Source organism: Anolis sagrei, chromosome 3, assembly GCF_037176765.1.
Source record: "Anolis sagrei isolate rAnoSag1 chromosome 3, rAnoSag1.mat, whole genome shotgun sequence".
In the NCBI taxonomy this organism is placed as follows: domain Eukaryota; kingdom Metazoa; phylum Chordata; class Lepidosauria; order Squamata; family Dactyloidae; genus Anolis; species Anolis sagrei.
Window position 1 is genome coordinate 61,862,711 of NC_090023.1, and position 576,716 is coordinate 62,439,426.

Genomic DNA, 576,716 nt, shown 5'->3' on the forward strand with positions numbered 1-576,716 from the left:
TAGATATTTATTTATGCATATATTGTATGTACTTTACCAGCACTGAAATGTAAGAAAAATCAGGCTCTCTCTGTTTCAGAAACCCAAGCTGACAGGACAAGCCAAGCTGCATCCAGGCACAGCAAGAGGGAGGTGAACATTCCAAGAAGGGGGCATGTTATCTATACAGACTGGTACAAAATAGCCTAGGCCATAGCTAAGTAAGGAGCCTATCTACTCTCCCTCCTGACAAGTCAAAGTAGGCCCCTTGATTGATGAATGTAAGCTGTAAGCTGTAAGCTGCTCTTTAGAAAGAAATACAGAGACATGCCTTTTGTATTTTGGAAGATAGAATTTGATATTCCTATGATGCTAAAGAATCAAGAGGAATGCCACTACAAACAGGAAATTTGTAGTGCCTGGAACCGATTACCAGACACTTTTAGCAACCTGAAAAATAGAGTAATGGCTTTACTCACAAATCTTTCCCTCTATGTACTTTTGTGAGACCTTATTCTCAGTGTTAGCCAATATCAAAATCAACAAAAGAAACAGATTGACAGATGAAGTTAGTAGCACTTGCTTGGGCTTGAAGTGTACAAAATACCAACTGTGCTGTCACACGCTGGGCCTGAAATAATGTCTGTTTACAGGACGTGCTCTCTGTATGCCCAACGGGACGCCGGGGTGCCTCAGCTGAAGGGCCCTTTAGATTTCCCAACACAAAGTTCTATTGAGGCTCAAGATAAGTTCAACAAAGTTCTTTATTTGGGCTAAGATCTTCAAACAAATGAATTAAACACTTTATAACCTTGGAAACCCGGTAGCTTCCTCATTCTGCAACAAGGGACAGGCAACTGGTGGTAAACTGTTCCTTTCTTCCTTAGGGAAATCCTTTGACCCGTCCCTGGGCAATCTCTCTTTACCTTGCTGGCGCGAGGCCCCTACTCCAGGCTCCAAGCTGCTTTATGGATAGCCTGAGTGGTCCCTTACCAGGCAAGGTTCCTGTAGAGCTGCCAAGCTGAAAGATGTCCTTTAGTTTCTCCATGAAGGCTGTAGGAACTATTTCTTTACTCCCCAGCAGAGCTGTGGATCTATTTCTTTAACCCCCAGCAAAAGCTGGCTGTATTCCCCCAGCAAAGCTGTGGAAATTCCTTTACTCCTCCAGCAGAGCTGTGAAAAGTGAAGCTTTTGTGTAGGTGGGAAAGTGAGACAGTGAGACTGAACAAAGGTTCTACTTTGCCTCCAAAACCCTGGGAAAAGGGGTGGGTCTAAAGATTCTAACATGATTGGCAAGTTGTTGGCCCTATAACTGCAACCTGAGGGAAGCTACCTTATTGCAAAATCCATGGCTTAAATAGATTCATGCAAACTAGCAGTGCAAGAAAAGGAATTCAAATCTCCTGGCACTGCCGTGCCAGCACACCAACCTTAAATTTGAGATTTAGTCAATGAAATACAGCAACAAAAAAGTCACTAATTGTCAGGTTAGTTCACTTATCATAGTTCATGGCACCCCACACAAGTTAAATAATATCAAGACCAACAAAAGAAACCAACTGATGAACTAAAAAGTCACTAAGCAGGTAAGTTAAATAATTAGTTTTTAGTTTATTAAATACAGTTATATATTACAATTATGCATTTTTGTTATTTAAACTATAAATATTGCAAAATTATGGGATTTTTTAAGTGACACCCCACCCAAGTTATGCTCGGATTTTTGGCAAATTTTGATACACCAAGCTCAAAAGGTTGCCCATCACTGCTCTGGGTAGTTTTATACATAAGATTCATAACAATTTGGTGTGTGACACAAAGTTTGCAAAATGGAAAATAGACCCACCATAAAGCAAAGATGTCACTAATCCCAGCCAAACTATTTTGGACCATCTTGGAGAATTTTGGAATTCCAGATAAGGGGTGCTGAATTTATTTTAACTTATTACATACATAATGAGACAGCTTTGAGTTGGAAGCCAAGTCTAAATATAAAATTTATTGACGTTTCATATAAAACTTGTATGTTTGCACATTATTATTATTATTATTATTATTATTATTATTATTTCAAACACAACAAGTTTGGTACACAGCAAACAACATCACTCTGCTGGCTGTTGTATTGGATTACACGTCGGACACTTCCCAAGTGTCTTGGACTGTGTGATGTATCAGCGAATAATGTGTGCAGATCTGAGTAGGGTAGCCTTTTACAGCTGACAGATGGTAATCTGGGATAAACCTGGGATCAGATCCTGGGATATAGGGCCTGTCTGCAAGGGCCCTGAGTTCACACTCCCATATATCCCAATTCAAAGCAGATAATGTGGGATTATATTCAGATGTGGAAGGGACCATAGTCAAAATCCAAAGTGCTATCAATGAATTACAGTCATTTGAAAATTCAAAAATGCATGCATATTGACACTTCTACTTGCACAACACAGTGTGGTTTGAGATGTAGCTATGAATGTAAACAATAGGAGTGTTTCGTAGGTTGCAGTGAGTTTTCCGGGCTGTATGGCCATGTTCCAGAAGCATTCTCTCCTGACGTTTCGCCTGCATCTATGGCAGGCATCCTCATAGGTTGAGGGGTCTGTTGGAAACTTAGTAAGTGAGGCTTATATATCTGTGGAATGGGTTGCTGTAAGTTTTTTTGGGCTGTATGCTCATGTTCCAGAAGCATTCTGTCCTGACATTTCACTTGCATCTATGGCAAGCATCCTCAGAGGTTGTGAGGCGTTGGAAACTAGGAAAATTGGGTTTATATATCTGTGGAATGTCCAGGGTGGGACACAGGTGGACACCTGCCGTAGATGCAGGTGAAACATCAGAAGAGAATGCTTCTGGAACATGGCCATACAGCCCGAAAAACTTACAGCAACACAGTGATTCCGGCCATGAAAGTTGTGGACAATACATATCTGTGGAATGTCCAGGGTGGAAGAAAGAACTCTTGTCTGCTTGAGGTGAGTGTGAATGTTGCAATTGGCCACCTTGATTAGCATTGAGGGGTTTTGTAGCTTCAAAGCCTGGCTGATTGCTTCCTGGGGGGATCCTTTGTTAGGATGTGTTAGCTGGCCCTGATTGATTCATGTCTGGAATCCCTCTCCTTTTTGTGTGTTGCTCTTTATTTACTGTTCTGATTTTAGAGGGTTTTTTTAATCCCATGGTTTGCCGCTTCTGAGCTCCCCTACAGACACATACTTCTCCATTTACTTATCTCACCCACGGTTTTATCCATCTTATTCTGTGCATTTGGCCCGCCCACTGTGCTTTTATTTTATTTCTTCATAACATTATTTTGCATCTGTTTATTTCATTTTCTGTTATTTTCTGTATTTTATTTTGATGCCATTATTTGCTGTTTGTATTTTATTTTATTTTGTTGTACTATAATTCTGGGCTTGGTGTCATGTTAGCCACCCCGAGTCACCTTTGGGGAGATGGTGTCGGGGTATAAATAAAGATTATTATTATTATTATTATTATTATTATTATTATTAGGCGCCCCTGGTGGCACAGTGGGTCAAACCACTGAACTGCTAAACTTTTTGACCCAAAGGTCGGTTTGAAGGTTCAAATCCAGGGAGCGGCGTGAGTTTCTGCTGTCAGTACCAGCTTCTGCCAACCTAGCAATTCGAAAACATGTAAATGTGAGTAGATCAATAGGTACCACTCTGGCAGGAAGGTAACGGTGCTCCATGCAGTCCTGCTGGCCACATAACCTTGGAGGTGTCTATGGACAATTCAGGGCTTAGAAATGGAGACAGAATCATAGAATCATAGAGTTGGGAGAGACCTCATGGGCTATCCAGTCCAACCCCCTGCTAAGAAGCAGGAAAATTGCATTCAAAGCACACCTGACAGATGGCCATCCAGCCTCTGTTTAAAAGCTTCCAAAGAAGGAGCCTCCACCACACTCCGGGGCAGAGAGTTCCACTGCTGAACAGCTCTCACAGTCAGGAAGTTCTTCCTAATGTTCAGATGGAATCTCCTTTCTTGTAGTTTGAATGAACAACAACCCCCAGAGTTGGACACAACTGGACTTAATGTCATGAGAAAACCTTTACCTTTTTATTATTATTATTATTATTATTATTATTATTATTATTATTATTATTTGAAAGACAAGATGAGTCCACAGCAGACACTCTGCTGGCTGTTGTATTGGACCACAAGTTGGATACTTCCCAAGTGTCTAGGACTGTATTATTATTATTATTGACACAAAAGTATAGTATGTCACAGCAAAGGAGATCTATTTGCTGGATTTCGTATCACAAAATCACAAGTCGAACACTCCCCAAGCGTCTAGGACTGTGTGATGTATTTTCGAATGATGCGCGCAGATCCAAGTAAGTTGGCCTTTTGCAGTTGACAGATCGTGATTTTGTCGATGTTTATTGTTTCCAAATGCCGGCTGAGATCTTTTGGCACGGCACCCAGTGCACCAATGACCACTGGGACCACCTGTACTGGTTTATGCCAGAGCCTTTGCAGTTCGATTTTGAGGTCTTGATAGCAGCTGAGTTTTTCCTGTTGTTTTTCCTCAATGCGACTGTCACCCAGTATGGCAATATCAATAATCCAAACGTTTTTTCTTTTCCACAATAGTGATGTCTGGTGTATTGTGTTCCAAAACTTTGTCAGTCTGGATTCGAAAGTCCCACAGTATTTTTGCATGCTAATTTTCCACGGCCGTTGCGGGTTTGTGATCCCACCAATTCTTTATTGCTGGCAGGTGGTACCAGTGAATCATCTGAGCCACAGAGTTGTGTCTTTTTGTAGTCCGGCTGTGCGATTTTCTTGCAACAGCTGAGGATATGATCCATGGTTTCATTAGCTTCCTTGTACAGTCTGCATTTTGGGTCATCAGCTGATTTTTCAATCCTGGCCTTATTATTATTATTATTATTATTATTAGAAACACAACAAGTTGAGTCCACAGCAGACACTCTGCTGGCTACTTCGGACACTTCCCAAGTGTCTAGGACTGTGTAATGTATCGGTGAATAATGCATGCAGATCCCAGTAAGGTGGCCTTTTGCAGCTGGCAGATGGTAATCTTGTCAGCACCGATTGTGTTTAAGTGCAGGACAAGGTCTTTAGGCACTGCACCCAGTGTGCCGATCACCACTGGGACCACCTTGACTGGCTTGTGCCAGAGTCTTTGCAATTCGAACTTTAAATCCACATATCGTGTCAGCTTTTCCAGTTCTTTCTCTTCAATCCTGCTGACATATGGGATTGCAACATCGACAATCCATATTTTGTTTTTTAACACAATCATGAGGTCAGGAGTATTGTATTGCAAAACTCTGTCTGAATTCAGAAGTCCCAGAGTAGCTTGACATGTGCGTTTTCTATAACTTTTTCTGGCTTGTGATCCCATCAGTTCTTTGTCGCAGGCAGATGGTATTTGTGGCACAAGTTCCAATGAATCATTTGAGTAACAGTGTTACGCCTCTGCTTGTAGTCTGTCTGTGCGTTCTTCTTGCAGCAGCTGAGGACGTGATCTATTGTTTCATCTGCTTCCTTGCAGAGTCTACATTTGGGATCTGTCGTCGACTTTTCAATTCTGGCTTTGATGGCATTGGTTCTAATGACTTGTTCTTGGGCTGCCAGAATCAAAATAATAACAATATTCTGCCATAATAATAATAATCATCAGTATGGAGTTTGGTATAATCAGTATGAAGTACATCGGTATGGAGTTTAGCCTAGACAAATGTGTCACAGTGGCATTAAAGAAAGGGAAAATTACTCACAGCAAGGGCACTGAGATGCCAAATGGACAAAGCATAAAATGTAATCAGCCTGAAGCCTATAAATATCTGGGCATACTACAGTTGGACAATATTAAGCATGGGCATGTGAAAAATGTGGTCAGCAAAGAATATGTCCAAAGAGTCAGAAAGGTTTTGAAGAGCAAATTAAATGGCAGAAATACTATCAAGGCTATCAACACCTGGGCCATCCCCGTCATTAGATACACTGCTGGGATTGTGAACTGGACGTAAGAAGAGCTGGATGATCTGGACAGAATTTTTTTTTAATTACCATCTACTACTTATTATACCCGCGTAGTGATGTCGACAGACTTTACCTGCCCAGAAAATCAGGAGGCTGAGGGCTTCTGCAAGTGAAACAAATGGTAGAAGAAGAGAAACATACATGGCCAAATTATGTGAAGGGCAGTCAAGAACCAACATTGAGCGAAGTCAATAGTAGTAAACTGCTTAAAGTGCAAAAGACAAAGAGTCAATACCGTAAAAACACAATCCAGAGCAGAAGACAAAACTGGCCAAAGAAGGCTCTCCATGGGCAGTTCATGGCAAAAATTGAGAGCCAAATTGACAAAGAAAAAACATGGCTGTGGCTCACAAATGGGACTTTGAAAAAGGAGACGGAGGGCCTGATTCTGGCAGCCCAAGAACAAGCCATTAGAACCAATGCCATCAAAGCCAGAATTGAAAAGTCAACGACAGATCCCAAATGTAGACTCTGCAAGGAAGCAGATGAAACAATAGATCACGTCCTGAGCTGCTGCAAGAAGATTGCGCAGACAGACTACAAGCAGAGGCATAACACCATTGCTCAGATGATTCATTGGAACTTGTGCCACAAATACCATCTGCCTGCAACAAAGAACTGGTGGGATCACAAGCTGGAAAAAGTTACAGAAAATGAAAACGTCAAGCTACTTTGGGACTTCTGGATTCAGACAGAGTTTTGGAGCACAATACTCCTGACCTCACGATCGTGTTAAAAAAACAAAGTATGGATTGTTGATGTTGCAATCAGAGGCGGCCCTAGGTAATTTTCAACGGTAAGCAAATAGTATTTTGCCCCCCCCCCCCACCAATCACTGATATATGTTTTCTGTTTGTCGTGGGAGTTCTGTGGTTCAATATTTGGTTCAATTCCAACATTGGTGGAGTTCAGAATGCTCTTTGATTGTAGGTGAACTATACATCCCAGTAACTATAACTTGCATATGTCAACATCTATTTTCCCCCAAGAGTGCCTCTGGGCAAAATCAACTATACTGCAAATGCTTACTTTGCGTAATGGGTTGAGCAGCCCCTGGTTGCAATCCGAGGTGACAGCATGATTGAAGAGAAACAACAGGAAAAGCTGACACAATATGAGGATTTAAAGATCGAACTGCAAAGACTCTGGCACAAGCAGTCAAGGTGGTCCCAGTGGTGATCGGCACATTGGGTGCAGTGCCTAAAGACCTTGGCCTGCACTTAAACACAATTGGTGCTGACAAAATTACGACCTGCCAGCTGCAAAAGGCCACCTTACTGGGATCTGCATGCATTATTCGCAGATACATCACACAGTCCTAGACACTTGGGAAGTTTTCGACGTGTGATCCAATACAACAGCCAGCAGAGTGTCTGCTGTGAACTCATCTTGTGGTGTTTCTAATAATAATAATAATAATAATAATAATAATAATACAGTCCTTGACACGTGTGATCCAATACAACAGCCAGCAGAGTGTCTGCTCTGGACTTTATTATAACTTTATTTGTACCCTGCTAGCATCTCTCGAAGGACTCGATGCGATTTACATAGGCCAAGGCCTCAAAACACAATACAACAATACAATACCTAAAGCAAATTAAAAACAGTTAAGCAGTATAACAACAAACATAAACAATACATCAAGACACTATAAAACTGGGCCGGGCCAGAGTAATGGGAACAAGATTAAAAGTGCTGATGTGGCAGGAGGTATGTAGGATTATAAAGTAAGTGCAATGTGCGGTGTGCAGCAATCTTAGTTCTACTAAAGTGCTTCCAGGACTTGGTATTGGAGATTCCTAATCTGAGAAGGCACATCGGAACAGCCAAGTCTTCAAGTTCTTTCTGAAGACTGCCAGTGTAGGGGCCTGTCTAAGATCTTTTGGGAGGGCGTTCCAGAGTCGGGGGGGGGGGGGCACCACAGAAAAGGCCCTGTCTCGAGTTATCTTGTGGTGTTTCAAATAATAATAATTATTTAAATACTGGTAGGCAGACAGGTTTTTGTCTTTGTCACTTCTGGAAACCTATGCCAATAGTCGTCGGGAACTGTCTGTAATTGGGGATCCCGGGGAAGAATAAGGAAGGGCTGGCCTCGTCCTGGGAGCGAAAGGGTGTGTTGTGTTCCTGTTTGGGGGCGGAAGACGGGGAGGGAGAGGAGGGGGAGACACCCTTTCATCCAGGCGCCGCCAGGAAAAGGAAACCGAAGCGGAGGAAGAAGGAGGAGGAGGGATTGAGGGAGGGATGGGAGGAGCCCGAGCAAGATGCCAGCACCGGGCAGGTTTGGTTGAGGCGGGCGCTGCCGCCGCCGCCGCCTTCACCCGCCACTAAGCGAGCGCCCTCTGCCTCCTCCTCGTCCTCCTCCTCCCGCCACGGCTGCGCTTGGCTCCCGCAGCAGAGGCCTCGGCCGCCTCCTCGGGCTCCCGCTCTTCCCCCTTTCGCCCAGCGCCGTCTCCAGCCATGACGGTGGAGCAGAACGTGCTGCAGCAGCAGAGCAACGCCCAGAAGGTGAGCGAGCGGAACCCAGGCAGGCGCCGGGTCTGAAAGAGAGAGGGAGGGAGGGAGGGAAGGAGGGAAGAGGGAGGGAGGAAGGTTCAAAGCGGAGAGAGGCCTGGCAGGGAAGAGAGAGGCCTGCCGCTCTGGGGCGCGTCCTCCCGCCTCGGCTTCCTTGTGACCTTTGATTCAGAGGGAGGGAGAGAGACAAAACACACACAACACAAGCGGCGTGTGTGTGCTGGAATCACAGCGCCTTGCATTTGGTCGCCTTTCTCTCAGGGTGCAACTACGCCAAGCGTGGGCCAACTTGGGCCCTCCCTCCAGGTGTTTTGGACTTCAACTCCCACCATTCCGAACAGCCTCAGGCCCCTTCCTTTCCCCCCTCAGCCGCTTAAGCGGCTGAGGGGGGAAAGGAAAGGGCCTGAGGCTGTTTGGAATGGTGGGAGTTGAAGTCCAAAATATCTGGAGGGAGGGCCCAAGTTGGCCCATTAGGAGTGGTGGGAGTTGCAGTCCAAAACACCTGGAGGGAAGGCCCAAGTTGGCCCATTAGGAATGGTGGGAGTTGAAGTCCAAAACACCTGGAGGGAAGGCCCAAGTTTGCCCATTAGGAATGGTGGGAGTTGAAGTCCAAAATACCCAGAGGGAGGGCTCAAGTTTGCCCATTAGGAATAGTGGGAGCTGAAGTCCAAAACATCAGGAGGGAGGACTCAGGTTTGCCCATTAGGAATGGTGGGAGTTGCAGTCCAAAACATCTGGAGGGAGGGCCCAAGTTTGCCCATTAGGAATGGTGGGAGCTGAAGTCCAAAATACCCAGAGGGAGGGCTCAAGTTTGTCAAGTAGGAATGGTGGGAGTTGTAGTCCAAAACACCTGGAAATAATGCAGTGGCACAATAAATATAAACATGCAAACACAATATGCATTATACATTAAAATCAATAAAAACCATAATGTATCAATACATTAAATGAACTCAAAACCATAACACAAAAGACCCAGAACATAATCCATAGCTGCCTATTGCACTTCCTAGCTGCCTATTGCACTGTACTACTCTCCAAATGCTTGATCCTATAGCCAGGACAGGCTGGAGGGAGCTAATCTAATTTCACTGGGGAGGGAGTTCCACAGGACCACCACTGACAAGGCCCTGTCTCTCGCCCTCACCAGCCACACCTGCAAAGGAGTTGGGACCGAGAGCTGGGCTTCCCCAGAAGATCTTAGCATCCGGGTTGGTTCATAGGGTGAGATATGTTCGGATAGGTAAGCTGGGCCAGAACTGTTTAGGGCAGTGGTGCTTAACTTGTGAGTCCCCAGATGTTTTGGCCTTCAATTCCCAGAAATCCTAAATGCTAAAGCCAGCACTTTGAATTGTGGTTGGTTGCAAATTGGCAAATGTCTCAGGGTGTTTTGTGTGTCAAGTCTGTGGAGGCTGCTTCACAGAATATTCTTCTCTATTGTTTTCATTCCTCTCCCCAATTTTTAAACACCTTCATTCCCCCCCCCCCCCCCCCCGGTCCTTGTGTCCTGAGATGCACCTTGCTTCTCCTGGTCATATTAGCTCTACAACCAGTTTTGTGATACTTTGGCAAACTAAATTTAAAGACTGGGTTGCTGTGAGTTTTACAGGCTGTATGGCCATTTCCAGAGCCATTCTCTCCTGGCATTTCACCTGCATCTATGTCAGGCATCCTCAGAGGTTGTGAGGTCTGTTGGAAACTAGGAAAGTGGGGTTTATATATCTGTGGAATATCCAGGGTGAGAGAAAGAACTCTTGCTTGTTTGAGGCAGGTGTTTAAAGAGTTCAGAGCTAGTTTAAAGGGTTGGAAGAAGCCAAAAATTTGTGTTTTGGTTCCGAAACGGAAACATGTTACAGCTTTTCCTCTTATACTCTGAAGTAATAGATGTAGTTGTGAAGTAAAAGTAGCATGGGTTCTCTTTAACGAGAATTTGCCAGGAAATGATCGCCTAAGATGCATTCTTGCTCATTGCCAACTTTATGTATCTAGCTAACCTTGCCCCTTCAAAACTGGAATCCGACTCTTGAATATTTGGGGCCTGTGTTAATCAAATTTAAATGTATGTATATCTTTTTGGGGTGTTGTGTGGCTGGCATCTTAAGATATATATCTTTTTCTTTTGGAGTATGACAGCCTGACACCTGGTGGAAATTTTGTCATGAAGTTAGATCTGTACAGGAAAAAAGTATTTAACTGACTCTGGAACAACCTTGTCAGATGAACTTAGTCTGTGTGCAAGGGCTATTTATGTTGCCAACACCGAGAGCCTTGTGGTATCAAGAGAAAGTAAAGTTGTTACCATTGAATGCTTGTGAAAATCATTCTCAAGTTTGTAAAACATATTTAATGCCCTTTCTTCAAAGAAGACATCACAGTTTATTTTTATCCTTCTTTTATGAAATCTATATGAATAAACTGAAAGTTACTGATATTATCAATTTACCAGTTTGAAAGTGTGGTCTTTGTTCAAAATATAATGTTTTTAGTGTCTCTGTATGGTATAAAGTGAATTATTCTTGTAGACAGAAATTGGTGTGTGGATTAATGTTTCTAGAAGTCTGTCATATGCTCTGGACTTGTTACATGAATACATTGTTGGTGAGTCAGTAATGATCATCTGGAAATGGTATGGAATCTCTACAACTTGTCATTCATTTGAGTCATATCTGTGTGCAGCCACTAAAATTGGGTGCTGGGTGGTTTTTGATTAATCTGAGTTGAATGGGGATGTTCAGGTTCTAGTTACTCTTATAAAGTTACTATTCACTCCTCTGCATCATAATAAAATTAGATTTCCATTTTTTGTAACACCTGTATTTGGATACATATGGTGAATGAAGTTTGGGGGAAGCAGGGTTATAACATTTCTAGTGCTCACTGAGACTCACTTCAAGGAGCCCCCACTCCACCACTGTCAGAAAGTGGACAGGGGAAAGAGAAGAGTGGGGTGGATAGGGGGAAATGCTGCTTTCATGAGGTTCCTTCAAAAAGCAGATGTCCCAGACGCTTTTCCAGCTGTCAGCACACTTTAACAAAGTAACAAGAAGAGAAAATCCTAAGCCCATTGAATCTCGTTCAGTTTTTCTGGGCTGGAGACAGGCAAAATCTATTAAGGCTGCAATCTACAATCACCTTCACGGACTGGTTCTAAAGTGCCTGCCCTGCTTTGCACCACCAATAGCCAAGTAGAAGGTAAACAAAGCGTCTGGGCTGTTGGCTTTTGTGCAAATTGAGTCTTTTAACCTCTTCTCATTCCCCTTCAAGGAAAAAAACTCAGTGGGGTTTGGATATGTGACTAGCACCCTATTTTCAAAAGAGGAAATTGGCAGTTGTGGTATTCAGTATTTGGAGAATTTTCAATTTCCTGATAAGGGAGACTCAACCTATAATTTAAGTAACTGTCCTGTTTGCTCTTCCAGCGTGTGCTTCATGTCCACTCTCCTGTTTCTTTTTCTTGTAGAGCCCATCTAGTATCAACTTCAGCAACAGGGTACATCAACAGGGTAACAACAACAACAGCAACAACAATTTTTTCTTATACCCCACCACCATCTTCCTGAAGGGACTTGGGGTGGCTTACATATGGGACAGAATGTCCAACAGACAAAAACCAAAGCAATCCATTAAAACAAGAACACCTCTAAAATAGGGACATTGTAAAATACAACCAGATAAAACACAATTAAATAAAAAACAGCAGCATTGAAGCTCCATCAGACAATGTTCAACAAAAACCAATGACCAGAATTACTAAAGTGGGCATGACCGGGCTATAAAAGGGTCGGGCATGGGATAGTTCAAAATTGTATTCCCTAGGGCTGGGGAATTGGATGAGGTCCAGAGAACAGAGTACTATCTGGTGACCTATAGACTGGGCATTTGTAATAGGGAGTAGTCTTTCTCAAATGCTTGCTGGAACATCCAAGTTTTCAGATCGCTGTGAAAAGAGGGCAGTGTGGTGACTTGCCTTATCTCCCTGGGGAAGGTGTTTCCTATTCGAGGGGCCACCACTGAGAAGGATCTCTCCCTTGACCCCACCAGCCATGCCTGTGGTGGAAGTGAGAGGAGGGCCTCTTTAGCAGATCTTAAAGCCTGTGCGCTCCCCTAATTGCTTCCAGTTAGAATCATGGCTGCCAACCTTTGCACCAGTTGTAGTTTCTGGGCCATCTTCAAAGTCAGCCCCCATGTGGAGGGTGTTACAATAATCAAAACTGGATGTTAGCAAGGAATGGACCACCATTGCCAAGTCAGGCTGCTCAAGGTACAGTTGCAGCTGGTGCAGAAGCTTTTAACTATGCAAAGCCCTTCCTGGCCACAGCCAACACGTGAGTATCAAGCGTCAGTGCTGAGTACAGGAAGACCCCCCAACTGCGGTCCTGTGTCCTCAGGGGGAGTGTAACTCCGTCGAGCACAGGTTGCCCCCCTGTACCCCAATCGAACTCACAACTGACCAGGAGGACCCCTGTCTTGTCTGGATTTCTGTATTTTGTACCCACATTTCTGCACTGCAGTGATTTTAGATTTCTGTTCATATTTTTCCTGTCATGGTAAAAAAGAAAGTGAGGCTGTTGTTATATTCTATATTCCCTGCGTTCTGCAAGGCAGTGTTACTCCTACTGTGTGGTCCATGGGCTGGGGCTTGGCACCACATTAAGAGAAACATTTGTCAGTGGGCAGTGCCAGTCTCATTTTCCCACATTAAATAACTCGAAGCAATAGTGAAAGGAACTATGGTAGATGCCCTCTCTAAAAAGTTTATCCTGCCACTTGGAAGCCAGTCAGATTAGATATCATCATTTTATTCTTTGGGGCAGCCTAAACTGTCTCTTGGCTGTAGTTTATAAGGATTTTCTAAACAGGTGTGATTATTTAACACCTACTGTGTTTAGAAGTTGGGACTGCACAGACAAGCTTCTTATTTCCAGAGAAGAAGTACTCACAGAAATACTTTGGTTTTCAGCAGTTACGTTCTCAGTTTGACACTTGCATTGTAGCATGATAGTTTCGTTTTTTTAAGGCATAATATATACCATACTTTGTAATACTTCCTGATCAGTATGTTTACCTTGTTGTAGCTTACATTCTGGTCTTTCTCTGGTGTAAAATAAGAGGACATTGTTTTGTGGAATTATTCCACCGAGTAAGTTTTATGAAATCTGGTCCTTGAACTGCTGCTTAGAATCTTTAAATGCACACAAATGTATGTGTATTCAAAGGAGAAAGATAAGATTACCAGCTGAAATTACTAAAGTGTTGAGGAAACTTGTTGTGTTTTGTTGCATTTGTGTGAAACGGTGTAATTCCCAACATAAAAGTAGAGTAGGTTAAATTCCAATAGTTGCCACTCTTCTTATGCTTTCAGTGTCTGCCCTCAGTTTAAATACATAAACATATGCTGCTTGGAATCCAGGACCTTTTGGTCTGACTAAATTCTTTCCCATAGTGACTTCCTACAAAAGAATGTTGTCAGAAATGTATTGCTACCAGTAATTGTTAATGTATATTTTTAATGTAAATTGCAAGCAACAGTAGATTTTATGAAAGAGTAATTGATCAGATGAAGGGGTTATTGCCATGACAACTGTCATTTAATATGGTAGGCCTTCCATTCTTATTACACACAAAGCTTTAATTTACAAGTATGTAGTATTGAATCACTTCAAAAACTGGTGATAAAGTAAATTTTGTTTTAGTTTTACATTTTGGGGAAGATGCAGAAAAATACCATATAAACATAATCCTGTATATACACTCATCTTAGCATATAAAGCATTCCATATAAAATTATTCCATGTATTATATTTGTTTCACACATGCCCTCATTATACTGAGATATTTAAATGCAGCTTTGAGACTTGACCAGCTTTTTTTAGGTATGAGCATGAAGTAATATGCAAAAATCACGCTTGAAATATGCCATTTCTTGCTGTGTGTGCACATTCTTTCCTGTATTTTGTGCTAGTGGCTAGAATTCTAGTAAGAGAGTATGCTTCCTGTAATAGTGCACATGTACATATAAGAGCCAGGTCTCTTATTTCTCTGTTGCCTTTATATCCCTTCTTTCTTGAATGAGCTTATAAGGGCTCATTTAATTTTTTGCTCTTATTTTTGTTCTAACAATAACTTCAATGTAGGTGCTGAAAGAGTGAATACCTCAAGGTCTATCAGTGAGTTTCATGGCTGAATTGACACTTAAACCAGAACTTCCCAAATCCCAGTTCCTTATTGTCACCCGGAATCAGAGGTCACTGATGGATGTAATGCTCAGGAATATAAGTCCTTGGAACAAAATGAGAAAAACATTAATTTGATGTAGCTGGTAAATGTAAAGGTTTCCCTTCAACATTAAGTCTTGTCGAATCCAAGTCTGCATGGTGGTGCTCATCTTCATTTCTAAGCCGAAGAGCCGGCATTGTCCGTAGAAACCTCCCGGGTCATGTGGCCAGCATGACTGCATGGAGCACCGCTACCTTCCTGCTGAAGTGATACCTATTGATCTGCTCACATTTGCATCTTTTCGAACTGCTAGCTTGGTAGAAGCTGGGGCTAACAGCGGGAGCTCCCCCCATCCCATGGATTTGAACCACCGACCTTCCGGTCAGCAAGTTCTGCAGCTTAGTGGTTTAATCTGCTGCGCCACTGCAACCTCCATGTAGCTGGTACTATCAATAAATTTACATTGGTTTTTAAATGTCCCCTGCCACATTCAAGTCTTATCAAATGTTACAGAAGATGTTTGAAATATTAAAAGTTAGACTTTAATTCCAGAATTAGCCTGGACAGCCAGTGATCTTACAATTGCCAGCTACCCCAGTGAACACTTTGGGATTCTTGGCTACTTTAATAGTGGCTGTCACCACCAGTTCATTTCCTCTGCCCAGATATGTGTTTCCAATGTCTGGCAGTACTTTTAAATAAGAACCATTCCCAACAGAAGAACCAAATGTTAATGATTTGACACCTAATTTTATTTACGTAGTTTTTGCATGTTACTGGTCTCTCATTGAGAAATGCCATTGACAGCTGTGGAAATCCATCCAGAGTGAGGAGGAGGAGGAGAGCGACCGGTGCTGGTAATCTACAGCTTGCAAGGTGACAGACGTTGCAGTGTTACCAACTTGTTGTCTTGGTGGGAGCAGGTGTGGACAGGACTATATTAGAGAAAAGAGTGATGTGTACAGGTTCATATTCACAGATATTACTAGCTTCATTTGTGCTGCAAGTGTGTAACTGACTTCTGGGCAGTATAGAACGGAGAGGCAGACTCATAAGTGCCTCTTGGGTGTATTTGATGCATTTTCTCCATTGCACATGGATGTTTTGTGCATTTTCCCACTTATGGGCTAGACATATATGCAAATTATGTGATACACTTTGGTTTATACAGAATAATATGTCAGAAATACTTGGGGCTAGAAGTGCTTTGTATTTGTACATACATAATGGGATACTTTGAGATGCAAAATTCATATATGTTTTATATGCATCTTATACACAAAAGCTGAAGGTAAATTTTATACAATATATAGTCATATTTTTGTGTATAATACTAAGTTTGTATAAATGGAACCATCAGAATTTAAAGATGTCACAATCTCTACCTGTGTGGACAGTTTTGGATTTTGGAATATTTTGGATTCCTGGATAAGCTCCACATGGTTTGATAGTTATCTAATTATTTGCCCTTTTAAAAGTGCATGCCAGTGTGTGTAGTAAACTCAGTGGAAGTGATGTACACTCTGTTCTGTAAAAATGTTTATCAAATAAGTCAAATATTTGAGATCTGAAGGATTTGAAAATTACATTATATAACATTTAAAACTGCTCTGTCAGTTTTATAATGTTGTCTTGATTGATTCATATCAGCTGCACTTTATTATATCTGAATGGATTTCATGTGATAACACAGCGATTTTCCTTATGGCTGTCATCTGTCCCTCATTATAAGAGACAAAAACACAAATTTAACTCCTTGCATTACAATTGTGTTTCAGTATAATAAGAAACAAAAAACAAGAGTTAACTTTTATATGGGTACTTTTTCCATATTTAAAAGGCTAAAGTCCTATTTCAATTTCTGATGTGGAGAAGTACAAAAAAATAGTAAACTACTACATTTGTAAATTTGTGACTCAAGTGGACTATAATGATTATAATCTACTCTTCAAACTGTACTATTTCAAAATTAGGGAGGCAAGATCGTAGTGTATAAGTTCATTTTTAAAAAATCTACAAACAGAAGTTGAAAGCAGATTTAAAATGGCATTGTCCAGCTAGGAAAACCTGTTGCTGTCTTCTTCTTTAAGTTATTTACAGTTCATGAGTTGCAAAGTAGAAAACATTCCATGATTGTTAATGGGAGCCTACCCTTCCTGTTTCCTGCCATCATTCTTGTATCTTTTAAATTCTTGTTTAAATGTTCCAGCTTTAATGTCCTGTTCCGGTTACAGGAATGTGTGTGTGGGGTTGTGGTGGTATGAATGGACAGATTTTTCAGCAGATTCATTTATTTTCAGGTCTGTTAACAAGGGCAGACCCCCCGTCATTGCGCGTCGTTATGACCATTACTACTACACTGTGCTTGTTTGTGTGAGTGAATCAGAAGAATCCCTATTTGGCTCAGTTCATGCAGCCTACTAAGCTAGAATTTACTGAAGTCTTGGTTTATTATTCACAAGCAGTTACGCTGGGGCACACTGCTGCTTGGCTCTGTCTGCAAGTGGGAGGGTGCCTGGATGAACCAGTAACTCATCAAGTGGAAATGCATAGTGTTGCTTCCAGACTGGTTTTTCTAGATTGTTTCCTCTAGCAAACTAGAGCTTCAAGTTAGAGTTCAAAGTTGGCTTCTGAATTGAGATTTGTACCAGAAGCAACAATCTATAATCCAGGTTGAAATTAATCTCCCTTTCTTTCATTCTTCTAAATTCGTAGCTAGTTTACCTATTTAAAGGTAAGCGATAATGATGAGACAGTGTTTCATAGTCAGTGTTTTCATCCAAACTGCCCAGTTCTTAAGATTTCAATATTCTTATCCAGTTGCTGTATTGCAAACAACTTTTGGACCAACTTGACATGAACTGAAAGAAATAACAGAAGTCTGCAGACCCATACAATAGAAAATGTCTCTTTCTGCATTCATGATTTCCTAGTATTACTTCTCCAACTATGCTTTGAAAACTGGTCCTGAGAAGAAGGGAAATATGAAGATACATTATATCTGATTCTATGGACAGCGGGATGGATATTTAAAGGTTTTTAAAGATCGTGAAAATAGTTGTAATTTTCATGTATACAGTTGTTCACATCATGTTTGGGATTCAGGAAATTTGCCAGTAATACTCAATACAGGAAGCTTTAGTCCATGCATGGGCAAACCCAGGCTCTCAGGCTGGATTCAGCCCCTTGAGGATGTTCTTCTGGTCCCCAGAGCCAGCCATGTGTGACAAGCTCTTCTTGGCAGGAGGACACAGTGGCCTGTCGTATCAGGGCCATAGGTACGATTCCAAAGGGCCGCATCTGCCAGTGCCAGTGGCAGCAAGGAAAGGCAGGCAGGGAAAGCAGCCCACATGGCTCGGCATTCAGTCCCCTCTCTGAAAAGTTTGCCCATGCCTTCTGTAGACTGTAGTCACATTGGATTTTTTGAAGTCCTAATTTTGTTATTGATAATACATAAATCCTTAATGATTTTATGCAGTAAGTACTGAATTTGTCTGTAAAGGTGAAGGGATCAAATTTGCAGGATACATAAGATTCATCATGGTTGCAGATGGATTGCTTACTTTTTAAAAGTCTGATTTTTAAAAATGAAAGAAAAGAGGAAAATAAAGGAAAGACTATTCACACTATTTGTCTATTTACTATATTTCTCCTCCTTATATTAGCTGGTTTGGAGGAATTGTATGTGGAAAGCAGGGCGTGGTTACTTCTTTTTCAAAAGTATTATGCAAAATATGTACTGTAATTGTAGTTCTACCTCCCTTTTCCCTTTTTAGAAGTTCATTGTGGTTATAATTAGTTTAAGAAGGACTTTTCATATTCCCAATATAAAATAACTATCTTAAAACATCTGAATACTTAAAGCTGCAAGACTGTGGTCCTGATCACTGTTGTGTACTGCTGCCTGCTGCTTAAATAAATTGTATAAATAATAGATGTATTCTTAAGGCTGTCACTTTTTTACCCACTTGTAAGTAGTGGCTTGGTTGTTGCTGTAACTGGCCTTATGGTCACTGTTTATGTAACTGGATAGGCTACAAAATAGTCAGTCTGGCTTTCCACTACTCCAGGTAACTTTGCTAGTGAATGATGCTGGTTTAGAGGCCTCAGTCATACAAAGTTAAAACAGCTTGATTTGTTCCCCCCCCCCCCCCCCATAGAAACAATGTCACAACAAAATCTAAGCACAAATTTTGTTTAGGTAGTGCAGTTATTTGTTATGAGGAAGCATCGTATCTTGGTACTAGTAGAAATGGTAGTCTAAAAGTAGTCTTGCATTCAGATACAGTGAGGTACTTACTGTATGGAAGTAATGTGTTTTAAGATGAGGTTGTGGGATCCTAAAGACAAGAGGCATTTTTAGCTGATGTATTGAAGCCTGTGATGGTGGGGCTCCCTTGATCAGGTTGACAGATCCCAAAGAATATGTGAGAAGGTCAAGCTTGATTGTGATGAACTAGAGTTTTGGTTAGTAATCTTCATTTTATTGACAAGTTAGAGATTAAATATACAGACAATCCCTGACTTACAAACATTTGACTTACATATGACTCCTAGTTACAAATGGGGGTGAGACAATAGGAAGTGAGAGGAAATCTATCCCTGGAAAGGGAAATTCACTCCTGTAAGAGTTATCATGGAAAAAAAAAGGTATCACAACTGAAGCTTTATCACCAATCCGTGTATCTCAAATGACTCAAAATTTTAATCTAATTGTCACAAAGGCACAGACAGAAAAACAAACATTACAGGGTGTTGTCCTTTTTGGTCTGGAGTTAATACTTGAAAAATGTACGTGTTCTGACTTTTATACAAATTCAAGTTAAAGAACCTATTGCGTACATAAACTGGGGACTGCTTTTATTTGGATTGCTCTTATGAATACATCATGCTTTGAATACAGCTATAACCACAGTGCCAAAAATACAATTTTGTACTATTGAAGTAAACCTTTACTCATGTACTTCAGAGATTAATCTTTACTCTTGTGAAAGTAGCACCTGCTATTGGCAGGAAATGCAGTGCAAATGTTGAAAGTTGTGTTTATTGTAATTAGCCTGAGGTGGTTGAAGCCTTTTATTACTTCCTAAATCTGAACAGGGCTGATTATGATGAGGGTGACTGGGAGGTCTCTCATTCATGGGGTCACCATAAATCAAGATCTTTTGAAGTTACAACAACAAAGCAAAGCAGTGCAGCCTTTAGTCTCTGTGTACTATACATGCTGTTATACAAAGATGACCTTAATCCCAACACATCAGATGAAAAAGTATAGATTTGAAGGTTTTAGTAAATTTTATGGTTTACTGTAACCAAAATGCATCAAGGTGAACATATGTAATATAATTTAAGTGGATATATTGAAAAATGCATATTTTTGCCCTTGTATAACAATGTCTATATTTCATTACTGTATATACCAGGCATGGGCAAACTTCGTCCCTCTAGGATTTTTGGATTTCAACACCTACAGTTCCTAACAGCCCACTCTTATAAATAAATAGAAATTTTCGTCAAGAATTGACCAAAAATGTTGGTTGATTTATCCACAAGCCAGTGTAAGCATGGTATCTTAAATCTCACTGGAAAAAGAATCATCCCAGAGAAGAGTGGCAAAAGCTTAATCCACCCTGGGAGAACTGAAAAGCAGACTCGCCCCTTCCATTCTCTGCCACAGCAGAACGTTTATCCTTTTTATCAACTCTTTAAAAAATTATTTTAACGTATCCATGGATCATATCAAAATGCATATTTTTGGCCCAGAAACCTACCCTTACTTATTCATAAAGTTGACATATATAAAATGCATATATGCACACTATAGTCATAGGACAGAAAACGTAACTATGATTGGAGCTGAGAATATTGCACTAGAGTAATTTAGTGAAAATATAATCTTGATGTATGTTCTCAGTTCTCTATGATGATAAATTATGCAGGACCTGGAAGTTATTAATGATAAACAGCTAGCTACTGACAATCACCTTTGCAAGATACAACTTTACAAGGAATTGTGACATCTATGGGTAAAGGGACTGATCTAAATAAATGTAGAGGAAGAGTATTGCACGAAAGAAATATCTGCAAAATCTGATGGTGTTCCTGTCTCAATCATGTTAAAGACTAATAGAAAAGCCTGTCATGGTACATTGCCACCTAAACTTCAGTGTGCAGCCTTGTACTTGTGAGCATTTTACAGATTGCTAAACTGCTTTGGAGCTTCCAAATGTGAAAGAAATGCTGTAACTTCAACTACAGGTACAAGTTTCATTATGCAATAACATATGAATGAGACTTATCTTTCCACCGTGAAATGTAGGCTAACTCATATAAATATTTGCAGAGTTGTCAACCACAAATTGGTTTGAATAGTGACACTGTGAGAAACAGATGGAGAGAATATTAACAAAATATTTGAGGAAAACAAAATATTGCATACTGAAAAGCATTTTGAAGTATCATTAGAGTATTATGAACATACAAGCTTTCATTAAAATCTTTGTGGCTTTGAGGATGGCTGTCTATAATTTTTGTAGATGCTTCTACTTGGAATCACAATCCTTTTCTGAATTTTCTTAGATCTCCCTTCTGCTGCAGGCTGTCCTCAGGAAAGTTTTCAGGGGATAGAGCAGGCAAAGAAACCCTTTTGGATGTTGACCATTATGTTGAATGTAGGTGTTAATACTTATGAATAGCAGCAAAACTTCTAGGTGGTGATGGTCTATTGTATTGGCATTGAGTCATACCCTGCTTTCATCACTAGTTATCTGGCTCACCATATCTATTCAACAGAGTTTAAATAATTCATCACAAGGTTAATGTGCATAATGATATACATGGTTTTTCTTCTTAGCTAAGAACATATTGCGTAATAAGATCAACCGACATAGTATTTTATGTAACAAAAACACCATTTTATTAAATATCAGTAGATTCTGGCTTAGATTATCTCATCCAGTACCCCCTTTTCCACATTATGTGCTTATGGTAAAACCATAGACGTTGATGTAATTCACAGTTGTTGTTCCCTATTAATAATGATTGAGATTATATGCATCTGTGCTCAGTCATTAAAGATATATTTTCCATCTCCTTTTCTGAACCCTTTCTGTCATGCTGTTGTGAAATGGAGACTGTTAGCATCCAGTGACTTTCTTTTGGCAACTTATATGGGAATGTTTGGTGTTCTTCCAGCTCTGAAGGGATAAATGTTCACATCCCACAGCTACAGTCAAGGTTTTATTGGCAGGAAAGAGTGCATGAGCTGAAATGGACCTGGAGAATAAAAATCCATGGAGTGCCTTCCTGATGTGCTGACATTTTACCTGGCTACTGCTTAACTAGTTTGTTGATTAATTTATCCTTAACATCATCTTTTGGTTTTTTTAAAATAACTCTAATTAATTAAAGAAATAGATCAGGTTATAGTTGCATGCCAAAGGTAGATGGAAATGAGAGAAAACATCAATTTTTAAAACATGAAAATGAGGAAGCTCAAGAGTTAATGTTAGGCAGTGCATAACATTGTTTGTACAAAACTAGATGCCGGGAAATTCTTCACTAGCAATTAGTTCTTGAGAAAAAAATAATGTAAACAAAGCACAGAGAGGAGTTTCATACATGGAAGACAGACGTAAATCTGAAAGAAAAGCACACAAATAATAAATCAGAAGGTTACCTTTGCATATGGTTTTATTTCTTGTTCGGTCATCCCCAAGTACCCCAAATGGATGGCTCCTCCTGGAAAACTGATGTTAATTTCCAAAGTTAAGGTCACTGAAAAAGTTTCAGCTGTTCTTACTAAAATCTTGTAAAATGTATAACTTTGGGAGGGGGGTTTAAATTAGAAATATATTGTATATATGGGCCAATTTGGTGCCAAAATTATGGATTTTGATATGACACATGATTCCACAGAGAGGGAAAAGGGCCAGAACAGCCTCAGGGGATCAGCTAACCCTATCTGTAGTGGCCACCATTTTCACACTCAAGCATTCAAAAACGCCTTTTTGCTACTATAAACAGATGGGGGTGGTTCCTTTTTATTTGGGATAAAAGTCACAAATTACTTTAAATTAGTTATTTTGTTTGAAAAAGTAATCACCCTCTTCTCTGAGTAGAATGGTGAAACATCTAGAGTGCCTTTCAGGGTAGTGTCCACTATTTTCCTGTCCAGGCATTCAAAAAGGCCAGAAGCAGTGTCATGACAGAGAGAGTAGAGGGGAATTAGAGCTTTTTAAAGGTTCTGCAGGGATGTACTCTTGCTTTTTGCCCCATAGGCAGAGATGGTTCCCTTTTTGGCAAGAGTTAAGATAGAGCAGTGGTTCTCAACCTGGGGTCCCCAGATGTTTTTGGCCTACAACTCCCAGAAATCCTAGCCAGTTTACCAGCTGTTAGGATTTCTGGGAGTTGGAGGCCAAAAACATCTGGGGACCCCAGGTTGAGAACCACTGAGATAGAGCATGCATGACATTGACCCAGGTTTTTGAGGCTGCTCTTTTGGCCAAGAAGGTTTTTTTTGGTATCCCTATCCCCACATTCCACTTTCTATAACACTATAAGGATGACTATAAGGCACTTTGTATTTACCGGAGCAGGTTTCACGATTTAATGTGGTTTAGATATGGGGCTCTCTGATGTTCATTAAGGGGTTTGGTTCAGACTTTCCTGCCACTTGGCTTAATGTACTTTACTAGCCTTAATCTGTGCTGCAGCACATTTGAGTGGTGTGTATTTTGTAGCTGCAGCTTCAAACCGCATTATATTGTCAGTGTTGATATGCCGTTGGAAGATAAGCCATACTATTACATGAATGAACTTGAAGGTGGCATTTTAATTTTTTTATTTTGATTGTTTAAGCCAGTGGTTCCCAACCTGTGGGTCCCCAGGTGTTTTGGCCTACAACCCCAGACATCTCGGCCAGTTTACCAGCTGTTAGGATTTCTGGGAGTTGAAGGCCAAAATATCTGGGGACCCACAAGTTGAGAACCACTGGTTTAAGCAGCATTTATTTATTTATTTCATATACTTGTACCCCATCCTTCTCACCCCCAAGGGGGGAGTCAGGGCGGCCTCACAGCAAACACCATTTGGTGCCATCATAATGATAAAAACTATCAACAAATTCATTAAAACAAAACATTAAATAAACAGTTGTTAAAACACTCCACTCTAAAAAAGGATCACTGCCTTATTTCTCATGCCAGTAAGGTAATGCTCAAGATCCTGCAAGGAAGACTTCAGCAATACATGGAGAGAGAGTTGCCAGATGTACAAGCGGGGTTTAGAAAAGGCAGAGGAACGAGAGACCAAATTGCCAATATCCGCTGGATAATGGAGAAAGGCAGGGAGTTTCAGAAAAACATCTATTTCTGTTTTATTGACTATTCTAAAGACTTTGACTGTGTGGATCATAATAAATTGTGGCAAGTTCTTGGTGGTATGGGCATACCAAATCACCTTATCTCTCTCCTGAGGAATCTGTATAAGGACCAAGTAGCAACAGTAAGAACTGACCATGGAACAACAGACTAGTTCAAGATTGGGAAAGGCGTACTGCAGGGTTGTATACTCTCACCCAACCTATTCAGCTTGTATGCAGAGCACATCATGCGGTGTGCGGGGCTTGAGGAATACAAGGCTGGGGTGAAAATTGCTGGAAGAAACATTAGCAACCTTAGATATGCAGATGACACCACTTTGATGGCCGAAAGCAAGGAGGAGCTGAGGAGCCTTCTAATCAAGGTGAAAGGAAAGCACATAAGCTGGGTTGCAGTTAAACATAAAAAAAAAACAAGATTATGGCAACAAGAATGATTGACAACTGGGAAATAGAGGGAGAAAACCTGGAGGCCGTGACAGACTTTGTATTTCTAGGTGCAAAGATTACTGCAGACGCAGACTGCAGCCAGTTAATAAGGAGACACTTACTTCTTGGGAGGACAGCAATGACCAATCTTGATAAAATAGTGAAGAGTAGAGACATCACACTGGCAACAAAGATCCACATAGTTAAAGCAATGGTATTCTTCATAGTCACCTACGGATGTGAGAGCTGGACCATAGGGAAGGCTGAGCAAAGGAAGATAGATGCTTTTGAACTGTGGTGCTGGAGGAAAGTTCCGAGAGTGCCTTGGACTGCAAGAAGATCCAACCAGTCCATACTTCAGAAAATAAAACCTGACTGCTCATTGAAGGGAAGGATAGTAGAGACCAAGTTGAAGTAGTTTGGCCACATCATGAGAAGAAAGGAAATCTTAGAGAAGAGTATGATGCTGGGGAAAATGGAAGGAAAAAGGAAGAGGGGCCAACCAAGGGCAAGATGGATGGATGGTATCCTTGAAGTGAGTGGATTGACCTTGAAGGAGCTGGTGGTGGAGACGACCGACAGGGAGCTCTGGCGTGGGCTGGTCCATGAAGTCACAAAGAGTCAGAAACGACTGAACGAATGAACAACAACAACAAAACACCCAATTAAAATCCGGGTCCAGGTCAATTCATTGTCACTTCGAAATTGCTTATATCTTCTTCATACAGTAGTAGTTGTGTGTTCTTTTGAGTAATATTAGTTGAATATTCCATAAAATTCCTTAAATATATTTGCTTTTCATGAAAAAATGACATTTTTCACGTAGAATAACAGTAAATTTGATAGTTAACATCAAGGTTTTTGATCAAAAATTGAAGTTAGCCAGTACATGAAAGTGTCTTGCTAAGAATTAGACATTTTATTATACTCTGTAAAGCGGTAGGCACTTATAACAATAGGATGACTAAAATCTATTTTAAGTACTCATCTATATCAGCCATTTCCTTTTCTATTTTATGCTATATATTCATGCATTTCTAATACTATGCAATAAGCTCATATGATACCAGGACCTGAGTGCTGGGCTAGGATTCCAGAACATCAGAGTTTGAATCCACATCCAACCACAGAAACCCTTGGATGAGTCACACTTTCTCAACCTCAAAGGAAGGCAATGACAAACTGACAAAATTTTCCAAGAAAGTACCATGATAGATTCGACAAAGGGTTGCCAAAAAATGGAAACAACTTGAAGTAACATTATGCAGTTTTGGGAACATGCATTTCAGAAGTCTTACACTGTTCAATACTTGAGGAGGGAACATTATGTAGATACTTTATAACCATCTATTTGCAATTTTCTTTTACTTGTTGCTGTAATACACACTATTACATAACCACTTTATTTGCTGTTACATGGCTGAATGTGAACCAGAATGAATAAGCCTATGTTGTGAAATATGGTATTAAACTGGTAGTGAAGAAAGTGGTTTTGCTGTGCAGATGATCACATAGGAAATCGTGGAACCAGTTTGAGGTTTGTATGGTTATTCCACAGCTACGGAGTAATTATGTGCATTAAGGGATTTCTTTTGCATGCTTTTGTGGACATTTGTTATTTTGTTGGTGCAGTTTAATGCTGTTCAATGAGAGCTTTGAACTGCATTGAATGGTTATTGTAGGTGGCACTAGCAAAAGCTGGAAGTAAGGTAGACATTGTTGTTTCATCTCTCCTTCTGACCTACCTTCCAGCCATGGTAGCTTTAGTTGTTCAGCTGTATCTCTTTTTGCTGAAAGGTACTGCATCTTACTGCCACATCAGTCAACTGAAATACAGGGTTAGTCAAAATAAATAGGCCAATTCGGCTACAATTAATGTTCTTATTGGCCTATTCATTTTGACTAACCCTGTACATTGGCCATCTCTACATGGACTTCAGGGTTTTTTTTTTTAATTTTTTTGTACTTGGTTTTAAAAATTAGTTTTGAGAGTCAGTTTATGAATCACCCAAACAAATAATTGCTTTCAATGCTATGTTATATTCTCTAGCTACTGGACAATATAGGTTCATTTTTAGATTGATTTTAGGAAGTTGAGGTTTGTGCTCAGCAATGCATAGAAAACAAGTTTCTGTGTCATAGTGTTCAAAATATTGAACTTCAGTGGTAGAAATGATCAGTAACACTATGTAATATGTTTTTTGTTATGGGGTTATAAATGCCATTTCCTAATCGGTTTTATTATAAAAAATGGGGAAAAGTTTATTAATCTGCAAAAATGTTTTTGCAGGACATCCTGCAACACATTTCGCAATAGTTTTTCAATGAATATCTCATAGAGTCTCAACCAATTTGCTGTAGTTCATGGCAGCCACAAAAATGAAGTTTCTGGAGTATAATAACTACTTTCAAAGTAAGAACCGCACAATTAAACAGAAAATAACACTTTCAAACCAGGAACAGAAAATTTTTCGAATGTTGTTACATAGTGTAATATGGGCTATGGTAGGCATGGGCAAATTTTGGCCCTTCAGGTGTTTTGGACTCCAGCTTCCATTATTCCTAACAGTTGGTAGGCTGTTAGGAATTTTGGGAATTGAAGTATAAAACAGCTGGAGGGCTAAAGTTTGCCAATCCCAGGGCTATAGCCATAATTTCAATCACAGTATTGGTGAGATCCAATCACATGGTGAAATCCAGAACACAAGAGTAGACTTACCTAACCCTTTCCCATTATAGTAAACAATTCCTGGCCAACTATTTCTTGCTTAAGAGAATCTACTTTTTGACTTTCACTTATCCCCCTGCAACTATTTCACTTAACATATTTTAGGAATTTGAAATGAATAAATTCTTTTTCTGCTTCATGATTTGCCTGATCTGGCGTCAATGCTGACTAACTCTTTAATTCTTCAGCACCAGCAAACACTTCTGAATCAGCTGAGAGAGATCACTGGCATCAATGACACCCAAGTACTACAGCAAGCCTTGAAGGTATGGTGGTTTTCAATACTGGTTCATGTATGTCTTCATTTTTGTCTGATTTCTTTGGATGGACAAAACTAAGCATAACTGATTTAAGTTCATATATATTATATACCTTAGAAACAGGTTAACATTTAAGAACCTCTTGATAGTTAGTATCAATAATGTGCCCACAATGATGTATTTATACACCTAAATTGCTTACATCAAGAAGTACTACCTGCACGTAGGGAACCTAGGTGAAACTCATACATACTTCAAGTAGTACAGCAAATGCTCAGACAAAATGTAACACATAAGGCAACCTGTTATAGAGTGTAGAACGTTGAAAACTTTAAATATGGCACAGTTCTTGGTAATGTTCTCAATTTTAGTCTCAACTGGAAATTAGATAATATATACACATTGCCTTGGATTTTTGTTACATAGGCAAGAGATTTTGTAGTGCCATCCCTATTTCTTCTGTCCAGTATTAGTTGTATTGCTATTTATTGGGTACTTATCTGAGATTACAATCATTTCCAAATAACTGAGACTTTGATTTTTCTCTTCATGTGGCCTGCTAGCCAAGGAGACTCACAAACAAGAAAAGAGTCTTTGTTGACGAGATTAGTTTACGGGTGGCCCCTTTCTCTTGCTACCCATCCCTTAAGCTTCTGCATCTTACCACCACCTAGTCTTCCTTCTCACCTTTGCGACCCTATTTATGACATGAACTTCCTGTAGCTGTTGTTTCCACTTTTATAGCATACAGAAACATTGATCTCGAGCATGATTTTTATTACAAAATCAGTTTTCTCAAGGCTTATCATATCATTCGTACTTTTTTTTTTGGCAGTAATTACTTTTTTATTTAGACAGATTAAAATAAAATCTACATATAAACATACAGAAAAACAAACAACATAAACAACAGCAAAAGATCACAAATACTTTTTCTAGAATAATATGACTACATTCTAAACATTAAAAAAACAGTAACAGTGAACTACCAATGATCTATGTTATCTAATCTAAGGGTTTCACATTCTCTGTCTGGTGGTTATATTCTCTCAGTTTTCTACACCCATTTAGTGAAACGGAACTATTGATACATTTTTTCTCTTTATAGTAACACACTTCTAGTATATCATTTGTGCTCTTCACCTGTTTTGCATGTCAGCATGTAAACACAACTAATTAAAATAAATCAATCCTTACTTGTAAAATTATATTTTAAGTCTGTGAATGCAAAGTGGAAGAATGAAGCTTCCCTAGTCTTGATGTTGGAGGCAGATCATATGCAAGCTAGTTCATTATGTAATTGTATACTGATACATTTCTTCTTGTGCATTTAAAGGATAGCAATGGGAGTTTGGAATTAGCTGTAGCTTTCCTCACTGCAAAGAATGCTAAGATACCTCAACAAGAAGAGACAACGTACTATCAGACAGCACTTCCTGGCAATGACAGATACATCAGTGTAGGAAGCCAGGCAGATACAAGTAAGTGTCCTTTTTCTTTATAACTGAAAGATCAACCCTTGTAAAACAATGAGAAATAAATTTGCTTCCACTCCAATGTAATATATTACATTATGTCTTTTGTAATACTTATAGATTCAGTATTGTGATTGATAATATATTTTTATTAGACTTTTTAAAATCTTAAATATTCTTTCAGTTTGAAAGTATTTGTATCAGTGCCTCAGAAAACATACCAATCATTTCTTAGTTTCTGAACCTACTTCAGGATGCTAGTGGTGCGCTATACATTTCTTCATATATACTACTTTCCCCATATTATCTCTATTGTGAGCAGATGCTCTTCTTGGCCTATCAGAAGTTGCAAGAATACTAATTTAAAACCCATAGCTCCATGACTCAGAAGTGTGTTCCACTATAAAGCCCATAATTCCCTATTGTTTAATGGTGTTCTATAATTAAGAGGAGCCATAAGAATACACTTTAAGTAATGAAGATAATTACTTGCATTCGGCCCTTGAGATTAATACTAAATTCTAGGTGTTAGGATTTCGTTATCCCAGAGAATAAATTATCTACCATCTTTATAGCCCCACCTGCAATCATTATTAACTGCTTCCAAATAGATAATTATTTTAAAGCATTAAGCAACTATGCAGGATTATTGAATCTTTTTTGTTTAGGTGCATTTCTTGTGTTACGTTCTTATCGCTTGTTTCCAGTGCTGTCATTTGTGCTGGGATGAGGTATGCTGTAGTTGTGAATAAATCTTTACGATTGTTGCACAAAGACTAGCAGCACACTGGAAGAGGAGAAGGAGCAGGTCCCATGTGTTGCCACTACTTCATTTACCCTGCAGAGTCTAGCTGCTCCGCTTCCTAGCATTCTATGTGTGTCTGCTTCAACTGGGACTTCCTTTCCTTTGCGTAGTCAAAACTGACACAGGTGGTGTAAAAGAAGATGAAAAGGAACTGGGGTTCCTGGAGCAGGTGAAGTGACATATGGGGGCTCCTCCTCCTCCTCCTCCTCTGTGTCACTTATACCTGTTAAACCTAGACAAAGGAAGGGAGGTACCAGGCAAAACAGACACACGTGTCACACTTAGCTCCTGAAGATGGGGCTGGCCTGTGAAAGTTCACATGGCAGCCCAGTCCAAAGTGGTTTGTGAGAGGTGAGACCTCACTGCAACTGCCTTCCAAAAAAAGGCCATGCTTCCTTCCTGAGGATGGGACTGCTGTGTGAATGTTTCCAGAGCAAGTGCACCTTCTGGAACTGGACATGGCATGGACAGTGATCTTTTGCCTCCCCTCACTTCCTGAGGACAAGTCTGCTGTATAAATGTATATATGGCTGGGCTGCTGTATAGATGCTTTATATATTCATATGGCAGCCAAAACATTGGGACATGGGTGTAGGGGACGATCTCAAAAATAATCAAAATTGTGAGTGTGAAACCTATGAATGTGAAGGCCCGACTGTATGGGCTTTGCTACACACACACAGAATATTGGTGAAGCAACATTTTGGAAGAAAACATGTTGTTCAGGAACAAGGAAAAGGAGAATGTATTTATCCATTCTGAAAGCCAGTAAAATTTGACCTTGTCACATTTTGGCAGGTTCTGTAGGTCTAACAATGGAAAACATTGTCTATAGTGATAGAATTCTTGCTGAAGTAAAGGAAAAAAGAGAATAATTCTTTGGAACGCACCTGGGATAGACAGGCACTGATCTGTGTGTTGACAGCTGCTTAAAGAGATACTGTTTTCTGGAAACAAATGAATGAAATGCTCTAATAATGTGAAAAGCTTTCTTTCCATACAGGCACTGATTGTTTAAAGGCTCTGATTTGGGCAGTCGTAAGAGTCTGATGCTGTTCAAACCATAATGCATGCTCAGCTTTTCTGTATTAGTCTTTCTGTTGGATTGTAGAATCCACTATTGAATGATGCTCCAAACATACATATACGTAAGCTCCCCCCGCCCCGCAACCACATTATACCACATCTTCCCCCAAAACTATATTTGAAGACGGTTTATAGAATTAAAACTATTTGAAACAGATGCATTAAAAAGATGCCGGGGAGTAGGGGGAGAATAGATCTAGTTTAAATCTAAAGTATTGCTTTGGAAATATTTTGGAGATCTTTTTTTTTCTTTTAGGATGCATAGCCCCTCTGCTAATGTACATTCTTCACCATAGTTGTTTTCAGTTACCTTTACCGGTTTGTTACCTTGTGACCAACCTTGTGATGAGCTTTTCTGGTCATAGCTAGGCTAGACATTAGGTAAGAAACATACAGTCTACTGCTAGGCTCATATTCAAACATTTTTTGTCTTGGTAGAGACAGCCAAAGTTTGCTATCATCATCGCCGTCATCATCATTGTTTGTTTTTAATTGACATCAAGTGGGAGTTCCCTGGTTTGGTTAGGTCTGATATTATTGGCAGTAGTCTATCTTTCCAAATTAACACATGACAAGGGAGGAGCAAGATATGATATTGCATATATATAAAACTATGGTTTATGATGCCATACATGAGCAAACCTAGTTAATGTATCAAGTTATGAGAAAGAATAGTAGGACAGCACTGGAGCATGTGATGTGTTGAGTGAATGAAGAAGCTGAGAGATAATGATGTAAACTAGCTCGTCTTCTAAAAGGAATCTTACTTTTTTGTTCATATTTAATTTTAAGAGATACAGTTTTACTTTTCAGATGTGATTGATCTCACAGGGGATGATAAAGATGATCTTCAGAGGGCAATTGCCCTCAGTTTGGAAGAATCAAACAGGGCTTTCAGGGAGACGGGGATAACAGATGAAGAACAAGCCATTAGCAGGTAAACAAATAAGACTATTGTTATTTCTTCTTCTGCTGCTGCTGCCGCCTCCTCCTCCACCACCACCACCACCTCCACCTCCTCCTCCTCCTCCTCTTCTTCTTCTTCTTATTTGTACTCCACTTTATCTCCCCAAAGGGGACTCAAAGCGGTTCTTATGGTGTCTTGAAATTTTGTTTTTATATGTTCCATTTACTGAAATCATACTTCTTATTTATTTATTTATTTACCACACTTACATCCCGCTCTTCTCAACCCCTTAGGGGACTCAGGGCAGCCTTACAAGGCAACAGTTTGATGCTGCGTGCACACATATTGATAAATAAAAACATTAAAACCAACCAGTTAAAACATTACATTAAAACAACAATTTTAAATCACATAATCCAGGTCATAATCCAAAGCCAGTCCAAGTCATCAGTGTTAATTTATAGTCTCTTATTGCACTGCTCCCATTACTGACCAAAGGCCTGATTCCAAAGCCATGTTTTTTTTTCCTGAAGGTGGAGGAAGGGGGGTGATCTAATTTCACTGAGGGAGTTCCATAGACAGCGAACCACCACTGAGAAGGCCCTGTCTCTCATCCCTACCAATTGCGCTTGTGAGGGGATGGGACTGAGAGCAGGGCCTCTCCCGAAGATCTTAGCCTCGGAGGTGGACAATAATAATAATAAATTATAATAAACTTTATTTATACCCTGCCCCCATCTCCCCAAAGGGGACTGGATCATAGAGGGAGATACATTCGGACATGAAAGCTAATTAATTAAAATTAAAATCTAAATTCAATGACTGTAGCTAACTAAAGTAGACCCATTAAATGAATGGATTTACTTAGCATTCACCACTTGCTTCAATAGACTTAAACGTTGATTCTGTATATGATTGTTCATTGCTGTAGTTCAGGAAAGAATTCATGGTTAAATTTGTATAATTGAGATTCCAGAATATTTCCGGATAAAATTAGTGTGGCTCTATACATCAAATGATTGGCTGTCCAAGAGACGTAGGCTTCTTGTGAAATGATCACACCTTCCTACATTATTATCATGTACGTAGGCTTGAGATGCTGTTAATGCCCTTTGGCTTCATTCCTTACTTTACATGTTTATTTTGTTCTCTTCATCCTCCATTGTATGCATCTCTATTGTTACTGTTTTTCCAGCTTTTGTTGTTCCCAGCTTCTCCCACAGCTCACATAGCATAGATCACTTTAGATTGGGTTTAGGAAATGTTTTAGTTTAGTTCAGACCAATATTCCAGCAGTGGGTAGCATAGCAGCTGACACATGGCCCGTTTCTCATGTTTATACAAATATACTTTCCCTTTCTCAATGAGTGTGAAATAACTTTTTCCTTGCCTAGAACAAAAATAAATTCTCGAGGGAAAATACTTTTTTCTGATATTTCCTTTATCAGACAGAGCCTTGTATCCATCTTTTAGAGATGGCTCAGTGTAGAAATGTCTTTTATTTCCTTTTTTAATCATGCAGTCATATATTCAAATTTTGTAATAATGTTTTAATGCTCTTCTTAAAGAACACAGTTTCTGCAGCATTCACATTATTGGCTTAAGATCCATTAGAATGCCATTTAGTGTTTTCACTGATGTGTGCAAGTCAAGTTGCTTTGCTTCTGCAATGATAGTGTTGTCTTTTTTGTTTCTGAATTATTTATTCATTTGATTTAAGTCATTTTGTCTACATCAGCTGGAGCCATTATGACCCTTGAGACAATATACAATTAGAAAGAAATATTTAAAATATTAAATCCATAAATTAAATTACTTATAAACAGACTTATAATTCTTCTGTGAAAATGTTTAAAGCCCAAGACACTTAAAAGCAGCTGTAGTAGCCACACCTAAATCTAAGAATTAAAGCCTGTTCCTAGTTGACTATCCAATATCTAATAGACATGGAACCCACCTGCTCTCTCTTGGAAGGGAACTTTTCAGTCACTGGGGTTGTTACAGAGCAAGCCTTGTTACATGTATTCACTATCTCAGGGTGGATGGATATACAATAGGGCCCCTATTGAGAATTTGGAATTCAGAAAGATCCATATGGGAGAATTAGGGTTTTTAGGTATTTTGGCCCAAAGCCATTTATATGTCAAAGTTCTCTGAATAAAGACCTTTGGAAAAGAATTCTAAAAACCTGTAAATTGCTTTTATGTTCGGTTAAGAGATTACATCTCACATACCATCCCTGATTAAAAAAAATAAGACATGCCATGGACTTAGTACACATTGTTTATTGCATCAGCACTTCATGTGTGAACTTGCTGCTTTTGCATTGTCTGCATACCTGTTTCGAAGTTGCTGGCAGATACTAATATAGTTATTTGTGCTATTGCAAATAAATTCTTTAAAATTCACTCAAAAATATTGGATGAATTTTTGACAGTGACATGATTTGTTCAAAGTAGGAATATTTCCTATACCCTCCACAGTTTATTATTTCTTTGATTCTTTTTTTTTTCTTCCAAAAAACAAGTCTTAAATTTTGTATGTAGATACCTGGATATATGTATTGGTGCTAAATCATAGAGATTGCTTGTGCTTTCTCTTAGTATGATGTTGGCTGAATTCAGTATTTTTTTATTGTTGTATAGAAAATCTGTCTTCCCATGACTTGCTTTATGGAATTGTGTTTCCTATTCTAGCATAAGTTTTAATGCCGTTACTGTTCACTTGCCTCATTATTTTGTTTGCTTTCTAAGAGTTTTAGAAGCCAGCATAGCAGAAAACAAGGCAAGCCTGAAAAGGACCCATCCAGAAGTATGGAGTGATTCTCCAAATCCGTATGATAGAAAACGTCAAGATAATTGCCCAGTGGGATTAAAAAATGTTGGCAACACATGCTGGTTTAGTGCAGTTATACAGGTAATAGATCCATGCATTATATGTATTTTCTTTTTTAAAAAAATGTTGGACCACTTTTTTTACAAATCAGCTAACATACTGGAAATAATGAGCAAAAATATGTTTCTCTACTAAAATGGTGAAAAAGCTGAATATTTGTAGTATTTTTACTGCCTATTGATACTGATGTAATAGAGGAATGGAATCACTGGAGGAGAGCTCACTGAAACATTGAACAGAAACTACACTGTCTACTGTGGATGAAAAAAGTGAAGCTGCCTTGAAAACAACTACATCACATAGCAAAATAATTATCACACACATAAAGAATGTTACCCTGATTCCAGTATGACAATAAAAACATTATTTACACCCATGTTTGTCTGTTGCATCAACAGGAACCATTTAAAGAAAGGAAACCAAGGTGTGCAAGTTAGCAAGTTAGCCCATAATCTGCAAAGCAAGATTGTCTCTGAACCTACACAACAACACTGAAAAGCATGTCTCTTCAGTTCGTGCTCTCCTGCTTTACCAAGAAACTAGTCTATAGCATCATAAATACATTTACTTATTGAAGCATCCCTATCAAAACTAGTGTACATAAAATTGGCAAGCAGAGTAGTACACAATACATTATATCTAGGTTTACTTGCATGCCCAGCAAGCTCAAACTGCCAAAACAAAATACATCTCAGCTGCTGCTGCTGTATCTGTTCTCAGGCACATAACACCTAGCTTAAAAACCAAGCAATTATATTTGGTCCTAAAGGGGCAGGGCGGGGAGACAAATTGACTGTAATTGGCAATGAAGAGCTCCTTTTTCCTACTCCATTCCATTCCATTCGGGGGGGGGGGGGGGAAGGGGGAAGGGAATTTATTTCCATTATGGCTATTGAGAGTCTGTTTTCCACCTTATGCTCCCTGTCTCTCTTATACTCACATACCTGATAGAGTTTGCACTGCAAAAACAAACCAAATATAGAGCCCAAAACACCCACAAGATGAACACAGGGTAGCTAGTTTCCCACTTATTCAGTAAGTGATTTGATTTGTTCTTAGTACTGTTTGCTGCTCCTTGCAGGGACTGTCCCCATTGTACTTAAGTGTTCAGGATTCCTCTAGCTCAGGCATGGGCAAAATTCATCCAACCAGGTGTTTTGGACTTCAACTCCCATAATTCCTACCAGTTGAAGTCCAAAACACCTGGAGGGACGAAGTTTGCCCATGCCTGTTCTAGCTGATAGACCTGCCCGGTGTGTGTACTTTCAAGGCTCCTGCTGAGAAAGTTTTGACTACTAGAAACAGAATCATGCTTCAGTAATGAATGGATTCACTGTTACACGGTAGGCCCTTCCTAACAGCTGGTAGGCTGTTAGGAATTGTGGGAGTTGAAGTCCAAAACACCTAGAGGGCCAAAGTTTGCCCATGCCTTGTTTGCCCATGCCTTGTCACTGTTATTTAAAAATAGGCATAAGGTATTCATATGTCACAAGCATAAAAATAAATATTCAAGTTGTGGTTCTCTGCTTTTGTTAAAGCATATTATGTACTACTTTCATTTTCAGTTATGCTGTTTTAAAAGTGGAAATAACTTCCCCAAAACTCACTTTGATTTTAAAATCACTTTAACATCTTGCAAGTGTTTCTGTTCCAGGGATTATTTATGGAACTGTCCAGAAGGGATTTTTTAGAAAGGTCATATCCTACTTTTTGTCTGCGTTTTTGACTTTTGGCATTTAGAGTACTATTGCTTTTATTTTAAAATAGTGTTTTATGTTTCTGTATTTTATTATGGCTGTTATTATTGATCCAGAATGTCTGTTAAAGTAGCAGATACATTTAAAAACATCTTCCACACTCTACTGTATCATACTGTACTATAATTGTTACATGCCATCATAGTGAAATTTTTTCCACTTATGGCATACTTTTGTAATTTCTGTGAAATACACGTGGGCTCCTATATGAAAGTGAGAAGGGCCCACCATGTAACAGTTCTTCCAAAACATTTCTATGGCTCAGTAGCATTCCTTTGTATGTTTGGTGCTATGGCTGAACTATGTCCTTAGGTGTAGCAGATTGTACAATTTTTTTTCCTCATATGGAGTTTATTCTCTAGTCCCATTTTCCATTAAAAAGGAATGCTAATTTTTCAGCCATACCCTCAATATGTTACAATTTGTCCCTCTACGAAGTGAAGACTGAATCTTCTCCATAGACTCAAAAATACATTTCAGTTTTACAGAAACATTAAGTACAGCCAAATTGTAGAGGCATTATGAGACTTGCTGTCCATTACATACTGAGTGAAAATCTGAAACAGAATCATTATCTGAAAATCTGCTAATATTTTGTTTAAAATTTTAGTATCGTATAGCAGTTTTGTGGTAGCAATAGTACAGATTCTTGTGCCTGTTTGTTTAATAAACTGGGGGGGGGGGGGTTGTTACATTTTAGCTAACTCTCACAAGTATATTTCATGTGGGATAAATTTGGACATTACCTACTACAGTATTTATTTAACCTCAGGATTGATAGGCTCCTTAGGTTGCATCAACTGTGTGACAATATTTCATGCTTCCCCCAGGGGTCTTTGAAACCTGAAACATTTTAATAGAGGTCAACAGTGTGTAATGTTGCCTTCATTAATCAGTGACGTGCTGTGTGGAATAGTACTAAGATCAAACGAAAACAAACCTAACACAAGTGTTACCATTTTCCCTTTGGAAGTTTGTCTTACTGGAACTTAATTTTATTGGTATCTGCTTTGTGAATCATTTTCTTAGTTTTTCATCACTTACAGCATAAGCCAAAAGTTCATGGAGATAGATAGATAGATAGATAGATAGATAGATAGATAGATAGATAGAGATAGATAGCTTCCTGGCATGCTGGTTTTATGGCTGTGTAGTTTGAAATCTAGTTTTTAATATATGATCCATCATCCAATTTAGTAATGAACCTAATAATGTCCAATAATTAATAATGTCTACATTATTGTAACAATTATAACATTGTAAAAAAATTCCTCATTCCTCAACAATCTTCACCCTCGTAGTTTTCTCCTTGTGACATACCAGATGTTTATAAAGATGTAACTAACCAATAATTAATCTATTATCCCCAAAATTCTTATTTTCCTTCTCTTGCCCCCCCCCCCATCCCCTACTTTCCTAGTAAATATTTAATAAAAAATATTTGGAAAACAATCTTCTAACCATTTATAGGATTCAACATAACCTTCTATGATTTATTATTGATTGTTTTCCCTGTTGGCCAATAGCAGTAACTTATACTTTTGTTGACAACACATAACATCTGGCACAAATCTATTGATGTGCTTACTTTTAAAAAAACGTTTTGCTCCTTTCTCCTAAGTCATGCAGTCTCTAAGGAAGCTACTTCAGTCATTCCAGCTGTAGGATACTGGGGAATATAGATATGTGTGTGTTTCTCTTTCTGATCTATCATTAGTTGATTCTGCTGTGATGAGAATTCTGAGTTATAAAGACCTTGCCTTTTTCCCAGTGAACTAATGTGAATAGAAGGAAATTAAAATATTGTTTTGCAGCTCATGATACCTCTGTATAATCATGCAATTATTTCCCTGTCTCCCCACCCAAATCATGTGAATATGTTAGTGCAGGGGTGGGCAGTCCTCAAGGGAGATGGGAGCACAGCTACATTCACACTTTTTAAAAACAAAACAGTGGCCTCAGAAATGGGCACTACTAGCTTTTGAAGCCTCTTGGTGGTCTGATTTGATTTTACCTTATGGGCCTGATTCTGATCTATGGAAGTTTTTCCCCTAAACACTGAAAGTCACCTTCTGTCTTTGAAAAGGCCTCCACAATCCAGAGCCATGTAAAACTTTATAGGTCATAACCTGTATTTTGAATTTTTCCTGGAAATAAACTGGGAGCCAGTGGGGGTGTTTTAATAGGGTAGTAGTATGGGCCTGTAACCTTCCCCATTTAGCAATCTGGCTGCCATTCTTTGAACTAAGTGAACTTTCTGAATACTACTCAGAAGCATCCTTGTGTACTTCCATGGTCAGATCTCACATCTCAAGGAGTAGGCACATTTGGCATACAACCTTTAAATCTGCAAAAACAATGATGGACACCATAGAAATGTAGAGTGCATCCCAACTGCATTTTTTATCCTCATTGAAAGCTTAACTGAAATCCTATTCCCTGATCTTTGACTGACCAAGAGCACCTCTGTCCTGTATGAATTAAGTTTCAATTTGTTTTCCCGCATCCAGTCCATTACCAGTGACAAGCAGGGTAAAACACAGTCCTGGCCAACATGATCAACTATTAATTCATAATCTCTTTTCTGTCTTTCCTATACTCTGAGAATGGCAATTTTTAAGCTTTTTTCCATCTTGATATTCAGGAACCATGTAGGTCTCAAATGTCGTAAGTTCAGGTTTATTTATTTATTTATTTCGGTAATTTGTACCCCGCCTTTTTCACCCCCTAGGGGGGACTCAAGGCGGCTTACATCTGGCACAATTCGATGCCCACAATTACAATAAAATGCAATAACAATAACACAGTAGATTAAAAACAGACAATTAATACAGTACAATATAACACAATACAATATAAACTAAAACCGCTCTAAAGCCTGCATTCATCATGTTCTAAAATCCGTCAATCCGTTTAGCATTGCCATAGTCCTTTCCAACTCTAGTCATCTCTAGTCATCATTACCTTGTTACCCTGCCAGACTACCCAAATGACTGGTCCCATATCCATGTCTTCAGCTTTCTCCTGAAGGAGAGGAGGGATGTTGACAACCTAATTTCCCCAGGGAGTGAATTCCACAGGCAAGGGGCCACCACTGAGAAGGCCCTGTCTCTCGTCCCCACCAGCCTCACTTGTGATAAAGGTGGGGCCAAGAGCAGGGCCTCCCCAGAAGATCTTAAACTCCGTGGTGGGACATAGAAGGAGATACGTTCGGATAAGTACACTGGGCCGGAGCCGTAGAGGGTTTTAAAGGTCAAAACCAGCACTTAGAATTGTGCTCGGAACTGGATCGGCAGCGAGTGGAGCTGACGTAGCAGAGGAGTGGTGTGCTCCCTGTATGATGCTCCGGTGATTAATCTGGCTGCCGCCCGTTGGACTAGTTGAAGTTTCCGAACAGTCTTCAAAGGCAACCCCACGTAGAGTGCATTGCAGTAATCTATTCGGGATGTAACAAGGGCGTGGACCACTGTGGCCAGATCAGACTTCCCAAGGAATGGGCGCAGCAGGTTCAAGTCTCAGTGTCAGGATGACACTGCAGGTTCAAGTCTCAGTGTCAGGATGAAAGCAAAAGGTGAGAAATCATAATTATGAGCCTTGATAATATTTGAAGTTTCTCCTGATGCCACAGAACTAGTTAATTCATATTTCTCAAATGTTGTAAACCTTTCATACAATAACTTGAAAGTATCAATGAATTTAGCAGGGCTTACTCGTAGTTAACACGCAGAGTTGGGTTGTTTTAACTCTCATATTCCCAAAATAAACGATCCTTTTTCAGCTCACTGTGCTAGAACTACTGTGTTGCTAGGAAGCTGCTATTCCACAACTTTTTAATGTATGGATTGTTGCTATGGCACCGGATGTCACCGTAGACGTAGTTTGCAGGGTGCAGCAATATCTAAATCAGGCAAATGAAACAATTTGTAATTAATTTTCTATTGAGCAGAGGCACTGGTCTGAAATGTTAAGCGGGGGATAAAAAGAGTACTAGAATTATAGAGAGCCACACAGCCACACCCCCTGCCATACAGAAATACACATTCAAAACCCTCTCAACAGATGGCTATCTAGGCTCTGTTTAAAAACATCAAGAGAAGGGGACTGCACCATACTCCGATTTAGCATATTTCACTGTCAAACACCTCATATCACTGGGGCATGATATCTCTTTTCCTGCGTCTTCAATCTATTGCTCTGTGTCCTAGTCTCTAGAGCAGCAAGGAAAAAGCCTGCTTCATCTGCTTAATGAATGAATGAAACTTTATTTATAGCTCGCCCCAGCTCCACGAAGGCGGCTCACAACAAAATACAAAATGTCAAACATTCAATGCTGACAGTGATAAGTAACAAATCAAGAAACAAATCAAGAAACAACTCAGTAAACTACAAATGGACATGCATAAACAAGACATAAAATAATCCACATAATTACTAACATTGAATCCTTAAAATATTATTTAAAATCTCTAAAATTAGGCTAAAATTGTTGAGAGGGGGAGATGGAAAGCAGCAATTTAATTGGGTGGATGCTAGCAGCTAGGTAAGGTGCAAATAGATGTGCTTAATCCTCCTCCTCTCTGTAAGCTAAATTGCATATGTATGTTTAATAACTTTTTGAAGGATAGGAGAGAGAAGGCTGTTTTTAACTCTTCAGGGAGGAAGTTGCAGAGGTGGGGAGTGATCACAGAGAAGGCCCTTTCTCTTGTTCCCACCAGCCGCGTTTGAGACGGGGGTGGGACCGAGAAGAAAGCCTCCTCCACTGAACGCAGTGCTTGTGTTGGTTTATATACAGAGATGTAGTCTTTCAGATAGTCTGGGCCTGAGCCATTTAGGGCTTTATAGATAATAACCAGCACTTTATAATTAGCTTGGAAGCAGATCAACAGCCAGTGGAGCTGCCGCAATGTAGGAATTTTCCGCTCCCTGTACAAGTGCTTCAGTTAGTAACCTGGCTGCCGATCTCTGAACCAGTTGTTGCTTCCGAGCTGACTTCAAAGGCAGTCCCACATAGAGAGTGTTGCAGTAGTCCAGATTTTCATATGTTGAATATCACTTGTAATAGGTTATATCTGTAATGCTTTGTATATAACAGGTTAGCAGAGATTTTTTGTGCTGTTTAAGCTCATTTTCAGATGCTGCCTGCTAATTAAAATTAGTGTTCTGTTCATTACAGTCATAGTGTTCAGATAACTACAAACAGTTGTTGTATGTTGGATGTTACCCACAGGCATCTGAAAACATACATTGCCAATCTGCTTGTCATACAATTGAATCATAGAATCATAGAGTTGGAAGAGACCTCATGGGCCATCCAGTCTAACCCCCTGCCAAGAAGCAGGAATATTGCATTCAAATCACCCCTGACAGATGGCCATCCAGCCTCTGTTTAAAAGCTTCCAAAGAAGGAGCCTCTACCACACTCCGGGAGGGTAGAGAGTTCCACTGCTGAATGGCTCTCAGAGTCAGGAAGTTCTTTCTAGTGTTCAGATGGAATCTCTTTTCTTGTAGTTTGAAGCCATTGTTCTGCATCCTAGTCTCCAAATCTGGAATCCAGCATTATGTGGACCTACAGTTTTTTTCTATCTGCTGTTTATGAAGCATTCCTCAAATCTAATGTGGAAGGCTGGATCCTTCACCCTTCACCCCAAAAAAGCAATTTTGGTGCCACAGAGATGGGAGAAGAAAGACCCAGAAATCTCACTACCATTTCAAGCATTATGCTTGATTTAGCTCCATGATATATTATTTTCTGAACATGAATTCATGCTTTCAGGATTTTTGTGAGGATATATATTTTAACCAACTAAAATTGCATTTTCATGTAACTTTGCAGTCTGTAAAATGTTTTTTACAGTTGCTTCGTAAAATTTTGTTCAAAACATTTTTATGCTAAATTAAAAACAAGTAAGCCATTTGCAATTTTAAAACCTACATAAAAACCAAATAAAAAAACAATAATGTGTTTCTGTCTGACAATACAGGGCTTACAAAATCAGCACTTAGGTTCAGCAAATTCCTGTAGAAAGATAAGCATCTTAAATAATTGTTGGAAACACATTACTTTTAATGCCTCCAAGCAAAGTGTAGGCGTCATCACAAAGACAGACTTCTGTATTGTCACCGAATCAGATTACATAAGTTGTAGCATTTTCATACTTACTCTGAAGATCCTTAAAATTCGAATGCATCCATGTAAGTCTAATGGATTTATACAGGGGAAGCAGTTTTATAAGTCACCTAGACCTGAGTTGTTCAGGAGTTATGTTAATGTTAATATATAGACCATGAACATTGCTTAGTAAGAGATAATACGTTCTTTCAGGATGGACGTACTGTCCCTGTGGTCAGGAATCCGAAGTACTCTGATGATGGTAGCCAGTATCAGCTGAAACTTCCAACTTACCTCTTTGTGCAACTTTTCTTTGCAGCACAGTAGATTACTTAAAATTCACTTTGGTCTTACTACCCACTTTGGAAAGTTTTAATAGTGTTCCCTATCTTACATATATCTGGTTCCAATAAAATAACCATTGATAAGATCGGTGTTGGGTTTCTAGTTTAAATGTGGACAGTGGTCCTTTTTAACTCAGCACTGGGGGGCCTCCTGGAGGCCCAGGTATCGGCAGTGGCTGGGAGGGCCTTTGCACAATTAAAACTTGTGCAGCAACTGCACCTTTTCTTTGAGAAGTGAGATTTGACCAGGGTAGTACATACCTTAGTTACATCCTGTCTGGATTACTATAACACTCTACATGGGTCTGCCCCTGAAGGGTTCTTGGAATCTTCAGCTGGTCCAAAGAGCCACAGCCAGGTTGCAGCTGGGGCTAGCTACAGGGAGCAGACAACCCCCTGTTGAAGCAGCTCCACTGGCTGTCAGTCTGTTACTGGGCACAATTCAAAGTGCTGGTTATGACCTTTAAAGCCCTAGACCAGAGGTCCTCAAACTAAGGCCCGGGGGCTGGATGCGGCCCTCCAAGGTCATTTACCCGGCCCTCGCTTAGGGTCTACCTAAGTCTGTAATGACTCAAAAGCATGCAACAACAACAATCCTATCTCACCTGCCAAAAGCAGGCCCACACTTCCCTCTGAAATACTAATATATTTATATTTGTTAACATTGTTCTTCATTTTAATTATTGTATTGTTTTTTAAGTGGCTTTTGCACTACAAATAAGATATGTGTAATGTGCATAGGAATTCGTTCATCTTTTTTTTTCAAATTATAATCCGGCCCTCCGACAGTTTGAGGCACTGTGACCTGGCCCTCTGTTTAAAAAGTTTGAGGACCTCTGCCCTAGACAGTTCAGGTCCAGACTATTTGGCTAACCACATCCCCTTGTACAAACTTGCTTGGACCCTGAAAAGTTATTCATGACAGCTCCCCCCCCTCCCCCCAATTCTGGAACTCCCTGCCCAGGGAAGCCAGAATGGCCACCTGCCTGCTGGCCTTCCAGCAGCAGGCTAAAACCTTTCTTTTCAGGCAGGGTTTACAAGATGAAGGTGTTTGAGACCATCAACGAATACTGTGATTTTGAAATGTGAGTTTTTGTATGGAGAGAAAAATCAGTATATATTAATAATAATAATAATAAATAATCTCCCATGAAAATAGAAGCACTGAAGGATAAATCCTGTATGACATCAGTGAGAAGAGTAAAAAAGATGGTGTTACATTGATGTTTGCAGATTCCGCTAGCATAGTGGTTCTCAACCTCTGGATCCCCAGATGTTTTGGCCTTCAACTCCCAGAAATCCCAACAACTGGTAGGCCAAAACACCTGGGGGCCCATAGGTTGAGAACCACTGCCTAGCAGGACAGTTATTATAATAAAATTATAAAGAATCATGAAAATAGTGTAGTGTTTCACACAAATACAAAGAACTGGATATACGAATTAACTATTCTAGAGACGATAGAAACTGGGTGCTAAAAGAATGACACTGCTACAAGACTTTTTATTAATGCAGTTATATGTATAATATTTGTTCAAATTATGATTCCATTCCTTGTTGTCTGATTTAATAACTTTTAAATGTAAAGTACTTTTTCCTGTATGTCTATACATATGTGATTCATACCTTGCATATAGTTAATTCATTGTACAATTCAGAGTATGAGACATTTTCAAAATAAAAGAGAAACATAAAAAGCACATTTCATGAGTTATTACATATAAACAACTTACATATGTCATTGTATTTTTCTGATATATCATAGAGTAAATATCCAACACAATGTTTAACTTTTTGAAATTTTAACGTAAAATTCCTATTTTCCTTTTTCAGTCGTTATTTAATCTTCTAGAATTCCGAAGGCTAGTTTTGAATTATAGTCCACCTGCAAGTGCTCAAGATCTTCCCCGAAACCAAAAGGTAAAGCTAAAAATACATATTGCTTACTGGGTAACACAGTTCTTCTCATGCTTAATAACCCCCTTAGATTTATCATATGTTTATTACAGGTGTAGAACATCCATGTATGTTTAAAATGAGTGATTTCATGGATCTTGCCAGATTTATGAAACAAGTTAAGATCCCAACCTGATGATTCATTCTCCCATAACTATTGTGTTATTAATGATATTGTCTCATAACCCTAATAGGGTTAGCATTAAAAAAAATTGGTGTCAGCAACATAAAGTGTACCCTAAAGGGCCCTGCTCATGCTTTGGAAGACCAGATAGCAGTGGAGACCTATACTAACTAGGAGATTTGATACATGCAAAATGCAAATCCCCTTACATTCGTGTCAGGCTTTCTCTGTCTCATTTCATATAAGATGCCACAAGTGGTGTTTCATCATAAACATCTGTGTCATAACAACTGTAATAAGCAGTATAATTACCCTTAAAGAATTTTGTTGGTAGTGATCATTGCTATGTGATACTGTGGAAGTGATAAATGACCTTTTCAAGAGGTACAAGATGTTAAATAACTGTGAAACTTGTCACTGTATAGTAATCTCAAGATTACTATACAGTTCCCCCTATTATTGAGTATGTTTTAGAATTTAGAAGTTGTTACTATGGCTGTTTCTCAGTGTTATTCAGGCCATTGATGTTATTCCTATCCTTTGCATAGAATGAAAGTAAAGTACTACAGATTTAGAGGATTACGAATTATTTTCTGACCCCCCCCCCCCCCGGATAATGCAGTTGTGCTACATTTGGGGCTCTTATCATTTCTCCATCCATGTACTTTAGAGCATTGCTTATTAACTGTGGATCCGACCTCAGATAGGGTCCCTTTAGCCCAGTGATGGGGTCCCAAAACACTAAATGTCACCTAGTCCCTGTTTTTGACATTTGTAAGAATATCTTGCGCAGTGTTTACAGTGGACTCTGCTAAAGATGCTTCAGCTGTACTTCATAAGAAGTAAAATCAGCCTGTTTATAAAGTGTTGCAAATGCTGATTTGTTTTCAGTAAATGCTTGATTTTATGACCTGAATATACCGTTATATTAAGGTCACATAAATATTTCTAGGGCCAAAAGGGGCCATGAGTGAAAAAGTTTAAAAACCCTGCTTTAGAAAGCTTTCTTTGGTTGGTTGGTTTGTAATGGTTTAATAAAACAATATTCAGGTAGCTTCACTATTCAGAATTCGTTCAGAATATTTAATTTAGTAGCAATAAAAAGTGAAATTAATAAAGTAACATAATATATTACTTAAACTTATTCCAAATACAGGAACATAGAAATTTGCCTTTTATGCGTGAATTAAGATATCTATTTGCACTTCTTGCTGGCTCAAAAAGAAAATACGTTGATCCATCAAGGGCTGTTGAAATCCTTAAAGATGCATTCAAATCGAATGATTCCCAACAGGTAATGTTAATGTATTCTATTTTACTTTGAATAGAAATAAGAGTAAGAATTATAGTTGAATAAACAATGAAAACAAGAGGTTACAATAATACATTTTATTAGTCTATACAAATATGTGCTTAATGTTATCTAATTTCATGCACTTCTGTAAATCTTACACACTGAGATAAATCTTCTTGTTCAAGCCTTTATCCCATTATCCAAAAAAGCAGTAAGAAGCTTAACTGTTTTAGGAAGCTGTCGGCATAATAAAAGATTTTTATAATCTGTTTATGTTACCCATTGAAGGTGCTGTTGTTATTAACCCATTATAGATAGAAAAAGTACTATATAAGTCAGATTTTTGGGCCAAACACAAATAAGTCATAAATTGTATAAAGCATGATAGCATTTGAATGTGTTTTTTAAACAAAACAAAACAAAAACCATTCATGATACCAACAACATAAGAATTAAAAGAGTAGTTATGCTGTAATTGGAATAAAATCACAATCATCACTGACTTTTATTCATTTTAGAAAATGGAAACCCTCAAGCTAAGATTTTCAATACCATATTAAATTATTATGATAGACCCAGGATATGCATCTTCAGTTCTACGACCTAATTTTGCATGAGATGCTCCAAAATTGATTTGATATTTGTCTTTCCCCTCACTGAGCAAAGGATAATCTTTGTCATTTCTTTAGTACATTATTAACCAGTTGTCAGGACTTTCTTAAAACCCAAAGTGCTGCTATTCACATGTGTTGAAGAAGCAATGTATGGATAGATCACTGCAGCAAACAGACAGAAACAGTGTGAAATTTCTGGTTATTTTTTCTTCTACTTTAGTGTAACTACCTTTTTCTTAGCTAATTACTCAACTAATGACATGGTGCAAGTTATCAATTTAATGCTCTTGGTTCAGAATCCTGTAAAAGTGCTCACTGCTCAAAAAATTTCTTTCTTAAATTTTGAGTTGCTATGGCTAATTTTCCAATGAATGATACCCATTTTTCATCTGCATTTTCATATGACACACAGCATTGCCAGAGTGTCAAATGATCCCAAAAGACAACGTTAGCATTGTTCATTATGAATTCACTAATATTCTTTGTTTTGCGTGTATATGAACGAGAGAGAGAGAAGTAGAGAGATTTAATGTAATAAACAACATAATATTTTGGTTTGGTTTTTTAAAATCGGCATTTTGCCTTCTCACAAGAAGGCATTCCCAAGAATGTTTTCTGAGGTTCTGTAAGCATGAAATGTAGCTTAAAAATAGGGGATAATGGGTGCTCTTTGATGCTTAAGTTGTGACTATATTGAACTTGTTTAACACTGATGTGGCATTAGGGTTCATGCAGTAGAGATTAGAATGTGGTTGTGTGAATGTTTTGTTTTGTAATTCTACCTATATATTATTGGGGATGGCATTTAATTTTGTTGTACGATGTACAATGGGAATAAAGTTATTCTATTCTTAGCGTCTTATGGGCATTATATTTCGGTTTTTCTAGTGACATCAGTGGGGGTAGAATTGACCCTAAAGTTATAATAATAAACTTGGCAACTTGTATTGATGAGAAGAGGAAGGTCTCTAGAACATCATATCACAATGCAAGTCTCATTATGGTTGAGGAATATGTACAGATCTGTAGAAAGATGATGTCTTCTAGCAATATCATTTTATATCCATGATTAGTGGAAAAACAATGCGCACATAAACTCCTTTTTCTCTCTGGAAAAAAGTCAAACAGGTCTTGTAGTGATCCATTATTTCTGCCTCAATCTAATGTTGCCGGTAAAGTTTCTGTTTGTTGTATTGTACTGCAACACCAGCAATATCAATGTCTGTAATATCAGTATCTTATGATAAAATATTTTGTATAAGATTCCATCTGCTTTGAAATTGGTTTGTCATGACAGCAGTGATCCGCCGGGCCTGGCTGGACACGACATTTTATTTGCTTCTTATGCCAGTAGGAAGCCAGAGGTGGTGTTATGTTACCACTGCTGTTATGTTCCTGCCCGTGCAAATATTTGTGAGAGTAGCACAATACAGGATTATATTGGTATACCGTACTCTTAGCCAGAGTTAGATTTCTGTATAATTCATTGGAATAAAAATACTATATTCATGTTCACCTTGAAATTTTTAGTGTCCTTTTGCTTGGTTAGCATTATATGCTTCCAGATCACATCGTGATCTTTCCTAGGGAGATATCACTTGCCTTTTTGGATATGTGTTAGATATAGCAGAACTAACATCTACAATTATTAAAGCTGTAGAGTGTACAGAATCTATTGCAGTTGTAGATATAACTGTATATTTGTTTACTATCTCTCAACAGCAAGATGTCAGTGAGTTCACACATAAGTTATTAGACTGGTTAGAAGATGCCTTCCAAATAAAAGCTGAAGAGGAACAGTAAGTAACAGCAAGTAGTATATCCTGGGTTTCTGCATGACAGGAGCTTGTTTGGGGTTGAGAAGGGCTTCATTTCATCATCCCCACAATGGTTCTGTTTTCAGGAATTTAATGTGCTACTCATCTATAGCAATGAAAATGTTTCAGTGTATCCAATATAGAATGATATTTTAAGGATTGGTGTTAGTTCTGAGTTTTAGACTAAGTTTTAAGGAATCAGATCATTCTTTTAACTCCAGATATTTTTGATTTATATTCTTAAAACATTTGTTGTCTCTTTAGAGATGGAGAGAAGCCAAAGAACCCGATGGTAGAATTGTTTTATGGGCGGTTTCTAGCAGTTGGAGTTCTTGAAGGTACTGCTCTTGAGTGGAAACATTCTTGTCACCACACTTCTTCCATCAGAATTTTAATGATGAACAAAAATAGTGCATACAAGTTATTTCAAAAAGTTTGTTTAGAGAAAAAGTAAACTGAAAATCTGAGAAAAATGTTTGGCATCCTCCAGATAACTGCAAATGGAATAAGCCGTTGCTTAACAGTATGTGTTAAACTGCAGGCTTAAAATTCCACTGACATTTGCAAAGTTGTCTGCAAACATTTCATAACAGATTATGGAAAGTACTCTTTATGATCTGTTTATCTACCATGGAGCCCGATTTCAGGATAAGATAGCTTATACGTTGTCATTATGCCCCCAGATCTGCCAGTCCTACTTGATATCAATGAAGAATTACTCCTATGTATGGGGATTTGGGGCCAGGGGATTTTAGTACAGGTATACATATGTTGCTGTACTAGGATTAATTTGTCTTGTGCTGACATCAGTGTCCTTTCCTGGCAGCAGCACTGTAAAATCTTAGAAAAGTATGCTTCTTGGTCCTGGTGGGAATCCCTTTAACTAGAGATAGTAAAGATAGAAAACAAAATCTGCATACAATATTGACCCTGTCTGATTCTTAATCCTTTCTCTTGAGGCTATTTTAAACACTATTTTGTAACTGAGACTATCCTTTACTATACAAATACAGTAGTTTCCATTGTCTAAACATCATGCATTTTGTTGATAATTCTATTTATGTATCTCTAAAGCTTGTTGTTTTTCCTTTGTATCTTCAGAAATCTCTCTTGTAAGTTTTTAAGTGGCATTGGCAGAAAAAATATTAAAAAGAATAAGGGTCTACCATAGTTTTAGACTATTTTAACTTACTATATTTTAATCTATTAACATGATTTCATCATTTAATTTGTTTTACTATTGTATGCCACCACAGGGTGGTGTGATATAGGGCAGGATAGGCCTATTTTAATGAATAAATCATGGATAGATATTTTACTATTGAAATCTTAACACATCCCTCTTTTGATAAGGGAAGAAATTTGAAAATGCAGAAATGTTTGGTCAGTACCCACTTCAAGTGAATGGCTTCAAAGATCTGCATGAGTGCCTAGAAGCTGCCATGGTCGAAGGGGAAATTGAATCCTTACACTCAGAAAATTCTGGGAAGTCTGGCCAGGAGGTGAGTGATATGCTTAGGCTTCTGGAGACATTTGTAACCCTTCCCGTGATGCTGACTGGGTTTTAAATATGGATGACACAAATGCAAAATATTTTGGCAGCCTGTTTATTTACTCTGATAAGATGCGTCTTCTGTTTCAGCCCGAAGTAAAAGTTCCACATATTGCATGTTAATTTGGATTAGTGAGATGCAGAATGCTTTTTCCGTTATTTCCTTTATTAAAGTTATATTTGAAAGAGACAACTTGCATAATTTTATGGGCTGTTTATTTATTGCCATGCTTCAAGCAGTAATGAAATAGAATATTCCCTAGAAAACATTTGAGACAAGCATTAGACAAGGCTTATATCTACCCCTAAAGCCACCTTTTTATTTTCCTTTAATTTGATTATTTAACATTAACTGATTCAACTGATTTTGAAAATGACATCAACATGTTTAATATACATTTTGTGTTGAACCATTGATATTGAAAATAGTATTGTCATGGTTCATATGTTACTATGTTGATTCATTTGTTTTTGTGGACAATCTCATTTTAACCTGAGAAGTGGTCAGATGTAACCATCTTGATTGCTCTCAGAAATGTGCTTCAATTCACAGTTGTGTGGCATGTTTGCAATTCTTCAATAACCCTTTTCAGTAATCTCTTCATATTTACAATGATAATGAAGGAATGATCAGAGATGGATAAAAAGTTTAAAGGGTTAAATATATCATTCCAAGTAATATAAATTATGCACAATATATCTTCAACTAAGTAGAAAACATGCTCTTGTTATTGGCGCACCTACAAAAATGCCAGGTTGCCCAACTTGGAACGGGTTATGAGAGTGGATAATATTACTGCTTGCCAAGTAAGAACTTCAACTTATCATGTCCATCTATACTATAAATACGTATCAACCACTTTCTTTTAGCATTCAGAGATTTTTAAATATTTATCTTTTGCAAAGTGTAGTCATGGCCTTCTCTGAATATGAATGAATTCAGTGTACTGTGAGTCTCAGTACCAGAACCTTACAATATAGATTTTTATCTTTTCAAATTGACAAGACTTTGAAGAAAGCTTTCTTGCCTACTTATGTATTCTGACAAAGAAACACCTCCTGCATCTGTAACTTCCAGAGCTCAAATTCAGAAAGGTTTCATTCACTGCCATGAAGCTATCACACGGAATGTTAAAATGTACAAGTGCCTGTTAATAACCAAAGATCAATGTGTTTTGATGGTGTCTTTCATACACACACACATGCACACCATCTGTTTGTGCAAAACAAAATAAAACAGCAGTTTGCTACTTAACTGAAGATACCAAAATTCCCTTCTGAATCAGTTTGTTTCTCCATAAAACCTCAGGTTTTTTCCACAATTATTGGTTTTCTCTGTGGATAATACCTTTTTCATTTTTGTTTGTTCTGATCTTCTCTAAGGTTCTAGGATCACATCTTTCGTAAAGAGTTTCTCAGTTCATACTTACTGCATCCAAAGTTCAGCCTAGTGGGAATAAAGAGAACAGATCAATTCATTTTCTAGAAAAACAGACACTACAAAATTGAAATTACATGCATCTGACAAATTTTGATTATTATATGCTAAGGTCAGTAATTTGGATTAAATATATAATTAAAGCAAACAAAAAATGTGAGATTCCCTTCCCTCTCAAAAAAATAAAATATGGAAATATCAAGCTGTTTTAGCATTTCAATCTTATCTAAGAACAAAAAGTCAGTATGCATTACATTAAGTTCACAAAATTATCCACAGTAGTGAATTAATGAAGGAGATCATTAACTGTGAAGTAGAAATTTGTTGCTATGAAACTGTCAGTTACCACAAGAGACACGGTGCCATTTGATTTTACATCAACAGATTGATTTTGATGAAATAAGAAGGTTAATATAATTGCAGTGACACTATTGCTGTTCTTATAGAATGACATGCGAAACAAATACTGATCTTGAAGCCACACAGGAGTTTCTCTTGTCACAGTTAGAGGTACAAGGGGTAGAAGATTCTTATATTGAGTCTTCATATAATAAATTGCGTGTGTTTTCAAATTCTAGATCTGTCCATATATGTTGAGCAACATTAATTTCAGAATATGTTGGGTTTTTAGCTTTTGCTGACAATTTTTTACAGTAGATATGATTTAGTTTTTGAAAACAAATGCAACATTGTATAGCTGTAAAATGATGCTTTATGAAAAAATTACTGTTATAATATTCTCCCAAACATGTTTTTGTTCAGATGAGTTGAATGGATATGTTATTTAAAGAGAATGTATCTAAATTGCAGTTATCTAAAATACAGTTTTGTTTTTTGCAGCACTGGTTTACTGAACTTCCTCCTGTCTTAACCTTTGAGCTCTCAAGATTTGAATTCAATCAGGCTTTGGGGAGGCCAGAAAAGATACACAACAAGTTAGAATTCCCTCAGATTTTATACCTGGACAGGTACAAGTATACTGTCTGATTCTTTGTCTCCACTATATAACCTACACTGCAATATGCAAAAAACACTAACCAATCTATCAACAACTAAAAATCAAAATGGTCATGTTTCTAAATGTAAAAGAAGGCCCTAAGTAAAGGATATGTTCCTAAAAGGTGATCATGGGTTCTGGGGCATGGAGGGCTAAATCCAATTGCTAATTCCAGCTTGAGTAGAGAAAAATAAGAATTTTTATTTTAAAAAAATATCTCTCTACAGTTCATTCAGTAGGCACACACTGGTTTGAACTAGTAATTGTGTTTACCTGTATTTAGTGGTTTCCCAAAGTTAAGTTATTATTCTTTTTTTTCTGAATTCATTGAAGTTCTGTACTTTAAGATCTTCTTGAACACAGAAATTGAACCAACAGGAACAGAATGTATTAACTATAGCAATTATAAACTTAGTTATAATTTTTTTTAAAACTAAATATATGAATAAAACTGAAATCCCTGACTCCTTACCAAACAGCCTTTTCACTATTCTGAAAATGATACATACCGGTAGTTGTGGTATGTGAGAAAAAAATAACCTCTCTCCCATAATTAGGTGAAAGTGTGTTGTCTGAGTAAAACATTGTTGTCTGTCAATTCTGGATCCATACTACTCTTTTGTAACAAGCTGTTGGTTCTTTAATGACAGCAATTCATATTTTTAAAACTTAAAAATAGTTCATGTAGATATGTTGACAGTGATCTTTGTTTATCCTGTCTTTATAAATTAAAATTTAGACAGATCATCAGGAAATTTTCAGATGACTTAAATCCAATCTGTGTTTCCCAGGGAAACAAATTTAATCAATTTAGTTTAAGTGAGTAGAAGATCAAAATATTGCTGGGCTATATTTGTCATTAGTCCTAGTTAGAAATTATGGTCTCTAATTTTGTGGTAAGTGGAACTGACTTTGAATTTAACTTGTTATTGGTAAAATAGGTCATTTGTTTACTACTTTTACTTTTAACAGATATATGCACAAAAACAGAGAAATAACACGAATAAAGAGGGATGAAATCAAAAGACTCAAAGAATACCTCACAGTATTACAGCAGAGATTAGAACGGTAATATAGATCATTAATCTGATATGATGTATAAATAATGTGGAAATTTTAGATATAATGTTTACATATCACTTTTCTTGAAAGTTTCTTTGATATTGTTTTTAATTCTAGTTTTAAAATGCATTAGCACTGTAAAAAAGTAGAATTTCATTTGAGGAAATTTTTGTTGCTCTGAGAGTAAACTTAGGAGTAAGGAGTGTAATAGGACTTTTCTGTAGAATTAGAAACATTCAGTGTCAGTTTAACTCAGAAGTACTTACGTTAACTGTCAGCACATTTCAGTTGGGATTTCTCCTTCTCCACCTACAGATATTAAGGTTTGAATTAAGCATTATTAACATGTAAGGCACCTGCATTGCCGAGCTGTTTTGTTTCTTTGTGATAGAATGAGGTACTCATAAAATGTAAACCTGTTTTTGTACTTTTTATAAGTTATATTCAGTACAGTGTTAACTTTCTCTATTGGATGTTATTTGTGGTCACTGGTTCCCCAAAATTAGGCAAAGTCAAATGCAACAAATGTTTGTGATTTTTAGAACCATCCAGGACTGTATGAGAGCTGCAATTTCAAACACTAGGTGGACAATCACCCATCTGTCTTGTGTTCTCTACCACAAACATATTGCCATTGTCTCATAGTTCATGAGACAGATTTTTTTTTCAATAATTCAGAAACAGTTTATGAAATGTAATTAAAGCATGTGTTTGGAAGGTGTTTCTTATGTAACAATAGTATTTATTTTTACAGGTATTTAAGCTATGGTTCTGGTCCTAAACGGTTCCCTTTGGTAGATGTCTTACAGTATGCACTGGAATTCGCATCAAGTAAGCCAGTGTGTAAGTCTCCTATTGAGGATCTTAATACTAGTGCTCTTCCTAGTGGTGCTTTGTCAACACAGACAATGCCAAGGTAAAAAGCCTTCATGACTACTCAATATTTTGATTATGATTTGCTTAAATACAGGAAATTGGTAACTTACTGAATGACCAAGTGGGATGTTTGTGTGGTTTGCCCAGCTGTCAGTAACTCCCTCTTCCCAGCAGTAACTCCCTCTCCCCCACTAGTTCATTCAGCTTCTACTCTGTTTATGTGGAAAACTCAAGGTAAACTACAATAGACCTGTGAACAGATACATATAGGCCTTAAAGCTAACACAGATAGGAATATTATTATATGATATAATTAGTATTTGATAAACAAGAGATAAACTTTCACCAATTCCAAAAATATAGCTCAATATGCCCCATCTCATTTGAGATACGTTGACTTATTCTTCAAGAAAGGTTTGTGTTGTACAAATGTCTTTTTAAACTTTGTTTCAAATTTTCTTTATTGTTAATTTCTCCTCAAAAGCGTTACTACTGAATATTCTAGAAAAATACTTCATTAAGGAGACATGAGGGATTTGTATAATAGATAATCCATGGGAACTTGTATACTGCTTTGAAATGCTAAGTTCCAGAAAGCTAGAGGGATGTATGCAGGATTGTATAGGCATAGATTTTCAGGTATCCCAGCCATTTCATTTGAGCTTCAATTAACTCTACATTTACCTTTAAATTGTAAGAGTAAAACTTGAATTGAAATGGGGTAGACCTGAACACCACACGACAATTGAAGCCTCATTGTGGCTGAGAAGTACCGGCTTATGGCATTTCAGATGTCTGGCACATACCACATTTACTTGAGTCTAATGCTCACCTTTTTTGGCTAAATTACAGTACCAAACTTGAGGTGCACATTAGATTTGATGGCGTGTCAGAGTCACACACATAAACCCACCTGTGAAAAGGCCAAAGGAAACCAAAACCCGAAAATTGGAAATGGAGGTTTGAGGGTGTGAGGAGGCTGTTTTTGGTGGTGGTGGCGGCGGCAGAGCCTCAGGGGTCTATGGCACCAAAAGAAGGATGAGAAGTACTTGGGTGGGGATCCAGACAGTCCTGCCGCTTAGCCATGGATCCTGACTCCTAGGCTGCCCCCGGGGTCTCTCGCTCACCTACCCCCTAGGCTCAGTCCCATGTGATTCCAAACGGTCTCATTCATGAGGCCTTAAAACCACTCCCACCCCCCATAATCAGTTTTCTAGGCCTTGTTAATGGAGCCAATTGAGACTTGTGTGCATGGCTTCCTAAATGGCCTCACTCATGCTGCCCGCCTCCCTGGCACGCTATGCTGCGCTGTTAAGCACAACTCATTCAAGGACAAATCCATTTATTGTAACATGCAGCTTCAAGATTAAGGTACACATTACATTCGATGGCACATTATACTCGAGTAAATGAGGATATTTGCTGGATCCTACCCATCCACTCCCTACTCCTACCTTGGACTGTCTGGATGCATTTAATCATGACTGTCAAGAGAGGGTTGAAGAGGTTTTGCAATTTCAAGGATGAAGAATCTTCCTTTTTTTTTACCAATATGGAGTATCTTTTGCAATGATACCTTGAGTTGGTTTATTTACACTGAATGTTTCACCATTTTTAATAAATGTAGCACAACAGAACAACAGGGGCCTTCTACGGAAATACAAAGCACATCACCTGCACAACGATCAGTAATTCACAAGCCCTTCACGCAGTCTCGGATTCCTCCAGACCTGCCAATGCATCCAGCTCCAAGACACATAACAGAAGAAGAGCTTTCAGTGCTGGAGGGCTGTTTGCATCGTTGGAGGACAGAAGTAGAAAACGACACTAGAGGTATAATTTGGGAAATTGGGCTATGGATTCACAGATGTGTTTATTGCTAGCGCACATAATTTTTAATTCAAACTTCTGGATGGGAAGTCCAGAATATAAAGCAAGGAAGCCCTCAGGGAAATCTCACTGGTCTTTCAAGAGTTATTGGTATGGTGTTAGAACACCACAGCCTTGTAATATAGGGCTCAGATGAAACTTACAGCCATAACCTTTGGCCTTATACTCAGCTTGTAAAGCCCAGACTGTCAGTTCTTTTTTTTTAAATTGTACTGTCTGTAATGGCAGCTATGGTAAAGAAATCTCCTGTGCGGTAAATGTACAGGCAGTTTGAAAACATAACACGAATGCGTCCTATATGCACAAATAAAAGTGGAGCAAAATGGGCCACTACGGCCTGCCCTTCAATGCATTTAGACCAGTGATTCTCAACCTGTACGTCCCAAGATGTTTTGGCCTTCAGCTCCCAGAAATCCTAACAGGTGGTCAACTGACTGGTATTTCTGGGAGTTGTAGGCCAAAACACCTGGGGATCCACAGGTTGAGAACCACTGATTTAGACTAAAGGTCGTGTAATCTGTAACTATTGGCTATACTGGTCAGAGCTGATGATCACAAAAAAAATGGGAAGGCCGTATTTGCCAATCTCTGGAGTATGCAAATCACTGTATAAATATGAAGGAATTATATGAACATCCAAATGTTACTGCTGTTTATATAGGTGTGAAATAATACCAACAGAAAATGTTAATTCTGTGTGCATCTGAGAAGCTTGAAACAGAGAAAGCCTTGGAAACAGAGAAAAATAGCTACCCTGCACAAGAAGGTATAACATACCTAAGGGAAGTGCATGGAGGGACTAGTAAAAATTATATTGCCAGTTAGAAGATGTTCTAAAAATGGTACCTGAATTAATTCAAAATACTTTTAAATGCAGGGTAAAAAATAATCCGTTTTTCAGTATTTAAACTAACCAGTAGTCATTGTGTTTATGTTTTGTGTAAAAAAAATCTTTTTATTTTTCTCTCACATTAGACTTGCAAGAAAGCATAGCAAGAATACAGCGTACAATTGAACTAATGTATTCTGACAAATCAATGGTGCAGGTTAGTATAATTTCTATAAGAAATATAACATGTATTTTTATAGAGATTTTTATATTAGTCGAGATTCATATAGACAGTATAACCTATGTATTTTAAGTGAGATTAATCAAGATTCTTAGAAATCTGCCAACCACTATGCAGTGCCCCATCCTTAATTTAAACTTTATTAACTTTTTTTAGACCGAAATATGAACATATCTACACAAGTATTCCCCTTCCTAGACACCATTGTTCATTTATTTACCTCAGAAGGAACCAGACTTGGTCCTCACAAGCTAAGTTTTTATGTATTTGTTAAATTTTTATCCCATTCAACCCTTCTACCAAATGATACAATCTGGGCCTGACTTCAAGATATACTCTTGCATGTATTGGCTACATGATAGTGGTCCTGCTGGTGAAAATGTGTTGACCATATACCATATCATGCAGTATTTCATTTTTACAAAATAACAACAACAACAATTGGTAATGTTATAATCTCATTCCTTTCAAAGACTGTCATTCCTGTGATTTAATTTAAATTTTCTCTTACATTTAGCTATTTTGGACATGTGTATAATAAAAAGTACCTAAATCCCAAAAAACAACAACAAAACCTACTTACTACTATTTTTTATTATTTAATTATATCCTTCCTTTTTCCTCATTTTTTCCCTAAAACACAGCACAGTTCATGAAGCACACAGCCACATGATAGTACTATAGCTGTAGCTCGGGTTCACTTGAAAAACATACTTTTTCACCTGCAAACTTCTTAATTATGGTTGCCTGAGTCATTTGCTCCAGTCTTAAACCAACTGAATTTATTCTAAGTAGAACTTGTATAAGATAATGTTGTGAATATAGAAGTATTAAATATGCTCATAAAGTTGTAACGGGTCTTGAGTGACATTGGAAAAGGTTGGTTTATTTTGTTTTTGTTGGGGGTTTTTTTTTTGGGGGGGGGGTGGAACTGAACCTAGTTAAGTGAGCAGCAAAAGGTGCTTCTACAGTATGTGAAGGAACATTTCATAACACCCCCCTGAATTTGAATAATTCAAACAGAGGGAAAGAGGCAGATTTCCAGGAGTCTATATTTTCTCATAATGATAGTTATCTCCAAATCCAAGGAGCCGAGGAGGCTAAGTCAAAGGGGGGTCCTACTCCATGCCAGAAGGCTGCACATGCTGAAGACCCATTACCATCATTCATTGAGTGATAAAGGGCCAATGAGAGATTATGCTGCTCTCTGGTTATTAAGTAGGAGATGCTGTCATAATTTGACACCTCATGTTTAGGGGCAGTTGTCTATAAATCATACATCTACTCCCTGGCAGCTTTGATGTTTTCAACCTGGCAGCTTTGGTGTTTTTAACTATTTGAATGTAATTTTCCTGCTTCTTGCCAAGGGGTTGGAATGGATGGCCCACAAGGTCTCTTCCAATTCTATGATTCTAACCTCTTTCTTGACAACTAACAGTACTCTTCCAAGTTGGTGCTTTCCTGACCTTGGACGTGATACCATTTAAGACCTTGTTTTACTACTTGCTGACTTTTTTGTTTAGACTATTAGCAAAAGAAAAAAAGAAAAAAAACTGAAACCACTGACAATCAGCTTCCTGCTTCTGCCTTCATTCTTTGACTGACCTGGAGCAAATTAACTACTTAATAGCTCTTGTATTCTAACATCCTAATTCCTGGAACATTTGCTGACTGCAGCATAGAACAGAATAGATAGAATGAGAGTATAACTAAGTTTTTACTGTGATCTTTGATTTTTAACCTGATAGATCTGCTTCCTCTTTCATTTTTTCCTATTTTCCTTTTGTTTATTATGACCAAAATTGTTAAGTATTATCTCTTGATGATATGTTACTTAGGTTCCTTATCGGTTACATGCTGTATTAGTTCACGAAGGCCAGGCGAATGCAGGACATTATTGGGCATATATTTATGACAGCTACCAAAGGAGGTGGATGAAATACAATGATATATCTGTGACCAAGTCTACCTGGGAAGAGCTTGAACGGGACTCTTTTGGTGGTTACCGGAATGCAAGTGCTTACTGTTTAATGTATATCAATGATAAGGAACCTTTTTTGATACAAGGTAAATAATGTGCAGAATGCAGAGATTCAGTTTTACTTGCTTTGTTTCATATGATAAAGACATAAATGATAGACTCTGTAACCCTTAATCTCTTCTTGACATCAGAAAGACCAGAGTACTGCTAGTTTATAATTTTGCTTCTTGAGTATTAAAGTGTATCTATTTGAAACAAATGGCTAAAGGGTTGCTGGTAATGGGCAAGAAATTGGGAGGATGGCTACTTCTATGGCCCACACAATAAACATAGATATACAACAATGTAGATAGAAGAGCCTTGCTTATTTAGGGTTCATTATAAAAATGTATATCATTAATGTATACATTAGAGTGGAAAACAAGCTGTTTTTTTTTTATTTCATTATATTTCCATAGCTATGCCCTGTGTGTTACTGATTTAGACATCTGGGTTTAAAATATTTTATAAAAACCTGTGTGCATGTTGCTTTTCATATTCTTTAATGGATAGAACCTATATGTTGCATGTTGTTACAGAAGAATTCAGCAAGGAAACAGGTCAAATGGTTGTTGGAATCGATACGTTGCCTCCTGATTTAAGAGATTATGTCAGAGAAGACAATAAACGTTTTGAAAAAGAGTTAGAAGAATGGGATGCCCAGATTGCACTGAAAGCACAAGAAGAAAAAGCATTAATATCCCAAGCAGCCAGGGTGCCTGTGCCTTTCACTGCTCGAGGTTAGTAAGGAAAATAACCGACTCATCCGTTTTCTCTTCCTTTTTTCATCAATACTCCAACCTGTTATTTTGTAAAATCAGAGCAACAAGAGCATTCAGAAGTGAATGCCCAATGCAAGATTACTTTGATGGTACACTGGTTTAGTTACCAGTCCTCTCTCCCCAGTAGCTGCTTACATTTCCATTAGGACATGTAAATATGTAAATAAAATGCAAAACAATAAATAATGTTTTCCTTTGATTGAGAAGTAATCGTACTGCAAATTTGCGGGGGGGGGGGGGGGCGGTCTAAGTTTATATTTTAGGCCATATACTTGCAGTTAGGTATCATCAGAAATATTGGTCTGGGTCAGATGTCACAATAAGCCAGAGTTCTAAAGAATTACATTTTGTTGGAAATGAATAAAATGTATTCATGTCCACAAGAAAGCAGTGTTGCTCCTGCTTGACTGCCCCTCTTAATGAGACAGTCCAGACATCCTACAGACCCTCTATTCACAATTTGTTTGTGATATTCAAACCAGAGGCTGTAGCTTGTGCCTGACTCTTTGTATACGGTTTAACCCACTGCCTCTTAAACTGTGGGTACCAACAGTTGGGGTCCCAGTATTTTTCTGAAGTTCATCTAGTGACTCTTTCATACATCTGCACAAATCTGTTGTGCAGTGTTTACAGTCTACTCTCTAGAAGATGCTTCAGCTGTACATCATAAAAAGGAAAATCAGCCAGTTTAATGAGGCAATTTTTTAATTTTATACCTATATTAAATACCTATATGCCCAAAGTTATGTAAAAATTTCTGGGGCCAAAAGGAGTTCCGAGTGGAAAAGTTTAAGAAGAAGCCCTGGTTTAACCTACCTTGCATATTTGTGACTCTTACACTATATGATTGTTCAGATGAAAAAAATGCTGCCTCTGGTAAAATACCTTGGTATGCTAATGTTCTTATTTTAGTAGTATAATGAGACAAATTAAAACCCCAGTACTTCAGCGTGTGAAGCCAAAGTTTTGTTTGTTGTTTTCACTTAGCAATTCCCAGTCTTAATTTGAATGGGAATATGTTTCAGGAACTTGTAGAGCAAGTTCATGGGAATTGTGTGAACTTGTTTGATCCCTACTGGGCTTCATGTTTTAACAGTAGACTCATTGGTCTGTGTCCTAATAAACATACTATTTTTGTCCTTAAGAATATAGAATGTTTACTGTTTACCCTTTCCCACCATTCAAGGAGAAGAGCCAGAATACTTGGAGCAACCTTCAAGGACTGATGTTTCAAAGCAGCTGAAAGAAGATTCTATACGAGCCATCACAAAAGCATTTACTGAACAAGAAGATAAAAATCCTGAAACAGTTATGAATGTGGTAAGACATGAAAAATATGGATGTCATCTAAATGTGTTTACTGTGCTAATGAGTTACACTCAACTGTAATTTAGAGCAGGGGTGGGAATTATGAAAAGGGAGCCCTTTTGATTCAAAAGTCCTGAGATCATTTAAAAAAATTCCAACAGAATTTAACAACAGAAAATCATCTCTTTCCCAATGTACATATACAGCCCATCATCTGGAAATGTTTCCTAGAATGTTACTTTTGATTTTGGTTGGCAGGAACCCAAACTCTCATGCCTGATTTGAAGCAATATGCTGGGTGAGCTGCCTGCTTCTCTATTTCCTCTCATTTGTGTTTGGAAGCTGCTGCTTCTGCTTTCAGTTAACCATGGCTTATCAAGATCTCTACTTGGAAAGCCGTATTCAAATTAAACATATGGAAGGGTACCCATGTGAGATCAATAATCTGAATAAAAGCTATCACAGTATTGTAATACAGAATCACCCCCTGATAGGGTTAGTAGATTAAAACTGGCCCTTTGAATTGAGCTCCAAAACAAGCCAGCAGAGAGAGGAGCTATTGTAGCAATGGAGGAGTATAGTCTCTGTAAGCCAGGGGTCCTCAAACTAAGGCCTGGGGGCTGGATGCGGCTCTCCAAGATCATTTACCCAGCCCTCACTCAGGGTCAACCTCAGTCTGAAATGCCTTGAAAGCACACAACAACAACAATCCTATCTCATGAGCCAAAAGCAGGCCCACACTTCCCATTGAAATACTAATAAATTTATATATTTAAAAAATTGTTCTTCATTTTAATTATTGTATTGTTTTAAAATGGTTTTTGCACTACAAATAAGATATGTGCAGTGTACATAGGAATTCATTCATGTATTATTCAAATTATAATCCGGCCCTCCAACAGTTTGAGGGACTGTGACCTGGCCCTCTGTTTAAAAAGTTTGAGGACCCCTGCTGTAAGCAATCCCACTAAACAATTTGGCTGCAGTTCTTTGTACCAGTTGAAGTGTTCAAATACTCTTCAAAAGCAGCTTTATGTAGATCATCTTAAAGTTATAAGTCGAATATAGCCAAGACATGTGTTTCCAGGGGCCGAAATTTCTAGAAACAGGCTGAAATAGAGCTTTTGTTTTTTGCTTTTAGTTAGTCATGACTTGCCATGTTAAGCACCTAATCAAGCCTGTTCAAGTTGAATTTACCAGGGTATCTAAGTAAAATCAGAAATGGGAATTAAGTTCATTGCAATATTTTTGAATTGTCTCAAATAATCAAAAACTACTTTGCAATTCTTCACAATATTAGATGACAGTGTAACCTGTAATATATTCCCAATTATGTAAATAAACACAGTAATTATTTTGCTGTTTGTTTCTCTTTGTTTGTTTGCTTTTTGTTGTTGTTACTTATTTCAGTGGTATCATTTGCTTAAAAATGCAAGAATCTGAGGAACTATTGGTATTTTTCTTTATTAAACTATTTACAACCCACCATTATTGAAAGGGATCAGAAATCTTCAAGGCTATTATCTGAGAGGCTTTTATAAAGTTGAGAAGCACTACCTTTTCCCTAATTGTATTTCACTCTAGAAAGAGCCTTTAGTCCTTTAGAACAAATGTTCAGGGTGTAAGCCAATGACCACTCTCTCAACCTCAGAAAAAGGAAAAGGCAAATTCTCCTCTGAATAAATCCTGCTCTGAGAACCCCATGATAGGTTCATCTTGCCATGAGTCAGAAACAACTCAAAGATAAACAAGAGCTGCAGTAGGATAGAAATGAAAAGGATAGAATCCCTTCTTTTTTCCTGCTTTGGCAGAATGAGATTCTTTGATATCATAATTTAGACCAGGGTATGAAGCCATTGGACCTCCATGTGTTGATCACCTGTTATTTCCACCCAGTTCCCCATTCACTAAACTGGTTAGGACTGATGGTAATTGGAATTCAACAACATGGCCACAGGAATCCCAGCTGTGTTCAAAACCTAGATTTTAGGACCTTGTCACATATGCGACTGGAACCAGCCAGTCTTGCTTCGTTTCAGCATTGCCTGCCCAAGGGGGCATGGAGTTCTGTCACCCTATGCCCTGTTCTGTCCTGGATTCCCCTCATCACATGGGGAAGGAAGGAGAGCCAGGAAGGTCCCTTGCTATGGCTTGTCTCCAGAGCCCTGTGCAAATGGTGGACCCTTGCCCCAGTGAGAGAGGGTCCCTCCCACCACACACACACATGTGCCGTGGCTCCTTTCTTCCTACCTCCATGGTGCTGACCCTCCTGTGTCTCCTGCTTTCCCACAGCATCAGATTTTCCAAACCCCTCCACCTCCACTTCATGCTCAACTCCCTGGAGGAAGAGAGGTCTGCTAGCTTCATTTGCCAGCCAAGCCTCCCCTCAGCGTAACCTAGCAACTGTGGCCAGCACAAGAAGGGCACTTCTCCAAGATTCCCAGAGGCCACATGTGGGCTCAGCTGCCATTCCCGGTCTTCCTGGAGGGGAATGTGGCAGATAGATGGCCCTCTCATCTCTGGCCCCAGGGCCCCCACATGAAGGGAAGCTGTCCCCCGCCACCATGGGGCCACCCCCCACCTTCATCCTGTTTTGAAGGGAGAGGATTGGGAGGGAATGGCGGTGGAGAGAGTGGGAATTTCTCTTTGGAATGGCTGTAGTGAGGAGATGAGACAGGAAGACGCCCTGTGTGCTAGGAGCAATGGTGAGCTGCCACTTCACACTCCTGGTACACAAGACTTCCTCCTATCTCTCCTCCACTCGCTGCTACTAAATCCACTCCAAAATGATAGCCCCATAAGTCCACCCATGGGGCATGGGGAGCTCTCAACCCACGTAGTCCCACCTTCCCCATCATACAGTAAAAAGCCTAAATAAGCCGCCTCAACCTGCTTTCCCTTATGAAAAGACGGGAAGCCTCCATTGTGCGCCGCTGGCTTTTTTTCGCTGCAGCAGGGGTGTTTTTCTAGTCAGCCATGGAGCTGCCCTGAAAATACTTGTTATGGGTATGATGGGACCCATCAGGCTCTGGCCAAACTTGAAAAACTACATAGCTGCCACTGAAAAGAAGCTCATGTGAAGAGGTCCATAGATGAGAAAAATTGATCAGTGTTCTGATATCACTTCTTCCTCTGTGTAGACATTGATTGTGCTTAAAGTTTCCATTTAAGGATTGGTATGTTGTCATTTTTAGTGACCGCTACTTGCTCTGTTAACTAAGTAGTGTTCACAAACACAGTTCTTTTTTAAATGTCAAGCTTTTTACACATGACAATCTTTGAACAGAAGGTTTTGTTTTCTTCTTGAATTTGAAGGAAAAGGGACTACATGAGGTTTAACTTGGCATTCGTGCATTCCCCTCACTGCAACAAAGTGCGGTTTTGTTGTAATGTCAAAGTTGTTGGTATTGCTCCAAAAGCATAGGAGAGACTAAAACACAAGAAGTTATTGATAACTCTTATTAACTAAATGTTTTCTAGTAAAGATTGGATATTGTGCTCCTCTCTCCATGTGGATCACTATTTTGAGTGTGCCTTCATTTTTAATTTTAAACCATTTGCTTTCATTTTTAAAACGTTGTGAGTAGAATATAAAGAATAAGATTGATAATCAAAGCAATTTATCCTGTTAGTTGGGTAAGTTTGCCATCCTTTTTTCTTTCATGTTTTCCCTTACCTGATTTTTCCCCCTACAGAAATCTGATAGCACCCAAGTTCCAACTGCTCCTAACCAGAAAGTTGTAGAGGTGGCGATTCCTGATGTAGGGACTTATGTGATTCAGTCAGAGCAGGGAGGTTATGATGATGAGGTACCACCATAGTCACAGATTTCTGTATCATTCATGCACTGCCTGATAAGAGATCTTTGGCATGCTTGCACATGGTGACAGTTAACTATCCTCTGTCTTTCTAAATGCTTACTTCAGTCTGTACCAACTTACTGCAATTCGCAAAATGATGAATTGATCATTGTTGCTTATCTTTTCCAGTGGCATATGCATGGTGTGGAACTAAAGTGAAGTGAACTTGCCCACAGATAAAAAAAATAAAAAGACCATTGGCACATCATTTTTGACAAGATTTCATAATTCTGTTTTTGAGGCCCAATGCACATGTTTTAAAGTTATAGCTTGAATTGAATTTACTATTTTCTCCACTTCAACTCTAAAAAAATATAAACTCAACATTGAGAGGACTTTTATCAGGACCAATCCAATATGTATGCATGGTGGGCGAGTATTTGAAATCTTTAGATTGCTGTATCAGAAAACATATGACTAGAAATCTAAATGGGCACACAGTTATGTTCTAATGAGGTAGAAATGAGGTATGTTATCCCGTGGGATGTTATTGGGCTTCAGTTCTCTGCTTCAGCCACTAAGGCTAGTGGTCAAGGATGGTGGAGGTTAACAGCCAGCAGGGCCAGGATTTCACAGTTTGTGAAATATATTATTTATCTTTGTATGTTTGACTCTCTCTCTACCCCCCCCCCCCCCCCAAATTGACCAGCATACCCCTTTTTAATTAATTCGGTAGATTTTATTGGTAGCACTTTTCAAAAACATAATCTAATACAAAAACCATTGGATATATTAGACTGTGAAGAGTCAACTGAAGTTCCCCATTACCTTACTAGGAGATCTTAGGAAATAAAACAAGGGAACGCAAAATAGATTTGCCCGAAGGCCTAGGTGACATTGAAAGGTATTCAATGACATTAGAAATTTGGTACAGAAAAACATTTATTCCTGTGCCAAAAATAAATTTAGTTTGGAGTACAATGAATTCCAAGTATAATTTTAAATTCCAACTCTTGCAGTAATTTGCAAACAGTTTATTTTTGTCTAGAAAACACCAAAAGAATCCATTTCAGTGCTAATCCATTGTGTATTATTACATGCACAAAATGGAATTTATGATTCAAGCCAAATGCAGGGCTGTTTTTCCAGGTGCTACTTCTATTGTCAAGACTTTTTATGAGAAATTACTTTTTACTATACTCATACTATACTTCTCCTTGGTGCCTACCGACACCTAAAGAAGTTGATATACTGTGTACAAATATCCTCAAAGAAAGTAGACTAACAGGCAGGTTATCTACTTCAAACACCTTTGACTGATTTGTGAAAGAAAATCCTGGGTGTTTAAAGTGGGGACAAAAGACTGCACACCTGAATTTAGTAGGTATCATTTCACCTCCAGTTGACCATGGGAGTTAAGAACTACCATGTGGTTCCATTCAGTTCGTGACTCAAAAGAGACAAGAATTATTGATGGACAATACATCCACTAAGCAGGCTCTTTAGCCTTAATACCCCCCCCCCCCCCCATGGTTGTCTATGGGAAATACACTGGCTGAGCTGATAGCTTAGCTTTAGCTAATAGGATCCCAATGAATGCTCTTGCCAGGCAATACCACACGCTCAGTATCTAACATACTGTAAGAAGTTGAAAATGATTGTTGCGTTTGCATCCTAATTCTGAACATCCTAGATATTTGTTGCTTCCCATTGTTGGAATTGAGCGTTTGGAAGACCTAATTCTATTTCTTTTTACATCTTTATTAAATCATTTTATAAACATATTGAAACAGTGTTCAGTTGCTTACCTCAGAAGCTGTTCAGTGCTCTGTTTCAGGCAGAACATTTTAATAAGATTAGAGCAAAACACATTGACAGTGTGATAATACAGTGAGTCACATTAAATACGTACAAATTATCTGCAATTGTATATGTTCTGAAATTAAATTCGTTCTGCAAGCAGTTGATTTCTTGTTTAGAAAGTGAGGAATTGTTACAAGTGTGGCAAACTAATTCAGCTTGCTAACAGCTCATCTTCAAGTTTTGCATGTGTGCAAAGCTATCTCCTCTTAAGTGCTATTATTTTCCTCTTATAATTTTAGCAGAAATCTTAAGTTACATAATTACTGTGCTGGAGATGTGTAGGAATGCAATGATTTCAAGTCCACTGATATGCTGAAATGCTTGCCACTGCAGTATATGCATGCAGGTGTATATGGCATGAATATAGTATAAAGGCACACAGTGACTTGAATTTACATTTCTCATCATTCAAAATGTCTATCTATATATCTATATATATTAAATCTCCTGTGACAGGTCATGCTGACCCCGAACATGCAAGGTGTTATCATGGCTATAGGTAAAGCCACGAATGTGTATGACAAATGTGGGCCCGAAGCAGGGTTCTTTCAGGTACAACCACCATTTTCAACTTTTTTCCCCTCTGATTGTTTCTGTACATTAATAATAAAAAACATGACTATTCTTGCAGTTTTCCTTTTATCAAACAATTAAATGCTTTGATTTGTTTTTCCTGGAAAGATAAACATATTAGCAGCTTCTAGTATTTTTAGACACTGTTGTAAATGTAATCAGTTCTTGTGTGTTCTCACACAAAGATAAGAAAAATTAAACAATTCAATGTCCAAATTTATGGAGCAAATATTGACAATTTTTATTTGAATTACAGAAGTGTGATCAAGTGTTTACAGAATTAAAGAAATGTGATCAAAACTGCCTAATTAACACACTTGTCTACTAGCCTAGGAGTAGTAGATCTTAGATGATTACATAGCAAACTTTCACTGTTGAATTTTGAAACAATTACTGTATATACTCAAGTATAAGTCAAGTTTTTCAGCCCTTTTTTTAGGCTGAAAAGGGCCCCCTCGGCTTATACTCGAGTCAAGGTTATTTATTATTTGACTCTGTTGTTATTGTGGTGGTGGTGGTGGTGGTGGTTGTTGTTGTTATTACATTTACATTATTTACTTTGTTATTATTATTACATTTATTATTTTACTCTATTACCACATTTACATTATTTTACTTTAATGTTACATTTATTATTTTACTCTATTATTATTATTGGAAGGATACATAAGGACATTTACATTGAAGAAGGTTAGAATAATGGTTTAATCAGAGTTGGACAGCCTTATCTTAAATTACAGTTTTATGTAAATATTCAAAAACATTTAACCTACTGATGCCCCAGTTAATGTCATTTTACTGTTTCAAAATTTATTTTGAAATTTACCAGTAGTTGCTGCATTTCCTACCCTTGGCTTACACTTGAGTAAATATGTTTTCCCAGTTTTTTGTGGTAAAATTAGGTGCCTCGGCTTCTATTCAGGTTGGATTATACTCGAGTATATATGGGCAAGTCTAGAGCAGTGTTTCTCAACCTGTGAGTCCCCAGGTGTTTTGGCCTACAACTCCCAGAAATCCCAGCTGTTAGAATTTCTGGGAGTTGAAGACCAAAATATCTGGGGACCCACAGGTTGAGAATCACTGGTCTAGAGGGTTGTGCTACTCAGACCTAGATTGGACAGTAAGTCATGTTTGGTGTTTTTTATCATTTCTATGACTATACTTCCTCTCCTTCAAAGAAGACATACCATAATTCTAAGCTCCAGCACTTACACGCTCCCTTCCCCATATTTACTTTTCTAGACAATATCATGCTACACATACAGACTAAAGTTTCAATAGAGATCCAAACTTTACTTCTTAGGGCCAGGTTGCGATATATTAGCATTTTTCAGTATGTGTAAATGATCGTTGATTTGTACCCTTTCTCCCCTGACACCCTCAATTAAAAACTTAATAATTTCTTTCTAATGATATGTCTTGGCTAAGTAACAGAAGTGTTATTGTGTTTACAAAGCCAGCTTTTATCCTATAGGCATAAAATACAAAGTAAGATTTAACCAAAAATCTATTAGGTAGAATGTGTTCAGAATTACAGACTTGCAAATATTTCATCCAAAGACAATGGTAATTTGCATAGTTTGGAAGCAGTGTTAATTAAATAGACATATGTGAATCAGTTCTGTAAATTTGGACATGACTTTTTGGGACAAGCAAACAAGAATCTTATTAATAATTAATTATTGGGAACATTGGCTATAATGCTTTCTTTTATGTCATTCTTTATAATGGTCTAAATCAGTGGTTCTCAACCTGTGGTCCCAAGACATTTTAGCCTTCAACTCCCAGAAATTGTAACAGCTGGTAAACGGGCTGGGATTTCTGGGAGTTATAGGCCAAAACACCTGGGGACCCACAGGTTGAGATCCACTGGTGTAAATGGTTATGAAGTTGTTAACAATACAATTAACTAATTAATCATATTGTTCTCTGATCAAATACCATGGATAATCATAATTACCAGAAGGCTTAACAGTTTGCCTGCTTCTCCCTTTGTGAAAGAGAGGACTAAAGGAGCAGTCTGTGCAGTCAGAAGACTTACTCATTCCTCATATTATTATTAATAGTATTATTAATTATTTCTCATACCTCTGGTTGCCAAGTCATGATATCATAAATGCAGTGGTTCTTTCCAAGGCCTGCAGGGTTCCTTTCACTAATTTTTTTTCAGTAAGATATTGCCAATCCTACTTAGATTCCCTTTTTCAGATAACTTCCAGTGATAAATAGGATCTTGGAAAACTGGCACACATAATGCAAATGTCACTTATCTGGTGGAGGGAATAAAGTTGCATGTGCTTATTTCATTTTATTGGTTTGCTAAGTAAGTCTCTCTCTCTCTCTCTCATTTCAATTATGCACATCTGTACTGTAATAATACATGTGTAACTTATATTACTGAGGTGGGGAAACATTGGAGCTCCTGAGTAGTAGGATGAAGAAGGTATATATATTGGAGATAGGCCCGATGCAAATTTCATTTAGGCTTCATATATAGTGCATATAGACCAGAGGTAATTTTATACAATATTATTAATAATTTTGTGTATGTTTGTGTACATCAAACTATCACTATATTAGCTACCCATGTAGACAATATCAGATTTTGGAATGTCTTGGAATTCAAGGAAAGGATGCTCAACCTGTATATTTTTCTTTTTAAAAATGCTAATTTGGTCTTGTATGCTTTTAGCCCACACAGTGCCATTTGTTTTCGCAATTTTCCAAATGAATACTGAAAATGAAATGTTTTGTTACATTCTCTGTAAATCCAGCTATAACTTAGTATAGTACTCACTTTTTAAATGCAGTATTTGTAAGTTTAGATAACTAATTGAGCTCATAATTACATCTTGTTAGTTTACAATTTAAAATCAATTTCCCATTTTCCTTAGAAACTAAGTACGATGGAAACCGATTTTTCAACTTCATTTTATTTAACTTCATTTTTCCCTGCTAAATGAAAGTCTGTTGAGTAATAGGGTGAAATGTTGGTAGTAAATACACATTTCTAGAACCCAGATAGTTGTCCCAAGTTTTTTTTAAAGTTTATTTTCAGTGATACCAATAGATCAAAGCCTATAAAATTTTAATGCTGAACACTTTCACTATAAAAATTGAAGTGTTGCAAATTAAATGACTGCATGTTAATTATTTTGTGTTTAGGCAATAAAATCAGAATATGCACGGTTACTCAAATTGGCTCAAGAAGACACGCCACCAGAGTGTGATTACCGCTTGCATCATGCAATTGTGTACTTCATTCAAAATCAAGCCCCAAAGAAAATAATTGAGAGAACACTGTTGGAGCAATTTGCAGATCATAATTTAAGTTTTGATGAAAGGTAATTATGAAATATACTTTGAAAAAAAGACATTTTCTAAGCAGATTGTTTAGAAAAGTTGTTTCTTCTTTGCACATTGTTGGCATAAATTGATCACTCCACTTTGTGTCTTACTCTAATTCTTCCTTTTTAACTAAATTATTCTATGGCTTGAACAAGGAAAAACAATGTCCAGATATGCAGGATTATATTCATGTTATTTATCTGCGTTGGGTATGTTTGTGAATAGAAATAAGTTGGTATGGCTCCTCCTGGTGGCACTTCCTTTAACTACGAACAAAAGAGGTAGAGGGAAAAACTCATATGAAATGATAAACATTTCATCAGAAGTACAGTGTATCACTAAATAGGAACAAGTATGTGATCATAAACATTGTTTCTAAAATCTGCTGTAAAGCTATTGAGTCAGTAAGCAGTACTGGAAGTTGGTTTTTGGAATGAAATAAAAACTAAAGAAATAAGAGTATATGAGACAAGCAAAATAGAAACAGGTAGTAGCAGTGCAATAAATGGAGTAAACTCGGAACAGCTTGGAGGAGGAAGTATACACAGCTTAAAATCTTATGCAACCTGAGAAACTTTATTTGGTGACAAGGCATGAATGGTTGTCCATGCCATACATTTCTGTTAAGCATGTCAGTTTGCATAGAGTTGAAATATCATTGGAGACTGCATATTTTAAAAATAAGTGCTCTTGGCCCTTTCGAACAGGAAATACAGCATTCCAACTCCATTCCCACTGCTATGTAAGAATGGCACCTAAACACTATCCACATTATGGTATTATTTTCAGCCAGTGTATGTGACTGGTTGCAAAGGTCTTAATTTAAAGATGCCTATTGAGCCTTAATTTTGAGGTGTGTGATTATACAGGGCAATCACTTGCTGCTGAACCATCAAAGATACTTCTAACCTGGGAAAGGTCTAGATTCAAAATTCACACACACACACCCCACCCCATTCCCCCATAAAGCCATAGAACTAATGGGCACACCAGTTTTATTTCAACAGCTATTTTCCTCATGCTCCCTTCCTGTATAAATCCCAGAAGGCTTGTGTTTGAGTGGTGTGTTTTCTTTAAGAAAATATTTCACAGGAATGGGTCTTGTTTGTTTGGAACAGGTGCTGCATGTAAGAATATGGTTACGGAGGGTAATCTTTCATTATTTAATGCCTTTCCCCCTATTGTTTCTTAAGGTGTCGCAATATAATGAAAGTGGCTCAAGCCAAAATTGGAATGATAAAACCAGGTGAAGTCAACATGGAGGATTATGAGGTATGTATTATACTTGAAATACTTTCTCTTATATATTGCAAACCAAAATAATGTTTTTAAATCCTTCAGTGAAAGTGAGCCTCAAAGAGTTATAGCAAATACTTATCCTCTTGTCAGGTGTAGTGAATGTTTATCTGAATCTCCAGCAGTTAACTTTTTCTCTTGCCAGCAGTGTGTTATACTTAAAGTGGTAGATAACACAGAATTAAAATATTTTTTCATCACTGTGTCCATCTAAAGGAGACATTCTCAAAAATATTGGAAACAGCAGTAGAAAGGAGTAAAGTTTGAAACTTATAATATTTCAAATAATCTTTTTAAAATGTTTTATATGCAGTGGTGGCACCAAGAGTACAAAAATTTCAGAGAGACGACGGTATATCTCATGCTGGGATTGGAACTCTTTCAAAAGAAGAAGTAAGAGAATCCAAAACTGCTTCCTTAAATCTTGAAAATAAATACTGTACAAAAATTACTGTGTGCATAGCCATATTTATTGTGTGTGTGTGTGTGTCGGTCTGTAAACCTGTTTATTTATCAAGGGAGAGTCACATTGATTTTTTTAGGTCAAGTGGATAACTTCAGTCACTTTATTAAATGTTTAATTATACATTTATGAAAGTTCTTAATCTGAATAGGGATATCTTATATGGGTCAGTGGTTCCCAACCTGTGGTCCACTGACCACCAACGGTCCTCAGGGTCTAACATATGGTCCATGGCCTCACTGTTACTGAACTGTTGCAATGAGAGCGACTGGTCTCACGAAAACTTCTTTTAGACTTATTAAATATGGTTTTCTGTGGGCGAGCAGATGGCGACTACTGGGTGGCATATGTTCTGTATCAGAAACTAGAGCTGATGGACTGGATGGCCCATGAGGTCTCTTCCAACTCTTTGATTCTATGATTCTATGTTGTCTATCCAATGAGTTTTCTGAATCAGCACCCCAAATAACCAAACCAAATCTAAAGTTGAACAAAAACTTATTCATAATCCTTTTGGTACTCGTTTCGGAGAGTGGTCCCTGGTCAAAAAAAGGTTGGGAACCACTGGGTAAAGGGCTCCTTTTCTTGGTCACGTGCTGTTGGAGTCCCAGGCCTTACATTCCCGTGAATGTGAAAAACAATCTGCAGACAAAGCCAGAACTGCACACAAAACATGCAATTCAGCACTGAACTAACTTCATGTGTGTTGGCAGCTATAGCTCCAGTTCTTCTCTGTGTCACCCCACTCTCCCTTGTAAAATGTTGGCTATTCTCACAGTTATGGTAAGTCTTAAAATCATCATTAGTGGAATGTTCTGCTTGGAGATAGTTCCACAAGAGGACTGAATTGTGATTTCACTGTTCTGGTATGCTTCAGGCAAAAATGCTAGACAAAAGCATAGGATTGGGCTGTTCCCTGGAAATATTTTTGACTGTTGGTATAAATGTGTGGGTTAAAGATGTACACATTGAGACAGACAGTATGCCATATGAGTTCTTGTGGGTTTTTTCGGGCTATATGTATGCCATATGGTTTTAAGGTTAGACCATAAGACATCAATGATAGCTATTCTACATTCTAATGTTCTGCAAAAATATTTTGCATTTTTGTTTGTGTGCTAGTTTTCAAGAAGCTTTGCTGTACCTCATCTTTGCTTATCATAAAAACAAAGAGCTGTCATCAAGAGGCTTGTATAGAGGACATGATGATGAACTGATATCCCATTACAGAAGGGAGTGCTTACTAGTAAGTGGAATGGAAATGTCAACTTTTAAACTCTGTAACCATTTATTTGTCATGGTTCATATAATGTGCAATATAACAGTTTCCAAGTGACATGATAATTTATTAATTGGATGTATGGATGAGTAAATAAAATAAATAGAATAAATAGATACATGCATACATATGCTAATATTCTTTCCCATCCCAGTAAGCCAAAGTTTTGAGGAATATTGGTTTGTTATATGCAATCCAACTCAATGATCATAATACGACTGAGGTGTACACACATACATATGTTTATACACACATACTCCTATATAATTATTGAACAGGTTTGCATATAACATACCAATATTCTTTGAAATTTTGGCTTATCGAGAACAGGCAAACATATTGGCATACACTATCAACTGGTAAAGTAGCATAAACTGCAAAACTTCATGGTTTGCTGTGCTATATCCAAGTCAAATTCTCCTTACCAGCTGGAATCTGAAGTAAAGAGGAAGCATAGCTATATAGTAGCATCACACTAATTATTCTAACATTTTAATCTAAGGTCTCTTAAACGCTTCTGCTCTTTTTATGCATTGTACTTCATCACATTTTGAGTATGCATCCTGTATTGCTTATTTAATAAATAGGAGTTTCATGTGCTCTTTGTAAATAAACAGCATAGGATACATTTGGGTTTCAATTATAATGGTGAGCAGCCTTAAGCTATATATGCTAACCAAATCATCAAAAATTCATGCTGTAAGAAACGGAATATTTAAAAATATTATTAGCAGAAGACAAACATGGTAAGAAATAGATTTCTAAAATGTAAGAGCTCTGTGAAGGTTATGTGAGAAGATTGAGATCAAGTATTGCATAATTACTTGAAAAAAATAGATTTTTCTGAATGAAGGTGTACTGAATGAGTATTTTTAGCTTGCTTTTGAGACATTTCTGTCCATGTGCTGTTTCATCCAAGCTAGTTTTCCTTCAGGCAGAGTGGGCAGATACTAAAGGCAAGACACTTTAACCTTTAATAGTTGAGTCAAAGAGGAATATGGTAGGTATTGTTTATTATCATTTGGTATATTTACTAAGATTTTTCTTTCAGCTTCTCCTCTTATTGGATCTTTCATCTTATTTGGTATACTAAGCTGACAGGGAATAAGCAATCACATGATTATGAAAGAGACCCTGTTTCACAGCAATTTGTTCATAGGTTGCACTTTTAGAATCCATTTGGGAAATGGGTTCAGTGTGGACACTGTAAATACTAACAATATTTTATTTTCTCTTGACATTGCATGAAGAAGTTAAATGAGTGTGCTGCCGCACAGTTTGAATCTGGAGACGACGATGAAGTAAATAAGGGTCTAGAAATTATGAATGAACTTATTGTCCCATGTCTGCCTTTATTGTTGGTGGATGAAACAGAGGAAAAGGATGTTGTTGCTGTTGAAGATATGAGAAATCGATGGTGCTCATATCTTGGACAAGAAATGGAGCGTAAGTCACTTGGTTGCTTATGTACATACAGTAATAATATGATAAAAAACTAGAAATCTTAATTTTGTTGCATCATCTCTATTTTATCTATACACACAATAAAAGTGAAAATATGTATGTCTGTGTGTGACTGGGTGTCCACTTACACAGACAAACTCCTGCCTCCACAAACACAGCTATAGCTCCCACTACTCAGGAGATACCAAAGGCCCTTTTCCATCCAATGACATTGCAGGTAATAGTGAGCTCCATGAACATGTATAAGAGCTCTGCCAATGTCTTCCACAAACACAACACTGCCCACCACCCAAGTGAAGGCTTTCATATGGGAACAATTTCATCCTAGATTTTATGCGTTTCCTCCAACACAGACATCCCAGTGTTTCTTACTCTCTCAATAGATGTGGATTTTGCATGACCCCACCCACTGCTTCACCCTTAACCCTTTCCTATAACTTTCTATGGCACACAACAGGAATTTATCAGCAGCTGAACATACTAGAGAGGTTTGGAGGGAATTCATCATGATTTGTGGGAGTTGACAGTACTGGGATGTATAGTTCACCTGCAGTCTATGAGCACTCCGAATTCCGCCAATGATGGACTCAGAACTAACTTGGCACACAAAATGGAGATCTTTAGAGGAATTTATAGGAGTTGTAGTTCACCTGCATCCAGAGAGCACCATGAACCCAAACAATGATGGGTCTGGACCAAACTTGGCATGCATACCCAATATGGCCAAATTTGAATACAGGTGGGTTTTGAGCGGAATTGGCCAACACTTTTTGGAGTTGTAGGTACAGGATTTATAGTTCACCTGCAAGCAGTGAGAATTCTTCACCAAAGATGAAATTGGACCAAACTTGGCACACAGAGCCCTGCTTACCTCTCCGAACACATCTCCTCCTATGAACCGACTAGGACACTAAGATCATCTGGGGAGGCCCTGCTCCCTGTCCCGCCTGCATCACAGGCGCGCTTGGCGGGGACGAGAGACAGGGCCTTTTCAGTGGTGGCCCCTCGGCTGTGGAACGCCCTGCTGCAGATATCAGATCGGCCCCCTCCCTGCTGGCGTTTCGGAGGAAAGTGAAGACCTGGCTGTTCGAACAAGCATTTGATTAAACAATGTAATTGAACATAGGAATACGGAATAATGGATGATAAGACTGGATTCTGATTTTACTGTTGAGGCGCTAATGATTGATATACGGATGTTTAATGATTTATGTTACAATTGTTGTTAATTGCCCTATACTTGTTTCGTGATGTTTTGTATTGATGTTGTTCACCGCTTTGAGTCGCCTGAGGGCTGAGAAAAGCAGTATATAAATAAAGTAAATAAATAAATAAATAAACAGCAAAAAATTCTGGAGATCTTTGGGGAAAATTCCTCTTGATTTCAGGGAGTTGTAGTTCACCTACATCCATAGAGCACTGTGAACCCAAACACCGATGGATCTGGACCAAACTTAGCAGACATACCTGATACACCGAATTTGATTGCTGGAAGGGTTTGGGGGGAACTGGCCTTCCTTTCTGGGAGTTATAGTTAATCCACAATCAGAGAAACTATGACCTCCACTGATGATGGACCTAGACCAAACTTGGCACACAGAACCCCCATGACCAACTAAACGTATTGTAGGGATTTGAGGGGGACTGACTCACCATAGTGGGAGTTGCAGTTTTCCTTACAGCCAGAGAGCACACTGAATCCCATTAGTGATGCATCTAGAGCAAACTGGCCTAACGTAACAAACTTGTAAGTACTGGTGAAGTTTCTTGGGGTTAACCTGGCATGATGTGAGTTGTAGTTCACCCACAACCTTATGCATTTTGTACAGTTTAAAAATGACTTTTTCAAACAACCTGGGTAATGCCAGGTTCCCAAGCTAGTAATAAATAAAATGGAAAGTTGATACAACACTGGAAAGTTAAGACTGGTACAACACTGCTCAGAAAAGGATATCTCTGTAGTGATACATATAGTAAGGGGATTGAAGTTGAGCTTGAAATCGTCTTACTGTTAAAATCACATTTTTTTCAGATACAGAATGTAAAGTTTGATGAGCTGATTATTATTCATGATAATAAAAGTAATGCCTGTTCTTTTTGGTTTTTATGCAATTGCCATTGTGTTCTTTGTAAGACAGCAGTTACACATAGTCACCATGCTTCTTCTTTTGGATATAAGTGCAGTGACAGTTTATGAGTCTGTTCTTTGAATATCGCTTTCAGTGCTCTGTCCAAAAACTCATATTAATTTATTCATCTGGGTTACCTTTATGAATTTCTGATTAGACTCTGCCATTAATTTAGCATATGTCACCTAGGAATTGGGTGTGACTTATGCAAACATATGCATGGAGCCAAACATGTTTTTTTCCCTACATTCTCAGTATCCTTTTTTCCAGAGCAATTCTGATTATTGTTGGAAATTAAAATATTTTCGCACTCTAGCTCCTTTTATTTACAACAGCAATTCCAACCATTATCATAGACTAGCAGCTCTGCTACAGTTACATCCTAAGTTCAGTTGTAATAGCTTTCAACTGCAGTTATATATAGCAATAGCCAGTCAAAAGTAACTTCCATGGGAGAAACAGGTATTTTGTGGACATAGGGATTAGTAAAACTTATTTTTCATTGGTTGACAAGAAAAGCAGTTAATTATCACTCTGAAGGCCGAGATAAGACCAAGGAAGGCTAGGGAGACATAAGAACACACACCAGCACCCTTTAAAAGATATGTATGGTTTCAACTAGAAAATTGTGATTACAGAGAATCACAGACTACAAAAGGGACCACAGCAGCCACCTGATATGATCCCTTGCCATAAGGAATCCATAACTGACACACACTGGATAAATCCTTCCAACTTCCAAAGGGAAAGTTCACTTAAGTAGACTTATTTCTTTGTTGAACAGCTGTTACAATCAGGAACATAATTTTTTGACGGAATCAATTTTCTTATCATTTGAATACATCTGTTCGCATCCTAGTTTGGGAACAACAGAAAATGAGCTTGATCCATTTTCTGCATCAGAATTACTCAAAGTGGTGGTCTGTGCAGGCTGTTGGTTCCCAGTCCACACCAATTTTCCAAAGAAAGAATGAAGGTGGTAGCCAGTGAGCACAAATATGCGGCTGGTTGCTGCCCTATTGGGAGACAACACCTGTAAGTCCACCACATAAGATCGTTTAAGAAAAACTGTACCAAATGACCTGCCTTCTCACGCTGTTCAGTGATATTCAAATATACTGAGCTAATAGTAAATAATTATTTGTTTCATTTTATTTTCACAGCTAACTTGCAAGAAAAGCTGACAGACTTCCTGCCAAAATTGTTAGATTGTTCAACAGAAATTAAAGGTTTCCACGACCCACCAAAGTTACCTTCTTATTCCACCCATGAACTGTGCGAGCGATTTGCCCGAATCATGTTATCACTCAGTCGAACTCCAGCTGATGGAAGATAAACTCTAAAGACCTTCCTTAAGCACACTGTATAAACTTTTTTTTAGTTCTTTAACCCTCGCCTTCCTGTCACAGGGTTTGCTTGTTGCTGCTATAGTTTTTAACTCTCATTTTAATAACTGCAAGAGAAGAAAAGGGGACTTTTACTGACACTAGCCAGACTGCAGGCAATAAAGCTGAGAATCGCATGGCACTCAGTTTTCGTTATCAGCCACAACTCATGCACCATTACACGTCTGATTTTATTATGGCAAACCTGCTTTTTTGCCACTTACATGTTACAGTATTACTTTGCTTTTATCTTAAAATCCTTTTACTTCATCATCAACCACTTTTTCTTCAGTCTGGGACATTCTGTGACTGCATCAATTTTAAAGTGACCAGTGTAAAATACATGGTACCTGGTAGCTTGTAAATTACATCAAAGAATAAAAAAGTTTTATTTATGGCTACTTTCATTGTAAATTAACTGTTTTTGTGAATAATAGATTATATTTTAAATATGGCACTACTTCATGGCAATACACATCGGGGAGGGAAACGATGGACTACAAGCATGGTCTTTCAAGAATTAAAGTATATTTTAATAGCTTGGGTACTTGGGAGTTTACTGGCATGTAGAAACCTTCCCTTAGCTCCATTGTAGCATTTCCTTGTTTGGAGATTCTTACATTTATTTCACAATAATTGTAACACTTTAACATATTTAATTGCAGAGTACCACTTTCCTGCTCTGTCTAGATCAGTGGTTCCCAATCTATGGTCTGTAGACCTCCAGTGGTCTGCAAGAACTAAAGTATGGTCCACGGCCTCACCATTACTACACCATTGCAATGAAAGCGACTAGTCTTGCGAAACCTAAAGCTTATTAAATATGGTTTTTCTGTGAGCAAGCAGATGGCAACTACTGGATGACATATGTTCTGTATCATAAACCAGAGTTGGTGTGGTCTATCCAGTGCAGTTTTCTGAATCGGCACCCCAATTAACCAAACCGAATCAAAAGTTGACCAAACCCCTAATCCTTTTGGTACTAATGTTGGGGAATGGTCACTGGTCAAAAAAAGATTGGGAACCACTGGTCTAGAATCACTGTGCTGGCATAGCCCTTGTAATGTGGTGGCATTGGGTAAACTGGCATCTTGGAACCAGCAGATTATGTCTGGCTTCCCTCATCGCTGCTATGTGACCCCAGCAAAACAGAAACCACTAGCATAGTTCCACCAACAAGATTCTGGCCCTAGAATTTGTTATAAATTGTAATATCCAAGTAGACAACACTACAATTACGCAGAATCATGGCAATGCTCATTAGGCCTGTCAATGTCCTCACTTCTAGTGAACAGTTCAGCTACAGAGTGGGCTATGCATGGAGATAGGGATAGAGGATTTAAACTCTATGACCTCTATGCCTCAGTGTTGCAGAATACCCATTACACAATGGATTGATATTGGAAACTCTAATTACTCAAACAAAAAGGTAGGTTCTAGTCCACTAGAGATTATTTCAGTTCCAGACTATGTGAACTGTTCTGCTATCCACACAGAAATATGGAGAAGCCAAAGAGAGAAGAGAAATGTTCTAAGATATATTTCCCCTTTGAAGTTACAAAACATTTTCAAAGTATATTTCAGATGTCATCTCATTGGTTGCATACTCAGTTGAGTTGTAAGAGATCGTTGAAAAAATATATAAATTCATGAGTTATATAGGGATTTTGTAAGTATGTAATTTTACAAATTCCAGAAATACTACTCTTAAGTCATTTCAAACTTGTGAATTACATATCATTCAGTATTACCATTCTGAATAGTGATTTATGTATAGTTCATTTTAACAGTTGAAATACACATCTTTTTTAAAAGCCTATTTGTGAGAGATATAAGTTTAAAATACGCTGGATGGAATTTACTTGATGTTTTCCATTAAAACCATCTGGCCTTTTAGTTTAGAATTAATATTATCATTGGGAAGTAACAGATTAGAAATGTTGGTATAATGTTTGACATCACAAACATTCTACCAAGTGCATGAAATTATGACAAGTAGAAATGCTTTAAACAATATATATAAACGTCTAACCATACCATTGATGATTTACAAAGTCCCATCTTCTAAGAAATGGAGCCGTGGTGGCACAATGGGTTAAACTCTTGTGCCAGCTGGACATCTGACCTGAAGGTCGGCTGTTTGAATCCTCAAGACTGGGTAAGCTCCCATCTGTCAGCTCCAGCTTCCCTTGCGGGGACATGAAGAAGCCTCCCACATGATGATAAAACATCCGGGCATCCCCTGGGCAATGCCCTTGCAAACCTTTGAGATTGAAAAGTCAGGTGTATGTCACAGAAAAAAAAATCTGATTTCAGGAAAATAAGGCCCTATTTATTTACATATCTTGGGGACCATTTTCAAGTCATCCAGATATCTGAAGCCTGTACATTTTGCTGCTACTGTGTATTTTAAAGATATTTTAAAGTTAAAATAGGCACAATTATGTAAAATTAAGTACAGCTTTCTATTAACTATTGTAAAAGTCATGAAAAGTCATTCACTTATTAGCAAATAAAAATCATTATTGAAAAATCATCACATAATTAGAGCCTTAAATATACTTTAATTGACTTTATATTGATTGCTTTCTGTTAATATACGAAGTTGTTCTGATGAGGATCTACAGTAGTTATGCACCTTCAAGTTTTCATTTAAAAGTTATATCTCTACCGTGTTAAGTTTAAAGCCTACAGTGTCAAGCAAGAAAGCTGTTAATGTTTTGAATGGGATACAGCATCTGTCCCTTTAATGTAAGTACAGGGTGTTTCAAAAAGATGGAACACAATTTCACAATTTTATAGGGCTTGACAGTCTCTTATCTCTAGGTGTACATAGGGTTGTATCCATTTCATAAACAAGACTCTTCACTTTGCACTTTCTTAAGGCAAGTAAAAGGGCTTGTTTAGTGATGGAAAGACTGACTGTAGTTAAACAACGGATTGGAAACTGTCTTATATTGGGCAGGAGCACAATGATAGTTTTGTATCTGTTTTAGGATATATAGGTTATATAGCTACCGTGTTCCTATTGCAGGTAAGTTGAAATGGAGCTGCTCGTTCCGTACATTCCATATCTTCACCTAGATATGAAGACAACTCCATAAATGCAGCAACAAATAAAAAAATAAAGAATAATGACTAAGAAAAGAACAGTTGTAAAACAAGTGGTTAATATCCACTGGGGAGGAGGGACAAATATCCTGGATATTACCAGCTCAACATGGACGATGTCTCAGACTGCTCAAGCTAGACTGGTGATTGTCTAAATCGGATGTAGTGAAACTTGCTGGATAAACCCATAGTTTTCTTTTTTCCAAATAATTTTTATTAAGTTCTTGCGGGTTTTTTCGGGCTATAGAGCCATGTTCTAGAGGCATTTCTCCTGACGTTTCGCCTGCATCTATGGCAAGCTTCCTCAGAGGTTGTGAGGTCTGTTGGAAGTAGGAAAAATGGGTTTATATAATTTTTATTAAACTTCTGATCCCAGGTTTTCTGCTTTAAACAGGATTATATGAGTCCCCACTGCCAGATAATCTGGGATAAATGGAGAGTCTTCATCTGTATTGCTTTACCACACATTTCATAACATATTAAAGATTCAAACAATTTTAAATTTAAGTCTATTGGTTGTATCTTCTTGTCTTCTCACATTGCTTGTTGGTCATCATATATTCATCATTGGTTCTATGGCTGGGATTACTAGGCAATGTAGTTCAAAATCTGGAGAACCACACATTTCCTACCCCAGGTCCAATTTTCTCTTGGCTTGAATAAAGTAAACTTCAAGATATTTTATGTGAAAGAAGAGTGACATCCAGTGGTCACTAAAATAGCTTCTAAAACTAGATGGAATAACTATTGATTATTAAGCAACATACAAAATTTCATTGGGGGTGTTGATTAAGAAAGGAGGAGGTGCAACAAAAATTACACTAGCCTTTGAAGTTCATTTGATTCTTCATCAGGTAAAGATGGTTAAAGAGCAATCATACTGTAGGAATAAAAGGGATGCTGTGAGAAATCGCATGGATATCTGTTTTGGATGTCACAAACAGAATGGTTTCATGTATTCAAAAATCTGAGTCCCCTCCCTTCTATGACAGGTTGAAGAACAAAAAGCACAGGAATTTTGACCTTCCTTATTGTAGGAATGTACTAGGGCTGTGTGATCAATGAAAAAAAATGTTTCAAAATTCATTACTAAATTAGGGGGTACTGGTGTTTTGTTTCTAAAGAGTTTGTAAAGTATCTTTAGTGAAAATTTTGTTACTATAACAAGCATAATGCAATGTTGTTAGTTTTTCATTATAGTAATTGAACAAATGGGGAATTGAAAGGCTATGGGGTAAAACTTGTTACAGTGGCAGAACACATTTACCACTGTTAGCCCATCAAGTTTCAGAATGTTTCACTTATCCATGGAATTTGGGGGTATTTTCAAAGTTTTTATAAGTAACATTCTTTTTTAAAAAAACTACAAGTTATCTTCTTGAATTTTCTATACAATGACACAAGATAACGGTATAGTTCTCCCCAACTTTCAGAAATATTCATACATCTACTAGGTTTAGGGATTTTTAAAAAAGTTCTGACAGAAACCTTTTTAAAAAGCTACAACAGCAATTTCATTGAATGTCTCCCAAATTAACCAATAGAACTTCCAGTTAGGGATTTCTTCCCAGCCCAGCACAGAGATTTGCTTACTAGAAGTATCAGTCAGTCCTCCTCTTTGCAGAGTCAACAATTTATTGGAACTGTGGTTGGCTTCTACTAGAGAGGGACAAATCTCCCCCCTATCCCGATTGGGGCTTTTTGATGCTGAGCAGAATTCTGGGAAATCTAGTTTCAGGCAGGGCCTTTTGGATTCTCTGTCATAGGGCTCCTCGCCTTCACATATTACATTTCCTAGAATTCTGTGCTTTCACAGTCTTTTCCCCACAAACTCTGCTTTCTACCTACTGCTTCTCCTAATGGCAAGACACCATTCAAAAGGCAGCCTTTTTGGCTTTGTTTTGTTTTCTTGCACTGAAAATGAATCTGACTTTGGGAGGCTTCTGAGATTTACAAAATGCAAAAGTATTGGGTAAGTCTTGACCCCTAGCACACCCCTAGCATGTAAATATGACCACAGTGGGAGGCCCTCAACAGAATCTACTTCTAGTTCAAGTTTTATTTGCTGCATTGTCTACTGCAGGTGTTGTACTATAACATGATATCAAGTCTGTATTTCTTCAGCTCTTCTCCACCATTCTACTAATGCTCTTTTCAAAATCTAGCTAAACAGAAGAAGAAAGGGATGACATAAAAGGTCTTTGTTAAAAGGAGTTTCACTGCCAGAGGCTTTGTTATCTGGGGCATTCCAAATTTTGAAAAAAAAAAAGGCACTCAGCACCCTCCATTATATTTTTGGATGCAAGCAATTATTTGTAAGACTTTGTAGACAAAGGATGGTGTATCTCAAATCTTCTGCTACTTCACCACAGTGGAGAATTAATCCACTTTAAATCCAGTTTCTGCCTCCTGCAGAATTCTGGGGTTTGTAGTTTAGTGAGGCTGCGAAAGATTCTTCCCTAAACTACAAACCCCAGAATTCTGCAGGAGGCAGCAACCGGATTTAAAGTGGATTCATTCTCGAGTGTGATGAGATCATAAGTGTGTCAGGAATTGCTTCAAGATAACATATGCCAGTATTTTGATTCCACCTTTTTACCTTTGGCCTCAATCATGACTGGAATGCCTCTCTTCAGAACTTTACTGAGATTGAATTTGACCCAAGAGTTGAAAAAGCTTCCTTCTTTCGAGGAATAAGAAATGGACCAAGAGAATGGTTTATTGAATTAATTATGTGAGGCCAACGATTTGTCCATTGCAAACACATTCTTCCTGATACCAAAGAGATGACTGTAAACATCGCTGGATTACCAATATAGAAATCAAGTGCAATCTTAATTGGAAACATGACTATTTATAAGGTTGGAAACTTGAAAAAAAAGTCACCATATATCACAGAGCTCACTTTTTCACTGAGACTAATAGGATATATATCAATGATTTGACACAATGTTCTTAGTGCTTGAAAGAGCTGGTTAGGTGGTCTGTCCTTAATGATAATTAGTAATTAGGCTTTCATTGATTTTAATATGGTTAAAACTATGGGTTTTCCTTACTATTGGACCAAAACTGGCATCTAGCCCACTTATGGGTCATTTACTTCTTTAGGTGTGGTTCACACAAAACAACTCATTGTCTGAACTTTAAGAGAAATATGGACTCTTTCACTGCTACAGTATTTCATGCCTATTATTTGTAAAGTGATGGCTCTTCAGTAAAAGAGAAAATCAATGACATGATATATATGAGAGAAGGCAAAAAGCTTTAGAAGACTGTCAATATGTTTTAGGCATAACCACTTCGCTGTGGTTTGCAGTGTCAGTGTGGTGCATTGTAAGGATTTTGTTGCACTGTGAGCTTCTGTCTCAGATGGTTGACGTCGTTTAATATAATCCTGAAGGTGGAAAAACACCAAGGAGATGTAGAAAGAGCTCCTCATGATATCAGGTTTGTTTGCTCTTTTATTATTTCAGTCTTTGAATTCTAATGGGAAATGAGAAATTATATTTAAAGTATCAGACATGTCAATTGCTTAGCCAGTAGTGAAATTGCCTGGTATTGTTTGTGTGTAATATAGAAAATTAGAATATTGGTTGACCACAGTGGGTTGTTATTGTTGTATGAAAACATTAATCCCAAAGTTCACTAATTTTAGTCAGCTTGTCAGTGTCTTTCATACCCAATATATTTTGTGTATATTTGCTTTCATAGTAAGTTGTTCACACTAAATGCTGCCAATGTCTAATATGTGGATAAGACCCTCTAATTTGAATGGAATGAGTTCATATCAGTTCAAGCTTTCATTGTAGAGACAGTGTTGGCAAGAAGATTAAACCATGAGGTGCAAAGATGCAAGGCAAGGTTCCAAAGCACGGCTTGATTTGGTGGTTTCTTTCTGCCAATTTGTGAAGCATATTTTGTAATTACTACAGAGCCTTTCCAAATTATCACAAAACAATATGCACAATTTGAATAAAGACTGTTTATCATGAAGTTGTAATTAAATCACATATTTTTGCTAGCTGAGATTCTCTTAACATATTGAGGAAAATTGGAGAATGAATGGGGCTTTAAACATTATCCTAGGCATATAGTAGCACTACTACCTCTACACAGTTGAAGTAGCATTCAGATTACCAAACTGTTTGTGTAGGAGGTGATTTATTTTATGCTTCTTTATTTCATGATGAAGCCCCTGGTGGCTCAATGGGTTAAACCCTTGTGCTGGCAGGACTGCTGACTAATAGGTCAGCAGTTTGAATCCAGGGAGAGCAAGTTGAGCTCCTTCTGTCAGCTCCAGCTCCCTATATGGGGACATGAGAGAAGGCACCCACAAGGATGGTAAAACACCAAAAAACATCCAGGTGTCCCCTGGGCAACATCCTTGCAGACTGCCAATTTTCTCTCACCAGAAGCTACTTGCAGTTTCTCAAGGTGCTCCTGACATCAAAAAAAAAATCGTGATGATACCAACCCAGGCGTGGGCCATTTGTTATGCTGTTCTATAGTCCAAACTAAAAGTGCATTAGTGCATCTATACTGTAGAATTAATGAAATTTGACACCACTTTAACTGCTATGGCTCAATGCTATGGAATCCTGAAATTTGTAGTTTGGTTAAGCACCAACATACACTGTATGCATGGCTTCTATGTAACTATGTTTAATGTTTAAAAATGCTAATGTGCTTAGGATTCAAACCAAGCCAAACTAATAAGTAAATGTCTAGTTGGGATGAATTGTGAAACCTGCAAAGTAGTTTGAGGAGATAGTTCCTTTTGTTACTATTGACTCTTGTATGCAGTGTGGAAACTATCACAGATAGGGCCAGCTCCAGATTAAGCCTCCCTCCAACTGTCCCCTGCAACGTACTACCATGTCTGCTGATAATCTGAAGTTTTGTGATATGGATGTGCCAAAGCATTTCAATCAAGAAGTGCTACTTTCCCCCAGAAGTTAAATGCATACTTCAAATCATCTCTCTGTCCTCTACAACTAAGCAGGAATTTAAAGATATGATTTAATTTTCAAGAACCACTGCTACAAGCCATCTTATTCCTTCTGCTGAGAAGGAAGTATCTCTGTGAATAGGCCCTGCATCACTAGATATTCAGGTACCTTTTGAAGGCCCATGGATGCTGAGACCCAGGCATGTAGCGGGGGGGGGGGGAGCTTGGGGGGCTTCAGCCCCCCCCCCTGAAATTCTCATGGTGGTTCGCTAAAAGGCCTTACTGGTGCATTTTTTAAACTGTTATGTTTATTCATATCATGATCTGATCACCATACTCAATATATCCCATATGCATGGGGGTATTGGGGTAACGATACAAAAGGTTTGCTAGGGTTGACCCTCTTTCATTCAGACTCACCCCCCCCCCAAAACAAACTCAGCCCCCCCCCCCCGAATCGAAATTGTGGCTACAGGCCTGCTGAGACCTATGTCACATGGTGTCACCCTCTTCAACCAACTATGGTTTTCATATCACACAGCAGATAACATCCACCATGTTTTAATTTCCTGGAGGCTTCTGGTGAGGAAGAGTTATAGTGAAGTCTCTGCTCTCTCCTTCCCAAAATCAAATTATTTCATTTTTTGTTTCATGTTTATATCAACTACAATTTAACATTATAATTTTAGGCTAACGTCCCCTCTCAAGTAGCCGAACTAAACCAGCCCCTTGGTTTACTGAGGAGCTGGCGGTGTTGAAGCGAAAGAAGAGGGAACTAGAGAGCGTGTGGCGTTCGGATCCGAGCGAGCCAAACCGAACACGGTTTGTGTCCTTTTTAAGGTCATATGCCGCGGCAATAAGAGCCGCAAAGAAAACTTTCTTTGCGGCCACTATTGCGTCTGCAAAGAACCGTCCGGCTGAACTGTTCCGAGTTGTCAGAGGCCTTTTAAAACCCACCATTCAGGATGGGTGCCCTGATGACTCGGCAGCTCGCTGTGAAGCTTTTGCTCGGTTCTTTACAGACAAAGTCGCTTTGATCCGCTCTGGACTGGACACCGTATTAACGGCAGTCTCTGAGGATGTAACACGAGACATCTGCTTGTCCGATTTCAATGGATTCATTTCAATTGGTTCAAACCGAGGATGTGGACAAGGTGCTTGGAGGAATGAGAGCTACCACATGCATCCTAGACCCCTGCCCATCCTGGCTTCTAAAGGAGGCCAGAGGGGGATTGGCCGAGTGGGTTAAGGTGGTGGTTAATGCCTCCCTTCGGGAAGGCATTTTTCCAGCCAGCTTAAAGCAAGCTGTGATAAAACCGCTGTTGAAGAAACCATCACTGGACCCCACTCAATTGGTAAACTATCGGCCTGTTTCCAATCTTCCCTTTTTGGGCAAAGTCATGGAACGTGTGGTGGCCTCACAACTCCAGGCATTCTTGGTAGACACGGATTATCTAGACCCGGCACAGTCTGGCTTTAGGCCGGGACATGGTACCGAGACAGCCTTGGTCGCCTTAGTGGATGATCTCCGTCGGGAGCTCGACAGGGGGAGTGTGTCCCTGTTGGTGCTACTCGACCTCTCAGCGGCCTTCGATACCGTCGACCACGGTATCCTTTTGGGACGCCTCGCGGTAATGGGTCTCGGAGGTACTGCTCTGCAGTGGCTCCGGTCATTCCTCGAGGGTCGGTCTCAGAAGGTGTCACTGGGGGACTCCTGTTCTACCCCACAACCTTTGTTTTGTGGGGTTCCTCAGGGTTCAATACTGTCCCCCATGTTGTTTAACATCTACATGAAGCCGCTGGGCGAGATCATCCGGAGTTTCGGGGTGCGGTGTCATCTGTACGCAGATGATGTCCAGCTCTGTCACTCCTTCCCACCCGCTACTAAGGAGGCTGTCGAGGTCCTGAACCGGTGCTTGGCCGCTGTGACGGTCTGGATGGGGGCGAACAAATTGAAATTGAATCCAGACAAGACAGAGATACTCCTGGTCAGTCGCAGGGCCGAACAGGGTATAGGGTTACAGCCTGTGTTAGACGGGGTCGCACTCCCCCTGAAGACACAGGTTCGCAGTTTGGGTGTGATCCTGGACTCATCGCTGAGCCTGGATCCCCAGGTTTCAGCGGTGACCAGGGGAGCATTCGCACAGTTAAGACTCGTGCGCCAACTGCGACCGTACCTTGGGAAGTCTGACTTGGCCACGGTAGTCCACGCTCTGGTTACATCCCGCCTTGACTACTGCAACGCTCTCTACGTGGGGTTGCCTTTGAAGACGGCCCGGAAGCTCCAATTAGTCCAACGGGCGGCAGCCATGGTATTAACAGGAGCAGGGCGCAGGGAGCATACAACTCCTCTGCTGTACCAGTTCCACTGGCTACCGATTAGCTACCGAGCCCAATTCAAAGTGCTGGCTTTGACCTTTAAAGCCCTAAACGGTTCTGGCCCTACATACCTATCCGAACGTATCTCGGCCTATCAGCCCACCAGGACCCTAAGATCTTCGGGAGAAGCCCTTCTCTCCATCCCGCCTGCTTCACAAGTGCGGCTTGCGGGAACGAGAGATAGGGCCTTTTATGTGGTGGCCCCCCGGCTTTCGAACGCCCTCCCTACTGAAATAAGATCAGCCACCTCGCTAATGGCATTTCGGAAAAAACTGAAAACTTGGATGTTCGAGCAAGTTTTCAACTAATTCCGATGTGATGATGTTTTGATCATGGACTAGCAATCAAGGATAACGAATTGGAGTATGACTTTAACTATGAGATGTCCGGTCTGTATTGGTGGCCCAATACTATGTATGTATATGTATGTATTTTTATATTTTATTTTATATTTTTAAAGTGAATATTGTATTTTAAATATGTTGTAAACCGCAATGAGTTGCCGCATAGGCTGAGATATTAGCGGTATACAAGTGTACCAAATAAATAAATAAATTATTGTTTTTGAAAACTACCACAAAATCAACTTTGTGGCAACACTATTAATGTGAGGTATGGAAAATCTTGAACTATTTTAATGTCTTCATTTGTATACTTTAAAGTTATGGAAATGATCTGTGGCCAATTTCCTTAATGAACCTGCTTTTGCACTTCCTTCCAAATCTTTGCTATTTCCTGCTAATAGTATGCTGTCTATTACATACCTTGAACTCCTGATATTCTTTCCTCTAATCTTCATGTTGTGTTCCTCTGAGTCTAACCCTGCTTTATTCATTTGTTCAACCTAGAAGGGAAACAAAATGGTGATAAAATGCACCCTCTTTGCTAATTGGAAAATATTGTATTCCTCCTTATTGTGTCCTGATGGTAGCCTCTTGTCCAGAGCATAGGTGACACATCAGGACAATCAAATGTCATGTAACACTCATTTTTTTAAAAGGTGTGCACAATCTGTGGTCTCCAGGAGGACCTTCAACTCCCAGAAGCCCTAGCCAGCTTGTCAAATGGTCAGGAATTCTGGGAGGTAAAGTCCAAAACAACTGGAAGGTTACAGGCTCTGCAGGCCTAATCTAAATAATCCAAGAAGTTGCTATAATACATAAAGCACAGAATGATTTTCTCCTGAAATCCCTTGTGTGCTGCATTATTCAACATATATTTGCAATATAATCCCTACTGCCTCTTTCTTTCCCGAACCCAACTTGGACAGCTGGCATTTATCACCCCATATATTGGGGAAAGTTTTTGTTGGGTCATTTTGAGTATTTTTTGTTTGTATGGGAGATTAATGCAATGGTCCTGTATTTATTGTGATTCCTTGTATCCCTTTTCTTGGGAATTAGAATGTACGTTGAGTGTTTCCAATCTGTGGGCCATTGTTTTGTTTTCCATATTTGTTGCAGATTTCAGTTAGTACTAGAATATATTCTGCCTCTGTATCTTGAAGCAGCTCTATTGGTATGCCATCTGTTTCTGGTGATTTATTACTCCCAAGAGCTCTGAGTGCAGTTCTACTTGGCTTTCTAAAATGGTTTGCTCATCTTCAAAAGATTCTTCCTTGAATGAATCTGAATAACAGGCATTACCATGGTTATATTGGACGCAAAAGGATGTGGTGTGCAGTGTACTAGTTATGAAGTAGAACGTGAAGCAATACTTGGTTTTCTATTCTCCACTCAGCCATGCAATTCATTGATTGACCTTGAATCTGTCACTCTAAACCTGAACTACCTCACATAGTTATTGTGAGGATAAAGTGGATAGGAATCATGTATGCTATCTTGGGATCGCTGGAAGACAAGTGGGTTATGGTTGTCACTAAATAATAAAGTATTTATATTCGTTGTTTTGTACTTTTTACCCCACCATAAGACATTTTTTCTTGCTGTTCAAAGATTTCTTAATTTTGCTGGCATGTTTGGAATCTTCGTAAATCTAAGCTAGAGTACTACAACAGCTAGAGAAGCATCTGACAAGTATTAAATTATGTTTGTACAAACGTAGAAGCAAGTGATTTATGATAACATATTTTAATTCAAAAATATCTTTATTACATCAGTCTACCCACATTTTAATGGATCTGCCATTTTAATAACTGTTTGCAGATCTCACTGCCAATGTTTTATTGCTCTGCAATATATTTAAATATTGATTTTTCTTAACAAATGGGCACTTACGAAACTGGAGGTGAGGCTTCAGATGTCTTGTTAAATATTAACATTTTAAAGTCTACCTAAATGTGCCTTTAAGATCCCATGGACTTTTCTAAAGTTTGCTATGAAAAGTTCTTACTATGCGTACATAGCCTCTTATCAGTTTATAATTTTGTCCATTTTTGCTTTTAAGAGATATTCTTGAATTCAGAATGTTACAATCTGAAACACTGGCAAAGAACCAAGCCCTATCTAGAATCTATGCCTTTTTGCTATATTTATCTCTAGGGTCAAATGTATGAACTTGCGTGATTTTAAATGAATGTCTTAATAATTAATATTTTAATTAACTGTTTTAATTGCCATTGTTATTTATAAATGTGTTTGATATTATCGAATGGTTGCCTGTAGTTAAGCCTCCTTGAGACCCCCTCGGGGATGAGAAGGATGGGATACAAATATGTGAAATAAATAAAATAAAGTAAAATAAATGCAATTCTTCCTAAACTCTAGCATGAAGTTGATTTCTCTTTCTTTAATACCGACTCACACAGCTTTAGAAATTAAATAGAACATACATGGAGTCTATGCACGACACGTATAAAATCCCAGCTAATAAAATTGTAAAAATTATAAAATTTCCTAGAACCTGCAAATAAAGCTGGCTATCTGCAATAACAAATCAAAGTGCAGAGTGACACCAGGCCCGTAGCCAGGATTTCGTTTCAGGGGGGGGGGCTGAATTTTTTTCAGGGGGGGTTTCAGGGGGGCTAAGTTTCGGGGGGGGGGGCTGAGTCTGAGTGAAAGAGAGTCTAGCCTAGCAAACCTTTTGTATCATTACCCCAATACCCCCATGCATATGGGATATATTGAGCATGGTGATCAGATCATGATAGGAATAAACATAACAGTTTAAATAATGCACCAGTAAGGCCTTTTCGTGAACCACCATGAAAGTTTTTTGGGGGGGGCTGAAGCCCCCCGAGCGCCCCCCCCCCCCCCGGCTACATGCCTGAGTGACACTATCAGTGGAGCATTGAGCTGGGCATAGATTACACAGGGTCAAAGGCCTATCTGAAGAGCCATGTTTTTAAACTTGCCCAAAAGGCTCGAAGAGTGGGAGCTAAACTAATTTATTTAGGGAGGTGGGAAGCCACCACCAAGAAGGCCCTCTCTCTTGTCCCCACCAAATGTATTTGAGATGGTGGTGGGACCGAGGGAAGGGTCTTCCCAGCAGATCTCAATGCTCGCACCGGTTCATAGAAAAAGATGCAATCCTGAAAGATAGGTTGGACCCAAAGCGTATACTTTGAATATGAGGATTGAGTTTTCCCCAGATGAGCCCTTTCAAGGCCTTCCAGGAATTCTGCCTCAGGGACATAGACTACCCTAAACCAGACAATCTCCTGTGTGAGAGTGAATGCTGGAATGAACATAACTTCAGGAGGCAGAAAATGGATTTTAAGTGGATTTTTTCTCTAGTGTGATGAAGTGTAGAGTTATGGCAGTTAAAGCAGGATCAACCTGCAGTTAAACAGTGTGGTTACACCCCATACATGTAGTATTTCCTCCAGTCTGTGGCAATTGTAGTTTAATGTTATCTTCTTTTGAAAGTAATTTTAATTTGTAGCTTTTCCAAAAATACATACAAGAGAAAAACATAATAAACCAGTGTTCAAATTTTGCTTTTATAGTTTGTCTTATACTATATCTTCTGAATGACATAGTCTGTTTTCCAAACAACTGGTGGAAACATTGTATCTCCATTTCCTTCTAAATATAAGGGCTTTACCCTTTGGCAAGTCACACTCTTTGAGCCTCATAGAAAGGCAATGGCAAGAATTCTGAACAATTCTTGCCAGGAAAACCATAAGCCATAGGTCAGAGACAACTTGAAAATACACAACCACAAATGGACAAAGAACTGCACTCTGTCTTCAAGCAGAAAGTGTTTCCTACTAGGTTCTTGTGGGTTTTTTCGGGCTATAGAGCCATGTTCTAGAACATGGCTCTATAGCCCGAAAAAACCCACAAGAACCTAGTGATTCCAGCCATGAAAGCCTTCGACAATACAGTGTTTCCTACTATTTGGGGGCTTGTATACTACTTTAACAGTCATGGCTCTTCCTGTGGATTCCTGGGATCGCCAGTTTGGTAAGAGATATAACATTTTCTGCTACAGATCATTGGCTCAGCACCAACATCTATCCACATTTTATATAGCACAAAAGCAAATCAAATATTTCCAATTAGGAGTGAATTCTTTCTCTACGGAAATATCTATTAAGATAAATGTTACAATTATGATACAAAAGGACTGTACACAAAATGAAAAGTTCTCTCTTGTTTTCTTATGGTTATAACATATACTATTTCTCTCTCTCTCTCCCTCTCCCTCTGTCATTGAAGAAAAGGAACAAATAACTAAGCTGTTTCCATGAAATAGAACAATATGGTTTTCACTTTCAACTATCCTAAAAGAAATGGATGGGAACAATTTGTATACGAAAAGCTGTTCTGCAATTCAGGAGAATTAGCAAGGTTGTGCTCTCTCTGTTATTTCTAGACACAGAAGGTTGGCCAGGGCTTCTTAGATGGGCTCTGACCCAAACCCCAACCTGAACTCTGATGGGTTTTGTTCTTGCCTTGGATTTATTCCCATTGACTTAAAAAGTCTACTAATTTAGTCTGCCGGAGACCAAAGTCAAATGCTGGACCTTTCAGTCTGAATGAGCTTTAACTTCATTATTGGAGTCTGGAGTAATTAGTTGAAAACTGGAATTCAATTTCACCTAAAGGATGGCTATTATAATGCTTTACCTCACCTATAGCTTTCCAAGGCTTTTAGCCTCTTGACAAGCAATCTGTCAAAGCAGGAATGTTGAGTGCATTCATTTTTGACTCCCATTCTTCTCTTACAGCAGCTCAAGTGACTCCAGTCGAACTCTGGCATTTATCACAGACAAAATTAGGTCAGTAGAGAACATAGAAGTACAGAGCTAAAAGGGGGGAATAACTTTTTCTTATAAAGAGATCTACAGAGTGGTACTCAGGTTGTTGTTTAGTTCAGCAGCTGCTCTCAAGGTAAGGGTACTCTGAGACTATTTGCAGGTGGGATTTATAGTATGTTCTCTTGAAGGGTGGTTTTACAAGTTCTGTGAAGAGATATTGGCAAGTTTTTTTAAAAAAAAAATCAAACTTTGTATTCTGAGATGTCTCCAACACAGTTATAAATATCTCTAATGCTGTGGGAATGTAAGATATCTTTTGTAGGTGTTTAATCCTATTACTGTGTTTAAATGGAAAGTACTAATAAAGTTGATGAGCATAGCAGATTTGATATATTGCAGTTATAGCTCACCTTTGTAGTTAGAATCGTATCTATCAGATATGATTTAAAATCAAATATCACTTGAAATGCCTGGACCTGGAGCTTATTTTTGTGTTTCAGTCTCTGAGGATCCTATATGTTCTATAGAGTAGGACTACTATGTGATTTATGGAATCAACGGTAGAAAAATTAATAATGATCGATTTAGCAACAAGATCTGTGTGTATTTACAAATATATTTCAAATGTAATTATATTGTTCATAGCAATTTTTTGAATAGTAGAACTGGAATGGAGTTTGCAGTATGTTCATTAAAAAACCCAATCCTGGTAAAAGTAACTTGCCATTTCAACAGCATAAGTTAGGGTGGTTAAGTCACAACATTGTTTCCATTTATAACCAATTTATTTTTATTGTTAAAGTCAGAAATATTGGCAATCACTTTGAAATCTACAATAAGATCCATGGTAGCCGAAGTACATATTACTGAATTCAGATTTTCATTACTTGCCTTCTGGGAAGGTGGAAATATTAATTTGCTTCCATGACTGTCTAGAAATTGGTGGGTTTGTCATCTGAATTACATTTAACCCATTAATCGCCTCCCTCAAAAAGAAGAGATGAACCGGTAAAGATCCTTATGCATTCATTGTGTCACCAATTTCATAAACATCTTAACTGTTCTGGGAATTTCTTTAGATGACTAACCTAAGATGTTGTGTTAATTTGAAATACCCCCAAAATCCCAATTTGTAGGAGTCTTTTTACAGGGTTCCCTAAAAAAAGGGGACATTAGAATTATTTTTAGAATGAATAGGCCTGTATTCTTTTCCCCCACACCATCCCATGCTCCTAGAATGATGGCAATTTGGACACAGGTTGTAGCTGCATTATTTCAAAATGGCTTTAGAAGGGACTGGAACAGTAATGATAATTCATACAACTAGAAATCCCAGTTGAATATTATCAGGTCACAATGTAGTGTTCCTCTGGAAATATGCTGAAGCAAGGCAGGAGGAGAGAGAGAATAATAGTGTACTCTTCCCAGATGATTACTAGTGTTTCTGTCGTCTCCTGCTCCTTTGTCCTCAAAAAAAGGAGAAGGATCTATCTTGAAAAGCATGGGAAGTTGAGCTCTGAAAAGCCCATGAAAGATTTGATGCAGTACTAAGGTGGATATGCACTGTTAAGGTGTATGGTCCTTATCACACCATACTGTTACAGTACTATATTCCACTTCAAATGCCATGATAATATCTTGTAAGATTTGAGAGGTTTGTAGATCAGTGACAGCCAAGAGCTCTCTGACAGAGAGAAGTCTAAATACCTTCCTTAAATGTCAAATCCCGTGATTCCATAGGATACTACCATGGTAGTTAAAGTGTACTTTTACTCTAAATCCAGTAATCCATGGGGATATGCCCTTGTACTTCATGTAAATACACAAAACCATGAAGAATTGTGGACCTGATTGAAATGATAGACTTCTGGTCCAAGAATATCACAGTCACAAAGTAAGATCTAGAATATGCTTAGAAAGATTTTTTTGTAGGATGTAGATATATGAAACCATGGATATTGATCCCATAGATATAGGAGTCCTACTACAGTGTGATAAGGCTCTTCAGGTATCAGTGTTTTGAAAATTTCCTGAAAATCAACCAAGAACCGATTATAGGAGTGAGTTTAAAAAGAGATGATGTATGAATCTTAAACAGCTTCTATATATATGCAAAACACACACACATATATTCTCAAACACAATTGTTTAATTTATTTATTTATTTATTTATCGTGTCAGGCAATCGAACAGTTGTATTACATTTTTGACAGAACATGAAATCGGTAATTTCATATAGAATACACAGGCAGTCCCAAGGTTCGGAGGTTCGAATCCAGGGAGAGCATGGATGAGCTCCCTCTCTCAGCTCCAGCTCCCCATGTGAGAACATGAGACAAGCCACCCACAAGGATGGTAAAACATCAAAACATTCAGATGTCCCCTGGGCAATGTCCTGGCACACGGTCAATTCTCTCACACTAGCAACTGCTGAACTTGCTGATCTAAAGGTTACAGGTGCAAATCTGAGGAGCAGCGTGAACTCCCTCTGTTAGCCCCAGTTTCTGCCAACCTAGCAGTTCAAAAACATGTAAATGTAAGTAGATCAGTAGGTACTACTTCTGGGAGAAGGTAATGGTGCTCCATGCAGTCATGGTGGCCACTTGAACTTGGAGGTGTCTACAAACAGTGCTGTCTCTTCGGCTTAGAAATGGAAATGAGCACCACCACCCCAGGAGTCAGACATGATTAGACTTAATGTCAGATGAAACCTTTACCTTTACCTTTAGACTTCTATCTAAGAACATAGAAAAATATGATTTGGTACTAGTATTAACATTATTTTTTTAAAAAAAAAAATCCTTTCTCCAAACTCAACATGAAGATTAACATGGTTCTGCTAACCCAAATAATTTGAAGAACCTCTTTACAATCATGGTTTTCCTTTAAACCAATGTGAGCTTATGGCTTCCATGTCAGTGGGTTGGAGAAGCCAGTTGCAGATTTATTCAAGACTTTAAAGAATCTCTTTAAGATGCTGAATCATATGCCTGAAATAAAAAAGCTTCTTTTTTTCAGCACCTTCGAGAGCTTTGTTAAAGCTATCCAAAACTTGGAATGGTTTCATAAATCTCAGCTGGATTTACTGCCCTATATCTCAGGATCTGATCCCAGATTATATGCTTTGAACTGGATTATATGAGTCTACACTGCTAGATAATCTGGGATAAGCAGACAATCTGGGATCAGATCCTTGGCTATAGGGCAGCGTGGATCTAGCCCTAGAATCACCAGCTGTAACTACTTCGGACATAGTGTGTGTGAAAGGGAATCCCAATTGCAATACCATGTTTGAAGATCCTGAACCTGCTAATTTAGTTGCGTATATTATATGATCAAAAGTTGTCTCCCAATGTACAATACTCACAAGGGCCCTTTCCTTCTTTCCTTTCCTTTCCTTTCCTTTCCTTTCCTTTCCTTTCCTTTCCTTTCCTTTCCTTTCCTCCCTCCCCCTTCCTTCCTTCCTTCCTTCCTTCCTTCCTTCCTTCCTTCCTTCCTTCCTTCCTTCTTTCCTTCTCACATATTTGTAGAAATAGCATCATATGTGAAGTGGATGTACCTTGTGCAGTGCTTATCAGTGACAAGCCATTATTGCTCATCAGTTCACTGTCTTCTATTATTTAGTGCTCCCCTCCTGACCTTATCAAGCAGCACTGAGCAACTTCAGTCTATGGCCTCTTCTTGAACTCTGTAAAATTGTGACTTTTCTTTGAACTCTGTTTTCAGTTGCTCTGACCTTGTTGCTCGTTTATAACTCATGTGCCATTTATCACTCCCAGACTTACAAATATTGGTTGGGGGGCGGGGGGTGGAGAGACCTGCGTGCCATCATTCATACTATAGCCTCTTTGTATTTGAGCTTCATGGCTACCATATCGTGTAACCAATAGGGAGAGATTAGTTAGAAAGCTGTAATTCTTTTGAGGGATTGTGATGATACTGTACCATAAACTGTGAAATGATGCTCAAGAGGTTTGAGATCATCAAAGCTGTGAGATTATATTACAGCGTCTACAATCCATCTCTGTCAATATCCATTTTATAATAGTTTTTCTGTAACCTGGGTGTGAAATATTGGTTATTCTATAGGCTATGAAACTCCCAGTTGTATCAAACCTTTCATTGCCATGCTTGTCACCCAGGTATGATGGAAAGCAGATGTGACATAAATGGGGATGAATGTGTCCACAGCTAGTGCTGTATGGAAATGTTCAATTCTTTCAAGCACACCAAGGCACATTGTCATAGTTTGCTTCTGCAATGGCTCTTCATAAAACATTAGGACCAATTAGAACACCAGAGTTTCCAGTGAGGCTCACATGCCAGTAATGTACAAGAGTCAGGCTAATATGAGAACAAACATTATCCTTTTCAGCCATTAAAGCTGAACATGCGGAAGATAATAGCAAAAACAGACAAGTTAGGTCCCATATTTAATATCTCCATGGTTTCATCTCTGGATGGTCAATGATTGGGCTGGGTATCAGTGGTAAAGATGGTCCTGTATTAGATAGTCCTTCTTAGTGCATGATGGTATCTTATGCCGCTAAAACTGATCAGTGTAAATTGCTACTTTGTAACCAATGTCTTAAATAATTCTGTTACTTCTGCTTTGGCTTTTGTTCAGAAGCCCTTCATAACCATTCATCTACAGTGCAAAAAAACAGAAATGATATCATTTACAAGATTACCATATTTATTAAGGAAGCCTATCCTTTTTATTGTACGTTGCTGCTTTGAATAATTTAATTTCTTCTCATCAACATCTGAGGCCATCTAGAAGAATGGAACATGATATTTCATTAGAACTGATTTAGCTTGGAATCGCCATACTGCTTAGAAATGGAGCAGGTGGAGAAAATACCTGAAATGTGATGTGTCTGAACAGACAGCATGTTCTTACAAAACCTAATGCTTTAATTGAGTTCCAGGTTTCAATGGATGGGTTGTCTTGTTAGTATAACGTATTTCAGAAAATGCAGAAAAGGTAATTATAGAAACTTCTGTTCCATGAAGAGTTAAGGCTCAGAGTTAAAAATTGATTCAGCAATGAAAACCGAAAATATATAATACAGAGTCAGATCTTGGTGACTAAAAAAAACAGCTTTTCTGCTGCTGCAAAATGAGGTAGTAAACAGTGGGCACATTTAAGTAGATATAATAAAGATCACATTGAACTTCATTCTGTGAGAAAGTAAGGATCTAAATTAAATAAATAAATAGAACTAATAGAGGAAGAAGAAAAATAATTTCACATTAAGCCTATCTTACAATAAATTTATCTGATCATGTAACTGTTATTTATTTATTTATTTATTTGCTACAATTATATACCACCTTTCTCACCCCGAAGGTGACTCAGAGTGGCTTACAAATAGACAAGAATTCAATGCCACATAAAACAGATATACAAATAAAACAAATGTATGCATTAAAACCATAAAACTAAAAACATCTAAACATTAAAAACCAATTACTAGAACCACAGAATCCAAAATTATAACCCATGAGCCACTTATTGCGTATCACTTATTGTACTGAGTTTATTGTCCAGAGGCCTGGTCCCACAGCCATGTTTTTAGTTTATTCCTAAAGGTCAGGAGGGAGGGAGCTGGTCTGATTTTGCTGGGGAGGGAGTTCCACAGCCGAGGGGTCATCACTGAGAAGGCCCTGTCTCTCAACCCCACCAGTCACACCTGTGAAGGAGGTGAGACCAAGTGTAGGGCCTCCCCAGAAGATCATAACCTCCAAGGTGGCTCATAGAAGGAGATACGCTCAGACAGGTAAGCTGGGCCAGAACCATTTAGGGCTACATAAATGTGTGTATCTCTTTTTCACTTTCACGTTGGGTCCCCCCTTTTCAAATTATACATGTGTATTAGGGCTGGGCGGTTTCGTTTTGTTAATTTGTAATTCGTTAATAATTTGTTAATTTTTTTAATTACAAAACGATAACGAACCATTCTGGAGCAATTTTTTTAAAAAACGAATTTTTAAATATTTTTGTAAATGCTTCATATTTCGTTATTGTATTCGTTTCGTTATTGTTTTGAGGTCGTTTCGTTATTATTTCCGCATGTCTGGGGCAAGTTTTATGGTTGTTTTTTGTTTAATTAGTGAAAAAAAATTATAATATCACACCAACAGTCAACAACAGAGGGAGAGGGAAGCTTCAGAAGTTTTTGGAGGTTTTTTAGCGTATTTCGCGGTCGCGTCCGCCATTAACGAATCAATTCGTTATTGTTTCGGAAATCGATTCGTTAATGTTTTGTAAATTTTTTCACATTTACGAAATTTCGTAAATATCGAACTTTTTAAAAGGAAAATTTTGTAATTATTTTAAATAACGAAACGCAAAAAACCCCCAAAAACGAATCGATTTTAGAAACAAATTTTTCCGTTGTTACTCAGGCCTGTGTATACCTCAAAATGTGTGGCCAAACACATTTCAGTCAATCACAAAAATGGGTACAAAATGTATGCATTAAGAAAAAATGTGTTTAAAAAGTTTATATGTAAGATAATGTAGCCAGCAATTCACACACACTATTTAGCAAGCAATTGTATAAATTAATAGATAACCTGATATAAAATGAAGGAAGAAAATGCATCTAGGCAAGTGAAATGCAACAAAATTGGAACTGTGAAATTTCCATGTCCCTAAACCCACTTTGGATTATCAAAATGAGTCCAATGGTAGAAGACTGATGTTATTTCATGTTGGAGCTGTGGTCCACATAACTGGTCCACATAATTTTGTAGAGACTGCCCTAATTAGTCATAATCCTTCCTAAGCTCCTCTCATACTCTCATGGATACATGGAGATACCATCCATCACACAAATGCCTTCATCCTATATTTAGACAACAGATTGATGGTTGTAATTGCTCTTCCAGTTGAGAACAAAGAGAATGGTTGCCAGATTGAATCTAAGACAATGTCCTGTAATTTTAATGCTTAACAGATATTGAAGCAGGATGACATCATAATGGCCCACATGTGTGATTAGCAAGAAAAAAAGGGGTTGCTATACTCCCCCTTGCTGGTCAAGTGGGTGCCATATTATGACATCAGCAGACATTATCACAAGGGCTCATGGGAGCTATGAAGCCAGTGGGGAGTGGCAGCCCCAACAGGATGACAAGCAGACAGCCTGGCAGGTCCAATGCAGTCTTGGTTTGGCTGGACTTTCTGTATGCCAAGAGTAACATAACAGGTCCAGCCCAGTCCTGGACTTTTGAGGGGGCAGTCCAGACAGTAGTCCCATGGTTTTCTGGGCTAAATTACTCTGGAAAATGGTGAGGACACCAATAGCTCTTGCCCCTCCCCCTTCCTGGCATGCCATTCCTACACACCACAAGAGCCCCGGCACCATGCTAATGAAAACTGGGTAAGTTATTTTCAAAAGGGGTTTGGGGAGGGTTGGGAGAAGGGTTAGAGTATCTGGGCATTCTCCCAGAAGGTTCTGGGAGCGCATTTGGAAACTAAGCTGCAAAAGTGCAAGCTTTTGTGGCTGGTGTGGACTACAGTTCACCCCAACCCAAGTTTTTAAAATCCCGGTCAAAGCAAACTTTACCACTTTGTGAAACCGCCCTGAGAGAAACTCCCATCTGAAGCTCTGGAGAGCCTCTCCCAGGGACCTTTCAGACAGGTCCTATATCCCAGGACCTGATCCCAGGTTTTCTACTTTAAACTGGATTATATGAGTCCACACTGCCAAATAATCTGGGATAAACAGAAAACCTGGGATTTGATCCTGGGATATAGTGCCTGTCTGTAAGTGCCCCCACTTAGGAGTCAACAACAATGGGTAGGATGGGTCATTGATCTGACTATAACACAGCCTTTTAAACTATGGTTCCTGACCCCGGTGGTGCAGTGGATTAAACCCTTGTCCTGGCAGGACTGAAGACCGACAGGTTCCAGGTTCGAATCCAGGTAGAGCACAGATGAGCTCCCTCTGTCAGCTCTGGCTCCCTATGTGGGGACATGAGAGAAGCCTCCCACAAGGATGATAAAACATCAAAAAAAATCCGGACATCCCCTGGGCAATGTCCTTCCAGACAGCTAATTCTCTCACACCAGAAGTGACTTGCAGTTTTTCAAGTCACTCCTGACATGGAAAAAAACCCCCAAATTTTGTTCCATTAATTCAATGTAGGGGTTACTAAAACTTTGGCAAAAGTAAAAGGTTTCTGAATACAACATAGATATCTATACAAATTTCTTGGCAATAATGTGCAGTGTTTACTGTGCAGAAATTGCTTCAGCTGAGCTTCATAAAAAGAAAAATCAGCCTGTTTAGCAAGCCTCACAAATGCTGATTTATTACCAGTAAATGTTTAATCTTTATACCTATTTTATGTACCTATATACCTGGGGTTGCATAAAAAAGTTCTTCAGTTTGATATCAGTGTTGTAACAGTATTAAGATATTGAAAGTACATAGTGCAGTTTAATGTCCATCTTTTTTAATTAGTCATTTTGCATATTAATTCTTAAAAGGGCAAAGTGGTTATTTAATATCAATACATTTTAAAAGAGCTTAATGTAGTTTTGCATGGATTTCCTTTAAAAAAAAAACCAAACTTTTCTGTTACATGTCCATAAATGGGCCAGTAGAGGGCAGAGTAGCATCAGTGCATGAACATAATTATGACCTGTTCGGGGAAACCTGCAAGATTTTCCATTAGAGCTGCATGCAGAACATCTGAGCCTTTTCTTAAAAACACAGCCAGGCCATTGTATAATTCTTGTCTCTGTCAGGTTTTATCAGCTACTTTGCAAAGTCCGATGACAGAACTGTCAGGTTTCTTACTTGAGAAACTGTGTGATGTCTGCAAAAAAGGGGAAAGGGTGACCCTGAAGAAAATAGCGGTGTCATGGATCGGTATGTCTCTTGTATAGTTCTATATGTCAGTGTGGCATATTTGTGTCTCTACCAGTCAAGGATTTTGGAAAGCTTATTTGGATTTTTGTGCGCTTATGTTTTTACTAGGACTTATGGATGTTAGGAAGCACGTAGGTCCGAACAGTTGAGGGACATTTTAGGAGGCTATAAATGTGATGCGCATATTCGTGAAAATATGGACACAAGTCAGCCAAATTTTTATCAGTTTTAACCCTTTGTGATTTTTGCACGAAAAGTACAAAAATCTCCCTCTGAATAAGTGATCACCATGTTTTATGTATGTGTTACTTAGATATAGATCCTACTGAGTTTGCTGCATGAAAAGAATACGTAGGATTCAAGATGTAAAAGCAATTGCCTTTTGTCAACGAAACCTCTTAGAGGTGATTTTTCAGGGATGCACACACTGCTAGGGGGACAAAAAGTTTCTTACACTTTCAAAGCTGTTTCCCTTGCTCCCCATGGTATTTTCCATCTCTTTGTGCACATATATTTTTAAATATTTTTATGCAATGAGATAAACACCCCATCATACAAACAATGATGTATGCAATGAAACAATTTATGCCAAACACAAACGAAGCATTTTAAATATAAAATACTAACCAGCAACAGCTGACAAAACTACTAAGTCAAAGCTATGCACAAAACATACAAAAACTAATGAACAAATGTAAAACGTATCTACTAATCAAATCTACAGACCTGTCAGTTCTCTGTTTGATGGGATTTTTTAGTTCTGTCTAGTCTACTCCCTTTAAGAGATATTATATTATCACACTATCTTTAATGACATATTCCTATCTCATAAATCCCACAATTTGTGCACAGATTTTGTATGCCACGTAGACTATTTTGAAGAATCAAACTGGCTTCTGGGTTCAGGTGAAGTGCTGCTGAGGCTGGGTTCAGGTTTGCTTAACGTGTGTACATGGAATAGAATGGGTGCCATGCCTCAGGCAGCACAAGTATAAAATCAACTTTGTGATTTTATATTTGAAGACTGTTGAGAATATATACTTTCTGTATGCCCAGAAGCAACTACTATTTCTACCAAGTCATATTTTTTTAGTTTCCTCTGGATGCTCACCATTTTGCCATTTCACAGAAGTCCAGAAAGGGAAAGTAGATTATAAATGATGTCACTGTGTGCATGTCACTCTGTTCATAACAAATGTGTTGTATTACTATGCACAGCTGTTTCCAAATTAATATCTCATTTAGGCCATGCCTAATGTAGGTGTTAAATTGCTTGCTGTTGCAGGACAGCCATTAAATGCTGTGCCATGTATAATTAGAGTGTATCATTTTATTTTCTTATGTATGCATTGTCAAGAAAAATCTAGATTGAAATATGTAGAATCACACTAGGGATACAAATGGTGTTCATTTTTGAGGTGAGTGATCTTTTTTCAAAATGGGTTACAAATCTAGTGAAGAGATCAACCAAGGACCTTATCACATTAAGTGAGGGATTTGTTACACATTGTGGCAAATCTGTGGGATCCCAGGAGGGGGCACGGAGAACCTGTTGCCCCATGCCCCACATCACCCAACTTAATGCTGGCTGCATCCTATTGGGCGATGCATCCACCATCCGTCTTCCCCTCATTGTAGCAAAAGCAACATGGGAAGCCTCCTGTGTTGCCGAGACAATGGCATATGCCATTTGCTCTCCCCTTTTACCACGGAGCCCGGCTGGAAGTAGTGAAAGGGGAGAGCAAGTGGCGTATGATGAGCAAATTGCTCCATCTGATGAGGTCATATGCCTGGATCCTTCAGAGAATATTAGGATGTTAGTGTTTTGAAATATCCACATTACACAGTTATATCCATTTCATACATTTTAATACTTACAGGTCTAACCCACAAAATCCTGAGATTTGTATTGTGATTTAGTATTTTGAATATTCTACTAAAGAGTCCTAGTTCTGTCAATCAGAGGAGGGCTCTAGAACATTCTACAAAATATGTGTGCAAGGTTTCCATGGAACAGTTGGGCTATTACAGTGGTTCTTAACCTGTGAGCCATGGACCACAGTGGGCTGCGAGGATGAAAATCTGGTCTGCAAGTCTCCTTCCTCTTTATTTATTTATTTATTTGTTTGTTTGTTTTGTTTTATTTATTTATTTATTTTATTTCCTCTCCTTTTGTGCCACCTGCCACTTCTTCCCTGTCACTGACCATGGCACATGTTCTGTATCAGAGACTAGAGCTGATATGGTCTATCCAATGCAATTTTCTGAATCCGCACCCCAAATCAAATCTGAAGTTGTCCAAAAACTTATTTGTAACCCTTTTGGTACTAATGTTGGAGAGTGGACCCTAGTCAAAATGATCCCTGGTCAAAGTGGTCGCTGGTTGAAGTGGTTTGTGGTTGAAGGGGTCACTGGTCAAAAAATGTTGGGAACCACTGGACTATTAGGAAACTACTAGAATCATGTAATATTGGTTGTACTTTTGGCTTCTTCTGCTACAATCTTCTGCTTAGGTAATGTTATCTTTAATTGATGATCCAATTGACCCTCTTCCCATTTAGATAAACAATCAAACAGAGCTCTTTGCTTATACCACTTGCCTTCTCTGAGTTCATTTTTATATTCATGGATACATCTTGTATTTCTGGTACCTTGGAATGTAGAAGTAAGTCCAGCAGCATCCCAATGTACAGCAAGCAGGCAGAGTAAAAGAAATGTGTTTTCTGTTGCTCTGCTCCCCAGTGTCATCAGTTATGGTAGCCTACATATGTTTGTAAGTAGGTTCTAATGCAGGAGTTGTACTGGAAGATGGCACAGAAACTGTCACACATTGATTATTGGTGCTCTGTCACAGAGTTGCTAGATGATATTTCTCAGCATTCCATTATTAGTTTTTCTGGCTAGAGGTGTTGGGAGTTGAAGCTTAGCAACATATGGAGGGCCAGAAAAGTAGAGATATTCTTGATCTGTCGTCTCCATTGATACCTTTGGATCAAAGATATCAATGGAAGCAGCACATAGAGAATCATGAAGTGAAAAATGCTGCTTTTGCACATACAACATAGTGTTGCTAATTACATGTGCCTTATCTTCTTCTCTGTTGAAACACGAATCTATTGCTCCCTCCTGTAGGTAAACTCTTTGGAGTTGAGATCCTGGCTTGTTCTTGATATTTCAAATACTTCTGCTTTTTTTGAGATTGACCTCAACTCTTGCCAATTGATTGATTTGCTCTGAGCCTCCTAGGTTTGGTTTCTCACGCTAGTTGCTTGGTGACCCACATCTCTAGATGCTGTTGACATTTCACTTTACCTGAAATGACAGTTAAAGTGCCACTTCGTTATGCCTGTGATCAGGATCCTTATCATATAAAAGGCCAAATATCTTTCCTATTCATTGGATACTATAGAGCCCTGCTTAGATATTCTGAGTACAAGAGCAGGGAGTTAAATGCTTTAGACTACCCTTTTGACGCCTGGACCTATGGAGATGAAAGTAAAAAAAGTAGTTGGATTGCATTAGGCTTTACAGTTATACAATCTTGATAAATAAGTGATTCAGTAGCATAGTTTTCTAAGCACATTCTTCTGAATATGTACCACGTTTGAATCTTCTCCATCAACAAGGAGATAGCTGTCTCTGTTTGCATTTAATAATGAATCCCTGAAGTTATTTTTGCTAGTTTGTTCCTTTGTTTACTTAGAATCTTTACAATTGGGTCTAATTGTTTGCTCAAACCTGGATAGTATTCAGCTACATGTATCATATTACCTGTAACTAGCTAGTTACTCCCCAGGTTACTTTATTGGGATAATGAGTAGCAGTTTCTAGTTACTTTCAAAAATTACTGTAAAAGGCATTTTAGACATTTTGACAGGATTTTATTTTTTGACATGAGTTCTTTGCCATTCTATTGTCAATTGTAAAGTAATAGAAAGGAACAAAAGACCATTCAGCAGTACAACAGGCAACAGAATGTGTTATTTTTTCAGCATTGTAAAGAATGGTGAGAATGAGTTACTTCTCAAACACTGTACCAATGGGAGTGAACTATTTTCAAAAAGTTACTACAGATTTTAGACTTATAGTTTAATTTATTTAGGAATTTTTCAATGTTATAACATTGTTCTCTTATCGCTGTCTAGAACCAATTTTGATAATATTTAACTTAGGCCTTATTCAGAATTAGCCCAGTAACTTGGTTTAGGGATTTAGTGGGGACTATGTGATTACATAAAATGTCTCATATGAACCTTTTCATGTGTGAAAACTACACAGACATACATACATATGCCATTGCTACTTGCCATTAGATGTGACTGACTATTGTGAACCTGGTCCTGTTTCTTCAACTAGTTTTCCTTGGCTCTCTCTTCAAGTCTCTCCGAAAACCAGTGTTAAACTCATGCTTATATTCTAACTTACTTTTGATTTGGACAGGCAAAATTCATGTAAAATGGAAACTAGGGGAAATGGGGAAATTCATACATGAAACCAAATAGAGTTCCAAAGAAAAATATATCTTAGTTCTTAGACATAGGGCATGTGTCGAGTGTGATACAGATCTCCATGCTTCAAAATACTTATTTTGTTCACAAAGATTTGTGTATCCAAGTTTCCATTTTCAGTTTCAATTGGTTGTCCATGTTATAATTTATAACAGATTTTTAATTCCTCTCAGTAATTGCTGAGACTAAGATTTGTCTGATTTGTATTTTGTTCCCAGAGTGCATCATTAAGTGTAGCTGTATCATGGATTTGTTGTGGATGGAAAGGAGAGAAACAAGTATGTTCAAACAATGCATCTTTACAATTTAGTACAGCACTATTATATATGGATTGTTGTGAGCCCATCCTAAAAATTGAAGAATCTAGACTTGAGCTTCATAGCAGATCAGTGGTTCTCAACCTTTTAATGCTGTGACCCCTTAATACAGTTTCTCATAAAAATTATTTTCGTTGCTACTTCATAGAATCATAGAGTTGGAAGAGACCTCATGGCCATCCAGTCCAACCCCCTGCCAAGAAGCAGGAATATTGCATTCAAAGCACCCCTGACAGATGGCCATCTGGCCTCTGTTTAAAAATCTCCAAATAAGGAGCCTCCACCATACTCCAGGGCAGAGAGTTCCACTGCTGAATGGCTCTCACAGTCAGGAAGTTCTTCCTCATGTTCAGATGGAATCGCCTTTCTTGTAGTTTGAAGCCATTGTTCCGTGTCCTAGTCTCCAGAGAAGAAGAAAACAAGCTTGCTCCCTCCTCCCTGTGACTTCCTCTCACATATTTATACATGGCTATCATATCTCCTCTCAGCCTTCTCTTCTTCAGGCTAAACATGCCCAGTTCCTTAAGCCGCTCCTCATAGGGCTTGTTCTTCCAGACCCTTGATCATTTAAGTCGCCCTCCTCTAACCAAGGCGGAATAGAGGGGTAGCATTACTTCCCTACTAGATCTAGACACTACGCTCCTATTGATGCAGGCCAAAATCCCATTGGCTTTTTTTGCCGCCACATCACATTGTTGGTACATGTTTAACTTGTTGTCCATGAAGACTCCAAGATCTTTTTCATACATACTGCTCTCGAGCCACGCATCCCCCATTCTGTATCTTTGCATTTCGTTTCTTCTGCCTAAGTGGAGTATCTTGCATTTGTCCCTGTTGAACTTCATTTTGTTAGTTTTGGCCCATCTCTCTAATCTGCCAAGATAGATAGATACGTTTTATTGATTGGCCTACTGGCCGTATCGAAACATTTAACACATAACACATTTAACACATAACACATTTAACACATAGTCATACAACATACAACGCTCGGTTGTTATACATAGTCATACAACATACAACGTCGGAGAGGTTAAAATAAAAGAGGTTAAAATAAACAAACTGTTGGCAGATCCCGTTCAGGTCAAATATCTGTGTCACCTCCACAGTTTACCCCATTTAATTCTAAATGTGCAATTCTCAGCTGTGTTGCTTTGAATAGAAAAAGGGCTGTTTTGTGTGTTATTTTAGGATTCTGGCCAGCCAACATAAATGAAGTTCTAATATGTGGATCCCAGTGTGTTTTGTGAATAATTTATGGTCCAAGGCAATGGTCTCTCTCTTTCTTATACAGCTCACAGTTGAACGGAACATGTGTGATATCCTCCACCTCTGATGCTCCGCAAATACAAACTCGTTCGTTGTATGGGACCTGATTAAACCTTCCGTGCTTGACCATTGAATCCACTGCTCAAAACGAGCTCTGGTAAATACCCTCTTAAGGTGTTTTGCCATATCTGTTTTTAGATATCGAGCTGTTTGGAAGGTGTGTTTAAAGCGGCTTAACCATTTCAATGAGCCAGCTTTACTGAGAGTAGCAATGTGATGTCATGGCCTATGGCTAGTGCAATAAACTTTATTCATTCATTCGAGAGTAGCAATGTCTTTTTGGCCTTCTATATCCAATACTCGTTGAGCAACTATTTTTGGGTCTAGCTCTTCTAAGACGTTCAGATACCGAGTCGGGAGTCCACAGCTCCTAATATATTTTGTCAGGAGAACTAGCCAAGAGGACTGATGTTGATTTTCTTTCTGCTCCAACAGGCACAATTTTGGAAGTCTATCATTTGCCATGGCAATCAGTTTTGCCCAGTAGTTGTAGGCCCTGATTTTAGATAAGCCATCCACTGTATATACTCCCAGTTCCGCTCTTACTGCGGCAGCTGGGGTCATCCTGTCCATTCCTAGAAAACTTCTAATCTGCCAAGATTGTTTTGAATTCGACTTCTGTCCTCTGGAGTATTGGCTATCCCTCCTAATTTGGTGTCATCTGCAAACTTGATGATCATGCCTTCTAACCCTTCATCTAAGTCATTAATAAAGATGTTGAACAGGACCGGGCCCAGGACAGAACCCTGCGGCACTCCGTTCATCACTTCTTTCCAGGATGAAGAGGAATCATTGGTGAGCACCCTCTGGGTTTCTCCATTTAGCCAATTACAGATCCACCTCACCGTAGCTTTGCCTAGCCCACATTGGACTTGTTTGTTTGCCAGAAGGTCATGAGGGACCTTGTCGAAGGCCTTACTGAAATCCAGGAACGCTACATCCATGGCATTCCCCACATCTACCCAGCTTGCAACTCTATCAAAAAAAGAGATCAGATTAGTCTGGCATGACTTGTTTTTGATAAATCCATGTTGACTATTAGCGATGACCCCATTTGTTTGCAGACCACTTCCTTAACAATTTTTTCCAGAATCTTGCCTGCTATCGATGTGAGGCTGACCGGGCGGTAATTGTTTGGGTCATCCTTTTTTCCCATCTTGAAGACTGGGACCACATTGGTCCTCCTCCAGTCTGCTGGAACTTCTCCCGTTCTCCAAGAACTCTCAAAGATGATTGCCAATGGTTCCGAGATGACTTCCGCTAGTTCCTTCAATACTCTTGGGTGTAGTTGATCTGGCCCTGGGGATTTGAACTCATTTAGAGCGGCCAGGTATTCCTGGATGACTTGTTTCCCAATTTGGGGTTGGATGTCCTCTAATTCTTCATCCACTCCATCTTGCTGAGGTTGAAGATGACTTTCTTTTTGTGAGAAGACTAAGGCAAAGAAGGCATTAAATAGTTCTGCCTTTTCCCTATCCCTTGTCAGCATTGCCCCATCTTCTTCTCGAAGAGGCCCTATCGCCTCCTTGTTCTTCCTTTTTCTACTGACATAAGAATAGAAGCCCTTTTTATTGTTTTTAATGTCCATGGCAAGCCTGAGCTCGTTTTATGATTTAGCCCTGCAGACCTTTTCCCTACAGGAGTTGGCTATTTGTTTGAATTCTGCTTTGGTGATTTCTCCCTTTTTCCACTTCTTGTGCATGTCTCTTTTGTGTCTTAGCACAGTTAAAAGTTCTTTGGGCATCCATTCTGGCTTCTTTGCACTTGTCCTATTTTTTCTCTTTGTTGGCACTGTTTGCAATTGTGCCTTGAGTATGTCACTCTTGAGAAACTCCCATCCATCTGTAACTCCCTTGTCTTTTAGTATCAGTGTCCATGGAATGCTGCTCAGTGTTTCCTTCATTTTTTGGAAATCAGCTCTCCTAAAGTCCAAAATGCAGGTTTGACTTGTCTTAGTTTTGACCTTTCTTTGTAACTCAAATTGCAGGATCACATGGTCACTTGCCCCTAAGGATCCGACCACTTCAACCGCATCAATCAGGTCCTCCGCATTTGTTTGGATGAGATCAAGAGTAGCCTACCCCCTTGTTGCCTCTTCTACCTTCTGGATGAAAAATTGTCTGCAAGGCAAGTGAGGAATTTGTTGGACTTTGTACTCTTGGCCGAGTTTGTTTTGCAGCAAATATCAGGATAGTTGAAATCGCCCATGACTATTATTTATTTATTTATTTATTTATTATTTGCACTTATTAACCGCCACTCTCAGCCCAAGGGCGACTCGTGGCGGTGTACAAAACATAGAAAAAACAACAATTTACAATAGATCAAGACCATTACACAACATCTTACTAACACAACAACTCATTAAACTAAAAATCCGCTTCGTCTTGTTTTGGGGTCATAATCAATCTCATAGTCGTAGTCCATTCCGGTGGTCATTCCAAAAACATAGCACTTAGTTGAAGGCCTTCTCGAAGAGCCAGGTTTTCAGGCCCTTACGGAAGGCCATGAGGGAAGGCGCCTGTCTGATTTCAGCAGGGAGGGAGTTCCATAGCCGGGGGGCCACCACCGAGAAGGCCCGCTCTCTTGTCCCCGCCAGGCGTGCCTGTGAGGCAGGCGGGACCGAGAGAAGGGCCTCCCCAGATGATCTCAAGGTCCTCGTGGACTCGTAGGCCGAGATGCGGTTCGCAAGGTATTTTGGGCCGGAACCTTTTAGGGCTTTGTAGGATAACACCAGCACCTTAAATTGGGCCCGGTAGCAAACCGGCAGGCAGTGGAGCTGGGACAGCAAGGGCGTTGTGTGCTCCCTGCGTCCCGCTCCGGTTAACAACATGGCTGCCGCGCGCTGGACTAGCTGGAGCTTCCGGGCCGTCTTCAAGGGCAGCCCCACGTAGAGAGCGTTGCAGTAGTCGAGGCGGGATGTGACCAAAGCGTGTACCACCGTGGCCAAGTCAGACTTCCCAAGATACGGGCGCAGCTGGCGCACGAGCCGAAGCTGTGCAAATGCTCCCCTGGTCACCGCTGAAACCTGGGGATCCAGGCTCAGCGATGAGTCCAGGGTCACACCCAAGCTGCGAACCTGCGCCTTCAAGGGGAGTGCGACCCCGTCCAGCACAGGCTGTAACCCTATACCCTGTTCGGCCTTGCGACTGACCAGGAGTACCTCTGTCTTGTCTGGATTTAATTTCAGTTTGTTCGCCCTCATCCAGACCGTTACAGCGGCCAGGCACCGGTTCAGGACTTCGACAGCCTCCTTAGTAGCAGGTGGGAAGGAGTGACAGAGTTGGACGTAATCTGCGTACAGGTGACACCGCACCCCGAAACTCCGGATGATCTCACCCAGCGGCTTCATGTAGATGTTAAACAGCATGGGGGACAGTATGGAGCCCTGAGGAACACCACAGGTCAAAGGCTGTGGCGTTGAACAGGAGTCCCCCAATAACACCTTCTGGGTACGGCCCTCCAGAAATGACTGGAGCCACCGCAAAGCGGTGCCCCCAAGGCCCATCTCTGCAAGGCGTCCCAGAAGAATACCGTGGTCGACGGTATCGAAGGCCGCTGAGAGGTCCAGCAGCACCAACAGGGACACACTCCCCCTGTCTAGCTCCCGGCGGAGATCATCCACTAAGGCGACCAAGACCGTCTCGGTACCATGTCCCGGTCTGAAACCAGACTGTGCCGGATCCAGAGTTGTGAGGCCACCACGCTTTCCATGACTTTGCCCAAGAAGGGAAGATTGGAAACAGGCCGAAAGTTGTCAAATTTGGTGGGGTCCAATGATGGTTTCTTCAACAGCGGCTTTATAATAGCCTGTTTTAGGCTCGCTGGAATCTTGCCTTCCCGAAGGGAGGCATTAACCACCACCGTTACCCACTCAGCCAATCCCCCTCTGGCCTCTTTCAGAAGCCAGGATGGGCAGGGGTCTAGGATGGACGTGGTAGGCCTCATTCCTCCAAGTATCTTGTCCACATCCTCGGGCTTCACAAACTGAAAAGAATCCATCAAAATAGGACAAGCAGGTGCTTGTGTCACATCCACGGAGACTGCATTTAATGTGGCGTCCAGCCCAGAACGGATCAAAGCGACTTTGTCTGCAAAGAACCGAGCAAATGCTTCACAGCGCGTGGCCGAGTTGTCAGGGCTCCCGCCTGAGGTAGGGGGAGTTAAAAGACCTCTGACAATCCGAAACAACTCCGCCGGACGGTTTTTTGCAGACGCAATAGTGGCTGCAAAGAAAGTTTTCTTTGCGGCTTTTATTGCCGCGGCATATGCCCTTAGAAAGGACACAAACCGTGCTCGATTTGGCTCGCTTGGGTCCGAGCGCCACACGCTCTCTAGTTCCCTCTTCCTTCGCTTCATCGCTGCCAGCTCCTCAGTGAACCAAGGAGCTGGTTTAGCTCGGTTACTTGAGAGGGGACGTTCCGGAGCGATCCTGTCAATTGCCCTGGTCATCTCCCCATTCCAGAGAGCGACCAAGGCCTCGACATGGTCACCTACTGAGGTAGCGGGAAAATCCCCAAGAGCCGTCAGGAATCCGTCCGGATCCATAAGCCTCCTGGGGCGGACCATCTTAATAGGTCCTCCACCTTTGCGGAGGTTAGGGGGCGCAGTGAGCCTAAATGTGATCAGGAAGTGGTTGGTCCATGGCAACGGAGAGATAGACAACTCCTCCACACCGCCACCCTGCTCCCATCCCTGGCAGAAAACCAAGTCCAATGTGTGTCCAGCACAGTGGGTGGGGCCAGTTATTTGTTGGGACAGCCCCATGGTTGCCATGGCAGACATGAAGTCCTGAGCCGCTCCTGTGAGGGTCGCCTCGGCATGGATGTTGAAGTCCCCCAGCACAAGAAGCCGTTGGGACTCCACCACCAGGCTCGAGACCACCCCCGCTAGCTCAGGCAGGGAGACTGTAGTGCAGCGAGGTGGACGGTACACTACAAGAATCCCTATTCTGTCCCGGTCACCCACCCTCAGGTGGACGCATTCGAAATTTGTGGTCTGCAGGATGGGACTCCTGGTCAGATGGATGGAATCTCTATAGACCACTGCGACCCCGCCTCCCCGTCCTCTGGCTCTTGGTTGGTGTTGCACGGAGAAGCCTGGAGGACAAAGCTGGGAGAGATTTACGCCCCCCGCTTCATCCAGCCAGGTCTCCGTGATGCACGCCAGATCTGCCCGCTCCTCCAGGATTAAGTCCTGAATCCAGGTCGTTTTTCCGTTGACAGATCTGGCGTTCAACAACACCACCTTCAAACCAGAGGGCCCGCTCACCTGGTTACACCAATTTACCTTAGGAGACCGGTTGGGGGTTGTTAATATGGACTACTACATCTCTTCTCTGTGCCTATTTGTTCAACTGTTGGCAGAAGACTTTATCAAGTTCAAGTTCTTCTCCTGGCTTGGAGGTCTGTAGTAGACGCCTGCAACAATATCTTTTTGAGTCCCAGTTCCCTTGATTCTTATCCAGATACATTCAAGCTGGTTTCCTGGTTTGCTGTCTTGCATCTCTTCTGCAGCATAATAGTTTTTGACATATAAGGCTAGTCCACCTCCTTTCCCCTTTTTTCGGTTTCTGTGAAAGAGGTTATAGCCCTCCATGTCTACATTCCAGCCATAGGAGTCATCCCACCAGGTTTCAATGGTGCCTATGACATCATATTTGTGGTGTTGTGCTAAAAGTTGGAGTTCATCTTGTTTATTTCCCATGCTCTGTGCATTAATGTAAAGACATCTGAGCCCCTGAGATCTTCCCCTGAGCTGGTTATTTGGGATTATTGTGCTTTCAGTACTTGGCCTTTGTGTTTGTGCAGTCCTCTGTTTAGCCTTGTGGGTAAAGTACTGTTCGCAAGACTGTTGTCCCCCTCCCCCAGTGGACCTAGTTTAACGTGCACCTAATGAGGTTTGCGAGTCTGGGAGAAAAAAGTTGCACCTCATCCCTTGCCAGTTGGCCATCTTCCTGGAAAAGCAGGCCATGGTCGAGGAAGCCAAAGTGTTCCTCCTGACACCATTTTCTAAACCAGTTATTGACCTGTACGATTTTTCTGGCCCTTGTAGGACCATGTCTTACAATTGGGAGGAAGGATGGAAAGACCACCAGTACATTACATTGTTTAAGCTTTGTTCCGAGAGCTCGAAAATCATTCATGATCTTTTGAAAAGTATGCCTGGCAGTATCTGTCAGAACCCAGATGCCTTAAAGAGCCAGACTCAGGAGTATGTCCAAAAGAATAGTTTATTAAAACAAAGTAAACAAGACTTAGATTTATAGTTAATCTACAATCAAAGAGCATTCTGAACTCCACCTATGAAGGAATTGAACCAAACTTGGCACACAGAACTCCCATGACCAACAAAAAATACTAGAAGGGTTTGGTGGACATTGACCTTGAGTTTTGGAGTTGTAGTTCAACTACATGCAGAGAGCACTGTGGACTCAAGCAATGATGGATCTGGACGAAACTTGGCATGGATTGTCGCACCTCAGAGTAGAATCGCCTTGCTTAGAACACCAAAGAACACACCAGCAGTAGTCTTTTATGGTTTATTAAAGGAAAAGATAAAAAAAGTTCAAAAAGGCAAATGTATATTCCAAAAGATCATTTCAAGGTAACATAGGCAAACAAGATCCATGAAGATACAGGCAAGGCAAAGTCCCAGGAGAACATGACAAAGTCCTAAAACATGAACATGAAAGCTGCAAGATAAATCCAAAGTCTCTTGATTGAAGCGGGAAGTTGCTCTGACACTGAGGCACATTCAAACAGCCTGTTTAATATTCTTTGGACAACGTGAAGGTGTTCCTATGGCCCCGAGCCTCCCTCTCTCGCCTGCTAGTGATCCCGACACCCCTTCAAACCTTAAATTCCAACCAATCAGCTCTATCTAAACCTCCGGCTTCATCAAGGTCAATTCCCTCGTTAATGCTTTTTCCCTCATTATCTGACTGAGAACTATCTGGCTGAGAACCGTTCTCCCTTTCTGCTGAATCATGCACCTGGCTCTCCGTGGTTTCGCTTTCAACAGCGTCATCCCTTACTGTGGGAAACAACTGAACTTCTGCCCCCTGTTCCTGGTCTTCTTCATCTAACACAAGGACATCATTGCTTTGCACCTGACTGTGAATCTGAATCCCATCATCCCCATCAGAATAATTGACACGATCACTCTGAGATTCCAGTTGAGTCACAACATGGATACTCAACATGCTGAAATGTGAACATTGGTGGAGTTTGGGGAAAAATAGAGCTTGACATTTGGGAGTTGTAGTTGTTGGGATTTATAGTTCACCTCCAATCAAAGAGCATTCTGAACCCCACCAACGAGAGAATTGGGCCAAATTTGCCACACAGAACCCCTATGACAAAAAATATATTGTGTTTTCTGATGAGCTTTGGCAATCCCTCTGACACCCTCTCGTGACTCTCCCCAGGGGTCCCGACTCCCAGGTTGAGAAACACTGTAATAGATAATGTATAGCCTGCATATCTCTCTAAATATAAGTCTCAGAATTACACAGGAGAAAGCCATGAAGTTAAGGTGTTATCCAATAAGAATAACTGTATTAGAGATACACTCTAAGAAAGCTCTTTGGAGCAGACCAGAAGTTTTCTGGCAACTGTAGACAATACAGGGAACATATTATCAAGAATAAGTACAGAGCTTCCCCTATCAAATTGGTGTAAACAAAGCTGTGGCTTCTCATTTCTGTACGTTTATAGTGTCTTGCTGATAAAAAGAAACTCTGTCTTTAGCTCTTGATATGATGGGGCTATTCAAACACTTAATCTAAAGATGAACCAGGTTTCACTTGGTGTCATGAGTGACCAATGCTGATATGTAGCAAATGGAACCTTAAAGCCAAGAAGCCTCCATTGCAATGTCAAAGTCAGCTGGTCTATGTTACTTTCACTTATGTAAGAGAAAAACCATTCCAGCTATTAAAACTGTTTTGTGGTGTTTATGAGAAATATAATCCTAATTGCCGCCATGGAATAACATCTGATTGTATTTCAAGAGATGAGGCATTTGCTCTTTCATTTCTAAAGCCAATGCTGACTTTATTGCATCTTTGTTTGCTATGCAAAATCTCTCCATAGTACAGTATTAATAGATATTAAGCTCGAATCATTAACACGGTAGTAGCAATGCAATCCACATTCAAGAGGATCCAAGAAAGCTTCCTCATGGGATCTCCAGCAACATACAATTCAGAAAATACTTCTAAAATGTATTCACAGGCAATTTTGACAATATGATCTCACTTCTTCCTCTCAGTCAGTCTTCCATTCAAAATTCGTCAATGAAAAATTAAACTTTTTTAAACAAGACTTTTGACCTTGATATCCATGTGGGTTTATACACAATTGCCTCTTATGATGCTGTGGAAGAAAGCCGCTGACCAATTTCTGAAGTTTAATTATGTAGTTATCACCATTATTTTTCACTGGAGCTTTTAAAAAAATGCCTAAATTTTCTAGATTTTGCTTAATAACTGCAGTTTCTATGGTATAACATAGTACCTGCTAAATTATTATGCAGAAACATTGGCCAAGTAGAATTACTTGCTTATATAACAGAGATTGTGAGAATGAATGTTGTGTCCTGGGCAGGGACTCTTTTATAACTTCTCAGGAACTATAGAGTAAAGGAAGCTGCATAACAAAACATACATACAGAAAACAGCAAGCAACAGGATCATAGATAAGCATTACTAGAGAAGGCTTGAAGAAGGTTATTTCCAACAGTTACTATCTCAGTCACCCATGTGGAAATTTTCGGATTCTGAAGCATTTAAAAACTCTAGATAAGGGATACCCAACCAATACAATTTTAGAGTATTTACAGATATCTTAAAAGTGAGTAAAAAAATTATTCCCCTATTTCTTTATAGACCCTGCATTTTCCTGGGGTGGGATCCTGTACGTTCTTTATAAAATCCAGTTTAGAAGTAATGAATATCAGTGGTTTCGCCCTTAGAATGTTTCCAGTAAGCCCCAGGGCCATGAAATTCTTCTTCCTTCCTTTCTCCTCCTATTTTGTGTGCTACAAAAAGGAAACCAGTATAAAAGCAGAACTTTGTGGAGTAGTGGTTTTATACATTTCACTTTGATAGCATACCAAAATCTGGAACCATAGAATGATTCCTGTCTGTTCACAGTAGCCATAGTTTCTGCAGTTTGGATTTCATGGAAAATCACGTCTAGTTCAAAAGACAAAGTTTAATCTCCCAATCTCCCCTGATGCATGATAAAGGCCATGCTAGGAAACATGAAAAAAAAAACCAGAGAAGAGTTGCCTGGTAAGAAACCATGTTTCTCGATATGTTTGGCCTCGGATTAAAGTGTGTATATTGTTATAAAAACTTATTTCTAGTTTTATAATATTGTTATTATTTAAAAGATAAGGAACTGAAATACAACAAAATAAAGAATACAGAACAAAAAGAAAAATAAGTGACTTCCAATTCTCCTTTTAGCAGTTATATATACGTAAAGCTATGCATGCCTCTGACCCACATTTCAATGTATTTCTTCTTTCAATTCCTTTTCTTTCTAATCATCAAAATGAAAAGTTACCAGTTCATTTTCCTTTTTTCTTTCATAAAGTTTATAAGGGGTTTCAAATCTTTGAGAAATGTCTCCACTAACCTTTCTCTTATCAAACTAAACATGTAAAAACATATGCCAAATTGAGCTGTTCCTGGCACTTTATCATTGAAGCTCTATTACAAACTTTTTCTGCTTAAATCAGTCTCTCCTCTACCATATGTTGTTCCTAATTTAACTTAGGTCTGGGCTGACCTCTCTCCCCCACGTTAGGATATTGGGAGTAGGACTATGATATGAGAGGATGGGACAGTGATGTTGTCCAACTTATCCTTTGTTTCCACATTCACTGTAGGCAGGGAGAATGTCAAGATAGCTCTCTAACCTTGTCTTCTAATTTAGAAAGCTGCATTGTGTTCAGTTATCAAAAAGTTACAGAAAACATTTCTGTAATCTCTCACATTATTGAAATACCATACAGAAGGAAGCTGAATCAGTACACATAGTTTCACCATATCAAGTCTTGGTGGTTTGATCATGTTAAATCTCATGGAATGGTTAGAAAATGTCTTGAATTGATGAGGAGTAGCAACTAGGGATGTTCTTAATTAAATTACTTGTTTCCTGTAAGAAAGAACACATTTTAGTCAATGTTCTCCCTGCTGTAGGTAGATCAGTAAACACTCAAGACATTCTGACAAGGGAGAAATTGTAGGGAAGAGGATGGGAAGTACACAACAGCAATGACATCATCTTCCAGGATTTATGGATGGCTCTGGGATATTCTAGAGGATCCACGCATCATTTTGCAGCAGATATGAGTACATAGCTCCTGATGATCCTCAGTTGTTGCTTGCTTTTCAAATATGACCTTGTAGTGCTAGATGACAGGGAAAGGGGCAGCTCAAACTTATTGCTGAATGTGTTTGGGTACCCAGTGCACCAACCCATGGTGGATCCCTGTCACACATTTGTGGGAGGGCAGAGGGCAGCCGAGGATTATCACTCACTATGTTCTCAAACTGGTGCCTATTCTTCAAATGTACTCAGTGACTTGGTGCAGGGATGGGGTAGGGGGTATTCAAAAACAAGAAGGATGAATCAGAATGATTCTCCTCCTTGGGGTTTTCTGACACTGAAAACTTTCCCTGCCGTTGACTATTCTTTCAATCCCTAGTTATGAATGATGTGGTATCTTTTGATCAGAACCAGCACCCTAGTGCATTGCAGAGTATAAAGATATTCCAAAGAATGTTTGTGCGTGGGTTCCAGTGAAATATGTTCCAGAAAAACATATTTCACAGGAATAACAATAAAATTATAAAATAAGGGGTAAATATAATAAATACAATTTATACTTGCTTGGTTGTAGCATCCAAGGGCCTACAACTGCCTATGCTGGTTGAGTGATTCTAAGAGATACAGTCCAATTTTTACAGGCTCTAAATAGAGCATTCAACCCCCTAGCTATTAACCCTCTAGGAATCTTAGAAACCAGAGTCTAATTATCCTGTTAAATTAAATTAATTCCTTAAATATACCAGTACTATTTATGCCTTAATGTTGTTGAAGTGTCAGGTAAGGACTTTTGCATCTGTTGCTAGACATGAGATAAATTTCTAAGGTGATAGAGTAGGGGAGGAGAGCCAGCATGGTGTAGTAGTTTGAGCTTTGAACTATTACTCTGGAGACCAGGATTCGATTTCCACTTGGCCATGGAAAAACCCACTGGGTCACCTTGGGCAAGTCACACATCCTTAGTCTGAGAAGATTATGTGACAGGATTCACCTTAGAGTCACCAAAAGTTAGAAATGGCTTGAAGGTGCACAACAGCAAATAATACATAGGAGAGGCCCCCTTCAAAATGTCATTCTCCACTCCTTTTACCTCCATCCCTGTGAAGTCCCTTCCACACAAGCCCAAAATCCGTGATGGTTTGCAAATTAGCCTGATGCATCTGAATGAGGCCTGAGGTTAATCAGGATTAATCCAGAGTAAACTGGGATTTCCCAGTTTACTCTGGGTAAAAAAAAAAACCCTGAAAAGATCCGGATCTTACTGTAAGGTCCAGATCTTTCCAGGTGTTGAGCCTGTAGGAATTGACTTTTAGGACCACCTTCTGTGATCCCAAGTGCCAATCCCCATTATCATCCCAGTTCTAAGAAAGCTCCTAATGTGTGACATTTAAGTTTAGAGGGAAAGCGGGGGACTGGGGGCCTCAATCCTGAGAGGAACTGGGTTTTTAAATCCTAGTTCCTCTTGGGATATGGGCCTGTCTGGAAGAGTCCTGAGTAGCTTCATCTACTCCCATCATCCATAGCCACTGCCAGGATGGAGTCCAATGCCTTTGGATGGCAACAGTTTTAAGAAGGTCACCACTCCCTGCAGTTCTCAATTTTCAAGTAGTGACATGAAAGTGGCACTTCCTAGGAAATGGCAAGTTATAGAGAGAGACTTACTGTGACAGTCAGCTTGTGCCTTTGTCCTGGGGACTTCAACCAACATGCTTTTCTTTCAACTTCTTATTAACCTTACATGTGCCCTGGGTGGAGGCATAGGTAGAATATCAAATATGTTGTGTCTTAGCATGAATAGTAAGGAGTACATTGCCAAGCAACTAAATCTTTTAACATCGCCTGCTGATTCCTATGGGTCTCACACAGCTAAATCCTTCCATGTTATTTTTAAAATATATTCATCAGGATTCTCTTCTCTTCTCTTGTGCCTTTCTACAGCTGCTAGTATAAGCAATCTGATCAAAAAGAAGTAAGAAGACCCTCAAACACAAAGTCATCATTATACAACCAGGCCACCTTAAGTGACTTTCAAGTTTCCAGTTAATGAGGTAGTACTAGGCTATAATGCTACTAATTTAGCTGATAAGGTAGCAATATCATACATTAAGTGCTGCTGTTCTGTAAGCAAAACCAGACATGTTAAAGTTGTCTTGGGAAATATCTCTTTGGTAATCCTTGGATTTATTCTCCCAAGCAAACTTTATCTTAACATTTACTTTTTTACATTATGTCACTCTGGCTTATCTAAGTGGTGCATTTTCACAGGCTGGCAGCATTTTAGGTCAAGTCATGTTACAGGGATTTGGAATTCTTATCTAAAGCTGATCAACCATTTCCTGTTCTTTTTCATCCCTGTGTGCTCTTCTCCCATTGCTGTTTGCAGAGGGAAGTGTGACTTCCAACATTTTTGCATGGATAATTGGAATTGTAAATTATTGTATTGCAGAAGGTTTTCATGGCCAGAATCACTAGATTGCTGTAGGTTTTTCGGGTTGTATGGCCATGTTCTAGAAGCATTCTCTCCTGACATTTCGCCTGCATCTGTGGCAAGCATCCTTAGAGGTTGTGAGGTGTAAATTATTGCCTTACTGTTCAAAAAGAAGCCCAATAACCTTCTCTGGTTCTAAGATGCAATAGATGCTATGACTAAGAAAATATGACATTTTAACTACAAAAGTTATTGCATTTGAATACATTTATTTATTCATTCATACATGCTAAAGATCTTGTCTGTTGGCAAGAGAGAGCAGAGTGAAGGCTAATGGGACCTTCCATGGAGGAGCCTTCCATGACTTGGGTCAGGCACCGAGAAAGTTTTCTTCTGTGTCCCCAGTGGACAATGTTTCTACATCATTATCATTATCACCTGTTGCTGCCTTAATTACTGAATGCTTTCAAAGTTCTCTACACATATTGAAAAATACATTGATCTCCAATGATGAACCTTAATCAAATATACAGTGTGCATGGAGAAAAAGGGATTTAATTATGAAAAGCAAAAATGTCTTGTTTATGAACTAGCTATTCTGAAATTCGCAAGGTGACCTTGAGCACATCATGCTCTCAGTCTCAGAGGAATAAATTCTGCCAAGAAAACCCTGTGATAGGTTTAGAAATGACTAAATGACTGAAAGCAAGGAATAAATTTGGAAAAAAGAAAAACATTAGAATACACTAGAATCATAGAATCAAAGAGTTGGAAGAGACCTCATGGGCCATCCAGTCCAACCCCCTGCCAAGAAGCAGGAATGTTGCATTCAAATCACCCCTGACAGATGGCCATCCAGCCTCTGTTTAAAAGCTTCCAAAGAAGGAGCCTCCACCACACTCCAGGGCAGAGAGTTCCACTGCTGAACGGCTCTCACAGTCAGGAAGTTCTTCCTCGTGTTCAGATGGAATCTCCTCTCTTGTAGTTTGAAGCCATTGCTCCGCGTCCTAGTCTCCAAGGAAGCAGAAAACAAGCTTGCTCCCTCCTCCCTGTGGCTTCCTCTTACATATTTATACATGGCTATCATATCTCCTCTCAGCCTTCTCTTCTTCAGGCTAAACATGCCCAGCTCCTTAAGCCGCTCCTCATACGGCTTGTTCTCCAGACCCTTGATCATTTTAGTCGCCCTCCTCTGGACACATTCCAGCTTGTCAATATCTCTCTTGAATTGTGGTGCCCAGAATTGGACACAATATTCCAGGTGTGGTCTAACCAAAGCAGAATAGAAGGGTAGCATTACTTCCCTAGATCTAGACACTATGCTCCTATTAATGCAGGCCGAAATCCCATTGGCTTTTTTTGCCACCACATCACATTGTTGGCTCATGTTTAACTTGTTGTCCATGAGGACTCCAAGATCGTTTTCACAAGTACTGCTCTCGAGCCAGGCATCCCCCATTTTGTATCTTTGCATTTTGTTTTTCCTGCCAAAGTGGAGTATCTTGCATTTGCCACTGTTGAACTTCATTTTGTTAGTTTCGGCCCATCTCTCTAATCTGTCAAGATCGTTTTGAATCCTGCTCCTGTCCTCTGGACTATTGGCTATCCCTCCCAATTTGGTGTCGTCTGCTAACTTGATGATCATGCCTTCTAACCCTTCATCTAAGTCATTAATGAAGATGTTGAACAGGACCGGGCCCAGGACGGAACCCTGCAGCACTCCACTCGTCACTTCTTTCCAAGATGAAGAGGAACCATTGGTGAGCACCCTCTGGGTTCGTCCATTTAACCAATTACAGATCCACCTCACCGTAGTTTTGCCTAGCCCACATTGGACTAGTTTGTTTGCCAGAAGGTCATGGGGGTCCTTGTCGAAGGCCTTACTGAAATCCAGGTACACCACATCCATGGCATTCCCCGCATCTATCCAGCTTGTAACGCTATCTAAAAAAGAGATCAGATTTGTTTGGCATGACTTTTTTTTGATAAATCCACTATATCAGTCTAAATCCCTTTACTAATCCCAATTACAGTATATTTAGTGAATCAATTGCTCAGTGGCAAGCTGACACTTATATCAAACCACTGGTACAGTGAGTTGGCTTATCAATCAGATTGAGGCCATAGTGACACCTCATGATATATCAATGGCATCTACATTATTTTTAAAGGCATTTGACCCATTCACATTCTTTACTTTCTATGATGATCAAATAGGCTCAATAATATATGTTTTCCCCTGCAGAACCTTTCCTGATCAGGGTATATGTATTTATGCCACTGTTCAATCTGTTGTCTAATAAAGCAGTAAAAATTTCAGATGTTTTGTAAGTCAGAAGGAAACTAATTACATTTGTTCATCTGAAGCAATATTGGATGTGTTTGTATGGCCCACACCAAAAACTTTAGAATCAAAACTTACCCAATACGTTTTCGTTTCTATTTTGTAAATCTCTGAAGGCTCCCTCCCAAAGTCAGCTTGATCTTTATTTCCATGGCAAGCAAAGCAATGCGCAGCAAAGCAAAGCACAAAGCAAAGCAAAGCGCAAAGCAAAGCAAAGCGCAAAGCAAAACGCAAAGCAAAGCAAAGCAAAGAGCTCTCATTCCTCACCATTAGGAGTGGGAAAGGAGTGAGCAGAGTTTTCTGGGAAAAGTACAGAACTCTGGGAAATGTAGTTTGGGAAGGGAGGAGTGAAAGAGGGTCTACCCTAGCAAACCTTTTGTATCATTACCCCAATACCCCCATGCATATGGGATATATTGAGCATGGTGATCAGATCATGATATGAATAAACATAACAGTTTAAATAATGTACCAGTAAGGCCTTCTCGCGGACCACCATGAGAATTTGGGGGGGGGGTGAAGCCCCCCCAGCCCCCCCAGCCCCCCCCCCGGCTACATGCCTGACTACACTTATACAATTTGGACCTCACATTTGGACCAGGGATTTATTCTGTTTAAGATTCCCCCTCCCCTGGCTTTCAGCTTTTAATTTTTTTGTTGCTGAAGATTTTGATGGTTTCCTATCTTCTGTCAGTAATCTTGATTACCAACTTTAGAATAGTGATTCCTTATTAATGGACAAAATTAAATTACTGGACTATTACTTTTAAAGTAGCATTGGAAAAGTTATATATGTTCTTGAAAGAGTCCTATATTAACTTTGGGAAGTTCCTGTGTGACCTTGAATAATGCCAGTGGACTTCTTTTATTTACTTTGTAAGTAGTGACCAAGGGTTTACTGACTTCATTGTTCTTGTCTTTAAAATTAATCCTCATCCAAGTGAAAGAAATTTAATAATGGGGATTATTTAATAGTGATGTAAGTCTCTGCGAATTTTGTTTTAGTGGATGGAACAAAATATTTACTGATTGTTTCTTTCAATGTAAGAACATCTTCAAAAACTGTGGTTTTCAAATATGTTCTCACAATTCAGGGTTTATTTCAAAAACTACAATCCACAAACGCAAAACTCCTCATCTAAGTTTTAAAAGAGCTTTCTTGAAATACGTTAAGATAAGATCAACAAAACTGTTCATGAAATAATAATTGTGTTATTCTCTATCTTCAACTCATTGTAAAATCATCTGGGATTTTACTTTCCTTCATCTGGAATCTATTGACACCCACATTATGGTCAACCACCTAACCAGCCCCCCCCCCCCCAAGCTCACAAAAAAGCATGTGGACTACTGGGGTGGAAAATGGTGCCCCCACTATTCTGCACTAGCTTGTAACCAAGCAAACCTTGCTGGACAGTGACAACCACTTTACATTGTGGTGAATCTGGCAATCACTGTCAGGGTGTGTGGGGAACTGGTGCCCCATGCCCCACATTGCCTGCCTTACCAGGAAACTGATCCCATGGGGGGAAGTGTAGACTACATGGCTTCCCTCATAGCTCCCATATGCAGAGCTAGGTGACCCATGGAGCCCCACCAGACGTTCCTCTGCATCATGAGATGGGAGCTGGCAGGCTCCATGGGCCAACAAGGGCTGAATGGGCATATGCCGCCAAAGTAAGCCCCATATGATGAGGTCGTAAGTCAGGACAGGGGGCTTCTCAGCAGGTTTAGAAGTTTGAAAAGGATTCCCCAATAGTTTTAAATATAATTCTATCTCTAACTATCAGTCATTGGCATTGTCGCCGCAAGGGTTTTAAACAAACATTTTTAAGAATCTGCTCTGTCCTTCACATAAGGAATTTTTAATAAACAGAAAAGTGCTAGGATGAAAATTGTTCCAACATATGTATTGAATTTTGCTAAAGGGGTACATTTTTATCCCATATGATATAGTGTATTAGGACCAAAGAAGTTATATTCTAGTTAAAGTATGATGCAGAGATGATAAAATACCATCTCTCCTGCTCAGAGGATGTGTACTCATTTGATCTTGACAAGGAAAGGACCAAGGAGATATACTGGTGTCATGAGAGACAGGTGTTGACATTAACAAGCAATTTATTGTACATTTGCTAGAGACATCATTTGAAAGTGGCCATGGCAAAATACAAGCAAAGAAATCAGGCTAGAAACTTTGAACTGCTCCTTCCAGAAAGCATTCTTTACTACATAATCCATGTAGATAGATATAGAGTGTCTATAGATTATGGAAGAAGAATCCTGTCAAAGTATGGAAGCTTCTTGACATTATTGATATGACACGAAATCCATTTTTAAATATTTGAAGGGGTGTCATGTAGCAGATGGAGCAAGCTTGTGTTTCTTGTGATACAAATCACAAGAAAGAAGATTCCACATAAATATTAGGAAGAGCTTACTTGAGAGTTGTTAGACAGTAAAAATGATTGCTTCAGAGGTTAAAGGAATCTCCTTCCTTGGAGGGCTTTAAACAGAGGTTGGATGGGCATTTTTTTTGTATATTCCTACCTGAAAAGGGTTAACCAAATAGCCATTGTGGTCCCTTCCAACTTCATGATTCTATGATTGGATTCAATGTAAGTGCATGTTTTCCTATCATTCCAATAATAAGAAACACTGAAGGTGGCTAGCAGTGTTGCCAAATATATCAAATGATAAAACCATTAACATAAATGATCAGTAAACGGCAAAACAGATTAAAAGACCAGATTGAAGAGGAATGAGAGTGGGAACTGATTTTACCTCTGAAGGGTGTATATGGCACGGTTTTGGAGTAAGCCCTCTTCTGTAAACTCATTAAGTGGCCCTTTGCAGGTAATTATGCCCTTAAGAGGTTATCTGCCAAACATCTTAACATACATATATTTTGTCAGAGGCAACAGGGTTTTTTTAAAAAAAAACACAAAAAAAACCAGAGGCATATGTGTGGTTTTATAGAGGAGCAGGTGAAGCATCAAAGATAAAACATCAAAGAAAGAAATATGAACCTAACAAGTGTATTCTAGAATCGGCCTGACTCTTTGAATGATAGCGAGGAATGCTATAGCACCTTTAACTATCTTGGTCTTCAGTGAAGTTTGGTATTAGACCCAATTATCAGAATCTATATAGCCATCTCAACTAATTAATTACTTCATTTTACTCAGATATCTTATCATCTAAATCCATAAATAATAATTTCTTGCAGTCTTTTAATTCGTGAAATCAAAACATGAGAGATAAGCCAAGCATGTGGAGACCAAACTTACTTATTGGGTGGCATCCTCCAGTACTTTAAGTCTATATTGACTTTGAAATATATTCAGCAAAATAGTCCTTAAAGAAGCTTTAGCCCTTAAGTTGGACAGAATAATTATGACACACCCAACCTATTTCCGCAATACATAAAGATCTTCTGCAGTGTTTCTCCTATACTATATGTTTATAATAAGACAAGCAGCCCCCTCTGCCTGAAAAATTCTTCTGCTTGTAATTCATTTTGAGATAATTTGTTTCTTTAAATAAACAGCTGCCTTTTTGTTTTCTTTAATTTTCATCTCAATTTTTAATTTCCCATGTTCTTTATACAGCTTTGAAAGAAGGATACCTTCTTATGATACATTCTGGTATCTATCTAATTTGCATGTTCAAACCCAGAGCAGATTTTCTATGAATTATCCCTTCGTTTTAAAAAAAAAATACCACCAAGTTGCTTAAAATTTACAATAGTATTTTACTTGTTCTAGACGCTGTTCTCTAGGTGAGTGTACTATAATTCATCTGTTTCCTGTACAGAAGGGAAGGACCATCATCTCTTGATTTTGGCAGCAAACATTGAGTAGGTAACTGCTGAGGTCTCACCCCTTCCAAAGTCTCCATATGTGTAACAGCCAGCCAAAACAGACAGAATAAACACTACAAAATGTCAACAGCTGGATATCCAAAGGGCTCCTAAGCTTGTAAGAAGTTGTACCTGCACTCCACAGTGGTGACAGGAATTTGGCTGATTTCCTTAGCTAGGGAACTGGCCCACCAAAGTTATGAAGTTAGAAGCAACACAACCCTTTCACCCTGGTGATCAAATATGACAAACTAGATCCAGCTCATGAAGAAAATTCAAAGCACAAACAATATGCAACTTTCTGGACAAAACTTGCTTTTAGCAATGAATATGCAGAGGGGATTGAACTTCGGTTTACAATTGGAAATTTAACAGGTTCTAATGTCAGAGTTTCTAGATAACATGTACACTTTCCCGGTTCTTGTGCAGCTGGAACTGGTTACAAATGATGGTGGGCATACCAGGCCAAGCATATTGCATTGGGGACTGATACAATACAGCCAGTTAGCTCCAGCTCCCAGAATCCTTGATTATTGGATATACTTACTTTGGGTAATGGGTATTATAGTCCAAAACATCATAAGGTTCTTTGACTGCTTGCCCCAGCAGTATTGGTTTGGGGAAACAAAAACCTTGGGGAACAAATACCCATGGGCCTTGGATCTATATCAGTAGCTGTGAAATTGAGCTCCTGACATGTTCTACATATACAGTCGGACATGGAACTTGAATCCAAAGTTGGAAAAAATCTTAGATTTTCCTAAACTGGAAAATAATATAAAACATTATTTAAATTACAGTACTGAACTTCCTATAACCTGCTAGATCAGAATAAGAAATCTACAAAACTGCTAGTGAGGGCATATCTGTCACTTTTGCCTTCTCATGTACTTGAAAATTTTAAATCACAAGTTCTTTCCATCAATTGTAGATGAGTGCACTGGAATAGGAAATGTAATATGGAGACTACGTGGCTGTGGAGAAGAAACTGTAGAAGGAATGAGCTAGAGATAAGTATGGTACAGTCATACTTGACTGTACATTAGCAGGAGCACTTGATATACCTTTGAAATCCTTAGATGTATATGAATGGGCGTGCATATTCACACACATGGTGAGAGATGGAAAACTTGAAATGTCTGAAAAGCTCTTCCAAAACAATGAAAAAATGAAAACAAGGGCAGGGACTTAACATGGTATAATAAGAATAATTGGGATGACTCGAAGGTCATTTTGAATTCTGAATCTCTCCTCTGGAGTATTAGCTACCCCTCCTAATTTGGTGTCAATTGCAAACTTGATAAACATGCCCTCTAAACCTTCATCCAAGTCATTAATAAAGATATTGAATAGAACTGGTTCCTGGAACATAACCTGCTGGACTCCACTAGTCACTTCTTTCCAGGATGAAGTGGAACCATTGATGAACACCCTGTGAGTTTGGCCACTTAACCAATTACAGAGTCACCTAATAGTAGCATTTGGCTAGTTTGCTTGAAGGAAGGTATTGGGGGACTTTGTCAAAGGCCTTACTGAAATCAAGATATGTTACATCCAAAACTTGCAACACTCTCAAAAAAAGAGATAAGAATAGTCTGGCATGACTTGTTTTTGAGAAATCCATGTTGACTTTTAGTAATCACAGCATTCCTTTCTAAATGATTGCTTCCTTGATGATATGCTTTAAAGATGGCCCTTGTTAAGGCACCTTTTAAGAGGGTGTCCACGCTCTGGTTACATCCCGTTTAGACTACTGCAACGCTCTTTACGTGGGGTTGCCTTTGAAGACGGCTCGGAAGCTCCAATTAATCCAACGGTCGGCAGCCATGATACTAACTGGAGCGGAGCGCAGGGAGCACACAACTCCCCTGCTGCACCAGCTCCACTGGCTGCCGATTTGCTACCGGGCTCAATTCAAAGTGCTGGTGTTGGCCTTTAAAGCCCTAAACGGTTCTGGCCCAACCTACCTATCCGAACGTATCTCGGCCTATCAGCCCACCAGGACCCTAAGATCTTCTGGGGAGGCCTTGCTCTCTATCCCGCCTGCTTCACAGGTGCGGCTGGCAGGGATGAGAGACAGGGCCTTTTCTGTGGTGGCCCCTCGGCTCTGGAACGCCCTTCCCATGGAGGTAAGATCAGCCTCCTCGCTGATGGTATTCCGAAGAAGACTAAAAACTTGGATGTTCAAGCAGGCATTTGGTTAATTCGGTGCAATGAATGTGTTGATTACGGATTGGTAATATGGATGATGAAATTGGACCAGGATTTTAGTTAGGAGATGTATTGGATTGTGATTTACGTGTAATATTGTGTATTATGTTTTTATGGTTTTAATTGTATACTGTGCACTGTATATTTTGTTGTAAACCGCGTTGAGTCGCCAGTTAGGCTGAGAAACGGCGGTATACAAGGACAGTAAATAAATAAATAAATAACACTGCAAGCCTTAACTACGCCAATATGTTCCTTCATCCTGATTGTAATAGATCAGTCATTTAATTAAATTAATTATTGATTAATTAACTTAGAGGCTGACTCCAAACTCAAACAATTTTCTGGCAGTCCCAATGCTGCTCACCAAAAGATTATGATTTCAAATGACTTAAATGTTTGGAGGCTGTAGAGACTTTGCCACCAATACACTGTATTCTGAGGAAATTTACTGTGAAAACTGGCTTCTGCCAACTTTAGTAGGAATGTTCAGTTCTTGTTTGACCAGAAATCTTAAATAAGCTGGAATGGGCTGGATTCGCACTCAAGGCTCAGTACTCTGAGGTAAAAACCACTGAGATTCTCCTAATATACGCTGCTACCAATCTGGGAACTCTGTTCCCCTAAACTGCTATGGAACTTCTTCACACAGAGGCACTCTTGAGACAGTTGTTGATTAACAAAGAACAGAGTTGTTTATTTGTGTGGATTTCAAAAATAATACAGGCACTTAAGCGTAACGGTTGCAAGAATGAGATGAAGCTTATGGTTACTTTACAAACAGTTCAATATTTAGTTCCAAAAACAACTCTAAAACTAAAACTCCAGACAGCCCTTTCCCTTGGATCTGTCTATACTCTATACCAGCTATTCTTCCTAATAGCTATCAGTCTTCTCTAACTAACCACTTTGGCTTCTCTAACTTCTCCTCTCCTAACTCTCCCAAAACCTAACTCTCTTCTTCAACACACAGTCAACATGGATTTCTCAAAAACTGTCAGATTTTAAAACGCACCCTTTCAGGCAATTTCTTTTCCTGCACTCTAGCTAAGCTCCACCCACTTTCTCCCAGCCAATCACAAAGGTTCTCCACATTTCCCTCCAGGCTGTTCCTAAGCTCCACCTCCTCTAGGAAATGACTACTCTAATATGACTGCCTCCATGCACTATCTCACAAAATGGCTGCCGACATACTTGGGCCTACTTCCTGAGCTTTTCCCTGGCCTAAAAGGTAGGCAATTCATTACACTGGTCCTATCATGTATATATATTTTTTCTTTCAATTTAACCATCATGCCCCACCTTGTTTTATTACCGCTTTAAGTCACCTGAGGACTGAGAAAAGCGGTATATAAATAAAGTAAATAAATAAATAAATATTAACTGAATGTTATTTCTAGCCTCTGAACACAGGGATCCAGTAAACTCATTATTTTAGACAGTCGTTTCCAATCCATTGACTTTGTCTAAGTGTGAAGCAACACTACTAAGTTGTATGACTCATTGCATTCTTTTGTTTCCTTATTGTAAAGAAATAAAGCAATTAAATACTATTTCCCTTGTTAGTCTTTAATTCAGTATGTTTACAGGCTGCCAAGTAAAATCTTTCAATCATTGAACTCATAGCTATAAGAAGTCAGTAAGATATTCATAAGACTCTAAAGAACCAGTTTAACCCACCCTGGTGGTGCAGTGGGTGAAACGGCTGAGCTGTTGAACTTGCTTATTGAAAGGTCGCAGGTTCAAATTCAGGGAGCAGCATGAGTACCTACTGTTAGCCCCAGCATCTACCAACCTAGCAGTTCGAAAACATGCAAATGTGAGTAGATCAATACCTTCAGTGGGAAGGTAACAGTGCTCCATGCAGTCATGCTGGCCACATGACCTTGGAGGTGTATATGGACAATGGCTTAGAAATGGAGATGAGCATCCACCCCCAGATTCAGACACAACTGGACTTACTGTCAGGGGAAAACCTTTACCTTAGTTTGTTTCCAAAGTTGTTTATGACCTAAAAATCCTAAACAGCTTTGGGACAGGATATGACTGCAGACTGCATCCCTTTTTTTCAGAATGCCCAATATCTAAAATCTTCATCAGAGGTCCACTTTTACAAGGGTTGGAACTTTAATAGTGGTAACACTGCTGTAAAGACGCCAAACAACGAAACCAAATAATGTTGTGTATACCACGCGTTAGTTACATACCTACCTTACCTCTGAACAAAAAGACTCGCAGATCGCCCTTCCTAAGTCAAGCGCATGTGGAGTGAGCCTCGTATTAGCTTGTGGTCTAAAGTAAGTGTTGTCACAATGTTTTTGAAACAAGGACAATGGAGTTGGATAAAGATTGAATGCGCTGTATAGCATGACAGTGTCATCAAGATCTTCAAGAGGCTTGCGGGGAATCTGCATTGCCTTACAGTACAGTGGCAAGGTGGGTAAAAGCCTTCAATGAAGGACGCCAAAATGTGGCAGACATGCATCGGCCAGGTCATTCTAGTATGCCCTTCTGTCCCTAAATGTCATGTGAGCAGTGCGTTTTTCTTCTAAGTAGTGCCTTGATTGTGGAAGTCTTTCTCTCAAGGGAATTCAAACCAGCTCCATCCTTATTAACCTTCAGCCAAGCAGCCAAAGCAATATTATTCCCAAATGCCTCAGCCTGCAATCTAGTTTTCAAATTAACTTTCATTGCTGCTCTGTTTTTCAAGATTTTTAAATTACTTTAGCCTACATCAGTTTGGGCAGAAGATCAACAAATAAATACTTTAACAATACATGTTGAGTGGTATCCTGTTAGTCAGTTGTTATGTTTCAAATTATTTTTATGACATCATACCTGCTTCATGTTCTCAGTTTGCACCTTGTTACAATGGAAATAATATTGAAACCCATCTTAAAAACCAGCTGCTCAACTGAAGTGAAAAAGGACTACTCTACTGGATAGCAAAGCACTGCAGAATGGCGAGACTAGGTTTCTTTCAGCAACAAATGAGATTGCCTCCAGAACATGGCCATATAGCCTGGAAAAACCTACAACAACCCAACAAATGAGATTGCAGTAAACAGAACCAAAAAGAGTTGAATCAGCGAACTGTTTTAAATTGAAAGTTTTATAATTGTGTTTAATTGTATCTGTGATTCCTAATGTACTGTGTCAGCACCTGATGGTTGCCTATTGTAAGCCGTCCTGAGTCCCTCCTCGGAGGTGAAAAGGACAGGATATAAATGCTCAAAATAAATAAATAAACAAACCCCCACAAGGACCTGCCACAACTTTTCATTGCTCAATGATGTGTGTGTTAGTGCTAATGTCATTTTGCCTCCATCACTCTGAACTGGTTTTTAAAGGAGAACTAAAACATAGCTATGACATGATAGCTATATCTATGAAACAGAATCTTGATGTAAAATCAAAAGCTAATATTCTTATTGTCTAAAGCAATAAGCTTTACTTAAAAATAGGAATGAATGGTTGTATCAAGGAAGATTTCACCGAGCTTCTCATTTTTAAAAAATGCTGCATTCATTCCATCTAGTGAGTTTGTATTTCTTTTAGTCTGTATAAAAAGCTATACAAAAATTAATGTATATATTTTAAATTATTTCCCCAAACATACAGTACACAACGTTGCATGCACTGCTGAAATGGATGTACTTCAGTGAATTTTCCCCAATTTATGCAAATTTTGATTTTTCTGTCCCCTTTTTTCTGAACTATTCATTCCAAGTTTAGAAAATAGATGGCTTCAACATCTGTTTTCCAAATGTTTCAGACATGAAGCATTTCAAGTTCCAGATTGAAACATGAACCAAATGAATTGTTCTCCCTTCAGTGCTGAAAATAAAACTTCTATCATATTCAATTAAATACATTCCCAGATAGCAGGATAGGAATCATATAAATGTCCAAATGTTGGTGCACTGCAACTCCCAAGATTGGCTACGATAGCTACGTTTGAGAGAAGTTGTAGTTCAGCAACAACTGGAGAGCCACATATGTGGCTCTCCAGTTTGCATCCCTCATGTTATAATTATGCACATATAATTATGTGCATAATTATAACATGAGGGATGCAACCAATATGTTAACATGACTATATCTATATCTTAGCAGAGCTACATTTTTCTATTAGAATTCCATGCCTATAGCATTTTGACATATGCATTTCTCCACCAAAAAATGTTTAATTACACCAGCAGGGCTATAAACTAAATTTCCATCTGACTATGTCTATATATTTGTATAGTTCTACTCCTCAACTGGGGAGCCCTGGGTGACCCAGTGGGTTAAACCACTGAGCTGCTGAATCTGCTGACCAAAATATTGCCAGTTCAATTCCAGGGAGCGGGGTGAGCTCCCAGCTTCTGTCAACCTAGCAGTTTGAAAACATGCAAATATGAGTAGATCAATAGGTACTGCTCTGGCGAGAAGGTAACAGCACTCCATGCAGTCATGCCAGCCCCATGACCTTGAAGGTGTCTACAGACAATGCTGCTCTTTGGCTTAGAAATGGAGATGAACATCAACTCCCAGAGTCAGACACGACTGGACTTAATGTCAGGGAAAAACCTTTACCTTTGCCTATTATTTAATTAGAATTCCATGTCCATAAAGTTTTGATCTATCAAATACTTTCCAGAAGATATGTTAGGTTTTGATTGTTCCATGTGACTCAGCAGAGTAATTTCTTGCAATACAGCAAGTGAGATTTTCTCTAATGCACAGTGTTGCCAAGTCTGTAAGAGGCCTTTAATCATTCCAACTTTTAGTGCTACATTTTATGTGGCAGTAAAATAAAACATCAGATCAACATTCTGCACATCATGTGCTAGATATTTCTGGGCCAAAACAATGCTGGCTCCAGCTCTCTATGTTTCAAGGCATCAGGAACTGCTTGGGATCCATCCAGCTGTTCTCCATTTCTCATGGGGTTGTGGTCAACTGCTGATCTGATCTTGTTCTATATGGCTAAACTCAGCTCACACCTGGTAGTTCTGGGTAACCTTTGTGTGTTTGTGGGGGGGGGGGCAGGAACACCTTTCCTTGGAGCTAGAAATCTTTGCAGCTGGCATGGATTCTGGCACAGATATCCTCATTTATTACTTTTCTAGGTGTTTTGTTTTAAAGAATTTGCCATCATAATTTTATTGACTTATACATTCTTTGGTTCTTGAATCCCCCTTTTTTTTTAAAAAAAAATTCAACCTAATTAGAGTGACTAGTTCTTCAAATAATTTATTTTTAAAGTGGCTGTTTTAGAAATGCAAAGCTGGCAGCTTGAATTTATATGCTATACTCCAGACTTATACCCTTGCAATTGACTTTTTTTTTTGCTAATTATAGGAATTGGAACTTTGTTTTGACCAAACAGTGAACAATTCCTCTCTTAGTCAACAGTGTACACATAGCTCCTTCCCAATACGACCAATTCCATGTTTTTAGAGATCAAGGAATCAGCAAATAACCCAGTTATTTTCCTGTAGCCGGAAATGCTGCAGGAATGTTCTCAACAGGGACCTCCTGAGCACCCTACAGATGCCTGTCACAGGATGTCCAACAACAGGAACTATAGGATTTGTCTCTGGTGATCCCCCCATCCAACACCATAAACATGATCTTGAGGTTTCGCTGTATTGCTTACAAGGTGGGCTTTGAGTAACATCTCCAAATAAAGGATTTCAGTTTAAGTCAATTTTGACTACATTAAGTCTACAGATAGTCTAGACAAATACATAAAGACTCTAAATAAATGTCCAAAGAGATTGATATCACCAAGAATACATCCACCAACATGGAAAAAGGATATATTTATAAGAGAGAAAAACATACCACTGAACAAGTAATCTTTGATTAATGTCAGATGCAAAACAGGAATGGCTGAACATTTTTCATGTGAACTTTAACAGGCTTAGTATTATCTCTGTTTTGTTTTAATGATCCATAAAAATGTTTGCCTTCAAATTACTTTTCTCTAGCTATTTTCTAACACCTACCTATTTTGGCTTCTCAGATAGTTAAATTTGAGAGAGCGTAATTAAGACATTCTACACTAAGACATATAAGATTCCTGATTGGTACCCATCACCAATGTGACCGAGTTCCACTGTAATGCTTGCTATTCAATTACTGTCATTTGCTGTGTGACTTCTTTGTGTATAAAATCATCTAATTTGTTTCATAACATTGTCATTATATTCCATTTACAGTCTGATCACAAAAGACCACCCATGTGTCATGTGCATTAAGAAATATAAGTCTTTTTTAAGTGGTAAAAATGATGCCAAAGCCACAAAGAAATAGTAATCCCAAACAGAAAAGTCATATCATGTGCTTATAGGAAACACTTCTAGCCATTCTGAAATGGAGACTAAGAAACTCATCACATTAGACAATTTTAGTGCTCTACTATGCTTGGAGGAGGCTGGATGGATGGAGCCTGACTGATTCCATACAGTGACTTCTGGCATGGCTTGGTCCCTCAAGCATTCTCCAAGCATCCTAGGATGCTATCTAGAGAATACAGGAGGCTTCCCGTGTTCCCATTGACAAGAACGGAGGTAAGCTGGGTCACGACACTTGCCTCCCGTTGGATAGAGAAAGTGCCAATATAGGTGATGTAGGGTTTGGGATGACAGTTTTCCCCACTGCCCATCAGATTTGCCACACAGATGGCGAATCCTCTATCACCTGCAAATTGGACCTGAATGCAATTAGGTCCTATATGGACCAGGAAATATGCCTGGACACAAGCAAGCACACATTAAAGCACAACAAGTACTGGCATGATTACTTCAGTATGTTCCAGCTACCCAAAAGACAAACATCATAGGCAGTAATGCTCAACATTCACTAGAGCAAAATTCTCAAAATGTGCTGCCCAGAGCCCTTAGGCTCTGTGCTTCTCTCTCCCCGCCTCCTAGTGCATAACGTAGGAAAGGAGGCACCAGTTGGCTGGTTGCTCCCCCAGTGCTGAAGCACCGGAAGTGCACTTCACTGGAAGCATCCCCTGCCTAAGCAGCTTCCGCTAAAGAGCCAACTGCCAAGGGGTGAACCACCAAAGTACTGCTGCCAGATGTGCTGCTGCCAGAAGTGCTCTACCAGAAGTGCTGCTGCTGGAAGCAGGGTGGTGGAGAAGGGTGAGGGTCCTATTGATGATGACAGCAGAAGGGTTTAATTCAAAAATTGTTGCCATTGCTTTGAAATGATCATTATGTTGGTCTCATTGGGCTTTCAGAGGGAAGGATTTCCACAGGTACAGTGCCATAGCAGGGAAGATTCTTGTCATCTTACAGTGAATTTTCTCTACTGGTGAGACACAGAGGAAGGTCCTTTCAATAGATCTCAATTCTGATGCATTCATAGAGAGAAGTGCTTCTTCAAGTATGTAGGTCCCAAGCCATTAAAGACTTCAAAGATTATCACCAGTGTCTTGAACTCAGACTGGAAGTGTAGTGGCAGTGAATACATTTCCTCCAGAACTGGCATTATATGGTATCACCAATTATGAAGATGTTGCACTGGGGACCAATATGCTAAAATATTATTTAAAATTGCTGAAAAACAATAGTTTTTTTGAATTCCAAGAAACCTTCATGAGAATGGTTCTGGATTGATGAAAATCTTTAATGCTTTGAACTTAGTCTGCATAAAATTCACTAATGGTTGCTTTGTACAAGAAACAGCATTTTCAATAATATACAAAAATACTACTTCCTGTTCCAAAGAAGCTGTGGCCTACTTAGAAAAAGCTGCAATTGGGGATTTATTCTGCAGACATTTACATATAGTTCTTAGACGCCAGGATTGTGGCGCAGCTGGCTGAGTGTCAGCTGCATTAAGATCACTCTGACCAAAGGTCATGAGTTCAAAGCCAGCCCGAGTTGGAGTGGGTTTCCAACCAATTGTGTAGCCCGTTGTCGACTTTTGCAACCCAAAAGACAGTTGCATCTGTGAAGACGTGGCTGTGGAGTCAGGCTTTCGATGAATGTGACAACACCCTAGGATTCTGGATGGAAGATGATGTAGATCTGATTTTAATACGACGACTGACCACCGTAGTTTTATATATAGTGTTATTTTAAATCTGTTACTGTAATTGTGATATATGATATTTTAATGAGTGTATGTGTTTTTATGGTTGGAAACCGGGCTGAGTCCCTCAATGAGGTTGAGAAGTTCGGTATAGAAAACTTTGAAATAAATAAATAAATAAATAAATAAGTAGGAAAATTAGGTACTACCTTAAAGTGTGGGGAGGCTAAATTAACTAATTTATGAGGCCATAAAAGAGACTCCAGCAAAGCACTCCAGCAAAAAAAAAAAAAAAAAAGCATGCGGGGAATGCAGAAGTAGATGTTGCAGTGTTGCAGATGAATGATGAAAGCAACAGCTCCCCTGGTGGCCAGAAAAAGTTAAATAGCCTCTGTGTATGTCTGTATATGTTGTATGTCAAAATTGGCATTGAATGTTTGCCATATATGTGTACACTGTAATCCGCCCTGAGTCCCCTGAAGGGTGAGAAGGGCGGAATATAAATGCTGCAAATAAATAAATAAAATATAATTTAATAGAAAACGGCAATTTTTGCATATGAAAAAGCATTTTCTGAACAGATAATAATATATCTACATAGAAAATGCTGTTTCCTGCATAAAAATGTTATCTTTTGTACAAAATTTCACATTTGTACAAAAAGTGAAATTTTGTACAACATAAGTCTCAAATTGTAAATAGACTGCTGTTGCCTTCTCACAGCTGGAAAAATGACTAAAATAACTCTTTGCTTCCTTTGAAAAGAAACATGTGAAGAATTATATTCCTACAAAGAATATCACTCACTGTTTCTTGGATTATATCCAGGATGCAAATACAGACTAGATATATAATACCTTCCTTAAACTGGAAATGGTAGAATATGAAAGCTTGATTTTATTCCATACATAGAGGTTTTTTTTAAAGCTTCAAATTCTTTTTGTTCTGAAAATGATCACATTTATAATTATTGGTAAAATCTTTAAAAATGAACTTCATTGATATTCCCTTCCATTTTGATATTTAAAGGTACAATTTTTCCAAGCATGGAGATGGGTATCCTAATCCTATATCAGGATCAACATTGCTGATTATATATCAAATTAAACCCACAATTTCAGATGTCAAGAATTTAAACCAGGCATTTGCAGATATATACAGCACACAGTCTTCAGTATATTTGTGATTATCCATATGCTGGAATTAACCCAATACCTTTGTCAGTTTATAAGTCATTTCTAAAAATGGTTTTTGATACAAACCCCCACCCCGTTTATCTGTTCTTAACATTATCAGTATTCCTAGTGAAAAATATCCTAATAATTTAGATTGGAACAAATCGAAAATTACCTAAATGTGAAGAAAGTGGGTTCAAGTGATCACTTTTGAGACAATGTGATTAATGATAAAAATGTATTTATGACTATTGCCAATAAATTCACCCAGGTTTAAAAACCAAGCTAATTTTGATATTGGAAATAAAAGAAAGAGGACTTCCTCTCTTTCATTGCCAATATCAAATTTTCCTTGGACCATCTTTTCTTGCTGCCATATTTTACATGATTTTCCTCTCAAATCCAGTGTGTCTTTTTGTGCAAATCATCTCTATCTCAAAGAATCATGACCCCTCTTTTCATTCTGCTCTGTCAGTATTCAAAATAGCTATTTTCTTCATGAATATGTAAATCCCACAAATAAGTAAGGGCACACTATGTAAAATATATGAAAATTAGCATGACAGCTTTCTCTCTACAAACTGCCCCCCTTTGATGCAACAAATTATCATAAGCTTATATACATTAAAAGCGATGATTTTTTTTTTGCCAGATCAGTGATTTAAATTATTGCTATAGTGGAGGCATACATTATCAGATTGTTAAAACATATAAAATGACAATGCACATGCATGTTTCTAAGAACTATCACATTTTTGTGGGTTTTTGATGCTGAATGTATTAATATAACACTTGGTGTCCAGTTCACGGACAGGTGAGGATGGAAAGACTTTGGGCCTGCCCTATTGGCCCACCCTTTTGTTAGCTTCTATTTTCTCAGTGCTTGCAATTCAAAATGGGGAAGGCATGGGAAAAAAGAAGTGAAAAAAGGATGGTGAAATATACAAATAAATAAAGAGCTTTGGCAAAGAGATCCAGTATATTCCTAATGCATTCTTAATTCATTTAGAAAAGGATTGTAACATAGAAGGTGCATCAATGGAGCAATGTAGGTATATATGCGTGTATTTGTGAGAGATTGCTCCAGCAATGGAAGCACTTTATTATTTACATAAGCAGGCATGCCCACGCCCATTTATGTGACGCAACATCAATGCGTCCTTTCTCAACAGTGTTATTGCAGCTCACACAGAGTAATTAGACTAATATAATTATTACAGTAAAAACAAGGCTCTGTGTGTGCATTTCTGGAGAGAAGGAATGCCAGTGCTCATGGGCTTTTTGTATTGAAATATGAATGGCGGACACGTATTCCAGCATACGGTAAATGAAGCTGAACTGCTGTCAGGAGGACAGTGTGACCAGTTGCACCTATTGTGTCACTGTTATGGAAAGGAGCTTACTGATTGGCCACTGTCTTCAGCACACAATACTGACTGGTTATAAAAGACTTGTCTAGGGGAAAGCCTGTAGGTATTCCATTGTCTTGCAAAGTTGATATCACTGCATTCCTTTCCCCCCACCCCTTTTTCTTCCCAGACAGCTGAGCTGTAAAAGCTGCACAGGTTTTTTTCCCCTCTCCTTTTTCCTGCCATACAGATTTTTCTTTAAGGGGAAGGGAGACATCATAATCATAGCCCTGCTTTAGTTTGCATACTTCCAAAGAATACTAATTAAGATCCCTTGTCTTAAATAAATAAAAATCCATAGATGTAAATAGAAGGAAAGAAGGAGGGGGGGGGGGGAATAACCTGCACTTGACACTTTTGGGGGCAAAATCATACATAAAAATAATAATGATGATGATTAAAAGAATTGGGTTGTTGCCAACAAAGCAGTCACAGTCATAAGAGCGAAATGAAAAAATATATAATCAAGATAAACAAAGAAGCAGCTCGCTCCCTTGCTTCTTTTTTCTTCTAGCCTTTCTTTCTCAGCAAGCCAATGTTATTCTCCTTTACTGTAGGTCATTTCTTGTATTTGTGAAAGTTTGCAAGGACTATAATTTCAAAATACACAAACCATCTGCAACCGGGGAGGGAGGGGAGGAAGAGAGGTTTATTCATTTTTTAAAGAAAGTAATTTGATGAAAGAAGTGCAATTTTTTAAAAAAAACCTAAAATGTCTTTTCTGCATTATAGACGGATGTAACAACGTAGTCTGGGCTCAGTGCCAAAGGCTGGTATTTCACAGCAGCGACCGCCTTACAGATGAGCTGTGGGAAGCAGGAGGGAGACTCTCTTAGGGTGCCACTACTATGGAGACACAGCTGAGCTGAACAAGATTTGCTTCATACGACAACAAGAGAGGCATAAAAAGTGTCTGGTTCAAGCGTTGCCCAAGCAGGCAGTCACCAGAAGAGCTAGCAGCCAATCCGGCCATGCTGCACTGTTCGAAACCAGCTCCACATCTCAGCCAATCAGTGACATCATTGGTGAGAAACTCATTTACATCATGCAGTAATGAACTTTATTTAATGTATCCTTTTTTCCCCTTCCCCCTCCCTGAGATTAGGTCGCTCAATTAATTATTCTACCAGCATAATTTGAATCACTATGCAAAATGGTGGCTTCATTCTCCCAGATGCTGTGGGCTTTTCTTTTCTTTCTAAACAATTCTGTTGTCTCAAGAGGAGGGAGGTGTTGATAACGTTGGGTGCTATTTCATTTTTTTCCCTCTGCCTTAGGATGATTTTAATGTCGCTTTTCTTCGCATCTAATTAAATAAGCATATATATATATATATATATATATATATATATATATTGCTTCCTCTTGTTTGCATGCCCCCCTCATCCCAATCCTTGCTCAGCTGCCTGCATTGTAATGCTCCAACAAGGCTATGGGAGGTAATGTAAGGTAAAGAGCATGCAGCAGCATAAGATCTCGGCATCTCCAGAGCCCCGCATGTCCAGCATTTCTTTGAATGCTCCTCGACTTTACCATGCTGCAAAACCTCTTTAATGTGCTCGGCTTTCTCTTATGAGCATCTGTCACATCTGAACCAAGTTCGGTGCGTTGTTTCATTTTCTGCCACTTTTCAGCCAAGATGTCATTTTATTAATGAATAGGATTGAGGTCATTTCTGAGTAAATTTCATTCCCCACTCCGCCTACTCTCTGCACAATGCACCTGATTAGCATCCCTTTTGCCGGAATAACTGAATACAAGAGCCTGCATGAAAAGAAGTTAAGATGAGAGAGAGAAAGAGCTGGCTGGAGGCTATTTTGAGCAAAGCTATATATAGAGTCTGTAGAGTTAGTTATAGTTTTGTAGCTGTGTGTGTGTGTTTAACACTTGCTTATTAATCCTTCAGATTTCCTGGATGAGGCTTGGATTTATTTATTTATTAGCAAGTGAACAATGATCCTAAATGGTTCATTTCTTTCTCTCCCCCACCTTTCATTTTTAATGCATTGTTTTGTGAACAGTGCTTCTTTATAGAAAGAAAATGCTTGGCAAGCCAACAATGTGACAAACATGCGGGCTTAGTTCGTTGTGGGTAAAGTAATTTGTTGTATAACTGACTTTAAAACAGCCCAGAATACTGTGGAATGCAGAGATTTCAGACCACAAAATTGTCTGAAGCAAGTTTTTTTTCTTCAGCACTATCCTCATAACTGAAACAGGATCAGACAGAAGGCAAATCCAATATTGTCATACTAAATTATAACCCATGGACTTCAAGTGCTCAGTGAGTGGTATAAGCTTTATTTCAAAATGTTAAAAAAGATTTCAGGGATCAGATTTGGATATACTGCTGGGTTTTTATAAATCTGCAAATAGCCGTGATGAGTTTACAATGTTCATTGGTCATAATTGCCCAGATAGTCAGGTTGAAAAGAACACAGAGGATTTAAATGCTAAAAGGGTGCCTCTTTCAATGCATGATGGATTCCATCATGCCATCATCAGTATTCTGTGTGTGCCTGTCCTTATTCAGCCGCTCGCTCCCCTGCTGCAGATCCTGTAATTTGAATCATGTGTAATAATATATTATCCTACTGGGGGCCTTCTTTCAGTAGGAGAGTAGTTTTATATATTCAGCTATGAGAGAACGCTTGGCACCATGCCAGCTCTGAGCCATTCTTCACACAGGCAATCAAGACCGTCTTCCTTAAGGAATAACATCTGCACAGCTGCATGTGCCAGAAATCTGCAACCTCCTTCATGTTATAAATTAGGCTTTCTTGGAACCTTGAATACTTGCAAATATGAAAAGGATAAAGAATTCGTCAAAAGTGGATTGGGCGCGCCACGTGATGAAAGCCAGGAAACAGAGTGGATAATGGTGGCCAAGGGACTGGCATTAAGGAAGAGGAAAAAAGACCAGAGCGTTGTTCCTTGGCTCACTCTTAACATTTCATGTGCATATGCCAAGTGTGTGTGTGTGTGTGTGTGTGTGTATAAGTGTTTTCTGCTGACAGAGAGATTTTCCAGATAATATGACTCTAGAATATTGGCCATTGGGAATTGTGGACATATTTCAGAAGTTTGAAAGCATCAACCCAGGGCATTCAGCTTAATTGTCCTTAAAATGAAGTGGGAGGGGAAAATGAAGGAAACAAAGACAGAATGAACTAAAAAGCTCAACTGAGAGGGGAATATTACATTGAACTGAGATTTTTAACTATTTAAGTCGCGTAAAGAGGTTTTTAAATGACTTTGAAGTCCTTAGTAAGGCCATTCGGACTCTATATTCATTTCAGTTTTTCAGTAACAACAACATCCTTACTGATCTGCTCTATTTGAAAAATAGTTCTGGAGAAGGTGATGATTAGATATTAAAACAGCTCACAAAAAAATCTGGCCTACTTTTCTGCTTCTGTTCCATCCCATGATTGTTAAATACAGAATGGAAAAAAATCCCTTTTATTATTATTGTTTCCATAGTTTTTATGATCCAGGACTTTGAATTCCTGTGCAATTATTAAATATCAGTGTTTTTTTGTTCAGGGATGATAAAATGCTGATTGTAAATATATTAGTATATAAGCAATATTTAGTCTGTAGCACTTAAACAGACATAAAGTGGCTATCTCGTTTAGATGTATTATTTTCCTTATAGTTTCTTAGTGACTTTGCTATCTATTTATTTATCAGTCTATCTATGTTGCTCCTAATGCTTGATGATTTAGCATTATGTGACAAGAAATCAACAAACACCTCCAACTTTCTCATATTTCTGAAGCAGAATTAGGGAGAGAAAGCAGAATTTGTGGTATTTTTTTCCTGAACATACAGTGTATTCTGTTTTTCTGAATGGATGTGAAATATAACTTTATTAGGTGTTAGAGCAAGTATTGGTGCTGTGGTTTGAGCACTAGACTGTAAGAATTCAAATCCCTGCTCAATTATGGAAGTCTACTGGTTGACCTTGGAGAAGTCACATTCCATCCTCAGAGGAAATCCATGGCTTCTTTTGAACAAATCTTTCTAAGGGGAGCCCTGTGATAAATTCTATTTAGGGTCACTATAGACCAGAAATAACTTGAAAACATGCAACAACTGATGTTTCAACTTTACATATTTCTATAACTTCTATCCTGGTGATGAGATGAAATTGCCCAGTCGCCCTGATGAATAGGACCCTGAAAGAATGACATGGGGTGTACAACTCAGCTAATATTCCTAGATATCTCCCAAGCCTTTCATATTAGAGTTGTGCAACTCAGGTAAACCACAATTCAGTGTCCTGGATTTCAGTGGGGGCCCTAATGTGTTTTTTGGGAGCCACTTGAATTTGGGAGGACAGAAATCCATTTTCGATCTGGGAAGCCAAAAGGCAGCACTTGGGAGAGGGGAAAACTTCCCAGGCACCCCTTTCCATTATTTTAGGCATTGTTTTTCCTTATATCCTTAATTAAGAACTGGATTAAAAGCACCAAAGTTAAGTTACCACTCTTTCTGGAATCATTTGTGCTTATATCTTTCATTAAGACTTGGATTAAAAGTGTCTTTCTAGGATCCTTTCCCTTCTGTTTTTAGAGGAGACCTGGGTTTAAGCCAAGGAGTTAAGAACCCCCACTTCCTGGGGTCCTTTCCCTTCTGTCTTTAGTGGAGACCTGGGTTTAAGGTGAGGGCTTAAGAAACCCCACTTCCCTTTCCCTTCTAGGGGCTGCCTCCATCTCCGCACTCCACATGTAACTGAAAGAAACTGAAAACAGCAGTTTTTTCGACAACCACTGTTCTGTTGCTGCTGAGAAAAAAAATGACAGCAGAGCCCATGCCGTTATGGGTGTCCGAACCAGCTGACTCAGATAAAGACCATTTTTTGAAAATGGATCCATGCACAAGCCTACTTCATACCATCTAGTAATAGCATTCTTTTAAATCATTTTGCCAGAAAGATGCTTGGTGCCATGCTTAGTGACAGATTACAGTGTGCGTGTGTGGAGGGGGAATGGGGGTGTTCAAGGGTGGCATTGCTGGACTGTTGTACTATCCTGTGGCCTTTGGTGGGGGGTGCCTTGGGATTTCAACCTACTTCACATAGCTAATAATAATTACATAAAACTATCAGCAGAGATCAATTGGGAGTTTTGGCTGAGGTGTCACTTGCATGCTAGTGAGGAGCACTCTATGTCTTGCGTCTATCTACTAAATCTTTGTCAACAATAAACATACAAACAGGTTTCAGAATAAATTGTGACAAAGAAAGTGAAACTTAATTTAAAAAACACCTTTAAAACAGTCCTTCTATTTTGTTAGAATGCTAATCTAGATGTTTGGATAGACTTATATTCCTCCTCAAGAATTAAGTATGAGAAGTGTACAGGTAGCCTTGGATTCTGTGTTGCTTGTGAAGGTGTCACCAGTGAGTAGAAATGCTTTTTTTCCATTTTAGGGTGGAATTAAAAGACCGAGGGCATATCTACACTGACCACTTAAGTCAGTTTTAAACCAATATTGAAAATGATTTTGCTATGTAGATAATTACATAGGAAATCCTGGAACCATTTTGAATCTTGAATGGTTATACATACCAGAGACCACTAGTGCACACTAAGGCTTTGCTTTCATCTACTTTTGTGGCCATTCGTTGTTTAGCTATCACAGTTTGAAACAATCTTCAAACTGCATTAAATGGTCAGTGTAGATTGAGACCTAGCCACGTCAGTCTAGTATATCAGTATGCAAAAGGGTTGTGTAGCATCTTAGAGACTGACTGAGAGAATGAAATTGGTAGCATAAGGTTTTTTTTAGACTGAGGAATATACACGGTCTACAAAAGTTTGTGCTACCAACTTGGTTCTCCTAAGTACTACGAGATCATTTGCATCTTAGGGTGGTTTGTTAATTGTGACCATTAGGGCTGGGCGGTTTCGTTTTGTAAATTCGTAATTCGTTAAAAATTCATTATTTTTTTTATAACGAAGCGATAACGAACCATTCTGGAGCAACTTAAAAACGAAACGAATTTTTTAATTCGTTTCGTAATTGTTTCGGATTCGTTATGTATTCGTTTCGTTGTCGTTTTGAGGTCATTTCGTTATTATTTCCGCATGTCTGGGGCAAGTTTTAAAGTTGTTGTTTGTTTAATTAGTGAAAAAAATTATAACATCACACCAACAGTCAACAACAGAGGGAGAGGGAAGCTTCAGAAGTTCCCCCTGTCCCATTTGGAGGTTTTTTAGCATATTGCGCGGTCGCGTCCGCCATTAACGAATCGATTCGTTATTGTTTCGAAATTGTTTCGTTATTGTTTCGTAATTTTTTTTAACATTTACGAAATTTCATAAATATCGAACTTTTTAAAAGAAAAATTTCGGAATTCTTTTAAAAATCGAAACGCAAAAAACCCCTAAAGACGAATCGATTTTAGAAACAAATTTTTCCGTGGTTGCCCAGGCCTAGTGACCATGTCTGGGTCAGAAACCTGCATTCTCTCTCTCTCTTTCCAAGCACACATACATAAAGCAGACCTAATCTCAATTATATACAGCCCTGGTTACATCCAAAGTTGTCATTGTTATGTGTCTACAAATTGATTCTGAGTCATGGTGACTCTATCCAGGAGTTTCTTGGAAATATGTATTCAGTGAATGTTTGCCATTACCTTCTTCTGAGCATAAGAAAGTGTGACTTAACTTTAGTCACTCTATGACCTTCTCTGATTGTGTGGCAATTCAAATTCCTTGTGCCCTAGTGAAACACATACATAGTCTACATAGCACTAACATTGAAAACAGCCTGGAAATACAAAATTAGAGTTTTAGAGGGGTGAAGGAGGGCTACCAATTTTTTTCATACCACAGCTTTATCTCAATTGTATTGTTTGCCCATATGTTTTTTAGTTTAGTTTAAAGTGCTAATACTAATAGTTGAAGCCCCGAATACTAGAGGAACATGTTATCTAAATAAGATCATGACCTAACACTGGTCTCTGAAGCTTACCATTAAGAATTATCATATTTAGATTATCTGGGAAAGCATTTTTATTTGGTAGCCTCATACTTGTGGAGCTCACTCTTTGAAGATCTCTATTTGGTTCCCTCAGTAAGAAGAGCTATTTCCTCTCTTCTTCAAATAAATTATTTCCCTGTTCATTTATTCTTTCCCCCTCTTTTGCCAATCTTCAAACATGAATCTATCTGATGTGGTGTATCATAGACTAGGATCAAACTAAATACATAAACTTCAGCAGCTTCCATTTTTTCTGTAGCCCTTTGTGCATACTAAAAACTTGATCTTGGGTTTCCCAGGTTGCTCAGTGACATGGGGAGGGGGTACAGAAAGGGGGTGGAGGAGAACTTATTATGCCCAAAGCAATATGATCCAGTGGGTACACCGTTGGTTCCTGGCTTATGTCATTTGTCAGTTGTGTTAAGAACCATTTCTTTTTTTCTGAAAACTCAACTTGAAAATGAGTGAAAATTAAATAAATAGAACTATAACTTAGACAAATACATTCTTAGTGAAAATATGAGAGATATGGCAGGCCTACTATCCTGCATCTGCAATAGCTCATGGAACAAATCATGTAAGATCCTTTCACACTGCCTAGTTACAGCATCAATATTCAACTTCAACTTTCATGCCAACATCATATGAGGAGGGATATTTGGAATTCCCAGCCAAAAAGTGCTAATGCTTCACCAAACTACAAATCTCAAGTTTCTATTGGATATTGTCATTGCTGCTGTCATGATGTAATTGTGTAAAAGATGGGTGAATGGACAGCTTTCAGTACAAATCTACCTCGAAGGTCAGGATTAGGCAAAGCTTTTTCTCCCAAGGAAAAGAAATCCCATGCTACCAGTAGCTGAGCTCTTTTGCTGGCAGAACACTCTTCTGTTGGGTAATCTCAGAAACCTGCTGAAAGAGCAGCCTGTGGGTAAGACTGGTCTGCTGGCTGATATCTGTTGACAGAGGAGCCAAAATGGTAGCACATAAGGTAAAGTGAAGATGAATTGAAGTTGACGAGATTCAATTCTCTTCTAGTCCAGAGACACAGTCCAGGGTAAAGATTGTCCTTAGAAATGTCCAACTCCCTCACAAGGGGAGGTTAGATTTAGCTCAACTTCAGATGGTCTGATGTTGCTTGGACATCTCTTGATCAAACAGAATGGTGCTCTTTGACTTACTGTTCCAATTGATCTGAAACTCAGTTAGTTATAGATGAAATATCAACAAAGTTAGTGACTGAGAAAAAAAGATACTGCCATTGTCATACTTCTTGCTAGTGAGTTATTGTTGACAGATGACAATCTGATATGACTGGTGATCCTATATGTAGTTCATGAACTTGAATCTGTTTTTTACTTTTTTTAATTTTGGGGTTAGAATTAGATTTTTTTTGTTACTAATTGTTTCCCTAATTTTATTAGGCATAACTCATTGCAATTAGTTTAATTTGACCTGTTTTATTAATCAGAACTAAACAGTGCAATCTGAACTCCATAGTATGCCTGCTGTATGGTGTTAGGAAGGGTGTAAGCCTTTTTTTGCCAACATAACTTGTTATATGCAGCCTAGCTACTTAAAAGGCTACCTTTAGTTGCATTTTTCTATGATGTGGCTACACAATTGACTTTTCTTTTCTTTTTCTTTTTTAAATAATTTTTATTGCTTTTTTCACCAAAAATTTACAATAAAACAATCATATAAAAACTTTCCACCAAAGTACTTCCACACAAATGAAAAGAAAAAAGAAAAATCACCCACCACCCGACAATATCACCAATACAAAAACGATATCACAAAATGACATTAAAAAAATCCCAAACACACCTACACCCTAGTGTGACTTCCGTTCTTACTTAACCATAGTCCATATTTCCTCCTTTTCTTTTCCTCTTTTCTCTGTCATCCATCATAGTTTAATTACATGTTGAGAAAAAGTACTCTATAAATTATCTCTAACTCTCTTGTTTGTGTTAACTTAATCAGTTATTTCTTTCTATATATTCTTGTAAAACTTTCCAATCTGTTGGTTTCATACCTCTTCCATTGTTTTGCCTTAACCAATATGTTAATTCATCCATATCCTTAATATCAATAATTTTCTCAATCCAATCCATTTTAGAAGGTATTTTATCCTGTTTCCACAGTTTTGCAAATACCATTCTTGCGGCTGTGGCAAAGAAGGTAAATTGTCTTTCCTTATTCTTATCTTTGAATATGTCTGAATCAAACATACCCAATAAATACATTTCTGGCATAAATGGGAATTCTGTATTTAGTATTTTTTTTACATTCTGTGTGTATTGTTTTCCAATATTTATTTGTTTTTTCACACGACCACCACATATGATAAAAAGTTCCTTCTTGCCTCTTACATTTCCAACATTCCTTATTGACCTGTTTATACATAATACCTAATTTTTGTGGTGTCATATACCATCTATGTAGCATTTTAAGCCAATTTTCTTGTAAGTCTGATGCATACGTGTATTTCAATATTTTAGTCCATATTTCTTCCCATTCTCCAATTTGGATTGTTCTTCCAATGTTTTTTGCCCAGCGAATCATCGAGTCTTTTATCACTTCCCTCTCCGTCGCCCATCCTAATAATTTGTTATAAATTTTTGTAATTATCTTTTTCTCCCCACTTTGTATTTTGTCCCAAAAATCTTCTTTGTCTCCAAAACCGTCCTTTTTGTCTGAGTCAAATACATCCTTCACTTGGCTGTACTGAAACCAGGATACATTTTTAAATTGTCTCGCAATATCCGCCTGTGTTTTCAGTTCATACATCTCTCCTTTTTTATATATCATGTCTCTTTGTATGTCGGCCAACATGTCCAACCCAAAAGTCTTCTTTGGTTTGCTTCTAAGGGTGAGATCCATTGGGGGGTTTTCCCAAATAAATGCTTTTTATACTGTTCCCATACTTTTATTAGCGACAACCTAATAAAATGATTTCTGATTTATTTTTTCTTTTTGTGTCCCTTCATACCACATGTATGAATGCCATCCTTTTCTCAGGTCGAAGCCCTCTAAAGTCAAAATTTTAATTTTAGCTAATTTGCTCCAGTCTCTAACCCACGTCAGTGCTGCTGCCTCATAATATAGTTTCAAGTCCAGTAGGCCAAAACCTCCTTTGTCTTTGGGAGTGATCATCACTGTTGCATTAATTCTTGGTTTTATGTTTTTCCAAATGAACTTCATAATATCCTTGTTCCAATCTTTAAAGCATTTATTATTTCTTATTATAGGGGTTTTTTGAAAAAGGTAAAGCATTCTTGGTAGAATGTTCATTTTAACTGCAGCAATTCTCCTCAACATTGACAGATTTAGTTTCCCCCAACACTCCAATTCTTTTTTAATCTCTTTCAATTTATTTAAATATTTTCCAGTAGTTGTAGGTTTCTTGCTGTGAGCCAAATACCCAGATATTTAATTCTGGGTGCTACTTTAATTCCCGCTATTTCTTGTAATCTCTTTTGGTTTTTGGATTTAATGTTCTTAGTCAGCAACATTGTTTTTGTTTTATTTATTTTGAGGCCTGCTACCTCTCCATATTCTTCTAATTTGCTTATCCATTTTTCTAAATTTTCTCTCAGGTTTTCAATTATCCCTATTAGGTCGTTGGCGAAGGCTCTAATTTTATATTCTTGTTTATCGATTTTAATGCCTTTTAGAGAGTCATCTTCTCTAATATCTTTTAATAAAATTTCCAAAGCGAATATAAAAATTAAAGGTGATAACGGGCTCCCCTGCCTTGTGCCTTTTTCTATCCTAATCTCCTCTGATGTGTTTCCATTGATTAACAGTTTAGCTTTCTGATCCTCATAAATCGCTTCAATTGCATTTTTGAAGTGGAAACCAATGTCTATCTCTTGAAACAACAGCTTAAAAAATCCCAATTCATGTTGTTGAACGCCTTTTCCGTGTCGACAGCAAGTAATGCCATTTCCTTTTGGTGGTGTGTTTCGAAATACTCCAGAGCGTCTATAATGATTCTTACATTGTCTTTTATGTTCCTATTCGGTAGGAAGCCATTTTGGTAATCCCCAATCCAGTCTTTTAGAAAATCTTTGAATCTATTGGCTAATATACTCGAAAATATTTTATAGTCCAAATTTAGCAATTATATGGGGCGGTAATTCTTCATTTCTTCTATGTCTGTTCCCTCTTTATGAATTAGAATAATATCTGCTATTTTCCATGAGTCTGGTATTTTCCGATTTGTAAGCACTCTGTACATGATCTTTTGTGGAATTGGTAGGATTTCCTCTTGGATTGATTTATAAAAACCGGCTGACTAACCATCTGGTCCCGGTGCTTTGTTATTTTTTAAGTTTTGTATTGCCTTTTTAATTTCCTCAAGTGTAATTGGTCTATTTAGCTTTTCCCTTTGCTCTTCCGAGATTTTCTCTAATTTCCGTTTGTTCAGATAACTCATAATTTTCTCTTTATCTATCTCTCCTTTAGTATACAATTGTTGGTAATACTTTTGGAATTCTCTCATAATTTCTTCGTCTTTAGATATTACCATCTCCCCTATTCTGATTTTATTTATGTTCTGCGCTTGTTTCTTTTTTCTTAGTTTCCTTGCTAACCACCTTCCAATCTTGTTTGCATTTTCAAAAGATGTTTGTATAATATATTTTAGTTGTTTCGCCATTTCTTCCATCTCCATATTATGTTTCTCTTTTTAAAGTATTATTAGCTCTTTATTAATTTCGCTGTTTTCTGGGTCGCTTTTTAAATCCTGTTCCTTTTTTTGTATTTTCCCCTGTATTTCCTTGGTTTTTAAGCTTTTTAGTTTATTTCTTATTGTGTTTTGCTGAATCAGGTGTTCTCGCATGACAGCTTTGTATGCATCCCACACCGTTTGAATTTTTACCTCCTCCTTGTTATTTCTTTCAAAGTATTCTCTTGATTTCATCGTATATTTATCTATGTCATCTTGTGTTTTTAACAAGTTTTCATTCAGCCGCCATCTCCTTATCAGTTTTTTATAATTTATACACATTATTATCAGGCTATGGTCTGATATGTCTCTCGGTAGAATTTTTATCTCATCTACCTTTGTTGTTAATGTCCTCATTGTCCAAATCATATCTATCCTGGACCACACCGCATGACTGCTGGAATAATATGTGAAATCTCTCTCCTCAAAGTTGTGAAGCCTCCATGTATCATCCAAATCAAATTCTTCCTTTAGTGAGAAAAAGTTTTTAGGTAGGCTGCCTTGATTCCCTTTATTCTGTTTTTCCCCGTGTTTTCTTCTGTCTATCTGCGTATCCATTATGCCATTGAAGTCCCCCATCAAAATCGTATGTTGGTTTAGCAAATTTTCCTTAAGTGTTTTGATAAATTTTGATTTTGGGCCGTTTGGCGCATATATATTACATATTAAGATAGATTCCGTACCTAATGTTATTTTTGCCGCCACCATTCTGCCTTCCTGGTCTCTAAAAGCCAATTCTGATGGAATATGTTCGTCAATATATAATACTACTCCTTTTTTCTTTTCCGCTACTGATGAATAATAAAATTTTCCTATTTGTTTTTGTTCTAAGTGGGATATGTGTTTTTGTGAGATGTGTGTTTCTTGTAATGCAATAGCATTGTATTTTCCACTCTTTAGTTGCTTGAATAGTTTTTCCTTTTATTAGGCGGATTTAATCCATTTACATTGTTTGAGTAACAATTTATTTGATGTGTAAACTCTGCCATTTTATTCTTCTACTGGTACTTCCTCTGATTCCTCTCCCTCCTTTTCATCATCTCTGTCCTCATTAGTGGATTGCATGCTTGCCGTGGCACCTTGTAGTTCAGGGGATCTAGATCTTTTTCTTTTTGATTTTTTCCCCTTCTCTGCTGATTTTGGTGTTGTTTTTATCAATTTCTCTTTTTCCAATCTTTTGTAAAACTCCTCAGCCTTCTCCTCCGACGTAATCCAAAATTTTACTCCCTTGTACATGGTCATTATTCCTTCATACTTTTACCATCTGAATCTAAAATTTAGTCGCTTAAGCTCATCTGTCAAGAAAAAATACTTTCTTCATTTATTCAATATTGTAAGTGGGTATTCTTTCAGTATCGTTACTTTGGTATCCTTGAAAAATATTGGTTCTAAACTACTTTGTTTCAAAATGTCATCTCGGGTTTTTTTCCTCACGAATTTTACGATAGTGTCCTTTGGAACTTTGTTTTTCTTTGCGTAGCTTGTCTGGATTCTGAAGACCCTATCAATTCCATTGTCCATATCTTGTTCTGCACAATCCAATATCTTTGCTGTTATTTTTATCATTATTTCTCTTATATTTTCATTTTTTGTTTCAGTAACATTTTGAAATCTTAATTGGTACTCCATTTCGCTTTGACCTCATTTTTCCTGAAGTTTTTCTAGTTTTGTGTTTTTACTGTCTAAGCTTTCTACCTTTTTTGTATTTTATTTTGAGTTTTCTCTATCTTAATTTTCTCCTTTTTTAAATCATTGATGTTCTTACTCATTTTTCCTAATTCTTACCTTAGATCTTTTTTAATTTCTGCCATCTCTTCCCGGATCAGTTTCTGTTGCTCTTCATGTTTTGTTGCTCTTATTTCAAAATCTTTTTGTAATTCATCTTGTTTTTCTGATAATTTTTGTATTTGTTTTAAAATGTCTTTCCATCCCGTTTCTCCTGTTGTGCCTGTTGTTCCTGCTGTTCCTGATGTTGCATTTTCTTCTTGTCCTGAGCCTCTTCTGGTTTAATCTCTTTAATCTCTTTCTCTGCCTTGTATTTTGAAGTAGTCATTGTGTCTCTTTATCACTTAGTGGGGAATATGGGAAATATAAGTATTGATTAAACTGGGAATAACCAGTTTAATCAATACTTATATTTCAGGATGAATCGATGTGCCCGGATTTGTTGATTCTCTTTTGTTTGATTATTTAATTAATTAATTTATGCCTTTTATACCTCAGAAGTTTATTTCTTTTAGTTAATTAATTTCCTAGTTTGAGTTCATTAATTATTCTCTTTGTGTATAATAAATTGTTTTAAGATATATGTTCTTCCTTTTATTTTATTTTTATTTTATTTTGTTTATTTTATTGCTTGATGGGGGGGGGGGTAAGCAAAGAGAGTATAATGTCCCAGTTGTCTTCTTTGTATATTAATATAATTTAATTTATTGTTTCATTTATTATTTGTTTTGTTATATTTAGTTGAGTTATTGGTGTTATTAATTAATATTTAATTATTATTATTATTATTATTATTATTGATATATTTCTTTTCTGTAGTCCTTTATTTCCCTTCTGAATTAATTATTTGTAGCCTTTAGTTGGTCTGTAATTTGTAATCCTTGATTGATTTGTAGTCCCTTATAGCTTGCTATCCTTAATTGATTTGTATTCCTTGGTTTGGGTTTCGTCTGCTTCTCTTCCTGGTCTGGCGCGCATCTGCTTCTCCTCCTGGTCCGCTGCCCGTCTTCTTCTCTTCCTAGTCCGTCGCTCTTTATTTCTTTGTCTCATCTCTTTACTGTTGCTAGCTCTATATTCTCTGTTGTGTCTTTCCTCTTACACTTCTGTTTCCGTTCCTGCTTCTCTCGATTCACACATGCATCTACCTCTATACCTTTAGTCACTCTATGTTTTGTTCTTTCTTATATTTCCGTTCCCGCCTCTTCCGCTTCTCCTCTGGGCTTCTGCTCTCCTTTGTTTACAAGAAGAGTCCGGCGTAGACTAAATAAAGTGCTCTTCGAAGCTCTTCAAGGTCAGTACCGGCTACTTTGTTTATCCTTCTCTGCCGCCATTAACCTCTTTTCCTTTTCCCATTTATTTTCTCAATCCCCTTTTTTGAATTGGTCAGGCCTAAGTTCAGGGTGGGGGGGGGGGGGTTCACGTTTCACGTTTCTGTATCTATTTTTATTCACCTCTCGAGTTGAGCGACCTGCAATAATCAGCGATAGTCTTCCCTTCCAATCTTTTGCCGTCTTTTGTAGTCTTTGCTCCTCTCCACTCCACCCCCCAGTCCTTTTTCCTACTGTTTTAAGGGGTTCAAATGGTTCCCAAATTCTTTCTTCTTTTGCATTAAGTTGACTTTCCTTCCCTATATCGGGTCCTTTGCAATTTCTCCTTTTAATTTTCAATTATTATTTCTGCCACCCCTCCGGGGTTCAGAAAGTAATTCTTGCCGTCAGTAAGATAACTTCATTTATTTCAGAACTTACGTGTCCTACCTGCCAGCTTTCTGGCACTCTTTTAGATGAGTCTTCTTGTGATTTTAAAAACGGGCGTGAAGGCAGTTGATGCAGGAGTTTCTCACTTCTCCGCTTCCCGGTTTTTTATCCGCTTGCCTGACCGCGCTGCTCCTGACCCTCTTGTCTCCCCCTCCTTGAGGATGGGGGCAGCTTTGGGGCCAAAGAGGGGGTCCACTGGCTCTGCGACTCTACCCGCTTTGATCCACGGGTTGAGGAGAGGTTTCTTCCTCTCAATCTGAAAAAAGTCCGGGTGGTCTGAGGAGAGCTCTCATCAAGCTATGCCTGCCTCCATTTTCCGCCCACCGGAAGTCTGACTTTTCTTTTTTCTTTTTGTAGGCAGTTTAAATGATCTGCCAGTCATAAATCTGCAATCAGAACTACTCTGTTTTGCTCTGCCTTCTGGCAAAACACCAACAACAAATAACAGCAACAAATGAGGAAGGGAGCAGAGAGAAAGGGTGCATGAGGAAGGAGGAGCTTCTAAGGGTCAAAATTTCTCAAGCCCAGAAGCACAACTATTATGTTATCCAAAAATTCCATCAGAATATGGGATATGTTTCCCAACCATCCTGGATTAGGAAAGGTTTGGATTAATCACAGCTTTTGTTGGCTTCGTGTTGATGCTTGAACTTGTTGAAAAGCACTGTATGCTAAACTTCTAGCTTATTTCAGAATCTTATAAAAATGAAGTTGAAAAATGCTTAGCTTTCATAAAACAACATGTCCAAAGCCATGAGCAAACTCTTCATTCATCTGGATTTGGGAGGTTCTGGGTACCGACTGAAAGGAAAAGAGGACTTGTGCAATCACACTCAAGGAAAATACAAGTAAAAGTGACATTTTAGTTAGTTGAGATGCATTTGAAAAGTTAAGGAAAATAGCGTGATGATTAAAAATAACACTCCACCTAAATAAGTACATATATGCTTGAAAGAATGGGCAGATATCGATATAGATATAGGCTTAGGGTTTGTGTTCTGTCGCGCTCTGGGCCTGTAACAGCTGTACTTTTCTATAGGACGCAGAAAGCCAGGGGGCCTCAAAGAGAGGTTCTCAGGGATTTTTCGGAAGTGATGGTCTTTAGAGTCTTTAATGATACAACAAAGTATTATGGAACAAACAACAAATCTTCAATGGTTCAAACAGGCTTTCTTAGTCTAGTCCTCAATGGACTGGCACCTGACTTTGATTAACTAAACTTTCTCTGTAGGAAAAACCTTTCTTAACCTCTCCCGGGCTGCTTTCTAATTATGCCTCATCGGTGTGGGTGCTACTACCGATTCCAAATGCGTCTGGGTATCAAGTAGACCTACCAGCCGAGGCTTGAAGATATTTCAGCTGGAGTTCAGTGGATCTGTAATGCTGTCCTCCCTCCGAGAATTCTTAGAAAACTTCAGGGCTGTTCCCTCTGATGCTGAGAGGCTGTGAGCTCTCAGCCAGAGCCTTTGGGACCTTTCTCCTGGAATTTCTGTTTCTGTATCCCCGGATGTTACTTTTTCCCTTGATGGTTATTGAGAAAGGAAGCTTTTCTCTGGGACGTGCTGGTCTACGTCCTATAGTTTAGCTACCTTGTGTGAGACTGACCAAAAAATGGCTCCTTTCCCTCCCAGAGCCCAGAACAAGGGGCAGAACCAAAGCATAATTATGATGGACAGGAGGCCTGCCCTATGACTGCAAAACAGAAAGAAAATAAAGTTGGAGCTCTTGGTACTGCCGTACCAGTACAGATAGCCATAGACATATAAAAGTTTTGTCCCCTGCTGCATGATGATTATATTAATTTCTGTACATCTTTAATGATTTTCTCCATTTTCTGGTAAGAAAAATTCACAGAAATCTGTTAATAAACACACTAAGATTGGCATCCTACTAGTTAATCCCACTTTGAGTTGACCCATTCAATCAATTGTTTTACAATGTGTCAACACAAAAATGAATCTAATGGCTTCTATGAATATCAATCTACTATTGCCAGAACTAAAAGAAAATTTAGGCCAATTTATTGGCAAGATTCTGTAGAGAAAAGTGAGCTCAGTCGCCCACAATCCCTTTAATTTCTATTGTTCTGGAAATGGCCCCATCTACCAAAATTAAAATTTCAAAATAGTATTTTGATTACTTTTTGTTTTGGAGGATATGCTGGGCTTTGCTTTCTACAGGTAATAAACTCTGTTTCCTACCTTTTTGATCTTGCTAATTTGTGGGCAATTTCCTCAATTTCCTCCAGTCATGGCCCTTAAGAGTTGCCCAGCTGTAGCCTTCCCTTTTAAGCTTTTCCACAAAAGGCCTTGGACATGTTCAGGTTAAGAGCACTTGAGAAGCCCTTATGTGCCCATGTTTCCTTTATAGCATTATATAATAGCAATGCTTGAACCTATTGGCCTAGCTTCCATACATCCTCTTATATAATTTCTGTTCCTTAGTAGATCAGTCATGCACACTCAAATGTCAGTTTGATTTCAAAATTTTCCTGTCATTTTTCTGTACTGGCCTTCATGCTGCTGAACGTTGTGTCATTACATTCTTAATGTATTGTTGAAGGCTTTCATGGCCAGAATAACTGGGTTGTTGTAGGGTTTTTCGGGCTATATGGCCATGTTCTAGAGGCATTCTCTCCTGACATTTCGCCTGCATCTATGGCAAGCATGAAACTGAATCCAGATTGAATCCAATCAGAGGTGCTTACCATCAAGAATGTGCATCTAGGGATAGAGGTTTGTCAACCTCTATCCCTAGACAGTCAAGAGTACTCACTATAAGCTGTGGCTGATACACCAGAGATCTATGGAAGTAATGCTACCCCTCTATTCTGCTTTGGTTAGACCACACCTGGAATATTGTGTCCAATTCTGGGCACCACAATTCAAGAGAGATATTGACAAGCTGGAATGTGTCCAGAGGAGGGCGACTAAAATGATAAAGGGTCTGGAGAACAAGCCCTATGAGGAGTGGCTTAAGGAGCTGGGCATGTTTAGCCTGAAGAAGAGAAGGCTGAGAGGAGGTATGATAGCCACGTATAAATATGTGAGAGGAAGCCACAGGGAGGAGGGAGCAAGCTTGTTTTCTGCTTTCCTGGAGACTAGGATGCAAAACAATGGCTTCAAACTACAAGAGAGGAGATTCCATCTGAACATGAGGAAGAAATTCCTGACTGTGAGAGCTGTTCTGCCCCGAAGTGTGGTGGAGGCTCCTTCTTTGGAAGCTTTTAAACAGAGGCTGGATGGCCATCTGTCAGGGGTGATTTGAATGCAGTATTCTTGCTTCTTGGCAGGGGGTTGAACTGGATGGCCCATGAGGTCTCTTCCAACTCTTTGATGCTATGATCTCTCCCCCCCCCCTTAAAACAGGATTTAAGGGAGCTATTTCATTTGAACAAGTTTACCCTCCACTACAGGAACTCATGTCCATGAATTTCATCATTCTCAGACTTGTCTACACAAGCCTTAAAACACAAAGTGAACTAAAAGTTGCTCCTGGATGAGTAAAGGACATCCTTCTAGTCCTTAACATGAATAAAGGGGTGAACTGGTCTTGTCCTGCATGAAGGAAAGTCAAGGAATGTTCTGGAGTTTTGTTAAAACTCTGGAGCAGCCCCAGACTTTGGCCAAAATATTTTCAACTGACTGTCTCTAATGTGAACTTGTCCATGTAGGCCACTATCGCCTTTTCACCTTGCTCACCAGAGTAGGTGCCCCCGGTGGCACAATGGGTTAAAACCTTATGCCAGTAGGACTGAAGGCCGACAGGTCAGAGGTTCGAACCCAGGGAGAGTGCAGATGAGCTCCCTCTGTCAGCACTAGCTCCCCATGTGGGCACATGAGAGAAGCCTCCCTCAAGGATGGTAAACATCATTCTCCCATGCAGAAAGCAGTATTTTAAGTGCAAAACATGTTTCATGCACCAAACCAACTATTCTCATAAAGCAGCAGCTGCTCTGCAGAAATGATATTTCTGCGCAAATTTTTTTGGTTTTGTACAGCAACTTTTTTCTTTCATTTTTTTTCTCTGCAACAACAACAATAAACTGTGGGTGGTTTTCCATAGAATAAATCCAAAGCTGCAAATAGACTTAGAAAACTGAAGTTTTTTTTTTAAAAAAAACAACAGAGTAAAATAAAACAAAACCCAAATCTAATACATGATGTGGAATTTCTAGCAAACAAACAGAAGGAGGTTGGTTGAAGATTACAACATGGAAACACTTCTCTATTCAAAATTCTCTGTTTATAAAGATATATATTAAATCTTATTTTCTTTCCTGGAAACACATCTGGAAAAAGGGGCATAACACATAACACACAACACAATAAAGATGCCCTTAAATATGCTGCTCTGTTTCCTTTTTAAAAGGAGAACATTCAGAAGGGAAAGCATCAAATGGTACTACACAAATTAGCTGTTTGGAAGAGACTCCAGTCTTACATGCTTGTAAAATTAGTAATTTTTAATGAATTAATTGATAGGGAATTTTAAATTTTATTTGCTTTCTGTCTAATGCTGAAAATGAATTGCCTACATTCGTTTGGAATGTTCTGTGTAGCTGCTGTATATCCCCATGGTAGTGTGTTAAGCTGTAAATTTAACATTTATGTTGTCAATGGCACCTATGACCGTGTTAATGTTAGAAGCAAAAATGCATGACTTTGACAATCTGTTGCTGTTTAGTAACATAATTTATTTCCATATGGAGAATCACATGGTCTATCAATCATTTCTATGTTTTTCCATAAAGCATTATTTTTAAATGTGTGATGCTATCAATTGATATCAGGCATTGTCTTTCACACCATTCTTATTTGGGTGTTATATTAAAAGTGGACCTACACTAAGATAATTGCTCTACAATCAAAATGATATGTAAACAAATAGATTAAGAATGCAGCCTGTTTCCAATTGAGATAGTCTGAAATGTGTAAGTATCTTTTTTTGGTAACCAAATATTTTCTATAGCAAAATTAAAGTCATTGTTTTGGCTATAATTGTACATTTAATTATATGAATAAAGGATCAGACTAACAGAGTACACATGACCAGAAGCAGGAAAAGCATTTTTCAAAAACATGTTAAGAGCTCAGAAGTATGCATACCTTGAAGGTATGATGCCACCTTGGTTATTAGCTATAGGATCTTTTGTTCTGAACATGGATAAAGCTGTGAGCAAGTGTTTAATTAAGATAAGGGGGCTTTTGTATCAGTTGTGAATTGGTTCCAGCCCCAACGAATACCAAAACCCACGGATGCTCAAGTATTATAATATAAAATGGCGTAGGGAAATAATATACAATGGTGTAGTAAAATAATGTTCCTTACATAAAATGGCTGAATCAAGGTTTGCTTTTTGGAATTTTTAAAAATGTATTTTTAAGCCATTGATAGTTGAATCTGTGGATCTAGAATCCCTGGATACAGAGGCTGACTGCATGTTTAACAGAGAGCCAAAGAAAAGAAAGGCAGATGACACATATTCACTCATAACTTTCAATACCATTTGGATCTGTTCATTCATTTACATATCATTTTTTGGCTGCTGCTGCTGAAGTATCATAGAGTGCTAAATACTGTACATGAACTGTCATCCCAAAACACTCAGAGAGAGCATGCACTATTTGCAATTGAGGGGTGGAGTGAGTCCAAATCCAGTTCCACAATGGCAGCAATGAACTGTTTAGCTTTTCCAATTGAGTGTGTATCTTTGCATTGTCTTCTGCCTATATCATCACTTCAGAGGCCCCTCCCCCTTCTGGCACCAACGACTGCTCTGGCCAGAGAGAAGACAGAGGGGAGCAGAAGACACTGCCATCTTGTCTTCTGCCTATATCATCACTTCAGAGGCCCCTCCCCCTTCTGGCACCAACGACTGCTCTGGCCAGAGAGAAGACAGAGGGGAGCAGAAGACACTGCCATCTTGTCTTCTGCCTATATCATCACTTCAGAGGCCCCTCCCCCTTCTGGCACCAACGACTGCTCTGGCCAGAGAGAAGACAGAGGGGAGCAGAAGACACTGCCATCTTGTCTTCTGCCTATATCATCACTTCAGAGGCCCCTCCCCCTTCTGGCACCAACGACTGCTCTGGCCAGAGAGAAGACAGAGGGGAGCAGAAGACACTGCCATCTTGTCTTCTGCCTATATCATCACTTCAGAGGCCCCTCCCCCTTCTGGCACCAACGACTGCTCTGGCCAGAGAGAAGACAGAGGGGAGCAGAAGACACTGCCATCTTGTCTTCTGCCTATATCATCACTTCAGAGGCCCCTCCCCCTTCTGGCACCAACGACTGCTCTGGCCAGAGAGAAGACAGAGGGGAGCAGAAGACACTGCCATCTTGTCTTCTGCCTATATCATCACTTCAGAGGCCCCTCCCCCTTCTGGCACCAATGACTGCTCTGGCCAGAGGGAAGACAGAGGGGAGCAGAAGACACTGCCATCTTATCTTTACTAATAATATAATATAGTATATTGTATATACGTATAATATTTATAATATTATAATGTAATACAATATAATACTAGTAATAATAATTCAATATTATAATTATAATTATATATTTAATTACATGTAATATTACTAATAATATTACAATATAATGGTATAGTGCAATATAGTAATATATACTGATATTGTACTTTGCTAATAATATAATATATTGTATGAAAATATATATTGTAAGCCGCTCTGAGTCCCCTTCGGGGTGAGAAGGGCGGCATATAAGCTCCGTAAATAAATAAATAATAAACAGGAGGGAATAAGTGGATTGTATATGAACTGTGTCTACTGTACAAGTTCTCCAACCAAACACTCAGTGTTGAAATACAATCCATCATTCATACCAATTGGAGATAATGGGGATTGTATTCCAACACAGGCTTGTGGTATTTATTAATGGAGAATGGATATGGGAAGGCACGACAGACAAAAATCACATCTAAGGATATTCATGTCTGTTCACTTACAATATTGCCATGGTATCTCATACTCTCTTTATAATTTGGGTGTCCAGCAGGGGAAAATAAGGATGGATGGGCGAAAGAAGGAGAAGAGGAAAAGCCGGCTGCCTGATAGTTACATACATCAGTAATTTAAAGATAAATGGAAAAAGATACAGACTTGTGGGGGAGGGGTTGTTTCTTCTCTTATGTCTCGACAGAATGTGATGAAATTGGCCATGTTGTTTACTGCTTGGCAGATATTACACAGCCTGCTTTCTGTCTTAAAGTTCATATGAAGGGCAGAACAAAAATGCTATGTCCTGGAACTGTATAATCAAAATTGTCAGTATTTTTGCCACAGAAACCAAAAGGGTGAGGCTATGGCTGAGGGTGTGGAGCACAGATTGTTAAGTACACCCAAGACACCACAGTATTGAGTTTCTACAACCTTTATTCTCCATTTTGTTAGTTTTATCTCTCTTTCTTTAAGTTACACTGAGAAAATGTGTGTCTTTTCTGCATCTAATGGCTAGAATGCTGAAGGTGCAGTAGAGTTTCATTTCTAAGATGTTTTGCAAAGACTTGGCTGACAGCTTCCAATAAATTAATAATTATAAGTATGGCAACCATGCTGGATTTCATTATAGTTGAACTGGCAAAGCAATTTTCTTCTTTTATCTGTCACCAAATGGGCTTCTTAAATTATATGTGATTTTCTTTTATGCCTATGGAAGCATACTGACATGTCACTTGCCTATGGGAATTCACATTCAGAATGTGATGTTATATCCTCACTGCTGGTCAAACACTCTCCCCTCTTTTTCATAAGTAAATGGTAAGTTGAGGCAATGCAGCTTCAGTTTGGCACCTGGAAAGGTTTATGTTTCACTGATTATTTTACAGTCTCCCTTATTTTATAGTCTTCCTTTTAAAAGACTAGGGTTGGTGAAAGAAGTAAAATTCCATATTATGCATTACATTAAATTTCCATTTTCAAGTGGCTTAAACCATATTAATGAATTATTGCTAGAGGTTATACATGTATAGCAGACATCTGCGCATATGAAGACAAGTTTTTTAAAAATGAACAGATTTAATGTGTTGCAGGCCATAACTCTAACATTGATGTAAATCAAGTAGGTGTGTGACAGTGTGAGAGTTTATATAAGGGTCTCTGTATAAATCATTTACATCAAAGAAATAACAATTGAGAACCTAAAATATTTCTTTTCAGAAGAAGCTAGTTACTTTATTCTTTATACTATCCATAAAACAAGTCATTATGTGCTATTTTTACTACAAGCCAAAAAGTTCACTTGTCATGTTGATCATTGTTAACAAATTATCATTATTGTTGCTCTTCTGTAGGAATGAAAATGTTTGTAAATGTCATTCACATAGTCAAGAACCAATACCTTTTTTCAGGAAAGGATCCTTGAAAACTATGCAGTTTTTGAAGATTAATCATGGGTTCAGAGAAAACAGACACAATCAACCCCCATTTATTTTCAGTGAAAGTTGTGTTTTCTGTGCTAGAATATTGTTTTCTGAAGAGGAAATGCTCTTTTACATGGAGAAAAATCCATATATCTTTTCTCACATAGCAAAATGCAAATCTGCAAAGCTTCCTTTGAGGGAGAATGTTCATCCATTGGCTGAATATGCTTTCTTTACCTAATTGTGTCATTGAAAAAATATAGGACAATACTCTTTGGTTTCTCCAATTAAAATGGGGCATGATAGACATTCTGACAAAAATGCACTAGATATTGCAATGCCATCTTTGCAGTCGAGCACATGACAGCTATCCATTTGATCCTTCCTCCTCACCTTCCTGTTGGCCATGCTGAATCAGTACACAGAGTAGGTAATGAGTATCAGATAATTGTTTTACCCCTTCCCACCATGCCTGGATGGGGAGCTCCATTTGCCTACCCTAATGAATAGAGACTAAGAAGTAATAGTCCCTGCTGGGATTAAGTTTTGGAGGCAGAGCCCCTTGCAACTCCAGCATTTGAGCAGCAAATGTTGGCCCAACCTCCCACAGCAGTGTACTAAGGGGTTGCTTTGGGGCCGGGTACAACCCCCCCATAGGGTTTTTCCACCTACCCTACACTGTTGAGGCAAATGGGTAATTGGCATTACGTGGAGTCATTAAATAGGCTGTCAGGTGGAATATGGGGAGACAATTTTACATCTCAGTGTGCACCTAAGGCACCCATTTTGGTGAAGGCCAGTAACGGGAACCCCACACCAGCAAGTTCACACAACCAAGGTGGGGATGAACAGAAATGGCCTTGAAGCTGTGGGGAATTTCTAATCCCTGAAGTATCTTAACTTGAAGTTTGAATACTCTATGCAGCTTCCCTAAGCAGATTTCCTAGTTACAACTCATGGTGAGTTATCTGAGGAACTCACCAAAGTCAGCTGAGGAGTAGGTCTGGGATGGCCATTGTTTAACTAGGTAACAATTTAATAAAAGTTGCCCATATTTATCCCAAGACAGTTGTCTAGTCTCCTTCTTTCATTGATGGGTTGACAAATAGACAATTACCATTTCATTGAAATTATGGCCATGGTCAGGAGTGGAAATAAGAATGATTCTATATGGAGACTAGCCTAATATTACAAATTGATCTGAGATTACTGCCGTAGCACATGAAGAGCTTTCTAATTGTCTGAACCTTGACCAAGATAAGCTGTAATAAAACTCTTATTTATTCATATGACAAAAGTTTCATTTTTAAAAAATCTGTTCAAAAGTTTAACAATAACAAACACAGATATACAAGACGTTTTCATTTCTTTTTATACTGTTTATTTAAGGCTTTTCTTTCTCTGTCACTCAGCCAGAATAGTGTGCATAGATACAAATTAAAATAGGACTGGACATTATTTTTAAAAAGTAAGAAAAAGGAAACAGAGAAGGAGAAGGAAACATAAATAAAGCAAACTTAGTTTTTGAGAGTGATTATTTCATTTTCACTTACATTTTTTTCACTTACATTAGAAAATTTGCCCCTGAACAAAGTGAGAATTACTTGGGTTTTAAAATCATGAAAATTGAACTATGTACAGGCTTTCTATAAAAAGCAGCAATGTCATCATTTGATTTATGCTGTAAGTTTGGGATATGTTTCAGTCACAAAGCATAAGACAGACTTTTTGTGAAATAGTTTGCAAAGTAGCATTGTCATCTTGCATTGACATAACCACAATATCAAAATTCTGGCGAGAGAAAACAAATTGTGTTCTTCACACTAAAGAGAACAACTTAAGGTCAGAAGGCAAGGCCAACTTCATAGGACCAGCACTAACAAGCTTTCCCCCTAAACATGACTTTTCACATGTGATGGGTGTTGGAACAAGAGAAATTGATTGCCAACAGAAACTCATTTGAAATCTTTTGTTTTAACTTCATGTAAAATATTGTTTGGAGGATAAAAAGGCTGAGACACAGCTGAGAGGGAGTGACTTTCATAAGCTCAAAAACAAACAGAGAATTCTAAAAGAATGTGATCTGAGGACAAAATTTATTTCACTAATTATTATTCTGTCAGATTTGCACCAAAAAAAATTAGAAACCATTAGCAGATCTGAAAGAGTCACTGCAAGATTGTTTTTGCTTTATAAATCCATAAAATTTCATTTAATACTATTATTCTGTTATCTTTATGAACAGAACAACCAGCAGGAGCCAGGAATAATATATACACACAACCCAATATTTATGAGGATGTTCCATTAATGGATTTCTTCTAAAGATAGATGGCAACCTAGGGCACTGAAGGACTAAGGTTTGATTATGATGGCCAAATCAGCCTTTCATTGGTGTGGTATTTTCAAATTTAGTTTTGAGCTGCCTTGGTAATGCTATGGATAGAAAGCTTGAAGAAGTTACTTTCTTGGACTATCAATCCCAGAATACACCAGTTACCATGTTCTTAGGCAGCATAGCCACATTTTTCAAGCTCTGAAAAATTTGTTTCTAAAAGCAAGTATTTGAAGAAGAGATCTCATCCTGGGAATCATCTATTTCTTATTAGGAATGACATTCATATGGTCACATGCATTTGTTATATAATTATTCCTTACTTAACATGGGAAATGTCTTCCTAGTGGAAATTATGTGTTTAGTTGAAAATTTGGTGCCAGAGGCAGAAATAATATTGAAAGAATGGGAATATTTTCCTACATCACAAAAAAAAACCAAAAAAACAAACAAACAAACAAACAAAAACAAAAAAACCAGCTCAACATGTTTCAGCAAATTTTTATTTTAAAACTACATAATAATATACACATGTATAACGAAACAACCAAGTTAGGTAAACAAAAATACTGGACATTGTGACAGACACTCACACATACACACACACAGAGTGTAGTTGCATTTCAGAAGATGTGCTACCTAGCCAGTATCTAGCACCACCACTGCCAATTAATGTTATAACAAGTAGCCGATTGCTTTCTAAAGGTACCTTTTGCTGAACTCTTCTGATGCAGTCTTGAATATGTGGCAAACGTGAAAGAGGGCAATGGACCATTGGGAAAACAGAAAGAGGAGACATTTGTAGTAGGCGGATTTCCTTTTTCTATCTTCAATCTGATGCTTTCCTTGAGAAGGATGTGATTGCAAATCATTTTCAGAAGCCTGGAAAGTTAGTTTTAGTTACACAATACGAAGCCCTGATGTTAGTTTCAAAATATGTGAATCAGCTCAGAAAAATCTATCAATCACATTAATGCAACTAAATGAGAAGAATCATGTTTCACAAATTGAATACATTAATTTAAAAAGTCAGGCTCAGACTTCCAGCACAAGTGCTCCAATGTCTCTAATGTTACTTCACATCAATAGTATAGAATGACTGTCTGTGTCAACATTTATGGTATATGGATTGTCATGTAATATTGTACAGTTTGGTGAAACGTTATGAGTCACTGTGAAAGGAAAGAGAAATGATTCAAATCAACATTTAGAAGAATGGTCTAAAAATGGAGGTGCAATGTTCTTATGTGAAAATATCATTATCTCCTGAAGGTTCAGATCCCAGTATGTTAACAATATTATTACTTCAGGTCTATACAATGTTTTGGTCCATTATGATGACCCATTGCAGCCATCCCTTGTCTCCTCAGCACTGATCTTGGCAGGATGATTACTTATATAGTTTATACTTTAGCCTGGATGCGACATTAGCAGCAGTCACCACATCATTGGTTGCCTGACACACCAGGGACATTTGGGCCCCTTCCACAATGCCCCTATATCTCAGGATCTAATCCCAGATTATTTTATTATCCCAGATTATTTGGCAGTAGAGAATATATAATCCAGTTTAAAGCAGATAATTTGGGATCAGATCCTGGGCTATAGGGCAGTGTAGAAGGGGCCTTGGAATAAAGTTCTGTGTGAAGGATGTGGCTTGCGGAGCTAAAGTGCTACTGATCCAGTAGAAGGGATGGAAAACTGGATGTCTTTCATGCAATATATTTATAGTATTATGATTCCATCATCCCTGCTTTGGCTGTGTCTGGGGTTACAAGTTTGGTCAAAGACATTATTGCTCTGAGACAGAACATTCTAAGTGTATCACACTCACTACACATCCCAGGTCAGGTTTAAGGCTTGAATAAGATGTGGGTTAGACTTGGCTATGGGCACAATGATGATTTCTTTCATAAGATCCAAAAGGAACAAGGACTCCTTCAAGTTACAAGAGTATCCCAGCAGATATTTCTTCACCATGGTCTCCACCCTATGTAAAGTTAACAGTTACTGCTTGGAAGTTTTTTGACCTTAGTGTCTGCAATTTTGGTACACCGTGAAGCCCTGATATGCTCCTTCCAATGAAAGTTTTCACTTGTGTCCTTTCCATATCAAACAGAGTGCTACCTATTTCAACTTGCCAAGTGGACAAGTTTATACAAGTTCATATTTATAAAGCTGACAATCTTCATGTGCAATAAGTCGAGCAATTCCACTATATACAAAGACCCTCAGAGGGAAACCACAGCTGTGCATACAGTGACTGGAATTCTGTTAAGGATATCTGTAATAGATTTCCCTTATGTACACAGATGTCCTTTTATGGTTTGGAGGATTGGTTTTCCCTTCATTCCAACTCAACATCTAAGCTTAGTCCCTGATGCTGTCTTGTATGGCCATTGCATACTGTGCAAAAAAGCATCCGCTGCTCCCCCATAGACAGATTCAAAATGATGACGTAAACAATAAGATCTTCTTGAGCCCTGCTATGACCCTTGTATATCTGGCTATTGGGATGTAGCAAGATACTGCTCTGAGTCTACCTATGTGGTGAAAGCACTGAATTGCTATATTGGACCATTTCAGGGGCTTATCACTAAGTCAAGGGCAGGGTAGGTGACCTCAGCCCCATCAAATTAAGGCTTTAATGTGGACAGCCCAGTATTCTGAAGTGAAAAGAATTCTGGGAAATGTAGTTTAGGAAGGCAAGGATCCCTATGACAGAGAATTCAAAGCCCCAACCCTAAACTACATTTCCCAGAATTCTACTCACTTCAGAATATTGGGGCTGCCTGCTTTAAAGCCTCAATGTGATAAGGCAGTAATAAGTGTAGCAAAGTTCCACATACGGATATTTACACTATACTGAGGGGATGTGCATTGAGGCTAATGTTATAGATTTTAGATGCTTCAAAATGATTACTACTCAAGATTAACCGTTGTAATGCATTTCAGATATAATTTCTGTTGAAGAATCTTTGGAAGCTACACTTATTAATCCATTTGTTATTACAGAAGAGTCAATATACATTGCCTTTGATACCAGTTGCATTATTTTCCTTCTTGCTTTTGGCCATACTTTATGACGCTGATGACAATATGCAACTTAGCCCCATCATACTCCAATTTGCCATGAAATAAAGTAGCAAAAGGGCTCCAGTTTCAATTGAGCTACCCAAAGAGATGCACTACTACATCCTTGTACATTTTAGGAAGGTTGTGCTGATTCAGTTATTTAAGGAAGCTGACCTTTATTCTGAGTAGATTTTGATGCTGACTTTTATTTTATCTGAAAAGTATTCCTTCTGAGCCTGAAAACTGGTGCCAGAAATGAATATATTTGAATGCATATGCATAAATGTCTCTCACACTCCCCAAGCTGTATTCTTTGATTGCTTTCTGCCAGTTCTTTTGTTCGTAGCATGCCTGCAGGCAGACATATCTTTTCATTTAGTGGAATAGCCTCATGCCTGTCCTGTGGAATCCATTTAGACCAAAACTGAGTGGCTGAAAGCTTTTGTTGCTAAGAGTGGCTATTTAGAATCTTGATGGACTGGTAATCAGAGCTGGACAGGTACATTTCCACTTATACTCAATGCGAGTTAGGCCTCTCTGATGCGTCCTTGTGTTTTAGTACACAGTGTAGATTTCTTCGAATACCACCAGTTCTTTTCAGTGCTTTTACTTTCATTCAAAAGACATTTTAATTGAGGCTCCCTTTTTCATAGCTGGCTTGATTCTCCTCAATGCCAGCTTTTAAAAAAATAAATAAATAAGAGCTTTAAATGTTTGGAACAGGCAATGCTGTCATTCATATGGCAGCACCATTATGAATTGCAACTGTGGTGGAAAGAATATTGAAAGAGCTTGTTGCTCAGATTTGACGATGATATAAACAACATCTATTTGAATTCATATTATGGAGGTCTGAACGTCTTTTCAAACCTTATTTTAATTAGCACATTGTTTGCAACATCTGGCCCTGTATAAAATTTCTTGGACTAGACAGAATACACTGATCCAACAAGGTTTCTTTTCAATAACAAGAAACAAGCAAGCCAAGATTTAACTCAAAGCAAAGTGAACAGAAATTGTATTGAAGAGTATTGTCATGGCTAATCCTGTGCATAGTCAAAACCATGTATCTATCTATATCTATATCTATATCCATATATCTAATAAACTGCTCTGAGTGGCTTTGTGACTAAAGAGCAGAGTAAACATTCTCTAAATAAATAAATAAAAATACTTATCATAGAATCACAGAAACATAGAGTTGGAAGAGAACACATGGGCCGGCTAGTCCAACCCCCTGTCATGCAAGAAAAGCACAATCAACAGATGGCCATCCAATCTCTGTTTAAAAGCCTCCAAAGAAGGAGCTTCCACCACACTCTGAGGCAGGGCATTCCACTGCTGAATAGTTCTTATCATAAGGAAGTTCTTCCTAATGTTCAGATGGAATCTTCTTTAATGTACTTTGAACCCATTGCTCCAAGTCCTATTCTCCAGGGCAGCAGAAAACAAGCCTGCTCCCTCTTCCTTATGATATCCTTTCAGGCTTTATCATGTTGAGCTAGTTATCCAATGATATGATATTCTTTTTCATCACCATCATGATCACCATCACTTATATCTTAATTTCTAATTGTTCAAAATGCTTCTTGTAAAATGTTTAGCCCTTAACCACTGCAAAGAAGAAAAGGCTTGTTAGACTCATGTTACAGAGATTCAGCTGAGCAAATAATATCTATTAGGCTTGTGCATTTCGGTTGGACCTCGATCCTTTTCTACTACTCAAATTCTGGCTGGAGGAGGGAGGTCTGTTTTCACATGCCTCCCAAAAATGAGTGAATAGTCCAATAGCTGTTTTTGGTCCACCTCAAAAATGTGGCTAGATTTGGCCCATTGGAGACAATTGGGGGGGGGGGGGGTTCACAGGTTTCCCTCCCATCATTTTCAGGGCTTTCAGGATGAAAATGGTCACATTTGGATGACACATCTACCACTACTGGCCTACCAAGTTTCAAAAAGTCTGAGTTATCCTCCTGATTTTTACAATTTTTCTTTCTTTCTAAAAATAAAATTTCCTTCAAACATTTCCAAAAAAGGATCCCCCACTGACACTTCCCTGTAACATCTCCTGGAGCAGTGGTAGGGCACCATTCCTTCCTGTCAAATGTCAAAGATGCACTTCTACAACAGTCAAATGATTGGATTGGTCTAAGGCAGGTAGAACTTTGTTTGTTTGTTGTTGTACAATCCTTTGGAAAAGTATTATATTAACAACAATAACCTTTTATGTCTTGATGTGGGTTGTTTAGAGAGGGACAATGGGTTCTGTTCACTTGTCAAAGATTCCACAGAAGCCCAACAGTTTTGTTGTTGTTGTTGTTATTATTATTATTATTATTATTATTATTATTATTAGTAGTAGTAGTAGTAGTGGTGGTGGTAGTAGCTAGCAGCAGTCCAATGGTGGTGGTGGTGATGATGATGATGATGATGATGATGATGATGAATTATTACTTGAAATTAAGAAGGCAGAGAGATTGCAAATGATAGGTTTGGTCTAAGGCAGGTAGAACTTTATTTTTGTTTCTTACTGGTACAATCCTTTGGAAGACTATTATATTAACAATACTAACCTTTTATGACTTTGGTTGTTATTAACTGAAATTAAGAAGGCTGAGAGTACAAAAAGAAATATAAACAAAATGAACTTGTTTGCAAAGGAAAGAAAATGTTTTATTGGTGAGTTTAGGGAGGTAGGAAGGTAGTAGTTTTCTGAGAATGATGCTTTGCTGCTTGCTAGAATTATTATTATTATTATCAATAATAATTATATTTAAGTGATTTCTAAAGGAGGAGAGAGAGGAGAAAAAATATAGGGAGAGGAAAGAAGGGAAGAAGCTAAAAGGTGAGTCAAGGTCACCCTAAAGAAAAACACACCCACCCAAGAGATGTTTTCTCTCCCAAGTCCCCAAATGTGCACACCCACCCACCTGCACTTTTCAGTGCCCAGTCCTACTAAATAAAAAGAATCAAGAAAATAAAGGAAAATAAAAAAGATTCAATTATTGAATCAAAGCCAACCCAAAAGCTAAAGCAGCAGAGTTGCAAGTGAGTGGCAAAGCAAGGCAGCACCTCTCAGAATCCACAGCGTTCTTTTATTCTGATTGGCCCAAAAGGCAGGGCTCTCAGAAAAACCACATGCAAGCATGTGGCAGCCTCTCCATGCACCACAGAAGGGAAGAAGCCATGCATGGCAGCCATGTGGGGCGTTCTGGGCAAAAAAACATGGTGGCTGGACCTTTGCCGTTATGGCCAGCCAGAGAAGCCTAAGTAGCCAAAGAAAACAGCTAAAACAGATCAGTGCACAAGCCTAACTAGAGAACAGAACATTTTTATGAACCATTAATAAAAGAGAAGGACTTCCCTACTTAAACATTTATTCAAACATAAATGTATTGATGTCTTTTTCTTATCTATGAGGAGGTGGTAGTAGGTATAAAATTATAGATCCATAGTGGGATTTGTGTTTCTCATTTTCCACTTTAGTTTATTTTTATTAATTTGTGAAAACTTTGGTTAGCTTAAGTAGTTAAACACATATATGCACATGCAGTAGGCGAACAGAGGGAGGCTTTGGGGCAATTGCAGCAGTTCTTGTGAATTTTAGGCTGAGAATGTCTCTGGGGAGTCGTGCTTTCTGTCATTTAAAAAGCTTTTATAATCACTTAGTCTAAAACAGTGATGTAGGCCAGACTTGAATCCTTAGCATATTGCTTATAATACTGCATTAGCTTAATCCTTCATTTTCTTGTCAATTAAAGACTTATCTTTATTCACAGATTTGCTTATCTCGTGTTCTTAGTGTATTTTAATGCTTGTAGTTAAAATCCCTTTGTTTATGGCAATAAGGCACTATTCAGTTTGTGAACTTTATAAAACCAACCTCTGCCAATTTCACTGTTTGAGAAGAGCTGTAAAGAAGTGTTCCCACAGTAATTACTTATTCCAGAGATGTTCACAAAAGAATGAAGTAAGCGGAAAGTGTATAAAACAATTGTACGCTAACTGAGGCAACCTTTGCAGAGCACCTTCCCAGCATTTATTTTAAGGGGAAGGGGTAGCCTTGGAAAACACCGCACAGAAACCTGTTGTCCTTTAATGCAGTTCCATATAGTGACATTACAAATATTGGCAATTGTAGAATGTATTCACATTTAAATGAGAACTTATCCAAAAGTTTGAGAAACAGCAAGGAGAACTTTATAGTATGGGTCTTAACTGTCCATCATTACCTGCTGTGAATAGTACAGGTCATGGCTAGTGCCACTCATTTCATATGCCCACTTAGCCAGTTTGAAAAAGGCACCAGGATGATGATAGAATGAAGGAGGGAAATTTAGAAAGTGAACATTTGCTAGCATCCAGGCTGGCTGCCACTATATTGTATATGTGAAACTTCATTTGTAGCATCATTGCCCACGTTTATTTTAGCAAGACTGAAAGCTTGGTATAGGAAACGAGTGTTTGGAGATGGGAATATTTCCTAATACATTTATCTAGTTAAAGAACAGGATTATTATTTTCTATATGTGCTGTAATGGCACCCACAGCCCAATACAATTGTTCTGGTTTCATTGACCAGAGTGTTTTATAAGAGTTGCAATAGGATCCTTTCTGTAAGGCTCTTGACCATAGTCAGGACTGACTCTACTATTGAGCAGAGCCGGGTGTTCACCATAGGGACATGCTGGCAATAATAAGCTATTGAAGAGATCTGTATGCTAAGCAACGTTCCCTATGCTCCCTAAACTGGACTTGTCTTCAGGTGCACTGCCACTAAAACTGGCAAATTTCCTTGCTTGGTCAATCAATTGCACCATAATTTCCTATATTTCCAGTCTGATGGAATGGCCAACCTGTTGCACACAGCAAGTGAATCTGCCTGTCTTAGTGACAACACAGCTTTTCGTTCAGTTGGCTTTTTGTACAGGGAATAGCAAAATATGACATTTGTTTTCTCTCTCTCTCTCTCTCTCATCAAAGTACAATATAGTCAGCCCTCCATATTTAGGAGTTTGACTTTTCCAGATTTTATTATCACTAAGAATCTGTAGGTCTTCCAGCATGACTCGGTGATCCACTTCCACCAAAGGTTGCATTGGAGGACTAACCACGTTATCATATTAAGAAATTTCCCATTTATAGGAAGTTCAGCCTCTTTTCAAGCATGGAGAGGCACTGAGCTCATTACTTCTGGCCATCATACATAGCCCTCCATGGTTGAAAAGATTCAGAGGTGTCATGAAAGGAGGAAACTTTGGCAGTTGACCTTATGACATTGAGAAATGTCCCTCTAGTAGGACATTCAGCCTCTTTTCAAGCATGGAGCTCATCACGTGTTCCAAGGTTGAAAAGAGGTAGAAATGTTCTGAAAGGAGGGAACATGGTCCAGCAATCCTGTTCAGAGCTCCTACCTCTTATCACACTTTACTCCCATGGTTCCAATTGAAAAACAGGTGGGATGGGAATCATCAAAGTTTTCTGTCCTGTTTCATTGCCCAACCATCAGCAGTCTCTTATATCCTATGGAGTTTGATGCAGAACAATATCATCTCATTGAAAGAAATGGTTTTATCCTGGATCACTGTCTCTTGTGTCCTATGGGGTTTGGAGCAGAACAATTTTATCCCATGGAAAGAAGTGGTTTTAAACTGATGTCAGCCTCCTTTAATGTAAGGGGCTTTGTGCAGGGCAAGGGACCTCTTGGTTTTCTGATATTGTTGTTTCTCTTGATTAAAAAAAAGTTATACTGACATTGTGATGATCTTTTTTTTTGTCGTGTCAGGAGAATTGTGAGAGAATTGGCCGTCTGCAAGGACGTTGCCCAGAGGATGCCCGGATGATTTTTGATGTTTTATCATCCTTGTGGGAGGCTTCTCTCATGTCCCCGCATGAGGAGCTGGAGCTGATAGAGGGAGCTCATCTGCCTCTCCCCAGATTCGAACCTGTGACCTGTTGGTCTTCAGTCCTGCTGGCACAGTGCTTTAATCCACTGCGCCACCGGGGGCTCCACTGTGATGAATGAATTGCCAGCTCTTAAGTTTCAATATGTGAGTGTGAAGGGGAGGCAGAACTTGAAACGGGAGTGCTGATGAAGTAAGAGGGGCAATTCGCTATGCAAAAAGGATGGTCAACCATGCTTTCCCCTCTCAATATGATGATTTGTCTAGACAGAAGACATCTCTAGACATTTATAGACCTTCCAGCAGGATTCTGTGGTCAACCTGGAGGGCCTAGTCGTTCCTCCAGAAAGTGAGGTTGAGTGGTCAACTGTGAAATTCACACCTGTGGTATTTTCTGTATCCATGCTGCTGATTTGGATCCTTATTGAAAAGCTTTTGCCAAATCAGGGACTCCTACCCATCCACTCCAGTAATAAAGCCAGGCAGCGGGGCTTTAGGCCTTAGTTCCGTATTGCGAAAGACAGTCGGAGATAGAAGGCACGACGGAGTGCGGGGAGGATGGGAGGGTTGTGTGAATTTCACAGTTGACCACTCGAAGAAACATGGTTACAGGTAAGCAACCTTACTTTCTTCAGCTTGGTCACTGTGAAATCCACACCTGTGGTAGACTAGCGAGCAGTCCCATGGATGGTGGGCGTCATGCTAGTGCAGAAAAAAGAAGTGCTCTCCCAAAAGCCACATGTTTTTTGGCGGCCAAGTCCAGTTTGTAATGGGAGACAAATGTGTGCGATGTCGACCAAATGGCTACCCAACAAATGTCATCCAGTGGCACATCGTGCAAAAATGCCATAGAGGCTGCCACTGCTTGAGTGGAATGAGCATGGATCTGAACAGGTAAGTCCAGTCCTGCCATCTGATATGCTAGCCAGATAGCTGGAACTATCCAGATTGCCAATCTCTGGGTTGAAACCGGAAGGCTTACAGAGTTCTTACGGTACTTGACAAAAAGTCTTAGTGACTTCTGTAATGGAGCTGTGCGGTGGACATAGAAAGCAAGGGCTCTCAGCACATCAAGAAGGTGTAAAGACTGCTCCAGGGTAGTAGAGGGGTTTGGAAATAAGGTTGGAAGGACAATGTTCTGAGACATTTGAAACTGTGATGCTGCCTTAAGTAAGAAGGAAATGTCTGTGCGGAGCACGACCTTATCCTTATGAAATTTCAGGTAAGGACTATCGACTCGAAGAGCCATAAGCTTGCTAGCACAACAAGCAGAAGTAATAGCCACTAAAAATGCTAAAAATGACAGATGGTGCATGTAATTAGTGGCAATGGGCTCAAATGGTGGTTTTGTAAGAGCGGAAAGAACAACTTCCAACCTCCAAAAGGGGGGCACAGGCCGTACTTGTGACTGGAAGTTTCTAAAGCCTTGCAGAAACCTCTTTACAAGAGGATCAGCAAAAGGGGAGGGAAGAGAATGCTCTCTTCTAAATGAAGCTATAGTTGCCAGATAGACCTTCAAGGATGATAATGAGGGCCCTGAATCTGACAGAGAAATCAAAAAATCAAGGAGGAGGGAAGTGGGAGCAGACAGAGGCTGAACCCCATGCTTTTGTGAAAAAATGCAAAAACGACACCACTTACAAATGTAAGAACGTTTGGTGGCAGGTCTCAGAGCAAGGTCCAAAATGTCCTTTACTGGTTGAAAGAGGGCTGAGGCCAGATCCACCACAACTAAGTGATCTGGGAATACGGGACTGGGCTGTTGCCTACAGTCTGAGTGGCAACTGAATGTAATTGTTGCCTGTGAGTTGGAGAAGAGTGGCAAACCATGGCTGGCAGGGCCACCATGGTGTGACGAAAATACATTTGATCTTTTCTGCTTGAAGATGAGAGATCACCCTGGACAGCAGTGGCAGTGGTGGAAAAATGTACAGGAGGGCGGATGTCCAATCCAAGAGGAAGGCATCTCCCAAACAGCCTGTGTGATGGTGGTGAGGAGGACGTGCTCCAAAGAACTGGCACTTCGTGTTGGTGGGAGAGGCAAACAAGTCCACAAGGGGAGTTTGCCATCTGACAAAGAGTTCCCAGGCTGGGGAGGATGAAGGGACCATTTGTGGTCGGTATAAACTGTCAGACTGAGGGAGTGGGCAAGGGAGTTCTCTATGAATGGCACTGATGGTTATGGCTTTGGCTATATGCCAGTCCCAGATTCTGATGATGAGGGCAAGCAAAATGCAAAAGTGCATCTTGCCCTATTAGTTGATATAGAATATCACAATCATGTTGTTGTTGGACAATACTGTCCATGAGCAAATGACAGAAAAAGTGCCGTGCCCTTTCTACTGTGAGTAACTCCAAATAGTTGATGTGCTCCGTGTCCTCTATGGCCACCCAATGGGTGGTGTGACAGAAGGAAGTGTCTGTTGCTAACATTATTGAGGGTCTCGGAGGATGTAAAAATACGCCCACACACAGATGGAGCGATGAGTCCACTAGTTGAGAGACCTGTGGATGGCTAAAGGGACGTTTGTTGGGCTCATCCTGCATGGGATGGAATGCCCGAAGACAGGTCGAAGGTACTAACAGGAGAAAGGAGTGGCAGCTGTGGTAAATGCCATGTGTCCCAAAAGCCACTGGACATCCCTGGCATGGATGTATGGCTTCTGCCAGACTCAAAGAGCTAATGCATGCAGATACTGAAACCTACTAGCAAGTAGGCCCTTGCATGTGAGGAGTTCAATACAGCCCCAATGAACTGGGTTGTTTGGATAGTCTGAAGAAGAGATTTTTCCTTGTTGATAATAAGACCAAGCTTCTGCTATAAAGACAGAGTAAACTGAATGTTCCTCTGTAGATACTCACAGGACTGTGCCACCAACAACCAGCCATCAATATGGGTGTAAACTACTACCCCGAGCAAAAGATGAGCCGACACCACAGCCATCCCCTTAGTAACACCCATAGAGCTGTGGAAATACCAAAAGGAAGAACTTGAAATGAAAAGGCCTGATTGTTAGTAAAAAGTGACAAAAATCTACCGTCTCGTGGTCTAATCGCCACATGAAAATAGGCATCCTTCAAATCAATGCTACTGAACCATGTGTCACTGGATAACAGAGGTAGAATAGTTGGTAATGACAACATCTGAAATTTCCGATATACAATATATTCATAAGGTCCAAAACTGCCAAAGCCCACTGCTTTTCTTGGAAACCAAAAAGTATTTGGGGAAAAAGAAAAAAGAAGGAAATGTAGAAGGATTTATTTATTTATTTATTTATTTATTTCAAAGTTTTCTATACTGACCTTCTCACCTCTTTGAGGGACTCAGCCCGGTTTCCAACCATAAAAACACATACAATCAGTAAAAATATCATAGTTCACAATTACAGTAACACATTAAAATAACAAATATATTTAAAACTACGGTGGTCAGTCGTCATACTAAAATTGAATCGAATATACATCATCTTCCATCCAAATCTTAGGGTGTTATCTCATTCATCGAAAGCCTGTCTCCATAACCACGTCTTCACCTGTTTCCTGAATGTCAGGGTAGACGGGGCGGTTCTGACCTCTGGTGGGAGAGAGTTCCAGAGTTGCGGGGCCATCACCGAGAAGGCCCTGTCCCTCATCCCCACTTACATCCTGGCTTTGGCCAGGATGTAAAGAAGCTACTGCTCCTTCCTGAAGCAAAGTAAGTACCTCCTGCCATAACACAGGAGAAGGAAGAGTGGCCCATAGAGTCCCTACTGGGGGCAGTTCGAGGAATTCAATAGCATAAACATGTTCTGTAATTTTCAACACTCATAAGTCAGAAGTGATCTGACACCACGTGTCTAAAAATGATGTAGTTGAACTCCAAAAATAAGAGCAGAAGGGTTGGATGCTATTAAAGAAAAGAAAAATGCATGTTAAAAACACTGTTGGCCCTGATCTTGTTTTCTCCCTTTAGTTTGTTGTCGCCCCTGGTGGAAAAATTAAGTCTCGCAGGTACAGAGGAGCTGGAGTTCTGGCCCTGCTGAGGCCTGAAGAAAACAGGTTATGAAGCTTGATGAGAATTAAGCTGAGGAGCTGGCCACCAACATCTAGGCTAGAAAAAGATTGTGGTGAAAGGGGAAACTTAGAAGCAGTCTGTCAAATATTTTGCATACTTTTGAACTGAGGGTTTGTATCAGGATGAAACAGACTATGCTCTGCCATGGACAGGTCTTCTGCCATTGCTCTGCCTTCTTTGAAGAGGGTAAGGGATCTCAGCCAAGCATGATGGTGCCATTGCAGCAGCAAACACCGTTAGTACTGTATCGGTGCTGTGCTTAGCCATATTTTTCTAATTTATTTATTTATTTCATCTACTTATACCCCGCCCTTCTCACCCCGGGGGGGACTCAGGGCGGCTTACAAAGGAGGCACAATTAGATGCCCAAATCATACAACAAACAATACAAAATATAACAGTTCAACAATTAAAATGAAACATCAATACCTATTAAAATCATAAAAACTATCTCATGTCAGAGTCCATATATCAGAGTCCATATATCCATTCCATTCCATTGTCCTTGTCTATCGATAGGTCCTTTAATCAGTTGTCAGCATGGCCAAAAGCTTGGTCCCACATCCAGGTCTTTAGTTTTTTCCTAAACGCTAGAAGGGAAGTCGTCGATCTGATCTCCCCGGGGAGTGAGTTCCACAGGTGGGGGGCCACCACTGAGAAGGCCCTGCTCCTCGTCCCCGCCAGTCTCACTTGTGCCACTGGTGGGGTCGAGAGCAGGGCCTCCCCAGAAGATCTTAAACTTCGAGGTGGGATGTAGAGGGTGATCCGTTCGGACAGATACACTGGGCCGGAACTGTATAGGGTTTTGTAGGTCAAAACCAGCACTTTGAATTGTGCTCGGAATTGGATCGGCAGCCAGTGGAGCTGACGCAACAGGGGGGTGGTGTGCTCCCTGTACGCCGCTCCGGTGAGCAATCTGGCTGCTTCTCGCTGGACTAGTTGAAGTTTCCGAGCAGTCTTCAAAGGCAACCCCACGTAGAGTGCGTTGCAGTAATCCAACCGGGATGTGACAAGAGCGTGGACCACCGTGGCCAGATCCGACTTCCCAAGGTACGGGCGCAGCTGGCGCACAAGTTTTAATTGTGCGAAAGCTCTCCCGGCCACCGCTGAGAAGCTAAGGTGAGAGCTTCCTGATAGAAAGCCCTTGGGATATGTTAATGTCGTAGGGGAAGGAGATCCAAATAAGAGGCTAAGTTATGCCACAAGAGCACCTGATAGGCTGCCATACATGCATGTAAATCATGCAAGTGAGTAGGCTAGCAGTGGTGTGGATTTTCGTACTACAGTGGACTGGCTTGAGGTTTCTTAGCTTTCTTGGATTGAATGAATTTGATCACAATAAAGTTCGGTTTAGTAGGCTTAACTAACAACTCTGCTGAAGAGGTGCCTATGCAGTAAAGTGCATTTCCAAACTTAGAAATCCCAGACACAGAAGCAAGAGTTGCTTTTTGGGTTTTGGTTTGTTTTGTTTTTGCAAGCTTAAGCAAGTATGGAAGTGCTGGGAGAATTGTACTTGGAGCTTGCTTCTGCTGTTGCTCAACCAAGAAAAGCAGATCCTCTACTGGTGTATCAAAAGAAGATATGTAAGGCAACTGAAGGGAATGAGCCAGATGAGTAATCAAGGAGGAAATATTTATTTATTTATTTATTTATTTATTTATTTATTTATTTATTTGCAGTATTTATATTCCGCCCTTCTCACTCCACAGGGGACTCAGGGCTCCAGGGTGATGAGGCACTAATATATGTGTATATAAGATGCAGTTAATGCAGTTCTAGCAACCAGAATTAACAAAAAAACATTATCGTCTATCATATGATCTACCTACATGTAACATGGCAATGTGCAATTCTACCAAAAACAAATGACAAATAACAAAATACCTTTTCCCAAAACCCTGAAGTTGGGCATTGCAAGTTTTCAATAGTTGTGGAATGTGCATTTAATAGTTAAGGAAGAGTGTATTTCATTATCTTAAACCAAATTGGAGATGTTAACATTTAACAAATAACAGAAATAACAAAGTAAATAAACTGTTGGGAACAGTGTCCCAAACTCTGCAAGATTCCCCAAATCTCTTTACTAAGCTAGGTGGGACACAAAATACAGAATTAGTAAAAGTAAAACATGACCACCAGCAGCTGTAGCAACAAAACAACTAGTTTGGCTGTATGATCTCAGTTTATTTTATTTATTTATTTATTACGGTTGCTTATACCCCGCCCTTCTCATCCGGGGGGACTCAGGGCGGCTTATACAAACAAGGCACAATTCGATGCCTGCATTACAAAAACATAACATCAAAAACATAACATCAATAACAGCAATAATTATAACACTGATAACAATTAACGTAAACAATCAATATTATCGGCAGGAAAAGCCATAAACCCGTAAAAACAATTGAAACAATAAAAGCAATACAAACCTCATTGCTGGTCAGCGTTTAACTGACTCATAGCTAGGTTCTACTTTCCACGCAGCTAGGTTCTACTTTCCACAGGCTTCATATTTCTTTTTACATCTTTTCACTGCCAGCTCAGGAAACTGTATGGTTCATCTAAGGCAATAGTCTGCGTTTCCAGCCAAGTTTTAGTTTTCAGAAATTGGGATCTACTTTTTCCTCCAGAATGCATTGCTAAATGTTATTTATATGCAACATTTACCAGAGATTAATTCATTCCACCAGGAAAACTCTATTTTGGGAGTATTTTGTTTTCTTTTGTTTATTTTGTTTGGAAGTTTTCATTGTTTGTGTTGTATCACAAAATACAAGGGAATTTAATTCATTTTGCATGCCCAGAATGAAAAAAAATGGGCTAAGGGATTTTTTTAAATCTTAGGTGGATATCCATATTTTTATTGCATTAGTTGCCTTATCACACCAATACATTTCAGACATACCTACTAGGAAAGCTTTCTTCCTGGATCACACTGAAATTCTATGTGGGTCACCATGTTACTTCCAGAATGCTATCAGGGCTTGTGTTCGTCTTGAATTATTGCTCTCTAGTTTGAATATTGTCAGTCTGAGTAACTTTTCATAATTCTTTAGGAATCCATTATATTAGGAACCTAAGAATTTTTAAGCTGGGAGGGTGGCCCAGTTTGTTGTTGTTCATTCATTCAGTCATTTCCGACTCTTCGTGACCTCATGGACCAGCTCATGCCAGAACTCCCTGTTGGCTGTCACCACTCCCAGCTCCTTCAAGGTCAATCCAGTCGCTTCAAGGATGCCATCCATCCATCTTGCCCTTGATCTGCCCCTTTTCCTTTTTTCTTCCATTTTCCCTAGCATTTAAGGTGGGAGGATGGCCCAGTACTTGTTATTATTTTTTATAACTTTCAGGATTTTTTTTTGAAACAATGGGAACCCAGAATACATTCCAACATACAATGGCTACCATTTACATATGCATAAGAATGGTAGTTTCTGTGCTACGCAGGAAATAGTCAGATTAATTGAAAGTAAACCAATAGGTGTGATATCAAGGAGTTACATTATCTTGTAACATAAGTAGAAGGGGCTTTGCATTCCTTCTACCCATCAGGTTCAAACACTAGCTATGGTCCAGTTGTGGGCAATATAGGCCCTCTAGGTATTTAAAACAGCAGTTTCCATAATCTTCAGCTAAAATGACCAATAAATTGAGATTATCAGAACTGCAGTCCCAAACATTTGGCTGTTACATATTCTTATAGAATCCATATCACCATTGGATAAACTATGCAAAACATATCTGAATCTGCAAAAGTTCAATGAAATATAATGGGCATCTCCTTTATCATACTTATGTAACTTAAATAGTGTTGAAGATGGGATATATAGTATGAACCATTATTGAAGATATGTCTTGGTATAGAATATACAGTATGAACCAATTCTTCCATCTCAGTTGACTTTCAGAGATTATATGTTTTAACATACCAGACGAAATATATCGCAAAGCCATTGTTGGAAGCCAACAGCTTCGTTGTCAAAATCAGCCCTCTAATTGTAAGGCAGAAGACGAGAAATAACTTATTCTATAAGGAATTCTATAATGCTTTTATAGCTGCCTTCTCATTCAAAGCAGTACTACATATTAAACTATGGCTTCTTTGATGTCAAAATATTTTGATAATGAGATGATCATATGATTACAGTCGTTAGCACAAGCTTCTCATTGCTACTGAGTGTTCTATGCCAACATCTATCTTGATGTTGGCTTTACTTGGCTGTCGCTAAGTTTACAAATATTTTGAACCATGGAGCATTCAAAACATTGCACTGGTATGAACATAGAATATATTTTGAAATTTGTGAGGAACTATTTCTATCATAAACAAAAATGGGCATTCTAGTTTTGATTTTCAGCATCTCTTTCAGTGATGCTTATCTTAATGGGAGATTACATGGCATGTAGTTAAATACTGCTTCACCCATCCATCTATCTTGAATATTTAAGTTTAATTAAAAAAAAACCTTAAAACTTACTTTATTGAAGGGGTCACTAATTTGAAAGAATCTCAAAGTATCCACACATGAGAATGAGGAGAAAAATACTGCTCACTCTGTGTAAAAGACTGGCTAGTTCTACATTACTATTTAATCCAGTTTCAGAATGCTGATTAACTACTTTAAACTGAGTTATGTGAGTCTACACTGCCTTATAATCCAGATCAATGCAGTTAATATGCATTCAGAAACTGGATTATATGCCAATGTAGTTGGGGCCACTGTCTTACAAAAACTTACAATAATCTCTGCTTAGCTTTATCAGGCCACTCAAAAGGTCCATCGCTCCCTGTTACATACCTCCCAGAATAACAAATTACCTGTCTCTGACAAATGGACACCATTTGTTTTGTAGAGCTAAGTCTTCTGAAAAAAATTATGAAAGTGACCCAACCTTTTCATTAAAACTTTACAAATGTCGTTTTTCATTCTCCTCCTGGCCCTGTCTGAAGTACTTTGATTGTACTTCAGACAGGGCCAGGAGGAGAATGAAAAATGACTAGATAGCTCATGTGGCCTCTTCTAACTCTATGATTCTATTTATATATTATTTATTTATTTACCTCACGTGTATACTGCTTTTCTCACCCCGGGGCGGGGGATGGGGGGCACGGGACAGGGCTCAAAGCAGTTTCCAACATATTAATGGCAAAATTCAATGCCTCACATACATATGAAATCTAAAATAAAACAACAATATCATATAACTATAGATTAGATCATAAAAATGTAACAAGTTTTAAACATTAAAATGTGGAGTTAAAAGCATATTAATATAAACATTAAAATTGCATAATCCAAAAATCATGGTCCAAGGTCATTCCAAATATCAAATATCAATTGCACATATTTCCTGATCATTTCTTTTATTGCTTACTGCCCAAAAGCTTGGTTCCATAGCCAAGTTTTTACTTTTTTCTGAAGGCCAGGAGGGAGGGTGCTGATCTAATTTCATTGGGGATGTATTCTATCGATACATCAAGGTCCCATTTTGTCATACTTGTCAAGGAAAAATGGCAGACCACAATAGGGAAATCCCAGATGTTCATGCAATAAATGGTTTGAATGATCAGGATGTTTCCTCTTTGACAAACTTAGGACATTACTCGTGACCATCAGTGGAGGTGAAACCCTATGAACTCTCCAAACAACATTGGCAGTAGGCTGTGCTAATGAAGAACCCTTCTTCCCAGCCACTCAACCACCATCAAATCACCTCAATAAAAGTTGGGATCCAAAATCACCATTGTGACTTGGCATACTACCTTGGAGCTCATATTTTGGCTGTAGTTCAAAACTCTCTGTCTCATTGACCATAATTTAGCATCAGAAAGAAATGAAAAGCTACAGCATAGACCAAACATATCTCCGGTAAATTTCAGTACCCAATCCTCTATATGTTGGAGAACCATGGGTACAACTGCAATAAAACCAATGACCTATGGAAATTAATGGGATTGGGCCCCTTTTTGGAAATTGGAGGTTTTTCCTGAGCCCCATTTATTTGACTGCTGATGCCTGTTGCCTCTGAAATGACCCCTTCCTTTCAGGCAGTTCCCAAAGACATCACATTTTGAATTTACATGGACAGTGTGTGAATGCAACGTGAATACTGAACTCTCAGAGAGTAATTTCTGGTGCTTTCCTTGGGTAACCTGACACTGAATGGGAGCTGGATTTCTCTCACACAGGATTTTTTTTGTTTTATTAAAAAAAACTTAAAATTTATTTATTTATGCTATTTCTACCCCACCCATACCAGCAACTCTTATCATTTCCACTTATCCCTAGTAGGCTTGTGCATTTCAGGTGAATCGCTATCCATTTCTGCTTGCGGGATACTGGAAGCCCCCCATCTCCATTTTCTTGCACCTCCTGAAAATTGACTTGCTGCCAAATGGACATCTGAAAAAACTGATATATTAGGCCCATTGGCAGCAATGGGGAATTTATGAGGTTCCCCTTCCCCCTGGAGCCTTTCCTTTCTTCCCTTCAAGGGAGCCTGAGTGTGAGTTTTTCAAGGCATCTTGAGGAGGCCCAGGGAAGGAAGAGCGATGACCTGGAACTCAATGGAGAGCTATCCTCCTTGGACTACCTTAAAAATCCCCTCTGTCTACACTGCCTGCCTGCAATCTCCTTGGGGTTTTGTTTCCTTAAAGCTGCCTGTTTCTATTTTCTGCTCTAGAGGAGAGGTAGGTTTCTTATTTTTGCTGGGATTACTATTATCAATAATTGTTATTATCTTTTAGAAGTATTTTCTTAAGGAGTGACAGGGAAGGAGAAAAAGAAGCTAAAAGGGTCACTGTCCAAGTCCCCAAACTTGTGCATGCACTCCCCATCCACTGTCCCTCAGGTCCCAGTCAGTCCCACTAAATAAAAAGAATCAGTAAAATAAAGGAAAATCGAAAAGATTCAACTGTGGTGCCAAATAGGGGAGGAGGAGCCGTGATTGGTTGCCATGTGGTCTCTTTTCAGATGGGAACCCGTGACAGCTGGCCCCTTGTCATTTTGAGCACCAGTACGAAATGGATAACCCAAATGGCCGAAGGTACTGACTAAAAGCAGATACATGCACAAGTTTAATCCCTAGCATACAATTTCTCATTGTCTCTTTTATACAGTACTATGAAATTGTAATTTGTGAATATCACAAAGGCCCTGTGTCACAACTATGTGAGATAACATACCAGTACAGTGGGATTTCATTCCTGGAGGGTACCCAAATCTGTGGATGTTCAGGTCCAATTACATAGAATTACAAAGTAAAATGGTGTTCCTAATATAAAATGATAAAACCAAGGTTTGCTTTTTGGGGTTTTTTGTTGGGAGGGGGTTTCAAACCATGGATCAGGGAACCATGGCTTCAGAGGGCTCACAGTACCATATTTTAAATTCTAAAAGTGTCTAGTTGAAAATCACGTCAAAAAGAACGCAGGACTTTTAACTGTTTCTTTTAATTTTTCATTTCCTACCATCAGTCTTAGTGTATATCCTGAGATAAATATTTAAACACTCACGATAAATAATTCATAGCTTCTTAATCATTTGTATAGTTATATGTCCACATTGACAATTCTTTGGTAACAAATAGGTTTGGATCGACACAGTTGGTAAAATTATAAAGTTAAATATGTGATTTTTTTTAAAAAAAATCTCCCACTGAATAGACAGTTCCCTTTGGGAAGATGTGTTAATACCTCAGATATCTGGTATGTTAATATAATGATATCACTGTTCATATGGGCTGATTTTATTATGTTATCTCTGGTGACTGAAATCTGACAAGGTCCTTTATTCATTCATTGCTAAAAGCCACATGTTGATAGAAGAAAGCATTTTCAAATGTAATCTGTAACATTATCTAAATCACATATATTCAGAGGGAGTACTTATACAATAAGCCAATATTGCAGAGCTTGTTAAGAAACAGAACCATGGTAAATGTGGAAAGAAAGTGATCCAATACAGTTAAACATTTAAATGTAATGCTTGGGCACAAGGGGGCAGAAGAGGCAAACCCAGGATCCAGCTAATGTGAAAACTAGATTGTTTTTACATTCCTGAATGCAGCTATATTCACATTCACAAAGCATACTGGACATAATACCATCCTGCAGCCTAATTCCATGCTTATTAACACCAGGACAACTAACATAGAACCAAAGTTTTGAAATAAATAATGATCAAAGCATCTAGTTACTGGTAGTTATTGTCAGGTTAATGAAGGTAAAGTTTAGGGTGCATCTACACTCTAGACCTAATGTAGTTTGACACCATTTTAACTGCTATTGCTCTATGCTATGGAATCTTGAGAACTGTAGTTTCACAAGGTTTGTATTATTTTCTGTGAAAGAGTACTGGTGTCTCACCAAAATACAACTGCCATGATTCCAAAGCACTGAGCCACAACAGTTAAAGTTGAGGTTAAACTGCATTAATTCCACAGTGTAGATGATCCCATGGTTAAAGTCTGGCTTGTGCTACTGCCTTGTGCTGTCTTATGGGCATTGAGGCAATGAAGTGGAGGCTGAGAGCAGACAATATTTTTATTACTGACCAGTGACATGTTGTAATGTTTTTTTAAGTAACTAAATGTAATCCAAAATTACCAATGCAGTTATTATTGACTGAATTAGGGAGGTTCCATACAAGGATTTAAAACAAAAACAGGAGAGTTAAAAGCACACATTTACCTTTCCAAATTGCAGCTATATTGCAAATAGCTACTTTCAGGATCAAGTCTATCACCAAGGGGAAAAGATGTGTCATGGGTTCAACCCCCCCTCCCCATTTTTCAGGTTAAGAAAATTGAGTTCCTCCAGACTGTGAGCACTATCTCAAACAAATTTTGACAATATATTTACACTGTTATTACCTACCTTTCCACCAATTTACATTGCAATAGCAGGAAAACCTGACATATTGGATGCGACCAAGTTTTGACAGCACAGATGTTTAATCAACATTTTTTATATAAAGACAACATAAACCACCAAAAGTGACATCCCCAGGTCAAACACCATAAGAAAAAGTTAAGCTTAAATACTATTTACATTGTTTCCAGGTATAAAATAGCTATGATAATTTGTGCTTGCTTTCAAAGTTTATACTTATTTTCTCCTAAACTATCAAGTATTTTTATGAATAACTAGATACCAGATTAAAGGTATTTTATGTAGTTTCTAAAAATGTAGTAATATGTTGATTTTAAAATATTCCAATTTAAATCAAAAATTTATGTAAAAAGATATTTCAAAATTCTGTACCTCTGATTGTAATCAACATTTTTTTCAAGGAAGTTGAACCAAATTATAGATTTTATTGTGTAGTTTCATTTGTTTTTCAACTCATGCAATTATCTTTTTTGATGTATTATAAAAACACCTCAAAGTGGTCATATCACTGCTGTCTTGCTCTTCCCCCTTTCAGAGCTCTCTCTTACATCCACTGTTTTGCTCCTTCCACAGGGGTATATAAGAAAGGCATGAAAGCAACTGTGGATCATTCCAAACACAGTTGTTTTACTGTGCAATTGTCTGCTAGCTTGAGTTGCTTTTCTGAGACTTAAAGCTCTGTTATGATCTCATCAGACAGGCAAAGTTGCCCACTGTATAACAATACCTCTTCACTTTTGTCATGGAGCCTGCTGGCTTCCATTCCATGATGTACACCTACTTCTGGTGGAGTTCCATGGTAAAAGAGTAAAGGGACTGTCGTACGCCACTGCCACAGCAACATGAGAACCTTCCCATGTTGCATAGCCAACAATGGAGGGAAGCAAGGTAGTAGACACTTCCTCCCATGTGATGGGGCAAATGGGAAGCCAGGCATTATGGGGTGATGGTTTCTCCATGTCTCACGCTGTGCTCAGCCGGATCTGTAACAAAACCTTTCGGTAATGTGATAAGGTCATTAATTGCTGTTAGTATTTCCTTTCATCCACCTGATTACAGAAGATGCCTAAATGTCTATCAAAGCAACTCAACTTTTTTGAGTTTGTGGCAAAAAAGAAAAAGCCCAGAATAGAAGACCAAGAAGGCAGCATGTTGAGAACCACTGCAGCAACTGGTACTAATGAAGACCCCAGAACACGCATACCTGGATTGCATTTGAAAACTTAGAAAACTGTGGAAACTGAGGTGTCTACCACTGGTTCATCTTATCCAAGCCCTGCCAAAGAAACCATGGAACAGGAGCAAATACAAGAAGCGGTGTCAATGTTAGACCTTGGACTTTGTATGAACAAGACTGTTTCTGATGACCAAGTGAAATCTCAAGTAGTGCAAAATCCACAGTCCATTGTCAGGATATGTATTTTCTGTGGGTAAGAAGAGGCATCTAAGTTTTCAGCCCAAATGGTTCAATAGATTTCCCTGGTTAGCCTACTTATTTCAGGTACAAGTGCACTCTGTAAGTACTGTGTGGTGTTTGAGGGATAAGTTGGGGGTAAAAATTGTCACCAGAAGCTTGGTGCATTGGTTGCTAAACCATTTGTGCAATGGAAAGATGCAATACAAGTCTTCAATGGACACCAAAAAACAGAGTACCATCAGAACAACTTGTGCTTGGCTGAAAACGTCTTGCTAATTCACAGTGGAAAACATCTTGATGTAACCCATCATCATGATAAAAGAAAGCAGAAGAAAGCAGAAGAAAACAGATAAAATCTGCAAATTGTGGAAACGATTGTCCTATGTGGTTGACAAGAACTGGCTTTAAGAGGGAGCAATTATTAAGGATCTATTATCTGTGAAGAACCTTTGCACAGTGATGATAATTTCTGTGCCTTGTTGAGATCTCATGCTAGATCAGGAGACACTGACCTGGACAATCATCTCAAAACTGCAGCTGAATGCCAGTATATTAGTCCTCAAATGCCACTATACTAGCCTTAGCAAAGACTTGCAGCATTCCACCTGTCAGAAACTGCCAAGGAACAATATCATCTGTGTGCATTTTCTTCAGAGCATTATCCATCAGATTGGCACTGTTGAAGAAAAATATAAAAGACTGTTTTCCTGAATCAAAAGCAAACAGTCTGTTGCTGCTTTGTGAAACCCGTTGGGTTGAGTGACATGATGCTGGGTGCCTTCTTTTAGCTGTTCTGAATGCTGAATTTGTAGTAACCATACACATCTTAAGAAAGCTTCTGTCATCATTCCTTCAGCTTAGCAAAACTTCACAGAGAGTCTCTCAGAAAAAGCTAGCGAGATGTGCACAGAATCTGTGAAAAAATTCAGGAGATCTTTGATACAGCAAGATCAGTGGTGGAGTCTATGGGTAGAAGATTCCTTGCATTTGTTGAATACAGACTTTTAAAAGCAACATCCAGGCAACTCCATCAACACCAATGGAATATTATAGGCTAAATGTGTACATCCTTTTTCTGGACTGTTTCTATAGTCAGCTTCAAGAAAGGTTTACAAGGCACAGGGAAGTAATAGTTCAGGAACTGCAAGTGTTCCTCCTTGTTAATTGTGGCCATTCAAAATCCAACTTGAACAAGTGCACAGAACTTTACAATGAATGCCTTCAAGATACTGACACACTGATGGTGTAGAAAATGGCAAAAGATTACATCTGCAGAAAAACCCTTAAATGCACTGGAAGTATATCTGGTCTGTGAAAGACAGTTTTTTTTCCATATGTGAAGAAACTTCTTCAGATTCCTGCAACATTTCCAGTGTCAACAGCTACAAATGAAAGGTAATATTTAACTGACCTTTCTGACTGAACTTGCACTCTTGATTGCCACCGAAGTTTGGAAATCAAGCTCCATGGAGCTTGATTTCTGTAAAATGTATTGACAGAGTTTTCAAGTGTTTCTAACAGGCATTGTGGTATTCTTGTATCCCCACTTGGTTTCACTCTTTTAGCTGTTTTATTTTCTGGCCTACCATCTGCCTATATGTTTTCTGAGAATGAAGTTTTTTTTTCAACCCAGGTTTTTCAGGGATCCTTGCTCTTATTGGAATAACCTTCAGCAATACTAGCAGTACGCCAACTAAAGTCAGAGCTTCTCAAGGGTTATGCTTCAAATATTCAGTTTATCGAGTCTAGTTTATCATGTCTAGCCAAGTCAGCCTAATTGGACCAGAGGTGAGTGGAGTAGTCCAGACTAAGTTCCAAAAACAATAAAGGTTAGAAGGGGCAGGAGCAGGGAGTATCGTTCAAGGCAAGCATGAGGTCAAATTTCCAAGGAGTGAGTTCAGCCTGTCACAATCCTCCTGCAAAAAAAGATAAAGCTGTTGAAACTGAAGGTCCAAGTTTCAGAGCTGAGCTGATATATGTGTCAGTGCTGAATTTGATGATAGGGTATGGTATTGGAGCCTAAGTTATGGCCTTGGGGAGCATAGCTCATCCTGCAGTATTTGTGGCAAAAATATATCACGGCAGTGCAAAAGCAGCTTTTTCATTTTGTAAAATAATCTCATTTAATATACACATAATCTTTCTTTGTTTCTCAAGAACCAAGGCTGCTGGGTTATGATCTAAAGAATCTTTCACAGGATCTCATTTTTAAAAAAAATTCTGGTGGTTAAAGTTTTCAATACCCAAATCATATCAATTCTTGAAAATTATTTGGGTCTTTCAGAGAAATATGTATATTTATTCACACATGGTTTTGGAACCTCTCTGTACTAACAATGGATGCCTGTTTCCTTTAGTGTAGGGGTTTAAGGGGAATGGTCCCATGGAAAGTGATATTTAAAAAATGATGCCTATTTTAAAACACATGCTGGTATCCTTAAAATGGTTGAGCTAAGGAGGAGATCCTGTTTGATGGGGTGAGTAAATTCTCCATTTTCTTTAAAGACGGAATTCCCATGAAATGCTACACAAAGAAGATTTCACCTGCCCACCCCCTCTTGTGGTATAAGTCCTAAGTGGCATTTGACTTTTTAAAGAAGAATGCTCTTGATTTTCAACAGGCAAAAAAAAAACTTAAGGGAGGGCATGCTACAAGCATAACACTAAATTAAAATACAATGAACAGCTTAGAGTATTAAGAAATGAAACATTATGGAGAAGCACCAGCTGTTGTTTAGTAAGACCTTTTTTTCAAACTGTCTTTTAAAAAATTCTTTTAATATGATAATTGCAGCAGATAATTAAATAATCATTGTCCTCCTTGATAGATGAAAAATCAAATTTTTGTCACTTCATCTAGGTCAGCGTTTTTCAACTTGAGGGTCAGGGCCATCAGAAAACACAGTATTTTCTGTTGGTCATGGCGGTTGGTCACGTAGGAAGTTTGGCCCAATTCTATCATTTATGGGGTTCGTAATGCTCTTTGATTGTCAGTGAACTAAAAATCCCAGCAGCTACAACTCCCAAATATCAAGGTCTATATTCCCCAAATTCCACCAGTGTTCACATTTGGGCATATTGAGCATCTGTGCCAAGTTTAGTCCAGATCCATCATTATTTAAGTCCACAGTGCTCTCTGGATGTAGGTGAACTATGACACCAAAACTCCAGGTCAATGCCCACCAAACCCTTCCATTATTTTCTATTTGTCATGGGAGGTCTTTGTGCTAAGTTTCCTTCTTTGAACCAGCGCAAATTCTAAGATCTTCTGGGGAAGTCCTCCTTTCATTCCCACCAGTGTCACAAGTACGGTTGGTGGGGATGAGAGAGAAGGCCTTCTCAGTGGTAGCCTCCCTGCCTCTGGAACGCCCTCCCAGGGAAATTAGACAGGCCCCATACCTCCCCTCCTTTCGTAAGTGCTTGAAGACCTGGTGGTTTCAACAAGCCTTTGAGAATAACTAGTTCTAGCTCAGCCCTAGACATTGTTGAATATAGCCTTATTTTTCCTACCAATTATCCAGGTCATTTCTTTTAATAGGCTCCGAAAATGAACGGCCACAGACCCGTACCTATTATTGTCGTTGCCTGCTATAGCACTGCACTTATTTCCCGAGCCCCTTAGAATTTTTGAGCTTCCACTAACATTGGCCCGGCTTTTTAAATTGCCTTGAACAGGCAGGATTACTTTTAATATATATGTGTTATGGCAACACTTTTTATGCTTATATTGTTTTGTTAATCTTATGTTTATGTTGTTTACTCTATATGTATTGATGATGTTACTTGGAAACCACTCTGAGTCCCCTCGGGGAGATAGAGCGGTATATAAATAAAGTTTATTATTGTTATTGTTATTGGTTCAATTACATTGTTTGTGGAGTTCAGAGTGCTCTTTGATTGTAGGTGATCTATAAATCCCAGCAACTACAACTCCCAAAGAGCAAAAGCAACCCCCCCCCTCAACCCCACCACTATTCAAATGTGCATATTAGGTATTTGTGCCAAATTTGGTCCAGTGAATGAAAATACATGAAAATTACTATTATAAAGTGGCAACAAAAATAATCTTATAGCTGGGGGGTCACCAAAACAGGAGGAACTGTATTAAGGGCTCGTGGCATTAGGAAAGTTGAGAACCACTGATCTAGGTAGTAATACATTTGTTCATATACTTCCTTTTATAACCTCAGTTCAGAGGTGATCATTTCTATGCAAGGCTATTAGCAGGGGTGACATTATGATATATATTCCAGCATAAAAATAGTGGCTCATCTTATTGTCATGTTGGATGATAGCTTACCAAAGCAACCTTGAAGTCATTTTTTACTGCTTTTCCTTTCTTGTGTCTCATTTCTAAATATAACATTGTGGAAAGGAAGGAAGTTGTTCTATGGATGTTACTGAACCTTAGCCCTTAACTGTGGAATATCACTTGATTCCCACCGTGATTCCCACCATACTGTATATATGAAACATTGATTGTCAACTTGTCAGACATTCTGGTAATTCTACTCTTGTATTTTGAGGGTGCGAAGAAGATGAATAGAGGAATTAAATAAATGTTCTGCACAAGTGACTGCATTAGAATATGGTTGTTTAAGAAGGGATAGATAGCAGCTACCAATGATGCCTCTATAGAGCTGCATTGAGCTATATTCAGTTTTGGAATATTCATAATTTTAACAGATTTCTAGTAAAAGCTTTCAATACAGCAATGAGACTGGATGTCATTGGATGTCAGTCTCCCCTCTTGCCTGGACTATAGCTGTAAAACATTCACTTTACTTTATCAGTCACTTCGTCAAGCATTGTTGTCCAATAACATATTGCAAAGGACCTTGGCCCCTCACTGTCATTCTTAGTAAAAGATGCAATTCAAGAAAGCATCTAGCTGGCACTAATTGGCACCCTGCGTAGTAGTCTCAACAGACTACTGTCTCAACCGTCTAAGTGGAAATAGAACCCAAGCTACTCTCACCACCTTAGGGGGTTAGTTCCAGGTCAGCATCAAGGTCATTTAAATGGACGCGCTGTTTGGACATTTTCTATACAGTCAGCTTCGTTAGGCTTGTTTAAAAGCCAGAAATCCTCACCTTCTAAACATGCCCTCTGACATGACCCATAATTTTCTTTTTCGCTTTTAAAAATGACATTTTATGGTAACACTTGCGCATCAACTTAATGTACTAGAATGGTCAGTGTCTTTCAGGGCAGGGGGTAGAAAAAATAATTTATACAATAACACAGTTTTACTTGCTTTGTTTTGCCATACTTTCTCCCCTAGCATAGGAAATGTAAGTGATTTTTACTTTAATTTGTGGATTTTATAATTTGTGATGCATCTGTAATATCAGTATCAATATTAGGTGGTACTAGCAGGTTATAATATCTAATCTTTAATCTAGGAACAGTCTTGGGAAAATATGTGAGTGCTGCATACTGATTTAGCATACTAGATAATCCTGGGACTCAAGTTTTAATAGTTATTAGGGATCTTCCATTTGAAATCTTTTTGAAATTTCCATAACCAAGTGGCCACCGCACAGTAGGCCCTGTCTCTCGCTTGCAAGAAAGGTGGGACCAAAAGCAAGTCTCCCCATAAGATCTTAATCGCTGAGGTGGTACAAGGGGAGATACATTCAGATAGGTAAGCTGGGCCGGAACCATTTAGGGCTTTATAGGCTAAAGCCAGCACCTTGAATTGTGCTCAATAGCAGACTGGCAGCTAGTGGAGCTGATATAACAGGAGAGACATCCTCTCTCTGTATGCTGTTCCAGTGAGCAACCTAGCTACCTGCCCGTTGGACCAACTGAAGCTTCTGAACAGTCTTCAAGAGCAACCCCACGTAGAGTGTGTTGTATTAATCTATAAATGGGATGAATGTATATGGACTACCGTGACCAAATGCACCTGACACACATTTTTGCATTCCTTGCAATTTTTGGCCTAGAAGAGGCCTCCTTTTTTGCAAAAGGAAATGACTCAGAAGACATTTTTAAAGAAACTCTTTCATGGACTCAAAATGGCCTGGGCTGGAAAAGTGACACAAACCAGCGATTACCAAGGTGTTTGAGAGGTGAAGTGTTTTGCATCTTGGATGGTGCTGAAGGTCACAAAAAATAATCTTGGTGGATACATGTTGCTCACAGATGCCCAAATATGGGGTAGTAAACTGGTTCTAACTGAGGAATAATAAAGTATACAACACTCGTAATGTTTTTCAGAAAATTATAAAATTACTTATTTATCATTATAGTTACAATTTTTAAAAGTAATTATTTAATCCTGTTTCTGAAAATGCAGAGGCTAGGTTGATGGGTACATTAAATAGGGCTTTCTGTAGCAGAATTCTGAGGTCCTTTCTATACTGCCCTATACAATCTACATTTTCTGCTTTGAACTGGATTATATGGCATGTGTATTATCTGCTTTGATAATCTGGATTATATGGCAGCATAGAAGGGGCCTGAGAGTCGGACTTCCTCTCAAGGGAAGGCAGGTTGGCTATATTCCTTCCAAGTTTCCAGTGGGCAGGTAAGATGGTGTTCTTTTGCTTCAGTCCATAAAGGAGGGTTCAAGTTGGTTAACTTACTGCGATTTTAACAGTATTCTAAGATGGGGTTTTAGTCTGTTATTAAATGTTTTTATTTGTGAACTTATATTTTAAAATGTTTTGACCCATTGTACACCCCTAAGGGCGGGTGGGTGATGCATTCATTGTCATCTTAAATTTACAACAGAACACAAGGCAAAAACAAAATGTACAGCCAAGCTAGCACTTCTTTTGGTCTCCTCCAAATTAAGGTTCCATTCACAGAAGCGAGGGGAACGCACATACACACACACACAATTCTCTGTTATATTTTGCTAGGCATGAAAGCAGACATATAATTAAGGTTTAACAGCATATAAGTTATCAAGAGACTACTCTGTAGCACTATGATACAGTTCTATACCAAGGTTTTCTAAAAACTTGCAGAACAGCATAATGGTGAAAGGGAATGGGTCAACAGATGGTAAGAGAGTGAAAAATAGAAATGAAGAAAGAATTCTGGAATGTGGGTTGATGTACCTTGTTTAGACACCTACTAGCAAAGATAGATATATAATTATTTCCAGGATACCGTCACTATTTTATATTGAAAGGATCCTCTAAATCTATTGCTGACTTCATAGTATATTTCTACAATAGTGTTTCCATCATTTGAAAGACTAGCATGTAGCCTGTTATGCCTTCTGGGTACATGAGGAAAATACAAGACTAGAGGCCATTCATCAAAATTAGGATGTTCATAAAAGAACAATAAGAAAAATAGATCTTCAGAAGCAGGCAATTGTAGAAATGAAAGAATAGATTCTGCAAAGATATCAGGATTTTGCCACAGATTTTTACCCACTGATGACTAAGTGATGAGTAATTTATTGACTCCTTAATGGCATTCATTTTTAGCCTATCTCATCATTCAAATTCAGAAGTTGCAGTATAGGAGTGTGTTAACACAACCACTTCATAATTTCTGCTGTATGTGTATGTATGCAAAGTATTATTGCAATTAATATAGGGTCTCCTCTCCAGGAACTATAGGAAAGAATAAGGCTTTTCCTTTCCCAATGAGTAAAGTTAAATACAATGTTGATGTAGGAAAGTCAGTTGTGACAACCAAATGTATATTGTCACCCAGGATAGATATGGATGTGACTTCAGTGTGATTTCTCAATTCATATACAGGTTAAGTATCTCCTATCCAAAATGCATGGGTCCAGAAGTGTTTTGGATTTTGGATTTTTTTCAGATGTTGAATGTCTTTTTTTATATATATGTACATCTCCCACTATAGACCAACTTGGATACTGCAGTCATCAGAGGAGGCCCTCCTCTCGGTCCCACCCCTGTCCCAAGTGGGGCTGGTGGGAACGAGAGAAAGGGGTTTTTCCGTGGCCACCCCCACCTCTGGAAATCCCTTCCTAAGGACCATTATACCTCTGATTAATAGCTACCATCCGTATCCATGCCATGTTTGCCCCAGCAGCTCAATAGATATCTTGAGCAATGATCAATCTATTTGCCCCAATGAATTGGGAAATTGATGCTTCTGTTTGATGTTTTGTCTTATGTCTGATATAACAGGCTGCGTTATTTAATTTTAGTTGTTAGCGCAGTGGATTAAAGCGCTGAGCTGCTGAACTTGCTGATCGAAAGGTCGCAAGTTTGAATCTGGGAGTAGCATGAGCTCCCACCGTTAGCCCCAGCTTCTTCCAACCTAGCAGTTCAAAAACATGCAAATGTGAGATCAATAGGCTCTGGTGGGACGGTAACCACGCTCCATGAAGTCATGTTGCCCACATGACCTTGGAGGTTCTATGGACAATGCTGGTTCTTCGGCTTAAAAATGGAGATGAGTACCAACACCCGGAGTCAGACACAACTGGACTTAATGTCAGGGGAAAACCAAATTTTGTTACTATGGATGTTTTGCTGTTGTGTTCAGGCATTTAATGTTTGCTTTTTATGTTTGAAATCTGCCCTGAGTCCTTCTGTGGAAATAGGGCAAAATATAAATAAGTGGGATTAAGTCTAAGCACTGGACTGAAAAATGATGGGGCAAATCATCAGCTTTTTCTTTTTTATGGAAACATTTCTTTATTAGGGAGGACAGCTGCAATATTCATACCCACAGGGCAGTGGTCCTCAACCTGTGGGTCCCCAGGTGTTTTAGCCTGCAACTCCCAGAAATCCCAGCCAGTTTACCAGCTGTTAGGATTTCTGGGAGTTGAAGGCTGAAACATCTAGGGACCCACAGGTTGAGAACCACTGTCATAGGTGATTCTAGCACCCAAATTGAGTTTAGGATTCTAGCCCTGAAGTCCTTCCTCTTCTTTGGTCCAAGTGCAATCGAATTATGCAGGAACAGTGAAAAGAAGCAGAGTAAAGGCCAACATGCACTGCATCTTCTCAGAGTTGAAAAGATCAATAATTTACCCAGTCTGGCATTGTTTATACTAGATAGAAAGATGTCACATTGCAAGCATCTGAATAAGGTAAGATATTTCCAAAACCCTACCTGGTCTATCCATACAGGTATGTACAGTATTCTTATTCCTTACGATATAAGTAAAATAGTGATTAGTGATAATAAGTACTATATTACTAATGTAATGACTAATCTTCTGTAATTTACCAGTCTTCTGAGTATCTCTAGCATTGCCAGAGATATGATCCAATGGCCACTTAACTTACCTTAAGATCCACGTCAATGAGTCCTCAGCTGACGTGATTAGCATTGTTTCCACTGTGTGGGCGGCGGGGGAAGGGATCATGCTCTTTTGTCTTGAGTTAGCCCTTTGGTTTACAGATAATAGACATCAGGGTCCCTTGGATAGGCTAAATTCCCTCTATGAACCAGTTTAAGCATTAAGATCTGCTGGGAAGGTCCTTCTCTCAGTCCTGTCTCCTTCGCAGGTGCCTGGTGGGGACAAGGGTGGTGGCCCCTTGGCTGTGGAACTCTCTCCTTAGTGAGATTACATCAGCCACTTCCCTCCTGGTCTTTAGGAAAAAAGTTAAAACCTGGCTTTGTGATCATGCGTTTGGGAAATAGCATATAATGCAATGCACTCTAATGATACTGAGTTAATGGAAGCAGACTGAATGATGACTACAAGATCGGTATTATGTTTTTAATATGTTTTAATTGCTTTAAATGTATTTAGATGTTTTTTTTTGATTTTATAGGTTATTATGTTATTTATTGCTGTTCTATGTTTAATGTGGCATTGAATAGTTGGGAAAACTGGAAGCCGCTCTGAGTCCCTCTCAGGGTGAGATAGAGTGGGGTAGAAATATAATAAATAAATTTCACCTCATGGACAAAAGTATGATAGCTGGGACCCAGTGCTGGTAGCACTACACTGGTTGTGTAACGCGGCTCTGAATTAGAGAAGAGAACATGCGCGCCAGACACAGCACCTCGTGCACGAGAAACTGCACGCAGTGAGAGACACGGCTACAACAGAGTCGACAAGGGGACAGCCAAGCACACTGATGTAGGCTATCCAGAGATTCTATGCAAGGTAGTTCAGTAGAAAGGGGGAGGGGAAACAGGCAAGCATACTGATGTAGGTTATCCGGAGAATGTATGCAGACATGTTCAAAAATGTTGCATTGGAAGGAAGGATATGTTGCATTGGAAGAAAGGAGGGGAGAAATACAAACAGTGGTGAAAAATGAATGAAATCCAGTCACTCTTACGTTACTTCACTGTCCCACCTGCATTACATTACTTCACTGGTATCCTGCTACAGCTGCTTCTCTCACTCAGTACGCTGTCTCATGCATGTGTTCCCTAATCTAATTCAGAGCTGCATTGCACAACAAGCGTACCGCTAACAGCACTGGGTCCCAGCTATCATACTTTGGCCCACCTCATATATAGATCTACTATTGCTTTGAATGCAATATTCCTGCTTCTTGGCAGGGGGTTGGACTGGATGGCTCATGAGGTCTCTTCCAAATCCATGATTCTATGATTCTATGCTATACTTGTAGAAAGGGACATGAAAGTGTGTTCAGCCACCTTATGATGACCCCATTATACCAAGAATGAACAGAGGGAGATCTAGTGTGTACTTGAGAATGGAGATAGGCGAGTTATAATACAGTCACCTCTGTAGCCTGCATTTTCAGGGCCATAGTTCAGCTTTGCAACGTCTAAAACAGCAATGGAAAAAATGCTACATCAAAGTTAAGTTGTTTGGCTGGAGATCCCAACATTCTTTACTGTTGGTTGCCCTGAGCTAACATAAACTGCAATCCAACAATGAACAGGAGGCTATACCTGTTTACTCTTGGCCAGTGCTAACGGATTTTGAAGTTTTTTGTATAGAGATAAAGTTTTGTGAAGCACCTCTTTAGACAAACATAAATCCCAGCCTCACTCTATGAAATAATATATTGAAATAACTGGCATATCATAAAGATTTTATTAAATGTCAATTTTATACCTTTCTAGGATCTCAAAGCCATTCTGATATTACTAAAACGTAGCAAGAAATGCAAGTATCATACGTTTTTTCTTTCTTTTATGTTTCCATGGGAAGAAGGAACTTTTAATCTCCCCTATGGAGACAACGAAAGTTTCTGTGTAATGTCAGAATTTCCTCCCACAAATATCTTTAGACTGAACCCTTTCTACTGGTTTCCACAGTAGCTTTCTAGTCTGTTGCAATTTGGGACCACGTGGAAGATGTGAAGAGAGTAGCATTACGTTTAAGTTTAAATATTGATTCTCTTCCATTTCAGCCTTGTATAGCCTAAAGCTTCATATTTAGGCTTCCTATCTAAGCTTTAATATATATGCAAACTAGACCAAACATTACTTATAACTTTGTTTATAACTACTAGAGTGGCCTTGTTGATGTAAAGAAGTAAATCTCAGCAAAACCCTGAAATTTTATCTGTATCAATGAGATAGTGAAATTGAGTGGAAGCAACTTCTGGTTTGTATACTTTCCACAAAAAAACAAGAACAAAAAAAACCCTGTTTTTGACTCTACATCTTCTGATTTTGATTAGAAGATAATTGGCAGAAATCAATTCTACAAAAGAGACACATCTTTTCTCTGATGGCTTGCGACCTGTTTGTTTTTCAGTAAACATTTACATCTCCGTCAAACCTCAACCTGGAATTTTGTCCTTATGCCAGACAATCGGGAATCACATTTTAAGGATGATGGCACTGTGACACCTTGAAGCAAATGGGTTTGATCATGGGACAATGTCTTGAATGCCTACTTTGGGAGCTCTTTTCTCACTTGCCCTTCTTTCAACTCTAAAACAATGAAAATATGCTTTTGAATGATTTCATGATATAGTTGAGAGGTAGAATTTAGAGCAAATTCCTGTAGATGTTTACATACAAATACATATCATTTTGTTCAATGTGTTAATCTTCTCAGCCTTACTTATCCCTATTGAAAATGACAGTCTTCTTCTAAAAGATTAAAAAAAAAATATAATCACCACAAATTTCATATGCTAAGCAATGCACACAAAAAAAGAAAAAATATTCTAAGGATGAAGTATATTACACATCATGGATAAACCAAAGAGAACGATTGGGTCCAAATGTATAAATGTTTTGTAGCATAGACAACCTAAGTCCTGCAATATCTCCTCCAAGGCATAGATAACTAGACAAAGAATCAGTGAGAAATAATGGAAAAGAATATGGTCGCCTTTTGCCATGGTTCTGGTGGAGTTTTAAACTTGACACAAAACACACGGGGTGGTAAGTAAAGGATTTTCTCCCACCACTCAGCAAAGGGATTATTTTTATACTCTACATTTGTGTTTTCACTGTAACCATATTTTCCAGCTTCTCTTCCCCAAAATCTTGCATTTGTCCATCTTGCGCACTGGAGAAGCTTCCCAAATCCATGGTTCTCATTATATATAGACAGATATAGATGAAGATATAGAATAAATGTTGACTAGTTGGAGTGAAGGCTTATCTTGTGGCTGAGATAAAAGCACATGACCCCTGTGGGGCATTGATCTTCCCTTCCCCTGAAAAAGGAGTCATAGATCTGCTTTTGAAATCAGGGCATTCTCATGGTTTTTCCAGTGCAGCTTTACTTGTCACAGGGCTGGCAGGATATGAAGTTGAAGCTCTTTTTGAAGTCATCTTTTCTCTGCAAGGGGTGTATATTTGATGTGTGGGAATCTCTGTAAGCAACACCCACTCCTCCATGACATATTAGCAACACAGTGCTTAAATATTGAGAGAGTTATTGTTCTTCTTTATATTATTATTATTTTCATTGACATTTGTAGAGGCCATGGTAGCATATGGAAATAAAACATCAAATTCTTGGAATGAAGAGATTCTTTTGAACAGAATTTGCACATTTTCAGCTAATGAAAGAATAAGAAGGTTCACTGAAATGAAAAATTGTCTCTTTGCAAAAAGAAGTAAAATTTACAGGAATCAAAAAAAGGACCCAGCTCCCATGTCATGTTTCTGCTAAATTGGCAAAATAAATATTGAATTAGGTTCACACAGGCATGTAGCTGGGGGGGGGGGGGGGCCTTGAGGGGCTTCAGCCCCCCCCCCCCCCAAATTCTCAGGGTGGTCTACAAGAAGGCCTTATGGGTACATTATTTAAACTGGTATGTTTATTCATATCATGATCTGATCACGATGCTCAATATATCCCATATGCACGGGGCTATTAGGATAATGATACAAAAGGTTTGCTAGGGTAGATCCTACCCCCCCCCCCTTGAATCAAACTCACCCCCCCCCCCCCCACCGAATCAAACTCAGCACCCCCTGAATCAAAATCCTGGCTACGGGCCTGGGTTCACAGAATTACTTATAGAATAAAAATACTGGGAAATGATCCCAAATGTTGCCAAATCCACCACCACTATTCCTTATCATTTATTTCCTCTATTGGGTTTCTAATAGTAATAACACCTTGAGTTTTTATCCAGGCTGTTGTGCATCTTTCTCTCTGGCTCACTTTGTGAACTTCCTGTGAAATCGCAGGATTTGGAAATAATTTCATTTTTCCCCCTCTCCCACTTTGCAAGTTGTGTTTGATTTTCTCTTTTCGAACACTTTGGGTTATGTAAGTTTTAATAAGCAGCTTGGCCCTCCTCAAGGCACACCCCACACACTTATGCTGCCGTGACCTTAGGTCACAAGTAATGGTTGCAAGCTAATTGATTGAGAAAGGTTTGTCTGACTGGGCCTCTTGGAGTCCTCCCTTTACATTCCTAAATTCTATGAAGGAGCAGTGGCAGCTTAGTTTAGCTGGGAGGAGGGGAGAGGAGGGAAGAAGGGAGGAAGTTCTCCAAGTTCTGATTATGCGCAGTTTCCTTGTTCTGAGCTGAGATCTCTCCACCCACTATTTACTAAAGAACTTTAAAAAACCAGGAGAGTAACAACTTAAAGCTTTTATTCATGCAACTAGGGAAAAGAAAGGAATCCGTATTCAGGGAGCTGTTGCAAGAGCGAGTTCTGTACTCCAAGCAAACTGCAGCCGTTTATGGAACAGATATCAGGAGTTCAGCAAAGTGCACTCCTGCACAGGGCAGAAACTTTGGATCTCGGCTGACAGGCAAATAAGCCGTCTCACAGAAGGGGCCTCTGTGTGGCAGCTCTCAGCTATTAAGCTTTGGACTGCCTTAGGGAAAATGTGCAATGGAGCAGGGCAGAAAGGACCACTGCTTTCAGGCAACTGTTGCTCTCTGACGGTGAGTTGAGATTTGAAAACATGATTTTAAATGTACCAGATTTTGTGTGTGTGCACATGGGAAACTGTTGTTATGGAGGGGGAGATATAATCTTCATGCAGTTTTGGATTCTGAACTGCACAATACTTTGGTGGGTATTATTTTCTGCACACATCACAGATGGAAAGGAATATGATTCTCTATGATTCCTGACCAATGCTCACCTCCTGATCCTAATCCAAAGGGAGCAATAGGAAAGAACTGCATAAATAATCCCAGGTCTGCATCTGTATATCTAGTGTGTCTGTGTAAGAGAGAGAGAGAAAGACAGAGACAGAGACAGAGAAACACACGCACAGAGAGAGAAGAAATAGTAATAAGAACTTTGCAAAGTCTCTCCTTTGTCAACTTCTCTGCTAGTTCTTAGTTTGCAGTCTTATCTTGAGAATGTATAGGATGGTCACTATGAAAAGAGCTTTGTGTTTGAATTCCTGGTGAGTTGAAGGGTCAGGGCCTACAAGTTATCTGCCTGCCAGCGAGACTCATTTCTGTTCCCTTTATTTTTTAAGCTAAAACATGGGAAGAAAGAATGTCCTTCCTCTCCCTCTTTTGACTTATTTCTGAATTCAAGTTTTATACTCTTTGGTCCAATTGTGCTTTGTACTATTGACAGTTAACTTTTCATTTTCTTTTCTCCTGACTTATTCTAAGATCTCAAGTAAATAAACAGTTCCTTTGTTCTGAGATGCATGTCTTTACGTTTGTTTTCTTTCTTTTTTCTTTTTCTTTTTGTTGTAAAAATGAAGTAGTATGTTTCTGAGGAGATAAAATATTCTGGTCTGCTGCATTTTTAGTTATGGTATTTCCTAAATTTCTTTGCAGGGGTATGTGAATGTATCTGGGAGAGACAGATCCTAAGGTATCGTGTAAATCTATTTGTCAGATGCAGAAGAGATACTTTCTAAAGATTTGTATATATTTTCACTTAATATGTGGCAATAAATACAATCAGACACTAACTTGAATGAGTGGCTCATTTGAAAAAAAGTCATTGTCTATTAAAAAGACAACTGTATTAAATGTTACGAGATGACAGGGAGCTAAGAAATATGCTTGCAAAATCTGCTGAGTGGGTGAAATTGAGAGTAATAAATCATCCGTGCATGCCAAAATTACTGCATGTGCAATATTCATTTAAAACTCTGGCTATTTTAAAAGCAAATGAGCCCAAAGTGTTTAACTGACTTAACTGAGAGTCCTTTACTTAACTTTATGGACTTTTACTTTTCAGTTCTTTTTCAGTTTTTCAGTTTTTTAAAAAATCAAACATATACTAAAGCTATAAAATGCTTCTGGATTTGTTAGGAAAGCGAACAAAAACAGTATAACATTTCAGTTAGTATAAAGGAGTTGGTTGGTTAGATTTTTACATTTTGAGAAAAGAAATATCGCTTCTCAACTTTTTTGTGAAGAATATTGTTTTCTAGAATATACCTAAACATCAGCAGGGAGGAAAAGCTATTCAAGTGAACTGTTTCTCATTGTTCACCTGCTATAGCTATTCCCATGATTCTTGCTTAATTTTATTTTTTATTGCCCTTTCCAGAGCTAATGTGTGCAGGTGTAGGAACACTAATATTACCCAGAGAGGCCTGTGGGCAGTATAAAAATATATTGAGTTAAACAAATGAATACATATATAAATAACAGCAATACATTGTTCCTAACTTGATAGACTTCAGTGGGTTGTTGAAACTACATGAATAGCTTTACTTAGCTTTATCTTCTATGTTCCTTTCATTGGTATGAATTCTGCCTTCTTTTGTGGACACAAACATAAGGAGATTTTTAAAAAGAAGAAAAAGAAAGAAAGAAAGAAAAAAAGAAAGTGTAGGGTCTGAATTCCCACACTGTATCTCTTAAAATTAATTTCTTTAGGGTGTTTTCAGAGCATGTTTTGAAACAGAGATTGAGATGGAAGAATGTGAACAGCCATTTCAAGTACTCTCTCGGGAAATGAGTATTCTCCATGGTGTAAAAGTGGGGAGAAAAGGTTTCTCAAGTGCTTCCTCAACCTTGGAAGTCTCATTGAAGATCTTCATTGAGATTAGAAAATTTCAGCAACCGAAAGATTTGGGGATCCATTAGGGTAAAAAAGATGATCTGGAATGCTTATAAATGAGAATCTGAAAGGCCTCTCTATAATTACAATATAAACCTTGGACTTCAAGGTAGACACATCTATTGTTTAACATCTCCTAAATAAATTTGACATTTGGGTTTCATTGTCTTTGGTTGTGGGAAATTCTTCCATCACATTAGGTCACACCACCCAAGAACATTAGAAACATAACTGTGTGGGAATGGACCCACCATCTGCCAACAGAAGAGATTGTGGCTCTTGACTGTACTACATAGAAGAAGTAGGAAAATATCAGGAAGAATATCAGTAGGAAAATATCAGGAAGAAACGGGTTTTGCAGTTTCTCAGATAACATCAACTGCATGTTGCTCAACAACCAAAATGTAAAATCTATACATCAGACATTTTGTCATGCCATCAGTGGTCACTATTGAATATCAATGCAATAATTACTTGCACATTTTACCAATGTTCACTCTACTGAAAAATGACCAACACCTGTGCAAATTATTACATTTCAAGTTGTTTTTAAAATCAACTTGAACTTTTGTTTAAACAAAACCTTCCATGAATTTTGTGCAATCCCGATTTTTGTACAAAAATAGCTAAAAATGACAAAAAAAACATAGAGAAAATGCCTCTAGAACATGGCCATATAGCCCGGAAAACCTACAACAACCCAAAAAAACATAGACCTATTTAGAAGAACCTTTGGTAATCTGAATTTGTGCAAGTCACTTTCTCTTGATTTCAGAAAAAGGTTAGTTCATTCAGAAGCCCTTTAAAGATGATCTGTTCCTCCCACTGGAGTGTTGGGAGGTTTCCAATCACAATTTTTTCCTGATGTTTCACCTGCATCTGTGGCTGGCATCTTCAAAGAATCTGATAGTGGTAAAACAAGTGGAGTATATATATCTGTGGAATGTCCAGAGTGGGAGAAAGAGCCAATGTCTACATCTTCCTTCCATTAATCAGAACTCACATTCCATCATATACACTTTTGAAAACATAACAGAGGATTGAAAAAAAGCATAGCAATCAAAATTCTGGGTATCTGGATAGTTATATAAATAAGAATTTGCTACTTCAACAGCTACCAGCAAATGTTTTGATATCTAGTTCCCCCTTCTATGTCATATCTGAATTAAAGGTGCAAGAATTATAACAGAATACTCTCTATCTTCTGCTTTACAGAACCTTAATGGTACTGTAAAGTGATTTGATATAACTTTAACTACTGTTATATTATCTTATAGAATTGTGAAATTCATAGCTTGATGAAATATTTAGGACTGATTTCTGAAGAGCCCTCCCATGAACTACAGGCCTATAACTTTCTGGGAGAAAATTCTAATGGTTATAGAAAACTAGAAATCCCAGGATGCTGTCACAATACTTACAAACTTCCATAACTATGTTGTATATACATTCACAATGTACAGTCGGAGTACACACAGCTGTACTCATTAGCAACATTTGATATAGTTTGGCTGGGGTTCTCTTTTGTCATGAGATATATTTTGGAAGTTATATCATTTCATGAGTTCCTAAACATTTGAGAAAACTTTGTAATACACCTATTCTGTCAGCTTAGTCTTATTTTATCTCCCTTGTTTCTAATTGGTAATATTTTTGAAGGGATGCTGCAACTGCAGGAAGCTGAGTTAAGGACCTATATCTGACAGCAGTCAAAATATATCTGTAAAACAAGAAGACATAGACATCATTATGAACAGTTGATCACACTGCCACAAAGTAGCTGGATACTCCAGAGCTTTGAGAAAGCAATGGAGTATTTAGTGACTTCAGGTAATGTGGATCAAAGTCAGATCAGCTCCATGCATTGTGCCCCTCTGCCATAAACAGCAAGTGAAAATGAACACTTAGAGGCTATGACTTCCCCAAGGTTATCCAGTGGGATTCCATGGCTGAAATTAAAAAAAGAAAGACAAATAGAAACATAGGCAACTGTGATGATTGATTTATGTCCTTGGAGAAAGCCAGGGTCAAATGACAGTTTGGCCATATGATTCACTGGGAACCCAATCACACTTTCCTTGTTCTCAAAGAGTACTGAATCAATAACTAAAGAGAGGAGTGCATCAGTCCTGCCACCATCTCTAGTTTGGTAACTCTCCTCACATAGAAAGTAGTCATATTGAATTGGACATTTCCCTCTAAATAGAGTGGCTTTCTGTGAAAGAGAGAAGCTTGGGATTTCTAACTTCCAGATATTTTTTTGTGTAGAAGAAGATCTCCAGTTCATATTTATGTGTCTCAATATGAGAATACCAATGGAACTACTATCCAAAGGTCATACTAGCATGTTTCTACAAAATTTGGAAACAAGTGTTTACTTATGTTTGAAGCTGGCCTTTCATCAGATAATTCTTCTGAACATAGAAAAATCATGTAGAATAAACATGTACTGCATCATGAGCTTCATGTATGAAAGGCAGGCAATAAAACTAAAAATAATAAGGAAAAATAACTTTTGGCAGAATCGTCAACTGTGATGTATTGTCATATGCTTTACATGTGCAAGGCTACATAGCAGAGATGCTAAGAAAACCTGTTAGTGAATTGCAAAGATGTACAATGTTCCAATTCATAATGGGAGAAATGTACAACAGGACCAATGTAAATTCCCAATGAACATCATTCCCAGTGCACATTGGACACTTTGCTGGCCACCCTACATATTAACATAGTCACATAACAAGAGCTCCTCACTAGCTATGGATGCTATGGAACTGCTCACTTCTGATTCCCACAGGTATAAGTCAACTTACAAAGATGTGAAGTCCCTAACAGGATTCCAGTCATTTTGTTATAAAAATGAAAACATGTTATCACATTCTTTGTTTCTGAAATATACTTACTAGTATGGGTCCATGTTATCTGCAAGTTATGTTCTCATATAGATTTAAACTTTTCTGTTCACGGAACTGTTTTATCCATATAGTTTACAAACCGGAACTAAAGTCACATAAATACATATGGCTTGTGCTTCCTCTTTGAACTTAAAATCTTGTGTCAATTTTTTTCTATCTTCATCCCAAACTTTGCCCACATGCAAAGTCTTAGAAGAAGCATAATTAACATATGAAATCCTACTCATCCAGTAATAAATAGCAAATGAAAACTTTCACTTTTTATTTTCTTTCTTGTCTATCTATCAACATGGAACCCAAGCCAGCTCATAGGCTAAATTAAAGAAAAGGTAGCTAAAGCATGATTATAATGAAAAGCATTTTAAAAAGTAATAAATTATTTCACAAAACTTGCCATTATGTACTTTTTCTAGTAGGATAAGCTACAATTTTATGAATTATTTTCAAAACCGGATGCCAGAAATTCTAGACTTTTCAATGTTCTATTATAAATAGAAATAAGCTTATTTCTGGTACTACTGGTATCTGTCTGAATTAGATGACATATGTTAATGACGTTGAAAAGCATTTCTCTAAGATTTAGAGCTTACTATCTAGTCCATTAGATGCTCTCTTGTCTGTGATTACTTACAATTGATAATAATTTTATGATAGGGTTTGTTGTCATAAGACCATCAACATTTGTCTATGTCTTTCTGTATCTGTTGTTGGATGTGTCTATTTAGTGATGAATTTTGACAAATAATCAGTTGCTCAAAGGTTGGAAAAGTCGCTGTGTCAGGCAACAACTGCCAGACTCTTTGGCTCTCTGAGCTGGAGTCAAAGAAGGTAACTTTCCAAGCTTTGAAGTTGTTATATATTGTTTTTTCCTTTTATCGCTTTTATGAAAACTCAACTTTCCTGTTAAGAACTCTTGAAGTAGCTAATGGGGAAAAATACAATTCAAAGACCAAAGTAAAACTCATAAAATATTTGAAATTTTAAAAAATGCCACACAAAAATGGTACATCAGTTAAAAGAAGAGACTCTGAAGGTAGCATATGGTTAAACACTGAAAGTTAATGAAGTAAAGAATGGAAAGAGTACACAAAATAAATCTAATAGCAAAGCATTTCAGAGTTTGAAACTACCAATGTTAAAAGCCTACCTCTTTTACCCTATTGTCTAATATCACTAGTAACACAAAGCATAGTATCTGATGTTAATCTTAAAAGTTGTGCTAATGTTTTATGCTGCTTATGATTTCCCTCAAATAATCATGCTAAACATACAATCACAAATGGAAACTGTTGTCTGTAAACATCAATAGATACTAAGCCAAATACATATAAACAAAGAGGAAACATATATTGTAAATCAATAATATTTAAATAAATATAGGCACCACCATGTGAAGCATAAGCATAGGGTATTGTATGACCGATAGAAACACTATTTCTGTAAACACATGCACACAACCCACCAGACACTTCATCATTCTTTGCCTCCTTCCTTACAGGTCTTAATTGCTTGCTTCCTGTTGAGTCTAACCACAATTGTTAAGGTTGCTAGACTGAAATTGGAGAGGGCTCCTATACCTAGAATGGTGATGTAGTTGAGGGAATTTCAGTAGGCATCACTTGTCATGAAATCAGGTAGCAAGGTATAACTACTGAAATCCCTTCTTCTACACAATGATTAAAAGCACAGGAGTCCTCTCCAGTTTTCACTTTTGCAACTTTATGTCTGAATTAGTAGATTTTTTTGAACTTGGACTACAAGATACATTGCAAACCTACTTTGTTTAATATTAATTCAGAAATCATTAAAACCAATTTTTATGGACATATCATGGACAGTGGTGGGATGATTCAACAGGAAAAAAAGGCATTAAGCAACATCTCAAGCAGAAGAGAGAGTATACATTTACAGTATATTGTCGAAGGCTTTCATGGCCAGAATCACCGGGTGGTTGTAGGTTTTTCGGGCTGTATGGCCATGTTCTAGAAACAATCTCTCCTGATGTTTCACCTGCATCTGTGGCAAGCATCCTCAGAGGTTGTTTCAAAGAACAATAGAAATAACCCATCACTACCATCAGCCTATTCAAATATTGCTTTTTTGTGGTAACATTCAATACTTTTCTGTTCCCTTTTAGAATGTACCAGTTTCTCGTTCCTCCTCCCTCCTTGCTTTACTACACTTGGTGTTAACTGAGGCCCCTTCTACATTGCCACATGTAACACAAGGAGGAGGAAGGAGAGGGAGTCTACCAAGTAGAGAGGATCACAATTTCTTTGGAGATCCTACCACTGTGTCACCAATTGTAAAATATTATTATTTAAATTCGATTAAATCTTTGGAGGCTGCAGAGACTTTGCCACCAATACACACTATTCTGAGGAAACTTCAGTATGGAAACTGGCTACCACCCAAATTCAAAAGGGATTTTCAGTTTTTGTTTGACCAGGGGTTTAAAGTAAGTTGGAATGTGCTGAATTCACACTCAGGGCACCAAATGCCGAGGTGAATAACAGTGAGATTCCTCTAAAATATCGCTGCCACCAATCTGGGAACTCTGTTACCCCCAAACTGCCATGGAACCTCTCCACTCAGAGGCACTCTGAGACAGATATATGATTAACAAAGAACAAAGTTATTTATTTTGTGTGGATTTCAAAAATACAGGCACTTAAGCGTAATGGTTGCAAGGATGAGATGAAGCTTATGGTTACTTTAAAACAGTTCAGTACTTGGTTCCAATAACAACTCTTCACTCCCTCAGGAAACTAGCAGACTTCCTTCTGACTAGAATTCCTAATACTTCAAACAGTCCTTTCCCTTGGATCTGTTTATACTCTATACCAGTTATTCTTCCTAATAGCTATCAGTATTCTCTAACTAACCACTTTAGCTTCTCTAACTTCTCCTCTCCTAACTCTCTCCCAAAACCTAACTCTCTTCTTCAACACTCATACCCTGACTAAACTGTCAGATTTTAAAATGCACTCCTAACAGCAATTTTTTCTGCATTCCAACTAAGTTCCACCCACTTTCTCCCAGCCAATCACAAAGTTTCTCCGCATTTCCCTCCAGGTTGCTCCTAAGCTCTGCCTCCTCTAGGAAATGACTAACCTAAGTTGGATGCCTCCATGCACCATCCCATAAAATGGCTGCCAAAATACTTGGGCCTTCTTCCTGAGCTTTTCTCTAGCCTACAGGTAGGCAATTCATCACATCATATAATCCAGATTATGGAAATAGATAATCCACATGATCTGCTTTGAACTGGATTATAAGAGTGTACACTGCAATATAATCTAGTTCAAGGCAGATAATCTGGATTTTATATGGCAGTTTAGAAGGGGCCTGAGTTCAAAGTGGGAAAGTGCACTTTGCACTTAATTAATTCTATACTAGGAGAAAAAAAAGGTGGCCGGGGAGAGATTTTTCTCTTCCCGTGGCAGTAGGAAAGTGATGCAGTCTCTCTCACATTAGTATTCTAGTTTATTTATAGCTTTAACCATCTTGACCTGATGTTGGTTGATTATATGTATCTTCGTTTTCATCTGTGAAGATAGAGGTCATTTTCTAGCAGCTGCCAGCTTTACTGCTGGAGTCTAATCATGGTCTTAAATTCCCAAATCCCATGGAAATGGACCAGGCAAAGTAATAGAAACCTGGGTCATATAGAATTCACAGGTAGATATTATCCAATTATCTTATGGAGCAGCATCAGCCTTTATTATTTGAGCTACGGTTCTATCCTCCTAGACAGAGAAAGCAACAGGTACCAAGATCTTACTAAATTCCCAGGTGGTTGGGTTTGAAGCTCTTTTTAGTCATTAGGAACTTGGTTGTCTTACCTCCTTTGAGTGTTATTATCTAACATTACTTTGGAAAAAATGAATACCATTTATCTTGTATATTACAGATTATATCATTCCCTATGACAAGAGCACATATTACTTGGCAGCACTGGACTCTTCCTGGGTGCCTTAATTCTCTGTCCTGCTCAGAAAATTATATACCACCTGGTCAGCATGGTAGTAATATCAAAACAATAGATTGTCACCTTGTTGTGGGGAGCGAGCTTGTGTGTTCCAATGAACTTGTGGGCATGACCACCAAAGTCAGGTCCACTCAGGAGGGGCCGCAAGGGAGAATCCAGACCAAGCACTATCCGAAGACCTAAAGACCTCAATGGTGAAGCAGGTGGAAGATAACATGTATATGTTACGATGGTTGTGAAGGTGAAAGAAGTCTACAACAGATGAGAAGCCACGGTGCCAATGGTAGGGAACTTCATTCTGTGAAGACATGCACTGACTTCTACACATTAAAAACCTCACACACAGATGTCTTCTAAGAAAAATAAAACAAATCCAAAAGTCCCATGGCCATCAGTGAGTGGTGATGGGGGCAAAACTGTGAAACCTGGAGGCTCCTAGTCACAGACTGGCACATGGGCAATGGATATGAATTCAGTTGTTCTACCTCAAGGTCCAAGGCAGTTGAATAGTCCAGCAGCTGTATCTATGACTGAGTGGCCCTTTTCAGGATCCACTCTGCTCACCCCACATGGGGAAGGGGCTAGAAAAGATGCCCTAAAAATAGTCTGCCTCTCTCATTGCTGACCAGACTGCCATGTCCAGAGGTTTCGCCATCTTGCAGCCGAAAAAGAAAGATGAACTTTGGAACATGGAATGTACAGCAAATGCCCCAAATGCAGCACTGCTATTATTGCAAGGGAGCTGAGGCACTTTAACATTGACATAGCAGTACTCCAAGAGACCCAGAGAGCAGGAGCGGGACAGCTGAAGGAATTAAAAGGAGGCTACATCTTCTTCTGGAAGAACAGAAAATGGAAAGTCGGTAGACAGGAAAAGAGCTTTAGGCTCTTTAAAAAGTGTGGCATAGACACTGAGAACTGGGAAGCCCTGGCCCTTGAGGGCTCTAACTGGAGGTCAGCTGTTACCAACACTGCTGTGGAATTCAAAGAAGCACAAATGGAGGGTGAAAGGGAGAAACGCGTCAAGAGGAAGGTGTGTCAAGCCAATTCTGACTGGGACTGCCTTTCATGTGGAAACCTATGTCTTCACTGTGGAAGAACATGTGGGTCAAGAATAGGTCTCCACAGTCACCTACTTATCCATCACCATGATCCTATACTTGGAAGGCTATCCTACTCAGATACAAGTGATCACTAATGATGATGAATATAAAATCTCAGAGTAGCAAAGGTAATTTAAAGCCAGAATAGTCTAATATTTCATATTTCAGCCATGAACATATATCAGGAAATAAGTAGAACAGCACTAGCAATCTCTAGCTGAAGAAAATATTTGCTGGAGAAAATATTTATCTTGTCCTGTATATCCAATTACAGATGCTGTACTTTAATATTCATTTGTTTGAGTAAGCCAGCTTCACTCATCTTCTACTTCAATTGTATATATATATATATATACTTGTTGATAGACAGTTAAATTATTTGATTGCAGAACAGGGTATCTTGCACTAAAATTGTGTTTACAACTATCACATCTTATCTAATATATTGTGTAGAATCAGGTAGATAAACACTTGATTCGAATAGGGACATGGTTTCTCAGTATTATTAATATCTATAAATCTCTAGGGGTATAAAGCAGGATAGTACCAAAAAGTCATTCTACATATTGATGAGAATCATTGTGATAATCTAAAATTTTGAACTTCATATCTGAGAGATAAGAAGGTTGGAAAATAAAATGGGCTTTTCTACCGTATTTAATGGTTTTGGCAAGGATTTTTGAGCATCATTCCTAGTGAAAGAAAACCTGGATTGGTATGTCCCCTGCCTTTTGAATCCTTCTGGGTGTTCTTTCTAACCTCGGCACAGAAGTTTCTCCACGTATGGGCTATATGGTCATAGGTTATGCCTATGCTATTCAGAAAACTAGTTTCCCCAAATCCTAATCTCTGTTATAGTCAACTCTTTCTCATTCTGCAAATGAATCTCTATCTCTTAACAAATGGCCAAATTCTACAAGTTACTGCAGCAGCCCAATGATGGTCATAGGGTGAGGATTAAGGATGTTGGCAAGCATGCCAAAACATCATCTAACAAGTGTTAGCCTTCCAGATATTTTAGATTTCATTTCCCAGTGAACTCAAGCAGCATAGCCAATGTTACAAAATTGGCTATGGAAACCTACAGAGTGACCTTCAACAAGTCACATTCCCTCAACCACAGAAGAAGGCACCTTGACCCCCCCCCCCCCCCCCAAGAAAACCCTGCAAGAGGGTTTCCGTGGGATCACCATAAATCAGAAACCACTTGAAAGCAACAATAGCATTACTGGGCACTTCTTCAAACATATACTCTGAGCTTGAAAATGAAGAAGCCCTTCTGCTGAATTCTGTTCTATTCTAAGAAATAAAGCAGCATATTTTTATAGAGTTAACAAGCTGTATCTGGAATTCAACTAAGAGCTCTTCATGAATTTGGAAGAAACTGTGAAATATTAAAGTGGGGACAGTGGCATCTTCAGCATCTTGGTGTGTTCTGGGTCTTGTTTCAGATCTCTTAAAGTCTGAAGTAGAATTCTGCTTGCAATTAAACAACTGTGAGCAACATGCTCTATGGGGATGCAGCAAAGTGACTGAAGCGTTGCTATGTTTAAATATTTAAGTTTTAAATTGTATATTGTACTATTTTTACCACTGTCCACCACTCAGACTCTCTTTGAGAGAGAGAAAGGTGGTATAAAGAAGAAGAAGAAACCTGGAAAAGTTACATAAAATGAACACATCAAACTACTCTGGGACTTCCGAATTCAGATTGACAGAGTTTTGGAGCACAATACTCCTGACCTTACGATCATGTTAAAAAACCAAGTATGGATTGTCGATGTTGCAAATCCCAGGTGACAGCAGGATTGAAGAGAAATAACTTGAGAGCCACCCTATTTGGATCTGCATGCATTATTTGCTGATACATCATACAGTCCTAGGCACTTGGGAAGTTTCCGATGTGTGATCCAATACAACAGCAAGCATAATGATCTTGTTTCCTGTGCACTAATCTTGTTGTGTTTCAAATAAATAACAACAACAACAATCTTCAGCATCTTCAACAAGATCTAGGACTGCAATGCATTCAATAGCCTTAGATAACACCAAAAGAACCAATACAATGTTGGCTTGTCTCTTTCTGCTCCAACTTGGTGGATCATTTCATGTCTTCAGTAAGTTCATATGACCTTTAATGAACTTCTGTTCTGCTTCTGGTATCTGGAAAGAAGATTTGAAAATATTATTTTTTCAAATAACAGATTCCCTGCAGTCTTAATAATTTAAAAGAAGCTGCCTGCATAAAAGATTATTTTCTTTTGGATGGGTTCATTTTTAAGTACCAACAACATTTTTAAAAGATACTGAAACATTAGAAGACTGTATTCAGTTTAAAAAGTAAGTTTACTCTGAATGATGCAGCACTCATTTTTTTGGTTTTTACCTACAGACCACATGGTTATTCCTGGTTTTTTTTTCAAAAGCACATTAATTTATTCAACAGTCTTTATTATAACTTATTATTTGTCTGTATATGACATTTTCATCATGTCTATTGAATTCTGTGTTAGATTCAGACTTGTGTTCTTTCCATTCACACAGCAAAAATGATATTTCATGGAGACAACCTGTGAGAAAAAAAAATCTCCAGTCCCCTTGCAGTATCTCAACTCTGGGAGCTTAATTGACATAAAGTAGAAATTTAATTTGTAAATTAAGTACACGCATTGTTTTATACTTTTTTTCTACCACTATGTTTCAGCCATCATCTCATATGAGCATCCCATATCTGAAAATCTGCAATCCGAAGTGTTCCAAAATTCAAAATTGAGCAAATGAGTGGCTCAGAGTGACACTTGATTTCATATGGTCCAGTGTACACAAACATTGTTTCATACATAAATATATTAAATTAAGAATATTGTATAAAAGTACCTTCAGGTTATTTGTACAAAGTATACATTAAATATAAATGAATTTTGCATTTAGAATTGGTTCCCCTTTCCAAGGTATCTCATATATGCACATATGGGTATTCCAAAATCCAAATAGATCTGAAATAAAAAAAATACTTCTGGTTTCAAGTATTTGACTAAAGAGGTACTCATCCTGTATCATGTATGTAGAAAGCACGGCTGAGAAATATAATTTAGTTCAATGATGGAATTCTGGCCTTGAAAAGAAACTTCAAGTTCCTTCCATGCCATTATTACAACTTCCCATTCATGTATGTGTTGAATAATATGTCAACAGAGGTAATATTTCCGTTCATCTCATTGAGTTGTAGTCTACAAAAGCCAAATACAATTTAAGAGTCTTTAAGATGTCACAAAACTTTTTTTTCTGCGCAGCTACCTTCCTGAAGACCTTTAAAATTATTCCTCAGTGTAAATAAACAAAACATATCTGAAGGAATGAGCCAATCCAGTGTGGAAGTCATCCTATCTCACCCATAACATTACTCTCATATTTTACTTCCACTTCTCCTTGATCTAAATTTTATCTAAACTTTCACCCCCCATAACTGTTAGATTGTATCACTATTATAGATTAGATTTAAGAAGAAAATGGGATTTCTAATTTATCCATTCATATATATCTTCTATGTATTTATGTACTGAGGTGTCAGACATGTTCATTTGGCAAGACATTTGTGTATATTAACATATTACATGCCCATACAATATTCACAAGGCAATAAATGTTTTATTAATCTTTTGAAAAAAAGATTGGTATTTGTAGTTTTTTTTAAATTCATATTCCAAAAATCAAAGCTTCACATCAAGTTAGCTCAATAAGCTTCTATTTTGTCATTTTCTTACCTGGACCTTTCTTCAGAGTGGCACCCTTACCAGACTCCATATGTAAATGGGAAAATACAGAAACAACTTATGATTGGCAACTGCCCCCTCCATTGATAAGTTGTTTCTGTTTCCATTGAGAGGCAGACATCATAGTTCTCCAACTCTGTGATTTACCAACAACACAGCTAAAAAAATCCATTCTACAAATGTTATTGTTTCATTCATTTATGGTTTGAGATAATGACAAGGTTTTCCAAGCTTTTCTCTGCAGTATTAGGTTCAGTAGGAATTTAAGGGGGTCCCGTTGAGGCAAGGACCAGCAAGACCCAACAAAGAGGATCCAAACATCTTGTGAGACGAGAGAACCTTAAAAGAAATTTTCCCTATTTTCCCCCAAATAACTCTCACCAAGTTGAAGAGAAAGCCACTGAAATGTTTATTTCATCCCAGTTGGAAAGGCTGACAATTGCAGTAATCTTCCAACAAATTGACATGCCCATTGGGCAAAGAGATACAACCTATATAGTCTTCAGATTCAAAAGTTCCCATGCCCACAACCCCCCGCCCCCCAAGCTGGCGTTGTTATGATTGGCTGTGATGTCAGCAAGCCAGCAGGAGAGCCAATGGTGGCCTTAGCCCTGCTTTGGCCTCTCAGCCAATGAGGTGGAAGGGAGGTGGGCAACAGGGAAACAATGAAGAAATGTCTAGTTGACTGGTTTAAATGATTAATGTTTGCAAAAGATTGCTTAAGCCCTCAAGCCAAACTGGGGTTATTGTTTAGGTCCTTGGAATCATCATCTGTAGTCTGGCTCAAATGGCCAGGTCCTTTGTTTTATCATCCGGAGATATGGGGTGCGTTGATGAACTTTGGAACTGGCTTTGGCCAACAGGGCTGATTTAATGGAAGAAGCTGTGGTGAAGCCCCAATTCCTCGCAGACAAGAAGACACCTTTTGTTGTTGAGTGATTTGTATGTCCATGGACCTTATCTTTCTAGTAGTCTGACATATTCCTCTGAGGCCTGGGTTTTGATAAGAGTCATTTATCTTATTGTCCATGCAAGTGGGCTTGGTAAAACCTTTTGTTAAGGGATTATCTGGCTCAAGACGTATTGGAGGGGCTTCCAGATTCATGAGAGTTGCTGGTTTTATGAAAACAGTGGCTTTTCCTTCATATAATATATACACATACATACACATAGGGGATGGGGAATGGGGCAAAGGAACATACAAGGAATTCATAGGAAGAGAGAGGGAATCATGCAGGGTCTAAGGGAAAGTCATGTCAGCCCCCAAAGTCAATTGAAGTTCATATAAGTTTGGAAAAGTTGATAAAAAGAGTTCATAAGAGTTCACAGTTCATAGGAATTTGACAAAGAGTCCATGGAAGTCCCTAAAGGTCTTAAAAGTCCTCAAAAGTTGATAAAATTTCTCAAAAGTTTACAGAAGTTGGAAAAAGTTCATAAAGTTTGGGTTACAGGGGCATTGCCATGTGGGGCTATGGGGCCATGGAAAAAACCTTAGGTTCCCACATGGGGGAGTGATAGGGGATTATGGGATCATTCCAGCCTGGTGTCCTTGGCAAAACTATGAATTCACTTCCCTATGCTGTCCAAAGTGTGTGTGTGTGTGTGTGTGTGTGTGTGTGTGTGTGTGTGTATTAAACATATGGCTGGAGTTACACTTTAAAACATACCTGTTCTGATTTACAGACAAATTCAACTTAAGAACACATTTACAGAACCTGTTTTGTTCGTAACTTGGGGACTGCCTGTACAGGCTTGGAATAAGCAAAATGTGTTCTATTCCAGTGAGTATGGGTATAACCAACTGGTATTCTTGGACTCCATAGATTAGTTTTAGTTCCTTTTATTCCCATTCTCTTTCTCCTTGAGGTTCTCACTTTATGTGTCTAATTTTAGACTACATTACTTCTGGGCTTCTTTAAGTCATCCTACAGCTAACTGGAATAATGAAACATCTTGTTATTTTATTTAAAGGCCAAAAAGAAGGAAGTTGAACACATTTTTCTGAAGTGGAGAGGATATTGTTGTAACTTGGGCCATACACATATCAGGTGCAGGTCTTATGGTTCAAGATACATTTGTCTTATTGTATGCAACATAAGCAACATATCCTCTTAATTCAGATATTTAATAGTAATATACAAAATATCATAATTATGCACATTGTCAATTTGCATTTTAATATGCAAAATTCAGTACTTTAAACAGTTGCATTTTACACCACTATGGTTTTGTCTTTGTATCTACTTTTTGGAATGGGTGAGTATAGATTCTTTAGAACAAACAGATCCAAGTTCAAATCCCTGCTTGATATGGAATTTACCACAGCTGTCTCCAAGCAAGTCTACCTTCCAGGGTTGGAGTGGAAATTAATAACAAGATAGGAATTTCGTCGAGTGACTATGGACATTCCTGGTGAAGTGATGGTAAAACAAAAACAACAATAAGAAAGGGCATTTATGCTTGAACAGGTACTTCTCATTCTGCATATCCTCATGAGATTGCGAGAATATCTTTTAACATCAGGGTTTTTTTAACTGATGGAGAGAAAAAAAGGATTCAGATCTTGAAACAATCACAGGATGTATGGCGGTCTGATTCCCTGGGGAGAATGCAGAAGAAAGAAAGGACAAATTTGAAAATCAGTCCTCCTTCCCCTGAATCTTTCCTCATTTTGTATTTACTCTTACTCCTCGAATCTTCCACTGTACTCTTTATATTCTTTCCCCTAATTTCCTCTTTCATCCTCCGAGCTTTTGGAAGCTCAAAGAAGTGGGGTGGTTGCAGGGACTGCAGAAGCAGTCCCGGAAGTTAGTCCTCACAGGACTGTCACCTCTAAAGGCCCAGATCTTACCTTAAAGTCAAGATCTTTAGACATGCTTAATTAATGCTAAGTAATCTGGAAAAACTTGGTTTACTCTGCGTTATTATTATTATTATTATTATTATTATTATTATTATTTTACTGGAGGACTCCTCAGGTCCCGCGTTTTGGGCCTGTCTGGAAGGGCCCAGCCTGCATTATTGTATCTATTTACCTATGAGTAGGTTCTTAGTTATCATAGCCAAATGTTGTAAATATATTAAAAATGTATAAAACCAGGCAATTGTTGTGTAAATTGTTACCTGTACCATGTGCAGTTATTGTCACTGTACTAGTTTGATCATTACAGTTGTTACAAATGTTACACCTTTGTACCTTTAGCATGCTTCTTGGCTATTAATTATTTAATATAGTTAAAAGGCCCAGGTTAATATTAAATAAATATTAATTATTTAATATAGTTAAAAGAGTGCATATATTTGAAAATATAGATACTTGAGGTTGATCATTTGCTTCCATATCTCCTTAATAGTGTTCTTAACTATTTAGATTATAGGAATATAGATATGTTCCCTTGTCTTTGCTTGGTAGTCGACCAAGTAGCCGACAGCAAGTAGCCAACTGATTCATGGATGTGTCATGTCACACCTATTGGAGTTCTGATAACTACTGACTGCTCCACTGTCTACTGATATTTACTTTAAGAAGAGTTTCAAATTGGCAACAAGTTTATAGACTTGCTTTTTTTTGTTTCGGAAATTAACTACTTTAATTACTTGCCTTGTCTGCAAGACTATTACTTGCCTTGTCTGCTGTTTTTATGGCCTTGCCTTTTCCTTTCTTTGGACCACTTTAATTATCTTTGTTTGCTCAAGGAAGAGAATAAGATTTACAATGGATGACCTCTGTAATGTCCCTTATGGGGAGAGTCTATGGGGTACCTATAGTCAAAGCTATGCAGTGATTTAATTACACTAAAGGATGTTTCTGAATGATGATTAAATGCTGCATATCAGTTACAAGGAAACTGTAATTAGTGCTACCATATTATTTTTATGTTAGTATATGGATACTTTCTCCCTTTTTATTTCCAGTTTGTTAGATCTTATCTCCGTTTTGTTTTTTCTTTCCCCCCTTTTTCCTGATGAGGCCAGTGCAAGAGTTTAACAAAGCACTTTATTGACAGGATAAGTAAAATGAAGAATCAAAGAGGCACCCTTAATGACCTTTTGTGCATATAAATCATTAATGTTATGTGTTGTTGTTAACATCCTGTAAGGGTCATTTAAAAAGAAAAGACGAACTGGCTGGCCCTTCACAATGCAAGTAGAGGTGTTGGTTCTGAACAAGAAATTTCCATTCCATGCAGAAATATTTTCCCACCTTTGATTTTTCTTCCTCTCTGAGTTTTCATATGTCCCCTCTGCCAAATTTCCCGTTGAGTGTGAACCAAAACAAACAAACCAAGCATTTTGTTTTCAAAGATCCTTTTTAAACAAATGGCCATGAATCACATTGCTTATTTTGATTTCTTTATGTCTTTTAAGACGTACTTTTATTTTAATTTTGGAGAAATTGTTAGTTACATTTTACTAGATGCTGTAAACTAAGAGATTTTTTAGATGTAGGGCAGGCAATTTAAGGCCCATGAGGGTTCATGTCTAGTCTCCCAACTGTTTTTTTAATGGCCTGTGCAATTCACAGTATCTTTGTGTGATCAGACATGATCTGATTCTACTGTAATAAAGGAGTCAGCAGTGCACCGTTTTCTGAAGAGGACCTCTCTGGACCCAGTGATATAAAGGAACTACCATCCTATTGCAAATATCTCCCTTTCAAGGCAAGGTGCTTCAGTCTGTGGTGGTTGGGTAGTTTCAGGCAATTTTGGATTCAACAGATTATTTGGACCCATGTCAATCTGGTTTCAGTCAGAGGATGGCTCTGAAAGGGTTTTCATTGCCAACTTCAGGGGAAAGGGAGAATGCTACCTTGTTGAACTTCCTGGATATCTCAGCAGCTTTAGATTTCATTTATCATGAAATCTTCCTGTGCTAGCTCTGTAGGATGGGTGTAGGTAACAATGTTCTGTTGTGGTTCCACTGCTACCAGGAGGGCTGGTTGTGGGATTAGATGATTTCCATTTGGGGCCACAGTGATTACACTGTTGGGTGCTCTACAATTCTATCTTATCCCCCAGTCTATACAATATCTACATGATGCCACTGGGGTGGTTTTATAGGGGGCATTGGAGTGGGGTGTCTTCAATATACTAATGAAACTCAGGAGTATTTTTCCTGGTCATTGGAGTTAGCTGGGGCAGTGTGAATGCAGGACTAATGCCTGGATGCTATAGTGGGCTAGATGAGGATGACTAATATGACAGAGGCTGTATGGATTGGTTGTTCGTGGATCCAGGAATAGGGTAAACAGTTTGTTCTTGATGAGGTTGCTCTCCCCTTGAAAGAACAAGCTTACTTTACTTACTTAGGTGATCCCTCGTTGTCCGAATAAGATTGTCCTCCAACTGCGGTGTCCTGGTGGCTTATTTATTTATTTATCGTGTCATCAGCAACCATTGTATTACAATTCTAACAGAGCAAAACAAACACACAGCACAGTTCATAGAGCAGTTGTTCTTTGGCAGCTGAAATGCCTTCGATGTTGATTGAGATTATTGTCATGGTTGGTCCTGAAAAGGATCGTTGGTTGTTTTGCTTCCTTGTTTGCATGCTGCAAGTCGTCTCTGGTTGCTTCTGGATTGAGAGAATCGGCCATCTATGAAGACGTTGCCCAGGGGACGCCCGGATGTCTTGCAATCCTGCGAGGAGGCTTCTCTCCTGGTGGTGGGTCCGTAGGTAACTGTGTAGTCTTATTCTTGACCTGCATGTTCTCCTGCAGTAAGGGCATTGGTTTCCAGGTGGATGGTGGTCCTCGTTGGGGTTGACTTGATGTGTCTTCCTCTTGGCATGTTTCTCTCTTTCACCCTCCATTCATGCCTCTTCAAATTCTACAGCACTGCTGGTCACAGCTGACCTCCAGCTAAAGTGCTCAAGAGCCAGAGCTTCCCAGTTCTCGATATCTATGCCACAGTTTTTAAGGTTGGCTTTGAGCCCATCTTTAAATCTCTTTTTCTGTCCTCCAACATTCTGTTTCCATTCTTGAGTTTGGAGTAGAGTAACTGTTTTGGGAGACGGTGATCGGGCATTCGGACAACATGGCCAGTCCAGCAGAGTTGATGGCGGAGGACCATCGCTTCAATCCTGGTGGTCTTTGCTTCTTCCAGCATGCTGATATTTGTCCACCTGTCTTCCCAAGAGATTTGCAGTATTTCTCGGAAGTAACGTTGATGGAATCGTTCCAGGAGTTGCATGTGATGTTTCTAGATAGTACATGTTCCGCAGGCATATAGCAGGGTTGGGAGGACAATAGTTTTGTAAACAAGCACCTTGGTATTGGTTTGTTTAATTTTTCTTGGACGCTGCCTGTGCGTGAGCTTTTTTAATGTGTGGAAGTCGGTGCACAGCTGGTCAACACACAGTATTCCCTGAGTGAGGTCCCATCCAGTGACATGGTTAACACGACAACAGTGGCTTCTCAATCTGTTGCAGCCCTCTTCCACGTTCACAGCCGTTGTAACATGTACCATGTTATCCTCTGTCTGTTCTGGTGTTGAGAGCTTTGGGTCTTTGCATTGTGTTTGATCTGGAACCTCCCCTGTGTCCACTCTTGGGACTGCAAGATTCCAATCGTTGTGCCCGCAGGTTTATTGGAACATGCAAGCCCCCTCACCACAACAAGGTGACAATCTATCGAGGGGGTGAATGACCAAGCACATAGCTTGACAATACCCTAGATCTATGACTGTCACTGGAGCCCTAAATGGACTCTGTGGCTCAGAATAGTTGGTGTCAGCTTCAGTTTCTGTGCACAGCCCCACACCCTGCATCACCTACCTTGTCCCTCACCTCATCCCATGATGAGAAGCATTGCTCCCCGGCTTCCCCCTGTTGTTTTCTATGCAACATGGGAAAGCACCCATGTTGCCAGTGCTACCTCCAGCGATGCTTGAACCACTCTTCATGTGTCATGTGATGGGTTCCAGCAGGCTCTGTGCCTGAAGAAAGGTCCAAGCATCATAGGATAGGCAATTTTGCCCTTAGTTGAAGTAAACCATAGCCACATGATTTCCCAACTAGATCATTTTGTTGTGCTCTCTGTAACTGGAAAACTGTAACTACTGCAAAACACAGCAATGTGACTGATGACTGGAATAGCATTTAAACAGCATGAATGCAAGTCTTAAAAGAACTGCAGTCGCGGTTTATATTTTTCCCCAATCTGAATTCAAGATGCTTGTAGTGACATTTAAGGATGTAAATTATTTGGGTCCTTGATATTTGAGGGAACACTTCTCCCCACATGTGCCTGGAGAGGATTGAGATCTGCCAGGGTGAGGATTCCTCCATGTCCCACCAGTGATGTAGTGCACTGTTTTGGACATGGGAGGGGGCCTTCTTGGCTGTGGCACCAAACTATGGAATATTCTCCTTCAGGAGGCCCACCTGGCACCAATGTTCATTTAAGTGCCAAGTAAAGACTTGGCTGTTGAACCAATTAGCTTCAAAGGCAGCCATGGTCTTATGGTCCAACCCCCATAAGCATCAGTCAGCATAGCATTGATGAGAAGTCTAATGCAGCAATATTTGGAACGCTATAATGCTTCTCCCTTTCCCAATCTTTTAAAATTTTTATGAAGGCAAGTGTCTTGTGATAATAATAACTTTACTCCAATAATAACGATGTCCTCAAATTTCAGTTTTATGGGTTATAATAATATTTGTTGCATAGGCCCTAACCATTGCACCTGAGTTTAATTCCAAGTAATATTTCCATCAATTTAGAATCATACTCCAGATTTATATATTTAGATATAACTAATTAGTTTTCTCTGGATGAATTTGAATACTTTTTTAATTCTGTAAATTATATTTCAGGTTTGTTTGTTTGTGGAGACTTTGAGGGGGTTATAAAAAAAGAGTTTTTTAATGGTTAAATAAAAAATGGCGAAATAGCCGTAACATCATCAGCTGATTTTATTAAATGGGAGACAGAAATAATAATTGCTGTGAATAATCTTTGTTCAGAAGAGAGGTCCAAAAATTACTCTCTTACACAGCATGATTAGGTCAGGGTTGAGGTTGAGGGCAGGGAGGGTTGGAGGATGCTTATGAGCACTGAACATGGCTTACATTGTTTCATATCCTAAAGTATGCTGGCTTTTACAGGCACAGGCTCTCAGAAATTTCTAATCAGAGTAATCCACCACATGCTAATATGTGCATTGAAATCTTGAAAATAGATATCCGTATAAAACTCCAATAAAATTAGCAGCATTAGAAAGTTGCTTAGAAATGTGCATGGATTTTGAACTCCTTTTTATTGCCTCCATTTTCTAGGTCTTCGGGGATTTTCACCAGGTAGCTGGCAACACAAACTTTCTGTTTAACCATCAGTTGTACAGAATGAAAAGTAAGTTCTTTTGACATACTTTGCTATTACTGTGTTATACAAGGCATGTTTGCAACTCTTGTGTTTATTGTCCAGCAGCTTTTTGTGAGATAGGCAGAAAAATTCAAAGTTTCTCCTTTGAAGTGTTTATTTATTCATTGCTTTTATGCTTATGTAGCACTTCCTGTGAGGAGATGGGCAAGAGGATATCCCAGAATACCATAGTAACAGTGAGGTAGCTTAGTCTGCAAAAAAGGTGACTTGTTCAGTGTCAACAAAGCTATGTGAGAAGTGAGTTGATATTATTATTTGATACATAATAAGATTAGTACACAGTAAACAAGATCACTCTGCTGACTTTTTAATGTGATCATACGTCAGACACTTCCCAAGTGTCTAGGACTGTGTAATGTATCAGCAAGTAATACGTGCAGTTCAAGTAGGGTGGCTTTTTTTCAACTGACAGATGGTAATTTTGTCAGCACAATTGTTTTTAAGTGTAGGCCAAGGTCTTTAGGGACTGCACCCAGTGTGACAATCATCACTGGGATTACCTTTACTGGCTTGTGCCAGAGTCTTTGCAGTTCTATCTTTAAATCCTCATATAGTATAAGCTTTTCCAATTGCTTTTCAGCAATTCTGCTGTCGCCTGGGATTGCAACACTGAAGATCCATGCTTTCTTTTTTTCACAATTGTGAAGTCAGGAGTAAAGCTCTGTCAGTCTGAATTCAGAAGTCCCAGAGTATTTGACATGTTCATTTTCTGTAACTTTTTCAGGCTTGTGATGCCACTAGTTCTTTGTCTAAGGCAGCTGGTATTGGTGGCACAAGTTCCATTATTATTATTATTATTATTATTATTATTATTATTATTATGGTTTATTATGTTTATTATGTTTATTATGTTTATGTATTCCCTGCTTTTTCTCTCCACAAGGAGACTCAAAGCATTACTATTGATTTTTGAACTGTAATGTACCTGCAGGCTTGAATTTTATGCCTCTGGTTCAATATTTTAAGTTAGATCTTTTCCTTACTAATCCTATGTTGACTTAAATATAGCCAAACTTTTCATTTTCTTTGTACTTACACAGCCCTTCCTGCAAGATCTATACATGTGGAGTTTCTCAGAATATTATAATAGTACCTCTTTCATCCTTCCACAAATTGATTTGCTCAGTCCCAGAAGAGGTAAAATCTATTCTAGCCCTAACTTGGGGCTCTTCCAGACAGACCCATATCACAGGACCTGTCTCGGTTTTACCTGAGATGTCCAAAGGACACCTCAGGTGAGACCCAAGTAATTTGGAGAAAACTAGAATTTTCCAATTTGCTCCAGATTAATAAAACACCTGGAAATATAAGGTATGGATCTTTCAAGATGTGGGCTCCATGAGGATTGCTTTCCGGGATTGCTTCAGCAGTCCTGGGGGTAAATCCTCACAGCCTGAAGGTGTGAAAGGGTAACCCCCAGGCCCCCATTTCCCCTCAAAACATCTTATCCAAGGGGCCTGCTGACAATGCAGATCCTTCTGCAGAGTACTCCTGTTGCACAAACATGAAAAGGAAATCCCTCCTCCCCCTTTGACCTTCTGACACATCATTTTCACACATCAGGAGTAATCTGCAGAGAGGCCTGTGCTGCCAGTAGGCTCCCTGGGAAAGTATTTTTTGGGGGAAATGAGGGCTGTGGTGGGGCTGAATGGCATCTAGCCACTCCCAAAGAAAACCTGGGGTTTGGGTTGGTGATGGAAACAGAAATCTGGGCGAAACTGGGTTCAAATAACCCAAATTCCTTCCGGATTTCTGGCTTGCCTGGAAGGATCCTAAGATTATTGATGAACAGATAATTTTAAGTATCAGAATAACTAGGTCTGTAATTAGCTAGAACAATAAGATTCAATTTTTCCTTTCATCTGCTAATGAGGAAGCCAATATTCTTCATGAATATCATCATGGCAGAATGGCATATATAAAGGATCACGCGAGACATATCCAGTTAAATCTGCTGGCTTCTGTGGTATTGGGTGGTGAATCCAATGCCTGCATAACTTTTTGTTTTTTTAAAAAAAGTTTTAGTCTTGTATCATTGTTTACTTGTCTGTGATTTTTTTTACAATATAATTGAAAAATTACTCAAATATACTATTATTGTGTGTTTGTGGTGTAATTTTAGACAGAGGGACATTAACACTGTCAATTCACACACACCCCAACTAATATACTTAAACCAGGTCCACCACTGGATACATAGGGAAGTTGTGTTGTATAAATTTCCCATAAAACTACAGTTTTTTTAAAAAAACACCCAAAACCACACAGACACACACGGTTTAGAGCAGGTAGGGGCAAACTTCAGCCCTCCAGGTAATTTGGATTCCAACTCCCACAATTCCTAACAGCTGGTAAGTTAGCTGAGATTTCTGGGATTTGAAGTCCAAAACACCTGGAGAGCCAAAGTTTGCCCTTCCTCACACAACTTTTTTGCATTAGGAATTTGGCAGTCTCTATTGCCACAGCAGGGTTTATTGAATTCTACCAAGACATTTTAAAAAATCTATAGCCATACTGATTTTTTCATTGTTGGAAAAGCAAAGATATTTGAAGTTTCAGCAAATATACTGAAAAGTCTGCTTTTTATGTCTTGAAGAGAGTTGCCAATAGGTTCTAAAGCATGTGGGGGGTTTTTTTTGGTGGTTTTTTGGTTCTTCTCTTTCTGAGAATTCTGGTTCTTCTCTTTCAGAGAACCGAATTTCTGTTCTTGCCTTTCCATACACTAATGTCTTTTTAAAAAGTCTGCATTATTATGGAATTATATCTTTTATAGTGGCCAGAGGCAGGTTGTAAATAGTGGTTCATGATGAAATGAATCTCACCACCCTACTTTGTTTAACTTCAGAGATGCACAGCCTGTGATTATCTGTGAACATATGCTGAAAGTTTTCCTTAATTTTGAAAAACAAATGTTCTTGAAAACCTGACCTAGGGAACATTCACACTCTAGAACGATAATATTATTCTTCCAGGGACTTGTAGTTTGGTGAAACACTAGACAGCTTTGACTGAGGATCTTAACCCCCACCCTCCAAACTGCAAATTCCAAGATTCCATGGGATGGAACTATGACAGAAGTGGAATAACAACACTGTATTTTATAGTACAATGTTATCATATGGACTGAGCGGGTAGATGAGACTATTCAAACTACACCTCCATTTAGAAGTCATTTTGATTTGCAACTACCTTTTTGTTTTTACCTCTCTGCAAGATATGAAAACACATTTTTAAAACATATTCCAGATTCCCACTAATTTGTATTTTTTTTTAATGGCACAGCTTCACATTCATATTTGTTTATGCAGTGCTGTTGAGGCCAAGATAAGCATGCAGGAAGTACCTTTCAAGTGTCAAAAGGCTTCAGCATGTATCCTTTTGCATTTGTGTCCAACATTCAACATAATAAAATTCTTATTGTCACCCTTAGGCTGATACTGAAGTCTCGCCATTCTTTGCTATTCATTATCATACTGAGTGCTCTTAAGGGAGTTTGGTTTCTCTCCACTTGTTGGGTAGATCAATTGAGATAATCTTGGATTAATCCCACAGCACTCTGGGTTTATTTATTACTTCCTTTGTTGTGAAATTTACACAAATTGTAAAAAGGAAATTATCTTATACTCTTATTATTCTTTTTCAGACCTATACATACACAAACAAAAGAAGGCTGACTTTCAAGTCTTCTCTGTAATATAGTAGATAGAGAGATTTTGAAAAAATAACAAATTGTGAATCAGAAAAGATCCTATTACATTTCATTTATTTGCACATCTATATACTTATGATTTATACCTGAAGCTTTACTATCGTTCTGTAGTGTATCTGAAGAAGTGAGTTTAAATTCTGATAAGCTCAAGCTAAAATGAAAACCAGTTAGTCTCAAAGGTGCTGTTAAAGCCCATAGTGGAGTTACTATGTATGTATTTGAGAAAAAGATTGCATGGAATATCATATCACATGTTTACAAACTTTAGGGCTCTGGGCTTCATATGCTAAACACATTACTAAGGAAACCTGATTATTTTCACATACTTTCAAAAATACTTCTGATTATTCCCTGCCCTTTCTATACTAATTTGAATATGACAGCTAAAGAGAACAATTGTTAGGTGTAGTCCTTTTTAAAAGCCAGGTTAAATGTTGGTCTTCAGGATGGTGGAATTGGCCTCATTTAGTCTCACCATACTTTGTGAAAAAACTTATCTAAAACACCACAGAATTTGCATAAATGCATTGTGTGAGCTTAGTTCTGGATATCCACCATGTTTTATTAGTATGCTTAAAGTATTTTATTCTGTTAGCAGAGTTAACCTTCATAGATAAATTTAACTAAATATACAGGTAGGACAAAAATAGGTAGGCCATTTGGATGTGCTACTTCAAATAGTGGTAATGTGTTTAGAAGTTATAGCAAAAAGGCTAACCCTGGATCTTGTAAACTCTTGTTTATGTACATCCCAGAAACTGGGATTTTCTGTGATATTTCAGGGTCCTGAGGACATCCCTTGGCTCAATCTTTTGGAGAACTTCTAGGCAGCCCCATAATGTAGGCCTTTTCCTGCATACTGGAAACTGGATGAGGCCCACATGGAATCCATACATGAACTCCCTCAGCCACTTCAGAGTCTGAGGGCAGTTCCTATGGCCCAGTCACCCTAGATGTCCCTCCACCCATCTTGCAGATGTCCCTTGCTGTAACATAGCACTAGGTCTGTGCCAAGGAGGAGGGAGGGTGACAGAAAGAAAACTCCCCTCTCTCTGATTCCTTCTCCCTTCTTTCTTGGAATGGGACACACTCTGTCTGACATTGGGTAAAGTGCCAGGAAGGAGGTAGGTGCAATGTCATAACTGGCAACTACAACACAGGGTGAGGGGAGGAGACAGGAGACTGCCATCCCATTGACTGCCCGAGCCTGGGAAATACAGGATAACATTCAAAACAGTTGTGACTGGTTCTGATTGGGAACAGATCCAACTGTCTTGGCAATCCCTAGGACAGAATTTGGGCTTTCCTCTGACATGTTGGCCTGGGGAAAGGTTGTGTTAAGGTTGTATTGACTCAGACTCATCAGGATCAGCCCCGTGTGGTGTATGCCCACCACGGGACTAAGACATTTCCATATCAATCTAAGTGGTCAGTGAAGAAATGAGCTTGGACAACCATAATGTCCTAAGCTAGTTTATATTTAACATTCTGGTTCATGGTAAATATGTCCTGATTTTCCTTTTAATTCAATCCCTCCTCTGCTTCCTCTCTCTTAGCAAAAATAACCCACCAACCCATAACATTACAAGTGAAAGGCAATAATACTTGGTAACTGATGGTCACCTTAGTGGATGATCTCCATTTTAACATCAACGGGGATGGGGGGGGGGTGGTTTCCTGTTGGTGCTTCTAGACATCTGAGTGCCTTTCGATACCATCAACCATGGTACCTTCTGGAAGGCCTGGAAGGGCTGAGAATTGGGGGCACTGTGCTGCAAGGGTTCTGGTTGTACCTCTCAGGCAGGTTCCAGATGGTGGTGCTTGGGGATAGCTGCTCCTCCAAAGAGGAGCTGTTATATGGTGTCCCACAAGGTGCCATTCTATCCCCAATGGTCTTTAATGTGTACATGAAGCCACTGGGAGAGATCATCCATAAGCATAGAGCAGGGTGTTACCAGTATGCCGATGACACCCAAATATATTTCTCAATGCCTTAAAAAAAAGGTGAAGCTAAGCATAGCATATCTTCTCTGAATGAATGCCTAGAGCAGGTAATGAGCTGGATTAGGAAAAGCAAATTGAAACTGAATCCAGACAATCAGAGGTGCTTACCAACAAGGGTCCACATCTAGGGATAGAGGTGTGTTAACCTCTATCCCTAGACGGTCAAGAGTGCTTACTATAAGCTTTGGCTCATACACCAGCTACATCCCCTCCTAGATTTGGAGGTCCTGAAGATGGTAGTGCACACACTGGTAACCTCAAGGTTGGACTTCTGCAATGTGTTTTACATTGAGCTACCCTTGTTCCAAGTTCAGAAACTTCAGCTGGTTAAAAATACAGCAGCCAGATTGGTTGCTATATCCTAAAGTCACCCCACTAGCTGCCAATTAGTTTCTGGACAAAGTACAGAGGTGTTGATTTTGACCTTTAAAGCCCTACATGGTTTGGGTCCAGGTTACCTTCAGGATCGCCTTCGCCCATACAATCTACTCCATACACTTTGGTCTGCTAGGGGGCATCTGCTCCAACCAGCCAGAACCCAACTAGCAATAACTATCCAGAGGACCTTTTCATCGGCCGCCCAACAATTGTGGAATGACCTGCCAGAGGAACTCTAAAATGAGTTGTCAGAATTTTAGAACTATGTAAAGACCTATTTCTTCTGGCAGGCCTACCTAGACAGTCTTTAAACGTGAATTTTAACTATCCTTTGTTTGATCTCTGTTTTGTGCGTTTTTGTGTGTAGATATGTTTTGGTGTGTAACTTTTATGAAAGTACATTTTAGTGTGTGTATTTGTAGTGTTTTTGTTTTAATTGTTGTATAACCCAACTTGAGCCATGAGGAGAGGAGGATAAGAAATAAAGTTGTTGTTGTTGTTGTTGTTGTTATTATTATTATTATTATTATTATTATTGTGGAAGGCAGTGGGGAAAGGGGAAGAGCACATAACAGATGGATAGGTTTAATGACAAAGCCATGGCTCTGAGTTTGAAAGACTTGAGAATGGCTGTTGATGACTGGTGCTAATGGAGATCTTAGTCACCACTGGTCAAGGCTGTCTTGATGGTAAATAGCAAGAAATATTCATTTTTCTTCAACAGTAGTGAGAGTGTTGGTTGGTTTCTCTCTTCTTCCCACATCCATGTAGTTTTGAATCTGTTAGAGATAACTTCCTCTCCATCAGTTACCAGCAGGGGGGCTCATGTTTCCTTGTTTTAAGCCCTGCAAAACATTTGTCCTTTCCTATTTACAACCCAAAGGACTGGCTTCTTTCTCTCCCCACTACCTATTGTCATTTTCTCTCCTCCACCCCTTTCACCTTGGTATACAAGAGCTGCAAAATCGGCAGTGATCTTAATTAAATATTTCCTCTGCAGAAACAACAGGTTCCTTCTGCAGGTAAAATGCAGGTAGCCTGGGAAGCTATCACAAAAGACAAAAGCAACTTGTTTGATTACCCTCCCTCCTTGCCCTTAGAGAAGATGTTTATCAGGACTGGATTCATATTGGTCATATCATCTGCCAATATGTCAATTTTACATGAGAGATGCAACAATTCCCTTTGCTTTAATTAAACAGAAATCATCTAGTTAATACTTGTTCATACATTGCATGTTCTTGAGACATTTGCAGAAAGTTTGAAATGGCTGCAGAGCTGATTTAGGGATGCATAGCAGCATCCCTGAAACAACCATAACTTTGGCAAAGCACTATTGTATCTTTAATCATATTACATCATTTCCCAATAAAAGCAATTAATTTAAACTGATTGATGATGGAGGAAAAATTTGAAAGATTGATAGATATAAACAGCCTCATCACGCTAGAGCATGGATCCACTTTAAATCCAGGTCCCCCCTCCTGCGGAATTGTGGGATTTGTATTTTTGTGAGCCCCAGGACCTGTCTTGCTGAGCAGTTTAAAAGCCCCTCCCTAGTGTGATTAGGTCCTTAGATAGATAGGGGATAGATTTTTATCGTAAGTATTTTTTAAAATAATAAGTGCTGACTAAGGATATTATCCCACGAGAGGGAGGGAAGTGGGGGAAAGCATCTGGAAGAGTGGGGAATCTTATTACTCTGGCAAGATCCATCTTCATGCATGGACAGCCACCCCACATCATTCCCTTGCCTTCTTCCCACTTTCTTCCACTTCTCCTCTCTTTCTTCAATCAGGAATTAGGTAACAAACAGCTCCTGAAAATGATGTCTTCTCTCCATTTTTGAACACTAGCAAGACAGAGGTTCCCCTGGGCGGCCACCAGAAGTGGCCATGTGTCATAGGATGGACTCTGTTAGATTCCATTTTGCCATCATGCAAAAATGGAGAGAAAACAGGAGAAACTTGTATTGGATAAGGTCCTACGAACTAGTGTGGTGTAGCGGCTTGAGCACTGGACAAGAACTCTGGAGTCACACTGTCTCGGCATCAGAAGGAAACAAAGTCAAACCCCCTCTGTACAAATTGTGACAAGAAAACCCTGTGATAGTTTGCCTTAGGGTCGAAATAAGTTGGAAATGACTGAAGGCACACAACAGGGTTTTCAAAATAATTTTATATAGTTTAATGTTACATAATTTCTCCCACAGGTTACAAGGGAGTGTGTTTGGCTTTAAAGCACATAAAGAAACATATGCACCTTATTATCATATCTATGAAACAGCCTTTAACCTTTTAAGTCACTGTTTTTTAAGGTTGGCTGTATCATGGATCATTGTGAGATAGCCTAAGATGGCAACTAAAAGGATGAAATGTGGATTGGTTATGCCTGCCTCTAGCTGGACTCTCTTAAGCAGTGTAGACAATTCATCATCAACACTAGTGAACAAGCACAGGCTCCCTCCTCTCTGATATATGTAAAGTGAAACTGATTTGCCTTCTCTGGTATAATTGATTCTAGTCACATTTATATAGGACACTTCACCTTGAAATGTGCTATGAAAATAATAAATAGTAATAAAATATGCATATTTTCTTAATGGCCGAAGGCAGCCTTGGCAAAGCATTTAATTAATGATCTATACTAACCATACTATTAATGCAAAAAGCACTTAACTCTGTATCATTTATATTCGTAACCATTTATAGATTGTTGCTGTTGAGCATCAACATGTTTTGTATGATTAAGAAGTTCCATTAGACTGCATATTTAGTAATCCCTGGTTTTATGCATAATCAAATATCAAAGTTTATAGAGAGTTAGAGAGTTTTTTTCTTTCCATTTCTCTCTCAGAATCAGAGTATAATTTATAGGATGCAGGGCACTTCCACACAGGGCTTAAACCTGCTCTGAAGTGGGTTTAAGTTCCCATGGGCGCACAAAAGAAGCTGACTTTCCTGGGGGTTGTCCCATTCCAGAGTGGTAACTACTGTGCTAGAATGGGACCCCCCCCCCCCAACAAAAAGCCTTAAAAGAAAATAAAACTTACCAGGCTGCCATGCCTTCTCCCAGCAGCCCTCCTGGCAAGTACAAATGATGCACTAGGAGGTGGGGGGGGGGGGGAAGGAAAATCCCTCCTCCTCCCCCCACCCCTGCCTCCTGGTGTATCATTTCTACAAGCCAGGAGGGCTGTTGGGAGAAGGCATGGTGGCTCAGTAAATCTTTATTTTCTTTTAAGGTTTTGAGGGTATGGGAAAGAGGGGGATGCAATTTCACTTCTTTAGGCTCCAGGAGCCCAAAAGGTGTGAGATAGGTATGGTGACTGGCCCCTGGGAATACCCGGTAGTCAGTCCCCACAGGAATCATACCCTATTAGACCCAGGTCTAATGGGGTATCTAATTAATTTGCGATAAACCAGGGGTTTCCTGTTTGGTTTCTAAATCATTTGCTTTTAACTGAGGTGTAATTTTGATACCTCAAATAAAAGTCCAACAGGGCCCGGATTTTGGGCCCTGTCTGGAAGAGCCCTCAGATTGTGTATTTATTAAGACTAGTTTGAAACCTAACCTATTGAGTCACTCACTTAAGAAATGGCAATCCCTATGCTCATCACATGATGTAGGCTTCAAGTGTAGGGTAGAGATATCTTGAGGTTTAAAAAGTGATGTAAAGGGTTATCTTTTCAGATGCTTTCTAAGTTGGTTGGCAAGTGACCTTTTTGCAGATTATCCAGATAAAGATGGAAAAAATGGTCTATTCTGTCACACTTTCTTCCTTCCCTGTGTTGTGTGTGCCATGTGTTCTTCTCCTCTCCTCTCCTCTCCTTTCCCTCCCTCCTTCCTTCTTCCAACATTGGGGGGGGGGGTGGGAGGGAGAGAGAGACAGAGAGAGACAGAGAGAGAGAGAAAGGAGGATTGCTGGATGGCACCAAAAGGAGAGATCCCAGACACTTCCTTCATTCCTCCTCCTTTGATTGACCCCAAGGGCCATCTAGTCCAACCCTCTTTTTTCTACCATGTAGCAAAAGCACAATCAAAGTACCCCAACAGATGGCTATCCTACCTCTGAAAAATAATATATTTATTCCTTTATCATGTCACAGACAAATTGAGAATACAGTTATAATGCATACAAAAACCACAAACAAAGTTAAGAACTTGACATTGTACTAAAATTTTTTTGAAATGTAGTACAAGTTGGCCATTTCAAGTGCCTTTGGTGTCACAAAAGTCCTCCATTGTGCATGTCGCAGGGTACAAACTGCATTGTAGTAAGTGATCTGTGGTTTGTTCTTCTCCACACTCACATGTTTCTGTTGGGCTATGTAAGCCACCCTGAGTCCCTTTGGGGAGATGGTGGAGTATAAAAATAAAGTAGTTATTATTATTATTATTATTATTATTATTATTATTATTGACTTAACTTTGTAGCCCCATTTCAAGATTGGCTCTGCATCTTGTGGTACCTGTGCAATCTGTTCATCACCTTCCAGGTCAACAAGTCTTCTGTATGCCCAGGAGGGTGTTTCTCATCCAGTATCAGGCAATGATTGAGGTTCCGAGTTTTAGTCTGCCACTTTTGGACTCTCGCTTGCTGGGGTGTTTCTGCAAGTATCTCTGTAGATCTTAGAAAACTATTTCTTGATTTAATATATTGGCATGTTGGCTGATATCCGAAAAGAGAATGGGCCAAAGAAGTCAATGCCTTGGCCCTTTCATTACGGGCTGCTACTTCCTGATGGATATCAGGTGGTGCAATACTGGCTAAACAGTATGATTTTTCCAGTGGCATGGACATCCTGTGATAATGTGGCATGTCTCATTAAGAGCCACATCCACTGTTTTAACGTGGTAAGATGTATTCCACACTGGACATTCGTATTCAGCAGTAAAATAGCAAAGCGCAAAGGCAGATATTTTCAGTGTGTTTGATTGTGATCCCCAGGTTGTGCCAGTCAGCTTTTGTACAATATTATTTCTAGCACCCACTTTTTGCTTGATATTCAAGTATTGCCTCTTGTAAGTCAAAGCATGGTCCAGAGCAACTCTTAGATATTTTGGTATGCTGCAATGCTTCAGTGGAATTCCTTCCCAGGTAATCCTCAGAGCTCAAGATACTTGTCTGTTCTTAAGATGAAGAGCACATGTCTGCATTTTAGATGTATTAGGAATCAGCTGGTTTTCCCTGTAATAGGCTGTAGGAGCACCTAAAGCTTCAGAGAGCTTCTGTTCAACCATTTCAAAGCTCCAGTGATGGCATGATCATCAGCATAGATTAAGCTCTCTATCTTTTCTGGCAGTGGCTGATCATTTGTGTAAATGTTAAATATTGATGGAGCAAGCCCGCTCCTCTGAGGCAGGCCATTCTTCTATCTTTTCCATCTGCTTCTCTGACCCTGGAACTTAATGAAAAAGCACTTGTTTTGTAGCAGATTTCCTATGAAGAAAATAAGATGGTAATTCTTTGTGATATTATGATTTTTTTTTCCTCAGGAGGAGGTAATGATTAACATAGGCTACAAACAGGTCTATGAAAACAGCTCCTGTTGTCTGCTGCCTTTCAAAACCATCTTCTAAGTACTAAATCAGGCTTAATAGTTGTGATGTACAGCTTTTGCCTTTCCTAAAACCAGCTTGCTGTGGAATCATAAATAGGTCTATTTTTCCATAATTCTATGCAGAATAAGTGTCTCCAGAGTGTTATAAAGATGACACAACAAGGTTTCAAAATGGCTATCACTCTTGCTTTCCTCCAGGACTTTGCTTTTCAACCAAAGTTCTTAATTTGTTCTACCCATAGATCATCCAGGCCAGCTACTTTGCCATTTTTACATTTATTGAGAGCCCTTTCCAATTCAGTGTATGTGAAAGGTTCATAAAAGTTGCTGTTCTCATTATCTGGATTTCTTTCCTTCTTAGTTTGGTGACAAGTTTGGGTTTCCCATTCATCAGAAGTTGATGTGCTATCTGGTCTGCCTTTATGTTGGCATGGGTATAAGTTTGTGAGGCATCATTACACAACCGTCTTAATAGCCTCCACACCTTCTGACTACTCCTGCCCATATTGAGTTCTGTTATCAACTTTATCCACTGTTTTTTCTTGGCTTCAGAGATGGAGGACAGAATGCTCTGCTCTGCCTGAAGAGTTTGTTCAATAAATGATTTTTCATCATGGAGCCTGTAATAATCTTCCAACAAGACAGCTCTCTTGGGAGTAAGATAATGTAGACCAATCTGTCTTTCTAAAGTTGAATCTTCATTTAAACAGAATTTACCGAGCCCTTATAGTTAGAAACAATTGGCACATTATTGGCTGTGTATTTGGCATTGGTGGTCCCACTGTTTTAGTTCATTGTTGAGCAATACTGTCACTCACAAACAGAAGATCTGGGTTATATCCTTAATGCCATCTTCTACTGTTGTAGGCTAGTGGGAGCTTACTATCATGAATAAGCAAATGTTTATGCGATTCAGCCCAAGAAAGGACAGTCTCTCTATTTTTGTCCTCCTGAGCCATAGCCTTCTTTGATGCCTATCAAAGTTCTCAGAGGAAGAGAAACAGAACTTTTCATTTGGCGACTTGTACATAGAGGTAATCATGATGTTTATAAGCTCTACTATTATAACCGCTATATTGTTTTCTTTAGTGTTATGCTCACTGCTGACTTGGAGGCCTCGTTTTACAAAGACAGCACTTCCATACTGGACATGTGGTCTTTCCGCCACTAAGATAATTCCTGGAACTTTTGGTCATGAGAGAAGCTGGATAATAATACATCTGGGCATCCCCTGAGCGATATCTTTGTAGATGGCTGATTCTCTCACACCAGAATGCAGTATGCTACCAGCCCAAACCAAACAAATGCACCTTTTCAGAACCAACTATGACAATAATCAGTTAACATTGAAGGCATCTCAGCTGCCAAAGAACATCTGCTTTATGAACTGTGTCGAGATAAGGAATGTGAACTGTGGTGTGTTCAAGAAACACACAGGGATAAACAACAGAAAATAATAATAATAATAATAATAATAATAATAATAATAATAATAATAAAGAAAAGAGGTTCCTAGTTGGCAAATGATATTTCCTGGTTAATTGTGTAGTCCTCACTTTGAAAGTAGTAGTTGTGCTCCAGAAATTTCATTTTTGTGTCCATAAACTATGATAAATTAGTGGAGACACTACAAAATATTCAATAATTGAGAAACTAAAACAAAATCTGCTATAGCAGGATGTCCCTCTTGCAAAGACAAAGTTTGTGCAGTTTAATAATCTTTCCCCATGTGCTTATGATAGAACCATTAGGAAATGACATTTATAACCCAGGAAAAACAATCATAGTCCAGGAGAGGAGGTCTTTCTTTTTACAAAGAAAACATGAGAGGGACAGTTGGCAAGAACAACTCTACAATATGATGTCAAATCAACTGCGAACTCCTGAATAAAATGGATACTTTGCTAGTGGGTGATGGAAGTATGAAAAATCATTTAATTACCAAATTGAGTATGCCTGAGCTGTAGTATGCTTGACATGTTCAGTGGGATGAAGTCTCTAGTCTTTAAAAATACTTATTGGAGAGCCAGTGTGTTAATCAAAAGCTTACTTTTTAAAAATTCTGTTCAAATAAAAAGGGGTTGGTTGCTGATTAAAGGACAGAAAGTAGGAGGCTGTTATGGACTCCCTGGGAAGGGAATTCCAAAACGTAGGGGCCACCACTGAGAAGACCCCTTCTTTCTTCCATACAATTCATGTTAGCAACAGTGGTAAAATTTAGATAAGAGTACTGGTGCTTCACAAAACTATAACTCCAATCATTCCATAGTAGTGAGACATGGCAGTTAAAGTAGTGTGAAACTGCATTAGTACTACAATTTAGATGCACCCTTTCAATACATGCATGTATGCTTTCATATTAGAATTATTATAAAACATTCATGAATGCATGGATATTAAACATCATATATGAAATGTTCATTTGGCAAAATGTTATTGCCACTAAATTTATCATTTCCAGAATTGCATTTGATTCCATTTTCACCACAAAAGCAGACTATTTAATTATTTATATATAAATGTCAAATTCTCTTTCCCTCATGCTTTTTAAAGTGGCAGTAGGATAGCATGACTTCCTTTCTTGTTTGTAATTTTTTTGTTTTTCTGTTATTTTTTAATATAATTTTAGATAATGTTGGTTAGGAATTTTAGATTGTGGTAAGAACTGTGTGTGATGCTGTCTTTCACATTCAATATTTTGATGGAATCAGATGCTTATCCAACCTATATTAGTTTTATATTAGGGGTGTGCAAAATTCTTCCTTGTGTGTGCTTTTGCACAAGTAGTGCACACAAGCACTTCACACATATGATAAAATAATATCTCCAGACTATATCATTACATATGTATATTTAAATCCAAAATCTGAAAAAAATACAGAACACTTCTGATCCCAAGCATTTTGGATAACAGATCCTGAAAGTGAATTTCTGAACACATTCTGGAGAAGAAGATACTATATTACAGAGTTCAAGAGACCTGATAATAATACTCCTCCCTACATGCATTAATTATCCTGACAATGGCTATTTTTACAAATAGCTGACAATTGTAGAATGTGGTGGAATTAGCAACTATATATGTAATGACTAAATTGTGATTGTTTATCTTTCAGTTTATTTCTTCTTTGCACTGGTGGCTAATTGCCAGTAAAGATGATAATCACTTGACAAAACAATTTCACACATTTAGGAGTTGTAGAACCTATGACATAATAATATGAGAATCTAAGTTAAAAATAATGTTCTAGTAAGGTCAAAGTGGCATATCAGTGTTTGCTTCATGATCGTTTCATTTTAATTGCACTCCATTGAAATAACGGAAGTATTATTTGGGCAGTCTTCCCATATTTAACAGCACCCTGTATGATTTTAGCAATATTTATATCATAATGTTTACTTGGCAAACTTGTCTATGATGTGAGGCAGCAAGCTTCTTGATAGTTCCTACAAATACTATAAACTAAGTGTTGGAATGATTTTGGAATTGAGCGTTAAAGTTTTCAAACTCTTACCTTTCAATTCCATGTCATAAAATGCTGTAATTCAAGAATTTGAAACACTGATGTATAGAAAGCCAGTATTGTGGGTTCTTGCTTCTTTCTGGGTCAACATGTATTATAATATTATGGCTGTCATATGGACAAAGAGTTGCCAGATTCTCTTCAGCTGTATAATACAGTACAGTCAGAGTATGTGAAAGAAGTTTCATTTGGCTGGAGTCCTGAGACTTGTAGTAAAGTGAGGCACTAGCACTCTTTGGTAGAGAAGGCTAAAACTATAACTCCCATGATTCCATAGCCATTGTAGTTAAAGTGGTGTCAAACTGCATTAATTCTGCAGTAGATGCACCCTAAGTCTATCTTCTCAGAAGTATACTTCCAGGTATAGGGTGAGGCTGGCTTCATACACTCAGGTTAGTTGTACCCTGTGTACTTGAACAAGGATTATATGTTACATACAGAAATTGATATGAGTAAAGCTCTAGTGTACATTTCCTCCTGCCCCTTCCATATATATGAAGGGAGGAATCATAGAGTACTTACTTTATCCTATCCCTTGCCTATCATCACATATCAACCAGAAATGGTGGGTTTAAATAAATCCTTGTCAATTGCTAAACAAGCTAACAGTAACCTGCATTATTTTGCTGGTTTAACAACTTAGTATTGACCTTTCTTTCCTGTTTTTATGTATTAAAATGGAAAGTCAAATCAATAGGAGTCCTCTTCCCAGCCAACATAAGAAAGGCAATGGGGAAAAGTTGCACACCAATTTGAGGCTTCATTTTAAAAAAATAAACAAAAAACACCCTTCTGTGTTTTTTTAAAAGCTAATGCAGGCTAAAGTGGTGCAACTTACACAAAGGTGCAGGAATGTTTCTGAGAACTGAAGTTCACAAGTCTCAGATTTTCAGGAGACAATTTTCGCTAATATTTCTATAGCTATTTTTGTGGTTCTTTGAGGAAACCCTCTTCAGACTGAGTAGTTACATGTCTGTTAGGAAGTGTGGTTGGAATAGATTGGGGTATTTTGAGTCTTCTGTGGTGAAGTGTATTTGACACCAACATTTTTAAAACAAAAATAATGCAGTGGTTTGAGCAGTGGACTAGGCTACTAAAAGGCCAGAGTTTGAATCTGTACTTGCCCATGAAAATCACTGAGTGATCTTGGACAAGTTATTCTCTCTGAGACAAACTCAGTCTGAACACATCTTACCAACAAAACCCTATGAAGGGTTCACTTTTGGGTTTTCATAAATCAGAAATGATGCGAAGGCACATAACAATAAACGACATTATTGCACCAGCTTGTGTCTCATCCCAATTGCATCCTTAAAGAAATGGAAGTACACCATTATTGATATGATCTCTTACCCACCTCAGCACAATTGTGCGATGCTGGCACTTTGTTGATGTGAAATCTCACAATCAGTGTTCTGCACAGCCTCCCTACCTTTGTCATGTCCAGCAAGATGTTTTTCTATTTTTATCAGTAATTATCAGCAAGTCTTTGCCTGAGCACATAGTGCCTGGAATTTTGCAAGGATTATTGATTTGGCAACAGGATAATATACATACTCTTAGACCAGGGTAAGAATTGAACCCTGCAGTTCAGTTTCATCCATATCTCTGTTCTGTCTTCCTAATAAACAACTGTACCATATCAGTGCCACTATATTACTAGGCTGGCACACACTTACATAGCATTTTATATTCCTGTCTTGATTCATGTACTATAAATGCAAGGTAATGTCTAGTAAGTAAGAAAGAGTTTCCTGATGCATGATGATGTGTTCCCTATCAGCAACGAGCTTGGAATGAAATCATCAAGTTGCTAACTTGCTAAAAAAAACATGGTTTCCTCTATTTTCCTAATGAATTTTAAAATATGTTTTAGTGCACTGTCTTGTTACCATTAATTAGCATATGCTAGGCTATATCTTACTCCTTCTGTTGCTTTCGGCACTAAGACCTACTGCCTGATGAGGAAAAAAGTATTACAATAGGAGGAAATGCATTATGTGACTGTTGCTTGGCAGGTTAATTTGTATGATTTCTTTGGAAAGTCAGCAAAAGTGGAGGACAGAGAAATAGTAGGGGGATGGAGAGAGGGATAGCAAGTAGAAAGGAAAGTGAATGGGAAAAACTCTTAGAATTTATTGAGGTAGATAGGATTTGTTTGTTTAGCAGGAGATGATGGTTCTTAGCCAGCAAGGAACTTCCAATGCTAGAACGGAAAGGAATGTCTCTTTCTCTGCTTTCCTTTGGGTCTTTATTGAAAGAAAATGTTTGTAGTCTTTCTTATGTAAGTGTTCATTATGGCTCTCTCTAGTAATGTTTTCTTCTCTATTGACTATATTCTGTATAACATGTATACTATATTTGTAGTGAATTGCAATGTATCTCTGTGTAATCTTACACAGTACTGTGCTCTGGGGTAATTAAATGATATGGTTTCCTCAAACCCATCTCCCATTTCTTTCTCTCTTGCCGTTTACCTCATGTCTCATCCTGTCCCTTTTGCTTTTCATCCTCTTCTCCTCCTCCTCATCCTCATCCTCTGCCAGGCATGTAGCTGGGGTGGGGGGGCTTGGGGGTTGAAGCCCACCTCCTGAAATTCTCATGGTGGTCCGCGAAAAGGCCTTACTAGTACATTATTTAAACTGTTATGTTTATTCATATCATGATCTGATCACCATGCTCAATATATCCCATATGCATGGGGTTATTGGGGTAATGATACAAAAGGTTTGCTAGGGTAGACTCGCTTTCACTCAGATCCAGCCCCCCCCCCCAATCAAACTCAGCCCCCCCCCCCCCCAAATCAAAATCCTGGCTACGGGCCTGTCCTCTGCCTGCCTGACCCATATACTTTGAATTATACAGCTAATGTAGTAGAAGGACCTCATCAGACAGGGTGAATTCAGCATCCTAGGATAGTTCCATCCTGTCTAGAGAACAGAGTCCCATGCTGAACATCACATTATGTTTTTTAAGTTACAGCAGAGACCCTGCCCCCAACTGAACGCTTTGTCCCAATACAGGAGGCTTTCCATGCTGTGCTGCCTCCATTGGAGGCTTCTCCATGAGGGCAATGCTTTTCCTCATGGATTTGTCCTGCTGCTCCCTCATTCCTCCCAGATGCCAGCCAAATTGGGATGCTTTGTCTGGCCTTTATGATGAAGCTGTTAGAGTGAATTTGTTAGGAAACTTGTAATATATACTGAAGATGTCACAAATTGAATTTGGCATCCCTGGCTCCTTGAATGCAAAATCTGTTCTCTTCCACTAATCTCTCTAGACCACATTTCTTGATTGTGAGAGGGATGACAGAAAGAATGAAGTTATGCAGGAAAATGTTCTGCATATGCTCAGACATTCTTTATAAAATCAGGAAAATGAATTCTCTTCCCTTGATTTATTGACCAATCTTTTGATTTATGCACCAATTCCTCTATTTGTGGTGGATCATGCCCTCTAACTTTAATAAATCACACCTTATTGAGTGAAGAATGAAGAGTGTATATGATAGTGGGGGTGGAAATAAAAGTGAGGACTGATCTTCCCAACCTGACATTTCCTGGACATGTTGGATTCCCATTCCCAGACAGTAATCATATTATAGTCTTCATGGAAAAAATGCTAAGATGGAGAACTACAATTCAAAAGGACAAAAGGAACCTTTTGGATGGAACCAATAGCAAAAAAAGTGCACTCCTAAGGGCATGTCATTCTCTGCAAATCTCATTCTCCAGCTGAGCGCTAACATTTTAAACAAGAAATCAATTAATGATAACCTAACTAATTAAACAATTTCAATTATTAGTTTTGGCAGCAGTAAATTAATTTTCCAATTTCTAACATTTGACGTTACTGAATTCATTTTCATACCTACTGTTTCAAGCTCTGAGGAGCAATAATTCAATTGCTAATTGTTTTTCCTGCTGCTTAAGCTGATACGTTAGACCGAGAGGCAAAAAATGATGCATTTATTTGTGTGTGTAGTACTTTTAAAGTATTATTATTGTAGTTGATTCCTCCTCCTTTTGCAGACTAGAAGTCTCCACTAAAGAGAATTTGCATTCTTTTCTCACTTTTCTTTGTCCTTATTTCTATTTTCTTGTCTCCTCTACAGACCTTCACTATTCAAAGCATTCATCCTATCCTGAGTTACAATCTCATCTACCGTTTCTGCCTGTAGTATATTTGTTAATCAATTGCATTGATTTTCAGGTTTAAGGGCAAAGTCTAATGGCATAATGCTGCACATGAACCTCACTGCTGCTACTCACTTTTTATATCAATCATTTGGAGTCGAGTTGCCTTCATGGAACATCAGCTGAACAGGCCAACATTTTGAAATATTTGCAATGCTAATTTGAGATCCCTTGTGAGTTGTCACAATTCTGAATAAATTCTAAATATTTTGCACGATGCTAAGCTTCTAGAATTATTTTTCTGCAGTGATTATATCCATAATAAATAATTACTAATACTATGGATTGTGTTTCAATAGTTATAAGCTTTCGCTATGGTTATAATTACTGGGCTGGTCCATAAGGTCACGAAAGGTCAGAAGTGACTGAACAAATAAACAATAACAATAACATAATTAATAATTATCATGATGCATTTTGCACTTATAAGCTTTCTGGGGTGTAGATGCGGAGTTTATTCTTACTTGAAAACCACTCAAGTTTTCCTGTTCTTTTGCTAAACAAATGTTATTATCCTCCTTTATTTGGCATTTTTGAGATATAATTTACCCTAAGTTTTTAATTATCTTAAAGACACCCAAGAAGAACCTTTCTAAATCAGTGCAAAACCTACGCAACAGTTTATGACATGCTGAGAATATAGCCGTTTAAATGCAACTTCCAGAATCCCTAGCCAGCGTAACCAATCAACAGAAATTCTGGAAGTTTTGGTTCAAGAACACCTGGAGTGGCACACAGTTTCTGTACCTTTTTTATACCCATGATTATGATTATGATTCATAATTTAACTGTGGTCTTGGATGGGCATAAAAAGAATATAGTGAATTCTCAGTTCCTGCTGGGATTTGGTTCCCTGACCTCCTGTGAATACCTAAATCTGTGGATGTTCAAATTCATTATATACAATAGTGTAGTAAAATGATGTCTCTTATATAAAATGGTGATTAACCCAAACAAATAATGGAGAGATCCTGATGATCGGTTGAATTATAGGAACTTACACCAGGGTAGACATACAAACCAGCATAGTTCTTGGCACATGGCAAAATCAAGATTTGTCTTTTGGCATCCCCGCCTCCCAATATTTTCGGATCATAATTAGTTGAATCAATGGATGAAAAACCACTGGGACTTGAGCATTCCTGGATTTTAGTATCCATGGAGAGTCCAGCACTAAACTCTAACAGATTTCAAGGGTCCATACAGTTAGTATTTGAGTAAAGTTCAAATGTCAGAAGCCACCATCTAATATACATTTTATTTTATTTTTTCTTATACTTGTTTTGATGCTTTCTTTCCAGCAGACAAAATGATAATTACACTAATTCCAGGGTCACTATAATGCCAAGTTATTCTGGTTTCTGTGTTTATCTCTCTCTCTCTCTCTCTCTCTCTCTATATATATATATACATACATACACACACTAGCCGTCCCCTGCCATGCATTGCTGTGGCCCACATGAGGTTTCTGTGTGGGAGGTTTGGCCCAATTCCATCATTGGTGGGGTTCAGAATGTTCTTTGTAGGTGAACTATAAATCCCAGCAACTACAACTTCCAAATGACAAAATCAATTTTTTGAGTGAAGGACATACATTGGGTTGTTAGGTGTCTTGTGTCCAAATTTGGTGTCAATTTGTCCAGTGGTTTTTGAGTTCTGTTAATTCCACAAATGAACATTACATTTTTATTTATATAGATATGAAAATAAAACCTGCCATAGTCCACTATTGATCCCCCTTTGTCATACCTTTCTTTTTTCATTCTGGTGTCACAATACCAGGATGAAGCACCCTAAGTAGAAGGTGTCAACCATAGTAGTTATTTAGGGATGTAATTTATTAACTTTCCAACATAACCAACAAGTAGTTTTAGAACCTGTCTTCCTGCTATCACTTTTTGAATACTATTTGCTGTCTTCACAATTTTGTATTCTACACAAAATTCACAAATGGTATTGTTTTTTTGCATGATATGGCATTCTCTGTGAAGATTTTTTTGATTTTGCAGCAATATTTTGCTACTCAGAAAAAAAAAGCACTGCAAAACCATGTAATTGAAATTTGCCAGAGAATAAATCAGGAATCCCTATGATCCCCCTGATCAATTTTTCATTTCTTAAAATATTTTCCCACCCCACACCATAGTATTCCTGCTTCTGGTCAGATCGTGGCTTCCACAGTTTATGTCCTGGTTTGTTGGTAGACTTCTCAGGAGCCATCAGATTGCATCACTAGAGAACAATTGTACAAATGGTTGTTTTGAAAAATGAAGCAACAAAATGATTGCTTATTGTTATTAAATACTAGCATTTCCCATTATGTCTGAGCAACTTTGAGCTTTATGGCTGCCTAGGTGGGTACATCCAAAACAGTATCCTTCTGAGCCACCTCACGAGGATGTGTCTTAGAGGTACTGTTCTGCAGTGGCTCCAGTCCTTCCTGAAGGATCGTACCCAGAAGGTGTTGCTGGGGGACTCCTGCTCAGCCTTGCAGCCATTGTCCTGTGGTGTCCCACAGGGCTCAGTATTGTCCTCCATGTTGTTTAACACCTACATGAAGCCGTTTGGTGAGATCATCTAGAATTTTGGAGTTCAATGCCATCTGTACACAGATGCTGTCCAACTCTATTACTCCTTTTCACCAAATGCTAAGGGGGCTGCCCAGGTTTTGAACTCATGTCTGGAAGCTATGATGATCTGGATGAGGGAAAACAAACTGAAGTTGAATCCAGACAAAACAGAGGTACTCCTGGGCAGTTGCAAGACTGAACAGGGTATAGGGTTACAACCTGTGCTGGATGGGGTTACACTCCCTTTGAAGGTGTAGGTTTACAGCTTGGGAGTGATCCTGGACTCATTCAGCCTGGAACCTCAGGTTTCAGTGGTGGGTAGAGGGGCTTTCACGCAATTAAAACTTGTGTGCCAGTTGCACCCGTACCTTGGGATGTCAGACTTAGCAATGGTGGTCCATGTTCTTGTTACATCTAAGGATAAACTACTGCAACATGCTCTACATGGGATTGCCTTTGAAGACTGCTCAGAAGCTTCAAAAAGTCCAATGAGAGGCAGCCAGGTTAATAACTGCGGCAGCAGACAGGAAGCACACAACTCCCATCAGCTCCATTGGTTGTCACTTTGCTACCAAGCACAATTCAAAGTGCTGGGTTTGGCCTATAAACTCTAAATGGCTCCGGCCCAATTTACCTCTCTGAATGTATCTCCCTCTATAAACCACCACAGAGATTAAGATCTTCTGGGGAGGCCCTGCTCTCGGTCCCACCACTGTTACAGACATAATTGGTGGTAATGAGAGAGGGGGCCTTCTCAGTGTTTGCCCCTCAGCTGTGCCTCCCTGGAGAGATAAGATCAGCCTCCTCCCTCCTGTCCTTCAGAAAGATAGTAAAAACTTGGCTGTGGGACCAAGCCTTTGGGACAGTACAATAAGACAACCATAGGAATCTTTTCTCTGCTGACCAGATTTGGTATGGCTGATTTGAGATGGTATAAAACAATTGATTTTAAAGTGGAGATGACTGGTTTTAATGTTTATGTATATTTATAGTTTATGTTATGCTCTGGCACTGAATGTTTGCCGTATATATGCTCCGCCCTGAATCCCCTTCAGAGTGAGAAGGATGGAATATAAATGCTTTAAATAAATAAATAAATATCTGGTAGTCAGGATAATTTCCTTCCTTGGTCTTCCTGACAGCCCCACCTGATCTTGACCTTACTTTTATGGTTACAAAAGCGAGAAGTCTGGCTTGTAGGCTTATGAAAAGGAGACTTCACTGAGTCTTTTCACAGAACTGCAAAATGAATTACTGTAACCAATAAAACTAAAGCTTAAAAGGAAAAAAGTGCACTATGCAATTGAACCTGTTTTCTGATTGAAAACATCATCAGGTATACACTGTTCATTTTTAATTAAACATTTTATCTTCATACAATTAATTATTGACATTCTTCTTAATAAAACAGATAAGATCTTGACCTAGACTTCAGTGAAGAAAATACAAGACATTATGCTGGTGCTCAGATCCCTTTAGAATCTTAAACAACATTTTGATTTTAAAGAGGTGTGCTTTAATTCTATTATGTTTGGCTTGTGTTCTGATGGCATACTTTCAGTGGTTAAAAAATCATTTTTCAAATCTTTGCAAGCACAGTCCATTTCTTCAGCATCCTCCTTCCCAATGGGATAAACCATTTAGTCCATAAGGGTTACACTACCACTTTCTCTGAGTTCTACATCTGTTGTTAGGTTTATTTCAAAAGCTAACACTTACATTGTTTTCATATTTGTTCTGCTCTCTCTAACCATTTCCCCCCTCCAAATGCTTTCTCTGAAGTTCTGCCTACCATTTCTGATCAAAGAAGGTTAGGTTTGTTCATATGAGCCAAACTACACAATCAGCAGTCTCTTGGGATGCTGGAATGTACCACTTCAGATTTCTAGGCAGGCTAGGAGTGGGTGGGATCCAACAGCTGAATGTTTCTCTGTGTTAGATGCAAACTAAGTAAGTATGTTAAACTTAAAATAAGAGGTAGGCTAGCTAAAGTCATACTGTGTGACAGAATCTAAGTTAGCTATGCCTGTTGTGTGTATCCAATTGATGAACATGATGTAGACTAAGGTTTTTTGGTGAGTTGTTGTAGGTTTTTTCGGGCTATATGGCCATGGTCTAGAGGCATTCTCTCCTGATGTTTCGCCTGCATCTATGGCAAGCATCCTCAGAGTCACTACCTCTGAGGATGCTTGCCATAGATGCAGGCAAAACGTCAGGAGAGAATACCTCTAGACCATGGCCATATAGCCCGAAAAAACCTACAACAACCCAGTGATTCCGGCCATGAAAGTCTTCAACAATACGTTTTTTTGTGACTTCAAAAGTAAATATATTCCAAGGCATCAGGGATTCCCCACCGTCTGGCCGTGCTGAACACAGTGTGGCATCATTGGGCAGGAACCCTAACAGGAACCCCCCACCCCACCCATGTTACAGCCATGACACAACTATATACCTTAGAAGTGGAGGGGGAGGATGACTGTCAAGAGAGCTGTGGCCAGTTCTGCACATACCCTAACTGATTTAGGCTTTGGGCTTTCCCCTGAGTTAGTTTAACCTGAAGAATGCTGCATTAATTGACTTTCTCCAAAGTTGATCCAGATCAGCCCTGTGAGGCATTCAGTTGCTGTGGGGCTGATCAAGTCGTAAATGTGCCCTGAGTTTAACTCTCTCTTTCTGTGAACACGGTCTTCCTTTTATCTATGAATTTCTTCAAGAACATTCTATGCACAGCTACAGAATTTTGGAAACAGACATTTCTAGAATGTGGTGACAAAATGTGGACAACACTACAGTTCAGTGTTGTCATGAGGACAACTTCTGGTTGTGGAGAACATGAAATGTAATGTGCTTTTTCTCAGGCATTCAGCTTCATTCGCTTGGGTGTTCTCACCAAATGTAGAAGTAGCAAGTGCTGAGAACATGTTATCAGTTATCTTATAACTTTTGGACTGTTTCAGATATTTACAATGCACTTCTCACTTACAATAAACTTCTATCTGGCAAAAGAATCCTGATCTTTGAGATCAATATATGATAGCATGTCTGTCCACCTTCTTCCTTCCCCCCTTTCTTTCTGTGAAGATGAGCACAGCATGTTAAATGCTGAGATAGGCCCACATGGTAGTCATGAACCACCCAAAGTAACTTTGGTATAGAGTTTAAAGATACCAAAGACAAATATTGTAGGATACTCCAACTTCTGAAATAGGGATGAATATTGTTGGGAAGGTCAGTAACCATGAGTATCTATATTCCATTCAAGAACATCTGAGGTCCTCTCACACTACACAACTATGGCATCATAAGTAAATTTTAATTGTCCTGAGTGCATCCTTGGGAATCCAGTTTGTAAGATATTTGAATTTACCAGATTCACATAGTTTCTAGATTCAAATATGTAATTTTAATATATGATCAAAGACAGATCATTTTATTCTATAGAAGATATGCTTTGCCAATGTAAAGAATGTATGTAGCTTATCAACAGAAACTGGAAGAGTTGACTTGTTTTGTTATTTGGATAGCCTTTCTCTGCCAAAATCATTTATCGTTTTATTCACATAGTAAAAGATATCCATTACCATTTTAGAGATCCTAAATCATGTACATTCAATGACAGCATGTTAACCCTTGTTTAGAGATTTGATATCAGATAATATTACCAATTTAACTGATGCACATTATCTTGGTTCATTCTTAGATCACAGATAAAAGGAAAGTGAATCAGGAGCCCTTAATTATTCATAGACTCTTTTCTTACTTTCAACTTTCACTCTTAATTTCTATAAATAAATCAGAGGTCAAAGTGAGTTAAGGAGACAAGAATTTCATGATAATGGACTATGTGAACAATGCCTTGATTTTTGTCATTCCTGCTCCTGTTTACAATTTTCCTGAAAGTAAAGAAAAGCAAGCCAAAGGCTCTTAACTATGAAACACCAGTGCCCTTAATCTCTGATCAACTGCTTAGTTTTCAACTGAATTGCATGGTGGTACTATAATTTTCCAAGCTGCCAGTAATAACAAACTGACAAAATAATAATAACATTTGCATTACATATGTATATAGAACACATAATCTCGGTATCTCTTTTCCCTAAAAGTTTCTTTCTGTTTTAAAACAACATAACTCATCTAGCACTATATAATTGGTGAGGCACTAGCACTCCCCTCTAAACTTTTTGTGTGGGTGTCAAGAGCAACTTGAGAAACAACAAGTTGCTTCTGGTGTGAGAGAATTGGCTGACTGCAAGGACATTGTCCATGGGATGCCTAGGTGTTTGATGTTTTACCATCCTTGTGGGTGGCTTCTCTCATGTCCCCACATGGGGAGCTGGAGCTGACAGAGTGAGCTCATTTGTGCTCTCCCTGGGATACCTGTCAGTCTACACTCCTGCTGGAACAAGGGTTTAACCCACTGCACCACTGGGAGCTTCCTTCTAAACTGAAAATCCTACAATTCCATAGAATGGTTGTTGAAGTAGACTTATAGTTCTATAATTATGTAGTGTGAATGGACCCCAGGTAAGGATTTCAAAAACATTTATGATTCAAATTAATAAGTAAACCTTAGGAAAGTGTACATGAATAATCGCAAATAATCATAGACTATGTAGTGTTACAGTTGTTTAGGGTGAAAAGGCCTGTGAGATCTTCTCTATTGTCACTTACCATATCAGATGTGTTAGATCTGTTTTGGGGCATTATTTCAGTCTCCTTCCTTCTAAGCACTGCAGAAACAAGTGTGGGTTGTTCTCTTAGTTTTGTGATGCTTTAATCATTCCAGAACTGGGACAATGATTTTTAGCTGTTTAGCTGCTATGTTGACAAAATGATTGGGATAAACAAGTGAGACAACCTCTGCATTTTCCTTTAGAAAGTACATGTGAGGGACAGCTTTGATATTGTTTGGCAGTAGCAAAAGACAAACATCTTGTTATTAATTTCTCCAAAGTATTGTCCAGTATCTTTACCACACTGCTGCTGTTTTAGGCCTCATTGTTGTGATCCACCAAACCAAATATAACCTAGTAAATGCACAAGTTAGTGTCTGTATCCTTGAAAAAGCTCCTAATATTGCGTTCTATGGTAGAAACCAAAGTTTCTTGAGCATAGGTTAGGTCTCCATACATGTTAGTAGCTTGTGCTGACTTGAACTATCATATTCTGCATTATTTCTATTTAGTTACTTTGAATTGTTTAGATCAGATTCCAGCTTGCCAAAGATAGACTACCCTGACAAATACCCATTTCTGTTACATGATTTCTGGTTTACAGGTTGTATTTTGTACTCATATTTAGTTGCCATTGTTCCACACTTCCAAGAACCATATTTTCCACCCATCGTTTTTATCTTCATTATTCCTTCTGGTTTGCATATGCAAGGGCAACCACCCCCCTTGAACCAATCAGGAAGAACAGTCTTAAGCAGAGTTGGGATAAAAAAAAACCCAACTTATTTATTGGTTACAACTGAAAGTTGGGTTGGCAGGCATACATCAGTCCTGGATCAAGCTATTGGACAGCCTATTGATGGTCAGATGCACCAAAGATGGTGATAAGGGACACAGTGCCAGCTCCCATCCATGGCACAATGGGTCACCTTCATCTCCAGACCCCCTTGCGGACACAGGGCAGACCCTACACAAAGTGGGGGAGACATATCAGATCCAGGGCCCATGTCAACAGTGCCCAAATTTTGTCAAAGAAAAAGTGAAAGAACAGCAACACATACAACAACAATGCAAAAAATGGGGGGAGGATACTCAAAGACAATTGAGCTGGAGGAGCCCCCACCACCAACTTAAATAGTAGAGGTGTGCAAAAATTTGGAATAAATTGGATTTTGGATCTGGACATATGAATTTGGACATACGAAGGTGGGTTCCGAGACATGCAGGGAAGGTGGGTGGGTGTGTTGGTGGATTTAGAATTTGAATCACTTACCCATGTTTTTTTGGAAATGTTCTGTAACGTTTTGATGTCTCCCAAGGTCAGTTTAATTTTCACAACCATTAAGCAACTTTGGTAAAGCCAAGGGAGCTTAAAATAAAGCCAAGGGAACTTTATTTTTTTGGTTGCATTTTTTGGCTGCATTTTTGCTGGCGCTGCCAGAAGGGAGGTGGTGGGCATGGCCAATAGGGGGGATAACTGATTTGCTCTAAGCTAGTCTCTGAGCTGGGCTGTAAAAAAGTAATGACCTATATCGGGCATGGTCAAACTTTGGCCCTCCAGGTGTTTTGGACTTCAACTCTCACAACTCCTAACAGCTGGCTGAAGTTTGCCCATGCCTGGCCTATATGGTCGTGTCTTGAGGGTCCCCTTCAGCTCAATTGGGAAAGGACATGGATGTCAGGACAGCTTGAATGATGCCTTTCTGGCCAGAAGAAGGAGATCGGTCTAGATATCCCTTGATGTACTATGATTTCTCTTCTCCATCAATATAACACAGTTTGTGCCACACAAACAAAGTTTTTGGAGTAGAACAACTACTTTCAAAGTAATGAATACACATTAAAACAGAATATAATACTTCAAACCAGGAACAGATTTTCTTTATTATTTAAAAAATGGTTTTTACAAAAGATTTGAAAATTTACCAAAAATTTGTGGATAAGTCAAACATTCTGAAATTTGGTGTGCTAACAGTGGTAAATGTGTTCTACCACTGTAGCCAGTTTAATTAGGACATCTCAAAAAGTGAGGGAGAGAGAATCCCCTCAATTTTTCCCACTGACAGTAATGTTTTCCTTAACGCACATGCGCGACTGCCATTAACAAAGTCCTTAAGAAGATTCGGAAGTTTCGTAAACCTTTAAAATTTTTACACTCAAAATTCAGAAAGGACTTTATGTAAAAATAGAATATAGACTTGCCATATGGATATTGTGTTCACACCTAGAATGCTATAGTGTATAATGACTGTTAGACAATTGGAGATCATACTTATAGATCATACTTAAGTTTGTTCTTCAACTGAGAACTATTTTATGAGAGAGAGCGAAACAGGATCAAAATATATTGCTTAGAATCTTCAGTCACAATCCTTTTGTTGTACAAGTGATCACTGCCAGCTCTCTCCCTGCAAAAAAAACCAAAAAACAAACCCACAACTTATTAAGCAGGAAATTCATGTTTTTGTTCATCAGCCCATCCCCCTGAAAATGTACAATATATTCAAACAGTTTACAAGGAGCAATGCCAAAAGAAACAAGAGGCCCAGTTAGTTCATGCAAGGTTAGGAAGACGCATGTCTGATTTGGGAAGCTAAGAATGGCTGTTGTTCTTCTAAAATATCTTGCCCTCAGCTCCAAGTTAATTGGGGTACGGCTCTGTTCTTTGCTTTATATGTGACCTTTTATTATCTCTGTGGACCCATAGTTCATATAGTGTCAAAGCTATGGGAAAATCTTTCAAACAGTACTATCAACTATTCAAATTTCACTTAAAATATGGAAAGTCAGTTTGTATTTGTTGTTTTGGGAATGAAATATGAACTTGAAGCAGCAGTATCTAAGATGGGGCAATGTTTATAACTAGGTTTTTTTTTGGGGGGGGGGATTCTTTTGTGTCTACACTTAGCTTTCTTCCTTTTTCTTTTTCTTTTCTTTTAAGGCAAGCTCCTCGCTAGCTATCAGGTGTTATGATGCGGTTGGAAGGCTAAGTTTAGCAGGGGTTAGATGGCATAATTCCTATGAATGCAGAAGAAGGATAGCTTTAAAAAGTAGAAGGCAAAAAAGATAAAGAAATTTTGTTTTTCCGAGCTGGAGGATTCTCTGCATGACTTCTCCACTGATGGGATCATGTGCTTTTCAGGCTGAGATTTTATTAACAATTCAAATGGAAATTGAGGGCACAGGAGGAGCAGATTCTCACATAAACTTGATCTGTCCATGAATGCTGCTCTCTGTTTGCACTGACCCTGCCTGGCTTAAGACACTGCTTGTGAGGCCTGCGAGCCAGACACAAAGAAAGAAATGAAAAGCAAGCACATTCCAGTAGTCTGCACAAAGGCAATGGAGCAGTTTCGAGCAGTCTCCCCAGAGAGAGATCTTATCTCTTTGTGGCTAAAAGCCTTTAGAATGTTTATTTGTGCTCCAGGCGTTCAAAGTTTATAATTTGATATGAAAATTTCAAAGTTGCTTGCCACAGTGGTTGGCTTTGGCAGTGTTCTTCAAATGTTTTACTTTGTCAAGTAGGCTTAGTCATATCTGTCTTCAAACCATGATCAAAATACAGTCCTTTTAAGGACACACACACAACCTATATATATGAATTACTATAATGTGTTTTCTTTAATCACAGTGTTATTGAATTTGCATAACGTGGCTAGTGACTGACGGAAGGGCAAGGATTTAAAACTTGGAGGCATAAAAGTATTAGCTGCCTCAAATAGCCTTATTTGGGGGGAGGGGTTGTGTATTGCTCATATAGGTTTGCTAGGAGGCGGGCCAGTGCTTTTGTGAAGGTTTTCTGCAGAGTAGCTGTACAAAACTACAATGTTGAGTGATTTTGTGCTACTAAGCCAGAAGCATATTAAGCTTTGGTGGAAAGAGTGCATCAGGCAAAGTTCTAGTGGAGACATCTGGGCTGACATTGCTTCCGACCACTGACTACTGATTATGCTTTATTTAGACAGAGTGAAGAAAAAGGTTGAGGGTTAGAAGAATACATGTGTCATTACTCTTTTTTCTGTGATCAAATAAATAAATAAAAATTAAATATGAAGTTGGCTAAGATTATATCTATCTATCTATATATCTATGTATCTATGTATCTATATATCTATATATCTATATATCTATATCTATATCTATATATAATTTGAATTCAACATAGTTGATCATTTTTCCAGCATGTTATGCACAATCATTTTAAATAAATGATGTTATCTTCCAAATTTTCTCAATTTTTCAAATGAGGTTATGTAATAAAATGACTTCGATTATTCTGCAAAGAGCTATGTGCCCTTACTATCCTCATTTCTTTCCCATGTGTCATTCTGAATCTTTAAAAATGCTCTTATTCATTTATTTCATGTCACACTCATAGCACTATAATTCACCTTTTATCTGTGTTCACAATGTCTTTTGTATTCCAGAATCTGGTAGAAACTGTTAAAGAAAGTTTTGAGATGTTTCCATTAAGATAGCTCATATCTAATTTTATTGACGCAATTTATCTCAAATTAGCAGTACTGCCTGTGTTGTTTAAAAATGATGACCAATCTGCTTTATTGCTTTTCTAAGTCACGAAATGAATTAATGTCTTCATAACAGTAATATAATAAATATCAACATTAATAAATAAAACCTTTTCAGCATATCCCTTCTTTCAAATATTGTACATTGTGTTCAATGGTATATAGAAGACAACTCAGTGAAATGATTTTATAATTATTTAATGTGATATTACCTAAGTAATTAGTGAAGTTATAAGATAAAGTCATATTGTTATATGTGCATGTGTGTCTATGGCATACAAAGATTTTTCCTGGTACATCCATGAGTGATACAGTCTCCTAAGAATGTGCTCATTTTATTTTATTTTAATCCAGGTGACCACACTTTGTATATTGCATCCCTGTTTGCACTCCCTTATCTTCCGCTGAAAGATTTCATTTGCAACATCGGTATTTAACATATATTGATCGTCACCATCTTTCCTCTGCCATTTCAACTTTCTCTCTTCATTCTTATCAATTTTGCATATATAAGGCTTGTAAGATTAATATTTCCCCTAGAATGTATTCATATTTAATAGCATAGGCTATTTCCATCCTTGCCTAGTGATAATAATGTTATAGGTTTTGGGGAACAAATGTTTGTTGGAATGCAAGTAAGTTGTAACATGTTATATTGGAGGGGTTTATGTCACATTATCCTGTGAATTTGAAACATCTTGACTATTAATATCACAAAGCCAAATTTTGTATGTTCCCTCTTTCAATCTTTTTTCTTTTCCAGTTGGATTTATTAGTAGGATTTCCCCTATTACCATATTTAGACTGTATTCTATATTTTACCCCTTGAGTCTGGCCAAATAAGACTTTGACCTCTAGATATCATTGGTCTTTCTTCATCCTTTGCCAACACAGTCAAAGATGAAGGACGCTATGACTTTTGTTCCAGCAATGTTGGAGAGCTACACATTTTCCATGGTGGTTTTAAATGGAACTAATGCACATTATTTGTTTATATCTAGAATCTCTAAGACACTTTTGATTTCTTTCATTTATATTAACTCCATGTTGTTCTTTGCTGCCTTCTTGTTCAACTCTTCCTGGAAAGGAGGAACATTGAGAGTTACCAATATTTCTTCAGTGGTAAAATGAAATGAGACCTTGGATCATCGGTGAATACATCCATATTGAGCAATCTGTGGTTTCATGATGTGTTTTTCAATAGATTAAGACAAATTAAGCAATTTCTCTTTTCCAACTTTAATAGAAGATTATTCGTCCCCTTTCCATTCTTTTCTTTCTTTTCCCAGTCATTCTGTAGATTTAGTTCAGTGATGCAGTCAGTAATAGAACTATATTGGTTCTTCCCTTGTCAATAATCATGCTCCCTTGAATCATTGTGTGAATTTGCATTGGCAAAATCTTCAGAAGTCATTCTTGCACAAATGCAAAATCCAAGAACCATTGCTGAAGTTGTCTTATATCAGATTAGGTGAAATTATACTGTGTGAAGTATGAGTTTTTTCTGGTTGCTTGTTGGTTAAATAAAGCTACCCATACTTCATGTGTCCGGCCTCCAACTTCTGGCCTCTTTTTTTCTTAAATTTTCAATTGCCAATCTGCAAAAACACAGATTCATATGATAAATTTCCTACTTTGAATTTTCTCAGTTGTATTTTTTAATTTAAGTTCTGTACTCAATAGTCTGTACTTAAAACACATTTTCTTCAAGGAGGCTCACAATTAAGAACAATAAGGAGGCTTAAATACTACAAAGTCATTCTGGGCTCTGTTTCCCTATGATGGGCTCTATGGGACTCCATTTCACCAATATGCAGAAACAAGGAGAAGACACAGTCTTCTCTGCATCTAATACGGACCTATCTGAAACCTAAGCTTAACCTATCATGGGTTTTTATAGGACTGTGTGTGTGGGATCTCCAGCAAAGGATCACCGCCTTGTCGGGGCGCTGGAGCTTGAGCACCTCAATGATGTCATGAGCGAAACCGTGAAGGGACACCCAAGACGGGACGGTTGTGGCAGAGAGGTCAGACCAAGCGTGATCCCTGGGGAAGGCAATGGCAAACCACTCCAGTATCCTTGCCAAGAAAACTAAATGGATCAGTACAACCAGAGATATGTCGGTATGCCATTGGAAGATGGGACTCCCAGGTCGGAAGATGGCCAAAATGCTACTGGGGAGGAGCAGAGGATAAGTTCAACTAGCCCCAGATGTGATGACGCAGCTAGCTCAAAGCCGAAAGGAAGGCTAGCGGCCGACGGTACTGGAGGTGAACGACGAATCCGATGCTCTAAAGATCAACACACCATAGGAACCTGGAATGTAAGATCTATGAGCCAGGGCAAATTGGATGTTGTTATTGGTGAGATGTCAAGACTAAAGATAGACATTCTGGGGGTCAGCGAACTGAAATGGACTGGAATGGGCCACTTCACATCAGATGACCACCAGATCTACTACTGCGGACAAGAGGAACATCGAAGAAATGGAGTAGCCTTCATAATTAATAAGAAATTCGCTAAAGCGGTGCTTGGATACAACCCAAAAAATGACAGAATGATCTCAATTCGAGTGCAAGGAAAGCCTTTCAACATTACAGTGATCCAAATATATGCCCCAACCACAGCTGCTGAAGAAGCAGAAGTAGATCAGTTCTATGAGGATCTGCAGGAACTACTGGATAATACACCAAAAAGAGACATTATTTTCATTACAGGAGACTGGAATGCCAAGGTGGGAAGTCAAATGACAACAGGGATCACAGGCAAGCATGGTCTGGGAGAACAAAATGAAGCGGGACGCAGGCTGATAGAATTCTGCCAGGAAAACTCGCTGTGTATAACGAATACTCTCTTCCAACAACCTAAAAGACGGCTTTACACATGGACCTCTCCAGACGGTCAACACCGAAATCAGATTGACTACATCCTTTGCAGCCAAAGATGGCGGACATCCATCCAGTCGGTGAAAACAAGACCTGGGGCTGACTGTAGTTCAGATCACGAACTTCTTATTGCCCAATTTAGAATAAAACTAAAGAGATCAGGGAAAATACACAGACCAGTTAGATATGATCTCACTAACATTCCTAGCGAATATACAGTGGAAGTGAAGAACAGATTTGAAGGACTAGATTTAGTAAACAGAGTCCCAGAAGAACTATGGACAGAAGTCCGAGACATTGTTCAGGAGGCGGCAACAAAGTACGTCCCAAAGAAAAAGAAAACCAAGAAGGCAAAATGGTTGTCTGCTGAGACACTGGAAGTAGCCCAAGAAAGGAGGAAAGCAAAAGGAAACAGGGATAATAAGGGGAGATATGCCCAGTTAAATGCGCAATTCCAGAGGTTAGCCAGAAGAGACAAGGAACTATTTTTAAATAAGCAATGCATGGAAGTGGAAGAAGACAACAGAATAGGAAGGACAAGAGACCTCTTCCAGAAAATTAGAAACATTGGAGGTAAATTTCAGGCAAAAATTGGCATGATAAGAAACAAAGATGGCAGGGACCTAACAGAAGCTGAAGAGATCAAGAGAAGGTGGCGAGACTATACGGAAGATCTGTATAGGAAGGATAATAATATTGAGGATAGTTTTGACGGTGTGGTGAATGAATTAGAGCCAGACATCCTGAGGAGTGAGGTTGAATGGGCCTTAAGAAGCATTGCTAACAACAAGGCAGCAGGAGATGATGGGATCCCAGCTGAACTGTTTAAAATCTTAAAAGATGATGCTGTCAAGGTGATGCATGCCATTTGCCAGCAAATATGGAAAACACAAGAATGGCCATCAGACTGGAAAAAATCAACTTATATCCCCATACCAAAAAAGGGAAATGCGAAAGACTGCTCAAACTTCCGTACAGTGGCCCTTATTTCTCATGCCAGCAAGGTAATGCTCAAGATCCTGCAAGGAAGACTCCAGCAATACATGGAGCGAGAGTTGCTAGATGTTCAAGCTGGGTTTAGAAAAGGTAGAGGAACGAGAGACCAAATTGCCAATATCCGCTGGATAATGGAGAAAAGCAGGGAGTTTCAGAAAAACATCTACTTCTGCTTCATTGACTATTCTAAAGCCTTTGACTGTGTGGATCATAATAAATTGTGGCAAGTTCTTAGTGGGATGGGAATCCCAAGCCACCTTGTCTCTCTCCTGAGGAATCTGTACAAGGACCAAGAAGCAACAGTAAGAACTGACCACGGAACAACAGACTGGTTCAAGATTGGGAAAGGCATACGGCAAGGCTGCATCCTCTCACCCAACCTTTTTAACTTGTATGCAGAACACATCATGCGATGTGCGGGGCTGGATGAATGCAAAGCTGGGGTGAAAATTGCTGGAAGAAACATTAACAACCTCAGATATGCAGATGACACCACTCTGATGGCCGAAAGCGAGGAGGAGCTGAGGAGCCTTCTAATCAAGGTGAAAGAAGAAAGCGCAAAAGCCGGGTTGCAGCTAAACGTCAAAAAAACCAAGATTATGGCAACAAGAATGATTGACAACTGGAAAATAGAGGGAGAAACCGTGGAGGCCGTGACAGACTTTGTATTTCTAGGTGCAAAGATTACTGCAGATGCAGACTGTGGCCAGGAAATCAGAAGACGCTTACTTCTTGGGAGGAGAGCAATGTCCAGTCTCGATAAAATAGTAAAGAGTAGAGACATCAGACTGGCAACAAAGATCCGCCTAGTCAAAGCCATGGTATTCCCTGTAGTCACCTACGGATGTGAGAGCTGGACCTTAGGGAAGGCTGAGCGAAGGAAGATCGATGCTTTTGAGCTGTGGTGCTGGAGGAAAGTGCTGAGAGTGCCTTGGACTGCGAGAAGATCCAACCAGTCCATCCTCCAGGAAATAAAGCCCGACTGCTCACTGGAGGGAAAGATACTAGAGACAAAGTTGAAGTACTTTGGCCACATCATGAGGAGACAGCAAAGCCTAGAGAAGACAATTATGCTGGGGAAAGTGGAAGGCAAAAGGAAGAGGGGCCGACCAAGGGCAAGATGGATGGATGGCATCCTTGAAGTGACTGGACTGACCTTGAAGGAGCTGGGGGTGGTGACGGCTGACAGGGAGCTCTGGCGTGGGCTGGTCCATGAGGTCACGAAGAGTCGGAGACGACTGAACGAATGAACAACAACAACAACGTGTGTGGGATCCAACCAAGGTCACTCAATCAATTTCCATGGCTGAACAGGGACTCAAGCTTTTGTCTCCAGAGTTATAGCCAATACTAAAACCAGAGCTATAGTCCAATGTTGGCTCTCTTCAACAAATAGATAGGTTTAATATATAAAAGAAACTTATTGTTGGGTTGAGATTAATCCTCTTTAAACATATTTCTATAAATTTTGGGTTGGTCAGTCACTATATTGTTTACAGAAGAGTCACTGCATGTGCAACACAATCTAATCTTGTTTCATTAAATGATAAGCCAAAATAATCTACAAACTGCTTGTGAGCAGATATTTTGAGGTAACAGTAGAATAACATTTCACTGGAATTGTACATTCTTGACAAAAGAAATAGTTTTGTATCTCTCAGGAGTTGTTGTGAAAAGAACCATACTCTGTAAGAACAGATACATTTCCAAGAAATAAAATACACACAACCAGTGCACAGATTTGAAAAACAAATGGTAAAAACATGCACACTTGATATATATATATATATATATATATATATATATATATATATAGGGAAATGTGGAAAAGTAGTAAATCCATAAAAAATACAGTAAAAATGCATTCACATGCACTGCTACATGTATTTAAATTTGCAGGAGAAAGCCCCATAAATTCTTCGTACCTGGATAAACAGAACTAAATTATACTCAGAAGTTGTTTACATTTTCAATTTAGGTTGACCTAAATGGCATATTGAAATATGAATTACTACTTGGATTTGCTGCTTGCTTTTGGTTTTAAGGCCACAAAGGAAGGAAATATCTACAACTGGAGAGAAGGAACTATTTTTGCAATAGTCAGTTTGCACTGAATTTTATGAAGTGGAGATGTTCTCATAACTTTCAAAAGAAGAACACAGTTCTGGAATCTACAATCACTATTTTGTATAGAAGAACCTATTCCATAGTACAGAATTCCATAGTATTCTATGGAAACAAAATTTAAATGAGGAGGGCCTTGTTTTAGTTTAAACCTAGAAGTACCCTCCTTTCTTATTTATCTTCATGAAAAGTATTGGACAAGAAATTTGCATCTGCCTTCTATTCACATTCTGTTTTTCCCTTTGTGAAACATGTCTTTGAATAGCCAATGCTATAGTTATTCAGAACTTGAAAGCCACATACAGCTTTTGTAAGAATTCCATTAAAGTAAGGCAGAAATAAAGATTACTACATCCTAATCAAAATGTTCAAATGGAGTGGTGGTTGGGGGGGGGGGGGAGTAATTTGATGTATTTCTCTCTTTAGAATACATTATAAAAGCAGGAATCTCTTTTCTTAACCTTTCTAATATTGGAATACAGTGTTGTGTGGAAAGGCATCGTGATGTTGCTATAATAAGTCTCTTCTTCTGAGCTTGCCATGGAGCAAAAATAAATGGCCATATTATGAAGTATAATGCTAACTCCTACACCTCCACTTCTTTCTACTGTTACTTCTTTATCTCCTAACACTATAAGGGGAAATACCCCATTCAGATTCAGGAATGGTAATTACAAAAACTACCCATTTTAAAAGATCCACGAGACTATTCAAGAACAACAGATAGAAGCCCACTCTCAGAAGATATACAATTATGACCAAGAAACCATAAACATATGATGATATGAATGAAACCAATTAAATATAAATGAAAATCTTCTGTTTAGGTTGTAGCTATTCAATGGAGGATTTCAGTGCATATATTTTTAACCAAACTGATTTGTCTCATGCAACACAGACAAAGATGCAGATTAGAACTCAGGTTCAGTAGGAATCAGGCAGAAATTCATTGGGTTCATAGTTGCAGATTGTAATGAATATTTTGCACCTTTCAATAACACAAATAGAATGGAACATAATGTACAATGGAAAATCATCTCTCACTGAGGTCTTTGACACACTCCAAAGAAGACAGAATAAATAAAACCATGCATACATTTAAGAAATATGCACTTTAAAAGTACACAGATTAAAAAAATATATGCACAAACCCGTTTTGTCAGCACACAATATGCCTACTTTGAAAAAAATATCTGTACTATTGTGTGACATTCTGTGTACCAGAGAAGAGAGTCTCACCAAGAGAATGAAATGAAAATGTGTGCAGAAAACTGAATATCCTTAACAGGATGGGACTGACAATTTTTCACATCTCTGTCCTTTGCTTTTTACTTGTGAATTTTGCTGCCTATTTTTCTTTGCTCAAAGTGTGCAAAAAAGAAAGTGACGTGTTTATAGATTAAAATGGATACATAACTGCACATTTGAAATCAATATTAATTGTGGAAACCAACATTAAAAAACAATGTCAATTGTCATGCATTAAAAAAAACCTTTTATAGATAGGCGTGGAAATGAGATGGTTCAAATTAAGCAAATGTACGAAGCTGACATGGACTAGAAATAGATGCTTTTCTTAGGCCAGAGATGGCATAAAACATAAGTATTCTGGTCACACACTGAGCACAGGGTTGGCTCTGGCCAAGCATATATTTTCCACATGCTTTGTTTCCCCTAAAGACAGCCCTCTCCCAATCATCTGTATGCATGTAGGTAAACAATGATGGCAATGATGATGATGATGATGATGATGATAACATATGAACAGAATCTCTAGTTTGACCACTCAGAAAGCAAATTGAATTGTCACTGCCTCTTAGTGATGTAGATGACTGTATGAAAAAAGCTTATTTATTTACTGCCCATCCTAATTAATGCATCTTAGACCAGGATATAATCATTATGAGAATTCAACACAAACTATTTTAAAAAAATACTACAGTGATATTTTATCTGATCAAGATTTGAACTGATCCAAGATAACTACTGTTAATTCAGATTTCTTTTTTAAAAAAAGTTTAAATATAATAATGTGGTTTTACAAGCTGTATTTATGAGTTTTTGATAGATACATTTTTTGGCCTAGATGAGGATTTCTGGATGTTTCCTCAAGAGAAGTAATAGAAATTTGGTAAGAGAGAGACAAATAGTCTGCTTGACTTTACTGTATTTGTTTATTTATTTAAACTATTTATACCCCACCTTTCTCTACTCTGAAGGGGATTCAAGGCAGCTTAAATATGGCAATGCCTTGAAACACATACAGACATGAAAAACTTAAAAGCAGTTGAGTTAAAATTAATACAATTAAGCATTTTTAAAAATTACATTCAGTATTAAAATCTTGGACCAACAAAGATTGTGGTCCAAGAAATAATACTGTGAAAACAATACAAATTTATGTTGATATGTAATAAGATCCTTCTGAATCTGAAACCTTAGTTCAGGGGATAGGGAAATCTGTACATTTCACTTCAATCATTAGCATTTTGCAAATATTGGTAAATTCTAATAAAAAAATTGCAATAAGATTGCCACCCAACTTATGTAAGAACAGAGTTAATTTCTCCTTCTTCCAGCCTTCAGCAGAATTTATTTGGCAAATTTTGGTGAATTCTGCATGCAGTCATGGCGGCCACATGACCGAGGAGGTGTCTAAAGACAACGCTGGCTCTTTTGTTTAGAAATGGAGATGAGCACCACCCCGCAGAGTTGCACACAACTAGACTTAATGTCAGGGAAAACTTTACCTTATCTTTATTTTGTGTATGTTGCCACCATGTTAGGCGTGACAACTTGTTTGTTTGTTGTGGTGTTATTGTTGTTACTGTTATTATCCCACTTGGATTGAGAACTGAAGTGGCTATTGTCAGGTGGTGTTAGCAAAAATTGTTCAGAAGAGGTTTGTCTTTACCATCCTCTGAGGATGAGAGAGTAACTTGCCAAAAATCTCCCAATGGACTTCCATGGCTAAGCAGAGATTTGAATCTTGGTCTCCAAAATCATAATCAAACCATAAGATGACAGTGGATTTCAACTAATTTATATGCTGAAAAAAATCTGAAAGCAATTGCTTTTTCTTTTCTCTGTATTTGATTATATAAATTGCTATTGTATTGAGAAAAGAGGATGGATCCTAATTGAGCCAGCTGCTAAAAGATCATTTATAACTTCAACTTGATTTTGCCCCTGGGAAATAAGTAGTTCCTACTGATCGACACCAAATTTCCATACTGGTGGAATATTACCTATCGAAGTGCTTACCTTTTACAAATACTAAATGATGGAAGAGTGATAATGGTTCTTCCATGCCTGCTAATGATATCTCAAGTATCATACACTAGTAGCAGATAACTTTGCTGAAATTAAATAAAGGATGCAAATTTGTTGGTCCAAGATCTTAAAGACATGAAAAAGGTCTTCAGAATTTTGAGAATGTTAAATTTTATAATATTCTGTCTGGGAGAAAATGCAAACCATATATTTTTATGACTATATTCTAATTGTCCTCCGGCTTTCCTAAGAATTTCTGATCATTTCTATCCTTTTGTAAAGTCCGAAGAGTTTCCTGCTCCCATCAGTATGACTGAATTGTGAGCAATTGTGAGAATTCTAGGCAGCAGCATTTGGGCCAGAACTTCCTGTCCCATGTTGTAAAGCAGGCCTGCATAACTTGTGGCTTTCCTGGTGTTTGGAACTCCAACACCTAGAAGCCCTAACTGGCTTCGCCAGTGTTCAGGAATTCTGGGAGCTGAAGCCCAATGCCCACAGGGTCACAGGTTGTGCAGGCCTGCTGTAAAGTATCAAAAAGGGAAAACATGTGCCTGTTTACTTCTCTATTAAGGACTATTATATTTGTTAGATGTTCCTTCAAGTAAAGTGTACTTAAGACTATGAAGAGTTACTTGCTACCTTTGCAGGCAAATAAGATAGTGAGGGGAAAATACAAAGATGGTAGATAAATGAAAGATCTAAACTTCCTTGTACAGTGCTAAGCTGTGATCATAATATGGTCTGGTGCAGCCTGTGGATATTTTTGCTAGAAAATAGAGTCACCAGATATAATCATGTTTCTTTATTATATACTAGCTTGGGGACCTGGCGCTGCCCGGGTTATTTGAGAAAGAAATTGTATATCAAGGTTGGTCTTTATCAGTTATTTATATGGCTCACAGTGGTCTCAGGAAGTTAGGGAAGGTACTGCAAGTCTCATCATCTGTGGTCCATCCTCCTCCAAACTGCACCAGGATGGAGAACGTGTCATGGGGGCTCTGTGTGCCAAGTTTGGTCTTGATCAGTCATTAGATGAGGGTTGCAGCAGTCTTGGGAAGTGAGTGGAAGTACTCAAAGTCCCATCATACATGGTCTGTCCTCCTCGAAAGTGCACCAGGATGTAGAGTAGGTCATGGGGGCTCTGTGTGCTAAGTTTGGTCTGTATTGGTAATTTGATTAATGTTGCTGTGGTCTCAGGAAGTGAGTGAAGGTACTGTTAAGTCCCATCATTCATGGGCTGTCCTCCTCCAAACAGCACCAGAATGTAGTGTGGGTCATGGGGGCTCTGTGTGCCAAGTTTGGTCTTGATCAGTCATTGGATGAAATTCACAGCGGTCTCAGAAAGTGAGTGATGGGACTGCAAGTCCCATCATCCATGGTCCATCCTCCTCCATACTGCAGTAGGATGTAGAGTGGGTCATGGGGGCTCTATGTGCCAAGTTTGGTCTTTATTGGTAATTGGATGAGTGTTGCTATGGTCTCAGGAATTGAGAGAAGGTATTGCAAGTCCCATCATCAATGGTCCGTCCTCCTCCAAACAGCACCAGGATGTAGAGTGGGTCATGAGGGCTCTGTGTGCCAAGTTTGGTCTGTATTGGTAATTGAATGAGTATTGCCATGGTCTCAGGAAGTGAGTGAAGGTACTGTAAGTCCCATCATCCATGGTCTGTCCTCCTCCAAACAGAAGCAGGATGTAGAGTGGGTCATGGGTGCTCTGTGTGCCAAGTTTGGTCTTGATCAGTCATTGGATGAAAGTCACAGCGGTCTCAGAAAGTGAGTGATGGTACTGCAAGTCCCATCATCCATGGTCCCTCCTCCAAACTGCAGTAGGATGTAGAGTGGGTCTTGTGGGCTCTGTGTGCCAAGTTTGGTCTGTATTTGTAATTTCCTAACACAGCCTCAGGCCTTTTCCTCTCCTCTCTGTCACCTCAGAATGTTGGATTTTTGAGGCTGGCCAATCAGAGACCATGTGCAAATTGTACCACAGTGGCAGCCAATCAGAACATTGCTACATACACCTCCCTCCCATCCTCCCTCCACATACAAACACTGACTTTTATTATATACTTAGATATAGATATAGATTAATGTCTTCTTTTTTCCTCCATCCCCTGTGACAAGACCCATCAGCATGGCCACTAAGTATTACACTAACCCTAGGAATCATAGAATCATAGAATCATAGAATCAAAGAGTTGGAAGAGACCTCATGGGCCATCCAGTCCAACCCCCTGCCAAGAAGCAGGAATATTGCATTCAAATTACCCCTGACAGGTGGCCATCCAGCCTCTGTTTAAAAGCTTCCAAAGAAGGAGCCTCCACCACACTCCGGGGCAGAGAGTTCCACTGCTGAACGGCTCTCACAGTCAGGAAGTTCTTCCTCATGTTCAGATGGAATCTCCTCTCTTGTAGTTTGAAGCCATTGTTCCGCGTCCTAGTCTCCAGGGAAGCAGAAAACAAGCTTGCTCCCTCCTCCCTGTGGCTTCCTCTCACATATTTATACATAGCTATCATATCCCCTCTCAACCTTCTCTTCTTCAGGCTAAACATGCCCAGCTCCTTAAGCTGCTCCTCATAGGGCTTGTTCTCCAGACCCTTTATCATTTTAGTCGCTCTCCTCTGGACACATTCCAGCTTGTCAATATCTCTCCTGAATTGTGGTGTCCAGAATTGGACACAATATTCCAGGTGTGGTCTAACCAAAGCAGAATAGAGGGGTAGCATTATTTCCCTAGATCTAGACGCTATGCTCCTATTGATGCAAGCCAAAATCCCATTGGCTTTTTTTGCCGCCACATCACATTGTTGGCTCATGTTTAACTTGTTGTCCATGAGGACGCCAAGATCTTTTTCACACGTACTGCTTTCAAGCCAGGCACCCCCCATTCTGTATCTTTGCATTTCGTTTTTCCTGCCAAAGTGGAGTATCTTGCATTTGTCACTGTTGAACTTCATTTTGTTAGCTTTGGCCCATCTCTCTAATCTGTCAAGATCGTTTTGAATCCTGCTCCTGTCCTCTGGAGTATTGGCTATCCCTCCCAATTTGGTGTCGTCTGCAAACTTGATGATCCTGCCTTCTAACCCTTCATCTAAGTCATTAATAAAGTTGTTGAACAGGACCGGACCCAGGACGGAACCCTGCGGCACTCTGCTCGTCACTTCTTTCCAGGATGAAGAGGAAGCATTGGTGAGCACCCTCTGGGTTCGTCCATTTAACCAATTACAGATCCACCTCACCGTAGTTTTGCCTAGCCCACATTGGACTAGTTTCCTTGCCAGAAGGTCATGGGGGTCCTTGTCGAAGGCCTTACTGAAATCCAGGTACGCTACATCCACGGCATTCCCCGCATCTACCCAGCTTGTAACTCTATCGAAAAAAGAGATCAGATTAGTCTGGCATGACTTGTTTTTGATAAATCCATGTTGACTATTAGCAATGACCGCATTTGTTTCTAAGTGTTTGCAGACCACTTCCTTAACAATCTTTTCCAGAACCTGCCTGGTATCGACGTGAGGCTGACCGGTAGTTGTTTGGGTCGTCCTTTTTTCCCTTCTTGAAGACTGGGACCACATTGGCCCTCCTTCAATCTGCTGGAACTTCTCCTGTTCTCCAAGAACTCTCAAAGATGGTTGCCAATGGTTCCGAATTGACTTCCGCTAGTTCCTTCAGGGAATACTTATGAGGAATACTTATGAGGAAAAAGAAAGTTAGGCTTATCTTTCCTTTCTTCTTTCCAACTACAGGTTGTGTATCTTATTCAGCAATTTGAAATAATCCAATCTGAAGGGTGGCTGAGATAGTTACATGTTTGCTTCCTATTGAGTCAGTGTTACAAACATTGTGAATAACATTATTACTAAAAATGAAATTCAGTTGTGTTTCCTAATGTTTATACGTAACACAAATTAATTTCATCTTCAATATAAACACATATTGCAAATATTTTCAAAATCTGAAACCTTAAACACTTCTTGGTCCATGCATTATGGATAAGGGATACTATACCTGTATTATAAGTAGTAAAAATGACGTAATAAATTCTGAACAATTACTTTTGTTAGTGTTACAAGCTTTTTAAACTACAGGAACAAATACTGGGTAAAAGTTATTGTCTGGATAATTTTCCTTCAATTTCCTTAAAGGTGTATTTGAGGAGTGTTTTATTACTTGGGAATACGGTGATGTTTAAAAATACAGTGGGGGGATACAAATTTTTAAAAAGCAACAATGAAAAAAAAACTGCACTGAAAAAGTGCACTATCCAAAATGTCCCCCTTATCTTTCATCTCCATTGATAGTTTAACAGAATACAAACCTTTCAAGAAAAGTCTGGGATTATAATTTTGTCAGCCTTCACAATTTGCACAGTGATGAGGTTATCAATAATGCATTGAAGAGCTTAGGAACCTTGTATACAAGGGAACTCACAGCTGGCCTGGGTTTATTGTGAAACTTGTAGAATTGAGCAGAGAGGTCAACTCAGTGGGTTGTCACACAATCAGACACAGCTGGAAAAAATGGGAAAGGGAGGATGGGAAAGGGATGCCGTTTTATTAGAACCAACAAAACAAATAATTTGTAGTTTCATTCTTTTGTCAGTAACATCACTCTTCAGAATGGGCATAGCTAATGTTGTTTGTATTGACTTCTTGGCCTCTTCGAATGAAAATGTTTGGGTTTTTCCTGACAATTTTATTCACAAGCAAACAGCTTGTCTGCTAGGCTTAATGTACCTGGATGGGATGGTGGCCAAGAGTTATACAGAAGGGAGAATAAGTGAGTGTGAAAATGCAGAGTTGTCTCATGTTTCATTTTATTGATCTAAATCTGGTGTCATTCAATTAAAAGAAAAAGTGATGGATAGGCAACATAGATTCCCACTTTGCTCACCAGCCACTCCAGATAAAGCAGTTTTAAAGTGACGAGTATAGGGAGGGGATGACACAGGAAGGCAGATCAAAGATACTATGTGATCTGAATTAGAAATTAAAGATATTAAAAAACAATCCTGAGAATATTTGCTGAGATTGCATTACTCTTTGTCTTGCTAATGCTCATCAACAATATAAGCAAACATAGTGTGGTCAATGAAGTTTTAATTAAACAGGATACCTGTTTAGACAAGAGCCTCTGGCTAGAATATATATGTGTGTGTGTGTGTGTGTGTGTGTGTGTGTGTGTGTGTTCATGTACACATACCTTTAAACTGACTATTGACTTATGGTAAACCCATGAAAATTTCGTCAGGTTTGCTTTGGCAGAGAATATTCAGAGGTAATATTGTCAATTCCTTTTCCTGATATACAGCCAGACTTTGGTGGCCTCCTATTCAAGGGCTAACCAGACTGACCTTGCTAAGCTCCCAAGATCAGATGGAATCTGATGTATATATGTGTGTATGTGTATCTATCCTCTATTTACTCCCCATAATAAGTATGGGGAGTAAATAGAGGATTAAAACTTTAAAAGTGATCTAAAAAGAAAACTAGCTGACTGAGATGTCTTTGATTTCAATAAGGCTATTATGCTTTAGGTCATGTTTAGTTCTGACCCAGTAACAATGTATTTGTTTGCACTCCCATGTGATTGGGGCAATACTTTTGCTCGGAATGTTAGCCTGGTCTTTAAATGAGCTATCCAATGTGTGGAGCCTATTTTGGGGATAATATTCAACCCATTGAATAGCTCCTTTAAAATTCAGACAGATCCCTTCCTGACTCAGAAGTCACCAGCTACCCCTGAATAGAACTTACATGTAGAAAAGGATGAACAGGATTGTGCTTTTGCTTCAACTGTGTAGCTGCACATGGTACATGTCCAGTCCTTCAATTTCTGTGTAGTTTCTCCAGGTGCTGTCAATAATAATAATAATAATAATAATAATAATAATAATAATAATATATTTATATTCCACTCTATCTCCCCGGAGGGACTCAGGACAGATTCCAAACATAAAAGGCAAACATTTAATACCTGAATACAACAACAATGCGTCCATACTAACAAAATTTAAACAATCTGACTTATAAACATGAAATTATGACTTTACAACTAAAAATAAATAAAAAACACAGCCTGTTACAACAGACATAAGACAAAACATCAAACATTGAACAGAAACAACAATTTACCAGTTCCTTGGGGCAAATGGATTGAAAATTGCTCAAGTTATCTATTGAGCTAATGGGGCGAGCAAGGCAGTGGGATGTTTTTTGAGAGTAGGACAAACAAGCTTATTTCTGGTCAGTGTCACTTCCTGTTTATTTATTTATTTAAAATTTTATATACCACTCTTCTCTAACCTCTGTTGAGGAACTCGGTTCATAGTTCAGTTCCACTTTTCATATTTGTTCACTTATAAATCTGTTTATTTAGGGACCCAGAAATGAGTCATTAAAGGAAAAAATCGATGAAAGACATCAAAGATTTGAAGTATAGTTTGAGGATGCTGTTACTGAAATAATTTACAACGGTGGTAGTTTTGGTTGTATACTTTTAATAAACTATCTAGTCTTTTACCAGACTGAGTATGAAGCACTATACAAATGTGGCAATAGTCCCAACTACATTAGAGAGTAGATAATGCATTCATGGCAAACCCCCTAATAGGTCAACTGTATAATCTCTCATATAAACAAATGCATATCGATGATACTAATTCAGAGTCAGTGTGTAACTACTTGGCCATGAAAACGCATTGGGTGTCCTTAAGCAAATCACACATATAGCCCAAAAAACCTACAACAACCCAGTTTGTTCAGTTTGGTTTTACAAGCAGATTGGTGCACTCTCAAATGATTGAGATTAATCAGAATATTCAAACATAGAAATAAATGAGAAAATGTCAAAGATAGTTTATCTACAACAGACCCATATAAAGGGGAACCAACAGGGAGGAGGGGGGAAGGTGGTATGATGCAAAGGAAAAAGGAGAGGATTTGAGTTTTCCTCACTGCCATTTCTAAGTGCTATTATGGTATTATCCTTTTCTTCATATTGGCTAGGCAAACTAATACATTTAATGTCCATTATATTTCCTCATCTTTTATATTATATTGTATGAATTATATATATTTAAAATTATTATAATCATAATTAACTATGATTTTCACATTGATTTAACTAAATTTTGATATATTTTATGAGCAGCAATAGAAATCTATCTGGTTGTCTTTAGGACCAAAGGGAGGCAGATCGAGTGCCCTTCCACACAGCCATATAACCCAGAATATCAAGGCAGAAAATCCCACAATATGTGTTTTGAACTGGGTTATCTGAGTCCACTCTGCCATATATTCCAGTTCAAAAAAGAAAACGTGGAAGGTACCAGATAACAGCTTCAAGACACAGGTATCAGGGTGCTGGCAGTAGCACTGGCAGCAGCAGTTGTAATGGCTCTTAATCTCTTCCCAACTTTCACAGAAACCTTAGTTAGGCAAACATGCAGAAATTAAGTATGGAAAATGTGGGATTACAAGATGGAATTATACAGTACAAGTCTAGAACACCATATCAGTACTGGCTGATATGGTCCCTGCTGTGCTTGTCAGTGCAGTTCTTCAGCTCTGAATCTTAGGGGATTTTAGGACCTCCTCACACATGCCATTGCACCAGCAGTCGCTGGTGAAAAGGAAGGCATATGGGGTGTCTCGTGGTACCCCATGCACCCTTCCTCCTTTCCCCTCTCATATGATAGGGCACCCTGACCCCATCATATGGGAGAAATGTCCTGATGCCCTTTCTCCCATCATATGGGGAAAAGGGGAGGAAAGTGTGGATAGCTACGTTGGAGCTACCAGAAAAACACTTTCCTCCCCGTGGTGGAGGAGGAAACGTCTTCTAAACTATTCCTCCACTTCAGCAAGAATCTGGGTGGGGCCTGCCATCCATCGTCTGATGGTGTTTAGCAGGCCCTGGCCAAGCCTTGGGCAAGAGCTCCAAAACAAGACTATTTTGCTTGTGTGAAGAGGTCCCTAGTCTCAGAAATTAGGTAAGCTGTACTAGTCTAGAATGGTTTGTTAGAATTCTTTGGTTTTTAGCTGCTCCACTAAAAAAAACCCCAAAAAACCAAAGAATTCTAACAAACCATTCTAGACTTTTTTTAGCTGCTCCACTGGAGCCCCCGGTGGAGCCCCCTGTGCCGGCAGGACTGAAGACCGACAGGTTGCAGGTTTGAATCTGGGGAGAGGCGTATGAGCTCCCTCTATCAGCTCCAGCTCCTCATGCGGGGACATGAGAGAAGCCTCCCATGAGGATGATAAAACATCAAATCATCTGGGCGTCCCCTGGGCAACGTCCTTGTAGTCGGTCAATTCTCTCACAACAGGAGCAACTTGCAGTTTCTCAGGTTGTTCCTGACATGACCAAAAAAAAAAACTGCTCCACTCTCTTTTTCAGCTTGCCTACTTAACTCGACCAACCATTGCTACCTGCATAATGCTCATGCAATGCCCATCAAGGCACCTTTCAGTAAAGTTATTAAATTCGAACCATCATGCCTCTTGCATCATTCAGTGCTGAAGGACTTCAGTTCTGAGTCTTTGAACTTCTTTAGCATGCTGCTTTCAAGGAAATATTCTATGTCTGCCTGGAAAGGGTCTCCTTATTTGATTGGTCTGCGGTTGTGCTTTGGCTTGACTTCCTCATAGCATCATAGAGTTAGTAGAGACCACATGAGCCATCTAGTCCAACTCCCTGACAAGCAGGAAAAGCAAAATCAAAGTACCTCTGACAGATTGCAATTTAGTTTCTGTTTAAAAGCTGCACTCTGAGGCAGAGAGTTCCACTGCTGAAAAGCTCTTATGGTCAGGAAACTCTTCCTAATGTTCTCATGGAATTTTCTTTCTGCTTTTTTATTACCCAATGCTCCGAATTCTAGTCTCCAGAGCAGCAAAAAAAAAAAAAAAAAAAAAACTGCTCCCTCTTCTTTATGACTTCCTTTTGAATATTTATACATGGCTTTCAACCTTCTGTTCTACAGGCTAAACATATCTAGCTCTTTCAGCTACCCCTCATAGCTCATGGTCATCTTACAGTCTCATCACATCACAGCATGGATGTACAGAAGAATTCTGGATTTTGTTGTTTAGTAAAGCTTGGGACTTGCTGAGTAGTTTAAAGGCCCCTCTCCTAAACTACAAGCCCCAGGTCATTTGTTGTTCTGTCATGTGAGCATAAACTTGAAGAAGATCAGTAAAAATGAGATGGGAATTCATGCAATGACCAAACATTTTATCTGTGGAATTCACTTAAATTTCTTAGACCATGGTAGGATATCTGAGCTGTTTGTATATATTGAAAGTGTTACAGATTTATTTCTTGAGTCATTCTGTAATAAAAAAGCAGAAAGTAAACTCTCATAACGATTATTCAAACAAAGCCAAGATAACACTAGTAAACCCCCTTAAAAGGGATTTATGAATGATGAAAAGCTGTATGATAACACCCAAACAACTGTGGTTCTTACATTGCTAACTGAACTGAATGTGTCACAATATTTGGTAAAACTCTTGTTTTCTTGATGTTAACATTTTACCTTTGTTGAAATAATTTTCTCCTCCTTTAATTCACTACTTAAACTAGCCCTTCCTAAACTGATCACAATTAGATAGTATCCAAACGCTCCAACTACTGACATAACCAGAAATTATGCTGGCATTATTATTATTATGTGGCTTGACATAAAAGCATTTGCACAGAATTTAAAATATACAGATATACAAAAATTATAACCATAATTAACTATTTTTAACTATGTTAAAAACCACAGCACCTGCTGACTAGATCTTAAATATCTTCATTTTAAAATGCCTGTTTGAATAAAAAAGATTTAGCCTGCCACTGAAAGAACAACAGAGAGAGGACCATTTTAGTTTCACTGGGCAGGGAGTTCCAGAGTTGAGGGGTAGCCACACTCTCTCGTTCCCACCAATCAAGCTTGAGATGGAGATGGGACCAAGGGAAGGCCCTTTCCTGAAGCTCTCAGGGCTCAGGCAGGTTTCTACAATGCAGTTAGCCAAATAGCCTGGACTTGAAATGACTACTGCTTTAAAGGTCATAACTAGCTCTTTGAATTGTGCCTGTAAACAGACTGGCAGCCAGTGGAGCTGTTGCAACAGGGGGGTTGTTTTCTCCCTGTAGCCAGCCCCAGTGAGCAACCCAGCTGCAGCTCTTTGGATCAGCTGAAATTTCCAAGCACTCTTCAGAAGCAGTCCCACATAGAGCATCTTGCAGTAATCCAGATGGGATGTAATTAAGTCATGTACCACTGTGGCCAAGTCCTGGCTTCTCAAGGAACTGGCACAGTTAGTGCACAAGTTTTAATTGTGCAAAGACCTTCCTGGCCACCACAGAAAGCTGGACCTCCAGGTTCAGCACTGAGTCCAGGAGGACTCCCAAACTGTGGATCTCTGTCTTCAGGGGGAGTGTAACCGCATCCAGGCTGGATCTTTATTCCCTGGACTACCTGCCGATTGACCAGAAATACTGCTGTCTTGTCTGGATTAAGTTTCAATGTGTTTGCCCTCATCCAGTCCAGTGCAGATGACAGGCACTGGTTTACATTCAGGACAGCTACCTTGGCATTAGGGATTAGTAGAGTTGGTTGTCATATGCATATAGGTGTCATATGCATACTCCAAAACTTTGGATGACCTCTTCCAGCTGTTTCATGTATATGTTAAATAGCATGAGCATGGAATGGAATCCTGAGGAACCCCACAGGTCATTGGCCAGGGGTTCAAATAGTTATAGCCCTCCAGGAAGGACTGAAACCATTGTAAAACAGTGCCTCCCAGTCCCATCCCAGTGAGATGACCCAGGAGGATACCTTGGTCAATGATATTTAAAGCTGCTAAGAGATCCAGAACTGGCAGTGACACCCTCTCTCTGTCTAGTGACCAGAGCTGTCTCTGTTCCATAGCCATGTCTGAAACTAAATTGAAATGGAACTAGATGACCTGTTTCATCCAGAAATCCCTTGAGTTGGGAGGTCATCACATGCTTCAAGACATTGCTCAGAAAGTGGAGGTTGGCATAACACTACAACAGTACTCCATCCATAAAAAGAAATCAATTTACTATCATGCAGAAGGCATGTGGCAGAAAAAAATGTATCTGGTTAAAATACATAAATATTTTTCTTCTGTGTTTGAAGAGAATATTTTCCTCAAAACTTAAATTTCATTGGACATCTTTTAGTGGCATGAAGATTTGGTAGAAAACATATGATGAAGCACTTCATTTTTATCTTGCAGGGAAATTATGTATACTTTTTAATAACTGCAGAAAAAGTGAACAGATAAGCTCATGATCTGTTGAATAAAAAGGTACAAGGTCCTTTGCCTGCAGAATAACTGTGAGATATTTCATGTATACATGGAAAAGACAAGTTGTTTAAAATCTTTCTACTGTAGTTGAATTATTGAGAGAAGGAAAAAAAAGATATCACAGAAAAAGGTTCTCATGTGGAGAGCTATATGCATTAGTATTAGTACGTGTGGTGAATTGTATGCAGCATTTTCTCCAAATACAATAACCCTAAATCAGTGATACTTTAAATAGGGAGTGGTTCACTATGACTTAAATTTTATAAATAAAAACCATATATTCTCTTCACACAATTTATATTTAATAATATTTATTTTGATTGGATTACACTCTAACCAACCTAAATACAATTATTTTTGCATAAAACCATAAAGGTGGGTATGATCGCAACATAAACAGAAGCCTATTGCTCAAGCACCCTTGCAAGGTGGTCACCCAACTTTTGTTACAGACCTCCAAGGAAAGGGTCTATGGTCCAAGAAAGGCCGTCAAGAAGTTCTTCCTAATGTGTAGCTAGGCTCACCTTTCTTGTAATTTTAATCCATCAAATTCTACTCTTTATAGTAACAAAAACAATTAATTCTATTCAATACATTAGTCTCTCGAATATTTAAGGATGGCTATCATATTACCTTGCAGTGCTGTCTTCCCTAATCTAAGCCTACTAATTTCCCCAACCACTCCTAGTAGGGCTTGGTTTCTATATAATCTTGGACACCCTTCTCTGACACATCCAAGTTCTCAATATCCTTCCCCAAAATGTGGTTGTTTAAAATATGGTGTAACCAAGAGAACACCTCAGAGAACACAAACTATCTGCACAGTGGAAAATAGAATGTGGTTCCTTCCATTTTTATCAGGGGTACAGAAGCAGATAATATCATTTGCCAGTAACAAAATGTTGCACCATACTAAGTTCAAAAAGGACTCAGAAGCATAAGGCTACATATAATTGTCACTATTTGGTAGTATTTTAGTTGGACCTAAAAACTAAATATGCAATCAACGTGTATTGATTTTCATTAGTATGAAAAGTTTTACCTTTTCCACTGATGTAAAGATTGGTACAAGATGGCACAAAAGTGTTGACAAGTTTCACTTTCTCTGCAGAAGTGTTAAGTGTCACATTTATGACATCACTGTGAGATAAATTATGATAGCAAAGTTAGATGGTCTGGCAACTGGGCACTGTAGTTGCAGGTTGGACAATTGATGGCTGTTAAAATCTGGAAACAGATGCAAAAGTTGAATACGTGAAAGTAGTTGTTAAAATTCAACTCTTTAATATCAGCTGCTAGGTTTAGACAAAGTGAGGCAACTCCTTCAGACAGATTATTCTGGCAGGCAGGGTTAGAAAAAATTCTGTATTGAACTATATGATCCATTCAGACTGCCGTGCAAATCCTCTGTCTCAGGTACGGTGGAATATACTTTTCTAATTTTTATTTCTCAAGTGTCAGCGGTAGCTGGGAGGGCCTTTACACAGTTAAAAGTTGTGTGCCAGCTGCGACCGTACCTCAAGAAGCCTGACTTGGCCACGGTGGTCCATGCCTTAGATACATCTAGAATGGACTACTGCAATGCACTCTATGTGGGGCTGCATTTGAAAATGGCTCAGAAACTGCAATTATTGCAAAGGTCGGCAGCCAGATTACTAATGGTGGTCAGCTATAGGGACCACACCATGCCCCTATTGAAGCAGCCCCACTGGCTGCTGACAAGTTTCCAGTCCCAATTCAAAGTGTTATTCTCTACAAAGCCCTACACAGTTCGGGTTCAACCCTCCTCTTGGTCCCACCTCCATCTCAAGTGCAGTTGGTGGGGATGAGGGAGAGGTCCTTCTCAGAGGTGGCCCCTCGGTTTTGGAACATCCTCCCCAGAGAAATTGGGCTAGACCCCACACTCCAATGTTTTTGGGAAAAAATTGAAAACATGGCCCTTCAAGCAGGCCTTCAAACATGATTAAAACACCAGTTATTACTGAGAACCAAGCAAATTGTTTGACTTATTCACTTTATGTGACTGACTTTTCTATGGTTGGAGCTATTGCTTGGTTTTACTTAGAATTTTATTGAAACTAGAAGGAGTTTATATGCTGTTATATATATATATATATATATATATATATATATATATATATATATATATATATATGTTTATAGAAATTGACATTGTTATATATATTTTACTGTACCTTATGTATTCTGTTGCACTAGGTTGAAGTAAAATTCAGTGGCCAGACTAACTAGCCTCTGCATGTGGAAGAGGGGGCATTTTGTCTTTTTCTGTAGGCAGCAAGTGTCAAGGGTATGGTCCCTGGATAATGACTATCTCAGGCCATGACATTTTATGGTTAAAATCTGAGAGCCCTTCATAGTGTTAAAGGAAGTGGGCTTTGGTGATGTTGCAAGTAGAATATTATATAGGGCAGTCACTCATTATATCATTTATTGAGCTACACAATAAATTAAAGGCTACACATATTACACATTTGAAATAAAAAATACCAAGGGCTAATAACTGATACAATCTATTTGCAGATATTTCAGAGCAGTGCTGTTACCCTGAGATTTCTCCCCTTGTGCTGGAGCGGACAGGTTCTGATATATGAAGCCTTGTCTTGGATCCATCTTGCCTCAGATGGATTAGAATAGTACTTAATGAAGGGCAATCTTTATCACCTCAATCTACCAAGCCTTTCTTTCTTCTTTAGTATAAAAAGTTTCATTAATACATTAAACTCTGCATATATAGTTATATTATGGTAAAGGAAAATTAAGATCTTCTGGGGAGGCCCTGCTCTCGATCTCACCTCCTTCACAAATGTGACTGATGGGGACGAGAGTCAGGGCCTTCTCAGTGGTGACCCCTCAGCCATGTAACTCATTCTCTAGGGGCATCAGGTTATCCCTCTCCCTCCTGATCTTTAGGAAAAAAAACTGAAAACTTGGATGTGGGACCATGCATTTGGATAACTGATTAGTGCAATATGTGAACAAGGAATGGTGCAACAGTAACTGGAATGGCTAGGACTACGATATTGAATTATGTGATTTTATAATTTTAATGTTAATGTTTTTAGTGGGTATTTTCATGTATACGTTTTTATTTGCTGGATATATATTATATGTAATGTAAGTCATCAAATTGTGCCTTGGGGTTGAGAAAGGCAGGGTATAAATATGGCAAATAAGTAAATAAAATAAGGAAGGAAATCAAGAGTTGAAACCTTCTGGTTTTGTTAAGTATTACTGCTGTCATGCTGATAAGTAGGAAAACAAATAGGCTCAGGAGTGCTGGAAAAACACCCAAACAGTGCTGCTGTGGGCAAGGGAAGCAGTGGCAAGTAAACACAGCTGAAAAGGAGGAAAAGACTGTTTACTTTTGCTTATTTATGATTAGCTTTCAAGGTACAGTTAGTGCTCCTTTTCCCTCATACAGTGCACAGTACCTGTACATTTCGAGGCATGGTATATGGATTCCTGTAGTAATGCATGTCATATTTGTGTACTTTTCAGCTACTTTCCTAGCCTTGTCCCTGGTTTATAAATTTGTGTAGTTGATTTTGTCTAACTCCATAATAGATCTACATATAAATTTTCTCTCAATTAATCTAGTTAGTAATAGGGGATTTAACTAACATATGGTATTCCTTTGGCAGAAACAAGCAAGGTGCAACATTAGTGGTAGAGATACAGAATTTGTATCTCTATTTTTTTCCTTCCATTTTAGGAAGGTGGAGTTTAGATTTAGGAAGTGGGATAGAGAGAGTTTAAGAACTTTTCATGGTTTAAAGAATTCTTTTGCCTGTTTTTGACTTTTAAAAATTCAAAATAAAAAATTGGATAGCCAACCCAGACTACTAATCTCACATTTCTTTTGTTCATTTGGGACATTATATAGTAGGAAAGTATGTTTTGTAACTCTAACCTGTCAAATTTATTAGTACAATATTTTGTTATACTGAATGCATAGTTATACAAGGTGTGTTTCCAATACTAATAAGGACAAAAATTCAGAGGTAATTGCTTTGTGTCAACTCAGAAAAGGAATTTTAGCATTTATTCTGTGGATGGCCTTAACGTTTGTTCAAACAAAATATTTAAGAATTATAAGGAACATTCTATAAACTATAATATAAAAATGTCATGGTTACATGATGAAATTTGACACCACAGTCAAACCTTGAATGCTGTTTTAGGTCTGAAATGACTTCTATATTTGATATGTGAAAAGATTAAGGCTTGAAATTAGAAAGACTGAGATGCAAAATGATGTATAAAATGGAACTGGCAATTTTTCCAGAGAATTACATGTAATTAACGTGCAAAATACATGCATGGTGCCCTACCAGCATCTAGCTCAAATGACTCTTACAATATCCTCTTCCTATTTTAAAACCTTATATTGTCATGCCAGAGTTGTGTGATGTAGTAGTTTGAGTGTTGAACTAGGACTCTGGAAGACTAGGTATTAAATCCCTGTTCAGCTATGGAAACGCACTGGTGGCTCTGGGTCACATCTCTAAGCTTCAGAGGAGGGCAATGGCCCATTCCCTTTGCACAAATCTTGCTGGGGGGGAAAACCCATGATAGGTTTCACTTAGGGCTGAAGTATGCCAAGAATGACTTGAAGGCAGGCATCAGATCAGTAAAAAATGCAACATTCCAAAATCCTATATGTGTGTTGTTTGCCACCCTTTTTGTGTAAAAAGAGGTAGTTCTACTCCAAACAGGTTGGGAAAACACTGATGGCCACTCTGTCAACATTGATTTTCATCTTCTGGAAGTCAAATAGACTTATAAAATGTTGTTGCTGTTAGTAATGGTAATAGTAGTAATGATGTTGAAGATGTTGGTGTGCTGCCCACCCACATGGTCTAGTCCTCTTGTGACTGAGATTCCATCATTTTGTACAATATTTCTGTATTGTCCTCAAATTGAGTGAATTAACTCAAGGAGTAATGAACAGAGAGAAAAAGAATGGAATAATAAGGGGGGTGGGATGAAAAATGAAATCAGGAAAAACCTGTAGTATCAAAAAGAGGGGGAAATGGGGTACTTTTATATGCAGGTCAGTGGTGTGCAAACCAAAAATACTCAAAAGATGGAATACAGAGAAAATCTGGCAGGTTAAAATGGGGAGTTACTATGAAGTTCTTCACACTGGCTGCCAGATTCACCATGCATGTTGTTGTTGTCATTAGTGATGGTGATAGTGGTAATGATGTTGAAGATGATGGTGTGCTGCCCATCCACATGGTCTAGCCTCTTGTGACTGAGATTCCATCATTTTGTAGAATATTTCTGTATTGTTGTCAAACTGAGTGAATTAACTCAAGGAGTAATGAACAGAGAGAAAAAGAATGGAATAAGAAGGAGGGTGGGGAATGAAAAATGAAGCTGGCAGGCTCTGAGCTTAAAGGGGTGGCGAAGTGGAGCATGCCACCGATTCTTCCCCTTCCTGATGAGGTTGAAAGTGAAAGGAGTAGAAATGTATTTTGGGGCAGAGAAGCAAGGGAACATGTGCTACAATGTATAAAGCGGAAAATATGAAGAGTGAAAAAAGAGGCCTCGCGAGAGTTTCTATAATTCAGGAAGAGAAGTGAAATGATCGAATGGTGCAAACTTGAGAAAATATATTTAACAGGGAATCCATTATAAAGGACGAACTGATATCATATTAAATCTTTAGCACATTTTTTCCAAGGTTCAAGTTAATAAAAAAGAGTGGGCAAACAAAGAAGCTTTTTCAGTTGTGTTCTCTTATACATAATTGATTAATGGAATGCTTAGCTCCAATTTGGTAATGATTAAAATAATAATGAATTTAAAAAACATTTTGGACTGTTGTTGAAAATTATAATATACATAACTTTTGAACAATGTCACTTGACTGTTATCTTCTGGTGCGTTTGAGTTAACCACTTTGTTTTACTTTCACCTACATTCAACTTTTTTAAAAAAAAATATAGCATTTTCTGTTCAAAATTAGACAGACAATATTTTTATTTACCTTTATTTGCTTGGTAAACCAGTAATTGAGACTATGTATCTGGAATCTTCCTGGTGCTGTTTAATGCTGAATTTGTACCACAACCTCTTTGAAATGGGCAGGATAACCCAGCCAACATGCTCACCTGCTGAAATGTATCCATTTGCACTATAGATGGGCTGGATATTCATGTTCTCATATTTGTTTAATATATTTCTTTCTTTTTTTCATTAATATGACATTTGTGTTTAGTCTATCTGTCTATCCATCTGTTTATCAGCCTTTCTCACACATATATAAAATAACAGGTCAATATGAAATGTGGTTTCATTTGAAAGTCATGCTCTGTTTTTATAGTATGGTATGGAATGTTTATAGGATCTTAAGAATCAAGATGTTTTGTATGTGTTTGGGTTGAGATTTTTTTGATGGTTTCCCTTGTGAATATGCAACCACAATTAGTTAAAATATAGACAATATTGCTTTTTAAGTTAGCAGGGAACTAATTACAAATAATATATAATGCATGAAAAAGTCAGCCTAGAAATGGTGAAGAGATTTTAAAGAAATCCATACCGTCCTTGGACTTGGTGGTTGTGCTGTGTTTTAAATGGCATTGATTGCATGAATGTAATGAAAATAACAGATTGATCTTTATTCCAAGTTTGAAAGATGTTCCTCTGTAGAATTCATTAAACAGGATGAAAGCATAACATACTTAGATATTCTATATTTACAGAAATGAAAAAATAAAAGTGCCCATAATTCTTTTCAAATTTCTAAATGTGGTTATAGTAATGTTGATTAAAATCAGGTAAAATCCATTCTAAAACACAGTTTATAAAGTTGACATTTAATCCTTCCCCATTTCACTTGATACATAGGTAAAAATAGGTCTTCAGAGTAAGGTACATGTTGATTTATGCTATCGTTTAAGATGACTGCAAATAAAAATACACTCTTTTATTTTTTAAAAAAGACAATGCAAAAGGGATCTTTCTGAAAACAACATGAAGATTTGCTATTGCCAAGTGAAATGCAAAAATGACTGATTTTACTGAAATGTTGCAGCAGAGAGAAGTTAACCTATATGAGTGAAGTTGTCAACATAGCATTTTATTCTACGTTGAACAGCAGCATAATGAAGGGAAGCATATAAACCCAGAAAGAATGGGTGTTTGCCACGATCTCAGAGGAGTTTTCTCGGGAAGAGTTCAGAGGGTTTTCCCTTCTTTTTCTAATCCAGGTTACCTTATACATATAGATTTCTTTCAAAAAAAAAAAGCTGAGGCCCATGCCATGTATTATCTGGTTTGTAAATTCCACCACCTTGTACCAGACCAACAGAAGATAATATGGCACATACCACGGAATTCTTCAGTCAGTCTGGGACTTTTATTTGTGTCTTGAATTTAGTTTCTGTTTTGGGTAAAACAGTTTGCCGTAATGAAGCGCAAAACAAAAGAGGCTCCCTCACCGATTGGATTCTGTGTTGTAGCTTCCAAGAGCTGCCTATTCTTCCCAGCCTACTTGATATCCTGCAGGTTGTGGCAGAACAATTCACAGGAAAAGCTTAGACATTGAGCTTGCACGCTTCTTGACTCCATTCTAAACCCTTTGTTCACACCAGGGTGGCATTTTTTCACACAGCATGTGGCAGATTTGACTCCTCTCCAGCTTGTCTTATAAAATCAAAGTCTTTTTTAATATATAAAGGGATTCAGAGTGCGGTTTCTAGTCCCATTGAATCACAACATTTTTAATTAAAAATATTTCAGCTGCTATGTGGAGTGTATAATAATTATATAACAACCGAGGTTCGATCAGAATAAAGGACAAGGAGTCTTTAAAGAAAATTCTCACTGTTTGATATTGAATTACCTTTCTATGTGCTGGTGGATATTGCGATTAATTGCAAAATATATATTCTAAACAATAAATTGGTATGCCAATGAATATGTGATGTAGTATTTGAATGAAGTGTTATTTTAGTATATGACTGCCTTCTACTTTCTATTTTTTTAAATGATATGTTGATATGTAATAGTTTTGAATATGCAATTTTAGTATAAGACTGATTCCATTTTCTATTTTTTATAACAAATGATATCCTGATGTATAATATTTCTGAATATCAAAGGTAGATATAGTGAAATAATATTTTTCCATACAGTTTCACTATCAGTTTAGATTATTTATTAGTGAAATAGTGCATATTGTAATGTGTGTGTGTATATATATGTGCGCGCGCACACACACACAAACATATGGAAGATAATAAATGGTTAAAAGGTGTTTTGTTCTTTCAGTTTGCCGTCTTTAATGTGATCTTTTGTTAAGCATGCCTTGCTACAAATATTTGAGCAGTAAGCCCCAATCATATGAAAGATTTTGATATGAAACAGAATCGTGACTATTCTGTTTCAGCATTTTGATAAATATTAAATAGTATTATTTTCAGAATAATTGAATGGAACCTACGGGGTAGAATGAAGAATGTTAAATTTGTTGAGTTTATATCATAGTATTTACTATAAACAAGTGAAAACATTTTCCTTTACTCAGTACAGGGATAAATAGCCATTTGTTTTAGTTTTCTTTGTCTCTTGATTTCAATGATACTGATTAGTCTGCTCTCCTTATGATAAAATATCAGCCTCTCTTCCTCATTTCCTTTTCATCATTAAGTATTCTCTGAGAACAGGCTGTAGCAATTATGATTTAATGTTTTGATCATTTTAAAAATAGAGACACTGTATAATTAAAGAAATAGTTAAAAAACTGCCTGAGTCTTACTGTATAACTGTTCCCAATAATTTTCTAAGGTGACAGCTTATAAAATTGTTTTTTGTTGTTGTTGTTGGTTGGTTACAAAATTATATGACAAAACTTAATGGACAACATTCCTTTTCATTGTTCCGCATCACAGTAGTTCCTTCATTTATTTAATCTTCAGTCTGGAGAAATAGTTCCTGAAACATATAGCCAATTGTTCAAGAAGCTAAATTTCTTAAAGCAACATGCAAGTGATGAGAGAACTTGAACACTGACAATGAAATCCTATGCATTTCTATTAAAGATTAAGGATTCTGTGGCATTTAAGTCCAGGTTGTCTGATTAACCCTTATTTAAATTGTTTCATTTTTTAAAATATAAACCATTCCTCTGATATAAAATCATTGAAATGTACATTAAAAAGCATGCAGTAAGACTGAACACACACACATACACACACACACATATACACACACACACACAGAGAGAGAGAGAGAGAGAGACCTCATAGGTCTCACAGGCCAAATTGCAAAGACAAAAAAAGCATTATTATTTTTTGTACAATTTAAACTTTTTAAGTTCTACATAAGACTACAAAACATAGGCAACCCTTTATGCAATGAAACTACAATCTGAATGAATAATTCCTAGAATTTAAAAATGACATATTGATCAAAAGCTAAAATATTTCTAGTGCTGAAAATGAACTCCAATCAAAGGTTTTATGTTTGCATCTAAAATAACTGTGGCCACAGTAAAACATTTGTTTTAGGTAAAAAATGCACCTTTAAAAGAGGAAAATGAAATGAATAATATAGAGTTCTAATTAATCATTTTAGTTTAACCCTGTTCTTCCTGGAGATTAAAAACATTAAGGCAAAGTTAACATGTCATTATATGAAATAGTTTGTTCTTGAAAACTCACATATTTTACTACATCTAATAAAAACTATTAGCTGTTCTCCTAACATAAAACTTTTCAACATATATTTTTAAAAATCCAACAGAGGAATTAACAAGTGAAACAGAATAACTTTAGTAAAGGTATGAAAATTAGATACCTACTTTTACAGAACAGCATCTCATTTCATTAAAATTATGTCAAAAAGAAAAAAATACAATACATTCATCATTATCCATTCTGAAAATTTCAGCAGATATTCATTTATATGAACTATTGGTCTTCCAGTTAATATTTCTTCCAGTTCATAAGAATCCAAAATCTTCAGCAAAATCTTGTTTACATTTATAGTGGCTTTCCAGCTTATGGCCTTCTTATTGAAGTAAGAACACAGGCACTCTTCTCAAAATCTGCGTAGAGTAATCCTCTTCTACTTTAGTCGGGATGAAAAGAGTATTCAGTGTGAATTATGTTTCATCTGTCACAATAACCTTCTTTATTCTTTAGTGCACCTCCCCTTTGCCTTTGGCAATCAGAGAAAATAGGTATATCTTCAAGCAGAGAGAGACTCGTATCTCAAAATATAGATAGAGACACTGATGTCATATAGACATTGCTATCTAAGCAATACCCTGAAGAAAATATTATCACTTTTTGAATCTGAATTTTATTAGAGCACAGAAGAGGCAAGCATACTTTACAATGAGCAGTTTCTGAGAGCTGTCAGTGGGTTAACTTTTTTTCTCCTCCTTGACAGCCAGTGGTCATAGGGATTTGGTCATAGTATTCGAGGATGAGCAAAACATGACTATGAATGGGTTACAGAATACGTCATTTTATGTGCTTTAGAGAACCCAGAAGATTTTTATTGCATAGGAAGGTACCATTTTCACATAATTTTCATAGGATTTTTGGTCTCATGAAAGGAATATCCACGTTTTTTGATACACATTTTACTGAACAGAATGCTTGTTCGTTTTTTTAAAAGAATGAAGTTTCTTAGACGGCAACATTTGTATGAGACAGGATTACATTTTCTTTTTATGATTTTGCATATTTTTGTTCCCTTTTATGAAAGCAACAATAACCCAGCAACCCTTTTCTCACCTAAGATGTTACCTCTATACTCTTAATATTCATTTTTTTGTCTTTATTGAACCAGCATGTTTACTTTTTATAATAAAAAATGTAGTGTGTTTTTAAAGTCCTTTTGATTGTTTATGGTCATTCACATTCTTAAATCAGTAAAGTGTAAGAGAACCTTGAATTTGATTGCACAAAAAAACATGCAGAAGAAAAGACATGGACTGATACAAATGGAGAATAATGAATGTGTTTGCACAGGAGTAAACTGGATAATATAAATGAGAAACAGATTCCTAATGATGAACACTATTTGGGAGCAAAAGACAACAGTTTGGCCCCTGCACATGTTTGGGCTCAAAAGTGCTTGCTAAGCTATCTATTTCACACATGCAACGACAGAAGGTTCGATATTCATTCGATCGATGAGTGAAAAGGCACAATGGCAAAATCAGACAGACTTCTTTTCAAATACAGATCTCCAATGTCCCCCCACAGTCTGCAGTTGCACGGCTGGTGGTGTGGCACAGACGGAGTAAGGGTTACATCAAGGCTGTTCTCTGGACCGTGCAAACCGTCTAGACCGATGACCTGCAGCATCATGCCCTTTGAAGAAGAGACAAGTTCGGTCACGACGGACTAAAGAAAAACCAAGGCGTACCCTTTTTAACAATAGGGAGTAGCTCGTGGCTGCAAAGAGGTAAGCAGGGGTAAGCCAAAAAAGGCATCTGCTTCCATGGTTACAGGCCAACTATGAGAACCTTGCTTTTAAAAGAGATGGTTCTCATGCTCTCTCTCCCAGCCGATGTCATGCATTATAAGCAAAGGCAGGCTGAGCTGAAATCTGCCTAGATATTTCAGAGTAAAATGATACGCGGGCACATGGCTGTTAGCAAAAGAAAGTCACATGACTGTCGAGGAGCAGACTTCTGCTGTGAATAGAGAGCTCTTTCCTCTTACCTAAGAGTAGAGGGAGCAGAAAAGTGTTTATACAAAATGAACATTCATATGATACGTAACATTTTCAGTGATCGTCTTCTGTTAACTGAGAAAAGGTCAGGGGTTAAGGGCTTTTTGGTGCATGTGAAAGGGCCACAGGGCCCTTTGTTAGGAAAGCTTTTCTGAATATCTAATAAGAATTTGTTTTTCTTTCAATCTGAACTATTAGAATGAATTTGATGAGCATGAAAATGCTTAATCTCTTCCTTTTTGAATTATTTCCCCTAAGAGTTTCCTAATATGTTTTATAAACAATTTTGCATTTATCATTTTTATTTCTACATAGAACTTTTGGATTCAAAATATATTTGATAGAATTAATCTTACACGATGATTTTTTTTACATAATAGAGAGACAACTTTTTTCAGTGTTCTGTTTACATTTACTATTATTGGTCTTTTCAGTATTTTCTTAATTGTTATACAGACTTCTTGACACCAGTGTACATATTGACAATTATGCTCATCTTAAAAATATTAACTATTTAATGCTTATTAAATTACATCTATTGAAGCTGCAATCACATGCCGATGTACTAGCTGTAAACACAACTTGAATTCTATGGGATGTATGGACGAGCACAAATGTATTGCATGGCTAGACTACCAAAGCCATTTCTGAAAGATAATATTTTTGATTAACCATCTCTTTGTTTCTGTAGAGCTCTCAGATTAGGAAAACTATGTTTTATATACTTCAAAAGGCATGATTATATTACTGAAATATTTATTGATTTTTTAAAAATACAGATCATTATTTAATGTCTGTGATTTACAATAGTGTCATGATTTTACTAACTTGCACTTTTTTCCAAGTTATTTAGTCATGATGGTGTTTTGTAGAATGTATACTACGGACCAAGGGAGTGGAATTAATAGTAAATAAGTAACTTTTCTTATGATATTTTATAAAGTACATCAGAGCACCACGATTTGTATTTAAAGCTAAGAATATTCCAAGAGAAATGCATGGTGCTAATGCTCTACTTGTACTAGTACTATTATGCAATTATGAGGAGGGGAAGCACTAGAACAAATCTAATAAATAAATAAAAATGATATAAAACTAGATATAACAACCATGTTAGTGATTAAGTCATGTCGTTTGATATGACCTGTGCATTAATTATTCAGTTCTCAATATGATTGCAGATTGCATAAACCTTTCAAGGTAATTAATTAGCTTAAGAGAGAATCCTCAGACTGAAAGATTGGGACTTAATTGTACCGAGACAGGGCTCTTCCACACAGCCATACAACCCAGAATATCAAGGCAGATAATCCACAGTATCTGCTTTGAACTGGGGCCCTTTCTACACATCTGAATAAAATCCCACATTATCTGCTTTGAACAGGAATGTATATCTGTGGGGATGCAGACAACACAGTTCAAGGCAGATATTGTGGGATTTTCTACCTTGATGTTCTGGGTTATATGGCTGTGTGGAAGGTCCTTGAGTTATCTCAGTCCACACTGCCAGTTCAAAGCAGATAAAGTGGGATTTTATACAGCTGTGAGGTAGGGGCCACAGTGGGTCACCCATTATATATAAAGTTTGTATCTAATCTAATAAATTATCAATAAATTTCAGTTTTATACGGTTTGGTATAAAGCACACCTTTCTTTTCCCTTCTCAGTAATAAAGCATAAAATAACTGTGCACATGTCAACAATTGTGGTATTATTAAAACATTAACAGTTATTTAGCATGTTAATTCTTTAGGAAACGTTGTATGGTTGTGTAATGTATTCATTCATTTTTCTGCACATAAGGATTTTTGTTGTAGCTTTTGAACATGTTTGTGTTTATATTTTTAACCAAATTCAAAGTGTACATGTAGGAATGTGTTAATGGCTATGTTTCCCACCCTGAATAATGATTTTCATTTTCTGGAAAGAAAGAGAGGGAAAAAGAAAGGAGAGAGGGAGGGAGGGAGGAAGGAAGGGAGAGAGGGAAGAAAGTATATTTCTCATACCCGTTATTAGCAGTGACTTAGGACTTCATATAAAGACAACAGTATTATCAGTGCTAAAGTGCAAACATGTATCAAACTGGAGGCCCTTCCACACAGCCCTATATCCCAGAATATCAAGGCAGAAAATCCCACATTATCTGAGTGTGGACTCAGATAACCCAGTTCAAAGCAGATATTGTTGGATTTTCTGCCTTGATATTCTGGGATATAGGGTTGTGTGGAAGGGCCATGGGTTGTTGTGAGTTTCCTGGGCTGTATGGCCATGTTCCAGCAGCATTCTCTCCTGACGTTTCTCCTGCATGTATGGAAGGCATCCTTAGAGGTGTGAACTAGGCAAATGGGATTTATATATCTGTGGAATGTCCTGGGTGGGAGAAAGAACTCTTGCCTGTTTGAGGTAAAGAACAACAGTCAAAAACAGGAAACAGAAACAATCAGGGCCAACTAATCACCTCCAAACAAAGGAAACCCCGAAGCAGAAAGAAGCCAGACCTTGAAACTGCCAGGCCATTGAATGCTAATCAAGGTCGCCTATTGAAACATTCACACCTACCTCAAACAGGGAATAGTTCTTTCTCCCACCCTGGATATTCCACAGATATATAAACCCCACTTGCCTAGTTTCCAACAGACCTCACAACCTCTGAAGATGCCTGCCATAGATGGAGGCGAAACATCAGGAGAGGATGCAGCTGGAACATGTCCATAAAGCATGGGAAACTCACAGCAACACAGTGATTCCGGCCATGAAAGCCTTTGAAAATATATGCATCAAACTAATATTAGTGATGTGTGTGTGTGCATAGCTTTGAAAAAAAACTTTTAAAATTAATTTCTTTTATTCTGAAACTTTTTGAGTCTATGCTGTTTTTATATAAGAAGTCATTTTCACTGCATATACTATTTCCATCTATTCAAGGTTTCCTGTTGTACAATTTCCTGTAGCTATTAAACTGAAGCATCATAATTTTAAAGTTTCTTTCTAAATCTTGTTTGTAACCTCTGCAAATCTCAGACCACTTCCAGGCAAACAGACCACTTTATCTTGTTTCTCAGTGCCTGTGTCTTCGCTCCAGTCCTATCAGCAGAAGCCACCTAAATTAACTATTTTGGGGAAAGATGTATCTCTAGAGTCTCAATTCCTGGAAACAGTATGGAAGTATGTTAGTGGTTGCTTAGCAACTCCTGGAATTCTTGCAGTCCTTTAAAAAAAACGTTAACTATTTCAGGGGGCAATATGTCCAGTCTCTCATGTTATATAGAACTATTCAAGTCACTGCCTATAAAGAATTATTGACAATATTTCTCTGGTTGATAGCATTGTTTTCAGCAATATTTATGTTCTCCAACCAACTATGCAAGATTGCTGCATGAAGGCTGTGAATGTTTTGTATTTATGACAATAGCACATGACAGCATAGAACAAACTTTTCTGTGTCCAGTATATTTTGGCAGCACTGTTTGCCCAGTCTCTTTGCTTAACTGCCTTATAATGGAAGGAAGGAAATACAGTATGATTCGTGTTCCACCTTCCACATCAGACATCATGTTAATAGTTTTTAACTGGGATTTTTAAAATACTGTTATATTTAATTCTGTTTTAATGTTTGTATGTTTGTATATTTTAAATGGTTATGCTAATGCTTTTGTGTTAAGTCACTTTGAGTCCACTTCAGGGGAGATAAAGCTAGGTATAAATATAACAACAACAACAACAAGATACGAGGATTTAAAGTTGCAAAGACTCTGGCACAAGCCAGTAAAGGTGGTCCCTGTGGTGATCGGCACACTGGGTGCAGTGCCTAAAGATCTTGGCCTGCACTTAAACACAATTGGTGCTGACAAAATGACCAGCTGTCAGCTTCAAAAGGCCACCCTACTCGGATCTGCATGCATTATTCGCCGATACATCACACAGTACTAGACACTTGGGAAGTGTCTGACGTGTGATCCAATGCAACAGCCAGCATAGTGATCTTATTTGCTGTGTACTAATCTTGTTGTTTTTCAAATAATAATAACAATCATGTTCTCACTAGGAATTGTCTAGGTCCTCCAGGTGATTTTATGGTATGCTTCAGCTGAAAGTAACTATAGAATCGCCATGGAGGATCTAGCAAATTCCTAGAGAGGATACCTCTTTAGAAAATTCTAGGTCCTCCAGGTCCTCCAGCACCATTCTGTAATCACTTCCAGCAGAAGTCATTCAAAAAGGTTCACTATTATCCATGCTTTCCCTGTTTTCACAATGTCTTCAGGAATGGATACAGGAATCATAATGTAATGTACATTTGTCCTCAGGGAGAGTCTAGGGTCATAAAGGAGAGAGAACTGATGGGGATGAATAGGACTATTATAAAAGGTCTTCATTATTATCCTGCATGTGTTTATTGAGAAATAAACCCCACTGATCTCATGAAGTCTTACAGCCAGAAATACACATAAGAATTCAGCCTTGATTTTCATTCTTTGGATTTATTTAATGTCTGAAAGGAAACTACTACAATGACTTGAGCAAGCTTCGGGTACAGATCCAACATATGCTACTTCTTATGTGAGTTGCCTTGTTGTGGCAATCAAAAAAAAAAAACCTGGTTACTAACACCTGAAAGGATTTGTACATCTTTTAGTTGCAGCGTCTTGAAAATGTTCTGTATATTAGCATAATCCAAAAGTGTTTCACCTAGTTTCCTAGTGACAGTGAAAAAATAGTTTTGTGTTTCTCTCCAACAAGTACTTAAAAGTAAAAGGTTCTTGCATCCTTCTCCAAAAACAAATGGACAAAAATGCAACATGTTTCAACATTTTTTAGTCTGAGGACCTCTTCACATGGGGCATTTTTGCTTCATTTTGCAGCTCCATCACACGGCGCATGGCAGACTCTGCCTACTTTCCTCCCAAAGTGGAGAGGTAGTGAAAGGTATTTTCTCCACTAAGTGTAGTTTGGTTAACTCTGACTACCCGCACTTTCCCTTTGGTTTCCCTGTTTGGTGGCAGAAACGACGTTGGGGCAATACATGTTACTGCCCTTTCTGTCAACTGATGAGGGGAGGGAAATAGTGCCAAAGCAACCTCTCCCATCCCCTCCATGTGATGATGGGAGGAGGAGGGTGTGCAGGGTGCCATGAGCCACCCCTTGCTCCTTCCCTTTCGCCAGTGGCGCACCTCCTCTTTTACAACAGCAGGGGCCAAAAGGGCCACATGAAGAGGTCCTAAAACTAGAAATATGTACAAGTGAAACAAAATAACCATATCAGGAAAACCTGTAAACATAAACTTTCTGAATTTCCTAGAGATCATTTGAAAGTTTCTTCCCAAATCCATGGGTTTTTTCTTTTCTTTTTCACAAACCTCCACTTATCTTACAACTTCCCTTTTAGGTCTAGTGTATCACCAAACTACAAACTTCAGGATTTCATATGAGGTTAACATAGCAGTTTAAGTGGTATCAGAATGATACAATAATGTAACCTGTATCTACCAACACTGTCACTCAGGACCTTATCATAATGGCCCATGGATTCGCCCCATTTTGGGCTCCCGGTGGGGGGCACAAAGAAGCCATTGCTCCATGCCTCGCTTCACCTGCCTTACCTTGCCCCTCATCCCATGGAGGGAAGTGCCACTGCCGGGCTTCCCTCCATTGCTGGCAATGTAACACAGCAAGGTTCCCATGTTGATGGGGTAGCGGCATACACCACTTTCAGCATGGTGCATGACTGGAAGTGCATATGCCTCATGTGAAGGGCTCCGTGCTGAAATAGGAGATGAAGCAGCGTATGATGGACAAATCAGCCCATTTGATGAAGTAGTCATAGTCAGTTCGGGGTCTGAAAAGCAATAGAATTCAAATGGAGGAGCAGAGCACATTTCTATTTTGATCACACATTTAAAATAATGTTCTAATTGCTTTATAGTGTTCTAATTGCTTTAAAGCAGAGCTTCTTAAATGTTTTTCACTTGTGACCCCTTTTGGTCTAAACATTTATCACGTGACTCCAGGTATAATGGTGTATAAAATAGGTAGAAAAAAATCAAACATTTACTGATAATAAATCAGCATCTAAAAGACTTGCTAAACTGACCGAGTTTCCTTTTTATTGAATCATCTTTTGCAGAGTCCACTGTAAATATTGCACAACAGATTCTTTTAAATGTTTAAAGCAGCAACTAGGTGATTTTTTAGAAATTTTTTACTGTTGCCAAATTTTTCATGACCCCAACATTTAGCTAATGGGATCCCATTTAGGGCCAGGACCTACAGTTTCAGAAGGACTACTTTAGAGAAACATTTCTTTTTAGTTATATTTCTTTTTGAGAAAAAGAATAGAAGTCATGCTAAAATGCTGCTGATAGTTTTATAATGGTATCTAATTACATCCTTTATAACTTAGTCTATCCATCCATTGTTTATCTTTTTCCCAAAGATTTGAGGCTATGTCCATTCACTATCCAACAGTGGTGGAACAGATTATTTCCCTTTCTGGAGTCTTTTATGTTTGGGTGTTTCAGGAAACTCTCTGGAGTGGAATATAATTGGTGAGCCAAAAGGATAAGGTGAAGATGAGAAGGTTCTATTTTGCAAGTAAAATTCCAGTTTTTCTACCCCATACCACTTTGAACCAAATGCAACAAATACACAAGCCCTCTATTCCCCTTGAAATTGTCCAGATATCTCTAGAATTTCTGTTTGCCCTGGCCTGATCATTATGGCAAACAGGCTATTATATTTTGCCCCTGCTTCCTTCCAATGTCATTTCCATTTATGTTTCCTCATCTTTCATGTCAGTACCCTGCCCTAGACCTCCTCATTTCATCATCCTAACTATAAATTATTTCCTTTTCACTCTTTTGTCTTTTCCTTTATCTGTCCTATTACCACAGTTTTCTCTGTTCACATGGTGTCTCTCTTGACCAAAATACTAAAAAAAATTCTGTAAGTTCATCTGATGCTTCTCTGTGTTTCCTTTTACATCTCTTTTAAAAATATTTCCACCCTATCTTCATATCTAAATTTTGTAGTTCATGCCTATTTTGTAGTTCATGTAGTTCACCTGCTTTTTTCAACTATCTGCCTCTGTAATTGTTATCCCACACAATCCCTGTTTCCTAGAACTTCTTTCTACTACTCAACTCTGATCAGAAAGTACTGTTTTTCCTTGCCTACTGACTAAACATGCATCTACATGGTAGAATGAATGCAGTTTGACATCACTCTAACTGCCGTAGCTCAATGCTATGGAATCATGGCATTGTAGTTTTACATGGTTATTAGCTTTCTCTGTCAAAATGTTCTGGTGCCTCAGAAAACTACAATCCCCATGATTCTATAGTACTGAGCCATGATGAGTAAAATGATGTCAAACTATATTGATTCTACAGTGTAAATGCAGTCTATATGATGGTATCTCAATAGACAACCTCACACCTCTATCATCCTTCCTTGAAGCTGAGCTAAAAACATTTTGACAGTGCATGAACCAAATTGCATTCACATACTTATCTTGGGGGGCCCTGGTGGCACAGTGGGTTAAATTACTAAGCTTCTGAACTTGCTGACTGAAAGGTTAGCGGTTCAAATCCAGGGAGTGGGATGAGCTCCTACTGTTAGCCCCAACTTCTGCCAACCTAGCAGTTTGAAAACATGCATATGTAAGTCAATCAATAGGCACCACTCCGGTGGGAAGGTAATGGTGCTCCATGCAGTCATACCTGCCACATGACCTAGGTGTCTGGGTGCCCTGCTGGAAAGCCCTTCGGCTTAGAAATGGAGATGAGCTTCACCCCCGCCCCCCCCCCCCCCCAGAGTTGGACATGACTAGACTTAATGTCAGGGGAAACCTGTACCCTAGTGTTAGTCCCAAATAGTGAAGATTCATTTAATCAATTGGATTTGTCTAGCTGACTAGTTTCTCAACAACTGATTCAATAAGTTTGCTTTGGTTTGAACTGACCAATAAGAATCAACCCTAATTTATTTATTTTGAATATTTATACCCTACCCTTCAGCCACAAAGGTTCTGAGAGGAATTTACAAATTGTTACTTTGACAGTTCCCTATCCTCAGGTTTAAAATCTAAATAAGACACAAGGCACAAGGACAGGGGAAGAAGACCCTTTCCTCTTATTCTGGGTCCAACTATGATGGAACTATGCCTGCATCTTTTCTTCTTCTAAGGCCAGGGCAGTTGGTAGTTGGAATGAAGGAAAGACCTTATATCTGCTTCTGGCCCTAGATTTGATGGAGCCATGACTGTCTTTTTTTCCTCCCAAGCTCAGAGCGGTGGCAGTTGGGATGGAAGCAAGGCTTTTCTTCTGCTTCTGGGACTATGTAGGATGGGACTGTTCCATGGAACTAAACATTTTGTAGAATCAGCCCTACATTTTGAAAAAGAGAGAAAGAGAAAGAGTCTGCCTTTAAACACAATTATATACATTGATCAACTTCGATCAATGTATATAACAAAATATTTCAGGAAAAAATCTCTGCTGTTTTTCTTTCATCTGAAGAATATATGACAGACCATGGAGGTCATGGAGAAATTATAATCTTTGCACATGGACTACTTTAATTGTATGATCCTGGGGAAATTCCAAAAGAATTTCCATTGTGATCACAATTTTGAAAAATTGTTGTTTTGAACAGCAGCTCCTAGAGCAGTGGATCCCCAGGTGTAGAATCATAGAATCATAGAATCTGGGAGTTGTATTCTCTTACAACTCCCAGAGAACCCAGCCAGTTTGCCTGCTGTTAGGATTTCTGGGAGTTGAAGGCCAAAACATCTGAAAAACCACAGGTTGAGAACCACTATGCTAAAGTCTCTTGGCTAGCATGGATCTTTTCTCCCAGTCACCAAGCTGGCCTAGGGATTCTTGGATATGTAAGGGAAAAAAGTAATCTTTTTCAAAGGGGAAGGAAGGGGTTAAACCATCCTGCTTATCACAATCTAAATCTACAGACATTACTTTGAATTTTAAAAATCATACTAAGTGGAAGGAAGCACCCTTTTAACAGAGCATGCATTTATCTTTTCTCTTCTTGAAAAGTTCAAAAGTTCATAAACATTACAACCATACCAACTCACGCCATTGGGGCCAGAAACACAATGCAATACAACTCTGCCAAAAGAGGATCATAAGCTTCTCCACTGTATAATGCATAATGTATTTATATTTCATATAATACTTTCATGGGAATTTCAATCTATTTAGCACCTGTTTACCTAGTATGTCACTTTGCTTTCAAACTTCCCAGTTAGCTAAAAATTATCATGGGATAAAAAACTTCCCCAAAAGCAATAAGTTTGATGATTTAATCTTTGCCTGGACCATATTTCATCAGTTTAAAGAGGCAAACACTGTGCACAGCAAGTGGTTGATATGTGGGAGATATTATTTATACCCTTTCCAGTGACAGCATGTCCTACATTATAGATCGTATTCTGTAACCCTGTTCTGCAATGATTCTGGGGGCTAAAAGCCCTAATCTTTGTGCATGATAATTCAAAACAGAAGTTGACATGGGCAGGAGCAGCCAGAAGGCGTGGAGGCTGCTAAGATGGTTGAGCAATGACCCCTCACAAACTAATACCCATGCCAACATAAAGGCAGATCAGATAGCACACCAGCTCTTGAAGAATGGGAAACCCAACCTTGCCACCAAAGTAGGAAAGAAAACAATAGTCAGACAACCAGATATTGAGAACAACCACCTTCATAACCTTTTACATTTACTGAATTGGACATGGCTCCCAATAAATGAAAAAATGGCAAAGCAGCTGGCCTGGATGATCTACAGCTGGAACAAATTAAGAACTTTGGTCCAAAAGCAAGGTGCTGGCTGCTGGAGCTGATGAACAACTGCACTGCATCCTGTCATATCCCCAAAATCTGGAGGAAAGCAAAAGTCATCGCCATCTTGAAGCCAGGCAAAGACCATAATGATCAAAAAAGCTATAGACCAATCTCCTTGTTATGCCATCTTTACAAAGTTCTGCAGAGAATTATTTTGCATAGAATTATGAAAAAAATAGACCCATGTCTGATTTCACAGCAAGCTTGCTTCAGGAAAGGCAAAAGCAGCACATCACAAGTGCTGAACCTGACTCAGCACATAGAAGATGGCTTTGAAAGGCAGCAGATCACAGGAGCTGTCTTCATAGACCTGTCAGCGGCTTATGATACAGTAAACTCCTGCCTCCTCCTGAGAAAAATGTATAATATCACAAAGGATTACCATCTCACCCGCCTCATAGGAAATCTGCTACAAAACAGGAGCTTTTTTGTTGAGTTCCAGGGCCAAAGATGCAGATGGTGAAAATGGCCTGCCTCAGGGGAGCATGCTTGCTCCATCAATGTTCAACATTTACACAAATGACCAGCTATTGCCAGAAGGGACAGAGAGTTTCATCTATGCTGATGATCATGTCATTACTGCTCAAGCAGGGAGCTTTGAGATGGTTGAACAGAAGCTCTCCAAAGCTCTAGGTGCTCTTAAAGTCTATTACAGGAAAACCAGCTGATCCCTAATCCATCTAAAACACAGACATGTGCTTTTCATCTTAAGAACAGACAAGCATCCTGAGCTCTGAGGATTACCTGGGAAGGAATCTCACTGGAGCATTGCAGCACACCCAAATACCTGGGAGTTACCTTGGACCATGCTCTGACCTACAAGAAGCAGTGCCTGAATATCAAGCAAAAAGTGGGCGCTAAAGACAATATCATAGGAAAGCTGACTGGCACAAGCTGGGGATCACAACCAGATACAATGAGGACATCTGCCCTTGTGCTATGCTACTCTGCTGCTGAGTATGCATGCCCAGTGTGGAACACACCACCACACTAAAACGGTGGATGTGGCTTTTAATGAGACATGCTGCATTATCACGGGGTGTCTGTGCCCTACACCACTGGAGAAATTACTGGTATTGCACCACCTGACATCCACCGAGGAGTAGCAACCAATAGTGAAAGGACCAAGGCAATGACATCTCCGGCCCACCCTCTGTTTGGGTATCAGCCAGCATGCCAACAACTTAAATCAGGAAATAGTTTTCTAAGATCTACACTTGATGGAACAACTCAGCAAGCGAGAGTCCAAAAGTGGCAGGTTCAAACCCAAAACCTCAATCAATGGCTAATACTAAATGAGAGACTCCCTCCTGGGCACACAGAAAACTGGGAGACTTAGAAGGTGCTGAACAGACTGCGCTCTGCCACCATGAGATGCAGAGCCAATCTTAAGAAATGGGGCTACAAAGTGGAATCCACGACATGTGAGTGTGGAGAAGAGCAAACCACAGACCATCTACTGCAATGTAACCTGAGCCCTGTCACATGCACAATGGAGGACCTTCTTGCAGCAACACCAGAGGCACTCCAAGTGGCCAGCTACTGGTCAAAAGACATTTAATAGAATGCTAAATCTGCAAACTTTTGTTTGTTTGTTTGTTTTTAATGCAAAACAACTGTTTTGGTTTGCTCCTGACACGACAGATAAATAAATTGAAAACATATTTTACATCTTCATCATATGCCATGTAAACCTATTCGTGCTTCAAAAATATTAAGTCCACCCTCCACACATCTTAAAAAATAAAGCTGATTATTCTAATTTGTTTTTTCAGGACTCTCTTTCATATAAAGTTTGACTTGATAACATTTAAGAATGTAGAAGGTTGTCTTGATTAGTCCTTTTTTTTGTCTTGGCATCAATGAACATTTAGCCAGTCATTTAGGCAATCCTTTATGTATATATCTCCAACTGGATGAAGAGTGTGATTTCTTAGTATGTGGTTCTATTCCTTAATCAGACGGTAAACTTGACTCACCATATGTGATTCCTCCCCCCCCCCCCCCCCACCGAAAAAAAGGAATGATACCATCAGCACCACTAGAAATGGTAAATACTGGGGGTTTTTTTCCAATTCCAGGAAGATGTTGATAACAATTAAACAATTCTTCATTCTGTAGGTTTGGCACATTTGTGAATGTTTTCCACTCAGTGATGGGAAACTACAAAGTTCTTCTACAAAAACTGTGCAGCTTCTAACATGGAAACTGAAAACTGTGCATTCAAGCTAGCATGGGCTGCAGTGTATCCATCCTGAATTTCTTTTCTTGATGTTGGTGCATTTAAGTTGTGTAACAAAGGACCTCTTTACATGGCTCTTTTGCGTTATGCCATTGTGCCTCTAAAGGAAAGGCGTGCGGGGTGGCTCATGGCATCCTGTGTGCTTTCCCTCCTCCCCTCATCAAAAAGTGGGGAAGGGACAGGGTGCAGAAATGCAGCAACACGCATTGCCCTGCCACCCTTTCTGCCATCTCATGGCAAAAACCACTACATTCCTCCATGTAGTGGTGGAGGAAGAGCCTTTTGGTGCTTCCACCCCACTTTGGGAGGAATGTGAGCAGGGCTTGCCATGCGTTGTGTCAGGGTTCATGGCAGGACCCCATCCAAGCCATGGATAAAAATGGTGAAACGGGTCAAAAATGCCCCATGTGAAGAGGTCCAAAGACTGCAACTTTAGGTGGCCTGTGGTTTTTTTGTTTACCAACTAGAACATGATGAGACCAGAGTCTAGAACTGGGTACTAAAGAGCTACTTTATTAACTGCTTAAGTTTTTAACTTTGTACATCATAAGTTTCAAGTTTGGGAAGCCCAAAATGGGTACTGGATGAATAGGAGGTGAAAAATGACATCTTCCTTCATCATTCTGGACAAAGCATCCAATCTCTCTCAGTGCTAGGTGGCTGTACACAAGGGGAAACTCTTCTTCCCATGTTCCATGATATAAAAGGAAAACATGTCCCAGACTGGCCCCAAGGGTGGTCTCCTTTTCTCCCTGGGGTCTTGCAAACCTGTTCATATTGTCATTTCCAGTGCCAGTTATATGTTACTTCCATATAGATTGAGTGCAAGGCTGATCAAAACCATCCTGGAAAGAGTGAAGAAAATCCCTACGTAGTACCAAAAGGTGACCACCAATCACCTGATTGACTGAGGTGGGGCTGAATAGAGCAAATGATGGTGATAAAGGTAGAGTTTGAGTCAGAACAGAACTATAAGCAGGATTGCTCCACCTCTCATTTATGGAATTGGTGCAAACTGTTTTTTAATCCATTCTAGTCTGTTTTACCACAGGAAAGCAATAGTGTTCCACCTCCAACAGTTGTGCTTCAGACTGTGTGTGTGTGGGGGGGGGGGGGGGGGGATATAGAATGCTTTATCATGTGTGTCTGGTTTTTTTTTTTTTTACTTTTACTAAGTATATATCAAAATTGGTGTGCACATTTCTTTGCATAGTGTAAAGACTGCAAGTGTATATTTTAAAGGAAAACTGCAATTTTTCAACAGTCAGTTTCGAATAATACATTGTGTTAGAAGGAGAAAAATGGTCTTAAAAGTTGGATGCTCCATTTTTCCTCTCAGGATAAGTTTCTTACAATGCTTGGGGGGGGGGCACTATATTAAATCCTAATCAGGAAATTCCTATTCTGTCCCTTTTCCCACAGAGCATGAGCAGCTGGAGAGCACTGTAAGGTTAGCTGAAGTTCAAAATAAATGTGTATCCTTAAGAGCCATGGAACAGTGGTTTCTTGTTCATGGATCAGGGGACTGAATGCAATATCTTAGGAGAACACATGGCTTTCTGGATAGCACCTCAAGAGGAATACTTTTATTCAAAAAAACAGGCTCTACTTTCTTTTCCTCCTAGCTATGCAGGTGATCACCCTGTTCCTTTTCTAATTTAGTTTCAGGTGAACAGCCTTGGTGGCTTCATATACACACACACACACACACACACATACACACACACACATACATACATATATATAATTAAATCTTTACTGTTGACTTTACTAGAATTGATTTCAAAGCATACGTGAAAAGTAGAGTTGAACAAACAAGGCCCTCCCTTCTGTTGTAGGACTCTTCCTACAACATAAATTCTAGGGCCCTTCCACACAACCCTATATCCTAAAATATCAAGGCAGAAAAGCCCACATTATCTAAGTGTGGACCCAGTTCAAAGCAGATATTGTGAGATTTTCTGCCTTGATATTCTGGAATATAGGGCTATGTGGAAGGGACCCTAGAAAATATTAACAGGGATTCTGAAAACTCTAATGCAGTGATTCGCATGGCCCTTCCACACAGCCCTTTATCCCAGAATATTAGGGCAGAAAATCCCCCAGTTCAAAGCAGATATTGTGGGATTTCCTGGAGGACCAAAGTTTAGGAACCACCACTCTAATGTATCAACATCTAAAGATTCCCAGCTTTACTACTAAGGATCAAAATATATAGTGCATTTTATGCAACAAATGAGTGGATCATATTCACTTAGCTTTACAGGAGAGTTTTTTTTACTGTGTACTTACCTTGGTTCGTTTCATTTCTTTAGATCTCTGGCTACCCTGAAGATATTTTCCAGAAAAGATGGGATTTCTGCCATTTCACAAATGGGGGTAAGTTTTCAAATGATTTATTTGAAGATATTATCAATGGTTCAGGTATCTCATCAGAACCTGGGGATGTAGCCTTTTTCTGAATGAAATAAGTCCAGAATAGATCTAGCAGTGGCAATGATACTTCATCATGGATATAGACTCCAGAAGTACCTAACCATTTTGGGTACATCTAGCCTTTAATGTTGTACTGATGTCTGGTCTGCACAAAATATACTGTTCATTTTAAGAGTGCAGCTAAATAAAAACAAAATAGACACTATCCTTTGCTTTTATGGCAGTTACCTCCACAACATGACAATAATATTGGTAACATTGAAATATTGGTCATATTGAAATAGTTAGGTCTTTGGAGAATGCTGGGGAATACTGAAAACTATTCCACACATCATCATTATAAAATTGATAAATACATATGCAAATATTGTATTCAAAAATGATAAATTTTTTATTAATGTACAAGGAACGAGGCTGGGTAACATCTAGCAACAACCTTTTGAATGCTATTTGCTACTTCTGTAATTTCAGATTTTTTTCATAAATAATATACAGGCAGTCCCTGAGATACAAACATCTGACTTACACATGACTCATAGTTAAGAACAGGGATGAGACAACAGGAAGTGAGAGAAATTTACCCCTACGGAAGGGAAATTCATTCCTGAAAGAATTATCATGGAGAAAAGGTGTCTCCACTGAAACTTTATCACCAATCCTTCTTTCCTCAAGGAGCCTTTTTTTTTTCAAAATCCAATTAACTCAGGGACAGAAAGTGAGGTGAAATCTTTTGAACTGGGACACAGCAAAACAAACACCACAGGCATGCTAACTCTTTCCTATGCCATCCAAAGCTTTATAGTTGGCTGGAGCTGCACTTGAAAAATGTATTTGTTCCAACTTACATACAAATTCAATTTAAGAACAAATCTACAGAACCTATCTTGTTCGTAACTTTGGGACTGCCTGCATATGTAACATACATCTAAAGCTCTACATTATCCTTAGAATTTGGCATGCAAGTTTTGAATACACCTTTGTGGACTGAGGGCCCTTCCACACAAACATATAACCCAGAATATCAAGGCAGATAATCCATATCTGCTTTGAACTGGGTTCTCTGAGCCACCGTCCATTTTGCTGTGGGAGCTCCTGGGATAAAGGTACTATCTGGACAGGCCACGAGTCCACACTGCCATCTAATCCAATTCAATGGAGATTTATACAGTTGTGTGGAAAGGTCCTTAGTCTCCTTCTACACTGCCCTATATCCCAGGATCTGATTCTGGAATATCTGATTTTAACTGGATTGTATGAGTCTCCACTACCAAATCTGGGATAAACAGATAATCTGGAATCAGATCCTGGGTCCCCTTCTACACTGCCATATAAAATCCAAATTATCTGCTTTGAATTGGATTATATGTCAGTGTAGACTCATATAATCCAGTTTGGATCAGACAATGTAGATAATCTGCTTTGATAATCTGAATTACATGGCAGTGTAGAAAGTGCCTGAGAGGTGTTATACTGAAGTTTCTCAAACTCATTATGGGCCCTTCCACACAGCCCTATATTCCAAAATATCAAGGAAGAAAATCCCACATTATCTGAATGTGGACTCAGATAATCCAGTTCAAAGCAGATATTGTGGGATATAGGGCTGTGTGGAAGGGCCCTTTGATGTAGTTTTCTGCATGTAGTTGATAATTAATATTAGTTAATTAATTAAAGAAAATAATATAAATGTGCAGGATGTACATGCTGGTAAGCATATAGTCGATATTAGCTAATCAGGTTGCAAAAAAGCTCAGAAGGTTAGAAACAATGGCGGGTTGGGGTGTTTTGTTTTGTTTTTGTTTTTTGCTACACTTTCAAATACAAAGAAAACCATTGTTTGCTTCACATGTGGCAACCATTTGTGTTCGTATTGCATTGAAGTGAGTGCCACCTAGTGGGAAAATAAAATTACATTTTTCCAGCTTAAAAACACAGCACTTAGACCTCACAGACAGCAGTTTACAAGCAGTATACATTAGATTGATAATATGTATTACCTGAATATTTTGACAGATATGTGCTCTATACTAATTACTGTATGCTATTTTATTAGTTATATTTATAAAACAATCCCTCAATACCATCTGTAGTATGTGGCTGTGATGACTACACTTCCCAGACTTCTTAGGAAAGGGGAAAGGCAGAAAGCAGTGTTCAGTCCTTTACATCTTCAGAAGGAGAAGTGAAAATGGCCTATCTAGGAAATATACTGGTCAGTCCATGTTGACCTCCTCAGCTAAATGAACCCACAGATTAGCTTGCTTTTTTAAAAAAAAAGGGTTTTCTTTATGCATAAATTGGGGTTCAAATTGTAAATTAGTGAATAAAATTTCTTTTTTCAAACTGGCATGGTAATATTGTGATAATAATTTGTGTACCAGAGCCAGACATTTTTTTAGCTTGGGGACAATATTGGAATAGTTGATAAAGCGGTTTAATAGCGTATTAATCCACTTGGCTGGAATCCAATTGGATACATAGACAAATTGAAGAAACCCGGTGACAGAATCCAGAGAGAAGTGGGTTTCCTTTCTACAAGACATGAATCTTCATAAGACATGAATCTTCCCAATCTTCACAATTGTGCTTCAGATAGTTTTTTTGGAGAAGTTGCAGAGGGCAGAAATCACTGCCTCTTCCCAGGACCTTTTCACACCGCACAATTATAACACAACAGTATGATTTCACCTTAACTGCCATGGCTGCATCCTATGGTGTCTCAGGGTTTGTAGTTTGCATAGCCACCAGAGCTCTCCAGTTAAGGATTTGAAACATGGTTCTCTAAACTGTAAATCCCAAGATTCCATAGCATGTTGCCATGACATTTAAGTGTAAACATAGTGTTATAATTTTATAGTGTCCTTCTGTCAGCAATAGTACCCATCTGGATTTTAGCCATTAGTATTTTGTGTTGAGTTTCTTGTGAAAAGGTCCTTAATATTGTGAAATAAACAATTACATTTGTTTTTCATTTTTTAAAAAACCTCTTTGAAATCTCAAAATATTACAAAATCTTAATGTAGTTAATCAAGTTAAAGTCCTCTTGGAGAAAATTTACTGGAAAATATGCAAAGTTAATTATAATATGCATGTTCAAGCCCTACAGATAGTGGACTGTTCTCAAGACTGAACCTGTGGCAAGTGATTCAAGAACCTAATTTATAAATTTACTGAGTTGCTGGGTTGGGCAACTACACCACGCCATATAACAGCATCTAGTGATCTATTTTATGAGTCTCATTCAAATGGAGTGTGAAAGATGAATATTATTTTTTCCAAGGAGTTAAGCAAAATAAATGGAGAAGGAGAATTACTTATCTGTTCTCCATCCAAGTCATTTTCAGCAAAAGCAAAAAAGTACATTCCCAAATGCCATCAGTCTCATATTGTAAGAATGCACCACATATCATCCACCTGAAGATGAATGACATGCCTTTAGCCAAATATCTTAAATGAACTCAATTTGTCATCTGACTTTATTGACTTGAAAGTTGGTAAAGACTACAGAATGAATCGCTTTATTGGGGCTTCGTTTGAATAGCAAAAGTCATATGGATATAACGTTTACTTTTTAAGTATACTGAACCTTTTAATAACTCCAAGATTATTTGCTCTGGCTGAAAAGCAAGTGTGTCTGCCAACTTTATAATTCATTCATACTGATCCTGATTTTGCCACAGCACCTGAAAAAGTTCACCAACCAATAGCTCCAGAAATACCTATGTTTCCAGGCATACATACATACATACATACATATAATGCACACAAACACAGGTTTTAACGTTGGAGTAGCAAATGACCAGCATTGCAATTCCAAGCCCATGGAAAACTACTGAATGATCTGGGACAAATCATAGTTTCAACCTAACTATCTTTTGCCAGGGAAACTTTATGGTAGGTTTATCCAGAGGCGGCCCTAGGTAATTTTCAACGGTAAGCAAACAGTATTTTGGTGCCCCCCCCCCCCAACCAATCACTGATATATATTTTCTATTCATCGTGGGAGTTCTGTGTGCCATATTTGGTTCAATTGCATCATTGGTGGAGTTCAGAATGCTCTTTGATTGTAGGTGAACTATTCATCTCAGCAACTACAACTCGCATATGTCAAGGTCTATTTTCCCCCAAGAGCGCCTCAAGAGTGCCCCTGGGCAAAATCAACTACACTGTAAATGCTTACTTTGTGTAATTGGTTGAGCCACCCCTGGGTTTATCATAAGTTGAAATTAATGTGAAGGCACATAAAAATATCAGAAGCAGCAGCAGCAGCAACAACAACAAATGTATTTCCAGAAATCATCCTAGTTTCTTGACCCAACTGCAGTAGTTCCATTGAATAATTGGAGTTTTAAATTACTGACTTATCTTTGAGTAGTCAATTGCATGTGTCTACTCTAACTGGGACTAGGAGATGCACTAAGGCTTACATATATTGTTCCCATTGGCCTATCTCCCCAAAGGTACTCAAAGAGGTTAAAAAAAGAATTAGCAGAGGAGACAATAGAGACTTGCTGTCATGATCCTGGTCCTGTAGTTTACATTTTGTGGAGTCTTATTTCACATTTCTACATTGCATTTTATTCCAAAATACATTTCTATCTTTCCTGGGGATTTTCTTCATGACTTTGCACATTTGTTGTTTATCAAATTGTTTTGTGTTTTTTGGAAGTCACCCCCAAGATATTCTCCCTTAAGGGGACTACATTTGATGAATTAAAGCAAAGATTTTCCTGTAAAGAAAAGCTGGAAAATTTTGTCATAACTCAACTCAGTTAATTGTATTTTTCTTTTTGGGATTAATGATGTTCTTCATGTATTTCATCTTGTCTATAGAAATACACTTTCATGACTGAAGATCTCAAAGTTCAGTTTAACTTAAATGTCATCTGCATTGTGTGATTATGTTATGTCACTAAGTCAAGTAGATGATGGAGAATGCAGATGTGCAGCAGCTAACAATTCTGATTAAAAAGTAGTTAAAGAATCAAGGTAAGGGTTTTTGTGATAACTCCATTAAAGGTAGGAAAGTTCTCTATGCTTGCTAAGCTAACATTGAACTAAGTCAGTTTCACTTTTAATAAAAATTGGAGAATAAGAGAGCAGAAATGAAGAGACTGAATAAATGAAAACTAGTTAGCCATATCACTTTGACTATCTTCAATACACCTTTAACTCTGAGCTAAATGCTGGACATTGTTGCATTTCAACATAGTATGTTCGCATATGGAAGCTTTAACGTTATGGAATTTGTAAGAATCATTAAAACCTTAATTACACAAAGCCACTGTTCCACAATAGTCATACAATGATAGATAGCAAATACATACCAAGATGAGTACCTTTTATATTTCACCTCTCTTCATTCACACAATTGTACTGATTCATAACCCCAGCTTCCTACACTTCTGCTGCTTATATTTTTGAACATTTTAGTTGTTCCATTAATTAATAACAAAATAACAGTTAATAACTACACCCACTGCAGTGCTCACTCACTGGCTCGCTTTCTTTGCGGCCACTATTGCGTCTGCAAAGAACCGTCCAGCTGAGTTGTTTCGAATTGTCAGAGGCCTTTTAAATCCCACCACTCAAGGTGGGAACCCTGACAATTCGACCTCTCACTGTGAAGCTTTTGCTCAGTTCTTTGCAGACAAAGTCGCTTTGATCCGCTCTGGTCTGGATACCACATTAAAAGCAGTCTCTGAGGATGTAACACAAGCACCTGCTTGTCCTATTTTGATGGATTCTTTTCAATTTGTGAAACCCAAGGATGTGGACAAGATACTTGGAGGAATGAGGCCTACCACGTCCATCCTAGACCCCTGCCCATCCTGGCTTCTAAAGCAGGCCAGAGGGGGATTGACTGAGTGGATTGAGGTGGTGGTGAATGCCTCCCTTTGGGAAGGCAAGATTCCAGCGAGCTTAAAACAAGCTATAATAAAACCGCTGTTGAAAAAACCATCACTGGACCCCACTAAATTTGACAACTTTTGGCCAGTGTCCAATCTTCCCTTTTTGGGCAAAGTCCTGGAACGTGTGGTGGCCTCACAACTCCAGGTATTCTTGGTAGACACGGATTATCTGGATTTGGCACAGTCTGGTTTCAGACCGGGACATGGAACTGAGACAGTCTTGGTCGCCTTAGTGGATGATCTGCGCCAGGAGCTCGACGGGGGAGTGTGTTCCTGTTGGTGCTGCTGGACCTCTCAGCGGCCTTCAATACCATCGACCACGGTATCCTTCTGGAATGCCTCATGGGGATGGGACTTGGAGGTACTGTTTTACAGTGGCTCCGGTCATTCCTAGAGGGCCGATCCCAGAAGGTGTTATTGGGAGACACCTTTCAACCCCACAACCGTTGTCTTGTGGGGTTCCACAGAGTTCAATTCTGTCTCCCATGTTGTTTAACATCTACATGAAGCCACTGGGAGAGATCATCCGGAGTTTCGGGGTACGGTGCCATCTGTACGGAGATGATGTCCAACTCTGTCACTCCTTTCCACCTGCTACTAAGGAGGCTGTCGAGGTCCTGAACCGGTGTCTGGCCGCTGTAACGGTCTGGATGAGGGCGAACAAATTGAAATTGAATCCAGACAAGACAGAGGTACTCCTAGTCAGTTGCAAGGCCGAACAGGGCATAGGGTTACAGCCTGTGTTGGATGGGGTCGCACTCCCCCTGAAGACGCAGGTTCTCAGCTTGGGTGTGATCCTGGACTCATCGCTGAGCCTGGAACCCCAGGTTTCGGTGGTGACCAGGGGAGCATTTGTACATTTAAAACTTGTGCGCCAGCTGCGCCCGTACCTTGGGAAGTCTGACTTGGCCACAGTACTCCACGCTCTGGTTACATCCCACCTAGATTACTGCAACGCTCTCTACGTGGGGTTGCCTTTGAAGATGGCTCGGAAGCTTCAACTAGTCCAACGCTCGGCAGCCATGATTCTAACAGGAGCAGAATGCAGGGAGCATACAACTCCCCTGTTGCGCTAACTCCACTGGCTACCGATTTGCTACCCGGCTCAATTCACAGTGCTGGCGTTGACCTTTAAAGCCCTAAACAGTTCCGGCCCAAGCTACCTATCCGACCGCATCTCTGCCTATGAACCCACCAGGACTTTGAGATCTTCTGGGGAGGCCCTGCTCTTGATCCCGCCAGCTTCACAAGCATGGCTGGCGGGGACGAGAGATAGGGCCTTCTTGGTGGTGGCTCCCCGACTGTGGAATGCCCTTCCCACAGACATTAGATTAGCACCATATCTAATGGTATTCCGCAAAAAAGTAAAGACCTAGTTATTTGTGCAGGCGTTCGAATAATTAGTGCAATGAATGGTAACGACATAGGAATGGAACAATGGATGACGAATCTGGATCATGTTTTTTAGTGATGAGACGCTAGTGAATGGTTATTATAGTAATTGTGTACTAATTGTGTATTAGATTAGGTTGTTAACTGTTTTTTATATTGGTGCATTGAATTTTGCTGTTTCTTGTGTGTTGTGAACTGCTGTGAGTCGCCTCCGGGCTGAGAACAGCAGTATAGAAGTAAAGTAAATAAATAAAGTAAATAAATAAATCTAGCCTTAGCAAAGACTTACAGCATTCCACCTGTCAGAAACTGCCAAGAAATAATATCATCTGTGTGCAATTTCTTCAGAGCATCCTCCATTAGACTGGAACTAAAGAAAAATATAAAAGACTGTTTCCCTGAATCAAGAACAAACATCCTGTTGTTGCACAGTGAAACCTGTTGGTTTGAGCGACATGATGTAGTTTTACATTTTGTTGAACTGTACAGTGTGGTGGTGAGAACGCTTGAAGAACTAAAATTATCCTCTATACAACAATGAGACTTCTTCCCAAGCTGGACACCTTCTTTTAGCTGTTCCGAATGTTGAATTTGTAGTAACCATGCACATCATAAGAAAGCTTTTGTCATCATCCCTTCAGCTTAGCAAAACATTACAAAGAATAGCCTGCAACATGTTGACAGTCTCTTAGAAAAAAGCCAAGGAGATGCACACATTTCAGAAGATCTTTGACATAGCAAGATCATTCGTATGCTATATGGGCGAAGAAGTTAGGATTCCTTGCATCTGTTCATGGTAGACTTGTAAAAGCAACATCCAGGCAACTTCATCAACACCAATGGAATATTATAGGCTAAATGTGTACGTCCTATTTCTGGGCTTTTTCTGCAATTAGTTTCAAGAAAGGTTTACAAGGCACAAGGAAGCAGTTTAGGAATTGCAAGTGTTTCTCCATATTAATTATGGCCATTTAAAATCCAACTTGAAATGATGTCAGCATGTCAAGATAATGACACAGTGATGGAAGAGTTAATTTGTAGTGTAAAAGATCACATTTGCAGAAAAACTATTAAATGCACTGAAAACATATATTGTCTGTGATAGACAGGCTTTTTTTCCAAATGTGAAGAAAATTCTTCAGCATTGCCAGTATCAACAGCTAGAAATGAAAGTTCATTTTCAACTCTTAAACATTTGAAAGCATACATAAGAAACACAGTGAGGAAAGACTGATTGGACTTGCACTCTTGAATGTCCACCGAAGTTTATCGAAGGAGCCTGATTTCTATCAAAGTGTATTGACACAGTTCTCAGATGTTTCTAACAGGCCATGTCATATTCTTTTATAACCACTAAATTACCAATTAAGATCCACTTTCAGTTTTTTTAATTTGGAACTTTGTAGCTAAAATAGAGTTTTTAATTTAACTCTCCATAAAACGTAGAATGAATAATTGAATTTTAATTATTTTGTATTATGGATTTACTCTTCAGAATTCCTCCCCCCTGCCCATTTTTTCTGGCTACTGGCCTGCTGGTTGGAGATAAACTGGACATGATTTCTCTTTCAAAGCGACAGCTGCTTTCCATTGATCTCCAAGTTCTCTGAAACTTTTCCTTCCAAATAAGTGCTGTTTTGATCTTCTTGGCACTTAAAGGACGAAGCTTCCAATGGTGCCAAAATGCCTGACCATAAGTCAGTGTTCGAGATGTTTCATGGATTTAAAAAGTTTTAAAGGTACAGATTAAATTGGAGCAATCAAAAGGTATGATCAGAAAGATCAGATTGCACAAATGTTTGTTAGGAATAGTCCAGTATATTGAAGTGTGTTGCATACACCCCACATGGTGTGAATCTAAATTGTGCAGGGAAAGACCAATTCCATAATAATAAAAAAACCAAAACTGAATGATCAAATGTTAATGATTATTATTTCTCAGAATTCTTCATAGTTTTCCAGTCTTAAATTATACCTCAGCTGTGAAGCCATTTATCCATATGAGTCGTATAAAATAATTCAGAAATCCTTAACCATATGAGTCCATAAACCATGCTAGGCTTTCTTGATCTTGGATAGTAAGAATGACTGACTTTACAGCCAACTTCAAAACTAGCTTTTAACACAGTTTCAAAAGCTGTGACAATAATTCAATACTTGCACTTAATTGCCTCCCCTTATTGAAGTCTTGCATCTCTCAGTTTGTCCAGGACAAGAGGAAAAGAAAAAGGTACTTTGGAGTGACCTTGAATGAATCCAGTTGTTTATTTCCCCATGGATAAAATTTAAACATAGCAGTCAGCATCTTTCCCTCTAGCACACACACACAATCTCAGCATGTATAATGGGAATTTTGTAAATTAAAATTTTAAAAAAATGTTTATTAAAAATGAGGGGAGAACTGGACTGCTTGCAGGGATCCCCTTTGCATTATAACACCCCATAATTCTCCACTAGACAGTCTGTCTGTCTTTATTGCTTTGAATCTCACTATGTTGGTCTCTCTCTTGCACACAAACACACAGAAATACTTTTCACCTTTATTAGTTTCTAGATTCCCCCATGATTTCAATTTCCCAAAAACAGCATCAGTTACAAATACTTTTTCTCTTTCATACACTTTATATTTTAAGACTTATCGTTATCAATTTTTTTTTCTTTCCCACTTTCTTTTAACTTACTAAGTGTGTGTGAGTAAGGAGAAAGAGAGAGTGTGTGTTTGCATGTGCCAGGAATGCATAGTGCCATAGGAACAAATTGTAATTTCTAGAGCTCCAGCATTTGAGAGATTTGCTGTTGTATTGCTATGAAATGTATTTTTCTGCAGAGCAATATGCAATTTATATTAACAATGAAACAATGCACACATCTTGTTGTTGTGTGTCTTGTAATCTTTTTCACCCTATGGTGATCCTAAGGCAAATCTTTCATGGATTTTTTCCCCCAACATGTGTTCAAAGGGGATTTGCCCTTGCCTTCCTCTGAGGCTGAGGGAGTGTGACTTGCCCAAGGGCATCCAGTGTGGGTTTGAACTCTGGTGTCTAGAATCAGGGGCGGCTGAAGTAATAGGCAAGATATGCATTTACGTATAGCATGAATCCCTGAAGGGTGCTCTTGAGGTGCCCCTGGCCTTGAATGCTTAATTCAATTATTAAGGGAATGGTGGGGGTTTTGAGAAAGGGCTCTGAGGTCTGCTTGGCTTTCCCCAAGCTAAGAGGTTCTCTGGGTCCCTCGGGGAACCCCGGCTCTTTCTGGAAAGCAGGGCCGATTAAAAGGGCCTGGATCGGAGCAGAGGAGGCCTACACTTTGAGGAAGGGGGTGGCAAAAAAAGGGGGCCATATGGGGTCTGTTTCCTCCCCAACTCCTCCAAATCCAGCCCCGTTTCCTCCCCAACTCTTTCACCTCTCCAACTCTTCCAAATCTAGCCCTGTTTCCTCCCCAACTTTTCCAAATCCAGTCTAGTTTCCTCTCCAACTCCTCTAAATCCAGCCCTGTTCTCTCCCCAACTCTTCCAAATCCATCCCCATTTCCTTTCCAACTCTTTCACCTTCCCAACTCCTTCAAATCTAGCCCTGTTTCCTCCCCAGCTCCTTCAAATCCAACCCAAAGGAGTAAGGGAGGAGAGAAGGGAAAGAAGGGAGCCTAGCCAAGGACATCGCCACCAACCTCTGCCTTAGATGAGAGAGGCTCTCTCCTGCCCCCTCCCCAAACCCCATCAAGTTCACTGTTTGCATTTTAGAAGGTAAACAAGCCTAGGAACGGTACAGAAAAGCAGGCCTGAAAGAATGGGACTCTTCTTACTCAGCCTCAGTCCACTCTGCTTTAGGCTGAAGAATTGGATTTGCATTTTTTAGAAGGGAAACAAGCCCAGGAATGCTACAGGTAAGCAGGCCTGGAGGAATGGGACTCTTCCTACTCGGGGCCCTTCCAAACAGACATTATCAACAGTATATTTGAGTTCTATTACAAAAGTTGTTGTGACTTTATTTTTTGGCTTTCAGTCTACTGAGGTTAAAAAGCTTGCCATCTGGACTGTTTCACACAATCATATATAATAGTTTAGCATTCGTAATTTAGCATTTAGTTCACAAATTCTCTTATAGCACCATAAAACTACAGCCCATTGCTACATAATAGATCTTCCTTAGTACTCACCATGACACTTCCTTCAGACCACATGGCTCCTTGACTGTCACTGGAATCAGTTCCTGCCAAAAAGAAGGCAGGGAGAAAGAGGCTGTGAAGGGAAGATGGAATCCCACCAACTCCTCCATGGCAGTCAGTCATTATAGTTAGTCATTTTGGTGTTATCCACTTTGATGGTATTAACTGGTGCATTCACTCATTCTTCCACACTAATGATGCCACTTTGTCAAAACAATGTGTACATTTTATATGAAGTTTTCAAGTTAGATAAAGAGAGATACTTCAAAAACTACATAGATAAATTGGAATTTTCCATCATAAAATGTAGTTATGGACATAAACTTTGATGGTTTTAAATAAAGAGCAAATTTATGAAGGTTAAGATTCTTGAAAAGAAACTGTATTGATGTATGGATATTTAGTGGCTTTAGTGCCAGGGACACTAACTATTTCATGCACAGAAAAAAATGTCACCAAAAGATTACTTTCTGTACAAAAATTATCTTGTGCAGAAAAATCTCTATCACACAGGGTAAGTGCCCAAATTTTCATTCTTCCAGTATTCTCCATTACAAGGTTTACTGATACTTGAAAACTATTTTTACCATTTAAAATACAATTTAATATTCTTTATATGTCCACAAACTAAAAATACAGAATATTTAATTTTGCTTTGGAGGGGCACCTGCCTCATACACATAGTTCTCAGATGATATAGGATTGTGTACTAGTTCTCTGTGATCTAAATGGAGAAATGATTTACTCTTTGGCTAAAGAATAAGGAATTCATTCCCCCACAGAGAGCAGGGACTATTTGTTTAATGTCGCTGTTGTAGAACTGTGCATTTTCTTAGATGTAGTGTCTGTTTATCTAGGGATACGATTTAATTGCAAGGTATTTCTTCATACATCTGAATCAAGGTTTCAAATGGATCAAAACATACAAATTAAAATGGAATACTATGATAAAACATAAGTAACAGTTTGTGTCGTGAGTTATGTTTTTATTTCAGGAATACAAATGGCATCCCTATTTCAGGATACACAGTAAAATAGCATAAAATCAGTCTCTTTTTTAAAAAAATGTTTTCAGTTTTAGTTTGTTAATATCCCTAAAATTGAGAAAGCCAGTTTTTCATTATTATAGTCATGACGGATCTAGAGCTTTTTCCATGAGGTTTTAAATTACTTTTATAAGTGAATACATCTGTTGGGGACAAATACTTTTTGTGTTGCTAGTATAAAATCAAGAGGAATTATAGGTATGTGACCCAAAAGTGAAAAATGACATTGTTCTTTCCAAGTCCAACAAAAAAACCCATATTATATAAAACATGTACCTAATTGTCCATCAGAAAGTGCTTCGATTTAGATATAGCAACTGCAAATTTGAAACAAGATACTTTGATTCGCCAAAGGAAAGCATGACTTCGTGTGATCAAATGAATCTTAGGTTGTTTGATTGAGTTAGCACTCTTGTTACCTATTTTAAGGCACTTCTAAACAGGCACAAAAAATGTGACCCTGAACCAGTATGAAACAAACTGGTTTGGAGCTGCATCATGTCCAAACAGGGGTGCTGTCAACTGTCTCAATGGTGGACAGTGGTCCCACAACCCAGCCTCAGCACATCTGACAATGGAGCAGGATTTTGCCCCTCCATTACCCCCACCCCTTCTGATAAAAAATGGAAGCTCGTGGTTGCTAGCTGAGCAAAGCAACTTAGGGAAAGCAATGTCATGTTCTGTTCTCAGAACTCAGATAGTAAGTAGGAAGAGCACGAGGACATGCCACTTTTGAACCTGAGAGTTATAGTTCCTAGCAGGCACAAGTTGGAAGTTACTTCCCTCAATAGCCACAAGATGGAATCACAAAGGTACCTACACAAAGGTACCTTGCCTGTGGAACACAAGCAGGAAAGGGAGGGTGTTTTCAAGATTATGTAAACTACAGAGAGGCCCAAAAAGTCCCTTGTGCAGAGACCAAAGTTTTGTGGGGACCACCAGAATGAAATATGAGGCTGGATGAGGATTAATTTGTCTCCATAATTTAGCATTCAAAGGCCTACTGCCTATGTCTACTCACATTCCAAAAGACAAGAAACGTGTAAGCTATCTTAAAGCACAGATGAATTCTTATTAATTAAGCATTAGCACAGATAAGATAAAACATCACTTTAAAACCCTATTCATGAGGGTTTTTTGGCTATCTTAGAGTATATTTCTGAAGTAGAAAGGCAATACTAATAAAGCCCAGCTTTTTACAGGAATTGGTTGTATTAGATCTGCTTCAATATATGAGTAGGGTGTGAGATTGTGCATAGCATTTCTGTCTCCAGTAATATATACAACACATTGTCCCACAGGTCTTTGTATATTCACAGTTAACATAAATAAATAAAAGCCTTTGCTCTGACAGCTCAACACAAGAGGAGCCATCATGCAATGTAGAACCCTGATAACAGAAGTGTTCTGAGTCACATGGAGGTGTTTGTACAATGGAAGGGAGAGAGAAGTTTCAATCTTTCATTTTTGGTGAGATTTTGGCAATAATTGCAAATTGATTTGGAGATTTTCTGAAATGTTTCTGATACAAGAAAATGTTTGAACATCTACAATTCAAGACTTGTTGGTGCAATTTTGGATGTGCTTGATTTGCATACAAAATAGCATTGTTTGCCCATGAAGTATACTTTTCTGCACAGAAATGCTCCACTACTGAAATATTATTTTGCACAAAGAAAATATAGCTGCATAGAAATATTATTCTTGATGCATAAAAAACTATTCATGTGTGAATTTTGCACAGAAAAAGTCCCCAAATACATTTTCCCATGCAGAATACTAGAGGGCTTTCTGTAAAGGAAATAATTCTGTATACGAGTATATTTTCCTGTTTAGAAAAAGCTGTTTCCTGTGCAGAAAATGTGTTTTTTGAACAAAGCAACCATGTGTACATTTTGCTCAGAATAAATCCCAAAATTACAAAAATTACCATCCGCATAGGATTCTTCTCATCAAGATTGCTCAAAATTTATAAAATGTCTTTCAACCATTTAAAAATATTTCTAAATCTTCCTCCCACCTAAATATTCCTCCCACCCTAAAGGTGGGAGGAATATTTAGATTTTTTTAAAAATGGTTGAAAAACATTCATCTTTTACCCACCATTCACACAATTGATATGGGAAACAGATGCAGTGTCATGATACATTTTTTAACAGAAAATATATTGTGTTTTGTATAAAAACAAATCATGTTTTGTACACAAACAACAATGTATGTACAGTGAATATACAACAAAGATGGAGGGAAGGAAGGCAGAATCACACACAAGATGGAGGACAAAGGACAAAATGACTAGGTCTAGCCCAAGGGAGGCCATGAGGGGATCAGAGCACACACACCCTCACTCACACGGGCTAGTCAGTGGGAAGTCATCACTGTCTTCTATATTTTGCCTTTGCTGCCTCGAAATATTTATTAGTATTAAAGGTTTCTTTTGCTGCCACCAATTTATTATTTTAATAGGCCACCTCCTTCTCTGGAATGTTCAAAAAGCCACACAAAGACTTCAGTTAATAAAACAGAAAAATGTGGTTTATTTTGAACAGTCAATATGCGTAATGGTTTCAAATAACTTGTCAGGTTTTATTTCTTACAGAGGATGGTACTTTTCTCTTGAGTTTCTTAAAACAAAGTTCCATAACAGGTATTCAAACAGGATCTTTGAAACCTTTTGATTCTCCCTTCCTCCCACATCCCTCTAATCATTATAGAGGCCTATTAAGTACTATCCTCAAAGAGTTATCTTTCATAAAGCAAACAGTTCCCAAATCTCTTTCTTCCTTCCTTCCTTCCTTCCTTCCTTCCTTCCTTCCTTCCTTCCTTCCAACTCCTGACTGTCTTCTTCCCCACCAAACTCCTAACTCCTCCTCCTTCCACACCAAACTCCTAACCTAACTTAAAATGGCTGCCTCAGCTTCTTCCCTTTGCCTCTGACTTCACCCATCTCCAGTTACTGAGCTTTTTTCCTCCAATTTCATTAGCCAATTGGACTGCATTTCTGGCTATGAGGCTGCCTGTTCGCTCCATCCACCTTTCACCTCAGCTTTTGCAAGCTGGGGCTGTTTTCTCCCTTTTACACCAACTCTTTAAGGTAGGCCAATTCTTGGCAGTATACATCTGAAAACAATAGACATTTTTGTGTTTTAGAAAAATCTCTGTGTGGGATGTTTTCCTGAAACTTTCAAATGTGTAAAAACTGGTAAGAGATGTCTGTTTTCTCCAGTATTAGGGAGACCAAATGATTCCACAACTAGCTATTATTATCAGGTAAGGAAAATTTGAATGCACTGACAATACAGATTGTACTGTATAGTACAAATACAGTCAACTTGCCACAACCCTAGTAATGGCTAAGGTACTTCTAGACTGACCCAAGAATCATTGCAAGAATAGTTACACATAAATATTAATATGAACTAAGATCTCCTGAGTGTTGATTGAGATGGTTTTGTAGAAATTTGAATGCAGACTGAACTGAATTTCCAAGTCTCATGTACATTTACTGATCTATAGTAACCTCTTCAAAATAATCCTTGAGGCACTTCCAACGAAATATCTATTAGGGCTGCGCAAAAGAATTGTTTGTGCCTTCATAAGATTTCATAAAATCCGTATATACAACACAATATTAAGAAATGTGAGGGGCACCCATGCAAAAAACTCAAGAATCAAAACAATCACCTATGACTTTTTCTTAAAGTTCAGCAAACTTCGTAAGTCTCCCAAAGCCACTTTCATTTTCAGCAGAAGCAGCAAACTGTACCCATTGCTCTTTAAATTAAGAAGAGACAGGTTGTCTGTCACCATTGTGGGAGGGGAAGCGAGCGGGGAGGGGGACTGAGAATTCTGGGAAATGTATTTTGGGAGGGCAAGGTCCTATGTGACAGAGAATTCAAAAGGCCCTGCCCCTAAACTATATTCCCCAGAATTATGCTTGCATTGAAAGCCCCAATGAGGTAGGGGAGATCTATTGTCCATCTGTAGGAGCAGACAGTCACACCATTAATTATTGGATCAGAGAGGACAGATAGTAAATCTCTGTTGGACTTGGAGGAACATCTCTGAGCTGAAGTTCTATGATATGTTTTGTGTGTCATATGGAGACATTCAAGGGTATAGCTGTTGTGGTTTTGTCTTTTGAAAAACGTTTTTGTCAAAACTTTTAAAACTCCCCCAAAATCAGTAGATGCAGGAATATTTCTGGAACTTGGGGGAAGGGGAGGGATTATGCTCTGGTTATCTTCTGCCATTGTAGACAAAATCAAGACGATGGCTCTTGTAGTTTTTAAAAAAATGTCATTTGTAAAAATTTTAAATTTTCCCTCAAAATCAGTGGATAAGTAAAACATTCTGAAACTTGGGAGGATAACAATGGTAAATGTGTCCTACAATTGTAGCAAGTTTCATGCTGATAGTTCTAACAATGCGGGGGGAAATTCGTTATATCATTATACTTATGATATGGACCCTTTATGATATTTTAGAAACATTTTAGAAACAAATTGCCTCTGCTCCCCTAATTTAGTAATGAATATTGAAACATTGAATATTGAAACACAGGCCTAGTATCTATAATCAAAACAATATGCTCCCTGTCATATATAATTATCATAACATTAAACTTGTTTATCTGGATTACACTGGCATCACATATATACCATGGGTTATCATATAGGCACTGTGTTTTTTCCCCAAGTTGTATTGTCAATGCATTCTTATAGCGTTCAGGTTCCTCCAAAAAGTGAGGGAGATCCTGACATGAACAGTAGTTTTAAACATCTCTCCCCCCCCCCCCCATCAGATCATAGTAGCTAGCTATAGAATTATTTGGTTTGCCTGCTCCTCAACTATGGTAATTCTGTCTTCAGATCATATAATTGCATCCATTTCCTTTTATTCTTTCAGGAAGATGCAAAAACTGTAATTAGAGTTCAGTGAATCACACCTTTTATTAGATCAGGATCACAACTTATGGAAATCACAGACTTTTTGACAGATATTTTTCTTTAGTGAACACATACCTTATGGTATGGTGAGAGAATTTCACAACTTGCCAAAAATCATTGTCTTATCTATTTGAAGTCATGTTTGAAAATAGTGGGTAGAAATTTGGAATGAACAGGATTCTCTGTGTTCCTGTTTTTACGGTAAGGGAATTGACCATGTTTCCCCGAAAATCAGACACTGTCTTATAATTATTTTTCCTCAAGAAGACACACTATAGCTTATTTTCAGAGGAAGTCTTAAGTTTATTAAGTATGGTACAGCAGTCCGCATTTATGGGATGGTCTCTCTGGGCTCAGAGGAGATCAAGGGTCTGGAGAACAAGCCCTATGATGAGCAGCTTAAAATGCTGGGCATGTTTATCCTGAAGAAAAGAAGGCTGAGAGGATACATGATAGCCATGTATAAACTGCTTGCTGAAGCTTTTCCCCTATCCCCTGTTGTTTGTGTGGGGTGAGAGACAGACCCACAGACTGTTGCTGGTCAGTGCTGGGGGGGGGGGTGAGAAGACGCACAGTGCTGAGTAAAATGGCAGCCACAGCTTTACTTCTTCCCCTTGAGGGCACACAATACCTAAAGCAGGCTGTTCTGCTCCTCACTTCACTGAGATTTTCAATTTCTATATCTCCCTCTATGCCTCAGCTTGCAGCATGCACAGAATGACCGGGGCCTGACAGGGGAGTCAATCTTATATGCTGCATAGCCATGCCTATCACTATGTCTTATTTTTAGGATATGGCTTATATTGTGCAAATGCTTAGAAATCCTGCTATGGCTTATTTTATGAGTATGTCTTACTTTCGGGGAAACTGGGTATATAGGCTTCTCAGTGTGCAGAATAATTCATCTCATTCTATTGCAGAACAATGCATTGAAACCTTTTTCTAGTTTTTCATTCTGAAAAGCCAAAGTTGGCGGTAAAGTAGAAAAGGGAGACAGAAACAGCCAATTGAGTCTTCACTGTGATAGCTGGTAATACAATTGAAGCAACACACAATGTTGCTACTGAAAAAATCATGAAATCCACCAATGCTTTCAATAAAAGTGCAGAGAAGATATCTGAAGACATGTGGAATTCCTTTTATCTTCTGTATAATTGTTTTGTTGTTGTTGTTGTTGTTGTTGTTATCATGTGCCTTCAGTTTTTGGCAATCCTATGAAAGAGGATAACAGAATGCCCTGTTATCAACAGCCATGTTCAAATCAAGTCAAGGCCATGGCTTGCTTGATCAATTCTGTCCATCTATTATGTGGTCTTCTCTTTTCTTAATGACATCAGCTTTACTGAACATTATTGTCTTTTCCGGTGAGTCATGCCATCTCATGTTATGCTCATGCTACAATATCTTCCGTTTAGCCATTTTAGCTTGTATTGAAAGTACAGTCTTTATTTGTGTTTGTATCATTTAATTGCCTTATTAGTTGTTCATGGTATTTATAGAATTCTCCACCAACAACACATTTCAAATAGTTTTCTCAACTGTCCAGCTTTCATATCCACACAGAGAAACCGGAAGTACCATGGCACACACAGATTATCCTCACTTTGATATAGCTCCCAACCCTTTACTTTTACCTATTTGAATTATACCTTGAAGTTCTCACCTAATTTCTTCCTAGCAGACCTCTCAAGTATTAGAGACCATCCACACTGCAAAATAACAGTAGTTTGACACCACTTAAACTGGCATTTGCTCCATCCTATAGAAACCTGGAATGCGTAGTTTGTTGTGGCATCAGAGCTCTCTGGCACAAAACTACAAATACCAGAATCCCATTGCATTGAGCCATGTCAATTCATGGGGTGTCAAATTGCTATATTTCTGTAGCATGGATATAAACGATATATTGTTTTGATTTCTTGATGATGATATCCATTTTTTATTGATGAGTAGTCTTAAGGCACTTGATCAGTTGTTAAACGGATCCCGTCGTCTGCCACCAATTGTAAAGAGGAGCGTATATGCCACCAATTTGTAACGTCTTAGGAGAGAGGAGGGACGATTTATTATTTATTACTCTTAATGGTGCCACCAATGTGTGATGTGAGGTATTATTGGGAGATATGGCACACTGGACGCAGAATTATTGGAGGTGAGGCAGTCTTCAAACAAAAGTTAACAAGTTTATTTAGCACAAAGCGTGTGGTTGCAAGTTGTAACTTTTCTTATAGAACTCAGAATAATGCTTGGTTAGTTGAATGTTACACTTTGTCAGGTTATACAGTATCTTCCTGAGGTGAAGCACTTATTACAGAACAAAGTTCCAATACAGGGATGTCTCCCTTATCTGATCCTCCCTTGATCAGATACTTAATAAGCTTATTCTTTAGCCTTTCTTTAGACTAACGGAATACTGGTTATGTTTCCCTTATCAGACTCTCTGGCTAAGAAACTTCCAGTAGCTTAATCTGGCTTTCCAAAGCCTCGAAACTTTGCTTCACAATTCACTCTTTTACAGCTATAACCTCCTAATCTTTCCTCTACCAATTCCTCACCCTCCAATCTTAACTCCTGACTGCTCACTCCTCTAACCCTAAACCCTAACTCTGACTGAACATAAACTGTCGTTTTTTCCAACTCTCCCCTCTAAGCTCCTCCCACTTCTCTACAGCATCGTCTCCATGGTAACACACTCCTCTCAGCTAGGCCGCTCCAGCATTAGTGCAGCCAATCTAAACACAAATACAATAAAACTGTGTTTTAAACTGAACTTTCCCCTTTAGTGATTCTCTGCACCCTTTTCAAACCCATTTCCAGCAGCGACAAACATCTTTCTGCAAAGAAAGCCCTCATCTGCCTCCAGCAATTCCAGACAGCAACCTGATGAGAGTTATCCATAAGGGCACACTTCCCAAATCTTACCCTTTCCCTCTAAAAGCCAAATACCATAAGAGCTGCTCCAAAGGATATAACACCATTCCTGTTTAGACAGCCAGGGAAGCAATTTTGAGATTTCTGGAACAAGCTAGCACTTTGCTAATCTTCAGTGCCTTTTAATATTAAAGGCACACTGCCCAGAAGGGCACCGCCTTTCAAATGCATTCATAAACCAGGTGAAGTCTAAGCATTTAATCTGTAGATTATATGCTGGCATAGAGACTCAAAAGTAGCTAGCCAACCCACACGGCTCTAGCAGCCAGTTGCTCCAACACATTAATGAAATCTGGAGATGAAAATATTTAAGGGATTATTACTGTTATGATTTAGGGGATTGACAATGATGACTTTACAGGATTCCTTCCAACTTTGTAATCCTTCTAACTATTGTTGATACCCTTGAAGAATATTATTGTTTATCATCATTATTAAGTTTATTAATATGCTACATTTCTTCAATTCTAAGACACCATCAATTGTAATGCACACACAAATTTCAGTATCACCAACATACTATATATATCTCTCACCTGCAATTCTAAGACACACCCCATTTTTTAGAGATGTTTATGTTTATATGCAGAAAAAGTGTGACTTAGAATTGAAGAAAAACAATATTAGTTTTTCCCCAAGACCAGTCTTCAAGACAGCTTGCACATCAAGAAGATTACAGGTAAACACATGAAAAATGTACATTAACACTGAATTAAACTAAAAACATGCACATCAAAAGATTTTTAAAATAACAATACAATTAAAACAATACAATACTTGCTGCACATTTTCCATTTTAAGACCTTGTTGCAACAATAATAAATAATAAAAGAAAACACTGCTGTTTATGTTGTTGTTCTGAAACTAGCTTTTTATTTACAGAAAATATTACTGTGCAGAATTTTTCATAAGACCAAACATTTGTTTCTCTAGGCATTTTCTAGGTCTTCCAGGAGACTTTGTGGTATGTTTTCCCTGGAAGTTCTCAGGAGTCTTGTTGGGGAACCAAGTTAATTCCTATAGAACAGGCATGGGCAAACTTTAGCCCTCGAGGTGTGTTGGACTTAAACTCCCAGAAATCCAACCAGCTTACTGGCTGTTAGGAATTGTGGGAGTTGAAGTCCAAAACACCTGCAGAGCTGAAGTTTTCCCATGTTTGCAATAGACCATCTCTAGGAATTTTGGGATTCTACAGTGCAACTCTGTAGGATGCTGGGATCAGATATGAAGGAATTTAATGGCATTCAGTCAGATCCTGGTTTCATGTAAGCATGGTCTAGCTGGGAACATATACCGGCATCTTACTATATTTTTTGGATGATTTTTGCTATTTTGGATGCAAATCATACAGCTAATGACAATGTAGTGAACATATGAGTAAATACTCATTAAAATCTAAAATTCATTGAAAGCATTTTAACTTCTTCAGTCGTTTAAATATTATAGTCTATAAGAGAATGATCTCAACATCTGGAAGATCAATCTTTCAAGGAAATATATCATGTAAACTGTCTATACAGAGACTCACTGATTTTTTGATTTTTTTAATATTAATGTTAAATGACACCTAGTTAACCCAATCGCAGTATGATAGAATCGTAGTTGGAAGAGACCATATGGGCCATCTAGTCCAAGCCCCTGATATACAGGAAAAGTATAATCAAAGTGTCCCTGACAGATAGCCATCCAGCCTCTGTTTAAAAGTTTCCAAGGAAGGAGCCTCCACCACACTCCTATGCAGATAATTCCACTGTTGAACATCTCATATAGTCCTTTCCATTAATTTGAAATTCATCTGCAAACTTGATAAGCACACTCTCTAAACCTTCATCCAAGTCATTAACAAAGATGAGCAGTATAGGGCCCAGGGCTGAACCTGGCAGCACTCCACTAGTCACTTCTTTCTAGGATGAAGAGGAACCATTGGTGAGCACCCTTTGGGTTCGGTCACTTAACCAATTACAGATCCACCTAGTAGTAGCATTGCCTAGCCTATATTTGACTAGTTTGCTTGCAAGAAGATCATGGAGGACTTTGTCGAAGGCCTTGCTGAAATCAAGGTATGCTACATCCACATCATAACCTGAGTTTTGCTACATCCACAGCATTACCAAGCTTGTAACTCTGTCTAAAAAAGAGATAATATTAGTCTCTCATTACTTTTTTTTTTTATTAATCCATGTTGACTTTTAGTAACCACATCATTACTTTCTAAGTGATTGCAGACGGCTTCCTTAATGATCTGCTCAGAATCTTTCCTGGTATTGATGTCAGGCTGACTGGATGGTAATTGTTTGAAGATAGGGACAACATTTGCCCTCCTTCAGTCTGCTCGGACTTCTCCTGTTCTCCAAGAATTCTCATAGTTTATTGCCAGTGGTTCTGAAATGACTTCTGCTAGTTCTGTCAATACTCTTGGATGTAGTTCATGTGGTCCTGGACACTTAAATTCATCTAGAGTTGCCAGCTATTCTTGGACTACTTCTTTACTTATTTTTGGTTGCATTTCCCCTATTACCTCACCCACTCTGTATTGCTCAGGTTGAACACCAATCTCCTTTTGGGAGAAGACTGAGGCAAAGAAAGTGTTGTACAGCTCTGCCTTTTCTATCCTATGTTAGCATTTCACCACTTTCTCCATCCAGTGGTCTGACCATTCCCCTTTTCTTCCTTTTTCTACTGACATAATCAAACAAACTTTTTTATTGGTTTTAATCTCTCTGGCAGGCCTGAGTTCATTTGGTGCCTTAGCCTTATGAACCATTTCCCTACATATCTTGGTTACTTGTTTGAATTCCTCTTTGGCGATTTTCCTCCTTTTTCATTTTTTGTGCATGTCTCTTTTAAATCTTAACTCAGTTAAAATTTCTTTGGACATCCATTCTGGTTGTTTTACACTTTTTGAAAATGTGCCTTTAGTATCTAGCTTTTAAGAGCACATGGTCACTCACACCTAAGGATCCCACCACTTCCACTCTATTGACCAGATCTTCCGTGTTCGTTAGGATTACATCCAAAATAGCAGAGCCCCTTGTTGCCTCTTCAACCTTCTGGACAATAAAATTGTCTGCAAGGCAAATGCCTTTTTTTTGGGGGGGGGGGGATTTTGTACTCTTGGCAAAGTTTGTTTTCCAACAAATATCAGAGTAGTTGAAATCCCCCATTACTATTATATCTCTGTCAGAAAAACTTGTTTGAAATAGAATGCTCCAATGTATATGTATGTCAGATTCCATACCTAAGAACTGTTTTTCAAGCTTTAAGTGCCAGATTTGTTTTGATATATGTTTTGTATTTATATGAAAATTATTTTGCAAGCTCTGTTTCAATAGAGGAAGCTAAAGGGACAGCATGAACCTTAGGGATTCCTTTCCATGTTGATCATGGACCTCAAAGATGATGTGTGTGTGTGTGTGTGTGTGTGTGTGTGTTTGTGTGTGTTTGTGTGCATGTGCACAGAGAAAGGGAGAGAGAAGTTTACATTAAAAAGTGAAAATATTTTAAAACTCAACATAACAGCACACACCAAAAGCATATGTTGGCAGACTTAAGGGTTATTTAAACTTTTCAAGGAGAACATTTAGTTTTAAGTTCACAGGCTACCTCTGTGAAGCAAATACTGAAAAAAAAAACATGACTTGGGCTGCAGTCTTTAACTCCCTTATTCCCATTAAACCCAGTAGGGCTTGTTTCTGAATAAATATGATAAGGGTTTCTCCATTTATCATTCAGTTTTCCTCCTTGGAATTTATATGGAAACATAAATGAAAGCTTACAAGCTTCTTCTTATGTCTGCACTCAAGGAAAGCAAGATGAGAAAGCCAGGGGCCTGTGAGACACTTGTCTACACAGCTGTAATTTAGTTTTATGTCTACATTGGGTCTTAGGATAACATAAGTAATAAGTAATATTTGGACTCTGCATTTCTTTAGTCTTTGGCTCCATGTGACACTATTTTATATAGCGTAAATGCCCACTGGAGGTTTCTTCAGGACTATCATGACCAATCTCTGAAACTATTGAGCAGAATATTATTTATGGTGATTCTATAGCCCTTATGGGAAATTATTCCATTGTGTTCCATTCCTTCTCCTCCAAAACTGTTTGCTCAATTTTATTTATACCCTGACTTTTCCCCAAAACTGGGACTCAAGGTGGCTTACAATTTGAAAGTGTGATATGGTGAAAACCATAGAGAGATCAACATAAAGCTAGAGCTATTCATAATGTTAAAACAATTCTAAGCACATGCTTTAAAGGGATAAATCAGATCAGAACTGTAACTTCTTAAAAGTGATTTCCTTTAAAATATATTGACTTTTTAAAGGCTTCATTCTTAAAACATGTCAGATTTCTTTTTAAGAACCATGCCTGCTTACAGTAGACAGAAAGAAGGGGTCTTTTCTAACTTTCCCGGAAAGAAGTACAAGAGCTATGGGGTAGCATTTAAGAAAATCCTATTTTGCATCTCTATGATCTGAGTTGGTGGACCTAAAATCTCAGAGAATAGGCAGGCTCTTACAGAGAGATATAGTTTGTCAGATATCCTGGAACTATGCCATATTGGGATTTATAGGCTATAACCATCACTTTGGATTGTGCGCAGAAATGGCAGCCAGCCAATAGAGCTATTGTATCAGGGGAGTTCTATGGTCCCAGATATTCCATTACCATCTGTATGATGGGAAACCTCTCTGCAGCATGATTTGTAACTAGTTTGGAAACAATAAATTTTGTTGCTAACTGTGGAGGGAGGAAATGTTCTCCAAGATTTCTTACCTGCCTTGTAATGCTGATCATTGGTGACACACACTGGTACCTTATTGTATTAACCATTGTCATTTCTAGGTCTATTCATAAGGCAAGGCTGGGTGGATTTTCAACTGCTGTCTTCTCTCTGAAAGCTCACACATTTTAACAGCTTGAGCTTTTAGAGCAGCATAGGAGCAACTATTATACCTATTATAATAAGTATACGAGATTGTCTGAAATTGAGAAAACCTTTACCAAACTAAAACGAGATGTAAGGCACCAGAAGGGTTTGTACCAGGATTCTAGCAGTACAGGTTTTATGCTTAATGTCACTGGAATTGTTCTCAGGAACAGGAGCTGTTGACCTAACCTTTGGTGTGCAACTAAAATAGTGCCTAGAAAAAAATGTGAAGTAGCCTAAATATCCTTAAGGCACTAGATCCTGTCTGATTTAGGAAGCAATTCAGGGTCAGCTTTGGTTAGTATTTGGACAGGAAACTGTCAATGAATACCAGGTGCTCCAGGTTATATTTCAGAGGAAGGAATTAGAAAACACCACCAACTATTCCTTACCTAAGAAAACTCTATGAAATTAATGGCATTATCATATGTTGACAGGTGACTTGATGACACATACAGAGTTCATCTGGCTAGGAAATCCGAGAACCTACATGGTGCTACTTACAGTATAGCACATTGGTGCTACTTTAACACCACTTATGATGGAGCTATGGTAGTTAAAGTGGTGTTAAAGTAGCACCAATGTGCTGTACCCTCCCACCATGAGGTCTTTGTGGGAGAGTCTACAGCAGCAATAACTATAAGAGTTAAGGATTTTGTAGAATTAAACCATGTCAAATAAAGCTATATCAAAGTGATATAATTGTATTTTATAAAAGATACCTAAGCATAAGCAATTTAATATCAAAGTAACTGCTTTGTCTTGTATTATCTCATCTCCCTTTCATGGATTGCTCAATTTTATTTATACCCTGACTTTTCCCCAAAACTGGGACTCAAGGTGGCTTACAATTTGAAAGTGCAATATGGGAAATAGAGGGAGAAAATGTGAAGGCAGTGACAGATGTTGTATTTCTAGGTGCAAAGATTATTGCAGACACAGACTGCAGCCAGGAAATCAGGAGACATTTACTTCTTGGGAGGAGAGCAATGTCCAATCTCGATAAAATAGTGAAGAGTAGAGACATCACACTGGCAACTAAGATCTGCATAGTTAAAGCGATGGTATTCCCCATAGTCACCTACGGATGTGAGAGCTGACCATAGGGAAGGCTGAGCGAAGGAAGATAGATGCTTTTGAATTGTGGTGTTGGAGGAAAGTCTTGAGAGTGCCTTGGACTGCGAGAAGATCCAACCAGTCCATACTTCAGGAAATAAAGCTCGACTGCTCATTGGAAGGAAGGATAGAAGAGGCAAAGATGAAGTACTTTGGCCACATCATGAGAAGAAAGGAAAGCTTAGAGAAGACAATGATGCTGGGGAAAATGGAAGGAAAAAGGAAGAGGGGCCGACCAAGGGCAAGAGGACTAAGCAAGAAGTGAAGGTACCATCACCAGGGGCTTTGAAGGAAGGAGCAGTGTTTGTTTCTCCTGTTGCCTCTGGCTCAGCTCCTGTAGACTCGCTCCTGGCAGAACAGAAACCCTGACTCTGCAGCTCAAGGCCAGCAACAACACCTGCTTGCTCCAGAGGCTGGGGCATAAAAAGAGCCATGCCTGCAGGGCCTCAGGCCTAAGCAAGAAGTGAAGGTGCCATCAGCAGGGGCTTTGAGGGAAGGTGCAGTGTTTGTTTTTCCTGTTGCCTTTGGCTCAGCTCCTGTGGACTCACTCAGCTTCTGGGGACCACTTGGTACTGCTGGACTCTATCTTGACTGGCCTCAATTTCAGCATCCTTGGGTCAGAACAGAGATACCAACATTTGTTTTTCCAGCCATGGCCCTTGATTCACCTGAGCCCTCTCTTGAATGAACACTGCCACCCTGGTTTGGCATCTCATTCTTCCCCTGATGGAACATCTGCTCTGTTAAAACTATTTTAATATGTTTCATTGCATTCATATGTTTGAAATGTTTTATAATTTGATATGTTAAATTTATTATTTGTTGTTGCACTTACTGCATTTATGTTTTTTAATTGTTTTATAATTTGATATGCTATATTTATTATTTGTGGTATGATGCGGCATTGAATGTTGCCATAATCTGTAAGCCACTCTGAGTCCCCCTTCGGGGTTGAGAAGAGTGGGTTATAAATACAGTAAATAATAAATACATAAATAAATAAATAAGATGGATGGATGGCATCCTTGAAGTGACTGGATTGACTTTGAAGGAACTGGTGGTGGTGATGGCCAACAGGGAGGTCTGGCAAGGGCTGGTCCATGAGGTCATGAAGAGTCGGAAATAACTGAACAAATGAACAACACTCAAGAGGCAGTTTGCTCAACCGAGAACAAATGCGCATTTTCCAGGAAAGGTGCACTGCATACTACATAATACTGAGTCCCCCTTCAAGGGGAGAAGGGTGGGGTATAAATATAGGAAATAAATAAATAATAAATAAATACTGCTCTTGGTAGCAGATAATATTTCAGGGAAACTTTTCTGCCATTACTGATATTGGAAATGTCATTAAACCTGTGAACCCCAAGATTGGCTGCAACATAATTTTAAAATTATTAAAAGTCAGAAAAGTCTAGGATCAATTTGTAAGCGATATACTGTTACAGATATGACTTCTCACCAGTCATCAAAATGTATATCTGCATGTGGACACATGAGTTTTGAGACGGAGTGGGGTGCAGAATATTCAATATCCAGCACTAGATTTTGTTTGTCTAACACCCTTGATGTGCCAGGCTCTGGCACGTGTATTCCAGAGCTTCAATCTATTCCCAATCTTCAGGATTCAGTGAGACCCTCTCTTCCTCACTAGAAGTTTCAAGAATCACATATGCTCATCTTTCTTTTATTGCACCAAGAGAGAGGAAGTGGTTAAACCTAATGACTGCTATATGACAAAAGCAAACAAGGAACATATTTTAACATGATAGAGTACCGTGCAGAGTCATCACAGCCGTGGTGCACAGCTCAGAGCCGGAAAGCAAACAGCTGCTGTAGCCTGATTTGAGTTAAAATAGTGTCAGTGTTTAGTCTGGCGCACTGCTTCAGGAGAGATTGGCAGCTGGGTCAAACACAGTCATTCCATTGGCTCCTTTCCCAGTAAGCTTCTGCTAGCATTTAGGTACTAGTGCAGCCTAGGCCCTTTTCTCAGGGATAGCCTAACATATAACCGCACCCTCCTGACTCGTTTTGTTTTGTTTCAAAAAGCCCTGTTCTTCTTTAAGAAGAAAAAAAAATCAGTATTCTGCAATCTCCCAGCCTTTGTGTAAGGAGCAAGCGTTCTGCCTTGAAAACTGATGCATCCTCCTCCCTACATGGTGCAGAAAGAAGTTTGTTACCGTGCTGGATTAATAAAAGGGGCCTTTATGGGTTGTGAAAGAATATCTGTGTGCTTAGGCAGGAAACTTTTTGATCCGCAGAAAAGCCAGACGACATCTAGGTAAGGCTGAACATGAAATCTGCTTTTATGAGAAACTGTGCAATGAGCTAATTGCAAATGCTTAAAACTATCCTGCTTGCATGAATCTTTTCTTATAGTCTGAATATGAGTGGTTGCCACACAGCAACTGTTTATCTCAATTTTTAAAAACGGAACTGCTCTATTTAAAGTTATCATAAAAATAAAATAAATTAGGGAATGATGTTTATATTTCGAAGAATTCAAAACCATGGATATGAGAAAAGAATGTTCAGGTATTATTCCCATCTACATGTAGATATATAGATATATTCATCCTGTGGTTAGGGAAGAGCTACAAAGATTGCTTTTCAACTTTTAAAGAATCTCTGCACAATAATTTAAAAGCAGTTGGAAATGGCTTTGGACTAATAGGGTTTGAATGACAAAAAAAAGTTTAATGTAGCTCTGGAGGGAATATTAAGTAAGTTGTCTTTGTCTCCTAGTTTTTAATTTTTGTTGTTGCTTTAGCCTGTTGGGTCACATTTTTTTGTTAGCGCTGAAGGCTGCCATGAATTGGTAATGAGGGCCCCTTTTGCACATGATTTTGGCACTTGGCCAAGATCAACTTCCCAACGGAGCGCTTTCTCTAAAAGAACCTGGAGCATTTTGCTTTCTTTTTTTGTGAAGAGGAATCACTCTGAAAGCTGCCATAACCAGTTGTGTAGGCATGTCAAAATGACTTTATACAGTGGACGTGAAACATTCCTTTTCATTCTGGTCTCTCTTTCTCTCTTCCCCCCCCCCCCCTCCTAGTATGCAAAATGGTTTCTATTATCATGTTATGTTTCTTTTAGCCTGCTCACCATTCAGAATAGGTTTCACTGAACTCAGTCATACAGAAGGTTTGCACTCATGGAAGCTTTCCTGGAACATCAATATAAGCGTTAACTATCTCATTTTTAGTCAGCGTACAATAAGGGTCTTTCCTCTAAAAAACTGCAGGATAAAGAAGAATTCTTTAAACTCTTCAGTTCATTAAAGCTATGTGAATAGTAAGTAAATACCTTTTCTAGAACTTTCTCAAGAGTAGTTTAGGAACAGCTTTAAGAAAAAAACTTTTTTTCAAGTTATAAATATAATAAACTGTATTTTCTAGAAATTACGATTCAGGATTCTTTGTGGAGGGGAGAATAAGAGTTCTTGACTGTGTCTGTAGTGTTGGACTTTTCAAAATCTATGCATTGCTTATTAGTATTAAAAAGGGATGAAATATTGTATGATGGGCATCCCCCAACTTCTTTAGATTTGTTTCTATTGTATTGCTCTGCAAGAAGTAGCTTATAGAAATCACCATTAGCATTAATAAGGAATTTGGCATCTTTTTCTCTCTGCACAAATCTGCTAATGGGATGATTTGTTTTGCATACCTTTGTAATGACAGTTCGCAGTCTAGGTGGAGGCATTGTACACTTGTATTTGTGTGTAAATTCATATGTTTCTAATAATGCAAACTTGTGGTTGAAAACTAAGCACCTGGAACAGCTTGAGATGTTTTATAAAACCTCAAGGGTCTGCAAATTCCTGTCAGTTCACCATGAGTGGCAGTTGTTCGTTATTATATAGCTGTGGTCCGAATTATGATACTGTAAACTATTTCCTAAGTGCAATATTTAAAGTGTAGTACATGAATTTTACAGCACTGAAAACATCTAGCATTAAAATATGTTGAAGTAATAGATTCATGGTGTTAATAAACCACATAAAGTATATAGGCTTTAGTAGATTTCATTGGGGATTTTTTTTAAAAAAAGTTGCTAAGTTGAAAAATATATACTGCTGTTCAGCTTTCAGTTTTTATTCTGTACTTCAACTAACCAATGTAAGGGTGTAAAAATGTTAGCAGGAATTCAGAAAGGAGGACTATATTCTTTCTAGGTCTTCAAGTTTTTAAAATTCCATTTGGTGATTCATCTAGTATGATTAGTTATGAACTTCAGTATCTGAACGAAAAGTTTACATACAGATTAAGCCAGAGAGAGGTAGTCTATGAGATAAAAATGATCAAGGATTTATTTTCTATAGGCTAATTAATTTTAAAACTTAAAACTTAAGGAGAGGACAGGTTTAAGCTGCCACATAGCTCTAAATTACTGGCTTTGATTATTCAGAATCTTCATCTTTGTTGGTCCAGTTTTTGCTTGGCAAACCAATACATTTTATCATGGAATTTTTTTGATAATATTACGGAACAATATTGCTCAAATTACAGCTTTTATACTGTTGAAATGTGTCTACTACCAGTTTGGGTCAGTTGTACATCATGTTGATGATAATTACAAAAATATTTATCCCACAAAAAATAATTGCAAAAATATTTATCCCAGAGTAGTGACATTTTTTTCTATGAGAGTATCTCTTCAGCCTCTTATCCTAACCTGTGCCCTTCACTATTATCCGTGTGAATGAAAGCATCATTTCTATACTGATAAGATATCTCTAGAATTAAAAATAGTATATGAATCTTCTTTTTAAAATTCCCAACCAAAGAAGCACTTTGAGATGTTGTAATCCTGTATCATCCCTGATTTTTATTCAGTGTACTTCTGGATGTATGATTAACTTGAATTATTCTAAGCACTTTTCTGCTATGCTTTCTTAGATATGCAAACTCAGCATATAGAAGCCATGCTGAAGCCAAGGGAACATATTTACACAAAATGAGCTCAGGACAGTGGTGCTATGTTTTCTACTACAAAACAGTAGTCTCTTTGTATCCATATCCCTATATATCCTCACTACAAAATAGGTAGATATAGGGTGATTTGGAGGCCTCTCATTCATGGAGTCACAAAAAGTTGAAGTTGGCTTGATGACAATTAGCAAACTAAAAGTAGGTAATTTTGGTTTTTCATAGTTTTGAAAGATGATGTTCTAAGTAAAAACATGTTTAGTTTTTTTTAATTACCAGCTAACTTTTCTTAAGATCTAATATTCATAAAGGCCCCAATAGAGTTCCTAAGAGCACCTGCAGTTGTGTAGAATAGCAAAACTTTACATCTTAGTCAATGACTTTCAAGTACTGAGATGATACATTTTTAAAAGTTGATAGGATTTTTTTAATATATAAATGAAGCATTCAATTGAATATGATCTTAGCGCCAATAAACAGGTAACCCTATCACTGCATGAAATGCAACATACTTTTTGAACTTGGACAACATTTAAGTGATCCTTGTCATGAAAAATTAATGTACAGATTTATCTAATGTTCTAAAGTAACAAGATTTTGATAAGGGAAGTACTGAACAATTTTGCCATTGTGATAAAAATGGGGAAAAAACAGAGAGAGAAGTGAGAGGGACAGACCAAGAAAGGAGGGACAGTGATAATATAAATCTTGTTTTTATTGCAAGCTACCCACAGTAAAGTTTTATCATTTTAGTGATACAGATACTCTGAAACATGTTAATGTTTATTTTACTGTAAATTTGGCTGCAATCCTGAACACACTTAACTAGGAATAATTCTAATTGATCTCAGTGGGGCATAATTCTGAATAAACATGCTTAGAATTATGTAGGCAAAATGATGATTTCTTACTTTCTTGAATTTAAATGTGATTTACCGGTCTTCTTACTTTTGGTTCAATTTGTAAATATTATTAAGAGGCAGGCTGAATTTATTGCACAGAGACTATATCTAGTTCTTTAACTGATTTTTATTTCTGTGATTATCATTAAGTTCCTGTTATGTTGGTTACTTATTGGAGTATTAGAGTTTATTACTGTTACCTTTTTAAAAGTATAACTATAAAATTATCTGTCCTCAACAGATACCCTGCTTAAAACTTTTTTAATAGTTAAGAGTCAGTTTTACTCAGTTTTTCCAGAAGAGAAACAAAATAATGTGTACTTAAAATTCTATATGGAAAAAAACTGGAGGAAATATCTCTAACAAATGCCACATACTTTTCCATAGAGTTGCTGTAAGTTTTCCCAACGTTTGTAACTGGATTGTTTTATAGGTATTTAATTTATTTGAAAGTGCCAGCGAAGAGCTTTGCCCTGCATAGGCAGCATATACGTTTCCCAAATGAATATATGTATAATACCATGAAAAGTCCTGGACATAAAAACTAAATCTTAAACACTACACTGCTGCTTTTTACTGTTATTTTGTCTGCATTTTAAGACTCTCTGAATTCCCCTGATAATTATTAAATCAAGATATTAGCATTTTGGGAATTTGTCCTACCACATGATGGTTACAAAAGTCAGTGCATAGTTGGGCAACAGCAACAGTGAGGAAAGACATTTATATGCATTTGCATGGCTTTAAAAATTCTGTAAAAGAATAGGTTGTTGTTCATCTTAGAGATACTCACAATGTTTTGTAAAATGAAATATGTGATTTTTAAATATAGTTTGCATAGCTGAGGTAAGATAAGACAATAACTTGTGCATTATCTTACTTGTATTCTGTTTGCTGAATCAGCAATGGTGAACATGTGTTTCTCCAGATGCTGGCCTTCAACATCCCTAACCCCCCAGCATGGTTAATAGTCAAGGGAGTTTTATTGCAATAATATAGTAAATTTCAGAAATAAACAGATCCATCGCCTCTGATATAAATTCTAACTGAATATCCTGAAAAAAATCACTGGTGAATAGGATAATGGATCAAACAGGAGCAAGTCCATCTTGTAATATCATTCCATTCACTTCACAATCCAAGGTGTGCTGGTATCACACAGCATACTATCTAAACTACATTATGTTAGAACTGGTAATAGCTCAGATGCTTCAAGGATATTTGTCTATCTGTAAAATTCTTGCAGTTATTTTCAAATAATAATATCATTATTTTCATTTTCATTTCTATTGACTTCTGTGAAGTCTTTCATATTGTAAAGGATTTGAAAGTGTTTGCAAAGACATGGAGATTAGAAGGAAGGGGGAAGGCTGACATCCAGCAGGACTCCATGGGTGAACTGGGGTGGCACCATGGTAGAACACTGTGCCACCAACACATATTCTGACAGAAACAACGACACTACCACGGGCTTAAGTGTGTGATGGGGAAGCATCAGCTGTCAGCCAGGGCACCAGGATTGCCCCACTGTCACCCCAATTAGCCACGGAAGCTGGTGAATTGTCACTCTGGACCTCATCCATATGATAAGGTTCTTCAACAGTATGAGAGTTTTGCTTGACTTCAAAGATACCACTATTATAAGCAAAATGTGGGTAGTTCAGAATGCAGTGTGATATCAAAATTTTATCTTATTCAATATATGGTCCTTTACTGGCCATGTTTAATAAGTAAGGATCAAGCAAGGCCGTGTTAGAATTGTGAGCAGATGTGACAAAAGATCATAGGGACAAACTAGTTTGAAGGAATGTTTTGCATCCCTTTGTTTCCCTCAATTTATGGATTGAAAATGTTTAAGCATGGTAGTTCAGAACAGGATACTGATTGCTATATTGAGCAAACACTTTTGCATATAGATGATATTTTAGCTTTAAAAAATGGAAAATGGAAAATGTATCACACACTTCTTTCAAATTATTGATTGACATGGTGATTATTTTCTCCAGAATTCCATGTTATTTTCTGTTTCTGCCTGCTGCTTGCCCCTGACATATTTGCCTGACACTTTATGAAACGTAGTGTCTAGAAAACAGAATTCTGAGTCAGGAAGTCATGTGCTCAAATATCAGTTCTGCCTTCAATTCACAAAGTGGTGTAGGGTTGTACAGAGTCATTCATCTCAGGCTCAGCCACCCTAGCCCCTATACAGTATGGGAATAATAACAATAATCATCTATTATAAACACTCTAAAATGAAATATAAATAGCACTGTTCTTCCTATTATTATTACAGTAGCCGAGCTCTTTAGTTGTGCAGTCAAATAGAAAAATTATTACTTTTAATAAAAATAATTTCTTATGGAATCTTACAGAATATTTTAATGGCATCTAGGTATCTAAATATGTTGGCGCAAACCCATTTTTTCAAAAGTAGCTGTTGCAAATGCAATATAAGCATTTTGCATTTCTTGTTAAATAGTGATGCATAGTGAAATCAACATGTTTAAAGGAGATTTAAGTTTTTATGAGATTTCTCACTATTTTTTTATCAAGGAGCCCCTGATGGTGCAATGGGTTAAACCTTTGTGCTGGCAGGACCAACAGGTTGGAGGTTTGAACCCGGGGAGACCACACATGAGCTCCCCATACAGGGACATGAGAGAAGCCTCCCACAAGGATAGTAAAATATTAAAACACCCAGGCATTCTCTGGGCAATGTACTTACAGACGGCCAATTCTCTCACACCAGAAGTGACTTGCAGTTTCTCAAGTTGCTCCTGACATTAAAAAAAATCAAGATATCAATGTGATATAACATTCTTAGGTGACAGCAGTTATTTATGTTCTTCTTGGGTTTTTTTTGTATTATTTATTAAATTGCACCCCAACTGTAATATAGGCAGTCCCTAACTAACAAACAACATACATTCCATAGTTTGTTCTTAAGTTGAATTTGTTTGCAAGTTGGAATAAACCCGAGTCAGTTGACTGAGGAGGAAGGGAGGGAGCTTGCTGACAGACTCCCACACGTTCCTCCTCAGCCAAGGCTCTGGCGAAGGGTGAGGGAGGCTGGCCAGAAGCCAAGGCTCCCCAGGCACAGCTGGAGATGAGGGACAAAGGAACATGTTGCCAGCTTCCTTCACTAGCTTCCTTTACCTTGGCTGGAAAGGAACAGGGAGCTAGCTCCACCATTCTCCTGTTGGTCGTCTCAGCCTAGTTCGTACCAATGAGTTGTTCGTAAGTCAGATGTTCATAAATTGGGGACTGTCCACATCTTAAATATGTGGAGATCCAGGGATTTGAGACGTGGTACTGTAACCCACTTTAACCTATCAAGTTGGCATTTACACATTTTTACTGCTGCTATAGTGGAAAAAGCATATTATTATTTAGAATAGTTCATATAAGCAATTGATTCAAACTGTCTCTGTTGCTTGATTAAGGGTTTTGCTTATATTATCCATATTTTTTAAAAAAAAATAAGCACAATCACTGGGTAAAATATTGTCCCCAAAATACCAAACTAAGGTGTAAACACCGTGAAAGAATTATAAGTATTATGTAGGTGAACAGGAGTGTCTATTACTTTTGTCTTCTCTCTGTCTTCTCTTCTGTCACTGGACACAATATCTGTCCTCCTTTGCCTTTCCTTTCTTTCTGAGGCACACCTGCCTAATCTGTATCTATTTCCTGTTCAATCCTTATTTTCATATTCATGAACAGATCTCAGTTCCAACTAGGCTTTTGTTGCTAAGAAGACTATAATGCATAGCCCTGGCTGGAAGAGCATTTAGGGCCACAAAGCTGGTAGACTTATCAGTCTACTAGGACGACATGGCTGTCTGCCACCAACATGACAGGCTTGCTGTTCCAAATCCAATTCATCTGTCAATACATCCGTTCATCTTCTCTCAGGACGTTGTTTCTGTATCCTGAGAACACAGTGCAAGTCATACTTCACCACTACCGGTATTTACTTTTAATAAGCATAATTAAAACAGCAAAAGTAGCTTTTCGTATTTTCTAGGTTTAATCCTGGCAGTCATCAAAAGTATATGGATTCAAAGAAAGCTGTTACTTTTCTAGATAACTCATTTAAGATGTTTAAATTTAGAATTACAAAGATTTCTGTGATCTTACATGCTGTAACAATTTTTCAATATTGCAAATTTTTACGTTGAATTTAGGTTTCCCTCAGGATTATATATATCACTGAACTCACCCCTATTATAATGGGTCTTCACAGCAATAGCTAAGCATCAGCTCCCAAAACTATCTCTCAGAGGATTCTGATAGCTCAATAAGAAAACACAATCTGTAAATAGCAGTAGGAAAAAATATTTTGTTTAAAACAACACCCGCAAAAAATTGTAATATTTATAAATCAATGAGTTTGCTAGGAGCCCTCAGTGGCACAATGGGTTAAACCCTTGTGCAGGTAGAACTGCTAACCAATAGGTTGGCAGTTCGAATCCGGGGAGTGGGTTGAGCTCCCATCTGTCAGCTCCAGCTTCTCATGTTGGGGCATGAAAGAAGCCTCCCACAGAACAGCCAATTCTCTCACACTAGAAGCGGCTTGCAGTTTCTCAAGTCACTTCTGATATGAAAAAATAATGAATTTGCTTTCAGCACAAATAAATGGAAGGCCACACCAAATTTAACCTTCAATACAATGGAGTAGCTGACCACAAGCTCTCATTCTGCATAACTACATGAGATGGTGAGAAGATGATTTCTTGTTTCCAAATATTTGAAACTTTTCTGCTTTGGGGTTTTCAAAACAAAGAATAATCTTAGAGATAATAAAATCTCCAAATATGCAAATATCATACTAGATTTTTGTATGACAGTCTGCCTCCTGAAAGCATTGTATCAATTTATCCTGTTACAGAAGTTTCCAGATGAAACATTTGTATTTACAATGTATTTCAGTATCTAATGAGCAAATGAGTAGTGATGTGCAATGAAGAAAAAGGATGAGGATGTGTGATTTTTGTGGGACAGTTGGATCATTTTAAGTTGACTTGGCTGTATCCCCCTCTTCCTTCCCCCTTAAGAAATATGATATTTCTATTTCCTTTACACCACCCATCAAATATGAAGGGAAGTTTAAAAATATTTTAATTCACTGATTGATTATATCATCATGTTCTCATTCATGTTTTCTCCCCAGTTTTTCAGTTTTGTATGTGGTCTGGGCCCCTAACCCCACCAATATTTTTTTTTGGGGGGGGGGGGGCTTACTATATTCTGCTTCAGTCAGTCAAATATATTCAACCATCTTTTCTGTAAAGTAAAGATTCTTAACCCCTATAATGAAGATAGGGGACTGAAACTGACAAAATGACTTGCTAATAATTAACTAACAAGTTAATGAAAGAGATGACATTTGAACTTAGGATTTCCTTGCTTGTAGCTCAGTCTCTTATTCCTTTCACTATACAAACAATGTCTACTTTTTTAAAAAAAAACATGTGCATGCATAGAATGGGAAGCAACTAAGATGCATACAAGTAGGTAGAAAAATCTGATTTTGTCTCAATATCCCAGATATCAACTGTTCCACTAATTTAAAGTTGAACTCAATTTTAGCAAACTCCAAACAAAACTTTCAGGTTTTTTTATCTTTTAAAGTGACAATTCAAATATATTCCAAACCATTTATTTCTCCTTTTTTTGAGGTCACCTTTTAAAACTCTGATAGGGATTGCATTTTAAATGTTAGAAAACTTATCATGGATCATGAGTGTGATTTTTCTTATTGAGTTGTCAATAATTTAGATGTCTGGTGACATGTCAATTTATAGTAAACAACATGGCCAGACTCACATTAATATTATCAGTCATGTTGCTCTGATGTGCAAAATGAAGGCATGTCAATATCCTCCAGTTTATTTAAACAAACTTGATCCTTCTTGAATAATGGGATATTTGGCTTCTCTTGTCCAAAGTTAGATTGGAATGTGGGCCGTGCCCGCTCACCTGACTGGAACTAAAACTTCAGCTTGAAGTTAGCTGGCAAAGATAAATTTCCCCTGACATTAAGTCCAGTCATGTCTGACTCTGGAGGTTGGTGCTCATCTCCATTTCTAAGCCAACGAGCCGGCATTGTCTGTAGACACCTCCAAGGTCATGTGGACAACATGAGTGCATGGAGCGCTATTACCTTCCCAATGGAGCAGTACCTATTGATCTACTCACATTTGCACGTTTTCAAACTGCTAGTTTGGCAGAGGCTGGGTCTAACGCCACTCCCTGATTTTGAACCTGCAACCTTTCGGTTAGCAAGTTCAGCAACTCAGCAGTTTAACCCACTGTGCCGCCAGAGGCTGCAAAAACTGATGATAATAATGATAAGAGGCAGCTGGCTGTCAGTTTCTGTGTGTTTGAGAGAGATTATCAGAGTTTAAAGACCCTCTAGTGATGCTTCTATGAATCTGGAACCACCTGTTTTCTCATTTGCTTGCTTTTGTGTACCCATTATATTGACCTAACTTATGTACTGGAGGAAGTAATACGCTGGATCAGGGAAAAAACTGAAATTGAATATATACAAGATGGAAATGTTTACTGAATCTGGAGCTGTATATCATCTTGTCCTGATTACATTCCCCTGAAAGTGTGTGTTTGCTGTTTGGAGATGCTCCTGAATCCATCCCTGCAAATGTCAGCCCAGACAGATCAGAAGTGCTTTCATACCTTCAGATTTTTCACCAGCTGAGACTCTTCCTAGAATTGATGGAATTAAAGCATGTGATGATTGCCTCAAGGATACACTTCTGCAGTGCACCTCTGTGCTACCTTTGTATCAAGTTTAGAAATGTAGTTCGCATAGCAGCCATCTTGGTTACTAGGTCATGTAATAGTGACTGTATTACACCACTATGAAGATCACTCCACTGAGTTTTAATTATAATAATTATAATAACTTGACTGGGCAGGAAAGCTCTAGCTTATTACTTAAGGATGTGTAGTTCTAGCAAGCTTCTTAAAAATAATGTATTCAAGAAGACACCATAAATGGACATATGCCTTGCAGAAGATAAATAAAGCATCTATAATAGTACTTTAGAAATATTAAATGTTGAAGAGCTAGAACCCCAGCAATGCAAAACCAAGTACAAGAGAAGGCATTGTGGAGATAGACAAAATACTACAAAGACAATAATATCCTCATTTATATGGAGTTTAAAGCAAAACAATATAATGTACCAAAGACAAATGTTAAAAATACACTGCAAGAGAAAGAAATAACAAACACTACACTACGAAATGGGAAGAGGACTAGTTTTGTTGAAGTGTTGGAAAAAGCTGTCTTGAAGATAAAGTCTTTCATAAACTAAACCTGACTGGGAAATGTAACTTTACTGCAAAAGGGCAGGTTTTGATTTGCATCGAAATAACAGAATCAGCAAAGCTATGTTCAACAAATAACTATTTGACATTAATCAACACTATTTCAAGTCTCAGCATGAGTATGTTATGTAATTTAGAAATCCTCATTGTAATAAGGAAAACTAACAAGTGCAGATAGAATGGATAAAAAGAGGGATTGCTTAACCATGACGTTCCTTCCCTCTTTGTATCCTGAGGTTATATATTTTGATTTTAAGATAAAATCTTTGTTGGGTCCCTTCCAACAAGAACTATGGGCAAGTAAAACTGATTCTACTTAGATGAAGACGGTTCATGACAGATACACTCCTACTTGGTCAAATGTTTGCAACTGATTTTTTTTAAAAAATAGTGGTAATCTAACATGCTTAATTTTGTTTGACACTTGCTCTATATGTATTAAATCTGGCCTTGCCACAATTCTGACTTAATGCAAATCATTTTGCTTTTTAAAACCACTTTGCTCTAGTGGATTGCTATGTTGTTCATTCGTTCAGTCGTCTCCGACTCTTCGTGACCTCATGGACCATCCCACGCCAGAGCTCCCTGTCGGCCGTTACCACCCCCAACTCCTTCAAGGTCAGTCCAGTCACTTCAAGGATGCCATCCATCCATCTTGCCCTTGGTCGGCCCCTCTTCCTTTTGCCTTCCACTTTCCCCAGCATAATTGTCTTCTCTAGGCTTTCCTGTCTCCTCATGATGTGGCCAAAGTACTTCAACTTTGTCTCTAGTATCTTTCCCTCCAGTGAGCTGTCGGGTTTTATTTCCTGGAGGATGGACTGGTTGGATCTTCTCGCAGTCCAAGGCACTCTCAGCACTTTCCTCCAACACCACAGCTCAAAAGCATCGATCTTCCTTCGCTCAGCCTTCCCTAAGGTCCAGCTCTCACATCCGTAGGTTACTACAGGGAATACCATGGCTTTGACTAGGCGGATCTTTGTTGCCAGTCTGATGTCTCTACTCTTCACTATTTTATCGAGACTGGACATTGCTCTCCTCCCAAGAAGTAAGCGTCTTCTGATTTCCTGGCCACAGTCTGCATCTGCAGTAATCTTTGCCCCTAGAAATACAAAGTCTGTCACGGCCTCCACGTTTTCTCCCTCTATTTTCCAGTTGTCAATCATTCTTGTTGCCATAATCTTGGTTTTTTTGACGTTTAGCTGCAACCCGGCTTTTGCGCTTTCTTCTTTCACCTTGATTAGAATGCTCCTCAGCTCCTCCTCGCTTTCGGCCATCAGAGTGGTGTCATCTGCATATCTGAGGTTGTTAATGTTTCTTCCAGCAATTTTCACCCCAGCTTTGCATTCATCCAGCCCCGCACATCGCATGATGTGTTCTGCATACAAGTTAAAAAGGTTGGGTGAGAGTATGCAGCCTTGCCGTACGCCTTTCCCAATCTTGAACCAGTCTGTTGTTCCATGGTCAGTTCTTACTGTTGCTACTTGGTCCTTGTACAGATTCCTCAGGAGAGAGACAAGGTGGCTTGGGATGCCCATCCCACTAAGAACTTGCCACAATTTATTATGATCCACACAGTCAAAGGCTTTAGAATAGTCAATGAAGCAGAAGTAGATGTTTTTCTGAAACTCCCTGCCTTTCTCCATTATCCAGCGGATATTGGCAATCTGGTCTCTCGTTCCTCTGCCTTTTCTAAACCCAGCTTGAACATCTGGCAACTCTCGCTCCATGTATTGCTGGAGTCTTCCTTGCAGGATCTTGAGCATTACCTTACTGGCATGAGAAATAAGGGCCACTGTACGGAAGTTTGAGCAGTCTTTCGCATTTCCCTTTTTTGGTATGGGGATATAAGTTGATTTTTTCCAGTCTGATGGCCATTCTTGTGTTTTCCATATTTGCTGGCAAATGGCATGCATCACCTTGACAGCATCATCTTTTAAGATTTTGAACAGTTCAGCTGGGATCCCATCATCTCCTGCTGCCTTGTTGTTAGCAATGCTTCTTAAGGCCCATTCAACCTCACTCCTCAGGATGTCTGGTTCTAATTCATTCACCACACCGTCAAAGCTATCCTCGATATTGTTATCCTTCCTATACAGATCTTCTGTGTAGTCTCGCCACCTTCTCTTGATCTCTTCAGCTTCTGTTAGGTCCCTGCCATCTTTGTTTCTTATCATACCAATTTTTGCCTGAAATTTACCTCCAATGTTTCTAATTTTCTGGAAGAGGTCTCTTGTCCTTCCTATTCTGTTGTCTTCTTCCACTTCCATGCATTGCTTATTTAAAAATAGTTCCTTATCTCTTCTGGCTAACCTCTGGAATTGCGCATTTAACTGGGCATATCTCCCCTTTTCACTGTTTCCTTTTGCTTTCCTCCTTTCTTGGGCTACTTCCAGTGTCTCAGCAGACAACCATTTTGCCTTCTTGGTTTTCTTTTTCTTTGGAACATACTTTGTTGCCGCCTCCTGAACAATGTCGCGGACTTCTGTCCATAGTTCTCCTGGGACTCTGTTTACTAAATCTAGTCCTTCAAATCTGTTCTTCACTTCCACTGTATATTCGCTAGGAATGTTAGTGAGATCATATCTAACTGGTCTGTGTATTTTCCCTGATCTCTTTAGTTTTATTCTAAATTGGGCAATAAGAAGTTCGTGATCTGAGCTACAGTCAGCCCCATGTCTTGTTTTCACCGACTGGATGGATGTCCGCCACCTTTGGCTGCAAAGGATGTAGTCAATCTGATTTCGGTGCTGACCATCTGGTGAGGTCCATGTATAAAGCCGTCTTTTAGGTTGTTGGAAGAGAGTATTTGTTATACACAGCGAGTTTTCCTGGCAGAATTCTATCAGCCTGCGTCCCGCTTCATTTTGTTCTCCCAGACCATGCTTGCCTGTGATCCCGGTTGTCATTTGACTTCCCACCTTGGCATTCCAGTCTCCTGTAATGAGAATAATGTCTCTTTTTGGTGTATTATCCAGTAGGTCCTGCAGATCCTCATAGAACTGATCTACTTCTGCTTCTTCAGCAGCTGTGGTTGGGGCGTATATTTGGATCACTGTGATGTTGAAAGGCTTTCCTTGCACTCGAATTGAGATCATTCTGTCATTTTTTGGGTTGTATCCAAGCACCGCTTTAGCGAATTTCTTATTAATTATGAAGGCTACTCCATTTCTTCGATGTTCCTCTTGTCCACAGTAGTAGATCTGGTGGTCATCTGATGTGAAGTGGCCCATTCCAGTCCATTTCAGTTCGCTGACCCCCAGAATGTCTATCTTTAGTCTTGACATCTCACCAATAACAACATCCAATTTGCCCTGGCTCATAGATCTTACATTCCAGGTTCCTATGGTGTGTTGATCTTTAGAGCATCGGATTCGTCGTTCGCCTCCAGTACCGTCGGCCGCTAGCCTTCCTTTCGGCTTTGAGCTAGCTGCGTCATCACATCTGGGGCTAGTTGAACTTATCCTCTGCTCCTCCCCAGTAGCATTTTGGCCATCTTCCGACCTGGGAGTCCCATCTTCCAATGGCATACCGACATATCTCTGGTTGTACTGGTCCATTTAGTTTTCTTGGCAAGGATACTGGAGTGGTTTGCCATTGCCTTCCCCAGGGATCGCGCTTGGTCTGACCTCTCTGCCACAACCGTCCCGTCTTGGGTGGCCCTTCACGGTTTCGCTCATGACATCATTGAGGTGCTCAAGCTCCAGCGCCCCGACAAGGCGGCGATCCTTTGCTGGAGTGGATTGCTATAGTAGGGAATATTGTAGGGAAGAATTCAAATGACAGACAAAAATGAAAATATTAAAGATGCCTAGACAGTTAACATGTCTCACACTTAGGAGACATTATATATTTTATCAATGTCCTCAGAATGAGGGTGTAAAGAATATTCACAGGTTTTCTGATCTTCAGTGGGAAAGAATGTCTTAACACTTTAGCAGCTCTTGAACAAAAAAAAACCCATTTAAAGTAAGATTAGACAAAGAAACTGAAGAATGGGAATTTCAGCCACCGTTTGTGGCTTAAATAGAGACAATGGTTTCCTGGCACACCATACATATTACTTACTTACTTACTTATGCGATTCCTCGTAGTCCGAGGATGATGGTCCTCCAAGTTCGGTGTCCTGGTGGTGGGTCCGTAGGTAACTGTGGAGCCCTATTCTTGATCTGCATCTTCTTCCACAGTGAGGGCATTGGTTTCCAGGTGGAAGGCGGTCTCTGTCGGGGTTAGCTTGATACGCCTTCCTCTTGGCACGTTTCTCTCTTTCACCCTCCATTCGTGCCTCTTCAAATTCTGCAGCTCTGCTGGTGACAGCTGACCTCCAGCTGGAGCGCTAAAGAGCCAGGGCTTCCCAGTACTCAGTGTCAACCTCAGAGTTTTGAGGTTGGCTTTGAGCCCATCTTTAAATCTCTTTTCCTGTCCACCAACATTCCATTTTCCGTTCTTGAGTTTGGAGTAGAGCAACTGCTTTGGGAGATGGCGGCTGGGCATCCAGACAACGTGGCTGGTCCAGCTGAGTTGATGGCAGAGAACCATCGCTTCAATGCTGGTGGTCATTGCTTCTTCCAGCACGTAGACGTTTGTCTGCCTGTCTTCCCAAGAGATTTGCCATGTTTGGAAGGCTTTTCTGATGCCAGTGGGTGCTTCGGTCAGATGTTACACCAGATCATTTCTGATAGCAAAGCCAATTCCATGCATTCTTTGGTCTTCTTCAGGCAGTCCCTTCCAGAAGAAGGTGTAGCCTCCTTTTTCTTCCTTCAGCTGTCCCTCTCCTGTTCTCTGGGTCTCCTGAAGTGCTGCTATGTCAATGTTAAAGTGTCCCAGCTCCCTTGCCATGATGGCAGTTCTGCGTTCGGGGCATTCACTGTCAGTGTTGTCCATCAGTGTCTGTACGTTCCATGTATCAAAGTTCATTTTTCTTTTTTGGCCACAGGGTGGTGACCCCACTCGACACGGCAGTCCAGTCAGGGATAAGAGAGGCAGACTATGTTTAGGGCACCTTTTCTAGCCCCCTACTCTTATGTGGTGAGCAGAGTCCTAAAAAGGGCTGCTCAGTCGTGGATACAGCTGCCGAACTGCTTAACTGCCTCAGACCTTGAGGTAGAATGACTGAGTCCGTACTCACCACCCATGTGCCAGTCTGTGACTAGGGGCTTCCAGATTTCACAGTCCTACCCCTGTCGCCATTCACTGATCGCCATGGGACTTTGGTTGGTTTGTTTTTATTTATTTTTTTGGAAGACGCCTGTGCGTGAGTTTTTTTAATGTGTGGAGGTCTGTGCACAACTGATCAACACACAGTCTTCACAGAGTGGCACATGGGTGGTGTGGTTTAACACAATGACATGGCTTCTCAATCTGTTGCAGTCGTCTTCCGCCTTCACAGCTGTTGTAACATGTACCATGTTATCCTCCGCCTGCTCTGCCGTTGAGGTCTTTGGGTATTCGAACCACACATATTAAAACAATGGTTGATAGGGTTGTGCAAAGCTTCATAGATCCATTTAATAATTTGGAGATTCAGACAATTCGGAAATACAAATCTCTGAATTAGAAAGGACTCCTCCAAAGCATTTACTAATCAAAACACAAGCCTCTGAAACCTTTGGAGAGATTCATAAAAGATTTGTTGTTTCAAAGATTTTTTTCCAATTAACATACTCCATTGCCTTGTTGCCCAAATTGTCTGGGTTTGGAGGGTGCGGGGACGGGACTGTGCTGGGAGGGAGCTGATGTGATTGATAAGGGCAGTTGTGTGCTGTTTTTTTTTTCCTTGTCAGCCAACCAGAAGAAGAAAACCAAATCACATGGCTTTCTGCAAAGCTGGTCTTATATGCACTCCCCTCAGTGTTTCATCTGTGTGACATGGCATTTGCAAGAGAAAGGGATAAGTTGTGTTCTTAAAATGTAATCATAGAGTAGCTGTTTGAAAATTCTGTTTGATTCTGTCCCTTCATATATTCAGTCTATAACCTTCCTCTATAGAAATTATATCCAACCCCAAACTGCAGCTCCGTTCAGCTGGTGTGAGCAGAACACTGGGAAATGTAGTTTGAGAAGGCAAAGACTGCTGTAGCAGAGTACTCAGAAGGCCCCACCCTGAAATACATTTTCCAGAATTCTGCTCATGCCAGAAGAATTGGACTGTCCATGTTAAAGCCGCAGCATAAGTCAATCACATGTGCTTAATTTGGAAAAAAATCTTAAAAATCAGTGGATAGGCTGACTGTCCTGAAACCTGACAGACTTTCTGCCTTGCTCACATTGTTTCACTGTGCTACAATTTGAGTATATACCTCTTGTAGTTTTTTTTTAAAGGAATCAACTTAAAAATTCATAGACATCGGTAGATGAATGAATCTTTCTGAAATTTTTCAAGACTGACAAGCTTATGCTGTCTCATTGTGCATAAATTCAAGGGAATACCTTTTGTAATTTTTTAAAAACAAATTATTGGTAAAAACTAAAATTTTCCTAAAATCAGTGGATTACTGAAATGTTCTGAAACTTGGCAGGCTTAAAGTCATAAATGTTGTCTACAAGTGTGCTAAGTTTCCTCCTGTTAGCCATAAAATTACAAATAGATGAACCTCACAATTTCACACAATTTCACTAATGGAACAGAGCTTAACAAAGCAATTATGAAAATTCTGAAATTTGGATTACTAATTGGAATAGGTTTCCCTTGGTCAATAGTTCCATCCATCATTCATATAGTTATCTACTCAAATTTGCTCAAAGCAAATTTTTTCCTCTTGCCTTTTTCCCCTGAATGGCCATCATTAAACCTGAACTACTCACCTCATCACCATACCCATAAGTTTTGCACTTCACTCCATGCATCTGATGAAGTAGACTTAATTCTATGAGAGTTTATGCTACCTAGTTCTTTCTCTTTGCTTCAAAATGTTACAAATTTATTCTGCCTATCTATACTTCAAGATACCTTGCTGAAAAACTGTTGAGCAGCACCATGAGATTTTGAGCCTTTGAGCAAAGAATAAAGATCAACATCCTTTTGAATAGTTGTTACAGCCTCAGCAAAATGAGGGGAGATTGCAGAATGTATAAAAATGGGGAACGGTCTCCCTCAGTGAGAACAGTTTTGAAACTGTTCATTCTTTAGTGCAGGAATGATGTAACTGAAAAGAGTACATCTTAACATGAGACATATTAAAGTTGTGTCATGTGTACACTACATACCCTTTAGAAAGTCCTAACTTATGCATAGTTTTCAATATGCATTTGTGCATTTTGTGGAATCACTGCTGGTGTCAGGTGCTATCATTAATTCCTCATTAGATACAGATATAAGGAGTTACCTACATATTGCCCAGGACTACCTACTTCTACTTTATAAACTAGCTGTCCTAGAAGAGAGGACACAGTGTAAGTTTAACTCCTACCTCCTAAAGAGTTTCTTATGAGCACTCCCCACACACATTCACATACTGATATCACATGGCCCACTCCCATTTCCAATGTGTTTTAGTAGCTCTTCTCTTGGTTCCATTGCTTTAGAACATGTTGAAAAGACGTACATATATAACTGTTACACATATAGATAATGTTGGCAAATTACTCCATTACTCTAGGATAGCAAACTATTCTGGATATTTTTATAGTAGTTAAGCAAGGTATTGAATCCCATTCCCAAAATAGTCTCAGTGTCTTGGATAGTTCCCATGGAATTTGAAGTCATTGCACACCGTTTTCATTGTATCCCCAAAGTGAAAGTGATCAGCTAGTGCAAGAGGAAGAACAGTGATATTTATATTTCCTTTTAGAGTGTTTATAATAGATGATTATTATTATTTCCATACTTAGGGGTGGCTGAAACCCTGTACTACCCTACACCACTCTGAATTCAAGGCAGAACTGAGATATGATCACATGACTTCCTGACTCTCAATTCTGTTTTCTAGACACTACATTTCATAAGTGTCAGACAAATATGTCAGGTGCAAGCAGCAGGCTGAAGCAGAAAATAACATGGAATTCTGGAGAAAACAATCACCATGTCAATCAATATGTTGGAAGAAGTGTGTGACACATTTTATTCTTTTGCTTACACTAGGTATAGCTGAAAAAATTAAAAGCTAAAATATAATCCATACGCAAAAGCCTTTGTTCAATATAGCAATGAATAACTTGTTCTGAATTACCATGCTTAAACATTTTCAATCCGCAAATTGAGGGAATAAAAGGGGTGCAAAACATTCCTTCAAACCTCTTTGTCTCTATGATCTTTTGTCACATCTGGTCACAACCCTGATACAACCTTGTTTGATCCATCCACTCTCACTTATTAAATGTGGCCAGTAAGGGGAGTTATTCCTATAAAATTGTTTTGATTAATCATCCCAAGGAAACAAAGTTAGTAGTTTGCTTACACACCTCCAAATGAGAAGGGACTCTGTTTTGATTAGATTTTCTCCCTCATATGGCAGAGCTTTATGTCTGTAGAATATTTCAGATATGTTTCAAGTGAATGAAAGTTATGGCATGAGCCATTTCAATAATAGTAATAATAGGTAGAGCAGGCATGGATAAACTTTGGCTATCCAGGTGTTTTGGACTTCAACTTCCAGAATTCCTAACAGCCAGTAAGCTGTTAGGAATTGGTGTGTGTGTGTGGTACTTTAGTGTTAGAAAAAGTAAAATAAAGTAATACTATACATCCTCATATCCTCTCAAGTTTTCTGGTCTTCATATCCTCACCAATTTGCAGCTGGTGAGCTTAAGTGACCTAATCTCTTTCTCCAAAGCAGATGAAGCCAATATGGGTTCTTTCATAACTAAGTGGAATGCTTAAAGGCATCATAAATCTCTTAGTTTTGAATACAGCCAAAGAAGAAAGACTGTAACTGCAAGATAGCTCTACTGAGTCCAAGTCAAACTCCTACAAGGTTTTAATGACTAGAATGAGTAAAAGAGAAGGATTTGTTTCACACTTCAAGAACACACAACTTTTTGTAGCTGTTGCTGTTTCCATTGAAGGAAAGCATGATTTTTTTTTCTTCAGTAAAGGGAAAAAAAATAGAAATGCATTCGTAACACTGATACATTGGAGATTCTCTAAAAATTAACATATGATGGAAATGTGGAGATATTTACACTGAGGCAACAAAAAAAATCATATTTCTTTATATTACATGGAGAATAAAATTTACCTTCGGAGATTTGAAGAACTCTTATCAATGGCTATTATCCTATAGTAGTGCTACCAGCATAGTGTAGTGGTTTGAGTACTGGACATGGACTCTGGTTGACCTGGATGTGAATCTTCTTGTCCATGGAAACCCACATTCTCTCAGTCTCAGAGGGCAAACTTACTTTGAACAAATTTTGGCACGAGATCCCTGTGATAGGTTCACATGAGGGTCAGCATGTTGGAAATGACTTGAAGGCACACAATGCACAATTTAATGCAAAACACAGTTTTTAAAAGACTGTAGCATGTAATGACTTTTAAACTTTGCAATAATCAACAGGAACAAATAGCTGAAACTGGATTATATGGTAATGTATATGGGGCTTTAGAGAAGACCCATTGATAAGACAGAGCCACTAAAATCAGTGACATTTGCTTAAGTTCTCATTTATTGAATGGATCTACTGAAGTTGATGCAATATGTGTGTGTGTGTGTGTGTGTATATATATATATATATATATATATATATATATATATATATATATACAAGCTGTAATGTAAGCATCTGCTCAGGTTTAAACATAACACTATGTAACACAATTTTTGTTCCTATGTTAGAAATGTCATTTCCTAATTGTTTCTATAATAAAACATGGGAAAAAATGGAAAAGGTTTATCAAACTGCAAAAAGTTTGTCTTTGTGCATATTTTCATTAAGGAAAATTAAAACTTATGGGTTTTAGGTAATAGAAGGATAAAAAACAAACAAAATGAAGTTGCTGGAGTATAGCAACTACTTTCAAAGTAAGTACTGAACAATTCAACAGGAAATAACATTTTCAAACCAGGAACAGAAATCTTTCAAATTTTATTACATAGTGAATTGTTGCACCAACTGCAGTAGATCCATTCAATAAATGAGAACTTAAGCAAATGTCACTGATTTAGTGGCTCTGTCTTATCAATGGGTCTTCTCTAAGGCCCCATATACATTACCATATAATCCAGTTTCAGAATGCAGATTAACTGCATTGAACTTGATTATATGGTAGTATAGACTCACATAATCCAGTTTAATGCTGTTCAATCTGCATTATATAAGGGTGTTTCCAGACAGCGCCAAAATCTGGGTTTTAAAGAGGGGGTAAAAACCTGTCTGTAGGTCCACACACAGACCTGTTAGTCCTGGGATTGGGTCTACCACCATCCTCACAGGCTTCTTCTGTATCAGAATAAGGTGGAGAACGAACAAAGGACATCCAGCAGAAGTTTTTTTAAAAAAAAATCACTCCATTATGCACTGGATTGTATATGCGCACATGTTAATATTTTAATATAAATATAAGCAAATTTGCATGTATGCATATGAGTGCATAATGGACTGATTTTTTAAAAAAAATAATTTTCACCAAATTTCTCTCTTCCCTCAATTGTTTATTCAAGCTTTATTTAATATTATAAAGTTTAAAATAAAGAGCTTCAGAGAGTTCTAATTCCTCTCCATTTGTGCTTCCTTTAAACCAGCTGTGTGTCCATTTGACATCCCAATCAGTTGATCAGCTCTTTCAGGATTTTTAAAAGCCCAAGTGCAAGGATATACAGTGATGCAAATATGTGCCTTTTCTGGCTGCAATCAGGACATAAGCAGAAATATTTAATATGTGTTTTTTGTTGGTTGCAGCAAATCAGTGCAGATTTACCGCTAGCGTCATTTAGCCACTCCCCTTTTAATACAGTAGCTTCTGCATTTTAGCTGCCATGTAGAAGGCTCTACATCTACCCAGGCCAATGCAGGTTCAAACTGCATTATATGGCAGTACAGAGGGTGCCTTCTAGAGACCAACTGGGTTTGAGTCTCTGTATTCTGTTGCTGCTGATCACGCAGACTTCTGCAAATCTTGGCATTTTGTTAGTATGCATATCCTTTTCTAAAATGTATTGGGGGTACCTTTTGGCAACATAAAGATTAGTACTAGGAGGAATCAGCTGTCATTAGAGATGTTGAGCTTTTATAATTAGTGATAATGTCTTTAAATCATAGAGGTTAAATTGCTTTTATATTGTGGTATCTTTAATAGAATGCAAATTCTTGCTTACTTTTATGATCATCATGCAACTTATCCTATAATTATGCATTGTGGAAAAGGTTGGAAGTGCTATTTCTTCAGAATATTAATTTGTTTTGGAGTCTTTTATTTTCAAGATTCTGGATGAAAACAAGCAACATGAAGTTAGCCTATCTATGCAAGATATTAGGTTAATTAACACCTATCAGCAGCTAAAAAGCTTCCTAGATATGTGAAATATTTTTCTTCCAGTTTTGTACCACAAATATTAACAGGGCAAAAAGAAAGCATTGGAGAGGCAAGGGGATCCTTGCAATCCTGCATTTACTTACTTTTTCAGCATTGCATCTCTAAAGCTTACCCACTGTTGAGAGCATTAACTTTGTTCTACACCGCTGTGAGTTGCCCCTGGGCTGAGAACAGCGGTATATAAGCAAAATAAATAAATAAATAAACAAACTTTGTGTACGGTGTGAGCAGCATTGCAGAACTGTCCTCACTACCATGCTGGAATGGAAATTCGCTCCTAAAAGAGTTATTATGGGGAAAAGGTGTCTCCACTGAAACTTTAGAATCAATCCTTGTTTCCACAAAAAGCCAATTTTTTTCTGTGATCTAATAATCACAGCGACAGAAAGTGAGTTGAAATCTTATAAACAGGGGCACAGACAGCAAAACAAACACCACATGGGTGTTAACCCTTCCCTATGCTATCCAAAGCGCTCTCTCTCTCTCTCTCTCTATATATATATATATATATATATGGCTGGAGTTGCACTTGAAAATGCACCTGTTATGACTTACATACAAATTCAACTTAAGAACAAACCTACAGAACCTATCTTGCTCATAACTTGAGGACTGCCTGTATTCAGAACTAAGAGACAAAAAATCTTAATGCCAAAAGCAGAGTGACTGATCAATAATCAAGAATCTCAGGAAGTGAGGTTTATGGACCTTTCACTTTAGCCAGGCAGGAGCCAACCTGAAATTATGGGTAAAATTCAAGAGCCTACAGAAAGAATAGAGATGATTGTTATATTTAGTTGTGTTTTATTTGGCTGAAAGCTATGAAAAAAACCGCAAGTGTTCATGTTAAATAATCTTTGATTAGTTATACCTAAACAGCCCAGCCATCAAAGGAGTCTGAAGCTTAAATTGCACTGGTAGCCTCCACCATATTGGGTCCACTGAATAAAAGCTCTTTACATAATGGTAATTTACCATTACTCTAGCCCACTTCTTAAACTGTGGGTCCCAACTCCAAATAAGGTTATCTTAGGACAATTTTGTTATCCCAAAAAAAATGGGCAGTAGCAAGTTTTCTGAATGCCATGTAGTGATTGTTTTAGACATTTATATTAACCTGTTGTGCAGTGTTTACAGTGAATCCTGCACAAGATTCTTCAGCTGTACTTCATAAAAAGGAAAATTAGTCTCACCTCTGAGGATGCTTGCCATAGATGCAGGCGAAACGTCAGGAGAAATGCCTCTAGAACATGGCCATATAGCCCGAAAAAACCCACAAGAACTGAGGGAAAATTAGTCTGTTTGGCAAGCTAATTTTGAGTGATTTCTCAGTATACGTTCAAAAATTAAACGTTTGGACCAAAAGTACTTGGGCGAAAACTAGAAATATTCTAGGATTGGTATTTTATAATGCCCCAGTTAAATAAGTCCTTTAGAAACAGTTCTTGTTTTAAGGCTATCAGAAGTGTACCCACATTGCACAATGGCAGCACTTTAACTGCTATCACTCCATTGAATGTAATTATAGGATTTGTACTTCGGCGGGGTAGTTAGAGTTTCCTATTGGAGCTTTATTTAAGAGAGAATTCTAGGAACCTCATTCCATTACATAAATCCCAACATTCCATATTGTGGAGTCATGTCAGTGATATCAAACTACTATAATTATACTGTGCAGATAAATTCAGACACTAGCATTATCAAATACCCAAAACCTATATAGATTTGAATGGTCCACCAGAGTTATGGCATATTTTTACTGCTCAATTTCACCAGCGACTATTGGCCATACAGGTCCAAAAGGAAAGAGGCCTCACCAAAAATATGACAATGCAGGGATTTTTTTAAAAAAGTAAAAAATGAAAACAAATCAGCCACCATTAATTAATTAATTAATCAAAACAGTTATGGGGTGAAGCAATCACTAAGAAGTAGAAATAGCATGCTAGAAGATATGGATTTTCCCTGAACTCTGAGAGAAAGAAATGCTTCTAGACTTGGTATTGTATCCATTGTTGAAATGTAGCACTGGCTCTGAATCCTGTTCAGCCCCCTTCCCAAGCCATAATAAAGATCAATTGATTGATTAATATGTTGATAAGAGATAGGGAGTCTTAATATATGAGATATCTCTTATCATAAAAATAATACATAAAATCCCTGATATATGGAAATGAGAGGAGTACCCCAGACATTAGTTGTCATGGTAGATATCCTATTTTTTTCCTTTGTGATCACTCCTTTCCACTCAGCGATAGCCTTTGTTTTCACTGTTCTAATGTCAAGATTTTTTTCTTTAGTTTCAATTTTAAAGGGAGAGCAGTGAATCTGTTTTCTCAGTGCATGGTTAAAGATTACTCCGAAAACTCAAGTGCACATGAACATGTTTAATATAGACACAAATAACAAAGTACAGTACTGAAGTCTCATGTGGAGCTCTACTTCAACTTTCAAAATTCAATCCATCATTCCAAGACCCAGGGGGCTGAGATTTGATGCTCAGCCTAGAAACCTTCAATCAGATTGGTTGGAACCATGCCATCTTGTGTTCAGGTCAAAGGAGCACCAGCAATTTGTCTGGCTAGCACTTTAACCATATATTGCATAGAATAAAGATCATTCCAATAATAAACTTAAAACCAAATATATAGCAATTTACTTTCTTTGTTAATTCATCTTAGAGCCTCATCAACTTTAATGTACTATTTTAGAAAGCCAGATAAAATTACATTGAATTTTGAGCCACACTTTCATACAAAGCCAAGAATATGTTGGAAGAGTTTTCTCTCAGCAGTAGATGTTTTGGTTTTCTGATAGTGCCTCAGGACTGGGAGTGAAAGAAAAAGAAATACAATTCACAATTGACTTTTCTTAATATGCGATTATTATAATAGCAATACTCTGGTTTTAGTCTAGCTATGATTTTAAGGAGTATTATAGGAGAGTTATAAATCTGCCTACTTTTTCCTAATTCTTCTTCCCAACTAAACCTACACAACCAAATGAATTTACTGTATTTATTTAAGACACAATACAATACAAAACTTTATTCACGATCACTGACCAGCACAAAACAGAGCACAAGCACACTGGGAAGGGGAAACAGCTTCCCAGTGAAGCAGTTATTAGAAAACAAATTACAGGTTTAAAATCACAGGTTAAAAACACAGGTTAATATAACAGGTATGGAACCGAGGGGCAGAAGACTGAAAGAAGAGGTCAAAGCACGAGGGGGGGGGGAGGCACTAAAGGGGATAGGAGGGGTACATTAAAAGTCTATTAGCATTTCAGCTGTAACAGGTTACTCTAACTACATTCCCAATAGGGTGTTGCCTTGGTGGGTCGATCATCACCTTTCTAATTTTAAGTGCTGCAGCACAAAACTTATCAACACTGTAAGTTATTGTAGTACTAGTGTCCAAAAGCAGCAGAGTGGAGTAATATTTTTTGTGTGCCCTGGATATTTTTGAAGGCATGATGTAATGAGATTAATTCTAAGGTCTCTATAGAGCATGCATTGAAGAAGCACCTGCTCATTGGTTTCTGTGTGTCCAGACTCACAGAGGCATAATCTCTCATTGAAAGGGGTTTTCTGATACCTCCCCTCCAATACAGCTGATGGTAGGGTATGGCATCTTGCCAAGGTAAAGGCTTGGGCACCTCCAGGTCTGTTAGATATAACAAGGGGGCAATGAGGTATCTGTTTGCTTCCTTAACAATAAAGGTTGGGAAACAGGCTAGGTTCGATTGGTGCTCTATGCCCAGGATCCGTTGCTTAATGAGATCTTTGGCTTGGTCCCATCTCATGCGTAGCAATTGTCCTTGAGAGAAACTTAGTTTTGCAATCTTTACTGCCACCGTTTTAGTCCATGTGGACTGGAAGTCGTCCCTAATGGTTATAGCGGCAAGATCACATGGGGAGAAGGACAGATGTTGCTAGTAGTTAAGAATGGCTGTCCATATTCTCACCTCCACTTTCACAAAGCTTGTCTCCAAATGTAGGGTTGTGTTAGAGACAAATCTGGGAGCCTGTAGAGCTGATCTTAAGAATTTTGATTTAACATGCTCTAGTGGGGCATAATTTGAAAATGGGCCAAGCTGGGCTCCATATAGCATTTGTGCAATTGGTTTAGCTTCGGAATATTTAAGTGTTGCCAGTATAAGTGGCCTCCTCCCATCTTGAGGTATCTTAAAATGGCAGACAAGCTCTTTTGTACTGTCTCTGCTGCCTATCTTTCGTGGGCTTTCATGCTGTTAGTACAATGGAGGAGTACTCTCAGGTATTTAAAACTTGAAACCTGATCAATTTTGTTTCCATCTATTCTCCAGCTGTGCTTCTTGGGTCATTTAGTGAACATCATAATTTTGGTTTTCTGAAAGTTGAGATGTAGCTGTTCTGCCTTGCAGTAATTCATTAATGCTCTCAGGGCTCTTTTCAGTCCAACTTGAGTTCTAGAAAGAAGAACTGCATCATCTGCATAGAATAGGGTGGATAGATGCCTTCTTGCTAGTTTTGGAGGGTGGAAGTCCATGTTGTATAGGTGTTCCACCATGGAGTTAATAAAAAATGAATAATAGTGGGGCCAAAATGCACCCTTATCTTTCTCAGTTTCGAGTGCTTTGCTAAGATGGCCCTAGGGACTGCATCTTACTTTCAGAGTATTTCCTTCATGGAATGTTCATATTAGTTGCAGGAATCATCTTTCTGTTGAGGCGGACCGAAGTTTTTCCCATAGCTTGGTACAGGAGATGGAATCAAAAACTGCTCTGAAGTCTATAAATGCAGCATAGAGACAGGATGACCTGTGGGAGGAATATTTTTCTTGTCTCTTTTGCTGAAAGTGATCTTGTGCAGTTGTAGGTGAAGTGTTGGATTTGAACATCTGATAAGCAGTGGTGAGTGCTTTTTTTGCCAGAAATATATTCCTTGCCAAACTATGCCTCAGATTGTTAATACTGTTGTCAATGCTGCCGTTTCCTCTCTATGTTGTTGCTCTGACTTAACTGTCTCTGAAGTTCTTGAATGATGTTTCTATAGCTTTCCATGAGTGTGCTGGCAATTTTGGCTGATGTCAGAGAAGAGCAAAGGCTTATGAGCTGATCTGTGGCCAGCACATCCGTTATTCTTTGGTTCAGGTGCAGGGTCCACTTGGCTCAGTTATAAGATCTTTCTTTTGGCAGTAAAAGAAGATGGTAAATTCAGTTATATGAGTTTCCTGCAAGAAGGAGTTTAATTGAAGAGAGACTGGGAGATGGTCGCTCTCAAGTTTGAGCATAACTTTTAGGGATTTAGCATAAGTGAGAAAATCCGTAGAAATGGCTATGTAATCGGTAGTGCTAATTTTTGCACCTGAAAGAAAGGTGAATTCGGCTGGGTGATCACCTTCCAGCACCCCATTTAAGATGTAGAGATTTAGCCTATAAGTTGTTTTTGCTAGACACAGACCTGCAACATTCAATTTTGTATCTTTAGACTAGTAGAAAGGGAGAGATCTTTCATCCTCACTCGTTGGAGATAGACAGTTCTGCTGCTTATAGAGAGAAGAGTCATCTGGACCCATCCTTGCATTGAAGTCACCTCCCAAGACTACAAATGCATCCCAGCTGTGTGGCCTCCATCCCAAGAGGAACTGGGATTTAAAATCCCAATTCCTCTTGGATCTTTTGCCTGCCCTAAGGAAGGAAAACACATACTTTTCATGCCTGCAGGGATACACAGGCATGGGAAAATGTGTGTTTCTTAGAAAGAAATGGGTTAAAGGGCAATTTTTAAGCACGTGTTTTTGCGTCTTGAACCTGATTCCTCCTGCATTTTAGCAAACCGTCATCTAGCTACCCTCCATTTTGAACCAGAAACTCCTGGGATAAAGGCACTGTGTGGATGGACCCTCACTCTCAGTTTTAGAGTCTAAGATACTCATATAAAGCAAATTCAAGGAGTGAAAAGTTTTTTAAAGATGGAATTACATAATAATTTGGCAAATAACCCTACAGACTTTATCAGATAAATCCACTTTAAGAGGAAGTTTGGATACATTTTGATTGCTTGGGGGAAAGTTATTCATTATTACATCATCATAAAATATTCCACCCCACCCTTCATAAGCTGCCACAATACTTAGTTATCTTGGCTTTACATTTAAATATATTTTGCTTTCTTAATTCCTTATCCTTATAGTCTTCTTAGTAGCAGAAAACCACATGGCATAATTCTTGAAAGTGGCACTGATTATACCAACTGTGATTTCTTTTTTAAACACGGTGCAAATTAGCATCTAGTCAGCTTTGATCCTTTTTCAAAAACCTCTTATTTGTTAAATGCAAGCAGCACTGTTGTCACAACAGGTTCACTAAGAAACAGGTGGATATTCTCAGAATGCTCAAGAGAGCTCAAAAGTTCACACAAGTACAAATTATATTTTTGAAAAAAAAACAGGGGATCTAAAAACACATAAGGAAAACTAGTATGATCAGTAACTAAATAAGTAAGATTGACTCTTAGGCAATACTAAAGCATAGGAGAGTTTATTATATGTTTGGATAATCACCACATAAACCAGAATTTAGATCTCCCTGAAGCCTGACTCATATGGAAACATTCCATGCACAGAAAAATCCAATTTGTCTGTAGAACATCTACTTTTTATAAAATCACCAAGAAAGAGTGCATGTGTCTAGCATCCACTTTTCATTGCATGTTGTTTTAACTTGTTTTTTCCTGCCTCAATGAGATTTCATTTGGAAAATGAAATGTTTTACTGGAGGTAGGCTTGGCTGATAGAACTTCAGAATAATGTATACTTATTAGAAGGCTGCAAGATGGCAACATTTTGTTGCACTTGTTTTAATTTTGGCTTTTGAGAAATGGAATAGTGTTGACTCAGGAGATGTCTTTGTTAAAGTGGAATGACTTTTTCTATGCTCCCCAGAAAATGGTAAAAATTCCCTTGAAAATATTTGGAAACAAAAAGAATTTAAAATCTGAAAAAAAAATAGAGGTCCAAAAATTGTCCTGTGTGTCACATGCAGGCCATCAAGCACAATCACTATTTTTATATATCACTGGTGTATAAAATACACTGAAAGCTTACAGCCATCACCCAATTTGACCTCACATTGTTTTGTAGGTCTATAGAACCTCTCCACAATTTTTTCACTTGCAATTTGCAAGACAAGAAGTTGCTTAACATAGACTCGCACACATAAACAGCATCTTAGAGAACAGGAGAAGCCATGGACCATCTGAAAAGCATACATTGTCCATCTCTTTTTTTTTTTACTTTAGCTTGACCTTCCCAGAAGCCAGAAAAAAGCAGATTTAAGAGACATCTGGATGCTTGTATCATCTTATGTTTTCTTGGTGGAATGGCAAGTAGTTGGGATGCCATTATCTATGTGCTGCCTCGACCTTACAAAAAAGGGCAATTTCAGCTAATATAAATACTTGTATTCAAGTTACTAATTTTATTATTCCTATTTTATTTGTGGAATGATTGACATAATTTGTGAATTACACTCTTCAATTCAAATATCAATATCCCATTATTTCAGAAGACATGTTGTCCAGCTGCTCCTCTACTTCTTAATTTCTCACAAGGAAGTGTGTGTGTGTTGCCCCCTCAATGGACTGTCACATTGTCGTGGTGAGGGGGCTTGCATGTTCCAATGAACCCGCGGGCACAACGACTGGAGTTGTGCACTCCCAGGAGTGGCCGTGGGGGAGGTTCCAGACCTAGCACAGTCCGAAGACCCAAAGACCTCAATGACGGAGCAGGTGGAGGATAACATGGCACATGTTACAATGGCTGTGAAGGCGGAAGAAGGCTGCAACAGACTGAGAAGCCACGGTCATTGTGTTAAACTACACCACCAGTGGAACCTCACTCTGTGAAGACTGTGTGTTGATCAGTTGTGCACTGACCTCCACACATTAAAAAAAACTCACGCACAGGTGTCTTCCAAAGAAAATTAAAACAAACCAACCAAAGTCCCATGGCGATCAGCGAGTGGTGACGGGGTAGGACTGTGAAATCTAGAAGCCCCTAGTCACAGACTGGCACATGGGTGGTGGGTACGGACTCAGTCATTCTACCTCAAAGTCCGAGGCAGTTAAGTAGTTCGGCAGCTGTATCCACGACTGAGCAGCCCTTTTTAGGACTGACTCTGCTCACCCCACACGGGTAGGGGGCTAAAAATGGTGCCCTAAACATAGTCTGCCTCTCTTATCCCTGACTGGACTGCCGTGTTCAGTGGGGTCACCACCCTGCGGCCAAAAAATAAAAATGAACTTCGGTACATGGAACGTACGGACACTGATGGACAACACTGACAGTGAACGCCCCGAATGCAGAACTGCCATCATGGCAAGGAAGCTCATTGAACATCGAGAAAACCAAAGTGCTGTTCTAGCAGTCACCAGCCAACCCCTCTGCAATGCCAAAGATACAGCTTAATGGTGTAACATTAGAAAACTTTGACCATTTCCGCTACCTTGGCAGCCACCTCTCCACCAAAATCAACATCGACACTGAAATACAACACCGCCTGAGCTCTGCGAGTGCAGCATTTTTCCGAATGAAGCAGAGAGTGTTTGAGGACCGGGACATCTGTAGGGATACCAAGGGGCTTGTTTATAAAGCTATTGTCCTCCCAACCATGCTATATGCCTGCGAAACATGGACTGTCTACAGATGACACATACAACTCTGGGAATAATTCCATCAGCGCTGCCTCCAGAAAATCCTGCAAATCTCTTGGGAAGACAAGCGGACAAATGTCAGCATGCTGGAAGAAGCAAAGACCACCAGCATTGAAGCGATGGTCCTCCGCCATCAACTCCGCAGGACTGGCCACATTGTCCCAATGCCCGACCACCGTCTCCCAAAGCAGTTACTCTACTCCAAACTCAAGAACAGAAAATGGAATGTTGGTGGACAGGAAAAGAGATTTAAAGATGGGCTGAAAGCCGACCTTAAAAACTCTGGCATAGACACTGAGAACTGGGAAGCCTTGGCCCTTGAGCACTCCAGCTGGAGGTCGGCTGTGACCAGCAGTGCTGCAGAATTTGAACAGGCATGAATGGAGGGTGAAAGAGAGAAGGTGCATTAAGTGAACCCCGACCGAGAGCGCCTTCCACCTGGAAACCAATGCCCTCACTGCGGGAGAAGATGCAGGTCAAGAATAGGGCTCCACAGTCACCTATGGACCCACAAGAATACTGATCCTGGAAGACTATCCTACTCGTCCAACGAGGGATCGCCTAAGTAAGTAAGTAAGTAAGTGTGTTGTCAACCTGGATTAGGACCAGCATGCAAGAAAGGAGAAAGTTTTCAGGCACACACACTGTATGAAGATTTAAAATAAAAAATGGTGCAACTTTTTACACTTAAAGAAATCCTGCATTGAAGGTGGGGTGTCATTAAGGGAACCAAAGGGAACTGGGGGAAATGCTTAAATCTGATATTATATGTGGTGGCCCTGATCCAGATCAGACTGTGGGTATTTAAAAGATAAGGAGTAGCAGTGCCCCAATGTCTTTAAAATCATATATATTAGGGCCCTAATATATATGATTGTGAGGTTTCATATATATATTCATATATATATTATCATGTAACATGCCAAAAATTAATTATCCAGGACCACCCGTTGAATAAAACTTGGACTTGAAATTCAATTTAAGCCCCAAATAAAGTTCAACCCAAAAATTATGCTGTGGCCTAATAAATACCATAATAATCAAACTGAAATATAAATCATGCTGAAATTTATTCCTTAATTGGCTTAGAACCTCTCTCAGTTATTTATGTTTCCCCATTGTAGTACTAAGATGTTAAAAACTTTATGGACATAGGGTGGGGTGGGGAAAGTATGTTCTCCTGATCAGTAGCATTACAACTGCTTAACCAAATCACCTGGGGGAGAAATGAAAGCATACCTCTGCTAAGGGCAAGGTGTTAAAGTATTTTCCATCTGTTTGTAAAACTGGTTATTTCAAATCACCCATGGCTATCATACGTTTAAGAAACTAAATTACATAGCATTGTGTGCCAAGCCTCTCTGTTAAGACATTAAAACATTTTAAATGTGTGTGCTCAGCCAAAAGATTTATTCACAAAGAATCTCAAATAGTTTTCATCCCTTCAAACGTTATACAGAAGAGGGATGAATGGTAGCTAGACTGAGCTGCATGTGAACTGAGACTTGGAAATTTACATTCTGGGTGAATCTTTCAATCCCATTTAGCAAACACACACACATCACTTACGGATTTTTGACTGATTTGATGTGTCCCTCAACCCACACAACACACAAACACTTATCACAGGGTAGCATCACATATTACAGTAAGTAATAGTGAATCTACATTACAGATGAGTAGTAGTTTGATATCAGTTTAGCTGTCATGGTTCCATCCTACAGAATCTTGCCATTATTATTATTATTATTATTATTATTATTATTATTATTATTTGCAAAACAGAATTTCCTGTTAGAGAATTATCTGCTATCCAAATTAATGAAGTAGATGTGTTATTGGGAGGTATTTCTTAACAGACAATTGTGTACCAGAGGCAGAAACAACACTGAAACAATAGGAATAGGTTCCTACATCATGATAAAGAAAAAAGTGAATATGTTGCAGCAAACATTTTATTCAGAATTCACAAATTCAAAACAATTTGAATCTTCAATAGCATTTCCCCAAAATGTATCCAGGGATAATTTTTCCCCTTTCATCATCCTCCACTTTGATTATGATTTTCATTTTAGTAGATGTGCAGATCTATTCTTCTTTAATACCTGGGGATAGCTGGTAAGATAGGCTTAGCTGTTTTCCACTTTTAACTGAGTTTTGCTATTTGTTTATGTACAACAAGGGATTCTGGAGTAAGCTGCTGTTTACTTTGCTTGCTCTTAACTGGCACACAGTTACACTAGTACCATAGCAAAATCTCACTCCTTTTCATTCAAATTTTATTGAATTGTTGACTAGACTGTGTAGCCCTACACCAATAGTTAGTATTCCTCCAGTCTTCCTTCACCATCTACCCAATGATAAAGCTTTGTAAAAATAAAGAAAAATATTTTGTAAAAAGGAGCTTCTTTGTCAGAGGTTATATTAACACAACTATGCCTAATGCCTATAGTCAAGGCTGAAATCTGCCAACACCACAAAAGGAAGTCTTTCGCTTCTTTTCTTAAATTCTTTTAGGCAATGGGCCACTCTGCTAATATATTGGGTTTTCTACTGTGAGACATATTTCAGCAACTTTGTGTGTCATGGAGTAGTAACCCACTTGCTGATAACCTTCAGCAGCAACTGTAACAACTGTTGAAATCTGGCATAGATGCTGGGGTGTGGCCAACAAGTACATCAGTAATGGAACATGACTGCTAGGCACTGTTGTTATTGCTGCTGTTACTGCTGCCATTAAAAAAGGTAAAACATAAAATCAATAGACATAATACTATTAAAAAATATTGCAATCAGTTCCTAAAAGTCTATCAGTTGATTTTTTTTCACTTGCTAATGGAAGAATAGCAAGAGGGCAAATATCCTAGTCTCCCTAAAGAGGAACCTGGAAGGAATATCTGAGAAGTCTTGTGTCTTGTCTCCCCCCCCCCCCCAAAAAAAACATGCCTGTGAAGGTGCTATAGGACCAAAACAAGAACCTCAGTCAACCATCTCAAAAGACCAAATAGGACCATATAGGCTTACATTCCTCAGTGCAGAATAAATATGTGCATATGGACTGATGATATGCTGAGCCATATGCCGACCCTGATTTACTATAAGGCCTATGAACCAACCTGCATGGCCATTCTGTGCTTCATGGAAAGCAAGCAGGATTGAAATATGGCTACCTCCCTTTTGTCAAATACACAATGATTGCAGAAGCACTGAGACCACAAAAGGACTACACGGATCTAATTGCTGTTGTTATCATTCTGAGTATGGTTATTGAGAGATACACAGATGCTTCTCTGGCCCTTCCTGCTTGCTGAAAAGCAGGGAATGGTCAATGTGAGGTGGTTTTGAGGGCTTTATAGTAAGTCAAGAGTGGCCTTGGATACTGCAGAGAGAAGAAGAAAATACCAATTCCTGCAGCAACCAAACAAGCATGTCTGCATGCATAAGGGACACATAAGGGACATAAGGTTCAAGATTGGGAAAGGCGTACGGCAAGGCTGCATACTCTCACACAACCTTTTTAACTTGTATGCAGAACACATCATGCAATGTGCGGGGCTTGATGAATGCTGGGGTGAAAATTGCTGGAAGAAACATTAACAACCACAGATTTGCAGATGACACCACTCTGATGGCCGAAAGCGAGGAGGAGCTGAGGAGCCTTCTAATCAAGGTGAAAGAAGAAAGCGCAAAAACTGGGTTGCAGCTAAACATCAAAAAAACCAAGATTATGACAACAAGAATGATTGACAACTGGAAAATAGAGGGAGAAAATATTGAGGCCGTGACAGACTTTGTATTTCTAGGTGCAAAGATTACTGCAGAAGCAGACTGTGGCCAGGAAATCAGAAGATGCTTACTTCTTGGGAGGAGAGCAATGTCCAATCTCGATAAAACAGTAAAGAGTAGAGACATCACACTGGCAACAAAGATCCGCCTAGTCAAAGCCATGGTATTCCCTGTAGTAACCTACGAATGTGAGAGCTGGACCTTAGGGAAGGCTGAGCGAAGGAAGATAGATGCTTTTGAACTGTGGTGATGGAGGAAAGTTCTGAGAGTGCCTTGGACTGCGAGAAGATCCAACCAGTCCATCCTCCAGGAAATAAAGCCCGACTGCTCACTGGAGGGAAGGATACTAGAGACAAAGTTGAAGTACTTTGGCCACATCATGAGGAGACAGCAAAGCCTAGAGAAGACAATTATACTGAGGAAAGTGGAAGGTAAAAGGAAGAGGGGCCAACCAAGGGCAAGATGGATGGATGGCATCCTTGAAGTGACTGGACTGACCTTGAAGGAGCTGGGGGTGGTGACGGCCAACAGGGAGCTCTGGCGTGGGCTGGTCCATGAGGTCACGAAGAGTCAAAGACAACTGAACGAATGAACAACAACATGCATGCATCTGTTCTTAACAAAAATCCAGACATAGAGAAATAGGTACCCATCCAATAATAGCCTTAAGTGAACTTACAACATTCTGCCCTCACACATTTCATAAATATACAGTTGTGTGTCTGATTTTGGCAGGATTATAATGACTATCCAAACAATTTAGAACATCACTCAACTGCTCCTAGTCTAGTGCTGGGGATTTTAAACGTTAGCATCCAATCTCTTATTCTACAATATATTGTTTGGTTGGGGAGGGGCAAGATAAATGAGATCAACAAGTTTCATCTGCTGCAAAATGCAGTTTCATGCCTAGGTCATAAATTTAAGTGAGTGCTCTACAGGGATAATTACTTGGCAATCTAAATGTGTTGATCTTGATCTGAGGACATCTAAATTGTTTATAGTCCATAACTGTCTCTTAGGGTGATAAACTGCCTTTGGGGGTGATAAATTGCCTTATTGGGTGATAAACTAACAGCAAATTCCATCTCTGGTGGTGGAATGAGGTACAAGGCACTGAAGACATTTCCTGTACATGCAAGAGAGTAAAAACAACTGATTTTAAAACAAAACAAACACATTGCACATAGTCTAATTCTTAATAGAAAACAAAGGTGGGAAGTTTTTTGTCTTTCTCTTACCACCTTTGTAATATGATCAGCAGTGTTTTGGAGGTTGTTCCTGTTTATTAAAAATATGAGTCAACAGAATGTTGGTATTCATCATCTATCACATATTGGCTTACCTATCTAGCTCTGTATATCTATCAGTATATATCTATCCACCACTCATATCCCACTTTTCCCCCATGTGGTATCTAAAGACGATATTGGTAGGTATCACTTTTGGAAATCAGTTACCAGAACAAATATATCTGGGTTAATAATGAGAACAGGCTTAAATGTACCTTTATTCTTCATCTGTGATGACTACATTTGTGAGACAGAAAGATGAACGTAGGCTTCTGTGAGACAGAAAGATGAATGCACTTATTTGAAGAAGTCCAGTTTCTGTTTATTTTGAAAATCATAAGCTAAAAATTGTGCTGTCTTTATTGGAAACTGATATTAGATATTTTTTACCCCATGACATTTTTTCTTGATACATTTTGCTTTTAAACTTTGGAAAGAGCATCTTTTATTAAAGTTGGACAATTGGAAAAGATTTTCAAATAAAACTGTGAGAGTATTGTAAAATTGAGATGCATCCACATTCCAGTTTCACTAGTGGCAGCATTGCATATACAGAACCACTGAACCTTCTTCCATTGACCGGCACAATTTTTGTAAGCTACACCTTTCAGTCATGACAACTAGTGCCTTGCATATCATTGGTGTGGTAAATCTTCTCCACATTATATTCTAAACTTTAAAGAAGTTATTAAAGATGATGAACATATTTGAGGGTACGGTTAAGCTACTCTGATGATTTCTTTAAAGTTCAGACTAACATCCAGAGCTCATTCACCACCTAACATGGAGGCCATGAGCCTCTCTTCTCTCTTCCATGATTTTTTTATAAGGTGTATTTCCAAAGTCCAGCAGATGACATGGGATTTTAAGAGAGGGAAGAATTTTGTCTTCTCCTCTCTTCCTTTTCTGATTCCTCTTATGGATCTTAAATCTTCAATGAATAGGATTCCTGGTTGCTCGTGTAAGGCAAAAGCAGAATCCAATATATAGTCATACTAGTATTTATTTATTTATTTATTTATTTACTGCTCTTATATACCGCAATTCTCAGCCCGAGGGCGACTCATTGCGGTGTACAGTATTTCTTGCCTTTTTTTCTTACAAGGGATAACATTTTAAATAACTGTTGATGTCCTGTAAGATCTCCAGAAGATCTGCCTACACCAGTGATTCTCAACTTGTGGGTCCACAGATGTTTTGGCCTTCAGCTCTCAGAAATCCTAACAGCTGGTAAACTGGCTGGGATTTCTGGGAGACCCCTGGGGACCCACGGGTTGAGAACCACTGACCTTCACCATTTTACTTTATTTTCAAACATAATTATGAAATGTGCCAATTTGGTCCTTTTTGGTTTGTTCATTAATTGCTGTTCTACTGTTATGTTCTTTGTGGCATACATTAGACCTTTTGGGATATCTGATTATTCTAGAAGTTTAAGAGGTCTACAGCTCTTAAAGATACTTAGTAAAGATACTGTTGTTCATTTATTTAATTATTTTTCAGTATAAATTCATACTATGTTACACTTTTGTTTTGTTTTTTTGTCTATAGCAAAAAAAAGTGTTCACGTTAAGCATATAGTTAGTTATGGCATATATGCAGACACCAAGTGTGCCCTCAGGACACACTTTATGCAAGCCAGCATTTATTATAGTTGTGAGTCATTCTCCTTGGCAAACAGAGAGCAACTTCCAGAAGGTGGTAATTATTCTACATATTCTTCTACATATTTAGAGCTAATTACATTTTTAACAATGACAGTGATATTATTTTTTTATCCAGTGTTGGAGCTTTCCCAAAATGTTATGTCAGACTTGTTTGTGCTTCTGAAAATGCCGGCTTAGTAATTGTTAAATAAGTAATATCACTCATAATTTAAATAAGTTATTAAAGCAAATAAGAAACTTAAACCAATATATATATATATATATATATATATATATATATATATATATATCTGTCATAGAAATATTCTGATTTCTGCAGTAGATGTAAAATTTCAAATAGGAAAAAAATATGTATGAGAGGACAGGGACTTGATCTCAAAGTGCCTGTATATCAACACTTTCTTTATTTTAATCCACCTTTTTTCAATATGGTATCACAATTAGTGTAAAGCAAAATATAGTTACAATTGATAAGGCAACAATTTAAAATAGCAATTAAGCATTCAAAACATTTGTAGATAAAATATACTAATAATGATAACTGACTTAATGGATTCATACTATACAAAAAGAGATTCTGCCGAAACAGTAGGAAAAATTTCCTAATGGTTAGAACTGTTCAACAACAGAATGTGCTGTCTTGTGACCTTACTATACAGGATGGTAAAAAATTTCTCATGTGATGAGATCCTTGGAGTATGGTGTTGTCTTTTCCTTTGTAGGTTTTTATACTTTGATTTTGTGTACCTGCATGACAGGGGATTACACTATCTGAGTCTTGTGGTTTCTTCCACCTCTATTATTTTATAGTTCAACAAAAATACAGCATACCCCAGTTGAAAAAATCATCTGCAATTGAGAGTTAACTGCTCAAATTCTGGGTAAACAGAAAGGTCTTCATTGCCATGGAAAGGAATTCTACACCTAGGAGCAGCCATCTTTCCTGTGTCCTCAATAAAATGACAACAGGGCCAAGAAAAAGCTCTCCAGCAAGGATATTAAAAGAGTCTTAAGCAGGCTCTTAGCAAGAGATACAATATTTAATGTAGTCTTAAAAACCCTACATGGTATGGGTCCAGGTTACCTACAGGATTACCTTCTCCTGTACAATCCACCCTGAACACTTAGGTCCTCTGGGGGGCATCTACCCCAGCCTGCCAGAACCCAACTGGCAACCATCATCCAGATGACCTTTTTATCAGCCACTTCAAGACTGTGGAATGACACGCTGGATGAGATTCGACAGCTGTCTGCATTTAAGACACAATGTATTTTCATAGAATGTTTCCATTGATTATGTGTTTTTCACTATGTTGTAATCTGCCTCAAGCTACAAGAAGAGGCAGATGAGAAATGAATTTATCATCATCATCATCATTATACCAGTTTGATTCCACCATAACTCTCATGATCCAGTCCTGTTGGATTATGGGATGATACATTTGAAATTTGATTGGATACTTAGAATTCTCTCCTAGGGAGTTCTCATGAACTTTCATGAACTACAGCTAGGTTTCTCTAGTAGGAATTTTTAAGTTTTTCATTGAACTCAATATGTTGGAAATCTGTAGGGAAGAGCTTTGGCAGACCTACATACATTAAAAACTCTCAGTGTTCAGTGCAAGACTTTAAAATATATTGCTCAAACTGAAATAGAAAAATTCCATGTGAGAAATGGAAATAGAGTAGAGAGAATGGAGCCTACTGTGCTGTGCTCTGGAATTTAAAGGCAAAATGGCAGCCACTCTGCCTCCCTCCTCCATCAGCCTGATTGACTGAGAGGCATGCCAACATGTTTGGCTTCACCTCTCAGCAGCGTTTGGTTGACATGTAAATTTTAACTGCATCACAGGGGCCTTACAAAGAAAATGAAACTTAAGAAACGAAGGCATCCTAAGTTTTGATTTCTTAATTTTTGGTGCGGACGACGTGTGCACATCAAATATTGCATCATAAGTACAAATCATACAAAACTGGTCTGATTTACAACACTTTCCGATTTTTTGCACATACCTGTGGTTGGGATTACCACAATCTTCAACCAGCATGCCAAATGGCCAGGGATTTAATGGAAGTTTAAAATATCACCAGCATCATTCTCTGATCTAAACTACTTTAGAAGCATCCAACAGTAATTTCTATTATCCTGCACACTTCTGATATTTACATTAGTTTTGTGCCCTTGTGTCTTTATAACTGGTTACAAATCCAAAAAAATCCCATCTAGTTCATTACTATGACACATTGAATAGACTGGATTTGAAATCAGCCTCTTCTTGTAGAGATGGTGAAATGTTTACTATGATGTATAAACAGTCTGGGGACTGAAAGGCCACTAAAAATAATCAGACGCAAGTTGTCTAGTGAAGTATGTTTTCTTTTCTGAAGAGCATATTGCAGGACCATTCAGCAAAAAAAAAAAAAAAAAAAAAACCAACAACAATGAAAAGACTTGCTGTTTGGTGACTGATAGTATTATGAATTCAAAACAGGAAATAAATTACTATTTTGATAGTTTTAAAACTGCAAGGACATTTGGAAATATTGCTAAGGAAAATAGCAACTGTATGAGAACAACCTAAAAATACTTCTTGCAGTGCAGGTGCAGTAGTTGTGGTTCCAGGGCTAAGATGGAACTCTGTTTTGAGCCTTCTGTAAAAGAAAACATCCACTCATCAAATGTTCCAGACAGCCATAATTGAGTTGTATACTTTGCACATACAACAGTCAGTGTAAGTCTTAAAACTTGTTCAATGGTCTACTTGAAGATTCACTTATAAAGCATCTACAGCACATACATAAAAAAGAAATTGTACCTGTTTTCTAGTTAATGTTGGAGATTTTCTTGGTTTAGGGGTAGCAAGGGGGTTGGAGAAAGTCAATTCTCTACTTTTTTCTGGGGGTTTTCTATATTTTTATTCAGTTTTTAGATGTATGTTTTGCACTGGAAAAATGATTTCTAAAAAAGATGGAGAATTTGGAGAAAAATAAATTTGGGGAATTTGAGACCATTGAGGTTGCAGGAGGGAATGGACCACAAAACAGTTCCCAGAGACCACATATTCACCATCACTGACTATCAATAAAAGACAGAGAGGTGAATTAACAAAGCTTAATGCAGAAAGTATTATTTCCTACTTGAACTATGGGAAAATATATTACCCACTAATAAAGTACTGGTGTAACATCAAAACTACAAAATTGAAAATAATAAATAAAGAGATATTAATGCTGTACTTCTTTACAAAGAAATAGTTAAACACATCATTGTTCCACATAGTCAACATGAAGATATCTGTTTTTTATAATATGTAAAACCTGGAAACAACAAGGTTCTATATTTGTTTTTCCTCTTTAAAACATCATCATCATCATGAATAATAACCTGTATTATAGATCAAGAAATTGTATGATTTTAGAATAAGAAATGAGATATATGTTTTTAGAAGCGAGATTTACATCTTAAAACAAAGCTTAGAAAATAAGGCTAAGATTTACACCGTGGAAACATGTATTTCCTTTTTAAAAGATTGCAGCAATATTTTAATCTTGTTAAATCTTGTTACTAATGATATGTCTATAGACAAGTATAATTTGTACCTCATAAAAGAAGCTGGGGAGGACATGGGAGGAAGCCAGGGACAGCACGGAAACGTTGTGGGATGAGATCCCACAACCACGGACAGTAAGGGGAGAAAGCCTTACACTGTACCATGGTTTTCCTCAATGCCCTTTGGCTTCTTGACTTCCATGTGATGAGGTCCTTACATGTATTATGTAATAAGAAGGGAAACATCTAGAAAATGCTGAAATTGCTCAAGGAAAAACAAAGCAATCACTGCTTTCAGACAGAAAATATGCATAACTACAATGTATACATTTAGGTGTGTAGTGCCATTCATTTTTGGAGACAGCTTATTTTTTAGACTTTTTAATTGCTACATTTAAGAATATCCTATCACATCTACTTTATTTTCAACTATTTCCCCCACTGTCCCCTTACAAGAAGACAGAGATGGCTGTGGAAATGAACAAACTTCCCAAGAATCAGATTCACTTTGGACGACTCTTCACATTCCCAGTCATCATTACATTTTAGGCAGCACAATTCTGCCTCTGGTTGATGGGCAAAGTGGGCAGATTGCCATGTAGACATTACCATGACTCCCAGCCTCCAAAGGTGATGCATTTTGTCAGCTAATTCAGTGAAGATCTTTCGGTATAAGCTAGACAATAGCTGTCTTCACCGAATCAGCAGTATAGTTTATGGGAATCCACTCCACATTTGGCGGGAAAAAAGGATTATGTGGCCTTATGGATGAGATTTTGCAATGGTGCCAACAGAGAGAAAACAGCACTCCCTTTTGATTTCTTTTTCTTCATTTCTTGCATGGTTCAGAAAATGGTAGATCTCAACACTTGACTTTAACCAGACCAAGAAATGGAGCCCTGAAGCAAACTTTGTCTCTTTTCTTTTTCTTTCTTTCTTTCTTTCTTTCTTTCTTTCTTTCTTTCTTTCTTTCTTTCTTTGGCAGACCCCCAAGATGTTGCCTCTTTTATCTTGGTAGTCAGTTGCTTATGACTCCTAAAAGGCAAGAGGGTAATAGAAGAAACCCTAAACAGAATATGAAAGGTCTATCAATCACATTTGGAAAGGACAGATTCTAGAGAGGGTGACAGTTTGGTTTCCATATGGTACAGGGGCTTTTTGGTAGTAAGGCCACCATTATTAGTGAAGAATAAAAGCTTCTAGTGCTTTAATGAAAAGGCATTTGAGCCAAGCAAACTTGGCCATGGCACTGAATATGAGATCATTGCAAGACAAGTATAACCAACTAGAATGCTACCTTTTCCCCCTTTTGCTTAAGCAGATTTGTGCAATCTTTAATTTATGAAATCAGCACAGGAACTCAAAATTTTATTTGTAAAAATTGTGCTGGTTTCTCCTACTTCTGGTTCTACACAGCTGTCCCATAGATTAATGCATGCTTTATGCATTAATGCATACCCAAAAGGCCAGAAAGAACAGTAAAAGATGACATATATATTGATTATTTCCCTGCATGCAGAAAGCTAGGAAGATATGACATCTGAGTTCAGTCAATTCAGTCAATTTGTTCACAAACATTAATAAGCATCTGTTGCCAGTTGCTCCTGATTGCTTCTTGTGTGAGAGAAACAGCATCTACAAAGACATTGCTCAGGGCACCATGTTGCTCTGGCACCATGAAATGCAGAGCCAACCTTAAGAAATGAGGCCACAAAGTAGAGTCCATGATGGGCGAGTGTGGAGAAGAGCAGACCACCTATTACAATGCAGTTTGAGCCTTGCCACATGCACAATGGAGGACCTTCTTACAGTGACACCAGAGGCACTCCAAGTGGTCAGCTACTAGTCAAATGACATATAGTAGAATGCCAAGTTTTTTAAGCTTTGTGTTTTTTTAAAATACATTACAACTGTACCCTCGGTTTGCTTCTGATACAGTAAATAAAAAAGTAACCAGCATCTGGCAGGTTGGACAAATGGGAGTATCAAGATTACCTTAAGGCCTCTAAGGACATAATTAAATAAGATGAAGTGACTGATTCATGCAACAAAATTGTGATTGAAATAACAATATGTTGCAATGGATGATACAATCTTTGAAGGCATGGCATATTATTAGGTTCTTTTTAATGTTTTTACTTTCTTTCTTTGTAAGATGAAATCCCTTAGTATACTTGACTGACATAATGCTTAAAATATTTTTTCTTACTGTCATGTCTGAGTACTTCCAAAAATACAAAAGTAAGCAGAGGTTCAAGAATGTTATTATGAACTGTGAACCATATTTATTCTTAGCAAAGTGCCAAGGTAGTGCAAAGCCCTCTTGTCTTACACGCATTCATTATAAACTACTACTAAAGAATGGAAGTTAATTTTTGTAGACAGTTGTTTATGCTTTATTAAAGTAACTGAATGGCTCAACATCCCAGTCTGTACTCAAAAACAAAAGTATAAGCCCATTGGTGTGCTTAATTTCTCACATAATTAGAACTTTTCCGTTAGTAACAGTGTCTATTTTGGTAAAGGGGTGTGTGTCCAAGAATAGTTAGGAACAGAAATGTGAGCAGCACAACACATCCAATGTTTGTTTAGAAAGAGACTATGTAAAGTTACAGCTCACATTCAGCGAACCAGTTTCCTTTAAATTATTATGTCACTATGCCACCTAAATATTTGTAGTCAAAATTCATTTTGGGTTTCTGAAATCAATAGAATATTTCTGTAAACTTTTTCATACTTAAGAGGCTTGTTTGTTTTTAAATAAAGAGCTTTAATCTGCCTTCATGATATAAATGTGGAATATATACTGATTATTCAAATGATTGGTGTGAAAATGATGGTTGTTTGACAAGCAATATATGCAAAGTAGAAGAAGCATAAATATTTCCTAATAAAGTAACAAATATAGATTCTAATCTACTGATTTGAACTTTGCTTTCTTTTTGTTCTTTGCAAAGAACTGGTGGTAGCTTTCAAGTGAAAATCGTTCACATTTGACTAAAATACACTCTTGCCTTGGATCTATACTAATTCATTATATGGCTTTATTTTGGATGATTCTTCCTAATTGTTATGGTAGAGTAATTGCATATTGAAATTAAAACAAATATGCCAATTGTTTGTGTTCCTGTAATGGAAAGGCGGTTGTTTCATAGGCTAAGGAATAACTATTTTTGTAAACAGACAAATCAACCCATTAAGATGGTTTATAGTTTCAAGCATAATCGCAGATACCTCCCTGAATATAATATACATAAGGCTACATTATTACTATCATTCCAAAGTAGCACATCTTTCCATTTTATTACAAATACAGAAATGAATGTTATGCTCCTCTTCAGTGCTTTGTTTTAAATACAACTTTTGTTCAGATTGCCAGTTTATTAAACTGTTCTACAAAAGAGCTCAAAGACTATCAGACCTATGATGACATATTAAGTTATTTATACTTACATGAAAATGCTACAACAAGCTTTTCTCCAGAATCTCATGTTGTACACTATTTTGATCTTCACTTTCTTAATATTGTTGCAGTGCTATGAAAAAGTAAAATGGAAAAAAAATGATGAATGTGCCCCGGAAAATCTGAATGGAGATAACAAAATGGTGAGTGCATATATTAAAATATTTTTCATCACAAAACTTTGAATTCAATACATTGGATACAGATATTGATATTGGATGCATATTGGCACCAGGATGCATATTGGCACCGGGACTCTGGTGCAGCTGGTTGGGAGTCAGCTGCATTAAGATATGATATGACTGATTAATAGCCATAAAATTGGAATGCTATCAATGAGTGAAGGATATTGGTTTATATCTATTTGGTTCAGATGATATGACACCTTTGTGTTGAAATAGCTCTTAACTAATATTTTTAATTAGTATGCCTTACAGATCATTAGTTAAGTTTCTACCAAGAGGATTGATAATTTATTGCCTACAGAAATCTGGAAAAGATCTCATGTTGTCTTTTTTATTTCAAATATATGAGGAATGGGGAGAGGTACAAAAGTGAATATAGAACTGGGACATTTTAAACATCTTACATCTTCGTCTTCCATTGCTGTCTAATTTTCTATGAAGTTAAAAAAGAAAAGAAGGAAATAACATTTGTTTTCAAATCTAAAACAGAAGGATAGAAAAGCAGGTGTACAGTGTTTTGAAAAAAAGAGATAGAAAACTTGAGAAATGGAAAATAGAAAGTCCTAACTAACACTTCCTACCCTATCTCTGCTGCTGTCTTCACAATCAAAAACTCTATTGCTGACAAAGCAAAGAAATAAAGAGACCACACAACAGGAATGAATTGAACAAAGGACAACTTTTCTTAAAGAGTTACATTGTGGTTAATCAAACTATTTGAGGGAGTGATCTGATATGGGAGACATAGAGGCAGTCTGTAATTCCTGACATGAGCCCCCAACCTCCCCTTGGGTGTTAAACCCCTAAGAGCAATCCATAATTTACATGGTTGCTTGAAGGCAAGTTCTTATCCTGGAAGGCTAATCAAGGGGTGTAAGCCCCCAAAGTCACTTTGACTTCTAACTAGAGCTAAAATCACAGAGACCAGACCCAAGGAAAGAATATTAATCCCCCACCCCCAGATCTCTTGATCCACAAAGGGGGGTCAAAATTCCCATCCAACACCAAATTCGAAGAGGGAGATGGAGAGTGAATGACTGACTTAAATCACCTAATGAGGCCATTTCCTTTCATTCCCTAGACACATGTCAATATCTTACTGGTTTCCTCTAGATGTCAGCAAATCCATCTACCCCTCCTCCACTGCTTTATGGTGTTGTAAATGTGCTTTTTGTAATAAAACTTCTTATCACTGGTAAATTAATTTTCCAGGATTCCTTGGATATAATTCTTGTCACTAATTTCACCATTATTTTCTTTTCTTTTCTTGTTATTCCTACATTCCTGTACTACTAATTTTCTCTTGGTACTATAGAAAACCCAATATTTTCATTTCCTTTTCTTATTTTAAATAGTCAGAAAAAGGCTGCCATTTGTCTTCAAATTTGGGTCTGGTGATTATATAAACCTAGTCAATTTGTACATCTCTAACTATTACAGTATTATATTTCCTCCTCAAATTTGGGAGGGTCTGGCAGTTGTGTAAACTTGACCAGTTTGTCCATTTCTGCCAGATCCATCATTTTTGTAATCCATAAATCTTGAGTGGGAATTTCCTCTTATTTCCAGTAATCACAAATGATGAAAAGCTCTTATTTTGTTTGGTGAGTCCAGTCCATTTATATTTAAAGAAGGTATTGTCAAGGTCCTCGCTCTTGAAATAGACGATGCCACTTTTGTTGCCAATTGGCATAAACCCGTAGATCCGATCTTGTGGTGAAGTATAATGCACAAGCTCGCTTCTATGGGTCTGTGTCTCTATGGTAATCTGACCAAAGTGTGCACAGCAAGTTTATTGAGAATAACCATTTTCAAGTTCTCTTACATCCCCTTATTTTGGTGTTTTTTTAATCAATACCATTATGCATGTCTAGTGGACATTTTTCTATTAATTATATTTGTTCAGTTTCTTTGTTTTTTTTTTAAAAAGAGCACAATATAGCTTGTTTATGTTTTGTGTCACAATACTTTTCCATACTTCAGAAATGGAGAAGAATGAAAAAACAGTGGCTGTAATCTGTCAAAAAATAATTGCACAAATAATTTGACTTTATTTATTTTTATTTATTTATTATTTAAACTTATATGCCGCCACTCCCCTGGGGCTCGGAGTGGCTTACAAGAATAGCTAAAATCTAACAAAATTTAAAAGCAGTTTAAAACAATTTAAAAACAATTTACTGTTCTCAACTATGGAATGCAATGTCCATGATAATTCCATGGCTGGCAACAGGGAACCAAATGTGTCTCTGGAATATGGCTCTTGTCCACAATCTTGAAAAAATATATAAAAGTTCTTAAACATCAATATATAGAAGGAACATGATTTCCCATCATATAGAAAAAGAAAGATACACATTGCATCTATGTGATCTGACAAGCAAATCCACTTAAGCGTTTTTAGAAGACAAGTATAGTTGACCCTCCACATTTTCAGGTTTGACATTTGCAGATTTTTAAATTGTCTTGTTTTAAGTGATAAATTATTCATTATCTTTTTGGCATTATAAACTATTGTTATAGTTATTTGTTATCTTAATTTTGTTGCATGCAGCCCTATAGTCTTTAGATATGAAAGAGGATAGGAATATTTTAATCAATAAATAAATGCCCTCCTCACCTAAGAAAGGCTCAATTGTTTTGTGGAGCATACTCAAAAGGCCTCACTAATGATTTTATGTTCTTACCACACATAATGGAATCTAATGAATGGTAAGTTTCTGCCATATTACAAAGAGATGCAGAAGATAAGAAGAAGACTTTGGAAACTGTGTGCATCCGGGTTGAGGTAGTAGGTTGTATGGTTTAGAGTTACACCCTGGGAGTTAACTGTACAACCTTCTAGCTTTCCTTGGAGCACACTTGAACCATCGAGGAATCCATCATCTGTTTAATCCAATACAATAGACTCTGTGTTGTAAGATATATTAATCTGAAGCTTTATTGTTTTTAGTTTAAAGTTAATATTTCCATATTCTGTATCTACAATGCTTCAAAAACATTTTCATGGATAATGCATCTGTCTGTTTAAACAAAAGAAAACTAGTATAACATAACATCAGAATTTAAATCCCAGAACTATGTTAAGAAAAAGTCTCATCAGAGTTTGATTGTATAGGTTGACAGGTGCCTTTCTAGTTTTCTGGCAGCCATTCCTACAGGGACATTTCTCATATAAACATTCAAATGACCCAATGATTGGGGTCCCAATTGAGGACATCCAAGAGTGTCAATTCTCTGTCATACTGTGGTATGCAGTCATAACTACAAGTCTTTGTAATACAATTGGCTTTGAAGGACCTACACAATAAAAACCTTAGTCTGTATGATTGGTTGATTTAGATATTCCTTTAGCCACCTGGAAATTGCTGATGGGAACAAAGGAAATGAACATAGGTTGAAGAACATTTGAAAGCTATCTAAACTGTTCTAAGCTATCTAAACATCCTGGAGTCAACCTATCCTAGATTGGATATATATTATATACTGTTTATGTGGCAGTATGCATGTTCTTTTCTTCAGTTGCATATCAAAAAAGAGGAATTTCCCTTCTGAGATTATTGTTTTTAGTATGCCAAATTTATTTTTATTGCTTGAAGAAAAATATTCAGTCTGCCATTTCCCATGTGAAGTAATACAGTCCAGAAACAGACTGTATCACATGACGCTTCTGTTTTGCATCTGTATCTCTCAGGAAAGGTTTCATAGCAATTCCATGGCTAAGTATTTAACTTATTACCTTATCTGAACTGAGAATTAAACTTACTATGTCCGTCTTCTCCTGGTTTCTGGTAAGGAAAAAGGGAACATGGGGTGAATCTGTCGCCCGTATGCAGGTTCTTCTCATGACGTTTCCCCCATCACATGGAGGAAGTGTTTCCCTTGCTTTGCCACATTGCTGGGGAAGCATCTGATTATTCTTTTACACCAATTGGGGGTGGAATCACAGTTGACATTATCTGATGGTTGCCATATGGCTCTGGCTCCCAAGAAGGCCCTAAGCATCCTAGGATGCTTATTTTGAGCCATGTGATAAGAAGGATGTTGCCAGGGATTTGTTTCATTTTCTGAATTTTTAACCATTCAAGTTTGTCAGCCATTTCATATGGCATAATTTTAAACCCTTGGTACTACTTTAACTGATAACTTAGTAGAACCATATGGTAGTAGACTGTATGGTAGCTGTTGTTCCCAAGCATATCACATTATCATGGTAACCCGGTTGAGTATTTCATGCTATTCACTATTAGGCCAAAACAAAGCCCTCCTCAAATATTAAAGAGACAAACTAGGGAAGATTAAATGCCTAGTTTGATTGGCTTAAATGCAGTTTCTAGTACTGACTTTGGTAGACTCAGTTGCTGGATGGTGAATCAGTGCTTACATAAATCCAGCAGATTCAATGCATCGATACAGCAGCTGAATCAAATCACCTGTGGTGCAGTTTTCCTATTTTTCTATTGCTTTCCACTTTGCCAAGCATTACAATCTTTTTCAATTATTCAAGTCATCCCATATTTATTTATTTTAATTATGTAAGGCCTTTCTCCCAGATGGGACCCAAGGTGGCTCACAACACCCTTGATGTAGTCATCTCTGCTTCTAGTGGGAGTTTATGTCTAATTTGCTTTCAGATCTATTCATTTTAAGTGGCCCATTGTATTGGTAGAACCTTTCTCTAGCACATTCAAATGAGTTGATTTGCTTCACATCAGCTTTCTCCATTGTTCTGCTTTTGCATTCATGCATAGAAATAAGAAGTACTGTGTTGAAGGTGAACAAATATCATGATCTTCATAAAAATTATTTCACAGTATAAGTTGGAAAATAGGAACAGTGACATCGTAACTGCTTTGTACATGTCATTTGAAAAAGAAAAACATCTTTGACTTCCAGTTTTGAGAAAAAGTAGGGTATAAAAATGATGGCGACAATTGTGGGAGTGATTTTGATTGGTGACAATGACTGGTGGTTTAAACAACCCAGCACTGAAAGCACGCATATTTGATTTCTTATACATTGAACTATATAGTAAATTGCCGAGTTAAATGGTAAAGTGTAGACTCTATGAGCTATGTATTGAAATAAGATAAGCTCAGCCCTTATTTTGGAAGCTCATATGGTAACCTTTAGCAAAATTATTTGTGGCAGAAATATAAAACTGGGTTGCTGTGAGTTTTCTGGGGTGTATGGCCATGTTCCAGAAGCATTCTCTCCATGTTCCAGAAGCATTGCTCACATCTATGGCATGCATCCTCAGAGTTTGTGTGGTTTGTTGAAAACTAGGCAAGTGAGGTTTATGTATCTGTGGAATGTCTAGGGTGGGAGAAAGAACTCTTGTCTGCTTGAGGCAAGTGTGAATGTTGCAATTGGACAACTTGATTTTAGCATAAAATGCTTTCAAAGCATCTGAGAGCATAGAATATAGTGCTCAGTTTGTGTCACCAATTCCACCCAGAGGAAAAGTGTTCTTGCCATACATCAAGGGAACCACTGACTGCATTGGGAAGCTGATGAGGAAAAACAACAAGCAGACTATCTACAGACCCACCAAGAAAATCCAACAAATGCTACATTCAGCAAAGGACAAGAGGGACCCTCTCATTTCTGCAGGAGTCTACCGTATACCATGTAGCTGTGGACAAATCTACATAGGGACCATCGAACGCAGCATTGCCCAAACACAAATCAAGGAACATGAAAGGCACTACAGACTATTTCAACTAGAGAAGTCAGCCATAGCAGAGCACCTGATGAACCAACCTGGACACAGCATATTATTTGAGAACACAGAAATGCAGAACCACTCTCACAACCACCATGTCAGGCTACACAAAGAAACCATTGAAATCCATAAGCATGTGGACAATTTCAACAGAAAGGAGGAAACCATGAAAATGAACAAAATCTGGCTACCAGTATTAAAAATCTTAAAATTACAACAGCAAAACATCAGAGAGGAAACAATCAGGGACAGCTAATCACCTCTCAACAAAAGATTCCCTCATGCACTAACAAGCCACACCAAAAAAAACTGCCAGGCCATCAAGTGCTAATGAAGGTGGTCAGTTGAACCATTCACACCTAGCTCCAGCAGACAAGAGTTCTTTGTCCCACCCAGGCCCGTAGCCAAGATTTTGATTTGGGGGGGGGGGCTGAGTCTGAGTGAAAGAGGATCTACTCTAGCAAACCATTTGTATCATTACCCCAATAACCCCATGCATATGGGATATATTGAGTATGGTGATCAGATCATGATATGAATAAACATAACAGTTTAAATAATACACCAGTAAGGCCTTCTTGCGGACCACCATGAGAACTTCGGGGGGGGGGGGGTTGAAGCCCCTCAAGCCCCCCACCCCACCCCAGCTGCATGCCTGGTCCCACCCTAGTCATTTCACAGATATGTAAACCCAATTTTCCTAGTTCCAACAGACCTCACAACCTCTGAGGATGCTTGCCATAGATGCAGGCAAAACGTCAGGCGAGAATGCCTCTAGAACATGGCCATATAGCCCAAAAAAAGCTACAACAACCCAGTGATTCCAGCGATGAAAGCCTTCGATAATAAATTCATATTTGCTTTATTTTAATGGGTCCAGTCTTTCCTTTAGAGTTATGTTAGAATTAGTGTGTGTGAATAAACTCAAATAAAAAAATAATAGTATTCTGAAACCACCTCATATATTTAAAAAAGATATTTTGTTAAAAGAGATATAATATACTCATGTACAGTACAAGTTTACCTTATGGAAAAGTCAATTTGTGGTCAGTGGTAAAATCCACATCAACAGAGGTAGAATCAACACTCAGACATTTTTAAGTATTGAAATCGCACGGTATTTATTTATGGTAGAATGAACAGGCTCTCTGTTAGTCTTTTAGGCTATTTTATGCATGATTATGCAAATGTACACATCCTTAGGGATGCATATAGGCATGTCAGGATCTAAGCACACTTCTTTCATTGCATCACACTACATGTAAGACCTCATGCAGTCAAGACATTACACTACAATAAGATATAATACTTTAATTAAAACTGAACTTTTATGTCATCTGCATTCCTTAGCAGTTATCTCTATAGTTAATGCACAGAGAAATATTAACATCTTAAACAATATAATTTAGCAGTTTCTCCACTAAGAAATACCATATACATCTCTAAACAGGCAATTATGAAAAAACAGGCATCCAGGAGGTTAATATCCTTCGGTATTGCTATATATGATAGATATATAACAGATACTTCTACATAGGAGTGTGTCTGTTATATATCTATCAACTTGCATAGTAAGTACCCATTATTTATATCAGTCCAGATAGAAAGCATATTTATCCTGTTTGGGAAGAGAGATTTTTAATTACCTCTATGGTCTGTCTTTATCAGCATGGTCTGGGCAGTTATCAGCTAAAAACAGCAGTTTCAGTTTGGGTTGCTTAGCATGCACGTTGACGTAGGAGGCGAACACTCAGTAACTTCTCTTCTGTCTTCCCTAGGCCTGTTTTATATCTCTCTTAGCCCAGTCAGCTGACAGATCCCATCCAACTGGATAAGAGAAGGCCACTATATTCTGTTATATAAACATAACCTTCTCCAACATGGTTTTTAAAGAGGCTGTAACAAACACGGTACACTAAGCTCTTGGCTAACTTCCATTAAATTACATTAACCATCTGATTCCACCAGTCATTGCCTTTAACATGATGCTTGTCTTAGGTTCATTATAGGTCAATTCATTGTTCTCATACTAGCTGATCATTTTTGATAGGTTGGCTTTATGCCTGGAACTATAGTCTCAGTCACATAAACACATACAAATTCCACAATACAAAATACACAGAACTCTCACTTTATATGTTATGCATTATAAGAACACTATTTCATTTCTGGATATTAAATTTCACAAACTATAATCCACTATGTCATATAGTTTAGGAGTGAACTAAATGATATCTATATCTATATCTATTAGGCTTGGGTAACTACGGAAAAATTTGGTTCTAAACTCGTTTCGTTTTTAGGGAGGCCCTTGCGTTTCGTTTTTTTAAAGAATTCCGAAATTTTCCTTTAAAAAAGTTTGAAATATACGAAATTTCGTAAAATTACGAATCGATTTGTTAATGGCGGACGCGATTTCGCAATATGCTAAAAAAAACCTCCAAATGGGACAGGGGGACTTCTGAAGCTTCCCTCTCCCTCTGTTGTTGACTGTTGGTGTGATAATTTATTTTTTATCACTGATAAAACAAACAACAACTATAAAACTTGCACCAGACATACGGAAATAATTACGAAACAATTTCGAAACAATTTCGAAACAATTTCGAAACAATTTCAAACCAATTACGAAACAATATGAAATAAATTGGAAAAATTGTTTCGATTTTTAATTACTCCTCACAGTAGTCCTGCATGGCTCAATATTGGATCGTAAGTTAATTTAAATACGAATTAATAACGAATTACGAAATTAATGAACGAAACCGCCCAAGCCTAATATCTATATCTAATCTGCAATCTAATGTACAAATTGTCCAAAGTGACTTGGAAAAAATTAGACATTCAGTCAGATGCATGCAAATCCAACCTAAAGGAGACACTGCTGTTTTTTTTATGCTTTGCCTTGCCCTTCTTCCCTAGGCACAAGCAATTCTGGGATTTATATTTCTTGACACTAGTCACCATGGTGAATGATGGGAAATGAATTCCTCTATCTCTCAGCCTTAAAGAAATCTAGAGAAAGGTTTATGTTGAGGCCAACCCAAAAGGAATAAAATGTTGTGTCATATTGCCCCAACACTGCTTTTATTTAATTGACTGCAGCAACTCTCAAAGGTTTTGAACAATAGATAAATAGGTAGAAGAAAATATGTTTCTATCAATATACTCAATTGTGATCTATAATTTCCTTCATTTTCCCGCATAGTTATGAAGACAGCACCTTTGAATTGATTCTATTCTGCAGGCACTCCATCTGGAGGGGTGCTAAATGAAACCACTTTTCATTGGTTACTAACAGAGTGTCTTAGAGGACTCTCATTCATATGCTCACCATGAGCTGCCTTGATGGTACACAACTACAGCAAGCTACATAGTTTTGGAGTATGATTAAGGGAAAAGTCACAAATTCTATGAAGGTATGTAACACATCATTTCTAAAAGCCCATAATTTGTATTTAAAACATCCCAGATTCAATCCTTGGCATCTCTGATGTATGTGGACTAATAGTTGAGTCAGGTTTATACAGTCATTGGAATGAATCACTACAATAATACTGAGATGGACTGTGCCTCTTTCAACCACAAGAGGATGGGAATGTATTCTTTTAAATTTCATATCTGTTTTTAAAAAATCTTTGCAAAGACAGCACCAGAACAAAAAGCAAAATATTGTTTTTGACTCTTTCCCCTTAATTTTTCAGTTTTATGTCTGCAAGGATTTTGGCAAAGAAAGGATATCACCACCCTACATTCTGCTGCCTCTGTTAGCCTCAAAGTAGTAATTCTGATTGGATGACTGATTGTCAATGCCATATTTTTGAAATCTCACAGAATGGAAAGAATTCTTCCATTCTGTGCAGATTTCCAGTAATAAGTTGTTCGGCTATTCTTTTGTTAAAAGAAATGTAATTCAGCTGGCAGAGGTCATCACTATGGAGTTGGGACAGAAAAAAGTTATCTAGTTAATACTTACGTAAATGTAAGCTCATACAGGATTTGCTTCTTGTGTGAATTGGATTGTGCAGTGCAATTGAATGTTGTATATTTCCACAGATGCCTTTGTTCTGAAAATATGATATATATTACCAAAGAATAAATGTTGCTACTTTTAAAAAGCAGATAATGGTTATGCATTATGTTTTCCACCGCAATTAACCATTCAACCCTGTCTTTTAAATATTTATATCCAAGAAAAAGTCTGTTTTAGCATAAGGTTATACTTTAGTAGGCTGGCTTGTATTTTATGCCAAATGATTTAATTATAATTTATGTGTTTTTTATATTGTATTCCCTACTGTTCCTGTTACCATAGATGCATTTAAAACCTGTAAATGTTGTTTTAACTGTAAATGTTGCTGAGAATAGAAGAAAATGGCCTGAAAAGAGATGTGAGGTAGGAACTATAGATGAAATAGAAAAATAGAAACCTTGTAAGCTTAAAGTGAAATTCCTTAGGGAACGACTGTAAGAAATCAAATGAAGAATTGTGTGGATAATAGACACAGGAGTGATTAGAGACTTTTGAGAGTCACCCTGAATCAGATTGAGAGAGGGACTATGGCAGGAAAGAAGTATGTCAAAGAGGTAGTCACCTTAGTCTGGGTAAGAAGGAACAATTGTTCTAATTAGAAGCATCTGAAGACAGTTGATGGTTAAAGCTAATACCACTAGAAAGAAGCAATAGTGTTCATTTCAATTATAGAATGGGAATGGGAAAATCAGCTACAAAGATTGAAACAATGACTTCATATTTCTATTATAGGAGAGACAACAATGGTCAAAATTTATTCAGCTGAACTATATAGCCTTTTGGGACCTCATCCCATTGAAGTCCTCGATGCAGGGGATAGCAGGGCAAATCATCAAGCAGCAGGAAAAATCATGGGGCAGTGGGGTGAATCCATCAGCCAGTGCCCCTCATTGCTCGCTTGCCCATCACACAATAGAAAGCATACCATACTGTCCCCATGATTTCCTATCCAAACAAGGGTAGCTCCCGTGTTCATATTTCCTCCTCTTACTACACTTCTGCTGATGTATCCAGCATGGAGTCCCATCAGAAGTAGAGGTATGTCTTGTGATGAGATCCAGTGGGCTCCATGCCAACAGCATGGGTGAAGTGTTCTAGGATGGGAATTTTTCTCGCTGTGATGATGTCCTTAGTTGGATTCAGTACAGGCAGGATAGGTGGTAGGTCTGCCACTGTGGGGAAATCAAGTCCACTCTGGGATTTATTGCTGCTTGTCCTGTAGCTACTTCAAACTGAACAGGAGCTTTTCTGATGTCAGACTAAGGTCCAGCACTGGCAGAGCTCCTATTCTGTTCAAAGAAGCTGATAGAGGATTGGTGGCAAAATACATATTGCATTTGTTACACCTGTACTAGTAGATTTATCAGCTGCACCTGAGCAATTCTGTTATGTTTGAATGAGAGAAAAACACTTCTCTATTACAAAAGGTCACATAAGGATCCTTCCAGCACTTTGACATCTAGTCTGAGTATTCTGTCCCTCTTTTAACTCCAAGGAATTTATTTGAATTATATTCAACCATAATATTTCTAAGAAACCACTTTGAGGGAGAGTATTGAATTAAAATACAACATCAGCAGCAGCAACAACAATAGTAATAATAATAATAACAATAACAACTTTATTTTTGTATCCCGCCCTGATCTCCCCAAAGGGACTTGAGGCAGTTTACATGAGGACCAAGCCCAGACAAACAGAGTTAAAAGATAAAATATAAAATACAAAAATATGAAAATTGAAATTTTTATAATTGATTATATAGAGTCTTCATGTCATCTCATTCACTACTTCATACCTGATCATTCTATGTTGGAAATAGGGGTCTTAATCAAGGGAAAGCAAGTGTGTAAATACTGCATCAGTTTGCAAAAAATATTGGCAGTAAGTGTACATAAATACACACACAAAACCCAAAGACTTCCTTATAAAAGTTTTTTAATCTTCTGGAAATATTTGGCTGTGAGATAATAGTGACAGCATTTCTTTCACCTTAGAACTAATATGAGTAAACATCCATTGAATCCTTTATGGAGAAATGGACCTGGATGTATAGGAAAAAGCTGATGTACAATTTGTGAATTTAGAATCAGTTTGTCAGTATTAGGAAAAGTAAACGAAGAAGGAGTGGGAATCACTGAAAAAATTGGACCGCTAAAAAAATATTGAAATATATGTCATAGATTGCCTTAAGTAATAGGATATATTCAAGGCTATGCAGAAAAGGGTAAAACATTCATACTGAACATTCCATAATTTGGGTACTACTATAATCCTTTCTCAATTTTTAAAAATACAATATTCTTTGGGCTGTCATCTCGATTATTTGTTAGATAACACCTACTATCTCAAAAATTATTATCTGGTTCCCAAGAGTTATATTCAGTGAACATACATTAATCTGTAATCTCTTTGTAAAAGAAATAAAGAGATATTCATTGCCCCAAAGAAAGAAGTTATAATAGATATTCCACAAAAGATGGTTGATAGTGGATATAATTGCTGACATTACAAACTAAACTCCAGAAATGATACTGTACAACTATAAGTTTATATTCAATAGGCAGTATGAAACGGTTCTTCTTAATTAATTAAAATTAAAGATTTGTGTCCTTACCTCTAAAAAAAAACCCTCTGATTTTTCAATGCTCTGATTTTTTCAATGATTTTTCAATGTTTAAAATGTAGGTTATAGGAGAAATAGGAGAAATGTTGTTTGGCTAAAATTTTGGTCATTTGGTTTTTGTGTTGTTTGCCTATTATAGCAAATGTGAAAATAACTTGAGAAACTACTTGAAAATGTTTGTGATGGATCTCCTCTCTAAGTTAACTCCATGGTTGCAAATCTTGTGCTCCTGTCACTACCCTTCCCCTTGTAACATTAAGATACTTTCCTGTATTTTGAAATGACTACTATATTGAACCAGAAGAGATGGATTCAATTGAGGGATTCAATTTGATAGACATGACCTGGTTCTCTTGCTAAATAAGAAATAAAATATATCCATACTCAGAAGTCAAAAGCAAACCAGTAAAGGATCATTGTATAAGACCACCTATTATATATCTATCCATTTTCATACACAATAGAATGTAATATTTTAGTTTAAGACAAGTTATTCTTCCCTGACTTCCAAACTTCACATTCTCAGATCCCATCAAATCAAATTTCCTTCTATCACACAAGATTTCTATCTGTTCTAGCCCTAACCATTTCTCTGTTCCTAACTGGTCCATCTAACTCATTGGCAGACAGGTCTCTGGTATTCTTTCTCTCATGGCTCTGCCCTACAGAATTTTACAAGCTGGAATTGTCTGTTTGTGTTTGTAGGCCTGTGCGATCAATGAAAAAAAGTTTCAATACTCATTACAAAATTAGAAGGTGGAGGGAAATCATTTCTAAAATGTTTCCTAAATTGGACGTGGTCGGTATTGTAACTATAATTAGTAGGCATGGATAGAGTCACATCGGATTACTTGTTACTCGTAATAATTTCGTTAAAGTTACTTTTTTGAAGCGATTTCGAAGCATTTTAAAAACCCAGAAGTGTCTTTGCCCTTCCGAAGCTTTTTCTGCTATTTTTGTTATGACTCAGGAAGTGAGTCAGACATTTTCAGCCCTCTAGCCTGCTGGGGCCTGGGAGGCTCCTTGCCTTCCCTCCCAGCCAATCAGGGGAGAAGTTTTGGGGAGGGGAGGGGTTTTGGCACTTGCAACCATTGCTGTAGGAGCACATGGCCCAGAGGCTCATTTGGAGCCAGGAAGGGAAGGGAGAAGGGAGAAGGGAGAAGGGGAAAGACATAGACTAAGAGAGGTGGGGTTGGATGAAGAGCACAGTGGGCAAGCAAGCAAGCAGAAAAGAAGGGCTGGGAGAAGGGCTGTTGCCAGCTGTGCTTGGCTACCAGACTGCCTGGCTGGCTGGGCACAGCCTGTCTTGCAGCTTGTGTGTTGTTGCTGTTGGGCTTTGGGTAGATCTCCCATCAATTCAAGCCACTCTTTGAACACAAACTATCCTTCCCACAGTAGTGAAATCATCTTCCAAGGCAAAAAGGGCAGGGCTGTTTCTTATTTTCTTTGTTGTGAGTTTCCTAAGAAGACACTAGAAATCCCATACATTGCGCAATCGTGTCTACCATTAACAAAGTGATTTGGAAATTTCGGAAAATTCAAAAAAATTTGGGGGGGGGGGGAGGAGATACGGAATTCAATTCCGAATTGAACCACTGTGCCCTCTACATCCGAAACAAGTTTTGAACCTTTTTTTTGTCAACCAAGCCTAATAATTAGTTAACTACTTTTTGTTACGTTTTGTTAAATAATTAATTGTGCCAATGGGGAAACTTCAGGGATGCCTTTCTGCCTCATTGTTAGAGTTATTAGCATGAAACATGCTATAGATATAGAACACATTTACCACTGCTTGCCCATCAAGTTTCAGAGTGTTACACTCATCCATGGATGTTTGAGGAATTTTCAAAAAAATTACAAACATCATATTTTTTTAAAAAAGAAACTACAAGAGCTATCTCCTTGAATTTTCCATACAATGACACGACATTACTTGGGATCATTCCCAAGTTTCAGAAATATTCATACATATACAGATTTTTGGGAATTTTTTTACAAAAACCTTTTTTAAAAAAGCCACAATCACTATCTCATTGAATGCCATATTGGCCAACATACCTTCAATTTAGGGATTTCTTCCTAGCCCAACACTAATTTACTTACTTGTATTGAAGTCCTCATCTTTTCAGATTCAACAATTTATTGGCACTTTAGCTGCTGCTACAAGGGGCGCTCATTAAAGATTTCCCCTGAACCACTTCCTGTGAACTGAGAGCAATGAAACTTGGCACAGTTATTAGTCCTTCTCTATATAGGGACACACACTTCTTCCATCTTTTTAAGCAACTGTAAACACCTTGCTTGTAGAAGTCGACAGGTTGCTCCAAAAGCCATGTTGTAACTTTGGAAATCAGAGTCTCATCATCTGAAAAATGTTTGGCCTTCAAAAATTAGTTCATTGTTGGAAACAGATGGAAGTCCGATGGTGCAAGGTTGGGTGAATAAGGGGGATGAGGTAGAATTTCAAAGCTACAGGAGCATGCTTCCATTTGGACAACATGTGAGTTGTGAGCTGCTGCATTGTCTTGCAGAAGGCAGACAACTTTGGTGAGCATGCCACGGCCCATGGTTTTGATGGCCTCCCACAATTTCTTCAGCAGTAAAGCATAGTATGCCCCAGTGATCATGATACCCTTTGCTAGGAACACCACGCTGTGCTGGTCCCAAAATACTGTGAGCATTATTTTGCCTGCCAAGAGCTGGGTACGTGCCTTCTTTGGAGGCTGTGGGTCATGATGCTTCCATTGTATTAATTGAACTTGAGTCTCAGGATCATAGTGATGGTCCCAGCTTTCATCCTGTGTGATCAGTCTGCCGAAAAAGTCCTCCTGGTTTCCTTGGCACATCATCAATACAGCCTGAGAGCATTCAACTCATTCTTGCTTCTGGAAAGGTGTGAGCAGCTGGGGGACCCAGTGAGCAGATCCCCTATGCATGTGAAGATGGTCTTGGATGATTTTTTTTGACAGACCCCACACTAATCTTGACATTTTGGGCTAGGTGGTGAATGGTTATACAGCTCTGATGGTGTGTTCATCAATAGCAGAGTGAAGTCACCATGAAATTGGACCTGTTTGCACTGAAGTCCAAATTCATTTGAAGTGTTGATGCCAGTTCTTGACTAGTTCATATGTTAGGGAATCATCACCATAAACCTCTTTCATTTCATCAAGCATCTCCTTTGGTGTGCGGCCTTTCGTGTAAAGGAATTTGATGACTAATCTGTATTCCACTGGATCCGTGATCAAACCTCACACCACTTCAGCACATGTAAAATCAAGATCATTATCAGTTGTAAATTGGCATGTAACCTATAGAGACTTCTATTGTTACACATGTTCAGTTTCAGCATTCTTTGATAAATAGAAGTGGTTGGAGGAAATCTTTAATGAACGCCCCTCTTAGGAGGGAAAAACCTCTCCCCTATCCTAATTGTAGTTTTCTAATGCTGAGTAGAATTCTGGGAAATGTAATTTAGGGCAGGGCTTTTTGAATTCTCTGCCATAGGGCTCCTCGCCTTCCCAAATTACATTCCCAGAATTCTATGCTCTTTCAGTGTCTTTCTCTCAGTTTGTCCCACCCTTCTGCTTTCCTCTCCTCGTGGTGAGAGACCATTAATTTAAAGAAGAATGGCAGCCTTTTTGGCTTTGCCTCATGCTGAAAATGAAACTGACTTTGATAGGTTTCAGAGCTTTATAGAATTCAAACAAAATTTGTATTGGGTGAGTTCTAATTGTTAAGTTTTTGCATGGTTAACCCCCCCCCCCCATGTTTCTTAATATCTATTTGCATATACAAAACTTACAAATTAGACACGACTTACTAATTAAAAATGAAAATATGCACAGTGCTGTAGATTAGCCACCAGAGTCTGATAGTTTAACTGATGCTTTAGAGAGGATTGTGAGTTTTCTTGTGGCACAAAGTGATGGGCTTTCAAGTCTGGAAAATTCCAGTCTGGGAAATGATGGTTCTCTCTGTGAGAAAACCAGCTCAGAAAGTGAAGGGCTTCAGGGCATTCAGGGGAATCAGAAGTAGCAACAGCAGATAAAGTAAAGAACTGAGTGATAAGGAGGGCTCTCATGGAACCCACCTGCAGGTACAGAGATCCACAAATGTCTTCTTTTACAACTCAGAGCCAAAAATAGACTGTGTTGTTCAGAAAGTTGTGAAGGAAATTCACGGGAGATGGAATGATTGCATGGGTGTTTATTAAGAAACAAGTTGTTTGCCTTAAGGTCAGTTCAGGAAATGCTGCGTTAGAGTGAGAAGTTAAGCCCGAGTACTCTTGTGCAAGTCAAGCTTTGATTTTGGATTTAAAATATCCTGGAAGTTTTCTATGTTCCTCTTAATGTACTCCTTTTCAAGTTTTACTAGTACCTTCTGGATTGTGGACTATGCTGTATCTGTGATTTCCATGAATTCCTGGCCTTTGTCATCCCTGGAACTTTATGAGACATTTGGACTATTGTTTGGTTATCACCTATTGCTAAACCTTTTTGGATTATATGTCTTCCTTCATTATTCCTGGTTCTTATATGCTTTTTATATGTTTTTACAATCAAAAAATTTCTTCTATTCCTGGACTCTTGTGTGGTGTAGTGGTCATAGGTGTTTCCAGGCCTGGGGTGCAACACACAGCCCTAGTGTTCAGGCTTGCCAAGCTCCTCTCTGCACAGTGTTACATAAATTCTGTGCAAAAATTCAAACACAGCTTGTAAATTCCAAAACAAACAAAATGAAGTTCAACAGTGAGAAATGCAAGATACTCCACTCAGGCAGAAAAAAAATGAAATGCAAAGATACAAAATGAGGGATGCCTGGCTCAATAGCAGTATGTGTGAAACATTTCTTGGAGTCCTTATGGACAACAAGTTAAACACGACCAACAATGTCATGCAGCAGCTTTAAAAGCCAGTGGGATGTTGGCCTTCATATATAGGAGTATAGTGTCTAGATCCAGGGAAGTAATGCAACCCCTCTATTCTGCTTTTAGTAGACCACACCTGGAATACTGTATCCAATTCTGGGCACCACAATTGAAGGGAGATATTGATAAGCTGGAATGTGTCCAGAGAAGGGTGACTAAAATGATCAGGGATCTGGGGAACAGGCCCTATGAGAAGCAGTTTAAAGAGCTGGGTATGTTTAACCTGCAGAAGAGAAAGCTGAGAGGAGACATGATAGCCATGTATAAATATGTGAGGGGAAGTCATAAGGAGGAGAAGCAGGCTTGTTTTCTGCTGCCCTGGAGATTAGGACGAGGGTCAATGGCTTCAGACTACAGGAAAGGAGATTTCACCTGAACATTAGGAAGAACTTAGGAACATTAGGAAGAGTGTGGTGGAAGCTCCTTCTCTGGAGGCTTTTAAACAGAGGCTGGATGGCCATCTGTTGGGGGTGCTTTGAATGCAATTTTCCTGCTTCTTGGCAGGGGGTTGGACTGGATGGCCCATGAGGTTTCTTCCAACGTTAGAACTGATTATTTTATTCTATGATTCTGTGATTCTATGACTCAGCAGGTGCTGGGTGAAAGCTGGAAGTGGGCGCTAGCGGCAAAATAATTGGGTTTTGGTGTATTATGGAGTTTGGATTTCCAGATAAGGGAGACTCTATCTGTATTACATAAAAATGTTTATTGTCTGGACTGTCATAGAAGGTGACTGTCTTTTGATCTTCAGTTCCCATCTGGCACTATCTCCTGTCTCATGCAAAAGTCTTCACAGTAAAATAGTTTCAAGAATAATGAACTTGTGTCTCTAACAGTGTGTCTCAAAAGTCCTCAGTCACCTCATCTCCCATCAACATTATAGCAGCTTGACTTATCGTCAAAAGTCTGTTTTATATAGCAGAACCAACAACACTGTCAACACCAAAGCCCTGCACCTTAGAGAAGGATTTGGTTCAATCACAATGGGCACATATATCTGTGGAGGCTCACATTGCATAAAACACATATTTTACAAAAAAAATTAATAAGGAATGCAAAGTTTGTGTTCTTCCAGGGTCCTTTTAAACATTTCAGAAAATGCAAAGAGGTCCTTCTTACAAAATTGGCATTCTGGCTTAAGGTTAAAGTATGAGGTCAGGCTACAGAGCTAAAAGTACTCAGTAGGAATGTGTGATCAATGAAAAAAAATGTTTCAAAAGTCATTACAAAATTAGGAGGCACTGGCCTTTCATTTCTAAAGTATTTTTAACATGTAGTGAAAATTCAATTACTATAATGATAGTAACAACATTTTGTTACCTTTTCATTATAGTAATTGTGCATAATTATTATAATTGGGGAAAGTTCAGGGGCTCCTTTCTCCCTCATTTTTATAGATATTGAGGTGAAACTTGTTATAATGTTAGAACAAATTTACCCCCTTTAGCTCATCAGGATTCAGAACGTGTGACTTATCCATAGATTTTTGGGGAATCTTCAGTTTTTATAAACAACATCTTTTAAAATAAAACTACAAGAGCTACCACCTTAAATTTTCTATATAATGACACAAGATAACAGGGGATAACCCCCCCCCTTTCAAAAATATTCACATCTACTGATTTGAGGGAATTTAGATTTTGACAAAAATGTTTTTAAAAGAAAAGTCACAACAGCTATCTTATTGAATAGCTCTCATATTAACCAATAGAAACAAATATTAACCAATTCTACATTTTCATAGAATCCTAGAGTTGGAGGGAACCCCCAAGAGCCATCTAGTCCAACTCCCTTCTTCCAGGCAGAAGAACACCATCAAAATGCTCCTGACAGATGACCATCCAGCCTCTAATTAAGATACGTCTCCTATTGAGTTGTAAAGGACCTACAAGAGCCATCTATTTAGGATTTTTTTCCCAGCCCAGCACTGATTTAAATAAATAAATAACTTACTAGAAGCATCAGTCAGATCTCCACTGTGCAGATTTAACCATTCATTAGAGCTCTGGCTGACTGCAGGTATGGAGGAACAAATTTTTCCCCTATCCTGATTGGAGTTTTCTGATGTGAGTAGAATTCTGAGAAATGTAGTTTAGGGCAGTGCCTTTTGCATTCTCTGCCATAGGGCTCCTTGCTTTCCCAAACTATATTTCCCAGAGTCCTGTGCTTTCTTTCCCAGCGAAATCTGCTTTCTCCCTGCTTTTCCTCTTCTAATGGTGAGGGGCTATTAATTTAAAAAGAAATGGGAGCCTTTTTGGCTGCTTGCCATGAATATGAAAATAAATTTGGGAGGCTTCTGAGCATTACAAAATTAAAGAGAAAAGGAATTACGTAAATTTTGATTCTTAAGTTTTAGGTTTAAGCCATGTCCACATGTCTGATATCACTTCAGAAGTAGAGATTTAACAAATTTTTATACAACTCCTGAAATGTTTGCACAAGCTAGTACTCCGAGCAAGAACTGGAACTTTGGAAAGAAAATAAGCTGTTGAGATTTTCTAGCTAAAATCCCAGGTGCTTGGTTAAAGTTGTTTCAACTTAAGATGAGCTACACCAGGCTTTAGACTTTGGAAAAGCTTCAATAAAAACATTCAGAAGTAGGATTTCTTTAAAAAAAATGAGGGGAGCCAACAACTTGTTCTAGAGATAGGAACAGTCACCAGTGGTAGCAAACACAACAGTGAACCCTGATAGTCTGGAATATTTTATAGAAATTTGGAGTGGGAAACCCTGACTTCTACCTATCACCTTTACATTATTTAATGTGTGACTGATACCAGCTGTGCAATGTTAAGACTTTAACAAATGACAGACAAAGAAAAGAATGGCTAAGGCATTAACCTGGTTGCACATCCTCAAAGTGCATTTCTAAGAAAAGGTTTGCTTAAGACAACAAATAACATGCATTTGCAAAATGTCTGTAAGTAGATGCCTCTTTCCTGAGAATATTCTGCTTAATATCTGATCAATAGCTCTCTACAACTCTCATGCAGTTATATTCCTGGTTTATTTCCAATGAGTGTTTGCTTAGTGATTTGCTTTAAGAAACATATTTGGTGACAGTTGACCCTTACCTAACTGAACCCTTGCAGTCAGTTCTCTCTTTTCTCAAAAGATGTGTTACAATCAGTTTCCACTTAAGACCATCACAGAAACCCAAAATTCTTTGTAGGAGTGTAAGGCAGATCCGAATAAGCAGCAACCAATAAACATAGAAACAATGACCTACTTATTTAGTCCAGTCCAAAAGGACATGGGATTAGGGAATAATTCCCCTGCCCTTTGTGTAATTGGTAAGCATAAAAGAACTCATTGTCTGAACTAGTTTTTTGTTCTTTCTCCTCTTTTATGGACTAGAATAGAAAGAACATAGATTTCTCCTCCAGAGATTCATAATTGTGCAAAGTTTTCCTAATAAAAAGCATTGATGATTAGGGACGTCACCACATTGACCAGATCAAGCATTCTGGGATGCTTATAGCCTGCTTTGAGGATAAAGTCCCATGCCTGCCCGTGCATGATGTTGTGTGACTTCCAGCAGAGACCTTGCCCCCCAACCAGAGCGGAAGTATCCTTGGATGCTTCCCTCCAAACATGGGAACCTTCCTGTGTTGTGCTGCTTGCAATGGATCTAGCACACCTCTGCCTAGTTTGGTCATCATGGGGGAAGCCCTCATGCCTGCATTTCACCTTGCTTGCTGGTGAAATGGCATGGAGGCTGAGGAGCTCTGCCATGTAATACGGTCATAAATCTATCTACATTTTAAAAAAGTTTAGAATCCACTGAATTAACTGAATGTATATAACTGTGATTTGTAACCCTTTTTGGATTCGTATTTTTTGGATCATAGATAACAGGAATCTGATGAAAACCTATGTATGATGCCCTTCCACAGAAAATAAATATTATTTAAACAGCATTTTCAAACTAACAGCAAGAAAAATGTATGTTTGAGGTAGAAGAACCATGTTTTTCCACTGCTGATTGAGTTTGTAAACACCTGATGGCATAGAAATGTTTTTACCTATAAATGAAAGGCATTCAGGGTCCATCTTGTTCTCTCTAAGGTGGGAGTTCCAAAGTCTGAAAGCAGACAACAAGAAGACCCTCGACTCCCTTGTTCCTCTAAAAACAAGCTTGAGAAGATATTGAGTCAGAGAGAAAGGCCCCTCCAAGTGATCATAGAGCCCTATCAGACTTGTATAGGAAGACACAGTCCTTCAAATAACCTGGATCCAAGCCATATAAGGCTTATAGGTCACAACCAGCACTTTGAATTGTACCCAAAAATAAACCAGCAACCAATGGAGCTGTTGCAACAAGGTAGCTGTGTAATTATTTTGAGGGCCTTCATGAGGTGCTGTGGCAGGTAGGAGTATTGTATTGACCTGTGTATAAGTCAACCCAGATATTTTGGTTTGGTTTTCTTTCAATTTTTTTTTTTTTGGCATGCACTTTTTGATTTACACACAAGTATATACAGTATGTGAAAGTAGGTTAAAACTCTAGGGAAATATGATTGTGAAATTAAAAGCATGACTTTGTTTTCATTCTTCAAAATTAAGTTTCAAAATATTTCAAGAGACACTAAAATTGACTAAACAAGGACTGTGCTGTGCTATTGTGTGTAGATTCTGCAGGTACCGAGGCTGATCTTCACTGCGGGTTGAGTTTGTTTAAAGAGCTTTTCTAGTCACCTTTGATCCTTAGCAATTTCTCCAGATGCACAAAAGTGAACAATGTAAAAAATCTTGCTGCTTCAGCAGAACAAAATCCAGCTGGCAGGGAAGTGAATCTGCAAGTCATTGGTTACAGCTGTGTTTCGATTTATGTGATGGTTGAAAAAATAAATTACCAGATTAAATGTCTAAAAGAACACTCTTTGTTTAGCCCTTGTATAGAGAATGAAAGTGTTTATGGTGTGTTTCATGCACAGGCCTTGCAATGTAAGTTGGACAAATAGTCTTATTCAAAACTTTTTCAAAATATTGTGCATTCAGTCTTATTTCTTCACAAAGAACTATATGTTTGATGAGATGTTCTTGTCGTCTTGCAAATGTGTTAAAGACTTTCAGTCTTTCAAAGGCTCTAAATAGAATTTCTGGCTTATTGGACTGTGCAGTTGTTTCCTTTGGTTTATATTTTGGTGATGATAAAAATGCATATTTTGGCATACCTAGAATTGCATGTAGAGCCTTTTTAATGCCTGTTAGCGTTTTAATGACTCTGTATTACAGAATTGTGTCCCATGTGTTTTCATTTTACAAAGAAGTGTTCTGCCAGCTGTAAGACTGATGAACACAAAGTGCAGGTCAATGTACAGATATAACTTTCAATATACCCAGTCTATGCCTGGAAATATCTCCGTATAGTTGAAAATGTTGAAAAATATGGTTTAGATAGTGAATAGGGTTGTTTTATCATTTAAGAGTTAGGCATATATATAGTGATATGCTGGAACCATTAGTTTAGAAAAAAGCTTGTGTTCTGACTATGATTCCTTGTTGTACCTGAGCTCAATTCGATGACATCAACTGAGCCAGGATTTCATTTATAAGGCCGTGTCTCTACTCATCATATTAATTTGAAAGAAACATTATTCCATTAATTTTGTTATGATAAATAGGATATTCTCAAAGTAAGATGTTACAAGACCATAGGATGCCATTACCAGCTGCAAAATGCTTAAACTGTGCATGCACTACCTTGCAAATTAAACTTCTTCATAGATTTATGAATATGCATTTAACTGTGAATGTGAAAAAAATGTTAGTGTATTGAAAGAATTTTGCATAATTTGCAGCATTGTTTTCATTGAAATAGATGTGGACTACAGTAGATATTTATTCACTAATAATCTGTTTGCTGCTATATTATGTAAATACATTTAGGCAGTTTCATTTGATTGTGATAAAGCTGTCATTGGATGGAGGTTGATTCTATTTACATTTTGACCAGTAAGGCATATTTCAAAAATAAGTGCCCAAATAATATCAAAAACAATGACTTTAATTGTATGTTGTAACTGTTCCTCTATAAAACCTAATTACTTTTCCAAATCCATGTTATGCAGCTCTTTTCCAAAGGCTGCCCTTTATCCTTGATTAACTTCTTCAAAATGCTGGCAAGAGAGAGACTGAAATACCAATGTCAAGAGTTCTCTTCCAAGTCAAAAATGAAATCCAGAGAATTGGACAAGTTCCATTGCAAACCACCCCCAGAAAATCAGAGAAGCCCTTAAAATACTGTTAATGAAACATTTCCCTTTTTATTTTCCTCAGTAGCATTGTTACATTCAAAACCTTGTGACAAAAAACCAGGGAGATGCAGAATAAATAACCATAATGTATCGAAAGCAGACAAAGGTGTGATTGATCTGTCTGGAATTGGCAGACTCTTTCGCTGTGTCAGGCTGTTACTTTGATCAATGAAGGTACAGCCTCTGACCTTAAAATCAATGAAATTGATTGAAAGGGAAAGGAGAGTAAACCATGAGAATGCAGGATGAGCTTTAACCTTTACTGGTTATAAAGGTTTGAAATATTAATTTTATGCTTATGCTCAGTAACTGAAGCTTTGTTTAAGGCACTGCTTTCATCATAAGCAATGAACCGACCTCCAAAACAAAGCCATCCATTATTATTACAAATGTTTCTATGTTGTTGCGCATTTACAAAGGATTCTTTATACAATATCTATGATTATACCCTACAGATAATGTTGAGCATTTCTGCTTTTGCAAATGAATAATGCAGATTTTAAATGAAAAATACAGAAACATAAACTCTTAATGCTGCTGGTGGAAGCAGTTAATGAGCTGCCTAACTGTAACCAAACCAAATGGTTCCTATAAGCACTAGTCCTATGAGTAGTGAATGTAAATGGAAGTGTGTATATGACTGTATGAACGTGTAGGGAAATATTTTCAGGCATGAAAAGATGGACTATTTTTCTGCATGAAATTTTTGTTAGGATTACTGAATCTTGTAGGAGATACTGTAAGAGATCTACTAACAGGTTAAAGTTAGAGTTGAAAGGAGACAAAGGAAGGCACATTGTATAAATGTATAGTGCAGTTAATGTTATTCAACTGCAACAACTTAATTTTATAAAGCAGTATATTAAATTATACCCCTCCACTTTAGGTAGCATATTGAAATGTTTTTATTAGTAACATTCTCCATCTCAATCTAACAAAAAATCATTATTTTTTGCATTGGTAAATTAAAAATGCATGCAATATTTTTTTAAAAAAGGAAAGAAAACACATATGAGTATTCTATGCTCATGGGAGAGGAAGCAAGATGTCTTTGCAAACAATACACCTTTTGATTTGAATATACTGCATTCAATTATGTATGAAAATCATGTTTGAAGTAAATTTTCAATATAATTATTTCAGCTGTTTTACTTAAAGAAAAACAAAGAAAAGGAGCAAGACAGACACCATCCTCCTGTGCAAATTCTTTTCTGCATCTATCTATCTATCTATCTATCTATCTATCTATCTATCGTCATCTCAAATACCAGCTGGAATAATTGTTCTCTGTTGTCTTGAATCAATACAATCATACATTACTCAAGTGACTGTGTTGTGTAGTAGTGTACATTTGAAAATTCTTTAGTTGTGATGGTAATTATCAAAATAAGAGAAAAAAAGCCTACCTTTTAAAAAAAAACAGCCAAGCATTGGTTGAATGGATGAATTAAACAATGTTTTCCTTTTCTGTCTGGTCAAGCTGTGATTGTTTCAATCATTTCCTCCCTTATTCTCTTAAAAATTACAGATTCTGGGCAACATATTAACAAAAACAACATTTGCATGCATACTCATTGATTTGTTTTATGTTAACTTACCTGGGAGTAAACCTCATTGCAAGTAGTACATTTATAAAATTATGCTGTACATCCTTCTAAATTCTGTTGACACCTGTGTGTGTACTGGAGTTTATAGATAACATTCAACTCATACTGTTTCATATATAACCTCAAAAACAGATAGGAAATACGAAGAGCTGACAGCAGTTTATACTACCAGTTTATTACTACTGTGCCTGAATCATTCTTACTGTACTATGTCTTTCAAAGCAGACACATTTATCAAAACTCCAAGATTTCACATTTGTTGTAATTTACACAAAAGTACAATTTAATCTCTATCTACAAAATAAAGCAGATTTTCCTTTCATTGCTATGGTTTTTATTTTTTTATTTTTGAAAAATCAAAGGAAGAAATAAAGAATGAAAACAAGAAAGATAACATCACATTACATATAGCTATTAAATTTAAAGCCTATCCCATCATTGTATGACAACTTTCTTCCTCTTAAGTCTTCACCATTCCTTTTTTTCCTGGACTCAATAAGAAAACATAGCTAGAATATCACCTCTGTTTTGGTAGCGGCAGCAATGGCCCCTTTTCATTTTGCTTCTTCGTGTAGAAATGGTGTATGGTGTATTTCTACTCTGGAAGCAAGTGCTGCCCTCTTGTGGTGATGAGAACAATGTTAAGCTTTGCCTGTATTACAGTCAACAACAACTGAGTAGTTCTCTTCTTATGTTCTTCCACATTTATCTGAAATTCATGCTTTGCTTGCTGAAAAGCATTTCTCTCTCTTGCCCTTTAAAAAGAAGCACAAAGGACAAGAGCAAATTTTGTTCTATGTTTCATGCCACTCTCAAGAGCACTTTACTTTGAGACCCTAGGAAATGAATCTCATTTGAAACCTCCAGATTGGTTGCCATATTGCCACTAACATGAATTTCCACCTGAAAAATTAATCTGTTTCAAGGTAAAGACATGTTTTCTAAGAGCACATTTATACAGAATTAATGCAGATTGACACAATTTTAACTATCATGGACCAATGCTATGAAATCGTGCGAATGGTCTTTAGCCTTCTCCATCAAGGAGTGCTGGTGTCTCATCAAACCACAACTCCCATGATTCCATAGCATTGAACCATGGTAGTTAAAGTGGTATCAAACTCTATTAATTCAAAAATTTATTTATTTATTTATTTATTTATTTATTTATTTATTTCATACATTTCTACCCCGCCCTTCTCCCCATAAGGGGACTCAAGGTGTCCTGCACCCTAAAAGTTGCTAAAATGTTCAAAACCCCAAACACAACTATTCCAAATATATTTATGTATATAGTCTTATTTTTTTTTTTTGTCATTGGACATAAAATATGGTGTAAATGTATTTAGAAAAAACCCTATTAAAACTAACACAATTTTATCCTTAATAACCATATTTCAAGCAGTGATAGAAGGCACAGCTCAAAAAGGTGCAAAAACTATTTCCAGTATCTCATGGACACGTATTTCCCATTGCATCCTTTCATCTTTCTTAAGGGAAATTTAGTTAAGAAACTTGTGATAGATAATAAGCAGATATGGACAGGCTTAGAATTTCATATAAAGACAGAGATAATGGAAACCTATTAGTTTGACATAGTGTAGTTGTATATATTTACAATAATACTGTTTGAGAATTGTTTTCCTTTTAACAGTACTTAGAAAGCAGTACTTCTATAACAAAGGCAGAAAGGTGCACATAGCTTTCCAACAGCTAATAATGCCTCAAATTATATCCCATAACATTAAGCTTGAATAGAAAATAGGGAGCGAAATTGTTAGATCTTCTGTGATATATGAAACATTTCTCTCCCCCCTCCACCCCGCAGAAATTAGCAAAATATGCAATGCTTGCTATACAAAAGGGAATTGTAGGTTTTTATTATATCAAAAGGATATACATATTAGGGATGGGCGGTTTCGTTTCGTTAATTCGTAATTCGTTAAAAATTCTTTTTTTTTTTATAACGAAGCGATAACGAACCATTCTGGAGCAACTTAAAAACAAAACGAATTTTTAAATTCATTTCGTAAATGCTTCAGATTCGTTATGTATTCGTTTCGTTATCGGTTTGAGGTCGTTTTGTTATTATTTCCGCATGTCTGGGGCAAGTTTTATAGTTGTTTTTTGTTTAATTAGTGAAAAAAAATTATAATATCACACCAACAATCAACAACAGAGGGAGAGGGAAGCTTTAGAAGTTCCCCCTGTCCCATTTGGAGGTTTTTTAGCGTATTGCGCAGTCGCGTCCGCCATTAACGAATCGATTCGTTATTGTTTCGTATTTGTTTTGTTAATGTTTCGTAATTTTTTTGCATTTATGAAATTTCGTAAATATCGAACTTTTTAAAAGAAAAATTCGGAATTCTTTTAAATATCGAAACGCAAAAACCCCCAAAAAACGAATCGATTTTAGAAACAAATTTTTCCGTTGTTACCCAGGCCTAATATATATATATATATATATATATATATATATATATATATATATATATATAGAGAGAGAGAGAGAGAGAGAGAGAGAGAGAATATGACTTAGGAACTGAAAGTATCATCCCCAAGGTCAAGGGTTTTTCATGGATAGAAAAGAGGGGTTTTTAATAGGTTGCACGACCAAAGTCTTCTGAGTAGAATACATAGATGGAGGTCCTTAAGCCCTCTTGCCATCCTACGCTGTTATCTATGTGGCCCTGACTTGTTCCCATGTTGTCCCTGGCTTGTCCTATGAGAACACAGGTAGTTGTTTGTGTTCTCAGGACAGGTGCTTACCATGCATACTGCATGGAGCCCTGCTGGAAGTATCCCTATGTCATGTGATGGACTCCAGTAGACTCCATCCTGGCTGCATCTTGGCAGTATCTGAGAATGGAGCTGAAAGTCTATGTAATGAGGTTATTAATAGAGAGTAGTGACTGGCTCGTGTCTAATGCTCCAACTCCCTTCATATTTCAAGTTTCTGAGAAATTGTCATGCTTGACATTAAGCAGTATTCCACAAGCATCATAATAATCATATATATATATATAAACACACAGAGAGAGAGGGAACATAATAATACATGGGAAAGAAAATATCCAACACAGTCCTATATATTTGCTGCCTTTTAAAGATAGTGTACTTATACACAAACTCAACCAATCCCCATGCTTCTAGGTCACTTTATGAAGTAAGATGACTGAGCCTTTAGATATGTCCAAGGGTTAATGATTAGAAAAGCGGCATCAGGAAGGACCTTAAACCTGGGTCTATGACAGTTGTAACTGAGCTGATTGATTACCACATCTCGGCTATTGATTTAATCTAGTCTGCCTTTCCCACTGGCCCTGATGGTTCTCCCAAATGCAGCCTTAGCACTTGAACCTGGTTATTTCCCCTGTCAACTCCTGAGGATAAAGCCACATCTCACATTGTTCCTTGGGTACTTCAAGCTCTGTGATTGTTGTTGTTGTTATCACCAGGTTACTATTTAAGATTCACCAGGTTACTATTTAACTACAGAGGAAACTGAAACAAAAAGGTGGAGAGAACATAATAATAACAGCTTCAGAAAAAGAAAGCGATTTTTACTAGTATTTGCATTTTTATTTATGATGTACAAAACTCTAATAAGTTTTTATTGGAGAGATTTGGTCCAACAAATGATCCACAGGACATAAAGTTCATTTATAGACCTTTCTCTCATTTCAAAGAAATATAAAGAGAGATATAGATATAATTTGTCTACCTATGTCCTTCGTTTTCCTCTCATGGGATACAAAGTGACTTAGAACAAGCCTATATAGCAAGATAAAACTTGGTGATTAAAAACAACTAAACAACAAAACACCATTAATTTTCATGACTGCAAAAAAACATTTTAAAAACATACAATTTTAAAACAATAAATATGAAATTTTACACCCATAGAAGGGTGTTACTAAATGTATGCAGGACATTGTGGCAGTTTTGGAGGAAAACAGCATGAATAGCACATATAAGATACCAAAATATTAAATAACAACACCTGAATCAATCTGAGTAAAAGAAGATTACAGACTTTATCTATGTGCTATTAATCGGAAGTATGGTAAATCCCATTTTTCCCAGTAGGGTTTACTTGTTCATAAATTTGTTTAAGTGTGATTCAGATCACAGTTTGCCAAGTAACAGGTGATGGGTGACTGGTTTAATATGAGTGTAGCTGAAAGGAATCGGAATTTGTCACAGGCTGTTGATACCAATATGTTCAAACCAAGTGGCTTGTGTGTTTTGGAGTTTCTTTAAAAGTAAAACAATATGAAGCACTGGATGCCATCTTATTTTCTAGTTCTGGTTTTAAGCCTGTTTTTGTTGTGTTTGTAGTTAGAGCTTTTCGCTTATAATTTTTGGGGTTGGTTGTGTCTGCTTTTCTGGCATTTTGAGATAATAAACTGAACTCTTTCTGTTTACTTTGAGGCAGGTTTAGAAGTTATGATAGTACTGATGGATGAGGAATGTTTACTTACTGTTTTCTTTTAGAAAAAGACATATATTTTGTTCTTTACAGTTGTTTGTGGAACTTCCATTTTGTACAAATGAATGGCTTTCATATTCGCTGTCCTTTTTAGGCTGCCAGGTGCCTACCTGAGTTTTCATTCAATTGTTGCATTGAATGAAAACATCTCTCTGTGTGTCAAAAAGGCGAGAATTTTATGACAACAGAGTAGTATTCAGTTTAGTAACTGAAAATCCCTATACTCCAAATCATTGTGACATGACATTCCTTTGCTATTCTATTGTGTCTCATACATATCTGTACCTATGTTATCCAGTATATACTTCAAGATTTATCTTTTATTGACAAAAGTACAAGTTAAAATGCATTAAACAGTCATGCTTTATGGAACTAGTATAGTGCTCAGAATTCCTTTGCTTCAGCCAGCAAAGTACTTGCTGAGTTTTACATATTACCCAGTATATCTGTGCCAAATATGGGTGGATGGATAGACAAACAAACATATGGTTACAGTAATAATTTCAATAGGACAAACAGAATGAAGCAGCCTATGCACAGATGTATTGCTTTCATACCATAGATCTGGACTCCTTTTGTTCTCTCACACCCCTTCCACACCCACCCACAATATCCTCTTTCACTCACAGACACATAAATAGTACTGTTGTCACATATTTAAAATCCAGTAATCCATTCCTTCTTTACGATCTCTCAGAACCAGGCAATATTTCAGCACATTACTATTCTTCCTTTTAAGTTGCTGCCTAGCAGAGAAAGAGGAAAATATGGGGAGGAGATAGAGAGAAATAATGCAAGACAATGATTCTCATTACTATTAAAATAACTAATTTGAGTTTTCATGCCATGCCTTTAAAATCTCAGCCTCAAAAAATCTTGCAAAAACTGAGAAATGTTACTGGTTGTGTGCATGCCATCCAGGAATCCTTTCCACTCCTGAATTCAGGAAAGGGGAAAAGGTGGGGAAAGGGGGAGATGAAGAAGGCGTAGAATAAATTCAAAGTCTGCTAAAGAATTGCTGGCATTATTTCTCCTTACATCACGTGTGTGTGTGTGTGTGTGTGTGTGTGTGTGTGTGCGTTCGTGTGAAAGAGAGAGAGAGAGAGAGAGACAGACAGAGAAGGAAAGACACTGAGAAGGAGAAAGACAGAGTGAAAGAGCTGGGCTTCTCTGTTCTTCGGGAGGCAGAAGACTGAGGTTGAGCATCTATGGGAGTGCTTGGTTTCCCCCACTGCCTTTGGAGATGGGCCTTATTGATTTGGGGGAGAAAAGGGGGGAGGGGAGGGTGGGAAGGGGAGGACCAGCCGGCAATGGGCTCCTGGCAGCAGCGAGTCATTTTCTTCCGGAAAGATGTCAAACAACTGAGAAAAAGCCACAGGAGCAAGTAGCAAAGGGTGGCCAAATCAGAAGAAAGAGGGAGAATGGAAGGCATCCCTTATGAGTCTTTTTTTCTTCCTTACCCTCCTCCCTTCTTCTTTCTCTTCCAACATCTGACCTGATGCTGCAGTCCAGTAGGTCTGACAGGGGGATGGGGGGATGAGAAGGATCAAGAGAGAGAAGCTGTAAAGAAAGAGAGAAAGAAAAGAGAGCATGCCAGCGTGTTAATGTTAATGATGAGTGCAGTGAACATTTCAGCCCCCTCCACAGGCAACCGCTCTGAGTCAGCATCCCTTTTTTTGCCTTGCCTTTGTGTGTGCCCATGCACGTGTGTGTGTAATGTGTGTATGCATGCACGCGCATCTCTCTCTGTCTGTCTTCCTGCATGTGTGCATGCCTGTCTGAGCGTGTCTTGTCCATGCACACCCGCCCACAGTCGTGGGAGGTAAAAAACCCAGTGAGGAGCAAAGGTACGTTCGAGAGCAGCTTACCTCCCAAAACAAAAAAAAACTGACTGATTTCCATCTACTGAGCATCAGATGTATTCCCTGAGGAGGATGGGTCTATGGGATGTGGGCTGTATGTGTGTGTAATTATGTTAATGTCCTATTTATAGAGAGGGGGACTTAGATTATTTTTCTTGCCTTCCTCATGATTTTGGAAGAGAATGGTTTTGGAAAAACCATCCAAGGGTGCTTACATATATATATATGAAATTGTGCTAGTGCTTTTTCTTTAACTATTTCCTGTCTGAGGCAAAAGAGTTTGAACTGTAGTGCAGAGCAAGTGACAAAGGAAAGATTTGTACGCAACATGAAAGCTTTACCCGAATCTAAATATTTAAAGCAGTACAATATATCGGACTGGGTCCAGTATTGAAATGGAGGGGGTGGGGACTGGGAGTTCCAAGAACCAACTGGGAGGGGATCCATTAGCAAATATTTTATTTTCTTCTGTATCACTTGTCAACTTGTTCTACAACTAATTATTTTGATGACTGTTATTTTTCTCTCTCCACTTTTTCCCCTTTAAAGACAGAGTTCATCATGAAGAAAGGCATGAAATGAGATATGTCCAGCAGACTACTTCAGTGGCCAGGACATTTATGGTTGCTAGTTCTTTGGTTCTTCTGCCGAACATTATGGATCTGTTCCTAAAGTAGACATTTTCTTTTCCATTCCACAAATGAAACTAAATGCCGAAGGAGAGAGAATGTGAATTTTTTCAACACTATCATGGTGTTATTTAAAAAACTGGATTTTCCACAAAAAAAAAGTGCTGGAGAAAGCAGGGAGACCAGGATCTTTTTTCCCCCTTCTCCTTACTTTACAAAGAATGTTTTTATGAACGTTGAAATGTGGCTCAAATATCCTGGCACAGAGAATGACAAGTTACTAAAAATCCCTGTGCAGATTAGGAGGTGGAAAGCAGATCTGCATTTGGAAGGAAGAAGCTTTTTTAAAATCTACAGATAACATATTTTATATGGGACTGAGAGGGGAAGAAAATACCCCTTAAATTGTGCCCAAAGGAATGAGTTCAAGGTGCAGAATGTATCAGGGCCCACTATTAAAAATGATACTGGAGATAGAATGTTAAACTGTTTGATCTGCCTTTAGGACACTGGAAGAAAATTGTATAAAATTCTGCTTGAAATAGATTTTAACCTGTATTTAGCTTTTTCCTCCCTTCCTTTCTTTATTTTGCACAACTTTGAAAACCTGATAGACAAATCTTTTCAACAAATCTTAGTAATGTTGCTCATGCAATAAACAGACTACTTTGACAGTGTTACTGCTGCCTATTCATGTTAAAACTTCCAAACCTACCGAGATATTTTATCAAAAAACAACCAAACCCAATCTGATTAATTGAAGAAGAATTCGACCGGATCATATCAGACTTTTCCTAGTCCCTGAGACCCTAACTTGTGAGGTTTTTAGTAACAATCACAAGTCAGGCTCTTGGGACCTAGGCGGAGGGGAACCAGCAACTTTGGACTTTATCTGCAGTTATCTGCAGTATGAATAGCACCAAAATATTTGCCTATGGGAGTGGCACATGAAATGACAATCAGATGTTTTGACCTTTTGGGAAAGGCATTGTACATAATACTGATGGTAGCATGTACAGATTTCTTTATTCATATGTCTGTATTGTATTCCTACAGTGCAATCCTATATGTGTCTATTCAAAAGTAAGTCACATCGAGTTCAGTGGGATTTACTCCCTTGTAGGTATGTATAGGTTTGCTTCCTTAATGTTTTCTGTTAATGAAAGACATTGATCCTAGTTTTGAAGAATAAAGGCATACAGATATTTATTACCAAACTTATTGTTGGTTTGTATATAATTTCCATCCTGAGGCCTAGCAAATGTTTTTTTTTCTTTTTTAATTTCTCTTTTAGAGTTTTAGTTCAAGTTTATCTTTTGTGTAATTTTTCTCCTATGTTTTTATGTTTAGGTCTTGTAACAAGCTTCCCAAGTATATTACAGCAGTTCCACACTGAACTATAGCATAAAACTAATATCAAATGTACTGTGCTTTCTTGCCATTATTTTAATCAAATATTTCACTCAATATGGCTGTACTCTGTTTCTTCATACATCATTTACCATACCTGAGTTGTCATATATCAAAATAACTGGGTTTAAAATCATGTTACTGCTAAGGTGATCTGTGTTCAGCAACCTGATGATAGGAAGTTATAAGGATACATACATTTACGATTTGTATAAAATGTATAGTAATTCTGAAACATAACCAAACTATTCTGAATGTATTATTTTACCATTTATATTTGTAATCTATACAGTCCACATATCTTTTTCAACTGCTAGTCCTACAAAAATATTCAAACTCTGCAGACTGAAACAAAGGCTTTGCACATCTGAAGTATTCAAACAATTTTCCATTTTCGATTATATTTTGACTTTTTCCCTACTTGTGTAGGTGAGATTGTTGTAATGTCAGCATAAACAGTATCATAACAAGACATTGTTCAAATACAACATAATGATTCAGTGGTTTGCTGAGTTTTTTTAAAAAAAATGCCCTAAACTGTTACAAATAAAAAGGATATAAAGGTGTAGCATCTTATAAATCAATAATGCTCTTATTTTTACTTACCACATATTTAAATTCTTGATTGAACTATAATTAGACTGATTATAGGAGAGAAAGAAAACTGTCTCTAGATCTATAGTATTGTAAACTAAACAATTATATTATGGAAAATGGCTATCATTTTTACTGATTAAAACCTGAAATAAAGTAGGTGACTACTTGAATGAATGATCACTTTCCAGATACATTAAGATAAATGGAAAGACAGCAATCTAAAGTCCAAATTGATCTGCTTGATTAGACTAGAAAAGATCAATTGAATCAATTGCTGAATGGTAATCAACATGTTTGCAAACCCCATTGACCCACTTGCAGTTAGATTAGTCCTACATACATTTGCCCATGCAACTTTCTTTCTGCACAATCTCTGATCATTTGGTGAAACTCCATATATATCCATAAAAATCTATATAAATATTTTGAAATAATCCAAAAATATTTTATACAATTCTTTTGTATTTTTGGAGGCATATAGGAACATACATCAAATAATGTTTGAAATTACTTTTCACTTTTATTCAAATTAATATGCCAAATATGCTCAGATGTGTCCTAAAAATACACACCTCACATCAATTGCTGGCTAGCAAGCACTATAAAAGACTGCTTTATGTCAGGTCAGAATTTTGTCCATCTAGTCAAAAGTTAAAATGGCAGAATTGTATCCCTGTATTTATTTACTTATTTATTTGATGCATATCCAGCTGTTTTCTTAAACGAGACTCTTTTGCCCAGTACCTGATACTTTGAGCTGAAAATGTTGGAGGCTAGACAGGACCTTTTGCTTATAAAGTATACATTCCGTTACTGAACTATAGATAGATCTGTGATTAAAGATAGACAATTAGAAAGGTAGAAAATTGATATTTATATGTTACAAAAGCAATGTAATGATACATTATCATCCCATGCCATTAATAACAGTGTTCAGTAGCCACACTTGAAATTATCCTGTTCATAGAAGTTACTCAGTGTTTTTTTCAGTAAAAAAGGCAGATCTATACATCTGTGCTTCTGAAGCAGAATGCTCACTAAAGAACAAAATAGAGACTTGATATTCACACTTTCACGTATCCATTCTCCAAAAAACACTCCCCTCGGAACTGGTTGTGGGCTGGGCTAAGTCATACAATGCAATTCTATAATCTTCTTCCAGCCCACACATATGACCTCATCAGACAGGGTAGAAAGAGCAGCATGCTCTACTTTGCCTTCCCTTTAAGCACGAAGCCTCCTGGTGCACACTGCTGGAATCACCATGATGTGTGGCGATTCTGGAGGCCTTTGAGATGAGTTCCATAGTCAAATATAGTATTCATCTGTGATTTCAGGTATCTGGAGTGGGGGTATTTTGGAACCTTTTTGACCTTTGTGAAAAACCATTGGTGTGAGCTAGCATGGCTCTTGTCTTTATATGTCATGTTTTTCATTTAAACTGGCAGAACTAACCCTGCCATTGGATAGGGCGAGGGAAATGCTACATGACCTATAAGGTCACTTCCACAGCTAGCTGGCATCATGTGACAGAGAAAACCTGAATGCTACCTTTTCTTTGCTTCAGGAAGAAAAAAGATGTTGTGGCTGGACCTGTAAAGTATCCCCTCTTCCTACATCTATATCAATAAAACGTGATTCCAATGTAGTTGACTTTTCCACAGAACCACTGTGAGAACCACTGTGAGTAATTATAGTGTAACTCACCACTGTGAGTAATTATAGTGTAATTATGCTTTATTCGTGTAATTATATTTTATTTCAATATATGTATTTTTCATTATTATTCTAACGTTAATGTTACTTTCTCTTTAGTTATAAGTTTATTGATGTTATTTGTATTATTTTGATCTGTGTGTATATGACTATGGCACTGAATGTTTGCCTCTTTTGTATGCAAACTGCTCTGAGTCACCCGGGGGGAGAGGGCAGTCTATAAATAAAGTTGTTATTGTTGTTGTTGTTGTTATTGTTATTTGAAACACAACAAGATGAGTTCACAGCAGACAAGATCACTCTGCTAGCTGTTGTTTTGGATCACACGTCGGACACTTCCCAAGTGTTTAGGACTGTGTGATGTATCGGTGAATAATGCATGCAGATCCCAGTGAGGTAGTCTTCTGCAGCTGACAGATGGTAATTTTGTCAGCACCGATTGTGTTTAAGTGCAGGCCAAGGTTTTTAGGCACTGCACCCAGTGTGCCGATCACCACTGGGATGACCTTTACTGGCTTGTGCCAGAGTCTTTGCAGTTATTAGTATTATTATTATTATTGATGATGATGATGATGATGATGATGCAATACCTACAAAGTAATGTAGTACTAAGGAAATACCTGTGCCATGACTGATGTTTCCTGGGTTGAAATGGGACTTTCCCACACTGGCAAAGCTTGGAGGGGGGAGAGAGATTTGCCTCCTCTCCTGAAAACAGAGACTGATAGTTCCGGCCGGAATGATCTAGAACGGGAAGGAGCCAGTCTAATGGCCTGGGCCAGCCCCCAGCTTCATTCTGCTCCTGCTCTTTGACCTACCACTCCTACCCATTAACATTATAATTAGTGGTTGCTGTTCAGGGACCAGGTAGGAATGTTTTCCCTCCTATGTTCTAGGAGGGGTTTTTGCTTACCCTATACTTTTTGCAGGCAAATTGGGATGGTGTGGTCCTTAAATAGGCTTTAACGGAAAACAGTTGGGAGAATGTAAAAGTTGGTGTACACCCAAGGTACCTCCTTCAGAGGTGAAGGCCATTAACTAAAACACTCACCTAAGAGTCATTTGGATAGGGTGAGATGAAATCAAATGAAATGGGGAGGACCTGACCTCAACAACTTTGAGAAAGACTTCTCCACACATTTCACTTTGAGGTTGCCCAGGTTAGGTCACCAGGGGGCCCAGGTGTTTTGCCCTAAATAGCCGAGGGGTAGGCCGGGCAGGAATGCTACCTCGGCTTTGCCACACCAAGTTAGGACCTCCATAAGTTTATGTTTAGTTAAAAATTAAATAGGTAACATTTAATAAAAGTTGCCCATATTTTAACCCAAAGAAAATTGTTGTGTGGTCTTGTTATTTGGGGGGGGGGGGGGTTAGTTGGGAAATGAGGAACTAAAATAAAACAGAACAAGAAAGAAGTTCTAGTGACCCCAGGGATATAGATATATGAAATAAGTATTAAAAAACAAATATGTATTGATAGTAAATCAGCATTTGCAAGGCTTGCTACATGGACATATTTTCCTTTTTTTTTTTTTTTTTGGAGTACAGCTAAGGCATTTTCTGTAGAGCCCATTATAGACACTGCAGGTTGTTCTGGCTTGACTAGACAGGAACTGTAATCCAGAAACATCTGGAGGACTTAAAGAAATGCTACATCTCTATGATCACTCTATGAAGAAATGCCATTGTTTTATGAGATCCAAGGATCAAGAAATCCTGCATGGTAGTTATGGATTCATAACCTAGACTTAACAGATCTGTAACTGCTTCTTAGGTAAAGGTTTTCCCCTGACATTAAGTCCAGTCGCATCCAACTCTGGGGAAGGGTGCTCATCTCCATTTATAATCCGAAGAGCTGGCATTGTCCATAGACACCTCCAAGGTCATGTGGCTGGCATGATTGCATGGAGTGCCATTATCTTCTTATTCTTCGTATAAACAATTGTAATGCCACAGTCATAGGTGTCCCCTGAATATGATCTTAAACTCCTTGTCATATCATGGCTTGGTGACAGAAGAGGGTTGGCTGCTTTATGCTAAAGCAGCCACTCTGTCACACCATACACCTCTTTTTCTCAGAGCGGCTCCCTGGAGTTTAAAGGGGGTTTCTGTGGCCAGTTCCATAAGTTGTTTGTGGCTAAATTTATGTGACACTGAAATTGATTCAGGACCTTGACAACTATTAAGGGCAAAATTGTAAAGAAAAGAAAGGCACAATTGCTGACATAAAGAAATATAGCTTCTGTAAAAATAAATCCAGTTCCACTAACCTTTTTTCAAAATACAAGTCAACAAATGGGTAAGAGTGAACTAATAAACCTTTTTTATATGGACATCCAAAAGCATTTTGAAAAATACCTCAACTTAGGACTCCTAAGCAAAGCTAGTTATATTACAATAGTGGTTCAAGAACAGAACGTGGAGAATGGAAATACTTTGGTCAGTTCCCTCAAAGGATGCTATCTCTACTGTAGTTTTTATCTTCTTCATGAAAGGCATGCTCGTAAGAGTGAATAATGTGGCAGCCAAGATTTAGCAGCAAAAACAACATCAAAAGAAGTATTCAAAACTTCCCATGAAACTAGAGGAATAAGGATATTCTTTCTAAACAAGTTAATTTTAATGAATGTTGTGACAAGTAAATAGGGAAATCCTAGTTTCAAATATATAGTGAGGGGACAGAGTTGGAAGTGACTGATAAAGGGATCTTGGAGTCCTGGTAGATAGCTAGATGAAAATGCTTACCCCTGTACAGCTGTTATTCATTTATTTTTCTTAAAATATGTTAAGCATAATTAGAATAAGATCAAAGATAAAACTGTCAATATCATTCCACCCACATACATATCCTGTCATTAAAGCATCTGAAAAACTCTGTGTAATTCTGATTACTATACCCTGAAAAGGGTACATATCACAATTATGATACTATCATTCCATTTTAACAGCATGCTACAGAATCCTAAAAACTGCAGTTTTTGGAAGGATATTAATTCTCAGCTGGAGCACTCTACTGCTTCACCAGATTGTAAACTACAGGATTCTATAGGATTCAATCATTGCAGTTGAAGTGGAGTCATAATGGTATAACTGTGTGGTGTGAATGGGCCCAGAATCACATAGAAGTAGAAAAAAATTGAAGAAACTTAAATCATTAAGGGATTAGACCTATTCTGCCATGAGAAATGGTTACAAAGTTTAGCACTATTAGGAGTTAAAAAAAAAACGAATGAAGAAATATAAAGGGTTTTTTGTTTTGTTTTTTTCCCTGTGGTAAACATATCTAGGAAGAAGGTCTGGAATTCATGATCACCTAGAGTTATGCTTTCATAATATATTCATATTCATAATTTGTACATATTCCTTATGTAAGGATCATAAAAGGGAATAGAACTCATAATCCCCCCCCCCCTTGGGATAATAGAAATCCCCAAGTTATTGGGAGGGAGGGTTTTCTCATATCAATTGGGACACAGTAGGTGAATGATTTCACTCCCTTCTAGTGTGAGGAGAATTGTGACAGGGATTTTGCTTCTGGGTGTTGCACCACACTGATGGTAGAGGTGAAAACCTCTTCTGTTGCTTGATCAATAGGAGAACACATTCCTGTTATTCAAAGCAACTGCTCATTGGTTAAGTGAGGATGCTGGGCAGGAGATGCCATTTAAATCTAAAATCTCAGTTAGGTTATTCTTCCTTTTGATAATGCTGGAAGACTAGCTAATCTACTGAAGCTGAACTGAAGGGGGGTGTTTGGATAAACAGTTGAATTCACTGCCACAAGATGTATTGGTGGACAGCATTGGCAGATTTGAAAGGGTGGTGATGATGATGATGATGGTCAAGGAGCAATAACATATTAAAATACAACATATACAATTAGTTAAAAACACATCTCGATTTAAAATAACACACACACACACACACACATATATATATATATATATATATATATATATATATATATCTCCAATGCATATTGAAACAAACAGTGCTCCCACTTAGGGCACTTCAGACAGTACCAAAATCCATGTTTTAAAAGAACTGACTGCAGCACCCTACACAGACCTGTTAGTCCCAGGATTTCTTCCCCCATCATCCTCACAGACTTCCTCTTTATAGGACCAAGGTGGAGGACAGATGGGGGACATTTGGTGGAAGGTTTGTTTTTTAAAAAAAATTACTCTGTTATGTTCTGGACCATATATATGCACATGCAAATATTTTAATATAAATACAATCGGACTCACATGTGCACATATGGCGTTCAGCACATAATGGAAGGATTTTTTAAAAATTCCGCTGGTTTCTCCCTTTCCCAACTATTTATTCAAGCTCTGTTTAATATTATAAAGTTTTAAATAAATAATTTCAGAGAATTCTAATTGCTCTCCATTTGTGCTTCCTTTAAATCAGCTTTGTGTCCCTTTTACAGCCCAATCACCTGATCAGCTGTTTCGAGCTTTTTAAAAGATGACATGTGTTGGAGCAGTCTCCACAGAGCGGAGGAAAGGAAATCATGTGATTTTCATGAGTTCAGGGATATCCAGCAATGTGAATATGCACCTTTTCTGGCCAGAATATTTTTAGTCTGTTGCAGGGAATTATTGCATATTTATTGCTAGCATCATGTAACCAACACCCCCCCCCCCTTTTAACTTGGGAAATCCTGTGTTTTAGGGCCCTTCGATAAAGCCATGAGGTTTAGGGCAAGAAGTGTCTGCAAGATGGGATGGCTATATATCACCCCCAATAGTAAAGACCATATGCTTGTCGCTTGTTTGGGTAACACAAAACAAGAATGTGTAGTTGTCCTCATTTCCTAGACACAGATTTCCTACAGGCAACCTAGTTGTCCAGTGTGTGCTTTGATTTTATAATATAAACATGTGGGAATAAATAGAATTTTTCATCACCACCAGAATCAAAATTTGCAGAAAGCATGAATCTACATTTCATTGAATTCTTTAACAAATAATTTGTATTTTATTAATTTATTGTGGAATACATAGTGGAGCTCCTATATGGATGTCATGGCTACCATAACAGAACTAGGGAGCATTCTTCTAAAATTTGTACAGCAACCTGCTTCTGATTAGAGCTACAACCTGGAAGCATTTTACCATTTTTGAGTGCTGATGGGGGGGGGGGGGGGAGAGAGAGAGAGAGAGAGAAGGAATGCATTATTCCAGCTGTTTGTTTTTCTTGCTTTTTTTCAGGATAGCGGCTTGTCTCTGCTACTTCTACTAAATACAGATAGAAAAAGGCAGTGTGATGACCCTCATCTCCTTGCAAAGCAAACTGACAAATGACTTTAACTGGATGCCCAATGATATTACTCTCAAGGAATAGTAGCAGCTTTCCCATTTTTGGCTATCTTTCTTGGCTGTTGAGTAGAAGTACACTCTGGCTGCTTCTGGTTAGGAGATTTAGTAGAGATGGAGTTAGAGTCGATGAGAATGTATCTCAGTATACATCAGTATGTCTTACAGACTGGCAGAGGTGAGGGGATACTTTCCTATTCTTCAGTCGGCAAGCCACTCATGGTGCCCTTAGTCCTTAAGAAGATAAACATCCGTAAGGAGTTTTCTACTAGATTAATTGGATATCTTCACTGGATCTGTGATGTTCTTAACAGGTGGAAATATTGAAATTTATTTCCATATGTTCCTGTTAAGTAACATATGCACATTACTCTGTTCCACCAAACTAATGGCAAAATCAAGTCATTAAGAATACATGAGGAACACATATTAAAATACATTGCGCTTTGTCCTTACTTAGGCAGTATTCTCTTAATACAGCATATAGCCTTTTCGTTCTTGAAAACTGCAAAAAAAAAAGAGAGAGAGAGAGAGAGAGAGAGACCTTAATTTGCTGATTAGGGAATTTGAGTCTTCTTAATGAAAGACAAGTAAACATGTCTGGCTACTGAGTACGTGCATGTCCATGTCTATTTCCATGGGAGAAGGTTTTTTTTTCCTCTTAATCACAGTGTAATGTTTTCCTAGGTAATGTGTAATGTAATCGGCTCATGCTACTATTAGCAAGTCTTATAAAGGTAACCTCTGGAAGCACTAAGACAGAAAGAGGAGAGAGGGAGCAAGAGAGAAAATGTGTGATGCATATAAAAAAGGGGATATATTAACGATTCGATGGATTTCTGGTTGGTAGACCAGATAGAGCCAGACGCATACATTAGTGGCTGTCTTCTGCTGATGTGAGCTGTGCTCAATGCGGTGGAAATGAAAGATCACCTAGTCTCTGACACAAGCTTATTTGTATATTTTAATTTTCAAAAGGGAAACCATTGTTTTACATATGCGTCTTAACCCTTCCATGAATTTCTCTTCATTCCCATGCCTTTACATGGTTTGCTAATTAACTGTCTTTCTGAAATACTATTTAGCAATTTTCTGACGAATGTCAGCCACTCCCAAAATGAAAGGAAAATAACAATTGTTCTTTTGATTTCCATGTTCAATGAGATTTTTTAATCACTGTAATCATGTTTTAACTTTGAATTATTAAAGAAGGGTTACATCCATTTCTTCATATTTATTTCACCCTAGACAATATATGGACCCAAATGCCCTAAAAGACACCAGATGCTATCTGATCCTGGAAGCTCAACAGTGTTAATCCTGGTTGCTACTTGGATGAGACACTGCTAATGAATATCAGGTGCTGTAGGTTTCAAAGGAGGAAATTGGCAAAACCACTTCTGAGTATTACTTGCCTCCAAAAATTCTATTAATGTCATGGGATCACCATAAGTTGACAAGCAACTTGAAGCAATACACAAACACACCCAATATAGGAGTGTTGTGTGGTTTCTGGGCTGTATGGATGCGTTCTAGCAGCATTTTCTCCTGATGACTCTCCTGCATCTGTGGCTGGCCTCTACAGAGGATCTGATGGTAGTTAAGCAAATAGAGCATATATATATACTTGTGGAATGTCCAGGGTGGGAGGAAAGAACCATTGTCTGTTAAACTAGTGTAAAGGGTGCTATTAGCAAGCTTTGAAGTAGGCTGGCCTTTGTTCCCTTTGAATTGTTTGTTGCTTGGAGGCATCCTTTGTCTGAGTAAGTCCTTGAGTGTGTACTGGAGACTTACTGTGTCTGGGTGGTGTTCCTTATTCACTGTCTTGATTCTTTTGGTTTTCAATACAGGTAGCCAAATTTTGTTCATTTTGTTCATGGGTTCTTCTTTTCTGTTGAAATTGTCCATGTGCTTATGGATTTCAATGGCTGACAAAGTGATTGTCCGAGCGGTCCAGAATTTCTATGTTTTCAAATAATATTCTGTTCCCAGTTTAGTTTTTCATGTGTTCTGTTGTGGCTTTTTTTTTGGGGGGGGGGGGTGGCTGAAGTAATTTGCACTGCCTTTCATGTTCTTTGTTTCTTGTGTGGCGCTGCATTTGGTGGTCCCTTTGTAGACTTTTCCATGGCTACAAGGTATGAGATACTCCTGCATTGGTTAGAGGATCCCTCTTAACCTTTGCTGACTAGTATTTGTTGAATATTCTTCATGGATCTGTAGATAGTTTGTAGGTTATACTTCTTCATCAGCTTCACCATACTGTCAGTGGTTCCCTTGATGTATGATAAGAACACCTTCCTTCTAGGTGGCTCTTTATCTTTATTCCTATAGCTTGTTCTAGGTTTTGCGGCTCTTCTGGTGTTTGCAGAAGAATAACCATTGGTCTGTAGCGCTCAGTTTAGGTAGTTCAGTTCACCTTGAAGGAGGTGGGATTCACAGATTCTGTTTGCATGATCCACCAGAATTTTGATTGTGCTCCTTCTTTTTGTCCTGGGTGATGACTGAAGTTTTTATGTAGATCTATAACAGTGTGCATGGGTTTTCTGTATACTGTGTGGCCCAAATTTTGGTTTGGTTTTCAGGTGACTAGAACATACATAAATGGTATATTTCCTTCATTTGCTTTTTCAAATGGTAAACAATGCATATCATCTACATAACAAAACCAGATAGTGAGCTTTTTTGTTACTGTTTCCAGGACTTGTTTCTCAAAGTGTTCCATGTAAATTTTTTGCTATTATCGGGCTAAGAAGGCTTCCCATGGCCACCCCATCTTTCTGTTCATAGAATTCATTGTTCCACTGGAAATAGATTGTAGTGAGGCAATGTTGAACCAGGGCTATGATGTCCTTTGAGAAATTCTGGTTAATGAGTGCCATGGTGTCTGCTATGAAGATCTTACCGAATAGGAAAATGACATCAAAGCTGATCAGTTTGCCTTTGGGGTTGAGTTTAAGATTGCTGATTTTCTCGATGAAGTGGGCTGAGTCCTTAATGTAGTAAGTCTAATCTGGATTTATAGTTGTGTAGCTAGAAATTTTGCCAAATCATATGTATGAGATCTGATGGTGCTCACAATGGGTCTGAGCAGAATGGAGTCCTTGTGGAGTTTTGGGAGTCCATAAAGTTGGAGACGTAGAGTTTCAGATTTACACATTTGTTGCTGTGTGTTTTTCTTTTGATTTTGTTGGTTGAGTCCTATTTTAGTTTTTTGCATGTTGTGGAATCCAAGAGTTGTCTGATTTTTTTTCTTTGTATTTTTCTGTTTTCATGATTACTGTGGCATTAACCTTGTTTTCTGGGAGAATGATTTCTGAATCAGAGTTGAGATCTTTGATAACTTTTCTTTTCTTGTAATGTTACTGAGAGAGAAGTTTTGCCTTTCTCAGAATTCTTGCTGTTTCCCCTCTTACTTCCTTCACTTCTTCCTCGGGGAGATGATAAATCACTGAATCAACATTAGCAATGATATTTTCTGATGGGATTCTGTTGGTGGTAACAGCAACATTTCCTCCTTTTTCTCAAATGGTGAAATGTCAGGAGAAAATGCTGCTAGAACATGGCCGTACAGCCCGAAAACCACACTCCAGTGATTCTAGCTGTGAAAGCCTTTGACAATACAACACACAATATATGTTTCCACCCTTCCCAAATTTTGTCAAATGCCTTTTATTGCTATCCCAATACTATTAACATGTGTCTAGAATAATATAACATGTAATTCCAGTTATTCCCTATTGGCTGTTATAAAATAATAGATTCAAATAAAGCTGCTTAGTACAATGTTGCATTTAAGTCAAATACCATCACTATGAATATTAGTTATATTAGACACAAGCTAGCCAAAATGAAACCTCTAAGACACATGAATTTCAACTTCTAACCAACTCTCTTTTTCTCCAATTTAAAGCAATAAGATTCCAAAGTGTCTATCTGTGGCTTGATTGTGCTAATTTATATTGGAATCACCTTCCCATAGCTTCTTACCACATTACTCCAGTGATATGTGCAACCAGTGATAGCAAGAAAAGACAATTTAACCACTCAAAATGTTTGCCACTATAGCATAGCATCATTAAAAACTCCATGCCACATTGACTCACATATATGGTTCACATCCGCATTCATCTGTTGGGATTATTTAGTGAGGGAGATGTCTTCAGTCCACTTTTTGCAATTTTTTTCTTTCTAGATGTGCTGTATTATAATCTTCATAATTCCCAGAAAATGGGAGTTGTAGCCCATGATAACTGGAGAGTCCCAGGTTGTAGAAGGTTAAAGATAGATATTGTAAATAATAATGAGAGCTGGGAAGGTGCATTTTTGTATAATCGCAAGTAACCTGGTGTAGCTTTTAATAAGATTCCTATTGTGAGTGAAATACAGTACCTTATTTTTATTTCCTCTTTTTCTTTCATATCCATGTTTATGTTTATAACATTTTCTTTGAAACAACAACACAGCTTCGAGTCCAAGCTAAAATGATGTAGTAAATAAATAAATAAATAAATAAGCTTCAAATAGTCCAATGGACAGCAGCCAGGTTGCTCACCGAAGTGGCATCCAGGGAGCATACGTCAGTTCAACTGGCTGCCAGTCTGCTACCAAGCACAATTCAAACTGCTGGCTTTAGCCTGTAAAGTCCTAAAAGCTTCTGGCCCAGCTTACCTGTCCGAATGTATCTTCTCCTATGAGCCACTTCAGAGATTAAGATCATCTAGGAAGGTGCTGCTCTCTGTCCCGCCTCCTTCAGTGGGGATGAGAGACAGCACCTTCTCAGTGATGGCCCCTTGGTTGTGGAAATTTCTCTCCAGTGATAGCAGAGCAGTCCCGTCCCTCCAGGCCTTAGAAAGAAAATAAAAAACCTGGCTTTGAGATCAAGCCTTTGGAGATTAACTATATTGCAATAACAGCTACTGAATATGTGCAATGATTGTTGGAATGGCACTGGATTATGATTGTGGATGACATGATTTTAAGAGTGAATATGTTTTAATGTGTATTAATTTAAATTTTAAATTTTAACTTAAATGTGTTTTAACTGTATGTCATCAAAAGGCATTAAATAGTTGCCTATATGTAAAGCTGTCTTAAGTCTCCTTCAAGGTAGAGAAAGACAGGATATAAATAAGGTAAAGAAAGAAAGAAAGTAATACATTTTCATTTGAAAGAAACTGGCCCCAGTTACATTACAAAGATTAATTTTGTTGATTTTTAAGAAACAGATACACTCATCCAAAATACCATTGTTATTTTGCCATTGTGTGTTATATTGTTCCAATTGTGCTGCATCGTAAAAACTTGTATAACTATTGTTTCGAGAATGATGATTTGATTTAAAATTTGAATTGAAACCTATCAGTATATGCTGTTGGAGCATTTTCTACTTTTATTGCTACTTCCACATTCTGTGTGCTCCGAGAAATGGGCCAAGGAGAAAAAACTTCAAATAGCTTGCTAGACCCTCTAAACTAAGCTCAGCCTACAAAAAAGTACTATCAATGTACAAATCACATTTGTTTAGTGACTTGCATGGATTCCCTATAATGCAATGCTTTGATAGAAGGATATAACAAAATAGTCTCTTTAATCAAGCACTGGGTGCTGAAAGAATTGAAGGCTGTCAGTTCAAAGAGTGAACAGGAAAAGAGGCTTCTATCTATTATTATGATTTAATTCCATTTGCCTAGTGGAATCCCTAGTGTTAGTCAAAACCCAGTATGTGTCTAAGCATATTGGCTCTAGTCTTCCCTAGTAGTCTTAGCATTTGTAAATTTTCTTCAGGGAGGTTTCTTATCTAGATAGTGTTTTGTTGGGGAATTACACCACAATCTGTTCCACATCCCCTCCTCCCTCACATGTAGCCTTTTCAACTTCTTCAAAGAACTGGAAGAAAAGTAGATTCTTTTATTAATGGCAGAAAACAAACTGACTGCTGGACTTCCGTGCCAGGACTCACATAATGCAGCAGGGTGGGAACTGTAACAAAGAAATCTTGAAAGCACTAAACATATAGTGAAACCCTATTTAAATTCACTGATGGAGCTTAGGGTACACAATGAGAGGAAAGTCTGAAGTAGGATTTACACTGGGAGATGAAAGGGAAATATACCTCATTTAAAAGAAAAGCATTTCTTTGAGAAAGTCAGTTCAGAAAAAAGTCATTTCAAATATCTATGGTATCACTTGATTGAATATACTTTTACAAAGAAAATAATCAAGAAAAAATATGTAGGGACATAAAGACAATGATATTGAATGGCACTGAAATGCAGAGTACATGTTCAACTAACTGTTTGGGTTAATTTTCACATTACTAATGCAGCTAACCTTGCATATACATAATAATCTCATGAAAAGCACGGCTTTCACATCCATATACTGCTAAGATGTGAAGGTGCTATCAAATTCTGCATGAATTCTATAGTGTAGAGCCAAACTTAATATTTGGTTCTCTAGATGTTTTGGACTTGAACTCCCAGAAATCCCAGTTAGCATGACCTATGTCAGAAATTCTAGGAGCTGAAGTCTTAAATATCTGTAGGACCAAAGTTCAAGCACTAATGCTATGCATGCCTTTATTGTCGTATACCATTGTGTAAGAAACACATTATGCTAGAATTCAAGGGCTTTGTGTAGAAACCCATTATCAGACTTCTTGTATCTTCATACCTTCTTTATTATTCCACACAATGTAGTTGATAAGGTGTGTTTTATCATGTTTTTTGAGGTGTGATAATTTGTATGTTTTTCCTTCATACTCCAGACTGTCAATTAAGAGACATGAGTCTTAAGGAAAGATTACTGGAAATGCTGCTATTACCTGTTTATGGTTTACTTATTTTCCAAATAAACTTTTTTAAATAGCAGGATATCCTCCAGTTCTCCTTGTTCCTAGATGAATGGATAAGCCACATGCTTCATCATCCAAGTGAGTCCCTCCATGGAGGTAGAGAAGAAAAGTTCTAAATAAATAAATAAATAAGTGAAAGGGCACCATCAATCTTCACATTGATGTTAGCCCAAAATGCCATTGCTGCCTACATATGAAGATTGCTTTCCCTTTTTTTGTTGAGTCTCACTCAGTCTTCCAAAGGGGTTTGGCCCTAAGTACTACCAATCATGAAGACAACACATGGGTCTATTGGAGCTCATAAGGAAATTTTTGATTCACAAGATTCAGGAGGCAGCATTTGACATAATCTCTTTCTCCTTTGCTTGTTTACAAAGCATTGAAGAGCATGAGATGAGCAAACTCTGCTGCTGGTGGTACTTCTGTTTACATCCATAACAATACATTATTTTTAGTTCAAAATGCGGGCAACAGACAATGATGAAACACATTAGTACATGCTGGTGGTTCACTGTTGTTGTTTTTTATTCGAAAGATTGCTTAACAGTAATGTGTAAAATGCAATTTATTCAATGGGACCTAGAGGTTCTTATGTTATACCTCCACTTGCCTCATTTTCACACCAGAAAGTGAAGGTATTTGAAGTATCCTCTGTACTGTGTAGGAGTACAGACAACCTCTGCTTCATCTTCATTTTGGGAGCATTTTCTGCACCCAAAAATGTACAAAATATTAACACAAAAGACACAGATTTTTGTGCAACATTATTTTGATGAAAACCAGTTTTTGTGCATTTTTTTCTCTCAAAAAGTCCAAACATTTGTCTAATGAACTTTAATTTAAAAAATAGGAAATATCCTGATGTGTCAGAATCTCTTTTTCTCATCTAGGAATACAATCATTGATAAGTACTCTTTTGCATTCCTGGGCCAAGGGCTTGAATCACACAGGTGAATCATAAACTTCTGCTAGATGTAGTTATAGCTTCTCTTCCTTATTGTAATGCTTGAGCTATCTGCTTTTTGGCTGAGTGCCTCTTCATAATAATTCAGTTACTAGGGGAGGGCCAAAAAAAAGATGAGTCATTTGTTGCTAGCCAGTTGGAGGAAGATATGTCATCCTGCTCAATTTCTGGAAGACTGCCAAGAAGTTCAGGAAGGGAATGCCTTTTTCTTCAAAAATTTACCTGCATTTTTCCCCATTCTTATTTCACTTTGAGTTGTAAAATTTAGCTTTTTCTTTATACGCTTACATTTGTATTCATTGTACTGCATTTTTCTTCTTGTGGTTGATTATTTATGCATTATACCTAATGTATGCATTTTCCCTTTTGATGGTAACCTACTTTTTATGATCTCTGTATTTTTTAGGACTCAGGAAAAGCTTGCATGGCATTATCCTATTTAAGGTTCCTCATAACACTGCATTTTTTTTAAAAAAAAAAAGAAAGATAGTTGTGTTTAAGACTCAATTTTATGATTTTGCACAATTCTCAAAGACCTGTCATATTCTGGTTATAATGGTTATTTCTTAAATTTAAATTGGCTATAAACACTATGATCATTTATCCATCTATTATCCATTTATTTTACAATATATGGATACTACTCAATTTGGTTTCAGTGAAGTCAGTTGCTAAATATAGGTCTTATCCTTATTTTACTGCCTAAAATAATTATATTATAAACTATTGTTTATAATCTTTGAAACCTGGTTTTTTTGCACCAAGCTAATGGAAAATTTCTACAATAATATAGCTGAATGATGTAAATCTATTTTTTAATCATAAAGGCATTATCATAAAGAATTTTCTTTTAAAAAAAAATATAAGCTGCCAGAAACACTGAAATCTTTTCATCCCATTGTTTGTTTGTTTCCTCTGCTCCCAGGTGAATATCAAGGTCTATATTTCATTATCTTCTTATCAATGTTAAAAGAAAGAGCTATGATCTTAGATAAGCAATAGGAGTCAGTTAAGAAAAGAAATGGCTTCTATCTGCAGCCTTTCCAGACACTGCAGTAGAGGTCCAGACAGTCACCTGAGTCTTATTGCTTTGTCTCAACTATAAATCACAGGCGGGTAATGGCCAAGGCCGACACCTTGACATTTTCAAGAAGAGTAAAAGACCTGATTGGAATGGAAATCAATTTCATTTCACAAATCTTCAGATGCTACTTCAAACTACCCCCCCCCCCCCACTGTTTCATTCAAGAATCCTTTGGCTTTGATAAAGGATTGCTTGCACAGGGCAGGATTAGACCCATTTAAGCTCATTTTGCACTATCAGAGAATGTATGTGGGTATAAATACAATGTGGATTCTAACTACATGAATACGTGAAGTGTGAACAAAAATTTACATAATGTCCTTTCTCCTTATACTTGGCTAAAATTCAAGAATCAATAGCTTTGACATGCTCTTCAGTTATTCACTTCCTTGTTTTCTCCTGAAAGGTACAGATAATTTAATCAGTGATGTTCAAGCCATCTCAGAAAATCATGGGCAACCATCTGCTGGCATCCTATGCATCCTCGAGTTTGCCTAAGAATGTCCATATCAATTCAAAATTGTGAAAGTGAACTTGTGCATGTAGTGCATGAGACATACATACACATATGGATGATCTTTCACATTCTGTTGTGTATTTCATGGGGAAGTGCATTCAGTTCTGCAATGTTCCTATTCAACCCAAAAAATTATCTCAGATAGAGCCAGTTCAAACTGGGAGACTTATGACTTCATAATACATATCAAAAGTTTTGCTGTCCAAAAGCAGACAGGTACTTTTTTCCTTACCACTATCAGTTTGATCCCTCCCTGAAGACTTAGGTGGAATATGTGTAGGACACTTGAAAGGATATGAATTATTTTATGTTTTCTATCAGTTTCTTCCTATATCAGGTAAATGCAGAGATCCTTACAGTAAGTATGTAATGTAAAATATAGTACAGGAGTATGTGCCCTATCACCTCGGATGCTTCCTTAAAAATTACTGTATTTTAGTTATTTCAGAGTTACAAGAATTCTTTACAATATATATTGAATTAAATGAAGAGGTTTATCACAACCACCACAAAAACTATCTAAAGGGATCACAATACACATTTCAACATGACACAGATTGCATCAATTTCCACTATTACAGTTGCAGAGGGGTTTTATAGAAAATGATGCATTGAAAAATAATTTTCCTTTTCTAATGGAAGCTGATGACTGTAATTCCCAGTGTCAAATCACAAAACAAGGTGTTTTCTTTAGTGCTTGTATCAAGAGGCATCATTTCATGTTATCAAGCGAATAGACTCAGCCCACAATCTAGTGAGCTTTTAATGAGCCCACTAGAGGATGTGTTCTTGTAGAATTGTCTTCTTGTATTTCACTATTGAGACTAGGAGAGAATGCTGAAGATAGTTGAGACAAAATGATGTGTACATCATTCTGGGGGTGCATGAGTGGGATGGAGCACAGAAATAATCCCACAGACTGAAAGTCCAAGAGTAAAAGATGACCAAGCCTAAGGATAAGAAATTTTTTCATCTTCATCAGGACAAGCAAGATTGGGTTGCTTGATGGGAACTCAAAAGGTATAGGTCTTTCCATAACAATTGATCTAACTTACCCTATACTGGGGATTTGAATAATCGGCCCTCCAAATATTTTTGGATGATAATTTCAATCATTTCTCATCAATAGCAAGGAATTGTGGGAGCATAGTCTAAAAAACACTGAAGTACCATAGCTGCAATGAAGTTTCATAACTTCTACTTTTTATGGTGACCGGTCTCTAGTTTGTAATCACTGACAAAAAATAACATTCAAGTAAGATAAAATAGGTAACTCATGTTACAGAGAAGCAGCAACTTCCTTTCCCCCTGACCCATATCTTTACTGAAGAAGTCAGTTATCCACATTCACAAACTGATCCTATAGTAGAAAAGCTTTTCAACAATTGAAATTTGTCTAAGAAGTATATTTTCACTCTTCATACAAAAAAGCAACACAAACTACTTCATCACACTAGAGAATGAATCCACTTTAAATCCAGTTTCTGCATCCTGCAGAATTCTGAGGTTTATAGTTTAGTGGAACTATTAAAGGCTTCTCCTTCAACTACAAACCCCAGAATTCTGCAGGAGGCACCAACCGGATTTAAAGTGGATTTATTCTCTAGTGTGATGAGATACTTAGCTATTATATAAAGTGAGATTATTGCTATTCTATCAGAGAGCAAGTGTGGAGTGATAGAGTGATACTAGGCAATGGCATATCCCATCTGAACAAATCTTGTCAGGGAAAAAAAGGATAGATTTGGTAAAGGGTCACCATAGAGCGGAAATGACTTGAATGCACACAACAGCCAACAATGACAACCAACAAACTAGAGAAGATGATTTAACTTCATTGGTTACATCCCATGTTTCTTTTTGGAAAAGGATAAGGGGCACATTGCTAGGGAGGTTGTGGGTAGGATTTTTGGTGAGATTGGGTGTTTTAAAATGCTTTCTAACTTTATTTATTGTACTTTACCTATATGTTTAACCTATCACACACAATACTGTTTAATTGTTTTTGTATTTGCTTTGTTTTAAATTGATCAAAGTGTGTGACTGTTAACCGCCTTGTTAACCACCTTTATACCCCACCTTCCTCAGGGAGGAAGATGGTATAAAGTCAATTGTTGTTGTTCATCAGCAGGGATTTTATGTACATGGAAGACAATTTGTCCGCCTTTTTGCATCTTGAAGTGATAAGGCTCAGAGGCAGCTTTCTCACTAGTCTTGTTGAGTTCTGTACACACATGAGACTAAAGCTAAGGATGGGAGAATAGTTGACTCATTGCCTTTGCCTTCCAATGACTACACCAGTGGTTCCCAAACTTATTTGGCCTACCCCCCAGAAATCAATTTTTCTAAATCTTATCTTCTTTCTTTTATGCTTTCGCTGCCCCCAAATGCACCTGTGGCCATTACGCTCCCCCCCCCCCCGGATCGCTGCAGCACTCACCAGGGGGCAGTAACACCCACTTTGGGAATCACTTGACTACACTATAACAAGAAAGTAACAAAGCTCTCATGACCAGGAACCCTAATAAGTTTGGTTTTCTAGTAATCAGAATTTAATCACCACATTCAGCCAAATACAGTTACAGAATCCTCTTCAGTCTTCTGGACTCAGTTAGCATAGGTGTAGTTAAGCTGTATCTACATGAGTTAGATTATCCATGGGTATTTCTGCCATCGATTTACCACAAATCAAGCACATATCTGGTGAATTCAGAGCCAATGTCCATACAGTCTAGCCTATCACAATCCTGGCCAGTCACCATGCCTCTGTGTCACCACCATGACTCTCCACCAGACACAGAACTCCTTGCAAGTACATGGCCATCTACTGTCACTGATCTCATGGGTGCCACGCAAGAAGGAGCTAGAGCAACCCCATCTTTTTTTTCTTTTCTTTTTTTTCTTTTTTTGCTGGATGCACAGGTGCACTATTCCAACATCAGTATATGCAGCTACTATGGCCAAGTGTTTCACAGGGAGGTCACAGCGGGCAATGGTAGCAATACAAGGTTGACTACAGGGAAAGGGTGATGGTGACAATGCCCACCTGGACAATGACTGGACTGAAATGGAATCTATCCAACTATCCAAATGATACAGATATGGCAGAGTTTCCTGCAAATTCCAAAGTATCCTCCAACATTTCCTGAAGTCAAATAAAATGAGCTTAAGGTAACCTGGGGTGTTCACTGGAGGTTATACTGCATTGTATATATAGTGAGTACTGGATTTGTTTATGTAGACAACCACTTACTTCAAGGTGCTTGGTGATCATGAGAAGTGGTTTCAAGTCTTTACTCACAATCCAATTCCCTAATTTAGTCCTATCCATGTTCATATGCTTGTTGAACTATGACAAAGTCAAGTCACTGAAGCAAAAGTCTTATCTCATATGAACTTCATCTGCTGTTTGTAATGTAGTGCTCTCCCATGTTTGCTGACAGGTTCATAGTATAAATCAGTCCACTCACATACTCACACTTTGGTAGGAACATGTATATATAAATAATAATAATAATAAACTAGAAAAACCCCACTTTCATTGTTGAGTTTATTATACTTGCTATCTTCAATATGAAATGAATTTTAAATCCTTAGTATGCATATCATATCAATATTTTCTATAGAAGTGATCATAAAATAGAAATTTGAAATAATGCCCACTGGCATCCTAAGAGCTACTTTTATTCCTCAAAAATAACTTTTCAGTTTGGGAAAATAGAATCAAAGCAAAGCCACTGTCATAACTGGCCCAAAGTTAGTCATTTTGGACTAGACTCCAATTTGACCCTTTCTGTTTTCAGTCTCTCCTTGCTTCTTTGAGTACCTGTTGGGAGGGAAAATCCCCAGTTACATTAACTAAGAATAAACATTAAAACAAACTCCTAGCTACCTAACTCTGTCTGGATTTAAGCACTGAGAGCATGGTAATTGCATTTTCTTTCATTTCAGTAATGACAGAGGATATTAAACTGGATGGACACTTGCTTCAGCCTGGTGCCCGGCAACATACCAACTTGCCAGAGATCAAATGGCTACAGCACATTTAGGGTTACATTCTCCTTTTTCTCCTCCTCCTCTCCAGCAGTGGGATTTTTTCTCCTCTTTTTCTTCTTCTTCTTCTTCTTCAGAGTTGTCATGGCAACCCTATATCTGGCTGCCAGCTCTGTCGTAAGTTATTGAACTGAGACTGGCTTTTGGTTTAGCAGATAATTAGGTTCTGTCTCACAGGTTCATTTTCCTGTGGCTGGAACATGAATATGACCTACAGCTGGCCTCAATTTCAGTGTCACAGACAAAACTTTTAACCCTTCTATGGCTCAGTACGGCTCTAAGCCTATTGGCAGCTGTTGGTGGTCGTTTCAAGCCCTTTCTCCACCATCTCTGGCACAGTGCATTTTAGTTAATCATAGAGGAGCATTTCCCAGTTCATTTGTTAGACTAATCCTGATCTTGCAGGGAGACAAACCACCATAGTATTCCCAGGGTAAAGTGCATAAAGAGAGGCTGTTTAGACACCAGACAACAGCACCGTGATGGCAGACCTGTCAATAAGGTTAAAAAAAGAGAAGAGCAAAGTAGACATCTGCCCTTGCATCAAGATGATTATGGAACTCTGCCAATAGACAACAGCTGAGTAACCAGTCATAGTTGACAATATTAAATTATTGTCCTTTTTCCTCAATACCTACTTCCCTTAAGAACCAAGGATAATACTATCAATTGAATTCTTTTCAGTTATGTTTCAATATATTTCTTCAGTGGTGTGAATAAAAATAAAGATTGTACCATTTTAGCAACTTCTATCAGGAACAAACCATTGCCCATCCTATAGAAGCAGGAGAATATACGAGCTGAAAGATGTTGAGTTGAGTTCATCTGCCTTTCAATCCTGAATAACCAACAAAAAGTCAGAACGAAAACAGAGTTGTCTAGACCTCACAATCCCTGAGGATGCCTGCCATAGATGCAGCCAAAAAATCAGGAGGGAATGTCTCTAGAACATGGCCATATAGCCCGAAAACCCTACAACAACCCAGTGATTCCAGCCATGAAAGCCTTCGACAATACATTAAAAACACAATCGCCTCTGCTAAACTTCTTTAATATTATATGAAATTTGACAAGATGTAAAGGTCGCACCCCGGAAATGGTCTAATGCTGTCCATACCATAAACTAGCTTGTTTTGAGATATGCTCACCACGTGGCCAAACAGTAACCAACATAGTTTGAGTGAAGTTATTGTGTGTCTTTGTAGATATCTTTAAATTTTATAGTCAAGATATTCTATATATAGAAGCTTCTAGAAAGTCTTCACATTTGTTCCCATTGGGAATATTTGTTTATTACAGCTAATAGTAAGGGGAGAAGATGTTGCTGTATCTGACATTTACTTTTCCAGCAATGTAACATTGAATTTGGGTTGACCTCGTGGGATTTGGTAGGTTCTGTTTGCAGATTTTCACATGACTTTATCATGCAGTTCTACATCTTCTGAGGAAAGATTTGTACTGGTGTTAGTTTACAGTTATCTAGATCAAAAATTAGAGCCCCCAGTGGCACAATGGGTTAAACCACTGAGCTGCTGAACCTGCTGACAGAAAGGTTGTCAGTTCAAATTCAGGGAGTAGGATGAGCTGTTAGCTCCAGCTTCTGCCTGCCTAGCAGTTAAAAAACATGCAAGATGCCTCAGTGGGAAGGTAACAGGGATCCATGCAGTCATGCTGGTCACATGACCTTGGAGGAGTCTTAAGACAACACCAGCTCTTCAGCTTAGAAATGGCGATGAGCACCATCCCCCAGAGTCAGACATGACTAGACTTAATGTCAAGGGGAAAGCTTTACCTTTATCTTTAGATCAAAATGACTTTTTTTCCTTCTTTTCTTGACATTTTCCAAACAGCAATCTTGTGAATTGTGTACCCCAATCTATCAATAGTAGCTGGGACTCTAAACGCTTTTATCTCTGCAGATCACTGTTCAGCATGTGGTATCATGTGCACAATAAATCACTGCGTAAGTATGTATATCTACTCCCCATATATTTATGGGGAGTTATTTCACATTTCAGGGGAATGGATTCTTAGTCCATTTAGTGGATTGCTTCAATATTTGAGTATTTTACAGCATAACTAGTTATAATTTTTATTCTCAGAACAATTGTAACATATATTTTTTACATTATAACCAAGGGTGTTCTGCTAATGTCATATCCCATCAGCACACACATTTATATAATTTTCTTTTGATGAAAATTTTTGGTTATCAATAACATATCAATAACAATAACAAAAAAATAATGGAACAGCAGAGTGAGATCAGAAAGATCAACTCACTATCATGTTTAATTGTTTTTACAGGTACTTTTCAAAAACTCAGTTATTTGACCGATGAACTGCTCACAAGTTTATGTTGTCTTGTTGAAGTCTTAAAACTTTCAGTTAGTAGCTAGTGGAGCAATACATTTTATTTCAAACTTAGATGACATCATTCAAAAAATATCTGTTGATCTGGAGACTCTTCCCAATCATTTTATAATATGTAGAGCTGGTGTATATGCCCATCATGTTTTATGAGGTCTAAAACCAGACAAGTATGTCTGTTTCTTTAGTTCCCTAAATAGTAACCACTACTCCTCAGTGACACTACTAGCCATTGCATTCAACAATATGCATACAGGCATTTGGGTGTTAAATGCAAATATATGCACATCAATTTCAAGGATTTTCCAAAACTTAGCCAGTCAGCATGGCATGCAGGGATGTTGATTTGACAGTCTCATATTCAAATCTAGATGGGATTGTATGGTAACTTAACAAAAAATTGAAAATTTTAGTTAGAAAAAAAATGTTACATTAGCACTATTTCAGTCTACACTAAACTATCCAAGATATACAACTAAACTACACTAAACTATCCAAGATATACAACAAAATTCAAATTCTACAAGCATCAATTCCTTTATTGTTCCAGTTGCAAAGCATAAAATACATTATGCAAGCTCTTGAAACTTCACTGGCTTCTTCATCAGGCAGAGATGTCAAAAATCATTCAGGAGAAAAATGCTGATAAAGTTAGTCTGTCTAACTTTATTCTGTCTAATATGTTGTCAGATAGTGATATTCAGATATTTCAATGCAGGCTGAAGCTATTCACCTTATTGGCCATATGACAACTAAAGATAAAAACAGGTAATAACATTTCCATTGTATTACTAACAAAAAAAAGTAACTTCTCTTGAGATCCAGCTGTCCATGTCCTTTGTGAAGCTAACTGTTCCTTTCTTAGGCAGAAAATCAGGACATAATAATCTCTAACCAAATAGACTGGATATAGCAATTGCAAGTAAAGTACGTCATTTCAATCCTTTATTATATATTTAAGAACATTTGTGGATTTGCATATCTAGTACTAGTACTTTGTTTGTTCCATTTCAATTAAGGATTAGTCATAATCTGTTTTGTTTATAACTTCCTTCAATTGTTTGTTGCCATGTTGTGGTATAATAATGAGATACTTGAGATTCTGTTTTGCTGATGACATTTTATCCCCATACAAAACCATAGCAGATGAAAAAACATGATGAAGCAAGAAAGTTCAAAGAAAAAGCAAAACTATGCTTTAAGAATACTGTATCTCGTTTCTGCAAAGTCATCACAGATAATGGTGTAAGAACATCAATTTCATTCCATATCAGCTCATATATTCTGCCAGCAGACCCTACAGTTGGCTTCAAATTAAGCCCTCTGTTACTGCCTGGAGATCATGAAGGTGTAGGCACTGTAGTGTGAACAGTTCTTATGGCATAGTCTGTATATTTTTATGACACCCTTATATAGTTCCCATTCTTCTTTAAAAGCTCCACTATTGTGATTATCATCAAATGTTTAATATGACTTACATGGATATATAAAGCTGATCTAAAGTACCATGGAGATATCAGGTGAATCTCCGACCTGTGGATGTTTGAATACTTACATCCTGCCTAGTGGTAAAACTAATTTCTGTATAGACATAATAAAATGGTTGTCTGTAACTCCATCTTTCTGAACACTCTGTTTGTATTTTAAAATAAACCAGAGCTCAGAAAAGTTACCTTTTTCATTATCAGAATCCCCAAAGAAAGTTTTCTGACTTCTCCTTAATCCATATCAATGCAAATTGCATATGACAGATAGCCTATGGGCTAACTGTCCTCATAACACCCTTAAGTGAGACTCTTTGCATTGCATAATGACTGCAATGCAAAGATAATTAAGAATCTATCAGAAGGCGGAATATGTCCTACATTTTCAAAAAAAATTTTTTTAAAGGAGTATTGATGTACCTTAGGGAATGAAAACAATTTACGAAAGAAAACTATGAGGACTTTTGACACAGCATTGGCTTTGGTATGAAATTGTAAGAATCCAAGAAAAGGTATTCTGCTGCAAAGCCAAAGGTTACTTAACTTAGCCACTAAGTAAAAACTTGGAGACAAAGCCAGCACATTTTTGACCCAATCAGGAGTACCGCTACACTATATCTGTCCACAGGGGAGCATTTTAGGATTAAAGAGTCTTTGGCACAGGTCAGATACACTTTATTTTAGGTTAAAGGGAACCTATAGAGAATTCCTTTCCCAACCAGTGCTCATGTATCATTTGAGCAGTGTGGCTCTCAAAGGGAGCTCAGAAGAATTATTGTTACATGAGCAGTAGCTATTTAATGAGAACAAGCCCGAGCTAGTAGTAGCCTGTGTGGGGGCTTTTTCCGCAGAGAAAAAAAAACCTGGCTACAAAAATAAGGTTTTTTTTTCTTTTCTATATGATTTAAAAATAAGAAGATGAGGCCTATGAAGAGATGTGTCATCTTGCAATCTTCTATTCTGAACAGGTGAGAAGATGAAATGAAAAAAAGATGGCAGAACAGTTACAGACCAAAAGGAATACCCAGTAGTACCTGTAGCATGCAGAAAGTCATATCTATAGAAGATTTTTAAACTTTCAATTTTATAATACAATACATTTTATTTATATTCAGCTTTATCTCCCCAGAGGGACTAAAATACACATATGAGGCAAAGATTCAATGCCCTTTTACACACACAGTGAACAATGACATCACACAAAAAGGTAAAAGATTTCCCCTTTTTTCCATCTCTGGAGGTGATGCTCAACTCCAGCCATGGGGAGGTACTCTTGTTCTGTTTTTCCATGCCGAGGAGCCTGTTGTCCACAGACATCTCTGATTATGTTGCTGGAATGTCTGCATATCTGCATAAGGCGCCCTTTTACCTTCCCGCTGAGGTGGTACCTATTGATCTACTCACATTGCATGCTTTCCAACTGCTAGGTTAGCAGGAGTTAGGTCTGACAGTTGGGAGCTCACCCCAACTCACGGATTCAAACTGCCAACCTTCCAGTCAGTAGCTTCCTACAGCTAGTGGTTTAACCTACTGTGCTACCGCAGCTACCCACTATGCTACCAAAAATAGTATTGCTGCAGTTTAATACATACAGTAGACTCTCAGTTAACTGTAACTCACAATCATCTGCAAGGGGATCAAAGAAATAATACAGAATTCATAAAGCTGTTTTTATAATACAGTTAAACTATGTTCTATTAAGTTAAATTTGTGTTTGTTTTAATTTACATTTACTTACTGTATTTCAATATTAATATCTGGTCAACACAGAGTTTATGGCATGGTATAATCTTGGGTATACTATTAGGCCTATTTTTAATAATAACTATCAAGCTACCAGAAACTACATTTATCCAACATAGTGCCAGTATGACAAAAAACAAATAGAAATAGATCTCTCGAGATTCAATAGAAGTGAATGAAAGATGCTGAAATAATTTAGTTAGGTATTCCTATCAGAAGGATTAGTTCCAGTCACAGGCACCGAAATCCCTCCATTTACTGCTGAAGTGAAGGGCAGCAGAACAGGATGGTATTTTCGCTTTTAAAGCAGATGGATTGCACCCACTCTCTTATAGTTTTTATTATTTTCCTTTATCTCTATCCTCATCTTTGCTAGAACTTCATTTTATTCTTATACGTCTACAAACTGCACAGATATATTTGTGAAGAGGTACAAGGTCAATACATTTGGGGAGAAAGGTCAGCTAACTCATTCCTAGAGTTAGTACAAATGCGTTGTTACTTTTAAGAATATGGTTTAAGCACCTCCCCCTCCCTTTTTATAATGTATACAAACTATCACATCAGATAAATTAAAACCTTAGATGGTATTTGTTGCCAGGATCAGCAGTAATTGGAATCCAGATACACTTCCTACTTTCCAATGATGCTGCAAAAGGCCAATAAATTACCACTGAGGGTGCAACTTGTTAAATTTAGTGCATTACATTGAGGGTAATGAATAAAAGCACTGGGCCGTTACTGTCTGCTTTGCAGAGGAGGCATAAGAGCAGGCAGACTCCCCCGAGGACCCAAGCAGGCTTAAAACTGTGACAGACCAAATCAAGGGACTCCCTTAGCACCATAGTTCAGTCTGTCTCCCTTAATTTCCTCTTCACCAGGACTTCAGAGGAATGGAGGGAGATGAGGTAATATTAAAGCATTTGAAGAAACGCCAGGCGTTTATAGAAATATCCCCATTTCTCAAAGCCAAAGTTTGTTTTCAAGTACTACAAGTATTTTAGGATATTGCTCATTAAGTTCATGACAAATTAGGGTGAAATGTATACAGGCACATTGTTTATATAGCTTCTCTCACATCCAGACACATGGACTTGCCTTTCTGTAGGTACTTTCTGTCTGGCAAGAAAAACAACAATTGACCCTAAAGTTGCAAAACTGATTAGAAATCTAAGGGGAAATGGTACTCCAATAGTCCAATCACTCCCTTTATTTTGTTGATTTATATGGATATTTACTTGAAAATAAGTCCCACTGAACTCACTTGGTCTTCCTTCTGCATATGCAGTTAGTCCTTCATATCAATCAATTCTGTATCCATAGATCTGAGCAGTCATGGCCTGAAAATATCACACACATACATGCATATAATGGGACTTAAATATAAATGGATTTGAATATACATGACATCCTAGAGCCAAACATCAGTGGATACAAATGGCTCACTGTGCTAGTGTAGGCTTGCACTGCTGATCCCTTATTTTTCTATCAATTTCAAGTGCAGCATTTAAATCTTTGTGGTCTTAGAATCATAGAGTTGGAAGAGATCTCATGGGCCATCCAGTCCAACCCCCTGCCAAGAAGCAGTACAATTGCTTTCAAAGCAATTCTTTTAAAAATAAAGCATTTTGTTTTTTTTTAATACCGTAAAAACCGGCATACTAGATGACTTTCTAAGCCAAGAAAGTCATCTTAAAAGTGAGGGGGGGTGTCTTGTGTGCCGGCTATAAGTTCCACCACTTGAGGATGCCGAGAGAAAGTCCTGCTGGAGAAGCTTCTTCTTTCTCCCTCCTCTCTTTGGAGTTTTTTTCCTGTCTCTGTGCTCAGCTCCCTCTGAAAGAACAGCCGCTCTTAAGTTTTAAAAGTTTTCAATAGCCTGCAGACGGAGGAAGAAAAAGGTCTCTTTCCCCCGTTTTGTTTCGTTTCTGCAGCCAAGAACGAGGCAGCCTTAAAGGGGAAGTCCCAGTGCAAGGGCCATCTACTCTTAAAGGGGAATCCCCCCCCCCCCAAAAAAACTGCCACAGATTCAGTGCCATGGAATCACAGGAATTGTAGTTTTACAAGGTCCTTAGCCTTCCCTGTTTAAGAGAGCCAGTACCATACCAAACTACAAGTCCCAGTTTTCTATCAGATTGTTTTGAATTTCAACTCTCACAATTCCTAACAGCTACTGGCTGGGTTGCTGTGAGTTTTCCAGATTGTATAGCCATGTTCCAGAAGTGTCCTCTCCTGATGTTTTGCCCAGATCTATGCCAGGCATCCTTGGAGGTTGTGAGGTCTGTTGGAAACATGGCAAGTGGGGTTTATATATCTGTGGAAAGTCCAGGGTGGGAGAAAGAACTCTTGTCTGCTTGAGGCAAGTGGGAATGTTGCCATTGGCTACCTTGATTAGCATTGAATGGCCTTGCAGCTTCAAAGCCTGGCTGCTTCCTGCCTGGGGGAATCCTTTGTTGGGAGGTGTTAGTTGATCCTGATTTTTTATTGTCTGGATTTCCCCTGCTTTTGAGTGTTGTTTTTTATTTACTATCCTGATTTTAGAGGAGTTTTTCTAAATACTGGTAGCCAGATTTTGTTCATTTTCATGGTTTCCTCCTTTCTGTTGAAATTGTCCACATGCTTCTTGTGGATTGCAATGGCTTCTCTGTGGAGTCTGACATGGTGGTTGTGAGAGTGGTCCAGCATTTCTGTGTTCTCAAATACTGACTGTTAGGAATTGTGGGAGTTGAAGTCCAAAACACCTGGAGGGCTACAGTTTGCCCATGCCTGATTTAGATCTATCTCAAAAAGGGTATATTCATCAAACCCTTTGGACATGACCTTGGAAATATCTGGCTGCAGTGCAAAATGTTCTCACGTGTTGGGTTTTGGAAGCTGCACAAGATGGCTTTATGACAACTTCTGTCCCCTCAGCTTACCACTAGCTGCTGCATTTCCCTCCCCTGGCTTATACTCGAGTCAATAAATTTTCCCAGTTTTTGGTCGTAAAATTAGGTGCCTCAGCTTATATTCGGGTCAGCTGATACTCGAGTGTATATGGTAACTAGAACTGGATGGCCACCTGTTGGGGAGGCTTGCATTGTGTCTTCCTGCCTGGCAAGAGTGAGTGGGTTGGAATGGATGGCCATTGGAGTCCCAACTCAAGCGTTCTGTTGTTGTTGTTATTGTTAAGCAGAGTTGTATGGCCACCTGTTAGGAAGGCTTGCATTGTGTCTTCCTGCCTGGCAGGAATGGGGTTGGACTGAATGGTCATTGAGGTCCCTTCTATTATTATTGTTGTTGTTATTGCTATTATTAAGTAGAACAGGATGGTCATCTGTCGGGAGGGCTTGGACATGTGTTCCTGTCTGGCAGAATTAGGGTTAGACTGGATGGCCATTGGAGTCCCTTCCAATTCTAGATTTCCATTATTGTTGTTGTTGTTGGGGAAAGGACATTGGACCCGGCCCTGGTCTCACTCTAGGTAAGGTAAGGTAAAAATTTATAGAACTTTATTACGCTCCATGGACCCACAACTGTTAAATAAATAATAAACATACAAGAGTTTACAGGTGAGGTAAAGGTTTCTCCTGACGTTAAGTCCAGTCGTGTCCGGCTCTGAGGGTTGGCGCTCATCTCCATTTCTAAGCCGAAGAGCTGGATACTGCTTTGATAGTCTTGGATTTGAAATCAAATCTGATGTTTTTATTTTTTATTTTTATTTGGTGTGCGATGGAAGAGGGGTGGTCTTATATGGCAAGTATATACCAAACTCTATATTTTAACTGGAAAAGTTGGGGGTCGTCTTATATGCCCAGTCGTCTTATATGCCGGAATATACGGTACATTCTTTCTTTCTTTTTTTATTCTTTTTTCAAAAACCTTAACAAAGGAACACTATCCACATAAGTGAAACCTGAGTCCAACTTAGAACATTGTAGCTCAGCTTTCTGGCCATTATAGAGCTTGGAATTCTGTACTGAACACACTACAACCAATAGTTGTAGGGACTGGACAATTCTCTGCTGGTCCCCTGTTCCCTGCCAGATAGGAGTTCAGCGAGATAAGGTATATTTGTAGAGATTGTAGACATAAGGGCATTATACAATTGTTATACATCTCCTGCTCCAGAATGTTGCCCAATATTTGCAGGTGTAACCTCACATCAGTAAGACATGTGTTTGAAACATCTCACTACTGATATCAAATTTCAACCTACATTACATTTTTCTCATGGGCAGGTCATTCACAGGCTTTCAGGTTGGTTGGTTTCTTTAAGCTGAGATGTAGGAGGTTTCCTACATATCTTCAAAGAGAAATACTTCACCTCAAGGAAAATACTGAACCCCGAGAATGGGTGTGGGGATCAAGTTGATAATCATATTTGAGCCATAAAATTATCTTACATATGTGCACATTGCATTTCCTGATGTTACCCAGATGTCCAAGACAGTAATCAATATGCAAACAGAATTTGAAATGGAATTGCAAATGTACCCATTGTCAAACAGAAAGTTCCAGTTTGTTCATCCAGCAAACTAAAGTCATCACTATCCAGGCCTGTAGCAAGGGGGTGGTTTTAGGGGTTCAACCCCCCCCCCGAAATGTTTCAGATTTTTTTTAAAAAACCTGGTTTACTCATGAATTTTAACTGGTTAACCAAATCCCCATGCTAAGTCTATGAGATGCAAAAAATTAAGAGTCCCTCCAGAACTGTAAGCACTATCTCAAGCAAATATTGACAATTTATTCACACTGTCATTACTTGCAGCAATAGCCAATGTAGTGAAGCAACCAAGTTGGGTGTGTGTGTGTTGAATGCTCTCATTAAGGAGGCCAGACTTGGTGGAGGTGGTTGACAGGGGCGGAGCTGCAGGCTATTGAAGGCTGCTCTGCCCCCTGCTGTGCTCTTTGCTTCAGTGTGAGCTAGGAGGCAGGTTCAACCCCCCCCCCCCCCGAAATTTTCAACCCTCCCTGAAATTTTCACACACCCCCCCCCCCTGAAATTTTCACACCCCCCCCCCTGCCGAAATTGTCAACCCTCCCCGAAATTTTTTTCTGGCTGCGGCCCTGTCACTATCCACTCTTCCCAACAGAGAACAGAATGTACATTGCCCTCCCTACTGAATATATTAAGTAGTTACACCCCTTTGGAATACCGATTTCAGGCATAAGGTCAAAAAGAACACGAAATTTCCAAACACAAGAACATGTAGTAGTGATCAGTACTCATTTCTTCTGGTTAGTAAAGTAGTTTCAGTTTGGATATGGGATCTTCAATTGAAAAATGGTATCAGTAGCCATCCTTATTCTAGCACCATAGATCCTGAGGGCACCCCCAAAACCTTTGGCAGCACACCTTGACCAATATTAAGTGGAAGACCATCCTGAGGGTTCTCCCTCCCAAACATAAGAGTTTTTTTAAGAGTGAGAACCCATCATTGAAGTCTCATGGGAAGCCCTCCACTTACAGCCCCCCTGAGCTACAAAGTTTAAAGAGACTTTTATGGAAGACCACCCTTCACCCTCAAAAGTAGGTGCCATGGTGCCTACCAGGCCTATGTAACCTTTTACATGCCACCAAAGGGGAAAGATGTCTGCCTAGTCCCTTTTCCCCGCCAGACTAGCTACTATCTTCTTGATTTCCTCCTTGAAATAATCCAAGAACAACACGTTCCCCTCAACTGAAAATTGTACACCATCAACCCAAAAATGCTCCAGCCACCCAAACACAAAGCTCATGTGAGGGATTGCGCCATCTCCTGTCTGCAGCATGGCATTCCTCATTTCTTTGTTGAACTTACATTGGGCCAAATCCATTTTTTAAGAATCACAATTCTCTAGCAACCTCAAGTGTGGTAGTAGCGATGAACAGGCAATCAAAATTCCAGGCCAATGTTGCCTATAATTTAAATTTCTTTGTGCTTGCAAGATCAATGCCTGGCCTCCTAACAGACCCAAATAATTGTCCTCAAGATGAACAATTAAAACATCAGGTGGAGCCCTCACCTCTCTTCAAACAGTAAAGGGAGTAAACTACTCTATCCGAGGCCCCATCTTCCCCATCATTCAGTTACAGTATAACTTGGCTGCTCAATTGTGTCTTGGGCTTGTCTTTCCACCCAAAAAAATCAAACTGTGTCCACAGATGAAGACTCAAGATCATGGTGAGCTGAACCTGTAAATTAAGTAAACAAAGGTTTATAAAACACTAAGTAGCAATTGGGAAAGACCGCACATAACACCAAAAGGCCACTGAATGCCACCTTCCAATGCACTGTATGTCTAGGGAACTGGATCCCATAGCCACTGCTGTGGAGGCTGCCCCAACTCTGAAAAGTGTGTTCCAAAATTGACCCCCTGCAAACATAGTTTTTGCAATTTGATAGATGTAATCTTCCAAAATTGGTATATTATAAGAGGGAGGGAATCTACATGCCTGAAGAAGACACCTGGGTCCCTTCCCCTAGCCTCCATATATCATATGAAAGCTTTAACAGAACAGAGTTCCTCCTGAGTACAGATTTGCAAAACCACTTGAGCCCCTCTGCCATTTTGATCCATTTTGGAATATTGCATATGTAGAATTGCACGATCCAGCTACAATTCTAGGTCCTGCATTCCCAACACTTTACCTGAACCACCTCTAATAGATTTAACCACTACCTTACTCACCCTCAGAGCTCCGGAAAGGCAGGAGAGCCATTGCATAAACCAGCAGTGTTTCAAAAGGGGGATGACAAATATTAGGCCAAACTCTTGTCAGACCCTGTAATGTTGATGGGCCCATTGGTGCCCACCTATCATGCACTGGCCCTTTTCCCCATGACCACCTCTAATTTTCCATACCCTAAAAACATTGGTCAGATATTGATTTCCCTGTGCCTGAGAAGCAAATGCTAGTGCAGCGAGCTTATTCCTAACTGAGGCTGGGGCCAAACCTTTCCCATGTAAGTATGCATAGAATTGGAGGATGTGATCAACTGTAATGGGACAAGCATTGCCAAGCCAATAACCAAATCTAAAACTTTTAGACTCTTCACTAGCCTTATGATAACCCAGTCTATTTCTACTAGCTAAAGCTATACCGATGGCTCAGTTAACTTCATCCTGGCAAGGCTCCACAGATTGTAAGGCATCACTGTAGGTGACCCCACAGCCCCCAGAGCAAATTTCCTGAGCAGTCCATTTGTTGGAGAGAGAGAGCATCAGCTACACCATTGTCAGCTTTGGCTATGTGGAATGCAGTTAGCAAGACGTTAAATCAGAGGCATTGTGATACAAATCTTTGGACCAAATTAATTGTCCTTGATTAATGAGAGGTCGTAGAATTGATGACTTGGACAGTGGCAGGATTATCACACCAAATTTGAGCAGTACTGATGGAAAAATCCTTAGCCCATAACCATACCAATACTACTATTGTGAAAAATTCCCAAAAGGTTATGTCAAGTAACACTCCAGTGGCAATTCACCAAGTGCCCTTTAAAACAGATGCCAAAAGCAATGAACCCAGCCACATCAGACGCAACCTGTAAGGCTCCCAGTCTGAACTCCTCCCCCCTAAAGAAGACTCAATTAAAGGAGCCTAGGAATTCATTCAATGTTAATAAGTTCACACCACAGGCAGAGTTGCGTAAGTGACTGAAGAAGGCTATACCTGGAGGTACCACCCAACAAGCAAAGTTAAGGTGGCCATTTGCCTCCTGGAATTCCTTGGATGTAGTCTTCCTGTTTCCCAGGAAATGTTCCAACTTACAATTAAGATACTCAAGCTTGTCAGCCAGCAAGCAACAACTTTGGGCTACCGTGTCTATTTCAATACCAAAAATTGTAAATACTGTAGCTGGACCCTCCATTTTTTTCCTATGCTACTGGCACTCCCAACTCTTCAGCCATTACCTGGAATTGCGCATCAAATCCCAGCATTGTTTTGTGCCAGCCTCACCAATGAAGAGAAAGTCATCTAGTTTTTTTTTTACAACAATAACATTTTATTATGGTCCAAAGACCCTTATTGCACTGTAGGCATGCAGTCATCTAAATGATGCACCATTCTATTCCAGCCGGTTCTGCTTTTGATGGTCCATTCCAAAGAAGAACATAACTGCACAAAATCATTACAAGACATAAAGCATCCCACTGGCAAGGCTCTGTCTATATAGAAGGCACCATCAAGGCAAGACCCTAACAACTCAAAGTCTCATGGATGCACAGGGAGTAGCTGAAAAGCTGACTTTATATTACATTTGGCAAGCTCTGCACCCAGGCTTTTCTTGCAAACTTGTAAATTTGCCTCATAATCAAAAGAAGTATACCCAACAGAACAAAACTTGGCCCTCACAGTCAAAGAGATGGTGAATGAGGAAAAAGATTCATCTGGGGGCCTTTTTGGAACTATCCCCACTGAGGAGACCCTTAGATTTGGGTTGGATGGGGATGCAAAGGGGCCAACAACATGCCCTTCCCACACGTTCTTTTCAATATTTTGTCGTATGATGTCCTCCATCACGACAACTGAATTAAGGACAAAAATTGTCTCCTAAACCCTTGAAAAAGTATGAGAAAACCCACAGAAAAACCCTTAAAGATATAACCGGCTGCTAAACGGTTAGGGTATTCTACCAGCAAGACTGCCAACATTTTTAACTTAACGAATATGGGACCATTTTTGAGGAAATTGTCCTCCCCCTTGGTTCCCCTTGCTATCTTGGTCTTTCACTCAGAGGTTACCTGAAAGCAATGGGCCCTCGACACAAGAAGTATCTGTCAATGTTAACATGGCTGCATATTGAATGTTCCCTGTGTCCCAAAATAAAACCAGCTTTGGACATCAGATGCCTTCTGTGCACCCTGTCCCCATAAACTGGGGATCCAAAGCTCTGCAACAGGTCTATCTCACTGCAAAGTTGGAGATGCTGCTGCTTTCACATGAAAGGCCTCATCATAGGCAAGCCACATCAGGCCTGCATAATCAACATAAGTCCTCTGAATGATATCTAAATACTATGCCAAGGCATAAGACTTCCAAGGTTGAACCCTGACTATGATCCACATGTAAATAATAAAACTCACCAGTCAGTTACACCATGTCCTGTCAGTCTTCCATCTTTTAATTTTTCCCACTCCTTGTCATCTAACTTTTTCCAGGCTGCCTTTTCCACCTCCCTGTGTAAGAAGGAGAACATATCCATAAACTCACCTTTTAATACCTTGTCAGTGGTGTTCAAGGTGAGGTAGTCTCCCAAGTCCATGCTTAAATTTCCTGGTGGTATAGCCTCATACACTGGTAAGGGGGGATACTGAGTCCCCAACCCCTTGCTGGTGGATCACCACCAGTTCACTTCCAGATAGCTCAGGTGAGTGAACTACAGGGCTTACTTGGCAGTTACACCTTCAACAAAAGGCCCCGTTCCTCATTGGGGAGCTGGCAACTGTGGATGATTAATAACAGTGCTTCCATTGTCAACTGCTAGGAGGCCCCCACAAAGAGGTGACTATGCCGGGGGCTGATTGGCCAATGAGAAAAGCAGGTGGTTTAATCTGAAAGACAGGGACTATTCCCAAATGTCCCACTGACCTAGATTCAACATTGGCAGTAGGGATAGTACCCCAGGGCCTGGTGGAGGTATCCTCAGCTGCCTCCGGTGCACCTTGGGCAGGCTGATTAGACTGCTGCATGGTGATGCTTGCTCATATCCCCATCTTGGCTGGCATGCTGAACTACTCAGGCTGGACCCCCTGGGGACAATTTTCTACCATGTAAATATGTCTTATCTGGTAGCCACATGCTCCCTGAGCCTCTTGAACGATCTGCTATATCCCAGTTCGCGGAATGTTACTGCATACTCTTTCTTTAAAAAAAACTTTAAATTGCTTAAATAAGTCCTGTTGGCAGAGCTATTCTTGAACAGATTAGCTCTTCATTTTGGGTGAAAAGGTGTCAATCAATCAATCAATCAATCAATGATTTATTACGGTCTTTGACCAGCACAGTACAGAATGGGGCATCGGTGCCCAAGGAAGGGAATCGCAGTTCCCAAGTAGATCAGGTATAAAAGCAGATTAAAAGCAGATTAAAAACATGTTATAAAAGAGACAAATTAAAAAGATAAAACAGACTAAACTTACAGTTTAAAGTGCATGTATGAATCTAAAATAGGGGGCGGCTAATAACAAATATCAGATGACTGGGAGGCTATAAAAGGGATGAGAGGGGAGCATTTGCAGCATTTCAGGTGTCAAATAGGTGACTGTGCTGCAATACTTCCAGATATTTGGGTCTACAGCTCTCATAATCCCTTACCCTTGGTCAAACTACCTGGCATCCCTAGGAGTTTAAACAAAGACACTTGGAAGCACAAAGTTTTCCTGGGCCTGTAAAAATAAAAAATACATTTGGAACCAAGAAGATATGTTGAAACCGATGGAATTATCTTAGGCTACCTAATTGCAGAAATTCAGAATTTTTTTCTGGTGTCAAACCAGGTAAGGAATGGAAAAATCATGGTCAGGATTTCCCACAGTATGGCTGGTATTCTGTTGATGTTTTATGCATGTGTGAGTGTCCTTATGCAAGCAGAGGAATATTTTTGGCCTATCTAAGAAGTGTATTTAGTTGAAGATGACAAAGGTAAAGTTATTCAAATGCCACTTCACATTGTGGATTAATTGCATAGTTGTGAATAGCAACATATAAACTTCCTAAACAAATATAAACAAATACATTGGAAGGCAGTTGTTATAGATCCCCAAAAATATGCTTGCATCCAATTTTGTCAATGTTTCAAAGCACCAAAATTAATAAACATTTTTTTTTAAAAAAATGGGTTGTCTCTTGATACTTAGAAATGTATTTAATCTACCTAAAATTTGGATATATGCTTACTCAGTCAAGCAGAAATACAGTTTCTCTAAACACACATTTAGGAGATGTTTCTCTTGAAATGATCAAACTAACTTCAACTAATTTGTGTGTCAGATTTGTTTAACAACTCCAAATTAATGAAAACAAATTTATTCATTTGCTAAGCATTTATGTATGGTTTGGGATATCTGCTGGCAATAAATGTTGGTTGTGCCATAAATCTGGTGTTTATTAGCTGTAGTTATTCTTAGTACTCTTGAAAACCCAACCAGCGTATAGGTATTGTAGTTGTCTATATACAGCCCCTTTCTGGATAATGAAATTTAACTTTTATCCATCATCTGATTAATTTATTTGTTCTACGAACCTGCACAATCCATTTGATCTTCTGGGGAGGCCCTCTTCTCGCTCCCACCTTCATCGCAAGTGAGACTTGTGGGGACAAGGGAGAGGGCCTTCTTTGTGGTGGCCCCTCAACTCTGGAACTCACTACCTGGAGGGATTAGGCAAGCGCCCACGCTGGCAGCCTTTAGGAAGAGCCTAAAAACCTGGCTGTTCCAGCATGCCTTTGAGGAATGACCAACCAATTTATTTATTATTTATTTATTTACTTCATTTGCATACCGCCATTCTCAGCCCTAAGGCGACTCATAGCGGTTTACAACAAGTAAAAACAAGGCGAACAATCAAGGCAAAAATTCAATGCGGCATCAACAAGGTACTTAAAAACAGTTAACACAAAAACAAATTAAACAATTTAACAGTAATAAACATTCAGTGGCGTCTCATACCTAGAATCATGATCCAAACTCGTCAGTCATAGTTCCATTTCCTGAAATTCATTGCACTGCTTATTCAAACGCCTGTTCAAATAACCAGGTTTTCACTTTCCTCCGGAATACCATCAATGAGGGGGCCAATCTGATGTCCGTGGGAAGGGCGTTCCACAGCCGAGGGGCCACCACCGAGAAGGCCCTGTCTCTCATCCCCGCCAGCCGCGCCTGCGTTGCAGGCGGGATCGAGAGCAGGGCCTCCCCGGAAGATCTCAAAGTCCTAGTGGGTTCGTAGGTGGAGATGCGATCGGATAGGTAACTTGGGCCAGAACCGTTTAGGGCTTTATAGGCCAAAGCCAGCACTTTGAATTGGACCCGGTAGCAAATTGGTAGCCAATGGAGCTGGCGCAACAGAGAGGTTGTATGCTCTCTGTGTGCCGCCCCTGTTAGTATCATGGCTGCCACACGCTGGACCAATTGAAGCTTCCGGGCCATCTTCAATGGCAACCCCAAGTAGAGAGCGTTGCAGTAGTCTAAACGGGATGTAACAAGAGTAGGCTTGGGCAGTTTCGTGCGTTAATTTCGTGATTCGTTATTAATTCGTATTTAAATTAGCTTATGATCCGATATTGAGCCATGCAGGAGTAATTAAAAATCGAAACAATCTTTTCAATTTATTTCAAAATTGTTTTGAAATTGTTTCGAAATTGTTTCAAAATTGTTTCGAAATTGTTTCAAAATTGTTTCCGTATGTCTGGTGCAAGTTTTAGGGTTGTTGTTTGTTTTATCAGTGATAAAAAATAAATTATCACACCAACAGTCAACAACAGAGGGAGAGGGAAGCTTCAGATGTCCCCCTGTCCCATTTGGAGGGTTTGTTAGCATATTGCGCAATCGCGTCCACCATTAATGAATCGATTCGTAATTGTTTTAATTGTTTCATAATTTTACGAAATTTCGTATATTTCGAACTTTTTTTTTAAAAAAACTTCGGAATTCTTTTAAAAAACGAAACGCAAAAACACCCTAAAAACGAAACGAGTTTAGAACCAAATTTTTCCGTAGTTACCCAAGCCTAAACAAGAGCGTGGACTACCGTGGCCAAGTCAGACTTCCCAAGGTATGGGCGCAGCTGGCGCACAAGCTTTAACTGTGCGAATGCTCCCCTGGTCACTGCTGAAACCTAGGGTTCCAGGCTCAGTGGTGAATCCAGGATCACACCCAAGCTGCGAACCTGTGTCTTCAGGGGGAGTGTGACCCCATCCAGCACAGGTTGTAACCCTATACCCTGTTTGGCCTTGCGACTGACCAGGAGTACCTCTGTCTTGTCTGGATTCAGTTTCAATTTGTTCGCCCTCATCCAGACCGTCACAGCAGCCAGACACCGGTTCAGGACCTGGACAGCCTCCTTAGTAGCAGGTGGAAAGGAGTGACAGAGTTGGACATCATCCGCGTAGAGATGACACTGTACTTCGAAACTCCGGATGATCTCTCCCAGCGGCTTCATGTAGATGTTAAACAGCATGGTAGGAAGTATTGAACCCTGAGGAACCCCACAAGACAAAGGTTGTGGGGTTGAACAGGTGTCTCCCAATAACACCTTCTGAGACCGACCCTCCAGGAATGACCGGAGCCACTGCAAAACAGTACCTCCAAGACCCATTCCCGCGAGGCGTCCCAGAAGGATACCGTGGTCGATGGTATCGAAGGCCGCTGAGAGGTCCAGCAGCACCAACAGGGACACACTCCCCCTGTCGAGCTCCCGGCGCAGATCATCCACTAAGGCGACCAAGACTGTCTCAGTTCCATGTCCCGGCCTGAATCCAGACTGTGCCGAATCCAGATAATCCGTGTCGTCCAAGAATACCTGGAGTTGTGAGGCCACCACACGTTCCAGGACTTTGCCCAAAAAGGGGAGATTGGAAACTGGCTGATAGTTGTCGAATTTAGTGGGGTCCAGTGATGGTTTTTTCAACAGCAGTTTTATTATAGCTTGTTTTAAGCTCGCTGGAATCTTGCCTTCCCAAAGGGAGGCATTAACCACCACCGTAATCCACTCAGCCAATCCCCCTCTGGCCTTTTTTAGAAGCCAGGATGGGCAGGGGTCTAGGATGCATGTGGTAGGCCTCATTCCTCCAAGTATCTTGTCCACATCCTCGGGTTTCACCAATTGAAATGAATCCATCAAAACTGGACAAGCAGGTGCTCGTGTTACATCCTCAGAAACTGCCTTTAACATGATATCCAGACCAGAATGGATCAAAGCAACTTTGTCTGCAAAGAACCGAGCAAATGCTTCACAGCGAGTAGCCGAATTGTCAGGGCTCCCACTCTGGGGAGTGGGATTCAAAAGGCCTCTGACAACTCGAAACAGCTCAGCCGGACGGTTCTTTGCAGACGCAATAGTGGCTGCAAAGAAAGATTTCTTTGTAGCTTTTATTGCTGCGGCATATGCCCTTAAAAAGGACACAAACCGTGTTCGATTTGGCTCGCTCGGTTCCGAACGCCACACGCTCTCTAGTTCCCTCTTTCTTCGCTTCATCGCTGCCAGCTCCTCAGTAAACCAAGGGGCTGGTTTAGCTCGGCTACTTGAGAGGGGACGTTCTGGAGCGATCGTGTCTATCGCCCTAGTCATTTCCCCGTTCCAGAGAGCGACTAGGGCGTCGACAGGATCAACTACCGAGGGGGCGGGAAACTCCCCAAGAGCCGTCAGGAATCCTTCCGGATCCATAAGCCTCCTGGGGCGGACCAACTTAATGGGTCCTCCACCTCTGCAGAGGTTAGGGGTTGCAGTAAGCCTAAATCTGACCAGGTAGTGGTCGGTCCATGGCAACGGAGAGATGGTCAACTCCTCAATACCGCCACATTCCTCCCATCCCTGACAGAAAACCAAGTCCAATGTGTGTCCTGCACTGTGGGTGGGGCCAGATACCTGTTGGGACAGCCCCATGGTTGCCATGACAGACATGAAGTCCTGAGCCACACCCGTTAGGGCAGTCTTGGCATGGACATTGAAGTCTCCCAGCACAAGGAGCCGCTGGGACTCCAATGCCAAGTCCGAGACTACCCCGCTAGCTCAGGTAGGGAGATGTAGTGCAGCGAGGTGGTCGGTACACTAACAGAATCCCTATTCTGTCCCGGTCTCCCACCCTCAGGTGAACGCATTCAAAATTTGTTGACTGCAGGATGGGGCCCCTGGTCAGAGGGATGGAATCTTTATAGATCATTGCAACCCCGCCTCCCCACCCTCTGGATCTCGGCTGGTGCTGCACGGAAAAACCTGGCGGGCAAAGCTGGGTCAGATTCACGCCTCCAGCTTCGTCCAACCAGGTCTCCGTAATGCATGCCAGATCTGCCCGTTCATCCAGGATTAAATCCTGGATGAAGGTTGCTTTTCCATTGACAGATCTGGCGTTCAGCAGCACCACCTTCAATCCTGAGGGACCGCCCTCCTGGTTACACCAATTTACCATATCAGGAGACCGATTTGGAATTACTAATGTTGTTACACGATCCCTAGGCCGAATTAATGGTCTCCTTTTCCTGCATCTCCCCTTCCCCACCACAACTTCTATGGGGGCCCCTCAGCTGACGGGACACCCCCCTCCTCCATGCCGCATTGCACATCCATAACTTCTACCCATGGTTCGTTATTAGTTATTTGATTTGATGGGGTAACAACTTGCCATAATCCTCCATTCTCCACATTACCCACCCCTGCTATGTTGTTTCCAGATCTCTCCAGTCCGCTCCTCCCCCAATCCCTTTCACAGTCAATTAGCAGCAAGATTATCAAATACCAGGGGATGGGGGGCTGCATAGGTAATGGGTGTTAGGACGCTTTCTCTAAAGTCTAGCCAAGTTCATAAAGTACATATAGATAACCGTATTGATGTGCGAACCAATATATAGTTATTAAAGTGTAACGGGTTGAATCGATGTCAGAACTAAAGTGCTAGATAAAGTGTGAAAAGGAGGGGCTGGTATCCAGGTGTCAGACAACAGATTAGCCAATTAAAGTGCTAAGGTTGGACAAAGTTAGCAGCACAATTCGGTACAGGGATGATGGTATAAAGTGCAGTTGGTAGTGCAATTGCTATTGTTATTGCAATATATTGGCAGTGCAATTGTTATTGTTATTGCAGATAGCCCCCTATAAAGTGCAGTTATACTTCAGTTCTTAATCTTCAGTCTTAATTGGAATGGAAATGAACAGTCGGATGGCAAACGAGCACGACTGGTGAGATGGTCAACACTAGGCCTTTCAGGACTGGAGACGGAAGACGCGATGACAGGCGAGATGGTTAGCACTAGCTCTTCCGGGAGTGGATATGGAGACGCGGTGACAGGCGTCTCATATGATAGCGGCAGGCCAACAATCCAAAACAGCCGTGGGTCAAGGGAAACGACGGTCAAGTATCCCAAGAGTTAAGGCAATCCTTAGCGTCCTCCGTATCAGTCCACGGAAGCAGTCCAGAGAACAGCCAGCTGGATGGAAGAATTCAGGACCCTTGTTGCAGCAGCAGCAGCATCCCCATACCATGCCCTTTGATGTACTTTATCTCATCCTTTAGTGAAATTAAACCCCATTACTTCTCCCATCTGAATCTCCCACCAGATATACTACCCTACTCGTCCATCTCATCCAAGCGTTTTTTATAATTTTATCCCTTGCAATTGGCCCAGCTCCCTATGCTCAACTTTTTATTATTTTATTTTATGTCTTGCATTTACCTTATTGCATTATTTTGTTGTATTTACATTTTATTTGATGTTATTATCTGTTGTATGTATTTTATTTTGCTTTGCTGTAATTGTTGAGCTTGGCCTCATGTTAGCCACCCCGAGTCCCCTCGGGGAGATGGTGGTAGGGTATTATTATTATTATTATTATTATTATTATTATTATTATTATACTTAAGAGAAGATTCACATTACCAGAAGTTCACATATCTCTGTTAAACCTCTTTGGCTTATGAATAATCCGTTCAGCAATCAACTAGCAAACCAATGGCAGTTTGCATTAATGCAGAAAAGGTACTCGGATTTTAAAAAAACCCAAATGAAATCATGTATTGGAGTCTGTGCTCTGCTCCCAAAGTGAAGCTGACACTTCGTTCCATAATGCCTTTTTCAGAGACCATTCTTATACTTATCAGTAATATTAATAATCCCACCACCTTTCTAAGGATTACAGTATCTTAATCACTAAATTGCTGATGCCTACTTTGCAGAGAGCTCTCTTGGATTATATTTTTGTTAATGTTTTTTAAAGCAAACTTTTCTGTGATGGCTTTGCCCTTGACTCAAATATTTACACAGTAGAGAAAATCTGCCTTGATGGAGGATCCACTTGCTAAAGAGAATGTTTAGTGTTTATTTCTATACATGATGAGCCTCTTTCCTAAACAAATGCTTTTGTTAAACAGTCTACCCTGACTGGTTCCCCTCAAAGCCAACTTTCAATCAGAAATACGTTTGGTAAGTCAATTTGTGTTAAATATAGCTGGCCTCTGCAGGTTGAAGGGATTGCCATGCCTAATAATGCATTTTAAAAATTATAGAATCATCAGAAGTTGTGGAAGGAATAAGAGAGAATATTTTCATTGGCAGGACCTGGAAGAGGGGATTCTGTTATATGGTCAGATCTTGAATATACTCATAGTTATACAGAGAAACAGTGGTGTTCTGTTTTATAACTGATGAGAATGCCATTGTTTTCAATAATTTGCATTATTCACTGTGAATTTCTTAGATGTAACAATCATGGTTCATAACTATCTCTTTTAGCTGGAAGAGCATGCTGGTCGCTTCTGATACCAAATGAGAGACTCCCCTCTGGGCACACAGAGGACTGGGCGACTTGGAAGGCGCTGAACAGACTGCGCTCTGGCATCACGAGATGCAGAGCCAACCTTCAGAAATGGGGCTACAAAGTGGAATCCTCGACATGCGAGTGTGGAGAGGAGCAAACTACTGACCACCTGCTGCAATGCAACCTGAGCCCTGCCACCTTCTTGCAGCAACACCAGAAGCACTCCAAGTGGCCAGATACTGGTCAAAGGACATTTAATCAAGTACCAAACTCACAAATGTTGTATTTTGTCTGTTTGTTTGCTTTGTTCTGTTAGAAATGTAATATAATTTGACTAGTTGTCCTGACACAACAAATAAAAAAAAGCTGGAAGAGAATATTGTTGTCTTTATTTAAAGAATATATATTTGAAATGGTATCTAAGATTTTAAAATGTTATGTGTTAAATATTCTACACAACCCTTGTATTTTATGCCAATATTGCACAAATGTACAACCCAACGCAGATGTACATGTTAAACAATACCCCATTGTAACTGTGATTCCATAACCTTGAATTGAATATGGATGGTCTACATCAAACAAAAGTGTCCAATAGAGTCTGTAGGGGAACTTACAAAAATATCTTCATATGCAATACACCAACAGGATTCCAATCAATGTACACAAAGATGAGCATCACATCTGCTGTCTGCCTGAGGAATTCATAGAAAAATAAATGCCTTAAATAAATCCCATGATCACATGATCAAAGTTTACAGAACTATTTTACCTTGTGTTTTAACTTTCATAGAAATGGCAAGAAAATAGTATGAATGTACCAAATCATGAATTGCAGACCAAGTACTTCATATCTCTTTTCATACATTAAGAAGACCATTGCACATATGGCAACATACTTATCCACATGGAATTATTCATAAATAAAGATTTAAATAGCAGTGGCTCCTTCCTCTCATTTCAATAGGGTAGTGAACCAACTTGGATTGCTTTAAAGAGCTGCCCAAGTTATTGAATTCTATCCCACACACACACACACACACACACACAAATGTATATACATTCTACTGATTTATTTTAGCTGAAGACAGCAAATAGATACAAGCCAAGGTTATAAGAAATCAATTTCCTGATTATAAAGTTCAGGATTTAGACAGGCTTCATTCTACTATCACATGACTTAAAAAGTATTAGGAAGCAGGAAGAAATGGGGTTAAAAGAAGATCTACTAAACTTTCCAGTTACAAACAGGTTCTGTAGCAAAAGATGCTGAGTTTTTTATTGGACAGAGTTGTGGTCCAAAACATCTGCAAGAACAAATTGTTCCCCACCCCTGGAATAGTTATGTTCATAAGAATGTCCTATGGGCTCCAAGGACTTTTGTCTCACTAAGAAACACAAGAACCTATTTTTTTTGATGTGCTGCATGATGCTGTTGTTGCATGACAGAGAAGATATCAATATGACCAGGTACGTAAGGTTGTCAGTGATCTAGCCCCTAGAAAGTTAGAGAATTATATATAGTCGCACACATGCCTCAAGAAGGAACTGTTGCCTCCTCTGGAAAGCCATGATTCCATTATGTTTCATCATCCAGCAGCAATAGTGCAATTAGCCAAGTCAAAACAACAAAGCATTTTCTTCCCTTAAGTCCCACAAAGTGAGAGATGGACTGCTTCTTTCATAGATCAAAAATGTGTGTGTGTCTTCAAGTCACCTGTTAACCTATGGTAACCCCATAAATTTTATAGAGTTTTCTCAGTTCTTGTGGGTTTTTTCGGGCTATATGGCCATGTTCTAGAGGCATTTCTCCTGACGTTTCGCCTGCCATAGATGCAGGTGAAACGTCAGGAGAAATGCCTCTAGAACATGGCCATATTGCCCGAAAAAACCCACAAGAACTGAGTGATTCCGGCCATGAAAGCCTTCGACAATTTATAGAGTTTTCTTAGACAAAGAATATTCAGAGGCTGGTTTGCCCGTTTCTTTCTTTCTTTCTTATTTATTTATTTATTTATTTATTTATTTATTTATTTATTTATTTTTAGAAATAAAGCCTACAGCACCTGGTGTTCATCAGCAGCTTCCCATCCAAATACTAACCGGAGCATAGAAGACTAGAACTGTTGCAATTTTTTTAGATTACCTAAAAAGAAAAGTTCACCATATTCTTTCAAATGGTATGAGTAATTACATCACTACTTCAAGGGACAAATTTTGGAAGAATGTGGTAGGGTCATCTACAACATTTCCTTGTAAAAAACATGGGTGTGGAAAATGCAGAACCAGAGTTCCATTTTGGAAAATCAGGAGTTTCATCACTTCCAGTACCCAAACATTGTTGTACCACATTTTTAAATGACGTTTTTTTCAGGCCATGTTCATCTGAAAATTGCACAGAAATTCCACCTCTCCAAAATGTGCAGACCATATTTCTACTCCATGATCTCATGGCCCTCAGATCCTCACTACCCCTGAATACTTCAATTGTCCTAGCAACACTTCCCAAAATGCCAACTGAAGGTGGTACAACTGGAGGTGATGCCACAGTTGCTATTTTGAGAGGGACAACTAGAAAAATTGAGGCATGTTGACATGCTTTGATGTGTACAACTCACTGGGGATTGAGGGAAATTGGCTCCTATGCTCCAAATAGTCATTCACTTCTGCTTTTAACTAAGTTATGGTGGTAAACTTATGGTACTCCACCTGGAGAGAGGGTGGGAGATGTAGAACTATGATACAGTTTGAAGCTTTCCTGTCCCGGAAGAATTCCATACAACATTCCTATTCTAATGGTAATGATCCATTGATGATCTGACAACTTAGTGAAGCAATCCTGATTATTTTCTTCTAAGCAGTGCATCATCCAGCTAGTTTCCTTTCTTCTTGCTTGTGTTCTATTCCTGTGTACTATGCAAACATACAGCCTTAGACCATTGATGTTATTTGAAAGAAAATCCCACTGCATTAATTGACAACTATGTTAAGTGCAGAAAGTGAAAATGTCCATGTTTCCTATAGATTTGCATTGTATATCAAACTACTAATATGAAAGTGAGCAAGAGATAGTAGGAAAACATAATCTCATCTTCTTGTATCCTTTTATTATAGACTGAACAAAACAAAACCTCATCACTGAATTATGGTTTTTCAGCTTTCTATCATATGTGGAGGAAGAGCAATTGCAGTAATAGAATAAAAGCAACAGAAAAATCCAGTACTCATTTAGCTTCTTCAGTTTGGGAATTAATGGCCTTGATCAAGAATTTTTCCTTGCCACAGCATATTTAAAAATAAAAGTTCAAAATCTGTTTCAGATATTCATGGCATGTAAAACCTTGTAACAGCATAATTAACTTTGTTGCAAATTAAGCAGATATTGAATTCTGTTGAGCTGAGCATCCAGATGTATTGACCCAAGTGGTAAATATTGAGTTGTGTCAAAGCGGAGATTAATATTTACCTCAAGGATCAATACATTTTGACATACTCTGAAATGTGAAGTCAATAAATGTTTTGTGGATAGGTTCTGAATATTTCCAAGAAGAAATATCCATAATCATCACTCTGACAATAAAAAGATTAAGAGGAATCGCCCCATTATCCCTTAGATGATGTTAGACATTCAAAAAACAATGTACTTTCAAACTATAGATCAGTGTTTCTCAACCTTTCTAAAGCCGTGACTCCTTAATACAGTTCTTCATTGTGTGATACCCCTAACCATAGCATTATTTTTGATGCTACTTCATAACTGTTATTTTTCTACTGTTGTGAATCATAATGTAAATATCTGAAATGCAGGATGTATTTTCATTCACTGGACCAAATTTGGCACAAATACCCGATACGCCTAAATTTGAATACTGCTGGGATTGGGGGGGGGGGTGATTTTGTCATTTGGGAGTTGTAGTTGCTGGGATTTATAGTTAACCTACAATCAAAGAGCATTCTCAACTCCACCAACAATGGAATTGAATCAAACTTGGCACACAGAACTCTCATGGCCAACTGAAAATTGTGGAAGGGTTTGGTGGACATTCATCTTGAGTTTTGGAGTTGTAGTTCACCTACATCCAGAGAGCACTGTAGACTCAAACAATGATAGATCTGGACCAAATTTGGCATGAATACTCAATATGCCCAAATGTGAACACTAGTTTGGTGAAAATAGACATTGCCATTTGGGAGCTGGGATTTATAGTTCGCCTACAATCAAAGAGCATTCTGAACTCCACCAATGATAGATTCAAGCCAAACTTCCCACACAAAAACCCCATGTCTTGTAGGGACTCGCTGGCCTGAGCATCCCTCCAACCTCACACACTCTCCCTCATCGGCACATGCGCAGCATGCTGCCATGCACCAGCTGAGAGGCCAGCCAATCACAGCAAGAGGAGGGCTTTTGGTGGGAGGATTTGCCATCTATTTCCAAAAAGAAAGAGAAGGACAGATGGAGAGATCTTCAGCCTTCTCTGACAAAGGGGTTGCTAACATCATCAGAAATTTGTGTTTTCTGACGGTCTTGGCGACCCCTCTGAAACCCCTTCATGACCCCCCAGGGGTCCCAACCCCCAGGTTGAGAAACGCTGCTATAGAATCATAGAATCATAGAATCATAGAATCAAAGAGTTGGAAGAGACCTCATGGGCCATCCAGTCCAACCCCCTGCCAAGAAGCAGGAATATTGCATTCAAATCACCCCTGACAAATGGCCATCCAGCCTCTGCTTAAAAGCTTCCAAAGAAGGAGCCTCCACCACACTCCGGGGCAGAGAGTTCCACTGCTGAACGGCTCTCACAGTCAGGAAGTTCTTCCTAATGTTCAGATGGAATCTCCTCTCTTGTAGTTTGAAGCCATTGTTCCGCGTCCTAGTCTCCAAGGAAGCAGAAAACAAGCTTGCTCCCTCCTCCCTGTGGCTTCCTCTCACATATTTATACATGGCTATCATATCTCCTCTCATCCTTCTCTTCTTCAGGCTAAACATGCCCAGTTCCCTAAACCGCTCCTCATAGGGCTTGTTCTCCAGACCCTTGATCATTTTAGTCGCCCTCCTCTGGACACATTCCAGCTTGTCAATATCTCTCTTGAATTGTGGTGCCCAGAATTGGACACAGTATTCCAGATGTGGTCTAACCAAAGCAGAATAGAGGGGTAGCATTACTTCCTTAGATCTAGACACTATGCTCCTATTGATGCAGGCCAAAATCCCATTGGCTTTTTTTGCTGCCACATCACATTGTTGGCTCATGTTTAACTTGTTGTCCACGAGGACTCCAAGATCTTTTTCACACGTACTGCTCTCGAGCCAGGCGTCCCCCATTCTGTATCTTTGCATTTCATTTTTTCTGCCAAAGTGGAGTATCTTGCATTTGTCACTGTTGAACTTCATTTTGTTAGTTTTGGCCCATCTCTCTAATCTGTCAAGATCGTTTTGAATTCTGCTCCTGTCCTCTGGACTATTGGCTATCCCTCCCAATTTGGTGTCATCTGCAAACTTGATGATCATGCCTTCTAGCCCTTCATCCAAGTCATTAATAAAGATGTTGAACAGGACCGGGCCCAGGACGGAACCCTGCGTCACTCCGCTCGTCACTTCTTTCCAAGATGAAGAGGCAGCATTAGTGAGCACTCTCTGTGTTCGTCCACTTAACCAATTACAGATCCACCTCACCGTAGTTTTGCCTAGCCCACATTGGACTAGTTTCCTTGCCAGAAGGTCATGGGGGACCTTGTCGAAGGCCTTACTGAAATCCAGGTACGCTACATCCACGGCATTCCCCGCATCTACCCAACTTGTAGCTCTATCGAAGAAAGAGATCAGATTAGTCTGGCATGACTTGTTTTTGATAAATCCATGTTGACTATTAGCGATGACTGCATTTGTTTCTATAGATGAACCTATGTTATGAACCATCACTTTTTCTCTTGCTACTTTGGAATAAATGATGAGTAAAGAAAGTGCTTATAATTTCTTTCTTAGGAATGTAGAGTTCTATAGTTGTTTTTCCTGAGCAAGTGATAATTATAGTTTTCATGGAGGCAAATTTGAAAACTGAAAATGTTTTTTTCTTTATATTTTTAAAAATAGTTTGTCTCATGATGTGAAAGAGCAACGGCTGTATGAATCAATGTATCCTCACTTTGTTGGCTCAAGACTGGCCAAAAGCCACCATCAAATAGTGCTCACAGTAGTTTACAGAGAAATCTTTTCATAGAGCATTGGGGGAGAAAGAAAGCTTAATATTGTTAGGTGAATGTGGGCATGAATCATGTGTTGTTCTCCAGGCATTTTATGATCATTTGGGTTTCAATTGCCCATGAATTTGCCATATGTCTTGAGAAATATGCAAGGCTGGATAGGTTTTTAAAAATGAAATCTGGACCAATTTACATTACTTAGAAAGGCAGATAAATTTAGTGTTGAGACTAAATTGCTAGAATGGGGGTCACATGTGATATGGGCAGCATGGCTGATGCTTTAGTGAACGTAAGAAATGTTGCTACTTAAAGCAAACGACAAGATAGTTCCTCAACCACAGTCATTTAAATCTTACAGCAGCAAAGCAAAAATAACAGAATCCCCCACTGCTCTGAAAAGAACTGAGGTTATTAGAAAATTCAGTAGAAATTACTGTGGCCAGAAATGTAAAATGGGAAAAACTGTAGTAGGGTTTTAATTCCACAGAACACTGGGAACTACATAGATTCTCCAAAATGCCTCCAAAGTAGTCATTTGCCGCTTTGAAAAGCTAGTAGATGGGTATGCTAAACAGGGGAGGGAAGATCTGCAAGCCCTTTGAAAAATAATTTGCTGCCTCATTACTTAGCCCACTGTTTGCCTGAATCAATCCATTTCTGAATTTCTATTCTACTTTTCCACATACGTTATGCTCATAATAGTTCAAAACAAGCAAATATAAGAAAATGAAGAAGAAGAATGCATCTTGATTTATGTTAAAGTCAGAACAATTTTATCACAGTACGTAATGAAACCTTGGTAAAAAGGGAGGTCCTTTAATAACATCATAGAATCATATAGTTGGAAGACCACAAGCGTCATCTAGTCCAACCCCCTGCCATGCAGGAACACACAACCAAAGCACCCTTGACAGATGGCCATCCAGTCTCTGCTTAAAAACCTCCAGAGCAGGAAACTAGATCACACTCCAGGCAACATGTTCCACTACCAAAAAGCTCTTATTGTTATTGAACCCCAGGAACCTCAATTATGAATTATGAACTGTGTCTCTCCTTAGACAGATTGCTAGCTGCACTACACTGCTTGACCTAGGATAAGCTTTTATTTGAATTTCTCCAAGAAGATTGCCTCACTACATCTTAGCCTTCAAGATGTAGTCTTCAAATTTCCATCATTCCCTCACAAAGCCCCAGGTAGACTCAGAAACCACATAATGGGCTTGTATAAGAGCCCAAGGGTCCTCTTTCTGTTTCTTCCTGAAATGATGAAGTTATCCCTGGGAACTCTTCCTTATGCATGTTTCCAACTCAGACCTCTCCACAGGGTTCCCATTGAAAATGGCTGACTTTGCAAGCATGTTTTGTTTATTTGGACTAAAACTATTGTACTAATCAGAGCTGGAATATTAAGACCCATTTCAGCCCATTATCACTTGCCACACCATATTCCTTCCTGATTGTGCCCCTTTCAGGGGCACGTTGATAAACGTACACAGACTTCAAAATGATCCAAGAAATAATTAATTTAAGTTTCCAACCAGCAATGACATTGAAGGGAATCCCTGACCAACCACAAAGCTGATCCTAGCCAGACACTTTCTGGGCCAATCAGAGGCTAGATGAGAATCTACAATAGCTGTTTTCACAATGACAGAATGCCAGTTCTTTAGAGTACTGTCTCTGCTGGCATCCTCTGGCCTTTGAGAAATAAACCTCTGATTTTGTCTCCAACATATCTGTGTCTCATTCAACCTTCTAGAAAGCTAGACACATTGGTCTCTGAAACCTGGGTTCTTGAAAAAGCTGAAATCACATAAAAATTGCTATCATGATGTTCTTCCTAATATTTTGATGGAATCTTTTTTCCTGCAATTTGATTCTATTGCTTCATGTCCTAGTCTCTAGAAAAGCAGAAAACAAGCCAGCCCCCTCCTCAATGTGACATCCTTTCCAATATTTAAGTGTGGCAATCATGTCCCCTCTTGGCCTTCTTTTCTCCAAATTGAACATACCCAGCTCCCTAAGCCATTCCTCATAGGGCTTGGTTTTCAACCTTTGATCATTTTGATCACCCATCATTAAACAGGTTTTAGCTTGTAAATATCCTTCTTGAATTGTGGTACCCAGAACTGGACACAGAATTCCAGATGAGGTGTGGCCAAAGACTTCCCTTGATTGTGACACTATATTTCTATTGAATCACATTGGCTTTTTAAAGTTTTAATAATAATTACTTATTACTTATTATTATTATTATTATTATTATTAATAATAATAATAATAATAAATTCATTTATATCCTGCCCCCTCTCCCCAAAGGGACTTGGGGCAGCTCACAACAGAAAAAATACAGTATACATAATTAGTACTCAACAAACCAAGACAACAAAATTTGTCAACCAACAAATCAGCAACATCTTTGTCAATGACTTGGATGACAGAAAAGAGAGTGCTTATCAGATTTGCAGATGACACCATCTCGTTGGCTCCTGTTCAGCTTGTGGTCTACTAAGAGTCCTAGATTCCTTTTATATGTCTTGTTTTCAAGCCAGGTATCACCTATACCCATGCACTTCTCTTTTATTATCTAAGTGTAGGTACATTTCGTCCTGTTAAACTTCATTGTGTTAGTTTTGGCCCAACTCTCTAATCTGTTAAGGTCATTTTGGATTTTGATCCTGCCCTCTGGGGTATTAGCTATCCCTCCCAATTTGGTGTCACCTGCAAATCTGACAAGCAGCCTTCTTTTCCATCATCCAAGTCATTGATAAAGATGTTGAAAAGCACTGGGCCCAGGACAAAACTATGTGGCATCACACTGGCTACTTCTCTCCAGGATGAGGAGTGATTGATGAGTACACTTTGGATTCAGCTTGTCAACTAATTCCCAATTTGTTACCAACTAAATCAAAGTGCAACACTTTTTGGTCTTATTATCTACCAATTAGGTATGTTAGCTGTTGCATAATGTTAGGTATGTTAGCTGTTGCATAATGTTTAAAAATGTTTGTGGATTGTTTGTTTTTTTTAGCATTGCCTTTCATTTAATTAAACTTCTGGCCATTTCCAAGGTGTAATGTCCCATGTTCATAGGAATTTTGGTACAGAATCAACATCATTTCACAGTCTCCAGAGACAGAAAGCACATGTTCACATGAGCAAGAACATTCATGTTAAAGTAGTTGACAGTCCTGTATTATTTATTTTTGTTATTAAAGTAGACAGTACACTCTTTGTCTCTTAAAAATACAGTTATTTCTGGTGCAAAACCAAAAAAACTTGTTTTGAATCCTAAATAAGGAAACTAAAATTAACTTAGATGAAAGCACACTATACTGTATACTAATTTACAGGAAGATGTAGCATTCACGACATGCTGGGATAATTTCCCACTCCAATAACAAAACAATTATTGCTAAAGGGAAATGGGCCAAATGGCCATTCTTCACATAAAGACCCTACAGACAACCAGAGTATGTTGCTATTTTAAACTATTTAAATATTTTAAGTCTATGTTTTAAATTATTTTCATATTTAATATTTTATTTGAATGTGAATTGGTGTAAGTGTTAACTATATTGTAATCAGTTTAGTTGTAAGCCTCTTTGAGTTCCAAAGTGGGTAAAGTGTATAAAGAAAGATGATCATGACCATCCATATGTTAACTCCACCATTAAATCATGACATCCCTTTGATTAGGGTGTATGGACATTTGTGAGTATATACGACTGAAGAGGCACATTTAGCTGTTCCTAAGATTGGCCACCTCACTTTCACCCAATGCAATAAAGATAGATTGAATAATCATATCGCAATTATCATGTGCATCCAATATGTGCCTACTGTTTCTAGTCCAGGTATTGGAGACGCTGGATAGGAATGTAGGCATGCCTGCTTACAAGTATTGCTCTCCTTAGTTGCAGTGAGCCAATATTCTGTTGGGGCAACACTTAGGACAGAAGTCCAGGCTTTTGCTTCAGCTATATCTGTAAAATCCTTTTTGCTACTACAGCTAAATCTGCTTGGTAGCTTGCACTAATTTCTCAGTGTTGCCATGGTCTTATTTATAGGCTGAAGACAGGTAAGCCAGTAAATGAAGGTTCCTAGACTATGTCAATGAGCACTAGTACTGTAACTTTGAAATAACAGGAATGGGAACAGTTCTTGGTAGCCAAAACCCATATAGCTAACCTTCCACAATTTGACATATTCCAGGTGGCCTGGATAACAATTTATTTCATCTTCAGCCAGCATGGGCATTGGTTCAAATGTCAGTGAAATTAGTGGAAATTACCCAAAATTCATGATGGACAGTATTTAAACCATAGGAAATAATATTCATGGTTCTCCTGAAATGTAATTCTTTTTAGTAGAATAACTACCTCTTACGCAACCTTATATAAACTGTTAGAAATTATCTTGGTGTGTGGGTGTTTGCCAATAATCCATACTTTGTTCTCTTTTGTGTTTGGTCTGTTTGGAAATGTGAATGCTAAATTAACAGAGAAGAAAAGAAACAGCAGGCAGCTGCAGTGTAGCCCAGATTTTTTAGTCATTTACATAAAGCTTCAGAGGTTAACTGAGGTAAAACTATTATATATGCTACCTGTCAGAAGTCTATATGCATTTTCCAGAAAGTTTTCTATGTTATTAAACATTATACATTCAGCATGATAAATACTGTAATTTTATTGGGTTTGTCTAATGCGATGACATACAATCCAGCAGTCTGATGTGAGCAAAGGCATGTAGAGTGGAAATTCAGACACTGCAGATATAATCCATCTCCCTGACACATCCAACGCCTTATTGTGAGACAACCAGTCACAGGCTGCTGAGATGAGAATGTCACAGAATACCAAAATAGGCAGATATGCAGTCTTGTTCATCGTCACATTTATCTGCAATGATCTAGCTAAAGATATTGGTATGGGGGAAGCAGGGAAAAAGAAATGGTATTTTCCAACACAGCTGGAAAAAGAGAGCACTTTTGAGAGGAAGGGAGGGAGGGAGGTAGAGAATAGATTAGTACTTTGGTGCCACCTGAAACTACTCCATATGGGTACCCAGGGAATTCCTTTTTATTGTGCCAAAGTGTAACCTCCTTGGAGTGGAAATCTGTCCTTTTGTATTCTGAAAAGCACCATGCACACAGACTGTGCCCTATAAATAAATAACATATTAGGCAAGACTTATGACTGAAGATTTCCTTCATGATTTACACTGATTTAACTAGAGGTTATGTCGCCATAAATACCTTTTGGGTCATTACACAAAGTACAATAACTCCCTCTACATACAGTGGATTTTTTCCAGGCTGCTCCCTATCCCTGTCCCAAACAACCACTCATTATCCAGACATCCAGATAATTTGATTATACTAACAGCCTTCCTCGAGTACCTACTGTGTCCTTCTTCCCACAGCATTACTGCTCTAATAATACTTTATAGTAATCAAAAAGATATCACACTATGCCAATTATAATCCAATAGATGAATATTGAACCAGGCTGGAGACACCAGGTTCTACCATACTGTTAATCTGCCTAACAGGGAGATGAATGTTTATATCCTCGCTACCTGCCAGAGAATCCTGGTCTAACTGGGACCAAGAATGGTTCAGGGATACACTGACACCACTGAGAAGGAAACACCCCCCTTTATACTTGATTATCATATTTCAAAAAGTTGAGTGGCCTCAGCTTGCAGCTATATCCAGCTAGACCATCTCAACTAACCTCCAGCCCACCCCCTGTTTGGGTATCAGCCAGCACGTCAACGACTTAAATCAAGAAATTGTTTTCTAAGATCTACGGAGACGCTCGCTGGAACACCCCATCAAGCGAGAGTCCAAAAGTGGCAGGCTCAAACCCAGAACCTCAACCAATGGCTGATACCAAATGAGAAACTCCCCCCTGGGCACACAGAAGACTGGGTGACTTGGAAGGCACTGAACAGACTGCACTCTGGCACCACGAGATGCAGAGCCATTCTTAAGAAATAGGGCTACAAAGTGGAATCCACGACATGCGAGTGTGGAGAAAAGCAAGCCACTGAACACCTGCTGCAATGCAACCTGAGCCATGCCACATGCACAATGGAGGACCTTCTTGCGGCAACACCAGAGGCACTCCAATTGGCCAGATACTGGTCAAAGGACATTTAATCAACTACCAAGCTTGCAAACTTGGTGGGTTTTTTTTATCTGTTTGTTTTGTTTTGTTCTGTTAGAAATGTAATACAATGGTCTGGTTGCCCCTGACACGATAAATAAATTTCAACTAACAATAGAAGTTACACCTGAGACAAAATGTAGGCCTTTAACTCTATCATCATTTTCCTTCACCTGCACACTTTTTAGCATTGTTGCCTGATGGAGAAGTCTGTGAAGCTTCAAAAGCTTACATGATGTATTCAGATGGCCCAGGGGTCCTCAAACTAAGGCCCGAGGGCCGGATACGGCCCTCCAAGATCATTTACCTGGCCCTCACTCAGGGTCAACTTAAGTCTGAAATGTCTTGAAAGCACACAACAACAATAACAACAACAACAACAACAACAACAACAACAATCCAATCTCATCAGGCAAAAGCAGGCCCACATTTCGCATTGAAATACTAATAAGTTTATATATTTGTTAAAATTGTTCATTTGAATTATTGTATTGTTTTTAAGAGTTTTTTTTTCCACTCCAAATGTGTGCAGTGTGCATAGCAATTCATTCATGTTTTTTTTTCAAATTATAATCTGGCCCTCCAAGAGTTTGAGGGACTGTGACCTGGCCCTCTGTTTAAAAAGTTTGAGGACCCCTGAGATAGACCAGTAGAAGTATTGCTGTTTTGTCGAGGGTTTTTTTTTTTTTGGTGGGGGAGTATGTTACTAAAACGTTTTCAGCAGAGCAGGTGGATAGAAGAGCAACCCTAATGTAGTAAATGCTGCCATTGTTTATACCCATGCAAGCATTCCTTTTCTGAAGTCTATATTGCCTGTGGTTATGACTCTGCAATAAACTATTTAACTTCTACTGTGTCTGAGTTCTATCTCCAGAATACCATGTTGTTGAGATGAATGACTGCCATTAATAATTGTTATTTTTATATTTTGCCTCTCAGGCTCAGAGATTTCCTAATGCATCACAAAATGTATATACCGAGTATTTTCAAACTGGAACCAAGCAGGTGCCACTTGGCATCATGATCAATCTATCCTTTCTTCCATGAAGTGGCCACAATTGAAGTATAAAGGAGAGCTGGAGAGCAACATGCTATAGCAAAACAGAGCAAAAAGGATATATAGTTTCATTCAAAAAGGATATATAGTTATAGATCACCTTATAGCAAAACATTGAAATGTTTTTAAAAATAGAAAATGTAAACATTCTCATTAAGATCAAGTAATAGAGAATAAACACATTTGGAGAATATATGCAGAACTCTCAAAGGATTATTTTAATTCTTAAAACAACCCTGTGAAGTAAGTAATACTAAGAAAGAATAAGTGCCCCATTGCCACCCAGTGGAGTCTTAGATCTGAGATAGTGTTTATTTTTGAAATTATTCGCAAGTCAGCATTCATGATACAAGCATATTAAGATTGATAACTATGTGAGAAATAGCAGTAGAAATACAGGCTTCCTTGCTATTTGACATCTCACTTTCCAATATTTCAGTCTTTTGACACCTCTGAACTATAGCCTGCATGTACTGTACCTTTTGAACACTAGTCTGCTCTTGGATGTTTGCCATAGATGCAGGCAAAACGTCAGGAGAGAATGCCTCTAGACCATGGCCATATAGCCCGAAAAAACCTACAACAACCCAGTGATTCTGGCCATGAAAGCCTTTGACAATACATTGAACATCTCCACAGGGAGAAACTGTTCCGAGACATACGAAAATTGGACCTCTGAGGATGCTTGCCATAGATGCAGGCGAAACATCAGGAGATAATGCCTCTAGACCATGGACATATAGCCCGAAAAAACCTACAACAACCCAGTGATTCCGGCCATGAAAGCCTTCGACAATACATTGAACATCTCTATGGGGAGAAACTGTTCCAAGACACACGAAAATTGGACCTCTGAAGATGCTTGCCATAGATGCAGGCGAAACGTCAGGAGAGACACCATGTAGCCTGAAAAAAACCTACAACAACCCAGTCTGCTTTTTGTTGCCTCTCTCCCCCCCCCCCCCCCAAATCGAGTTGGTACCATCTAGTGTTCAGTATTGTCTTTTCAGGCTTTTTTTTTTTTTTGCGTCAGGAGTAACTGCAGAAACTGCAAGTCACTTTTGGTGTGAGAAAATTGTCCATCTGCATGGACATTGCCCAAGGCATGCCCTGATGTTTTGATGCTTTACCATCCTTGTGGGAGGCTGCTCTCATGTCTCTGCATGGGGAGCTAGAGCCTCCAGAGGGAGCTCAACCCACTCTCCCCAGATTCAAACCACTGATCTGTCAATCAGCAGTCCTGCTGGAACAAGGGTTTAACCCATTGCTCCACCGGGGTTGTAAGCTAAAAAGATCACATTCCACTTTGTAACTATATTCAGTTTTTGACAGTGTTCTGTTTCCTAACTTGTCAAATGAGCAGGGAGGTCTGGAGATAGATAGGATTTCCTAGTATGTTGCCTTGTATTGTCTGCTCCATTACTTCCCCTCCTGAAATTCTTAAGCTTTACTGTTTCCCACACACCTCTTCTACTCTCTTTTATTTTATCATGGCCAGTAGTAGCAGTTGACTTCTCTCTCCTCTCCCCTTTTATTAATTCTTTAATAAACACATTTCTCTTTACTGTTGATGATTTTGTTGATAATAATGCCAGCTTCCATAGAGATTAGAATTTAAAATCCGACATGGCTCCATGTCTTAAATCATGAGGCTGCATGAAAAATTATGAGTTTCCCCACCAAAATTAAATGTCAACGATTTCACAACCATTAGCCCAAAATATTGGGATAGGGGTTGCTGTGAGTTTTCCAGGCTGCATAGTCATATTCCAAAAGCATTCTCTCCTGACATTTTGCCCTAGAACATGACTATACAGCCTGGTAAATTCACAGCAAACCAGTGATTCCAGCCATGAAAGCCTTTGACAACATAGGGATAGTATTTGTCAAAAATCCTCATATGATTTTCAAGAGGATTCTAAACTTTTGGAGCCTTGGTTTTATGGTACAATATTTTACATTCAAATGTCACAGGTTCAGGTTCAATTCATGACATCTACATCTCAGACTTGGAAGTGTCATATCTGACACCCAGGAGTGTTGCTATCATTCAGTATAAATTTTTTTTAGCAAAGGGAATGAATTCCAATATGGAAATAATCTTAGGGACACTATAACAGCTAGTGAGACTAAGTGCACAGAACAGATGAATAGATGAGCCCAGAATGTAGATAACTGCCCACCAAATAAGTATGCAAAGAACTACTCAATTCCATATATGTACAGGTCCTAGTGCAACTATGTTTCTGCTTGTTAAATTCATATTACAGCTTTTTCAATTGCAAAGAACAATTCTTCTCAACAGCTAACTTGCCACAAAATACTGCTCAATTTGACATAGTTTTTGTGCCTGCGAAGCACATTTCTGTACAGTATACCTTATGTGATCATGGTTTAAGTAATAACAGCAAAAGAAGTTTGAAGACTTGACAAGTAACTCCCATGAGCTTTATCCATCCCAGAAGACAGAAGTTTTCAATCTCTGTTATAAACCAAATGAGCTGGATGGACTAAGTGTCTGACTCAGCAGAAAGGAACTGGCTGCAGAATTTCATACAAGTAAAGATGGTTGACATCAGGATATTTGTCTTAGTGACTTCAGTAGGATTATGCAAGCTTAGATTCAAGTACAGCTATGTAAATGGTTTAGGGATCATTCTGAGCTGATGAAATCTTTTTTAATAGTTTGCATGCTGGCAAATAATGCTGGCCTTTCACAGGATATAAAATAAGTATGTCTCTCATGCATATGTAAGCCATATGGAGGAAGGACAGGATAAAAAATATGCTAGAATAACATTGAAATGTCTCGGGTGATGTGTTGTAGTGCTAATACAGTTAGCAACTAATGGAGGCAATGTTATTATTGATGACAACTATAGGGCCCACAGCTGCAGTAAAATATCCAAACATTGGACTAAAAATGTCATTATTCAATTTTTAGGTAAATAATTCTGTCTGATTCTACTGAACCAGGTGTTAGATGTCAGGACTGCTTCCTTTTTCAACCAGTAAAACTATGTATTGAGATAAAGGATTCAGATTCCCACTCTAGATTAGTTTTACATTACAAAAATCAAAACCAGGTGATGCAAAAATTTAATATCATTTCAAAAATAAATAATTCCAAAAATATTTGAAAGTATCTATGTTGAAGTGAAATGTATCTATCTGTGTAAGTGGATCAGCTCTCTGAAACTGGCAGACTAAAATTTAAGCAGAATGGAATTTTTGCTTTGAGTTACCTTGACATATTAGCATCATGTGTAAAGTGTCAGTGTTTGGGATCCATTCTTGATTGGTTCTCCCTGACAGGTTAGCTGGCTTAAAGCAATGAATTTCTCTGACTCTGCAAAGAACTTCCATTAACCTTGAATGTGAAGGGTCAAACAGCAGTATCAGTTTATATGGCTCTCTGAGCTTTCAAAAACATTTAGCAATAAAGTGATTGATAGTCACTTGTTGAAAGTAAGAGAAAACCTAATGGAAAATAAATGTGACAGATAAGAAGATGATTTTGAGCACCTTATTGTGCTATCATCATTCTTGTCTTAGTTCTGTCTTGAGAATTTTGATGTATTTAGCTGAAGTAGACCTCAGAAATATGGTTTTAAACAATGTTTACTTTTATTTTTATACAGGTATATAGAAATTGTTATGTTCTCTTTACATGACAGACATGTCTGAAGTTCATTTCATTTATAGATGATGTTCTCCATAAGATAGAAAGCTTGAGGCTTGTCTCAAACAAAAATGACATTCTCCAGACTACTCACAGGAATGACTACTAAGTTCAAAGTCAATGTGACTGAGGTTGGATATAAAATAACTGAAGCAGTTTAAAAAGAATGCTTAATTAGAAAATATTTCACATCTACTGCCACTATTTCAATTTTTTAAAGACTTTTAAGTACAGATAAATATAGAAATGCAAATATGTCATGTATTTACATGTGAGTAAGGACCTCATCACATTTACCACCTGAATTGCAACAGATTGTGGTGAATCCGGCAGTTCCCGGTGGGGAGACCCCGTTGCCCCATGTCCTGCATTAACCAGCTTACTCCTAACTTCATCTCACAGGGGGAAGTGTCCACCACTCGGCTTTCCCCCACTGTAGCTAATGCAACACGTCAAGCCTCCTGTGTTGTTGCCACGATGGCACACACAAGTTCCTCTTCAGTTTTGCTATGGAGCCCCACCAGAAGTCGCTTTTTTTTTTTTGGTCGTGTCAGGAGCGACTTGAGAAACTGCAAGTTGCTTCTGGTGTGAGAGAATTGGCCGTCTGCAAGGACGTTGCCCAGGGGGACGCCCAGATGATTTGATGTTTTTATCATCCTTGTGGGAGGCTTCTCTCATGTCCCCGCATAAGGAGCTGGAGCTGATAGAGGGAGCTCATCTGCCTCTCCCCAGTCCTCCTGGCACAGGGGTTTAACCCACTGTGCCACCGGGGGCTCCTTACCAGAAGTAGCTGTACATTGTGGAATGAGAGCAGGTAGGCTCCATGTTAAAACTGAAGAGGAACTGGTGTATGCCACCAAATTTTGACCTGTCTAATGAGGTCATAAATCTTATTGAACTCAAGGGTGTCATTTCTAAGTAGACACACATAGAGCTGTGCTGTTGTCATTTCATCTGAACCTATGCTAATATAAGTCCTTTAACACAGGCAAAGCAAATTTTCCACAGGAAAAATGACCATATGGCATACTTTACATCAAAATTATAATACATTTGAAGTGTATCCTGCTTTGATTAAGAAGTTCTAAAGGGTATTTGCTCATTTTGTAATTGTATATAATACAATTACAAGAACTTGGATCTCAAGTTGTTTAGAAAATCAGTATGAGGAGGTGTGTGTCGAGTCTGTGTGTGAAAGAGAGAGAACAATTCTAATCAGTTTTGATTGCCATGCCATTAAAATAACTCTTCAAGTCTTCATATAAAACAAATCTTAATCTGAAAAATAAATAACCATTTTCTATTATAGAAAAGAGATGGTGAAGCCCTTGAATGTTCTCCTGAGCTGAGGCACCATTTATAACAACAACAAGTTTATTCTCATATCCCACCACTATCTCCCTGAGTCATTTAGTCTGCTCAGAGATGACCCAATTCCCCAGGAACCCCATCTCATTCTATTTATTTCCTGCCCTTTCTTTCTTGAGCTGCTTCTAGTTGCATTCCCTTGAATAAGGGAAAATCTTCAGACAATATTTTTAAAAGAGAAAAGAAGAGGAAGAGATCAGAACCTTATACTAACCACCAGTACCTGCTGATCAGAAACTTTTGCTTATACTCAACTAGACCTTAGGAAAGTTACATTTTTGGACTAGAACCCTCAGCCAACAAGTTTATTGATAATGGGTTGGGGATCCCGGTAACTATAATCTTCAAACAGCTACCAACTTCTGCATTTTACTTGAATGACTTTCTCTGTCAATATCATGTTGGCTGCACTCTAAGATCAAAGGAAGAGTTCATTCAAAGCACTTGAGTCTGATAGACGGAATAGACAAGATCTTCTTGGTTGTACTCTCTCATTAGTGCTAAAGATTATCTATTTGCCTTGACCTTTACAGCAAATGAGTTGGGATTTATTGCATACTATTGTGTAATCTGGATTAAATTTTGATTTTATTAGTGATCTAATGACTGCTGCCTTTTAAAATTTGCCATTATATCACCTTAGGGTGGTTTCCCCAAAAAGGCATTTCATGTATCTTTAAAATCTATATATATAAATCTGTTAGGTTGGTTCAACCGGACAGCAAAACTCACAAACCCCCCAACGAAACTTAACCAAAATTCCCATGCCCATAACACAACCCACAAGGTCCAAACATATCTACTCAAAATGAAAAACAACACAACAACACACTCACAAAACGGCAAAACAACAAAACTCAAAAAACCCCAACGAAACTTAAGCAAAATTCCCATGCCCATAACACAACCCACAAGGTACAAACATATCTACTCAAAATGAAAAACAACACAACAACACACTCACAAAACGGCAAAACAACAAAACTCACAACCCCCCCCAACGAAACTTAAGCAAAATTCCCATGCCCATAACACAACCCACAAGGTACAAACATATCTACTCAAAATGAAAAACAACACAACAACACACTCACAAAACGGCAAAACAACAAAACTAAAAAAAACCCAACGAAACTTAACCAAAATTCCCATGCCCATAACACAACCCACAAGGTACAAACATATCTACTCAAAATGAAAAACAACACAACAACACACTCACAAAACGGCAAAACAACTGAACATGCGCATTGGTGCCCAGCCGCAAGTTCCCTGGCGCGCACACAGTCTTCCGGCCAACATTCCCTCTGCGGAAGCCATGCCCACTCCAAGCCCCTCCGCGCCGCTTCCCGCACACACACACACCCTGCCGCACGCACACACAACCCCACTCTCCATCACTCCCCCCACCGCCGCACACACACACGCAACCCCACGCTCCATCACTCTCCCGCTGCCGCACACACACACGCAACCCCACTCCCCCCCGCCGCCGCACACACACACACAACCCCACGCTCCATCACTCCCCCTGCCGCCGCACACACATACGCAACCCCACGCTCCATCACTCCCCCCGCCGCCGCACACACACACGCAACCCCACGCTCCATCACTCCCCCCACCACCGCACACACACACGCAACCCCACGCTCCATCACTCCCCCCGCCACTGCACACACACATGCGACCCCACGCTCCATCACTCCCCCCGCCGCCGCACACACACACGCGACCCCACGCTCCATCACTCCCCCCGCCGCCACACACACACGTGACCCCACGCTCCATCACTCCCTCCGCTGCCGCACACACATACGCAACCCCACGCTCCATCACTCCCCCCACCGCCACACACACGCAACCCCACGCTCCATCACTCCCCCCGCCGCCGCACACACACACACAACCCCACACTCCATCACTCCCCTGCCCCAATCTTACCTCCTTTTACTTCACGCCACCTCCAAACCCCACCGCGCCCCTTCCCGCCCTGTCAAAATCCAGGAAAGAAGGGAAGGAAGGAAAGAAGGAAGAAAGAGAAAGGGAGGTAAAGAAAAAGGGGGAAGGAAGGAAAGTTAGAGAAAGAAGGAAGAAGAAAAGGAAAGAAAAGGAAAGATGGAAGGAAAGAAAAGAGAGACAGCAGAAGAGAAAGAAAAAGGGGTAAGGAAGGAAAGAGGTAGAGAAGGAAGAAATGAGAGACAGAGGGATGGAAAGAAAAAGGGGTAAGGAAGGAAGGAGAGAAGGAAAGGAAAAGGGGAATGAAGGAAGGAAAGAGGGAGTGAAGGAAGGGCGAAGATGTAGAGAAAGAGGGAGGGAAGGAAAGAAGGAGAGAAGGAAGAAAAGAGACCAGAAGAGAAAGAAAAAGGGGGAAGGAAGGAGAGAAGAAAAAAGGGAATGAAGGAAGGAAAGAGGGAGTGAAGGAAGGGGGAAGATGTAGAGAAAGAGGGAGGGAATGAAAGAAGGAAAGAGAGAAGGAAGAAAAGAGACCAGAAGAGAAAGAAAAGGGGGGGAAGGAAGGAAGGAGAGAAGGAAAGAAAAAAGGGAATGAAGGAAGGAAAGAGGGAGTGAAGGAAGGGGGAAGATGTAGAGAAAGAGGAAGGGAAGGAAAGTAGGAAATAGAGAAGGAAGAAAAGAGACCAGAAGAGAAAGAAAAGGGGGAAGGAAGGAAAGAGATAGAGAAGGAAGAGGAGAAGGAAAGATGGGAGGGAAGGAAGGAAGGAAGGAGGGAAAGAAGGAGAGAAAGAGGGAAGGTTGGCCACAGCAACAAGTGGCGGGTAAAGGTTGTTATTTCTATTATTATTATTATTATTATTATTATTATTATTATTATTATGCTATTATTCCTATGAGACCCTTTTAGGGGGAATGATGAGAGAGGTGTCAGGTCCCAGAGGCAATGCATTGCATTATTGTTATTGTTCTGATGGTGGTGAAATAAAAGGAAATAAAAAGTGAAAGAGGGAAGCAAACAGGGAGGGAAGAAAGGCAAAGGAAGAAAGGGGGAGGGAATGAAGGAAAGAGAGAAGGATGAAACCAAGTAGTGAAAGAAGGAAAGAAAGAAAGAGGTAGAGAAGGAAGAAAGGAGAGAAAGGGGGAGGAAAAGGGGGAAGGAATAGGTAGGTAGGTACCTCTCTTTCATAATAGTCCAGATATCTACCTCAACTTTGATAAGTTTTACTATAGGCCACAGCAACGCGTGGCAGGGCACAGCTAGTACTAAATAAAGTTTGGGAAGCAGTTGAACAGTGTGGCAAATTTTGCATATTCTTTCTGTAGCTGTGGATAGGTTTGGAGCCAGAAATAAATACTTCAACAGATCTATGACAGAGGAAAGTGTTGCATTTACAGTATTTTGTGCACATAAACTCAGAGGTTCCTGGGAATTTTACAAGAATCTTAATGGAGAAACTATTCACCCTCATTGTCAAACCAAATAAGTTAGTCTAAGCATCAGGTCTTTTGAACACATGTCAAGAATATCGAGCTTCTTGTCTTTCAGGCTCGCTTATTGCTTGTGATTGCATTTCTTCAGCAGCATTCATACTGGTTTCACAGCTGCAGAGGTTATTATATGCCACATGTTAAAAGCAAGAGGCCAAGTGTTCCACAGAATAAACATTTGTCACAATCCAAAAATAAAAACTATCCCAGAAATACTGGAGAGAAAAAAATGAAAGGACAATTTCCTCTAGTCCTCTCTTATCAAAAAAATCTTCAGAAGGGATAGCCAACATTAACATATATTACCTACATAGGAAGTGCTAACCACCACAAAATTATATTTTTGGAGAGCAACTCTCCCTAAAATCTAGGTCTAGTCTTTAAATGTTCTGGACTGGGAAGAAAAATTAGTGACAGTAGTGGAAACAAAAATAAAAGAAGAGAAAAACAGAACTGTTGCCAGATTAATAATAATAAATAATAAAAAAAGATTGCCCTTTTAATAACAAATTATAACGAAACCTCAATATTTTTGAGTTTTTGAACAAAAAGCATGATAGGTTTAGGGAAAGAAATGAAATAAAATTCCTTGGTATGTGCCTCATCTCTAAATCCCTAACATTCATTTTCTATACAAAGAATTGGGGAGCATCTGTAGAATTAATGCACCTTGATACCACTTTTACAGCCATGGCTCAATGTTATGGATCACAGGTTGTGGTTTTACAAGGTTTTTAGCTTTCTCTTCCAAAAGAGTGCTAGTGCCTCATGAAACTTCAGATGCCATTATTGCATAGCATTGAGTCATGGTGGATAAAATTGTGTCCAACTGCATTAATTCTACAGTATACATGCACTCTTGGGTATGGGGTGGAGCTCACAGTGCCATGTCTCGGGGTAGTCTAAATAGGGCTAGGTTCATTGCCAGATTCCACCTTGAAAAACTGCATCCTTTCTGCATCCACATTGTGCCTAGTTGTACATGTAAATTTGAAATTACCAGAACCACAAATCATGAATTCAATGGCATGTTGTAAATCCCCAAGAAACAGCTCTAATTCTAGTTCAGAAAAATGAATGCCATCTGACCTTAGTAACTCAGGTCATTTATAAGTAATTTCACGGTGATCAATGTGAAAACCCAAACCATGAAACATGGTCCCTTCTAATTTCCCTATTCAACCTTTGGACTGTATCCAATCAATGAACATCCCCTTCCCCCAGGCCAAAGTTGCCTAGAAATGATGGCAGACCAAGCAATCTTAATAAAGGGCCAATGGTCTTGAATTTTGCCCATGTCAATAAAGGCCTGAATTATAAGGGCCTTCCCTGCCAAAAATCCCAGGTCGTTGCCCACAAGATGTAAAATCAATGCATGGGGAGGCAGGCCATGGTGACCATTAAACAACAGTGGCAATAAGCCACGCCAACAAAGCCCCCTTTGCCCCAGCCATTCGACAGTGACTATGTCAGCAAGGCCCAAATGAGGTCGAAAAAGACTCACCTGATGCTCAGCCCAGAAGATGAAGCTGTGGCCATAAATCAGGACTGTATGTTGAATTGGCTCGGTCAATGACCAAAGATCTGAAACAAAACAAAACAGTGGTAAAACGGCAAACATAACTGCGGTAAGCCCCAGCCCACCAGCAGCCAATCGCTTGAATATCCCTTGCCCATAGACCAAGGGTTGCTGCTGTGGCTATGGCCCCAATCTGTAAAGAGTGTGTCTCAAATTTTACTCCTGCCAGGCCCACTTTAACTAGTGCTTTATTTGTAATTGACCAAAATTGATATTTAGTCAATGGTGATCGGTTAACATGACAGAAAAGGGGGCCTGCATAAGGGCCTCATAACTAAATAAAATGACATATGACACTTACTGGACATAAATCAACCTCCGAGCATGGTTGTAAGAGTAACAACACACCTTCTGGTCGGTCTTACCCTCAGGGAACCAGCCTCAAACAAAATATCCCCAAATTGAAGGGCCTTACCTGTGTTGTCTGCTTTAGAGGCAACTACCAATTCACTTAGACACAAAGCTGCAAAAAAAAAAATGCCAATAAGACTGCAGCATGAAACAAGACCCCCTCAAAAGATGAGGCACATAAAGATACCTGTAACAAACTTATTAAGATACCAGGAGATAACAGTTACTGTGCATCTGTAATCCCACCTGCTTCCCTAGTCCAACCTTCCAGAGCCTTGCGTAGTCAAAAAATCAGCTGTGAAATTGGGTTACCCCAATTATTTAAAACAAAAGGTTAATGCTGTTACATGAACCCAAATGTAACACACATGATTGTCTCTTACTGTGCAAATAAAGAAAAAAAGCTAGACCATGACCTACTGGTACTGGTTCAATTTCTGGATAACTCTCACTGCGCCTGAAGGAATTAAATTCAGAAATAGCCATCATGTAGGCCTTCTTGGTGCTAGGTGCTAAGGAAAGGCTCATGGCCTGAATAATCTCAGAGTAACAAGATCTCATAGATCAGCTGGCATCTGTTCCAGATTGGAGGCAGCGTCCAGCATCTGACAGTGGGAGGGAGTGTCAAGCCTCACCACATGCCAAGCTGTAAAAAGAATGTTATAAGATAAACAGTGCAGTATAAATTCCTTAACTAAAACCATAACCCTCTTTGCCTGGGAAGTCAAAGAACTGATCATGTGAACTGCAGCCAGGTTATTGCACTAAAAATGGATGAATTAGCTAATTCACCAGCCCATAACTTCACTGTTACCAATATCGGAAAGGATTCCAGGAATGTAAGATCAGGTGTCTTCTTTGATTTTTGGATCATAAGAGAATCCATCACTGCATTAAAGTCACCTAACTATTTTTTTCATGCTGTGATGAAAACTTTCAAAACTTTCTAAGACCATTTGCAGTTCAACTCCTATTTTATGCAACATTTGCACACAATATTTTTGAGCTGAGAAGAATATTATCTGTGCAGGAAACCATATTTTTTGTAGAAATATTATTGAAGTGTTATTTCCATGCAGAAACTGCTGGTTTCGACACTAAACAACCACAAATAATTTTGGCATAGAATAAGCCAGACTCAAAAGATTGGGATCTTGTCTTCTCATCCTGAAAACATGCTTTTCAATTGCACACACACGCACGCACACACGTATTCAAATATTCTTCCCAACCTTAGAGAAAGCTTTTCTAGCTGATAAATAGATGTCAATAAACTCATGCAATTCTGTAGAAAAAAGAAGTATTAACTATTGGAGTGGACAACTTCCATCAGTATTGTGTTGAATAAGGGAGAGCAATGCTCAGTTTCAACTCCTTACTTGGCCATGATGTTCTCAAGGGAATTTCATTCCTAACTGATACCATTGGGTTGTTGAGAGGATAAAAAAGGGAGAAGTATTCATGCAGGAATGACAAGTACCATATCAGTTGTGTGGGATATATTAATATTGCTCCCAGGATAGTTTTATAAAATTATACATTATTTATTGGGCTGCAACAAGTTAGATAGAGAAATAATAATAACTTCCCAAAATAACTTGTAAGCCGTTCTGAGTCCCCTTCGGGGTGAGAAAGGTGACATATAAATGTCATAAATAAATAAATAAATAAATAAAATATTTCTCTCATAGTCCTGTGGCTTTTAGTGTTTTTAACAACATCACTAATTTTTTTACATTTATTTTAACTTTTAAAAAATGAGAAATTAAGTGTTTTTTGAGAGGTAATCCTTTGTACCTTGGAACCATAATTGTAAAAAAATATTTTTAAAAGTAGTGTTCAAACTTCAGAGACTTTGTCTCTTTTCCATCTTCCCAAGAGTATATTTACAACCACTATTGGCTCTGTTTTTTGTGATCTTCAACATTTCTTTGTATATGCAGCTAGAAAGTGGAGAAAAAGTGGAGAAACTGTTCTTCTCCCATGGTAAGTCTAATCAATGTAATAAATTAGAATATGAGAGCAACAATAATTTTTGGATTAACCAAAGGTGTGATGTTATGAATTCAGAATAAATGTTTCATTTCATTTTGGATTACTACTAGTGTCGTCTGCAAACAGGGATGTTCTGCATCTATTTCAGAGCTACACATATGAGTGGAAATACTCCCTTCACTACATAAGCATGTTGTAGACACTTCATTTAGCTGGCAAGTAGCTGCTCTGAATTTCATAACAGGAGTAAGGTGGCATACAGAAAGGTTAAATAAAATAAAATAAATTATGTAGTTGTAGAACACAAGCGTTTATATTGGAGTTAGCAAACTTATTTTGCCAGGACATTAGTTATTCATTTTAGTTATTTCTTTGTTTATTGTTTGTTCCTTTATGACAAAGGTAGGTCCCAACTGCAACAACAAAATCTAGCACATAAATAGCAAACAGTTAATCAATATAGCTGCAGCAGTAGTTGGTTATCTGTGAAGTTCAATGGTTCTCAGTGATTGAGTCAGAAGAAACTGATAACACCAAGTATAAGGAATCATACAAACTGAGTGAAACCAGAAACCACCTTTAAATCAGCAAATTGCCCGAGTCTGGCAGTGACTTCAATTATGTCTGTCCAAGAGCACTTGAAGTATCAATTAATCTCCCCCACTTAGAATGTACACATTCCCCACTTATCAAATTAAGATTTAAGCTAAATCAATGCATGCAATGATAGTTTAATTATATTAAGCCACATAAAACACACAATGAGAAAGTCTGTTCATGCAGATAACCACTTGGGTGCCAGGGACTGAACAAATTGCTAGAACTATTAATTTACTTTTCAAGTTGCTTTTTTGCATAAAATCATATTATGTCTGCTATCAGCAGTGCAGGCACCAGTCTTGGTACATATATGGCTTGGAAGAAAAGGATTAAAAATACAGTCTAAAACGAAGCCATTCCTCTCTTGTCCCATCTCTTTAGGGCACCAGGTGTTTTAAATGCCACCAGAAGGGTGCTCCAGGCAAAACTATGTTGCCCAGGATAGCTTGGCATAGATTAGTGGAAGCTTTTGTGTCCTTGGCAAGTTTTGATTAAGGGCCAAATGCTGTAAGTCCAGTGGGCTTTCATTGGATACAGTGTAGCTCATATTTATTTTAATCACTACTGGGAGTTAGGATAATTACATTTTAATTTAAATTGGTAATTTTATGCCCTGTAGACACCGTATGCTACAATGTAGCTCAGATTTCCAGTACCCTAACAGTGATCCTTGTACTCTTAATAGAAAGGTCCAATCTGGAAGACTGCAGTATATTTTCCAGTATTACTTACACTGGAGTCACATCAAAACATGGCATTATTGAAGGTGAAAGTGGCAGGTAAGAAAACAAACAGTAGAATGTAGCATCTTGTTTTATTTTGTTTTCACTCCTGAAACCATTTGAAAGTAATTATTTGCTTCGATTCACTGCCTTTCATAACTTCAATGCTTCAAACGTTAGCTCTCCTTCTCCAAGTCTAAATTGATACAAGTTATTGCCATAAAGTGTTATGGTTTTCTGGGTGACTAGCTGCAATCTTCTTACAGCAAAATCAGAAGAGTCCCTTGGAAGAAAAATAAGGTAATGGCTATTTATGGAATATCTGTAACATGCATAACAATATATGTATGGACTAATTTTTCTTCTAAACCCTCTAGCAAGGACCTATGAACATCCAAAATACATTTATGTGTTGATCTGTTGGATTCATATCCTGACATCCTCCCAATACGGGCTTACAAAAAATTAAAATAAAAACTTATTTATTACAAGAACAAAAATGGAGTATCCATATTAACAATACTAAATTCAAATCTAGCTTTTGTGTATTGAGCCAGACCAACAGTACTATCCCTTTGAATTTTACCATCCTGAAAAAAAGAAGAAGGATGTTTTGGATCTATTTCACATTACAAACTTATAGTGCTATAACTCCATTTTAACTGCCATGGTTTATTTCTTTATTTATTTACAATATTTCTATCCCACCTTTCTCAAGCCCAAAGACATCTCAAGGTGGCGTACAGATTAGTTCCAGGTTATGGAATCATATGAACAGGAGGGAGACAGTGAATGTCATTCTGTATTCCTGGGCCATTTGAGCCAAGGAAACACAAGATGACAATGAAAACAGTAGTGGCCAGATCTGTCTCTGAACTCCAGATTCTTGGTGAGCATGTGGAGCAAACTGTGACTTTGATTAATGTGGTTCAAGGAGGCTTGAAAAGCTTTGGCCCACATTAACCTGAATCAAATCTGTGCCTCATACAGCCACCATTAACTGGCCATTCAGGATAAATTGACAGTGTAGATGTGCCCAATGTCTTTCTTAAGCTACTCATGCCAGAAATCCATCAGTTAAAATCAAGACAATTAAAGTGGAACCATAGTGTCATCACTGTATGAAGTGAAAACCCTTGGCAAGGTAGGACCCAGCTGACCACTGTAACTTCAGTGCTTCAAATGTTTGGACTGTTAAGTCCAAATGTTATATCTACACCTTTCAAAATGACCACCCATACTGCACAACAATAACTCCAAATCTATGGTGCTATAAAATACAGCAGTGTCTTTTGCTGCTTCCTGGCTGCAGTCCTATCCTCTGCAGCCTCCAAACAATACTGCTTCAAACTGTAGGGTGTTTGTTTTTTTTTTACTTTTTCCCTGGAACCCAACCCATAAACATTCAGAGGGATGTTAATTTGAGTTTAACAGAAGTACATGAAGATAGCTTCGACTCTATATGTGACATGTTTTCCACTGTTTCCCATGGAATTCATTATATTTTAGTACAAAGTATAGGTATGGGAGAGGCAAAATGAGGACACTGCCCCCAAATAAGAATTTTTCCCTTCCAAATGAGATTTTCCTTCAGTCACCAAATTTGGAATATTGCAGAAACCTCAGCCTTCTGCTGAAATATAAATTAGGTTTCAAAGGACAAGATCAGTCAAAGTTAATAAGGGACTGCACACACAGCAAGTACAAGCTGTCATAGATTTTCAATAGCTCATTCTCTACCATGCTAGAAATGTGAACATTTGAAATTTCTACAAAGGCAATCATCCATCGTAACACTTAAATAGTTCCTCTGTTAACAAAAACTAAAAAAAAAAAACCTATAGCAAGATAGTGCAATATGTGTTTGATTACATGCAGTTCTTTCATGACTACATATTACTTTCATTTTTACTCTTATGAGAAACATTAAGAAGAAATAGATATCCACCAGTTTGCAAACACCCCCCCCCCCCCGATACATGCACACACAATTTCCTTTTCACCAATAGGAGTGTGAATAGCAGGAGGAAGGAAAGCCAAGATTTTCTGTCTGCCACTTTGGTGGGGAGGGGAGCATCATGGCACAGCGACATGCCTGGCAGCAACAACATGCTGCTAGAGAAGCCGTTTCTCTTTGTTTAGACGGCACTGTGTGTGCACATTTACATAATAAAATTGTCGCACAAGTAACAGATGGCGAAGAGGCACTTACTTTGCCACATTTTAGAGACATGCTACTGTTCCTTGATGAACTCATTTTTCTTACTTTTGCCTGTAGACATCTACCAGTTATTAGCCCTCAGGGGTTATTTGACTGGTTAAAGCTTATAGGATTGAATCTTGGCAGGGGGAAAAAATCTGTCTACAGAATTTTTCATCTTAAATCAAGAGCAAATGTTCTCCTTTGATGAATGCTGTGCAATTTATCCAAATCTTTTTTCTCTCTCTTTCTCCTTCTCTCTCTTCCCACTCCCCCCCCCCCCACCTTCTTAAAACTATGAGAAAAAAGTAAATATTAATCCCTTTTTTAGTGAAACTTCCTGGGCTGAAATTCTGATAAAACAAGATAAATCCCACCATTGCCCCAGGTCTTAAATCCCTTTTCTTCTGGGACTTTTTTTTTCATTTTTAAGAAGGAAAAAATGAGAGCCAGAAGACCTAACTGTACTAATGTTGCTTATTAAAATATATCAGTACCCTGATTAATGCCATTAACTTTCCTTATGAATTAAAGGTCAGTAAATAAATCTCCATTAGAAGAAATGGCAGTTTCACAATCTGTGCAAAAGAAACCCACAGTTCAGCTATTAGGGAGAAACAGCTTGACTCAAAACTGTGCTCTGCTAATTACAATTAGAGCCATATTCTTTCATCCTCAAGGCTTGCCAGGATTGATATGTAATACTGAATTTGGTATCCCAAATTCTGGGTAAGGGGAAAGGCTTGAACATGGATATCCAAGGTTACAGTCTGTGCTGGACAGAATTCTTCCCCCAGGTTCACATCTTGGCAGTTCTCCTGGGTTCATTGCTGAGCATGGAACCCTGGGTTCCAAGGGAGCATTTGCACAATTAAAACTTGTGCACCAGCCAGGGGCGGCTCAACCCATTACGCAAAGTAAGCATTTCCAGTATAGTTGATTTTGCCCAGGGGCACTCTTGAGGTGCTCTTGGGGGAAAATAGACCTTGACATATGCGATTTGTAGTTACTGGAATGTATAGTTCACCTACAAACAAAGAGCATTCTGAACTCCACCAATGAAGGAATTAAACCAAATATGGCACACAGAACTCCCGCGATGAACAGAAAATAAAATATATATCAGTGATTGGTTGGGGGGGGGGGGGCGCCAAAATACTGTTTGCTTACCTCACCTCTGAGGATGCTTGCCATAGATGCAGGCGAAACATCAGGAGAAATGCCTCTAGAACATGGCCATATAGCCCGAAAAAACCCACAAGAACTGTTTGCTTACCGTTGAAAATTACCTAGGGCCGCCTTTGGCACCAGCTGCACCCATACTTTGATAAGCCAGACTTGGCCAGGGTGGTCCACAGTCTTGTTACATCTCAAATAGACTACTGCAACATGTTCTACGTGAGGCTGCCTGGAAGCTCCAAGTAGTCCACTGGGCAGCAGCTCCACTAGCTGCCAGTTTGCTACCAGACCCAGTTCAAAGTACTGGCTTTGACCTATAAAGCCCTAAACAGTTCTGGTCCAACTTGCCTGTGTGAACGTATCTCCCTTTATGAGCCAACCAGAGAAGGTGAGAAGGGGAGGGGGTATAAATACAGTAAGTAAATAAATAAATAAATAATGTACATTCAGTTTCCACACCAGTTTCTGGAATCTCTCTGATTTTGCCATTCTCTGATGCCATTAAGCCTTCAATCCTTAGCAGCTTTTCTTAGAATTCCTAAGTAAATTATGTAGCGCTTATTATATCTGAGAAGACATGCATAGGATTGAACAAAATTAATAACGTGGGGAAAGAAACTGGGAACATGACTCCTAGTACCACCCCATCATCCCTGCATGAAAGGACATTTGTAACATGTAGCCTGCAATATGTGTATATTCTTCATCTTATCTAAATCCATTATTAAGAGAATAAACAAAATGGGAGGTTGAGGTTAACATCTTTTATGTTGATACACTTTATTTTGGTGGATAATACCTTTTGTCTATAACTCACAATAGCTTAGCAAAGTTAATCACACTGGGCCAATTGTTTGAGCCTACGGATCCCTGATCTGATGCTGTCCCATCAGCACAATGATGCAATGCAAGTAACATATGGGACACCTGTCCTTGTCAAGGGTCTAGATTGACATGCAAGGACACAAAATCCAGGGCATGCCTTCCAAATCAAGGGAACCAATTAGAATGCCAAGTAGCTACGTTAATGTACCACAGCCACAGTTTATTTTGTTTTCTTATTACAAAGAAAATGTAACATTTCTGATAACAGGTACAGTTCCATATTTTAGGTAAGCTGTATCAGCAATAATAATAAAAGAATTCTAGCAGGTCATTAGAAGTGGATGGCCAACTGGAATCCTTGTCAAACAATCCTAGATCTATTTCTCTTTGGGGACAATTTATCATTTCATATAATTGCACTATGAAGAATTTTGCAGTTCAGGATGGTGCTCTCTGGTATAGAATTCTAAGTACCTCATCAAACTACAAATCCCTGGATTTCATAGGAGCTATGTCAGTAAAATTATTTCAATCTTTTAGAACTTTATAATTCAATGTTCTACAGGATTTGTTCTCATCTTAACGTCAAATGCATAAAGATTTAATGCCTAAAGAAGACTAGTTGTTTGTCCATTGAAATCCATGAGATAACAAAAATGATCATCAACCATTAAAATAATAGACCAGACTATGAAAATAAAAAACAACCTCTTAAATTAAAGCCTGATTATTTTTGTCATACTCATGGAAATTACTGTTCCTTCTAGTAGTTATAATGTGATTGATATATGCCACAGATAGTAAACTCAATGGCTCATTACCTTAAAAAGAAGAAAAGGTTGCTCTGTGTTTCTGAAATAAAGAACAGGCGCACGGGGGGCGGGGGGGGTTGCACATTTTCAAATCCCTGGATTCACATACACATATGTAGGTATGATAAACACTTGTAGCTGTGAATAATGGATGAAATGGTTATGGCTGAAGGGCTGGTTCAATGAAGAAACCAAGAAATGTTGTTATAAATAAGTCTATAGAAATCTACTTTTTATGAGATCATGCAGAGAAGGAAGAAACGCTGACATAAAGTCATAAAAATTAATATATGTGTTGGCTGAGATCCAAAAAAAAGATAAATTAGTTCTCCATGACCAAAAGAGTTTGGTTCTCTTTCTCAAACAGCAGTTCTCCATCCTGCTTAGTTACAGCTTGTGATACAGCAGGAGGAGCTGATTTTCAAATCCCACTGGATAGAGTTAAAACCCTTGAGTATGGCTAAAGAAGCTCCTAGAAACCCAGCAATTTAAATTAGAAAGAGAAAAAAGCATGTAAAACTTCAATATGATAGTTCTGTCAATGGCCAACAAGACCAAGTTATAGGAGCTGCGTGTATTGATGTGAAATTCTTTCATTCTCAGATTTGTTGTATTTCTTTTAAACTCACCAGCATTTTCTTCCCAATCTTGTTTTGCATCAAGCTGCAAGTTGTGCTTGTCTTCCACATGGGAATATATTCACATTTTAATACATTTCTCCTTATATTTGCATTTATGTATGACTTTTGCCTAAGATACCTATTTCTTCCCAGCAAGAAAATCATGTTTGTGCATATTTTTCACCTGCTCACAAGGAAAGCCTCCATCATGTAAATAATTCATTTGTAATCATCATAGTAATACACTGACAGCAGTAAAAGATTAATAGTAATAATAAATAGATAGATGATAGATACTTTAGATCAGGGGTCCTCAAACTAAGGCCCGGGGGCCGGATGCGGCCCTCCAAGGTCATTTACCCGGCCCTCACATAGGGTCAAACTAAGTCTGAAACGACTTGAAAGCACACAACAACAATCCTATGTCATCAGCCAAAAGCAGGTCCACACTTCCCATTGAAATACTAATAACTTTATATTTGTTAAAATTGTTCTTCATTTTAATTATTTAATTCTTTAAAGTGTTTTTGCACTACAAATAAGATATGTGCAATGTGCATAGGAATTCATGTTTTTTTTCAAATTATAATCCGGCCCTCCAACAGTTTGAAAGACTGTGACCTGGCCCTCTGTTTAAAAAGTTTGAGGACCCCTGCTTTAGATAGATAGATAGATAGATAGATAGATAGATAGATAGATAGATAGATAGATAGATAGATAGATGAGGGATTAGTGAAGTACCTACAGTAAGCTTCGTAACCAAGCAGAAAAATATTCCTGTTCCAAGACTATTAAACTTTGCTGAATTTCTCAGGCCAATGCTTACTGTGTAAATGGTGTCAAGGATGATATATAATAGTAGAAATGTGATTCAACAATTAATAGAATTCATCTGAATGTTTGTACAGATGTGCATAATGCTATGCAAATTGTATGCTAAATAGGCAAAAATCTGCAGTTTTCAAAAACAGGAATGTGGCACCTCTAGCACTAACACCACTGCATATAGAAATTATTCTTTCCAATTTATATACCCCACATAAATGTTTCTCCAAGGTCCCATTTATATACTCCATAATGTTTCTCCTTGGCCCAATTACCACCTTTGCAGTGGGGATGGCATGGCCCAGTCCAGATTCAGCATGAGCTAAAAACATGTTATCTGCTGGTGTATATAAAAGACTCTTGCAACTTCATCACATAAGCTTTCTTACCCATTGTAGGATGCTTCCAGCACAGTTTGGGGATAGAACCTGCCAGATCACATCAAAAAATGCACAGCTATTTCCAGCAGGGCTCCGTCCCTAAACTTTGTTGGAAGCATCCTATGATGTAGCAAGGAGAACACAGGAGGCTTCCCCATGTTCTTGTTGCCAACAGAGTGGGGGAAACTGGGTTGCAACATTTTTCCCCATCTGATTGGGAAAGTGGTGTTGCAGGAGATGCAGGGTATGGGGTGACATATTACCTTGCTGCCCCATGGATTTGCTGTGATGTCCACTGTTGCCATGTTAGGGCACTTAGTATGATGAGGTCCTTGGTCTCTTTGAATTCATGAGCTATTATTTGTGATCATGAATTTTTGTTGCAAACCAGATCCAGTAACTCTCTTCCAACCAATATGTAGCTCTTATTGCCCAATGTTTATGAAGGGCATGACAAAAAGAATTTGGGGGATTTGCTCATCCACCTTTAGAGCTAAGAATCAAGTCACATATAAGAAAGTGAAAATACACAAGCTGGAGAGGAGAGAGCAGAGCCAATAGGAAAACATACCGTTATAAAGAAATGCCATTAGAAGCATATGTATGGCAAGGAATATATAAGGAAATGCATTGCTTTGTTCCACAAGGTTCACTCACTTTGTTACCAGGGTACATATTCATTACATGTGAAATTTACTGACACATTAAATTTTTTAAACATGCTTCTATCTCCAAAGAAGTACATTTCTCAAAAAGTAACAGAAGGAACTTGTAATGATTAAGTATGCTGTTAAGAGTCCAGATCCCGCTCCTTTGAGAGAGCTCAAGTGGATAATAGTGGATAATAAGAATGGAAAAAATGTGTTGGAGTCATATTTCTTTCTAGAAATAACCATCTTGCATGTCCCAAGGTTGGCTATGGAAGAAAGAGCATATTGCTATGGAATTACCTAGACTTTTAGCACTAATAATGCATTTGGGAAAGGAAAATACATACAAAACTATGCATATAAGTAAAAAATGTGCAAGGCTAAAATGTATGCATTTCAAAAATGCACAAACATGCTGTATTTATTAAATAAATGTTTACAAAAATGAGTACATTTGAGAAGAAAATGCATTAAAATGGACACTAATTTAGAGGCAGGGAAGGGAAAAATATTAAATCAATATAGAATAAGACTGAAAAAGAATTCTGGGATTCTGAAAAATAGAATGTGTGGCTCTCAGATTTTCATTTCCTTCATGGGTAGTCTTGAATGAGTTCAGCATGCAAAAGAAAAATCAGCCTCAATATGTACATCATCCAGTTCAAAAACAGTACTACTTGCAATATTTATGAGCTTGTTCCACTTTCAAATGCAACCAATTATTATCTTAGTCTTTAGTTTCTAAGGTTCTTTTGGAGGAGGTTACCTTCTGTAAAATTCCATCAAAACATTAGGAAAAGCTTCCTAACAGTTTGAGAACAGGCCTCCGCAAAATGTGTTGAAGCCTCCTTCTCTGGAGGGGTTTAACCAGAGGCTGGATGGCCATCTGTTGGGGGTGTTTTGATTCTGCTTACCTGCATGGTAGAATAAGGTTGGGCTGGATAGCCTTTACAATTCCATCATTCTATGATCAAATTGATATAGTTTTGTAGTGTGAAAAGACCCTTAATGTGAGCCATATAACAGAAGACTCCAAAGTTATAATGGCTGTGGAGAATATGACGATTCACACATTTAGATGCTCTGCAAATCTCCATCTTTCATTATTCTTAAAAATACATTATTCCAATGCATTACTGGTAAGTGGCTCATCAATTCTAGGAAGCTCTTTTCTTTTTTTCTTTTTTCTTTTTTCTTGGCTTGTCAGCTGCAGGATTAAGTTTTAGAGCATTTTACTGATTCTGTCACTGTAGCTGGAGCCAAACTAATAAGCTCTAACCTAAATAAAAAAGTTTACAATGGTTGAGTTGAAAGTATGCATGGTTATAGGTGAACATTTTGGGCAATGCCTCTCTTTAATGTTTATGCTTTGTTTTTCTTTATTTGTATAATGCCTTTCTCCAAATATTTGGACTCAACATGGTCTACAACAAGATTAACAAAAACTGTTACAGATTTGTAGAAAACAAACAAAAGAGATATGTAACAACAATAAAACATGTTTAAATAAGAGAAGGAAGGAATTCAGTCAAAATATCTGTATAGGCTTTTGGTATTGTTTAAATTATGTGACTATTAAAAACTGTGGTTTTTTAAACCATCATTCTGGAATAAGTAAAAGAAATGAATGAATAGACTGAGATTTCCTATCTGTAATTTTGAAATCATCCAAATAGGTGGCTCAAAATAGCTTCTTTACTTTCTGATGGATCATTGTACACAAACTTTGTTTCATGCACAAAAGAATTACACAAGAATGGTATAAAATTGCCTCCAGGATATATGTATAATGTATGTCTCTTTCTGTGTGTATGTGTGTTTGTGTGTATGAATGAAAAACTTTGTGTAAGAAAACTAAGCTTATGTAACTAAGGTTAAGATTTGAAGTTATAAGAGAGTAGATTTCATAACAGACAATCAGAATCTCCTTGAAGTTCCCAATTTTAGGACCTTTCACCTGATGTCTACTAGGCATAGAGCATTCACGGTGGTGGCTCCTTACCTGTGGAATGCCTTGCCAGTGGAAACATGAGCTCTCCTAGACTTACTCTCTTTTCGTAGAGCTTGTAAAACTTATTTATTTAGGCTGGCATTTGAATCTTGCTGATTGAAATTTTTCTTTGATTTTAAATGTTAGGTATCACATATGTTTATTGTAAACCACTCCGAGCCTCGGGGAGTGGCAGTATATAAAATTGATTAATAAATAAAAAAAATTAAAAAACTGAACATTAGAAGAAGCTTATTGACAGAAAGAACAGTTCAGCAATATAACCAATTGCTTAGAGATGTGGTGGGCTCTCTTTCTCTGGATATCTTCAAAATGAGACTGAAAGGATGTCTGCTGGGAATGTTTTAGCCGAGTAGGAGATTGGACTTGATGGTCCACGAGGCCCCTTCCAACCCTCTTGATTCCATATTTATGTGATTCCATCATGACGCCAGCCAGTGCCTGTTTCCTCAGTCAGGTCATTCCCCTTTGGTATTGTCTGTGATACACTGAGAAAGCCTGGCAAGAGTAGACAACCCAGATGAATGACAAGGAAGCATTGCCATCACCAGCATTATCTGCTTAAGATAGACATTCCACCTAATGGTAGGGCTTTGCCCCACAGTTGTGAAATGAAAATGTTATTTTTTGTTATTTTTCAGATGGTGTACATCTGAAAAATGTATCACTGGAAGATAAAGTAGAATAGTATTTTTCTGTTTTGTTCAGATATAATAATGATGTATTGATATTATTCCATTTGCCTTGCATTTTTGCATATTGCATATTTACAAATATGCATATTTACAAATTTGCAAAAGAGTTGCATATACAATAAAACAAATTATTATACAAAACATATATGATACGCAAAAACTAGCATGATTATAATTGAACACATTATCTAATGCAAGATTTATCCTGTGTTCAAAAGTTTCCAATTTTCAATCCAGTATTTTCTTTAGATGCAAAAAAGCTATTTTAAAACAGTGACAGTTATAAAAGAACATGAAAAGAAGAGATGAATAAAAAATATGACATCACTGTGTCCTCAATAATTGAAGCACAAAATATAGCAACTGTATTATTTGGAAAAAATGTCTCAGAGAACTTGGCATCTATTTGTCAATTCAGTTGCCAACTTGCAAATTCAACAAAGGTTGACACTTGACAGTGAATTACATGCATTTCAGTTGTGGCCAGCTCCCTGGTGTTTTATGTATTTTACTTTTTTATGACATGGAATAAAACTGTAGTTGGAGAAAGAACTAAAAGTTGCATGGGCCATTCTATAGGTAAATTTGCAAACCAGGCTAATTTCAACCAGATGTTCATGTAACATCCCAAAAGGGAGGGGAATCTCTATTGCTTGTTTTATAACCAAGACCAGTCCAGCAACTGTGTGTGTGAGGTCAAAATTTTCTATCTAATCTGCAATAAATAAAATTAAGCTTTTTCCCCCCATCATGGATGATAAACTAAAAAAAAGAAATATACAGAAACTGGTGGTTGTACAGCAAAGGAGGCAGATTTTTTTCTGTCAATGGCTGCATTCCCTAAAGGTCAATTTGGTGAGGACTTTTCCAGGAAAAGGTGACCTCTTATTTAGCTGCACATGACAAATCAAATGATGTACAAATTAAAATTTGTTTATTGACAAGAGTGTGTGGGCTGTCCTATCCACTATTCTAAAAACACAAAATCCTGTCACTACTCTGGCCTAATGTAACCAAGTCTTAGTTTTCTAAGATTTACAGAGATACTTGCAGGAACACCTCAGCAAGTGAGAGTCCAAAAGTGGCAGGCTAAAACCCAGAACCTGAAATCGTGGCTGATACCAAATGAGAGACTCCTCCCTGGGCACACAGAAGACTGGACAACGTGGAAGGCACTAAACAGACTGTGCTCTGGCACCACAAGATGCAGAGCCAACCTTAAGAAATGGAGTCACAAAGTGGAGTCCACCACATGCAAGTGTGGAGAAAAGCAAAGCACGGACAATGAAGCCTGAACCCTTCCACATGCACAATGGAAGACCATCTTATAATAACACCAGAGGCACTTCATGTGGCCAGCTTCTGGTCAAAGGACATTTATTATAATGCCAATATTTAAAAAACTTTGTGTTTTTAAAATACATTATAACTATACCCTTAGTTTGCTTCCGATATGATAAATAAATCAAGCCTTATTATACTACCCACTGCCCACAAAACTGCATAATATAGTCGCATAGACTCATATAATAAAGGTTAACTACACTGAACTTCTTTAATTGAATCTACACTTTCAAATTGTATTATATGGCATGAAGATGGGGTCTACTTTACTAGCTAGCAAGCAACTTAAGAAGTAAGGGGACACTAGAGAAAGTAGTGTAAATCCCATTAACAAAATGTACCTTTTGAGGGGGGAAAAAGCAGAGCATCACTGTTTTCCTTCATGTGCCTAGAAGTATGCCATCTGAGGCCACCTTGTAGTGAATCATACCTTTGTAGACCGAAGCTGAAGCCTAAAAGACAGTAAGCCGGCCTCCATCTTAGTGAGGGAAACACAAGGAGAATCTGTTCAGCAGAGGGGAGGAGTTTAGCTGCCCCAGGATTGGCTAAGACAGATGGGAGGAGCTGAAGCTGTCAGTGTAAAAGGGAGGCAGGCAGCTTCTGACAGGGAAGAAGTGATTTAACATCAGACAGAGAGAGAAGGGATTTTAAGGGTTTTAAGAGCAGAGTAGGGAACTGGATTTCAAGCTGAGGGAAGAGGGTAGTTTGAGAGTGAGTGGAAGATTTCCTGAGGGAGAGTGTTGGAAAGGTAGGTGTGGCTATAGAGTAGCCTGGAGAGCCAAATAGCCACCTGTGAACTGGTGTGAGAGGAAAACACACTGGTTGTTACACACTCTAAAGATCAGAGTATTCTAGTGGGATCTAGATACACTGAGGGAAATTGCTCACGTCATAGAATCATAGAATCAAAGAGTTGGAAGAGACCTCATGGGCCATCCAGTCCAACCCCCTGTCAAGAAGCAGGAATATTGCATTCAAATCACCCCTGACAAATGGCCATCCAGCCTCTGCTTAAAAGCTTCCAAAGAAGGAGCCTCCACCACACTCCGGGGCAGAGAGTTCCACTGCTGAACGGCTCTCACAATCAGGAAGTTCTTCCTAATGTTCAGATGGAATCTCCTCTCTTGTAGTTTGAAGCCATTGTTCCGCGTCCTAGTCTCCAAGGAAGCAGAAAACAAGCTTGCTCCCTCCTCCCTGTGGCTTCCTCTCACATATTTATACACGTCGAAGAACAGATACCCAGTTGAGAAGTTCAGCAAGCTTGTTAAGTCTTAGTAACTGTTTAAGAAGATTGTGCTGTGCTGACCATATATGCTTTTGTAATTCAAAGAAGAATCCAGTTGTTTGTTCTCATATATTTAAATAAACTTTGTTCTAGTTCAACTTTACAAGAAGTCCTCACAGTGATTCATTTCATTAAGCCTGTTCCAGTAGAATTCTAACATCGTTTCGCCTCAGACACTTTAGGGGGAGTTAAGGAAAGGGCTGTGGCACACTAAGCTTTACCTCATACAGAACACCAAGTTATATTCTCAAAAGCTATTTGAGTGGTGGCAGTAATACCTTAAGAAATACATAGAGCTTTGTGACAGGTGTCCAGTTGGAGCCTAAGAAGACAAAGTCCTCTACTCTGTTCCTTCAAATGGGTACCATCGGCCGAACAGGTCATTCAATCTAGTTCACATTGGTGACCAGATGAGAGCAATATAACAGTAGAAGGAACGCGAGAGTTGTGTGTGCTAGGGAATATATTAAAAGAATTATTCCTTAGAGTTCCGGATGACCATTGCAATCTGGTGGCAAGTGGTGGGATAAAAAGGTTTACCACCCTGCCAGCGACCGATCGGTCACTTGGTCCTTTATAAACTGGTGGCAGCGGCCGGTTGATCTTTATACACCTCATTTTTATAAAGTATTTCACTGTATTTGCTCAGATATCCCAGAATTTCTAAGGATTCCTTGTTCTTTTTTCTCTTTCTCCCTACAAGTTTCATCCTTCCCCTGTGTTTTCCGGTTCTTCTTCATTATGTTTCTAAGATCTCTTCTTCTGTTTTCTTCCTTAAAGTCAATATCTCCTAGTTGTTTTCTTTCTTGCACCACAGAATATTTGCTGCCTGCTCCAGTTCTAGACAGAACAATATGGAAGGGTGAGTGATTTATCTATTTGTGGCATTTAATTTCTTTACTTACTCTGACTCCTACAACCATTCTCTCCTCTAATATCCTTAAAAAGCCAAAAGGCATTTTGCATTGCCACAATACTTAATCCAGAACCCTTTTCTTTTCTCTCTCTCTGTTTTCTGTTGAGCTTTATAGTTAACCATATCATTGCTATTTCACACAATTGTCTTATTAATGCTCTTTTTAAAAATCCCATAATCTCTGTTTGCCGCTTTTGGATACATTGCAAGAGCAATCTGTTTGATAGAGTAAATGAGACTAGTTATACACGATAGGCTTCAGTGGCAGCTGAAAGCTCACATATTAGTGGAGTGGTGAGTCCACTGAAAACTTACCCACAATGCTAAAAGCTATGCTGAAAATAGTTAAGCATCCTAGAGAGTTCATTTACACTCTGGGCCACCAGCCATGTTTACTTTACTCCCTTAGTTTCAGTTTAGGATTCGTTTTACCAGATCAACAGTGTTTCAAAGATACAACAATAGAAAAAACTATGTGTGACAGCCCAAACCCCTCAAGCTAGCTTCCATGCTTGAACATATGTTAAGGCAGGCATTATGTAGAGTCGATATGCTGCCTGCTGCTTTCTAGCTGGGAGAAGAACGAATTTCAAACATAAAAAGAAGTAAAACATAAGCACAGCAATCTATACATAGATCTAAAACATTAAAAAATGGATACTACAAGGTGGAATCTGTCCACCGACCCACATACCATGTCCATATTCCTTGCTGTAGGGCAAGTAGCCAAAATTCACTAACCACTTACAAATAAATAGTAAGTATTGTGTGTGCAGTGTGTACATACAGTTCATATAAATTCTGGTTTACAGATTGTTTCAATAGATCAACTCCAGGAGGACTACCAATTGGATATGGATATTAATACTGAACACATGAAAACTTTTTAAAAAATAGCATCCATATTCAGAACATGAAAAAGTACTTTTTTGTTAAAAGGTAGCTAATGAAAATGTGCCTTTTTGAAGAAACACACATAAATAGTGTTTATGAAAATTAGACTCAGAAGTGTGAAATATGGCAGCAAAGACTTATATTTAAAATATCTGTGGGAGTTTTGTGCCATGAACAAAAATACCCACATATTCAGAATCATGCTGTGTTAGGTTTCTTGTTTGTTTTCTTTTAATATACACTGAAAAAACAAAATGATTTTGCACAAGTGAGTTGGAGAGTGGATTATGTTTTTAAATCAAAGTTTCACATTCCCAATAGTTTGTGAAGGAAAGCTTATTCCAGGTTACCCCTGTAGATTTATTTCTGCAAATTGTATTCCCTCCATCTGTTGAACCACTTAGTGAATTAAATCTTCATATACAACTGAGACAAAATGTTCTTTTAAAAGTCCTTAGAATATCTGTATTCTGTCTGTACATACTAAATGAGTATATGAGAAGTCGTAATGAAACACACAACAGCGAATGTTTGCATATAATGTCCTGCTCTTAAAGGGATAAGCAATACCAGTTCTATACAAAGATCTATATACATCTTTGTGAACTCCGTTCCACTTCCTAAACTTTAATATCTGGCAAGCCACTTTATATCCTGATGGGTTTTTGGCTGCTAACTGAATTGCTCATGACAACTGCAGGTGGTCATTTGATTTTTTTTTTTACAATGCTATGGAGGGACACAGTGTGTAACATACCTTCCAACTATAGTATCCTAATTAGGCAGAGGCAGTCCCAACTGCCATATATACTCCATATAAGTCAACCTCATGTATACGTCAACCTCATCTATAAGTCAAGGACAAGTTTGGCATCAAAATTATTGGATTTTAATATGATCTGTGGATAAATCAAGAGTTATCAATCAAGAGTGTATTTGTCCGAACGGATCTCCCTCTACATCCCATCTCGAAGTTTAAGATCCTCTGGGGAGGCCCTGCTCTCGACCCCGCCACTGTCACAAGTGAGGCTGGCGGGGACGAGGAGCAGGGCCTTCTCAGTGGTGGCCTCCCACCTGTGGAACTCACTCCCCGGTGAGATTAGATCGGCAACTTCCCTTCTGGCGTTTAGGAAAAAACTTAAGACCTGGGTGTGGGACCAAGCCTTTGGTCATTCTGATGACTAAACTAAGGATCTGACGATAGACAAGGACAAATGGAATGGAATGAAATATAGACTCTGAACCCTGAGCATGAGATTGTTTTAGCTTGAGATTGTTTATTATTTTATTATGTATTGATGTTTTAATTAATTGTTGAATTGTTTTGTATTTTGTATTACTTGTCAATTGATTTGGGCATCTAATTGTGCCCCCACTGTAAGCCGCCCTGAGTCCCCCCCCCCCCGGGGTGAGAAGGGCGGGGTATAAGTAAGTGAAATAAATAAGTGAAATAAATTATTCGATGGAGAGGGGAAAGCACCAATGCCAATTCAGGGGGCCAGCTGTAGCTGGGCAGGTTACTGCTATTTTCCAGGCACTCAAAAAGGCCAGAAGTGGTGTCAAGGTGAATAAAGGAGTTTAGTGCTCTTTAAGGTTCTCTCTGGATGGATTAAGCTCTTGTCTTTCAGTATTCTACTTAGAGGATGGGATGTGTCCTTTTTGATAAGATTCTGTTCTTACATTGACTCATCAATAAGTTATTATATATTTTTTGCTTTGTTTCTTTTAACTAAAATTTCTAGACTTATACATGAGTATATAGGCAGTTATGAAAAAGATAGGTTGTGTAATTTTGTTCTGAAGTTTTGTTTTGCTGTCTTTGCCTCCTTTCAGAAGTTTTTTCCTCACTTTCTGCCCCTGTGATAATTGGATTTTGAAAAATTTGGTTTGTTGTGAAAACAAAAATTGCTGATAAAGCTTCAGTTGAAATCCCTTTTCCCATGACAACTCTTTAAAGAGTGATTTTCCCTTCTGAGAAGTAGATTTCTCTCACTTCCTGTTGTCTCATCTTTCTTTTTTGACTTGGGTGATGGTTGGAGTTGATCTTGTTTGCATATAATTAGTAGTCCTGGTTGGGGCTAACTCATATGTCCTCACATCCCATTTTCCACCTTTATCCAACTCAGAAATGTGTGATATGTGTATAATATAAGCATTTGCGGTGGCAGCAATCATGCACCTCCTTTCATTTTATTTGACTGTTATTTGATTCAAAAAATAAAATACAGGCAAATGTACAAATTACTGACATTCCTTGGTAGCCACGTCTTTAAATATTATCTTGTAGGTGTCTTTTCTTCCTTCTGTAATTAACCCAGAATGATGGCAACACAGTCTTAGGCAATGGTCTTGCCACTGCGGCTTACTCTCCCATCCACAGTGTTTTGCTGTTGCAAGATAAGATATACTGTATTCTTTATGTAAATGTGCAAGGAATCCGTAAAAAAACATCATATTTGAAGTATTTAAGACATGGCAGCTTCAAACACTTGAGTTTATGTACCCTTGGATAAGAATTTAAAAACTGTGCCTTAAGCTAGTTGTGATTCCTTAATGTTCTGCAAGGTGACTTTCCTTATTCAAGTCCCCACTGTTACTAATACTGACAATACTCCAAGTTCTACAAGTTCACAAAGAAGTGGTTTAAAATTTGATGTACATTAAAAATTGGTAGTTATTATTCTGAAAATAGATCAGACAAAATTACATATTTCAATTAATTTCCAAGAATGCTAAACTAATCAGACATTCCCTTCACTCCAGGCAACAAAATAATTTTGGTCTGGATAAATTTGATCTCCTGTTAATCTACCGAGAGGTCAAATATTTCAGGCATTGGAACAAATCAGAAACAGCAGGAAAATATTTTGGAACAAAGTTGAAAACCACAGTAATGATAAATGGTCCCAAAAACTTTATCCTTTGATTGAAATAGCTGGCTACCTATGGATTCTCTATTGTTATTTCTTTAGTTACTGGATATTTTTTTTAGACAGCAACTCTACCCACAGCTGCATTTGGGCAAATCTGATTAAAAATTAAAGTACTTTTGCCCCATGTCTGGAAAATGTAGCAAAAGATTAAATCTAAATGTTAGACCAACTACTACAGATTAATACTTAATTTCTGTTAATTCTATGAGCCTACTCAAGTTAAAACTAGCATTTAAATTTAACCTTTCCTTTATTTACAGAAAAAAATGTTATGGATTCAGTAAATAAAGACAACAAAGCCTTATGATTTGCAGACTTGAAGATGCATATACATCAACATGTAAAGAGAGAGCTGCTCAGTGCATGCAAAAAAAATAGCACTTAATAAATTGTCTTCATCATTTTCCCCATAATATCTTGCCCCATAATATCTTGCTGTGTTGTGGTATGCTTTCAACACAACACAATATTTTCTGGTGAACCATGATGCCAAGAAACCAACATGAATTTGGTTCTGTTTGGGAAAAAGGAGGAGAGACCTGGAAGTCTTCATGGGTTAGGAAAAATAAGAAATATGCATTAGACTTCATTGTTCACTCTAACTGTCAGACCAATGCAATTGGGCCATAAAATCAATGCAAGTCTCTCTTGGAGTCATACAGTTTTCCATAACTCACTCAGTGAGGCTTTCTTCTTCTAGTGCATGCTTCTAATGGCAGACCTCATTCTGTCAACATAAAGAGAAGTGATTAATCAAAATCTGCTACAGATTGTTGAGGGACTCTCTAAACCAGTGGTCTGCAGGAAGAATAAGTAAAGGAAGTGTTTTTAAACAAGTGAATGTCTATTTGTACAGCTTTTGATTCCATCTCCTATTGGGACACTTATATTTTTCCACCTCATTTTCCAGAACCTCTATAGTTCGGTAAAATTTAAATAGTTCAAAGCTGCAAGATTTTGTCTTTAGCTGTATGTTCTAATAAATAAGTTTTAAATTATTTTAATGGTTTAAACTGTTTATTTTTAAGACTTCCTATATTTAATCTTTGTGTTTTACTGTTTGTATGTTTTCTAGGCCTAAAACGTATATTGTATTGTTTTATTGTTGTTAGCTGATTTGGGTCTCTTTTTAGAGAGATACAGTAGAATATAATTATAATTATTCTGTTTATTATAATGTTGTTGGTGGTGGTGTTGTCTCCCCATATCTTTTAAACAAATATGAAATTTGATAAAGTAGATGAAATTACATTACTTCTTTGTTTCTTTGGAAGCTGAATGCTTCTAACAGATTCTCAGTGAAATCTTTGTCACATCTTTTCACTTCTAAGACTAACAGAATAGGTTACATGTTATCTACACATTTCTAACTTTTGTCTTAAAAATTTTCAATTTGAATTAGGTAGTTGTTTGACTTTAAATTTGTGGTAATAGATGCCTCCCTTCTTCCAAAATTCCTTCCAGAAGTCCAAGGTGTTACTTATAAGCATTTAGAATGGAAAGGCTTTGGGAGGTGCTTTTTTCTACCGGGGGTGGGGGGAGGGAACCCTTGCCTACAGTAGAAGAAAATGCTTTGAAGCTTAAAGCAATCCTAGGAAAGAATAACATGGAGCTCAGCTGGAACCAGTTTGGCAAGCACAGCCTCTTCATTCTCATCCAGTGATACATACCAGGTCAGTGGCCTCTTGCAATATTAAATCATGCAGAAGAGCTGTTTGTTGGCCATTGACCTGGCATGAATGACTAGCAATTTCTGACTTTGGGTTTCACTAAAAGGTTATACCATCATGTCCGCAGCAGCACAGTATTCTCCTATGTGGGAGACAAAGTTAGGATGTGCTCTGAAACTGGGTGTGTAAGTAAACAGACAAGGAGCAACCAGGTACAGTAGTAATGGCATTGGTTAAGATAGATAGACTATTTCAAGCATCAGTATTTTATAGGACTTCAGAGCAACAAAGGAAAGACAAAGTGTGCATGAACAGTATCTATTGTAATGCATATGTGATAATTTTTATTTATGGTTTCTGTGATAAGTACAGAACATAGCCAGAGCTTGTTGATGTTTACAATGATATCCTCAGAGTGAGAGTGTATGTAGCACTTAATATTCTTGTTACAACATTTCTAGTACAGCACAAATAGCAGAGCTCAGCAATATAGGAAATGGCTGAGATGTCAGGTCTTGTCAAAATGGAGTGATTCAGGGTCATAAAAACCAATCAGGATACAACTGCATCTTTGATTTGTATTTAATGCGAACAGTTACAATTATGGTAGGCCAGAATCCTGTAGGGGAATTATGAATGCATTACCAATATTACAGATTTGCAACTCTTTGTTTTCATGATGTCGGTGTATTCCCTACATTAGGATACAAGTAGAGAGAGAAAAAATTCTCAAATCCCAACTTACCAAGAAGAAACTGTTGTATTTGAAAGAGGTCCATTACCTGTTGCTGTGGAAAAGGTTAACTGACATTCCAACCCATTTCTGCAAGTAATCTTTTGTGTAAGGGAGAATTGCAACAAGGACCCAACATCTGACTGTTTCAAGAGATATAACTCACAACTCACTAGAAGTGGGAAAACATCGGTCAGCTGCTTCCTCAGAAATGAGTGGACTGATCCCTATTGATTGCAGCAGCTGCTTCCCAATAAATGAAAATTGGGAAGCTCCAGCTAGGAAAATAGGGAGTTCCAGCTAGCTGCAAAACTATGTTCATTACACATTTGTGACTTTATCATTGGATTCTGATGGTAGTCCTTAAGATGCTACAAAACTCTTTGTTGGTTTTCCTTCACCAAAAGGATATCCTTTGTGTAGTGTTTAGCACTGATCCATTTCCTGATGCTTGCCCTGATTGCAGAAACTCTGATCTACCAGCCTGCATGCAGCAAGTCTTTAAATATCTATGCCTGAAAGCATAGAGAATGGCTGCAAGTCAGTGTTGATAGTGCTAAACTAGACAGGCCAATAGTCTTACATAGAACAGGAACATATTCTCACTTTTAAAAATATTTTGTTTTGTTTTTTAAAGGAAAATAGACCACAGAGACCTAGTGTAGCATTTCCAAATTTTGATAACTTCCCCACCTTATACCATGAGCTACAATCCACATGCTGACATTACTCCACTATACAGATTTTTGTCAATCTTCTTGGAAGAAAGTATACCTCCTTGCACAACACTCCTCCCTCCATTAGTATGCATTAGTAATTGATGGGCTTGATAGTTCAGTTTATCTGCCTCTGCTACTCACCAGCTGCATGGATGAAACCAGACATTTTCAAGCTGTTTTTGCAAATCTGTGAAAGAAGGAGCAGTTTCACTCTGAGTTTCAGACTGTTTATTCATCCTGAAGGGTGTAACAAATTTACTCCTGTAACCAGTCAATGGCCAGGAGATGGAGCTGTGACCTCAAGCCCCTCAAATGTTGTGAGAAAGAGGGAGCATCCTTCCCTCCAGATAATAGCGTAACTAGTACTTCTTGAATTGCCAGCATGCAGCAATAACAACTTATTTCTCATGCCAGTAAGGTAATGCTCAAGATCCTGTAAGGAAGACTCCAGCAATACATGGAGTGAGAGTTGCCAGATGTTCAAGCTGGGTTTAGAAAAGGTAGAGGAACAAGAGACCAGATTGCCAATATCCGCTGGATAATGGAGAAAGGCAGGGAGTTTCAGAAAAACATCTACTTCTGCTTCATTGACTATTCTAAAGCCTTTGACTGTGTGGATCATAATAAATTGTGGCAAGTTCTTAGTGGGATGGGCATCCCAAGCCACCTTGTCTCTCTCCTGAGGAATCTGTACAAGGACCAAGGAACAACAGTAAGAACTGACCACGGAACAACAGACTGGTTCAAGATTGGGAAAGGCGTACGGCAAGGCTGCATACTCTCACCCAACCTTTTTAACGTCTATGCAGAACACATCATGCGATGTGCGGGGCTGGATGAATGCAAAGCTGGGGTGAAAATTGCTGGAAGAAACATTAACAACCTCAGATATGCAGATGACATCACTCTGATGGCCGAAAGCCAGGAGGAGCTGAGGAGCCTTCTAATCAAGGTGAAAGAAGAAAGTGCAAAAGCCGGGTTGCAGCTAAACGTCAAAAAAACCAAGATTATGGCAACAAGAATGATTGACAACTGGAAAATAGAGGGAGAAAATGTGTTGGCCGTGACAGATTTTGTATTTCTAGGTGCAAAGATTACTGCAGATGCAGACTGTAGCCAGGAAATCAGAAGACGCTTACTTCTTGGGAGGAGAGCAATGTCCAATCTCGATAAAATAGTAAAGAGTAGAGACATCACACTGGCAACAAAGATCCGCCTAGTCAAAGCCATGGTATTCCCTGTAGTAACCTACGGATGTGAGAGCTGGACCTTAGGGAAGGCTGAGCGAAGGAAGATCGATGCTTTTGAGCTGTGGTGTTGGAGGAAAGTTCTGAGAGTGCCTTGGACTGCGAGAAGATCCAACCAGTCCATCCTCCAGGAAATAAAACCCGACAGCTCTCTGGAGGGAAAGATACTAGAGACAAAGTTGAAGTACTTTGGCCACATCATGAGGAGACAGGAAAGCCTAGAGAAGACAATTATCCTGGGGAAAGTGGAAGGCAAAAGGAAGAGGGGCCGACCAAGGGCAAGATGGATGGATGGCATCCTTGAAGTGACTGGACTGACCTTGAGGGAGCTGGTGGTGGTAACGGCTGACAGGGAGCTCTGGCGTGGGCTGGTCCATGAGGTCACGAAGAGTCGGAGACGACTGAACGAATGAACAACAACAACAAAGCAATAACAACCCGTGGCTTATCAGAGTCTCTAAATGCTACATGCACATATTAATGCTATACGTACAAGGATGCATGTTAACATTACCATATGATTTTCGAATCTTCAGACTCAATATCCATAATTTTATTTGCCCATGTTCCAAAGAGTATTCTCCATGACAAATCGTTGTGGTCCTCCAGGGCTATTCTATGCTATGCTTTCAATCAAAATATAGTAAAGCAATAGGGTTCACTATTATCTGTGGTTTCAGGTATTGGGGAACAAGGATGTCTCACTGTGCCACAATTTAAAACGATACCTCTTGTATTTTTAAAATATATATTTTTTTAATTGGAAAAGCTTTGTAAAATTCCTTAAAATCAGTATAGGAAAGAATTCTGACACTTTGCAGGATTGATCCTCTACTTATGTTGTCTCATTGTGCAGAAATTCAATGCTTACCCCTCCCCTACTGTTAAAGATACAGGCTCTAAATTACATATTCTGCCTTTGGAGGCAGCATATCAGTAGCATAAGTACATTTTAATATAGAAGAACTGTTTAATAACAACAACAACAACAACAACAACAGGGCATTAAACCAAGCCAATGCTAGATCTGAACCAAACTTTGCACACAGAGCCAATGTGCCCAACAGTGCATACAGGCAGGGATTGGGGAATTATTGCCCTTTTCAAATGGTAGTTGTTGTTTACCTGGATCCAGAAAGCACTGAAGGCAGCCAACATCATATCTGGACCAAACATGGTCAACTGTGCATACAGGACAGGTGGGGATTGGGGGTGATTGACCTTGGATCTGGAAGTTGCAGTGCGCCCTTATCCAGAGGGCATTGAACCAAACCAACACTGGATCTGGACTAAACTTGGCACATAGAGGCAATGTGCCCAACTGTGCATAGAGGAAGGGATTGGGGGATGATTTCCCTTTTTCAAACGGGAGTTGTTGTTTACCTGGATCCAGAGAATCCCAGAAGGCAGCTGACGGGCTCGATGCACTCCACTCCCAGCCATGAGTGTGGCGAGACTTTAATGCACAGGCATGAAGGCCTGCAATGTGCATGGGCATGAAGGTCTATTGCAGTCTCCGAATGGTCTGTGGTGTAGCTGCATCCTCTTTGGTGCCTGGGCTGTCGGCACACTCCCCTTCCTCTCCCGGCACCGAAGGCTGAAACCAGGGGCACTGAAAAGGAAAGAGAGGGCCCAGGTGTGGACAAGGACGCCACTGTGCCATGTACCAGTAAGGCCTTCTTGCAGATCACCTTGAGAATTTCAGGGGGGGGGGCTTAAGCCCCTCAACCCCCCCCCCCCCCCCCCGGCTACATGCCTGGTGGGGAGCAAATTTTTAAATACCCTAGAGGGAGAAGATGAACAAGAAAATCTGTTGTTGCTACTATCCTGGTGTAGCTGATCAGGGATTTAGAATTGGCAGCAAGTCCAATATCCCATTTAGGATTCTTCTTTAGCAACACAGTTCTGTGCAAGTCTGTACGAAAGTAAATTCTAATCACTTCAGTGGGACTTATTTCTATAGGAATGTATGGAATTGCACTGTAACAGGCTAGCAAAGGGGCAGACGAGTGACAGCTCGCATGCCAGGAGAGAGGGTGCTGTGTGGCATAGATTAACCCCACTTGCTTGTCCCCTTGACCTCCATAACATTACTGCTGCTCATATCTGGGCATGGATCCCCCACAAGAGCCCAGCCATTGTGGTCACTTTATGTGATAAAAATTGGGTTCTTTTGTGATCAACAAAAAGGAGAATGTTGCTCTACTCAAAGGGATGTGCTGGTGCTGTCTCAGTCTGACTGGACTGAGTAGACACTGACAAGGCATCACAGTGGCTGGGGCTTGCTAAATGTTGCTGCCATCATGGTTATCTGGGGCCAATCCTAAGCATAATGCTCAAGATTGACCTAAGATTAAGCAGTGGGTATAGATATGGTTCAAGACACAAGTCAGAGTAGAGTCACCACCCTGCTACTGAGGTCACCAATGATCATTTTTGTCTCCATCTCAGATAGAAAACTATCTCAGGACATTTCTGTGAACTGTCAAAGAGTTGAAAGGAATGACAAATGCCACCTGGTCCAACCATATGCCATGCAGCAAGGCACCACTAAAGCCTTCCCAAAATCATAAAATCATAGAATCAAACAGTTGGAAGAGACCTCATGAGCCATCCAGTCCAATCCCCTGCCAAGAAGCAGGAATATTGCATTTAAATCACCCCTGACAAATGGCCATCCAGCCTCTCTTTAAAAGCTTCCAAAGAAGGAGCCTCCACCACACTCTGGGGCAGAGAGTTCCACTGCTGAACAGCTCTCACAATCAGGAAGTTCTTCCTGATGTTCAGATGGAATCTCCTTTCTTGTAGTTTGAAGCCATTGTTCCACCTCCTAGTCTCCAAGGAAGCAGAAAACAAGCTTGCTCCCTCCTCCCTGTGGCTTCCTCTCACATATTTATACATGGCTATCATATCTCCTCTCAGCCTTCTCTTCTTCATGTTAAATATGCCCAGCTCCTTGAGCTGCTCCTCATAAGGCTTGTTCTCCAGACACTTGATCATTTTAGTCGCCCTCCTCTGGACACATTCCAGCTTGTCAATATCTCTCTTCAATTGTGGTGTCCAGAACTGGACAGAATATTCCAGGTGTGGTCTAACCAAAGCAGAATAGAGGGGTAGCATTACTTCCTTAGATCTTGACACTATATTCCTATTGATGCAGGCCAAAATCCCATTGGTTTTTTTTTTGTTTTTTTTTTTGCCACCACATCACAAAAGTTTGAAGCCGAACCTGCATTTAATGAACAAAGCTCCCACCCCCCACTCCTCTGGGTCAATTCATTCAATGTCTAAAAGAAATTTCTTTTCTTGTAGTTTGAGTCTACCAGCTTATGTTCCTCAAAAGCGGAAAACAAGTTCATTTAATCTTTTATATGACATTCCTTCAGTTATTTCAGCATGACCTTCTGTTTCTTCTGATCATTTCTGGATTTTTTTCTTTCTTTCTCTTATTCTTTGCGGGTTTAATTTTTATCTTTCATTCTCTCTGAGCAAAAATCAAGAAAACTGGATATATAAATACCCAGCTATTCTAGCATTTCTGCTACAAGAACAGTTTCTTTACTCTAGCCTTCTGCTTCTCCCACTCCCTAAGGAGATGCTTATAATTAGTCCTTGGAGATGGATTTGGTTAAATGAGATTCATGACCAGGGCTCTACAGCAAAAATGCAACACACAAACAGGCAATTTGTTAATGTCAATTTTATCCCTTAACTGCAATAAATTTGCGGTCCCTCCCTGCGCCTAATGTGTCTGCCACAATGTTTAATGTTGTCTTTAAAGTTTTAAAGTAGGCTATTTCTGCCAATCTTCTATAAATGCAACCAAGTGTAACAGTGTATTTTGTAGGAAAGTAATAAAATAGATTCCTCAGAAAAGGAAATATAACAAGGAGAGTGTCACTTTGTAGCCTTTAATAAAAGCATTTCCCCAACATATGAAACATAAGAAGTGGGTCAAGTACAAAAACATCAGCAGGAAAAGAATGTTTTGAAATTGCCATTATAATTCATTTTAGTTGCTCAGAAGAACCATGGGCAGGAACTATATTTGGAAGAAGGAAGTTCTTCATTTCCTATATATTAATGATAAGGATTTTTTTCTAAGGGATTTCCATAGCCAGGGGACAATCACTGACAAGGCCCTCTCTCTTGTCCCCATCCAACGCACTTGTGACAGTGGTGACACCAAGAGTAGGGCCTCCTCTTGTCTTCACAGTGGATCATAAAGGAAGGTGTGTTTGGACAGGTAAACTGGGCCGGGGCCATTTAGAGCTTTATAGGTGAAAGTCAGCACTTTGAATTGTGCCCAGTAGCAAACAGGCAGCCAGTGGTGCTGACATAATATGGGAGTTGTGTGCTCCCTGTATGCCACCCCAGTTATTAGCCTGGCTGCCTCTCATTAGACTATTTGAAGCTTCCAAACAGTCTTCAAAGGCAAGCCCATGTAAAACACATTGCAGTAATCTCTCCTGGATGTAACAAGAGCATGAACCATCATGGCCAAGTCTGACTTCCAAAGGCGCAACTCGCGCTCAAGTTTTAATTGTGTGAAAGTCCCCCTATCTACCACCTCAACCTGAGGTTCCAGGCTCAGCAATGAGTCTAGGAGGACTTATAAGCTGTGAACCTGCACCTTCAAGGGGAGTGTAAATCCATCCAGACTTGCTACTGACCAGGAGTACCTCTGTCTTATCTGGATTCAACTTCAATTTGTTCGCCCTCATCCAGACCATCACAGCAACCAGGCACTGGTTCATGACCTGGACAGCCACCTTAGCATCTGGTGAAAAGGAGTAATAAAGTTGGACATCATGGCATCAAACTCCAAAACTCTGGATGATCTTATCCAATGGCTTCATGTAGCTGTTAAACAACATGGGGGACAATTCTGAACCCTGCGGGACACTACAGGACAATGGCTGTGGTGCTGAGCAGGAGTCCCCCAGCAACAACTTCTGGGTACGATCCTCCAGGAAGGACTGGAGCCACTGCAGAACAGTACCCCCAAGACCCATCTTCATGAGGTGACCCAGAAGAATACCATGGTCTACGGTATCGAAGGCCACTCAGAGGTCCAAGAGAACCAACAGGGACACACTCCCCCTGTCAAGTTCTCTGCAGAGATCATCTACTAAGGGGACTATGGCTGTCTCTATTCCATGACTCGGTCTGAAACCAGACTGTGATAGATCCAGATAGTCAGTTTCATCCAAGAACCCCTGGAGCTACAAGGCAACCACACATTCCAAGACTTTGCCCAAAAAGGGGAGATTGGAGACTGGCTGAAAGTTGTTCAAATCAGTGGGTCCAATGATTTTTTTTCAACAGCGGTTTTATCACAGCTTCTTTTAAGCTAGTTGGAATTTTGCCTTTCTGAAGGGAGGCATGAACTACCACCTTTACCCACTCTGCCAAACTCCCTCTGGCCTCTTTTATCAGCCAGGATGGGCAGGGGTCCAGGATGCATGTGGTTGCTCTCGCCTCTCCAGGAATCTTGCCAGTGTCCTCGGGTTGAAATGAATTAATTAAAACCAGACAATCAGGGGCTCTCGTTACATCTTCAATTTTGAGCCTATAGAGTTTGTGTACAAAGATTACATGCCAATAGTACTTAGAATTGTTGTTGTTGTTTTAAAATTTTCTCTCTTCACAGTTTGAGGCAAGTATAATATACTTAAATTACATTCCCCCAAAATACATACATTAAATACATAATGCAAAGATTAAAACACTATACAAATAGAATGGATGGGTGTACAAGTGTAATAGGCTCAGTCCTAGATCGTCCCATAACTAATCTGACTGCATGTTTTGAATTAAGTGGCACTTCATATTGCACTCATACTAAATTTGGTACAGAGGTAGCTCAGTGTACACCTCATTACAGAAGTTTAACCTTGTGCACTACCATCTTTAGGTCCTCCAAATCGAGGAAGAGGTGTAACTGGCCAAAGATGGTATTAAGAACTCCTGGCTGTCACATCTACTTGGACTGACATTTGGAGAGACCGATCCAGGAGCACTCCCAAGCTGCAAACACAGTCTTTCCAGGGGAGTGTTACCCCATCCAGAACTGGCTGACAAACCTCCATCCCAGGTAAAAACCCGTAATGAAAGATCTTCTGGTTAATCTGGATTCAAGTTTGAATTTGTTTTTCTTCATCCAGTTCATGAAGGCATTCATTCAGAGGAGACATGTTATCCTTAGTTAAAATTATGTTGAAGGCATGGGGAAATAAATGTGGGTGTCATCAGCATACTGTTAGCACTCTGCCCCATGCCTCCAGATGATCTCTCCCAGCAGTTTCATGTAAATGTTACAAGGTTAAAAAAAACCAATGAGGATAGAATGGCATGTTGTGAGATGCCACACAACACCTCTTTTTTTTTTTTGAGGACCACCTATCCCCAAGCATAACCATCTGGAACCTGATAGAGTGGTATAACCAGAACCACTTCAACACAGTGCCTCCAATTCCCCTCCTCCTAGACATTCCAGAAGGATACCATAGTAATTTATATCAAAAGGCTTTGAGAGATCTAAACACACTAATTGGGTCACACTCACCCTATTCGTGTTGAGACAGAGATCATTTATAGTAGTCACATATACTGCTCTGAAGCCAGTTTGAAATGGGTCAGGGGACTGTGTATCATCCAAAATTACCTGAAGTTGGAGGGCAGTTGTCTTCTTGATCACCTTTCTGGTCTGCAAGGGCCAGGGGATATAGTGGGGGGGGGGGGGGGGTTCAGCAGCAGTCTGTTTCTCTTAAACAAGAGGGAAAATTCCCTTTCCTGAGAGATGCATTAATAATTTGCTGCATTTGAGATTGAATTGTATTTACTCCATGGACGACGAGCCAATGAAAGTGTTAACCACTATTTCCAGCTTCCTATTTTAAAATTAAATTAATTTTTTCATTTGTATTTCAGTTTACATGAGAAACAAAACTTTTAAAAGTTCATAAGGCCCTACGTTTGGGCATTTCCAAATTTTTCATATCTAAGTAAATGGGGAACCCATTATGTAAGGCAAAATGTATCAGAAATTATTCAAAAAGTGAAACTGCTGCTACAGAAAAATATTTTGGGTGTACTACGTGTTTATGATTTTTGTAATCTAAACATTTTTCATATGTTAGGGTACATACAATGTTTTAGAAACAGACATATTTCTAATTTGTGCAGTATCAACTGAGAAGCAAGAGTTTACATACTATACAATTATAGCACTATGATTGCATTTTTAATTGCTATGACTATACCCTATGGAATCATGGAAATTGCAGTATTTATTTATTTATTTATTTTAGACAGTCTTCTCTCCCTGAAGGTAGTTTACAAACATAAAACAAAAAGCAAACATTCAATGCCTCAAATGAATAAAAACACATCAAAATAATATGATAATGAAGTCTAGGCAACAGATCATGTCTGATCTTGGAAGCTAATTGGGGTTAGCTCCGATTAGTACCTGGACAGGAGACTGCCAATGAATACCAGGTGCTGTAGGCTGCATTTCAGAGAAAAAACTGGCAAATCCATGCATGAATATTCTAAACCCCATAATATTCAGGTTTCTCAACCTAGAGGTCAGGACCTCTGGGGGAGGACATGAGGAAGTGTCCAAGGGGTCACCCAAGACCATCAGTATTTTCTGTTGGTCATAGGGGTTCTGTGTGGGAAGTTTGGCCTAATTCTATCGTTGGTGGGGTTTAGATTTGATTGTAGGTGAACTATAAATCCCCACAACTCTCTAATGTCAAGGTCTATTTTCCTCAAACTGCCAGTGTTCACACTTGTGCATATTGAGTATTGGTGCCAAGTTTGGTCCAGTTTGGTTACTATACACTGATCAAAACTATTGAATTGTATCAAATAACTTTTGTATAGGGCTTGGTAAATTGCATTTTATTGCAAAATAATTGTTTAATTCCATAGTACTCTCTGGGTGTAGGTGAGCTACAACTCCAAAACTCAAGGTCAATGCCCAACAAATCCTTCTAGTATTTTCTATCAGTCATGAGAGTTGTGTGTGGCAAATTTGGTTCAATTCCATTATTGGTGGAGTTCAGAATGCTCTTTGATTGTAGGTGAACTATAAATCCCAGTAACTACAACTCCCAAATGACAAAAATCAATCCCCCCAACCTCACCAGTATTCAAATTTGGGTGCATTGGGTATTTGGTCCAGATATTTACATTATAACTCATAACAGTAGCAAAATTACAGTTATGAAGTAGCAACAAAAATAATGTTATGGTTGACGGTCACCACAGCATGAGAAACTGTGGTGGCATTAGGAGGATTGAGAACTACTGCATTAGATCATCATAAGTTGACAGGTAAGTTGAAGGCACATTCACATATGTAAAGTTTGTTTCCAAAAGATACCAAATACAGTTATAGGTTAGTTCGGAGTAGAATACTATACACTGATCAAAACTATCGAATTATATCAAATAACTTTTGTATAGGGCTTGGTAAATTGCATTTTATTGCAAAAGAATGCATAACCTCAGCATTATTTTTTTTTGCAATTCCTGTAAAATATGTTCAGATGAATTTGGAGCTCTCTGGCTGAGAATTCTAAAAGTGCAAATCCAAGGATTCCATATGATGTTGCCATGATAGTTAAAAAAAAGGGGGGGGGGGCGTGATAGCATTCTAAAAGTGCAGTGTGCTAGATCAGACTTGAGATTACAAGGGATTATTTAGCTTTTTTAGACACACACACAGTGACATGTAAAATGATTAAAAAGAGTTTCATTGCCTTAAAACATAAAATTTAAAAATATTAGAGAGACAGATGAAAAACTTTATTTATGGAGTGTTAAAATTGGGTGCCTGGGATACAGCCTAAATGATTGTTCAATTAGATCTTAAATTAGTTCATTCATTCCAGAGCAAGAAAAACAAGCTGACTAGCAGCATGGGTTTGCCTGATGAAGAAACAAGTGGTGGAGAAGAAAGGGGAGGAAAGAAATTAAAAGAAAAAAAATGAAAGGGAAAGGGAAAGAAAAAATAGAAATGCTTTCATCTTCCAACAAATCTTTTCCCTGAGTCATAATAAAGAATTGCTGTTGCATCTTAAACTAATCAAGCAGGCAAGATTTATGCACAAATGTTAACAAAGACACATAAAAATTACACTATTTAACATCAAGCTTCAAAACAACCTTTCTAATATAAACCATATGACAGAAAGAATCCATACTTTTATGTATTTTAAATCAATGATAACAGTATAATTATTGTCAGAAACTTTGTTGTTGTTGTAAAAGTCATTTCAGCTTTAAAAGAATGCTTCTAGATAAAGGTTTTATCAGCCTTCCCATTGTGAAAACAGTAATATATATATACATACACACACACACATAATCTATACACATAATAAAAGTGAAAAGTGTGTATGAGGCTGAGGTGTTTACATACACAGACAGCCTCCCACCTCCACAAACAGGCTATAGTTTCAAGTGCTAAGAAGCCTCCAAATGCACTCCCTCAACTGAAAATGCAGGTTGTAATGAGTGCCATTAACATGTAGCCTGAATGCTGCCAAAGTCCTCCCTAAACACAGCTACTCAAGGAATGCTTTCATTTGGGGACAATTTTATCCTAGATTTCATGTGTTTCCTCCATCACAGGCAGGCATCCCAGGGTTCCTTGTGTGGAATGTGCATGACTCCGCCCACTGCCACTCCTTTAACCCTCTCCTACCCTTTCCTATGGCACACAGCAAACAGAGGAATTGATCAGCAACTGAACAGACTGGAGGGGGTTGGGGGACTGACTCAACAGGATTGAAGTTGTAGTTCACCCAGCATCAAGGCAGAGCACTCTGATCCCCTTTAATCATGGACCTGGACCACATTTGGCACATAAAACCCCCATGACCAGGTTTAGGGGAATTGACCTTGATTTATAGGAGTTGTAGTTCACCTACATCCAGAGAGCACTTACTTACTTAGGTGACCCCTCGTTGTCAGAGTAGGATGGTCCTCCAGGGTCAGTGTGCGGTGGGCCCGTAGGTGACTGTGGAGCCCTATTCTTGATCTGCATCTTCTCCCGCAGTGAGGGCATTGGTTTCCAGGTGGAAGACAATCCTGGTCGGGGTTGGCTTGATGCACCTTCCTCTTGGCACGTTTCTCTCTTTCACCCTCCATTCGTGCCTCTTCAGAAACACTACTGGTCACAGCTGACCTCCAGCTGGAGAACTCAAGGGGCAGGGCTTCCCAGTTCTCAGTGTCTATGCCAGAGTTTTTAAGGTTGGCTTTTAGCCCATCTTTAAATTTCTTTTCTTGTCCATCAACGTTCCATTTTCCATTCTTGAGTTCAGAGTAGAGCAACTGCTTTGGGAGATGGTGGTTGGACATCTGGACAATGTGGCCTGTCCAGCAGAGTTGATAGTGGAGGACCATCGCTTCAATGCTGGTGGTCTTTACTTCTTCCAGCACACTGAAATTTGTCTGCTTGTCTTTTCAAGAGATTTACAGGACTTTCTGGAGGCAGCGCTGATGGAATCATTCCAGGAGTTGCATGTGACATCTGTAGGCAGTCCACATCTCGCAGGTATATAGCAGGGTTGGGAGGACAATAGCTTTATATAAAGCACCTTGGTATCCCTACGGATGTTCCGGTCCTCAAACACTCTCTGCTTCGTTCAGAAGAATGCTGCACTCGCAGAGCTCAGGCGGTGTTGTATTTTGTTGTTGATGTTGACTTTGGTGGAGAGGTGGCTGCCAAGGTAGTGGAAATGGTCAACATTTTCTAATGTTACACCATTAAGCTGTATCTCTGGCATTGGAGAGGGATTGGCTGGTGACTGCTGGAAGAGCACTTTGGTTTTCTCGATGTTCAATGACAGGCCAAGCTTCTTGTATGCTTGTGGCTTGTAGGTCTTCTGAATGCGCACAGATGATGTCATCAGCATACTGGAGTTCGATCACAGATGTTGTTTTAACCTTGGTTTTGGCTTTCAGTCTGCTTAGGTTAAATAGGTTGCCATCCGTCCGATAGACGATTTCCACTCTGGTGGGAAGCTTCCCATCATCAAGATGAAGTATCATAGCAATGAAGATGAAGAATAAAGTTGGGGCAATAATCCAGCAAGTAATCACAGTTGCCCATGTTGGGTCTGTGTGCAAAGTTTGGTCCGGATCCATCACTGGCTGGGTTCATAGTGCTCTCTGGCCCCCTCAATGAACTGTCACCTTGTCATGGAGAGGGGGCTTGTATGTTCCAAATGAACCTGCAGGCACAACGACTGCAGTCATGTACTCCCAGGAGTGTCTGCGGAGGAGGTTCCAGACCAAGCACAGTGTGAAGGCCCAAAGACCTCAACGGTGGAGCAGGCAGAGGATAACATGGTATATGTTATGGCTATTGAGGGCAATCACCCTAAAACCCAGCAAGTAATCAAAGTTGCCCATGTTGGGTCTGTGTGCCAAGTTTTGTCCAGATCCATCATTGGTTGGGTTCATAGTTCCAGAGAGTATTATGAACCCAACCAATGATGGATCCGGACCAAACTTGGCACACAGATCCAACATCGGCAACTGTGATTACTTGCTGGGTTTGAGGGTGATTGCCCTGGGAATCTGGGAGTTGTAGTTCACCCTTATCTAAACAGCACAGAACCCAGATGTTATCGGATATGGACCACACTTGGCACACAGACCCAACATGGGTAATTTTGAATAAAGGCTGGGTTCAGGAAGGATTGACCCACGATTCTGACAATTGCAGTTTGCCCATATCTTTATGCATTTTCTATTGGGAGCATTCATTAAAAAAAAAGAAAGACTGGCTTTTTTCTAATAAAAAGACATTACCAAACTGATATTACCAAACTTTAAAAAAAAACAAAAAAAAATCCTTTCTCAAATAATTTGGGCACCGCTGGGTCCCCAAGCTAGTTTGTAATAAATTCAAATATTTGCCAACAAAGAATATCGGAATAATGAGACTACAAATGCCATCGTGTCGAACTCCCTGCTGTGCAGGAAAAGCACAATCAGAGCACACCCAACAGATGATCAAACAGCCTCTGCTTGAAAAGCTCCAGAGAAGGAAACTCCATTTGGTTCGCCTAGAATCCCAGTTCAACACAAGTATAATAGATATCAAAGTGCAATGGTTGAGATGTCATCCCACATCTTATGGTGGTATTCTTTATTCTGATTATTCTTATGACTAATTTCTGTGATGAAAGGTGGAAATGGTGTAGATGTTGGATTGAAACTCCCAGTGTTCTTTATCACTGGCTAAGGTGCTTAGTGTGTTGGGACTTGCAATCCAACAATTTATTATTTATTTATTTCCTGCATTTATAACCCGCCCTTCTCACTCCCGAAGGGGGACTCAGAGCAGCCTCACAGCAAGCACGATTAGTGTATTCAACAAATACAATTATAACATTTAAACAGTTAATTAACAACAGTTAATTAAAAAGCAATTAATTAAACATGCCAATTAAAATCCAACGCCTGGGCCCGGTCAATTCATTGTCACCAGTTTCTTAAATCTTCTTCTTGCTTGCTGCTATTCAGTGGTCAAAAATGTGGTCCCATAGCCAAGTCTTGAGTTTCCTTCTGAAAGACAGGAGGGAGGTGGCTATCCCTTGTCCCCACCAATTGAGTTTGTGATGGCGGTAGGATCGAGAGCAGGGCCTCTCCAGATGATCTTAGACTTTGTGATGGTTCGTAACAGGAGATACGTTCGGACAGGTAAACTGGTGCAAAATATTCAAAATGAGCAGCACCTGAAGCTCCAGCCAGCAACAGCAATCTATGTAACTGCTTGGGAAACTTTTGGTTCCAACAAAAGACAGCAATTCATGTCCCATCAGAATAACTCTCGAGCTACTGGGTGGGGGATTACTACTGCTTTCCCCTGTGCTACTGCAGCCCACAGTTATCAGTCAGATATTCTCTTGCTCACTCTCCAGTAGTAAGTTTCATACAGAATTGGATGCTATGGTTGCATTCTATTACACATGGGTTTTTTTAGGTACACCTAGAATCATAGAATCATAAAATTGGAAGAGACCTCATGGGCCATCCAGTCCACCCCCCACCCCCCGCCAAGAAGCAGGAAAATCGCATTCAAAGCACCCCCAACAGATGGCCATCCAGCCTCTGCTTAAAAGCTTCCAAAGAAGAAGCCTCCATCACACTCCAGGGCTCCACACCTCTGCATTTAAGGAGACCTATTTTGTGCATAGGATTGTATCCTGATTTCAATAATATTTTAAATCTCACAGAAACAAATTTATGGATTAGTTGGCTTGTTTTAAACCTTAGGAGTCTGTGAAGTTCACAGTTTCCAGAAAGGAAGAAAACAGAATGCAAACCTAATACAAAACATAAATGTGATTATTTACAGCTTAACCTGATGCATAATCCAGTACAAATGTACAGCTGTGTGGTATTTAATTTTACTGCACTAAAAAAAGATTCTTCATCTCTTTCTCATAGTTTTGTTTTTCTTCACAAAAGCATGCCTCTACTGCTAGATGTATCCGCTGTGTCCTCTGGCTATGTGGAACTCTTCCAGAGTTGTATTCATAATATTTCTTTTGGCACTGAACACTCTTGAAAGTGACATGAGGTGAATACAAACATATAGATGCCTTACTCATCTGCAGTCTTGCAATGAAGATATAATATCAATGGAAAATGTGTTATGTGCTTTTAGCTGTAATTCAAATGCACACTTTCTCATAAGTAAATCCTACTACTTTTCAGGGAGATTTCACAGGATCCCACTGACTATTGTTGTTAAAGATATAAGAGTGAAATTTCATCTTCCCACTTTCTTATTCAGTAGACTCTCAGGCTGGATCTAAACTGCTATATAATCCAGATTATCTGCTTTGAACTGAATTATATGAGCCCTATAATCCAGTTCAAAGCAGATAATCTGGATTAAAAACTGGATTACATAGCAGTGTAGATGGGGCCTTCGTTAATAAGCATTCATGGTGTAATAAGAAATTCAATGTGCAAATTTGATAAATGTGAATTTAAAATGATGTGTGGGAATGAATGGAAGAATGGATGTATGGATGGAGCTAATAATTTTGGAATCACCAGTATAATATTAAGGCCTGCAATGACTAACTACCTGCTTGCTGGACTTGCTAATGAGAAACCCTGATAAGAACTGGGACAGGGATAAAGGAAATGTTTGCAACATTCCTTATGTTAAGAAGGAAGTCAACAGAAGATCAACACCAATCAAGAAGATCAACATCTGGCCAGGAAACTGGGATGGATCCAGGATGGAAGACGTCTATCATTAATTTACAACTTTGGGACTACATCAACAGAATTTTCCTATAAAAGACTCAGCCTAATAATGCTCAAATGGTGGCAGACCGAGGAGTCTGATCCACCCGCCATGCTCTGCTCCATGGGAAGGAGAGAGGTGGTGTATTTGGAGAGTGTCAGATATGCTATGGGAAAGCATGATTCTGGACACTTTGGGGCTTCTTTCTCAAGGGAAGAGGAAGAAGTGCGCTTTTGGAGTCTTAGATTTTGTGCAGGGAGTCAGGTTCTGCTGTATGGAAAACAGAGATCTGGTCCTTGGCACTGTTCTTAGGGAAAGAAGTGTTGGCATTTCGGCGTTTTGAAGTTATGGCGTTATGGAAGTTATGGAACTATGCGTTGGCAGGCTGCAGGAAATCAGGGTCTGGCCTTACAGGTGCTTCTCCAAGGAGGGAGAAAGGATATGGTAATATTTGGATGCATGTGGATGAATGCATGTACATGTGTGTGAATGCTGAGTGAAAATGTAATTCCCCTTTGTTTGTTTGTTAACCAATGTAATTGTGAATCCAATGTAGTTGCATAGAATCTGTATGTCTGTATGTCCAATGTCATTCTTTGTCTAAATGTTTTCTGTAATCTGATATATCTTCTCACACTGGAAATTGCAATAAAAAGAACCTATGCTTTAAAATCATTGAAAAGTCATTCATAACAATGGGAATCAGTAGATGCTGGATATTGCAGTTTCTGATTGCTTGAGCGTTATTATTAAAAATAGGCCTAACTAATACTATACTATACCCCATACTATACCATAATATAAATTCTGTATTAACTTGGTATTAATACTGACATACAATAATGAAAACCAAATAAAGACAAATAAAGTCAAACTTAATGTAACACAATTTTACTATTTTATTGTATTATAAAATAACTTTTTTTAATGTAAAGTACTTGTATTATCTCTTTTATTAGTTTGCCAGTTGATTAAGAGTCCCATTTGCTTGAGTTCTAGTTAACTGCGAAGCAACTGTACATCACAGATTTCATACCTATACCAAGTCCCTTCGGGGAGATGGTGGCAGGGTATAAGAATAAAGTTCTCATCATTGTTATTATATTTTGAAGGGCAAATATGTGGGAGAGGGAGCTGCTAGATACTTGTAATAAGTAGTGGCAATGGACACCATTATTTCATAAAGTATTTCATCATTCTTCACATTGTCCTTTGTACATGTCCTTTTCATAGTATGTAGTTAGCAGGAAAACTGCAATAAAGTAATTCCAGATATTTATGAACATTTAAAGTCATATGTATTGTAACCCTCGCTGCCTAGTCTACCAGAGATACATGTGACAAAACTGCTATCCAGGTTGGACCAACAGTTCCAATCCATTGGCTTCTACCACACACCTTGCTCTTTGTGATAATGGACTTTTCCATTATCTGGGCAACACAGTTAAGGATTAGATCAATAGTGTCTCCTCCACGTAAACAATGAACTAAGAATGTGTTGATTTTAAGTTATATTTCTTGGAGGTCACCATCATGGAGGAGTAAAAGAGATCATGAGACAATTGCCCAACATACATGTGCATCATGTAATGAGCTCCATCCCAAAAGGGGAGAACAAGCAGTTTATGGTGGATGAAGAAATGCGGAACCATCTGATGAGGTCGTAAGAGTTCACCCTATGCCTGGAATTGTGCTCTGAATGCCGTACAGCATTAGAGCAAAAAGGTAGAGTTCAGGAACCTGGGTAAACCTACTCCGCCCTCTAGTTTTAACCTCCAGAATCTGAACAGACCTACTCTAGATTTTGTAGCTATGCAGCTGGATCAGAATTTTCATGGCAAATTGTTTTTCAAATCATCTGCTGTGAAATTATTAATTGCACTTAGATGGAGCTGTATTAAGTAATTCACCATCTTGGCAAAGAATACTAAGTCACATGAAGAGCATGTTGGTTAACTGAGATCTCTTTGATTATGAAGGCCCTACAGATTTCATGCCAAGAGGAAGGCGCATCAAGCCCTGACTGGGACTACCTTCCACTGGAAACCAATGCCCTCACTGCAGGAGAACATGCTGGTCAAGAATAGGAGGCACTTTTCCTCAGTAGGTTCTGTATTACATCTCTAGTTAAACCTATCTTTTGTATCTGCAAAGAGATAAGAGTCATTCTCTTACGTATCCATTGAACATTAGTAAAGAGAGAGGGAAAATGGCAAGTTGTTCAAGTCACAGGAGGGGATGGCTCTGAACTCTATTTCACATTCATTGGCTGTGCAGATGGTTTCATCTATTGTGTGCATAAAACAGATAATTATCAAATTAAGTGAGAGCCAGAAAAGTCATGAACAGTTGCTGAACATGTTTTAACCTGAGTCATAGAATCTCTGATAGTAGATTCATTCAAACCACCTGCAGAAGAGGAATGCTCAGCAGCACCCTCCACATTTGAGGAACAAAACCTACCTTTAGTTGATTTTATCTACTGGGAGAAAATCAAACAAGTATACTTTTTATTATTGGGTGAGGGGAGAGAACTGCTGACAAAAAAAAAGGCTAACAGCCCTTCTCTCCTCCTGCGCTAATCAAATCTTCAGTCTCCTTTTTTCTGCACAGCTTTATTTAGTTTTTGTAAAAAGAAAAGAAAACTGCTCATCCATGTCTCTCATCTTTCATTTAGTGTGACCCTGAGACAGATGCTAAAAGAACCTTGCGAAATGTTTCCATCTTTACCAATCCAGACAGTGCAATTAAAAACAGTTGAAGTAAACACAAGAGTTTTGTAAAAACAACATTGCATAATTTCTCATGATCAGTCTAAGTCACCTCCATGGAGAGGATAGATTCACAGCCTGGAATCCAAGGCAACTCCAAAAGAATATTGATCTTCTTGTTACTGAGAAGTGTATCTTACATATTGAAAGCTCCGGACACAATGTAATGACCTCTCCTTCCTTGGCTTCTCTCTCCTAACAAAACAGAATCATTTTCACTGCTCAACTGGATATTAAACTGTAAATCTTGTAACTCTACATCTATAACGCTTGCTTTATTCAGTTAATATACTGCAAAAGCAAAAATGAGAAGACATAGCCTTTAATTTATCAACGTATCTGTTCCATTTACTCTCTATTGGTCATGTCCACGACTAGCAAGTGGGGGCTCTAATTTGTTCTCCTGCTGAGTGAAGCAGCATTGCCCTTGCATTTTAACACTGATGCATTAGTTGAAAGATGGCCATTAATTTCACTAAGGGCTTAAGACCTTGGCTGCCCTCTGTTTTATATTTAGCCTTTTTAAAAAAGCAGAGTCTAACATATCCATATCAATTAGATGCCCCCCTCCCCAGGTTACAGGCATGCCAAGATTATATTTATTGTATTATGTAAAGTCAGTGACATCTTACCTCAAGGGTGCATATCCAGACCATAGAAGCAGCGTGAAAACTATGTTAAACATAATCGTGGTGACATATTACCTCAGAGGGACATATCCTGATCATTAAAGCAGAATGGAAAGTATGTTAAAACAAAAGCTTCACTTTCCAGCAATGTCAGTCAGGTCAAATTTTGTTTTTACACCTGCCAGATTTCAGTATAATCCATCACCTTTGGAGATTCTGGGTTTTTTCCCCTTCAGAACAATGGGCTGAGGCTAGCTATCTTTCCCATTAACTGGGTGTTCCTTTCCTCTGGGTTTAAATAGTACATGGTGGGAGATTTCCCCTAGATATTATAATACAGTCTGCTTCTGAGTCACAATTCTCTGTGTGAATATGTTTGCTCTTTCTATCCCAGACTGGTTTTGAAGGGGAGGATGGAAATAGTATCTGACAGCAAATGGTGGGAAAGCAACAAACCTAGACAAACATTCAATGCAGACTGTGCCAGGCCATGTTGGAAATATTGTCATGAGCATCTATCAAAAAATAGAAATGTGTGATCAGGTTTGCTTTCTACTATGCTAGAAGTTTATGCCTTTTCTATTTCAAATGTTAGGAGGAAGGGAGCTGATGAATTTGGTTAAACATGTAGAAAATTAGACTGAAATGGCATTCTCATATATCTGTACTGGTTGAATATAATATGTGCAGTCAGCACTCCATAGCCACAGATTCTAAGTCCATGACTTCAACCATCCATGGCTTGAAAGTCTTTTTAGAAAAATTCTAAAAGGCAAAGTTTTATTTTGCCATTTTATATAAGACACCATTTTATGTAAGCCAATGTATATAACAGGACCTGATCATCCATGTATCCCTGGCATGAGAGTGGGCATCCCTGAACCAAACCTTGGCAGATATCATGGGCTCATTATGCAGGTATTGCCTTTTATGAAGACAGCTATGTTGTATATTCTGACAATATAGCACAAGTATGGACAAATCCAGGCCCAGATGCAGCCTCTTGGGCTCTTTTCTGAGGCCCTCACCCTCTGATCCTTTCTTCCTTCTCTCTTTCCTTCTCCCTTCCCTCCCTTACCTCCCTATTTCTCCCTCCTTCCTTCCATCCATCCTTCCTTCCATCCTTCCCTCTTTCCTCCCTCCCTCCTTCCCTCTTTCTCCTTCCTTCCTTTCCTTCCCTTTCCTTTGGTCCATCCTTCCATCCCTCTTTCCTCCCTCCTTCCCTCTTTCCCTCTTTCTCCTTCATTCCTTCCTTCCTTCCATCCACCTTTCCTTCCTTCTCTCTTTTCTCCCTCCTTCCCTTTCCTCCCTCCCTCCATTCCCTTCCACCCTTCCCTTCCTTGCTTCCTTCCTTCTCTTTTTCCTTCCTCCTTTACTCCTGAGGAATGTTTATCTGAGAGAAGAGAAGGTAGAGAAGGAACATGAGAACCATGTTTCAAGATTGAAAAGGGTGTCTCGTTTAGGAGAAGGGTAAGGGAGAAACTGAATTTCTGCTGCTCTAGAGACCAGGACACAAGGGAGCAATGGTTTCAAATGGCAACGAAAAAGACTTGACTGAAAATATTATGAAGAACTTCCTGGAGAGTGGCATAGTCTGTCTCAGAGTGTGGTGGAGTCTCTTTCTCTGGAGGCTTTTTCATAGAGGCTGTCTATGAGGCGTGCTTTGGTTGTACTTTCTTGCATGGCAGGTAGTTGGACTGGATGGCTGTTGGGGGTCTGTTCCAGCTCCAGGATTCTAGGATTCTATATCAGGAGTAGGCAATATGGAGTCTAATGGATACACTTTTCTTCTCCTGTCCACCATCTCATCCTGACCAAGGCGAATCCCTTTGGTATCCAAACGTTTCCTGACTTTCCTTCATTTTCTGCCTCCAAAAGAGAAGAGGAAGGGGAGGAAATGGCAGGGAGGGGACTTGGGGAAAACCCCTTCCCTCCTGGCCCATCCTCTCCACTCATCCCACCATGCGGCCCAAGCTAGAATGTTTGCCCATGCCTGATATGATTGAGCATTCTTAAAATTTGACTGAAGCCTGGGGCAAACTTACTGCCTCCCTGATACTAATGTGATAAAATAGTACTAGTAAAATAATAAATATGAAAAATATTATTTTTTTAAATATGCTGAGATTAAAATTGCACCTAGATCAAATCAAGAGGTTTCAGAATTAAAATCTTATTCTTTTTCCAGGTACTAAGTTATTAAACTTCATCCTGCCAGTGAAATATTTCCAGTTTGTGGTCTGGCTTCTCTCTATCTTAAACCACTTTGAGTCTCCTTGTGGAGAGAATCAGTGGGGTATAAATAATCATCATAATCATCATCATCTAAAAGGACTTTCTGTCTGGAGAAGAACCTTGCTTGAGCATCAAGGTAGTTTCACATGTATCTTAGTTTTCCTAAGTTCAGTCCACTGTTTGCTCATCTGCTATGGCTTCCTACTGCTTTGCTCTTATACAGTGAAAAAACACAAAATAAATCTACCAGCTTCCCTTACTTATCTGTCATATATTGTAGAAAACAATTTTCAGTCATATACTCAAAGAGGGTATGAGTTTTGATAAAGTCCTCTATGACAGTAGACGTACCACACCGAGCATTAATTGAGAGATTTGCAAAAACGATTAGATAGTAGAAAGTAAGAAATCAAGAGATATTTTGAAAATTAGAGTTAAGGAAATTTTTCTCTCTCCCCGATTTCCTCTTTGTTACAGAACTGACAGCTGATGCCAATAGAACAAGCACAAATTGGAAAAATATCATTTCTCCTGTCTGCTGTCAGATTTTGACAGAGAAAGACTGTGTAAGTTAAACATTTTCTATCATTCTCCTGCTCCACTTTACATGTAGGAGGGCATAACATCCTTCTAAAAGAAAAATGCTAAGTGTTCCAAAATGGTTTGGGGTCTTTTCTTTTACATATTTGGTACAGATGTAGTTTATGTGTAGCTACAGGGGGAATGGGTGGATAGAGGCGATGCTCCTTCAAACAAAAATACTAGGCCCCAAATTAAGTTTTCTTTCATTTCCAAAATGTCTAGCATTGGACCATTAATTTTGAACTCATATCTGCTGTGTTCACATTCTTTTGTTATTTTGTCCTGTCTTCAAACTGTATTTCTAAAGTTATTACAATGTTAGAAATTTGGGCACTAAAGGAGAATTTAATTCTGGTGTCCAAATTCTTTGTAGCGGAATGCTCTCACCTCCACCTTCCATAATTAGTACATTATAGTTTCTTTTATGATCATCATGGGTTCATTTCAAAGAACTTAGGTTTATTCCATTGGTTGACTTAAAAAGGTAAGATATATAAATGACAGACACCAACCTTGGTCCAAAGTGTTAAACTAGGCAGCAGCTTGCCATTTTCAGAAAGTGTTACAAGTCCAATGAAGAAAAGAAGAAGCATGGTGTTATACAATGACATGTGTAACGGAATTGAGGAAATATGTGATAATGGATAATATCATTTGTCAAAGTAACAGCAGAAAAGCCATAATGAATGGAATAACTGTGTAATGAGAAATGAAAGATACTTGTAAGAATTATGTTCATTAGAGAAATTGAGGTAACATATTATTATGTATATGATGCATAGTGTGCATACATAATAGAGTAGTTAACCTGTTGGAAGTATATGAACTTTGCAAATTGAAAAGCTGTTGCACTGGGGCATTCTCCCAGTGAGATATGCATAGAATTGAACTGACCTTAGAATTGAAGGACCTTAGGGTCCTTCAGACCTTGCTGAATGAAATCAGTAATTGTTTGCTTTACATTATACCATGGGTAATACCCAATACTTTCACAAATTTAATATGCCTTAGGGTCCTTCCAGACAGGCCCTGTATCCCAGGATCTGATCCCAGGCTTTCTGTTTATTCCAGATTATCTGAACTCATATAATCCAGTTTAAAGCAGAAAACCTGGGATCAGTTCCTAGGATATAGAGTCTGTCTGGAAGGGCCCTTAGAAGCAGGTTTCAATTCTATTAAGTAATATTTAAAGCATTCCAAAAATACCAAGTTATGTTTTTATCAAGAAAAAAAGAAGCTGTTATGTACTGTCTACACTACTTTCTGCCTCAGACTTACTTGATGTTGAACTAGAAAGGTGGTTTTTAAAGAGACTGTTCCTTTGGCATAAATATTTATGTTAAGGATGTAGATTCATACTCACCCACCCCCTGCTTGATCCACTGGGAGAGAAAAGTACAGGGGAATGTACTGTAGCACCAGCTTTATTTGTTATCTTTTTTCCATACGAGAAAAACAGCTTGCTCAAGGGCAAATTGTTATCTGTGTGTAAAATCAAAATCAACCTCCCTTTCCACCAGCATCACCTCACTTATCAACATCTAAAATATATACAAGTCAAGATATTCAATCACACATCTTTTTACCTTCAATAAATGAATCTTGATTATTGTCTATTCACATGTAAATATTTCATACACTCTCTTCATTTCTTTTCATCCAGCTCTATGGAATATCTCTCACTTGACGTTTCCCAAACTAACCCATGGTATTTTTGACAACAATTTTGATGCATAGTAACAACAACACAGATTCCTATAACACATTGACCTTTACATTTATGAGATCTTTAGCTTCTCAGAACATTTAAACATGGAGGATTCTTTATGAAAAGAATTATGAAGCATAATTCTTCCATGGCTTTCTCCTTAATAAAGTTTATTTGGTAACTCTCTTACTGTCGCACCTCAGAGTAGAATCACCTTGCTTCAGACATCAAACAGCACACAAGCAATAGTCTTTATGGTTTATTAAAGTAAAAGATAAAAAGTTCAAAAAGGCAAAAATATAGTCCCAAAGATCAATATAAGGTAACACTGGAAAACAGGATCCACAAAAATATAAGCAAGGCAAAGTCCCATGAGAACATGACAAAGTCCTGAAACCATGAACATGAAAACTGTAAGATAAATCCTAAGTCTCTTGGCTGAAGCGAGAAGTTGCTCTGACACTGGGGTATTTTCAAACAGCCTGTTTATTACCCTTTGGAAAAGATGAAGGTGTTCCTCTGGCCTTTGACCTCCCTCTCTCTCTTGCTAGCAATTCTCATACTTCTTCGAACCTTAAATTCCAAGCAATCAGCTCGATCTAAAGCTCCGGCCTCATCAAGGTCAGTCTGTCCATTAGTGCTTTCTTATCTGGCTGAGAACAACTGCGCTCCCTTCCTGAATCAAAAGGCACCTGTCTTTCAGTAGTTTCATTATCAACAGCGTCATCCCTTGCTGTGGGTAACAACTGAACTTCTGTATCCTGTTCTTCCTCGTCTATCACATCGCTTTGCACCTGACTGTGAATCTGAATCCCATCATCCTCATCAGACTCATTGACATTATCACTCTGTGATTCCAGCTGAGTCACAACACCTTCAAGCTATTGCTTTTGTGCAGAATTTTAAACTATTAAAATAGTTTCTGTGGTAAAGTCCTGAAGTCATGCTGGGAAAAACAAAACAGGTTTTTCAAGTGGAGAACAACATAATGTGAGACCCTCATAAAATACATTGAATGGGACAGGACAATGACCTGATAAAAGCCCCATCAGGTAACACTCTACTGCTGAGGAGATTGAACATGAGACACTTAGAAACCAAATAACAGCTTGCCCATTGCAACCAGTCCTTTTTTTAACTTCATAGTTTCATGATATAGAGTTAACATATGGTTGTGCACACTTTACTAATGGCCTATACAAGATAAATGAATAGCCAAGAATTCCGTTACTGGGAAAGTTTTAAATGCGAATTCCCTGAAAAAGGCAACAGATGTGGTTGCATTTTTCAAATAATAATAATAATAATAATAATAATAATAATAATAATAATAATATGGTCTATTGATACAAATAGAAAATTTGTATGAAAGAATATATACAGGTAATCCTTGAGTTACTAACATCCGATTTAAAAGTGACTCATAGTTAAGAAAGGGGGTAAGACAACAGGAAATGAGAGAAATCTATCCCTAGGAAGGGAAATTCACTCCTTAAAGAGTTTTCATGAAGAAAAGATTCTCCACTGATGCTTTATTGCCAATCTTTGTTTCCACAAGAAGCCTTTTTTTCAAAATCCAATTATCACAGAAAGTGAGGTGAAATTTTCTGAACAAGGGCACAGACAGCAAAACAAACACCACAGGGGTATCAACCCTTACCTATGTTAGCCAAAGCATGCATATATATATATATATATAGAGAGAGAGAGAGAGAGAGAGAGAGAGAGAGCAAATTTTCATTTGTGCCTCATTTGTTGCATCTATTTCGTAAGGTTTGTGCATATGACTCAATATTAAGAAATGTGAGGGGCGCCCAGGCAAAAAACTTAAAAATTCAAAACACTGACCTATGACTTTCGGAAGTGTTATGTAAGTCTCGTACATAGCTTCAGGCTTCTTTGTTGTGTGATTTGGCCTTCCCTAGGGTGTATTAATTCATACCCATTCTCTCCAAGCATGTATGCCAAACCCCAACCATACTTGGCTTCTGGAAATGAATTTTCAAATGAGCATACTTGGGATGGCATCACTCAAGTATGAATGGTTGAGATATGACAATATATATTGCACTAGGATGAAAATTTTACTCTGCGAAAATGCCACTGGCATGTTTGCCCAATCGATTATATGCAAGGTGTGAACCTTTACAATGCTTGGGGATATTATCTATATAGCCATATGCTGTTTGTTTGATACTGGTAGGCTTACATTTATGACATGGAATTGTGGGGCAGGGGAATGATTTTAGTTTAACCATAATGTCTGACAATGTTCAAGTAGTAAGAACTCCTTTTCTCATGGGAAGAAATACAATCCATTCTGAACTAAATTCAGATACACAGAGAAAAATATTTTGTCCTCAGCATGTCAAATTATTTTCGACTGAGAGGAACATATATACAATGCAAACCTAACTAAATATTTTAATGGAACTTATTATAGGGTATACACACAGTAACAATAATGTTTAGGATACACTTGATTGGGAGTAAACCTCATTAAACACAATGGAGCCTATTTCTGGGAAATATAAACTTTGGATCAAGGTGTTAGTATTCAAACACCATTTAGAGCAACAGCTGCCATACTTGGACCAACTCATTATGATTCAGTTAATAAAGGTCCTATCAATAGGATGGGACTGTGGAAATTGTAATTCATAAATATGTAGGAACTCAGGTTTAGGAACCAATGGTTATTCTAATAATGTTTAAAATGTTTGCCAGGTATTCATTTTTCTTCATTAGTGAGAGCCATCTCATTCATTGGGACTTTCTGCTAAATAACTAGGTATAGCACAGTGTTGCAGATAAAGGTGCATTGGAGATAAAGAAAATTTATCAACACACCTAGGAAAGTTCACTGTTTCCCAGATTTTCCATCCTGATATCCCTCTAATATTTCGTCTCCCATGTGCTTTTGAGATTTAAATCAGCATATTCACTCACATACACCCTCAGCATATTGCTATGAACCCACACTTAGGACCTTTTCACACAGGGCATTTTTACCCTATTTTGCCACTTTTAATTGCAGAAAGGATGGGGGCCTGCCATGCGCCATCACATGACACACAGCAGGCCCTTTCTACTATTACCCCCAAAGTGAAGGAAAGTGTAGTTTGAGTAGTTCTGACACTTTGACTTCAATTTCCCCATGTGATGGTGGAAAGGGCGGCGGGGCAACATGCGTTGCCGTGCATTGCTGCCCTTTCTGCCATCTGCTGAGGGGAAGGAAAGGGTGCCAATGCATCCTCTCCCATCACTTCCATGTGATGAAGGGAGGAGGAAGGGAACATGGGGGACCACAATCCACCCTGCATGCCTTACCTTTCACTGGTGAGTGCCAGCCCAAAAAGGCTGTATTAAGAGGTCCTTAGTTGATTTGCCAAAGGTAATGTAGCATAAGCCACATTTATTTCAGTGGTCCTATCTAATTGTGGATACATCAAGACTGGGCAACTGATCTCATCTTTTCTCAATTTTAGGATGTTTACAAAGCATACTCTCTCAATTTAAACAAGTCATTGTTCCACCACCTTCTGCTTTAGCCAGGCCACTTGAAATATTGTCTAGTTCTGGGCACTACAGTTCAAAAGAGGATATTAAACTCAAAAGTATTCATAAGAAAGTGAGCAAGATGGCAAGCGGCCTGGAAATCAAGCCACCTGAAAATATCTTAGGTAGCTTGAAAAACACCAGACCAAGATGTGATGTTAAATACTTGAAATAGCTATATTTAAATACCTAAAGAGATGTCATATAGATGTTAGTGAAAGCTTTGTTTATTGTCAATCCAGAAATTAGAACAGAAATTATTCTGTTCTATTGTTTACTATAAGAATTGAAAATGGAGTGCACTGCCCTGAAGGGTAATAGGCATTTCTTCTTTGGTGATCTCTAAATAGAGGTTGGATGGGTGTCTTTCAGATGGGCTTCAGTTGTATAACGGGCTGGGTGAGGTGGCACTTGCAATACCTTCCAATCCTTTGATTCTCTAAATCTTGCCACTTTTGTTGCCTATACTGGACTAGCTAAGCCAAAGGTTCAACTCAGTAAAGGGTAGGTTCTTATGTTACTGTGTTGAAGGTTTTTCTTGTCAAAGGGTTCTTAAAAATTAAGGAGAAGAAATGTCTCATCTATATATTTACCTGCTTCACCCATAATAAGGTCAATGTTCCTAATTTATCTTATATTGTGGTAATAATCTGATTTAGGTACCAATTATTCACAGAAAAGTAACTGGTTGGCTTCCAAAAAAGAAAAGGGGAGTAAAATGGGAAATAATTCATTATTCTATTCACACTGCAAGGGAATAGCAAAGAGTGTTTGATTACACAGCCTCTTTTCATGACCAAATTAGTTTTGGCATGCAAGGCCTTTGCTATTCAATTCATGAGGGGAAAAGATTTCCTCTTCAAGTGCCTACAGAAATTCAAGCTACTTAATTCTCCTCAGAATAGTGCTGTTCTTAAAAATGGTGGCTCAAAGACTAATGCATTCTGACTGCCTCTCTCTGTTCTATTGTATAGACCCACTTGGATACAAGGTACAGCATAATTAAAACTACAAAATAACGCGAGGAGAGGGGGCGGGATACAAATAAAAAAATTTGATCTGTTGATATTAAAAAAAATTACTTCATCAAGACATTTCACTTATCCAAAAACTGTTTGACTTGATAGTTTGCTAGGTATTTAGCTTGTTGTTGTATTTGTATGAGAAACAATTTTAAACTACAAATCAAAATATTGGTGTGTGGAGAGGCAAATGACCTTTATTCATTAAATAAAGATGATTAGTTTTTGGTTGATTTGCAACCTTTCAGTTTCCAATCAACCGTATCTCAAGGACCTCAGGGAAGGTTTAAAAATGCCGTGTATAAAATAACAAAGTACACAAATGCTATTGCACTTGCAACTCACATTTGTTTTTGGTTGTCATGGCATTTTTAATTCTTCATCTATCCCATGAAAGAAAATGTCATTTTGCATAGATGTTCGATTGCTTTCATTATAATATAAGATAATGTTGTACTCTAAATCAACTCAGTCTTTACTTGGTAATATGAAAAAAAATCTTGTAAAATTGAGAAATAAACAACTCGCAGTGTTTTCTTTTTCTCTAATACGAATTGTTGACATTTGTGTATTTCCTTTGTGGTTTAAAATTTGCTCCCTTTGATACTTAAGATTTGACAGATTAATAACTTCAAATTGTTTAACAATCACGATATCTTTTCTTTTGTAAAAAAAAAATCACCAGCTGTAATTTAATCTTTGATATGTTGTATACACTTGGGACTTTGTAAGGGCATGTTCAACTGTGAGTCATTTGCAATAACTCTCTCATATGCCAGTGTACTGAATACATTTTTTCCACCCCAGAGAATAGTAGCCTCGTTGAATTTCTACACTGAAAAATTATATACATTAGTACTTCTTTTGTTTTGCTTCTATAAAGCAAATGGTACATAATGTGCCAGATTCAAATATAGCACATTTTATTTGATCTCAGCATTGAGGGCTAAAAGAATCCTGATTATTCAAACATCCTGTCATATGAATGAGGATTTTCTGCACCTAAAATTTACAATAGTTTTGGGACGAGATAAAATGGAAAAAGGAGAATGAATAAAAAAACACATTTCTAGCCCTGGGTTAGAGTTGCCATTTGTTTTAGGTGACAGAGAAGAGTCTACTTTTTGAAGACATTTTCTGTCAGAAGTGTATAAAGTGTGATCGTCTGAACACTGAGCCTACATTCATTGGTGTTAGGGGCACAGGACTCCCATGAAAGTGAAAAAAAAATGCAAATCAAAACTTGCTAGCTTTTTACCTGAGATAACACTTTTCTAGGAATTCCTATGTCCTCCAGCATGACTCTATGGTCAGCTTCTGCTGGAACCTAAACATAGAATTGAGCTGAAGAATCTAGATATTCATAGAAATATGCACAGTGATCTATGCACAGTTTCTGGAGGAGTTGCACTAGAGGACCTAGAGATTCCTAGAAAGAACATTGAAATCAAATTCATGAATAGTCAAATCCAAAAAAGGCAAAGCCACAAATGTGGAGTGTTGACTGTTTGCCAATTACAAGGAATTACAAGTTATGGTGTAGCAACATCTTTCCCATTCTTGCTATACCTGAAGGATTGGCCAATATGATTTAAAGATGAGGAACTATTAAAGAAAGAGATAAGGGACCTTGAGATTGCCCATTAATGGTCAGCCTCTAGGCTGCATACTAAGCAGGCTAATTAGGCATCGTATTACACCGTCCCCACTTTGGTGACAGGTAGTGATTATTTTAAAAATAGAATTATTTCTAAATTTGCCTTTGTTTGTTACTATATACTTCACTCATGGGAAACTGTGCTGTTTTATCCCCCTTTTAGATAATGTGGTGTGTGTGTTTCCTTGTTTAATCTATCAGAGCCTTCACTACTCATGAATGCTGAACAAAGTCTATGAAATTACAAATATTTTATGGTCTTGTAGCTATAGTAGAACCAGACTGCTGTCTCCTCATTCTCTCTTATTATTCAAGATTTTGCATGTTGTCACTGCAACAAATGATGCTCAAGGTAGCTATGATGCTCAGAGCAGTAGAGTACATATGATTAATTACATTATATACCCAACTTTAGTCTTAGGTAGGCTGTCAAAAATAATGAGCACAAAATTCAAACTGTTTGATTATTTTTTTCCACAGTGGAACCAGATGCTTAATTTATTTGAGTTATACAAACATTTAAATAATCTATTTAGTCATCCTTGTTACATGCTAATTCACTATTTATTGGGTCTTAAGCAGGCGATTCCATTGTGGTCAGTTGAAATGCTGTTTCCATTAGTTCTACATCAGCCAGCTCTATGCAAATGAAGATTTGTATGAATTTGTCAAAATCATCTTAACTTTATTCCATCAGTCAAGCATAGCAGCTCTTTATTTCTTTGATTGTTTTCCTTCATGGTCTTTCTTTGCTTGCCTTTTACATTTCCTTTTTGTATAGAAATCTATCCATCTACTATGCCTTAACGCAGATTTTCCACAACTGCTTTGTTTTCTTTTTTTAAAAAAAGTTTTTAACTGATTGAATTATATTTCCATTATGCACTAGTATGAATTTTTGTACCGGAATCATATGTATCAACACACTGTAAAAAAATGCAGAACTATGAAAGGCTAGTTTACATTGCACACTAATCCATAACAAACAAACAAAATGTTTTTGCAAATTAATTGAATGGAAGAAATTGCATAATATGAACAAGGGGAAAAAAATAATCCCATTCAGCTAAATTTTGTAAAGGGCTTCAGCCTTTGACAGATAACTTAATCTCCACCCCCAGGCAATTGGACATCTTATCTGTTTGATGCAAAAGTCAAGCATCTGTAAGACTTTAGAGAGGACACACTTATGTGTGCCTTCAAGTTACTTGTCAAAGTACAGCAACCCTGCAAATTGCATAGTGTTTTCTTAGGCAAGGAATACTAATAGATGGTTTTACCAACTCCTTGCTCTGAAATACAGCTTAAAGCACCTAGTATTTGTTGGCATTGTCCCACCGAAGTACTGACGTTGCTTAGCTTCTGGATCAGCTAGGATCTGGTGCCTTTAGGAAACTTAGATCCCTCCTACCTGGAAGGTAGTTACTACTGAACAAAGAAGTAAGTTCTGTTAATTTTAGTTCTCCTATACCCAAGTGAATCCTCTTATGTTCAATGGAACTTATTTCCCAGTAGATAGATAGACAGAAAGATAGACTGTGGTTCTCTTGTTGAAATCAATGGTATTTAGAAGCAGGAATTGCTGGATACCTTCATAATGTAATCCCTGACTTCTTACAGCTGTGACTGCTGGAGGCCGAGCACTGGATGTTACTTATTCTTTTTTAAATACCTTTGTCTAGCCCAGTGGTTCTCAACCTGTGGATTCCCAGGTTTTTTTACCTACAACTCCCAGAAATCCCAGGCAGTTTACCAGTTGTTAGGATTTCTGGGAGTTGAAGGCCAAAACATCTGGGGACCCACAGGTTGAGAACTGCTGGTCTAGTCAATTCCTCCACCTAAGTTCATTATCTCCTGATATATACAGCCCCCTCCCCCCCCCCCACTTCATACACACATACACATGAATCTATTTGCAAATTAAAGAAAGCAACCTCCTCTATACATTATACTCGTTATTTAAAGTTCAGTGTCACACACAAACCACAGACCACACAAACCACACAAAGTCAGGAAACAAATGGTACCAATGTCCAGTTTTTCCTAGTCACTGTATCTCTACTCAGCTATAGTTACAATGTGAAGAGGGCAGAAAGACTCCCCATATAGGATTTTATTTTTCAAGGACCACTTTATGAGTACTTCAGTGTCCACAAGGGTACTAGTAGCTGTTTATAAACCACTGCACTAGAAATATACAAAGGAAGGCACTCCTTTTCAGCTCGAGAGCTAAGAGTGTAATTAGAAAGAAGCTTTGTAAAGAGCTCGACATAAACTTGGCACCAGTGGGCATTTATAGCACATAACAAGCATATTTTATTCATCTGATGAGAACCAAAAGATGGTTACTGCAAACTATCTACTGATAGCACATGAATAACCTGCTTATGTCCATACAAAGGAAATTGAAATGTGAGAGAAATACAATTCAATTAAGTGAAAGGATGAATAAATTTATTTAAAATAGTAATTATACAATGTTCTCTAACTTTGGGCACTGTCTGCCCAGAATTTTAAAAGCACCATTGTTTGCTATTCAGGTTATTTTTTATTTTGTTTTATATAGTTATTTAGAAATAAGCATCCGGATAGTTACATGACTGATCTGACTAATCTTTGGTGAATAATTCTGCACATCTGATCATCCTTCAAAGAAAACTCAGAGAAAGATGTTCAATTCAAAGCAAAAGTGATGACAGTAGAGGTCCTTGCTTGTGAGTAAACTGAATAAAAGCTGAATTTTAAATTTCTGTACACCTTCTATCTATATCAATGTATGCAAACCCAACTGTTGGGAAGTTACTGGAGTGGGCAGTTGTTCTTCTAAGGTTTTAGGAAGTAGATTTTTTTTCATTCATGATCAACATCTGCAAGGTCACCTTTTTCAGTTGGACATGCATTTTCAACTAGGGCAACACACTTGAAATAATTTGCTTCTTCTCCAGTATGTGGCTTAGATTGTTGTGTATGTTTTCTGCTGTACAAGTCATTTTATCTGATGTATTAGCTGTACATGTCAATCCCGTATGTTGTTATTTTAATTTTACCTGGTATTTATTTCTATTGTTTCTGGTTAATTTTGGTTGTATACCTTATGTGTTCTATGTATTGTCGAAGGCTTTCATGGCCAGAATCACTGGGTTGTTGTAGTTTTTTTTTGGGCTGTATGGCAATGGTCTAGAGGCATTCTCTCCTGACGTTTAGATGCAGGCGAAACACTGCCTGCCAGATTCGCCAAGATGTTTGGTGAACCCCCCCCCCCCCCCCCCCGTTATTACCCACCATGTGGGCCTCAATGTGATGAGGTCCTTAGACTTCTCAAAAAGTGCACACAATGTTTTCTTCTCCCTTTGTATAACTTTTCTAAACATTTCAATATTAATTTGGATTGCTTGTCTATTTTTTTCTGCTGAGCACAAATTTTGAGATACAACAAAATATTTTATTGATATCTCTTTTTTCATATATATATACACACACATTTCCAGTTCAATAACAAATATTTTACTTAAACAAATTAATAATCAAAAGGCATCCTTTACCAGCTATGCTTCATTTGACTTCATCACTTCCTTTTCTCTCCTCACTCCTTCCTCTGAAACCATTTTGAAATGAAGCCATACAGTTGTATGAAGTAATTCTATACATTTCTACTCAATATCACCATGTTCAGTAGAGCTCATTTCCAGCTAGGAATGTATAAGATTGCATCTTAGACTTTGCTGCTGTAAAGAATTCTGTCAAATTTATGTCAGTATAAGTAGCATGTGATTTCATTTTAAAGCTGCAGTACCTGTAATAAACAAAGTTAAGATTTCAAAGATGTCTTTGTCTACAGGAGAAATTTCAGATAATTTGCCTCCTCCTGCATGTGTGTGTGTGTTTTAAAATAATGTCCTCACATTACTTGGACACTGTCACCCTTGGATGAACTTCAGCAAACCATAAATGGCTTGGTACTGTACAGAATAACAGGCCTATTGTGAGCTGGGGATGGAAGCAGCTGAATGGATCTTTTGTAGCTGTAAATACAGGTAGCATTACAATATTACATTTAATTTGACTTCCACAGATGTTTCTGATGAAAATGTGATAATGTAACCATTCTAATAGTAAATAAGATTTCACAGAGGTGGAGAAGGCCTCAAAGGTATTTAGTGCAATATTCTACCCTCCTTCTAGAGCTATCATTTGGAACAGAAATCCCCAAAAACTTATTCTCTTTTGTGACTCAGCCTCAGAGCGTTGAATGAACCAGCCTCAAATTACACATTATTTGTAATTAACTCTGTTCCCCAATAATGAGGACATAACAATTCTAACTTTAAAATAAGTATAAAAGTAACTAAAACTTATAATTGCTTGTTTAAAAAGTAATGACAATTTGAGTTACTTTTGTAGTAAAACATATGGTCTCACTAAAAGGGGAAAAATGATCACTACATGGTTAAAATTCTGGCTTGTGTGGTGCTTTTTGCTGCTATCCCATGATATCGTTTAGATGTGGCAACTACAAGGTACACTGGAATGGGACATGTGGCTTGGAACATTTAGATATGTTATTCAAAGTGATTAAAAAGCAGCTATTTTAATTTCTGCATATTTTCTAGTGTGTCACGGACAGTTTAGGAAGGATGAGGAGATGCTGGTGGAAAGCTCAGCAGTAGAGCTGGAGCTCAGAAGTGCCCCGGCAGCTCCCTAAGCCAATTTCTGCAGCAACATCCATGGAAGGAGCTACTATTTCTCAACCTGCTGAGGAAAAGTTAACTGTTCCAGCTTTTGTGAACTTGCAAAAACAAAGTCTCCACTGCTCAGGCCTTTAAGATTAGCCGAGAAGAGAGCCAGCAACAGGTAAACATCTGTGATCTGAACTGAAAACTGATACCTGGTTGCTGGTAGAGGCTAGCAGCCCATCATCCAAAAGCAAGCAAGCAGCATGTCCCCTTATTAGAAAAATACTCCTATATGCTCCAGAAATTTTTAGGTATTGATGGTAAGTTTAGGTAGGGGGGTAGGGAGGGAGGGAGGTGGTTTGTCTGAGAATGAGGCTTTGCTGTTAGCTGGAATTCCCATAATTATTAATAACAATAATCTTTTAAAAGTACTTTCTGAAAGAGAGGAGGGAGGAGCAATAAGAGAAGAAGCTAAAGGCTTCAGTAAAGGCTAAAAGGTGACTCAAAGTTCAGAGCCAGTCTAAAAGAAAAGAACACCCACTCACATCCCTAAACATCACACACCTACCCATCCACAATTTCCAACTCCCAGTCCCAATAAATAAAGAATCAAGAAAATAAAGGAAAATCAAAATGTTAGAAAAAGGCCAAGCCAAAAGTTAAAGCTGAGCGTGAGTGGCAGCAAAGCAATAAGACTGAAGCACCTCTCTCTAGAGCCAGGATGCAACTGAGCAATGGGAGCACTTGCACAATTAAATAGACACAGCTTGTATAAGACACATCATAACTGTTTCTTCTATTCTGATTGGCCTAACAGGCAGGGCTCACAGGGAAACTCAGTGCAAGCACACAGCAACCTCTCCATGTGCCACTTGATCCAGAATAGAGTAGAAGGAACCGCGACTGGCAGTCACATGGTCCAGCTCTGTCACAAAAAAAAAAAATCACGGTGGTGGAGCCCGTGCCATTAAGGGCTTCCAAAGAAGCGGAACAAGCTGAAGGCAAATGGCAAAATGAATATGTGCACAAGTCTAAACTATACTGCCATATAAAATCCAGATTATCTGCTTTGAACTGGATTATATGTCAGTGTAGACTCCTATAATCCAGACCAAAACAAATAACGTTGATTATCTGCTTTGACGATCTGGATTATATGGCAGTTTAGAAGGGCCTTACATAATCCTGTTTAAATTAGATAATCTTAAATATTAATTTATTATTATTATTATTTACAGTATTTATATTCCGCCCTTCTCACCCCTTAGGGGACTCAGTGTGGATTACATGCACATATATATGGCAAACATTCAATGCCATAGACATACAACATATATAGACAGACACAGAGGCAATTTAACATTCCAACTCTCCAGCTTCATGAGGATATGCTCGATTCTGGCCACCCGGGAGCTGCCACTTCACCGTGCACTTGTGAGATCAAGTCCTTGATGGAGTACATCCTCATTCTTACACACACTTCTGGAAGGTTTTATGGTGTCGTAAATTAGTTAAATTAGCCTCCCCGCATAAAGCAGTACCTAAATTTCCTACTTGACAGATGTAACTAATTTTTGAGCTGCATAGGTCAACAGCAAGCTAGAATATTAATGGTCAGGAACACACTCTGACCTGGGCTGGCATCGAACTCATGACCTCTTGGTCAGTAGTGATTTAATGCAGCTGGCTATTAACTAGCTGCACTACAGCCTGGTCCAAAGCTTTGATCGTCTGGATTATATAGCAGTGTAAATCCAGCCTTACTTTGCTGGTCTACTGAGCCCAGACTTCTCTTAATTGTCCTCAGAAAAACATGTTGCCACCACCCATGAAATTATAGGCAGAAATTTAATGTCCTTTCCACACTGCCCTATATCCCAGGATCTGATCCCAGATTATCTGATTATTAGGCATGGATAGGTCCACGTCAGATAACTCATAACTCGTTATAAATTCGTTAAAATTCCTTTTTTGAAGCAATTTTGAAGTACTTTTAAAAACCAGAAGTCCCTTTGCCCTTCCGAAACTTTTTTCAACATTTTTCTGAATCAGGAAGGGAGTCGGAAATGATTCAGTGTTTTTTCAGCCCTCTAGCCTGCTGGGAAGCAAGCGGGTTGCATGCTGGGACGCTGCTTGCCTCCCAGCCAATCAGGAAAGACGTTTTGGGGAGGGGAGCGAGGGGTTTTGGCAACTAGTGCTCTATATAAAGGGGAGCACATGGCTGAGAGGCTCATTGGGAGCCCGGGAAGAGAAGGGAGAAGGGAGAGAGAGAAAGAAAGAGAAAGGGAGGGGGGATTGTGTTGAAGGGAGGTTGGAAGAAGAGCAGGGCAAGCAAACAAGCAGAGAAGAAGGGCTGGGAGAAGGGCTGTTTCCTGCCTGGCTGCCTGCCTTCCCACTTGTGTGTTGTTGCTGTTGGGGTGTGGGACTGGTGGGCACTGTGTGGGTATTAGGGTGTGTGGGTGCGTGGCGTGGGTGGAAGGAGCAACACGGAGGAACCAAAGCACTCCAATGTTTTTAAAAGTCCTAGCATTGTAATAGGTCTCTCTGGCTTCAGTGTTTCTTAGTTTGTTGCACATTGCCTCAAAAGAACTAGATCTCCCATCAATGCAATCCTCTCTTTGAACACAAACTCTCCTTTCTAAAGTTGTGAAATCAGCTTCCAAGGCCAAAAGGTCTCTCTGTGCTCTGTTTGTTCCTTGATTTGTTGTGTACTGCCACAAAAGACACTACAAATCCCATACATTCAAGACTCTCCTTCCCTAACTTGTGAAATCAGCTTCCAAGGCCCCAAAAGGTCTCTCTCTGCCATTAGCAAAGCAATTTGGAAATTTGAAAATTTTGGAAGTTCCGAAATTTTTTGGAAAAATTTGGATTTCAATTCTGAATTGAACCACCGGTGCCCCCTACATCCAAAACAAGGCTTGGTTGAACCATTTTTTTGGATCAACCAAGCCTATTGATTCTCTCAGATTATGTGGCAGTGTAGACTCATATAATCCAATGCAAAGCAGATAATCTAGGATCAGATCCTGGGATATAGGGGAGTGTAGGCCCAGTCTCACACTCGCTGTTACATACTTGTAGGCCATGCCATTCAAACCAACACATGCGGTGAGATATATTATTCCTAGATTCCAGCCAAACTCGAGCACATATTAGCAAATACTGATGAAATTTAACAGCCAGAACAAATAGTTATCTGATACAGAATAACAAATTATTGTTCTAATCTAATAGCCTCTTATTCTTGTAGTCATGGAACAATTAATTTTGTGGATTACAACTCTAAGAATTCTCCATCCATTTGTAGTCTAAAGAGTAATTTTTCAAGCTGTTTTGTACCATATCTTTCCTTTCTCTTTGTTAGAATGTTCTAGTATTGTCATTCAGGATTGTGTATTAGAGTTCTGCAAGACATGAGAGCAGAGTAAATAATGGTATTGAATTTTGCCATTACTTATGTGTAAACTGCTTTGAGTCCCCCTTGCGGTGAGAAAAGTGGTATAGAAATACTGTAAATAAATAAATAAATTTAAAATTTTATTAATTTTTATATAGATTACAACAAAAGAGTGAGAACAATAAAGTATAGGAAAGTGAGGAAATGAAGAAAAAAAGAGAAAAAAGAAGAAACAAAAAAGTATACTAAAATCCCAAATATTTTATGCATTTATTTATTTATTTATTTGATGCACTTATTAACCGCCATTCTCAGCCTTTAAGGGCGACTCATGGCGGTGTACAGTACACATAAAAGACAATTACAAAAGGCAATTTCAACAACATCTAAACTAACAACACTTACAAACTACACTAAAAATCCGCTTCGTCTCATAGTGGAATCATAACCCATCTCATATTCCTTGTTCCGTTCCGATTCTTCATTACCGTAATGTAAGCACTTAATTAAATGCCCTCTCGAACAGCCATGTCTTAAGGCTTTTCCGAAAGGACATGAGGGAGGGCGCCTGTCTGATGTGTGCAGGGAGGGTGTTCCACAGCCGGGGGGCCACCACCGAGAAGGCCCTCTCTCTCGTCCCCGCCAGCCGTGCCTGTGAGGCAGGTGGGATCGAGAGAAGGGCCTCCCCAGACGATCTCAAGGTCCTCGTGGGCTCGTAGGCCAAGATGCGGTCCGAGAGGTATTTTGGGCCGGAACCGTTTAGGGCTTTGTAGGCCAAAACCAGCACCTTGAATTGGGTCCGGTAGCAAATCGGCAGTCAGTGGAGCTGGGACAACAGGGGCGTTGTGTGCTCCCTGCCACCCGCTCCAGTTAGTAACATGGCTGCCACGCGCTGAACCAGCTGAAGCTTCCGGGCCGTCTTCAAGGGCAGCCCCACGTAGAGAGCGTTGCAGTAGTCCAGGCGGGATGTGACAAGAGCGTGTACCACCGTGGCCAAGTCAGACTTCCCGAGATACGGGCGCAGCTGGCGCACGAGCCTAAGCTGTGCAAATGCTCCCCTGGTCACCGCCGAAACCTGGGGCTCCAGGCTCAGCGACGAATCCAGGGTCACACCCAAACTGCGAACCTGCGCCTTCAAGGGGAGTGCGACCCCGTCCAGCACAGGCTGTAACCCTATATCCCGTTCGGCCTTGCGACCGACCAGGAGTACCTCTGTCTTGTCTGGATTTAATTTCAGTTTGTTCGCCCTCATCCAGACCGTTACAGCGGCCAGGCACCGGTTCAGGACCTCGACAGCCTCCTTAGTAGCGGGTGGGAAGGAGTGACAGAGTTGGACATCATCTGCGTACAGATGACACCTCACCCCGAAACTCCGGATGATCTCACCCAGCGGCTTCATGTAGATATTAAACAGCATGGGGGACAGTATGGAACCCTGCGGCACCCCACAAGTCAAAGGTTGTGGTGTGGAACAGGAGTCCCCCAATGACACCTTCTGGGTGCGACCTTCCAGAAATGACTGGAGCCACTGCAAAGCAATGCCCCCAAGACCCATTTCCGCAAGGCGCCCCAGAAGGATACCGTGGTCGACGGTATCGAAGGCCGCTGAGAGGTCCAGGAGCACCAACAGGGACACACTCCCCCTGTCTAGCTCCCGGCGCAGATCATCCACTAAGGCGACCAAGACCGTCTCGGTACCATGCCCCGGTCTGAAACCAGACTGTGCCGGATCCAGATAATCAGTGTCTCTCAAGAATACCTGGAGTTGTGAAGCCACCACGCTTTCCATGACTTTGCCCAAAAAGGGGAGATTGGAAACAGGCCGAAAGTTGTCCAATTTAGTGGGGTCCAGTGATGGTTTCTTCAACAGCGGCTTTATAATAGCCTGTTTTAGGCTCGCTGGAATCTTGCCTTCCCAAAGGGAGGCATTCACCACCACTGTTACCCACTCAGCCAATCCCCCTCTGGCCTCCCTCAGAAGCCAGGATGGGCAGGGGTCTAGGATGGACGTGGTGGGCCTCATTCCTCCAAGTATCTTGTCCACATCCTCGGGTTTCACAAACTGAAAAGAATCCATCAAAATAGGACCAGCAGGTGCTCTTGTTACATTCTCGGAGACTGCATCTAACGCGGCGTCCAGCTCAGAACGGATCAAGGCGACTTTGTCTGCAAAGAACCGAGCAAATGCTTCACAGCGCGCGACCGAATTGTCAGGGCTCCCATCTGCAGTGATGGGAGTTAAAAGACCTCTGACAATCCGGAACAACTCCGCCGGACGGTTCTTTGCAGACGCAATAGTGGCCGCAAAGAAAGTTTTCTTTGCGGCCTTTATTGCCGCGGCATATGCCCTAAGAAGGGACACAAACCGTGCTCGGTTTGACTCGCTCGGATCCGAACGCCACACGCTCTCTAGTTCCCTCTTCCTTCGCTTCATCACTGCCAGCACCTCAGTAAACCAAGGGGCTGGTTTAGCTCGGCTACTTGAGAGGGGACGTTCCGGAGCAATCATGTCAATAGCCCTGGCCATCTCCCCATTCCAGAGAGCCACCAAGGCTTCGACATGGTCACCTACCGAGGTGGCGGGAAAATCCCCAAGAGCCGTCAGGAATCCATTCGGATCCATCAGCCTCTTGGGGCGGACCATCTTAATAGGTCCTCCACCTTTGCGGAGGTTAGGGGGCGCAGTGAGCCTAAATCTGATCAGGAAGTGGTCGGTCCATGGCAACGGAGAGATGGACAACTCCTCCACACCGCCACCCTGTTCCCATCCCTGGCAGAAAACCAAATCCAATGTGTGTCCAGCACAGTGGGTGGGGCCAGATATTTGTTGGGACAGCCCCATGGTTGCCATGGCAGACATGAAGTCCTGAGCCGCTCCTGTGAGGGTCGCCTCGGCATGGATGTTGAAGTCTCCCAGCACAAGGAGACTAACCCCTAAAAAAAATTCTACAAAAATACACAAAAAACACAAAAAAACAAAAAACAAAAACAAAAAAATGACTTCCATTCCATCTTCTTGGATCATATCTTCTTATTGTTCAAAAATATAAAATAAGTTCAAAAAGAAATTGTCTCTCTTGTTTCTTATTTTCCCAAATTGTCCAGATATTCGTGGAGATTATCCCAATTCGTTCTTCTTAGTATCATACCTGTATTTTTCTTCAACAAAAAAGTCAATTCATCCATGTCCTTTATTTCTCTGATTTTTTCCACCCATTCCTGTATGGGTGGTACTGAGTCTTTCTTCCATTCTCTAGCAAAAACAAATCTAGCGGCAGTCGTCATATATGTAAAGAGTTTATCCTCTTGTTCCGTCAGTTGTAGATCTAAATCTGTAAAACCTAACAAATAAGACTCCAGTTTTCTTATGAATATTCTTTTTAAAATCTTCTGTGTCTCTTCATGAATTACCCTCCAAAACTTTACTGCTTCTTTGCAAGTCCACCACATATGGTAGAAGGAGCCAACCTGTTCCAAGCATTTCCAACACTTATCAGAAACTGTTTTATACATTTTAGCCAATTGTTTCGGTGTGGTATACCATCTGTGGAACATTTTTATCCAATTTTCTTTTAAATCCATTGCATATGTATATTTTAATTTTTTGTTCCACAGCTGTTCCCACTCCCTCATTTGAATTGGTCTTCTTAAATTTTGAGCCCACTTTATCATACAATTTTAACCTGTTCTTTTTCAGTCAGCCAGGTAAGTAATATGTTATAAATATTCAATATTACTTTCTTTTCTAATTTTAAAATTTTATCCCACACTGTTTCCTCCCAAGAGAAGCCAATTTTTTTTATCTTGATTGTAATATTCTTTAATTTGCATATAATGTAACCAAGTAATATTAGAAAATTTTTGTTTTAATTCCTCATAAGTCTTAACATTGTTTTGTTTGTATCTTTATTTAACAAATCTTTGTAGGTTGGCCATTTTCTCCATCCTAAAAGTCTTCGCTGATTTGCCTCCATAGGGGAGACCCATAAAGGTGTTTTAGAATAAAAATGTCTTATATTTTTGCCATACACTTAATAGGGATGCTCTCACAAAGTGGTTACCAAAACTCTTTTCTTTCTTTTCCCTTTCGTACCACAAACAACAATGGAGCCAAGGTCGTTTCTCCTCACAATGTAAGCTAATTCAATTTCTTATAGTTCCTATTAAAGTCCCTAATTTAGATAGCAGTGCGGGGGTGTAACTTAATGTTTAGAGGAGAGTACAAGGGTCCCGATATTTATAAAGTTCTATTTTCTTTGATACTTTTAAAAATACTTATACCAAATCCTTTAGACTTTAAAGTTCATCCAATTTAAAATCAACTTATAAAAACACTCTTCTTATTATAGATTCTCTCCTTTACTATCTTCTTCTCTTCTCCTTATAAAAGTGCTTGAGTTAATCCTTCTTTGCCTAGATTCTGGGGGTTAGATCCCTCCCCTCTCTTATATTACCTTGAAGATGAAATTTCTTCTTTCAGGAACACAGTCCCTTTAGCCCCCTAACGTGGGGATTCGTTCTTCTTTACAATTCTTATCTTAAAAATGGGGTGGAGGCGGTTGGACGAGCCCGATCCTGTAGAGCAGCCTGCTCCCCTTTTGGTGCTCTCAAATCCTTCGATCTCCCCTTAATAGGGGGGGGGGCTTAGGGTCTTCAAAGAACCCAGGGGATTTACGATCACCTTTGCCTTCGATCCGGTCAAAGGTGGGGAGCTCTATAGCTCGACCTCACCACTCAAAACAGGTCCTCCCTGAGAGAGCTTTCCCTCAGCGAGGCTTCCCCATCGCCATTCCCACCAGAAGAATAAATAAATAAATTTAAGTACATAATCAAACTACAGATATAGGAACCCTGAAAATTAAAGTTGGGGGGTTTTTTTTGTCGTGTCAGGAGTGACTTGAAAAAAATTAAAGTGACATGAAGTTGATCTGACTGTTCAGTTAAGATAATATTCTAACTTTAATGCCATTTGTGGATATTACTGTGTTCTAATTTAGGGATTCTCAGCCAATGGTACCTGTAACATGAGGTGAGTATAGATTCAGGTATTTTAGTCATGACAGTAAACATTAGAATCATCAAATCATATAATAATAATAATAATAATAATAATAATAATAATAATAATAATAATAATCTTTATTTATATCCCTCTCTATTTCTTCGAGGGGACTCAGGGGGGTTTCCAACAACAACAAAAAAATTACATGCTGTAATTAACTAAACAAAAACAAATAGACAACCCAACCAAAACCCAGATATCCACATCTATAACAAGGTAACAACAGATTGTAACAAAACCACTCTACCATTACGCATCTGACATTAAAATGAAATACAAATCTAAACAGATTTAAAATACATTAAAATTATTAAAATGTTTAAGTAGCCAACAGAGTCAAAGTGCGACACCATTTCTGATCGATAACTGTGCATAGTATTCTAATCCTCCTCCTCTCTATATGCAAGAGAACATAAATGCGTTTTAGCTTTTTTTTTTTTTTTTAATGATTTTTATTAAGGTTTCCACAAATCTACACAATGAAAGAGGGGGAACAATAAACAAGAGGATAGAACAGTAGGAAAGGGAAAGGTATACAAAAAAAGAAAGAAAAAACATCCAATACATAACAAACACCTAATACTAACAAGAAAAGAAAACATACCTAAACTATTCTAAAATGACTTCCACTCCAGCCTCAGGATCTTCTCGAAGTATTTCTTCTCCTTAATATCTATTCTCATCCCTATACTTTTTCTACTTTCTTTTCATAGTCATAAATAGGGGACCAATCTGTCCTCCTTAAAATTTTTCCATTGTTCCTTCTCAACAAAAAAGTTAGTTCATCCATATCTCTTATTTCTTTAATTTTCTTCCGCCATTCTTCAATACTCGGAACATCATCATTCTTCCAATATTTGGCAAAGACCATCCTGGCCGCCGTTGTACAATAAGTGAACAGTTTATCTTCATTCTCTTCCAGTTTAAGATCGGAGTCTGTAAATCCAAGGAGGTAATATTCGGGTTTCTTTTTAAAACTTTTCTTTAGTATTTTTTGTATCTCCTCATGGATAATAGACCAGAACCTAGATGTCTCTTTACATGTCCACCACATGTGGTAAAAAGTACCTACTTGCTCACTACATTTCCAACATTTATCTGATACATTTTGGTACATGTGACTAAGTTTACTCGGAGTCAAGTACCACCTATAAAACATTTTATACCAATTTTCTTTTAGATCCATGGCGTATGTATATTTTAATTTTTTATTCCATATCGTTTCCCATTCCCCAAAGTGAATGGGCCTTCTTATATTTTCAGCCCATTTAATCATGCAGGCTTTCACCTGTTCAGTTTCTGTCAACCACTGAAGCAATTTATTATATAATATTGTAACAGTTTTCTTTTGTGTTTTTAATATTTTATCCCATATATTCTCCTTCCAATCAAAACCGATTTTTTGGTCTTGTTTAAAATATTCTTTAATTTGTAGGTAATTTAACCAAGTTATATTACCATATAGGGTCTTTAATTGTTCAAATGATTTGATCTCCATTTTCCCTTTCACAAGTATGTCCTTATATCTTGGCCAAATCCTCCATCCTAATAATCTTCTTTGGTGTGCCTCCATTGCTGAAATCCATAGTGGTGTTGCTTTGTAAAACAAATCTTTGTATCTCATCCATGTCCGTAGTAGGGAGGCTCGCACAAAATGATTACCAAATTTTTTCTCTTTCGTCTCTCTATTATACCAAACATATGCGTGCCATCCCACTCTTAGGTCATGTCCTTCTAGATTTAGGCATTTTTCTTTATCCAAAGTCATCCAATCCCTGATCCAAGATAGTGCACAGGCCTCATGATAAGTCTTCAGATCGGGGAATCCCAGTCCCCCTCTCGTTTTCTTATCTATTAAGTTAGTATAATTAATTCTCGGTCTTTTCCCTTTCCATACAAATTTCAATAGGTCTTTCTTCCACTTTTTAAAGAGAGTTTGATTTCTTATCACCGGTATATTTTGGAACAAAAATATAAGTTTTGGTAAGACGTTCATTTTTATCAAAGCTATTCTGCCCAGAAGAGATAGTTTCAGCCGGTCCCAGTTCTGGAGATCCTTTTGGACCGTCTTCCATACTGATTCATAATTATTCTTCAAAAGTTGTCCATTTCTGGCTGTGATCCAGACTCCTAGATATCTAATTTTTTTCACACCTTCTATTCCCACCTCTTGTTGAATCTTTGTTTGTTTCTCCTTATTCACATTCTTAAATAAAAGTTTGGTTTTCTTCATGATTTTAAAACCTGCCACCTTTCCAAAATCCTCTATTTTGTTTATCCAACTTTGTAGATTTTTCTCTGGGTTTTCAATTGTACCTATTAAATCATCCGCAAACGCTCGTATTTTATATTCAAATTTACCAATTTTTGCTCCTTTAATCTTTTCATCTTCTCTAATTTTCTTCATCAGAACCTCTACTGCCATAACAAAAATCAATGGAGAGAGTGGACATCCTTGTCGCGTGCCTTTTGAAATTTCAAATTCTTGAGTCACTTGGCCATTCACTTTCACTTTAGCCATTTGAAATTCGTAAATAGCTTCAATTGCATTTTTAAAATTCTCCCCCATGTCCAACTCTTGTATTAAAATCTTAAAGAAGTCCCAATTCAGATTGTCAAATGCTTTCTCAGCATCTATTGACAAAAGGGCAAATTCTTTCTGATGATTGATCTCATAGTATTCCAAGAGATCTAGCACGTTGCGTATATTTTCTTTCATATATCTATTTGGCAAAAAACCTGTTTGTTCTTCTCCAATCCATTTGCTTAAAAAAGATTTTAACCTTGTGGCCATGATGTTTGCAAACATTTTATAATCCGTATTTAACAAGGAGATCGGTCTATAGTTTTTGATATCGGTTTCCAGTGAACCTTCTTTATGTATCACAGTAATTTCTGCCTCCTTCCAGGAGTCTGGTACCTTTCGATGTTTCAATGCTTCATTCGCTATGACTTTGAAAATAGGTATCAGCTGTTGTTTGAATAGAATCCTGCCGTAAACCCATCCGGTCCCGGAGCCTTATCCGCATTCATTTTCTTTATAGCTTTCTCTATTTCCTCTTCTGTTATTTCCTTATTCAATTCTTCTCTGTCTTCATCTGTTATTTTATCTAACTTCATTTGTCCAATATAATCCATAATGTCCTCCTTCTTTATATCTTCCTTTGTGTATAACTTTGTATAGAAAGACCTAAACTCCTCCAGAATTTCTTTATCCGTCTTCAGATCCTTTTCTTTGGTACTTATTTTTGCAATATGGTTATTTTGCCTCTTTTTTCTGACCTGGTTTGCTAACCATTTACCCGGTTTATTCGCATTCTCAAAAGCCTGTTGTTTTAAAAATTTCATCTGTCTTGATTGTAACTCCAACTCCACAAAAAAATTTTCTTGTTTCAGTGTCGCCAATTGCTTCTCTATTCGTTTAGATGGATTTTTCTTTAACTCCATTTCTTTAGCTACTATTTCTGCCGTCAGCTCATTTATTCTTCTATTCCTTTCTCTATTCCTTCTTGCTCCTTGTTGGATAAAATGCCCTCTCAAAACTGCCTTAAAGGCATCCCATACCACTCGTGGCTCCATTTCGTCCAATTTATTTATTTGTAAATAGTCCTGGATTAATTTCTTAAAGTGTTCTTTGTCCTCTTCCGTCTTTATCAGATTCTCATTTAATCTCCATTTTCTATGGTAATTTTTTTGATTTATGACCATTTCCAAAGGGCAGTGATCCGATAAGTCCCGTGGCAAAATGTTAATCTCTTTCAGTTTAGTAGAGAGGTTCCTAGTAGTCCAAACCATGTCAATCCTAGACCAGGATTGATGTCTGTTCGAGAAAAAGGTATAGTCTCTTTTGTCTTTATTTTTACTTCTCCATACATCTTCCAGGTCAAAGTCTTTTTGTAAATCCATAAATTTCTGGGGGAGTTTCCCTCCCTTAAACTTCTTTTTCTTCCAACTTTTATCTATTTGAGAATCGACGACCCCATTGAAATCTCCTGCCAAAATCAGTTCATCAAACTCTGTTTCATTTAACTTAATATTTAGATATTCAGCAAATTTTCTCTTTGGTCCATTGGGAGCATATATATTGCAAATCAATATTTTGGAGTCTCCAATTATCATTTTTACTGCCACACATCTTCCTTCTGTGTCTCTAAATGCCAATTCTGACTCTATTGAATCTTTTACATAAATTACCACTCCTCTTTTCTTTTTTTCATAAGCTGAATAATATTCCTTTCCTAATTTTTTATTCGGGAGATGTGCCACATGTCTATCACAGATGTGTGTTTCCTGTAACATTATTACATCAAAATTCTGTTTCTTCAAACTCCTCCACACTCTCTTTCTCTTCTGGGGGGAATTCATACCATTAATGTTGTTTGAAAAGCATTTTATTTGTCTCTCCATCATTTTATTTATTCTTGTCTAGTCCCAATCCTGTGTCGCCAAAAGCCAATTCCATTGCTGCAGTTGCCGGTTGTTCCGAACTCTGACCTCCTTTTTCTTCCTTTTTCCGTGGTGTCGTTCTCTGTGGTTTCGGTTCTTTCCCAAGAAAGCCATAGTCTTTTGGTGATTTGTATCTTGCCTTTTTTGCCTTTACTCCTTTCCTTGGTGTAGAAAGTCTTCTTTCTTCTCCTTCCTCTACCTCTACTTCTTCTTCTTCTTCTTCTTCTTCTCCTGATTCTTCTTCTTCTTCCTCTTCTCTATGCTCTTCGTCTCCTTCCTTCTGTTTCATAAGCCTTTCATAAAAAATCTTGGCTTTATGTTCAGTTGTCAACCAATATCTTTCTTCATTGTATGTCACCATTATCCCTTCTTTCCTTTCCCACCTGAATCTTATCATTCTTTTCTTCAATTCTTCTGTTAAGAAGAAATATTTTCTTCTTCTTGCTAAGGTCGCCTGTGGGAACTCCTTCAGCACTGCGATTTTCTTTCCTTTATAAAAGATTGGCTTTTTATTATTGTTATAGAGCACATCATCTCGTACCTTCTTTCTTGTAAACTTTACTATCACGTCTCTATCCGTCTTATTTCTCCTGGAGTAAAATGATGATATCCTGTAAACTTGGTCAACCTCCTGTTCTAATTCATCTCCCTCACATTCCAAGCAGTCTGCCAGAATTTTGATTGTCAATAATCTTATATCTTCTTTGTCATCTTCCATTATGTTTCTGAGTCTCAATTGAAAATCCATTTGCATTTGCAACAATCTTTCTTGTTCTAATTCCATTTTTTCTCTTTGTCTATCCAATCCTTTTATTTTCTGTGTTATCTCTTTTTGCGTTCCTTCCATTTTCTCTTTAGAGGCTTTCAATTCTTTCACATCTCCATCCAGCTGTGTTACTTCTTTTCTTATCTGTCCGAATTCCTCTTTTATTTCTGTTTTCATTACTTTAAATTCTTCTGTCATTTTTGTAATTATTTCTTCTTGCTTCTTATAATATTCTTCATGTTTAGTCTTCACTTCTTCCTTCAGTTCGACTCTCAACGCATCTTGTTTTTCTGATATCTTTTTAATCTCTTTTAAAAGGTTATCCATTTTTGGATTTATATCCAATGATCCTCTTCGTGACTCTGCTTTACTTGGGGTTGTCATGTCCAGTTTGCTTCTTATTTTCCAAAAATCTCTTCTCTTATAATATCTATTTCCAATTAACTTATTTAAATTCCAAGGCAGAGAGCCATTAATTAATTAATTAATTCCGTAATCAATAAAAATCTGAATTAATTTCCAACTTCTTCTAAATCTTCAATTCAATTATTTACAACTTATAAAATTAATTCATTTACTTATATTGTATTTACCCACTAAAATAAAATTGTATTACCTTTGAATACTAATATCAGACAGTCTCTTATTTAATCCCAATATTATTTATGATTAATTTTATGTATTTAAATTTAATTTTAATTTTTTCACCCCTATTTAAGAAGAAAGCAAAAAGGAATGTATACTTAATAAAATGGCACTATTTTTCATAAAATCAATTTCGTGTGGTTATATAATAACTTCACTTCAATTTATCAATTTATCAAAAAAGAGAAAAAATATATAATTTCTAATTTCTATTATAGAGTGTTATTTTCTTCTTCTTTTCCTCCAATTGGGGGCACCAAAAATCAAATTAATCCTTTACTTATCCACTTCTCCGCTCCTCCAATGATCACTTATCGTCTATTTCTCCTCCTCGTTGTGATGGGTTTCGTCTACTTCTCTTCCTTGTCCGATGTCGTCTTCTTCTCTTCCTGGTCCGACGCCGTCTTCTTCTCTTCCTGGTCCGTCACCGTCTTCTTCTCTTCCTGGTCCGTCGTCGTCTTCTTCTCGTCCTCGTATTTCCTCTCTGTCAATTCTAATTATGTCTCTTATCTTACTTCTCTGCTCCTCCGGGTCTCAATGTCTTCAAAATACACAGATTTCTTCTCTGCCGATCTATAGCGTTTTTTCTCTATGATCCAATATGGCGCCGTCTCTCCTTCCGCTCCGTCACTTCCTCCTTTCACTCCCTTCCGGCCCCTCTTGATTCCCTCTCTATTTCTCCACCGCTATCTTCAGCCTTCCGGTTCCGTCACTTCCTTTGCTTCATGCAACCAAATTGTTTATAAAGAAGGCTGGGATAGACTCAATAATCATGGCGTCAAGGTCAGTGTTGTTTACATTTACTTTCATCCGTCTCCGGATCCAAAGAGTACCTCAGATAAAATTACTCCTTACTTCTCTTATATTAAATTATAATATTTATAAAAATTGAGTCCCATAGATCGGCTTATTTTCAATTATTTTCAATTAGTTTTGCCAGATTTCGCCAAATTTCCTCTTCCTCTTCCTTTTATCCGATTTGTTCTAATTTATCCAATTTACCAATTTAGCTAAATATCATTTATAATTCCTTGATTCTCTTCCGTAATTCTCTTTATTCTTATTATTTATTACTTCTCCAATCTTCCTTATCTTCCTCTTCCCTCCGTTTCTCCCTTCTTTCAATCGTTATCAATTTGGGAGCTCTCTCCCGTTACCTGGGGGTGAAGTCTTTCTTTTCTCTTTCCCCCCACTGGGGATTTCTTCAATCTTCTTCTTCTTCAGTTTGGAGTGGGTTGGCGGCGGTAAGACAAGCCTTGCGGCTTGATCCTTGCGGGGTGGTTCGCTTCCCCTTCCCGCTCGGACCCTCTCGATCACTCCTCCTTGAGGGGGGAGAGATCTTTGGGGTCCCAAGCCTCCTTGGGGTTCACGACACCTTTGCACTCAATCCGGCAAAGGGGGGAGCTTTTAAGCTCTACCTAACCACCACAACGCTGGTCCTCGTCGGGAGCTCTCTCTCGACGAGGCTATCCCGCCGCCATGTCCACCGGAAGTCCGCGTTTTAGCTGTTTTTTAAAAGAAAGTAGGGAGGGGGGCATTTTTATTTCTTTAGGGAGAGAGCTCCTGAGGTGAGGGTGATCATGGAGAAGACCCCCTCTCTCGTTCCCAATTGCCACGCTTGGGACAGAGAGCAGGGCTTCCTCCACTGACCATAGTGCCCGAACAGGTCTGTATGTGGAGATGCAGTTTGCCAAATAGTCTGGGCCTCAACTGTTTAGGGCTTTAAGGTAAAAACCAGCACTTTGCATTTAGCCTGGAAGCAGACCAGCAGCCAGTGGAGCTGCTGCAGCATGGGAGTAATGCTCTCTCTGTAATGTGCTCCAGTTAGTAATCTGGCTGTTGATCTCTGGACCAGTTGAAGATTCCAAACTATCTCCAAAGGCAGCCCCACATAGAGAGCATTGCAGTAATCCAAATGTGATGTGACTAAGATGTCAACTACCATGGCCAAATCTAGCATCTTAAGGTACAGGCACAGTTGGCACACAAGTTTTAATTGTGTGAAGGTGCTCCTGGCTACCACCGACACCTGAGGTTCCAGGGTCAGCTATGAATCCAGGATCATCACCAAGCTGTGAACCTGTGTCTTCAGGGGGAGTGTAGCCCCATTCAACACAGGCAATATCCCTGTATCCTGATCATAGAGTTATAATTATTGCTAATGTAATAAACATTCCCTTTTCAAAATAAATATAGTTAATTTGATTTTTTGCTATTGTAATTTTAAATAAAGAATCGTGTTTGTTTAATTTTGTAAGGCATTTTTCTATGTTGACTATAATATTGGTTGTAGTCTTTCAAAATTTGCTCTTAGCAATAATATTTATTAAAAATCCCAAAGTACAAAATGCATGGTGGAGTAAGCAAAAGATTGGATGACACAATTGTAGTATAAAAATGAAAAGGTTCCCATAGGGGGGCAAACTAGTTATAGGCTGCTAAACTCTACCTGCCAAGGGCAATGCTCCTGATGGTTCAGCTCATGTTGATGACTCTGCATTTGGCCTGCTGAGAAGCCCAGCTGATTAACTAACATAGGTCTTTTGAGAGCAGTTTTCTGTGGATACTTTGGCATTTGTTGAATTTCTGGGCGGTTGATACTTCAAGTACCAGTGGCAGAAAGAGTGCACCTGGAGCAATGTCAGAATATGTTCCAAACTATTATTTTAAAAAAACACTGCCTTGTGTATATTGAATGTGTGCTTTGCTGAACCATAGTAACTCTTCGGAATGTGCAATCCCACAAATGAAGCACATTGTAAAACCTGATGTCCTCACATTTTCCAATAAAACTCCATGCCACTGCAAATCTGCTTTTATTTTATTTCAATGGGAAAAATGTGTTTATCACAAATTCATTTTTTGTCAAAAATTGAATGCATAGCTCAATATGTAAAGTGTTCAAGCCATATGTTGAATTTGTGGCCGTTTGTCTGAACAAAACTCTGCAAGCTATTTTGAAGTATTTATCCTTAAATTACAAGGGAAGGCATTCTGCATCATCCAGTTACATATTGGTCATAGAGAAGTAGCCAGTATATAGAAATGATGGTGAAAGTCAAATTTTGCATGCTAGTGAGAAAAACACAGGAGAAGCAGTTTGTGTTAATATTTATCACCATCACCATCCAACTTGTTCCTATCACTAGACTCAAAACACCTTTACAATTCATTGCTGTTGTTATTCTTGTTGTTAATTACCAAGACGTCAATGTAGACTGATCAGCATAACTATAAATGAGAATCCTTCAATTCATCTTATTATCAAAGCCTTGCTCAGGTCTTGAAAATTCAGGTTTATTACATTCTTGACTGACCCACCAAACTATATTATAGCATTCATTTTCTATTGCCTTCTACTTTACCAAGCATTATTGTCTCAATTCTAATAAGTCACATATTCTCATGAAATTCCTACAATAAAAATGAAAATTATAACAATAGAAGAAAGCGAGTTAAAAGTAATATTACTAAAAAGGAGGAAGGACATATAAATTATCCAGCACATTTTGAAAAACTCCTTTTCCCCTGTGCAATTAGACTTCAAAGGGTTGCTTAAACAAAAAGCTTTTTAGCTTGTTTATGAGTGTTTTGTAGTGAGATAAGAGAAAAGGAATGTATAGGCTTGGGAGCAGCAACTGAGCAGTCCCCATCAAATCTAACTATGTGGATGGTAGGACAGAGAGAAGGACCTCCCAAAAAGATCTCCAAAAATGGGTAGTTTCCTATGGAGAATTGTTGCCATGTTCCTCTAAGGCCCCTTCTACACTGCTATATAAAATCCAGATTATCTGCTTTGAACTGGATTATATGGCAGTGTCAACTCATATAATCCAGTTCAAAGCAGATAATGTGGATTATCTGCTTTGATAACCTGGATTATATGCCATGCAGAAGGGGCATAAGTCATTTCAAATTTATGGCGATCCTATCATGAATTTATCACTGTTTTTTCCTGCCAAGATTTCTTCAGAGTGAATTATTTTTTGCCTTCCTCTGAACCTGGGAATGTGACTTGCTCAAGGACAACAATGGGTCTCTATGAATGAACATGTCACTTGTCCAAACCAAGAGCAAATCAAGCCTGAACTTTCTCTGGAAGCTAAGATGGCTAAGCGCAAGCACAAATTGCAGCTGTAACCAGCATAAAAAATGCCAGTTCTGACACACATTGTGTCTATACTAGGCAGCCCTAAGCAGCTTCTGCAGTGGGAGAACAACTAGACAGCCCAGCCATGCTGAAGCCAGTTCAGCAAGATTGGGCATGGGTTGTGTTTCCTACTCTTCCTGCGTAGCCATTCCTCACCCCACTCCCCCGAACTACAGAAAATAATCCCTTACCATAGGTGCAGGTCTGTACTTCCCGATTCTGCATCATGCAAGACATTATGGAGCCTGGGAGAAATAAGCGCCAATAGCTCTGCCGCTTTCTGTGTTACATAGAAGTACCTTCCCTGCAGTAACTCTAAAGGCCAGTTTTCTGTAGGTTTTTGGGGGGGGGGCAGGGTGCTGGAGGGCAGGGAGGAACTGCCATCCCACCTCCACAGTTTAGGCATAGTTGAAAACACAGGTTCTCCAGGTTTGAACTGATTGATGTAGAAGTCTCCCAAAGAACCTGAATGTTTGGGGCAGATTATATGGGAAAAAATCCTGTAGGTAACCAACTCAATTAATGCCATGCTTTAAAGATAATAATCAATATTATCCCTCTATTTCTATGCAATTTAAAGACAGTCCCACAAAGCCTTTCAAATGGTACAAGTGTTGTTCCATGGGTTACCCATGTTACTCTGTTTTTAAAGTATATTAAGATCGTCTGGGGAGACCCTGCTCTTGGTTCCACATTCTTTGCAAGTGCGGTTGATGGGGACAAGAGACAAGTCCGTCTCAGTGGTGGTCCCTCGGTTGTGGAACTCCCTCCCTAGCAATATCTTTGTGTTTAGAAAGAGAGCCAAAACCTGGCTCTGGAAGCAGGTGTTTGAAAAATAGAGCAGTGCAGGAATGTTAGTATGGAATATGTGTAATTTGACTATGGATTGGCCTTTAGACTATTACTCTGGATGATGTGATTCATTGAAATGTATTTTTATTATGCTTATTATGTTTTAATGTTTAACTTATGTTTTAACTGATGTGGTATGTTTTAAGGCACCATGGAGGTGTGATTGTAGGCCACCTTGAGTCTGCCTTGGGGTAGATAGAGTAAATAAATAAATAAATATTTTGTACTTTGCCTTGGCATCAATTAGCAGCCAATAGAATAATTTTTAACATTGGTACAATATAGGCATTCTTACATGCACCAGTACTGTTGACATGTTTTGAATTAACTAAAGTTTTGGAACATGTTGAAGAGACAGTCTGAAGTGCAGCTCATTGCAGAAGTTCAGTCTTGAAGTTACCAGTGAATGTACTGCCATTTTTTAGGTCTTCAAATTCTGGGAAAGGGGGCTGTTGGCATAACATCTGAAGCTCTTCAAAGAACTGCTTAATAAGCTCTTCGAAGGAATTATCTCCAAAAGATTGCATTGATACTGTAAGTTTACTGGTGACATATCTTGTATTTGTCAGTATTACATTTTACAAAGTCTTCAGAGCACCCAAATGATTGTTCAGTAAAAACAGAAGAGAATGTATGAAAGAGAGTTATATTGGGGAAAATACTGAAAGACAGATTTTAGCATTCTGATACATCAGATATTCCTTTCCAAAAGATACACTGTTGTTTAACTTCCCATTACTTTTAGTTTAAATCACATTGCATCTATTAATCAGAATGTTTTACCTGATATTCAAAAATACATCACCAAAATGCTATGAAAACAAGAAGTGAATTATTTCTCTGTATCATTTTGTCATCTAAAGAACTAGTGGGATGAACATTGGGTTTAAAATATTATCATTTTATTGCTGACATAAATGACTTGAAGTCTAGCAGTTGAAAAGAAAGTTCTTAAAATCAGACAATGTTCTTTTCAGTTTCTTTTCAGCTCTATATCAAGACAATCAATAGAAAAATGTAAGAAATTTTGTTTCTCATAATGTTTTGATATACCTAGCATCTTTATGACATATACTGAACACAGTCTCCTGTTCCCCACAATTTTGAATTTTACCCAGTTACTAGAGAAGTGGAGAAGATCAGGGCACAATGGAATCCCAATTAATACAGTTGAGATTCTTGAGGGAAATATGAATTTAAATACTTTAAGTTTATAAATGCATCCCAAGGGAAATCCTATGTTTGGGTTACAAATATATCATAGCATTTTAATTTCTTTAAAAGTTGATCACAATATGTTCCTCACAGTACAAAGAGAGCATGTTGGTTCCAAGTAATGAGAAAATGGCTACAATTAATCCTGCATACAAGGACAAAATAGACAAGTATTTACATCCTTTTAAACAGATTCTAGGTATTTCTTACTTTCTTTCACTCTCTGAGTTACCTTGGTGTAGTACTACTTGTTTTCTCATTATGCTAAGTGTTGAGGACATTGACCAGCACACATACATGAATAAGGCTCCACAGTCACCTACGGACCCACAGCCAGGATACTACACTTGGAGGACCATCATCCTCGGACTACGAGGGATCGCCTAAGTAAGTAAAATAAGTACTCAATTTCTTATTCTGAATTACTTGTTTCAAAAATATTGGATTTTTATCCAAACATAAACCTTGTGCCCCCTTTCTTTATTGTCTTTTCATGAAGTTCCTATGCTATGGACAACAACCAGATATACATATATTCAACAAGTACAGCATTCCAGAAATTGAAAATTTGTATCTCCTGATCTTGTAAAATTTGCAAAAACAGCATCATGAGATAAAAACCAGGCTCATTCATCAAAGCTTCTTTTTGGTCCAAGAAAACTCCCTTCTAAATCTGTATAGAGAAGCCAAATCTAGCAGCAATTCTCAGTTGGAAGATCTCAACAAGTCTGAATGTCTATGGGTATTGCATAAAATAAATATGGAAATTATATTATATTATTTTATATTACATTAAATAAATGTACATGTTTGTAAAGGGGGAAGATCCCCACCCCACCCTACCTCAGGTTTTCCATGGATATGCAAGTGTAGGAAGTCTTGCATTTATCCATTTATTTTTTGTTTTTACTTATATATTTATGGCATTTATTTATTTACAGTATTTAACTATCACTTCTTAACCTGCAGAGTCCTTTTCTCATCTCAGTTCCTGTCTAGGTGCTAAATCTATGTAATAATTAAGTTATATGTGTAAGATGAAAATTCCTATTTTCCTGCAGGTTCTGTACTTCATATGGGTTAAGTTATTGCATGACTTTGTTCTCTCTCCCCATCTCTTTTTTATGTAATTTAAATCAGCCTTCTGGAAAGCTGACTTAAACAAAAGTGATCCTCTGCTAAAATTAACAAAACTCAAGAATATCCTACCAGATCTTGTTCTTTTATTTCAAACTCATTCCATCTGCTACAACCCCCCCCCCCTTTTTTCTTTTTTCTTTTTTTTGAAAATGTATTATAGGTCCCTTCCTTGATTCATATTGACTTTTCCACAATGGGAATGTATCTTTTCAAATTAACTAATTACTGGATTAACTCATGGGGCTAAATCTATTGTTTGTTTGTTTTTCAAAGAAGACCTCCCAAAGAATCTGTGCATACTCAGTCAGAGGAAGCTGAGATCTCCTCATTGTCATACCTTCAAGGTGCCCTACCCCATTTCTTTTAGGTTCCATGCCACAGGATGTGCTTTCTGGGTGTCCTTTCAGTTTCTAAAACTATTTCTTTTGATAGTTTAAGAATCCCCTTGGGCACTCTCATGTTTATGGGCTAACCTTTTGATGGATTATGTAAATATTTAGCCCAGAGAATGCCTTGAAAAAATGCAATTTCCCTCCAACTTCAGACAGTCTTGGATGGCACTTCCTTGACCCATTTTAAACCATCTGCAGAGCAGGATATTGAGTTGAAACAGCTATGGTCACCTTAATGGGTTATCTCCATCTTAACACTGACAAGGGGTGTGTGTCCCTCTTGGTGCTTCTAGATCAATCTAGTGACTCTCGATACCATCGGCCATGATATTATTTTGGACCACCTGGGAGTTTGGGAACCAGAGGCATCATGTAGTTTCGGTCATAATTCTTAGGTTGGTTCCAGATGGTGGTCCTTGGGGAAAGCTGCTCCTCAAAAAGGAGTTGCTATGTGGCATTCCACAAGAAGTCATTCTATCTCCAATGCTTTTTAACATTTGCATGAAACTGCTAGGAGAAATCATCCAGAGGAAGAGGGCTGGGTGCTCTGATGACACCCAAATATATTTCCCCATACCTTTAAAAACAGCTTTATCTAAGGATAGTATGTCTCCTGAGAATGAAAGTCTGGAGGAGTTAAATGGCTGAAAAAGTCAAATTGAAACTGAATCCAGATTACACAGAGGTGCTTCCCATTAAGGGTCTTCACCTGAGGATGGAGGTGTGTCAGCCAGTTATGGATGGGGTTACACTCCTCCTGAAAAACTGTGTTTGCAGCTTGAGAGTGCTCCTGGATTTATTCCCTCAAATGTCAGCCCAGTTAGATGTGACAGTTAGGACAGTTACAAACTTTGACTGATAAACCAGCTGCACACTCTCTAGAATTGGAGGACTTAAAGATGGTAGTGCACTTGCTGGTAATCTGAAGTTTGGATTTCTGCAATGTGCTATACATTGGGCTACCTCTTTACCAAGTTTGGAAACCTCAATTAATTCGAAACACAGCAGCCAGATTAGTTACAGAAACATCCAGGACTGACCATATTACACATATACTACAGTCACTCCATTGATTGCCAATTAGTTTCCAGACAAAGTACAAAGTGTTAGTTTTGACACTTAAAGCTCTACATGGTTTGTGTCCAGGTTACCTACAGGATCACCTTTTCCCATACAAGCTGTCCTTTAGGACACTTAGGATCTCTGGTAGATGCTTACTCCAGGCAGCTAGAACCTGTCTGGCAGGTGACACGGAAAGGACTTTTTCATCGGCTACTCCAAGACTGTGAAATGATCTGGTGGAAGAACTCCAATAGCTAAATGAGCCATCAGAATTTAAGATGCAACTGAAGACCCAAAATAAATGGACCATTCATTCCATTTATCTTGTGGGTTTTAATTGGTACTTTTAATCTGCATTTTATCTGTGTACAGGCAGTCCCCAAGTTATGAACAAGATAGACTCTGTAGATTTGTTCTTAAGTTAAATTTGCTGGAAGACAGAACAAGTACATTTTTAAGTTGTTAACACTCCTGAAATATTTGTTTTGCTGTCAGTGCCCCTGTTCAGAAGATTTCACCTCCCTTCCTGTCCCTGTGACAATTGGATTTTGAAAATTTTGGCCTGTTTTGGAAACAAGGATTGGTGATAAAGCTTCAGTTGAGACATTTTTCCCCATGATAACTCCTTCAAGAGTGAACTTCTCTTCCAAGGGGTAGATTTTAGGTATGTATGGGATACCCTTAAAAAGGTGTTGGTTGAAAGAGAAACTATCCCGATCAGGAACTAATTGGCTGTTCATACAGCCAATCTCAAAACTTTCCCATTTCTTCCTACATTTTTGTAGTCTAGGAAGATATGAACAAGTGAAAAGTACAAAAAGCTCAAGGTGGTCACCATAAGATATGTGGGACAGGCAGATCTGTTCATGTGAGTGGTCTTCAAAAAGCTTCCGTACATTTGTATTTTCTTTGGAAATTGTAAGGGTAGTAGTAATTTGGTCATGTCTGAAAGTGTAATGTTATTAGTCTACCTGACAAGTCAGCTGACCTTGCAATTTAGTATAAGAGTTGTCACTCTCTGGTGAAGACAGCTGTGAAACCTATACATTGCACCAAAGAAGAACAGTGTTCTGTCATATGTTTTTGTAGGCAGAACACAAATTTTGTAGGGAGCACATGCATGTGTGCTCAGTATAGAGATAAAGGTCTCTCTTCATCTATGAATGGATTGAAATGTTTGAAAATGGCTATACTAGTGTCATGGATGCAGAGTACTTTGTCCAATTACAGGTATGACCATGAGGAATGAAGAACTGAACTGAACTGGGATTGGTTCAGAAAAACAGAAAAATAACAGTCAAAGAGGTAGCAGAAAAGTAAAAAGTGAGTGTTGGATTTGCCTATGCCCTGATTCATGACAGCCTTACATTCAGAAAAATGGGTGCCAGGTAGGTGCCTAAGCAACTGACAGAGGAGCATAAGCACAAGCAGCAAACAGATGATGTGAAAGCAGCAATATGCTCTCTAGTGGCATTAAAAAGTTGGTATGATGCTGGGGAAAATGCATCGCAAAGGAAGGCGACTACCTAGAAAAGTGATATAATTTGGTTTTGAAATTCTTAATAGAGTTTTTAAAGGTGCAGATTTTTTTGAATAACCATTGTAGCAATTTAGAACTGATTTTACTGAAGAGAATTTCAGCAGGGGAAGAGTTAACATCTTTTACCTTGATGTTATGGCTCCAGAACAATACCTCACTCCTGCTAGTTGTTAAAGTTTGGAAAGTTGGTAGATGATCTAATGAAAGAACTGTACTGTAATATCTAGTCTGGCCAAAGCTAACCACATGTCCACACATAGGTAAGGCAATAAAGGACCTTATCACATTAGGAAATGCTCAATTTCAATTATTATGCATCCCATATTTTTATGACTCAATATATTCAGATGGGATATATACTATTCCCATCACACCTGAATAATATGATTTTTAGTATTAGAAAGTACTGTGCTTTGACTCATCACACCACAGAAGGCTGGCATTTCTCAATCTGTTTAAAAGACTCCCTACATCACTCTGTAACCCTTTACAAAAAATTAAAATTACGTGTTTGCATAACCTTGAAGTTCTGAACTACTGCTCTTGTGAGATTTGAGAAAGAGCTTGTGACTGCATAGTAACAGATTCACCTGATTGCTACGTTTTAGAATGGAATAAAAAATCCTGTGTCTTATTGTTTTTGTTTAAAAAATATAACTTTTCGAAGCCAGTTATTACAGTAGACGTGGCTCCATTGCTGCAAATATTGCTGTTGCTTTGATTAGTAATTTAGTACTAAGAAGCTGAACTCTAGGCAATACAGAGGCAAATAAGCCTTCGGTTAGCAGCACTACTACTCCTTTTGAGAAGGCAGATATTACTTTGAAATCTTCTGATTGTGTTGCTGGAGCGGACAGTGCTCATACATGTGAAGGGGTCATCCAAAAGCCAAATCAATAGTAGCTGTGGAATGAATTTAAGTTGTAGTAGTAGTGTAGCTAATTGAGAGAAGGAAGCAATGAAATCTTTATAAAAAAGGTATTACATTGCCAGATTTTCTGTGATCTAAAAAAGATAATTGAAAAACAATGGAGGGAAGAAATTTCACAGATTTAATTTTTTAAAAAGATAAAGAAATAAAATGGCAGTTACTGATTTCAATAATCCCAGAGAATTTCCCCTTCCGAAAGGGAAATGGCAGCTGCTTCCATCAGTCAGGGGCCAGGAGACTGCCCCTGGATGTGCTTCTGAATGATAAGTCATATCATTGCTGATGATCACACGTAAAAACAGCCATTCAGCAACAGAAAAAAATAGAATTTTTAAAAAACACAATTAGCATCCCATGTGCAAATAATGTTTCTGCAATGCTTTGCAGACAGATTCTGATGGAATACTGACAAGACGGGGCAAATGTGATGGGATCCATTTGAAATTGTTCTCAAATAGTCTCAGAAACAGAATATTTCCTAATGTGATAAGGTACAAAATTGGAGAATGGTGTGTAAGTCAGTAAACTAGTAGTATCAAACACCTTAAACTTCAGATGCTCCTAAATTTCCACCCATTATTTTGAAACGTTTATTATCAAATTATATGCCACCTAGTAGTTCTTTGAGCAGAATTTAACACTCAGATAGATAGATATGTAGTTGTTCATTCATTTATTTTCAATGTTTCACACACACACGCACACACACCCTGGCCTTTGAATGGTTTACAAGTACAATTTGAAACTTTATATATAGAAAAAGACAACATGAAAATATAATCTAAAACAGATCTGTCACACTCCCTGCAAAGAAATAAAGGTAGGAAAAGTCAGTATGTTTAAGAACTCTAAACTGTGTTTTGTTCTTATCACTCACTACAAGTCAATAATTTCACTAAGCCAATAGGTGCTCTTTTTTACTTTTTGAATTACATGCACAATGAATGTAAAATATACATTATATATTGTATGTCATTTTAAACATTTTTCTCTGAAAAATGGTACTAGAAGAATAATTGTTGGGAAAAGGTCACATTTTCAATTAGCTTAGCCATCTGCAAACACAGGTGCTTGGGGATTAGGTTGTTTGTTAAAAGAAAGCACTGTAGAATCAAATACTTATGAAATTTCCCCTGCAAATTAGAGTAATTTGATGTTTGTAATAAGAGGGCAAAAATCTCTATGAGTTTCAAAAGACATACAAAGTTTGTAATGAAAATGAAGCAGGAGAAGTTCATAATTCAAATCAGTAGATTTTCAAACAAAAACAATGAGATTTATTGAAATTTATGGCACAACTGGGAAAACTTGTTTTAAGATGTCATTTTGCAAATGTATTCCTGTTCAGAAGAAATGGGAAACCATGTTTTTCTGCTATTGGTATGAACCTGCTCAAATTTTGGGCTTCAATATTTCTTATCTCTTTAGCATGCTATAGCATCTACTTTAAATATAATGATGTTTCTCCATGACACCTAAATTCTGTCAGCAAATCCAAGAATCTTAAGATTGGAAAAGACTGGAAGGGCCATGTTGTTTACTACCATGAAATGTACAACCAAAGTACTCCTGAAAGACGTCCTTTCATTGTCATAACTCACTTTCTGGAGTCAGAGGATTCAGGTGGACAGGAGGAGTTAGATTGTCAGGAATCTGTAATCCTGGTAACAATTATCTTTGCATATATTTCTGTACAGACTTTCTGCATATATTTCAGATTTAAATATTAATGTCAAAAATACATAGTATGATTTTACATAGGATTTGCACTACATTAGAATAATAAAGAAAAATATCACTGTCTGTGCCCCCCAGCAGGAGGTTGCAGAATCATAGAGCTGGAAGAAACGACAAGAGCTATCCAAACAACATAAACTTATTAAAAAATAACTACGAGATGCTTTGGAAAAATATCCAAAAAGATATAGAGAGATGGAAATACAAAACCTATCCCTATTAGGCAGAATAGCAACAATAAAAATGAATATACTGCCCAAACTCCTATTTCTCTTTCAATCACTACCAATTATAAGGAATGATTATCTGTTCAAAAAGTGGAATTCGGACCTAACCAGATTTATATGGAAAAATAAAAAAGCTAGAATTAATTTCAAAATACTCACAGATGAAAGAAAAAGGGGAGGATTGGGCCTCCCGAATCTCAAAGTTTATTATGAGGCATGTAATCTATTGGCAATAAAGGAATGGTCAACTCTAAAAAACCAAAAATTACTAACTTTGGAAGGTTTTGACCTTAGATCAGGCTGGCATGGATATATCTGGTACGATAAGAGAAAGGTGGAAAAAAACTTTAATAATCATTACATAAGGGCCGCTTTAATTAAAACCTGGGAGAAACACAAGCCAAGATTATTCACCAAAGTACCAATGTGGATATCCCCAGCAGAAGCGAAACACAAAAGGGAATTAGGCAAAGACAATTGGCTGACTTATAAACAAATTCTAAAAGTTACAGAAGAGAAACAATTGAAACTAAAACCGATAGAGGAGATTAGACAGTTAAATCCCAAACTCACATGGTTACAATATCATCAACTACACGAAAGTTTTAAAGAGGATAAAAAAAAGGTTTCTGCCAGGAACAAAATTTTTGGGACACAGTCATGCTAAAAGAAAAGACATTAATTAGGATAATATATAAACAGCTCCTTGGTTGGGCAACTGAAGAGGAACAAATTAAAGATTGCCAAGTAAAGTGGGCAAAAGATATTGGCCACAGCATACTTACAAAACAATGGGAGGAAATCTGGAACACCAAATTGAAATACACCGTAGCCACAGATTTGAAAGAAAACTGGTATAAAATGTTTTTCAGGTGGTATTACTCCCCGGATAAAATTGCCAAATTTAGTAAAACCGCATCAAACAAATGTTGGAAGTGTCAGAAAGAGATAGGGACTTACTACCACCAATGGTGGGACTGTAAAAAAATTAGGAAATATTGGAGAGAAATACATTTAGCAACACAAAAATCTCTAAAAACAAATTTTCCACAACTCCCAGAAATGTATCTATTAGGCCTGTCATATTCCAAATTTAACAAAAACCAAGAGAAAGTATTCTTCCTAACAAGCACAGCGGCCAGGATACTGCTGGGCAAAATGTGGAAACAGAAGGAAACTCCGACATCAGAAGACTGGATCATAAAGACACTAGACATAATCCAAATGGACTGTTTATCCCAACATCTAAACAATTCATCAAAAAAGACAAATGGGGGGGGGGGGGGGTTCAAAGACTTTATTAAAACAAAAAAGTTGACTATGATATTAGACATATCCAGTATCTGAAAGAGACCAGAAGATGGAAACCACGCCGGAAAGGTGATGGAAGAATGGACGACATCTACACCAAAAGGAAAAAGGCTCTTTTGAAGGATTTGGGAAGTCCACACACTTGGGGAGAGGAGGGAGGGAGGGGATGGGTAGGGCACAGGGGGTTACTTATTGTTACTGTCTTTCTTTTGCTTTTATTTGTAAATGGAAAATCTGCACAATAAAAACTATTCAAAAAAAAAAAAGAGCTATCCAGTCTAACTTTTGGCCATGTAGGAATACATAATCGAAGTATTCTCATTCTAGCAATGTTTTAAAACCAGGATAGCAACTGATGTTATTCTAAGCAAATCATTCTGCAAGCACTTTCAATAAACCTGAAAGTGCTTTAAGTTTCCCACATCTTCAGGGACATTTCTCCTCTCAATACATGGATTGCTCCTATTTGTCTATGATCCTCTTTTAATCAAAAGAATTGACAACTTCAAGAGTTCAAAATTTCATGAGACTGGGGTTAACACCTCTATCCTTATTAACACTTATTTATTTATTTATTTATTTATTTGCTTTACTTCTATACCGCCTTTCTCAGCCAAAAAAGGCGACTCAAGGCGGTTTACATAGTAAAGGTTAACACAACAATATCAAAAAGCAGTTAAAACACATTATACAAGACATATCAAATCAAGCCATCAATTAACATAGACGTGCGCCTCAGCAAACAAATCAAAATCAGAATCCGCAATCATAGTCCTTTATACAGTTCCTATGTTCAGTTGTACCATTTTACTGTGTTTCATTGCACAATTAACCAAATGCTTGTTCATAAAGCCAGGTCTTGACCTTCCTCCGGAATGCCAGCAGTGAGGGGGCCTGTCTGATGTCCACAGGTAGGGCGTTCCACAGCCGGGGGGCCACCACCGAGAAGGCCTTGTCTCTCGTCCCCGCCAACCGTGCTTGCGATGCGGGCGGGACCGAGAGCAGGGCCTCCCCAGACGATCTTAATGTCCTAGTCGGTTCATAGGAGGAGATGCATTCGGAGAGGTAAGTAACTTAAAATATTAATTAAAATAATGATGCATTTTACAGTTAGAAGCCTTTTCCTATTTTGTGTATTCTGTGAAGGGGAAGTGTATGTTTGACAGGCAAACCTTTTTAAAGGCAGCCAACAGGCCAAAAAAGGGAAGTTCCGAATTTGCAGCCAGAGATCCTTTTGGGCTGCTCACTGGAAGTGGAATGGCAAGCAGTCCATGGATGGAGAAGTGAAGCAGTTCTAAGTGACTTCCTCAACCTGCTCACAATCCATTCCCAGAACTTTAGAAATATAATTGTTTGCCTACAACTCCCAGTGACTATGCTAACCAGGGGAATTCTGAAAGTAGTAATCCAAAAATTAACTTTTGTAATCCACATTCCACTCCCATTTCATGGTGCTGCTGGTGGAGATCTGGCAGTGAATTTACAGATAGAAGATTCCAGGGGTAGGGCTACGTGTCATCAGGTTTCCGAGTGCAGGAAAACCTGGGTAGCATTATATCCCTTCTTCAGTCTTGCCCAACTTGGCATTTTCAAAGTATGTAGCATAGCAACTTTCATAATCCCCACAAAAACAGACAATTGAGCAGTGGCAGTTATATGTATTTCCTCATATATGGAGTGGTCACATCTGGAGTGAGAAAAGATGCCCTGCCCGCTCGATGTAAAGAAAAGAGGATTGTTCAGTTTTTGAACATGTTTAAACAATGTTCTCCATGTAAGAACTAAGTATGAAGTTTATATGAGATGCCCCCCTCCCCGCCAAAGAGTGAACTGCTTCTTTCCATTATGAACTTTTTGTAAAAAGAGTACTGTAAAAAGGAATGTTGCCACAAATGCGCTGAACTAACAATCCCAAAATACTGTTGGAACAATAACCAAATTTTAAAAAACACACATGGAAAGGGTTGTTAGAAAATTACACTTTGAAATGTTTTCAATTACTTTACAAGTCACTGGGGAACTTATAAAGAATATTTGTTTTCTAGAAAATAGGCCAATGTAATCTAAACACTAGAGCCAATTTTTGAAACCCCTTTTAGCCATGCAAGCTATAAACAAAGTAGGTTCATTTTCCCCAATTAAAGTCCAAACTTACTTTTTTCTCATTGTTTTCTCTGTTTATATGTACTAGAAATAAAACACAGATTTCTTTGGAAAAAAACTGAAACAGATTTTTCCACTAAGAAAATTAGAACTGTTAGCATTTATGTGGTCAAATTACTGAATCTTACTGGACACTCAAAATTAACACTACTATTTCCCAGTTTGGAGACTCTTATCTCTTAAGCAAATGAGCACAAAACACTCTTGACATCATTAACAAATGCCAAACCCAGTTTTGTACAACTTTGTATCTCCTCATATAGGACATTGGCACTGGACGTCAGTCAGGATAAAGCACACGTAATATAACACTATTAGCATGGACATGCATATTTGAAAGAATACATTGTGAGAATCACTTAAAAGCAACAATCATTCTCAATGGATATAGATAGATTAAATTTGATTATCTTCTGAGACCTCTGACTTTATTTATTCCTATTTCCACAAGTGTAGGAAGCTCATTGGATCATCAAGTGCAGTAGAGTCAACTCTGGAAACAGCTCACCTAACTAACTATTCACTATAAGTGGAGAAAGGGTCAAATCACCAAGGAAGACTATACATGAGTAGAATATATTTATGAAGAAAAGATCAGGAGGGCTAAAGCATAGAATAATCTCATGCTTTCAAGAAAGAATTAAAAATACGTAAGAGCAGGCCCGTAGCCAGGATTTTGTTTCGGGGGGAGCTGAGTTTGATTCGGGGGGGGGGGGCTGAGTCTGAGTGAAAGAGGGTCTATCCTAGCAAACCTTTTGTACCCAATACCCCATGCGTATGGGATATATTGAGCATGGTGATCAGATCATGATATGAATAACATAACAGTTTAAATAATGTACCAGTAAGGCCTTCTCGCGGACCACCATGAGAATTTCCCAGGCTCAGGCAGGCCTTCAAATGCTAATGAAGGTGGTCAGTTGAAACATTCACACCTAGCTCCAGCTGAGAAAAGCTCTTTGCCCCACCCCAGCCATTCCACAGATATATAAACCCATTGTCCTAATTCCAACAGACCTCACTACCTTTGAGGATGCTTGCCATAGATGCAGGCGAAACGTCAGGAGAAATGCCTCTAGAACATGGCTCTATAGCCCGGAAAACCCCACAAGAACATATTTACCACTGTTAGCCCTTTAGGTTTCAGAACATTTAATTTATTTACAGATTTTTGGAGAATTTTCAAAAATTTATAAGCATTTAAAAAAAAACTACAAGAGCTAGCCCCTTAAATTCTCTATACAACGACACAAGGTAACAGGAGATAATTCCCCCCCCCCAAAAAAAATTCAGAAATATTCATACATCTACTGATTTTAAGGAATTTTAAAAGTTTTGACAAAAATGTTTTTTTAAAGCCACAATAGCTATTTCATTGAATGTCTCTCATATTAACCAATAGAAACCAATATTAGCTAATTCTACATTTTCATAGAATCCTAGAGTTGGAGGGGACCCTCAAGGGCCATCTAGTTCAACTCCCTTCTTCCAGCCAGAAGGATACCATCAAAAATCTCTTGACAGATGGCCATCCAGCCTCTAAACCAATTAATATGCTTCCCCTATTGAGTTGGAAGGGATCCCCAAGGGCCATCCATTTAGGGGTTTCTTCCCAGCCCAGCACTGATTTAAATAAAATTATTATTATTATTATTATTATTATTATTATTATTATTATTATTTACTAGCAGTATCAGTCATCCTCTTTGCAGATTCAACCATTTATTGGAACTCTGGCTGGCTGCTACTGTGGAGGGAAAATCTCTCCTCTCTCCTGATTGGGGCTTTCTGATACAAGTTGAATTCTGGGAAATGTAGTTTAGGGCAAGGCCATTTGCATTCTCTGCCATAGGGTTCCTCACCTTTCCAAATTACATTTCCCAGAGTCCTGTGCTTTCTTTCCCAGTGAACTCTGCTTTCTCCCTGCTTTTCCTTTTCTAATGGTGAGAAGCCGCTAATTTAAAGAGAAATAGGAGCCTTTTTGGCTGCTTGCCATGAATATGAAACTGATTTTGGGAAGCTTCCGAGCATTGCAAAATTAAAGCAAAAAGGATTGGATACGTTTTGACTCTTAAGTTTTAGGTGCAGGCCATGTCCACCTGTCAGATATCACTTCAGAAGTACAAAATTTAACAAATTTTAATACAACTTACAAGACTTCCAAAATTTTTATACATGCCTAGTAGAGATATATTATCCACGTTATGAAAAATATGTAAATGACTTGGATAAAGACAAATAGGATATGTTCTTCACATCTGCAGGTGGTACTAAACTAGGGCAGACAACACAGAAAGAAACACTGGGTTTCAAAGTAACAGCTTAGAATACTCGCCCATCCCCCCCCAAAAAAAACCCAAAATTAATTTCAATACAGATAATTGCTACAAAAGTACAGGATGAGAGACACCTGACATAATAGAAGTCAAAAAAAGCTCTAGAGGCCTTAGTAGAATCAACATTTTGATGTAATATATTAAGGTTGGTTTAATTTTCTTTGTAAAAGCATATAAAGTACACAAGGAGTAGAAATACTAAAGTTTTCACAATATGTCATGACAAGTGGTTCCATAACACGTGTTCTTCAAACATGGAGAGAAATGAAAGAGCAAGAACATCACAATACTAATTTTATTTATTTATTTATTTATTTACGACATTTCTACCCTGCCTTTCTCCACCACAGAGTGGACTCAAGGCGGCTTACACTTAGACAACTATTTGATGCATTCAGAAACAATGTACAATTAAAATAAGCATTTAAAATTGAATTATTAAATACATTAAAATTTTAAGATATATAAACCTATGCCTTTACTGTTAACCATGTTATCCAAACCGGTGGCACAGTGGTTTAAACCCCTGTGCCAGCAGGACTGAAGACCGACAAGTCGCAGGTTCAAATCCTGGGAGAGGTGGATGAGCTCCCTCTATCACCTCCAGCTCCTCATGTGGGGACATGAGAGAAGCCTCCCACAAGGATGATAAAAACATCAAATCATCCAGGCGTCCCCTGGGCAACGTCCTTGAAGACGGCCAATTCTCTCACACCAGAAGTGACTTGCAGTTTCTCAAGTCGCTCCTGACATGACAAAAAAAAATAGCCTGGGCTATTCTAATAGTCATTGTACATAATTCCATATTTATCTATTGCACAAGATCTGCAAAGGCTTAAACAAAAAAAGCCACATTTTCACTTTCTTACAGAAGATCAGGAGGGAGGGGGCAGATCTATTTTCCCTAGGGAGCAAATTCCACAAATGAGGGGCCACCACTGAGAAGTCCCTGTCTCTCATCCCCACCAATCGCCCCAGTGAAGGAGGCGGGACAAAGAGCAGGGCATCCCCAGACAGTCTTAACCTCTGAGATGGTTCATAGGGAGAGATCTGTTCAGACAGGTAAGCTGGGCCAGAACTGTTTAGGGCTTTATAGGCTAAAGCTAGCACTTCTACTAAATAGAAGACAAACAAAACCAGACTAACTGAAGATGAACTGAAATGGGAAGAGAGAGGGTAAGATTAACTCCAAGAAATGGCATGAATAAATGCTGTCACGTCTAAAACATTTAGAGAGAGTGGTATAAACTTGCAGCTACTGAGAACAGGCAGACTAAGGTTGTTACTTCTAGCAGAAGATTCTGCCAGGAGCTCTGCCAGGAGCTCTTTTCTGTCCCATTGGCATCAGTAGCAGGAAAACAGTTAAAGCAAGAGGTTGAGTGCAGAATTAATTCAGGGAAGAAGCAAAGCATCCGTCTTCCCACCCTCTCTTCTGCCTTGGTGGTGCAAGCCCAGAAGGGATTTTGATAAACAAGTATTATCTCATTTAGATCTCTCCATTCTAATCGGTAGGATGATTCTGTAGGAATTATAATCAATATATTTCTCTATCTTGATAATAACCTCTTGGGTTTTTACATGCATTTTGTTGTTGCTGCTGTTGCTGTTGCTGCTGCCTGTATTTTTAAGTTGATTCTCGAATCAAATAACGTACAATGGGAGCAGGGAGGGGCTAGAGGCATTCTACTGTATTAAAATTCAGTTCACATTTCCCAGTTGCCTTTGTCTTTTGTTTCATTGAATTTGGTCAGAAAGTGTTCAGACACTGAGGTAAAATTTATACACAAACCTGAAGGTAAAGGATGCTTTGTGCTAGTGGCAGAAATTGCCATTTTTGCTGGGAGTCACAAATTGAAAATGAGAGCTTTTGCCCTGTTCAGTGGAAATAAATATTCTGAAATTCAGTTGGCTATCTATTTTTAGGTTGCAACATAGTGAGTATCCCCTCCATACACCCTCTTGCATGTTGAATATTTCCATACTCTCATCTTTGCTTTTAAAAAAAAAGTCCAGTTTGAAATCTCAATGTTCAGGCTTGGTTTATACTGATCAGGAAAAAAAATGAGGAAGTTATAAATGAAATAAATTGGACAAGACATTGCATCACTGACATGATGGCACAACAGTATACACATAGATCCTATAAGCAATTCAGTGTCAAAGCAGCATATACCACGAAACAACAAAGGTGGCTATACACCATCTGTATCCATTGTACACTGACACTCATAAAAGGCTGTATCGTGATACATCTATTAATCACAATAAACATCTTTAAAATTCCATAGGTTTCCTTGTTCCATTTGCACCAACCTATATCTTCCATCTGCTCACAGATTTCCTTACAGGAAAAAAATAGTGTAATATTGTATGTGTCTATGAAGGAGTAACCTCCATTAAGTCCTGTGGGTCATACATCCAACTAAATGTGTATACAGTTGCAATGCTGACCACATCTATGAAATATGAATTAAACATTCTGATTCATTTTGGCCTAAAGCCTTTCCAGGCAAACATCAATACGCTCTGCACTCAGAGGCAACAAATCTATTGTTTTGGTACAACATATATGCTATATATTTTTACTCTTCCGTGACAAACATAGTGTGTAGAAATGGTTGAACAAAAGATTGAACAGTCAAAAACACAAGATTTGACAATGCAATCTGTTTAGTTAAAAGAAAAAAGTCTCTCTCCCTCTCTCTCTCTCTCTCTCTCTGTCTCTTTACTGGGGTAAGTGAAGGTGATAGTTAGTGGTTTAGCACAGCTTAGTGGACATAGCTAGTATTGCTTGTAAAATAAAAATTGGAACAAAGAAAATCATGGTTTTTTATGTATACATGAAATAGGATATGTTAACACTATTAATATATTAGTCAATTTAATAATTTGGCTTAGTTTGATTTCTACTGAACACAGAAATTGAATTGATTTGTGAAACATAGTTTTTATTCCCTAGGCCAAATCCTCTATTATCATGAAATACAGATTTCCATTCATTCATGAGATTAGCAAGTGTTATACCGACAAAGACCTTCAAAATAAATATCTTTTTCTGGATCTGTTCTCACAATCATCCCAATACATAGTTCTCCAGGCCATGAAATAAATATTTTAACTATTTTCCTCCCTGCTTCAAGACTTATCTATGTAAAAATCCATATGCAAAATTTTCATGTAAGTACCATCATTTCGCGAGAAGAAACATTGTTTTGTTTAAGAAACTTGCTTTCTGTGCAAAAGATGCTGTTTTATGAATTAAAAAGTATATCATTACCTTTTACAGTGAGTGGACTCCAAAAAGCAACATTTCTAATCAATGTCAGAGTTTCCTAGCACTCAGGAAATCCGTTTTTCATCAAGGATTCAAATTTTATAAAAAAATCTATTTTTTCTATTCTTACACTCAATTCTATTGTTAGGGATTTGCCTGTTGTTGACTCATCATTCTACAATTGATTCCTAGGAGTCATAGACAAAAAGACTTGCAAAGTGTAATGACAGCTTCCTTTATTTCACAATTTTTTCTGCAGATATGCAAGTTGGATGCTGCCTTTCTGATTCCTTGATATGCAAAACTGTTTATTTAGTTCCATACATAACTGCAATTGTGATATTGGTCATGCACTTATTGTATTTTATGTGCTTGCACCTTGAGTGCTTTTGTGAGCCACCCCAAGTCCCTCTGGGGAGATGGTGGTGAGATAGAAATAAATTATTATTATTATTATTATTATTATTATTATTATTATTATTAATCTGAGGCCGGACTAAATGGTAAAGTTAGCACATGCTTGGTAGATATGATGACTGAAGTGGAGAAAAACTTCTATTTGTGATAGTATGGAATCACCTTCATAGAAAGAGTCGGAAGAGACCTCATGGGCCATCCAGTCCAACCCCCTGCCAAGAAGCAGGAATATTGCATTCAAATCACCCCTGACAGATGGCCATCCAGCCTCTGTTTAAAAGCTTCCAAAGAAGGAGCCTCCACCACACTCCGGGGCAGAGAGTTCCACTGCTGAACAGCTCTCACAGCCAGGAAGTTCTTCCTCGTG

General features: G+C 38.6%; 1 protein-coding gene and 2 long non-coding RNA genes across 12 annotated transcripts; 2 read left to right on the forward strand and 1 right to left on the reverse strand.

Annotated features, from left to right (window-relative positions):
- The first annotated feature begins 8,252 nt into the window (after positions 1 to 8,252).
- On the forward strand, positions 8,253 to 79,723 carry USP25 (ubiquitin specific peptidase 25). 4 transcript variants are annotated; one of them, XM_060770498.2, is made up of 26 exons: positions 8,253 to 8,526; positions 27,473 to 27,550; positions 28,881 to 29,025; positions 31,724 to 31,847; positions 34,571 to 34,733; positions 44,756 to 44,842; positions 46,159 to 46,296; positions 48,633 to 48,709; positions 48,992 to 49,065; positions 50,081 to 50,229; positions 52,558 to 52,685; positions 53,687 to 53,782; positions 54,531 to 54,692; positions 56,280 to 56,485; positions 57,518 to 57,588; positions 59,451 to 59,679; positions 60,172 to 60,372; positions 61,601 to 61,734; positions 65,418 to 65,531; positions 67,842 to 67,937; positions 71,124 to 71,302; positions 72,500 to 72,578; positions 72,916 to 72,995; positions 74,188 to 74,311; positions 75,595 to 75,790; positions 79,101 to 79,723. In XM_060770498.2, exons 1-26 carry the CDS (start codon positions 8,479 to 8,481, stop codon positions 79,271 to 79,273), a joined length of 3,351 nt encoding a protein of 1,116 aa, XP_060626481.2. In that variant the 5' UTR covers positions 8,253 to 8,478; the 3' UTR covers positions 79,274 to 79,723. The 4 variants fall into 4 exon arrangements, with proteins under 4 accessions (XP_060626481.2, XP_060626482.2, XP_060626483.2 ...); XM_060770499.2 differs by having other exon boundaries at positions 60,175 to 60,372; XM_060770500.2 differs by lacking the exon at positions 67,842 to 67,937.
- A 23,958-nt stretch (positions 79,724 to 103,681) lies between these two features.
- LOC137096714 (uncharacterized) lies at positions 103,682 to 457,805 on the forward strand. Of its 6 annotated transcripts, none has more exons than XR_010909640.1 (8): positions 103,682 to 103,815; positions 142,508 to 142,800; positions 227,471 to 227,543; positions 305,472 to 305,535; positions 379,222 to 379,293; positions 388,269 to 388,479; positions 411,417 to 415,186; positions 457,018 to 457,805. It is a non-coding gene; the product is annotated as an uncharacterized lncRNA (long non-coding RNA). The 6 variants fall into 6 exon arrangements; XR_010909642.1 differs by lacking the exons at positions 103,682 to 103,815; positions 142,508 to 142,800 and adding exons at positions 204,860 to 205,310; positions 206,172 to 206,208; XR_010909638.1 differs by lacking the exons at positions 103,682 to 103,815; positions 142,508 to 142,800 and adding an exon at positions 204,860 to 205,310.
- On the reverse strand, positions 375,648 to 410,865 carry LOC137096715 (uncharacterized). 2 transcript variants are annotated; one of them, XR_010909645.1, is made up of 3 exons: positions 410,466 to 410,865; positions 379,141 to 379,223; positions 375,648 to 376,722 (listed from the first exon to the last, which is right to left on the reverse strand). It is a non-coding gene; the product is annotated as an uncharacterized lncRNA (long non-coding RNA). The 2 variants fall into 2 exon arrangements; XR_010909644.1 differs by lacking the exon at positions 410,466 to 410,865 and adding an exon at positions 405,035 to 405,485.
- Positions 457,806 to 576,716: the final 118,911 nt, after the last annotated feature.

What these genes read in the sequence shown, in the direction of transcription:
- USP25 (XM_060770498.2), top strand. Translation starts at nt 8,479, where the DNA reads ATGACGGTGGAGCAGAACGTGCTGCAGCAGCAGAGCAACGCCCAGAAG. An exon ending in CTGAAACAGTTATGAATGTG is followed by an intron (nt 61,735 to 65,417) that starts GTAAGACATGAA and finishes TTCCCCCTACAG; the next exon opens with AAATCTGATAGCACCCAAGT. An exon ending in AGGGAGGTTATGATGATGAG is followed by an intron (nt 65,532 to 67,841) that starts GTACCACCATAG and finishes CTCCTGTGACAG; the next exon opens with GTCATGCTGACCCCGAACAT.